The sequence below is a fragment of the Cetorhinus maximus genome, chromosome 16, assembly GCF_964194155.1.
Source record: "Cetorhinus maximus chromosome 16, sCetMax3.hap1.1, whole genome shotgun sequence".
NCBI classification, from domain to species: Eukaryota; Metazoa; Chordata; class Chondrichthyes; order Lamniformes; family Cetorhinidae; genus Cetorhinus; species Cetorhinus maximus.
In genome coordinates, this window is record NC_135894.1 from 27,122,980 (window position 1) to 27,667,351 (window position 544,372).

At 45.1% G+C, this 544,372-nt stretch overlaps 6 protein-coding genes across 11 annotated transcripts; 3 read left to right on the forward strand and 3 right to left on the reverse strand.

Moving 5' to 3' along the window:
• Positions 1–21,019: 21,019 nt before the first annotated feature.
• On the forward strand, positions 21,020–90,247 carry LOC144691455 (coagulation factor X-like). Of its 2 annotated transcripts, XM_078559556.1 has the most exons (8): positions 21,023–21,215; positions 27,690–27,850; positions 32,904–32,928; positions 47,413–47,526; positions 48,456–48,587; positions 67,267–67,487; positions 71,263–71,380; positions 89,035–90,247. In XM_078559556.1, the coding sequence occupies exons 1-8, from the start codon at positions 21,149–21,151 to the stop codon at positions 89,613–89,615; spliced, it is 1,419 nt and encodes a 472-aa protein (XP_078415682.1). In that variant the 5' UTR covers positions 21,023–21,148; the 3' UTR covers positions 89,616–90,247. The 2 variants fall into 2 exon arrangements, with proteins under 2 accessions (XP_078415683.1, XP_078415682.1); XM_078559557.1 differs by lacking the exons at positions 27,690–27,850; positions 32,904–32,928 and having other exon boundaries at positions 21,020–21,215.
• Positions 90,248–136,210: 45,963 nt separating this feature from the next.
• On the forward strand, positions 136,211–178,405 carry LOC144692053 (coagulation factor X-like). The gene is made up of 8 exons (XM_078560610.1): positions 136,211–136,364; positions 136,474–136,673; positions 157,029–157,209; positions 158,747–158,863; positions 166,663–166,791; positions 172,006–172,118; positions 176,255–176,369; positions 177,312–178,405. Exons 1-8 carry the CDS (start codon positions 136,304–136,306, stop codon positions 177,845–177,847), a joined length of 1,452 nt encoding a protein of 483 aa, XP_078416736.1. The 5' UTR covers positions 136,211–136,303; the 3' UTR covers positions 177,848–178,405.
• A 4,493-nt stretch (positions 178,406–182,898) lies between these two features.
• pcid2 (PCI domain containing 2) lies at positions 182,899–232,769 on the reverse strand. 3 transcript variants are annotated; one of them, XM_078559559.1, is made up of 16 exons: positions 232,635–232,725; positions 232,203–232,326; positions 225,314–225,416; positions 224,939–225,028; positions 222,381–222,454; positions 219,143–219,208; positions 210,665–210,706; positions 198,106–198,160; positions 194,713–194,816; positions 189,605–189,680; positions 188,385–188,526; positions 188,034–188,134; positions 187,419–187,492; positions 185,581–185,706; positions 185,352–185,475; positions 182,899–183,202 (listed from the first exon to the last, which is right to left on the reverse strand). In XM_078559559.1, exons 3-16 carry the CDS (start codon positions 225,347–225,349, stop codon positions 183,113–183,115), a joined length of 1,200 nt encoding a protein of 399 aa, XP_078415685.1. In that variant the 5' UTR covers positions 225,350–225,416; positions 232,203–232,326; positions 232,635–232,725; the 3' UTR covers positions 182,899–183,112. The 3 variants fall into 3 exon arrangements, with proteins under 3 accessions (XP_078415685.1, XP_078415684.1, XP_078415686.1); XM_078559558.1 differs by lacking the exon at positions 232,203–232,326 and having other exon boundaries at positions 232,635–232,769; XM_078559560.1 differs by lacking the exons at positions 210,665–210,706; positions 219,143–219,208; positions 232,203–232,326 and having other exon boundaries at positions 232,635–232,769.
• A 152-nt stretch (positions 232,770–232,921) lies between these two features.
• LOC144691453 (cullin-4A-like) lies at positions 232,922–289,061 on the forward strand. Its single transcript, XM_078559552.1, has 20 exons — positions 232,922–233,309; positions 241,504–241,619; positions 247,055–247,158; positions 248,755–248,824; positions 248,954–249,027; positions 250,916–251,078; positions 251,155–251,244; positions 251,330–251,412; positions 254,298–254,365; positions 255,616–255,734; positions 257,146–257,338; positions 261,182–261,286; positions 263,623–263,733; positions 263,852–263,937; positions 267,122–267,229; positions 270,186–270,299; positions 273,708–273,813; positions 278,293–278,465; positions 278,622–278,774; positions 287,697–289,061. The coding sequence occupies exons 1-20, from the start codon at positions 232,922–232,924 to the stop codon at positions 287,790–287,792; spliced, it is 2,520 nt and encodes an 839-aa protein (XP_078415678.1). The 3' UTR covers positions 287,793–289,061.
• Positions 288,793–461,860, reverse strand: phex (phosphate regulating endopeptidase homolog, X-linked). Of its 3 annotated transcripts, XR_013579134.1 has the most exons (23): positions 461,543–461,860; positions 451,291–451,356; positions 440,070–440,231; positions 414,915–415,001; positions 395,703–395,929; positions 393,930–393,998; positions 385,106–385,222; positions 368,233–368,316; positions 347,663–347,808; positions 347,422–347,515; positions 341,761–341,889; positions 327,260–327,361; positions 326,794–326,871; positions 324,427–324,530; positions 323,670–323,728; positions 318,826–318,880; positions 316,337–316,404; positions 308,613–308,743; positions 305,836–305,901; positions 303,459–303,563; positions 292,685–292,761; positions 289,915–292,059; positions 288,793–289,674 (listed from the first exon to the last, which is right to left on the reverse strand). XR_013579134.1 is itself a non-coding variant. In XM_078559554.1 (22 exons), the coding sequence occupies exons 1-22, from the start codon at positions 461,664–461,666 to the stop codon at positions 291,810–291,812; spliced, it is 2,169 nt and encodes a 722-aa protein (XP_078415680.1). In that variant the 5' UTR covers positions 461,667–461,860; the 3' UTR covers positions 288,793–291,809. The 3 variants fall into 3 exon arrangements, 2 of the variants coding, with proteins under 2 accessions (XP_078415680.1, XP_078415679.1); XM_078559554.1 differs by having other exon boundaries at positions 288,793–291,828; XM_078559553.1 differs by having other exon boundaries at positions 288,793–292,059.
• Positions 461,861–478,076: 16,216 nt separating this feature from the next.
• On the reverse strand, positions 478,077–542,110 carry sms (spermine synthase). The gene is made up of 11 exons (XM_078559561.1): positions 541,981–542,110; positions 532,630–532,750; positions 529,875–529,968; positions 522,064–522,128; positions 520,322–520,497; positions 517,945–518,093; positions 514,328–514,423; positions 509,207–509,321; positions 502,293–502,372; positions 489,816–489,931; positions 478,077–480,224 (listed from the first exon to the last, which is right to left on the reverse strand). Exons 1-11 carry the CDS (start codon positions 542,024–542,026, stop codon positions 480,194–480,196), a joined length of 1,089 nt encoding a protein of 362 aa, XP_078415687.1. The 5' UTR covers positions 542,027–542,110; the 3' UTR covers positions 478,077–480,193.
• Positions 542,111–544,372: the final 2,262 nt, after the last annotated feature.

The window sequence follows — 544,372 nt, forward strand, 5'->3', positions numbered from 1 at the left end:
CGCATGGGCCCCAGCTATGCCTGTCTCTTTATGGGGTATGTGGAACATTCCTTGTTCCAGTCCTACTCCGGCCCCTCCCACAACTCTTTCTCCGGTACATCGATGATTACTTCGGTGCTGCTTCATGCTCTCGTCGGGACCTGGAAAAATTTATTAATTTTGCTTCCAATCTCCACCCCTCCATCATCTTCACATGGTCCATCTCTGACACTTCTCTTCCCTTCCTTGACCTCTCTGTCTCAATTTCTGATGATAGACTGTCCACCAATATCCATTACAAGCCTACCGACTCCCACAGCTACCTCGACTACAGCTCCTCACACCCCGCTTCCTGTAAAGACTCCATCCCATTCTCTCAGTTCCTTCGCCTCCGTCGCATCCGTTCTGATGACGCTACCTTCAAAAACAGCTCCTCTGACATGTCCTCCTTCTTCCTTAACCGAGGTTTTCCATCCACGGTCGTTGACAGGGCCCTCAACCGTGTCCGGCCCATATCCCGCGCATCCTCCCTCACGCCTTCTCCTCCTTCCCAGAAACATGATAGGGTCCCCCTTGTCCTCACTTATCACCCCACCAGCCTCCGCATTCAAAGGATCATCCTCCGCCATTTCCGCCAACTCCAGCATGATGCCACCACCAAACACATCTTCCCTTCACCCCCCTTGACGGCATTCCGTAGGGATCGTTCCCTCCGGGACACCCTGGTCCACTCCTCCATCACCCCCTACTCCTCAACCCCCACTTATGGCACCTCCCCATGCCCACGCAGAAGATGCAACACCTGCCCCTTCACTTCCTCTCTCCTCACCGTCCAAGGGCCCAAACACTCCTTTCAAGTGAAGCAGCATTTCACTTGCATTTCCCCTAACTTAGTCTACTGCATTCGTTGCTCCCAATGCGGTCTCCTCTACATTGGAGACCAAACGCAAACTGGGCGACCGTTTTGCGGAACACCTGCGGTCTGTCCGCAAGAAAGACCCAAACCTCCCTGTCGCTTGCCATTTTAACACTCCACCCTGTTCTCTTGCCCACATGTCTGTCCTTGGCTTGCTGCATTGTTCCAGTGAAGCCCAACGCAAACTGGAGGAACAGCACCTCATCGTCCGACTAGGCACTTTACAGCCCTCTGGGCTGAATATTGAATTCAACAACTTTAGATCTTAAACTCCCCCTCCCCCCATCCCCACCCCGTTTCTTTTCCCCCCCCACCCGCCCTTTTTTTCAATAATTTATATAGATTCTTCTTTCCCCACCTATTTCCATTATTTTTAAATCTAAAACTAAAACCTTTAGTCTTTCCACCCCACCCCCACTAGAGCTGTACTTTGAATATCCTGTCTTCCATTCTTAATTAGCACTTTTCTCAGACAAAGACCACCACCTTCAACACCTCTTTGACCCTTTTGTCTCTGACATCTTTTGATTATCTGCTCACACCACACCCTCAATGTGTCTCTTCCCCCCCACCCACCTTAAACCAATTTATATTTCTCCCTTGTTGAAACTATGCTGCAGTTCTGCTGAAGGGCCATGAGGGCTCGAAACGTTGACTGATTTCTTCTCCGCCGATGCTGCCAGACTTGCTGAGTTTTTCCAGGTAATTCTGTTTTTATTTTGTCTAACCCATGGCCAGCGAAGCCCTCCATGTGACCCCCGGATCGATTGGTGAAACTGCCGGTAAGATGGGCCAGTAAGTTTGAAGATTTCTGCAGGGGACTGCTACCCCAATCACAGCCTGTTTCTCTCCTGCATTTGCTACTGATAGGCTCATTATTGAGCCTATCAGCAGCAAACATGCGAGTGAAACGAGCGATTGGAGGAGCAGTGAACACCCGGAACTGTGAAGATAAAGATATTCTGGAGTGGGTGGGGCCTCCGCTCGGGATGTTTTCCCGTGGTTCCGTCTGCTTACCCGCAGCTTCCAGTTCTCTGGCTGCTTGTTCCCGGATCCAGCCCCTTTCCCTCGACCCACCCCATGTCTCTCCTGGCTCTCTCCATGTCTCTCCTGACTCTCCCCATGTCTCTCCTGGCTCTCCCCATGTCTCTCCTGGCTCTCTCCATGTCTCTCCTGGCTCTCCCCATGTCTCTCCTGGCTCTCCCCATGTCTCTCCTGGCTCTCCCCATGTCTCTCCTGGCTCTCCCCATGTCTCTCCTGGCTCTCTCCATGTCTCTCCTGGCTCTCCCCATGTCTCTCCTGGCTCTCCCCATGTCTCTCCTGGCTCTCTCCATGTCTCTCCTGGCTCTCCCCATGTCTCTCCTGGCTCTCCCCATGTCTCTCCTGGCTCTCCCCATGTCTCTCCTGGCTCTCCCCATGTCTCTCCTGGCTCTCCCCATGTCTCTCCTGACACTCCCTATATCCTTCCTGGCCCTTGCCACTCCTCTCGATGGGCACCCGTGTTTGGGTGCCGCTAGGCCTCAGGCCTCGCTCCAGGTCTCTCCTCCGTTCTCATCACACCTACCCCTCCCCAACACTCAACCCATCTGATTTAGTGAGTGGGGGTGAGTGTGAGTGACTGAGTGAGTATATGTGAGCGTGGATGAATGAGTGTGTGTGTGAGGGTGGCTGAGTCTGTGTGAGGATGGGTGAGTGAGTGAGTGTGAGGATGGGTGAGTGAGTGTGTGTGAAGATGGATGAGTGAGTGAGTGTGTGTGAAGATGGGTGAGTGAGAGTGTGAGGATGGGTGAGTGAGTGAGTGTGTGTGAAGATGGATGAGTGAGTGTGTGTGAAGATGGGTGTGAGTGAGTGTGAGGATGGGTGAGTGAGTGTGTGTGAGGATGGGTGAGTGAGTGTGTGTGAGGATGGGTGAGTGAGTGAGTGTGAGGACGGGTGAGAGAGTGAGTGTGAGGATGGGTGAGTGAGTGTGTGTGAGGATGGGTGAGTGAGTGTGTGTGAGGATGGGTGAGTGAGTGTGTGTGAGGATGGGTGAGTGAGTGTGTGTGAGGATGGGTGAGTGAGTGTGTGTGAGGATGGATGAGTGAGTGAGTGTGAGGATGGTTGAGTGGGTGAGTGAGTGTGTGTGAGGATGAGTGAGTGAGTGTGTGTGAGGATGAGTGAGTGAGTGTGTGTGAGGATGAGTGAGTGAGTGTGTGTGAGGATGAGTGAGTGAGTGTGTGTGAGGATGAGTGAGTGAGTGTGTGTGAGGATGAGTGAGTGAGTGTGTGTGAGGATGAGTGAGTGAGTGTGTGTGAGGATGAGTGAGTGAGTGTGTGTGAGGATCGGTGAGTGTGTGTGAGGATGGGTGAGTGAGTGTGTGTGAGGATGGGTGAGTGAGTGAGTGTGTGTGAGGATGGGTGAGTGAGTGAGTGTGTGTGAGGATGGGTGAGTGAGTGTGTGTGAGGATGGGTGAGTGAGTGTGTGTGAGGATGGGTGAGTGAGTGTGTGTGAGGATGGGTGAGTGAGTGTGTGTGAGGATGGGTGAGTGAGTGTGTGAGGATGGGTGAGTGAGTGTGTGTGAGGATGGGTGAGTGAGTGTGTGTGAGGATGGGTGAGTGAGTGTGAGGATGGGTGAGTGAGTGAGTGTGAGGATGGGTGAGTGAGTGAGTGTGAGGATGGGTGAGTGAGTGAGTGTGAGGATGGGTGAGTGAGTGAGTGTGAGGATGGGTGAGTGAGTGTGAGGATGGGTGAGTCAGTGTGAGGATGGATGAGTGAGTGAGTGTGAGGATGGGTGAGTGAGTGTGTGTGAGGATGGGTGAGTGAGTGAGTGTGAGGATGGGTGAGTGAGTGAGTGTGAGGATGGGTGAGTGAGTGTGAGGATGGGTGAGTGAGTGTGAGGATGGGTGAGTCAGTGTGAGGATGGATGAGTGAGTGAGTGAGTGTGAGGATGGGTGAGTGAGTGTGTGTGAGGATGGGTGAGTGAGTGTGTGTGAGGATGGGTGAGTGAGTGTGTGTGAGGATGGGTGAGTGTGTGTGTGTGAGGATGGGTGAGTGTGTGAGTGTGAGGATGGGTGAGTGAGTGTGTGTGAGGATGGGTGAGTGAGTGTGTGTGAGGATGGGTGAGTGAGTGAGTGTGAGGATGGGTGAGTGAGTGAGTGTGAGGATGGGTGAGTCAGTGTGAGGATGGATGAGTGAGTGAGTGAGTGTGAGGATGGATGAGTGAGTGAGTGAGTGTGAGGATGGGTGAGTGAGTGTGTGTGCGGGTGGGTGAGTGAGTGTGTGTGCGGGTGGGTGAGTGAGTGTGTGATTCTGAGGTTGGGTGAGTGTGTGTGAGGATAGAAGCTGGACAGGTGACTGAGGTGGTGGTGGGGGAGCATTTTAGTGATAGCGACCACAACATGGTACAGTTTAAGTTTGTTATGGACAAAGAAATAGACAAGTTGCAAAAAATTGTTTTGGATTGGGGGAGAGTGGATTTTAGTAAAATAAGGCAGGACCTGGCCAAGGTAGACTGGGAACAGCTACTTGTGGGGAAATCTACAGAGGAGCAGTGGGGGGTGTTCAGAAAGGAAATGGGGAGGGTACAGGCTCAACATGTTCCCTCTAGGGTGATAGGAAGGAGTAACAAGCCCAGAGAACCATGGATGACCAGAGATATTCAGGTTACGATGAGAAGGAAAAGAGAGGCTTTTAGCAGGTACAAGGGAAGCAAATCAGCAGAGGCATCAGTGGAGTACAGAAAGTGCAGGGTGGAGCTTAAGGAAGCAATTAGGAGAGCAAAGAGGGGATATGAGAAAGCTCTGGCTGGTAAAAGTAGGGAAAATCCCAAGATATTCTATAAGTATATCAATGGGAAGAGGATAACCAGGGAAAGAGTAGGGCCCATAAGGGACCAAGGGGGCAATCTATGGGTGGAGCCAGAGGACATCACTAGAGTGTTGAATGAATACTTCACATCCGTCTTCACCCAAGAGAATGAGGATGAAGGTATCGAACTTGGGGAGAGAGACTGTGAGGTTCTTAAGCAAATTGATATAGGGAGTGACAAGGTATTGGAGGTGTTGGCAGGCTTAAAAGTGGACAAATATCCAGGTCCAGATGATTTGTGTCCCAGACTGCTGAGGGAGGCAAGGGAGGAGATCACAGGGGCTCTGACCCAAATTTTTAATTCCTCTCTGGCCACGGGGGAGGTGCCAGAGGACTGGAGAACAGCTAATGTGGTTCCGCTATTTAAGAAGGGTTGTAGAGATAAGCCAGGGAACTACAGACCAGTGAGTCTCACGTCAGTGGTAGGGAAACTATTGGAGAAAATTCTGAAGGAGAGAATCTTTCTCCACTTGGAGAGGCAAGGTTTGATCAGGGATAGTCAGCATGGCTTTGTCAGAGGGAGGTCACGCCTAACAAGTTTGATTGAATTTTTTGAGGAGGTGACCAGGTGTGTAGATGAGGGTAGTGCAGTTGATGTAGTTTATATGGATTTCAGCAAAGACTTTGACAAGGTCCCACATGGGAGACTTATAAAGAAGGCAAACGCACATGGGATACAGGGTAATTTGGTAAGGTGGATTCAAAATTGGCTTAGTTGTAGGAGGCAGAGGGTGATGACAGAAGGGTGATGACAGAAGGATGCTTTAGTGACTGGAAGCCAGTGTCCAGTGGCGTACCACAGGGATCTGTGCTGGGTCCCCTATTATTTGTCATTTATATAAACGACATAGATGACAATGTGGGGGGTAGGATTAGTAAGTTTGCAGATGACACAAAGATTGGCCGGGTGGTTAACAGTGAGTTTGAGTGTCTTGGGCTATAGGAAGATATAGATGGGATGGTCAAATGGGCAGATAAGTGGCAGATGGAATTTAACCCTGAAAAGTGTGAGGTGATACACTTTGGAAGGAGTAATTTTACAAGCAAGTATTCAATGAATGGCATGGCACTAGGAAGTTCTGAGGAACAAAGGTACCTTGGCGTGTGTGTTCATAGATCTCTGAAGGCGGAGGGGCATCTTAGTGGGGTAGTGAAAAAGGCATATGGGACACTTGTATTAATCAATCGAGGCATAGATTACAAAAGTAGGGAGGCCATGTTGGAGTTGTATAGAACCTCGGTGAGGCCACAGCTGGAGTACTGTGTGCAGTTCTGGTCGCCACATTATAGGAAGGATGTGATTGCACTGGAGGGGGTGCAGAGGAGATTCACCAGGATGTTGCCTGGGATGAAACATTTAAGTTATGAAGAGAGAATGGATAGAGTTGGGTTGTTTTCGTTGGATTAGGGAAGACTGAGGGGCGACCTGATCGAGGTGTACAAGATTATGAGGGGCATGGACAGGGTGGATAGGAAGCAGCTGTTCCCTTTTTTTTGAAGGGTCAGTCACGAGGGGACATAATTTCAAGGTGAGGGGCAGGAGGTTTAGAGGGGATGTGAGGAAAAACTTTTTAACCCAGAGGGTGGTGACGGTCTGGAATGCGCTGCCTGGGAGGGTGGTGGAGGCGGGTTGCCTCACATCCTTTAAAAAGTACCTGGATGAGCCCTTGGCACATCATAACATTCAAGGCTATGGGCCAAGTGCTGGTAAATGGGATTAGGTAGGTAGGTCAGGTGTTTGTCACATGTCAGTGCAGACTCGATGGGCTGAAGGGCCTTGTCTGCATTGTGTGATTCTGTGATTCTGGGAGAGGGCAGGTGAGTGAAGAGGAGGGCAGATAAGAGGGAGGGCGGGAGAGTGTGTGTGTGAGCAAGAGAGGGTTGTTTGAGAGAGAGGGGTGTGTGTGTGAGAGAGAAGCATGTGTGTGAGAGAGAGGGGAGTGTGGGTGAGACGGGGGTGAGTGTGTGTGAGAGAGAGGGGGTGGGTGTGTATGAGAGAGAGGGGGTGAGCGTGTGTGTGCGAGAGAGAGGGGTTGAGTGTGCGTGTAAGAGAGACAGAGGAGGTGAGCGTGTGTGAGAGACATAGAGGGGGTGAGTGTGTGAGAGAGAAGGTGGTGAGTGTGTATGTATGATAGAGAGGAGGGGTGAGCGTTTGTTTGAGAGAGGGGGTGAGTGTGTGTGAGAGGGGGTGAGTGTGTGTGTGCGAGAGAGAGGGGTTGAGTGTACATGTAAGAGAGACAGAGGAGGTGAGTGTGTGTGAGAGGGGGTGAGTGTATGTGAAAGAGAGAGATGGGATGAGTGTGTGAAAGAGAGAGGGGGTGAGTGTGTGTGAGAGAGGGGGTAAGTGTGAGATAAAAGGGGTGAGAGAGAGAGAGGAGGTGAGAGTGTGTGAGGGAGAGGGGGTGAGTTTGTGTGTGTGTGAGGGAGAGGGGGTGAGTGTGTGTGTGTGAGGGAGAGGGGGTGAGTGTGTGTGTGTGAGGGAGAGGGGGTGAGTGTGTGTGTGTGAGGGAGAGGGGGTGAGTGTATGTGAGAGAGGAGGTTGTGTGTGTGTGAGAGAGAGAGGGGGTGAATGTGCGTGTGAGAGAGAGAGGAGGTGAGTGTGTGTGAGGGAGAGGGGGTGAGTGTGTGTGTGTATGAGGGAGAGGGGGTGAGTGTATGTGAGAGAGGAGGTTAGTGTGTGTGTGAGAGAGAGAGAGAGAGGGGGTGAATGTGCGTGTGAGAGAGGGAGAGAGAATTGAGTGTGTGTGAGAGACAGGGAGGATGAGTGTGTGAGAGAGAGGGGTGAGTGTGTGTGAGAGAGAGGGTGGTGAGTGTGTGTGAGAGAGAGAGAGGAGGTGAGTGTGTGAAAGAGAGAGGTGGTGAGCGTGTGTGTGAGAGAGAGGGTGAGTGTGTGAGGGAGAGGGGTGAGTGTGTGAAAGAGAGAGAGGGGGTGAATGTGTGTGAGAGAGAGAGGGTGAGTGTGTGAGGGAGAGGGGTGAGTGTGTGTGAGAGAGACGGAGTGAGTGTGTGAGAGAGAGAGGGTGAGTGTGTGTGTGTGAGAGAGGGGGTAAGTGTGTGAGATAAAAGGGGTGAGAGAGAGAGAGGGGAGTGTGTGTGAGAGAGAGAATGGGTGAATGTGTGTGAGAGAGAGAGGAGGTGAGTGTGTGAAAGAGAGAGAGGTGGTGAGCGTGTGTGTGAGAGAGAGGGTGAGTGTGTGAGGGAGAGGGATGAGTGTGTGAAAGAGAGAGAGGGGGTGAATGTGTGTGAGAGAGAGAGGGTGAGTGTGAGGGAGAGGGGTGAGTGTGTGTGAGAGAGACGGAGTGAGTGTGTGAGAGAGAGAGGGTGAGTGTGTGTGTGAGAGAGGGGGTAAGTGTGTGAGATAAAAGGGGTGAGAGAGAGAGAGGGGAGTGTGTGTGAGAGAGAGAATGGGTGAATGTGTGTGTGAGAGAGAGAGGAGGTGAGTGTGTGAAAGAGAGAGGGTGAGTGTGCATAAGAGAAAGGGGGGTGAGTGTGTGAGAGAGGGGGGTGAGTGTGTGTGTGAGAGAGAGAAGGGGTGAGTGTGTGAGAGAGAGTGGGTGAGTGTGAGAAAGGGGTGAGTGTGTGTGTGTGTGTGAGAGAGTGGGTGAGTGTGTGAGAAAGGGGTGAGTGTGTGTGTGTGTGTGTGAGAGAGAGTGGGAGGGGGCGAGTCTGTGTTAGGGACCGAGGGTGAGTGTTGTGAGAGAGAGGTGGTGAGTGTGTGTGTGTGAGAGATGGGCTGAGTGTGTGTGTGAGAGAGAGAGGGGGGTGAGTGTGTGTAAGAGAGAGTGGGTGAGTGTGTGTGAAAGAGAGGGGGGTATGTGTGTGTGAGAGAGAGGGGGTGAGTGTGTATGAGAGAGATGGGTGAGTGTGTGTATGAGAGAAGGGATGAGTGTGTGAGTGTGAGAGAGAGGGGAGGGTGTGTGTGCATAAGAGAGAGGGGGTGAGTGTGTGTGTGAGAGAGAGGGGGTGAGTGTTTGTGTGAGAGACGGAGAAGTGAGAGGTGTGTGTGAGAGAGGGGGGTGAGTGTGTGAGTGTGAGAGAGAGGGGGTGAGTGTGCATAAGAGAGAGGGGTGAACATGGGTGTGAGAGAGGGGAGGGCGAGTGTGCATAAGAGAGAGGGGGTGAGTGTGTGTGCGTGTGAGAGAGGGGGTGAGTGTTTGTGTGAGAGACGGAGAAGTGAGAGGTGTGTGTGAGTGAGGGGAGGGTGAGTGTGTATGAGAGAGGGGGTGAGTGTGTGTGTGAGAGAGAGGGGGTGAATGTGAGTGAGATAGAGGGGGTGAGTGTGTGTGAGGGAGAGAGGGGGTGAGTGTGTGTGTGAGAGAGAGGGGGTGTGTGTGTGTGAGTGAGAGAGAGAGGGGGTGAGTGTGAGTGAGAGAGAGAGGGGGTGAGTGTGTGTGAGGGAGAGAGGGGGTGAGTGTGTGTGAGGGAGAGAGGGGGTGAGTGTGAGTGAGATAGAGGGGATGAGTGTGTGTGAGGGAGAGGGGGTGAGTGTGAGTGAGATAGAGGGGGTGAGTGTGTGTGTGTGAGGGAGAGAGGGGGTGAGTGTGTGTGAGAGGGGGTGAGTGTGTATGAGATAGAGGGGCTGTGTGTGTGTGAGAGAGAGAGAGGGGGTGAGTGTGTACGAGTAGAGTGGGTGAGTGTGTGTGAGGGAGAGAGGGGGTGAGTGTGTGTGAGATAGAGGGGGTGAATGTGTGTGAGGGAGAGAGGGGGTGAGAGGGAGGGGTGTGTGTGTGTGAGAGAGAGAGGGGGTGAGTGAGAGAGAGGGGGTGAGTGTGTGAGAGAAAGAGAGTGGGTGAGAGGGAGGGGTGTGTGTGTGTGTGTGTGAGAGAGGGGGTGAGTGTGTATGAGTAGAGCGGGTGAGTGTGTGTGAGAAAGAGAGTGGGTGAGAGGGAGGGGTGTGTGTGTGTGTGTGTGTGAGAGAGAGGGGGTGAGTGTGTGTGAGTAGAGTGGGTGAGTGTGTGAGAAAGAGAGTGGGTGAGAGGGAGGGGTGTGTGTGTGTCCAGCTCACTCCCAGTCTCAGGGTTCTCATTTGCCCTCACTCCCACTCACCAACAGGCACTCACACCCACTGTCACAGCTCCCTGGGACTGGGAGTGAGACTCACACCCACACGCTCACCCTTTCACACTCAGCAAGTTGTTTCTTTTCATACATCAGCTTCTATTTGAAACTCATGTTGAATATTGTGCCAATCCTTATCTTACTGAAATTTGCTTCTCAGCCCCTTGAGTGAGAAAATTGAAATGTGGCCCTGCCTGTGGGAAGGCTGGACCAGTCTGTACTGGACACCAATACCAGTGGAAGGAGTTAAACTGGAAAGTTTCAATATTATTGAGAAAGTGGAAGTTTGTACTTGCTCATTACCTATACTTGCCAGCCACGGTGAAGAGATGATGAGAAATGAAGCAAGCAGGCTGATGAATGGATTGTAATGAAAGAGCATTGTCAGGGTGGATAGCCTGACTGCACTCCGAATAACCCAGTACTTCACCAATACCTCAAGCTGAGAAAACATCTCACAAGCATTGATGATCTCTTAGTTTTTAGTGACAGACTAGTCATCCCTAAAACACTGAACATTATCCAGGAAATCCATCAAGGTCACTTGGGAATAATGAAATGCCAAGCAAGAGCCCAGGAGTCAGTCTGGTGACCAGGCATCAGCCACTCCATTGAATAGTTCATCATGAATCGCTTTACGTGTGCAGTGAACAGCCAAAAGAGAGTGAACCAGCGGTACCCTCCACTTTACCCAGCGGCCATGGCAGTGCCTGGGAATGGGTTTATTTGAGTTTAAAGGCAGCGTTTTCAGCATTGTCACCGATTACTACTCCGCATGGTCTGGTGAGTAGACTGCACTGCATCACAGCGGAGGCAGTCATTACATCACTGAGAATCCTTGTGACACATGGCATCCCGGACTTAGTGGTGTCAGACAATGGACCTCAGTTTGCTAACGAGCTGTTTTACAACTTTGTGCAGGAATATGGTTTCATACATGTGACTAGCTCTCCTAGATATCCTCAGCCAAAAACAGGAGCAGAAAGAAGCATTCAAACAATCAAGGAATTGATGAAAAGAGACAAAGATATTAACTTAGCCTTCCTTACTACAGAGCTACACTAAAAAACCAGTTCTCACCATCAGAATTATTGATGGGAAGACAGCTATGAACACAACCTCCAGCTCTACAACAAACACTACAATATAACATTATCTCAGATGATCGGGAGAAAGTTAGGAAGCGTGAGGAGCAACAAAGAGACAGTCAAGATCATAATGTCAACCTCAGGCACAGAGCATGAGACTTGAAAGTACTATGGCCAGGGAGAGAGTGTGGAGACGAGATCAACAGAAAGAAAGAATTGTAACAGAAAGAGCTCCAAAACCAAGATCTTATAGAATTGAAATGGACCAGGGAAATATCAGAAGAAGCCCAAGAGCCTTGCTATCACTGGAGAGGAAACCAGTGGAATCTTGGACATAGTTTACCTTCACTGTCGCTGGTTAAAATCCTGGAACTCCCTAACAGCGCAGTGGGTGTACCTGCACCATATGGACTGCAGCAGTTCAAGAAGGCAGCTCACCACCACCTTCTCAAGGGCAATTAGGGATGGGCAATAAATGCTGGCCCAGCCAGCGAAGCCCACATCCCGTGAATGAATAAAAAAAAGATCCGGATGGAGATAAGGAACCAGAAACGAGTAGAATCTCTACAACCACCCAGGTGGAAGACACTCCTATCGAACGAGAGCGTGCAGTTCATTCCCAACCTCGAAATGAAGTCAGGGCCAGGTCAGGGAGATTGGTCAAGGCACCACAGAGGCTAATCCTGTGAAGTCTGAGAGTTTGGGGGGGTTGCGGGAGCAGGTAAGAGGATTCATATAGTTGGGATAAAGACTTGTGGAGGCTGGGGGGAGATGTAGAGTAAAAGGTTAACATCAGGAGTACCTGATACTGATGTATCTGATGTAACTATGATACAATGTCACATGACTAGGAGACTGAGATCTAGTGGGAAGTAGAAGTATAACCTGATGTAGAGTACTGAGATGTATATAGATCTGCAAATCAACAAGAATGTTTTTTTACGAATAACAGTCTTTGGCAGCTTTCTTGTGGTAACGGGCAAGCCCTAAAGAAACCCCATCTCAAGACAAAACAGGGTGCTTTGTAGGAAGAGGCCAGCTATATCAAAGGTAGCCAGGCATCTCCACTGGGGAATTGGTTGCCAGAGTTGGAGACTCAGCTGTAGCCACTTTCTCACCAACTACATTGTGAAAATTTACATGTGCAATTGCCAGCATCGAGCCAGAATGTCTTCACTGGATGAGGAATAGGACACGAGTGAGCATGAAGAGCTGGAAATGGAAGCAAGGGAGAGAGAAAGAGTTTTGTTTCTCCCTGGAGAAGAAAATGATCATCCTTGAGTGAGGAGACAAGAGATGTCGTTTTCAGGCCCATCTTTGATGACTGACATCAGGCAATGGGGACAGTTTCCATCCATATGATTGTGTCGACCAATAATAGAAAGAATCTGCTACCTGTAACTGCAACACGTTGCAGAAGGTGCTTCCTGATATGCCCTGGCAGCACAAGACGCCAGGATAATCTTCCAAAGATATTGCTGGAAGCCAGCAATGGCAACTAACAGGGCTTCCATCAATTCCTCAAGATTCAGAGTGAAGGCCACAGCTACTTTGATTTATCCCAACATCAAGCTGCATCTCCTCTGAGCCTGCAAGTTGGGGTGTGTTAGTTTTTTCTATTCATTCATAGCATGTGGGCATCGCTGGCTGGACCAGCGTTTGTTGCCCATCCCTAATTGCCCTTCAGAAGGTGGCGATGAGCTGCCTCCTTGAACCGCTGCAGCCCATATGGTGTAGGTACACCAACAGTGCTGTTAGAAAGGGAGTTCCAGTATTTTGACCCAGCGACATAAAAGGAACAGCGATATATTTCCAAGTCAGGATGGATAGTGCCTCGGAGGGGAACTTCCAGGTGGTGGTGTTCCAGTTTATCTGCTGCACTTGTCCTTCTAGAAGATAGTGGTTGTGGGTTTGGAAGATGCTGTCTAAGGAGCCTTGGTGAATTCCTGAAATGCATCTTGTATATAGTACTCACTGCTGCTACTGTGTTGATGATGGACAGAGTGAATGTTTGTGCATGTAGTGACAATCAAGCAGGCTGCTTTGTCCTGGATGGTGCCAAGCTTCTTGAGTGATGTGGGAGCTGCACTCATCCAGGCAAGTGGGAAGTATTCCATCACACTCCTGACTTGTGCCTTGTAGATGATGGACAGGATTTGGGAGTCAGGAGGTGAGTTACTCGCTATAGGATTCCAAGCCTCTGACCTGCTCTTGTAGCCACAGTATTTATATGGCTAGTCCAGTTTCTGGTCAATGGTAACACCCAGCATGTTTATAGTCGGGGATACAGTGACAGTAATGCCATTGAACATCGGGGGGTTATGGTTAGATTCTCTCTTGTTGGGGATGGTCATTGCCTGGCACTTGTGTGGCACAAATGTTACTTGCTACTTGTCAAACCCAAGTCTGGATATTGTCCAGGTTTTGCTGCATTTGGACATGGACTGCTTCAGTATCTGAGGAGTCGTGAATGGCGCTGAACATTGTGCAGTCAACAGCGAACATCCTCCCTTCTGACCTTAGGATGGAAGGAAGGTCATTGATGAAGCAGCTGAAGATGGTTGGGCTGAGGACACTACCCTGAGGAACTCCTGCAGTGATGTCCTGGAACTGAGATGATTGACCTCCAACAACCACAAGCACATAAGCATCTTCCTTTGTGCTAGGTATGACTCCAACCAGCAGAGAGTTTCCCCCCTGATTCCCATTGACTCCAGTTTTGCTAGGGCTCCTTGACGCCACACTCAGTCAAATGGGGCCTTGATGTCAAGGGTAGTTACTCTCACCTCATCTTGGGAGTTCAGCTCTTTTTTCCCATGTTTGAACCAAGGCTGTAATGAGGTCAGGAGCTGAGAGGCCCTGGCGGAACCCAAACTGGGCACCAGTGAGCAGGTTATTGCTAAGCAAGTGCCGCTTGATAGCACTGTTGATGACCCCTTTCGTTACTTTACTGATGATCGAGAGTTGACTGATGGGGTGGTAATTGGCTGGGTTGGATTTGTCCTGCTCTTTGTGTACAGGACATACCTGGGCAATTTTCCAAATAGCCAGGTAGATGCCAGTGTTGTAGCTGTATTGGAACAGCTTGGCTAGGGGCGCGGCAAGTTCTGGAGCACAAGTCTTCAGCACTGAAGAGAGTATTCCCTCCAATCCTGCAACTACCACATAGGCCAGTCGAAGAGGAGAAATTACAATCCCCGATCACACAGTGACCAGAGAGACTCAGGCTTCCTTTAACCGGTATTATTCAAGCATATGCAAGGGGGCCGCAATCATTCCTGAAAATGACCCAGCTCCCAGATTGATTACATTTCACTACTTTTGTACTTTTTCTTATCACAATACATTTGAGTACATTTGAATACATCCAATCGGTAACCGACACACAGGTATCATGTTAAAACTATCCTATTGAGTACATAAATATGTGATTTTGTGAACCAATAATGCTAAAGGGTGTATACATATACATTGTATTATCCAGTCAAAATTAAAACACGTATGCAAAGACCTTGGTTCTCACAACTCAGAACTGTTTGTGTTTCATCAAAGCCCCTCTTTGTCTTTGCATGCCCTCCCATATCTAAGCTAAACCATCTGCCCCGTCCCCATCTGAGAGAGGAGTATACCTAAACTAACTTTATGTTATGTTTTTTCTCCAGTCTGGCCTTCTATCCAGCTCCACCTGCTACACCTGCCTTAAACAGTATAAATTTCATCACATTTCCACTTCTCTTCAGCTCTGAAGAAGGGTCAAACGGACTCAAAACGTTAACTCTGTTTCTCTCTCCACAGATGCTGCTAGACCTGCTGAGTTTTTCCAACATTTTCTGTTTTTGTTTTAGATCTGATCCATTGGCTGTGGAATCACTTAGTTCTGTCTATCACTTGCTGCTTGACACGCAAGTAGTCCTGTGTTGTAGCTTCACCAGGTTGACACCTCATTTTTAGGTGTGCCTGGTGCTGCTCCCAGCATGCCCTCCTGCACTCTTCATTGAACCAGAGTTGATCCCCTGGCTTGGTGGTAATGGTAGAGTATATGCCAGGCCATGAGGCTACGGATTGTGTTTGAGTACAATTCTGCTGTTGATGGCCCACTGTGCCTCATGGAGGCCCAGTCTTGAGTTGCTAGAATCTATCCCATTTAGCACAGTGGTAGTGCCACACAACATTATGGAGGGTATCTTCAATGTGAAGGCGGGACTTTGTCTCTGCAACAACTGTGCGGTTGTCACCATTACTGTCATGGACAGATGCATCTGTCGGTGAGGATGAGGTCAAGTATGTTTTTCCCTCACCACCTGCTGCAGACCCAGCCTAACAGCTATGTCCTTTAGGATTCAGTCAGTAGTGGTGCTACCCAGCCACTCTTGGTGATGGACATTAAAATCCCCCACCCAGAGTACATTCTGAGCCCTTGCGAATGATTTCTTCAAATGGTGTTCAACATGGAGAAGCATTGATTCATCAGCAGAAGGTTCCTTTGCCCATGTTTGGCATGAGACTTCATGGGGTCTGGAGTCGATGTTGAGGATTCCCAGGGCAACTCCCTCCCAACTGTATGCCACTACTGCTGGGTCCCCTGCCCATGGGACATGGTGGTGGTGATGATGGTGTCTGGGACATTATCTGTAAGGTCTGATTCCATGTGGATGACTAGTTAAGGCTGTTGCTTGACTAGTTTGTGAGACAGCTCACCCAACTTTGGCACTAGCCCCCAGATGTTAGTAAGGAGGACTTTGATATTGCCATTGCGTGCCGGGTGGTCCATCCGGTTTCATTCCTATTTTTGGGTCTTAGTGGTTTGATATAGCTGAGTGCCTTGCTAGGCTATTTCAGAATCAACCACATTACGCTAGGTCTGGAGTCACATGTATTTTTACAACAATTGACAATGGTAGTTTCATTGACTTCATTAGACTTTTAATTCCAGATTTTTATTGAATTCAAATTCCACCATCTGCCGTGGTGGGATTCGAACCCGGGTCCCCAGAGCATTACCTTGGGCCCCTGGATTACTAGCCCAGTGACAATATCACTACACCATCACCTCCCACTGTTGACAGGCAGGGAGTGCTCTCCTCCTGGATCAGCTTCCTGGAGCTCAGTGGTCTTTTCTGAGAGAATCCTGGACAATCTGGGAGGGTCAGTCAGCCGAGTGGGAATCTGTTTCCAACTTTCAGGAAGGAATGGAGACACTCCTCTCCTTTGTAGCAATGTCTGAGTGGCATGACCAGCAGCACTTAAAGGGCCACTGCAGGAAAGGCCCCAAAACCTATTTGTGAGTATTCAGAAGTGTTGAGAGCTGGTATCGATTCACTTCACAATCAGCGATTCACATCCACCATCCCAACAGGCTCAATCCCTCAAGCAGACCAGTGAGGCATACTGGCAAGATGCCCTGGCTCACTCCTTCATTGCCCATAGCTTACCAGCTGCAAATACCTCAAACAAGACCCAATTGGCATTGACTGGGGCTCTGAAATGGAAGCTTGCTGAGTTAAATTGGCTCCACCTTAAGTAGGTGCCGCCCATCTGCTGCTCCCTGTGCTGGCATTGTTGATGAGTGTGTTTTCTTCCCCAGTGTTTGCTGCGGTCAGTGAACCTTCATGTCTGTTTGCTGTTCCCTCTGCTTCTGTTGACTGACTGTTGAATTTGCAGAGCGGTCAGGCCAGCAGTTCAGAGGTCAGCAGGTCAGCGCCATCCCAGAAGCTGTGACTCCCAGAGAGCATGCCCTCCAATGCCGCGCAGGCACGGGCTGCAGATTGACAGCTGCAGGGCTGAGCCCTGGGCTGGGGGAGGGGGGTTGGGGTGGCGGGGGGGGGAGAAGTTGTCCTGCAGGGGGCCCCACATGGTCAATGAGCTGGAAGCAGAAGAATGTGAGAAAATAAGTAGCAAGTTTTTTTAAGAACTCGACATCTTTCTGTCCCCCGGGTAGTCGTGTTTCTCGCCTACTTTCCCGCTGTAATTCTGCTGAGAACCCGAGACAGTTCAAACCCTTGTGGAAAAGCCGCAGGCCTGACAATCGCCAGAGTTGTTCTGTGGGCGTCACATCCCAGAGGTGAGGCAAACAGAGGCTGCAGGGCCTGTCCCTCCACCTTCACCCTCCACGTTAACACTTCCACTCCAGCCTGCAGGGTCTGAGGGAGTGTTGTTCTGCCTTCACCCAGTTTAGTTCACTGTCGATTAGAATCAGCCTCCCCCACCCATTCTATTGTCAACCCCACCCCTGCCCCACACCACACCACACCCACCCACCGCCTACCCCACCCCTGCCCCACACCACACCCACCCACCGCCTACCCCACCCCTGCCCACACCACACCACACCCACCCACCGCCTACCCCACCCCTGCCCACACCACACCACACCCACCCACCGCCTACCCCACCCCTGCCCACACCACACCCACCGCCTACCCCACCCCTGCCCCACACCACACCACACCCACCCACCGCCTACCCCACCCCTGCCCACACCACACCACACCCACCCACCGCCTACCCCACCCCTGCCCCACACCACACCACACCACACCCACCCACCACCTACCCCACCCCTGCCCCACACCACACCCACCCACCGCCTACCCCACCCCTGCCCCACACCACACCACACCCACCCACCGCCTAACCCACCCCTGCCCCACACCACACCCACCCACCGCCTACCCCACCCCTGCCCACACCACACCACACCCACTGCCTACCCCACCCCTGCCCCACACCACACCACACCCACCCACCGCCTACCCCACCCCTGCCCACACCACAACACACCCACCCACCGCCTACCCCACCCCTGCCCCACACCACACCACACCCACCCACCGCCTAACCCACCCCTGCCCCACACCACACCCACCCACCCCTGCCCCACACCACACCACACCCACCCACCGCCTACCCCACCCCTGCCCCACACCACACCACACCCACCCACCGCCTACCCCACCCCTGCCCCACACCACACCACACCCACCCACCGCCTACCCCACCCCTGCCCCACACCACACCACACCCACCCACCGCCTACCCCACCCCTGCCGCACACCACACCACACCAACCTTGTTATTTTCCTTTACCTGGGCCGTTTTGCTGCTCTACATTTTTCAATATACATTTGATCCCTTCAATCTAGTTCAATCTGTCGAGGCCTAAACTTGGGGGGCTGGGGGCTGGGGGCTGGGGGCTGGGGGCTGGGGGCTGGAGGGTGGAGGATGGAGGGTGGAGGGTGGAGGGTGGAGTGCAAGGGGAGAATGTCAGGGTGACCATCGCTTGCTGACAAGAGAACCTGAATCATTTGATTTTAGTAGGCCTGACCCCTCCTGAACCTAGAGTCTATGTCGTGCCCAGGCGTCCCACAGGAATGGTCCCTGGCAGTCGGGTTAGATGTAGGTGATAGTGGGGAGGGGGCAGAGGGGTGTGGTTGGTGATTTTGGCTCTCCTGGCTGCAAGTAGGTAACAAGGCTTTTTACACAACTGAGGCAAGAGGGTGAGCGGTTGAGATGGCGAGGGGATTGAGGTGCCAAGGGTGCAAAGGGTTGAGGTGGTGAGGGGTTGCAGAGTTGAGATGCCAAGGGGGCAAAGGGTTGAGGTGGTGAGGGGTTGCAGAGTTGAGGTGGTGAGGGGGCAAAGGGTTGAGAGGGTGAGGGGTTGAGGTGGTGAGGGGCTGAGGTGGTGAGAGGCCATGGAGTTAAGGTGCTGAGGGGTTGAGGGGTCAAGGTGGTGAATTGGTGAGGCAGCGTGTTGGTGAGGGGGTGTGGGGTTAAGCTGGTGAGGGGGCGAGGGATTGAGATATGGAAATGATGAGGTGGTGAAGTGGGGAAGGGATGAGGTGGGGAGGGGGTGAGGTGATGAGGTGGGGAGGGGGTGAGGTGGGGAGTTGGGGAAGGGGGCAGGTGGGGAGTTGGGGACAGAGTGAGGTAGTGAGGTGGGGAGAGAGGTAGTTGGGGAGGAGGTGAGGTGGGGAAGGGGGGAGGTGGAGAGGGGGTGAGGTGGGGAGGTGGGGACAGGGTGAGATAGGGAGTTGGGGAGCGGGTGAGGTAGTGAGGTGGGGAGAGGGGTAGTTGGGGATGAGGTGAGGTGGGGAAGGGGGGAGGTGGAGAGGGGGTGAGGTGGGGTGTTGGGGAGGTGGGGAGGTGGGGACGGGATGAGATAGGGAGTTGGGGAGCGGGTGAGGTGGGGGTGGAGGATGGTCACTTATCTCTGAGGCTTCACAAACTGCTCCGCTTAGTATATCCATTCAGCCGAAGGAGGAGTTACAATCAAACAGCTTCTATAATAGGTGGCTGAACCACAACAGGAGGTTCAGACAGTGGGGCGGGCGGGGGGTGGGTAGAGGGGGCAGGAGGGAAGGTGGGTGAGGGGCAGGGGTGTAAACCCTGAAATCATCTCTCCACCTCTCCCACTCCAGTCCTGTTGCTGTGCCTTCTGAGTCAGTGAGCGATCCCGTCCGTCATCGGATCCCTGTTCCACTGAAGATTTAAAACCATCATTCATCACCATAAAGGAACCCATATTCAAAGGTTCAAAACATCATTGCAGGAAGTCTGTCCCCACTGCCTAACTCATCACCAAAACACTCCAGAATCTTGTGGTTCACTGGCCCATCTCCAGCAGCTGGAGGCATGAGCCTGGTCTAACTCACCCCCTACCACCCCAATCACTTCCCCATACCCATCTCACACACCCACCCCACACCCCACCCACCCCCCAGAGCTCTTGCTGCAGAACCTTCATCCTAATATATGGAAATGATCAGCAAAGTGATGGAAGATGTCGTCGACAGTGCTATCAGGCGGCACTTGCTCAGCAACAACATGTTCACTGACTCTCAGTTTGGATTCCGCCAAGGCTACTTGGCTCTAGTCTTCATTACTGTCTTGGTTAAAACATGGACAAATTCCATGTTTGAATTCCAGAGGTGAGGCATTTGACCGAGTGTGGCATCAAGGAGCCCTAGCAAAACTGGGGTCAATGAGAATCAGGAAAATGCTCCACTGGTTGGAGTCTTACCAAGCACAAAGGAAGATGGTTGTAGTTGTTGGAGATCAATCATCTCAGCTCCAGGGCATCACTGCAGGAGTTCCTCTGAGTAGTGCCCTAGGCCAAACCATCTTCAACTGCTTCATCAATGACCTTCCTTCCATTATAAGATCAGAAGTGGGGATGTTTGCTGATGATTGCACAATGTTCAGCATCATTCGCAACTCCTCACCCACTAAGCAATGTGCGCTCATGCAGAAAGAGCTGAACAATGTTCAACTTGGGCTGATAAATGACAAGACAGCATCCTAGGGGTTACCATTGGCCAGAAACAAAACTGGACCAGCCATATAACTCACCTCCTGACTCCCCAAAGCATGTCCACCATCTATAAGGCACAAGTCAGGAGTGTGATGGAATACTCCCCACTTGCCTGGATGAGCGTAGCTCCAACAACACTCAAGAAACTCAACAGCATCCAGGACAAAGCAACCCACTTGATCATCACCCTATCCATTTCCTTAAACATTCAGTCCCTCCACTACCAACGCACAGTGGCAGCTGTATGTACCATCTACAAGATTCACTGCAGCAACTCGCCAAGCATCTTTCAACAGCATCTTCCAAATCCATGACTGTTACAACCTAGACGGACAAGGACAGATATTTGAGAACATCACCACCTGCAAGCCTCCCGCCGAGCCATCCTGAACTGAAACTATATCCTGGAACTCCCTCCCTAACAGCACTGTGGGTGTACCTACACCACATGGACTTCAGCGGTTCAGGAAGGCAGCTCACCAACACCTCAAGGGCAACTAGGTTTGGCCAATAATTGCTGGCGCAGCCAGTGACCCTCATATGCCATGAATAAATAAGTAAAGAACTCAATATCCTTATTGCAGGGAAGGTTTATGTTATGTTGGGAAACCAGGGGCAGAAAGCCAACAGGAACTGCCTCAGCCCCAAAACAAAGTGAAATTCCAATTTTACACAGACACGGCAGGGTGTGGGGTTGGGAAGGGTGGGGGCAGAGTGGGGGTAATGTTTGGACCTGTGCATTAGGCTGTTCTGTTCAGAATCTCTTGCCCTGAATTCACTGGTTGCAGGGGACAGCTATCTGCTGATTGTGATGCACACAGGATGCCAGAGATGAGGGTCGATAGGATTTGAGTGTTTTCCTTTTCCAAGCTTGTCGATGATCTTTGAACTCTTGTTGATTCAGCCAGTTCACAGAAATTCAGATGCGAGAACTTTTAACAGAAACAAACCATGGCGAGTCTTTTCTGGGCCATATATCTTTTCCTGTTTTTTAATCCCACAGGAGCTGAAATTCCAGGTACAGTCTTTCTGTCAACCGCTTTTTGTACAAAGATTCTCAAATTTAAAACTGTGCTTACCGATTGTGCAAAGATTCAAAGTTTGTAATCTTAATGAGGAGAAGAGGCTCATCCCTTCAGTAAGGTTGCAGTTGATTGACACGTTTGGCCAGGATTGTTTGACAGCTGAAATAAATAGGAACCAGCAGCTGAGTACCCACAAACTGTTCTTTTGGTATTTGGTTCAGTCTGAAGTCTCTGATTGAGGAATGTTTGTGAAATCAGCCTTTCAGAACAAAACGGCTCAGTTCAATTTCTGTTACAAAATGTCGTAGTCATAGGAATGAGCTCATTTCCGTTACAATTACTGGTAGATGTTCATTATTTAAAGATCCTCATTCCCCACCATTCTGCCCCCGTTTCCCCTTGATTCACCACACTCCATTTGATCCAATTGCCCCTTTATTTGTCATCCCGTCATGTAACCAGACCCCACCCCCCACTTCCCCTTAGCATGCCTATTCTCTTCCCCATCCCTCCGAGTGTCTGTCCTTCCTTCTATTTAAATCAGCGAATGGCCCTGTGTTTCCAAAGCACCTGGGGAAGAATCCCAGGGCAGGATTTTCCCTGCAGTCTTCTGAATCCTGCCACCTGCCTCAAATGGGGGTCAGGCGCCCGCATCCTGTGCGGACTTCATTCATTTTCTGCAAAGTGGCCAATCAATAGCCAGAGGGCAGGCTCGCAGTCCAAGGCAGAAAGGCTGGGGTGGGGGGTGGGGAAAGTGGGGGGCAGCAAGGCCCATGATTCTACAGGTCAGATATTGGCCCATGAGTCTATAGCTCAGAGATAGGCCCGTGATTCTATAGATCAGGAATAGGCCAATGATTCTATAGGTCAGGGATAGGCCTATTATTCTGTAGGTCAGAGATAGGCGCATGATCCTATAGATCAGGGATAGGCCCATGATTCCATAAATCAGAAATAGGCCCGTGATTCTATAGGTCAGAGATAGGTCTGTGATTCAATAGGTCAGAGATGGGCGCATGATCCTATAGATCAGGGATAGGCCCATGATTCTATAAGTCAGAAATAGGCCCATGATTCTAGAGGTCAGGGATGGGCCCGTGATTCTATAGGTCAGAGATAGGTCTGTGATTCAATAGGTCAGAGATGCGCCCATGATGCTATAGATCGGGAATAGGCTCATGATTGTGTAGGTCAGAAATAGGATCATGATTCTATAGGTCAGGGATAGGCCCGTGATTCTATAGGTCAGAGATAGGCCAATGATTCTATAGGTCAGGGATAGGCCCATGATTCTATAGGTCAGGGATAGGCCCATGATTCTGTAGGTCAGAGATAGGCCAATGATTCTATAGGTCAGGGATTGGCCCATGATTTCATAGGTCAGGGTTAGGCCCGTGATTCTATAGGTCAGGGATAGGCCCATGATTCTGTAGGTCAGAGATAGGCCCATGATTCTATAGGTCAGAAATAGGTCTGTGATTCAATAGGTCAGAGATGCACCCATGATGCTATAGATCGGGAATAGGCTCATGATTGTGTAGGTCAGGGATAGGCCCGTGATTCTATAGGTCAGAGATAGGCCAATGATTCTATAGGACAGGGATAGGCCCATGATTCTGTAGGTCAAGCATAGGCCCATGATTCTATAGATCAGGAATAGGCCCATAATTCTATAGGTCATGGATAGGCCAATGATTCTATAGGTCAGATAATTCTGTAGGTCAGGGATAGGCCCGTGATTCTGTAGGTCAGAGATAGGACGATGATTCTATAGGTCAGGGATAGGCCCGTGATTCTATAGGTCTGGAATAGGCCAATGATTCTATAGGTCAGGGATAGGCCTATTATTCTATAGGTCAGAGATAGGCGCATGATCCTATAGATCAGGGATAGGCCCATGATTCTATAAGTCAGAAATAGGCCCGTGATTCTATAGGTCAGAGTTAGGTCTGTGATTCAATAGGTCAGAGATAGGTCTGTGATTCAATAGGTCAGAGATGCACCCATGATGCTATAGATCGGGAATAAGCTCATGATTGTGTAGGTCAGGAATAGGCTCATGATTCTATAGGTCAGGGATAGGCCCGTGATTCTATAGGTCAGAGATAGGCCAATGATTCTGTAGGTCAGGGATAGGCCCATGATTCTATAGATCAGGGATAGGCCCATAATTCTATAGGTCAGGGATAGGCCAATAATTCTATAGGTCAGATAATTCTGTAGGTCAGGGATAGGCCCGTGATTCTGTAGGTCAGGGATAGGCCCATGATTTTGTAGGTCAGGGATAGGCCCATGATTCTGTAGGTCAGAGATAGGCCCATGATTCTATAGAGCAGGGATAGGCCCATAATTCTATAGGTCAGGGATAGGCCAATGATTCTATAGGTCAGATAATACTGTAGGTCAGGGATAGGCCCATGTTTCTGTAGGTCAGAGATAGGCCGATGATTCTATAGGTCAGGGATTGGCCCATGATTTCATAGGTCAGGGTTAGGCCCGTGATTCTATAGGTCAGGGATAGGCCCGTGATTCTATAGATCAGGGATAGGCCTGTGATTCTGTAGGTCAGGGATAGGTCCATGATTCTATAGATCAGGGATAGGCCCATGATTCTATGGGTCAGATGATTCTGTAGGTCAGGGGTAGGCCCGTGATTCTGTAGGTCAGGGATAGGCCCGTGATTCTATAGGTCAGAGATAGGCCCATGATTCTATAGGTCAGGGATGGGCCCATGATTCCATAGGTCAGAGATAGGTCTGTGATTCAATAGGTCAGAGATGCACCCATGATGCTATAGATCGGGAATAGGCTCATGATTGTGCAGGTCAGGAATAGGCTCATGATTCTATAGGTCAGGGATAGGCCCATGATTCTATAGGTCAGAGATAGGCCGATGATTCTATAGGTCAGGGGTAGGCCCATGATTCTGTAGGTCAGGGATAGGCCCATGATTCTATAGATCAGGGATAGGCCCATAATTCTATAGGTCAGGGATAGGCCAATAATTCTATAGGTCAGATAATTCTGTAGGTCAGGGATAGGCCCGTGATTCTGTAGGTCAGGGATAGGCCCATGATTCTATAGATCAGGGATAGGCCCATAATTCTATAGGTCAGGGATAGGTCAATGATTCTATAGGTCAGCTAATTCTGTAGGTCAGTGATAGGCCCGTGATTCCGTAGGTCAGGGATAGGCCCATGATTCTGTAGGTTAGAGATAGGATGATGATTCTATAGGTCAGGGATAGGCCCGTGATTCTATAGGTCAGGAATAGACCAATGATTCTATAGGTCAGGGATAGGCCTATTATTCTGTAGGTCAGAGTTAGGTGCATGATCCTATAGATCAGGGATAGGCCCATGATTCTATAAGTCAGAAATAGGCACGTGATTCTATAGGTCAGAGATAGGTCTGTGATTCAATAGGTCAGAAATAGGCGCATGATCCTATAGATCAGAGATAGGCCCATGATTCTATAAGTCAGAAATAGGCCCGTGATTCTATAGGTCAGAGATAGGTCTGTGATTCAATAGGTCAGAGATGCACCCATGATGCTATAGATCGGGAATAGGCTCATGATTGTGTAGGTCAGGAATAGGCTCATGATTCTATAGGTCAGGGATAGACCCGTGATTCTATAGGTCAGGGATAGACCCATGATTCTGTAGGTCAGGGATAGGCCCATAATTCTATAGGTCAGGGATAGGCCAATGATTCTATAGGTCAGATAATTCTGTAGGTCAGTGATAGGCCCGTGATTCTGTAGGTCAGGGATAGGCCCATGATTCTGTAGGTCAGGGATAGGCCCATGATTCTATAGATCAGGGATAGGCCCATAATTCTATAGGTCAGGGATAGGCCAATAATTCTATAGGTCAGATAATTCTGTAGGTCAGGGATAGGCCCATGATTCTGTAGGTCAGGGATAGGCCCATGATTCTATAGATCAGGGATAGGCCCATAATTCTATAGGTCAGGGATAGGTCAATAATTCTATAGGTCAGATAATTCTGTAGGTCAGGGATAGGCCCATGATTCTGTAGGTCAGGGATAGGCCCATGATTCTGTAGGTCAGGGATAGGCCCATGATTCTGTAGGTCGGAGATAGGACGATGATTCTATAGTTCAGGGATTGGCCCTTGATTTCATAGGTCAGCGTTAGGCCCGTGATTTTATAGGTCAGGGATAGGCCGATGATTCTATAGATCAGGGATAGGCCCATGATTCTGTAGGTCAGGGATAGGTCCATGATTCTATAGGTCAGGGATAGGCCCGTGATTCTGTAGCTCAGGGATAGGCCAATGATTCTATAGGTCAGGGATAGGCCCATGATTCTGTAGGTCAGGGATAGGTCCATGATTCTATAGATCAGGGATAGGCCCATGATTCTATAGGTCAGGGATAGGCTCATTATTCTATAGGTCAGGGATTGGCCCGTGATTTCATAGGTCAGGGTTAGGCCCGTGATTCTATAGGTCAGGGATAGGCCGATGATTCTATAGGTCAGGGATAGGCCCATGATTCTGTAGGTCAGGGATAGGTACATGATTCTATAGATCAGGGATAGGCCCATGATTCTATGGGTCAGATGATTCTGTAGGTCAGGGGTAGGTCCGTGATTCTGTAGGTCAGGGATAGGCCCATGATTCTATAGGTCAGGGATAGGCCCATGATTCTATAGATCAGGGATAGGCCCATGATTCTATGGGTCAGATGATTCCATAGGTCAGGGATAGGCCCGTGATTCTATTGGTCAGGGATGGGCCCATGATTCCATAGGTCAGGGATAGGCCCGTGATTCTATAGGTCAGGGATAGGCCCATGATTCTATAGTTCAGGGATGGGCCCATGATTCTATAGGTCAGGGATAGGCCCGTGATTCTATAGGTCAGGGATAGGCCCATTATTCTATAGGTCAGGGATTGGCCCGTGATTTCATAGGTCAGGGTTAGGCCCGTGATTCTATAGGTCAGGGATAGGCCGATGATTCTATAGGTCAGGGATAGGCCCATGATTCTGTAGGTCAGGGATAGGTACATGATTCTATAGATCAGGGATAGGCCCATGATTCTATGGGTCAGATGATTCTGTAGGTCAGGGGTAGGTCCGTGATTCTGTAGGTCAGGGATAGGCCCATGATTCTATAGGTCAGAGATAGGCCCATGATTCTATAGATCAGGGATAGGCCCATGATTCTATGGGTCAGATGATTCCATAGGTCAGGGATAGGCCAGTGATTCTATTGGTCAGGGATGGGCCCATGATTCCATAGGTCAGGGATAGGCCCGTGATTCTATAGGTCAGGGATAGGCCCATGATTCTATAGTTCAGGGATGGGCCCATGATTCTATAGGTCAGGGATAGGCCCGTGATTCTATAGGTCAGAGATAGGCCGATGATTCTATAGGTCAGGGATGGGCCCATGATTCCATAGGTATGGGATAGGCCCGTGATTCTATAGGTCAGGGATAGGCCCATGATTCTATAGGTCGGGGATGGGCCCATGATTCTATAGGTCAGATGATTCTGTAGGTCAGGGATAGGCCCGTGATTCTGTAGGTCAGGGATGGGCCCATGATTCTATAGGTCAGAGATAGGCCGATGATTCTATAAGTCAGGGATGGGCCCATGGTTCCATAGGTCAGGGATAGGCCCGTGATTCTATAGGTCAGGGATAGGCCCATGATTCTATAGGTCAGGGATGGGCCCATTATTCTATAGGTCAAATGATTCTGTAGGTCAGGGATAGGCCCGTGAATCTGTAGGTCAGGGATAGGCCCGTGATTCTGTAGGTCAGGGATAGGCCCGTGATTCTGTAGGTCAGGGATAGGCCCATGATTCTAAAGATCAGGGATAGGCCCGTGATTCTTTAGGTCAAATGATTCTGTTGGTCAGCGATAGGCCCGTGACTCTGTAGGTCCGGGATAGGCCCATGATTCTATAGATCAGGGATAGGCCCATGAATCTATAGGTCAGATGATTCTGTAGGCCAGGGATAGGCCCGTGATTCTATAGGTCAGCGATAGGCTCGTGATTCTATAGGTCAGGGATAGGCCCATTATTCTATAGGTTAGGGATAGGCCCATGATTCTGTAGGTCAGGGATAGGCCCGTGATTCTATAGGTCAGAGATAGGCCCATTATTCTATAGGTTAGGGATAGGCCCATGATTCTGTAGGTCAGGGATAGGCCCGTGATTCTATAGGTCAGAGATAGGCCCATGATTCTATAGGTCAGGGATGGGCCCATTATTCTATAGGTAAGGGATAGGCCCATGATTCTATAGGTCAGGGATAGGCCCATGATTCTATAGGTCAGGAATAGGCCCATGATTCTACAGGGCTGATTCTGCCTTTCCTGTCCCCAAGCACTTGACCTGACATCATAACTTTCTGACAGGCTGAATAGTTTAACTGACAGAGTTACAGCTGCGGAGTTTTTTGTTTATCGTTGGTTGCTTTCATTTAGTCTTTCTGACCAATGAAAAGGCTAACAGCGTCTTAACACGCCTAAGACGTGCAAACGGATTCTGGGAGGAATTTAAAGAAGGTAACGTGGAGAGGGAATGCATCGAAGAAAGGTGTTCATATGAAGAAGTCAGAGAAATTTATGAAGATGACCAGAAAACTGTAAGTACAAACTTTTGATTCAGTTTTGATTGGCAATTGGTTGTTCCATTTCTGAGCACTGTCATATTTTTCTACTGCATTCCTTCGATGCAACAACATGAGAAATATTAGCCAATCTGGCCAGGCAAGCTGTCACTTTCATTCACATTGGAAGATGTTGGAAAAATTACTAATGGATTGAAATAATATTCTACAAATATTTGTCCTAAATATCATCACCTGAGAGAACTCCAGATGGAGATATCTTTATCTATGTTCTCCCTTGTACTGTGAGTGCACTGAGGGACAACACATCTAACCCTCAGTGCTCATTTATGCTATATTTTCTTTGTGGAGTACAGTATTGGTGGATAGGTTACAGGATTAGTAATCTAGAGACCTGGTCTAAATTCAGGGAATGCAAGGTGATGTTACAAATTTGAATTCCATCAGGGAATAAAATTCTGGTATTGGTAGGAGCGACGATGAAGCCATTGGATTGTCATAAAAATCCAACAGGTTCATTAAGGGAAGGAAACTGTCCTTCCTTACCCAGTCTGGCTTATATGTGACTCCAGCCCGGCACAAAAGTGGTTGACTCTTTATGGGCCCTGGGTGCGGTGGCCTAAGCAAGCTGCTCAGTTATTTTAAAAACAACACCAGCCATTCAAACAACCACCTTCTCTGGGTAATAAATGTGAACCATGTCCATTAGCTGATGATACAAGGATTCAGGATCACAGGTTTGGGCAAGAGATGCAGGGGGAATGAGAGGAAGTGAGTGGTAATGACCTAGAACTCACTGCCCATGAGGGGTGTGGAAGTGGAGTCAATCACTGATTTCAAAAGATAGTTGGATGGGCACTTGAGGGAAATAACTTGCAGGACTATGGAGGATAGAGCAGGGGGATGGGACTGACTGGATTGCCCTACAGTGAGCCAGCATGAACTCAATGGGCCCAATGGCATCCTTCTAGGCTGTAATGAGTCTATGGGAAGGACTTTCCCCTCGTCGGGCTGGTGCGGCAGGTGGGCCCGGGAGTGGCTGCTGCCCCTGATCGGGCCCCGATCGCGATTTCACGCTGGATGGTCCATTAACGGCATGAACTGTGCACTGAAATGCTCAGCGCTGCCTGGATGGAGGGGAGGAGGACGAGCACGGAAGTCAGCGCATGTGCGTGGGTGCGCTCAGCGAAATCTCCCTGAAGGCACAGGGCTGCCTCAGGAGCTGAAGGTTTCTAACATTAAAAATAAAGATTTTAAAATTAAGGTAAACAAGGGCTGGATTTTAGCTCAGCATGCGGGCACGCACCTGACACACACGAGCGTGAAATAACACGCGATGGCGTTGGGCGAGCGTCCCAACGTCATCGTGTACTTGCGTGATATTTCGGTTGGGTGGACGTACGTGAGAGTCAGCAGCGCGCCCACTGACAACTAAAAGGTCTGTTAAGCCCATTAATAAATTAATTAACGTGAATATTTCCCTGCCCGTCCAACTGGTGGGTGGGCGAAAAGGCCAAGCGGCCTTTGGATTTTTAAGGAAGCCTCATCTACGGACGGGATCAGGTTTCCGATGTTAATTAAGAATAAAAGAAAAATTTTAAAATGTCATTTTTTAACATGCCCCCACTCAGAGCCGACAGAGCCACATGAGGAGACATGAGGATGGATCTTGAGATGATAGAGAGGGTACAAAGGAAGATTCTGCCCAGAATGAGAAAACTAAATTAGAAAGAGGTTTTCATTATAACAGACGGAATTGCAGAGTGATTACATGGAGATGTTTAAAATAAAGATGGCATGGGACACAGCAGATAGAAACAAAGGCTTCTAAATTTAACATTGTTGCTCCTGTTTTAAGATTGTTTTAGGCTCATAAAACTAAATTAGCAGGGCAGAGGCCTACACCAGAACTGCACAGGTATTTGGGACACTGCTCAATTGATTATGGCTTTTCTTTATGGGTGGCCCTGTCTCGGCATTCATTTCTGATTTTGGACAAATCTGAGGCCTCGCTGCACAAGTTCTTGCTGAGATTTTCCAGTCAGCAGGAGCATTGGACCCTGGGTCCCCAGGGTGACTGCACCCCGCTGGAGGTTCCCATCTTGTGACCACACCCCCAACCCCACCCCCATCCACAGATCACATCCTCTGAATCCTCCCCTACCCCACCACTCCCGGGACTGCAGGCAGGGTAGGGTGACATTGGAAAGGCCCCAGCAGTGGAGCTGCCTCAGGGTGTCTGATTCATGCCTGGAGATCTCCTGGCTTATTGGAATCCTACCCAAAAATGGAGTTAGTTTGATCCTCGGGTCCCTCCGTTCTGGCAAAGAGGAAATTGTGTTGGCCATGTGTGGTGCTGGGGAGCACGGGAAACTGTAGAGTTTGACAAGGAATGAATGGTGTGGAGAGGGCAGTGCCACATACTGTTGTTGGTGCCATGGCATAGGATGCTATTTCTTCACTGAGCACACAACCTTTGAACTGTAATGCTGGCTCTTAATGCATCTCCTATCAGGGGGACTTGTGGTGCAGTAGGTAGTGTCCCTGCCTCTGAGGCAGAAGTTCTGGGTTCAAGTCCCATCCCAGGACTTGATGGTCGAGGAATGTGCTTTCATAACACAGCCAAACATGCTGATTATCAACCTGCAAATCCTTCCAACACACACCAATGGCAAGCAGGAGAGATTCCTGGTCAGACATGTGATGGAAAGAAAATTGGAGCCTCTACCATCACTGTCCATATCTCCAGGCTACAACATGCATGTGAAAGCATGGGTTGCCACAGTAACTTGGACTCTTTGGGAGGCCAGTTGGCTGGAAGGCCAGTGTGGGTCAGAATGGGGCCAACAACATGGGGTTCAATCCCCATTGCAGCTCAGATGGGTTTGGGACCTGCCTCCTTGGCCTGCCTGTGATAGACGTTGTAGTACTGTGGGCAGAGAACTCAAGAAGAATGATGCATTTCCTATTTCCTACCAATCCCACTCCTACATCCCAACAGTCTCACTTCTATTTTCCACCAATCTATTTCTCTTCTACTTCCCACCAACCTCACTCCTAACTCCCATAAATCTCAATCTTAACTCCCATAAATCTCACTCCCATTTCCCTTGAATCTCTTCCCCATTCCCCACCGACTCTCACGAGTCCCCCTTCCACCCCTTACTGTACTGCCACCAATCTCTCCTCCAACCATTAGATCACATTCCTTATAGAACCTGATGAGTTTAATAGAAGGAAGGTCAGGCTGATTTTATAAATGGAGTCAATCTGACCCTTCAGATTACCATCCAACTGGTGAATTAACCCCTTGTATATGCTCATCACTTCAGTGTCTTTGCTGCCATCTTTCACTTATCTTCGCAGTGTCCCACGCACAGAGCTCAGAATCTCGACATCATTATCAAAGTCACCTGTTCTACTGGTTTTAGTTTTACCTTTCCCCCAATAACACTGAGAATGGGTTATATACCTGCTCACTCTGATGGAGCTCTGCAGTCCTATAACAGGATGATGCTGGTGAGACAGAGCTGGATTTTGCAAACAGTACTGACTATGGCACTATCCATTACAAGCCTACCGACTCCCACAGCTACCTCGACTACAGCTCCTCACACCCCGCTTCCTGTAAGGACTCCATCCCATTCTCTCAGTTCCTTCGCCTCCGTCGCATCTGTTCTGATGACGCTACCTTCAAAAACAGCTCCTCAGACATGTCCTCCTTCTTCCTTAACCGAGGTTTTCCATCCACGGTCGTTGACAGGGCCCTCAACCGTGTCCGGCCCATATCCCGCGCATCCTCCCTCACGCCTTCTCCTCCTTCCCAGAAACATGATAGGGTCCCCCTTGTCCTCACTTATCACCCCACCAGCCTCCGCATTCAAAGGATCATCCTCCGCCATTTCCGCCAACTCCAGCATGATGCCACCACCAAACACATCTTCCCTTCACCCCCCCTGACGGCATTCCGTAGGGATCGTTCCCTCCGGGACACCCTGGTCCACTCCTCCATCACCCCCTACTCCTCAACCCCCACCTATGGCACCTCCCCATGCCCACGCAGAAGATGCAACACCTGCCCCTTCACTTCCTCTCTCCTCACCCTCCAAGGGCCCAAACACTCCTTTCAAGTGAAGCAGCATTTCACTTGCATTTCCCCTAACTTAGTCTACTGCATTCGTTGCTCCCAATGTAGTCTCCTCTACATTGGAGAGTCCAAACGCAAACTGGGCGACTGCTTTGCAGAACACCTGCGGTCTGTCCGCAAGAAAGACCCAAACCTCCCTGTCGCTTGCCATTTTAACACTCCACCCTGTTCTCTTGCCCACATGTCTGTCCTTGGCTTGTTGCATTGTTCCAGTGAAGCCCAACGCAAACTGGAGGAACAGCACCTCATCTTCCGACTAGGCACTTTACAGCCTTCCGGGCTGAATATTGAATTCAACAACTTTAGATCTTAAACTCCCCCTCCCCCCATCCCCACCCCGTTTCTCCCCCCTCCCTTTTTTTTCAATAATTTATATAGATGCTTCTTTTCCCACCTATTTCCATTATTTTTAAATCTAAAACTAAAACTTTGTTAGTCTTTCCACCCCACCCCCACTAGAGCTGTACCTTGAGTATCCTGTCTTCCATTCTTAATTAGCACTTTTCTTAGACAATATCACCACCTTCAACACCTCTTTGATCCTTTTGTCTGTAACATCTTTTGATTATCTGCTCCTATCACTGCTTGCTTATCTCCACAATCACCACACCCTCAACTTCTCTCTCCCCCCGCCCCCCCATCTTAAACCAGCTTATATTTCGCCTTTCTCCTAGCTATACTCAGTTCTGCCAAAGGGTCATGAAGACTCGAAACATTAACTGATTTCTTCTCCACCGATGCTGCCAGACCTGCTGAGTTTTTCCAGGTAATTCTGTTTTTGTTTTGGATTTCCAGCATCCGCAGTAGCTTTCAGCTTTTTGCTTTTATTATTGAATTATCTGTTTAACTCTGCTTTCAATGTCTCTCTGTGCCCTTACACAATATCATGTGCACTGATACTGTGTCACCTTCTTGTTTCAGGATGAATACTGGAGTAAATATGTAGGTGAGTAATCATTTTGTTATATTCCATTTAGTTTGAGTTCCACTGCATGTGTTACCATTTAGTTAGTTGGTCCATTTAGGAATGATGGGCCATGAACATAGGAACATGCAAACAGGGGTAGGCCATTCGGCCTAACAAGCCTTCTCTGCCATTCAAACAGATCATGGCTGATCATCTACCTCAATGCCTCTTCCCAGCACTATCTTCACATTCCTTGACATCATTAGTATACAGAAATCTGTGGATTTCTGCCTTGAACACGCTCAATGACTGAACTGCCTCCGACCTCTGGGGTAGAGAATTCCAAAGATTCACCACCCTCTAAGTGAAGAAATTCTTCTCATCTCAGCCTTAAATGGTCTACCCCTTATTCTGAGACAGTGTCCCCTGGTTCTAGACTCACCAGCCAGGGGGAACATCCTAGCCACATCCGCCCTGTCACGCCCCGTAAGAATTTTGTAAGTTTCAATGAGATCACCGAAATTCTAAAGAAAACAGGCCCAGTTTCCACAATCTCGCCTCATAAGACAATCCCGCCATCCAGAGATTAACCTGGTGAACCTCTGTTGCACTCCCTCCATGGCAAATATATGCTTCCTTAGATAAGGAGACCAAAACTGTACACAATGTTCCAGGTGCAGTCTCACCAAGGCTCTATGCAATTGCAGCAAGATATCTTTACTTCTGTACTCAAATCTCTTTGCATTTAAGGCCACATACCATCGGCCTTCCTAATTGCTTGTTGCTCCTGCATGCTAGCTTTTAGTGACTCATGAACAAGGACACCCAGGTCCCTTTGGACATCAACACTTCCCAATCTTTCACCATTTAAGAAATACTCTGCCTTTCTGTTTTTTCTACCAAAGTGGATAACTTCACACATTCACATTATATTCCATCTGCCATGTTCTTGCCCACTCACTTAGCCTGCCCAAGTCCCCTTGAAGACTCCTTGCATCCTCACAACTTACATTCCCACCTAGTTTTGTGTCATCAGCAAACTTGAAAATAGCACGTTTGGTCCCCACATCCAAATCATTTATATACCCCCACCAGTCACACCTGCCGTCCTGAGAATGACTTGTCTATTCCCGTTCGCTGTTTTCTGTCCTTTAACCAGTTCTCAATCCATGCCAGTGTATTGCCCCCAGTCCCATGTGCTCTAATTTTGTGTACTAACCTCATGGCCAAAATTTTCCGTTTGGTGGGTGGAGCAGGTGCGGACACGGGCGGGCGTGGACCCAATCGCCACCCGTGATCAGGGCCGCGCCGCCATTTTGCATGGGCGGGCCAATTAAGGCCCGCCCAGCGCATTTCCGACTCCCGTGGAGAGCGGGAGAGTGAAGGTTGCGGCGGGCGTGCACAGACCGCCGGGTCTAATGGCGACACGGCAGCCTGTTTGAAAGAAGGCCTGGCAGCCTCCTGTAGGCTGCTCGCTATGGCCACCTGGAGAACCAACTGCAGGGGTCTGCTCAGCAGGACTGCAGGGTCTGCCCCAGGAGCAGGCCAGGCTGCAGGGTAGGCCAGCAGGGGGCCAATGTGCCTCTCGCTTTTCTGATGACTGCCTTGCTGCCCTCCTCGAGGAGGTGGCAGCACGGCGGGAGGTGTTGGTCCCCCAGGATGGGAGGAGGAGGCCCCCCCACATGACCAAACGTGCCTGGGAGGAGGTGGCGGAGACGGTGAGCTCCCGTGATGTGGTGCGGCACACCTGGATCCAGTGCCGTAAGCGCTTCAAGATTTGTTGCGTTCTGGAAGGGTGAGTACCATGTTGGCATTGGGTATTTAACCCAGCAGGTAGCCTTAGCCTTTGAAACCCCCCCCGACCCAAGACTTACTGTTGTGACTGCATTGAATCATGTTGGGCATTTCTCGTATGCTGGGTGGGCAAGCAGATAGTGCCCATGCTTACATCAGCCTGAGTGGTTCATGAGGAGATTAGTTCTCCCCTGCACCATGTGTTGCTCTTAGTCGCACATGACTAGTCTGGGAGCAACCTGCAGGAGTTGCAGCTAGGCGCATACTCAGAGTTCCAACACATGTCCTATTCACGGTTTTGAGATTGTAGAAGGGGAACCTCAAGGTCTCGTGGCCAAGAGCCATCTGCTGCCCTCGGCGCTGCACGTAGTTGTGCCTCCTTGCTATGGGAACTAAGACGGTGTGTTTCCTAAAGTGATGGATGCTGAATGTGTCCAAGGTGGCTGTTGGCGGTGGCGCGGGTGGGGGGGGGTTTGGGAGCAGGTGTACTATCTTTGTGTGACTGATCATCAGTATTGGGGACAGGAGGCACTGGAGGCCTGAAATGGCCCACTGTGGTAGGGGTGCGGCATGCGTGTGCAAAGTCCATGTGCGATTAGCCGCAATGAATGGTGATCTCTGTTTTTCAGGAGGAGAATGCTCACAATGCGCGTGAGCATGCGAGGACTGGAGCTGGTCAGGCCCAGCTCATGATTTTAAGCCATTTCGAGCAGGGGACCCTGGAGCTTGAGAGGCACCATGCACCCAGGTTCACTGGTGTTGGTGAGGCTGGGGTGGAACGGCCAGGTATTTGAGGTCAACAGTGACATCCACTCTGTCTTCCCACCATCCATAGCACTGATGATTGTTTGATTTGTTATTGTTGCAACATTGCTCATTCACAGACTGATAGAGTCAGAGGTGTGGGTCATAGACAAAGGTCCCTCAGTCCTTCAAAGATGCGTGTGTCAAGCACCTTCCAAAGTCGCCTTATCCCATTTCCCACCACTATCCCCATGGCCTTGTATGCCATGGCATCACAACTGCACATCCAAATACTTATTACGTGTTAGGAGGGTTTCTGCATCCACCACCCTTTCAGGCAGTGCGTCCCATATCACTGTGTGCAAAAGTTGCTCATCACATCACCTGTCAACCTCATGCCCCTTACCTTAAATCAATGCCACTAGGTTACTCATCCCTCCGCCAAGGGGAAAAGTTCTTTTCTGTCGACCCTATCTATGCCCCTCATAATGTTATAAAGCTCAATAATATCACTCCTCAATCTCCTCTGCTCCAGGGGAATTAACCCCAGCCTATGCTATGTCTCCTCATAAGTCCAACTCTCCAGCCCAGCCAGCATCTTGGTCAGCGACCTTTGCACTCTCTCCACTCCAATCACATCCTTCCCGTGAAGTGCATTTCACAACTGCATGCAGAACTATAGCTGTGGCCTAGGCAGCATTTTCTGCCCTTGCAACATGACCTCCCTGTTCCTATATTCTATTCCTCGGCTAATAAAGGCAAGTATGGCATTTACCTTCTTAAACGCCTTATGTACCTGTCCCGCTACCTTAACAGGCATGTCGACATGCCCAGCAAGGTCCCTCTGATCCTCCTTACTTGCCACGGTCTTACCATTCCTCGTGTATTCCCGTGCCTTGTTTCTCCTGCCCAAGTGCATCACCTCACACTTATTCACATAACATTCCATTTGGCATTCCTTAGGCCATCTGACCAGCCTCTCTGTATCCGCCTGTAATGTTAGGGTATCCTCCTGACTATTTGCTGCCCCACCAATATTCATCTCCTTAGGTTCTGGAAGGTTGAGTGCAAAATGAGCCTGGGGGAAAGGGATGAAGTGTTTCACTGTGTGCACGCTAACTAATCCACTGTCCTTGTTGTTAATTTCAGCATCATCAGGGCCTGTCCGCCAGGAGCAATTCCAGATGCCCCCTCTCACACCTGAGGGCCTTCAACTGTTACCTGCGTCACACCATTTCTGCGAGGTAGGCACCAGCACAGATACTAGCACCTCGGTGGGCGTTGCAACATCGGCTAGTGTCCCGGGGCACAGTGGACAGGGCACTTCACAACCGCTGGAGGAGCTGGTAAAGACAGAGAGTGCCGATGGCGCCAGCAGTCGGACGACTGCAGGGGACCAGGCACGTGCTCAGTCGGTGTGTGATGATGTGCCTCTGGAGTCGTCCGCGACACAGCAGCTGCAGGAAATGTGGCCGGGTGTGCGGGAGCATCTGGGAGTGTTACATGAGACCATGCTTTGCCATGTGGTGTCCATGGTGGAGGAGTCCACACTGAGCATCACTGATGCAATGAGCCTCATGTCAGAGCGTCATGCTTCCTCCATGGAGAGTGTGGCGACTCTCGTGGAGAGGGGCCTCCAGGAGAACAAGCAGCTTCTCCTGGGGTTACACTTAGACCTGAAGCCCTCACAGCGCCCGTAGCCACAGCTGGTCATTGCTAATGTGGGCGATGGTGTGGGCTTCAAGCTTCCCAGCTCATTGCCCATCCATCGACATTGAGCAGGGATGTCAGGGGCGACCTCACATCGGTGCAGCAGCTGCCTGTCATATCTGCGGGCTCCTCTCAAGGCGCTCTGGATGAGGGCAACAGTTGCTCTGCCCCTCTCCCAGTGACCGCTTCATTGGGTGAGGCTGCAATGACTGGGGAGATGCCAGCTGTGGACCTGACAGATCCCTCCCAGGCAGGACCAGCACAGGCTCCACGGGCCAGAGGACGGCCTCCAAGGTCATTGAGGCCAACAGGACAGCAGAGTCTGCAGGCTGTCTCTGATGCCACTCCGAGCGATGGGGAGGCACCAAGACGTAGCACCTGTAAACGTAAGCATAAGGCACCTTAGGCACACCACGGGTTTCTCACTGGTGCTTTTGTGTTGGCCTGAGATTAAAGAATTATTATTTCTTGATGTTTGAAAAACGTTTTGCTTTCACTTTGGTTGCACTATTTGATGGATAAAATTAAATCCAGATGTGTTACCATGGCTGAGGGTGGCTCCTTTGTTCTGCATTTGTATGTTTTACATACATGTCATGAGTGTTTGAGTGGACATTGAAGTTTATGTCCAAAGCCCTTAGTTGCAGCTGATGAACTGGCAGATTTAACACTTAAGTGCCGATTTTGGAAGCGCTAGGCAAGGCTGGTCCTCATTGGACTAAAGTCTCCCAGGTGTCCCTGCCTCCTTGGTGTAGTCCCGGGTCAGCGTTTAGCCCCTCATCATTCCCCCGTGCTTCCTCATCCTCAGAAGCAGTGCTGGATTCATCATGTGCAGCTGCATCCACTGCATCAAGGTCTTCATCGTCCACTCCATCCCCCCTCTCCAGCGCAAGATTGTGGAGAGCGCAGCATGCAACCACTATCACCGAGACATGATCTGGGGGGTACTGGAGTGCGCTCCCTGAGCAGTCCAGTCATCGGAAGCCCATTTTGTGAAGACCGATGGCTCTCTCCATCACAGCGCTTGTGCTGTGGCTCCTATTGTACCGCTGCTCAGCTTCTGTTCTTGGATGGCGGAGAGGCGTCATGAGCCACCTTCTGAGGGGATAGCCCTTGTCACCCAGCAGCCATCCATCCAGCCGAGCCGGAGCACTGAAGAGCCCCGGCACTTGGGAGTGTCTGAGGATGTAGGCGTCATGGGAGCTACCTGGGTACCTTGCACAGACTTGCAGAATCAGCATCCTGTGATCACACACTATCTGCACATTCATGGAGTGGAAGCCCTTCCTGTTGACGAAGGCACTGGGCTCACCCGCTGGCGACTTGATGGCCACATGTGTACAGTCTATTGCACCCTGGACACAGGGGAAGCCAGCAATGGCCGCGAAGCCTCTGGCTCGCTGTGTCTGGCTGGCCTGGTCGCAGCGGAAGTGGATGAAGGTCAATGCCTGAGCAGAGTGTCTGTAACCTGCTTGACACAAGTGTGGACAGCTAATTGGGAGACACCACAAAGATCACCCACTGAGCCCTGGAAGGAGCCAGAGGCATAGAAGTGAAGGGCAACTGTGACCTTCAGAGCCTCTGGCATGGAGTGTCCACCCACACAGTTAGGGGAGATCTCAGGGCCAATCATCTGACAGATATAGTTGACTGTTTCCCTTGACAGTCGGAGCCTCCTTCGGCATTGCACCTCAGTCATATTGAGGTAGCTGCTTCACCGCCTGTAAACCCTGGCAGCAGGATAGTGGTGTCTTCAGTGGCCACTTCCACCTTGGACAACCTCTTGGCTCAGCACCCCTTGTGCCTGCGCCTGGCCTCCCAAAGGTGGCTCCCCTGGAGGCTGATTATCCACTCCTGGCCTCCTCCTTATTCTAGCCCTCCCTTCCTCCTCAGAGGAGCTGCCTCCAGTGGACATGTTAGAATCCATACCCAGGCTAAAGGGAGGCCTCCAGAAAGCTGCAGGCCCGATAAAGATTACTGACTGAAGAGTGCTGACCTGAAGGTTCAAAGTACACAGAAAGCTGCTGGAATTCGTTCTGAACTGCTGCAGATCACACAGGCAAGTTTAAAAAAACTTTCTGCAATAAATACTCACAGACCAGATTGACAACTCCACTGAGCCCTCTTATCCCGCCCGTGGATGAGTTTGATTATAAAGTCTCTTACCCGCCTGCCCGTTGTGCCTGTGCGCCAAGCCGAAGATCGCACAGGCGCCTGAAAATCGGTGTATCGGTGTCAATTGCTGATTTAAGGGCCTTAACTAGCCCGTTAATTAATGGCGGGCGCGTGTTGCACTTCATCGCGCACCTGCCCAATGAAATATCGCGACGGCGCCCAGTGATGTCGGGACGCTCGCCCCCCGCATGTCAAGCAGAAAATTCTGCCCCATCTGTGGAATCTTATTGAAAACTTTCTGAAAATCCAAATGTGCCATATCCATTGGTTTTCCTTTAACTGTAAAACCTTCTATCGATATGTAAAAAGGAGAAGATTAGCAAAAACAAATATGGGCCCTTTACAGGCAAAGACTGGAGAATTTATAATGGGGAATAAGGAAATGGCAGAGAAACTAAGCAAATACTTTGTTTGTCTTCACGGTGGAAAATACTAAAAATCTCCCAGAAAGAATGGAGAATCAAGGGACTAGTGAAATCAAGGAACTGCAAGATGTTAATATTAGTAAAAAAAAGTACCAGAGAAATTAATGGGAGTTAAATTTGATAAATTCTCTTGGACATGATGATCTACATCGCAGAGTAGCGAAAGAGGTGGCTATAGAGATAGTGGATGCATTGGTGGTCATCTTCCAAAATTCTATAGATTCTGGAATTGTTTCTGCAGATTGGATGGTAGTAAATGTCACCCCACTATTTAAGAAAGGAGGGAGAGAGAAAATAGAGAACTAAAGACCTGTTAACCTGACATTAATAGTAGGGGAAATACTAGAATCTATAAATAAAGGATGAGTGAACAGGACACTTAGAAAATAATGGTAGGATTGGGCAGAGTCAATATGGATTCGTGAATGGGAAATCATATTTAACAAGCCTGTTGGAGTTTTTGAGGATGTAACTAGCAGAATAGATAAAGGGGAACTGGTGGATGTGGTATATTTAGATTTTCAGAAAGCTTTTGATAAGGTCTCACACAAGAGATTAGTAAACAAAATTAGAGCTCATGGGATAGGAGGTAATGTATTGACATGGATTAAGAACTGGTTAAAGGACAGAAAACAGACAGTATGTAAATGGGCCATTTTGAGGTTGGCGAGCTGTGGTCAATGGTGTACTGCAAGGATCAGTGCTTGGGCCCCAGCTATTCACAATATAAATCAGTGATGTGGATGTGGGGATTAAATGTAATATTTTCAAGTTTACAGATGACACAAAACTAGTTGGAAGTGTGATTTGTGAGGAGGATGCAAAGCTACTTCAAGGGGGTTTGGAGAGACTAAGCGAGTGGGCAAGAATTTGGCAGATGGAATAAGATGTGGAGAAATGTGAGGTTATCCATTTTGGTAGTAAAAGCAGAAATACGGAGTATTTCTTAAATGGTGAGAGGCTGGGAAGTGTGGACTTGGGTGTCCTTGTCCATGAGTCACTGAAAGCTAACATGTAGGTACAGCAAGTAATTGAGAGAGGAACTGGTATGTTGGCCTTGATTACAAGAGGATCTGAGTATAGGAGTAAAGGTGTCTTACTGAAATGACCAGGAGTTGCAGATGCCAGGAGACTAGGGGATGGGGGTGCAGGCATTGTAAACAACGTCCAGAGTGAGCAGCAGACCTGAGAGAATGGCTTTAAAAAATCAGAACCATCAGCTTGACAGTTCCAATTTTTGAAAAGCCGGGTCTTTCAGGTTAGTGTCATTGAATTGCTGCGCTGCTGCTTCTGACCTTCGGGCAGCTTCGTGGTTCCTTTTTTTTGTTGAAAAGCCCACCTGAAAAACCACAAAGCTGCACAAAGGTCAGCAGCAGTGCAGCAACTGAGTGAGTTCTTGGTTGAATATCTGCTTGAAAGCTGGGTAAGTCCCTGTAATCATTTTTGAGCTACGTAATTGGATGCTATGGGGGTGAGATGGGGGTGTGTTAGAGGGGTGGGTGTGTGGGGACTAGGGTGGGGTGGGGGCTGTGGTGGTGGTGGGGTAGGGTGAGGTGGCGGGGGGAAGTGGGGCTTGTGTGGGGGAAAGGGTGTAGTGGGGTGGTGGGCTGAGGGGGTGAGGTGTGTGGTGGGATGGTGGGGAGGTAGGGTGGGGAGGTGGGGGTAAGTTTTAAGGTTTAGTACCAAAAAATTAAATACTGTATTTTTCTCAAAATTCTCTTTTGAATTTAAACCAGCATATGAATAGCAGTCCAAATTTTCATTATGCCCTAAAGTAGACACAATTCTGATGACATGCTATGTTGATGTACCAAAGGCTTGAGAACCTTGGGCCTCATCAAAATAAATGTTAGAAAGTAAAAACCAGGACTGATGCAAAACAGGGCATTGACTCACTATCACCTGTTTTATTACTCTTACAAAGTCCAGGAATGGACTCCCTATTTGTCACTAGGAGATTGTTTAAAGAAAGGTTTTACAAACCTGCACCATTCTAGGTTCACCCCAGATGGGCTGTAAGTTCATAGTGTATAACACAATTGTTATGACAGCTTTTTGGGGAAGGGGAAGCGATCCAGTTGTTGAGTTAAGACCGCACTGAAGTTATGTACGATATATCATTCTTCTCTGAGAAATTCAGAACAACAATTCAATCTACATTTTTCCTCAACTGCAGGTAGATGTCTAGTTGACAAATACTGGGGATAAGGTCTTTAGCATGAAAGGGGCAGGTGCCATTTATGGTATATTGTGGGTTGGGGCCAGAGAAATCAGAATGGCATGGTTGTATTAGCTACAAAGTTGAATTGTTTTGTAAATGCAGTGATTTCTTTGTATCCACTTTCCCAAAATTAATTGATTGCTCTGTGATTAATTATCTTTAGAGAATTAGCATTGGGCCTCCAAGTTCACCATTGCTACAGTCACTCTGCCTACTGCATACAGGTGTAATGAAAGAAAGACAAACCTATATTTATACAACGCCTTTCACAATGTCCCAACCCACTTTAAAGCCAATTAAGTACTTTTGAGTTCTAGTCACTGGTATAATATAGGCAATGTTATCAAATGGCAGAGCAGGCTTGCAGAGCCGAATGGCTTACTCTTGCTCCTAATACGTATGCTCATATGTCATTTGGATGGATGAGATAAGCTAGTGTAGATGGCCTTGGCCATCCATAACTACCTGGTGAACAGAGGATGGAATCATGTTTGCAGTTCTGTTTATTTTGTCACTAATCGAACTTTTGTACCATGTATTCCATGTGGGGTGAAATTGCCAGGTCCGGAGTGCATAATGGGCTCATAGTGAATTAGTAACCTGTTTTACACTATACATGATTCTCAGGAGTCTTTTGCATTGACTTAAATCTTGTCCTTTTGTCAATTTACCTATTATTCCACTCTACCTTGGTGCTTTTATAAGTTCTTTGACGTATTGAAATAAAGTTGTGTTGCATAATAGGTATTGAAAATATATTGTCTTGAGAAGCAGCAATCAGCAGAATCTTCAGATTTACTGATCAAGAAAATAAGATACAATTGTGAACCATTCAGCCTTTGTTCTCTGGCCTCTTAAAAAAAAGTATCGCATAGAGACACCTGAGGGTTCCAACTCTTCTCACTGACAGTGAAGACCTATGTTGTTCAATAATTCCACTTTTGTTGCTCAGGAGTCATTTGCTCTTTCTACACTGAGGCCGCTGATTAAATAGAATCCAATTACACACCTTGTGTGAAATAGTTATACTGAAGAATATTGTGCACCCAGGCACTCCTACAGAATGGAAAAGATCTTGTGCAATTTATCTGGGTTAGAAGTATTGAATCTTTCCCCCCAAATGTGAATTTACTGTCATCATGTCCATATGGTGCAATGTGCAGAACATCTTAATGGGGGCTGAGGCAGTCACCAAAATCAGTGTTATTGTCTGCACAGTGTTATAAATAACCAATAGGATATTTTCCTGTCAAACTAATAATATTGCACGATACTATTAAAATAAAATTTGTACTCTCTGGTTTGTTTAATAGTTGCAATGGGATCACCTATAGGGCGCCCTCAAACTAACACTGCATTTTATTGCTGCTGCTGTGAATATTAATGAGCCATGCTGCATATATATCAGATGATATTTGTAACCAGATGCGAACAATGGGCATTATCATTTTATTAGGATCTTTCTGTGATTGTTTGCAGAATTGATTGGTGAATCTTGAAAGGGAAGGAATATTGTACATCATTGAAGTGGGGGGCGTTTAAGTAGGGGGTCAGGATGGGGAAGGGGTGGAATAAGGGGTCCAGGAACAGGAGAAGCACAGGCGCTCATGATTTCTCTCCCTGGTTTCGATAATTGTATAGAGTCTTGGTGAGACCGCACCTAGAGTATTGTGTGCAGTTTTAGTCTCCTTACCTAAGGAAAGATATACTTGCCATAGAGGCAGTGCCATGAAAGTTCACCAAACTTCTTCCTTGGATGGATGGACTGTCGTATGAGGAAAGATTAAATAGACTGGGCATTTATTCTCTGGAGTTTAGAAGAGTGAGGTGATCTTATTCAAACATGCAAAATTCTTACCGTGCTCAACAGGGTGGACGCAGGAAGGCTGTTTCCCCTGGCTGGGGGTGGGGGTCTAGAACCAGAGGACACAGTCTCAGAATATTGGGCAGGCCATTTAGGACTGCGATGAGGAGAAATTTCTTCACTCAGAGAGTGGTGTATTTTTGGAATTCTCTGCCGCAGAGGGCTGTGGAGGTTCAGTCATTGAGTATGTTCAAGGCTAAGATTGATAGATTTCTACACATTAAAAACATCAAGCAATACAGGGATAGTGCAGGAAAATGGTATGAAGTAGAAGGTCAGCTATGATCTCATTGAATAGTGTAGCAGGCTTGAAGGGCTGAATTTCCTTCTCCTGCTCCTATTCTTTATGTTCTTAGGTTCTTATACCTATGCTACAGGTAACATCCTCAAAAAAACACTCCAACAGTTTAGTCAAACATGATTTCCCTTCCATAAATCCATGTTGACCATGCCCAATCATATCATTATTTTCCAAGTGTCCAGTTATCGCATCCTTTATAATAGATTCTAACATTTTCCCTCGTACTGACATCAAACTAACAGGTCTGTAGTTCTCCATTTTCTCTCTCCCTCCCTTCTTAAACAGTGGGGCTACATTTGCTATTTTTCAGCCTGCAGGAACCTTCCTAGCATCTATAGAATTTTGAAAGATAACCCGCAATGCATCTACTATCTCTATAGCTACCCCACTTAACGCTCTGGGATATAGTTCCTCTGATCCAGGGGGTTTATCAGTATTTAATCCAATTAATTTTTCAAGCACTGCCTCTTTATTAATACTAATTTCTGTCAGTTCCTTATTTGCATGCGCCCCTTGGTTCCCTAAGAGATTTTCAGTATCTTACTCCGTGAAGACAGACACAAAGTAATTGTTTAGTTTCTCCACCATTTCTCTATTCTCCATTATAAATTCTCCTGCCTCTGCCTGTAATGGACCCACATTTGTCTTTGCTAATCTTTTCCTTTTCACGCGCATAAAGAAGATCTTACTGTCCATCTTTATGTTTCGCGCTAGCTTGTTCTCATACCCTCTTTTCCCTTTCTTTATTAGTTTCTTGGTCCTCCTCTGCTGGATCCTGAATTGCTCCCAATCCTTGGGTTTACCACTTTTTCTGGCAAATTTCTGAGCCACTTCCTTTGATCTAATGCAATCTTTAACTTCTTTTATTAGCCACGCCTGACTCCCATCCCTATTAGGTTTTTGTGTCTTAGGGGAATGTATGTTTGTTGCAGACCATGTAACACTTCTTTAAATACTAGCCATTGCCTGTCTACTGTTAAATTCTTTAGTATATTTTCCCAATGCACTATAGCCAACTTTCCCCTCATACCTTTATACTTCCCAGCCCCTAGTTTCAGAATAAACATATCACTTTCAAACTTAATGTAAAATTCTATCATATTATGATCACTATTTTCTAAAGGCTCCTTTACAGCAAGGTTATTAATTAGCCCTTTCTCATTAAATAATACTAAATCTAAAATAGCCCAATGCCTAGTTGGTTCTTCAATGTTCTGCTCCAGAAACCCATCTCGTACATACTCCAGGAATTCATCTTTCACAGCATTAGTGCTAATTAATTTTATCAAGTCTATATGTATATTGAACTCACCTATTATTATTGTATTTCCCATGCTACACGCAGCTCTAATTTCCTGACTTATACTGCGCCCAACGTTACCACGACAGTTTGCTGGCCTATAAACAATTCCCACCAATGTTTGCTACCCTGTGCTCCACCCAAATTGACTCTCTAAATTCATCCTTCCATCTAAGATCCTCTCTCACTAATGTATTGATCTCATCCCTTATATACTGTGCTACCCCACCTCCTTTTTCCCTTTTGCCTATCCTCCCTAAATGATGAATATCTTTGAATATTCAGTTCCCAGTCTTGGTCACCCTGTAACCACATCTCCATAATGAAAAGGAGGTAGGGTAGCACTGTTAATAAGGGACAAGATCAGTACATTGGTGAGAGAGGATCTTAGATGGAAGAATGAATTTGGAGAATCAGTTTGGGTGGAGCACGGAGCAGAAAATATTGGTGGGAGTTGTTTATAGGCCACCAAACTGTTGTGGTAATATTGGGCACAGTATAAATCAGGAAATTAGAGCTACATGTAAATCATACCCATTTATCTCTATTTGTGCCTTCAAGGCATCTACCTTACTGCAAATGCTGCATGAATTCAGATAGAGTGCCCTTAACTTTATTAACATTTTTAACATTATTCTGCATTCTGATCCTATTTAATGTTTGAAGCCCGAGTGAATCTTTGGAGACAGGGTTGTCTCTTCCAGGGAGTAGGGGGTGAGGGGTAGGGATTGCAATGCTAAGATTTCCAACCTTCCCCTCCGGGACAGTGAAATTGGATCTTAGGGAGGAGTATTGGATTTGTGATTGTGTTGCCCTCAATCATTCAAGTGTCAGACCAGCCTTCGGTGAGCAGGTCATTGAATATACGAGAAGGAACGTGCCTTTGAAATCGTGTTCACTCTGCTCATTTCTCTCTTCCCTCTCTCCATCTGTCTCCTCTATCTCTCTCTCCCTCTCTTTGCCTCCTCTCTGCTGTCTCTCTACGTTCCATCCCCTAACCCTTCCCATCTCGTCCTCTCTCCATTCCCCCTCTCCTCTTCTCTGCTCACTCTATCTCTCCCTCTCTCTGCTCCGACTCCGTTCCACACTCTCCGTTCCTTTTCTGCTCCCTCACTCCCTGTCTTCACTCCCTCTGTCATCTCCTTCCCTCCGTGGTCTCCTTCTCACCTTTTCTTCCCTCCACTGCCTCTTTCTCTCTCTCTCTACCCACCCCCTCCCCACCCCCCACCCCCCTCTTTGCCCCCTCGCTCTGTTCCCATTCTCTGCTCCTTCTCTCTTCTCCTCAATATGTATTGAGATCCATTGGAAAATCAGATCACATAGTATAGGGTCAAATCGGACAGTAAGTTTAAGGTGCAGGTTAAAGGGTGACACTTCAATCATGTTATTTGAAGGCTCATTGATTTGATTTGTCCCCACTATGTATATGGAAGCCACAGTGTTGAGTCGTGTATTCCAGACCGGATAAGGGGATAGCGGGAAACTCTGAGACCCTGTTTCACCAGTGAACCTTGCACAAAGCAGGTTGCTGATCGACCAGGTGTGGCTGTGTTACTTGCAATTTTTGATCCATTGATTCCAACAAGTAACAAATTGTGGACTCCACATCTGCCACTTTCAGGTAGACCTCCAGCTGGATGTGAAATTAAACAGGGGCATGGAGTCATGCAACATTGACCCGCGTCGTTATCAAGAGCTAACAACCAGTTTCACTGCAGCACTGATCAGATATCCATTAGGTACATCTCCTACCTAACTGGTAGGGATTGGGTAGTTGAACAGATAGATGTCACAATGCAATTTTGGGGGCACTAACCCAAAACTAAGTTCATTGTTCTGAAGACAAAACCTTTACAACTATGTTTAATATTTGGAGTTCCTCCTGTCTTTATGACATTCAGAATGACATCCCACCCTGAAGGAACCTGGGAATCACAGATGGAATTTTACAAATGTATTTCGTATGAATATTGTTCTGCTTTCTTACAGACGGGGATCAGTGTGAATCCAGCCCTTGCAGGCATGGTGGCTCCTGTCGTGATGGTGTCGGGCAGTATGAGTGCATCTGCCATCAAGGTTACAAAGGCACCAACTGTGAGATTGGTGAGATCTGAAAGAGAACTATTCACAATCTATAACCGAGCAGTGATTTATTTACATGAGGTAAATGGTGAGGGTTGGTGGTGATGTCAGGGTGACGTGGGCATGCCTCTGGAGGAGAGTGTAGTCAGAGTGCTGTGCTGGGGCCAGGTGGCGGGGGGGGTGGGTAAATCTGTAAGGGAGAAAGGATGCAGGTCTCCTTGAGCAAGCCAGCGAAGTACTCCTCCTGTTCCTTCTGACCCCACATTGAAACTTAATGCACTATTTAAAATTTAGCTTGCCAGGCCTCTCCTGACTCTTAGAAGGTTGGGCCTGGTGGGGAAGGACTTACCACAACCCCCACCACCACACAGCTCCCCAACCCATTCAGGCCACGTTAAAAAATTGGAGCCTGCTCTGCATATTTGAAGAGGGCCCATTGGCCCTGGGCCACTTAAAATCGCACTCAGTCCAACCAGGGGATGAAAGGGGTTGCTAAATTCCCATTCCATTTTAAATGCTTCCTGCCAGGCCAAAAGAACCAGGGGTGTGAGGAAGTGCGATTGAGGGGGAAGAGGTACAATCAGAACCAAGAGGATCCGCCTTTACAAATGAGGACATCAGGATAGGCCCTGCAATGTTAACAGGCTGAATGAGGAGCATGGGCCCCATGGAAGGAACTTATGCTTCCCGTGTGCCAAACCTGCCACCCAACCCCCAGTGAGATGGGCCCGCGGTGTCATTTCCTGCTGGGACGGGTTGGAAGTGAGCAGGTGAGCAGGAAAGTGGAAGCTCCAAAGGTTAATGTAGCCTGGGGGCCTGATTTTTGGGTTAGGGGTGAATTTCCAACTGACCTCACGCACTACTCAACCACCCGCCCCAAAAATGACCCCGCCCGGAGTTAAATCAGGATCGCCGTGTCTGTTTCATGACTCATGTTTGGTGCTTTTCAGTTATCCCAAAGCTATGCAGTCTGGACAATGGAGGCTGCCAGCACTACTGCCGGGTCCAGCGAGAGCGTGTCAAGTGTTCCTGTGCAGACGGCTATGCGCTTGGACTTGATGATAAAGCATGTTTAGCACAAGGTAGAAATGGAATATTTTATATGCAGTCCTTTCCTAAACTTTGCCTAGCACAACATCCCTCATCCATGGCTGGGAGAAGGGAACAAATAAGTTGCTTATGTCCCAGCAGAGCAATGATGGGAGGAAGACTAATCTACCCAAAACTGAACAAGCATGTGTTCTTCATGGTGATTTTGTGAAACATTTAAGATTCTGAGGAGGCTTTACAGGGTAGATGCTGAGAGGATGTTTCCCCATCTTGGGGGAATCTAGAACTCGGGGGCGCAGTTTCAGGGTAATGGGTTATCCATAGAAGATGGAGATGAGGAGGAAATTCTTCTCTCAAGAGGACCATTAATCTTTGCAATTCTCTACCCCAGAGAGCAGTGGAGGCTGGGTCATTGAATATATTCAATGCTGAGTTAGGCAGATCTTTGATCTACAAAGGAGTCAGGGGTTATGGGGTGGGTGGGGTCAGGGAATGGGGGTGTCGGGGAGTGGGGGTGTCGGGGAGTGGGGGGGTCAGGGAGTGAGGGTTGATGCTACAGCCCTATGGCCCACTCCTGCTCCTATTTTTTTATGTCCTTTACACCTTAACTCACAAACTGCCTGTGAACTGGCAAAAACCAATCCTTTTTGTCTCCTCCAGCTCTGTTTGCACCAGGTTAACTCCCAGCCTATGTCTGTCTCTCACCACCCATATGGGGTACACAATGTCAGACTTCAGTCATGCCATGTGCAAGCCCCCAGTTTGTCATCCTGTTCAGACTTCTGATAGAAATATTTTTTGTGCTCTTACAAAGTTAGAAAAGTGCTACATCTGGCATTGGTAGGGGAGGCGATGGCGTAGTGGTATTGTCGCTAGACAGGTAATCCAGGGGCCCAGGGTAATGCTCTGGGGATCCCGATTTGAATCCCACCACAGCAGATTGTAGAATTTGAAGTCTAATGATGATAATTGTCGATTGTTGTAAAAACCCATCTGGTCACTAATGTCCTTTAGGGAAGGAAACCTGTCGTCCTTACCTGGTCTGGCCTACATGTGACTCCAGACCCACAGCAATGTGGTTGACTCTCAAATGCCCTCTGAACAAGAGCAATTAGGGACGGACAATAAATGTTGGGCTAGCTAGTGACACCCACATCCCATGAATGAATTTTTAAAAATTGTCTTCTCTGAGTGTGGCATACAAGATATAAACTAATCATCATATAACAGGACACGACAAGGTGGTCAATACCAATTTGATTTAGTCACTAACATTGCTAAACCATCTTGGAAACTGGAAACTGAAGAGAATGATCCAATGGGCGTAGAGAGTTCTAGTCAATAACATAGAGTACTTGCCCAACAGGTAAGAATCCTTGGGTGCCAGTGGGTATAGCTCTGGTCACAATTCCCAAAATCCTTCAAAATTATCACACTTCTGTTTAAATCCCTTTGTGATGTCTCTGTTTCTGCAGCCTCCTCCAGCTCTTCTCTTGCTTGGAAGTCATAGTTCCTCTGACTCTGGTCTCTTCTGCATCGATCCCTTTCCCCAATCCATTACTCCAATGCCTTCTTAACCTAAGCAGCGCACACTAGAGCACAGGAACAGCAATAGACCATTCAGTCCATTGAGGCTGTCCCACCATGGCTGACTTGCATCTCAACTCTACCTGCCTAGGCTCTGCAGCACTTAATAGCCTCCGGTGGTACCCAGCATCACAGACGCCAGTCTTCAGCCAATTCAATTCACACGACATGATATCAAGAAGGCACTGGATACTGCAAAAGCTATGGGACCTGACAATATTCTGGCATTAGTACTGAAGACTCGTGCTCCAGAATTTGCTGCGCCCCTGGCCAATCTGTTCCGGTACAGCTACAACACTGACATCTACCTGGCTATTTGGAAAAGTGCCCAGGTATGCCCTGTACGCAAAAAGCAGGACAAATCCAACCCGGCCAATTACTGCCCCATCAGTCTTCTCTCGATCATCAGTAAAGTGATGGAAGGGGTCATCAACAGTGCAAGCAGCACTTGCTTAGCAATAACCTACTCACAGACACTCAGTTTGGGTTCTGCCAGGGCCACTCAGCTCCTGACCTCATTATAGCCTTGGTTCAAACATAGACAAAAGAGCTAAACTCCAGAGGTGAGGTGAGAGTGACTGCCCTTGACATCAAGGTCGCATTTGACCATGTGTGGCATCAAGGAGCCCTAGTAAAACTGGAGTCAATAGGAATCAGGGGGAAAACTCTCCACTGGTTGGAGTCATACCTAGCATAAAGGAAGATGGTTGTGGTTGTTGGAGGTCAATCATCTCAGTACCAGGACATTCCTGCAGGAATTCGTCAGGGTTGTGTCCTTGGCCCAACCACCTTCAGCTGCTTCATCAATGACCTTTCTTCCTTCATAAGGTCAGAAGTATGTTCACTGATAATTGGACAATGTTCAGCACCATTCGCGATTCCTCAGATACTGAAGCAGTCCATGTCCAAACGCAGCAAGACCTGGACAATATCCAGGCTTGGGCTGACAAGTGGCAAGTAACATTCGCGCCACACAAGTTCCAGGCAATGAGCATCTCCAACAAGAGAGAATCTAACCACCACCCTTTGACATTCAATGGCATTACCATCACTGAATCCCCCACTGTCAACATCCTGGGGGTTACCATTGACCAGAAACTGAACTGGATTCGCCATATAAATACTGTGGCTACAACAGCAGGTCAGAGGCTAGGAATCCTGCAATGAGTAACTTACCTTCTGACTCCCCAAAGCCTGTCCACCATCAACAAGGCACAAGTCAGGACTGTGATGGAATACTGTCCGCTTGCCTGGATGAGTGCAGCGCCCACAACACTCAAGAAGCTTGACACCATCCAGGACAAAGCAGCCCGCTTGATTGGCACCCCATCCACAAACATTCACTCCCTCCACCACTGATGCACAGTAGCAGCAGTATGTACCATCTACAAGATCCACTGCAGGAATTCACCAAGGCTCCTTAGACAGCACCTTCCAAACCAACGACCATTACCATCTAGAAGGACAAGGGCAGCAGATAGAAGGGAACACCACCACCTGGAAGTTCCCCTCCAAGTCACTCACCATCCTGACTTGGAAATATATCACCGTTCCTTCACTGTCGTTGGGTCAAAATCCTGGAACTCCCTCCCTAACAGCACTGTGGGTGTACCTACACCACATGGACTGCAGAGGCTCAAGAAAGCAGCTCACCACCACCTTCTCAAGGGCAATTAGGGGTGGGTAATAAATGCTGGCCTAGCCAGCCGAGCCCACATCCCGCCAATAAATTAAAAAATTAACAAAAATCTGATGAGAGGTCATTGAGCTGAGACATTGGGCAGAATCTTCTGGTCCCACCAGCAGCAGAAAGCTTGGTGGGCAGCGGAACTTAATTTGGCGGGAGGCCAAAAGTCAGTTATCTAATGTTGGGATGAACTGTTGGAATTCTGTTCTCGGGACTTTAAAGGCAAGTTAAAGCCTGGTGGAGCGGGATGAACAATGGCGGGAAGCCCTTTTGCATTCATTAGCATCTCATGCGTGCTCATTAAAAGGCCACCTCGCCGGAATTAAATACCCCCTTGAGTCAAAAATGAGAACGTTCACATTCATGATTGTATACGAAGCTTGACTCCTTCCACGACTTCGAGGTGAGTAGATGCTGCTTTGGCCTTCATGGGGACCGCTCACAAATCTCAGCCTCTTGACTCGTATCAGCTGCCGGTAGGATAAGCTGCACTGAGGCTGGAAATGGGAAGCAGTTGAAGGGTGGAAGTGGGGGAATAGGGTGGAGTGAAGGCTGGACATGGGATGTAGAGTGAGGGTGGAAGGGGGGAATAGGGTGGAGTGAAGGCTGGACATGGGATGTAGAGTGAGGGTGGAAGGGGGGAATAGGGTGGAGTGAAGGCTGGACATGAGATGTAGAGTGAGGGTGGAAGGTGGGGAGTAGGATGGAGTGAAAGCTGGACATTGGAAAGCAGACTAATGGTGGAAGCAGGTTAGGGTGGAGCAAAGGCTGGACATCGGGAGGCCGGCTAAGGATGGAAGGGTGGAATGTGGGGGTAGGGTGTAGCGGAGGTTGGACATGGGAGACAGGCTAAGGATGGAAGGGTGGGAAGCTGTTAGGGAAGGAAGACAGACTGTCCAGGGTGGGGACAGAGGCAGCGAGGGAATGCAAGGGCACAGTGACATGGGATAGAGCTAAGGGCCTGGCTTTTTGGGTCTGGTGGTCCTGTGGCTGGGTGGAGGAGGGGGTTTCCAAGCAGGGATGGTGTAAGGAGATGGTCCTAGAGAGTGGGGTGGGTGCTGTTGGCAGTGTGGTCCTGGGGATTGAACTCAGGGTACTGGGCAGCAGAGGGAACAGTCACAGTGAGAGGGGAGAATGGGATGCGGTAGGGTGGCAGGTCCAGGGTGATAGATGGGTAGGTGAAGGTTTCATGGTGCGGGTTTCATGTCTGAAATGCGAAAGGTGGCTCAGATAGAGGTAGGGGTCAGAGTGGGCGTGGGGATAGTAATGTGTGCAGGCTCAGAGGGAAGAGAAGGCATGTGGTTGTGTATACAAAGGTAACCAGGAGAGGTTCAAGGATGACGGAGGGGAGAGGAATGGCGATGTTAGGTCAAGGGTAATGGGGGGAAGTTGGTGAGTAACAGGGGGAGGGTAGAAGGTTGTGGAGAGAGTCTCAAATGTTACGTGCAACATTTTGGGAGTCCCGCCGATGCAATGCAGTTACCGTAAAACGGCGATACCTCCAAATGGGGGGAGAGTCTTTTCGGGTGGGTGGAGTTCAAGTTGAGCACAATTGGCTGACCAAAGGGACACCCTAATAATCATGAGGCAAGTGGATGACAACCTTGTTCAGTCATGTTCTCCTCTTTATGTTGAAGGCCACACAGCATCAGGTTTGTTCCCAACTCATGGGTCTCATGACATTGAGCCCCCAGCAAGGTGTGGAGCTGCTGTTCATTCTGTGTGATTTGCCTTCTGTTGCTGTCAGAGGCTGGGAGGGAGGGAGGGAGGTGGGCGCCTTCAAGGGGCACGGCTAATGAATGGCAGCAAACTCCCGACTCCAAACCTCCATCCTCCCGGGTGAATAGTCATGGCTGACAAGGATCCGTGTGGTTAGACCAAGGCAATGGTCTCCCTATAGAGTCCCGGGATGGTGGAGGTGAGCGGGATAGTGTCAGAGGGAGGCTTCTCGCACCTGGCTCTCATCATCTCGGTCAGAGAGCAATGTCTCCATGTGCAGTCATGTATGAACAGGAGGAGCACCCATCCTGGTCCTCCAGGATGTTCTTTACCTGGAAGGAGTGGGATGGGGATGCTATGTCTAGACGAAAGTCAGGCCCAGGACTTAGCACCGGCTTGGTGGCTCTGAGATGGAGGCAAATCTGTAGAGAAAATGCTCGCTAGATTTTATTACTGCAATTTTTGCACAGACCTACTGAGGCCCAGATGATGCAGGCTCCAGGCAACCTTGCCGTTCTATTGGCTCTCATACAGATGAGGAAAAGGAGGACCTGCCGCAGGTTAGCACAGGGCCAGGGGAAGCAAGAGGCAAAGGAGCCTCAAGATGGTCAGGATGCTGGTGACCAGGGGCCAGTGCAACAGCGAGTCTGACTACAGGTGCATTGCATGCAGTGCAGCTATATCTACAGATGAGCAAAATGCCAGAGGAGCCTTAGAATGTCTCGGAATGTGGTTGCTCACATCTGCCAGCTTCTCAACGACAACCTGCAGCTGCAAGGACCTGGAGACAATTCTATGCCAGTGGCATTGAATGTCACCCTGCCTTAAACTTCTCTGCCAGTGGCTCCTTCCAGGGAGGATCTGTGAGGCATCTCCCAGTCAGCGACACACAAGTGCATACGGGAGGTGACAGCTGCCCTGCTCAAGAGAGCACACCAATTTGTCCAAATCCGCCTGAATCTCAAAAGTCAGGCTGCAAGAGCGTCGGGTTTTGCAGAAATCTCAGGTTTCCTGAAAGGGCAAGAGTCTATTGACTGCACACATGTGGCCTTGAGAGATCCCTGGCAACAGCCAGTCACATTCATTAATAGGAACATGCAGCTGATATGTGATCACTGAAGGCAACTCCTGCATGTTTGTTCTCGGTTCACAGGGAGCTCTCACAACACCTACATTCTGACTCGCTCCCGGGTGCCACAGGTTTTTGAAGGACCCCGGCAATTGCAGGGCTGGCTCCTTGGGGACAAAGGGATACCCCAGAAGACCTGGCTGGTGATGCCAGTTCACTGTCAGCAGAATGCCACTGAGGAGAGATACAATGCCACACATGCCTCCACCAGGTCCACAATTGAGCAGATGATTGGCCTCCTAAAGATGCTGTTCAGATGTTTGGACCACATAGGCGGGGCTCTCCAATATTTACCACAGAGAATGCCCGGATCATCATTGTCTGCACAACCACATGTGCTACAAAGGGAGGATGTCTTGGCTGAGGGAGACATGGAGGACTGAGGTGTCTTCTCCGATGATGAGAATAGTAAAGGGGGCCAGAGCCATTTGCAGAGGCCATTGCAGGGGAACAATATGGCAGACAGGCCCATAACAATCTGATAGCCAGGCAGAGTAAGCTTTATTACCTTTACTATTTGGTTTTCTATCCCCTGTTGGCTGGAAGGCCCCAGCTCCTTTTTGTTTACAGACATTATAATTGGCTCGAATGTACCTTGATTTACGATGGCTGAATTAAATTGCACTAATTAACAAAGAACAAAGAACAAAGAAAAGTACAGCACAGGAACAGGCCCTTTGGCCCTCATTTTGATCATATTGCCTGTCAAACTAAAACATTTTGCACTTCCGGGGTCCGTATCCCTCTATTCCCATCCTATTAATGTATTTGTCAAGCTGCCTCTTAAACACCACTATTGTGCCTGCTTCCACCACCTCCTCTGGCAGCGAATTCCAGACACTCATTAACCTCTGTGTAAAAAACTTGCCCCGCACATCTCCTCTAAAGTTTTCTCCTCTCACCTTAAATCTATGTCCCCTAGTAATTGACTCTTCCACCCTGGAAAAAAGTTTCCGACTATCTACTCTGTCCATGCCACTCATCATTTTGCAAACTTCTATTAAGTTGCCCCTCAATCTCCATCGCTCCAGTGAGAACAATCCGAGTTTCTCCAACCTCTCCTCATAGCTAATAACCTCCAGACCAGGCAGCATCCTGATAAACCTCCTCTGCACCCTCTCCAACGCCTCCATATCCTTCTGGTAATGTGGCAACCTGAATTTCACATAATATTCCAAGTGTGGCCTAGCCAAGGTTCTATACAGCTGTAGCATGACTTCCCAGCTTTTATACTCAATACCCCTGTACCCCTGCTGATGAAGGCAAGCATGCCATATGCTTTCCTGACTACCTTATCCACCTGCGTTGCCACTTTCAGTGACCTGTGGTCCTGTACACCCAGATCCCTCTGCCCGTTGATGCACTTAAGGGTTCTGCCATTTACTGTATGATTCCTAAATTATATAATTCCTTAACGCCTGCCCTGCTGGTGTTTTGATCCTTTGCATGCACCAAACTGTGCTGATATACAGAGCCCTGGTGCTAAATGCATGCATTAGAACCTGCACAGCACTCCATTCTCCTGTGATCTCGGACACTTGAAAGTACAATTGTGATTTCACCCACTTAAACCTCTCTTGCAGCCAAGGCTAACTTGCCTGTTGCCTCCTTACTTGCAGCCTTCACCTGCATGTTAGCTCAAAACGACAAATCACCAAGGAAGGCCAGTAACGATTGGATGTGCCCACCACAGCTTCCTCCAGACAGGGAAGCCTCTGGTTTTCTGCTTTTAAGAAGACAGTGTAGAGCTGCACTCTCTCAGCCCTGGAACTGCATCTACAGTGCTCCTTGCCCTTCTTGCCACTCACAGAGCAGATTTAACTCCCCTTGAGTACTCGTGGCATCCACCCACATCTCACATCAGAACAAAAGCAACAGGGGCTGCAGTGACCTCACTGAACACATTTTCAGAGGTCAGAACATGGTGAGCTGTGAGTAACAGCTTGTATGATGCATGTCCAGGCAGCACACTCGCAAATGATGGCCAGCGCTTAAGCACGCTCATGTGGGATTATTCAGTAATCACTATGTTGATAATGTGAGAGAAATGAATCTATGAGAGCTCATTATCGGACTCTGATGGGGACCCACATTCCAGACCCTTAAATGCCCATGAAGCAACTAGCAGCAAAATGGAGTCCGGCAAACTTCCTAACTGTGCAAGTGAATTTAATGCCAAAACTATATACAGTGGTTGTACGCATGTACCACCTGTGTGCCTTCAGTACTTCTTAATCTTTCTTTGCCTATTGCTACTTCTAGGTGAGCCCCAACATCCACAGCCGAGGTGGAGGCAGCCTGCTGACTGCTATTCCCCGTTGAGTGTGATGACTTTGGCGGGCATCCACTGGTGGCCCGAAGCCTAGAGGGCCCTGGCCTGCTAAGTGCCTCCTGCTCAGGTACTGGTGCGTCCTCTGCAGCCTGACCTGCTGGAGGCGATGGGGTAACTGGCAGAGGGAAGGTGGAGTGGCAGGGCGCACTTGCAGTGTCCTGGGATAAAGACCCAGGGTGCTCGGCTGGTGCTCCTCCTCCTCCTGGGTGCCTGATGGCACCTCCCTGACTCCCTGAGGAGAAGGGTACCAGGAAAGAGGTTGAGCTGCTCGTCCCCCTCTCATCTAGCCACTGCTGCACTGCATTCATGGCTAGGGCAACAGAGTGCAGGCCCGAGCGCATATCCGGCGGTCACTGTGCATTCTGCTGGACCTGGGTCTCCAAGGCGACCACCACCGTTCCCATGGAGGCAAGAGAGGACTCCCCCAGGGAGCAAGTGAGGAGGCAAGGACCTCGCATGCCAGGGCCATGACAGCAAACAGGATGTGGACGGACTCCTCCAGCCTTCGGTCCAGTCCGTGCATGGCCTCTGGTAACTCTGCCTGATGTTCCCCTGCCTGTCTCTGTATCCCCATCAGGCCTCTGGGGCCCCAAGTCCAGGGGGTTGTCATCTGCATGGGGTTGAGCAAGGGCCTGCTCTCCAGCAGTCCCCCAAATGTCAGAGACCTCGGCTGTCACTGTCTGCACTAGCTGTGGACCCGTGTCAGTGATGTGCCCACCAGACTGTGACCCCGAGCCTACTCTAGAACAAGGACCCAAGGTGAATGTCTCTGTGCTGGTGGAGGGCACGGGTGAACACTGTGATGGTGCATCCTGTGAGGATTCTGAGGTATCCTCCTCAGAGGTGGGGCTGGAGATGGAGCTGCGGCTGGTCTTTGTGGTGGGTCTCGCCCTTTGCTTGTTGGAATAGAGAGAAGAAAGATTTAGTGAATGCCTAAGCAGGATCCTTAATTAAAGCATGGTGTTACTCTTCCAGCACAGCGGCAACTGCACCTAGTGTTCCTTGCCTCCTCACTTGCCTCCTGGGGGAGTCCTCTCTTGCCTTCAGTACAGGCACTGTCCTGCTCCTCCCCAGCTGTCTCAGTGGCCTGTTCCTCATTGGGAGTGAGGACTCCAACGTCCAGAATGCCGCCTCCAGTCTTGGCCCCCTCTCCCTTATTGTGGCCGTTTTTGTCCCACAGAAAGACAGAAGGATTGATTGTCATCCCAATGGTTGCACGAGCAGTTCAGGGCCATGCATGCCTACGGCAGCTGCTGAGCCCTCCCCAGTAAGTGATTAACAAGCAGGATGTCCTGTGACTGAAAGAAGATTGAAAGCACGCTGGCACACATTCAGAGCACATGTCCCATCGGCTGGTGAGTGATGCAACACAAACTCCTGACTGACATCCCTGGGCACTCGCACACCCAGACTGCCTGATGCCCTTATGAGTGTCAGTTTGTACTGAGTAGACGGAGCCACTTACCCTGGCGGAGCGCAGCATGTGTTTCATCCTCTTCCTGCACTGCTGTGCATTACTATCATGGGCCCCGTGGGCGCTAACCTCTGCTGTGACCTTTGTTCAGGCCACCATGCTCAGACAGGACTCCACCATGCTCCCAGTAGAATGGCACCTCCCACCTTTCCTGGGTGGCCTGGAGGAGAATATCTAGTGAGGCTTCACTGAGCTGTGGGCATGCACGTTATCTGCTCTGGGGCACTCTCCTTGGCAGAGGCTTCAAGGACAGCCAGGCTGAAGCTCCTTGCCTACAGTGAATGAATACCTGTTAAATGTGGCACCCAGACCTTCCACCCCATGAAGTAATGGCAGGGACAGTGATTTTATGCCCCGCCTGTCATGAGATTCGCCGTAAGCCTCGCAGATGCACATATAACGAGCTGAACAGCGCAAGATCACGTGGTCAGCCATCCGCGCTCGCCGCGTCTGCCACCGAACTTAGACTCCAGAATGGAAAATTCCACCCATTAACTCTGTTTCTCTCTCTGTCGATGCAGCCTGACCTGTCGAGTGTTGCCAGTATGTTCTGTTTTTATTCCAGATTTCCCGATTCCAGATTCCAGGTTTTGCAGTATTTCGCTTTTGTAAGGATCTATTGACCTCAAATTGAATTGAAATTCCCATTGATCCCCAACATTCACAATTTTTTTTAGGAACAGGAGTTCTGGATTTCCACTTTCTTTTGTGTGAACATCAGCTGACATTACCCCTTAAACCTATTGCGTCTTGTCCAGATTCCCCGGCCAAAGGGGGTTCAGATAGCCGAGATATTACCACCTTAAATCCCACCAAGGGTTAGGATGTAGATGAGAAATAGGAGGGGACCAAGGGGAAACACCAGAGGTAAGGTTGCAGGGACAGGAAGAGAGACCTTTGTAGGCAATTCTCAGGGTAGGATTAGACAGATGGATTTCAACTGAAATTCCATCCCTCTTGTTTCGAACCCACCCAGGATTACAGGTATCTCCGGGACATAAAACGTTTCTCGGACTGCTGTTCCCGTCGCATTCTGAGATCCACACTCAGTGCCATGCGCCGCCATATGAACACACTCGACCTCTCCCTCCAGCAGCACCGCCGCACCCTTTTTCAAAGCTGCGCGTGCCCCCAGTTTCATTTTATTCTTCGCCTCATCCGTCGCCTCAACAAGAAACTTTTTCTCTTTCTCTCAAGTGCTAACGAACGCAAGCTCCAACAACTCATCGACTCCAACACCCATCGGGGACCCTCCACCCCTGCTTGTCCCTCCGTCCTCACCCCATCTTCCAATCCCAGCCCCAGCCGCGTATTCACTATACCCCCTGACCTTCCCCTCTCCGATGCTGAACGTTCAGTGCTCAGCAAAGGACTTAGTTTCATACCCTTACGCCCTCATCTCAATGAATTTCGGGCTCGGCATGATGCTGAACTCTTCTTCCGCCGTCTTCGTCTCCGTGCTCACTTCTTTGGGCAGGAGTCCTCTCCCCGTTCAACAGATCCTTTTACCCACCTCCAATATTCTCCCTCCACTTGGACCCCTCCCTCTGGATTCTTACCTTCTCTTGATCTTTTCATTGAGAACTGTCGGCGTGACATTAGCCGTCTCAATTTCTCTGCTCCTCTCACCCATTCTAATCTGTCTCTCTCTGAACTTACTGCACTCCGTTCTCTCAGGTCCAACCCCAACATTGTCATCAAACCCGCTGACAAGGGTGGTACTGTTGTTGTCTGGCGCATTGACCTCTACCTCGCGGAGGCTGAGCATCAACTCGCAGACGTTTCCTCCTACCTCTCCCTGGACCATGACCCCACCACAGAACATCAAGCCATTGTTTCCAGGACTGTCACTGACCTCATCTCCTCTGGAGATCTTCCTCCCACAGCTTCCAACTTGATAGTCGCCCAACCTCGGACGGCCCGCTTCTACCTCCTACCCAAAATCCACAAACAGAACTGTCCTGGCAGACCGATCGTGTCAGCCTGTTCCTGCCCCACGGAACTCATTTCTCGTTATCTTGACTCCCTTCTCTCTCCCCTTGTCCAGTCCCTTCCCACCTACATCCGTGATTCCTCTGACACCTTACGTCACATCAACAATTTCCAGTTCCCTGGCCCCAACCGCTTCCTCCTCACCATGGATGTCCAATCCCTCTACACCTCCATCCCCCACCAGGATGGTCTGAGGGCCCTTAGCTTCTTCCTTGAACAGAGGCCCCAACAATCCCCATCCACCACTACTCTCCTCCGTCTGGCTGAACTTGTTCTCACACTGAACAATTTCTCCTTTAACTCCTCTCACTTCCTCCAAATAAAAGGTGTGGCTATGGGTACCCGCATGGGCCCCAGCTATGCCTGTCTCTTAATGGGGTATGTGGAACATTCCTTGTTCCAGTCCTACTCCGGCCCCCTCCCACAACTCTTTCTCCGGTACATCGATGATTACTTCGGTGCTGCTTCATGCTCTCGTCGGGACCTGGAAAAATTTATTAATTTTGCTTCCAATCTCCACCCCTCCATCATCTTCACATGGTCCATCTCTGACACTTCTCTTCCCTTCCTTGACCTCTCTGTCTCAATTTCTGATGATAGACTGTCCACCAATATCCATTACAAGCCTACCGACTCCCACAGCTACCTCGACTACAGCTCCTCACACCCGGCTTCCTGTAAAGACTCCATCCCATTCTCTCAGTTCCTTCGCCTCCGTCGCATCTGTTCTGAAGATGCTACCTTCAAAAACAGCTCCTCTGACATGTCCTCCTTCTTCCTTAACCGAGGTTTTCCATCCACGGTCGTTGACAGGGCCCTCAACCGTGTCCGGCCCATATCCCGTGCATCCTCCCTCACGCCTTCTCCTCCTTCCCAGAAACATGATAGGGTCCCCCTTGTCCTCGCTTATCACCCCACCAGCCTCCGCATTCAAAGGATCATCCTCCGCCATTTCCGCCAACTCCAGCATGATGCCACCACCAAACACATCTTCCCTTCACCCCCCTTGACGGCATTCCGTAGGGATCGTTCCCTCCGGGACACCCTGGTCCACTCCTCCATCACCCCCTACTCCTCAACCCCCACCTATGGCACCTCCCCATGCCCACGCAGAAGATGCAACACCTGCCCCTTCACTTCCTCTCTCCTCACCGTCCAAGGGCCCAAACACTCCTTTCAAGTGGAGCAGCATTTCACTTGCATTTCCCCTAACTCAGTCTACTGCATTCGTTGCTCCCAATGCGGTCTCCTCTACACTGGAGAGACCAAACGCAAACTGGGCGACCGTTTTGCGGAACACCTGCGGTCTGTCCGCAAGAAAGACCCAAACCTCCCTGTCGCTTGCCATTTTAACACTCCACCCTGTTCTCTTGCCAACATGTCTGTCCTTGGCTTGCTGCATTGTTCCAGTGAAGCCCAACGCAAACTGGAGGAACAGCACCTCATCTTCCGACTAGGCACTTTACAGCCCTCCGGGCTGAATATTGAATTCAACAACTTTAGATCTTAAACTCCCCCTCCCCCCATCCCCACCCCGTTTCTTTCCCCCCCTCCCGCTTTTTTTTTTCAATAATTTATATAGATTCTTCTTTCCCCACCTATTTCCATTATTTTTAAATCTAAAACTAAAACCTTTAGTCTTTCCACCCCACCCCCACTAGAGCTGTACTTTGAATATCCTGTCTTCCATTCTTAATTAGCACTTTTCTCAGACAAAGACCACCACCTTCAACACCTCTTTGACCCTTTTGTCTGTGACATCTTTTGATTATCTGCTCATCTCCACAATCATCACACCACACCCTCAATGTGTCTCTTCCGCCCCCCCCCCCCACCCACCTTAAACCAATTTATATTTCTCCCTTGTTGAAACTATGCTGCAGTTCTGCCGAAGGGCCATGAAGGCTTGAAACGTTAACTGATTTCTTCTCCGCCGATGCTGCCAGACTTGCTGAGTTTTTCCAGGTAATTCTGTTTTTGTGTTAAAAACAGAGCCAATTGTTCATAACAATTCAAGGTGTAATTTTTCTTTTTCTGCATTTTTCCTTAAATTAATATCTTGGTTACTGACCGTTCTGCCACTGGAAACAGTTTCTCCTGATTTATTTCATGACCTTAAACGTCTGTATTAAAACTCCCTTTAATCTCTCTGCTTTAAGGAGAACAATGCATGTTTCTCTAGTCTCTTCACAGATCTGAATTCCCTCATCCCAGGAACTATTTAGGTAAATCTCATCTGCGCTTCTCTCTGCAAAGGTTTGATGACTTTCCTATAGTATACTGTCTAGGAAAGAATATAATGCTGTAGCTCTGGCCTAAATGATTTATACATATTTGCCTTGCTTTTGTACTCCCTGGCCCTAATTTTCTGCACTTTAAAAATGTTCAGGCATTGGAGCCATTGACAGGTCCCAATCGCGCTCATGTCAGAGTGCACCTCTCAGCATCACCTTACAGCAGGCAACCAATTAACAGGCCAATTCCTCATTCACCATCCAATTAGGGATAGTGGGTGGCACATGGAGGCAGGAAGGCCAATCAGAGGGCCCCACAGGAGGGTCAGAGGGGCCAAAGGGTGGTACAGCTGGCAACCCCATTGGGGAAAGTGGGAGCTGCTCAGGGAGATGGGAAGTGAGTAGGCATCACAAGATGGAGGCCAGCACCTAATGGTCCAAATAATAAAGGCAAGAACTGTCAGGGGCATCAGTCTTCAGGGGAAACCCCTCCAGGTGAAAGCATCTGGAAGTGGATGTGTTGTTTTCAACCTTTCTTCCCCTTCATACACAGATATGCAGAATCATATCATGGCACTCTGACCGCCCACTGTGAGGCCACCTCCGACATGTTTTGGGCTCCTGACACAGCATGGGGCTTGTCTGCCTTCCATAGAATTGCATTGCTGTGCACATTTAAGGGCTCATTGCCCTGTTAATTATCTTGATTGGCTAACCGCTGTTCACAGTGGGCAGTGTCTGCCGCTGAGAGCCCACCTCCCGGAAAATTTCCTGAAGCCGGCCAGACGTTGTGGAGCCAATCCCATGCCCTGATAGGCCTTGGCCCAACATTCCAACCCCCTCCCGCCATCTCCCCCTGCCCACCACCCCCCCACCTTCCCCAACCAGCATCAAAGCAGTCTCCACGTTGCTGGGAAAGTGTCCCATTTATAAAGTCAAGGATCTCATAATCTTTCTTGGCAGCTTTATTAAATTATAATGCCACCTTTAAAGTTCTGTTTATGTGAACCCACAGATAGAACCATAGAACACTACAGCACAGAAAACAGGCCATTTGGCCCTTCTAGTCTGTGCCAAAATATTATTCCGCTAGTCCCATTGACCTGCACCTAGTCCATAACCCTCCAGACCTCTCCCATCCATGTATCTATCTAATTTATTCTTAAAACTTAAGAGTGAGCCCACATTTACCACGTCAGATGGTAGCTCGTTCCACACGCTCACCACTCTCTGAGTGAAGAAGTTCCCCCTAATGTTCCCCCTAAACCTTTCCCCTTTCACCCTAAAGCCATGTCCTCTCGTGTTTATTTCTCCTAATCTAAGTGGAAAGAGCCTACTCGCAGTTACTCTGTCTATACCCCTCACAATTTTGTAAACTTCTATCAAATCTCCCCTCATTCTTCTACGCTCCAAGGAATAAAGTCTTAACCTGTTTAATCTTTCCCTGTAACTCAACTCCTTAAGACCCAGCAACATCCTAGTAAATCTTCTCTGCACTCTCTCAATCTTACTGATATCCTTCCTGTAGTTAGGTGACCAGAACTGCACACAATACTCCAAAGTTGGCCTCACCAATGTCTTATACAACCTCACCATAACATCCCAATTCTTATACTCAATACTTTGATTTATGAAGGCCAGTATGCCAAAAGCTTTCTTTACAACCTTGTCTACCTGTGACGCCACTTTCAGGGAATTATGTATCTGAACTCCCAGATCCCTTTGTTCCTCTGCACTCCTCAGTGCCCTACCATTTACTGTGTATGTCCTACCCTGGTTTGACCTTCCAAAATGTAACACCTCACACTTTTCCGCATTAAATTCCATCTGCCATTTTCTGGCCCATTTTTCCAGTTGGTCCAGATCTCTCTGCAAACTTTGAAAGCCTTCCTCGCTGTCCACAACGCCTCCAATCTTAGTGTCATCAGCAAACTTACTGATCCAATTCGCCACATTATCATCCAAATCATTGATATAGACAACAAACAACAATGGTCCCAGCACAGATCCCTGAGGCACACCACTAGTCACAGATATATGTCAACTCTTCTTTCCTTCAAAAGAGGAATTCAGTTTGTGAAGAGATTAGAGAATCTGGGATTGTTCCCCTTAAGAACAGAGAAGGTGAGGGGAAGATTTAATAGATGTCCAAAATCTTGAACGGTTTCATGAAAGGTCAGTAGAGAGAATATGTTTACACTGGCAGGAGGGTTGCCAACCTGAGGACATTGATTTAAGATAATGGCCAAAAAAGTTGGGTGGTGTGAAGGAGAATATTTTTCTTTATTCAGCGAGTTGACATGATGGGATGCTTTGTCTGAAAAGCTGATGAAATCAAATTCAATAGTAAGTTTTAAAAGAGGATTGTATAAATGCAGAAAGAAATGCAGAGCTATAGTGAAAGAGAAGGGGTATGGAATTAGACAGCTCTTTCAAAGAGGCAGTACAGGCACAATGGGCCAAATGGACTGCATCTTTGACTTTATAACTCTATGGGCCGTAACTTCCGAGCTCCCCAGCTTCAGATTTGGGAGGGTACCTCAAAGATGTGCTGGGGAATCCCTCTGGGAAGTTCCCAGGTAAAGGTTTGCATGGCAATTGCCCAGAAGTGCACACTTCCTCTGGACAATTGCGCTGTGCTGGGAACCATCCGAAAATGTGGTTCAAATCGCAAATTTTGGATGTTCCACTAGGGTTATACCAATAGCTACCCAGAAAAAGTTAGAAGAATTAAAACCTCTTTTCATTTCTAGGTAACTATTGTAAAGACCCAGGCTGACCCCTACGGGACTGCCCCCTCACCCCAACTCCCACACCCCTGACCTCCGACACCCCCGCCCCCAACCACCTCACCACATGACCTCCGACCCCCCACCCCCTGCCCTTTAACCCCCCCAACTCCACCGACCTCTGACTCCCCACCACCCCCAACCTCCGACCCCCCAATCCCCAATGTCCGATCCCCTCACCCCACCCCGACCACTGACCCCCCTACCCCCCCAACCTTCCTAGCCCCTCCCCTGACCCTCCAACAAACCCCCACCCTCTGATCCCCCCACCTCCCCCCCTCCCAATCCTATCCCTTCCCTTAAGCACTTACCTTCTCCCTGGCCTGCCAATTTCCCTGGCCTTTTAAACATACCCGCTTTACAGCCACTAGTGCTGTAAAAAGAAGGGGGGAGGGCGGCACGGCCCTCCTCGAGTCCGCTGGAGCTGCACTTCGCTGTGGGGCTGTCGAGGAGCCTTTCGATGCAGGCCCCAGGCAGCTCCGGCAAACGGGCAGGTAAGCCGGTATTTGTTTTTTCTAATTCCCGTGGGCCATCTCTCTCCGACGCTCGTTGGAAGTTATGGCCCTATAATTACATACCTGCAACTATTGTTTTACTGTCAGCTGATCACCGATTGTAAATTTGGGAAGGTAGGTGATCCAATCACCCAGCAGAAGGACAATAGGTGCTGGGCTGTAACTTCCAAGGGAGTGGCAGTTAAGTTGGATTGCCACCCTGCTCGAAAGTACTTACCTGGAAATCCAGGCGACCCGATCTCTCCCGACCTCCCAACTCAGGCCGGCGAGATCTGTGTCGTGCAACCCACTCCCAGGGTCTACCACTGAGGGCAGCTCAGTCACAGGTAAATAAAGCCATGCCAGCTCCTTTTATGGCACGAGCTGCTGTATGCCAGGCACTCTTAAAAGTCTTTGCCAAGCCAGGGAGAGGGAAAGCAGGTAGGATTTGAGGGGTTAGATTGGGTTAGGTTGGGTAAGGTCGGGAAGGGGGGGGGGGGAGCTGGGGAAGAGGGGCCTGGGGAAGAGGGAGAGAGGGCCGAAAGGAGCAGTGGGGAGGCAGTTGGGCCTTGGGGTTGTGGGGGGTGGGGGGTGGGGGGGTGCTGGTCAGGAGTTGGGCCTTGGGGAAAGTGTGTCTGTGGGGTTGGGGAGTTCCCGTGGTGGGGGCGGTGGAGGAACAGGAAGAGTCCTGTGGGGGTGGGGGTACCATGGAGGGGGCAGTAGTTGGGGGGTTAGAGCCTGGCAGCAGTCCCATGTAGGGAAGAATCCCATGGGAGTTGGGAGTTCAGGTGGGGGAGGGTGGGAGAGTCCCATGGGGGAGGTGCAAGGGGAGTCCCCCCAGGGTTCAGTGGGTGGTGGGAGTCCCTGGGGGGGCCCATGTAATAGTTACCCAGAAGCTAGAAGTGGTTTAACTCTTCTAACATTTTCTGGGTAACTATTGATGTAAGAGACAGTCGGAACCATTTAAATCGCATTTTCGGATGGTCCCCAGTGCAGGGCGAATGGCCATCAGAGGTTTGAACTCCCGGGCGATTGCCATGCAATCCTTACCTGGGAATTTCTGGGGCAGGTGGGGGGGTGCAGGGGTACCCCAGTGCATCATTGGGGTACCCCTGCCCCAGTTACATTGCCCTGGAGCTTGGAAGTTACGGCTCATGTCTCTGGGCTCAAGCCCTCCAGGCAAATACATCAAACCATTCATCAATTGCTTGTGTTTGAGTAACCTGGCAGCACCTTAATGAAGACGTATACACTGTGTTTGTTTCTTTTAACAGTTCCTCATCCTTGTGGGACCACCGCTCAACACCGAGTCCAAAGGTCAGCTGTCGACAGTGATCCTGTGCCAACCAACAGCACTGCACCAACTAGCAGCAACGTAACAAATGATACCAATGCCCAATCTAGCAACCCTGGAAACATCTTAACTGATACCAGTGGAAATATTGAGAGGATCCTGGATGGACAAGATTGTCCCTTGGGAGAGTGTCCGTGGCAGGTACACACACCTGGAATACTATGTACAGTTTTGGTCTCCTTATTTCGAAAAGGGGTATAATTGTGTTAGAAGTGGTTCAGAGAAGGTTCACTCGACTCATTACTGGGATGAGGGGGTTATCTTATGAAGAAAGGTTGAACATGCTGGACCTGTATCCATTGGAGTTTAGAAGAACGAGAGGTGATCTTATTGAAACATATAAGATCCTGAAGGGATTCAATAGGGTGGATGCAGGAGGATGTTTCCACTTCTGGGAGAGACTAGAATCAGGGCACACAGTTTAAAAGTAAGAGGTCTATCATTTAAGATGCAGATGAGGAGAAATTTTTCTCTCATTAGACTTTGGAACTCTCTTCCCCAGGAAGCAGTGGAGGTGGCATCACTGAATTTATTCAAGGCAGAGTTAGACGGATTTCTGATAGACAAGGGAGTCAAGGGTTATGGGAGGCAGACGGCAAAGTGGAGTTGAGACCATAACCAGATCAGCCAATGATTTTATTGAATGGCAGAGCGGGCTCAAAGGGCTGAATGGCCTCCTCCTGATCCTAAATCTTGGGTTCCTATGTTCATTTAAAAACTTGAGATTAATAGAAATTAATGTTGCGCAAGTTTTGTATTTAACTACCATTTCACCCACATACTGAACTGTACTCCAGCACAGAAACCTGCCTCTCCAGTCTGGGCCAGTCTTAGTTTTACATCAGATCCCAGTCTAATCTCATACTGCCACTCGCCCCATATCCTCTAATATCCCATCCAGGCTAATCCAACTCTGCCATATCTTTTAATATACCATCCAGCCTAATCCCACTCCACTGACACCCTCTAATAATGTACCATCCAGTCTAATCCCACTCCCCCCACACCCTTCAATATCTTACCCAGTCTAATCCCACTCCCCCATAACCTTCAACATTTCACCCAGTCTAATCCCATTTCTTCCATACCATATAACGTTCCACCCAGCTAATTCCACTTCCCACACCCTTTATTACGCCACAATTTCTAAACCCAATCTCCCGCTCACTTCCCATAGCATCTAATAATAACCCGCCCAATTGAAACCCACTCTCCCACTAGCTCCACATATCCTTTAATATTCCTTCCTTTTCAAGAACCAATTAATTTGCTTTTAAAAGAATGAACAGGCTCTCCCTCAATGATAGATTGTGACAGCTAAATGTTTCATTCTACCTTTTCCTCTTTGTGAGGATATTATTTCTATGGGCCCCTGTCAGTTTTTGCCTCATCATCTTAAACTTGCTACCTTTGAAAACTTCTCAACCTGCTCAAGGCAAGACCCAAATTTCCACAAACATCTCAATGACTGCAGTCCCTCATCTGAGATTATATCCCAGTAAATCTATGCTATACCTTTATTCCCATTGATTGTATATCCTTCCTCTTATATGATCAGAATTGTACAAAATGTCCAAATGCAGCCTAGCTAAGGCATGCATAATTTCCACATCATCCCTCTGTATTTATATTCTGAACCTTTAGATACAAAGCCATGAATTCCATCTTCTGTTAATATGACATTAACCACTTGCACTGTTGTTAATGATCTGTGTATCTACTATTCTGACCTATACTTGTCTGCTTATCCCATAAGACATAGGAGCAGAAATTAGGCCATTCGGCCCATCGAGTCTGCTCCGCCATTCAATCATGGCTGATAAGTTTCTCAACCCCATTCTCCCGCCTTCTCCCCGTAACCTTTGATCCCCTTACCAATCAAGAACCTATCTATCTCGGTCTTAAATACACTCAATGATCTGGCATCCACAGCCTTCTGTGGCAATAAAGTCCCATAGATTCACCACTCTCTGGCTAAAGAAGTTTCTCCTTATCTCTGTTCTAAAAGGTCTTCCCTTTACTCTGAGGCTGTGCCCTCAGGTCCTAGTCTCTCCTACTAGTGGAGACATCTTCCCCACTTCCACTCTATCCAGGCCTTTCAGTATTCTGTAAGTTTCAATCAGATCCCCCCTCATCCTTCTAAACTCCATCGAGTATAAACCCAGAGTCCTCAAACGTTCCTCATATGTTAAGCCCTTCATTCCTGGGATCGTTCTCGTGAACCTCCTCTGGACCCTCTCCAGGGCCAGAACATCATTCCTGAGATACAGGGCCCAAAATTGCTCACAATATTTTAAATGTGGTCTGACCAGATGCCAATCTATATGAAAGTTAAAATTCTCTATTAAAACCAGTCTGCCTTTACTACATGCTTGTCTAATCTCAGCATGTGTGCATTCTGTCAATTCACAACTGCTACCAAGGGCCTATACACTATACAGCAATTTTCTACCCATAAAGTCTCCACTCTTGTTTACCTCTCATTATATTCTCTCGTATCATGGAAATCATTTCATCCTTAATCGCTAAATCTACTCCTTGCTTCTGTCATTTTCCCTCTTTTTCCTCTAGACTTTACAACCTGGTATATTTAGTTGCCAGTCTTACGGCCATGTCTCGGCAATGGTTACCGTGTCGCACTCTCCAGGTTGAACTTGTGCCTGTAATCCATTCAACTTGTTCCTTATATTTCAAGTGTTTGCATAAAGAAAACTTATTAGGGCCATGCACCCTAATCTGTTCTTCAGCTCTAATGCTTTACTCTCGTGTTTCTTATTTCTCTCTCCTGGTTTAATTACTTTGTATCTTTTAGTTTCCCATTTAACTGTAGTGTTTAAAGCACAATTTCTGACTGTTATTATTCTCTCTTGCTTTTCATTTGTTTTAGAACTATTTTCAATATTACATTTTCCACCTGAGGTCTATCACCAACACCACCATCCCACTCCCGAAACCCCATTTCATAATAAAATTTATCTAAGAATAAACTTATTTTAATTGAACTTATCTCATCATTCAATGTCATGTCTACCTGTTCAATCTCCCGTTAAATATCAAAGTGAAGTAATTATTTAATATTTCTGCCATCTCTCTGTTGTATTATCTGTCTATTCCTTAATGGCCCTATTCCCATCACAGCCTTACCTCCCAGTAGTTTTCTGCCTGTAAATAACATCACTGAGGATCAGCTGGTGTTCTTGTCCACAAGCAATGCCACCAGGTGCAGCTATTTTTATATCCATGAGCAATGCCATCTGAGGTAGGCTAATTTCTAACTGTGAACAATGCCACAGGGGGTTGGCTAGTTTTTTGTATGAGCATTCTTATTGGGTTCAGCTAGTTTTTTGTCCCTAAGCAATGCCAGTGGTGATCGTAGTTAGTTTGAGGTGAGCCCAATTGCAGGGATCAATATTTGTGAAGGAGAGTGAATTTCAAACTAATGAGGTTTGTATGGAGGTCTTATGGTCCAGTGGGCAGTGACTTTGCCTCTGAGTCAGAAACTCTGGGTTTGAGTCCCATTCCAGGACTTGATGGCCATGGAAAGTGTGTTCATAATGAGGCCAAACAGGTTGATTATCAACCGGTAAAGCTTTCCAATACACCTATGGCAGGTGGTAAGAATGGGAGAGTCTCCTGGTCAGTCATGCTTGATGTGGAGTGGCACCTCTCAAGTTATTGCCTCTGGTGACAGGCGAGTAACCTGTTCCAGAAAGAACTACCTATGGGAAAAGACAAATGGGTGTACTTTGACTGTATTTTGTGTCAATAAATGCAGGAAAGCCTCTAAGTCTAAGCAAGATTAGGCTGTGGGCCTTAATTGTTCCTAAGTTGCCTGTGCCCAGTTTACTGAAGCTTTTTTTTGTGTGTTCAATGTGACTATTGATTATCTTGATGCCATGTGTGAATTGTCCAACAGGTTCTTCTAATCGATGAGACTGGCAAAGGGTTTTGCGGAGGCACAATTCTAAGTGAGACTTTAGTGGTGACTGCAGCCCATTGTCTGAACCAGACAGCAACCATCACTGCTGTTGTTGGTAAGGGATCTGCTCTTTCTTAACTAGACTCTTTGATGAATAATGAATTCCGTTTAAAATAAGACCAATTTCACCAGGAAACAGTACAGTGACTCTCTATTTATCTATATTATCCATATTTCCCTCTGGGTACAGTAGTCTAGTGGTTCTGTTAACTAGGCAAATGACCCAGAGATCTGGACTAATAATCTAGATGATCATCAGTGTAAATCCCAGCATGGCAGTTTGAGAATCTGAATTTAGAGAACGGGAACAGTATGAAGCAGACTGAGAGCAGTGGGAAGCAGATGGGATCAGTGTGAAGCAGACCAGGATCAGCGTAAAGCAGACATGGAACAGTTTGAAGCAGACAGGAGGAGTGTGAAGCAGACCGGGAGCAGTGTGAATCAGACGGGAGCAGTGTGAAGCAGACCGGGAGCAGTGTGATGTAGACTGGGAGCAGACTGAAGTTGACCAAGAGCAGTGTGAAGCAGACCGGGAGCAGTGTGAAGCAGACCGGGAGCAGTGTGAATCAGACGGGAGCAGTGTGAAGCAGACAGGGAGCAGTGTGAAGCAGACCGGGAGCAGTGTGATGCAGACTGGGAGCAGTTTGATGCACACCGGGAGCAGACTGAAGTTGACCAAGAGCAGTGTGAAGCAGGCTGGGAGCAGTGTGATGCAGACTGGGAGCAGTTTGAAGCAGACAAGGAGAAGTTTAAAGCAGTGTGAAGTAGGTCAGGAGCATACTGGGCTGTAATCCATGAGTCTGAGCTGAACAAGAGGAGAAAAAAAGGAAAAAGAATCGCAAAGTGACATCACAGATCAAGGAGAAACCTGGGGTGAGTGCAACGGTAAGATTTTAATTTAAATTAGTCAACTGTAAAGTAAGACTTGATTGATTAGTCTAAAAACTAAAGCCAATTAGATAATGCCATATAATGAAAATCAGTGCTCAGGTGAAGAATCAGATCAAGGCGATAAAGTTACAATAGAATTATAGGGGCCGGGATTTTCCATGCCCGCCAGCATCAGGCGTGTTCGGTGGCATGAACGGACAATATGGTGCAATCAGTTTCACGATGGCGTGAAACCAGTTTGCGATCGCCCGCTCTGCCCACCAATGGCGGGCCATGTTCTCCGCCATCGGATGTCGGAAACCTCATTATAATACATCAGCATATCATTATTAGGTCTGCCCATTGAATCATCCGCCCATGTCAGCGGGAAAACATGCCGGTGTAGAACATGTCTTGACAACTGTGACGTGCAGAAGTTGGGACTTACCCGCCAGATCTTTGCTCCCATCGTGGACATCCAAGGAGCAGAGGATGCTGGAGCCGGACACCAGCGGCACACTGGAGGAATGTCCATGGCATGCTGGGTGGATTCTCATGGACATGGCTCTGCTGCGAAGCAGCTCACGGAAGTTGGAAAGTCAACGTTGAGGCTCATAATGGGTGATGGTTGAGGGGGTGGGAGAGAAAGGGCTAGGGTCAGCTGGGAGAGGAAGAGGTGTCGGGGGAGTTGAGGTTGGGAGGGTGGGGAATGAAGGTGTCAGGATGAGGTGAAGTTGGGGGGTGCAGATGAAGGTGTCAGGATGCGGGGAGGTGTGGGGAGAATGAAGGTGTCAGGATGGGGTGAAGTTGGCAGGGGTGAGGGAGAACGGGGAGGAGGGGGTAAAAATGGAGATGACTGTAGCTCAGGAGGTGGGTGTAAGGGGGGTGGAAGGTGTATGGGAAGAGATGAGAGGGTGTGTGGGGGTGGAAAGGGTACAGAAAGGGGAGGGAGTAAGGCTGGAGGAAGAAGTAAGAGTGGAGGAAGGAGTCGGGAAGGGGTAGGAGTAAGGCTGAAGGAAGCAGTGAGGCTGGAGGAAGAGGTAAGGCTAGAGGAAAGAGTCAGGAAGGGGAGGGACTAAGTGAGGGGGGTGGAGTTGAGGGGGTGGATGCAGGGGTTCTGGGGGGAAAAGGGGTTGTTGTGACACAGCAGTTGGTAAAGGCTAAGTTATTTAAAAACCCAGAGGGAAACTTTAAACAACTGTCATAACCTATATTTTCAATTGGTATATTTGAGCTGCAGCTCTGAATTCAGAAATGAAACCACCAAGCCTCCAGAGGATTTTTATATAAATGAAATTAAACATCTACTAATTTAACAAGAAATTAAACACATACACATCTCTACAAATTACTACCATAATAACTTTTAAACAAATCCCCAAATTAATCACAAGGTAATCTTCGTCATGGCAACAATAACCCATAGACTTTAAACAGACACCAGGCAAAGCACATTTTATCTTATGAATTCAAAATGAGGTTCCTTTCAATTTGGTTCCTTCGCACAGTTGTAGGCTTACAGGTGGCTTAAATCTTACAAACCTCTGAATTCCACACACACAAAACTCTTTTCTCAACAGTGAGGTTGAGTGTTGTGGGCTATCGGAAGATATAGATGGGATGGTCAAATGGGCAGATAAGTGGCAGATGGAATTTAACCCTGAAAAGTGTGAGCTGATACACTTTGGAAGGAGTAACTTGACAAGCAAGTATTCAATGAACGGCATGACACTAGGAAGTTCTGAGGAACAAAGGGACCTTGGCGTGTGTGTCCATAGATCTCCGAAGACAGAGGGGCATGTTAATGGGGTGGTGAAAAAGGCATATGGGACACTTGCCTTTATCAATCGAAGCATAGGTTGCAAAACTAGAGAGGTCATGTTGGAGTTGTATAGAACCTTGGTGAGGCGACAGCTGGAGTACTGTGTGCAGTTCTGGTCACCATATTATAGGAAGGATGTGATTGCACTGGAGGGGGTGCAGAGGAGATTCACCAGGATGTTGCCTGGGATGAAACATTTAAGTTCTGAAGAGAGGTTGGATAGATTTGGGTTGTTTTCGCTGGAGCAGAAAAGACTGAGGGGTGACCTGATCGAGGTGTACAAGATTATGATGGGCATGGACAGGGTGGATAGGGAGCAGCTGTACCCCTTTGTTGAAGGGTCAGTCACGAGGGGACATAAGTTCAAGGTGAAGGGCAGGAGGTTTAGGGGGGATGTGAGGAAAAACCTTTTTACCCAGAGGGTGGTGACGGCCTGGAATGCGCTGCCTGGGAGGGTGGTGGAGGCGAGTTGCCTCACATCCTTTAAAAAGTACCTGAATGAGCACTTGGCACATCATAACATTCAAGGCTATGGGCCAAGTGCTGGTAAATGGGATTAGGTAGATAGGTCAGGCGTTTCTCACGTGTCAGTGCAGGCTCGATGGGCCAAATGGCCTCTTCTGTACCGCATGCTTCTGTGATTCTGTAGATACCTAGCCTTCCCTTTGAATGCAAGTTCTCATTGTATCACCAGACCCTTTGAACTTCACCCCTTCGAACAATAAAACCTCTTTCATAGTACCAATTTTATTAGTAATATCAACGTATTGCTTGGTGTCTCCTAGCTAGGTGCAAGATTTCATCCCCCAGTCTTTGAATGGTTTATTCAACAAAATGCAAATTGGACATGGTAAGGTGGCTCCAAGAGATGTGAAAGTCAAGGCTATTGTAGATTTCCCAGTGCCTACAACAAAATGAGAAGTTTTGAGATTTCTGGGCATGAGTGGATTTTACCGGAAATGTGTACCAAATTCTAGTAGTGTGGTTGCTCCACTGACTGAACTATTAAAAAAGAACAAGAAGTTTCAATGGACACTGGAGTGTCAGAAGTCATTTGATAGTTTGAAAACTGTATTAACTACAACACCAGTGTTGGTAGTACCTAATTATGCCAAGCAATTCAAGTTTGCCATTGAAGCAAGCGATATAGGCATTGGGGCTGTACTGTTACAAGAAGATGACACTGAAATTGAAAAACCAATAGAGTATTTTTCATGGAAGCTGAATGTACAACAGAGAGGATATTCAACAATCGAGAAAGAGACCTTGGGTTTGGTGTTAGCTTTGCAGCATTTCATCTCAAACAAATACCTGGGCACTGAACTGCAGTGATTTCTGTTGATACCAAGGACTTGTGTATATATATATTTATGTTAGTGCATGTATCTGATAGTGTGATAGGTTATTAAAAAATGAAGCCATCTTTTAGAATTATGAAGGTTAATTTTTCAATAGGGAGGGGGATGTCATGAAAATATTAATGTATATAATGTTATTGGACTTGTAGTAGGGTCTGTGTCTGTGAGTATGAGTGTGTGTGTATTAAGTGGAATAGAGCCAGCTAGTCTGGGTGCTTTGATGTATAGTAGTTTTGAGATGCACTGGGAAATCCACAGTAGCCTTGATTTTCGCAACTCTCAGAGCCAGCTTACCATGTCCAATGGTATGGCCTAGATACGTAACTTTCACTTTTGCAAATTCACTTTTAGCCAAGTTCATCACCAAATTAGCTTCTTGTAATCGATAAAATAATCCCTCCAGATGCTGTAAATGCTCCTCCCAAGTAGGACTGAAAACTATTATAACATCAATATAAACAGCACAATTGCTTAGACCTGCAATTACTTTGTTTGTCAGTCTTTGAAATGTCGCAGGTACATTCTTCATACCAAATGGCATGACTGATATAGTCCACTTGGCATGACAAAAGTGGGTATCTCCTTTGCTCTTTCCGACAACGGTACCTGCCAACATCCTTTAAGCAAGTCAATCTTTGTGATAAATTTCGATTGTCCCACTTTCTCAATGCAATCCTCCAACTGTGGTATAGGATATGAATCCACTTTTGTCACCGCACTCAACTTTCGATAGTCCACACACAGTCTGTGTGTTCCATCCAGTTTTGATACCAGTACAATAGGCGAACTCCAGTTACTGCAACAAGTCTCAAAGATCTCATTTTGAAGCATGAAATCAATTTCTCTTTGTGCTTGTGATAACTTTTCCAGACTTAATCCACAAGGATGTTGCCTTATTGAAGATGAAACCTGTACAGAGTCATAATGTATAGCTAAATCTGTCTTTCCCAATTTATTCCCACAAATAGGTTTGTGTTACTGCAATAGCTTTTCCAAATCACTTTGACACTTGCTTAAAAGATAACTCAATATTTCATTTAAATTTTCAAGCACCCCCTCATTATCCAATTTGATTAGAGGAAAATCAATTTCAGAGTCCTGCACTTCTATTTCTTTCTCATCATCCACCATCACTAATACCTCTTTTTGTTCCTCTTCCCTGTTAAAGTACTTTTTAAGTATAATTAAAAGATACACCCTCTGCTTCTTTCTTCTATCTGGAGTATTTATTAAATAATTCACTGCACTCAATTTCTTTTCAACCCTGTACGGCCCAGTAAATCCTGCATTTAATGAATCACCTAGTACTGGTAACAAAACTAGTATTTTCTCTCCAGAAACAAAACTGCGAGTTTTAGTTTTCTTATTTGCCTTCATTTTCACCACTTGCTGTGATATCTTTAAATGCTCCCTAGCCGACTCATATGTTCTGTTCAATCTTTCCCTGAAATTTGATGTGTAATCCAAGAGAATAGTTTCTGAATTTTGACCCACCAATTTCTCATGAATCAATTTCAGTGGTCCTCTTACCTCATGGCCATAAACTAGTTCAAAAGGGCTAAAACCAGTTGATGCATTAGGAGTGTCTCTAATACCAATTAACAAAAATTGAATTCCCGCATCCCAATCCTGTGGATAATCTTGACAGTACGCTCTCATCATAGTTTTTAAAGTTTGACACCATCTTTCCAAAGATCCTTGTGGCTCCAGATGATAAGCTTTGACTTAAACTTTTTATCCCCAAACTGTTCATTACTTCCTTAAACAGCTGTAATGTGAAATTTGACCCCTGATCTAATTGTATTTCTTTAGGTAAACCGTAACTTCTAAAAAATTTAATTAACTCCTCCAGAACCTTGTTGGTTGTAATATTTCTTAAAGGTATCGCTTCAGGAAACCTGGTAGACACATCCATATTGTCAGTAAGTACTGATTTCCACTTTTAGTCTTAGGGAGGGGTCCTACACAATCAAACATAACCCTAGTAAAAAGGTTCTTCAATTGCTGGTATTGGGATTAAAAGTGCCGGTTTAATCACTGCTTGTGGTTTCCCTGTTACTTGACATGTATGACAGGTTCTACAGAATTTGACTACATCCCTATGCAATCCTGGCCAAAAAAATACCTCTTTGTATCTTTTCCTGTGTTTCCTAATTCCTAAATGTCCCCCCATTGTAATTTCATGAGCAATCCTCAGAATCTCATCTCTATACCCTAATGGGATGCAACTCATTCCAGCTTTCATTTGCTAAGACATGGCCCGGCCTCCATTTTCTCATTAAGATATCTCCCTTAAGGTAATAACATATTGGAATATATTTTGCTTCTGTTTTTGAATAAACTTCCTGACATAACTGCTTTAATTGCAAACCATTTTTCTGTAACTGCACTAACCTCCTTGAGTTAAACACTTCAGCTGAATTGTCCTTTTGTCTTTCCTCTTGAACAATGTTATCAAACACAGTGCCAGCTAATTGTATTTCGACACCTTCTTCTTGCCTTTGAGCTGCCTGCCCTTCTTGTTTTTCTTGTTTCAACCTGTGTGGCTGTGATTTCATTACCACACAATTTGGAAACAACCCAGGATGCTCCCCCTGTAAAACCTCTGTTAAAAACACGTCTATTGGCTGCTCAACTACTATAGGCATCACCCACATTTGTGATCCAGCTATATCATTACCCAGAATAAATTGAACCCCTGCTAGGGGTAAATTTTCCACCACTCCAACTATAACTTCACCTGCCTTCCATTTACTCTTTAAATTTGCCTTCCACAACGGAATAGATTTAGTATCTCCATGAACCCCACCATCTCCTGCAATAGTCCCTCTGAACAACAAATATCACTATCCCATAACATTAAAGATTGACTAACTGCTGTATCTCTTAAAATTTTAACATCTTTACCTATTCCACCCTGTACACATGGAAAGACTTTCCTTTCATACACCAAATCTTTAAACATTTCTGCAACCTGCTCCTCACAATTCTCTTGAGTAAACTGTGAGCACATTCCCACTTCTTTACCTTTCACTGATTCTCCCTGTTTCACCTGTACACAAACCATTGGTTTCTCCTGTGTTGGAACCTCAGAACCCACAGTACTTTTACTTCAAGAACTTTTCTGTGCCCCAATAATTCCAACAGATTTTCCCAGTAATTTCCAACACACTGACTTTGTGTGCCCCACTTTAATACAATGAAAGCACCTCAATTTTTGAATGTCACTCCTACCCTCAGCACTTCCCTTTTTATTCTGAGAGAAAAAATCCTAGGAATTCCAAGCCACTCTTTCTCTTCCCTGACTGCCCACCTTCCGTTCACCTTCCCACTTTCTATCCTTTTCCGATTTGAAAGGATGTCAATAAAAAGGTTTAGCTCTATGAACTAACTCATAATCATCAGCTATCTCTGCTGCTTGGCTTGCAGTTTGAAACCTCTGTTCTTCCACATGAGTTCTCACTGCTGATTGGAATTGAGTCTTTAAATTCTTCCAAAAGGATTACTTCCCTAAGAGCTGCATATGTTGTCCCTATTTTTAACACCCGTATCCACCAGCCAAAATTATTTTAATTTACTCTCTTGAGCTCAGTATAAGTTTGTCCAGGCTGTTTTCTCATATTCCTAAATTTCTGCCTGTATGCTTCAGGAACCAACTCATATGCACCCAAAATAGCCTTTTTCACTACATCATAATTCACCAATACCTCTTCAGACAGCAAAGCATATACCTCATGTGCTCTACCCAGCAACTTAGACTATTATAATAACATCCAGTACTCTTCTGGCCATTTCATCTGTTTAGCCAACTTCTCAAATGAAATAAAGAATACTTCAACATCATTTTCCTCAAACTTTGGAAGAGCTTGTACAAATCTAAACATCTCCCCACTGGGTTTTAGGTTAATGATACTTTCATCATTAGAACTCTCCTCAGAATCTGAGATCTCGTTTTTAGCTTCCAGTCATTTAAGCAGGTATTCTCTTTCTCTTTCTCCTGAAATTCTAGTTCCAGCTTCCTTCCTTTCTCCTGCCTTTCTGCTTGCACCCTTTTAAATACCATTCCTCCTTCCTTTGCTTCTAATTCAAGTTTTTTCAGTTCCTTTGCTTGTTCAAATTCAAGCTTCTTCATTTCAAACTTAAGTCGCACTACCTCCAGCTGTGACACACTAGTGTCAGATATCACTTCCAACTGTAGATGCTGTGCTATACTTTTAATTATATCTGATTTCCTAGCTCCCACAGGTAACCCTAATTGTAATTTATCCGCCAACTCTGTTAACTTACTCTTGGTTATTTTTCGTAACCCAGAGTTATACCTTCTACACCCAGACAAGTCTTACCAATTGCCAAAACAAATTGCCAAAACCAATTGAGCCCCCAATTATTATGACACAGCAGTTGGTAAAGGCTAAGTTATTTAAAATCCCAGAAAAAATTTTAAACAACTGTCATAACCTATATTTTCAATTGGTATGTTTGAGATGCAGCTCTGAATTCAGAAATGAAACCACCAAGCCTCCAGAGGATTTTTATATACATTAAATTAAACATTTATTAATTTAACAAGGAATTAAACACATTCACATGTCTACAAATTACTACCATAATAACTTTCAAACAAATCCCCAAATTAATCACTCCTCAGTAAATCTTCACCAAGGCAATGATAACCGATAGATTTTAAATAGACACCAGGCAAAGCATGTTTTATCTTACGAATTCAAAATGGTGTTCCTTTCAATTTGGTTCCTTCGCACAGTTGTAGGCTTACAGGAGACTTAAATCTCACATGCCTCTGATCCACACACACAAAAATCTTTTCTAGCTGTCCCTTTGAATGCAAATTCTCATTGTATCATAGGCCCTTTGAACTCCATCTCTTCTAACAATAAAACCCCTTTCATAGTACCAATTTTATTAGTAACATAAACATATTCCTCAGTGTCTCCTAGCTAGGTGCAAGATTTCACCCCCAGTCTTTGTCTGGTTTATTCAACAAAATACAAATGTAACCTCTACCTTACTGTTTAACATCTCAAAACTACAATACATCAAAGCACTCAGACTAGCTGGCTTTAATCCAATTAAGACACACACACTCACACCCACAGGCACAGACCCTACTATAAGTCCAATAACATTATATACATTAATATCTTCATGACAGGGTGCGAATGGGGGAAGGGGTTCCGGGGTGAAGGGGTGCGGAGTGGGGGGATGTGCAGGTGAATGTGCATGGGAGAGGTCAGATAGGTCCACCTCCTGAGGAGCAAACTGAGGATGTGCGTGGTATGGAGGAAGGGTGAGAATAACTGAGGGTGAAGTGAGGCTGTAGGGTAGGAGGTTGAGGGTTTGAAGGCAGTGATAAAAGAGATGGCGAGGTGGTTGGTGGAGACCCGGAGGCAGACACAGACCCTGGGGGTGGGAAGGAGGAGTTCGGGGAGGTGAATGTGGATGGGGTGGGATTTTCGGGAAGGAAGGGAATGTGCACGTTCACAATGACATCCCTGAGGGAAAAAGGTTGTGGCTGGTAGGTCACGGAGGGGAGGTGGAAGGTAATGCCAGCGGGGTCAACACTGATGGGAGAAAAGAAATGGGTAACTGGGGGAGGGCAAAGAATGGGGGAGCGAAAATAAAACTGAATGAGCACCATGCTGTCCAAATCAAAAGTGAAACAAGAGTTGTGGTGGGCAGATCAGGTGCTGCATGGAAGTGTGATCAGTGGGTGGGCAGAGATGAAGGTCAGCTCAGATGGGCAACTGAAAGCGAACCCCAGCATGCAGCATTCAAAATGCTCAGGACATTGAGATGACTGTGAAATGTGAAGGGTCCATGTCCAGGGGTGGGGGGCTTGCACGAGTCTCTGAAAGGCTCTGCCACACACACACTTCTCCCTCCAGAATCACTCATGTGCCGGCTGCTCCCTCTGCTGTGACGGGTCTTCCCAGCTGCTTATTTCCAGCTCTTCACTGGAGGAGGAATCCTCTTGGCTGCAGGTGAGGATGTGGATGGAGCTGAGGGACTGACTGGCTGAGGGTGTTGGTCCCTTGGCAGAGCTCCCTGTGAACCAAAGTAGAGATAATTAGTGCATGGCAGCAGAGTGAAAAGCAGGAGAGAGAGCGCTCACAGTTGCGTTGAGAGAGGGATGATGTGGTGCAGGATCTTCAGGTGGCTGTTCGCCACCAACCTCACCGTCACCACAGGCAGGGTCCACATCCTCACCAGTCAGCACGATGGCACACTCCTCCAAGTGAGTGAGGGGCCTAATGTGGGCCACTTCACCCCCAGTCTGGGACCTCTCCCTGCTGATGTGAGCCAGCTTCTTCTGCATGAAAACAGATGGAGAGAGTGTGAGCAGGACACATGGCACTGTGTGGAATGTTTGTGTGGTGAGTGGAGCCATGGACAGGAATGAGGATGTGAACTCAAGAGGATATGAGCCTGATGGAGCTGTGAGGATGCGTGTGAGAGTTAGTGGTGTTGTCCCTTAAGGTGTGAGATCCCTGTGGATGTGTGATGTGTTTGTGAGTGTGTGAGTTGAGAGTGATGAAAGGAGTGAATTATCCTGAATGAGATCATTCATCCTGTAGTGGCACTGGGTGGCTGTCCTCTTTTGCAGGGCATTGGCACTGACCACCGCTGCCACTGCCTCCCAAGCCTGGATGGTAACGCTGCTGCCCCCATCCTGCGGCCAGAGCAGGGGTAGAGGACATCGTGTTGGGCCTCCATGGTGTCCAAAAGGCGTTCCAATGACACGTGGCTAAACCTGGGCGGGGCGGGGGGGGGGTGCTGCAGTCTTTTTGCCTTTCGTGGACATCTTCCCTGCAGCAGTCATGGCCTGGAAGCACTGAGATGTGTGCACACGGCTGCACTTTAAATATGGCGCCCGGCATGATGAAGCGGGGAGGTGATGGTGGGCAGGGGAATGAGAGCCCATCCACCATGAAAACAACATGTTTCCCAGAAACGCATAAAAAATGTGGCGAGTTTGGGACAATACGGCGTGAAAACCCACCATCGTGGCCGGTGGGTAAAACGTTGCTTTTCCCGCCCGCTACTGCACTGAGTGCAAATCTGGGGCGATTCCGCCCAGGGGATAGTAAAACTAAAGAAATCTGAACTTTTCAGCAAATTAAAATCCAAAGGTTTTTAGATAATGAGAGTTAAGTAGACATATTTCAGTCAACCTCCCTATAAAATAAAGTGGCCTCAGCACAAGGGAAGCAGCTGATTACTGAGTAGTTGGTGAGTCTTTATTTATTTCACTAGTAAGTTTATTAATCTAATAAATAGAAGCATAGCAGGGCAGCTCGGACCATGGATTGCACATCCAGTTCCATGTGGGAACTACCGCACACTTCTCGTGCCCTGGACAACCACATGTGCAGGCAGTGTCATTAGCTGGAGGTGTTCCAGCTCCTGTTTTCAGAGCTTGAGCAGCAGCTGGCATCCCTGCAGCACACCTGTGCAGCTGAGAGCTTTGTGGAGAGCACGTTTATAGATGTTGTCACTCTGCAGCCTAAGGGCATGGAAGAAGAGAGGGAATGGGCGCCCAACAGGCAGACAAGAACAGCCAGGCGGGTAGTGCAGAAGCCCCCTGAATTCTATTCAATCTCCAACCAGTATTTCGATCTAAATACTGTTGAGAGTGATAATTCCCTTCGGATGTGTAGCCAGAACAAGTCCACGGCACCAAGCTGTATGGGGCATTTGGAGCAAGATTAAAAAGGCAATAGTGATAGGGGATTCAATAGTTAGGGGAACAGACAGGTGTTTCTGAGGCTGCAGACATGAATCCAGGATGCTATGGTGCCAGGGCCAATGATGTCACTGAGCGGCTGCAGAGCACTCTGAGAGGCGAGGGTAAGCAGCCAGTGATTGTGGTCCATATCGGTACCAATAACAAGGAAGGATAAGGTCATGCAGGCCATGTTTAGGAAGCTAGGGAAGAAAGTAGCAAGCTGGGCAGCAATAGAAAAGATAGTAATCTCTAGATTACTCCCAGTATCACGCATGAGTATAGAAGTAAGAGGATAAGTCAGATGAATGTGTGGTTGAAGAGATGGTGCAGGAGGGAGGGTTTTAGGTTCCTAGCATAGTGGTACCACTTCTAGGGGAGATGGGACCTATAGAGGCTGGGTAGGTTGCAACAGAACAAAGCCGGGACGGGACCAATGTCCTTGCAGGACAATTTTTGAGTGCTATTTAGGAGGGTTTAAACTAACTTGCTAGGAGTGTGGAATCCAGGAGGTGTTATTCAAGAGGAATGTCAGGTGCACAGCGAATTGGAAAAGACTGATAACACCAGAGTAGGAAATACTAAGGTATTGCGGGGGGTGGTCAGAGTATCAGGTAATAAGGTCTAAATTAGGTTTGTTGTGAATGTGCAGAGTGTGGTAATTAAGGTTGGTGAACCGCAGATGCAGATATACGAAGATGCGAATTAGGAGCAGAAGTAGGCACTCAGCCCCTTGAGCCTACTCTCTCATTCAATAAGATCATAGCTGCTCTGTTTGTGTTTGTAATTCCACAATCCCATCTACCCCCGATAACCTTTGATTCCCTTGCCTAACTCAGAGAAAAAAACTGTCCTCATCTCTGTCCTAAAAGGGCGACCCCTAATTTAAAACAGTGCCCCCTAGTTCTGGACTCACCTACAAGAGGAAACATCCTTTCCACGTCCAGCTTGTCAAGACCATTCAGGATCTTGTATACTTCAATCAAATCACCCCTCACTCTTCTAAACTCCAGTGGAAACAAGCCCAGCCTGTCCAACCTTTCCTCATCAGACAACCCGCTCATTCCAGGTATCAATCTAGTAAACCTCCTTTGAACCACCTCCAATGCATTTACTTCCTCCCTTAATAAGGAGCCAAAACTGCACACAATAGTCGAGATGTGGTCGCAACAATACCCTGTACAACTGAAACATAGCATCCTTACTTTTATATTCAATCCCTCTCATAAAAAAGGATAGCTTTCCATTGGCCTTCTTAATTACTTGCTGTACCTGCATACTAACTTTTTGTGACTCATGTACTAGAACACCTAGATCCCTCTGCGCCTCAGAATTCTGCAGTCATTCTCCATTTAAGTAATTCTCTGCTTTTTCATTCTTCCTGCCAAAATGAACAACTTCACATTTTCTCACATTAAACTCCATCTGCCAGATTTTTGCCCATTCACTCAACCTATTTATATACATCTACATCCCCCTTATGTGCTCTTCACAACATACTTTCCTACCTATCTTTGTGTCATATGCAAATTTAGCTACCATGTCTTTGCTCCCCTCAGCTAAGTCATTAACATAAATTGTAAAAATTTGAGGCCCCAGCACAGACCCCTGCAGGATTCTACTTATCACATCTGCCCATCAGAAAAAGACCCATTTATGCATACTCTCTGCTTTCTGCCAGCCAGCCAGTCTCCTATACATGCTAATGTGTTACCCCTACACCAGGAGTTTTATTTTCCACAAAAACCTTTGACATGGCACCTTATCAAATACCTTCAAGTACAGTATGCCTGTAGGCTTCCCTTTATCCATAGCACATGTTACTCCTTCAAAGGGTTCCAATAAATTGGTTAAACCTGACTTCCCTTTCACAAAATCATGCTGACTCTTCTTCGCCTTTCTCTAAGTGCCCAGCTATAACCTCCTTAAAGATCAATTCTAACACCTTCCCCACAACAGACGTCAAGCTAACTGGCCTATAGTTTCCTGTTTTCTGCCTCCCCCCCTTCTTGAATAGAGGGGTTATATTTGTTACTTTCCAGTCTGATGGAACCTGACCAGAATCTAGGGAATTTTGGAAAATTAACATCAATGCATCGACTACCTCATTACCCACCTCTTTTAAAGACCGTAGGATGAAGTCCATCCGGACCCGGAGACTTGTCAGCCCATTGCTCAGTACCACTTCCCTAGTGATTGTAATTTCAACAACTTCATCTCACCCTTCCACCTCCTGCTTTACAGCTATTATTGGAATGTTTTTTGTATTTTCTATAGTGAAGACAGAAGCAAATTATTTGTTCATTTCATCCGCCACGGCTGGTGGGCAGGCGAAAAGACCAAGCAGCCTTTGCATTTTTTTCCAAACCTCATCCACGGGCTGGTGAAGTTTGCAAAAGCTAACAAAAATAAAATAAAAACTTTAAACAACTGTCATAACCTATATTTTCAAGTGTTCCATACCACACTCAAATTCATTTTTGAGATGGTGCATTCTAATGGGCTCCCTTTTCTCAACGTGCTGGTTGAGAAATCTGCTCATCCACTTCTGTCCACCACAAGCCTACTTTCACCAATCAATAGAAATAGAACGCACAAAGCTATCATGCGGGACAATGGCTATCCTGTTCTGATCATTGTTCGCTGTATATCATGCAAACTTGCATATGGGTCAAAGGATGTCATCTTCAGACATGAAAAGTGCCAAGTCTACCTCAACTTACCTTGTAAAGGCAAAGTATCACAAAAATTTGAACAACAGGTTAAGCAAGCCATTTCCCACTGCTATTATGCAGTGGCTACACAAGTGGTATTTTCCACTAACAGGGTGTTGCTGTCACAGGAATTGAACAACATTGTGCGTGAATTTCAATGCTGGTGTGATGCCAGGTACATAGGACTTAAGTCTCAGTGATTGGCTGATTGAATCAAACAGCATGTTCCTTCTGCTGTCACAATCGGCAGAGTACAGACCATACTCAACCAGACCACGCTCGCAAAACCCAAAACAAAATATCTACTGTTAGATGTGATTCCATGATTATGTGTACTAAAACCTACACTAACAACCAATTTAAGATAATCAGCTGAGCTCATGACGTAGCTTATTTACGCTTACTACAAGTGACATACATTCATACACAGAGACCAGTTCTCTGCAAACAAAAGGAATATGTTCAAGCCTTGCACCTTGAATTACACTGGAACTTGGGAAGCCTATAGCTGCCCATTGTTTTCTCCATGGCAAACCCTTGGCCAATCTGAGTTGACTTGCCAATCAATCAGTATCCTTTTCTTCTGTAGTATAAATGGTTGTGATTGTTTGAAATTTGGTATTCTTGCATTTGTCCTGATAAGTACAAGGTTAATAATTTCTGCACCATGCTTCTCTTTTCACAATATTCAAGCTTCTGAATAGTAAATGATGGGGACCAAAGGCAACAGTCTTCCAAACAAATGGAGGGAAATTCTGCTCACCAATGTTGGACAAATAGCATGACAGAGTAATAGCGGTGTGCAGGTCAAGAGAGGTGGTGGTGAGATAGAGCTGGGTATCATCAGTGTACGTGTAGAATCCAATGTGCTTTTGTATGACAATGATGGGCAGCATTTGGATGAGATATAGGATGAGGCTAAGGATAGATCTTTGGGGGAACACCAGAGGTAACAGCGTGGGAGTGGGAAAAGAAGAAATTTCAGCTAATTCCCTAGCTTTGACTGGATAGATAGGAATGGATGAGTGGAGTCCCAGCCAACAGGAAAATGAAAGAGGAATGTGAGAGGAGGATGATGTAGTCAACCATGCCAAAACCTGCAGACAGATTAAGAAAGATAAGGAGGGATAGTTTCCCTTTGTTAAGGACACATAGGATATCACTGGTGACTTTAATGAGCGCTGTGAAATAGTGCTGTGAAAACAGAGATAATGTGATGGAAGGGAACCAAAAATGGAGTTACGTGGTAGATGGGCACAGGTTTAGAAGGTGACAGTGCATTCCAGAGGTTTTGAGAGGAAAGAGAGACTGGAGATGGGAATGCAGTTTGCAAGGATAATAAAGAAAACGGTAGGCTTTTGACGAAGAGTGCATCAGAACTGAAGCGGTGGGAAAGAAGGACTAAGGATGTGGATCCTACAATCACGTTTCAGAATTTAGTTGTAATAACTTTCAGAGTACACAAAGTGGCAATAAATAGCTAAAAATCCCGGTCAGTTGTAGTTTGTCATGAACTGTTGGCTACACATGGGAGCATTAAACTGCTGAATACACAGTAATAAATGGTAATAAACTGTAATAAACTGCTGAATACACAGTAATAAATGGTAATAAACTGTAATATACTGCTGAGTAGACAAGCCAGTAAAAAACTATTAAATTAATGAGTACAAAATTTGTGCACTGATCTTCTAACGTAAATGGTGAAGTTGTTGCAATTATTTATCCAACTTGACCTGGAGATGACACAGAGTTCTGAGAGTCATACCCCAGAGGGAGCTTGTGCTATTGTTCACACCATTTACCGGAACCATTCCTGAGAATAGATTAGCAGCTCGTTTTAAGGATTCCTTAGGCGGAATCTTCTGAGGAGTGGAAGTCACCATTGGATTGCCACTCCTTACCTTACAGTGGAGCTCCACATTTCCTATCCGGACTTCCAAAACGGGCCCCCTGAGAAATGTGGAGCATACCTGCTTCTGGTGTCCTTCCATCGTGGTGTAGAGGTGTTGGGGAAAGCGTGGCCACTCCCCATTTTTATTGAACCAGTGGTAAGTTTAAGCCTCCCTTTGTTTAAATGCCATTTTAACAAGCTAGGGAGAGAAGGTAAGTGTGTAAGGTAAGTGGGTGAGAGGGTAGGTTGGCAGGTAAGTGGTTGAGGGGGTAGGGTGGGTCAGTGAGTTGGGGGTGGGGGATGAAATGGAGTAGTCAGGGATGGGGCGCAATCAGGATGGGGTGGTAGTCAGGGGTGGGGAGTGTTGGGGGGCTGGGGTAGTCAGGTGGTCAGGAGGGAGTCAGGTTGGGGAGAGTCGGGGTGCAGTCGGTTCATTGTCGGGGGGTAGTCAGTTGGAGTTGTGTGGTTGAAGGCGGTAGTTGGGGAGTCAATTGGTGAGTCAGTGGGGGGAGGAGTCACTAATACAGTTACGGAGGAGTTAGAACTAGTTTTAATCCCTCTAACTTTTCCTGGGTAACTATTCTGCTAACTAAATCAGAAGCATCCTAAATCTCCGACTCTAACTCAGAGTTTCAGAAGGTTCCAGACTCAGGGTAATTGCCTAACGGAAGCTGAAACATCCCAGGCAATTCCCGTGCAGTCAGTGCATGGGGACTTCCGAGGGGCCCCCAGCACATCTTCCGAGGTCCCTTCAGGGTACGACCATCTTGAACCCGGAAGATCAGGGCCCTTGTGTAGAAATCTCTTCATGGCTGTGTTCCAAGCTCCTACACTCCCACCGAACAACCTCCCCCCAGTCATCTGTAACCTCCTCCAGCTTCACAACCCTCTGGGTTTAATGCAGACCTACAATTCTGGCCTTTTCAGCATCCCCTTCTTCACCCCAATTTTAGCAGCTGTGACTTCAGCCATCTAAGTCCAAATTTCTGGATTTTCCTCCAGGAACCTCTCCAACTCTCCATCCTTTAAGATCCTCCAAAAAAGATATCGCTTTGCCCAATCTTTTGGTCATCCATCCTAATGCCCTCCATTGTGAAGCACCTTGGGATGTTTCATTGCATTAAAAGTACTGGATAAATGCAGTTGTTGTTAGAATTGTAGAAGAAGGATTGTGGATTTGTAGGATAGAAGTGCTTTCATTTCAATGTGAACAAATTGATGGAAGTTTGACTGTCAAATAAATAATAGCAGGGCATTTATAAATTGCTGAGTTACTACCTTATTGACACATATCTGTTATTACCCCCTAGGTGAGTTTGATGTTAAGAAAGAGGAGCAAACAGAACAGCGAATAGAAGTTGAGGCAGCAGTTCCCCACCAAAAGTTCTACCGCAAAACATATGACAACGATATTGCAGTCCTGATATTGAAGAACCCTATTCAATTCAATGAGAATGTTGTCCCAATCTGCCTGCCCCAAAAAGAATTTACAGAGACGGTCTTGATGAAATTGCCAACTGCCTTAGTCAGTGGCTGGGGCCGTGTCCTCGACCATGGGATGACAGCCGATAAGCTCCAGCGCATCATGGTGCCATATGTCGATCGGTCAAGTTGCATCGAGTCCAGCAAGTACCCTGTGTCTGCGAACATGTTCTGTGCTGGCTACAAGGATGAGATCAAAGACGCCTGCCAAGGAGACAGTGGTGGACCCCATGTTACCCAACACAAGGAAACCTGGTTCTTGACCGGCATTGTGAGCTGGGGAGAAGGATGCGGACAGAAAGGGAAATATGGCATCTACACAAAGGTGTCAAAGTACATCGGGTGGCTCAGAAGGGTTATTAGAGAGATGTCCGTTGATCGTAACAGGAACATAAGCTCAACAATTTAGTTCAGAAATGAATCTCATAAGCTTAAAAAACAAAGGGCACACACCTTACAAGAGTGCAAATGAGTGACACAATTAGATATGCTCCCCATCAAATCGAATAACACATCATTGCCGAAATAATGCTCACGTTTTAATAGAACATAAATACCAAATTCAGGCTACATTAATTCCATATAATCTCACTTATACCAATTGTCCACAGAATGTTGGTGGTCTAGAATGTTTGTGCTTGTAAGGACAGTGAAAATGTCAGTGTTCATCATTACTGTGTAAAAGTGACAGCAAGTACTGGTGTCTGTACATGCACAGTTAAAGGTAGGAATTGGGGAGATGCTGTCAGTGATATTTTGATCTTCCATAGATTGTGCTATCACAGTCTTTACAGAATTGCAGATTTGGCCTGATCTTCCCCCTTTTACACAGTATTCTTGCTTTTAAGAAAAAGAAACATTTTAACTGTTAAGCCTTGCAAAATGAGGTATACTGAGTTTTTGAAGTGTGCAAAATTATAGTTACTGCCAACAATGTCTCTGACCTGAAATACTAATTTAAAAGTGTGAGGTTTCATTCCTTCCATTCCATACTAAAAGATGCATGATTTTTAAAATAATAAAAATTAATTTTTTAAAGTTTCTTTGTGATATTTCAGTTTCTACCTTGATCCCATTGGTATATCCCTATCTTTATTTCACTCATTGTATAATGATTAACAAGTGACTTAATCTGTGATTTTTATTTCCTGGTTTACTGTCTGTGAGAATTATTTGATCTGATTGGCTGCTGAACCTGCTTGATGACATCACTGTTGCTTGACACCATGGATCTCCTATAGATGATGCCAATTTGAAAGTCATATCAGAATAGGGGAAATCAATGCTAAATCTTTGTGGCAGCTTTCCTCAAGGTCAGCAGTGACACCATCCTATCACTGCCGATTGGAAAATCCAGGCAATTTAGTTTGCAAAGAAGATTTATCTTTCTTGGAGAATGTCATAACATTCTCCTAACCCACAAGTGTAATGCCTAATCATAAATCCCATGTTGTAATTTGAATGCTACATGCAAAATAGCAACCTGTTATCAATTATTTCAACCACGTGGGACTGCTCCCCAATGCCCTTATTGCATTGGAAAAGTTTTCGTGCGGTGGGTTACATGTCAGAACACCCACCCACTGAACAGTGACAGATAGCCACTTTGAATAATCAAGGGCCCGATTAAGGGCCATATTTCTGGGCTGCCAGCATTTTGCCAGTGGTGGAGTGCCCCCTCACCACCCTACCCCCGCCAAGTGGGGAGGTCAACAGCTGCATGGAGGAAGCATCCCAGCAGCTTCCTTGGAGGAGAGGGGTGGGGGGGGCGTAATCTAAATCGGAGACTCCATGCCCAGGAAAGTTCAACCCTGCAGCCCCAAATACCCACCTGGAGGGGTCTCCCTTCCATTCGGCAGAACCGACCACTGGTCTGTCTCACCAGCAGCCACTTCTCCCGGTGGTAACTGCTGAGGATCCAGAGCTGGCAGCTCTCTGATTGGACTGGCAGCATAAACAGCCCAATTAAATAGTCGGCTCCAGGAAAATTACCGATGTGATTTCAGCTGCCCACTGAACGTGCTCATAACCCGCGTATAGTCCCAATGTCACAACATCCCCTCTTCCAATAAAATCCCAGCCACTGAACATTATTGAGTTTTCAACAGTGGCAGACACACAAAACAGTACTAAGCTTCCAGTAGCGACAGATACATTGAACAGATTGCGTAAGAGCAACAGATACATTGAATGGAGCTGAGTGTAAAATAGTGAAGGATACACTATACAGCACAAAATAGTGACAGAAACAATAGAAAATACCGTGTACATTACTGAAAGTTACACTGAACATTGACAAGTGTAAAGAAGAAAGAAAGACTTGCATTTATATAGTGTCTTTTTCAACCTCAGGACATTCAGAAGCACTTTACCCCCATGAAGTACTTTTGAAGGGTTGTCACTGTTGTAATGTAGGAAACACAGCAGCCAAATTGCATACAGCAAGTTCCCACACACAGCAATGTGATAATGACCAGGTGATTTGTTTCAGTGATATTGATTGGCGATAAATATTGCCCAGTACACCAGGGACAGCACCCTTGCTCTTCTTCAAAATAGCACCATGGGATCTTTTATATCCACCTGAAAGGAAAGTCAAGTCCTCAAGTTAATGTCTCACCTGAAAGACAGCATCTTGGACCGTGTGGGACTCCCTCAGTATAGCACTGCCAGCCTAGATTTTTGTGTACAAGGAATGGGACTTGAAAGCCCAACTTTTGGAATAATAGGTACCAGTGCCACCAACTGAGCCACAGCTAAGACATACTTTATGTAAAATAGTGGGAATTAGAGCAAACAGTACAAAATGTGCAATAGTGACAGATGCATTGAACAGTGCAGGGAAAAAGGGAGAAACGATAAAGCTAAATGCACTATATCTGGATGTGCAAAGCACTCACAGGAAAGTCATAGTAGATGAATTAACAGCAGAGGTAGAAATTATCAGATATAATAAAATATAATTTGGTCTACTAGCCATTGCAAAGATGTGAATGATCAAGGATTGAAAGTAAATATTCCAGGATGCTTAATTTTTAGTAGAGATTGGTAAAATGAAAAAGGGGTGAGGTAGCCCTGATAATAAAGGATGGGAGAAAGGTAGTAGGGAGAAAGGATCTTGGCTCAGAAAATCAAGAAGTAGAATCAGTTTGGGCAGAGCTACGAAACAAAAGGGACAGGAAATATCAGTGGGTGTAATTTATATGCCCCCTAACAGGAGTTGCAGTGTAGGGCAGAGTATAAATTGGGAAATTAGAGGGCCATGTAACAAAACTAATGCAGTAATCAGGGGAGACTTTAATATTTATATAGGTTGGGTAAACCAAATTTGCGGCAATGAAGTGGATGACAAGTTCATGGGATGTATGAAAGGTAGTTTTTTAGATCAGTATGTGAAAGAACCAATTAGGAAACAGGCAGTGTAAAATCTAATATTGTGCAATGAGAGTGAGTTAACTAATGACCTTCTCAGGAATAGTGAACATTAAATGATGGAATTATATATTGAGTTTGAAAGTGATTTAGTTAAGGCAAAACTAAGATCTTTAATTTGAATGTAGATTGGGAAACTAGATTAAATTACATGGTGGAGACAGGAGACAACACCTGAGTTAGATGTGGACGGACTGTGGAGTTGGGAATTTGGTTCACATGGGGATTCGGTACAGAGGGTAAAAGAGGTGTTCTATTTGATACCTTTATTAGCAGTGTCCAGTAGTTGGTGAGTTTAATTCAGATGCGAGAATTTTTAGCAAAAACAAACCATAGCGAGTCTTTTCTGGGCCATATATCTTTTCCTGTTTTTTAATCCCACAGGAGCTGAAATTTCAGGTACAGTCTTTCTGTCAACCGCTTTTTGTACGAAGATTCTCAAATTTAAAACTGTGCTTACCGATTGTGCAAAGATTCAAAGTTTGTAATCTTAATGAGGAGAAGAGGCTCATCGCTTCAGTAAGGTTGCAGTTGATTGACACGTTTGATCAGGATTGTTTGACAGCTGAAATAAATAGGAACCAGCAGCTGAGTACCCACAAACTGTTCTTCTGGTATTTGGTTCAGTCTGAAGTCTCTGATTGAGGAATGTTTGTGAGACAATATAGATAGATGGGTTGGTGGAGTGGGCGGTAAAGGGGCAGATGGATTTTAACATTGAGAAGTGTGAGGTCATACATTTAGGGAAGTCAAACAGTTACAGGGATTACACAATAAATGGGAATATACTAAGAGTAGTAGATGAAGTGAGAGATCTTGGCGTACAAGTACACAGGTCCCTGAAGGCAGCAGTTCAAGTAGACAAGGTTGTAAAGAAGGCATACGGAATGCTCTCCTTCATTGGTAGGTATAGAATATAAGAGTAAGGATATAATGTTGGAATTGTATAAAACACTGGTGAGGCCACAACTGGAGTATTGTGTGCAGTTCTGGTCACCACATTACAGGAAGGACATAATAGATCTGGAGAGAGTGTAGAAGAAGTTTACAAGAATGTTGCCAGGGTTAGAAAAGTGTAGCTACGAGGAGAGATTGGATAGGTTGGGGTTATTTTCCTTAGAACAAAGAAGGCTGAGAGGTGTCTTGATTGAGGTGTACAAAATTATGAGGGGAATAGATAGAGTGGACAGGATAAAATTGTTTCCCTTGATGGAGAATTCTAGAACCAGGGGACATAGATTCAAGATAAGTGGCAGAAGGTGTAGGGGGGACATGAGGAAGAACTTCTTATGCAGAGGGTAGTGGGTGTCTGGCATTCGCTGCCCAAGTTGGTGGTAGAGGCAGAAACTTTAAACTCTTAAAAAGTACCTGGATCTGCACCTAAAATACTGTAAGCTGCAGGGCTATGGGCCGGGTGCAGGAAGGTGGGATTAGAAAGGGCACCTGAGTGTCCTCGGGCTGGCATGGACAAGATGGGCTGAATGCCCTCCTTCTGTGCTGTAACTTTTCTATGGTTCTAAATCAGCCTTTCAGAACAAAACAGCTCAGTTCGATTTCTGTTACAAAATATCGTAGTCATAGTAATGAGCTCATTTCCGTTACAATTACTGGTAGATGTTCATTATTTTACAGATCCTCATTCCCCACCATTCTGCCCGTTTCCCCTTTATTCACCACACTCCACTTGATCCAATGGCCCCTTTATTTGTCCTCCCGTCATGTAACCACCCGATCATGACATGTCAAGCTGCCTGCACCCCTCTCATGTTGACACTTTTGGAGGCCATTTATGGCTCAGCAATGGATGTAGCAATGCAGGAGTGATGCCCTGGATCAAGGTCTCCATGACGGCCGCCATCCTACCAGTGTTGACCTCGGTGTATTGACATGCTGGCGCTATCACCTCGGAATGAAGGAGGACGGAGTCCTCCATCGTACCTTGCAATCTGAGGAGTGCAGCTGTCATCCATTCCTGTTGTTCCCATGATTGTCGCTGCAGCTCCTGCCATTGATTGAGGACCAAGTCCAGAGACTCATCATTGACTCGGACTGAGCAGATCCTTTGCCTCCAGTCCTCTGATGTCGGCGACCTCTGGTGTCCCTGCCTCCACCTGCTGTGGAACAGGTTGTCAGCTGTGATCACCATATAGTGAACCTGAGCCTCCTGTACATGTAGGACCCATCGAGGCATATGTCGCTGCACTGGTGGAGGGTATGGGTGAGTGCTGTGAGGGCGCCGTCCTCAGGGTCCTCATCCGAGGTGCTGTCAGTGCTGGTGTCGGAGCCAGGGTTGCCTGGGGGTGACGTGGCAGATGTGCCTGTGAGAGAAAGTGGAGATTATTCGTGCATGGCTCCCATGGTACACAGAACAGTGGACTCACAGTTGAATTGCCAGAGGGATGTTTTGGTGCACGTTCCTCACTTGGATGCTTGGCGCCAACCTCACCGTTGGTGCAGGAAGGGTCCACGTCCTCTGTGGCCAGCTCTAACTCACGGTCTTTGAAGAGAGTGAGGACCTTGATGTCTGGCACTCCGCTCCCGGTCTGGGAACTCTCCTGGTGATTGTGCGCGATCTTGTCCTGCACAAAGACAGATGAAGTGTGAGCAAGGTGCATGCCCGACCAAATGAGAAGGATGGTGTGCATGAGTGTGTGTGTGTGTTTGGACGGGCAGCCCTGTTATTTGTTTCAATTACTTTTTAAATGGCGTTAATAGGCCTTTGACAGTGCGGCAGGTGCGTAGCCGACTCCGGTGCACGCCCACTGAACTGAAGATCAGAATGAGGCGCAGTGACATCGGGACGCACGCCCGACATCACCGCGCGCAATTTTACGCGTTAGCGAGCAGGGCCCGCCCCCGCAAGCCAACCAGAAGATTCAGGCCTATGTTTCCAAAATATAAAAATCTTTCATGTCTTCTTATTATCTCCACTTTTGTGTGTAATAAAATTTAATAACCTTCCCTTGTTTACTTATGAGTTGTAAACCTTTGTAAGTTGTAAAAGTCCCTTGAACTACCCTTTAAAAAAACAGCTGAAAAGCCAAGTCTCCACTTATCTCATAATGCAAGTTTTTAAAACACAACCTATTTACTTGTAAATTCAACTTCACCATAGCCTCACATTTCAAATGCATACATCTAGAACCTTTACCCTTTTATTTCTGAACTCCCAGAAACAAGTTGTCTCTAGCATACAGAACAGCAACTAGAGGTTGCGGCAACAGTTTCCCACCATAAGCTCTACCACAAAACATGTGTCAATTATATTGCTGTCCTGATATTGAAGAATCCTATACAATTCAATGAGAATGTTGTCCCAAAGGGAATTTACAGAGACGGTCTTGATGAAAATGCCAAGTCAGCAGTTGGGGCTGTGTCCTTGACCACGGGATGACAGCCGACAAGCTCCAGTGCATCATGGTACCATATATTGAAAGGATAGAGCACACCGAGCAAGCACAATGTGTCTCAAAACATGTTCTGTGCCGGTTACAAGGATGAGATCAAAGACACCTGCAAAGGAGACAGTGGTGAGCCCCACGTTACCAAACACAAGAACACCTGGTTCTTGGCTAGTGTTGTGAGGTTGGGGGAAGGGTGCAGAAAGAAGGGGAAATATGGCATCCACACAAAGGTGTCAAAGTACAATGGGTGGCTCAAAACGTTTAGAGAGATGTAAGCAAAAAGCATAAAACTGCGGATGCTGGAAATCCAAAACAAAAATACCTGGAAAAACTCAGCAGGTCTGACAGCATCTGCGGAGAAGAACACAGTTAATATTTCGAGTCCGTATGACTCTTCAACAGAACCATACGGACTCGAAATGTTAACTGTGTTCCTCTCCGCAGATGCTGTCAGACCTGCTGAGTTTTTCCAGGTATTTTTGTTTTTGTTTAGAGAGATGTCTTCTGATCTTAGCAGGAACATAAGCTCAATTTTTTAATTCAGAAATAAATCTCATAAGCTTAAAAACAAAGAGCACACACCTTACAAAAATGCAGATGAGTGGCACAATTAGATGCGCTCCCTATTAAATCCAATATTACATCACTGCTGAAATAATGCTCACATCGTAATAGAACATAGACCAAATTCAGGCTACAGTAATTTTACATAATCTCAGTTACCCCAATTGTCCTCTGAATGCTGTAGCCTTGGGCTAGAATTTGTGGTTGTAATGATGGTGAAAACGCCAGCATTCATCATCATTACTGTGTAAAGGTGACAGTAATTTCTGGTGTCACCACATGCACAGTTACACACAGGAATCAGGAAGTTGCTGTCAGTGATATTTTGCTCCTTCGCAGGGTGCACTGTTGCAGTCTTCACAGAGTCACTGATGTGATCATCAGATTTTTACACACTATTCTCACTCTAAAAAAAATTTTAACTGTTAAGCTTTGCTAAATGAGGTGTAACTGAGTCTGTACAATGCAAAAGGTATTATTTACTAATGAACAACCTCTCTGGCCTTGAAGCACAGATTTTATAAGTGTGGGGTTTTATTCCTTCTATTCCATGATAAAAGTTGCATAATTTTTTAAATAATAAAAATTATGTTTTCTGGTTTGCTTATGTCATTACAGTTTCTACTTTGATCCTATATGTGTGCCCTGATCTTCATTTCACGTTGAATGATTAAGGGCAATTTTTCTGGGCTGCCAGCATTTTGACAGTGGTGGAGCACCCCACCCACCTCCTGTCCGCCACACGGGGAAGTTAATAGCTGCATGGAGTCAACAGCTTCCTTTGGGGGTTAGGGGGTGTAATCTAAGTCAGAGACTCCATGCCCTGAAATGTGCCTTTGCTGCCAGGAAAGGCCAACCCTGCGGTCCCAAAGACCCATCTAGAGGGGTCTCTCTTCCATTTGGTAGGACCTCCCACTTAAATTCAACTGGCCTTTGCAGGCCTGACTCAGCAACACCTACCTCACCTGGTGGTGACTGTTGAGGCTCCAGAGCTGGCAACTCTCTGATTGGACCGGCGGCATAAACAGCCCACCTGCTGCCCTTATTGTACAGCCGGCCCTGGCAACAGCCAATTAAAAGGCCGCCACCAAGAAGATTGCCAATGTGGTTTCACCTGCCTGCTGTACGTGCTCAAAACCTGTGTATAGTCCCAATGTCAGAACTTCAACCCTTCTGATAAAATGCCAACCACTGAATGCTACTCAGTTTCCAATAGTGAAAGACATACAAAACAGTACCAAGTTTACAATAGTGACAGATAGATTAAACAAGTTGTCATTTGGTAGTACAGACTCTGATTGGTAGAGGTGTTGCCAGGGAGAGTGCACCAGGAGGCAGTTGACTGCCAAGCTTTCATTCAAATTCAAGCCAGGCAGCCCGACTCTGATTAGTCAAGGCATTGCCATGGGGAAAAACCAGGGAATAGCTGTGAGCCCATGCTTGCAAAATTCAAAACACAGGGGGGAATTTCCCGTGCCCGCTGGTGTCGGGCGTCATGGCGGGCAGGAGCGGATAATATGGCAGGAAGGCCAAAAATCGGTTTCACAACATCATGAAACCATTTTGCAATCATCTGCTCCACCCGTCAATGGCGGGCTGTGTTTCCCAGTGTCACATATCGGGAACTTCATTGTAATACATCGGCATATCATTATAAGCCCAGCTCGTCAGAATCATCCACCCCATGCTAGATCATCCAAGCACGTCGAAGTGTTCACAATAGCATTTATAAGGCATGCACCTGGTGAGCTGCACTTTGAGGGGAACTTGGAGGTGAGTGCACAGTGACATTGTACAGTGCTCAAATATAAAAACAAAAAGCTAAAAGCTACTGCGGATGCTGGAAATCCAAAACAAAAACAGAATTACCTGGAAAAACTCAGCAGGTCTGGCAGCATCGGCGGAGAAGAAATCAGTTAACGTTTCGAGCCTTCATGGCCCTTCGGCAGAACTGAAGCATAGTTAGAAGAAGGGAGAAATATAAATTGGTTTAAGGTGGTGGTGGGGGGGGGGGGTGGGGGTTGGTGGGGGGGAAGAGACACATTGAGGGTGTGGTGATTGTGGAGATGAGCAGATAATCAAAAGATGTCACAGACAAAAGGGTCAAAGAGGTGTTTTGTCTGAGAAAAGTGCTAATTAAGAATGGAAAACAGGATATTCAAAGTACAGATCTAGTGGGAGTGGGGTGGAAAGGCTAACAAGGTTTTAGTTTTAGATTTAAAAATAATGGAAATAGGTGGGGAAAGAAGAATCTATATAAATTATTGAAAAAAAAGCGGGGGGGGGCGGTGGAGAAACGGGGTGGGGATGGGGGGAGGGGGAGTTTAAGATCTAAAGTTGTTGAATTCAATATTCAGCCCAGAGGGCTGTAAAGTGCCTAGTCGGAAGATGAGGTGCTGTTCCTCCAGTTTGCGTTGGGCTTCACTGGAACAATGCAGCAAGCCAAGGACAGACATGTTGGCAAGAGAACAGGGTGGAGTGTTAAAATGGCAAGCGACAGGGAGGTTTGGGTCTTTCTTGCGGACAGACCGCAGGTGTTCCGCAAAACGGTCGCCCAGTTTGCGTTTGGTCTCTCCAATGTAGAGGAGACCGCATTGGGAGCAATGAATGCAGTAGACTAAGTTAGGGGAAATGCAAGTGAAATGCTGCTTCACTTGAAAGGAGTGTTTGGGCCCTTGGACGGTGAGGAGAGAGGAAGTGAAGGGGCAGGTGTTGCATCTTCTGCGTGGGCATGGGGAGGTGCCATAAGTGGGGGTTGAGGAGTAGGGGGTGATGGAGGAGTGGACCAGGGTGTCCCGGAGGGAACGATCCCTACGGAATGCCGTCAGGGGGGGTGAAGGGAAGATGTGTTTGGTGGTGGCATCATGCTGGAGTTGGCGGAAATGGCGGAGGATGATCCTTTGAATGCGGAGGCTGGTGGGGTGATAAGTGAGGACAAGGGGGACCCTATCATGTTTCTGGGAAGGAGGAGAAGGCGTGAGGGAGGATGCGCGGGATATGGGCCGGACACGGTTGAGGGCCCTGTCAACGACCGTGGATGGAAAACCTCGGTTAAGGAAGAAGGAGGACATGTCAGAGGAGCTGTTTTTGAAGGTAGCGTCATCAGAACAGATGCGACGGAGGCGAAGGAACTGAGAGAATGGGATGGAGTCTTTACAAGAAGCGGGGTGTGAGGAGCTGTAGTCGAGGTAGCTGTGGGAGTCGGTAGGCTTGTAATGGATATTGGTGGACAGTCTATCATCAGAAATTGAGACAGGGAGGTCAAGGAAGGGAAGGGAAGTGTCAGAGATGGACCATGTGAAGATGATGGAGGGGTGGAGATTGGAAGCAAAATTAATAAATTTTTCCAGGTCCCGACGAGAACATGAAGCAGCACCAAAGTAATCATCGATGTACCGGAGAAAGAGTTGTGGGAGGGGACCGGAGTAGGACTGGAACAAGGAATGTTCCACATACCCCATAAAGAGACAGGCATAGCTGGGGCCCATGCGGGTACCCATAGCCACACCTTTTATTTGGAGGAAGTGAGAGGAGTTAAAGGAGAAATTGTTCAGTGTGAGAACAAGTTCAGCCAGATGGAGGAGAGTAGTGGTGGATGGGGATTGTTGGGGCCTCTGTTCAAGGAAGAAGCTAAGGGCCCTCAGACCATCCTGGTGGGGGATGGAGGTGTAGAGGGATTGGACATCCATGGTGAAGAGGAAGCGGTTGGGGCCAGGGAACTGGAAATTGTTGATGTGACGTAAGGTGTCAGAGGAATCACGGATGTAGGTGGGAAGGGACTGGACAAGGGGAGAGAGAAGGGAGTCAAGATAACGAGAAATGAGTTCCGTGGGGCAGGAACAGGCTGACACGATCGGTCTGCCAGGACAGTTCTGTTTGTGGATTTTGGGTAGGAGGTAGAAGCGGGCCGTCCGAGGTTGGGCGACTATCAAGTTGGAAGCTGTGGGAGGAAGATCTCCAGAGGAGATGAGGTCAGTGACAGTCCTGGAAACAATGGCTTGATGTTCTGTGGTGGGGTCATGGTCCAGGGAGAGGTAGGAGGAAATGTCTCTCCCTGGAGCTCCATCTCCCTTCTTCTAACTATGCTTCAGTTCTGCCGAAGGACCATGAAGGCTCAAAACGTTAACTGATTTCTTCTCCGCCGATGCTGCCAGACCTGCTGAGTTTTTCCAGGTAATTCTGTTTTTGTTTTGTACAGTGCTCATGCAGGTCACCTGTTGGACCTCAAGGTTGAGTCGCCTCGCATTCAGGCGGGGGCACAGGCAAGTCGCTTTTTCCCAGCTGGCTGACAGGGTGGTGTCAGGGCAAGGGCTGCACTGCTGTTGAGGCGAGTCGGGGGGAACAGTATGCACTATTGTTGAAGTGAGTTGGGGGAGCAAGGGCTCCACAGCGGTTGATGGTAGTGCACAAGCACATGCGGGGTGTGGGGGTGGGGCGGTATATATAAGGGAAACTTTGTATAAAGTGACCACTCCTCTGCAGCTGAGGCAGTTCAGATGCAGCCACATTGACACACTTGGAGTTGGGCCTCTAGTTGATCTGCCCACTCAAGCAACACAGAGGCATAAACGTGCCACCAAATGCTCCAGAGGTTTTCACTCCTTGGGCACAGTCTGTCATTACTGCAAGCTAATGAGTGAATTAGTGGGCTGCAGAACAATTGGATGACTGGGCACGTTGTACAATCTCCTTGCTAAAGCTGGCCATGGAGCAGTCACTGGTGGAGGTGCTCACAGTCCCGGCAATGTCATCATTCCGGTTTGGACCAGTCTCCCCCATGGTTCAAGCTAACAGTGCAGCCTTGCAGTGCGGGTTAGGAGAATGCCTGCGCCTGAGCTGAGAGCACAGCAGGCAGTCCAATGGGCAAAACTGCCGCCAATTGGTCAGGTGGAATGGGGTAGAGGTGGGTGGGGTTTCGGGCAGCCATGCAGCGCACTAAACTGTAGCCATCCAACAGGTGGCCAGCATTCTCCTGGATGCATTAAAGGACCTTCAGACATAGCCAAGAGGTATTCTTAGAATACCCAAGCCAACCCACACACCTCTCTCTTTCATCCTGCAGGACGAGTACATCATGAGCATGGAGCATGGAGCCTGGTGACCTAGCTGCATGACTCATGGTTTGAGAGCAGAAACGAAGGAGAAGAGAGCGGCTGAAGCACCTGGCTGGGCAGAGGGGAGAGCAACACTGTCAGGAAGAAAGGGCAGCTGGGGCTCCCGTGCACACTGCTGAAGAGCCACAGCGAGTCATCACTAATTGGCGCCTAGCTAGACCCATGGTCTACAGATGGCACTCATCATTCCTGCAGATAAGTGTTGCCGAAGACTGCGCATCTCCAGGGAACTGGTCAGTCACATCTGCCATCTGCTGCAGGATTTGGCACCACGGGTAGACCATCTACTGCCTGTGGCTGTGAAAGTGACAGCGGCGCTCAATTTATACATCAGTGGCTCCTTTCAGGGCTCCACAGGTGACCTTTGTGGGATATCACAAGCTTCCACACACAAATGTATCCATGATGTCACGGACACCATTTTCATTAAGACACATAACTTTGTGCTTTTCGCCCGGGATCAGGAAAGCCAGCAATGGGACTTTGCCAGGTCTCAGGTTTCCCATCGACTGCGCTCACATAGCACTCGGATCTCCATGGCAACAATCGGTCAACTATGTCAACTGCAAGGGCTTCCACTCACTGGATGTTCAGTTGGTGTGCAGCCACCACAAACGCATCCAGCAGGTGTGCGCACAGTTCCCAGGGAGGGTCCATGACATTCTCTGTAGGACTCAGGTCCCTGACATCTTTCAATGTCCACAAAAGCTGCAGGGTTGGCTCCTCGGGCACAAGGGCTACCCGCAGAGGCCGTGGCTGATGACGTCCGTGCGGCGGCCTCAGACCACAGCAGAGTGACGCTATAATGAGGCTCAGGCTGCAACTCAAGCAAGCCATCGGGATGCTGAAGATGCGGTTCCAGTCTGGTGGACCTCTGCAATACAATCCACAGAGGGTGTCACGCATCATCGCCTGCTCTCCCTTTACAACCTGGCGCTCCAACGGGGAGAGGAGCTGGCTAAGGAGGAGATGGAGGAGCTGCACGTCTCCTCTGATGAGGAGGATGCCAAAGGGGCTGAAGGCGAAGAGGTCCTCAAACATGATGATGACGGCAATGCACTGGCCAGACGAGGCAGGCATGCTCTGGAAGGCCTTATAGCTGCTAGATTCATGGAGGATGATGACAACATGCAATGGGGACACTCCGTAGATCCTCATATAGCTTATGTGAATATCTGACAGAGAAACTTTAACTTGTCCTGACCCTATGGCATCCTTTGTGAGCTGAACCCTTTAGGGTCACACTGTCACCGGACACAGATGCTGATGAGATGAGGGGGCCAACCGTACCTCAAAAGTGCTGAGAGCACACGGAGAAAATGAGTGAACTCTGTGCCACCGGCCCAGGACATTCTGGCAGCAATGATAAACCCCATCGAGGTGTAGGCATGACTGATGTGTCCAGTGACTGTGAAGGCGCAGCATCAATGTGCTGGAAAGGTTGCATAAAGCACAGGGAGGAGACTCTGGACTGAGACACCTGCCTTTATCTTGTGCAGGGACCAAGGTTTCACATCTGAACAACGTGAACACTGCTCATCAGAACAAGGAGGCATTCTTGGGAGTTTATTAACACAGTGAACATTATGTTCAAGTAATTAACACGCATACCCAGGCTGGGCAACTACTTCTTAATAACCCTGCTGTTATGTCTTGGTGCTCCCCGACATTCACAGCGAAGGTGGAGGCAGCCTTCTGACTGCTACTGTCTGTGATGAGTGATGACCTTGGCGTCCGGTGGAGGGCTGAGACCTGGAGGGCCCCGACCTGCTTTTGGGGTCTTGTTGTGTGGCAGTGGCACCAATGAGGGCCTAAGGATCTGGAGCTGCTAGGGTCACAGTAAGGGGGGATTCAGATTGGCCAGACACTCCCTGGGTCACTGGGTGGATGGCCCCGGAGTGTGTACCTGTTGATCCTCCTCCCAATGGGTGCCCGAGAACCCCTGGCTGACTACTTGATGAGAAGGGGAAGGTGGAGTGAGATTGAGCTGCCCGGCACCCCTCTCACATTGACACTGTTGAGGCCAACTATAGCGTCAGCAATGGAGTTCAGCCCATGCAGCAGTGCAGGACCAATGTCTTGGACCAAGGTCTCCATGGCAGCCGCCATCCTACCAGTGCTGACCTTGGTGCATGGCATGCTGGCGCTATCACCTCTACTGAAGGCAGACAGGCTCCTCCACCTTGCAATCTGAAGAGTGCAGCGGACATCCCTTCCTGATGTTCCTGAGCTTGCCTTTGCAGCTCCAGCAATTGAGGTACAACCAAGTCTAGAGGCTCGTCATCTGACTCAGACTCAGCAAATTTCTGTTCTCCAGCAGTCCTCCGAGTGTTGGAAACCTGGGAAGTCCCTTCCTCCACCTGCTATGGATCAGGCAGTGTGATGTGCTCACCAGATCGTGACCCGAGGCTGCTCTAAAACTAGGTCCCACCGAGGTGTGTTTCTCTGCACTGGTGGAGGGTGTGAGTGAGCGCTGTGACGGGAATTCAGGTCAGGTGACTTCAGATTCCTCTTCAGTGATTTCTTCAGGGTTTGACTGGAGGCCCTGGGTCATGGACTCCGTCGGCTGTTTGGCAGGTGTGCCTGCAAAAGCAAAGAGAGATAATTAGTGCATGGCAGTGGCCTGTGAAACAGGGCACATCACTCACAGTATGGCTGTCTGATGAATGTTGCACTATTGGATTCTCACTTGGTTGAGAACCGCCAACCTCACAGTCAGCACAGGAACAGTCCAGATCCTCGCCAGACAGCTGGATGGCTCTGTTTTCAAAGTCCACGAAGACCTTGATTTCAGGCATTACTCTACCAGTCTGCGACCTCTCCTTTTTGTTGTGTGTCATCTTGTCCTGCATGAATATAGATGGAGAGAGTGTAAGATGATAAGTATGCCTGGCATATTTGGGTGGTGAGTGGTGCCATGGACAGGATGAAGACAATTAAAGTGTGTGTGAGAGTGTCCCTTGAACTGGTAGTGAGTGAGACCCCTGTGGATGTGTGATGGGTTTGTGAGTGTGAGTTGAGAGTGATGAGAAGTGTGACTTACCCTGGCAGAGCAGAAGAGATTATTAATCCTCTTTTGGCATTGGGTGGCTGTCCTCTTTTGCAGGGCGATGGCGCTGACCACCACTGCCGCTGTCTCCCACTGAAGTTGGCAGCTTGCTTCCTGGCCTTCGGCCAGAGCAGGGGTAGAGGACATCATGGCGGGCCTCCACGACGTCCAAAAGGCACTCCAGAGATGCATCACTGAATCAGGGGGCTGTAGTCTTACATACAAAAATACGAATTAGGAGCAGGATTAGGCCACTTGGCCCCATGAGCCTGCTGCACCATTCAATAAGATCATGGTTAATCCGATTATCACCTCAGCCCCACATTCCTGCCGACCACCAATAACCTTTCACCCCCTTGTTAATCACAAATCTACCTAGCTTTGCCTTAAAAATATTCAAAGACTCTGCTTCCACCGCCTTTTGAGGAAGAGAGTCCCAAAGGCTCACAACCCTCTGAAAGAAAAAAATTCTCCTCATCACTGCCTTAAATGAATGATCCCTTATTTTTAAAGTGATCCCCAGTTCTAGATTCTCCCACAAGAGGGAACATCACCTCCACATCCAACCTGTCAAGATCTTGAAGGTTTCAGTCAGGTCGCCTCTTACTCTTTTAAATTCCAGTGGATACATGCCTAACCTGTCCAACCTTTCCTCATAAGAATTCACCAAAGCTCCTTAGACAGCACCTTCCAAACCCACAGCCACTACCATCCAGTAGGACAAGGGCAGCAGATAGATGGGAACAACACTACCTGGAAGTTCCCCTCCAAGTCACTCACTATCCTGACTTGGAAATATATCACTGTTGCTGGGTCAAAGTCCTGGAACTCCCTGCCTAACAGCACTGTGGGTGTATCTACACTGCATGGACTGCAGCGGTTCAAGAAGGCAGCTCACCACCACTTTCTCAAGAACAACTAGGGGTGGGCAATAAATGCTGGCCTGGCCAGCAAAACCCACGTCCCGTGAATGAATTAAAACAAAAGCCCACCCATTCCTGGTATTAATCCAGTAAACCTTCTCTGAATTGCTTATAATGCATTTACATCTTTCCTTAAATAAGGGGACCAGTACTGTGCACAATACTCCAGATGTGGTCTCACCAATGCCCTGTACAACTGAAGCATAACCTCCCTACTTTTGTATTCAATTCCCCTCACAATAAATGATAACATTCTATTAGCTTCCTAATTACCTGCTGTACCTGCATACTAGCTTTTTGTGATTCATGCACGAGAACGTCCAGATTCCTCTGAATCTCAGAGCCCCTCAATCTCTCATCATTTAGATAATAAGCTTCTTTTTTTATTCTTCCTGCCAAAATGAACAATTTCACATTTGCCCACATTATTCTCCATTTGCCAGATATTTGACCATGCACTTAACCTATGTCATTTTCAGCCTCCTTATGTTCTCTTTACAATTTACTATCCTACTTAACTTTGTGTCATCAGCAAATTTAGCAGCCATTCCTTCAGTCCCTTCATCCAAGTCATTTATATAAATTGTAAAAAGTTAAGGCCCCAGCACTGATCCCAGTGACACACCACTCGTCACATTCAGCCAACCAGAAAGAGACCCATTTATGCCTACTCTCTGTTTCCTGTTAGCTAGGCAATCTCCTATCCATGCCAATATGTTACCCCCCCTACACCATAAGCTTTGATTTTTCCACATAACCTTTGATATGGCACCTTATCAAATGTCTTCTGGAAATCTAGGTACAGTAAATCCACAGGTTCCCCTTTATCCACAGCACATGTGAATCCTTCAAAGAACTCTAATAAATCAGTTAAACGTGATTTCCTTTTCACAAAACCATGTTGACTCTGCCTGACTGCCTTGAATTTTCCTAAGTATCCTGCTATAATATCTTTAATAATAGCTTCTAACATTTTCCCTATGACAGATATTAGACTAAGTGGACTATAGTTTCCTGCTTTCTGTCTCCCTCCCTTTTTGAATGAAGAAGGTATATTTGCTATTTTCCAATATAATAGAACCTTCCCTGAATCTAGGGAATTTTGGAAAATTAAGACCAATGCACCAACTATCTCACTAGCCAATTCTTTCAAGACCTTAGGGTGAAGTCTATCCGGACCTGGGGATTTGTCAGCCCTCAGCCCCAACAATTTGCTCACACCACTTCCCTAGTGATCCTAATTTTCCCAAGTTCCTCCCTCCCTTCCATTTCCTGATTTACAGCTATTTCCGGGGTGTTAATTGTGTCCTCTATAGTGAAGACCGAAGCAAAAAACCTGTTTAATTCATCCACCATCTCCCTACTTTTTATTACCAATTTCCCAGACGCACTTTCTATAGGATGAACACTCACTTGTTAACTCTTTTCTCATTTAAATATCTACAGAAACTCTTACTATCCGTCTTTATATTACTAGCTAGCTTTCTCTCGTATTCTAATTTCTCCCTCCTTATTAATCTTTTTGTCATTCTTTCCTGTTCTTTATATTCTTTCCAATCTTCTGACCTGCCACTCTTCTTTGTGCAATTATATGCTTTTTGTTTAAGTTTGATACTGTATTTAATTTTTTTAGTTAACCACAGTTGGTGGGCCACCCCCTTGGAATTTTTCTTTCTCATTGGAATGTATATATTCTGAGTATTCCGAAATATCCCTTTAAATGGCTGCCACTGAAGATCTATTGGCCTATCCCTTAACCTCATTTCAAGGTTCACTTTAGCTAGCTCCACTTCCATGCCCTCATGATTGTCCTTAGTTAAGTTTAAAATACTAGTCTTTTCTCCCTCAAAATGAATGTAAAATTCAATCATATTATGATCACTGCTACCTACGGGTGTCTTCATTATGAAGTTATCAATTAATCCTATCTCGTTGCTCAATACCAGGTCTAGTATAGCCTACTCTCTAGTTGGGTCCAGAATGTGCTGTTCTAAGAAACTATCCTGAAAACATTCTATGGACTCCTCATCTACACTATCATTGCCCACCTGATTTTTCCAGTCTGATGCAGATTAAAATCCTCCATGATTATTGCTGTGCCTTTCTGGCAAGCTCCCATTATCTCTTCTTTTATACTCTGTCCTATTGTGTAGTTACAATTAGGGGCTTGCACACCACTCCCACAAGTGACTTCTTGCCTTTAACATTTCTCATCTCAACCCAAACTGCTTCTACATCCTGGTTTCCTAAACTTAGGTCATCCCTCTCTAATGTGCTAATACCATCATTAATTAATACTGCCACCGCTCCACCTTTTCCTAACTTTCTGTACTTCCTAAATGTCATGTATCCTTCAATATTCAGGTCCCAATCTATGTCATCCTGTAGCCATGTCTCTGTAATGGCTATCAGATCATACTTATTTATTTCTATTTGAGCTATCAGCTCATCCATTTTGTTTTGAATGCTACGTGCATTTAGATACAAAGCCTTTAGTTTTGTCCTTTTGTTATTTTTGTAGCGCCTAGCCTTATCTGCTGATTTACTCTTTGTACTTTTTGTCCCTTCCTGTCACAGCCTGTTTATCATTTCTCATATTAATATATTTCTCTCTTGCTTTGTCTCTGCTCTTTGGTTTACCACATCTTCCCAAATTTGATCCCTTGCCCCCACTATGCAGTTTAAAACCTTCTCTACTTCCCTAGTTATGCACCTCATGAGTCATGGTTCAGGTGCAGATCGTCCCAACGGTACAGATCTCACTTTCCCCAATACTGGAGCCAGTACCCCAAAAACCAGAAGCTACTTATCCCACACCAGGCTTTGAGCCATGATATCATTTTTCTAATCTTATTTGTCCTATGCCAATTTGCACGTGGCTCAGGTAATAATCCAGAAATTATTACCTTTGTGGTTCTGCTTCTTAATTTGGTGCCAACTCCTCATACTGACTATGTAGAGCCTCCTTCCTCATCCTGCCTATGTCGTTGGTACCTACATTGACCACAACCACTGGAGTCTTCCCCTCCCACTGCAGTTCCTCTCCAGCCCCGAGCAGATCACAGAATCACAGTGCAGAAGAGGCCCTTCAGCCCATCGAGTCTGCATCGACACGTGAGAAACACCTGATCTACCTACCTACCTAATCCCATTTACCAGCACTTGGCCCATAGCCTTGAATGTTATGACGTGCCAAATGCTCATCCAGGTACTTTTTAAAGGATGTGAGGCAACCTGACAGTCCCGAGCCCTGGTGCCTGGCAGGCAACACAGCCGTATGGACTCTCGCTCTTTCCTGCAGAGAACAGTGTCAATCCCCCTCACTATACCATCCCTTACTACCACTACATTCCTTTTTGCTCCCTCCGCTTGAATGGCTTCCTGTACCATGGTGCCATGGCCAGCCAGCTCACCCCCCCCTGCAGACTTTGCTTTCATCCACACAGGTTGTGAGCACCTCAAACTATTTGACAATTGCAAAGTCTGAGGCTCCTCCACTACTGTCTGCTCGGTCCCATTACCTGCCTCACTGATAGTCACATCCTCCTGTCCCTCACTGCTGACCAAAACAGATGACCCTCTTCTAAGAGGTGTGACTGTCTTCTGGAACAAAGTATCCCGGTATTTTTCCCCCTCCCTTATGTTGCAGTGTCTGCATTTCAGCTTCCAGATCAATAATCCTGATCTAGAATTCCTCAAGCTGCTTACACTTCCTGCAGACGTGTTTGTAATGGATCGCCTTAGCGTCCAAAAGCTCCCACATCTCACAGCTGCAACATAACACCTGTCCCGCCATTCTAACTTATGTTATTTAGTTAATTTACTTTAATTACTTTCTTCCTATGTATGCTATAATTTACTGTGTTTATGGAATGCTAGTACCACTGATAACTAAAGGTTATATGCTTCTTAACTACAAGGTAAGTGTTTTAAGTGTTTGTTTAAATAACTTTATTTTTATTGCTTTTTTTATCTTTGTTGTTTTATTTTAATTTTAAAGTTTTCAAATTTTGGTTTTTTATTTTAAAGTTTTTTTTCTTTTTATTTATAGATCTACCTTAACTCCCTTGTCCTAAGCTGGTAACACTATCCCTTAGAGTGAGCATTTACCAGCCAATCAACTTACTAGCTTCCTGTGACGTCACAGTTGCTTCTTTCCTCCCACCTCCCGCAGCCTCACAGCAGCTGAAACAGTGCACTCGTCAATTCCAGACTGTCTCCCCCAGGTCTGCTCCGCTCCGACTCCCAGCAAGGTGGGCCTCACTCGAATCCCCAGTCTGTATTTATAGGTGCTCCTCAGCTCCCGACTGTCTCCCGCAAGTCCGCTCCGCTCCGACTCCCGGCAAGGTCCACTCCACTCCGACTCCACAGCCTATTGCAAAAATTAAAATACCTCTGCTTACGGACAGACAGCGAGAAAATAAAGGAGTTCTGTTTGCCTCCCTTCCCTGCCCATAACATATATCAGAGGGAGTGTAATGATTGTTCACTAAACTGATTGCTCCTACGAGGAGAAACTAAGTACAGTGGGCCTATATTCCCTGGAATTTAGAAGAATAAGAGCTGATCTAATTGACACATATAAAATGTTTTAAGGAGCTCATAGGGCAAATGCTGCAAGGATGTTTCTCCTGGCTGGGGAGTCTAGAACAAGAGGCCACAGTCTCAAAATAAAGGATCGGCCATTTAGGGCTGGGAAGAAGAGAAATGTTTTCACTCAGAGGGTTGTGAATCTTTGGAATTCTCTACCCCAGAGAGCTGTGGATTCTTAGTCATTGATTATATTCAAGTCAGAGATCTATAGCTTTTTGGATACTAAGAGAATTGAAGGGTAAGGGGATAGTGCAGGAAGATGGAATTGAGGTAGATCAGCCATGATCGAATTGAATGGTGGAGTGTGCGACTGTAACAGATGCACTAACAGAGCGTCCAATAGTGACAGATAAACTGAACATGGCCCTAGTGTCCAAGAGTGAGCTACACACTGTAAAGTTCTGAATCTATGGTGGTGACAGATATACCAAACAGCACTTAATGTGCAACAATGCCAGGTACCACCCAGAATCCATTCCTGATTATTGAAACCATCAGTCCCTCTCCGTGCACAGTTTATGTCTAATTATTGTGTCTTTGGCCTAACAAACACGCTTCATTCAGAGATTATGACTATATCAACCCTTGCCACCGAGAGCCCATGTCTAATTATCGTATCTTTGGAAATGGGAGGTGACACCAGGCTGAAGAATAAACTCAAGAAATTCAGTTAATATCAGTTCCCCCCAAGGATGTGTTGTCATGTTCTTTGCTCTGTATTGGATTGAATGATTGAGGAAAGGGAATGGACAGTGTGTTTTCAGAGGTAGACTGTCTTAAACAGAAGAAATGCACCCAGTTATACTCTGGTGCCCTTTGGTAAAGTCATTGATGAATCCTTTGAGTGACAGGCCTTATGATGCTCTCCTCTTTGTGGTCCTGCCTCCAAAGCAGCTGGTGCCATCTGCGCAGAAATAGCTCTCCAGACCTTTGTGCAGCCCACAGCAGGCTACAGTTCCATGGCTCCAAAGACCTAATGCACATTAAGAGACATTATGCAATCTGTCTAGGATTCTGTTAGTCCCCTCGATGAGCTCTGGTAAAAACCCATGCCTCATTGTAACTCCATTCCTGCTATTCGTATCAAGCTTTTTAGGTTATTCGTGGGAGGAAGCCTGGGTGTTACTACCCGCAAGCCAGCTGTTGATCTTATGTTCCTCCTTGAAGAGGTCAGGAGGGGCTTCATTACGAAAGGCAAAGGCATCGAGAAGTCTTCCAGCATCCCCTGCATGTCTTTGCACGCAATCTGTACAGTCAGGGAGTGGAATTCCTCCTGTTGACGGGGATTTCAGTATAAACTCACAAAATAATGCAGGATCCATCAATTGAACCCAGGCCCTCAGGGAAGCTGGGTGGCCCAAACTGCCTGCTGTCTTTTTGTGATTGAAAGTTGATGAATTCCTCCATTCTCCTGTAAAGTACATCAATCACCTCCTGAACACATTGCCCAGATTGCAGTCTGACTAGTATTATAGTGATTGCTCAGGCAATGACCCTCTGCCTTAAAAGTGGCCGCAGAGTGTGTGTGGACAGATGATTGTGGCTGAAAATCCTTACTGCGGCTAACCTTTTGAACATACTACCTGATGGATCTTGTACTGGAAGATTTTACCTGTGAATGAATTGCGGTCCTCGGTCATGGTGAAGACCCAGGGAGGGATCAGCAGTGCCAAGGAGTACCACCAGGGCCTGTAAGGGTCACTTTCTGCCTTCAAATGCCTGCCTCAGCCCCACCGTTTGTCACCTGACATGTCTATTCTTGTGTGCTCTGTCTTCTCCTGCCAATTGGAATGTGACAGTCATCCGTTACCCAATTAGTCGATTCTTAACTGTCAGTCAAACTCACTTTTTCACATAAAACTAGTGAAAGAACCACAAAACAGTTTTTATTTATACCTCTGATTTTACTACTGGGTTGGTCAATCAGTGACTGGAAGATTAATCTTTAATTTCAAGACAATACAGGAATGTTGGCTCCAATTAAAATAGTGAATCTGTACAGTTTCAGTTATATCATCCCCTCCAAGTCCTGGATTTTTATTGCATGTGTGTGCACGTATGTGTGTATGTGGATGTGTGTGTGCTTTTTAATTTTGCTTCTATTTATTTATTCACAGGATGTGGGTGCTGCTGGCTAGGCCAGCATTTATTGCCTATGCCTAATTGTCCTTGAGAAATGGTGGTGAGCCACCTTCATGAACCGCTGCAGTCCATTTGGTATAGGTATACTCACAGTGCTGTTAGGAAGGGAGTTTCAGGATTTTGATCCAGCAATAGTGAAGGGACAGGAATATATTTCCAAATCAAGATAGTTTGTGGCTTAGAGGGGAATTTGCAGGTGGTGGTGTTCCCATGGATTACTGCCCCTGTCCTTCTAAACTATGAAGGAGATGGGTTTGAAAGATGCTGTCAAAGGAGGCTTGGCAAGTTGCTGCAGTGCATCTTGCAGATGGTACACACTGTGGAGTGGGTGAATGTTTAAAGTGATGGATGGGGTGCCTGTAGCGATTGAAGGTACAGCTTTTCCTACTGCCTATTAAGGGTCTCGTGATTGTTCTTGATGAATGATCCCTAAATGCGGATAATCCAGGGAGTGTGGCTTACTAGTCGTGGGCCTGGTTCAAGCATGTAATAGTTATCTGTTTCAAGTAGAAACCTGTCCAGTACATCAAGTCATTACGGTGCCGTTCAAATGGATACTTTGTTCTATATGGTGTCAATCTTTGAGAGTTGTTGGAGCTGCACTCACCCAGGCAAGTGAAGAGCATTCCATCACATCCCTGATTTGTTCCTTGTGGATGGCAAGGTTTTGGGGAATCAGGGGGTGAGTCACTCACTGCATAATTCAGTGCATCTAACCTTTATGTTGAAGTGGATGATTCAGCGATGGCAATGCTACTGAATGTCCAGGGGAGGAGATTGGACTCTCTCTTGTTGGACTAGCACTTGTGTGCCACGTAATAGCCCAAACCTGAATGTTGTCCATGAGGGCATAGGTGGCTTCAGATCTGAGGAGTTATGAATGGTACTGAAAATTCTGCAGCCAGGATATTGTCAGGACTCATAGTCTTTGCTGTATCTAGTGTGCTCAACTGTTTCTAGATTTAGATGTCATTATTTTCAGATTAAATAAAGCCTGGATTAAGTCGTGTGCAACAAATTTGCCCAGAAATTTCATCAATGTTGCCAAAACAAAGGGCTTTCAGTGTGAGTCACTGTCACCTTTTATTAAAAAAAGGCAACTGGCATTTCACAAGAAGTTTGCTCTTTATATTGAGAGTTGCAACAGATGAATACACAGCAAAGTCAGCTGGGTACACTCAAGTGAAATCAAAACAAGTATTACGAAAGACACTTGATAAGTTATCAATATTTACAAACCTTGCCAGAAAGAACATGTATTGACAAGAACATTGCCCATTAACTCTCTGCCAGTATCTGAAGCCATACCAGGTTAATCATAGCTGGATTTCAAACAGGCTCCATAAAGCAAATGTTCCAATTTCTTATGATCTTATAAAATCTCCCGCATCACAGCCTGACACGATGGCCCTGATATTTACAGGGAGGCAGCGGGGGATATGGAGGAGGTTAAGAATTTTTCTGTTTCTATTTCCTGGACACAGCCAGCCAGATAGAGAGGGCTGCTGGCCATTGGGTAGGCCTACAACATCAGGTTGCAACGGGGAAAATGGACCAAACTGCAGAGGAGGTCAGGGGCGCACTGGTGGGTGGGACCAGGCAGATTAGGGGTTGGTGGGTCCTCGATTTCAGGGGAAGTGGGCTGTGAAGAGATTGTGGATTCAGGGATGTGGGCTGAACCAGAGAGAATGCAATGGAGAGAAGATCATGGGTGAGCCATGGAGGACATCAGGAGGCATCGAATCTTGGGGCAGTGGGTCCAATCACTGAGGATGTTAACAGGTTAGCCTGGGGGCCACAAGCTGTGCTGGAAAAAACATTAAGCCCGACCACGCAACAGCTCCCACCTCCCTTTATCTTCCCAATTTCCTGAGACTGAAGAAACCTGGCTGGCCAGCACTAAATGGGAAAACAAATCTGAGGTATTCAGCCTTAATAACATATGTAAATGAGTGACCCGCCTCCTGGGAAGTGATTGGTTGCCTGCACTCCCCACCTCCCCCCATTCCGCCCCTATTAAACCCGAAGGTGGGTGAGTTCGAGGAGGTTAGGTTCGGGTTTGAATCTTTCTTGAATCCATTTTTGGGAATTAAAATGACTCCCTATGAGGCAGCAGTAAATAGTCAGTGTCTGACACGATCAGACTGCTGAAGGGTGGAGGGGCAGGGGACAGGAAGACAGGGAAAGGATGGATTTGCCTTGCTATTTGAACTGCTCACCCCACCTGGTTCCCACAGAGCAGGTTGTGTAAATTCCCAGGGTCACAACACCTATGGCACAGCATCACCAGGCCAATGTCAGGCATGTTCTGATGAAGTATTAGCATGGAACAGATACGATGCAGGCTTCAGGCCTCTGAAGGAAATGCGGAAGGGAATGGCTGAGAGGTGTTAGAAATTGTGTCCTCCAGCCCCTTGTATCTGCCTCACCAGGATCAGTGAGACTCGAATTAGAGGCAGTTCTGTATGATGTGCACCGATTCACCTCCCTCAACTCAGTTATAAGTTTGTAAGTAACCCAAAGCAATCAATACAAAGGGAGTAAACGAACAGCAGGAAGTCATTAATTTTAATGATGATCAGTTACTGGTTCAGTCCAACAAGCACACAAACTGTTCTGAGGACTGTGGGAAATACAATTCTCCCACTGAGAGGAACTAGGTCTGGAGATCCAAATGGTTAGTGGGCGACAGCAAGGTGACTACAATCCAGGGAGCCCCTCCAGCAGAGAAAGGGCCAGGTAAAGTAAGTCAGCTGGTGAAGGCATCCTAAAGTGGCATCAGCAACATTAATCAGGCCAACACAGTCAATCACTAAGACTGCAATCAGGCATAGGATCAGGAATAGTCCATTCAGCCCCTCGAGCCTGCCCAGTCATTCAATTAGATCATGGCTGATCAACTCCATTTTCTCACCTTAGCTCCACACTCATTATCCAAGAAAAATCTACCAATCAAGCTCTTAGAGTTCTGTTTGTTCCACCAGAATCCACAGCCTTTTTGGGGGAGGGAGTTCCAGTTTTCTACTTACTCCTCCTCTTCACTCTCATTCAATATTTTCCACATACTGACTCCTGCAACCCACTACTTGATATCCACCAGAGCAAATTGCCCTTCATCCTCTAGATGTGGGTGAAGCATTGAACCATGGAATTATAGGGCAAAGGTCTGCAAGTGCACCCCACCCCTCTGCCCTTCAGAGCTCATGGAGAACATCTCCATGGCACTTGAAATAGACTCTAAGGGGTTTCTGTCCCTTCGAAAGTCTCCTGCTCCTTTGCTTGTAGTGATTGTCCTGCTCTATCCCAACCGGAGCCCACCCTGAGGCAGTCTGAACTCTAACACTTGGTGGATCAGGCCTGGTTGGAAGACCATGAATGTCCTCCCTCAGTGAAAATGAACAAAAGGAGAATCCAGCATGGAGGGAGTGGTTGGGACGTTGAATGAGGAATGGTTGAGGCAGAGAACATTGCATCTCTTATTGGAAAATTGGAAAAATGTTTAAAGCGAGGGAGGTAAACAACCATTTTCACAACGTTCCTCAAAGAAGAAACCATCCTTGACCCCGCTCCCTTACAGAACACTGCCCACTTTCCAAACTTCCTTTCCTTGAACATGTTGTTCTCTCAAATCCAGACCCATTTCTCCTGAAACACCCAGTTTCAATCTCTCCAGTCAGATTTCCGCTGCATCACACCACTGAAGCAACCTGAATCAAAGTCGTAAATCCCATTCTTCATGAGAGTTTACACAACCTGGCCATCGTCTACCTCTCTCCTTGTCTTTAACATAGTCAAAATGATCCTCTTCCAACACCTCTCCTCTGCTGTTCAGTTCAGTGAAACTGCCCTCATTTGGTTCTTAACCTTTCCAATTGTAGCCAGAGCACCTTCGTTAATGGCTTCTCTACCTATTCCCCTACTGTTACCTTTGATCCTCATTTGCACACTCTCCCTTGGTGACACCATGTGTGGAAAAGGATCCATATATGCTTCTTCCATATAAGTATATATTTTCCACACGTAGCTTGATAACACCCAGCTCCATTTCTTCTCCTGTTTCTCAGCCCCTCCACTGCCACTGTACTGTAGAATTCTTGTCTGACACCCAATCTAGCACAGTATCGACAGCACTTAAACAGACCATTTGGTCTAACTGGTGTTAATGCTCCACATGAGCCTCCTACCACCCTACTTAATCTAACTATCAGCATATCCTCTACTACTTTCTCCCTCATGTGTTTATCTAGCTTCCCCTTAAATTCCATTCACCTCAACTACTCCCTGTGGTTGTGAGTTCCACATTCTAACCACTCTCTGTGTAAAGAAATTTCTCCAGAATTTTCTATTGGATTTATCACTGTTCTATTATTCTTCTACTTTCGATCTCCACTTTTGGATTACCCTAAAAGTGAAAACAGCTTCTGCATGTCTGCCTCATCAAACCCTTTCATAATCTTAAGGGCCCTCAGCCTTCTCTTTTCTAGAAGAAAGAAGCTTCCAGACTGTTTATGCCTATCAGGAAATATTGCACACCCTGTTCAGGTATCATCCTAATCAATCTTCTTCTGATACCTGTTCCAGTGCCTCTATATCCTTCTTGTATTATGGAGACTAGGTGCTGGATTTTCACCTTGGGTTTGGGAAATGCGGGCAGGGCAGTTTCCAACTTTGCCAAGCTGAACCCATCACCTCCTCCATTGTATTTCATCTCCTAGAGACATGTGTGGGCAAGGTTTGGGTCTGCCACCACCCTAGGCAGGCCTGAGACAGCTGAGTTCAGATGCCAATTTGGGCTAGTTAAAGGCCTGCCTCAGTTCTCAGAGACATAGGCCCAGCTCTCCACATTGTTCCTATGCCCCTTCACCCTCACTCGCCACCCAACCCACATGCCACTTCCATGCTCCTCATATCCTCAAGCTGAGCTGTTTCATTCCCTTTTGAAACTCAGCCAAGCACTCATATTGGGCTCAGCTATAAAAACAAACCATTGCAGCTCCAGGCAATGGAGCCTATAGAAATTGAAAGAACAGATAGATTTTTTTTTCTAAGATGCATCAGGCAACCTGTCATTCAAATAATTCAAGAATCAGGTGACAGTTTATTTTCTAAATTAAAGCAACAAGCCTTTTATTTTCAAATTTAAAACATTATGGACATTGAAATCACTTCAGACCATGACACGAAAGTTCGCAAGCACTGTTTTCTATAGTTTTGAATGCATAATAAATGCTTCTTAAGAGTAATTTTCCAAATGGGAAAATTTGCCTAATGCATTTCAATACTTACCTTTTGAGGACAGAGCCCTATGATCAATCACTGCAGCACAAACTCATCTAACTTACAAGAAAGCACCTGCTAATTTAATTTGAAGTTGTCAAAACATTTAACACTTACCTGTAAGAATGGTCCCCACTCCTCAGCAGACTGACTCCAAGGTTCCTAAACCCTCCTGCTTGAGGGGTTCCCCAGTCTTTCAAAATCCGCCTGACTCAAAGATGATACAGTGAAATTATATGAAATATATGAAAATATATATGAAGTACAAATTTTCCCTTGGACTATCATAGGCTGTGCAGAGAGGGTTGCAACCCATACCTAAGCCGAACCTCTTCCTGCCTATGGGAAGTTTGTGTAGGATCCTTTTTGAGGGGCAAATTCAAATTTCAGATCCCACAAGCCTCAGTTTGGTTAATTCCTGCACCTACAATTTTTTGGGACATGAAGTCCAGCTGTAGAACTGGACATAGTATTCCAGCTGTAGCCTAACCGAGGCTCAGCGTAAAAGCAAAATACTGTGGATGTTGGAAATCTGAAATAAAAACAAAGTGCTGAAAACACTCAGCAGGTCAGGCAACATTTATGGAGACAGGTAGAGTTAATGGGACCAATTTTACCTCTGTAAATGAATGGGTTTGGAATGAGTTAAAGCTGATGATGTTTTGGCAGGTTCTGTATAAATTTGATGTGCCTTTGCTGCTATTCAATCTATCCCTTCAGAAATGCTACTTTTTCCCAGCACTCTTTTTATGGCCTTATTAACCCGTGTTTCTGTTTTTAGTGATCTGTGTATCTGTAACCCAGATCACATTGAGCTTTTTCTCCAGTTAGACTTTCACTGTCCGAGATGAAAGTGGATTCCTAACTTTTCCTACCAAAATGTACAACTTCATACCTATCTATGCTAAAACTCATTTGCCTTATACATGCCCAAGCTGCAAGTTTGTTAATGGCTTTCTGTATTTTGTCGAAGCCCTCCTCAGTTTTAACTCTACCCTCCAATTTGGTGTCAGTTGCTGGATCAACTGCAATTTCATTGGGAAGACCCTTCAGACCCTGCCACAGCTCTCGACCCAACCTCAACACTGGCCATGTCTTGGGTTCAGTTACCCTATCAGCCTCCTTTCGTTCATGTCTTTCTGTAACATTATACTCGGTGAAACCTCTCTATCTCCCTCTGTAGGTGTCATATCACTATATCCAGTTAAAGCTCTGGCTAACTCCCTCTGTTGGTGTCTCTCTATACAACAATGCTCTGTGAAACCTCTCTCATAAATACATAACTAATAGAAGGAGGAATAGATCATTCGACCTCTTGAGCTTGCTCTGCCATTCACTATGATCATGTCTGATCGTGAGCTTCAGCTCCACTTTCCTGCCTGCTCCCCATATCGCTTGATTCTGCAAGAGATTGAAATCAATCTATCCCAGCCTCTCTCCATCTCCCTCTGCATTTGTATACTCAGCTACATCTCCATAGAATCAAAGTAGGGAAAATTGTATTAAGCCTGTAATGGGCACAGGGATTGTGATATGCAATTAACCCATGTCCTGTTCGTAACAATGCAGGCAGCGCACAAACTTCATGCTGTCTGCTAATTTAAATAATAGTATACAGCCTAGCGCTAAGCATGTTACTGAGTGGCTGCAGTCATCAGCAGAGGGCCCAATTTCTTATGAGGCTAGCCCTACTTAAAGCTAGCCTGCACTTCTTAAAGGTAGGATGCACTCTGGCTGCAGCAGGTGCTGGAAGCGGCTGGGTAAGAGTTTATGAGCAGAAGGAATGAAAATGACGCAACAGGCCAAAGTGTGGGCTGCAAGGTACACCACAAGAGGCCTTGGTGTAGAGAAGAGTGGTCCTCTTCCCTCGGGGCAGTCAGGAAATCCTCGAGATAGATATTACAAAGACAGCGGGAGCAAATGGCTGTCACAATTAAAACCATCAGTATAGAACCGAGCAACTGGATTCAGTGTCACAAAAAGTTCAATGCCCTACCACAAGTGGTCAAGGTCATTGAATGGTCATTCACATGCTATGTCCTTACAAATGAACAACTCATCTCACTCACTGCTGAGTGTACTACTTCACTCCACTCATCTGCCCACAGTCTATATCAACACTGACTCATACACAACTTTCATAGCCTCATCTCACCCTGACTCTAAATGCTTTAAAATTTTGAACACAAACAGTTTATTAAAATGGATGCTGCAAATTGTGTGACCTTTGGCATTCTAGGCTCCAGACAGTCCTGAGTCTGAAGCAAATACCTAATTAAATATGAACATTCATAGCCATCTGGGAAATTCACATATCTCTTCGTTTAAAGATGGACCATCAACAAAAGAAATATAACATTCCAATCAGCTCATCTTTCTGTTTCACCATGGACAAAGGAAGCATCGAAACTGTGTGTTAGATGAATATGAATAGATTCCCATTGGCATTATGATGTTCTTTCATCCAAACTAGACTGGGTGAATTTCAAGGTGTTAAATGACAACACAGGATGTGTAATCAACGCAGCACCCCCTTTTTTTGGAAAATGGATTTTAAACTTGTACAAATCACATGGTGAGGAAGCCATTTTATGGTCTGCTTTTAAAACCACAGCAAGAAGCTATTCTGCAGACAGAGTTCCATCAGAAAGCCATCGAACCAGCTGCAAGTTAACAACATAGCCAAGGTAATAAACAGTAATACCTTGAAAGTAGGAGAAGGACTCTCCCCAGCTTCAAGTTCACCCGAGAACCAAACTCCTGGAAATTTGACTATAAAAAGCCTTGCAGCTTACTGAGAATCTTCTGTTTCACATGGGGTGGAATTTTCTGCTGATCAGGCGGGTGCGCGCCCAACCCAATCGGACATGAAATCACGTGAGATAACGTCGGGTGACCGTCCCGACATCATCCCGCGCTCATGCGATATTTCAGTTGGTGGGCATACGCAAAATTCAGAAGTGTGTCCGGCGACAATTAAAAGGGCAATTAAGCCCATTAATGGAACAATTGACTCCGATGTTTCGTGGTCTGTCCACCTTACGGTTGGCGGACAGGCGAATCAGCCAGGTGGCCTTTACATTTTCATGAAATCTCATCCAAGGATAGGATGAGGCTTCTGTTATAAAATAAAATTAAAATTAAAATCTGTGGACAGTATTTTTTATCATCTCTGTTTTCAGGTATCTGATTCTGATACTTGGGCATTTTTTAAACCAGCCTTTTGAAACTTTATTTGATGGTTTTCAGGTCTGCAGCTCCTTGAGGCAGCTCTTTGCCTTCAGGGGGCTTTCTCTGTGCTCGCCCGCACACACGTAGACGTCATTGTCAGCCCTCTTCCCGCCCTCACCCCAAGAGCGCTGAGCTTTTCAGCGTGAGTTTCACACTGGCTGGCCTTTAATTGGTCTCCGTGACGGAGGAGTCCTGCTATTTTACACATGTGGCCATCAAGGTGCCTGTGCAATAAAGCTCAGAGCCACTTACTTCCAGCATTACATTCTGGCGTACCCTGCACCAATAAAACAAAAAGGTGCAGCATACACAGGCAAAAAAGCAAAATTTATTTCCTTGTGACACTTCAGAACTATTTACATAAACATTTCTTCAATCCCAGTGTAGATGTAATAAATATAAAGGAACATAAAATCATCCGTGACCTGTCCCTCTTCTGCTCATGGTGCCTTTAACTTATGTTTGCAAGTGCTACGTCTAGGTGTTCCCCCTTCACTGGCAGCAGCATTGGAAACAGCCTAACTGTACTGTCTTGTTGGCCTTGATGACCTTGGCGGGCCGTCCTCTGGCCAGTGGAGCCTGTGCTGGTCCCGCCTGGGAGGGAATGGCCAGTGAAACGCCTGGCATCTCCCCAGTCGCCGCAGCTTCATCAGATGCCACGGTCACTGGCACAGGGGCGGAGGAGCTGCTACTGTCATCCAGAGCGCCCTGAGAGGACCCCGCAGATATGGCAGGCAGCTCATGCACCAACATGAGATCACTCTGGACCTCCCTGCACACCATTGATGGGTGGGCACCTAGCTGGGATACTGGATTCCCTATCCATCTCACACACGGACACTGACCACCAGAGGTCAGTGCCTGTGTGAGGGCTTGAGGTCCAAGCACATCCCAGAAACCCCTCATTCTGTCCCTGGAGCTGCCTCTCCATGAGAGTTGCCACTGTCTCAATGGAGCAGCCAGTGCGCTCACCCATGATTGTCAATGCAGTGCTCATGCTCCACATGGACTCCTCCACAACAGAGACCATGGCACGCAGACCCTCATGGATCTCCGCCAGATCCTCCAGCACAACCCGCTGGACATCCAGAATCTGGCGCCTAATGGATGACTCCAGAGGCTCATCATTGACCTTCGACTGAGCATCGTCCTGGTCCCCAGCAGTCCTCCAACTGCCGGCGCCTTGGGCACTCTCTGCCACTACCTGATCCTCAAGCGACTGTGAAGTGCCCTCACCAGTGTGCACCCTGCCAAATTAGTTTAAAACCCCATCAATAGCACAAGCAAACCAACCACACACCCCCACCCACCACCCCCGGTGGAGCCACGTCCATGAGAATCCACCCAGCATGCCATGGACCTTCCTCCAGTGTGTCGTTGCTGTCAGGCTCCAGCATCTTCCACTCCTCGGACGTCCGCAATGTGAGCAAGGCATTGGCGGTAAGACCCGACTTCTGCACATCACAGTTGTTAAAATATGTTCTGCACCGTCGTTTTCCTGCCGATGCAGGCAAACGGTCCAGCAGGAGGGGAGGGGGCTGGTGGGAGGGATGAGTCTGGCAGGCTGGCCTTATAATGATATGCTAATGTATTACAATGAGGATCCCGACACCTGATGGTGGGGAACATGGCCCACCATCAATGGGCTAAGCAGACGATCACAAACTGGTTTCATGACGTTGAGAAACTGATTTTTGGCCTTCTCGCCATATTGTCTGCTCACATCACTGAACACGGCTGACGCCAGCGGGCACAGAGAATTCTGCCCAAGGTGTCCTTCTTAGAGGTTATCTAACAATTTCTTTGTTCAAGCAGTTCTTTTTGTGAAACAATCCGGCAACTGGTGACCTGCGTCGACCCATTTTAGTTTGGAAATCTCCTTCCTTTCCAACATCTCTTCTATACTCGCGAGATCTATCCTCAACCTCTTTTCTGTGACACTCTTTGTCAAATGGTCATTGTTCCAGGGTGAACAGTTATCTATAGACCATTCTATAGGCACATTTTTCCCCAGTTTCCTCTTATATAGAGGTTCCTTTAAAATACTCAATAAATACATAGCCATGTCTGTCGCTTCTACCAGCTCAAGTGTCTCTGCAGCTAAGGTGCATTTTAACTACTCTCTTTATTTTCTTTGATTCCCAGGCTAATGGACAACATTTATCATTTTTCCTGCACTAAAAAAGAATCCTGCTGTACTTGACTAACCATCGGGAAGGCTAGCATGTGAGGCGTCACTAAAAATGACTAATTTCAGGCCCTTCTGGGTCACCCAGGTCTGGAAATCTGAGTATACGTTGTTATAAATTTAATTTCTTTAATGTCCTATCTGATTTTAGCACTTCCCCAACGGTAGCATATTTCTGCATGGTGCTCAATTCTAATACTTCATAGCACACATCCAGTCTAGTTTGTATGCATATCCCGTTTAATGGTCCAATTAAGCTTCTTAATTGATCTGCTTCTTCCTTGGTTGTAGAAGTTTCCTTTTGTGAGGACCTACGTGTAAACACCAAACTCTCTCCAACTGTCAGGTTATTTCTGTTTTGCCTCCTTTATCAACCTACGATCAAACTTGTTAGTAGCCACTAGAGCTTCTCTATTGTAGGGGCTCCTACGTGTCACTCCTCATCTGTTTTTTGGTCCTTGCTCTTGTTAAACTATGTGCCCTACTAGATCCCCTGTCCCTATTTGGGCTACTACTACTACTTGACCTGTCCCTCCTGTGACTAGACACCCTTTCACACATTCTTGACCTTTTCTTTGTGCTGTGATCACCATTAGGCCCGCTGTCTGAACTTACACTACGTTTCCTGGCTTTCCACATATTTTACTTCCTTCTGCCAATCCATAGATCTGATATTCTGCCCCTTGTCCTGCACATTCAGTCAGTTTTTGTATTTCCCTGTGGCGTTTCCTGCCCTTCCTACTGTCGTGGCCTCCCTCCACTCACTAGCCCCTTCTAGCATATACGCCACCCTAGTTTCAAGTTTTGGTAGTTGATCTTTGTGATAAATGGCCCTATCCTGATCTTCTCCATCATTTGGTCCACTCTCAGTTAGCCCATTACCTGCCATAATCTGTTGTTTGTACAGGTCCGGCATATATGTGTGCAAAGTTCATTGTGTACCTTCAGTTTCCATCCTCTGTTCAGGTTCTGTCAATGTGTAATCGGTGCCAGTAAGCTGCATGGAATGTACTCTAACAGTTTGGTTACCATGTTGCAAGATTATCAGTTTGCCCTCAGTGCCTAAAACTTTTCCTGGGCCTCTCCCTTCTTTCTGCCCTTCTCCTTTATAAAATGCCTTGTCTCAGGCTTAACATTCATTTCTGACGGCCTGATTCAATATCTCAAAGCTCTCCTGACTTTTTCTGAAGCCTCTGCTTTAATAAATGTTCTCCTCCCTGCATGCATGGCATTCAATTGAACTAATGGTAGTTTCCCCCCCAAATCTGGGGGATGGTCCCACATTATTGAAAGTATCTTCAGCTTCCTGCCATAAATTAACTGATAGGGGCTGTAGCCCCCAGCCATCTGAAGCGTGCTTTTTGTATGTACTGCCCACGCTAGAGCAGTTGTCAATTTACAATTTGGTTGGTCAGCTTAAACTTTTCGGAGCATTTTGTCAATCACGGCATGATTTCTCTCACATACCCCATTGCTAAAAGGACTTTCTGCTGCTGTGCACATTGCTACAGTATTTAAATTTTTACACATACTCCTGAATTCATCATTGGCAAATTCTCCTCCATTGTCCGTTAAGAATTTAGGTGGTGCTCCCAGCCCCATTCCTATCCATCTTCCGTTATTTTACCGATAATTACATTTTTTACCTTTACCACAAATTATTGTTGACATACTAAATCCAGTCACTAGATCTACAAAATGTAGAAGAAAAATACTTTTTTCTTTATCCCATACTTTGAAGTCCATCTCTATGGTTTTAGTAAAGTCTCACCAATGGAAGACTTACTACTGGCAACGGCGTTCTCCTGTACTCTTTACAAATATTACATTTTTCACTCATATCCTCGACAAGTCTAGTGTATTCCTCATCCAGTACCCCTGAATCCTTTAACAGAATCTTCAACCTATGGCCAGGGGAATTTGCAAATTGTTGATGTAGTTTGGTAATAATTTGCTTCTTTTCCTTTAAATCCCTATCCCCGGCTGCCATTAAGACCTCTTTAACATTCTGTCTAGAGATGATAGGCCTTAAAAGAAAACAATAATTACCCCACTGTGTGGATTGCAAATCTACAGATCTCCCAAACACAACTGCTTTATCGTGCTCCATGTCCAACTTCCTTTGGACCTTTTTCATTGAAGGTTTACTTAACAGTAAAGGTATTTCACTCAATACCACATCAGTACTGATAAAGTGATTTACCCCTGTTATTTTACACAAAATTACTATTCTTTTTAGTGATTTCAACCTATTACTATCACCAAACCTGAAACAAGTAGAACTGTCATAATCTTTGACTTTGTTTCGGTCTTTCTTCCTTAAAGAATCCATGTAACATTTTAGCCAGTCCACTCCACATACTGTGGACGCACACTCGCTATCTAGAACTGCTCAATTGAACGAATCTATGACCAGGATACTCATTACTGGGCTGAAGCTTTTGGTGACCAACACGATTCCTTCTCATTGGTCAGTTTCGTCGTCCTCACCTTCCGTACCTTCCATGTGTTGTCTCAAAAACCCTGCTTTTCATTTTTGGGCAATTCAACACGTAATGATACTTAGAGTTGCATCTGAAGCACCTGTTGACCAGCCCTTTGGTTATTCCTGGGGTTCATCCTCCTTCCATAATGGCCCAACTTCCATCGTCTATTATAGCTCTCAAGAGGGTCGCTGCCCTCATACTTTTTGCTTGTAATTCTTCTTTTGCACAAATGTTTGGGCCCTATATTTGAGCAGTTCAAAATGCCGCCAGCATTCTATTCTCTTTCTTTGGTGTCACTGCTGAAGAGTCCACTTGCGTCATATAAACAGCCAGAAATTAATGTTTTCCCAGACGTTTTTTTAAGGCTTTGGACATTTGATCCAAAAGCGCTTCTCTCTCTGAATCTAACTCTGGTCAAAACCAAGAGCCTATCCATGTTTGATATCCCAGCACAGTGCAATAATTTAAAAGCAAGCACTGATTTCGGAATTTCTAAGTGGAATCACTGTAATGTCGTATATAGTCGGTTAAACTCCATGATATATTCTTCTGTGGAAGAATCATCCATTTTTTTCCCACTTATCAGGTTCGACCAAGCCTCATAGGCATTCAATAAGTCATCTTTCATATAAATTTCATCCATGAATCTCAAGAGATTGTCCGAACTTTCTTCATTGTCCAGTTCCTGAACGTCTAGTTCCGAGAACACTGAACAGCTGATCTTGTTCCTAGCAGGAAGTGAAATTGCCAAAGCAATCCTTTGCTTTCTTTTTGGTGGAGACGTTACCCATGTTCACAAATTGACTTTATTATCCCATTGATCATAAGGTTCTGTTTCACAAAACAGTGGTGGAAAATCATATCCCACCACCCTTCAGTCATCTTTCTTCAAAGAGTCTCCAATTACAGTCTTCTCTCAAATTAACTCCAATTCAAACCTTCTGTCTGGAAGTAAATCTTAGTCTCCAATCTTCACTTTCTGGCAACCATCCTCAGCTACTAAATGTCTGAGAAATTCCCTGCCTGGTTGGGAAGAAGACACAGAGACCATGGTGCTTTAGTGGAGACTGTTTATTGCTTGCCACAAAGCTTACTTCTCCACTCCAACATCCTCACCCCAGTGCTGGCTGACTCTTCTTTATAACACGTCTGAGTACATTTAACTAAGCAACACCCAATCCCTGTTCAACTTATTACCTTAAACTACTGGGTATTTAACATCCATCAACAGAACCTATTAGATACTAATACTAAGAACGGCTGCAGAATTCAGAGGTGCAAAGGCATCTAGGTGTTCTCATGCATGAATCACAAAAAGTTAGTATGAAGGTGCAGCAAATAATCAAGAAGGCTAATGGAATGCTATCCTTTATTACAAGAGGAATTGAGCCTAAAAGTAAGGGTGTTATGTTTCAGTTATACAGGACATTGGTGAGACCACATCTAGAATACTGTGTGCAGTTTTGGTCTCCTTATTTAAGGAAGAATGTAAATGTGTTGGAGGCGGTTCGGAGGAGGTTTACTAGATTGATGCCTGGAATGAGCAGGTTGTCTTATGAGGTTAGGTTTTTGGACAGGCTGGGCTGGTTTCCACTGGAGTTTAGAAGAGTGAGGGGTGATTTGATTGATGTATATTAGACTCTGATTGGTGTTGACAAGGTGGACATGGAAAGGATGTTTCCTCTTGTGGGTGATTCCAGAACGAGGGGGCACTGTTTTAAAATTAGGAGTTGCCCTTTTGGGACAGAGATGAGGAGGATTTTTTTCTCTCAGAGGGTTGAATGACTTTGGAACTCTCTGCCTCAGAAGGCAGTTGAAGTGGGGTCACTGAATATTTTTAAGGCAGAGATAGATAGATCCTTGTTAGGCAAGGGAATCAAAGGTTATCCAGGGTGGATAGGAATGTAGAGCTCGAAACACAGGCAGATCAGCCATGATCTTATTGAACGGCAGAGCAGGGTCGAGGGGCCGAATGTCCTACTTCTGCTCCTATTTTGTCTGTTCCTATGTTCCTTTGTATATATTTGAAACAATATCATGTCAGTGTTAAAGCTGGACGTTGTTCACAAACTAAAAAAATAGTTTGAGTAAAATGCTAAAAAGTTTGGAAACAATTGGAGTTTAATCTAAAATGTTGTTTGGCTTCTTGTGCATTCCCAATTTTAATCACTCTACCAATAGTGGCCATGCCTTCAGCTGCCCGAGCACCAAGCTGTGGAATTTCCTCCCTACACTTCTCCATTTCTCTACCTCACTTTCCTCCTTTAAGTTACTTCTTAAAACCTATGTCTTTGACCAAGCTTTTGGTTATCTGACCTAATATCTCCTTATGTGACTTGGTGTCATACTTTGTTTTATAACATGCCTGTGAAGCACCCTGGGATGTTTAATTACATTAAGAACGCTATATAAATATAAGTTGTTGTTGTCTTCCCTGATGAGAGTATTTTCCTTTTAAGTTGATAATGTTACTTATGATTCTTCTTGTTTTAATTCTTAAGGATAAAATCCTTAAGGAAAGAAAGGCACAAAAACTTGAGAAAAAATGGAGTTTGGTTCTGTTTCAATTGGAATCTTGATTAAAATGGCATAAAGTGATGCAATTGTGTGTGTCCGGGAATGTTTTGCTTTGCCTTTTTGCAAACAAATAGAGAAGTTAACCCTTTTATCACCCCACAAAGAACTCTGTATTGTTGAATATAAATTTATGTATTGGGCATTATTAAATTTTAAGTTTCTAAACTGACAGACATGATTGGACAAATTATCTATTGGGCTCTTAGGCAGAGCCACAATATGTTGTTTGTTTTTTACTTTTAAACAGGTGATCATGATTTTCAGGTCCATGTGAATACTGGTAGCATGGTGATGATCTGGATGAAAGGCTTTGACTTTCAAAGTCTTGGCTTTAACCCTTTTGTTATAATCAGAGCCAAAGTGCTCAAGAAGCGAGGATACTAGCTGTGATGCAAAATCACCATGTCAAACCACCAAGCATGGGGATCATTGTTTCTGAGTTTGGAATTGATAAAATAAATCACCATGAGTAGCCATTTCATGCACTCAATGAGGGAAAGTTTATTTGAAGTTAGGGGATAACCATTTTTTTATGAAAAGAAACTGGTGGAAAGTGGTCTAGGTGTTCCCTATGTACCAGGGAAGAAAATGTTGTGGGAAATAAAATTGAACATTGACAAAACCTGGCAATCGAACAATACCGTTATTTGAAATTGAGGATAATTTTGAAATGATAAATATACCACATACACTCAAGTGCCTTGTGATGCAGCGGGTAGAGTCCCTACCTCTGGGCTGAAAGCTCTGGTTCAAATCCTATTTCAGAATTGGATGGTCATGGAAAATGTGTTCACAATGTGGCCAAGCAGGTTGATTATCAGCCTGTAAATCCTTCCAATATGCCTGATGGCAGGTGGGGGTTTTCCTGATCAGCCATACTGCAGAAAGCAATGGTAAGCCACTGCAATACTTTGCCAAGCATAATCACAGACCCAATTCCATGGTTGTCAAAGTCTTCTTATGGCATGGTACCTGGAGGAGGTACTTGAGTAATAATTGATTTTGTGCAAAGGTTGACTCCCGACTTTGGCCAAAAAACATTCATTTTTCAATAGGTCAACCCCCCAAAAAAATCCAAACTCTTTGTACTTACAACCTGCTTTCCACTGAGGTCAAACTCACCCTCATGCAAACCTATTTAATAGAATCATAGAAATAGCACACCATTGAAGGTTGCTGTTCTGCTCCTTGTGTCTGCGCATATCATGTCAAGGCTACCACCTCACTGGTGCGCGCTGTGTTCCCAGAAATCCTGCCCTCTAATATGGCAGCATGGTACCAAGAAGGAATGGCAGATACACAGCCCAGTTCAAACTTAAAGTTGTCGAGATTGCAGAGCAGGCAAATAATTTTGCAGCAGCCACAGAATCCAAGATATTGGAGAAGAACATTAGAGATTGGAAGAAGCTCTCTACGCAGCTTAGGCAGATGCCGAAGAATAAATGTACAAACAGAGGAAAGCCTAGCACGTAGCCTCAATTGGAAGATGCAGTTGTAAAATACATCAATAAAAATTGCCAGAATGGACTGTCAGTTTCCCAAGGATCTATCTGAATCTTCACCCTGAAACCAGCAAGAAAATTAGGTATTGCAGATTTCAAAGCCAGCCCTGGATGGTGTACCAGGTTTATGAAGAGGAGCAATTTTGTTCGGCGATAGAAGACCAAGATTTCCCAGTGTCTCCCAGCAGAACCTAATGACAGGCTTATCGCATTTCAGCGGTTTATAATCAAACATCAACAAAAGAATGGGTACAGATTGGCCTGTATTGGGAATGTGATTCAGACACCCATGAGTTTCAACATGCCATCCAGTCAAATGGTGAGCAAAGTTGGAGAGAAAACAGTGTTAGTGAAGATAACTGGCCATGAAAAGAGTAGATTCACTGTTGTGCTGTTGTGTATGTCCGATAGGACAAAGCTTAAGCCAGTGGTGATATTCAAGAGTAAAACCCTCCCAAGATAATAATTTCCTAAAGGAGTAGTCATCCACATTCACAACAAAGGATGGATGGCAGAAGGTGGCTTGAAAATATGGCTGAGGAAAGTTTAGAGTTTCAGACCAGGAGAATTACATAAAGAAAAAAGTTTTCTCCTTTTTGCATCATCTGGCTCGTTGGTCTAGGGTAATGGTTCTTGCTTAGGGAGTGAGATGTCCTGGGTTCAAATCCTAGACAAGCCCCATTTTAACTGAGATGAGGAGAAATTACTTCACTCAAGGGTTGTGAATCTTTGGAACTCTCACCCTAGTTGTGTATGCTCCATTACTGAATACATTTAAGCTGGGATAGACAGTTTTTTAGTCTCTTGGGGAATAAAGGGATATGGGGAGCGGGCAGGAAAATAGAGTTGAAGCCAGGGTCAGCCATGATCATACTCAATGGCGGAGCAGGCTCAATGGCCCATGTGGTCTACTCCTGCACCAATTCTTGTGTCCTTATGTATCTGGGATGTGTTCAAACCAGACCTTCTCCATGATTTTGCTTTTGAAGTTAGATCGAAAACTGGACTCAATGGGAATCAGGGGGAAATCTTTCCACTGGTTGGAGTCACGCCTAGCACAAAGGAAGATGGTCGTGGTTGTTGGAGGTAAATCATCTCAGTTCAACGATATCACTGAAGGAGTTCCTCAGGGTAGTTGTCCTAGGCCCAACCATCATCAGCTGCTTCATCAATGGCCTTCCTTCCATCATAAAGTCAGGAGTGGGGATGTTCACTGATGCTCACCAAGCCTCCTTAGACAGCACCTTCCATACCAATGGCCGCTGCCCCACCTAGAAGGACAAGGGCAGCAGATACATGGGAACACCACCACCTGGAAGTTCCCTTCCAAGCCTCTCACCATCCTGACAGGGAAATATATCGCAGTTCTTTCACTGTCGCTGGGTCAAAATCCTGGAACTCCCTCCCCAATAGTACTGTGAGTGTATCTACACCACATGGACTACAGCAGTTCAAGAAGGCAGCTCACCACCACCTTCTCAAGGGCAATTAGGAATGGTCAATAAATGCTAGCCTAGCCAGTGACGCCCGTATGCCATGAATAAATGAAAAAATCCATTGGATGTCTCTCTAAACAAGCCCTTTAAGGTTAGTTTGAGGAAAAAGTGGAATGACTGGATGATCAGAGGAGAGAAGACATTCACCAAGGGAGACAGCATTCGGGCTCCAACATTAGTAACCCTGTGTGAATGGGTTGTAGGGGACTGGGATCAGATTGTTGTCAAATCATTCAAGAAATGTGGGATATCCACAATGCAATTGATGGCATAGAAGATGATTGTTTGTGGAATGATATGGCCAATGATGATGGGAATGCTGATGATGATGATCTGTATGATGATACCATTCAAGAAACAAATTGGGATGGGTTATTTGGTTCTGAAGACAAGGAGGAGAGAGATTTTTATGGATTTTAATACACGTTCAGTGCATGCTCTGCTGTTAAGTAGTATTTTTTTCTGTGCTGTGAGAAAACTGAGTGAAATTGTATAAATGTCTTTGTTTTGATGAATTTGATAAATTTAATGAAATTAGAGTACAGAAATTAATGTCTGTCTCCATGGAGGTTATTATTTATAAATAAAAATTTAATAATAAAAATACTTTCAGCTTCTTTTGCGCTATATTTGGGGGCGGTGTTGGTGGGAACAGTTTTTGACATGGCAACTCTGAGATAGTGGGGTGATACGAGAGGGTAGATTTCAACCTCTCCAAACAGGTTGCTGATGTAAAAGTTGACCCGCTACTTTCTGACTAAAAATTTAGTCTTAGAAACTCAACTTCTACACAAGTATATATGGTAATCGGTTATATTTTTTGGAAATAAAAAGGTCATCTCAAATGAAGAACAAACATGCAAATGTATTAATAACTGGGATATTGTGGAAATGTTTGATTTATATTTGTAGAGTTTTATAAGAATATTGTATTGGACAGGTAAGTTCCTCTAGGGCTCATGAATGAGGTAGAATGGTAATTAATGGCATGTCCCACTTGGGATAGAAGATAGAAATGGGGGGAAAAAAAACATTGCACAAATGGGAATTGGAACACTGCTATTCCAGAAAGGAGGAAGAGAGAAAACTACATCAGTCATCAGGAAAGTGCTGGAAGCTATTATTAAGGAAGTCTTAACAATGCAGCTAGAAAAGTATTGTATGATTAGAACTAGTCACGGTTTAACAAAATAAAAATCCTGTTTGACAAATTTATTCAAATTCTTTTGAGGGTGAAATTGGTAGGGTAGATAAAGGGGAATGAGTAGGTGTAGTATACCTGGATTACCATAAGACATTTGGTAAGGTGCCACACAAAAGGTTAATAGGCAAGGTAGATTTTCATGGAGCTGTGGGTAAAATAATAGCTTGGACAGAGGATTGATTAACACACAGGAAACAAATAGTAAGGATAAATGAGGCATTTTCAAGTTCAAAGGCAGTTACTAATGGAGTGCCGTAAAAATCAGTGCTGGGCCCTCAGCTATCTATATTAATGTCTTAGACAAATAGACAGAGAATAACGTATTTGGGTTTGCCCCTATCAAAGCTAGGTCAGAATGTAAGCTGTGAGGAGGACATAAAGATTCTGCGAAGAGTTTTGAAGAGATTTGAATGCGCTCATACAAGGAACTCAGAAAGTTAGCCTGCAGACACAGCAAACAATTAGGAAGGTAAATGGCATGGTGGCCTTTATTGCAAGGGGATTGAGTACAGGAATAAAGAAATCTTGCCACAAATGTACAGGGCTTTGGTGAGATCACAGCTGGAATATTGTGTGCATTTTGGTCTCCGTACTTAAGGAAGGATACACTTGTATTGGAGGCAGTACAGTAAATGTTCAGTAGGTTGGTCCCTGGGATGGGAGGGTTGTCCTGTGATAAGAGGCTGAGTAAATTGAGTCTATATTCTCTGGAGTTTAGAAGAATGAGAGGTGATCTGATTGAGACATTCAGATACTGAAGGGCCTGGACAGGGTAGACACTGAGAGGTTGTCTCCAATGGCTGGGGAATCTAGAACACGGGGGTACAGTCTCAAGATAAGGGAATGATCATTTAGGACAGAGATGAGGAGAAATTTCTTCACTCAAAGGATTGTGAATCTTTGGAATTCTCTAACAGAGGGTTGTGAAAAGCCACTGTTGAATATATTTAATGCTAAGATAGACAATCTTTTGACCTCTCAGGGAATCAAGGGATATGGGAAGTGGGCGGGAAAGTAAAGTTGAAGCCCAAGATGAGCCCTTATCGTATTGAATGGTAGAGCAGAATCAATGTGCTGGATGGTCTTCTCCTGCACCTATCATGTTCTAATGTTCTAAAATCACCCTAGGTATAATTCAGTGGAACATATCAATCTGGTATCAAAGTACATTCTAGTGAAAGTCAGGAAAGCATAATTAAGAATTGTAAATTGATAAGTTTCTCTTAGAGACATTTGTATCTTTGCCTTTGAACTTTTAAGAAAACAGCATTTGATAGACAGACCACTACCTGAGACATTAGGATCATGCAAGGGGAGATAAGCAAAGATCTGTGGAGGAATTGTCCCAGATTTGTACTAAGTGCGGTAGCGGGCGGGAAAAACAATGTTTAACCCGCCAGCCACAATGGCAGGTTTTCACACCGTATCGTCCCAAACCCGCCACGTTACTTATGCATTCCCGGGAAACACGCCGTTTTGATGGTAGGCGGGCTCTTATTCGGTCTCCATGCCATCACCTTGCTGCTTCATCAGGCCGGGCGCCATATTTGAAGACCAGCCGCAAGCGCACATCTCAGAGCTTCCAGCCCACGACTAATGTAGGGAAGATGTCCACGAAAGGCAAAAAAGACTGCAGCCTCCAGGTTTAATGACAAACAACTGGAACACCTTTTAGATGCCGTGGAGGCCTGCAATGATGTCCTCTACTCCCGCTCTGGCCGTAGGATGGGCAACGGCATGACCAACCAGGTTTGGGAGGCGATGACAGTGGTGGTCAGTGCCAATGCTGCACACAAGAGGTTGGCCATCCAGTGCAGAAAGAGGATGAATGATCTCATCTAAGCAGCCAGGGTATGGCAATCATCTCATCACTCTAAACTCACACAGTCATGCCCATCACACATTCACTGGCATCTCACTCTGCCAGCTCAAGGGACATCACCACCCATTCTCACACATATGCCCTCACATGTCCATCTGACCTCATCTCCTTTGGAGGCTGCCTCCTCAGCCCTCACCATCTTGAGGCCTCTTGCACAGATGAACATGTGGCCCCACACACGCCCTGGGCTACCCTCCTTCCCCAGTGCAGTCCTCATCCTGCAGCCTCTTCCCTTGCCTGAGGCCACTTCTCCCCCTTCACCAAGCAAGCCCGAGCCCTGCAACCATTGAAAAGCCACCCATATATGGCTGATCTGGTAGGTAGACAACTGCCGTGAGCCCCCTTAAAGGTGATGCGGTGCTGTCGGCGAAGCCTGTGCTGATGACTGCGAGTGCTGACCGAAGCAAGGTAGGCAAATAAACCTTGAAGTCTCAAGCGAAGTGCAGCCCACCAGGTGCACTTATGTGCTGTTGTGAAACGTTGGCGTGTTTTCCCGTCGATGTGGGTGGACAATCCAGCGAGGGTGGGGACAATTCCAGCGGGCAGGCCCAATAATGATATACTGATATATTACACTGAGGTTCCTAACATCCGATGGCGGAGAACATGGCTGAGCGAACAATCGCGAACTGGTTTCACGCTGTCGTGAAACCGATCACATCATATTGCCCGCTCACACCTCCAAACACACCCAGCGCCAGTGGGCAAGGAAAATTCCAGCCCTGGGGACAGGCAAGCCCCCCAATCTTTTGGCCAGATCACCTGAAAGTCCTAGAATGATTAAAATATTGTCTCGTTTTATGGTGACATTTTATGTTGTGCTAAGAACTAAGCATGTCAGAAACCCATTCTTCAGTGCAAATTCATACATTTCTGTATTTAGTTGCTTTACATGTGACAAATCACACACACACACACACACACACTTCTTAATATCCATATGTGCCATCGTAGAAATCATTATATAGAAATGCATGATGAAGTCATGGATGTGATGGGATACTCTCTGGTTAAGTGCAGCTCCAATACCATTCAAGAAGCTGGACTCCATCCAGGACAATGTAGCTTGCTTAACTGGTACTTCATCTGCCATATAAACATTCGGTCCCTCCACCACCGACGCACAGTGGCAGCAGTGTGTATCATCTATAAGATGCACTGCAGAAACTCATCAAGGCTCCTTCGACAGCACCTCTCAAAGCAGAGTCCTGTGCTGCCTAGAAGGGCAAGGGCAGCAGATACCTGGGAAGCTCTCCCCAAGCCACACACCATCCTGACATGGAAGTATATCATTGCGAGTCCATATGACTCTTCATCAGAATATGTTAACTGTGTTCCTCTCCACAGATGCTGTCAGACCTGCTGAGTTTTTCCAGCTATTTTTGTTTTTGTTTCAGATTTTCAGCATCCACAGTATTTTGCTTTTATGGAACTATATCATCATTCCTTCATTGTCACTAGATCAAAATCCTGGAACTCCCTCCCTAACAGCACTGTGGGTGTAACCAAACCACATGGACTGCAGCGGTCCAAGAAGGCAATTCACCACCATCCTCTTAAGGGCAATTAGGAATGGGTAATAAATGCTGATCTAACCAGTGATGCCCACATCTCAAGAATGAAAAAAAAAAGGTCACAATTTTGGAGACAAGGTCATATTTGATTTAAATAGGTTCTGGTTTTTATTTCAAACAATGGTTCAGGCGCCTCCAAGCTGCTGGGAACAAAGTTATTGCTGCATTCAGAAGTCTAACCAATTAATAGATTTGGGGCGGGAGAGAGGGGCTCTTTTCTCCAAAGAGGCAAATTCAGCACTCCTTCCCCTTATTATTTGGGGTTAAATTCCTTTTCCGAGAATTGCACAAAAACTAAAGAGGTGACTTGGGGCTCAGCGTGTGTCAGCTGGATGAAATGACTGACCACACAAATAAGCAAGTTCCAGTAACATCAAACATTGGACTTTAAACCCTGCTGCGCAGTCCAGCTTTAGGAGAGACTGAGGCCGGTGGATTTAAACAGGGATTTTATCCACAATGGCTTGGATTCTGGGGCTTGTCCTCTCATCACTGGTTCCTACTGAAGCACATCAACAAGGTTTGTTCTGCGGGGAGCATGCAACCTATATACAATATGGACACTTTTGATATGTTAATTTGATGATCCTGGTGTTGGCTTTTAGCAATAATGCAAAGCTCCCTCTTAGTCTTCCTCCCCAGCACCGCTGCCCGAACCCTGTTGGGCAGACAGAAACGTGAGAATTTCCTGCTGGAAGAGTTAAGGCCCGGCAACCTGCAGCGTGAGTGCATAGACGAAATCTGCAACTTTGAGGAGGCCAGAGAAGTGTTTGAAGATTTGGAGAAGGCGGTGAGTAAACCAGTATCTTGCCATAATCCACCATTCATGGTTAATGCTCAGTGACAGGGAAGGACAGTTGAATATCCTGTGAACACTGTGTCCCTGAGAAACATCAAGGCTCCCCAATTGACCACACTTCCAACCGATGAGGCAGCCCTGAGAAATGTCCCTTTTTTACTCTAAGGATTTAAGCTTAAACCTGTCTTTAATTAAAGCTTAAACCCATGTTAAAATTTAAAATTAAAATCGACCTTAGATATTTAAATCTATCTATAATGACTTAAACTTAAATCTATCTTTTGCATATTAAGCTTTAATCTATCTAACTTTAATCGAGTTTCTTCTTTAATTTATCTTTAATAATTTAAACCACCCTGTTACATGCTTTCAGATGCTTATAGTATCTCTGAAATAGTAATGTGCATGAAAGTTTAAAATCCAATCACTGCTGCACTCACTTAGAATCAGTGAATTTTAGAGCACAGAAGGAGGCCATTCAGCCCTTCATGCCTGTATTGGCTATCTGAGAGAGCTATCCAATTAGTCCTATTTCCCTGTCCATGTTCCACGTCCTTTAAATGCTCCTTTTTTTATTTATTCACTTATCAATTAAGAGCTACTATGGACTCTGTTCACTTTAATTAATTTTAGTAGGGCCTCCCATTTTGATTATTAACATCAGACCTCCTCTTAACCCATTCTCTGCTCTAGTCTAGCGAGCCTGAACTTCTCCTTGGAGCTGAAGTCTCTCAAGTTTGGTATCATCTTAATCAACTTCTTCTCCACTTTCCTTGTGGATTTGACATCTTTCCTACAGTAAGGGGCCTGAAACAGGACACAAAGAAGGTCATTTCCAACTAACTGCTGGAGCGGGAGGACACCATTGTGGGGTTGAGTAGAGGCTGTGGAGCCCACTGTACACAGCACACAATTTTCCTTTCCATTTCTGGTGATAATTTCTTGAAAATTAACCCCAATAGATTCTTTCTGCCCTACTCATAAATAATGCCTGAATGGCAGGAACAGAATAGAGGAAATGTGTTTCTGTGTATATATGTATGTCTCTGTATAGTTGCGTGGGTGTTTGTAAATGTCTCTGTGTGTGTGTGTGTGTGTGTGTGTGTGCGAGTGTGTGTGTGAGTCTGTGCGTGTAGGTGAGTCTGTTTCTGTTAAAGAATGTGGGCATACGTGAGTCTGTGTATGTGTATGTGAGTCTGTGCACGTACATGAGTCTGTTTCTGTGTATGAGTGTGGGCATACGTGAGTATGTGTGTGTGTGTCTGAGAGAGAGTCTGTGTGTGTATGTGAGTCTAGTTCTGTGTATGAGTGTGGGCATATGGATCTCCAAGGGCAGATGAGCCTGGAAATTCTAAGTCCCGTCCCCCCAACACGGCATTTCCTATTTTGGTGGGGGTGGGACTGGAGTCAGGCCGGGGTTCACGTTACGGAGGCAGCTGGCCATTTAAGTCACTGGTTGCTTCCACTGAAGTGGAATTTTGGTAGGCCAGGAGTGTGTAATCCAGAGTGTGCAGAATAGACCAGGTAAGAGGAGGTTTGAACTTGGTGGATTCATTTCAATAGCCAGGGAACCCCTTTGGAGAGGTAAGGAAACCCTTTGGATATGGTCCTGGGACAACTTCAGAAGAGATAAGGCATCCTTTGGGGTTCTCAAAAGTAAACATGATTGTACGTAAAATGTGCTAAACTCATTGGAACTGCCAAAGCTTTCAAAGGACTGTCAAAGTTGTCAAAGAACTGTCAAAGAACTACCAAAGCTGTCAAGGAACTGTCAAAGCTGTCAAAGAACTGTGAAAGCTATCAAAGGACTGTCAAAGGATACTAGGTGAGTTAGCATGAAGGGGATAAGGGCAAATGGTGGTGGGTGTGTGGGGGGCATGAGTTGGCACAAGTTGGCATAGGGGCAATAAAGGGCCAAGATGACGTGGGGGGCATGGATGGCAATGAGGGGCCATGGGGATGGGTAGAGGGCCATGAGTTGGCATAAAGGGGTACGAGGAGCCATGGGGGGCGGGTGGGGGGGCATGGGGTGGCATAGGTTGACATGGATAGGGCATGTGGAGTGTGTGAGGGGTGAGGGCTGGGTGGCTGTTTTTTATTTTAATCTTTTCTTTCACTTAATTCAACAAAGTGCCAGAGCCTAGAGGCAGGCCTTCCACCCAGCCTGCCTCTGCACCCAGCAGCCTCCGCACTTGTTCCAGGGGCATTGGGCCTGACTTCTAAACCAGACACCACCCCAAACCCCCACACCGGAATGAAATTCCAAACTATGGGTGGCCATTTTTAAAGGTTGGGTTTGCAGAGCCAGGACTTCCCCCATCTCTGCACACTTGACCTGGAAGCAAAAATCTGGGCCTATGTGTGTGTGTATACGTGAGTCTGTGTGTGTGTGTGTGTCTGTGTATCTGAAACCAGGCTGCATATGAGTGTGTGCATATGTGAGTCCGTTTCTGTACGTATATGTTAGTTTGTGTATGTATATCATTCAAGTGTGAGTGTATATGTGAGGCTCTGTGTGCGTATATGTAAGTCACTATATGTGTATGTCACTATGCTGCCAAGGCTGACTGCAGGGATGTTCAGATTTCTGCTCGAGGTGCTATTGCCATCCCAAGTCATTAGAGTAACATAAGCACATCTGTAGGGACAGCTCATCAATCAAGTTCAGCAGAGACGAGAAACTTCAGCTTCTGGGTGGCAAGAAGCAGATTTCAACAAATCAGGTCCCCTACAATTCCTATTTCCATTAGCCTTGTGCAGAAACCATCTAGATTTTTCTCTTTAATGTGGCTGACATTTTAAGTCCTGGTACTGCCCAGCCTTCTTCTCCTTTAGCCAAAAGTGTGGCATCGCAGATGGCCAGTACATGTCTGTGATATTATAATGAACAAGAGGGAATCCTGGCTGCAAGGTGAAGGTTCCTGGCCAGTGTGCTTCACTCAAACTGCGCACAGAGTTTTGTGAAAGCAAAACCCACCTTAATATTCAAACTGTGGTCCAATCAATGATTTGTATAGGTTTGGATTTACCTCTGCTTTTCTACTCGATGTTCCGTTGAGGAAACTTGGGATCACACGTGCTTGCTTAACATGAGCTATTATCTCTAAAGATTTGTCTGTGAACCTCTCAGTCTCTCTGCTGCTTTTGGAGCTATATTTGGTAAATATTTGCTCTCCTCACAGTTTTCATGGAACCCCCAATGGCTTCATACGGAGGTAATGTCCATATAAAGTGTTACCATTAACGCGACCCTCCTCCCCCAGGGCACCACTACATTAACACAGGAATGACACCTCTCAAGCTTTCCTAGTGTGAAATGACCCACACAAAATGAGGTGGATAAACCCATGAAGCTTGGCTCGTTGAATTGTTGAGGTTCATCTCCTGCAGCCTCTAACTGTTTAGAGACTGGCACACAGACCAGTAACTCTTGGGAGTTTCAACAATCTGATTGGTAATGGGCAGTATCTCCACTGCAAAGCCTGTCCCAAGAGGAAGGTGTGGAAGAGGAATGTGCTTGTGTCCTTGCAGTCCTTGCATGGTCACCTACCAAGTGAAAAGTCAGCTTGACTCAGTGGTGTCACTCTCGCCCCTCAAAAGCTGGCGCGTTCAAAGTCTCACTCCGGGACTTCATCACATGATCTGGTGGCTGAAGCAGGCCTAGGACCCAATGGCCAACTGGACATGCAGATTGGAAGCATAATGTTTAAAACAAGTGAGGTTTATTCACTCACAGCAGTGATGCCTTTTAACATAGAGTTGAACCAAACCAAATCATTTTCCAGCCTGTACCTCTAAGTCTCACGTCCTTCCTCTCCAACCTTTTCCCTAACTGAACTACCTCCTTGCCTTTTATGCATGCAGGCTGGTGCCATTCCTGAGTGAGCTTACTTGCCTTGAAAGATTTCTTCTGTTTTAGTGAAGCTGGTTAAAAGATAAATATTGAGCGGCACACCAGGAAAAAAAAACCCTGCTCTTCACTGATTAGCAGCCATGGGATCTTCTCATCTACTTCAGAGGGCAGACAGGCCTTTGTTTAATGTCTCATCCAAAAGACAGTACCTCTGACAGTGCAGCACTCCCTCAGTGCAGCACTAGATGTGTCAGCATAGACTTATGCTCAAGTTTCTGGAGTGGGGAGTGAACCCACAATCTTCTTGTTCAGAGAGAAGACTAATAACATTGAGCCCCAATAAAGTCTTTGCTGATGAAGTTAACGTTTCAGTTCAATAACTTCTGATGAAAGATCATTGACTTGGAACATTAATCTGTTTCTCTCTCCACAAATACTGACTGACCTGCTGAATATTTCTAGAATTTTCTGTTTTTATTTCAGATTTTCAGCCTCTGCTATATTTTGCTTTTGTCGTTGTTGGTGAATACTGTCAATATTGCAGGATGCATATAAGGAAACCTGGATCATACAGTATTGATACTTGTAGCAAAGCAATTCAGCAAGGTGGTGCTTCTCTATACATTGTAACATTCTGTTTTCTTTCTCTAGAGGGAGTTCATGAGAAATTACCCTGGTGAGTCACTTATGTATTTATAATTTATCGAGATTTGACACTGAAGGTATTGATGACACTCTAAAGTCTAGAGGATGTCAAGGCAGGGTCCAGAGGAGTTTAACCAGAATGGTAACAGGCATCAAAGACTTCAGTCAAGAGGAGAGATGAGAGGAACTGGGGATGACCTCCATAGAACAGCGAAGGTTAAAGGGAGATTTGACAGAGGTGTTGAAGATTATGAAGGATCTTGATGGAATAAATATAGAGGAACTATTTCCACTGGCAGGAGGGTTGGTAACCAGAGAACACAGATTTAAGGTAATTGGCAAATGGACGAGGTGAAATGAAGAAAATTCATTTAATGAGTTGTTATGGTCTAGAATGCACTGCCTGAAAAGTAGGCAATAACTTTCAAAAGGGAACTGAATACATCCTTAAAGAGGAAAAATGTGCAGGCCTACAGGATAAGAGCACAGGTGCGGTACTAATGGGGTAGCTGTCTCAAAGGGCTGGCACAGGCACATTGGACAAAATGGCCTCCTACTGTGCTGTATGATTTTAATGACTCTAATGCAGCTTCTTCATCTCATTGAGACCTGAAAATACATTGACCATAACATCACTTGAAGCTGTTTCTGCCTCCCCGCTCTGGATTTCTGATATACTTCCTGTGAAGTTACGACTCTGAGGAAATTCCCATCCAATGTTAGCAATTTTCACCCCGGTGCCATAGCTGCACACCTCTCCCACCCCTCCCCCCACTCGCACTAGATGCAATTGACAGTCCTACCGCAAATGCCATAACATAATCAAGGGAAATATGTAAAAGGACAGTGCTACCAACTGCAGTGCCACCCATAGCGGTTTCTGACATTAACCCTAATCATAACACCTTCACCATAACACTTCAACCCCACTCCCAACATCAAACCTCAGTCCCAGCCATTAATCCCATTCCAAACCTTAATCACCCTAACCACTAATTCTAATCCCAACTGCTAACCCTGAACCCTAAGCCACATGTTGTCAATAATAACTTTGTATGTTAAAATGGCGGAAAGCACATCTAAATAGCCTCACACTGGGAACAAAATTCCACCAAATACATCTGCTTTAACACACAAACACCACTTTTCACTAAATTTTAAAAACAGAGAATCACATTTAAAGATCCATAATCCACATAAAAGCAGGTTGGGAGTGTTGGGGGGGCTGGTGGTGAGCTGGCTCTTTGTCCCACTCCTGGGTTGGTTATAACAGAATTTGAATCAAAAAGAGGTGATATTGCCAATTCAATAAGTATCCTTAACTATGTGTAGCTTGGTTTAAGAATTACCAGCCAGGTTCCTTAAGTTAACAAGTAAAGAGTTAGTTTTATTACTAAAACTCACTCAAGTAAAGATGCAGAAATTATTTTTTAATAAAGGTTTAAAATATAAAAATATGTGTAACTACCCTCTAATGCAAAAATAACACACACCATCACCATCAATCCCCCACCCCCAAGCATGCAGAAAAAGAAATAAAATTCTGCAGAGTATCAGATGGTAAAACTTGACCAAGTAACAAGTGAAGTCAGAAAAAACATATTCACAGATTGTCCAGATGCTTCTGTACAGATGAAGGGTCACATTCCACAATACTGCTGGTACTGGGTTATTCACTGGAGCAGTTGTGGTTGGTTGGTTCTCTTTCTTTTTGCAGACAGTGGTGTTGATTCGGAATCCTCTTTTAATAACTCTTGGTTTACAGCAATGGGGTCTTCTGGTGGGTTTTTAAATCACAAACACCTCAGCTTTAATGAGAAAGGTTTCTATCCCCGGCAGTCTATATCGGACTAGTTCAAATCCAGTATACAGTAAAATCCCACTGTTTTCAGGGTTTACGTTCTCGTGAAACCTCACAAACGGCGAAATCGCAAATAATGAACACGCTTTTCCATAGGACTGAATTAGATAGGTTCCAGGCATGTGAGGACAGCATTGGTTTGGGCAGTTACTCAACTCTAAATTCTGGTGCAGTACCTGTGTCCGACAGATGGGGGGAGCCTCTGAGCAATAAGATTTCAGAATGAACAGAGTCACTCTCACAGCGAGATTCGGATATTTCCATGTTAATCCCTTCGTTCCAGTCTCTGCTCCATTACGGCTGTCGTGTCCCCAGGGAAAGAAGAGAGAGGGAGAAGAAATGGCGGATGAGCGATCATCGCTCACGCAATGGCCAATGCTGTGTACAAAGTGCAAAACGCGGATAAGTGAAAACAGGAACCAGGGAGCCTAAAGCTGGGACATGTGACCTCTCTCTCGTTTCAACCTGGGCTTATTTGAGCATTCTCTCCATAAACTGTGTCTCCATAAAGCAGCTCGTGTCCTTCGCAAATGCAACATGGTAGCTGCTGTAGGCCAGTGTCCTTTGCTTAACAAAAAATGTACCTTTCAAAGAGTTCATTACATTTGTGTGTCCAGTCGATGTCATTTTAAATTAATGTGCTATAAACGCATTTTCATAACAATACATAATCCCCCAAATGCAAATGGCAACTTGATAAATGCAGCTTGCTATATTTCGATTGGCTATAGGGACTATAGACCATTCGGCCCATCAGGTCTGTGCTGACTCCCTGCTACAGCAATCCCAAACTAATCCCACTGCCCCACACTGTCCTCATAGCCCTGTGTCAATTCCAAACTAACCCCATTGCCTCACTTTACTAGTGAGAAAGGATTTGGCCTCAGAGGATCATGACTTAGAATCAGTACGGATTGAAATTAGGAATAGCAAGCATCAGAAAATACTGGTGCGAGTAGTTTATAGGGCCCCTAACAGTAGTTATGTACTTGGACAGAGCATTAAACACTAAATTATTGGAGTTTGTAACAAAAGCCATGTAATAATTATGGGTGCTTTAATCTTCATATAGACAAAGTCAATTACATTGGTATGAGGGGACAGCTAGCTAAGGTTGTTTGGGTAAATAGACTGAAAAGTATGGTGGTAAATGAACAGTGAGGAAAAATAAAGAAACCATTCAAAATGTTCAGCAAAGTTACAGCTACTATCCCAGACCAGACCCCCAAATTTTGATACGAACCCAGACGAAACCCCCTAGTTTTGTTACGATACAGTTAGGAACCAGTAACCCTTTTCGTTAAAGTAGACAAAATTTGAAATCCCAGTTACTCACTAAGAGAATAAAGCTACAAGATTCCCCAGTTTTAAACAAACAGAATTTTTTTAACCATACATGAGTTAACAAAGCAAACAGTCAACACTATCTATCTTATACCCTAATTTGCAGAATTAATATGAGGTAAACATGAATTAACAGACAAACTATAGTTGTACAAACCTTAAACTAGACATTGCGGAGAATTTTACGTCCCACAAGCAGACATGCACCCAACCCAATCGGACATAAAATTGCGCGCGATGACGTCGGGTGAATGCCCGATGTCACCGTGCACTCACACGGTATTTCGGTTGGCGGGCACGTGTGGGTGCCAGAGCCGCGTCTGCCATTGATTAAGAGACCACTTGAGGCTTTTAGCAGGCCAATTGACGGCAATTTTTCCTTGCCCATGCGATTTTGTGTTCGTCACGCAGACAAAACAGGCATGCAGCTAGCCAACTTTTTCAAAAACCTCATCCAGATTGGGATAAAAAGGGTCAGCAGCATTGCCAGTGTGAGTAGTGAGGAGTTTGGGAGCTAGCTTGCTGCTGGTTGCTTATTTGAACTTGACAGCTTCCTCTCCATTCTGAGCTTCATTCTTAACATTTCCAGGCTCCATTTCAGGACTTATTGCTATAAGGCCCCCAGAGGATTCAAACTGTGTGGACCCTTCCAGGTATCAGACAGTCTTCTGTTACCATGGTAGTGGGGATTGTGGTCTCCACTGGAGGCACCTCCTCTGAGGAGAAAGAGAGGGGCAGAAGGGAGAGGAGGTCAGGTGTCCCTATGCAGCTTCCAGGGGAGGACCCTGTGGAAGGAGAGGCGGAAGGGGCCGCAGAAGGTGCCACTATCCTGCTGCCAGGATTTACAGGCAATGATGCAGCTACCTCAAAATGTCTGAGGTGTAATTCTGAAGGAGGCTCTGCCTCTCAAGGGAGACCTCCATTTTCCAGATGATTGGGACTGAGATCAGCTCCGACTATGTGGGTGGACACCCCATGTCAATGGCTCTAAAGATCACAGTGGCCCTCAACTTCTATGCCTCTGGCTCTTTCCAGGGCTCAGTGGGGGAATCTGTGAGGAGTCTCCCAATCAGTTGTCCACAGCTGCATCAAGCTGGTGACAGAAGCTCTGTTCAGGTGGGTACTGACCTTTATCCTTTATCGTACGGGGTACTGACCTTTATCCTTTACCGTACGGACAAGGCTAGCCAGGATAAGCGAGACAGAAGCCATCAAGGCTCCAGCGGGTCAGCTGGGTGCCTTCATCAACAGGAAAGGATTCCACTCCATGAATGTGCAGATAGTGTGTGATCACAGGATGTAGATTCTGCAAGTCTGTGCAAGGTACCCAGGCAGCTCCCATGACGCTTACATCCTGAGACACTCCCAGGTGCCGAGGCTCTTCAGTGCTCCAGCTGACTGGATGAATGCCTGCTGGGTAACAAGGGCTATCTGTTGAAGAGGTGGCTCATGATGCCTCTCAGCCACTCAAGAACAGAGGCACAGAAGCGTTAGAATATGAGTCATGCCTCCATAAAGGCAATGGTAGAGAGGACCATAGGTCTTCTCAAGAAGCACTTCCGATGCCTGGATGCCAGGGGGAGCACTACAATACCCCCCAGAGCGGGTGTCACTGATAGTGGTTGCTGCGCTCTCCACAATCTGGCACTGAGAAAGGGGGAACCCACTAGAGGAAGAGGATCTTGACGCAGCTGCACAGGACACAGATGATGAATCCTGTAGTGAGTCAAAAGATGAGCACGGTGAGGAGAACGCTGAGGGCGTGGAGGCAGACCTCAGTAACTTCCAGGGTCACCAGGGACCTTAATCCAACGTTCCTTCAGCTGGGCTACCAAAGACCAGCTTCAACCACGTGCCAAGGCTGTCTCCTCCATCCCAGATGTCTGAAAGGACCCTTTCATTTGAACACAAAGAACACTGAGTGCCTGTGCAATAAAATTTAGATGCACCTACATCCAGCATTACATACTGGCGTTCCCCATACCAATGAAATAAAAAGGTGAAGCATTCTTAGGCTATGATGACAAAAACACAATTTATCTCATTCTGACAGTTCAATAATATTTACATAAAATTTTCTGGTCTTCAACCCCAGACCAGTGTACCTGAAGTCAACATTAAAGAACATAAAATCACCCATGACCTGTCCCTCTTGTGCTCAAGGTGCCTTTAACTTACATTTCCGAGTACTACATCTAGATGCCCCCTGCCGCCTTGTTGGCACTGGCATTGGAGACAGCCTGCTGACGCCCCTCTGGCCAGTGGAGCCTGTGCTGGCCCTGCCTGGGAGGGGGTGGCCAGTGCCACGGGTGGCATCTCCCCAGTCGCCGCAGCCTCATCAGATGCCACGGTCACGGGCAGAGGGACGGAGGAGCTGCTGCCATCATCCAGAGCACCCTGAGAGGAGCCCGCAGAGATGACAGGCAGCTCGTGCGCCAACGTGAGGTCGCTCTGGACCGCCCCGATCACCATTGACGGACGAGCACCTAGCTGGGATACTGGGCGCCTTATCCATCTCCCACATGGACACTGACCACCTGAGGTCAGTGCCTGTGTGAGGGCTTGCAGGTCCGAGCGCAACCCCAGGAACCCTACATTCTGTCACTGGAGCTGCCTCTTCATGAGAGTTGCCGCTCTCAATGGAGGACGCAGTGCGCTCAGCCATGAGGATCAACAGGGATGATGCAGTATCAGTGGGAGGTAGCCCAGCTGGAAAAGAAGACCAAGGAGGCCTCCATCACGGAGACCATGGCACACAGACCGTCATGGATCTCTACCAGATCCTCCCACACATCTCGCTGGATATCCAGAATCTGCCACCTAATGGACAACTCCAGAGGCTCATCATCAGCCTTCGACTGAGCATCGTCCTGGTCCCCAGCAGTCCACTGACTGCCAGCACCCTGGGCACTCTCTGTTTCCGCCTGCACCTCAAGCGAGTGTGAAGTGGCCTCACCACTGTGCACCAAGATACTAGCTGCCAATCTTGTGTCCACCAAGGTGCTGGTATCTGCGCTGGTGCCTGGTTCAGAGAACAGATGTGACACAGGTGCAAATGAAACCTGGTGGTCCTCTGGTGTCAGGGGTGGCCCTTCAGGGTCCGGAGGGCAAATACCTGCTGGCGAACTTAAAAGGGAGAACAAGGACATTTCATTAGTTAAAGTCATCCCACTGTCACTGTGCATGCCAGGCACCCTGGCGAGATAATGGAGATCTGCATCAGGGTGCCCACGTCTTCCAATGATCAATGGGGACTCCAAGTCCGAGGCTCACATCAAAGAGGAGACTACACTAGAATGATTGCACAAAACGAAAGTCTTATCTCTGTGCACTGCATTCTTACTTTCGTCTGGCACCCCTGCCTCTCCACGCTCAGGGCGCATGCCAGCTCTCGAGCTCCAGGGCATCTTGCTCGTATTTGGAAAGGATTAAGAGGCTAATGGGGCCTCCGCCGGACTACGATCTTTCTATTTTGCTGTGGGTCGTCTTCTCCTGAAACAACAAAGGAGTGTTGGTTAGTCCACTATGTACCTGCAGCGCCATTGCAGCCTGGCCAACCCCACCTGAGGAACACCTCGCAGGGCACATCCAAGTCGTGGCCCTCAAGCCTCAAAGCACTCAGTCCAAGCATTCAGGGCTCACCCCCCTTGGCCAGCTCCGGTGTCACTGATAGTTGGCACTCAGACGCTAGCACCACTGAGGTCCACAGGGGGATGGCCAGACCTTAACACTTCTGCACACTGACCCATGCCAACACGATACTCACCTTTTCTGAGCGCAGCAGGTCATTGAAGCGCTTATGACACTGGACCCATGTGCGCTGCACCACATCGTGGTTGCTCACCATTGCTGCAACCTCCTTCCATACCCTCTTTATGAGGTGCAGTGGCCTCCTCCTCCCATCCCTGGGGACAAAGGTATCCCTCCTGGCGAGGCACTCCTCAGAAAAGCAGGGCTGGGGGGGGGAGAGCGAGTGCCCACCCGACCTGCCCTCCTTCCTGCCATGTCCAGCCGCACTCAAATCCACAGCAAAAGTACAGGAGATACCCTTCCGAGGGAGCCTTCCAGGGACTGCCTGGGCCATTTTTAAACTGGCCACCGGGTCACCATTGGACCCCCGACCCGCTTGGACTTTCCCGGAGCGGCGTTTCACGCTGGGTGAGCTTTAATTGGCCTGCCAGCGTGAACTTACAGTCAGAACCCGATCACGGGTCGCGGACCGTTTCCCAGCCACCCCACACCACGCTCACCGCACCTGCCCGACAACCTCAAAATTGTGCCCCTTAAATGGCAAACACAATTAAGACAGATTCCCCAAATATCCCAGTAACCAACCCAGACATCAGTCATCACTGTGAGTGTCTGACAAGAGATTTTAGCTCCACTCCTTCAAGGAGCTAGTCTGATCCCCAGCTAACTGCAGCTCTACTCTTCCCAAGTTCCACAGGTACAATCTTAACCCAAAAGCCACACTATTCCAGATTTCACTCACATCTGCTCCCAGTCCAGCCTCCTTGGTCTTCTTTTCCAGCTGGGCTACCTCCCACTGAGACTGTATCCCTCCCTGTGTTGGCCAGGCTACACTCCAGCGTCTAAATGCAGGCACAGTCCCAGCTTCTCAATCAGGCTGCTGGCAACAACTGCTTCTGAGCTTCCCTGAGCCCCAACATTTGGCAGCAAGGTCTTACAAATGGCTCCCAGGTCTTCCCTGAGCACCATCCCCCTCAGCATGGTTGCATTTCAGCTAACTCTCCTCTCCACCTGCTCCTGACTCAACACTCACTAACTGCTCTTCACTGACCCTTGAACTGACCTGTGATATCTCCCAACAGGGTTCCACCACTGTTCCTAGGCAGAATCAAATATATCAACCCTTAGTACATTCTGCGCCTTAAATGGTACAATCTCCAGCCAACTAAGTGTCAACTCCCCACAGGTGTGAATTTACCATGGCTCTAGCAAAGAGCCACCAAAATGTTGACAAATAAATGTTTGACAAATTTATTAGAGGTTTTTGAGGATGCAAGTAGGGCAGATTAAGGGGATCCAGTAGATGTAGTATACCTGGATTTCCAAAAGGCATTCGATAAGGAGCCACACAAAAGGTTAACGGACAAGATAAGGGCTCCTGGAGATGCTGGTAATAATAGTAGCATGGATAGAGGATTAACCGTTAATGGACAGGAAGCAGAGAGTGGGCATAAATGGGGCATTTTCAAGTTGACAGGCAGTGAATCGTGGAGTGCCGCAAGGATCAGTTCTGGGACCTCAGCTACTTACAATTTATATTAATGACTTAGATGAAGAGATAGAAAGTAATTATCTAAGTTTGTTGATGATACCAAACTAAGCTGTGGGAGGACATAAAAAAGGCTGCAAAGAGATATAGCCAGATTGAGTGAGTGGCAACAAGATGGCAAATGGAGTATAATGTGGGGAATTTTGAAGTTATTCACTTTGGTTGGAGGAATAGAAAAGAAGAATATTTTTTAAAAGGTGTGAAACTTGTAACAGTTGGTGTTCAAAGAGGCTTGGGTGTACTCATACAAGGAACGCAGGAAGTTAGCATGTAAGTACAGCCAGCAATGAGGAAGTCAAATGGTATGTTGGCCTTTATAGGATTGGAGTACATAAGAACGTAAGAAATAGGAGCAGGAGTAGACCACATGGCCCATCGAACCTCCTCCACCATTCAATACGATCGTGGCTGACCTTGGGCTTCAACTCCATTCTCCTGCCCATTCCCCATATCCCTTCATTCTCTGAGAGACCAAAAATATGTCTATCCTAGCCTTAAATGTATTCAACAATGGAGCATTCACAACCCTTTGGGGGTAGAGAATTCCAAAGATTTACAACCCTTTAGTGAAGAAATTTCTCCTTATCTTAATCCTAAATGATCAGCCCCTTATCCTGAGACTGTGGGCCCATGTTTCAGATTTCCTGACCAATGAAAACGATCTCTCAGCATCAAGCCCCTTCAGAATTTTGTAGGCTTCAATAAGATCGCCTCTCATTCTTCTAAACTCCAGACAATATAGGCCCAATTTACTCAGCCTCTCATCATAGGACAACCCCTTCATCCCAGGGACCAATTTAGTTCACTGTACCATGTCCAATACAAGTACATCCTTTCTTAAATATGGAATCCAAAACTGCGCACGTACTCCAGATGCGGTCTCACCAAAATTCTGTACAACTGTATCAAGACTTCTTTATTCTTGCACTCCAATTCACTTGCAATAAAGGCAACATGCCATTTGCCTTCCTTATGGTTTGCTGCACCTACATGCTAACTTTCTGCATTCCTTGTACCAGTACATCCAAGTCTCTTTGAACATCAACACTTACAAGTTTCTCAGCTTTTAAAAAATATTCTGCTTTTTAATTCTTACGGCCAAAGTGAATAACTCCACATTTCCCTATATTATACTTCATCTGTCATCTTGTTGTCCACTTACCTAACCTGTCTACATCTCTTTGCCCTCCCTCTGTGTCCTCCCCACAGCTTACCTTTCCACATAGTTGGTATCATCAGCAAACTTAGATAAATTACTCTCTGTCTCTTCATGTAAGTCATTGATATAGATTGTAGGTAGCTGAGGTTCTAGCACTGATCCTTCAAAAAGCCCCGTGTCTGCCCATTCTCTGCTTTATATCCATTAATCAATCCTCTATCCGTGCTCATGTCTATATGACCCCCAACCCCAACTTATTTTGCCTGTTCACCTTTTGTGTGGCACCTTATCTCATACCTTTTGGAAATTCAGGTATACTATATCTACTGGTTCCCCTTTATCTACCCTACTAGTTATATCCTCAAAAAAACTTTAATAAATTTGTCAAACAGGATTTCCCTTTTGTTAAACTACGTTGACTTATTCTAATCATACTATGCTTTTCTTAAGTGCATTGTTCAGACTTCCTTAATAATAGGTTCCAGCATTTTCCCAGCAATTGATGTTAGGCTAATTGGCCTGTAGTTCACTGCTTTCTCTCTCCCTCCTTTCTTGAAAATCTGTGGAACATTTGCCAACTTCCAATCCAGTGGAACCAATGCTGAATCTAATGAATTTTGGAAAATCATAGCTAGCACATCCACTATCTCTGCAGTTATCTCTTTCAGAACCCTAGGGTGTAGGCCACCGAGTCCCAGAGATTTGTTAGATTTTACACAAAAACAAAAATAGCTGGAAAAACTCAGCAGGTCTGACAGCATCTCTGGAGAGGAACACAGTTAACGTTTCAAGTCCAAATGACTCTTCATCAGAACTAAAGAAATATAGAAATGTGGTGAAATACAAGCTGGTTGAGGGGGGGTGGGACAGGTAGAGCTGGATAGAGGGCCAATGATAGCTGGAGGCAAAGAAGAGATTGCCAAAGATGTCATGGACAAAGGGGTGTTGACGGTGGTGATATTATCTAAGGAATGTGCTAATGGTGACATTAAGGGTAGAAAGCAGGACAAACAAGTGGCAGATGGCCCTAGTGAGGGTGGAGTGGGGGGGAAGGGATTGAAATGTGCTAAAAGGTGGAGATAAAACAATAGATCAAAATAAATTTAAAAATAGGTAGGAAAAGAAAAATATAATAATATAAAATATAAAATAATATTAAAAAAGGCACTCTACAGCCTTCCGGACATAACATTGAGTTCAACAACTTCAGATCATGAACTCTCTCCTCCATCCCCATCCCCTTTCCGATGCCCCTTTTTCCAAATTTATATTTTTCAAATATACTTTTCTTTTCCAGATATTCAATGATGTAGTGCTGCTCTGGCACCTCCTCTAACTAGCGGCAGCCTCAGCTGCAACTCCCTCCTGAATGGTCCCATGAGTCACGGCCCCCCTGGAACAGCCCCACAACTCCTTCTGAAGCCCTTGCTCCCCCCTGCTCCCTCACAACTCCTCCTGAAGCCCTGGCTCCCCACTGCTCCCCCGCAACAGCCCCAACTCCCCCCAAACAGCCTCGATTCCCGAGCCCGTGGAACCTTCTGCCGCTGCTGCTGCCGTAGAACTACAGTTTCTAGCAGGCTGCAGCTCTCTGAGGAGGTTTGTGCATGTGCCAGCTGGAAACTGGCTGGAACATGCGCAGTTTGTGTTCCATCGTTCCTTCAGCTGGAGAATGGCCCTGCGCGCATGCACAGAAGAAAATGACCTGAAGGGAACAAACCCTGGCCAAACGGCACAAAACTACAGGCCAGATAACCTGAGCAGGAACACCATTATGGAGGAGGTGGCCCACACAGCAAGGGGGTAAGGAGAAAGGTCACAGAACTTCCAGAAGTAAAGTTAAAGAAAGCTCCAAGTTAAAGAAAGAGCTGCAAAGGGAGCAGACTTGAAGCAAACTGGGCTTGAAAGAAGCCGTGAAGATCTAAGGAGGCTCCGAAGGTTGGTGGCTCCTTACTGGGGCGTTTGGAGCAGTGGTATTCTGCTTGACACAGCTGAAGGTCTGAAAGTGTGCTTGGAAGGTGAGGTTTAAGTGTACTTGCAGATGGAGAATAATTGCAGAAGGTGAGACTGAACAACGTGTCAAAACTACTTTCCATTTCCGGTGCTGCCACATTGCATGCCAGTTATCATCTGTTTAGTGTCTACGTATTTCTTTTCCCAATGCCTAGCTCTCAATCACTAGCAATGGCTGAGGAGACTGCACCAATGGGTGTTAAGGATGCTAAGGATAGGTTGACTGTCCTTGGTTGTGGCTGGCACACACAAATGTAGGTTGGCTGTAATCGAGAAGGGCAAATACCCCAGGAGCTTCAAGAGTAATTTGGGCATTACCAGTTCACTATTCTGCTAATAAAAGAGCCTGGGTAACCAGGGACATGTTTTCTGATTGGTTTCACAACCACTTTGTACCAGAGGTACGTGCGCATTGTCGGGTAGCTGGGCTTGAAGAAAACTACAAAACGATGTTACTCCTGGACAATTTGTTATGATTCCCAGCTGAGATTACCCCTGGAAAAGCCTGATTCTAGGGTGGAACCCAGATCTAACTTTTATTTGTTAGCTTAGATACATGGAGAGTAACTACTGAACAGAGTCACAGGAGTCAGCTGATGAACTTTTAACAAAAGAATAAAACATTCAACAAGAAAAGATGAATTATATTACAATTTTCCTTCACCCACAACTATACCTATACAAATTTGTAAGGATAACACAAGTTACAAAAGCTATTTTATACTTCAATGTTCATTGTAAGTACACAGTCCATGTACCAATAAGTACCTTGTGGTCAGGCACACCATACTCTGAAACTAAGTGACAGATGCCACCCCAGTCAGGTGCTATGGATCTCTCATCAACTCCCCCAGGTGTTTGTCACAGTGAGCCAACCAGTCTTACTGAATGCCGTCTTTAACATGAGGGTTTCCAATCTCCACTCTCCAAGACCTTGCCTTGGAATCTTCTCCCTACACTTTCTCTCAGATGCCTTCCACAAGGGTTCACCTCCAAGGTTTCAAACTCTCCTTCTAATGTTCCTCTCCCCTGAGTCACCACATGTATTCATGCTGTCTTCGATGCACTCCCTCTCATCAACTCAGCTGTCAACAGTACCACTGCTTCACATGCCCATAGCAAAGAGTTACAAACCTTCAGTTGTCTCTTTGGACTTTCTTGCATCTTGTAAGCTGTTCTCGCTTTAAATCTGTTTTTTTGCAGCTTTTGTCTCTTTGAATATGAAGCTTGGAGCCTTTCTCTCTGCCCTTCACTCTTAACTTGATTAACAGGACTTTCCCAGGTTCCTGTCCTTCCTTTTACTAGAAGGTCCATTTCCTATTATTCCACTCCCCTGGATTTTGGGGTCTTTTCTTTAGCTTGGGACTTGCTCTCTGTCCCTTTTGCTCCAGTCTCTATGTGGCACCTACTTTCAACCAATTTTAGCTTGGGGCTGGCTATCTGTCCCTTCTAGGTTGCTTCTGCTTGACAGCTGTCTTCAAAACTGAGCTCAAAATTGCTGTTTCTTTACTTTTTCTGTGTGCCTGTGGGAGGGACCTGCCTCTTTGGACCCCTGTTGCTGGGCAACAGCACTGTTTTTTTCTCTACTCTTGTGTTTGCTTAACTTCTTAAGTCAAAAAACCCTCATTAGAAATGCAGGCACCTTTTTAAAGTGAAACTAAAACTCAATTTGACCTTTCTTAACACACAGATACAGAAATATAAATCAGACTTAAACTTTAAAGCTAAAACACATTGCTAACACCCACAAATACCAATATAACTTACTTAAACTATCTCTATTTCCTAACAAATTGTTAAGCACTGTCAAACTCTTGGTGCAGAACAATGTTTTCACTGTTTACTCCCTTGCACCCGCCCCCCCAACTCCCCCCAAAAACCCCAGCGACCCCTCAACGTAATGTCATTAATTCAGCCGATGAACCATGGCAATTTTCGGGTCATGAAATGTAAGTGATAAAAACAGTGATGATGAGGATGACATAGTGAATCTGGTAGAAAAAGTGCCCATAGACAATATTATTAAGATGTGTGATGGATTGATGGGTGTACTCGAGCAATGTGCATTTATAAGTGAACAAAAAATAATGTCAATCTATAAAATAAAAGACAAAGGTATGAAACAAAAACCAATGTTGATGAAGCAGATGAAGCTAGAAGAACTATCTATTTAAGAATACCTCCCAACGGAGGACATTGACACTCTGAACCCACTCCTACAAGCAGAATCGGAGATGGTGCCACGGGTGGGAACTTATTACAGGTACCCGGCATTTATTATTCAGTGAAACATCTTATTTTTCTAGCCATTTTATTGACTTTGGACAATAGCCAGCCTAGGCTTAGGCTTTGTAATGTAAGAAGGCCTAGTCCTATAGGCCGTATCTGAAAACTGAGATTATCCAAAATCTGAAACGCAATTGGCCCCAAAGATATTGGATGACAGATACTCAACCTGTAAAATGTTGCATAATGAATTTCTAGCTACTCTAAAAGACTAACGATTCAAAATACCACACAGTTCAAAATAAAATGCCTACCATCCATCGGCATTAATATTCTTCACTTAAAAATCATAGTTTACTGATTTTTTGGGGACTCAAATGATTAATACGTAGGAAAAAAACGCAACAGTAGATTTAATAATGACATGGCCAACACATTTTCTTAGAGCTCCTGCACCTCAAAATTTCCCACTACACCACTGGAGATATCATACCCCACACTCACCATGAGGATTCCCTGCGCTGCTATCTCTCTGTGTCTAACTTAAAAAATATACATGGTGCAAGCCTGAATTCTCACTGACACCAAACTGTCTGAACAACTAAACGCTGCTTACTCACTTAACACAACTATTAATTAAAGAAAGAATACCTCCCGTATCATTTTGTGGATCTTTTGTATTGTGTCTGCCAGTTCCCAATTGCAGAGAAGGCCTTTGTGCTTTTAACATTTGCATTCAACATGAGTGCTTAGCACACGGGATTAATATTCCTCTCTTGGCTATATCAGAAGAGTCATTAGCCCCCTCATTTAAATGAGAGAATGAAGAAATGTTCAACTGTGTTCATGAACATGATTGTTGGGGCATAGACCCAGGGGCTTGAATTTTCTTTGGAGGGGTGGGTTCTGCAAAAGTGATGGAACAATGCACTGGGCCAGCTCCCCGACATGTTCCTGCCTCCACAAACTTTTACCAGGGTAGCATCACAGCTCTGACAGCTACCCACCTGGGTAGTCAATTAAGGGAGGTGATTAGGTAATTAGGCTGTATTCTTCTGCGCCATTCCAATTTCCCAGAGGTGACCGGGGCCCCTGCATTGTGCACGGCTCGCAAGCTTATAGGAGGCAAGTGCACAGCAGGAGGACCCAGCAGCGGCAGCTTTATAGGAGATTGGTCAATAATTGGAAGAAGATGTTTGCGATCAAGGGTAGCTAGAGTCCTGCCATTCCAGCTGTCTCCCTTGGAGCTTGCTGCCACTGAAAGTGATGGGCATTAACAAAATTCAACCCTAGAATGTTTGTGGTCTTGCAGGTTGTTCCACTGGGAAATGTTTCCAGGGTCTGATTTCCCCATTTTTATTCCCAACGTAGCACTGTGCCAGCTTGACAGTCTCTGTGGTTCACCAGTGATTCCCGGCTTGAAATGCTGGGGGCCGGGAACATTCTCGAAGTTCCTCATGCTCTGCTTCCGTAACTCACCGTGTGTCAGAAATCCTGCTTACACACATTGTGGGGGTTTCTGCTGAATTTCCAGCAGGAAAAGTTCCAAGAAATCTCCCTGACCGTCAGTCTTTCTTTGCTAGAATAACTCGGGTTACCAGGTGATAAGTTAGTTTAAAATGATGAAAGGATGTGAAGGGTAGATAGAAGAAGACTGCTTTCAATAGTTGAGGAGTCAAGAATGAGAGGCCATAGATACAAAACTAAATATAAGGCATTTGGAACAGAGGGAAGGAGAAACTTCTTCACAGACAGTTGTGAGGCTGTCGACCTCCAGGATCAGTGACTGAGACAGAAACAGCCAACATTAAAGATTAGATTGGCGAGGATGGATGAAGGAAAAGGGGTGGGTAAATATCATTAAAACTGTTTGCTCATGTGGAGCTTAATGCCAACAGGGACTCGTTGGGCCTAATGGCCTGTTGCTATATTCTATACGATGATAAGTATTTCTGTAAGATGGACTGCAATATTCAATCACTTGTTAATCTGGTGTCACCAGCAAGTTCTTTGCAAGCCATCTTTCTGAACACTTTCTACTTCTTGTTTCAGCTAACAATAACGCATGTGCATCGACACCTTGCTGGAACGGCGGGACCTGCCACAATGGCGTTGATGAATACAACTGCACTTGTAGGACAGGCTATGGTGGCAGGAGCTGTGAGATTGGTAAAGCCAACATAACAAGCTGTACTTATTAAAATGGGATAACAGATGTTTGCGCTAACTGCAGTTGAAGGTTTATTTAAAGGAGAGCTGTAGTGTCATTGGAATGCCAGAGATGAGAAGGGCACAGATCCCAGGGGTTCATTCAAATTCCTTGTTACATAGCAGCTGATGGTCCTTCCTGCCCCATTGATTGCCGAGTTTCTACTTGAAGCTCTACCCTTGTTTCAGATATAAACCATGAAATATATCTTTCCAACATCTTCATAATGCTCAATCCTATTTCTTAGCACATGTCAGTCCAGTTCTTTTTCAAGGTGGCAGCTGACAACCAATCAAGTCCTTCCCTTTTTTGTTTTCCTGTCTTTGTTGTCCAGTTTGCTAGCTAGCATTGACAAAGCATCTTTTCACAGTCCCTGCACCCGCAGTCCCAAAGTCCCAACTCACCTCATTGGCCTTCAGGGCAGCAATGTCAAACCAATGAAGATAATGGTCTCCAATCCCAAGGACTAACCAGCTCAGGTTGTTGAACACCAAATAAAACAGACTTTGCTGTAGCTTCTGCCAAACATATGTGACCCCATCACTAAATCAGTTCGTAATTTCATCTTCTCTCTTCCAGTTATTCTGATCTAACCATCCAAGCTCATTGTTAAGATTCTCCCATTTTAAACAAACAACCATGTTCTGTATCTCAACTTATCCTTATACCTGGCTCAGCTGCTGGTCTATAGTGGTTCCTCACCATCACCTTCATCTTCTTCATGAAAACTCCAGGGAGTCAGGACAATGGCACTCACAGCCACTCACAGCTGCACAAGCAAGAGAGTGAGCTAATTAAATGGGTCCCACAGCAGCTAGCAGTGTCAGCAGCTCCATGTCAGCATTGGGAAAGCTATCTTCCCTTTGTTTCTCCAACGTTGCTGCCATTTCCAGTGCGATTTCATGTTGCTGCCAACCACCAATCTACTGCAGGCCTTTCACAACTAACCAGTTGCTAACAGCACCAATGCCATTTGCTTGCCCAGTAGCGTGTAAATTGAGCTGTTCTCAGGGTACTGTGGGGGTATGTCATGATGAGCCCCTGTCCAGATTTTTGGATTATGGACTTTGATAAGCCTGTTGAGCCTGTTTTCAGCTGTGACTCTTGCATTTGGTCAGAAGGTTATGGGTTCGTGTTCCATATGCTGCTTTATGCTGCAAGTATCATTATTTTTTTCTTCATTCGTAGGATGTGAGCATCACTGGCAATTCCAGCATTTATTGCCCATCCTTAATTGCCTTGAAGAAAGGTGGTGGTGAGCCACCTTCTTGAACCGCTGCAGTCCATGTGGTGTAGGTACACCCACAGTGCTGTTAGGAAGGGAGTTCCAGGATTTTGACCCAGCGATAGTGAAGGAACGGCGATATAGTTCCAAGTCAGGATGGTGGAAAACTTGCATACTGAAATACTGAAAAAGATTTCTCTGTACTTATGGAAAGGTGTGATTCAATTGCTAATACAATTTCCTCAATACATTTCAAAATTACTTTGTTTTAGCAGAAAATGATAATTGTGCATCCAGTCCGTGCAAGAATGGAGGATGGTGCCAGAATAATGCCACACAGTACAAGTGTTCCTGTGAAACTGGTTATCATGGTCTAAATTGTGAACTTGGTAAAGTACCTCCAATACTGTAAATCTTGCCAGATTTGACAGTCTAATAGGTTACAAGTATGGAGATAGAGAAGTTCTTAAAAGCATAAGACAATTACTAACTTCTTCTTGCAGCTTTGATCAAAACTGGTAGAAGATCTAGGAACTTAAGGCAACTCTGGGGAAATTCTGAGGTTGTGAGAGATGTGACAAGGGGGCAACAAACATTGATGGGCTCTGATGATGACATTTGGAAGGGTATTGATAAAAAAAATGGGCATTCATTGTAAAAACTGATGGGTACTGATGGTAAAAATAATGGACATTGGTAACAATAATGCATATTGAAAATGTTTTTAAATGATGGATATTGATAGTAAAATAATTAGCAGGTTTTGTCAGTAAACAATAATGGGCAGATAGTTAAAACTAATAGCTATTGATTGTAAAAAAAAGATTGACATTGATTGTAAAAATTGATGCTTTTGACGGCAAGAAATAATTTATCAATCACAAAAAATGATGGGTATTGACGGTAAAAAGTGACTGGTATTGAGAGTAAGCAATACCATTTGGTATTGGTGAATTGGTGAAAATGATGAATATTGATGCTGAAAATTATGCAGATTGAAAGTAAAAATGGATACTGATACTAAACAATGCTGGGCATGGACACTAAAAAATAATGCATTTGATATAGTAATGATGATGACTGATAATTAAATATAATAGATATTATCTACAAACAATAGATATTGATCATAAAGCATGATGTGTATTGACAGTAGAAAGTAATGGATATTGATTGTAAAAATCACAGAATCACCGAAATTATAGCATAGAAGAAGGCTATTTAACCAACGGGGTCTGTGCTGGAGCTTTGATGAGCAGTCGTTCTTAGTTCCATATCCCCGCCTTCTGTCTGTAACGCTGTAAGTTCCTCAAGTACCTGTCCAGGACTCTTTTTAAATTATTTATGGAGTCACCTTGCGCCACCTTTTCAGGTAGAACGTTCCAGACCCCAGCAACTCTGAAAAAAAAATTCTCCTTATCTCCCGTCTAGATCAATGGTTCTCAAAGTATGGCCAAGCGACCACTGGTGGTCTGTGAGGATCCTCCAGATGGTTCAGGGGCTGGTCCAAAATGCAAGTCATTGACATGCAACACCATGGCTGACGACATACAAGAGAACAAACCAGAATCCTCATCCCAATCACTAGGTAACATCAGACAACCAGACCTGCTCTCTCATGCACGGCACAAAACATCATAAGAGCGAGCAACAACAATATAGTTTTATAAGCAAGACTTATATTCTTGTTGGTTTTGTTTGATTAATATAGATGTAAGGTAAGTATTGAGGAGGTCTTGTGGCACAGTGAGTAGGAGGACCCACCATCCGTGGTTAACTAAAGAGGTTAAGGAAAGCATCAAACTTGAGGAAAAAGCATATAACTCCGCAAAGGTGAATGGCAGGTCAGATGATTGGTCAGAATATAAAGAACGTTAGAGAATGACTAAAATGTTAGCCAGGTGAAAGAAATTAGAGTATGAGAGGAAGCTAGCTAGAAATGTGAAAATGGATAGCAAGAGTTTCTACAGGTATTTAAAAAGGAAAAGAGTAAGTAAAGTGAGTGTTCATCCTCTAAAGAGTGACAGTGAGGAGTTAATAGTAGATAATAAGGAAATGGTGGAAGGAACAAACAAATATTTTGCTTCTGTGTTCACTGTAGAGGATACAAAAAACATTCCAGTAATAGCTGTAAATCGGGAGGTGGAGGGGAGCGAGGAACTTGGTGAAATTGAAATCAATAGGGAAGCGGTACTGAGCAAACTGATGAAGCTGCGGACTGACAAGTCTCCGGGTCCAGATGAACTTCATCCTAGGGTCTTAAAAGAGATGGCTAATGAGATAGTAGGTGCGTTGTTGTTAATTTTCCAAAATTCCCTAGATTCTGTAAAGGTTCAGGAAAATATCAAATATAACCCCTCTATTCAAGAAGGGAGGGAGGCAGAAAACAGGAAGCTATAGGCCATTTAACTTGATGTCTGTCATGGGGAAGTTGTTAGAATCAATCATTAAGTAGGTTATAGCTGGGCACTTAGAAGAGCTCAAGGCAATAGGGAAGAGTCAGCATGGTTTTGCGAAAGGAAAATCATGTTTAATCAATTAATTGGAGTTTTTTGAAGGAGCAACGTGCACTGTGGATAAAGGGGAGCCTGTAGATGTGCTGTACTTGGAATTCCAGAAGGCATTTGATAAGGTGCCACATTAAAGGTTATTACAGAAAATAAAAGTGCATGGCGCAGGGGGTAACATATTAGTATGGATAGAAGATTGGATGGCTGGCAGAAAGCAGAGTGTTTGCATAAGTGGGTCTTTTTCGGGTTGGCAGGATGTGACGAGTGGAGTCCCGCAGGGGTCTCTGCTGGGGCCTCAACTTTTTACAATTTACATCAATGACTTAGATGAGGGGGGTGAAGGCATGGTAGCTAAATTTGCAGATGACACAAAGATAGGTAGGAAAGTATGTTGTGGAGAGGACATGAGGAGGTTGCAGACGGGTATAGATAGGTTGAGTGAGTGGGTAAAGATCTGGAAAATAGAGTTTAATGTGGGAAAATGTGAAATTGTTCAAAAGAACAAAAAAGCAGAGTGTTATTTAAATGGAGAATGGCTGCATAATTCTGAGGTGCAAAGGGATCTAGGTGTTCTAGTACATGAGTCACAAAATGTTAGGATGCAGGTACAGCAAGTAATTAAGAAGGCTAATGGAATGCTATCCTTTATTACGAGAGGGATTGAACATAAAAGTAAGGATGTCTTGCTTCAGTTGTACAGGGCATTGGTGAGACCGCACCTCGAATACTGTGTGCAGTTTTGGTCTCCTTATTTAAGGAAGAATCTAAATGCATTGGAGGCAGTTCATAAGAACATAAGAAATAGGAGCAGGAGTAGGCCATTCGGCCCCTCAAGCCTGCCCCGCCATTCAATTAGATCATGGCTGATCTGCCCCAGGCCTCAACTCTTTTGTGTCTGCTCCTCATAGCCCTCAACTCCCTGATATTTCAAAAATCTATCTACCTCCTCCTTAAATGCTTTCAGTGATCTAACCTCCAGAACTCTCCTGGGTAGAGAATTCCAGATATTCACAACCCTCTGAGAGAAGAAATTCCTTCGCATCTCAGTTTTAAATGAGTCCCCTTATTCTGTAACTATGTCCTCTAGTTCGAGGTTTCCCCCACTAGTGGAAACATCTTCTCAACATCTACCCTGTCAAGTCACCCCAGAATCTTGTACGTTTCAATAAGATGACCCCTCATTCTTCTGAACTTTAATGGATAAAGGCCTAACCTGTTTAGCCGTTCTTGATAAGTCAACCCCTTCATCCCAGGAATCAGCCTAGTGAATCTCTCCTAGTGAACTGTCTCCAATGCCAGTATATCCTTTCTTAAATACGGGGACCAAAACTGTACACAGTACTCCAGTTGTGGCCTCACCAAAACCATATATAGTTGTAAAAAGACTTCCCTATTTTTAAACTCCAACCCCCTAGCAATACAGGCCAAAATTCCATTTGCCTTCTTAATTACTTGCTGCACCTGCATGGTAACCTTTTGTGTTTCATGCACAAGAACGCACAGATCCCTCTGTGCTACACTGTTTTGGAGTCTCTCTCCATTTAAATAATAGTCTGCCTTTTGATTCTTTCTACCAAAGTGCATGACCTCACACTTTCCTACATTTAAACCCCGTCCACCAAGTTTTTGCCCACTCACTCAGCATATCTATATCCCCTTGCAGATTCCTTATGTCCTCATCACAACATGCCTTCCCACCTATTTTTGTATTGTCAGCAAATTTGGATACATTACACTCTGGCCCCTCCTTCAAGTCATTAATGTAGATAGTAAATAATTGAGGCCCTAGGACTGATCCTTGTGGCACTCCACTAGTTAAGTCTTTCCAACCTGAAAAAGACCCATTAATCCCGACTCTCTGTCTTCTGTGTGTTAACCAATCCTCAATCCATGTTAATACATTACTCCCAAATCCGTGAGCTCCTATCTTGTGCAATAACCTTCTATGTGGCACCTTATCGAATGCCTTCTTGAAATCCAAATACACTACATCTACCGGTTCCCCTTTATCAACTCTGCTTGTTACATCTTCAAAGGATTCTAGCAAATTTGTCAAACTTGATTTCCCTTTCACAAAACCATGCTGACTCTGTTTGATTGCGTTAAGCTTTTCTAAATGTCCTGCTGTTTCTTCCTTAATAATGGACTCTAGCATTTTCCCAAAGACAGATGTTAGGCTGACTGGCCTGTAGTTTCCTGCTTTTTGTCTCCCTCCCTTCTTGAACAGGGGCATCACATTAGCGGTTTTCCAATCCGCTGGGACCCTCCCGGAATCCAGTGAACTCTGGAATATTTTGATCAATGCCTCCGCTATCCCTGCAGCCACTTCCTCAGAGGAGGTTTACTGGATTGATACCTGGAATGAGTGGGTTGTCTTATGAGGAAAGGTTGGACAGATTGGGCTTGTTTTCACTGGAGTTTAGAAGAGTGACGGGTGATTTGATTGAAGTATACAAGATCCCGAACGGCCTTGAGAAGGTGGACGTCAAAAGGATGTTTCCTCTTGTTGGTAAGTCCAGAACTAGGGGGCAGTGTTTTAAAATTAAGGGTCACCCTTTTAGGACAGAGATGAAGAGAATTTTTTTTCTCTCAGAGGGTTGAGCAACTTTGGAACTCTCTGCCTCAGAAGGCGGTGGAGGCAGGGTCATTGAATATTTTTAAGGCAGAGGTAGTTAGATTCTTGTTAGGCAAGGGAATAAAAAGTTATCGGGGGTAGATGGGAATGTGGAATTCGAACACAAGCAGATTAACCATGATTTTATTGAATGACGGAGCAGGCTCGAGGGGCCGAATAGTCTGCTCCTGTTCCTATTTCTTATGTTCTTATGTTCTGTAATCCTTCCAATATGTCTGTGGCAGGCGGTAAGAGTGGTAGAGTCTTCTGGTCAGCCATGCCTGACGTGGAGTGGCACCCCTCAAGCTATAGCCTCTGGTGACAGGCTAGCAGCCTGTTCCAGGAAAAACTACTATGGGAACAGGTGTAAGCACGTGCTTTGTCTGCCCCATGCGCCACTAGGTATGGGAAGAAAAAGGAAGAAAGTAATTGTGATGATTTTATAACATATTTGAATGTTTAAAATGAGCATGTTCTCTTATAGTACTAATGTTTATAATATGAAAATGTCTATACTTTTTTTCTGGCATGTATTAATAGTATACTTATGACATGAGACTGAAGCTCTCCTGCTTGGAACCAGACCTCACCTCGCTGGTGTCTCACCAAAAGCAGCTCTATTCTTCGCATTAATACAGATGAGACTTTTTTGTGGTCACAAGCAAAAGTGGAAGGGGCGGGACCAGTAGGTGATCCGGCAGTCTTTTGCCCCGCCTAAGTGATCTGCATATGAGAATGTTTGAGAATCATTGCTTTGGAGCTTTCGTTGATGATTTTAAATCTGTGGTATCTTGCTATTGACCTCACTCGTTAGAGGGAATAGTTTTTCTCCAGCTACTCTATAAAAACCCCACATCTTAATAACGTCTATGAAGTCACCTCTTTACCTTCACTGTTCCAAGGAGAACAGTCCTAACTTTTCCAACCTCTCCTTGTAACTGAAGACCCTCACCCCTGGTGATATCCTGGTAAAACTCCTCTGTACGTTTTCTAAGGACTGTACATCCTACCTGAAGTATGGTGCTCAGAATTGTCCACAATATTCCAGCTGAGACCTAATTAGTGACTAATAGAGTTCTAGCATGACCTCCTTGCTTTTATATTCTACTCCTTAATTTATAAACCCAAGTCACCTTTTTAACCACCCTATCAACTTTCCCTTCCATCTTTCAGGATTTGTGTGTTTGGTATTAAGATCTTTCTGCTCATCTGCACTTTTCAAAGTAATGCCATTATAATATGTCTTTCCATATTAGTTCTCCCAAAGTGCATCATACCATACTTCTCTGAATTAAACTCCATCTGCCATGCCTGTGTCCAATTCACCATCCTCTTTATGTCAGCCTGAAGCTTATAATTTTTTCATTACTTTCTACTATGTTGCAAAATTTCACATCTTCTGCAAACTTCATAATGCTGCTTCCTACACCTGGGTCTGGTTCATTTATAAAAATTGAAAAGAGTAATGGACCCAAAACTGATTGCTGGAAACATCACTGTAAAATCATCTGCCAGTCTGAAAGACATTCATCCACCAACTTGAAGACAATTTTGTATCTGTACCTCACTTTAAACCCCGTTAATGAGCTTTAGTCTTCTAAATAAGCCTGTGTGACATCTTGTCCACTTCCTTCCAAAAATCCATATATACATCTACCACACTACCTTGATTACCTTCTTTAATGACTCATCGAAGAATTCAAACAAGTCAGTCATATATGGTTTGCATTTAAATCCATGCTGGCTCTCCTTGATTAATCCATGGATTGTCAAATGAAAGTTTATTTTGTCCCTGATAATGGATTCTTATAACTTCCCCACCACCACCGTTAGGCTGACTGGTCTGTACTTTCCTGGTTAGTCCTCTCCCTTTCCTTGAACTGTTGTGCATCATAAGCAACCCTCCAGACCTCTGCCACTACTGTATTCAATGAGGATTGAAAGATTGTTACTAATGCTTCTGCAATTTCCACCTTTGCTTCGATCAGGAACCTAGGATGCATTCTAACCAAAACACACCTTTCAGTAATGCTAATCTTTTTATTATATCTTCTCTATCTATTACCATTCTTATGGAAGTCCATAACTTCCCACTCCTCTTTTAGTGTAACCTCCACATCATCCATTTCCTTTGTGACCATGAAGGTGAAGGGTTGTCATAAAAACCCAAATGATTCACTGATGTCCCATAAGGAAGGAAACCTGTCGTCCTTTCATGGTCTGACCTATATGTGACTCCAGTCCCACACTTCACTAATCCTTAACTGCCCTCTGAAGCGGTCTAGTAAAACACGTAGGTTTATCAAAACCACACTACCTGTGATTCAAGAAGGTAGCCAACCCCACCAGCTTCTCAGGTCAACTGGGAATGTGCAGTAAACACCGGCCTTGCCAGTGATGTCTTGAGAATGAATTAAAAAAGAATCCTGCTAGTGAGAACCTTCCATGGAGTCAGCATTAAAATAAGAGCTGCAGATTGTGCTTGCTCTGCAACAGAACATCCAATGAAAGTGTCCCATTTCCCGCATTTTAGAATTCTTAGCCCACTGTTACAGAAGTTAAGCCAGAAGCAACCAATCGCATTAGTTACCCCTGATAAAGCAGCACAAGAGGACCAATAGCTGAAGAAGTGATAAACACTTTACACAAACTTGCCTTATGCTGATTATGTGATGGCTGTGCTTTAATTGGTGCTATGGCACAAGTTGCTTATTATAATGAGGGATTTGTGAAAATATGTAGTCTTGGGTTTTTTCTTTACCTTAACGCATCCACTAGTTGGATATTACAAAGTGGCCATTTGTTTGGACAGTGCCATGTCATGAAGAACCTGAGGGCACAGTTAGTGTCTTCTTACAATTTAAATTCTGATCTTCATACTTCAAATAATTATTAATAGATTTCAATCTAGAAATCAATTTATCTTTTTGCTTGTGTAGAGAAAAGATAGATGATATATCACTGCTGGTTTCAATGGGAGTTTCCCTTGTGACCTGATAGTTAACCCATCATCCAATCACTTTGTACATAGACTGATGGATTTCAATAACTCTTTGAATTTCAGGTCCCTTCGACTGTTCGTCACATGGACAAACCTGTGACCACTTCTGTAAGTCAGACGATGGCACTTACATCTGTTACTGTGCCGCAGGATATAAACTTGGAGAGGATGAAAAGAGCTGTATTCCTGAAGGTAGGTGTTAAGATATTAAATATGTCCTGTACTTCATTCCATTACAAAAATCAGTGAAGACCCATGGTCTGCACCTGCAGAACTGGGAAAGTGGAGATGGGATTTAGCACCATTTTGTGCCAGCAGCAAGCTCTGCAGCAATGTACTGCAGCCCCAATGCAGCGAGCCCTGCAGCAATGTACTGCAGCCCCAATGCAGTGAGCCCTGCAGCAATGTACTGCAGCCCCAATGCAGCAAGTCCTGCAGCAATGTACTGCAGCCCCAATGCAGCAAGCCCTGCAGCAATGTACTGCAGCCCCAATGCAGCAAGCCCTGCAGCAATGTACTGCAGTCCCAATGCAGCAAGCCCTGCAGCCCCAATGCAGCAATGTACTGCAGCCCCAATGCAGCAAGCCCTGCAGCAATGTACTGCAGCCCCAATGCAGCAATGTACTGCAGTCCCAATACAGCAATATACTGCAGTCCCAATGCAGCAATGTACTGCAGTCCCAATGCAGCAAGCACTGCAGCAATGTACTGCAGCCCCAATGCAGCAAGCCCTGCAGCCCCAATGCAGCAATGTACTGCAGCCTCAAAGCAGCAAGCACTGCAGCAATGTACTGCAGCAAGCCCTGCAGCAATTTACTGCAGTCCCAATGCGTCAAGCGCTGCAGCAATGTACTGCAGCCCCAATGCAGCATGCCCTGCAGCAGTGTACTGCAGCCCCAATGCAGCAAGTCCTGCAGCAATGCATTGCAGCCCAATTCAGCAAGCCTTGCAGCAACACATTGTAGCCTGAATACAACAAACCCTGCAGCTACACATCACAGCTCCAGTGTAACTTTGACTTTGTGTCAATGACGGATCAGTTGAATAATCCCCAAGTGAAAAGGCTCTGAACCTGCTCCATTTCAAGTTTTCCAGCCTGATAGTGCAACCTTGCTTTTCCTTATGGACAGCTTCAACCACCGACTTAGGCAGTTAATTCCAGATGCCCACCACCCTTTGCATGAAAAAGTTTTTCCTCATGTACCCTCTAATCCTTCTACCAATCACCTTAAATCTGTGCCCCCTGGTAATTGACCCCTCAGCTAGGGGAAACAAGTCTTTCCTGTCTTCCCTATCTAGTCCCCTCATAATTTTGTACACCTCAATTAGGTCAACCCTCAGCCTCCTTTGTTCTAAGGATTGTAGCCTATCCAATCTTTCCTCATAGTGGCAATTTTTCAAGCCCTGGCAGCATTCTTGTAAATCTCCTCTGTATTCTCTCCAGAGTAATTATGTCCTTCCTGTAATGTGACCAGAACTGTACACAAAATTCCAGCTGTGGCCTAACCAGCGTTTTATACAGTTCCATTATAACATCCCTGCTTTTGTATTCAATACTTTGTTCAATAAAGGAAAGCATTCCATATGCTTTCTTAACTACTTTATCCACCTGTTCTACCACCTTCAGGGGCCTGCGGAAATGCACTCCAAGGTCTCTCACTTCCTCAACTTCTTTCAATACCCTCCCATTTATTGAGTATTCCCTTGCTTTGTTTGCCCTTCCCAAATGCATTGCCTCATACTTTTCCAGGTTGAATTCCATTTGCCACTTTTCTGCCCACTCAACCAAGCCATTGATATAATTTAGGAGACAACAGCTATCCTCTTCACTATCAACTACACGGCCAAATTTTGTGTCATCTGCAAATTTCCCAATAATACCTCCCATATTTATGTCCAAATCGTTAACATATACAACAAACAGCAAAGGCCCCAACACTGAGCCCTGTGGAACACCACTGGAAACCGTTTTCCATTCCCAAAAACATCAGTCAGAAAACAGAATAGAAAACATGGAATCCAGGTCCCGAGCTATTTTCAAGAGATATGCCAGGATTCCACTTTGGCCGCTGTCAGAATCTGAGAGGCAATGACGTTTTTAGCTTTTTCCCTCAACTGATATCTTTAAAAGGAATCTCAGCTGCTCAGGTGCCATGCTGCTCAGTATGTTTTACTGAGCCTAGTGTTATTGAGGGACCCGGGAGGGTTTTCACCCTGTTGGAGGTGGACATAGGCCTGATGATTGGCACCATTCCACATTACCCGTAATAAAGTATTAAACACGGGAGCATCTGTCTGCCTGTCTTACTCTAATGCCAACATTGCACCTCAGCCAATGCTTTGACACCTGGCAAAGTAGCATTAACTGCCACCTCTGAATGTGGCATTTACACAATCTGATATTGGGTAGAGGTGAGAAATGACAACAGTAAAGAGGTCACTTGTGGGAGAGGTTTATAGGCCCCCTAACAGTAATCACACTGTTGGACAGGGTATACAGGAAGAAATAATGGTGGCTTGTGAGAAAGGTACGGTGATAATCATAGGTGATTTTAATCTACATATAGATTAGACAAATCAGATTGGCACAGTTAGCCTGCAAAATGAGTTCAGAGTGTTTTCAGGACAGTTTCTTAGAGCACCACATTCTAGCACCAATCAGAGAGCAGTCTATACTAGATCTGGTAATGTGCAATGAGGCAGGATTAATTAATGACCTCATAGTGATGGCACCCCTAGGGTAGCAGTGATCATAATATGACTGAATTTCACAATCAGTTTGAGAGAGAGAAGTGGATCTAAGACTTATAAACTTAAATAAGGGCAATTATGAGGGCATGAAGACAGAGCTGGCTAAAGTGAACTGAAAATTACGTTAAGGATAGGTCAGTCAAGATGCAATGGCAGACATATAAGGAAATTTTTCAGAATACTCAGAAAAAATACATTCCACTGAGAAAAAAAGACTCTGAGGGAAGCTCACACCATCCATGACTAACTAAAGAAGTTAAAGATAGTGTCAAATTGAAAGGAAAAAGGTGTATAATTCTGGAAAGATGAATGGCAGGTCAGAAGATTGGACAGAATATAAAGAACAATAGAGAATGACTAAAAGATTAATAAGGAGGGAGAAATAAGAGTAAGAGAAAGCTAGCTGGACATACAAAAAGATAGTAAGAGTTTCTACAGGTATTTAGAAAGGAAAAGAGTAAGTAAAGTAAGTGTTGGTCCTATAGACAGTGAGAATGGGGAATTAATAATGGAAAATAAGGAAATGGCAGATAAATTGAATAAATATTTTGCATCTGTCTTTACTATAGACGACACAAATAACATCCCAGAAATAATTGTGAATCAGGAGGTGAAAGGTGTGGGGGGTTAGGAACTTAAAACAACTACAATCATCAGGGGAAGGGTACTGAGAAAATTGTTAGAACTAAAAGCTGACAGGTCTCCAGGTCCTGATGAAATTCATCCTAGGGTCTTAAAAGAAGTTGCTGCTGAGACAGCAGATGCATTGGTTTTAATTTTCCAGAATTCCCTAGATTTTGGAAAGGTCCCATCAGATTGGAAAACAGCGAATGTGATTCCTCTATTCAAGAAAAGAGGGAGACAGAAAGCAGGAAACTACAGGCCAGATAACTTAACATCTGTTACAGGGAAATTGCTGGAATCTATTATTAAGGAGGTTATAGCAGGGCACTTAGAAAATCTCAATGCAAATAGGCAGAGTCAACGTGGTTTTGTGAACAGGAAATCACGTTTGACTAATTTATTGGAGTTCTTTGAGGAAGTAACAAACAACATAGATAAAGGGGGACCTGAATGTGGTGTACTCAGATTTCCAGAAGGCATTTGACAAGGTACCACATCAAAGGTTACTGCACAAAATAAGATTTCATGGTGTAGGGGGTAACATATTAGCATGGAGAGAGGATTGGTTAGCTAACAGGAAAAAGAGAGTAGGCATAAATGAGTCATTTTCTAGCTGCCACGATGTCACAAGTGGAGTGCCACAGGGATCAGTGCTAGGGCTTCAACTGTTTACAATTTATATCAATGACTTGGATGAAGGGATCGAATACATGGTTGCTAAATTTGCTGATGACACAAAGATAGGTAGGAAAGTAAGCTGCAAAGAGGACATAAGGACTCTGCAAAGGGGCATACATAGGTTAAGTGGGTGGGCAAAAATTTGGAGTATAATGTGGGAAAATGTGAACTTACCCACTTTGGCAGGATGAATGGAAAGCAGCATATTATTTAAATAGAGAGAGATTGCAGAAATCTGAAGTACAGGGGGATCTGGGTACAAGAATCAGGAAAAGTTAGTATGCAGGAACAGCAAGTGATTAGGGAGGCAAATGGAATGTTGTTGTTTATTGCAAGGGGAGTGGAATATAAAGGTAGGGATGTTTTACTACAGTTATACAGTGAGACCACATGTAGAGTACCATGTACAGTTTTGGTCTCCTTATTTAAGAAAGAATATAAATGCATAAGAAGCAGTTCAGAGAAGGTTCACTCGACTGATACCTGAGATGGGGAGTTATCTTACGAGGAAAGGTTGAGCAGGTTGGGCTTGTACCCATTGCAGTTCAGAAGATTAAGAGGTGACCTTATTGAAACATACAAGATCCTGAGGGGTCTTGACAGAATGGATGCTGAAAGGATGTTTCCCCTTGTGCAAGAAACTAGAACTAGGGGAAACAGCTTGAAAATAAGTCTCCCATTTAAGACAGAGATAAGAAGAATTTTTTTCTCTCAGATGGTCATGAATCTTTGGAACTCTCTTCCCCAGAGAACAGTGGAGGCAGGGTCAATTAATATTTTTAAGGCAGAAGTAGGTAGATTCTGGATGAACAAGAGAGTCAAAGGTTATCAGAGGTAGGCAAGAATGTGAAGTTGAGGCCACAATCAGATCAGCCATGATCTTGATCTTATTGAATGACGGAGCAGGCTCAATGGGTCGAATAGCCTGCTCCTCTTGATTGAAACACATGAGACCCTAAGGGGTCGTGACAGGATGCATAGTGTTGAACATGTCTGTGTTCCCCTCTGCAAGCTCTCTTTCTACTCTGAATGACACATTTCCCAACTCGTTTTTTTCTGGACGGGGACCCGTGCACACCTATGCTACAGATCAGAGACTCGGGCACACCATTTGTCAGCTGCCCTGAAAATGATGCATCAAGATCTCTGGGAGGTGCTGCTGGGGTTGGGGAGGGGGGGAGCTGTGGGAGGCGGAGCATTTGTAGGGGAGGGGGAGGGAGTTGTTTCCCGCAAAGTCAGAATACAGTCGTGTAGGTTCTGTTGACAGCACCAACCTGTGGGGAGAAGGTGCATGGAATATCAGAGCCATTGCTGCAATTCTAAGCCAAGCACTGTCTATTTTATGTTGAACAGTGCCTTATCCGTGTGGAAAGGTGATGGTCGCTTCATCGATCGAAGATACAGATTTGATCCTCAGGGCAATCGATGGTGACCAAAATTGTAGGAAGGGCGAATACCCTTGGCAGGTGAGGATTTACTGCACAATAAGGCCCTGTGACACTCATCGTATGAGCCATGTTCTGGTGGCTGCATCCTTTTACCCTCTTGATGGCAGGGTAGTGTCCTCTTCCAAAACATATCTACCTCTCGCCCTAGGACATCAATGCACCCTTGCACCTGGCTGGTATTGCACTGAGTGCAGTGGACAATGTGGGCAGTGAACTCAACATAATCTTCCTACTTCCCCAACCATCTCTCTATGACGTTTTCTGAAAGTCTGCGTACCTTGCTTCAGCAATAGAAACCTCACATTCTCGTATTGTATCAGTCCTGACCACTAATCAGATCAATTTTAGTTTCATGTAGGTTTTTTCAAATTATCATTGGAATTTCAAAGCCCACTCACTGCTACTCATCATCAGCTTGTAAATATTTCTGGACTAATTCCTGCTCCAAATGTCTCTGCTAGGAACTATTAAATGTAAATAAAGGCAACTGCAAAGATATGAAGACAGAGTTGGCTACATTGGACTGGGGAAATAGGTTAAAACACTAGAGAAGCAGTGGCAGACATTTAAGGAGATATTTCATAACTCTCAATAAAAACATATTCCATTGAAAAGAAAGACACTACCAGAAGAATGCACCATCCGTAGTTAACTAAGGAAGTTAAGGGAAGGCATTACATGGAAAGAAACAGTGTACAATGCTGCAAAGATTTATGGTAGGGCAGAAGATTGGCGAAATTTTAGAAAATGGCAAAGGATGAATGGAAAAAAATAAAAAGAGGGAGAAATTATATTATGAGAATAGATTAGCTAGAAATAAAAAAATAGGTAAGAGCTTCTACAAATGTGCAAAACAGAAGAGAGTAGCTAAAGTAAACGTTGGCCCCTTAGAGACAGAGAAATTAATACTGGAAAACACAGAAACGACAGAGACTTCGAACAAGTATCTTGCATTTGCCTTCACAGAAGATGACAGAAAAAACATCCTAAGAGTAGTTGGAAGTCAAGGGGAAGAAGGGAGGGAGGAACTTAAAATTGGAGAAAAATAGGAAAACTAGTGTGACTAAAGGTTGAAAAGTCCCTTGGACCCGATGGGCTACATCCCAAGGTCTTAAAAGAAGCAGCTGCAGAGATGGTGGGTGCATTGTTTGTAATCTTTCAAAATCCCTATGAAAGGTCTCAGTGGATTGGAAAACTGCAAATGTAACACCTCTATTCAAAAAAGAAGGGAGACAGAAAGCAGGAAACTATAAGCGTTTAGTCCAACATCTGTCAATGGGAATTGACTAGAATCCATTATTAAGTAGTAGCAGGGCATTTAGAAAATCATATTACAATCAAGCAGAGTCAGTATGGGTTTATAAATGGGAAATTGTGTGTTTGATAAATTTATTAGAGTTCTTTAGTGTGTAACCAGTAGGGTGCATAGAGGGAAACCAGTATATGTAGATTTCCAAAGGCATTCAATAAGGTACCACATAAAAAATTATGGCACAAGAACAGAACTCATGGTGTTGGGGCAATAAATTAGTATGGATAGATTGGTTAACTACAGAAACAGAGTCAGGATAAATTGGTCAATTTAAACTGGCAAACTAACTCGTGGAATTCCACAGGGATCAGGGCTGTGGCCTCAATTATTTACAATCTAAATTAATGATTTGGTGAAGAGACAGACTATATTGTAGCTAAATTTGCTGATGAGACAAAGATAGGTAGAAAAGAAAGTTGTGGGGAAGACACAAAGAGTCTGCAAAGGTATATAGATAGGTTAAGTGAATGGGCAAAAATTTTGCAGATGGAGTATAATGTGGGAAAATATGAGGTAGCCCACTGGAAAGAATAGAAAAGTAGAAAATTATTTAAATGCAGAGAGACTGCAGAATGCTGCAGTCCAGAGGGATCTGGGTGTCCTGGTACATGAATCACAGAAGTTAGCTTGCAAGTAATTAGGAAGGCAAATGGTTCATTGGCCTTTATTACAAGGGGAATGGAGAATACAGGTAGAAAAGTTTTGCTGCCATTGTACAGGGCATTGATCAGACCACACCTAGAGTACTTTGTACAGTTTTGGTCTCCTTATTTAAGGATGGATATACTTGCATTGGAGAGAAGGTGCATTAGGTTGATTCCTGGGATGGAAGGGTTGTCTTATGAAGAAAGATTGAGCAGTTTGGGCCTGTATTCATTGGGCTTATAAGAATGAGAGATCCAATTGAAACACATAAGATTCTGAGGCAGCTCGCCAAGATAAATAGATGTTGAGAGGATGTTTCCCTTCATGGGGGAATATCGGTCCTGTCACTCTGTTGCACATGTGGATACTAGACTCCTTCCACTTCACAAATCATCTTCATGGGGAGCCATGCCACTGCCAAATCACTGTTCTGTTGAGGCCCTCAGGTCTAGGTCACTGAGCTCCTCCACTGAGAGAAATTCTACTCTGCCTTCCATGGAGGAACATCCCACTGCCCCCTCCCACATCCAGGTCCTTACACTCTCAGTTTTACCCCTGTGAAAACATTCCTTACTCATGATCTACTTCCTGCTGAGTGAGCACACTATCTCTCATGTGAGGGCAGGTGCTGGATCCATGATACGGATGGTAAGCACAGGGCAGGAGATGTGCAACTTGAAGTGCTCGGCTGGCCCTCTGGTTCTCCTCTACCTTTGAGCTACCACTGAGGAAGTTAAAAACAGTCTTTAGCTATACGAACCATCAAATGGTCCTTCGAAGAAATAGGGCTGGAGTCAAAGCCTACTGAAATGCCTTGTTATTCTACATGCTCCTCAGGAAAACTCTAATCTTCCATACCAACCTGCTCCCAGCACTTTTGTTCCTACTTGCCTGCTTTCCACAACTTTTCCTGTGACCTTTACGACAGGCTTTAAACTTTCACCCTTGTGAGCATCAGAACTTTTGATACTGGACCAAATCAGAAAGTTTCAAGAGTGCTTCCAAGCAAAACCTCATTAAATTGCACCTATTCAGATATCTGTCCAAAGGTGAGGTGGTGATTGTGAATTTTGATGCAAGAAAAAACATCTTTCTTCAGCGTAGCCTGATTGAGGCGATTCTCTCTTCATCCTGTTCCTGTTCTGCCTCCATCCATTATTACCATAGATTGGGGAATGGTCTGGAGACTTTGATGTGACAACACTGTTTAAAGGCAGTTTGCCTGAGCTCTCTTCAGCAGCAGGAGTACAACAAAATTATCTGAATCACACTAGTAACTGCAGCGAAGTTAACCAAAGCTTCAACCAGCCACTTGCTCCTCAATCTACTGACCATGACCTGGTTAATACAGATATGAGCAAAGCCAGGAGCTGAAACGGCAGAATTTCATATTACAAATACAGAATTACCTGGAAAAACTCAGCAGGTCTGGCAGCATCGGTGGAGAAGAAAAGAGTTGACGTTTCGAGTCCAACATGACCCTTCAACAGAACTGAAGTATAGTTAGGAGAGGGGTGAAATATAAGCTGGTTTAAGGTGGGGGGCGGGGGGAAAGAGAAGTTGAGGGTGGGGTGGTTGTGGGGACAAGCAAGCAGTGATAGGAGCAGATAATCAAAAGATGTCACAGACAAAAGGATCAAAGAGGTGTTGATGGTGGTGATATTATCTAAGAAAAGTGCTAATTAAGAATGGATGGCAGGACACTCAAGGTACAGCTCTAGTGGGGGTGGGGTGGAAAGACTAACAAGGTATTAGTTGTAGATTTAAAAATAATGGAAATAGGTGGGAAAAGAAGAATCTATATAAATTATTGAAAAAAAAAACAAAAGGGAGGGGGAAGAAACGGGGTGGGGATGGGGGGAGGGGGAGTTTAAGATCTAAAGTTGTTGAATTCAATATTCAGCCCGGAAGGCTGTAAAGTGCCTAGTCGGAAGATGAGGTGCTGTTCCTCCAGTTTGCGTTGGGCTTCACTGGAATTTCATATTCATTAAATTGGCCATCATTCCCATGCATTCATCCATGCATTCCATTCCCCATTCCCAGGATATCCTGACACAATGATAAATGGGGTGGATTGCAGGGTTGTCCTAGTCCTGGCTGGGATTCCAACCCTCAACCCCCAACCAGAAACCCAGTCTTAAACAATTCTAACTTGCAGAATTTCTGGGCTAAGATGGCTCATGTGTTTCTACCCTAGGTACTTTTAAAACATGACAATGAAGCAGTCTGCGCAGGTGCCATTCTAAATAAGGACTTTGTGCTAACCTCAGCTGACTGTGTAAACCAGTTGCATTCCTTCACAGTTGTTGTGGGTGAGTGCTTTCAACTTTAGTTTCTGCCTTTCTGTACTCAAATTAGATTTGATGACATTGTGACAGTGACATTATGTTTTATTTTCTCCCCTTTTCTCTTTAAAGCACTGCCTTAAACGCAGCAATGCCCATCGGCATCATATCTCCGCTGCCTCTGTCTGTTGGCCATTTGTGAGCCTAATTATTGTGTCTAAGACAGCTATTTAACCATAGGCAGCACTGTCCTAACCAGCCAACTCATGTAAGGGCTTTCCAGCAGGGATGGTGACCAGCAGCAGGAACTATGGCAGGTATTTGTCCCCTATGCCCACAGCCATAGGGTGAGGCCAGTTGTCTCGTATACTACCAGCTGAATTAGAATATTATGCTGAGAGGATGAGGTGAACTAAGGTGAGAGGAAGCTGGTATGGTCATAAGCACCAGCATAAACTAGTTGGGTCAAATGGCCTTTGTGTGTGCCATAAATTCTATGTAATTCTACAAATTTACTGCTAATATTTCTGTTATTTATACATAGCATCGAAGATATTATTTGAAGTACCTCAGATGTACATTCAAACATTCAATTGCTTTAATTTTACAATGCTAGCTATTCTCTGCTCCATATCCCTGCTGTAGTGCTCCTGTCCAGGAGGGAGCATTCTCCCAGTTCCTGGTCAATTATTATCCCCTCAAACTGCTTTAGATGGTGCTGGTTATCTCATTTTTATTTGTAGGACTTTCCTGTGTGCAAATTGGCTGGTGTCTCCCTACAAATGACTGCACTTCAAAAATAACTCATTGGCTGTAAAGTACTTTGGGACACCATGAAGTAGTGAAAAATTATATATAAATACAACTACTGTTTCTCTTATTATTTTTCAGACCAATATCTTTTTCAAAAATTGAAAACATACATTTCTGCAAAAGGATAATCTACTTTGTCCTTTTTGTTTTATATAGGCGAGAACAACCTGGAAGTAAACGAAGGTAGTGAGCAAACACACAATATCAGTCAAATACACATTCATTCAAGGTACTCCCGAGTTACTTTTGAGAATGACATTGCACTACTGAGGTTAGAGACACCAATCGAGTTCAACAACTACACCATCCCTATCTGTCTTCCCGAGACAGACTTTGCAGAATTCTTTTTGATGAACTTGGAATATGGGGCCATAAGTGGATGGAAACAGAAACAGGGCCGCATCAACCAGCCAGTTCTACTTGGCGTCCCATATGTTCCTTATGTCGAATTTTCAAAATGTGAGAGGCTGCAGCATTTTCCCGTTGTACATCGAATGTTTTGTGCGGGTTTCGAAGAACTGGAAGATCCGCTGTGCTACTTAACCAGAGGAAGTCCCTTCGTCACTAAGTACAGGGATGTCTGGTATTTGACAGGCATGAGTTTAGGAGCAGGAGAATATAACTGCTCCATGGTACCAGTTTATACAAAGGTATCAAGGTACATAAATTGGATTAAAAAAACAATGGCTTGATCAGTCTTGGGTCTCTAGATGTGCACCCAACGTAACAAATTAACATGACTTCAGGATGTATTTTTGCCACCAATACTCCTATAGACAGAGAAACAGGAGTGGAGAATTGAGTTGAATTGAGTATTCTTGAGAACCAAAATAGTGATTAAAAAATGATTACTGACTCAAGTCCTACTTCTGTTCCCTAATTCTAACTCCATGGGGCTGTTTACAAAAACAAAAATGGATCCTTAAGCTTGTAGATAGCAACTGGTTTTAACCATTCCTGGAAATATGTAGAGCTACTGATGAAATGATGTGATTGTAAACTGATGTAATAAACAGATGCAATAGAATTACACTGATACCAGTGATAGTGATGATGCTGCTGATAGGGCTGGTGATGGGTGATTGTGTCAGGTGACGATTACGATAGTAACAATGACATTGGCGATGATGATCGGTGTTGGTGATGTGTGCAAGATGTGTTTCTCCCACATATCCTATATTCAAATAATTTTATGGAAGATGACAGATTTCTAACAGAACCCATGCAATTATATTTTTGTCTATTCTGAACTCTCTATCTGTAGCCTTATGGTTTAGCACAAACACTGATTAGCGAATGAAAAACCAACACTAATCTGAATATTTAAGCATAACTAGTTGATATCCGGTGCCATTGATCATGACAGCCTGGGGCCAGAGAAGTCCCAGAGGATCCCAGAGAGGCCGATAATGAAGCTGCCAATGTTGTTGGTCCAGCCAAGAGGAACAGGAAATTACGTGCAGCACAAAAGGTAATGGGACAGCTGAGTCACAAAAAGTGATCATTTCCTGAGATCACAGCACCTAAAGAGGGCATCAACTTGTCATGGTCTAAGTAAAACCACCTCTCCTCAAAATTAACCATCGAATCATAATTATGAGCATCAGCATGGTACCATTCCCCATTATTCTATTAGATAAACAAATAACAAGCAGTCATTGCATCAAATAATTCCAGTGATCTAGTACTGTCACAAAAGCCTCATCAGTTTCTGCACCATGGACACCCCTTGTGGCCGCCTGACCTTTGCTTTGTCATATCCTATCATTTCTATGTCACACCTGGGACAGCTGTTCCAAATTACAAGAGCCCCTTGGGTTTGAGGTGACTGGCTCCGCTCCACTCCGTTCCGCCCGGGGATCGGCGCAGGGATAGGATCATTCTTTATTGGGACAGAGGTTGCTCCAATCTGGTAGAGTTGGAGGCTTCCGCAATGAGTTAAAGATTGGCTGATGTTCCTGCTTCCATGAGGGGGACCAAGCCCCAACAACTCCACACGATGCTGAGAGTAGGATCCTGGTCACCAGCAATCAGTGCGACAACTGATCTCAGTGAAGCAGAAAGATCCTGGGATCCCGGACTAACTGAATACCATCTGGTGGTGCAAGAATACTGCCTTGTATACAACTATCTCACCTTATCAGCGTTATCTGTAGGCGCAGAAAATGCTGGAAAAACTCAGCAGGTCCGGCAGCATCTGTGGAGAGAGAAAGAGTCGGAACATTAACTCTTTCTCACTCCAGAGACGCCGCTAGACCTGCTGAGTTTTTCCAGCATTTTCTGTTTTTATTTCAGTTTTCCAGCATCTGCAGCATTTTGCTTTTATTATCTGTTGACACCCCAAGATACTGGCTTTAGGCTGCTCAGCTCAGGGTAGCAGTGCTGCCAGAGATAAAGGTGACTGCATTCTCATGCTCTTCAGCAGCATTCTTTCTCCTTTCCTGTTTTGCCACGTCTGGATGGGGAAAGAAAAAGTTTGCATGCAGGTCAGGCAGAGTCAGAGCTATCAGAAACAGGTACTTTGTGGATCTCTTATGAGGAAGCTGGTGGAGAGACTGAAGAATATATACATTCTCATGAACTCACATTTGTCACAATGTCCGACCTCCCCTTCACCCGCCCCACATCTTCATTTTCAACTGCGAGGCCAGTTAATTTCAATGATTGATAGCACCACTTCTTTTTGATGACTTAAGTGAGTGAATGCCTAGCATTATGTGCTGGATTCCTGTGCAGGAGGAACCCATAGTATTAAGTGGCTGTAGGTCTACAGATCCTGCAGTGTCAACCTGTCAATTTTAATGGTAGTAATGGTAGGTGGAAGGAGTAAGGAATGAAATGCTGAGAGTTCAATGCATGACAGGATGTGAGAACTGACATGAGTGATGCCAAGTTATATTGTTTCTATGGCGAGCAACAAGGTGCAATGTGATATCCCAAAGGGCATTGCTTGAATATTGGGGCAGGACACTGCAATTTGCATGTGTTTCTATAAGCTGCGTTGCTATTCAGCAGACATGCTGAACTACCTTTACTGCCCTAGCGAAGTCATTAAACTGCACATGTCGCTGTAATCTGGCCTTTGGGGTTATGGAGGTCCGTCTCATAGCCATATCCTTCACGTGTACCATGCTGCTGTGTATAATAGCTTCTTCCCTGTACTATCAACCATTGCACTCTCTCAGATAGCACCGGCCCTTGCATTCTCGCTTTCCAGAGGCTCCTTTAAATGGATCCACCCTTTCAAATAATGAGGCTTCACCCACCTATTTCTCTGAATTTTCTGCCCCTTTCTGGAGAAAAAGGAATTACCATTTCAGACCTATGAGCTTTATTCAGAAATTCTGATAAAAGGTCATCACACATTTTTAAAATTTATTCATAGGATATAAGGGTGGTTGGCAAGGCCAACATTTATTGCCCTTGAAATGGTGGTGGTGAGACACCTTCTTGAACTGTTCAGTCTGTTTGGTGTTAGGAAGTTCCACATTTTTGATCTAGCGACAGTGAGTGAAGGAACGGTGATATAGTTCCAAGTCAGGATGTTGCATGACCTGATGGTGTTCCCATACACCTGCTGCCTTTGTTCTTCTACATGGTAGAGGTCACAGGTTTGGAAAGTGCTGGCAAAGGAGGCTTGGCGAGTTGGGTCAGTGCACCTTGTTGATGTGCACATTACTGCCATTGTGCACTGATGGTAGAGGCAGTGAATGTTTAATGTGGTGGATGGGTGCCAGTCAAGCAGGTTGCATTGTCTTGGATGGTGTCAAGCTTCTTGAGTGTTGTTGGAGCTGCACTCACCCAGGCAAGTCGAGTGTATTCCATCACACTCCAAACTTTTGCCTTGTAAATGATGGACAGGCTTTGGGGAGTCAGGTGAGTTACTCGCCATGGAATTCCTAGCCTTTCATCAGCTCTTGTATAGTATCTGGTCCAATTTTTGTTAATGATGGGGAATTCAGCGACGATAATGCCGTTGAATATCAAGGGGAGATAATTAGACTCCCTTGGAGATGGTCATCACCTGGCACTTTTGAAGTGCTAATGTTACTTTCTATTTATCAGCCCAAACCTGAATTTTGTCCAGGTCTTACCGCGTACAGGCACAGACTGCTTCAGTATCTGATTTCCAAACAAAGTCATATTGGACTCAAAATGTTACGTCGATTTGTCCTTCCACAGATGCTGCCAGACATGCTGAGTTTTTCCAGCACTTCCTGTTTTCATTTCAGTATCTGAGGAACTGCAATGGAACAGAACTCTGAAATCACCAGCAAATATCCCCAATTCTGATCTAATGATGGAGGGAAGGTCATTGGTGAAGCAGCTGAAGATAGCTGGACCTAGAACACTGCCCTGAGGAACTCATACAGCAACGTCCTGTGGCTGAGATGATTGGTCTCCAACAACCACAACCATCTTCCTTTGTGCTAGATATGATTCCAACCAGTGGAGAGTTTTCCCCCTGATTCCTAGTGACTTCAAGGAGCCCAAGAAAAATTGATGCCACACTCAGTCAAATACTGCCTTGATGTCAAGGGCAGTCACTCTCACCTCACCTCTGGAATTCATCTCTTTGGTCCATGTTCGGATCAAGACTGTAATAAGGATTGGAGTCACGTGGTCCTGGCAGAATTCGAACTGAACACTGGTGAGCAACTTATTGTTGAATAAGTGTCATTTGAAAGCATCGTCAACAATACCTTCCATCATTTTGTTGATGATTGAGGGTGGACTGGTGGGACAATAATTGGCCAGGTTGGATTTGTCCTGGGAAATTTTACACGTTACCCACAGATGCTGCCTGACCTGTTCGGTGCTTCCAGAATTTTATGTTTTTTATTTCAGAAGATTGTATAAAACACTGATGAGGCCACAACTGGAGTATTGTGCGCAGTTCTGGTCACATTACAGGAAGGACATAATAGTTCTGGAGAGAGTGCAGAGGAGGCTTACAAGAATATTGCCAAGGTTAGAAAAGTGTAGCTACGAGGAGAGATTGGATATGTTGGGGTTATTTTCCTTAGAACAAAGAAGGCTGAGAGGTGACTTGATTGAGGTGTACAAAATTATGAGGGGAATAGATAGAGTGGACAGGATAAAATTGTTTCCCTTGATGGAGAATTCTAGAACCAGGGGACATAGATTCAAGATAAGTGGCAAAAGGTGTAGGGGGGACATGAGGAAGAACTTTTTTACGCAGAGGGTAGTGGGTGTCTGGAATTCGCTGTCCAAGTTGGTGGTAAAGGCAGAAACTCTAAACTCTTTTAAAAAGTACCTGGATCTGCACCTTAAGTGCTGTAAGCTGCAGGGCTATGGGCCGGGTGCAGGAAGGTGGGATTAGAAAGGGCACCTGGGTGTCCTCGGGCTGGCATGGACAAGATGGGCCAAATGGCTTCCTTCTGTGCTGTAACTTTTCGATGGTTCTAAGAGGCAAGGTTAGCAGAGGAAATATTGTGTGAAATATATTTTGCATGAAATTTATTTTCTGGTGTGGGTAGGGATGGAATGTTTGAGGGCAAGCTGGCAAAGCAAAAAACTCAAATTTTTGGTCTTGTGCGTGTTCCATTTTGAAACATTTTAGGATAGATGAGGTACAAATTATTAATATGGTGATATCAATCTAAATTCTTCAGTTTCTGCAGCAGAGATATATAAACAGTGTGCTTCAATAAAAAAAGTTTGTATTAATTACAACATCATTGTCATTTAACAAGTTCAAGTTAACAAAATATATCTTGCATCACATTTGCATCTTTAATGAGAAATACAAAATTACACTGGAACAATGACAGAGGAAATACATCAAACAATGGCAGGAAATACTCACTGGAATGCAAGTCACATTATCCTTAGCTTTACATACAATCCTTGGTGATGAGGCCATCAGCCTGCAACACGTGCGTGTCCTGGGATTGACGTGGGGAAGCAATATATGAACATCTGACCTCCTTTGATTAACACACAGAGGACAGTGGTGGGAAAGGATTCTGTTTACTGACAACAAGCTTCTGATGCTGGTGAGAGATATAACCCTTGATGTGTCCCTACAAAACAAAGAATGAAATGTGACCACACGCAAATGCTACTCTATAACGATTTAGCAAAAGGACTTGCATTTTTATAGTGTCTTTCACGATCTCAGGATATCCCAATATGCTTCACTGCTAATGAAATGCTTATTGAAATGTACTCACTATTGTCATGTAGGCAATGATACAGCCAATTTGTGCACAGTAAGCTCCCACAAACAGCAGCATTTGTAAGCAGATAATCTGTTTTAGTGATGTTGGTGAGTGATAAATTTTGGCCTTCCAAATAGTCCCATTTAATTACTTATACATACTTGAGAAGGTCAGGTGGGGCCTTAGTTCAACCAAAAGACAGCACCTCTAAGAGTGTTTGGATGTGCACTTGTGATGCCATGGCATACAAGGCTGTGGGCCTAGAGCTGGAAAATGGGATTAGATTAGTTAGGTATTTATTTGACCAGTGCAGACTCGATGGGCCGAAGGGCCTTTTCCTGTGCTATAGACCTCTATGACTCTATGAGTGTGGTCAAGTTTCCAGACTGGGACTCCAGCAACCAGTTACATCAACCTTTTGACTCACGAGTAAGACAAGTGAGAGTGCTAGCCATTGAGCCACATTGACACCAATTGTTAACGGCCCTCAAACAGACAACGCTGTCATAATGACCTCTTCACCCACCATAAAGCTACCCAAGTAGCCCCTTCAAAGAACAGGGGTTAGCCGACCTGGTGGCACACAGCAAAATCTCATCTGCTAAGCCCTTGCTCTGTCAATTAATATAGAAAATGATGGAAAACGCTGTCATAAACCTTGGCAATTTTAAAGATAAACTCACAGTATAAATTTAAAATAATTTCTGTCCATTACAAAGTAGGACTTATAATTACTGCTAGCTTCCAACCTCAGTCATGAGTGCAAGTGAAGCAACTAATAGTGTCCTTAGTTTAAAAAAAACTAACAATATCCACCAACACCAACTCAGTAAGATTCAACTCATCAGTCCCTCTCCATCCAGAGTCCATGTCTGATTATTGGACCCCATCAGTCCCTCTCCATCCAGAGTCCATGTCTAGTTAACAATCTTCTTCCTCCTTCCCTTTTGCAAGTTCTTCTTTACTTTTATTTTGTATTCAGTCCTTTCCCATCACCCTCCAACCTACTCCAGAATACAGATATTAACTGGGGTCATTCATATTCTAAGCATACAAGTGTGAGGGAGGGTGCAATACTCAGCAGATTCAGGTCAGAGCGATGCAGAGGGTACCTGTATATGTTGACTTGTGATACTGAACACTGGCTGGACCCCAAAACCATGATGCTTCTAGGTATGGGAGTTACCTATATTTCTTTCTTTTAGAAAATGCTAAACACATGAATATTTATATTGTTTAGAAGAAATGTGCTACAATTAAGAATTTATGAATCACAGAATCTTATAGTATAGGAGGAGGCCATTTAGCCCATCATGCCCCTGCCAGCTCTTGAAAAAGCTATCCAATTAACTCTATTCCCCCTGCATATTTAATGCACTTTTATCAAATCTAACAATGATAGTTAGAACATTTTGTAATCTATGGCCCAGAGCTTCCAATCTCCGGATGGTCATACCCCAAAGGTACCCCCCAAGATGTGCTACGGGATCCCTTGTAAGTGCCAACGCACTGACTATGCGGGAATTTCCTGTGAAGTTTAGACTTCCAATGGGCAATTCCCATGTGTCTGGAACCCTCCGAATTAGAGACTTTGATGGTTCCGACTCACTTAGCAGAATAGTTACTCAGGAAAAGTTAGGAGGGTTAAAACCAATTCTAACTTCTGGGTACCTATACCACTGACCCCCCTGATGACCCCCCCCCCCCCCCACACCACACCCCACCCACCACCCCCACCCCCCCAAACCCACCACTACTCCCCAACCCGACTACACCCCTACCCAACTAAACCCTCCCCCCATTCCACATTATGCTCCATATTCTGAGGAAGCCCAATTCAGAAGTCTGGGCAAGAAATATGGAGCTCCGGTGCAAGGGAAGTTAACAGAAGCGGAGTGGCAATCCAACAGTGATTGCCACTCCTCAGAAGATTCGGCCCTATATTTCCCTCATAAATTGAAAACGAGGGATTAGACGACAATATGCAATATCAAGATGGTCTAACACATACCATGTAGATGAGGTTTGCTAAAATACATTGAACTTCATCAATGTCAACACCCTCGACTTGCATGAAATTAAGAGCAACCAGGAAAGCATCGAGTGGCAGCTGGTGTGTCCTGAGCAGTAAATACCTAGAAGAACAGAATGAATTAAATATAAAATTGCTGGTTAATTAGGAAGTACTGTGACTGTTCACACATGACACAAACAGACAGCGAATCAAATTTTGCACTTACACTTTCTTGAAAAGATTTCTGTACGTGATGATTTTCAGTTTTTCAAGTATTAGAAAGATTCCACAGCGAATGAAGAAAGCCTCATGTTTTGCCAAAGCTTCATTTAGTAGAAGAAGGTTCCCTTCACTAATTAAACAAAAAAACAACAAAAGAAAATTAATAACAAGGAGACTACACATCAGAACTGGGTCCAAACAAACCTTTACTCAACCCATATATCAGCCCATCTCCAACCAATAAGAGTGACCATGTCCATTACTGGCTTGAAATTTGCTCAATGGGCTACACCATGTCCAGAATGATAACAATGATAATAAGAACAGTTTTTAATCATATAGCACCATTAACACTTAAAAACACCCAAGGGACTTTAGAGGGTGGAGAGGGTGCAATGGATGTTGAGTCATTGTCAGCATCTAGGAGAGGCAATGGGCTGCTTGGTTATCAAGGTGTGGGCTTTGAAAAAGATTCTAAAGGTAAAGAGAGGAAAGGAGAAAACAGCCCTCAGTGTCACAAATGACATCCTAGATGACTGAGCATTGCAAATTAGCCCTCCTTATCCATCTTGTTCTATCTGAGCCTTTGACAGGGTTGACCACAACATCCTTCTGAAACACCCCTCCTCCCTTGGTCGGATGGGTAGGATTGCCCTCACCTGATTCCATTCCTATTCGTTCAGTTGGAAGTCGGGCAATCTTCTGAAATGGCTTCTTGTCCCACTCCGGCATCATTACCTCTGGTGACGTCAAACATCTATCCTAGCCCCCACATCCACCATTTCTCATCTACATGCTGCCTCTCGCAACATCATCCAAAAGCTCATCAGGTTCCATTAGTACGCTAATGATGCCCAGCTCTACCATTCTCTCCCTTGACCCCTCTAGTGTCTCTGATTTCTCATGTTGCTTGTCTGACATCCAATATTGAATAAGCAAAAATTTATTACAATTAAATATTGGGAAGACTGCCAAAAACCCTGTGCCTGGTAAATGTCTGAGGTTAGACCAGACCTTTCCCAATATAGCATTCTATTTGACTGACATTTTGGGAATTAGAGTTCCAGATCTTCACTAGCCTTTGTGGGAAGAGTGCTTCCCGATTTCACCCAACACCACCCACAACACCCCACCCCGGCTCCCCACCCCTCGCCCCAGCCAAATGACCTAGCTCTAATTTTAAGGTTTTACCACCACTGTTCTGGACTCCCCTTACACAGAAAATGGTTTTCCTCTCTCTAACCAATTAAATTCTTTAATTATTTTAAACACCTCAATTACATCACACCTTAATCTTCTATATACAAAGGAATACAAGCTTGACTATGCAATTTTTCCTTATAATTTAACCCTTTCAACCTACATAAATCTGCACTGCACCTTCTCCAAGATCAATATAAAATTCCTGGGTCAAGGTGCTCAGAACTGAATGCTATACTCTAAATGGAGTCTGACCAGAGCTTCATAATTTTTGTGCTTTTGTACTGATGCATTTTTCAACAATACTAACATTCCTGGTTAGGGAAAGAACATTACATTGAAACTCCCTCACACTACCTTTGACGCATCTATTCCAAAGTACATTAGTGGTTATAACTGTCATAAGAATAAATTTGATTTCTATAATAAAATCTATACCAGAACCCAGGCTAGATAACTCAAGTGCCCAACAAAGCAAAGACAGTCAACCAGCAGGACTGCAGGTCTGAACATCAACTAAAATTTGCCAGTGAATTACTGAACAAATCAAGGAATCATCCTCCAGCACATTACCAGCTGGTATTAAATTCAAAGCCTACTAATTTACAAGGTTTCCTTTACAAATTATCATAAAATTCATACCCAACAGCTTTGGTGACATCAGAAAACTGCAAAAGGTCATATTTTCGTAAAAGCTGGACTGTTGGCATGTGGCCCTGTAAAATAAATGTATTGTGTTAAAAGAAAAGAAAGAAATGAAATAGAAAAAGGGAAGGAAAGAAGGATAGACTCGGGACATTCCAAGGCAGTTTATAGTTAATGAAGTACTTTGGAATTGTAGTCAGTGTTGTAATTTAGGAAACACAGCAGCCAATTTGCACATAGCAAACTCCCACAAACAGCAATGTGATGTGAATGACCAAATCATCTGTCTTTAAGTGATGTGGATTGAGGGATAAATATTGATCAGGACGCTGGGATAACTCCACTGCTCTTCTTTGAATAGTACCACGAGATCTTTCACATCCATCTGGTTGAATGCCTTATCCAAAAACAGCATTTCACAACTGCATTGGAGTGTCAGTCTAGGTTACACGCTCAAGCCTCTGCTATGTGGCTTGAACACAAAAAGTAGTGTCAAAAACTGCATTCCTCTCAACATCCAATATCAATGTTTTTTTCAAACAGTTGTTGTCTCCTAAGATGTAAATGCCTGGATACTAGTTTTATTATTGCTACACAATGTGGCTTACTTACAAGGAGCATCTTCACAGGTAGCAGGTAGATCAGAATCATCCGCTTGTTTTTCTGGCTGGACCTGTGGCAGTGTCGAAATGCAAATGATAGATATTCTTCAGCTGCAAAAAGAGGACAGAAAATTTATATAAATTTGGTCCATGTGTACTTCCTGGCCATTACATGCCAGATTTACGTTCTCTTTATATTTTGTGTGTTCTCCCTTTTGATGTACTTTACACAACTAATAAGATAATAGCTATAAGATAAATAAACACAACTTTGTTTTTGAATAGAGCAATCTAAAATGCCTGTAAACAGATACTGTAGAATAATAAGCCTACCCAGTACCGGGTTATAGGAGTGCCTCACCTTGCTTAAAATCACTGTCAAACATGGCTTTCCTCCCAACATAGTACTTGTATGTCACCCTTTGTGCCATGCTGTACTCATCCTTTAGACTGGAGCTGTCAATTGCTCTGATTAAGGGCTTACACAGATGGAGTTTATTGATCTGTTGGAAAATGGTTAGAATACCAAGTAATACCAAATACGAATTTCTAGTGGAGTTCAAATAATCCAGTTCTATTCCTATATATACACACAGAGCAGTCAGTCTCTTAGAGATATTGGCCTTGCTATCACCACCAATAAGTTATGGGTTAAAAAGTGAAATGCAGAAAACACAACATTAACCTGCCACCATTTTTACAGCACCACTGGAGCCATTAAATAATTAGGCCAGGGGATGACAGATACAGTTTAATGTAAATATGTACAAGTGATCAGAAGAGGAATAAAGTGTTGAATGGACTATTGTTGATTAACCTATGAGACCTGTCAGCGCAGTGCTTGACTGAGTAAACAAGGCAAGCCAGGTAAACATGTCCAATAACATGTGGACTAACACAATAGGTAATAATGTGTGAGCTGGTGCACGTACTCTGATGACAGCTCACATCCCACTGAGGCATTGGTCTTGATAGTAAACCCAACCCCAAATGCCTACGGGTGTGAAAGGGTTAACAACTCAAATATGGGAAACACACCCCCAACTTCTCACTCACTGTCTTTTGCAGTAGCAGATATCACAGTGTCACGAGTGTCTAGATGGAGACTGGGTGCTTACCTAACATTATTTAAATGAAGTTCCTAAAGGGCAATTAGAATCTCGATTTAAAATACATTGCTGTTGCTCGGATTCAGGAAAATTGGCAGTCAAAGGGAGGCTGATACTGTCAATTCCACAAGGCAAGTGCCTTTTCCGGCACTCCTTGTGGGCCAGGAGGAGGAGGAGTGGGCCCCCGGCCCCGCTTTGCGACCGCCCCTTACAGCCCTGATGGCTGATCTCAACACCGCCCCCATCTCCAAGAGTCCCTAGCCACTCTCAGTTATCGATCAAGATGTCAATATTAACAGGGGAATGGTAAGGAAGTCCTGTCATTAGATTGGGCAGGATCTCTACGTCCCCAGCCTTACTGGGTTCTTCAGCTATCTTCAACACTCCTTGCCTCCCTATTGATATTGGGGCAATTCAGTGAGTACTGGTTGTACAGTTACACAGCTGTAAATACAGGGATTTTTTTCCTTACCTTAAAGTATATTTTGAACAGCTGATTGATGAGAAATAACATTCCCCACTTCTTCGAGTCATCGATTCCAGCTCGGCTATTTTCAGAAGCAATGATAATATTCAGTAAAATCATTTTGATCATTTAAAAAAAAAGTAAAGCCAAAAAATTATCAATTAAAAAAAAATCAATAGATTATGAGAAGAGTCCCCTAACCAAAGTTCCCTTTCACTATCAGAATGACGACATATTTCTTCACTGTGCGTTATGTTCGGAGTAGAACATTACAATCAGCTCCTGCTTTGTAGAAGTTTAGATAAAAATAAAATTTGAGGACATTTTGCTGCTGTTTAATGAATTCAAAATCTGTGAAGCACAAACTGGAAGAGCTTCTTAGTCTACTCAAAATGGACAAAATGAAAAAGTGTACTTCTTCATTTAGACCTTGGAAAAGTACAAATGCCATTAAGCTGCATTTATCCATAATGAACTGTTCAGAGGATCTGGCTTGGGATTTTCCTCATCCATAAAAAGTGTTACAAGTGGAAGATTATATTAAAAATCCTCTCCCAAGGAAGTCAGACAGTGCGATGTGACACAGGAATCACAGAATTGTCATGGTAGAGAAGGCCATTCGGCCCATCATGTCTGAATCAGCTCACGAATGAGCATTATGACCTAGTGCCATTCTCCTGCCTTTTCCCTGCACATTGTTTCTATTCAAATAATCATCTAATACCCTCTTGAATGCCTCGATTGAACCTACCTCCACCACACTTCCAGGCAGTGCATTCCAAACCCGAACCACTCACTGTGTGAAAAAACTTTTTCTCGCATTGCATTTGCTTCTTTTGCAAATTACTTTAAATCTGTGCCCTCTCATTCTTGATCCTTTTATGAGAGCGGGAACAGTTTTTCCCTATCTAATCTGTCCAGCCCCCTCATGATTTTGAACACCTATATTAAATCTCTTAGCCTTCTTTTCTCCAAGGAGAACAGTCCCAACTACTCCAATCTATCTTCATAACTGAAGTTTCTCATCCCTTGAACCATTATTGTAAGCCTCTTCTGCACTCTCTCCAATGCATTCAGATCCTTCCTAAAGTGTGGCGCTCAAAACTGTACACAATATTCCAGCTGAGGTCTAACTAGTGTCCTATACAAGTTCAGCATAACCTCCTTGCTCTTGTATTCTATGCCACTATTAATAAAGCCTAGGATACTGTATGCTTTAATAACTGCCCTCTCCACCTGTCCTGCCGCCTTTAATGACTTATGCACATATAAACCCCGGTCCCTCTGCTCCTACACACCCTTTAGAGTTGTGCCCCTTATTTTATATTGTCTCTCCAGGTTCTTCCTATCAAATGGATCACCTCACACTTCTCTGTATTGAACTTCATCTACTGCCTACCTGCCCACTAACTTGTCTACGTCCTTTTGAAGTTCTATACTGTCCTTCTCACAGTTTACAATGTTTCCAAGTTTTGTAGCACCTGCAAACTTTGAAATTAGCCCCTGCACACCAAGATCTAGATCATTAATACAGATCAGGAAAAGCAAGAGCCCCAATACCAACCCCTGGGGAACTCCACGACAAACCTTACTCCAGTCTGGAAAATATCCATTAATCATTACCCGCTGTTTCTTATTACTCAGTCAATTTTATATCCACGTTGCTACTGTCCCTTTTATTCCATGAGCTATAACTTTTCTCACAAGTCTGTTGTGTGGCACTGTATCGAATGCCTTTTGGAAGTCCATGTACACCACATCAACAGCATTACCCTCATCAACCCTCTGTTACCTATTCAAAAAACTCCAGCAACTTAGTTAAACCCAATTTTCCCTGAAGAAATCCATGCTGGTTCTTCCTAATCAACCCACATTTTTCAATGTGATTATTAATTCTATCTCGAGTAATTGTTTCTAGAAGCTTCCCAGCCACCGAAGTCAAATTGACTGGTCTGTAATTGCTGGGCTTATCCTTACAGCCTTTTTTGAACAAGGACATAACGTTTGCAATTTTCCAGTCCTCTGGCACCTCCCCTGAGTCTAGAGAAGACCGAAAGATTATAGCCAGTGCCCCAGCAATTTCCACTCTCACTTCCTTCAATATCCTTAGATGCATCTCATCTGGTCCTGGTGCCCTCTCAACTGTAAGTACCTACAGTTTATCCAATACCCCCTCCTGAACAATTTTGAACCTTCTAGTGACAGAGTTTACTCTGTCACTATGGCCTGAGTAGCATCTGCTTCCTAGATAAAGACAGATGTAAAGTATTCATTTAACACCTCAGCCATGCCCCCTTCCTCCATGTGTAAGTCACCTTTTTGGTCCCTAATCAGCCTTACTCCTCCTTTTACCACTCTCTTACTATTACTGTGCCTAAAGATGACTTTGGGATTCCCCTTTATATTGGCTGCCAATTTTTTCTCATAAACCCTCTTCGCTTCTCTTATTTTCTTTTTCCCCTCCCCTCTGAACCTTCTGTATTCAGCCTGGTTCTCAATTGTATTTTCATCTGACACCTGTCATTAGCACAATTTTTCTTCTTTATCTTAATTTTCTATTTCTTTTTTCATGCAGGGAGCTCTGGATTTGTTTGACCTATCTTTCCCTTTTGAGGGAATATATCTTGACTGTGCCCGAACCATTTCTTCTTTGAAGGTGGCCATTGTTTAGCTACAGTTTTTCCCATGAACCTTTGGTTCTAGTGTATCCGGCCGAGCTCCATCTTGCTCCATTGAAGTTGGCTCTACCCCAGTTAATTATTTTTACTTTTGATTATCCATTGTCCTTTTCTACCATCATCCTACTCCTTATGATACAATGATCACCTAAATGTTCCCCCACTGACACTTGATCTACTTGGTCCACCTCAATTCCAAGAACCAGGTCTAGCAGTGCCTCCTTTCTTGTTGGACTGGACATGTACTGCTGTAGAAAATTATCCTGAACACAATGCTTTCCCCTCTCTGCCCTTTACACTACCTCTATCCCAATCTATATTCAAGTAATTAAAGTCCCCACTAAGACTGAGCTGACAAACCATTTCTTTTAAAAAAGAATGCAGAAATGTCAGTCAACATCATATTGGGGGCTGCTTACAATGTGGGGCAGAACCGTAGCCATGGGAGACGGCATCAGGGAAGGGGCATACTTTAGCTGTTCCAAGATGCAAAGCATTGAGACCAACAAGAAAGCTCAGCTGTAACTAGGCCACAGTCCCTACCTGCTTTGGAGATCATTAATAGATGACTCATAAGTTAGTAAAACAGATAGGTAAGTTTAATTATGACAGAAAAACATGACAGGCAATGTGACACTTATAGTTAGTGTGCCATACACAAGACTGTAGCAGGGGGGGTGAGAAACCATCATAGCAGCTTAACCTGCAGATAATTTTTTGTTTTTTTAATTCATTTACACAATGTTGGCTTTATTGGCTGGGCCAACTCTTATTGCCCATCCCTAACTGTCCTTGAGGAGGTGGTGGTGAGCTGCCTTCTGGAACCCTGTGGTGTAGATACACCCACAGTGCTGTTAGGGAGGGAGTTCAAGGATTTTGACCCAGTGACAGTGAAGGAACATTGGTATATTTCCAAGTCAGAACGGTGAGAGGCTTGGAGGGGAACTTGGAAGTGGTGGTGTTCCCATCTATCTGCTGCCCTTGTCCTCCTAGATGGTAGTGGTTGTGGGTTTGGGAGGTGCTATCTAAGGAACCTTGGTGAGTTTCTGCAGTGCATCTTGTAGGTGATACATACTACTGCCACTGTTCATCTATGGTGGAGGGAGTGAATGTTTGTGGAAGGGGTGCCTATCAAGCGGGCTTTGTCCTGAATGGTGTCAAGCTTCTGGAGTGTTGTTGGAGCTGCACTCATCCAGGCAAGTGGAGACGATTCCATCACACTCCTGACTTGTGCCTTCTAGATGGTGGACAGGCTTTGAAGAGTCAGGAGGTGAGTTACTCACCGCAGGATTCCTAGCCTCTAATCTGCTCGTGTAGCTACAGTATTTATATGGCTAGTCCAGTTCAGGTTCCGGTCAATGGTAATCTCCAGGATGTTGATAGTGGGGGATTCAGTGATGGTAATGCCATTGAACGTCAAGGGCCGATGGTTAGATTCTGTCTTGTTGGGAGATGGTCATTGCCTGGCACTTGTATGGTGCGAATGTTACTTGCCACTTATCAGCCCAAGCCTGGATATTGTCCAGGTTTTGCTGTATTTGGACATGGGAAACATTTATTCACCATTCATTTTGTACACAATGAAAGCAAAAAATAGTGCCTTAAAAAGAAACGGTGACAACGGCGAGATTACAGTCAAAAACAGGCACATGAAATGTTACTATCAAGCAGGAGTTCCAAACTACAGTCTATGGACCTCATACAGCCCATAAAGGTCAGACAACTTATTATTACTTGCACTTGTGTTTGCCTTTCCTAAATTGTGTGGACCTGGATGTCTGGAGAGGTTTGTTGGCTGGAACTTCTCCCCCACCCCATTCAAATAAATCCTAAATCAGAACCCCAAGGTCCTTTAGTATCAACAGCTTGGGAAATAGGAAAATTAACAGAAAATGGATTTAAACTTTGTCCTAACACTCCATGATATACACCTATCCTTTGTAGATGTTGCAACACTCAATGGCACACACCAGTCCTTTTTACATGTCTTTGGCACTCCATGCTATGCACCTATTCCTTGTATATGCCCACTAAATTCCATGCTATGTACCTATCCTTTGTACATCCCTGACACACCGTGCTACACACCTTCTCCATGTTACACACTTACGTGGCCCATGAAGACAGAACATTTGGGAATCGCTGGTCTGAAGATTTAACCATGGAATTCTGAAATCCGAAGCAGTTCCATGTTAGATTTAGTGCTCTAAGAGCACCGGGTGTGGCTGTGAAACTGTAGCCCTGTCCTCAGTTATGCAAATCAGATAAATTTGCACTATTTCTTGTTTGCTGTTAGTTACGATTTTAAAAAATTTGACTAATTACAGAAAATTTCTTACCATAGGAGGGCATGGGAGTTAGTTTTAAATCCTGGGCTGAAGTAGTACCGTACCTAGTGTCAATATAATGATAAAAACAAGCTGTTAAAACACCTACTTGTCACTGGCACAGACCCGGAAACAACTCATCAGTAGTTCAGCAGCTTTTTCCAACATATCTCCAATCTTGCCCTTTCCTTTCTTCCCGAGCTGTTGGTCAGCCTGGTCACAAAATGGGGTGGGGAGAGGAAATAAAAATCATGTTAATAGTTTCTGATGATACATCTCTGGTTATCATTGCACTTGTACTAAATCTGTGGCCTCCATTGCAGTGCAATACTTTTTCATTGGACACTTTTAAGTGTTGCAAGCTAACTCTTGTGCACACGATCTGGTTTCACACAACTAACAGAGGCTTTTATCAGCCAAGCCGGACTACTGTATTCAGCACTGGGTGTCAATGACTTTCATCATGCAACTCAAACTTTAATAGCATGGACTAAACAGAAAGCATACAAATAGAAACAATTCAATGACCAGGATCAATCTGAAGGAGCAGAGATAGTTGATGAAGAGAATGTGGTGCATGTTGTCTACATGGCTTTTAAGGAAGTGTTGACAAACTGCCACATGAAAGGCTGTTTAACAAAATTAAGGCTCAAGGAATCGGAGGATGGGTCAGCTTAGATTAAAAAAAAATGGGCTTATAGACAGAAAACAGCAAGCTGTGGTAAATGGTTGTTTTTCAGACTGGAGGGCGGTAGACAATGGTGTTCCCAAAGAGTCAGTGCTAAGGCCACTGTTTTTTTTGATATATAAACAACTTGGATATTGGCATATAGAGCAAAATTTCAAAATCTGCTGATGGTACTAAACTTGGAAGTGTTGGCAAACAGTGAGAATGACACCAACAGATAGGCTAGCAGAATGGGCAGACAAGTGGCAGATGGAATTTAGAATCAGAGAATTGTTACAGCACATAAGGAGGCTATTCGGCCTCTCGTGTCCATGTGGATCCTTTGAAGGAGTAATTGAATGACTGCCACTCTCCTATCTTTTCCCCACAACCCTGCACTTTTTTCCTTTTCAAATAATGATCCAATTCCCTTTTAAAAGCCTCAATTGGCCCTGCATCCACTACATTATACGTCAGTACATTCCAGATCCTAACCACTTGATGCATTGAAAGAGTTTTTCCTCATGTCCATTTTCTCCATTTTACCAATCACCTTAAATCTGTGCCCTCTGGTTCTCGATCCTTCCACCAATGGAAACAGTTTATCCCTATCTACTCTGTCCAGGCCCCTCGTGATTTTGAATACTATCAAATCTTCTTTCAACCTCCTCTTCTCCAAGGAGAAGATCAGTCCCAACTTCTCCAGTCTTTCTAAGTAACTGAAGTTCTTCATCACTGGAACCATTCTCGTGAATATTTTCTGCACTCTCTCTCATGCCTTCACGACCTTCATAAAGTGTAGTGCTCAGACTGGATGCAATAGATCAGTTGAGGCTAAACCAGTGTTTTATACAGGTTTAATATAGCTTCCTTGCTTTTGTACTCTATACCCCTACAAATAAAGCCTAGGATGCCATGTGCTTTATTAACCACACTCTCAATCTGTCTTGCCACCTTCAAAGATATGCACATATACACCTTTTGCTCCTGCAAGCCCTTGAAAATTGTACCCTTTATTTTATATTATCTCTCTCTCTCGCTCCATTCTTCCTACCAAAATGAATCACTTCACACTTCTCTGCATTAAATTTCATACTTCGCTTGTCTGCGCATTCCACCAACCTGTCTATGTCCTTTTGAAGTTTTACACTATCCTCCTCATGGTTCATCTCCAAATTTTGAAATTTATATCCATCAGGAGTCCTAACACTGATCACTGGGAACTCCACCACAAACCTTCCACCACTTCGACATCAACCATTCACCACTAATCTTTATTTCTTGTCACTCGACCAATTTTGTATCCATGTTGTTACTGTCCTTTTTATTCTATGAGCTCCAACTTTGCACATAAGTCTGTTATGTGGCACTTTATCAAATGCTTTTTGGAAGTCCACATACATTACATCAACAGCATTATCTTCATCAACCCTCTTTGTTAGCTCATCAAAAAATTCAAGCAAGCTAGTTAAACATAATTTGCTGTATTTTCTTAATTAACCCGCATAGAGAGAAGTGTGAGGTGGCAGAAGTAATAGGGAGATTCTATATATACATAACAGCACAGTTCGAAAGACTGTGCAGAGATAGAGGAACCGTGGTTTGTTGGAGGGTGGGAAGACATATTGATGTCAGCAAAGCTTAAGGGATACTGGGCTACATAAACAGGAGTATTGAGTACAAAAGCAGGGAAGTTATGCTGAACATTTATAAAGCTCTAGACTATTGTGTCCAGTTCTAGTCAACATGCTTTAAGAAGAATGTGAAGGTCCTTGTGAGGGTGCAGAGTAGAATTACCAGAATGGCTCCATGGATAAAGGGAATTTAGCTACAAGGCCAGGTTGAAGAAGTTGGGGTTGCTTTCCTCGGAGCAAGGGAGAGTTGATAGAGGTGTACAATATTATGCAGGTTTAAATATGGTAAACAAAGAAAAAGATGTTCCCATTAGTTGATCGTACAAGGACTAGAGGAACCAGATTTAAGACTTTGGGCAAGAGATATGGGGGGGGGATGGGAAAGAGGTGTGAGGTATTGCTGAGAAGAGAGGCATGCTGCAGAAGCTTTTTGCCTTATACTCATCAGGACAAGTGCAAGAAAGCCAAATTTCAAACAATCACGAGAATTTATACGACAGGTGAAAAAGGGTACTGATTGGTTGGCAAGTCAACTATGATTGGCTGAGACGTTCCCACTAAGAAAGCAACGGAAAACTATAGGTTCCCTATGTTTCCAGGTTTTTCAAAAAAATTCGCAAGGCTCAAATATATTCCTTTTGTTTGCAAAGAACAGATCCCTGTGTATGACTGTATGTTACTTCTAGAAAGCGTAAATGAGTCAAGTTAAGAGCTTGACTGATTATTTTAAATTGGTTGTTAGTATAGCTATTAGTGCACTCAGAATTATTCAGCAAGTGCTGCCCAATTGCATCTAACAGTAGACATTTTGTTTTGGGTTTTGCAACTGCGGGCAGCTTGAGTATAGTCTGTACTCTGCATGTTACAAAGACCAGAGGAACATCTGGTTTGATTCAATCAGCCAATCGTCGGGAAGTACGGCCTACGAACCTGGCATCACACTGGCACTGAAACTCATACGTGATGTTGCTTAATTGTGTACTAGGCAGAATGTCTTTCTGGACTGATAGAATGCTGCTATTAGTGGAAAATACCACTGAATAGTCGTGGCATGAAACGGCTTGTTAAACCTGTTTGAAGTACTTTACCTTTTCAGTGTAATTTGAGGTTGACTGGACACTTTTCCAGTTTGGAAGTGACAGCCATTGGTCCATTTGCTAATAAGCATTTAATAGATTCCCATAAACAGAGCAATACTCACATTATTTGCAAAGATCCGCAGATCCAGGGCTACTGCATACATAATTGGTAGAGCCCTGATTGTGACAAAACACAGATGCATCAAAATTAAAAACTACACTGTACCTAAAAATCAATTTATATTTCTGTTCTTTCATAGACATTCATAGTCTCTAATAAGCTCCTAGATCTCTTTACCACCTTACGGAGTTTTTTAAAGTTTACTGGAAGACATGAAAACATCAAAGCAAACCAACATTTCTCCTACTGCTTCACTGTAAGATTTAATCATCAATTTTGAAAAATAATGGACAGGAACGTGAAGGAGTTAAACCTTTCCATTGGAGTACATAGTTACAATGAGACTGTATAGTGTGTCATTTGGCATATAATGACTATAACTGCAAGGGCATCACAGTAGAAAACAACTGTGTCAGAATGCTCCAATTCCCCACAATTTCTGTTGTGCTGCATTAGGGACATCAGGTCACTTACATGATCATAAAGGCCATGGAAGAGGTTTGAGACAGGTTCAAGGAATTCAGCCAGCACCCTCAACAGGTTCACATCCCCTCCCTAGAATTTGGCATAAAGTCACAAAACACAGCATGCTCACTTTAGTTGGTAGCTTCATTGCCCCAATCGACATTGTTGCTAACTGCTTTTATTCCATTTATGGTAAGTTCATCTGGACTCCACTGCTGCCAAGTTTCCTAAGTGTTGGATTCCCTCAGTTAATGCAAACAGTAGAGTGATATTTCCTTCTTCAGCAAAAATCTCCTTCCAAATTGCTCTGCAGTGGAATTGGTTCACATTGTAAGAACGTGAAGCTTCTCATCAGCCTAGCACAATCACAGATTGTAACCAACAGGTTCAGCATCACGGAAATTTACAGCATCATCAGCATGAAGGCTACCAACCAGTACAGCACAGAATGCACATGACTTCTCAAGCTTCTAGTTAAGCTGGTTAGGTTTGTTAGCAAAAGTAGTTATTTTCACCTTACAGCAATTCAGACAGCTGTGTGCAGGCTCATTGCTCAGGACTGGGGCGGGTTTCTTCCTGTGCTGAAGGCTGAGTTCTGGATTGCATTTCCACAACTACAGGGAGCTAGCTGTTTCACATTGCCAATATGCAGTAGTAACACAAGTGGTATTCTCCACGAACAGAATGCTGCTGTCAAGCCAAAAAGACATTCTGCTTGCTATACAACTGAGTAATGTGGTAAATGAATTGCAGTGCCGATGTGATGCCAGGTATGTCAGCCGTTCGTCGCAATGATTGCTGGATCGTATCAAACAACATACCCCTTCGGCTGCTCAGAACAGGCATACAGACCATACTCAACCAGCCCGTGGTTGCAAAGCTCAGAACATCAGTATCCAACATTAGATGTGATTCAGTGATTGGACAGTACTTACTGAACAATCCCAAGCGTGCTAAAAATTACACTAACAACCAAGTTAAGATTATCAGTCGGCTCACAACGTGGCTCGCTTGTGCTTGCTAGAAGCTACATATATTCAGACGCAGGCCCTGTCATCTGCAAACAGAAAGAATATGTCTAGACATTGCACCTTTTCCCATTAAACAAAAGCATGGGGACAATTGTTCCCTGGTGCATTCCTCATGGCAACACCTCGACCACAGTCCACTTGCCAAACAATTAGGACCCTTTTCCATGCAGTATAACTTCTTGTTCCCTTTCAAATTTGGTATTCTTGCACCTGTCCTGATGTGTGCAAGATGAAAAGCTTCCAAAGCATTTATTTTTTGCAGAAATTACATTCTGTTTATCAGGCAGGTTTCACACACTTCAATGTAGCAGGGGATTGTTGATTGATCAATGATTGGACAATGGCTGATATCTTGCATCACATCACTGTTACTCCTTCAGCTTTACTCTCCTACTAAAGGTTCTTAAAATTTAGTTTGCCATTTCCAGATTGTTAGTAAAACAGACTGGTCTCAGCATAGTTCAAAAAAGAAAAAAGTTGTGCATTTATATAAAGTTTATCACCTCAAGACATCCTAAGGCAGCTCAAAGCCAATTAAGTATTTTTGAAGTATAATCAGCTTTAATATAGGGAAACACAGCAGCCAAAGTGCACATAGCAGGATCCCACAAACGGTAATGAGATAATGAGCAGATAATGAGATAATGAGCAGACTCTGCGACACATCAGGGAGTGGGAATGTTACCTGGCTGCTTTGTACAAGGAGGCAGTCACACCACTTAGCACAGGGTCTTCTGATTTGGTCAGTGGTCAGGGAAAGGAGGGTATGACTGCAAGTGAGGCAAGTAAGGGGACCCAGCGGGCCGGAGTAAAAGAGCGTGAGCCTTTGCAATTGTCCAATAGGTTTGAGGGTGTCTCAGCTTGTTTGGTTGAGAACAGGGGCTGCAGGGTTGATGAGCAAACTGACCATGGCACTGCGGTACAGGAAGCCATTCAAACGGGTGGAGCAAAAAGGAACATAGTGATAGTAGGGGACAGTATAGTGAAGGGGATTGACACTGTTCTCTGTAACAAGGAGCGAGAGTCCAGACGGCCGTGTTGCCTGCCCGGTGCCAAGGTTTGGGACATCTACTTAGGGCTGGAGAGGAACATGCAGTAGGAGGGGGAGGATCCAGTTGTCATGGTCCAAGTAAGTACCAATGTCATAGGTAGAACTAGGAAAGCGGTTCTGCATTGAAAGCATGAGGAGCTAGGCACTAAATTGAAAAACAGAATCTCAAAGGTTATAATCTCTGAATTCTTATCTCAGCCGCGTGCAAATTGGCATTGGGTACATAAAATTAGAGAGGTGAATATGTGGCTCAAAGACTAGTGTGGGGAGAAGTGGGTTCCGGTTTGTGTGGCACTGCACCAGTACTGGGAAAAATGCGGGCTGTACTGTTGGGACGGTCTATAGCAGAACCAGGCTGGGACCAATGTTCTTGCAAGCCGCATAACTAGGGAAGTAGAGAGGGTTTTAAACTACATAGTGGGGGCAAGGGATCAAATGTGGAAAGATGTGGTGTATCAAAGGGTAGAGATCAGGTAAGAGAGGAAAATAGTAATATGAGAAATGAGGGTTGGAGAATGACAGGAAGGAACAGAGAAACACCTAAGAATGTACAAAGAGTCAAGACTCAAGACTAGATGTACAAAGATAACAAAAAGACTAAATTAAAGGCTCTGCATCAGACTGCGCATAGCATTCATAACAAATAAACAATTTGATAGCGCGCATTGAAGTAAATAAATACGATCTGATAGCCATTACAGAGACATGGCTGCAGGACAACAAGGATTGAGTCCTGAACATTGAGGAGAATATGATATTTAAGAAGAATAGGAAGCTAGGTAAAGGTGGAGGGGTAGCACTGTTAATCAAGGATGGCATTTGTGCAATAGTTAAAGATGGCCTTGGTTCAGGAGATCAGGGTATAGAATCGGTTTGGGTGGAGATAGGGAATAGTGGGGGAAAGAAGTCACTAGTGGGAATGATCTATAGGTCCCCTGACAGTAACCACAATGCAGGACAAGGTATACAAGAAGAAATATTGGGTGCTTGTGGTAAAGGAACGGCAATAATCATGGGTGATTTTAACCTACATATAAACTGGAAAAATCAGATTGGCAGTAGTAACCTGGATGAGGGCTTCATAGAATGCTTTCGAGATAGTTTCTTAGAGCAGCACATTCTGGAACCAACCGCAGAGCAGGTTATATTAGACTTGGCATTGTGTAATGTGACAGGACTAATTAACAACCTCAGAGTAAAGGCACCCCTAGGTAGCAGCGACCACAATATGACTGAATTTTACATCCAGTTTGAAAGGAGGAAGAGTGGGTTTAAGACTAGTATTTTAAACTTAAATAAGGGCAACTATGTGGGCATGAAAACTGAACTAGCTGAAGTGAACTGGGATACTAGGCTAGGGGATAGATCAATGGAGAAGCAGTGGCAGAGATTTAAGGGTATATTTCAGAATACTCAGAATAAATATATTCCTACTATAAAGAAAAATTCAAATGGGAGCACCTGCCACTCGTGGTTAACTAAAGAAGTTCAGGAAAGCATAAAACTTATTGAAATAGCATATAACTGCACAAAGATGAGTGGCAGGTCAGATGATTGGTCAGAATATAAAAAACAGCAGAGAATGACAAAGGTTCACCAGGAGAAAGAAATTAAGAGGAAGCTAGCTAGAAATGTAGAAACAGATAGCAAGAGTTTCTAATGGTATTTCAACAGGAAGAGTAGGTAAAGTGAGTGCTAGTCCTCTAGACAGTGGGGAGTTAATAGTAGATAATAAGGAAATGGCGGATGAAACAAACAAATATTTTGCTTCACTGTAGACGATATAAAAAACATTTCAGTAACAGCTGTAAATTGGGAAGTGATGGGGAGAGAGGAACTTGGTGAACTTACAATCACTAGGGAAACAGTACTGAGCAAACTGATGGAGCTGCAGGCTGACAAGTCTCCGGGTCCAGATAGACTTCATCCCAGGGTCTTAAAAGAGGTGGCTATTGAGGTAGCAGACGTGTTGGTGTTAATCCAGAAAAGTCAGCATGGTTTTATGAAAGGGAAATCATGTTTAACCAATTTATTAGGATTCTTTGAAGAAGTAACATGTGCGGTGGATAAAAGGGAGCCTGTAGATGTACTGTACTTGGGTTTTCAGAAAGCATTTCATAAGATGCCACATGAAAGCTTATTGCGGAAAATAAAAGCTCATGGTGTAGGGGGTAACATGTTAGCCTGGATAGGGGATAGGCTGGCTGTCAGAAAACAAAGAGTATGCATAAATGGGTCTTTGTCTGATTGGCAGAATGTGACAAGTGGAGTCCCACAGGGGTCTGTGCTGGGGTCTCAGCTTTTTACAATTTACATCAATGGCGTAGATGAGGAGAGCGAACGTATAGTAGCTAAATTTGCAGATGACACAAAGATGGGTAGGAAAGTATACGGTGAAGAAGACAAAGGGTTTGCAGAGGGATGTAGATAAGTTGAAGGAGTGGGCAAAACCTGGCAAATGGAGTATAATGTGGGAAAATATGAAGTTGTTCACTTTGGCAGGAAGAATACAAAAGTAGAGTATTACTTAAACAGAGAACGACTGCAGAATTCTGAGGTGCAGAGGGATCTAGGTGTTCTCACGCATGAGACACAAAGAGTTTGTACGTAGGTACAGCGTGTAATCAAGAAGGCCAATAAGCTATCGTTTATTAGAAGAGGAATTGAACATAAAAGGATGTTATGCTTCAGTTATACAGGGCATTGGTGAGACTGCATCTAGAATACTGTGTGCAGTTTTGGTCTCCTTATTTAAGGAAGGATGTAAATATGTTGGAGGCAGTTCAGAAGAAGTTTACTAGACTGATACCTGGAGTGAGTGGGCTGTCTTATGAGAATAGATTGAACAGGCTGGGCTTGTTTCCAATGACGTTTAGAAGAAGGAAGGGTGACTTGATTGAAGTATATAAAATCCTGAATGGTCTTGACAAGGTAGATGTGGGAATGATGTTTCATCTTGTGGGTGAGTCCAGAACTAAGGGACACTGTTTTAAAATTAGCGGTCTCCCTTATAGGACAGAGATGAGGACAATTTTTTTCTCTGAGGGTTGTGCAACTTTGGAACTCTCTGCCTCACTGAATATTTTTAAGGCAGAGGTAGATTGATTCCCTTGCCTAACAAGAACCTAAGGTTATTGAGGTAGATAGGAATGTGGAACTCGGAAGACTAACAGATCAGCCATAATCTTATCGAATGGCAGAGCAGGCTCAAGGGCTTAATGGATTACTTCTGCTCCTATTTCGTACGTTCGTATTTTGATAGTGCTGATTGAGTGATAAATGTTGGCCAGGACACCAGGGTTAACTCCACTGCCCTTCTTCTAAATAGTACCATGAAATCTCTTATGTCCACCTGAGACAGCAGATAGTCATTGACAACAACGTTTAAACTTGGTTTAATGTTTAATCCAAAAGGCAGCACACCTTCAGTACTGCACTGACATGTCAGTTTGTTCAAGTTTCTGGGAGTAGGGCACAAGTCCATAACACATTATCAAAAATTACATCCATCACATTGCTGACCCATATCTGCAGGTTTTCTCTTTGTTTTTCTCCAATTTCTTCCATTTCGCCACTCTTTTCCTTGAATGGGCCATTCACATTTGATTTGACTATCCATTGTCTCATTAAAATTATTTTATCATCTAGTAACCTGCTTCTCTTTTAATCAGATTACTCAGGCCACTGGACTGGAATATCATTCTAGTTCATCTCCCATTCTTCTGAAAGGCTTCTTTATCTTTCAATGTTCAGCCCTAGAACATAAGAAATTGGAGGAGGAGTAGGCCGTTCGGCCCCTCGAGCCATCTCCACCATTCAATAAGATCATGGCTGATCAGATTGTGCCTTCAACTCCAGTTTCCTGCCTGTCCTCGATAACCTTTGACTCCCTTGTCGATCAAAAATCCCTAACTCAGCCGTGAGTTGGCCTCCACTGCTCCCTGGAGAATTTCAAAGACTATCAACAATATGAGAGAAGAAATTCCTCATCTCCATCTTAAAGGGAGACCCCTTATTTTGAAACTATGTCCCCTAGTTCTAGATTCCCCCATGAGGAAAAACATCCTCTCAGTATCTACCCTGTCAAATCTCCTCAGAATCTTATATATTTCAATAAGATCACCGCTCATTCTTCTAAACTCCAATGAGTATAGGCCCAACCTCTTAACCTTTCCTCACGTCATGCCCATAAGACATGAAAGAAATCATGATGTGGACCAATTACAATCAATCAAGGGGAGTAGCAGATGGTGCATCTCCAGAGCCTGGACTTGTAACAAGGACAAAGAGCCATTGCAACTCATTATATCTGCAGAAGTGCTAATAGCCATCATCTATCTCCTAAGGTGAACAATGGATTTTGACCAGAGACACAGAAACTGATTGTTAATCTGAAACTCATTCACCAATGGATAACACCACATAAACTAAGGTCCTTTGGCAAGTTTTAATGTTGCATATCCAGACTATCTACTGTTAACATCAAGCCTGGCAAAACCAAAGTAGGACTCCAGGCTGACAACAAAGCCTGCCTCACATCTAAACCTCCTTGAAGCCTGGTTCTCTGGAAGATTCCTGTCATCGCCTGTAAAGCGGACCAAGTCTCTGTATACAAACTTCATCTTGAAACTTTGAAGGAATTCAGCCAACTCCTGCTTTCAGCTAGCTGAATAAACCTGAACTTATAACTCCTACATGAAGAAAGGAACACTCATTTGTGATGAAACACAAATACTTACCTTAATCTGAAGTCGGAGGTTGGGAACTCCAGTTCCTGGCGAGCCTCTGGCCTTTTGAGCATACACCAGCTGGGAAATGGCCGCATATGTGTAGTTCATTTACTTTACCCTCTTCAGGCCAGGAACTGGTCCTATGCTACAGCACAGAAGCAAGGAAGGGCAAATGGCATGAAAAGCAAGTCAGATGGCCTGCACCTGGGTGCCATGGCCAAGTAGGTGTCCCGAGCAGAGCATAGGTGGGGGACATGAAGGTCCCAGGAGGTGGTCCCAACTAAGGTTCAAAGACGGGACAGCTTAACTTAAATGTTAAGTTAAGCTAAAGGAAAGGAGCAGAGAAATAGGCTCCGAGTTAAAGAAAGAGTTGGAGTGAGCAGACTTGAAGTGAAGTGAAGTGGGCTTGAGAGAAGCCCTGAAGATCCACGAAGGCAGCCAAAGGTTGGTGAATCTGTGCTACAGGCTGTTGGGATAGAAGTATCTTTTTGAAGCAGTGGTGTTCTGCTTGGCTTGGCCGAAGATCGGAATGTGTTCTTGGAAGGTGACACCTGAGTGTACTCGGAAATCCAGGGGAAAGGAATCTTGGAAGGAGAGATTGAAACCCTGCCAGGTGGACCACTGTTGAAGCTGCTCGAGTGGGAGCGACTTTTGGAAAGAAATCCAAGGTGAGATTTTCAAATGTGGATATTGGAAATCCTCTTGAGAAAGGTGAAGTTTAATTGAGATTGGTTGGCTCACAATGTGAGTGGGTGGGTTGTTGAGAAATCCATGGAATCTGCTTTGGTCACATCTGTCATTTATATTTGTGTGTGCCAGAGAGAGAAGGCAGGGATTTTAAGCTCTCCAAGAAGAAAAACTACAAGGCTATTGGGACAGTAGTTAACTGAATAATCAGTTACAGGGCTCAGTAAAGTGATCAGTTTAGCAGAGGTGCTACTGGAAGATGGGAGTTTAGGAAACTCATTTGTTTGCTCCACAACTGAAGAAACAGAGTTTAGAGTGCGGCTTTCAGGTGTCTCGAGGAGACATACGAGTCGGATGAGAAGCATCAAGTGAACGCTCAGGAGTTCACTAAAAGAAAACCGTTTGCAACTGTGCCAGTCGTAAGCGAGCAGCCTTTGTGTCAAACTAGTGGCAATTCTTCACTGGTTTGTGTGTCTGTAAAGATATTGCTGGGGTAAAGGAATAGCAGGAATTCATCTTGTGTTTGTATTGAGATTTTTCCAACTTTTTTGTCTAGTGTAATATAGTTCACTTTTGTTTTAATAAATGTTTTATTCTTCACATTAAAATGTTCATCAGCAGACTCCTGTGAATTTGTTCAGTAATTTACCTCCACAGTTTCTAAAAAAAGCTAGGATCTATCATGCCCATTTCACTCTGGGATCTGACTTGCCCAGTATTAACATCAGTTGGGATGGTAACACATTGGACTCTGACATTGTGGATTCAATATTCACATGAACTAATATTCCTTTTTTTTTGTTTTAAGTTATCCCTAGTTGTAAGGCTCTTTGCTTTCCTATCTCCTTCTAGTATGCTTGCGTGTGTGTGTATATAATTGCAACGACCATCCCCAGGTTTAAATGTATGAATCTATGAGCATACGGATTAGGAACAGGAGTGGGCCACTTGGCCCTTCGAGCCTGCTCCACCATTCCATAAGATCATGGCTGATCTGAATGTAACCTCAACTCCAAATTCCCACCTACCCTCAATAACCTTTCACCCGCTTGCTTATCAAGAATCTATCTACCCCTGCCTTAAAAATATTCAAAGACCCAGCTTCCACCACCTTTTGAGGAAGAGAGTGCCAAGAATTCATGGCACCTAGTACTAGATTGTCCCAGAAGAGGAAACACCCTATCCACATCGACCCTGTCAAGACCCCTCAGGATCTTATATGTTTCAATCAAGTTGCCTCTCTGCTTTTCTAAACTCCAGTGGATACAAGCCTAGCCTGTCCAACCTTTCCTCACAAGTCAACCCGCCCAATCTAGGTGTTAGTTTAGTAAACCTTCTCTGAACTGCTTCCAATGCATTTACTTAAATAAGGAGACCAATACCGTTCTCAGTACTCCAGATGTTGTCTCACCAATGCCCTGTATAACTAAAGCATAACTCCTCTTTTGTATTCCATTCCTCTTGAAATAAATAATAGCATTCTATTAGCTTTCCTAATTACTTGCTGTACCTGCATATTAGTCTTTTGTAATTCATGCACTAGGACACCTAGATGCCTCTGTACATCAGAGCTCTGCAATCTCCCATTTAGATAATATGCTCCTTTTTTATTTTTCCTGCCAAAATGGGAAATTAAACACTGTCCTCCATTATACTCCATTTGTCAGGTCTTTGCCCACTCGCTTATCCTACGTATATCCCCTTGTAGCCTTCTTGTGCTCTCTTCACATCTTACTATCCTACCTATCTTTGTATCATCATCAAATTTAGCAATCGTTCCTGTGGCACCTTCACCCAAGTCATTTGTAAAAAAATTGCAAAAAGTTGCCCAGCACTGATCCCTATGGCACAACACTCATTACATCTTGCCAACCAAAAAAAGACCCATTTATGCCTACCCTCTATTTCCTGTTAGCCAGCCAATCTTCTAATCCATGACAATGTTACTCTCTACATCATGAGCTTTTATTCTTTCCAATAACCTTTGATGTGGCACGTTATCAAATGCCTTCTGGAAATCTAAATATAGTACATCCACTGGTTCCCCTTTATCCACAGCATATGTTACTTCTTTAAAATACTCCAATAAATTGGTTAAACATGATTTCCCTTTCACAAAACTATGTTGACTCTGCCAGATTACCCTGAATTTTTCCAAGTGGCCTGCTATAACTTCTTTAATAATAGCTTCTAACATTTTCCCTGACAGATATTAAGCTAACTGGCCTGTAGTTTGCTGCTTTCTATCTCCCTTTTTGAATAATGAAGCTACATTTTCTATTTTCCAATCTAATGAACCTTCCCCGAATAGGGGATTTTGGTATATTAAAACCAGTGTCTCATTATCTCACTGGCCACTTCTTTTAAGACCCTAGGATGAAGTCCAATAGGGCCTGGGGACTGGTCAGTCCCAACATAAGGACATAAGAAATAGGAACAGGAGTAGACCCTTTGCCCCTTGAACATGCTCTGCCATTCAATAAGATCATGGCTGATCTTCTTGTGTTTCAATTTCCACATTCCCATCCAACCCTGATAACCTTTGACTCCCCTACCTAACAAGAATCTATATATCTGTCCTATAAGGGAGACCCTAATTTTAAAACAGTGCCCCTTAGTTCTGGACTCACCCACAAGAGGAAACATCATTTCCACATCCACCTTGTCAAGACCATTCAGGATTTTATATACTTCAATCAAACCACCCCTCACTCTTCTAAACTCCAGTGGAAACAAGCCCAGCCTGTCCACCCTATTCTCATTCCAGGTATCAATCTAGTAAACCTCCTTTGAACTGCCTCCAATGCATTTATATCCTTCCTTAAATAAGGAAACCAAAACTGCACACAGTAATCGAGGTGCAGTTTCATCAATGCCCTGTATAACTGAAGTATAACATCCTTAGTTTTATGTTCAATCCCTCACGTAATAAAGGATAGCATTCCATTAGCCTTCTTAATAACTGGCTGTACCTGCATACTAACTTTTTGTGACTCATGTACTAGAACACCTAGATTCCTCTGCACCTCAGAGCTATGCAACCGTTCTCCATTTAAGTAATACTCTGCCTTTTTTTTCCTTCCTGCCAAAGTGAACAACTTCACATTTTCCCAGGTTAAATTCCATTGGCCAGGTCTTTGTCCACTCACTCAACCTATCTGCGACCTCATGTCCTCTTCACAACATACTTTCACAACTATCTTTGTGTCATCTGCAAATTTAGCTACCATGTCATCACTCCCTTCATTGATGTAAATCGTAAAAAGTTGAAGCCCCAGAACAGACCCCTGCGGGACTCCACTCATCATATCATGCCAATCAGAAAAGGAACCATTTATGCATACTCTCTGCTCAGTGAATATGAGCAGAACAATCTGCTCAGTGAACATGAATAAACAATACTTCTGAGTTAACCCTAAAGAGAGTTTGCTGCGAGTCGCTTTAAAATTGACTTCACAAACAGAGGGTTTCGGGAAACACGCCACAGCGTTCAAAAAAATTAAAATACCACTGTTAATGGGACAGGACGGTGAGAAAAATAGGATAAAAACGAAATAGGAGAAAAACAGGAGTTCAGTTTACCTTTCTCCCAGTCTGTAACACTTATAAAACAACTCCTTCATCCGAAGAATCAGCCTAGTGAATCTTCTCTGAACTGCCTCCAATGCAAGTATAACCCTCCTTAAGTTATCCAATTAGTCACACTCCCCTAATTATACCGAATGCCTTTATTTACAGCGAGACTAGGAGCAATCAGGTCACAGCAGGTGAGACTGTATTCAACCAATTCTTTAACATGAAGGAACACAGAATTGTTTGTACATTTGTATAAACTATATCTTTCCAGGTTTATAATGGCATTTGTGGAAAGGTCAATCATCATTAAGTTAGGTTTGGTTACCTTGGCAGGTCTAGCCTCACTATTTGTGGTAAACAGTTGGCAGAAAATACATTTACTACAAATCAGTTTCTTTTCTTCAGAATTATGAATGTGGGAATATAAGTTTTAGGCATGCATACATATTTTATTGAGCAAAGGAGTTTCTTGTAAAGTCACTCAGAATTAAATAGCTGAATGAGTTTGCGTTCATATAGAGCATTTCACATCCTCAAAATGTCCCAAATCACATCACAGCCAATGAAGTACTTTTGAAGTGTAACCACTACTCTTGCTGGGAAATGTGCCAGCCAATTTGTGCACACCAAGGTCCCACAAACAGCAATGAGACAAATGACTAGATAATGTGTTTTAGTGATTGTGGTTGGGAGTTAACGTCAGCCAGGACAACAGGAGAACTTTACGCTTTTTTCAGAAAGACAGCGCCTCTCAACAGTGCAGCACTCCCGGAGTTCACCTGAATTAAATGCTCAGGTCCCTGAAATAGGGCTTAAACCCACAACTTCCCAACTCAGAGATGTGAGTGACACCACTAGGCCAAGGATAACACCTAATATTCCATTGGGGCTGAGCAGGAAAGACATTTTTCATCCTTGTAAATGGAGGGAGAAAAAGTTTATCACAAGAAACAGCTATTCAAAAATCATGATAAGATGACACATTTTGAAGTGGTGTTCAAACGAACAATTGAAACTTACCAGTTCTCCTCTTTGTGAGCTTGGAAGGCCCTCAAGAATGACGTTTTCCAATGAAGGAAAAATATATTTATATATTGTTTCATAACTTCAATAATCAGAGAAATAAACCGTAACTACTATTTTAAATACAAATAGACTTCCTGTGATATTACTCCAGTCCATAATGTTTTACCCCATGCTCCCACAAACTGTGATAAAAGTGCACCCCAAAAAGTGAATAGAAGCTGTAATACACAACCTGGAGGTTCAAAAATAATGGAACAAACCAGAAACAAAATTACAATTAAATACTGGGTGGGATTTTCCGGTCCCGCCCACGGCCAGGATTTTCCGGTGCCGCTGAAAGTCAATGGACTTTTGGCTGGCTCCCCAAATTTTCCATTCCCACCCACGACAAGTCTCACCCAAATCCTGGCCATTATTTCTTTCTTTACACATACAATTACAACAGGAGAAACAAACCCAAAAGGATCCAACAAAATCAATTGTGTGAATCATCCCAGGACACATCACAGGAATGCCGCCAAATAAAATTTGACAGTGCACCACATAAAGGGATATTAGGACAAACGACCAAAGGTTCAGTGGAAAGAGGTTTTAAGGAGCATCTTAAAGGAGAAAAACAAGGTAGAGAAGCAAAGAGGTTTAGGGATTTCAAAGCTTAGGGCCTAAGCAGCTAAAGGCACAGCCGGCAATGGTGAGAAATTCAAATTAGGATTGCTCAAGAGTCAGAATTGGGGAAGCACAGAGAGTTCGGAGGGTTGTGAAGCTGGAAGAGATCACAAAGATCATAGGACTGTAGAACGTGTACAGCACAGAAGGCAGCCATTCGGCCTGTAATATCTGTGCTGGCCCTCTGCAGGAGCAATTCACCCAGCGCCATCCCCCCACCGCCTTCTCCCTGGAGCCTTGCACATTTTTCCTTTTTAGATAGTGATCCAATTCCCTTTTGAAAGCCTTGATGGAATCTGCCTCAGCCACTCTCAGGCAGCACATTCCAGATCCTAACTACTCATTGCATGAAAAAGGTTTTCCTCATGTCACCATTGTTTCTTTTGCCAATTAATTACCTAAACTCCCAGCCGTAGGTGGGACCGGAAAATCCCAGCCGTGGGTGGGACCGGAAAATCCCATTCAGTATTTAAATGTAATTTTGTTTCTGGTTTATTCCATTAGTTTTGAATCTCCAGGTTGCGTATTGCAGATTTTATTCACTTATTAGGGTGCACTGTTATCACAGTCAATCCTTCCAACAATGGGAACAGTTTCTCCCTATCTACTCTGTCCAGGCCCCCTATGATTTTGAATACCTCCATCTCCTCTCAACCTTCTCTTCTCCAAATAGAACAGTCCCAGCTTCTCCAATCTATCAATGGAACCAAAGTTCCTCATCCCTGGAACCATTCTCAAAAATCTTTTCTGCACTCTCTCTAATCAATGCCTTCACATCTTCCTAAAGTGTGATGCCTAAAATAGGGTGGGTCAGGGCCATGGAAGGATCTGAAAACAATGATGAGAATTTTAAAATCAAAGCTGGCTATTCTGGGAGCCTACGTAAAGAATGGAGGGTGAAAAATGAAGGGGATTTGAGGCAAGTTGGAATCTGGGCATCAGATCTTTGGAGGAACTGAAGTTTACAGAGCGTGGGAGGCCAGACAGGAAAGCACTGGACTAGTGAAGTCGACAAACACAAACAATAAGCAGCATGACCAAGTACCAATGAAAGGATTCTGATGGATATTACAGCAAAGTTTAACAGGTGTATCAGTGAATTAAGAAATTAGTGGAGCAGCAAGGGTTACTTAATCGACAAATTCAGATGGCAACAGGCAACAACAAATTAATGCTGCAGCAGGTCCACAAGTGAATTAAAAAGTCAATGAGTCAATGGCTGGCTGCTAACCAAATGAAGTAGGCAGCAGTGAGCTAATAAAATTAGAGTGCAACAAGTTTTTAAAAAATTCATTCTTGGGATGTGGGCTTCGCTGGCTGGGCCAGCATTTATTGCACATCCCTAGTTGCCCTTGAGAAGGTGGAGGTGAGCTACCTTCTTAAACCGCTGCAGTCCATGTGGTGTAGTTACACCCACAGTGCTGTTAGGAAGGGAGTACCAGGATTTTGGCCCAGCGACAGTGAAGGAACAGTGATATATTTCCAAGCAAGGATGGTGAGTGACTTGGAGGGGAAACCAGCAATTAAATAAATTAATGCAACAGGAAGCCCCAATGAATTAATGAAATAAAGGAACAAAGGAGCATACCAACAAATCAGTATTGGACATCGGTGAATTAATGTCACATTCCTATCATCAACACTGCTTCCTGCCCACTACTGGTTTGATGGTTGCTGGTTTAACAGCTTTGTTTTCAAAGCAGAGTGATCATGTATTTACCACAGTGAAAGTAAGTTAAAAACCTGCAACTCTGGGTTAAGAAAGGAGCTTTTAATTTGCTATGTCATCTAAAACAGTCACAGCAATGTCATTAATTAATATAATGAGGTAATGTGTTTATAAAAATTCTCTTTAAAAATTCATTATGAGGCTAAGTCACTAAACCACTCAGAAAGGAAGGATGCAGTTAAGTAGAGGAAGTAATGGTGGGAAGAGGGCAAGGGTCGTTGTGGAGTCAGATGTCGCAAGGATTGCGGGGGGCGCACGCGTGCACTGTGGGATTGGAGCCCCAGTGCGGTAAACTCAATGGCAGCCAGTACTGCAGTGGGGAGAGTAAAAAGTGTCTTAGTCTGACCCAAAATTGGGCGGTCAGCAACACTATCATCAGGTGGGATTCAGCCAAACGGGTTCCTTCTGTCCTGTCGATGAGGTGAACAACCAGATAAACAGGGTTTAAACGTCTCAAATATCTTTCCATCCGATAAATTGGCCAAACAAAACGCCAAAAGAGGAGAAAATGTATTTTAGAGTTGGGAGACTTGTACCACAGGACTGAACTTAACTGGTAGTTGCATCAAGACAGGCAACTACATATACACAGATTCACATTACAAATACATACAGGCCAATTTTAAAGTTAAGTGCTCTCGCAAAAAATGATTTTCAAAATTGTTATGTAAAGGGGAATAGGAGGTAGAATCTGTGGACAGGAAGTATGTGGGCACCATGTGAAGACTTTTATTAATATACTAAACACCTTCAGTGGCATTATATGGGGAGTTAAGACTGAACAATCTTCAGGTGAAGTGAGCTAGGCAGTGGGAGATAATTGGATCACTGCATGCAGACATAATTCAGTTATACATTTGTCCTGATTTTTATAATTCATTTCTATTTTACATTTCTATGTTCACATTTACAATAGAAATAACCTATGTAAACTTCCCGCACTATAAACATAACAACTTATATTTATATAATGCCTTTAGATAATAAAGTGTCCCAAGGTGCTTCACAGAAGCATTAGATTAAATAAAATATGACACCAAGCCACATAGAGATATTAGGTTAGATGAACAAAAGCTTGATCAAAGAAGTGGGTTTAAGAAGTACCTTCTTAAAGAAGGAAAGTGAAGTAGGGAGGTGCAGAGGTTTAGGGAGGGAATCCCAGAGGTTACGACCTAGGGCAGCTGAAAGTATGGTCATCAATGTAGAGCAATTAAAATTGGGAATGCTCAAGGAGGCCAGAATAAGAAAAGCGCAGATATCTCGGAGAGTTGTAGGGTGGAGGAGATTACAGAGATAGGGAAGGAATGAGGGAATAGAAGTATTTAAAAACAAGGATGATAATTTTAAAATCAAGTTGTTTGGTGAGTATTGCTGAAAAGAAAGACATGCTATTGAAGCTTTTCATCTTGCACTCATCAGGACAGGTACAAGAATGCCAAATTTCAAAGGAAGCAACAATTTACAAGAAGCCATAGATATTTGCGCAGCACACTATATCAGGGTGAACTAGGCCCACCACCATTGCATGAATCAATATTCATCGAACTTATGAACTCAGCAACTCGCGCAGTTGAGTTCAGTTTTAATGACACCATGTATGCCCAAATAGATGGTGTTGCCATGGGATTCCCTCTAGGCCCAGCTCTCACAAACATTTTTGTTGGGTTCCATGAGAAACATGTTTTGGATGGAATGACACCTAACCGCCAACCCCTCACATATTTCTGATGTCTGGATGATTCGTTTGCTAGATTTAAATCCGCAGTTGCATGTAACAATTTCCTTACATGTCTTAATAGGCTCCGTCCTGCACTAAAATTCACCTTTGAAATGGAGCAGTCAAATTAACTCCCTTTCCTTGATGAATTGTTGAAAATCTATCAGGGGGCTCTCTACCACAAGCCTACATTCACTGGTCAATATACATGCTGGGATTCTTAACAAGTTCCACACGCTATAAGATTGGTCTTATCGACAACTTTGTAAATAGGGCCTGAGCCATTTGCTCACCATGCAAGCTTGATGCTGAAATAAAGCGCATCAAAGGCGTCCTGCAGGAAAATGGCTACCCTGATCAGATAATTTCATGCTGTATATCATGGAAACTCAAGAACAGGCCTATGGCCGTCACGTTCGGCCCTGGAAAGTGTCCAGTCTCCCTCAGATTGCCCTGGGAGGGCAAGTTATCTCAAAAATTGGAGCAACAGGTGAAGCTAGCTGTTTCACGCTGCTATTATGCAGTAGGAACACGAGTGGTATTCGCCACTAACAGGGTGTTGCTGTCAAGCCCTTGGTATTATATTGGTATTCTTGCAAAGTGTCCTGATGAGTGCAAGACAAAAACCCTAGAGATGTCTCTTTACTCAGCAATACTCAAGTTCTGTACACCAAACGACAACATGAGAAAAGAGTCTGACTTGCTGGCTGGTTGTTTAATTATAAAAGGCGCAATGCCTAGACATGCTCTTTCTGCTTGTGAGCAAGCGTTAAATGAGCTACATTGTGAGCCCGACTGATTGGTTGTCAGTGTAATTCTTAGCACAGTCAGGATTGTTCAGCAAGTGCTGTCCGGTCACAGAATCACACCTAACGTTAGACCATTATGTTTTGAGTTTTGCAAGCTTGGGCCGGTTGAAAACATTCAATACTCTACTTATTGCAAACAGCTGAAGGAATGTGCTGTTTGACACGATCCGCCAGTTGTCAGGGCGTACGGCCTACATACCTGGAATCGCACCAGCACTGAAATTCATATACCAAGTTATCGATTTGTGTGGTAGGCAGAATGTTTTTTTGGCTTGATGACAGTATCCTGTTTGTAACAGCACGAAATGGCTAGCTTGAGCTGTTGCTCAAATCAGTAGGAATGCCGTGTCAATATGCTCATTCGACATTGTGAGCCTATTCACTAATGTACCACTCAAGGGAGCCATAGACATTTGAGCCACGTCACTATATCATGGCGACCTAGACGTGCCACCACTATCTGACTCTATAATCATTTAACTTATGAACCTAGCAACTCGTGCAGTTGAGTTCAGTTTTAATGACACCATGTATGCCCAAATCGATGGTATTGACATGGGTTCCTCTCTAGGCCCAACTCTCACTGAGTTTTGTCAGTTCCACGAGAAAAACATTTTTGAAGGATGATCCCTAACCTCCTACCTCTTTCATATTTCCAATATCTAGGTGATATGTTTGCCAAATTTGAATCTGCAGCTGTATGCAAGAATTTCCTTACATACCTTAATGCAAATCATGGATGAGGGTTTCAGCAGCAGATGAGCTGAGGTAGGGGTGAAGTTCGGCAATGTTACAAAGATCGAAATGGGCGGTCTTTGTGATGGATGAAAGTGTGGTCAAAAGCTCATCACGGAGTTAAGTGTCACACAAAGGTGCAAACAGTTGCCAGGGAGACAGATGGAGTCAGTAGTTAAGGAACTGAATTTGGAATGGGGACTAAACACAATGGTTTCAGTCTTCCTAAAGTTTGATTGGAAGAAATATCTGCTCATCCAGTACTGGATGTCACATCATTATAATCATGTGTTCTGCTCAAAGGCAGGTCATTGGCTTATAGTAGTCTTTCCATCTCTCCCAATCCTGTGCCAGTCTTTTCATTTGCCAATAATTTCCATCAATTTTCAACCCATCCAACATTGATATTCTCTTCCTCCCTCTTTTACCTTGAAATCTTGTCACCATCACTTACAAGTCTGTTTCCTCTTAAGTGTGTCCTACCCAGTCTCTCTGTCTTTTCCTAATTAAATTCAACAAATTTCTTTGCTCATTCACTCTCCACAGCACTTCATCATTTGTTACTTTTTCTGTCCAGCTGATCCTTTCCATTCTCCTCTAAACTCACATTTCGAAGCTATTTAGCAAGTTGATCTCCTTTTTCCGTAAGGTCCAAATTTCACATCCATACAAAACAACACTCCAAATCAAGCTCTTCGAGTGGTTTACTCAGCTTTCTGGTTAGCAACTGTCTCTTCTTACCAAATGTGGCCTTTCCCATTGCTATCCTTGTTCTTATTTTTGTTGCATCTTCCATCTGCAGATATTATGCTTCCTAAATACTTGAATTTTTGCTCCTGTTCCAGTTCTCTTCCTTCTATGAATATTTCTTGGTGATTTTCAGATATGCATCACTTTCGTGTTGCTAGTGTTCACTTTCATTCCAAAGTTCATACCTGCTGTTACTAGTCTATCTATTAGCTCTTGTAATCCTTCTTCTGTGTTTGTTATAAGTGCTTTGCCATCTGCAATCTAACTGATGTTATCATTCGTCCCCTAATCTTAAAACCAGATTCTGGGTCTTCAAACGCTTCTTTGATCATAGCTTCTACATAGACATTGAAGGGGACAGGTGATAAACAATACCCTTGTCGAGCTCCTCTTCCAATTACGACTCCCCGTTGGCCACTCTGTCGCTGTTTTTATATTCATATATTCTTTCCAGTCTATCAAAATTCTTTTAGCACTGTCAAGAGCTTAATCCAGTCAGCCTTATGAATGCTTTTTCAAAATCTACAAAACGAACATGGGGCAGAATTTTGCCCTCGTCAGGTGGGCGCAGAGAAGCCGACCGCCGCCCACGATCGGGCCCGGACACGGATTTCACGCTGACTGGCCAATTAATGGCCAGCCAGCGTGAAACGCGTGCTGCAGCACTCAGCACTGCTGGGGTGGGGGTGGCAGGAGCGCGAGCGCCGATTTTCATGCATGCTTGCGGGTGCGTGCAGTAAAAGCTCCCTGAGGCACAGAGCTGCCTCAGGGAGCTGAAGAAATAGGAGGGGCCAAAGACTGGAGAAGATCGGGACTAATGGCACGTTGGTGGGAAGAGAAGCCACGGCAAGTCATGCTCTGGATATGATTGATAAGAATAGAACCAGGCAAAAGTAACTCCATCCAGTTGGATGACAAGAGAGAGGTGTTGCAGGAGGATGGTGCGGTCAACCATGTCATAGGCTGCAGACAGATTGAGAAGGGAGAGTTTACCCTTGACACAGTCACATGGGATAACATTTCTGACTTTGATAAGAGCTGTTTCAGAACTGACTGGAGGGATGCACACACCGAGTTCCAGGAAAACAAGCACTGATTTGGAGGGGGCCGACAACAAGTTCGAAGGCTTTGGAGACTAGAGATGGGACGGTGGTTTGCAAGGACTGTGGAGTGAAGGATTGTTTTTTTTTTGAGTAGAGGGATGATGTGGGCAGATTTAAAGGAGAGAAGGACAACATATCAAGAGAGAGAGGATGTTAATAATACCAGCTAACATGGGAACCAGGAGGGGAAGTTGGCTGGTCAGCAGTTTGATGGGAATAGGATCAAGAGAGCAGGAGGTGGGTCTCATGGGCAAGATAAGTTCGGAGAGGGCATGATATCTTCTCTTATGAAGATAAGAGAGAAACTACAGAAAGCTGTGATTTTAAGATTAGGGCTAGGACAGGGGGAGCTTTGGAGAAAACTTAGCCCGGTGGGCTAGTGGAAGGGAAGGATGCTTCACAGGCAGCTGAGCAATGGTCTCAGTCTTGGTGACAAAGAAGTCCAGAAGCTCTTCACAATTATTGTTGCAGGCAGAAGAGTTTAAGAAGACAGTATGCAATAGAGAAAAGAAGCTGGGGGAAGGGGGAGCATGGGGAGGTGGTTTTGAAAGGAAGCGAGGCAGTGCCCAAAGAAAATTGTTATATTCATTCATGGAATGTGGGTGTCACTGGCTAGGCCAGCATTTATTGCCCATCCCTAGTTGCGCTTGAAAAGGTAGTGGTGCGCTACCTTCTTGAACTGCTGCAGTCCATGTGTTGTAGGTGCACCCACAGTGCAAAATTATTACAAAGCCAATTAGCACGTGGTCCAGGAAGGGGAGTTAGGTGGTTTGGTGAGAATGGGGGTCAAGGGAGCAGGAGGTGGGTGTCATGGATGAGATAAACGTGTTGAAATAGTAGAGAAACTAGGCCAGATATAGTTCGAGGCTAGGGCTAGGCAGGAAGTACAACAAGTGCAAAAATATAACTCCAGATTTCTTTAAATTATGTTTATAATTTCTCACTGTTCTTTAGGAAGGATATTGAACCACAAACGTTTGGCATTTGTATGCTTCTACAAAGTCATGATTTGCAACAGCGAAGGCACACCTGTTAAAGGAAAAAGAACAAGAATTACTCTGCATTTTAATGTGAATCCAAGGCACCTGCTGACTTAGGTTTGATTATCTAATATGCAGATTTCTTCTTCCTCGGTACTCTCCTCCACATACCATCAGTATTACTTAATAATTTAAAAGTAAGAGACCATTTACCAAACAATGATCATAATATAATTGAACTGAACCTTAGGTTTGAAACATAGAAACTTAACAAAGTGACTACGATTCTAGACTTTTGTAAAGCTAACCTTCATAGGATGAGACTAAGACTGACAACAGTAAACTGGTTAAAACTACTATCAGATAAATAATACAAAAGAACAGTGAAAAGTATTCAAAATTAATTAAGCTTAATACAAGACTACTATAACCCCCTAGGGGTAAGAGTACCACTTACCAAATAAAAAAGCCACAACAGACAAAAGAGGTGAGAGATAGCATAAAGCTAAAGGAAAGAGCACACAAAAGTATAAGGATAGTACAGGAGCCAGGAGCAATATAACGAGCAGCAAGGAAGGCAAAAAAGATAGTGGGGACTGCAAAAATGAATACAAAAAGAATCTTGCAAGAGATGCAAGATTAACACACAGAAGGTTTTTACAGTTATATTAGAAGAGAAAGGGGAATATGGGCCCTTAAAAAACAGTTACAGTAATATTGCAAACGAAAATAAGGAGGTGGCAAACTTGTTAACAAATTACTTTGAGTCAGTCTTCACAGTAGAGGGACAGGGTAGATACCTGACATTCCATGGAAACTAATGAATCAAGGGTCGGAACTCACTAAAGTCAGCAAAACAGTATTAGGAAAAGTACTGGCGCTGAAGGCTGACAAATCCCAGGGCCTGATGGTTTCCATCCCAAAGAAAAGCACATGGGTTCTTTTCTACAAGGGTGGAATTGAAAAGCAGAGAAGTTGGGGTAAAGTTTCTACTTTTCTCACACTCAGCAATCCGGCCTGAAATTGTGCTCGTTTTCAGAAACAGGTTTTTTCTGGTTCAGGTTTTTGCTCAAACTCATCTGCATAGCACTGAACATAAAATCTTCAGCAAGTCAGCACAATCAGGCAGTGATTTGGAGCATTGTTTAAAGAAAACTAAAAATGATCTATTTAAGGGTGATAATAATGCATTTGATGGTAGTGATGCAATTTTATTAATGGAGCAGAAAATGAATTTATCTTACTTTGCACTTGTAATTTTTCGATCTTTAGTGCTGGTTTGGCCGATGTGAGGCCAATTACACTGAGAAAAAAAAATCAGTGCAACCCCTGGAAGCTCCAGGCCAATCACAGAGCCTTGGTTCGATCACAATTAGAGCACTTTCAACGGTTCTAGTCGCCATATTATTAAAAAAAATATATAATTAGCATTGGAGAAGGTGCTAAAATGATTTACTCAATCAATATCAGAACTCCAAGATTATACACAAGGAAAGACTGAGCAGGGTGGAGGTCTTTTCTCAAGAAAATACTGAGGAGTGACCTGATAGGGGCCTCTTATGAAAAAAAATGATAGGGTACACATAGGGAAGAGATTTCCACTTGCAGCAAAGACCAGAAACAGGGGCCATAAATATAAGATAACCACTATTACATCTAATAGGGAATTCAAGAGAAATTTCTTTATCCAGGAAGGTTGGAATATGGAAATCGGTACCGCAGGGAGTGGTTGAAGCGAATAGCAGAGCTGCATTTAAGGGGAAGTTAGATCAATACATGAGGAGGAAAGGAATAGAAGGATATATTAATGGGTCAGATTAAGAAGGGTGAAGGAGGCTTGTGTGGATCGTAAAGATTGGGATAAACTTGCTAGGTCAAATGGCCTGCTTATGTGCTTTAAATACTGTGTAATAGTTCAATAGATTAAGCAGGTGGATGAAACTGTGGAAGATGGATTTCAAGAGCTAAGTCTAAACACATCCATTTTAGACCAAAAAAGGATTGATTTGAGCATTTTTTAAAATGGTGAGAAGCTAGGAACAGTGGAGATCCAAAGAGATTTAGGGCTCTGTATACAGTAGTCCATGTAGTCATCAGATACAAAAATAATCAAAAAGGCTGATAGGATGTTAGCCTTTGTAACTTGAGGGCTAGAATATAAAAGGGGAGGAAGTTTGCTAGTTATATAAAGCCCTGTTTAGACCGCATCTGAAGTACTTTGTACAGTTCTGAGCATTGCACCTTAGAAAGGATATACTGGCTTTGGAAAAAGTACAGCGGAGATTCACCAGAATATGACCACGTCTCCAAGGGTTGGATTATGAGGAATGATCACAGAAACTATAGTCTTGTACTCCCAGGAATATAGGTGGTTAAGGGATGATTCGATTGAGTTGTTTAGGATTTTAAAAGGAATTGGTAGGATAGATAGAGAGAAACTTTCTCTGCTGGTGGGACAGTCAAGAGTATGGGGACATAACCTTAAATTCAGTTAGGCCATTCAGGAGATAAATCAGGAAATATTTCTTCGTGTGAAGACTCTCTGCCACAAAATGCAGCAAATACTAGCTGAATTAATAATCTTGAATCTGAGATAGATTTTGTTAGCCATGGGCATTAATGGATATGGGGTCAATGTGAGTAGATGGAGTCAGCATACAGATCAGCCATGATCTGATTGCAATGAGGTAAAATAGGCTAGAGAGGCCGAATGGCCTACTCCTGCACCTAAGTATAATTACAGCACCAACTGTGAACCGTGATAACATCACATGAAGCTTTCCTAACCATGTAACTTTCCATTTATAGCACCATATCTAAAGGGTTTTCCTCACAGTTACTACATCAGTCATTTCCCCAGAAGATGCAAGAGTACTTGTAACATGAGGTGTTAATGTATTTTGCTGTGAATACCATTCACTGTTCTCAATTACTTTTTGCTGAGAAAGATTCAAAGGTAAATGGTTTTACCAATGCATTTTGCCACAAAGTGCATGTTGGTGGAGAACATTCAAGGAGGAGGCAGTTTCCCCATAATTGGGGAGGAAAGGGATTGCGCCAAGTTATTAGAGTTCCCTCACATGCAGTGGAGTGAGCAGTAATACAATGACACCATAAATGATATGATGCAGGGGACTGCAGGCAGAAAATATATCAAAAGAGGAAAAATAAGTTTTAAATAAAAGATGTTAATGGCAAATAAACATTGAGGCTTCCTTTACCTTAAATGAGCTGCCACCATTTCATCATAAGGGGGTTCCAGGATCTGCTGGCATCTCTCCTCTGGGCTTGCTAACTAGTTTAGAAGCAAAAATAGATATCCTTTAGAGATATGAAGTTTCTGGCCCCGGTTCGAAGCAATGATCTTAACGTTTCATATAAAATCATGGAAGCCTAAGGACTTAAACGCATTGAGCATAATATTGCATTGTAATATATTACTGACACAATTACCAGATGCTTAAAGCTAAACTGCTACAGGATAAATTGGATTTTTTACTGTTCTGGTGAAGCAAGTGCATTCAGAGAAACTAGAGCTCTTTTTATCACAGCCAAGTTGAGAGATAAAAAAATCTATTTCTATCGGTCAGATAGTTGGTGCCTACAGGGTAATAGCATTACCCAAAGAATGAAAAGAGCAGGTCGGAAGAAATGTTTATCCATGGAGCAAATACTCTGGATGCTGGAAATCCAGAATCAAACCAGAAAATGCTGAAAATATTCAGTAGGTCAGCAGCATTTCTGGGGAGAGAAAAAGAGTTAACGTTTCAGGTCAATGACCTTGCATCAGACAAAACGTTAACTTTTTTCTTCTCTCCACTGGTGCAGATAGGCCTGCCCCACAGAAACAATGGGTCTTTGACTGCTTTGGGTAAGTATTTAAAAGAAACATTTAAAAGGATACAAGGGCAGGGGAAATGGATTGTGTGAATAGCTCTTTTCAGGGAACCAGCACATACAAGTGCAGCCAAATGATCTTATGTATAAAATTCTATGATGCATATCCTCTTGCAAGGCCAGCCAGTTTTTACTGTATTTCCCTGCTATCCTGGTGTGCTACTCTTGCTTTCGTGTATATACAACATTCCTATCGTCACTACTGCACTGGCTGTACACCCCGCCACCTTCCAATCGCTAATATCTTTCCTGAAGAGAATAAGCTGGGGATGAGTGTGAAGCCCAGAGTGAGTGAAGGTCAAGATCTACTAGTTAAATTACAGGATGGACTTCCCTTCCACACTACCGCAGATCCCTTATTTTGGGAATCGCACATTTCCTTCCCGGATTGTACCCAAAGCAAAAATACTATGCTGTTAATCTCTCCCAAATCCCTAATCCCACTGCTCAACAAATATTGATCCAGCTCCTTCTAAAGCTACCAACTAGCCCTGAAACACCCTAGGAACCAGAGGAGGTAAAAAGCTTTTTCTGTTCCCTGAACTTTCTTGACGCTTGGGAATTTTGCCCCCGTGCTTCCTTGTTCATTCTTTACTTCTAACTTGTCAACAATTTCCATTGCCTCGAGCAGCGGAAGCAGCTTTACTGTAATGCACAAGAACATGCATTTATATATAGCATCTTTTATATACTAAAATGCCCCAAGGCACTTCACAGGAGTGTTATCAAACAAAATTTGACACTGAGTCACAGAAGGAGATATGAGGGCACGTGCCCAAAATCTTGGCCAAAGCAAAGTTTTATGTAAGAAAGAGAGCTAGAGAGTTTTAGGGGGTGAATTGCAGAGCTGAAGGCCTAGGCAGATGAAGGCACGGGCAATAGTGGAGAAATTAAGAGCAGGAATGCGCAAAAGGCCAGAATTAGAGGAGCACAGATATCTCAAGGGTGGGGGGTGTAAGAGGTTACAAAGTCAGGGAGGGAAGAGGCCATGGAGGGAATTGAAACTAAGGAGGAGAATTTTAAAATCAGGGTGTTGTTTAAAGTTAATCAATGTTGGTCAGCAAGCACAGGAATGACAGGTGACTGGAATTCGGTGCAAGTTTGGATATGGGCAGCAGGTTTTTTGGATGAACTGAAGTTTATGAAGGGTGGAAGATGGGAGTCTGGCCAGACATCAGCTGGGATAGTTAAGTCTAGCATTAACAAAGGTGAGGGTGAGGGTTTCCATGCAATCCATGAGCAATCCCATGCAGACCTACTAATTATTTTACAAATAATGCATTTCTTATAGATTACTTAGTATGTTTAATGAGGAGGCCTTGTGGTGCAGTGGGCACAGTCCGCGCCTCCGAGACAGAAGCTCCGGGTTCAAGTCCCACTCCAGGACTTAATGACCAAGGAAGGTGCGTTCATAATGTAGCCAAACAGGTTGGGTATCAACTCGTAAATCCTTCCAATACACGCCAATGGTAGGCTGAAGAGTGGGAGAGATTTCTGGTCAGCCATGTGATGGAAAGAAATTGGCGCCTCTGTCATCACTGTCCATGGTTCTAGACATGTAAAGATGCATGTTGTCACAGCAACTCAGACTCCTGGGGGAGAGGGGCCTGGTTGCCTCAATTGGCTGGATAGCCGGTGTTGACCAGATTGGTGCCAACATCGCAGGGTTTGGTCCCCGTTCTGGCTGGGGTGAATTTGGGGCCTGCCTCTTTGTCCTACCCATGGTAGAGGTCGTGGCACTATGGGTTGGACCTGCCTGCGGGCAAAGAACTCAACAAGAAAAAAAAGTAGTATGTTTAATATATTGCAACAATTGTAACTTCTACAATCTCTCAAATACCTTGTCAAATACCATGCTCACAGAGAAAGCTCTATATCTTACCTGTAGCCTACGATTTGCAACATGAGGGTGTTTAAAAGACAAAAATTCAGCACAGGAATCACCATCTCTACTGTCGATGAACTCCAAAACCTAATACAGCAACAGGAATGTAATAGTATGTTAGAATTCCAGTGGTACATGTATAAAAGAAGCGTACACAATTAATCAAATGTGTTAGATACAACTGGTGCATGTATAGAGGAATGTACACAATTAATGAATGTAGTTTAAATGTTAACAGTACATGCATATGGTCATTAATTTCCCACAAAACACTGAAGAGTCTGTGTAGCCTTAGCTCAGTGACCTCTGCTTCATTTCAAATCTCTACAATTGATGGTATTTCTCTTTGCCAAAAGATAGAGATAGAATTACCTGCTGTAAATACTGATTTAGCGTGATGTGTGCCATTTCTGGCAGTGCGGAGTATGATGGTTAACGGTTCAGGCAGCACCAAAGCAAAGTAGCATGAGATCACCTGAGGAGATGGAGGAAACAAAAAAAATAATCAAAGAGAATGCAGTTATAATTCTAGGAGGCACACTTCTTTCATTGAGGCAGTGTTTGTTAAATTAATAGAACATTATCCTTCACTTTTTTTAAATAAAATACATGGAAGCGATTTGTACTAGTTACAGTACAGAGGCCACTTCAAGTTACTAATGTTATCGTAGCTGATTCGGGTCTTAATGTAACCATGGGAAGATCATTAGTATTGCCCTTATAGGACAGAGATGAGGAGAAATTTTTGCTCTCAGAGGGTTGTACAATTTTGGAACTCTGCCTCAGAAGGCAGTGGAAGCAGGGTCGTTGGATATTTTTAAAGCAGAGGTAGATAGATTCTTGTTCGGCAGGAGAATCAAAGGTTATCAGGGATAGATGAGAACATGAAATTCAAAACACAAACAGATCAGCCATGATCTTATTGAATGGCAAAGCAGGCTTGAGGGGCTGAATGGTCCTATTTTGTATGTTTGCATGTTTGTACTGGGGGGATGGAGCACTGATCACACTGATTTGTGTGTTCATCTGAGTAGCTATGTGCAGCTCTGTCTGACCCAGTCTCTGAAAAGAGAGGAACAAAAACAGAATTACCTGGAAAAACTCAGCTGGTCTGGCAGCATCGGTGGAGAAGAAAAGAGCTGACGTTTCGAGTCCAACATGACCCTTCAACATGTTGGACTCGAAACGTCAGCTCTTTTCTTCTCCACCGATGCTGCCAGACCTGCTGAGTTTTTCCAGGTAATTCTGTTTTTGTTTTAGATTTCCAGCATCCACAGTAGCTTTTAGCTTTTTGTTTTTATCTCTGAAAAGAGAGGCTCTGGTGTACCGTTACACAGGGAGGTAGCCCATGCCAGGAGACCAGCAGGGCGCCCAAAGCTCCAACTCAAGGATGCTGTCAAAAGGTACATGAAAGCCTTCAACATCAATCACGACAAGTGGGAAACTCTAGGTGATGATCAATGCAAATGGTGGGACCAGCTATGGGCAGGAATTTGCCACCATGACGCCATGTGCCTTCAGAAACTCCAAAGCGACGCCAACCTTGCAAACAAGGCGTCATCAGAGGTCATCCCACACCACTGGCAAGGGACATCTTCATGTTTGGCACTTGTGGAAAACTTTGCCTTTCCAAAATCGGCTTGTTCAGCTATCAAAGGAAACAGAGATAGTACCATCTGACCTCACCAAAGTTCCGAGACTGCATTCCCATCATCTCTCAGCGATGGATGAATACAAATTATCAGTGTGCCATTAGTGTGGTAAAAAAACTACATTAATGTAATGATATTCCGTCACCGCTATCTATCGCCATGTGTCTTCTCACTCCGTGGATTATGCTGCTACAAGTTAGGGTGCCTCATGTCCCTGTAGTTCACTGGTGAGTTTTTAATTGCACTACGAATGTCAAGATTATGCTACCTCCTTAGTGTTCACTCACTTTCTCTCAGGAAAGAAACATAGATAGCACATGATGGAGCACCTTGCATCACTGCTCCAGCTTTGATCCAGTAGATGACTGAATATCAGGCATGCTATTTTGTGCTGTGTCCGGTACTGGAGCAAGATTTGATGGTCTCAAAGATTCCAGCAAAGGCCCAATTCAGGGCAGCAGGGAAGGTCCATGCTCTTCACTTTCTACCCGCTAGGTTTGTCCTGTGTAGATCAGGATCAATGCCAAGCCAAGGGCCAACAGAGTGGACTTAGGGGGATGTTACCTATTGTACTGGTTGTGCCTTGCAAAACAGCCTGCAGCTTGCTCCCTCCCAGCTCAATACGTGCACCGACCTAACTCTGAAAGTGCAATGTACAGTCAACAACAATTCCAATATGGCTGTATCATGCAAGGACCAGGATAGTACAAGGCCAACTAGATGGTTATACTTCAATATAAAATCATTAAATCCATTCATTCCATGATTTCTGCCTTGTCATACATGAATGCTGTAACTACCAACACTGGTTCCTTCCATATCCAATATCAGGTCTATAATAATCTTGATGACCACCATGCCCTACGCGCAGGAAATGAAAATCCTTTTGCTTTCTATTCTTCAGTTTCTTCATGTCTTTGCAAACCTACCAACAGCTACTATCCCCTACTATCAATGGTTCCATCTTCCTACACCCATCATCATTCTTGGCCTCGTCATCTCCTCTGATCGGAAAAAGAGCTCTCAACTCCTCTCCATTGTTAGAGCTGCAAGAAATCCAAATTCCTTGTTCCTATCAAGTAGCTCTGCCATCCCGACAACCCTCTAATCAGTATCAGCTCCAAATCAATTCCTACAGCAATCCTAATTAAATCCGCACTACTGGGAACATATTCTGCATCTGGCTGGCAGGGCAGGAACCGGGCACAAACATTGCCTACATGCCATTAATATATATACTGGTGCAAAGAGCAGGGTGCTCAATGAGTGGATCTTCAGTTGGCAGATAGGGTGCATGACACTGGCTCCCAATCCAACAAGGACAGCTCCAAAAAACAATTTTTAGCTGATGGGCTGCACAGTCAACTCGTCGGTCTTGGCTTATTTCCCATTTTTCTTTTCATGCCAGACACCACTTTTTCGCCTCTATGTCCCTGACGCATGCCAAATTTCTAGAGGTCCTGCTAACAGGAATCGGCCTGTGGGCCTTGTGCAGTTACTGTGATTGAGCAACGTCCAGCAGATAGATGGGAACACCACCACCTGGTGGTTCCCCTCCAAGACACTCGCCATCCGGACTTGGAAATATATCGCCGTTCCTTTACTGTCGTTGGGTCAAAATCCTGGAACTCCCTCCCTAACAGCACTGTGGATGTACCTACGCCACATGGACTGCAGCGGTTCAAGGCAGCAGCTCACCACCACCTTCTCAGGGGCAATTAGGGATGGGCAACAAACATTGGCCCTGCCGGTGAAGACCACATCCCAAGAATGAATTAAAAAAAAAATCACATCAGCAGCTAAACACCATCAATGAATGTTATGGAGATGATCTGATTTACCACAAAAAGCAACACATCCCAATCGTAAGCTCACAGTGACATCATATGGTTCACAGGAAATAATTGTTTGTGTCTGCATTGTTCTGACAAATAAATGCATTTTGGCTTTCTTTATCCAAGGCAAAGGACAACAGGTCCATTTTAGTGCAGGAACATGTGAAGTAGTACATTTTGAGGAAAAGAACAGTGCATGTAAATATGCCCGAAATGCTCAGGTTCCTAAGTGGAGGAAGAGAGAAAGATAAGGGTGCTGATAAAGAGGTGGATGTGCAGGTAGAAAAGGCTGCAAAAAGACAAATTTGATTCTGGTTTTATATGGAGGGTCATTGTTTTCTAAAGCAAGGAAGTAAAGTTGAATATGTGCAAGACATTGTCTCGTCCACGTTGGCGTAGCACAGAAACAATTAGGCTTTCCACGAGGAAGAGTATTCCAGCCATTGAAAGGCACAGTAAAGATTAACTTGAATTAGTTAACAGGAATTAGAGGTTACAGTTACATAGATAAGCATGCAAAAATGGAAAGGGGTGGAGTCTTTCACTGGACAAGGTTAATAGAAATTTCCAAGATTACGAAAAAGGATTTGAAAGGAACGATTGTCTGCAACGGTCGGTGAATCTGTAACAAGGGGGCACAAGAGTGAATATTATTTTTAGATCTAATGGAGAAGTTAGAAGGAATGTTTACACACAGGAGTAGGCCATTCATCCCCTCAAGCCTGTTCCACAATTCAACTAGATCATGGCTGATTTGCACCTTTTGGAGAGGATTATAGAATATATTGTGCAGAAACAGGCCGTTCAGCCCAACCAGTCCATACCAGTGTTTATGCTCCACTCGAACCTCCCATCTTTTCTCATCTAAATCTATCACTGTAACCCTCTATTCCCTTCTCCCTCATATGGTTACCCTATGTTATTCTCTTCAACCACTCCTTGCGGTAGCGATTTCACATTCTCAACAGTCTGGATAAAGAAGTTTCTTCTAAATTCCCTATTGGATTTCTTGGTGACTATCTTATATTAATGGTCTCTAGTTCTGCTCTTCCCCACAAGAGGAACCATTCTCTCTGTATTCACACCATCAAATCATTTCTTCATTTTAAAGACCTCTATCGGGTCAACCCTCAGCCTTCTTTTTTCAAGAGAAAAGAGACCCAGACTGTCAATCCTTTCCCAATATGCATACCCACACATTTCTGATATCATCCTTGTAAATGTTCTCTGCACCCTCTCCAGTGCTTCTATCTCCTTTTATAATATGATGACCAGAACTGCACATAGTACTCCAAGTGTAGTCTCACCAAGGTTTGAGACAAGTTTAACACAACTTCCTTACTTTTCAATTCTATCCGTCTAGAAATAAATAAAAGCAAAAAGTGCTGGAAAAACTCAGCAGGTTTGGCAGCACCTGTGGAGAGAGAAACAGAGTTAACATTTGCCATCAGAACCTGCTGGGCAGAAGAACAAAAAAAAATTATTAGACAGTGGCAAATCAATAAGGTGCACACCAACAATCCAATAAAGTAACAAGGTGCAGATACCAGCAAATAAATATAGGGCAATAGACCCACCAATGGGTTAATGGAGCATCAAGTGACGCTGAATAAATAGACAGAGAAGTGCGGAGACTAAGAAATCAATGAATTAATAGTGCAACAGACACCAATGAATTAATACTCACTTCTGAGTTACACTGTCATTGCTTCCTGCCTCTCGCCATTAACTGTCTTTCATCTGTTTAATTGCCAGTTTACTTTTCAAAGTGCTATGAATGACTATGCAATAAAGGTAAAAAAAGACCAAAAGGCTCTTTTGCTGAAGATGATTTTTGACTTTACTAAGGGACAGTTAATGTACAAGTCAAAGGGACTCAAAAACAACAGTAATCTTGGGTGAAGCGGAGTTAGAGGGTGAGGGATTATTAGATCAGGCCACATAGACGACATTCAGTTCCTATAATAAAGTATTCAGTCTTATTTATATCTGCACTGTAAATTTCTATGTAAAATTATCTTCCACCTTTAAACCCCACTACACTTGGAACTTTACTTGAGTCTTGATTCCTTGTGTGGAATGCCACAGGAAATTAGCTACTGGCTAGGCAATAATACAACAGAAACAGTAAACACACAGGAAAGATGTTACAAGGAAACAGGCCAGTTGTCCAATCAGTCCTTGTTAGTGTCAATCATTGTCTTGTTCCCACCATAAACTCTGTTCCTGAATCACTGATTCCAATGCCCCACTTCCTCGGCCACTATCTGAGACTGCGCCAGTCAATGTGTAACCGCGGTGTCTTATTCAACTCTGAGCTGAGCTTCCGAACACACATCCACTTCATCACCGAGACCCCCTGTTACATCTCCATCATTTCGTCAGTATCTGCCCTGCTTCAACTCACGTGCTGCTGAGACCTTCCTCTGTGCCTTTGTTACTTGTATGCTTGATAATTCCAATGTTGTCCTGGCCAGCCTCCCATCCTCCATAAAGTTCAGCTCATCCAAAACTCCGCTGTGCTGCCCATGGCCTTACTTGCACTAAGTCCAGTTCATCCATCACGCCTTTGCTAACTGAAGTACACTGGCTCCCTAATCTGGCAATGCCTTGATTTTAAAGGTGGCATCATATTTAAATCTCTCCTTGATCTTGCCCCTTCCTTATCTCCTCCAGTCACACAATGTTCCGAGGACTCTACATTCCTCCAATTTTGGCCTCTTTTGCATCCTCTCTTTGCTTCAACCACCACTGGACCAGCCGTGCCTTTCACTGCCAAGACCCTGGGATTCCCTCCGGAAACCCATTCGCCTCTTTCTTTTTACCTTTGAGAACGTCCCTAAAATCTACCTCTTTGACCAAGCTCACCTGTCCTGATACCTCTTCCCTATGTCACAGACTTGGGTGTCTGACTGAGCTCCTGTGGAGGTTTGTATGTGGTTTACCACATACGCACACACACCATCCCACCCACTGCCCCCAAACCTTTCTCTTCATCTATTACTTCAACATCATTCCTCAGGGAACCATGAACTGAGGAACAGATAGCAAAACCATTATTTTGACCTGGGGAGAGTAGCGCCTGGTGCCCAGGGCCCCTCAATACAAGTAGTGGCTATTGCTGCTTTTAATCTTGAACAGAGGGGCCCTTGTGGGAATGGGGGCAGGACCTCAAGCCACTGTGGCTTCTTTTGCCAATTAACTTCAATCTCTGCCCTCTTGTTCTCGATCCTTCCACCAGTGGAAACAGTTTCTCCCTATCTACTCTGTCCAGACCTCTCATGATTTTGAATACCTCTATCAAATCTCTTCTCAACCTTCTCTTTTCCAAAGAAAACAGTCTTAACTTCTCCAATCTATCTTCATAACTGAAGTTCCTCAACCCTGGAGCCATTCTCGCTAATCTTTTCTCCAATGCCTTCATAATCTTCCTTAAGTGCGGCACCTAAAACTGAGCGCGATACTCCAGCTGAGGCCGAACTGGTGTCTTATATAAGTTCAACATAACCTCCTTACTTTTACGAACATGTACTCTATGCCCCTATTAATAAAGTCTAGGATACTGTATGCTTTATTAACCGCCTCAACCTGTTTCACCACCATCACTGACTTATACACTCATACACCCAGGTAGAGTTGCCAACTGTCTTTAAATGTATTCCTGGAGGTTTTATCATGAGTTGCCCGCACACTTCAGTCATTAGTTGACCAAGACATCCATCCTTGTGACACACTGCCTTCCTACACCAACTGGAAAGCAAAAAGACTCATTACCCTATAGGACAATGCTTGATGTCAGCCAAATGGCCATTTTTCCCTCTATTTTCAAAAGCAAAATACTGCAGACGCTGAAAATCTGAAATAAAAACAGAAAATACTGGAAAAGCTCTGGCAGCATCTGTGGAGAGAGAGAGAGAAACAGAATTAATGTTTCCAGACCAATATGACTCTTCATTGGAGCTTCAATATGTTTATATCTGGTAAAGAGAAATATTGAAAGAAAATGACAAAAAAAAACAATCTTTTTCTAACGTCCTGATGATTTTTTTCTCTCCAGGGTTGCACACATCAGTTGTCCTGGAGATTGATCTTCAATTCCTGGAGACTCCAGGCCAAACCCGAAGGGTTGGCAACCCTACACCCAGGTCCCCTATCCCTCGAGAGCTGTACCCTTTATTTTATATCGTCTCTCCATGTTCTTCTTACCGAAATGGATTAGCTCATATTCCAGTGTCTTCAGACCCCAGTCCCCAGGCTCTGGGCCCTCGCTCGCCTCCAGCGGAAGTGGCCGTCTCCAGGGTGAAAGGTCGGATTATTTATTTCCGCTCCTGCTGGGCCCTCTCCTCCTGCTGCTCTCCCCGCGCTCGGCGGCTCCCGGCCCCCAGGACAGAGCGGAGGCTGCCTGCGGCCTAGGCCGGGTGGCGGTTCTCTCTCTCTCCCCCTCCCACACACACCTCATCACCTTCCCCCTCCCCTCTCCCCTGCCCCGGCTGATGCTGCGGCCGGCGGCTCCCTGTGAAGGTTCCCCCGAGGAGGAGCGGTTGGCCGTCGCCGCCGATGTCAGTGACCGCGGACACCCGAAGAAGAGAGTGCGGGTAGCCGAGCCGGCCGAGGCGGGCAGCCGCTCCTCGTCCCCGGGGAAAGCGGCCTCCCCGCAGGCCGGCCAGGGCAAGAGGCGGGTGCGGGGGTCGGACACGGCGGCACAGGGAGAGGCCGAGGCTGAGGCCCAGGCCCAGTCCGGGATGGCGGACCAGGGCCAGCGGATTTTGCGGAAAGCCAACTTCTCGGCGCTGCTCGGACACACTAACGGCCTGAGCAGGGCGGCGACTCCCGGAGGAAAACCGGCCACTTCCAGGAAACTGCTCATCAAGAACTTCAGAGGTGGGTCTGGGCCCCGTCAACCACCCCCCCAGAAATAACCCCCCAACCCCCTCCATCAAACCCCCCCGCCACCCCCTCCATCAAACCCCCCCCCCACCCCCTCCATCAAACCCCCCCGCCACCCCCTCCATCAAACCCCCCCCCCACCCCCTCCATCAAACCCCCCGCCACCCCCTCCATCAAACCCCCCGCCACCCCCTCCATCAAACCCCCCCCCTACCCCCTCCATCAAACCCCCCCCACCCCCCTCCATCAAACCCCCCCCACCCCCCTCCATCAAACCCCCCCCAACCCCCTCCATCAAACCCCCCCCCCAACCCCCTCCATCAAACCCCCCCCAACCCCCTCCATCAAACCCCCCCCAACCCCCTCCATCAAACCCCCCCCAACCCCCTCCATCAAACCCCCCCCAACCCCCTCCATCAAACCCCCCCCAACCCCCTCCATCAAACCCCCCCAACCCCCTCCATCAAACCCCCCCAACCCCCTCCATCAAACCCCCCCAACCCCCTCCATCAAACCCCCCCCACCCCCTCCATCAAACCCCCCTCCCACCCCCTCCATCAAACCCCCCCCACCCCCTCCATCAACCCCCCCCCCACCGACCCCCTCCATCAACCCCCCCCCAACCCCCTCCATCAAACCCCCCCCAACCCCCTCCATCAAACCCCCCCCAACCCCCTCCATCAAACCCCCCCCACCCCCTCCATCAAACCCCCCTCCCACCCCCTCCATCAAACCCCCCCCCCACCCCCTCCATCAACCCCCCCCCCCCGACCCCCTCCATCAACCCCCCCCCGACCCCCTCCATCAACCCCCCCCGACCCCCTCCATCAACCCCCCCCCGACCCCCTCCATCAACCCCCCCCCGACCCCCTCCATCAACCCCCCCCCGACCCCCTCCATCAACCCCCCCCCCGACCCCCTCCATCAACCCCCCCCCCCGACCCCCTCCATCAACCCCCCCGACCCCCTCCATCAACCCCCCCCCTCCATCAACCCCCCCCCTCCATCAACCCCCCCCCCCCCCCCCCCCGACCCCCTCCATCAAACCCCGAGCCATAATCACATCCCTCAAACCCCCATTCCCCTGGTAATTCCCCCCCCCATCAATCCATCCATCACATTTTTCCGATCAGCCATGATTGAATGGCGGAACAGACTCGCTGGGCCAACTAGCTTAATTTCTGCTCCTATGTCTTATGGTCAAACCACCCTTCTTATTCTTCCATTCCCCCACCCATCTCCCTGTTAATAACCTGCCAACCCCCCATCCCACCCCTCCTCAACCCCATCCCCTGGCAATAACCCACAACGTCCCACCCACACCCTCAATCGCACCCCAACAATAATGGGCTCCCTCAAACCTCTGCAATGAACGCTCTTCAACCATCCCCTATCCCCCGGTAACAACCCACAAACCCTCTTTCCCCACCCCCCACAAACCCCCATCAAATCCTATCTCCCCACAATAAACCCCTTTCAACCCCCATCCCACTGCAATAACCTGTGAACCCCTCACCAACCTCCCATTAACACCCTATTCCTCCATCAATTCCACTATTCCCACACAACCCACAAATACTGCCTCCATGAACCTTCCCATCCCAAAGAACAAACCCTAATTTTCCCTAGCAACCCCCAACTGCCATCAATCTCCTGCAATAACCCTCAATCCTCCTATCCCATCAACTCCACTGCCAATCACCCCCTCCCACAATAATCCCCACCCCCTATCCTCCCATGAACTCCCAATCAATCCCCCTTCAACACACAACCCAGTTCTCACCCCCCAACAACCACCATCTGAGCACCACCCACCCTCATTCCATCCACACCCCAACAAGCCCCCAACACCCCCGCAACAAACCACCGCCCAAAAAACCCTGCCCCACCAGCAACACTCTACCTGTCCCCCCAACAACTCCCTGCCCCCAATACCCTTCAATCAACTGAGACTTGTCCGAGTGCTCAGTCACTGTCTTTGATAGATTCCGGTGACTTTCCCACCATTAATGTTAACTGACAAGTTATGCCATTGTCTGATTTCTCCTTTGCTCCCTCTTAAATAACAGAGTGACATTTGCACTTTCCAATTCAAAGACACAATTTTCAAAATGACTGTAATTTCCCTGCAAGTTTCTTTGAATATTCTGGAGTGAAAACCATCAGGTTCTGGGGATTTGTCACTCGAGTCCCATTATTTTCTCCATACTTGTGTTAAATCCACTAACTTCCTCCTGCATTTTTAGGTTTCCTTGTACCACTGGTGTTTTGTTGTCTTCCTCCACTGGGAAACAGAAAGTATTCCTTTAACAAGTCTGTTGTTTCCTTAATGTCTATCATAGTCTCTCCTGCATTCACCCTTTAATGGTCCCACATGCACTCTATATTCTTTCATGGGATGTGGGTGTTGCTGGTTACGCCAGCATTTATTGCCTATCCCTAATTGCTCCTGAGAAGGTGCTGGTGAGCTGCCTTCTTGAACCGCTGCAATCCATGTGGTGTAGGTACAATCACAGTTAGGAAGTGCTGTTAGGAAGGGAGTTCCAGGATTTTGATCCAGTCACAGTGAAGTCAGGATGCTGTGTGGCTTGGAGGAGAATTTGCAGGTGGTGGCGTTCCCATGTGTCTGCTGCCCTTCTTCTTCTAGTTGGTAGCGGTTGTGGGTTTGGAAGGTGCTTTTGAAGGAACCTTGGTGAGTTGCTGCAGTGTATCTTGTAGATGGTAAACACTGCTGTCACTGTACATCAGTGGTGGAGGGAGTGGATGCTTAAGGTGGTGGATGGGGTGCCAATCAAGTGGACTGCTTTGTCCTGGACGGTGTCGAGCTTCTTGAGTGCTGTGGGAGCTGCACTCATCCAGGCAAGTGGGGAGTATTCCATCACATACCTGACTTGTGCCTTGTAAATGGTGGACAGGCTTTGGGGAGTCAGGAGGTGAGTTACTCGCCACAGAATTCCCAGCCTCCAACCTGCTCTTGTAGCCACTGTATTTATATGGCTGGTCCAGTTCAATTTCTGGTCAATGGTAACCCCCAGGATGTTGATAGGGGGGGGATTTATACCACTCACTTTCTCTTAATATTTTTCAAACATTTATGTCAGTCCAGCAGCAAGAAATGCCAGTGTACTGTTGGCTCAGTGAGGTTATTTTGGGTGTCTGTGTATCTGTTTCTGAAATGCTACCATCCTGGTGACCTGTCAACCCATCAACGTTTTGTCTGTTTGAAACACATTGTCACTAATAGTTTATGTTGAGTCTTTTCTGGCATGTAACACAAGGTTAACTGCTGGTAGGTACAGTTCTGCTGGTGTAAGCAGTAGGATTTGGTGAACTAATAGCGTTCATGCATATTGATACAGCATTCATAGACTCAGACCATTTGGCCCATTGGGCCTGTGCTGGCTCTTTGAAAGAGCTGTCCAAACTCCAGTCAGTCCCATTGGCCCCACTGTTTCTCCGTATAAGACCATAAGACATAGGAGCAGAAATTAGGCCATTCGGCCCATCGAGTCCGCTCCGCCATTCAATCATGGCTGATAAGTTTCTCAACCCCATTCTCCCGCCTTCTCCCCATAACCTTTGATCCCCTTACCAATCAAGAACCTATCTATCTCGGTCTTAAATACACTCAATGACCTGGCCTCCACAGCCTTCTGTGGCAATGAATTCCATAGATTCACCACTCTCTGGCTAAAGAAGTTTCTCCTCATGTAGCCCTGCAACTATTAACTGTTCAGCTATTTATCGAATCCCCTTTGGAAAGTTACTGTTGAATCAACAGTTCCACCGCCCTTTCAGGTAGTGCCTTCTAGATCACAGCGACTCACTGAATCAAATCATGCTTCCTATCTCCCCCTCTGGTTCTTTTGCCAATTCACTTCAATCTGTGTCCTTCTGGTTATTGATTCTCCTGTCACTGGAAACAGTTTGTCCTTACTCTGGGGAGGCGATGGCGTAGTGGTATTGTCGCTGGACTAGTAATCCAGAGACCCAGGGCAATGCTCTGGGGACCTGGGTTCGAACCTGCCATGGCAGATGGTGGAATCTGAATTCAATAAAAACCAGGATGACCGTGAAACCATTGTTGATTGTTGTAAAAACCCATCTGGTTCACTAATGTCCTTTTAGGGAAGATAACCTGTTTTCCTTACCTGGCCTGGCCTACATATGACTCCAGACCCACAGAAATGTGGTTGACTCTGAAATGACCGAGCAAGCCACTCAGTTGTAACAAACTGCTACAAAGACACAAAAATGGAATGAAACCAAACGGATCACCCAGCATCGACCTAGGCACCGGAAACGACGACGGCAGTCGCAGCCCTGTCGACTCTGCAAAGCCCTCCTTACTAACATCTGGGGGCTAGTGCCAAATTTGGGAGAGCTGTCTCACAGACTAGTCAAGCAATAGCCTGACGTAGTCATCCTCACGCCATCACCACCCCGGGTATGTCCTGTCCCACCTGTAGTACAGACCCAGCAGAGGTGGCGGCACAGTGGTATACAGTCAGGAGGGAGTTTCCGGGAGTCCTCAACATTGACTCCGAACCCTATGAAGTCTCATAGCATCAGGTCAAACATGGGCAAGGAAACCTCCTGCTGATTACCACGTACTGCCCTCCCTCAGCTGATGAATCAGTGCTGCTCCATGCTGAACATCACTTGGAGGAAGCACTGAGGGTGACAGATTGTACTCTGGGTGGGGGACTTGAATGTCTATCACCAAGAGTGGTTTGGTAGCACCACTACTGACTGAGCTGGCTGAGTCCTAAATACATAGCTGCTAGACTGGGCCTGCAGCAGGTGGTGAGAGAACCAACAAGAGGGAAAAACATGCTTGACCTCATCCTCACCAACCTGTCTGCCGCAGATGCATCTGTCCATGACAGTATCGGTAGGAGTGACCACTGCACAGTCATTGTGGAGACAAAGTCTCGCCTTCACATTGAGGATACCCTCCATCGTGTTGTGAGGCACTGCCACCGTGCTAAATGGGATAGATTTAGAACAGATCTAGCAACTCAAGGCTGGGCATCCATGAGGCTCTGTGGGCCATCAGCCGCAGCAGAATTGTACTCTAACACAATCTAACCTCATGGACCAACATATCCCCCCACTCTACCATTACCATCAAGCCAGGGGATCAACCCTGGCTCAATGAAGAGTGCAGGAGGGCATGCCAGGAGCAGCACCAGGCATACCTAAAAATAAGGTGTAAACCTGGTGAAGCTATAAAACAGGACTACTTGTGTGCCAAACAGCATAAGCAGCAAGTGATAGACAGAGCTAAATGATCCCACAACCAACGGATCAGATATAAGCTCTGCAGTCCTGCCACATCCAGTTGTGAATGGTGGTGGACAATTAAACAACTCACTGGAGGAGGTGGCTCCACAAATACCCCCATCCTCAGTGATGGAGGAGCACAGCATAGCAGTGCAAAAGATAAAACTGATGGATTTGCAACAATCTTCAGCCAGAAGTGCCGAGTGGATGATCCATCTCAGCCTCCTCTGGAGGTCCCCAGTATCACAGATGCCAGTCTTCAGCCAATTCGATTCACTCCACATGATATCAAGAAACGGCTGAAGGCACTTCAGATACAGGAAAGGCTATGGGCCCTGACAACATTCCGGCAATAGCACTGAAGACCTGTGCTCCAGAACTTGCCGGGCCCCTAGCCAGGCTGTTCCAGCACAGCTACATCTACCCGGCTATGTGGAAAATTGCCCAGGTATGTCCTGTATACAAAAAGCAAGACAGATCCAACCCGGCCAATTACCATCCTGTTCAGTCTATTCTCAATCATCAGGAAAGTAATGGAAGGGGTGCTATCAAGTGACACTTGCTTAGCAATAACCTGCTCATTGATGCCCAGTTTGGGTTCCGTCAGGGCCACTCAGCGCCTGACCTTGTTACAGCCTTGGTTCAAACATGGACAGAAGAGCTGAACTTGTGAGGTGAGAGTGACTGCCCTTGACATCTAGACAGCATTTGGCCGAGTGTGACATCAAGGAGCCCTAGCAAAACTGGACTCAATGGGAATCAGGGGGAAAACTCTCTGCTGGTTGGAGTCATAACTAGCACAAAGGAAGATGGTTGTGATTGTTGGAGGTCAATCATCTCAGCTCCAGGACATCACTGCAGGAGTTCTTCAGGGTAGTGTCCTAGGCCCAACCATCTTCAGCTGCTTCATCAATGACCTTCCTTCCATCGTAAGATCAGAAGTGGGGATGTTCGTTGATGATTGCACAATGTTCAGCACCATTCGCAACTCCTCAGATACTGAAGCAGTCCATATCCAAATGCAGCAAGACCTGGACAATATCCAGGCTTGGGCTGACAAGTGGCAAGTAACATTCGCGCCACACAAGTGTCAGGCAATGACCATCTCCAACAAGAGAGAATCTAACCATCGCCCCTTGATGTTCAATGGCATTACTGTCACTGAATCCCTCACTATCAACATCCTGGTCAATTACTGAACTGGACTAGCCATATAAATACTGTGGCTACAAGAACAGGTCAGAGGCTGGGAATCGTGTGACAAATAACTCGCCTCCTGACTCCCCAAAGCCTGTCTACCATCTACAAGGCACAAGTCAGGAGCTTGATGAAATACTCCCCACTTGCCTGGATGAGTACAGCTCCTACAACACTGAAGAATCTGGACACTGTCCAGGACAAAGCAGCCCGCTTGATTGGCACCCCATCCACAAACATTCACTCCCTCCACCACCGACACCCAGTAGCAGCAGTGTGTACCATCTATAAGATGAACTGCAGGAATTCACCAAGGCTCCTTAGACAGCACCTCCCAAACCCATGACCACTACCACCTAGAAGGACAAGGGCAGCAGATAGATGGGAACACCACCACCTGGAAGTTCCCTCCAAGCCACTCACCATGCTGACTTGGAAATATATCACCGTTCCTTCACTGTCACTGGGTCAAAAACCTGGAACTCTCTTCCTAAAAGCACTGTGGGTGTACCTGCACCACATGGACTGCAGCGGTTCAAGAAGGCAGCTCATCACCACCTTCTCAAGGGCAACTAGGGATGGGCAATAAATGCTGGCCCAACCAGTGAAGCCCACATTCCATGAATGAATTTTAAGAAGACTCTTACCAAAATCCTTCATGATTTTGAATGCCTCGATTATATCTCTCCCTTAACCTTCTCTAGACTTTGCACATTAGCTGAAGTCTCTCATCCCTGGTACCATTCTCATAAATCTCCTCTGCACCCTCTCCAAGGCCTCAAAAGGTTTATTAAAAATACATGCTGTCTGTTTGCCAATAAACCTTTCCCCAAGGCACATCTTCCCTGACTTCATCCTTGGCTACTAAGTGTTAGCAACAGAATCGCCAGCATAAATGAAGCTCCTGCTAATGAAACAAAATGCTTGTGACTCCTTCCCATATCCCATGTGGCCAGAGTGGCTTCATCCTGCTCTACTTCACTTTCTGATTCCATTTGCTCTGTTGGCTTACCCACTATTTAGTTCTTAAAAACTGTCCTGCACATACAAACAGATTCTGCCTCTGCTGTCTGCTCTATTTTCATCACAATGAATAACCTTTACTTGTGATTTTGCACAATGTAAACATTTTGAAATTTTGAGCTTCTGGTTGTGTAAGTGCAATTCACTTAAATTGGAGCTCAAGATTTCAGAATTTCTTTCAAAGTTTGTTTTTTGCTAGTTTGGAATAAATTCTAACACCTTTACAGTGTTAACTCCCCCTCCGCTGAGTGATTTGACACACTAAAGAAATCAACAAACTTCACATGACTACAATGGCATTCCTCTTCAATTCATCTTGCCCCCACAACGAGATTATTCTTGTTCCTATGTTTAAATAATTTAGAAAAATAGAAAACAAAAGTTCCCGCCCTAACAGCCAGGGTATACACTCTATACACATCCCCCCTCTCATCCTGAAGTCTCCTTTTACACCTGCACTGTTCATTCTGTCTCTTATCCATTTCTCAGGACTGCCTCCTGCCATCTCTAACATTGACAAATTTTGCCCCTGTCTCAGCTGCTGAATTCCTCATCCATGCCTTTATTACTTCTAGACTTAACTATGCCAAAGCTCCCCTGATAGGCCATCCATCTTCCACCCAACAGTTTGATTAAAGTATATTCCCTTCTGCTTTGTTGATTTCTGTTTGCCTTCCAACAGATAAACCAAAATTGCCTGACAACTACACTCAGGATACGTGGCAGAAACTCCATGAAGCAGTGGGTGCCATTCAGAATAGCACATCAATAAAGTACAATTTGGAAGAACTTTATCAGGTAACCATGGACAACAACTTGCCTTTGGTCGTAGGACTGCTATTCATATTGCCAGCCTGCTCCATATCAAAGGGGCATAGCGATAAAAGCTGTAAGAACAGAATGGGGCAAGATTAATGAGTCTGTTCGGTGATCTAAACTTTGCATAGCTTTCTACTCTCCAATTTAATATAACACAAGGGAATGCTCATAGCAATAGTAGCTGCTAGGGTTCCTACTTTGTAGTGTGCTTTATGGGCAGTCTTTGCTGGTTACACTTTCCAAGCGCACGATATCTGAAAGTGTAACTTTTGAGGTGTCACAAGCCAGTGCTGAACCTCCAAAATGTCATGTCTCTGGAGATCAGAAAAGAAAACTGTGTCTGAACCAAAGTGTGTCCCCCTGTCAAGAGGTCCATGGTAATATCTTGAAAGGCAGGTGAATTCTTTCTGTTCTTGAGTTAGCTGCTTCCCAACACACCTACTGTAAAGATCTTGTGTCTCTCTTTCAGTTTTTGTCATGTTTGATCTCATGACTTTATTTTCCAAGCCAGAGCTTCTGCAGTGCCTTCCTTTCTCTTCAAGCTGAGCACCTTCCTTCACATTCAACAGGATCAACCCTTGTCATCATTTTTACCCAGCTAGGACCTGCATTTTTTCATATCATCTGCCTCCAACACTATAGAATGGTTACAGCATAGAAGGAGGCCATTTGGCCCATTGCATCTGTACCCGCACTCTACAAGAGTAATTCGTCTAGTCCCACTCCCTGGCCTTTTTCCCCATAGCCCTGCAAGTTTGTTGATCAGAAGGCATAACTCCCTGACCTTACCAGGCACTTCCAGTTCAGGTTTAGCAGGGTTTAAATGCTGACTAGAACTCCATCTATACCATTTCATTGGGTCAGGTCAAAATATATATTAGATGCCGGGCTAAGCTCCAGCTATTGTGCTCCTAAAACATGTATTAACCTGAATCACAGAAGAATGCCCCTCTTGCAGCATTATAACTTTCTCATTTCCTACAGTCATTAACCAAGTACCAGACTAGTCTGAACTGTAGCTAGATAAGTTCTGCAAATTACAGTCACTTAAAATTGGAGTTGACATTGCCCCAAACTCAGACCATTATCTTAGACATACTTTTAGAAATACCTTAGGCTTTATCCAATGCTTGTTCCAACTCTCCTAAATCATGGTTAGGCCACTAGTCCCACCAGTGATCCTATCCCCTCCACATTCCCACTCCAATACGCTTGTTCACTCCTCCCCTTCTGCTACTTGCAGTTGCCCTTCCATCGCACTTTCCTCTGCGACTGCAGCACGTACTGCACCTGTCTGTTTATCATTTCCCACTACAGAGCCCCAAACACTCCTTCCAGTTTAGACAACCATTCACTTATACACTACATGCATTGTAGCCACTGTTCATGGTGTGGCCCCTTCTCCATTAGATAGACTGTATCCAGATCAGGTGACCACTTTGCTCAAAATCTCTGTCCTGTCTGCAGATGTAACCCTGACTCCACCCATCAGGCTCAATCCCACTCCATATTCTCACTCAGCATACTTGAAGTTGTGTTTGTTTCAGATCTCTCCCATTTACAAGTTTTTATTTTCTCTCTCCACTTTCTCCTCTCACCACTGTGTTCTTCTCACATGTTGTTTCTACCTCTTAATGATTTGCATGCTATCTCTTACTCTCTTCCCTTTCCTATCTCATAATGGGATAAACAAGCAGTAGATTCTCCCTTTCTTCCTTCATTGTTTCTTCCCAACCTTACTAAAATGTTTATTTGTCTTTCAGTTTTCAGTTTAATCCAACTTGCATAGCGCAAGAACAGAAGATTCAACCCAAATATTCGGTTCTGGTGTTTACACCCCAAATAAGCCTCCTGCCATTCTACCTATCTCATTTCAGCCTTTCAGCATATCTTCTTATTCCATTATCTCATGTGCTTATTTAAGTTCTTTTTGAAAGCATCTAAGCTACTTACCACAATGACTTGCTGTTGCAGCAAGTTCCACATTCTAACCGCTCTGAGTAAAGACAGTTCTCCTTATTTCCTGACTAGATTTATTGGTTACTATCCTGTATTTATGGTTCTAGTTTTGGAATCAAAACTTTTTCTTCACAATGGCCCTGTCCAACTCATTAATAATTTTAAAGAGCCATTTTAAAGACTGCTCTATCTTCTCTTTTTTTAAAGAAAAAAGCCCCAATATTTCCTAACAATTGTAATCTTTCAGTTCTGGTACCATTCTTGTAAATCTTTCTTGCACTTTCTCCTGTGCTTTTGTGTCCTTTTTATGGTATAGAGACACCAGAGCTGCACAGTACTGCTTAAGTGCAACCTGACTAGGGCCCTATACAATTTTAACATAACTTCACGGCTGAGTTTCGAATAAAAGTCATGTTGGACTCAAAACAGTTTCTCTTTCCACAGATGCTGCCAGACCTGCTGAATTTTTCCAGTATTTTCTGTTTTTATTTTAGATTTCCAGCACCCATGGTATTTTGCTTTTATTTTAGTGTGTAATTCTCAACTTTTGAACTCTGTATCACTAGAAATAAATCCCAGTGGTTTGTTATCATTATTAATTGCTTCAATTACCTGCAATGCTACTTTTAATGGTTTGTCACCTGTAAACCTCGGTTGTTTTGCTCTTCTACCCCATTCACTTTCTTATTTTCTAAGATGTAGATGAAGTTTCTTTTTCCCTACTAAAGTGCTATATCTCACATTTATCTATGTTAAAGTTCATTTGCTATTTAACTGCTGAGCTTGTAAGTTTTCTAATACCTTCTTGACGCAGCCTGTTGCACTATGCATTTCTTTCTGATTTCCAGCATTGCAATTTGCTTTCTTTTCACTTATTATAGTTTCCTGCTTGGTGTTTTTGAGCCCTATTATGAAGAAAAGTCCTTCCCTAGTCCTAGCTTGGGCTTGAAAGCCACAGTAGAAATCTAACTGAACCTGGCAATTCCAGTTAGGTTTTTTTCCACTAAGCTACTTTGCCAGGAGAAAGTGAGTGAAGGTATTTGTAGATGATTCAGTCTTGGGTAAAATATTGGCTGAGCATCTGCACCAGACCAAGAGCTTTAATACTGAGAAACTTTGGGGTTTCTGGATGCTTTGTGCTTTAAGGGGTTCCAAGTTAAGTGAAGTATTGCAACCCAACAGGAATCTGACAGTCTTGCTTGTGTTGATCTTCCTCCAAGAAACATGAGAACAGGAGGAGGCCATTCAGCCCCTGGCACCTGTTCTGAATTCAGTTAGATCATGGCTGACCTGTATCTTAACTTCATCTACCCAGCTTATTTTGGTAATCTTTAATACCCTTACTGAACAAAAATCTATCAATCTCAGTTTTGACTTTTTCAGTTAAACCTTCCAACCTCAACAGGTTTTTGGGGAGAATGTGCCAAATTTTCACTATCATTTATGTGACAAAGTGCTTTCTGACTCGACTAGAACTTCCTAGCTCTAATTTTAAAGTTGTAGTCCCTCATTCTGTGACCACTCTTCCAAGGGAAATATTGTCTATTTACCATATTAATTTCCTTAATCATCTGAAATTCTTCAATTCACTCACTATAAGCTTCTACACAGACCATACCTGGAGTACTGTAAGCAGTTCTGGGCACCACACTTTGGAAAAAATATAGGTCCAGATCTTCCGATGGAATTAGCAGAGAACGTTCAGATGTTCACCGCTGCTGAAAGTCGAGATCCAGAGGCAGTTCCAACCTATACATGTGTGCTGAACTTAGCTGGGAATTTCAAGGTTCTGTTGGGCAGAGATGCTCTACCCAGAATCCTCCATGGATGTCTCTGACACTGACCCCGCTTTTGTAGGCTTGCCTTTAGCTTGCCCAGAAATTTATTCCAGTATATTTGTGCTGTTAATCACAGGCGTAAGACCTGGATTGAAAGTGATAAACAGCAGTAGCTATATCGGGAAGGTTTCAAAATGTATTTAAAAATAAACTTGCTGAACAATTAACCCCACCCACCCTTCCCCCATGACTTTGCCACTAATCAGAAGATCTGGATCAAATTGGCATTGGAAGGAGTGCACAAACTAGGGCAGTATTCCCTTTAATTTACAAAGTTATGGAGTGATTTGATCAAAGTTTTCAAGGTATTAGGGTAAACAGAGAAAGTCTATTTCTGCAGGTTGGGAAGTCTATTGCCTAAAAATAAAATTAAAGGCAGACCTTTCAGGAGTGTAGTTAGGAAACACTCCTACGCGCACAGGGGGTAAGCGTTAAGAACTCTCTTGCAAACTGCAATTGATGCTGGGTCAATTATAAATTTTAAATATGAGAATATGTTTTGTTAACCAAAAGTATTAAGTGATATGAGGAAAAGGCAGGTAAATGGAATTAGGTCACAAATCAACCACAATCTCATTGAATGATGGAACAGGCTCGAGGAGGTAAATTACCTCCTCCTATTGCTATGTTCCTATGAATACAAGTCTAGTCTATACAACTTTTCTTCATAATTTAACCCTTTTTGTCCCAATATCACTTCTTAATCATCCTTGGTCTTTCGTCCAAGTCTCTGTTTGATTTGCTTTTGGGTTGAGGGAATTGAGAGTCAGCAATGTAGAGTGAAACTGGAGTCACATGTAAGCCAAACTGTTCATTTCCAAAACCAAAGTACTGCGGATGCTGTAAATCTGAAATAAAAACAGAAAATGCTGGGAATATTCAGCAGGTCTGGCAGCATCTGTGGAGAGGGAAACAGAATTAAGGTTTCAGGTTGTGTCCATTCATCGTTCTGAAGGTCATTAGTGAATCAGTGGGTCTGATGAGCATCTGGCAACTTTTTAAATCATTTTTTCCTGGTACCAGCCCACAGCTTGCAGTTGGATTGAATTCAATTGACAACTTGCTGTGATGGGATTTGAACTCGCACTACAAGGCCAGTTCTGTAACTGCTTTACTACTTTAATAATAGTGTGGCAGGTGCAATCAGTGAGAGCTCAGGGTGCTATGTTAAGATCTTGTACCTTAATGGTACAAAAGGTTTGCTCACCATTCTAGAATATGTTCATGTACTTGTTTACCTTTCAACAGAACAACAACTTGTGTTTATGTAGTTCGTATATCCCAAGGTACTTCATGTGAATAATGGGGCAAAAATGGATGTCAGTATAAAGGGGAAATATTAGGAGGAAGCTTAAACAAAGAGGGGTGTTTTAAAGAGACAAAATATTCTCATAAGAGACTAGATGATGGTGTCAAGTGGTGCCTGTGTCCTTCTCTCCCTTTCCCCAAATCAAAGTGATAATTAGTGCACCACTTTATTATTCACTACCCTACTGGTTCCTGTGCTTTGACAGTGCATCAAGATGCTGTTGGGCTGAGGTATGGTTGTGGGTAACTGTTTATCTTGTGTGATTGTGATCTGCTTCATGTATTAATGGGCTTTTCTGTAATATACAGGCTGTTGAGAATCTGTGTTCCTATAAAGTGTCAGCAACGCTATACAAACAACTGAGACAGGTATGTGAAGACCATGTCAAGGCACAGATATTGCAGTTCCGAGAATATCCTTTTTCTCTCCCGTGATGTACTTTGTCTGCAATTTATATGATATTAGAAATAATTGTTGTTGCGTTGTGCTATACATCTAACATAGTTTTACATTGTCAACTTGGATTACATTGAAACTTGCAGGTAAGTACAATCCTGACAGAGGCCATGTCCCTGTGTGAAAAGAATCTAAATGGGTTCAAAGTAATTTTCGTAACACAATAAATCCATTAACAGGAGACATTTTAACACAAAGACATCCCTCGTTAAGTATTTAAAATGCTTCAACTTTTGATTGAAACTTCTTACATTCAAATAAGGAATTAGTTACTTTAAACTTTGCATATCGGATTTGTCGAAGCATACTCCCTGATCACCCAAGCAATTTACACCTTCTGGAACACTTGTTTATGAGTTAACTTCATTAGAAGAAATGTTTTTTCTTACTGAACCTAGGCTCTGAGTAAGCAAGTTGGTTCAGCTTTGATGAGAGTGGGCTGAAAAACTAAACCTTCAGCGATTACATTGAATGTGTAGCATTTTTTACTTCATTGGTCTAAGCTAGTGTTTATGTTTCACACAAGTCTTCTCCCATTCCTCTTCATCTCACTCTATCTGCATATCCTCTATTCCTTTCCCCTTCAGGTATTTGTGTAGTAGTGATCTGCCCAAGGGCAGGTCGCCTCATTTCTCCGTATCTCACGGTCCTGCCTTTTCCTCTTCAGTTTCCTCCCATTTTCAACTTCATCAGTGAGCAATATGACTAGGGAAAAGAATGGGTTCTTGTTGCATTCCTCATATGTGCATAAAGGAAGCACAAGTCCTGTTCCTGAAGGATCCTCCACCATGTGTTTATGTAACTTTCCCTTAAATGCATCTATGCTATTTGCCTCAACTCCTCCATGTGGTAGCAAGTTCCACATTTTAACCTTTCTCTGGGAAAAGAAGTTTCTCTTGACTTCTCCAATAGATTTATTCATTACTTTTGTATTTATGACCTATTTATATAGATCATGCTCTTCCAGTGCTCATTAAGGGTTTGATTTTATTTTTCTAGCACGTTTGCCCTGACAAATCATGTCCCTATTCAACAGTGTCTAATCCAAATTTTGCCTAACATGATGTGAGGTGGCTTGCTTACTGAATCCTATTTCCACTCTTGCAGTACAGTGGGCATGTAAACATTCCTTTGCAGCAATGTAAACTTACTGGGATAAACAATGTCCTTAGATTGTTGCAGAGACTCACCAGTTATAAGCAGACTGTTTTAAGTGGCAGGGCTAAGTTAATTATAAGTAACGGTTAAATTCTGTAAAGTGCTCCCTTTTGTTTCTGACACCCAGTACATTACCATACCCTTTGTGTTTCATGTTCATTTAATACGGTGGACCATTTTATTACGTGACAAATAGAGTATGGCACTGGGGATGCTGTATAGGTAATGAGATGAGCTTGTGGTAACTATTGGTAAATAGGGATAATTTATTGATAACTAGGGCTGACCTATTGGCAACTGGGGATAACCTATTAGTACTAGGATGATCTATAACTCATCGAGGATGTTGTATTGATACTGGGGATGATCTGTTTTTCCTTGACTTTGCTTCCACGGATTCACTGGATAGCAGTCTGTTTTTGAAGAAGATTAACAAATGTTGGCAGGATCACTGTCGGCAAATGGTAAGTGGCTGACCTTTGAATACCAATATTTTGTATTTCTGATCTTGGGGAATGCTTGTCCTCAAGAATGATATTTCCTTACTTGCTGCACAATCATTTTTGCTTTTTAATATCTCCATTCACCTGCAGATAATGATCAGGAGCATTTTCTTGTTTCTTGACCGAACCTATGTTCTGCAGAGTTCAATGCTGCCATCGATCTGGTGAGTTGCTTGGAAAGAGGGCTGCATGAATTTGTTAACTTTGAGTGAGAGGGGGATTTTCTCATGGTTATTTTAGTCAGCAACTCAACTTTCGGTGCTCTGAAGAAGGGTCATATGGATTCGAAACGTTAACTCTGTTTCTCTCTCCACAGATGCTACCAGACCTGCTGAGTTTTTCCAGCATTTTCTGTTTTTCAACTTTCAGTATGTTTAGGGCATACGGTAGATGCAAGACTCTCTCCCCTCTACCTCCCCCCACAAGTTTCTGATAGCTCACCCCCTCAAATATGTGTTCACCAGCCAGTTTATGCAGTCTTACTCTGTAGATTCCACGAAACTGGGTGTGTTATGACTAATGGATAATTGAGGAACCAGCCAGACCATATCTCCAACCTGTGTTGGCTTCATTCTGCCTTTTACTAGCGTTAGAGGTTTGTGTTGAACTAGTTTGAGCTATCCATTCCATATGGCTTATTGCCAGTTTAAAAGTACATTTGCCCTGACCCCGAAGCACCTTGAGATGGCTCACTGCATTCAAAACTCTGTATAAATGCAGTTTGTTAAAGAAATTCTTCCTGAATTCTTTATTTGATCTGTTAGTGGTGCTTGTATATTTAGGCTGATAGATAGGTGTATGGTTGTAGATAATAGACCAAAGATTTTCTGACAGTAACTCTGGGAAAGTTGAAGTAAGAAGCACTTGGTATCCTTCAATATTTTTTGAAAGCGTTGGGTGGTTGGGTCGGGTCATTGAGGTATCAGCTGAGTTTTCAAGGTCCAGTCCACAGATTTGAAAACATAATCCAGGCTGACATTCCAGTGCAGTACCGAGGGACTGCTGCACTGTTGGAAGGGCCATCTTTCAGATGAGACTTAAACTGAGACCCCATCTGCCCCCCTAAGTGCTGATACAGATGCTGTGACACTCTACTTCTCTTATTTGAATACTTCTCTCATTTGAATATTTCTCCTCCATGTTCATCCTTTAACCAACATCACTGAAACAAATTATATGACCTTTAACTCATTATTTGTGGGACCTGTTTATGTGCGCAAACTTGCTACATAAATGCAAGTCTGCCTTTCTTACTGTTATTTCTGTTGAGACGATGTTCTCCCCCACCATCCCACCCCCACATTTGATCCCCTCTCCAGCTCTTTCTCTGTTTCTCTTTCAAATATTTGGCTCACTGATGCTCATTCCCAGATTAAAAATAGGAAATGTTTAAAATACATAGCAGACCAGCATCTAAACTGGTTAACAAAGACAGAGGCCACTTCACAGCACAGATAGAGGGAAATAAGTGATGTTTAAAGGCATACCCCACGACTGACAAGCGTAGGACTTCAATAAAATGTAGGATATTCTTGCTGTCATTCACTCTGTTTAATTCACTTTCCCCATTCTCACTGCAGCATGGTCTCCAGTTTCTTCTGTTTCCTTCTTTCCTGGTTTCTCTCATTGCCTTTCTCTCTCCTCCTCCTACCTCCCTCATTCTCGCCAACTCCTTTTCTCCAGCCTCCCTAATTTGTTCTTTTTCTCCCTTTTCTCTCCCTGTCCCTCATTTCCCTTTTTCCTCCTGCCCCTCTCACTTGCATTCCTTCTTCCCAGCTTTTTGAGGTGCTGAATCCAAACTGGCATAAATTGGCTGTGTTGCATTACACAATATTGCAAACACGTTGAAAAGAAACCCAACCAATTTCTTAAATGAATGCTTAAATAGTTAAACTGATGAACATACCTATTATTCGCAATTTTTCAGATTATAATTGCACTTCACAATTTTGGTGCCAAATAATGTCTTGGCTTCATCATTGCTGTTGCTCCCGTGTACAGACTTTGTGTCTCTTGCTATTAATAACAAATCATGTGCTTAAATACTTCCAGGGATATAGGTTTAGAGCTTTTCCGAACCCATGTCATCAACGACAGAATTGTACAAAGCAAAACCATTGATGGGATACTTTTGTTCGTTGAAAAAGAGAGAAACGGAGAGGCTGTGGACAGAAGCTTGATCCGAAGTTTGCTGAGTATGCTGTCTGACCTGCAGGTAAGGGAGGTTTTAATTCTCACTTGGGCATTTTCTTTCATGGAAGCCTCCACTAGTTATACTTTGCATCAAACAGGTCTACCAGGAATCATTTGAACACAGGTTTTTGGAGGAGACCAATTGTTTATATGCAGCAGAAGGACAAAGATTAATGCAAGAGAGGGAGGCAAGTAACAGATTCTTAACAAAGATTCTTAGCTCACGCACTACTTGGAACCCGTCCTTTTTCAATTTTAATGTTCTAAATCTAGGTGTCGGAATATCTTCACCATGTAAACAAACGTCTGGAAGAAGAAACAGACCGAGTAATTACTTACTTGGATCAAAGCACGCAGTGAGTGGTGGTTCTCATTTTTCTGCAATGTCCCATGTGGAATGTACTTAGCTGGTTATTTAAGAAAAGGCAAACAAAAGAAAGTAGATTAACTTGGTGCTGAAGCATGTCTCCAGGGAAGGTTGGTGACGACTCCTTGTGCAAAAACAGGGGTGCGTCTGCCTCTTTCTGCTTCTCCTTTTCTTAATGGCTGCCTTTTCCCCATCTACACTGTACTGAGTTTCAGAGCTCTGGTACTGACTTAAGTCTTTCATGAATGTTAAAAGTCTGGGGCTGAATTAAAATAAGATTACACACTCTAATGGGATGTGGCTTTCCTCAATTAGTTCTACATGATGAAAGTACATGTTGTAAACTAGGTGTGTACAAACAGCTGTAAAGAGAAGTGGAGGCAGGCTGAGAACACTTTGGCCATGCGATGAGACATTGTTGAATGTTATTAGCATGATAGAAGTGAGAAACAGTAAGGGCTTCAGTGAAGGCATCCAGGGCTTGATGCAGTTTGAACAGCAAGCTTGAGGTACTAGTGGTTTATGGAAGGCCAATTCATAAATGGTGCTGCACTGTCATCCATTTATAAGGAAGGACAGTGTGGAGTCAAACATTATATTGCTGCTATTATCAGAAATATATTTTGTCGGAATAGATACTTCTGACTCAGCAGCAGGTAGCCCTTCAACCTAACACATAGGGTGGCACTAACCATGCAAGGCAACAGGAAGCTTACCAGTGCTCAGTACTGGTAAAATGTGTGGGTTTTAGTTCAATGGAAACAGTACTCCTGCAGGTTCCTAAGCCAGGCTACTAAGAACTCGGGTTTAAGTTCTCTGGAATTGCTAAAGTGAGGTGTTTCTCTAAATGGAGAGAGCATGTGAAGATAAATGGAAACGCTACCTGTGTGGTCTTGGCTGTATTAGTTTGGAAACCCTTCTGCTTGGTGATGGGTTTATAAGCACACTGCTGCCAGAAAGAATCATCACCTATCAATGGAATGGCTAGAATTGAGTGGTGCCCTTAGCTAGGGGCTTGTAGTTAAGTGTTATGGACACTGGTGGATCTGGCTACTGGAATCATGGGTGCATGGGGAAGCTTTGGACCATTAGACTTTATCTATAGAGCGCCAGAGAGCATTGCTGCTGAACTGCAGCACTGTGTTGATATCTCCATCTGCAGTTTGGAGCCCTAAACTATTACGAATGTCCAAACTGTTTTTTAAATACTACTATTCCCCTTGGACACAGGCATTGCGAAATCTCTTTAGAGCCATGTGATTTCATGGACTGTGCCTGGCATCAATAGAACAATTCCCCAGCAGAATAAACACCTTTAGGAGAGATGGCGAGACAGTTCAGGGGCAGGGAGGTGCCACTAGCAAGGGTTGTCTGATGATAGGCTAAGTAAATTGGGCCCATTTTCTCTGTAGTTTAGAAGAATGTTAGGTGATCTCATGGAAACCTACAAAATTCTGAAGGGGGTTGATAGGGTAGCATTGAGAGATTGTTGCTGCTGATCGGGGAGTCTAAAACACGGGCACGGTTTCATGATAAGGGCTGATCATTTAGGACTGAGATGAGGTAAAATTACTTCATTCAAAGGGTTCTGAATCTTTGGAATTCTCTACCCCAGAAGGTCAGGGGTGCTGCATCGTTGAATACATTTAAGGCTGGGATAGACAGATTTTTAGTCTCTCAGAGAATTAAGGGATATGGGGAGCGGGTGGGAAAATGGAGTTGAAGCCCAAGATCAGCCATGATCGCATTGAATGGCGGAGCAGTTCGACTTGCAAGGGTTGTCCGTTGATGTTATGGTCTATTCCTATTTCTTATGTCCTTGTAATCAAAGCAATACTGATTTGTCCGTGAAAGAAATGCTGATGCCATCTTGGGAATATAATCAAAGTGAAGGGATCCTATTATTATACCTTGACAGGTTTATGAATGAGAGTAACAGCATGCTGTGCAGTGATTCAGTCATAAATGCTGGTCGTTGCCTCTGCTGTTTCCAATATTGGGAGGAGTTGCATGGAACAGGGCCAGTGTCTCCCATGTTCTGGTCACAAGACCAAGGATACTAGGCTTGCTCGTTTCTGATCCATCAGCTTGCATTCTGAGTGAAGATACTTGTACTCCCTCCCTAACAGTACTGTGGATGTACCTACACCACATGGACTGCAGCAGTTCAAGAAGGTAGCTTATCACCAACTTCTCGAGGGAAATTAGAGTTGGGCAGAAATGCTGGCCTAGCCAGCGATTCTCACATCCTGTGAACGAATAAACATTTGGGGAAAAAAAATCTGGGCTCTATGTGGTCATGTTAGACTGTTGATATTGCATTTGTGCCAAGCTGATGCATCCGCGCGTTCCAACATCGAAAGAGATGGTCTCTCTTCCCTGATCCCTTCCTGTGGATCCTCATTTTCTTTACCTTTCTCTGCCAATAAGCTTTTGTGGATCAGTGCCATCCGAGAACACTCTCTGTGTAATCTATAACTCTTGCTATTTTCTGGCGACCAGTGAAAATTGAGCTGACTGAGTCTTGGTGTACAGGCTGGTTCTCTGATTCAGATTCCTGTTGAACAAGGCTCCTTGCAAAATATGATTCTTATTAGGCATGCTGTCCTCTTTTTGCTCTTGTTTTGATTTTGGTCATTTGTCTTGTACAGTTTGACAGGGTTAGATCTCCCAATGCTTGGTTCAGGGACTCTACCTGTCTGCAGTACTTTCACTGAGGCTAGTTTATTGGTGTGCATTTTATGAGGCTTCGCTGGAACCTTTCACCATTTTCTCATTCTCTGTATGATGCCTCGTATTTATTGTCTTTTTTATTGTTAGCGTGGGGATTATACATTTTCAAAATAAATAGTTGGATTCTTTTGTGATTTACAGAAAATGGTTGATTTCCAGTGTTGAGAAGCAACTTCTTGGTGAACATCTGACAGCTATTCTCCAGAAAGGTAAAAGAAAAACAAAAACAGAAAATGCTGGAAAAATTCAGCAGGTCTGACAGCATCTGTGGAGAGACAAACAGAGTTAATGTTTCGAGTCCGTATGACTCTTCTTCAGAGCTGAAGAGAAGAAGCTGAAAAGCAAAACAAAATATATTTCTGTTTAACTTAAGTCTTGTCATTCTCTAGTAAACAGCTGCTGGCCTCGTGCTGCACTTTGGTCCGACTACCTGACTGTTAGCAGCACTGCCTGACCCTGGCAGTTTGACTGCAGCACCATTATAGAATGGCCCCACATGCAGTGGCAGTGCTTTTGATTCCCTTGCTGTCACTTATTATTGTGGAGGTTTGTAATCCCTCGGGCTTCCCATTATGCTTTTTATTGATAATGGTGGGCTTGGCCACCAGCCACACTTGTAAAATAGCTACTTATCATCACTTAACCCAGGGAACAACATTGTGCAAAATGTTATTGTTTCCATTTTTATTTTACTATAATGCCCCCATGCTCTATTACGAATTCCAGACCCTCAACATGAAGTCCATTTCCCTCACCGGCCACTCTCCCAGGCTGAACCAGAGTGTTCACCATCTCGGCGTTCTCTTCAATGCTGAGCTCATTTTCCAACCACATATCATTGTACCCTGTAAAGACCATCTGCATTCATCTCTTTAACGTTGCGAGGCTTGCTTTTACCTTTGTTTGTCTTCTGCTGAAACCCTAAAGCCTCTAGACTAAATTATTGCAATTTGTAATTTAGTCAACTTCCCATCCGCCATCCCCCATGGATGCCAACTGATCCAAATCTCTGTTACTCATACCCAGTACCGCACAAGTCATTGCTGTCTGACCATTGACTCCTGACCACCCGCCCACACCCAATATCATAACGTTATAATTCTTATCCTTGTATTTAAGTCCTCCATAACCTTGCCTCTCCCTATCATAGGAATCCTCCACCCCTACAATCTCCAGACTCACCAAATATCCATTTGTCTGTCATTTTACCCACCTTGGGTGCCTAAGCCCCACTCTTTGGAATTCCCTGCATAAATTCTGCCTCACTGCCACCTCTTTTTAAGAGGTTCTTTAAAACTCACCCAAAGCTTTTAGTCACATGCCCCAGTCTGTCTGTCAGCTTTGTGTCTGTGCTTCCCCGGGGATAATTTTTGGAGTTAACAGTGCTACCTAAATGTGTGTTGTTGAGGTAATAGTTGGGAGTGGCAGTTTTACATTGCTTCAATGTTTGTTATTCCAGGCCTCAATCACCTACTTGATGAAAACAGAATAGCGGACCTCACTCTTCTCTACCAACTATTCAGCAGGGTTAAAGGTGGTCTGCAGGTTCTTTTGCAGCATTGGAATGAATATATCAAGGTATTTCTTCAAAATGTTGAGTTGATCCTTTTGAGGGTACTGACCACATTAGTGCATGTAAAAGTTGTGCTAGTTCTATGCTAAGTTGGACAATGTGCAATGCGGAGGGAAGGGGGGGGGGGGACAATGTGCAATGCGGAGGGAAGGGGCGGGGGGACAATGTGCAATGCGGAGGGAAGGGGGGGTGGTGGCTCCCGGCCTCTCTCGCGGAGGGGGGGTGGGGGCAGTGGCTTCTGGCCTCGCTCGCGGAGGGGGAGAGCTGCGGCTCCTAGCCTCGCACGCCTGTAGTTGAAACCTTCATTCGTGCTTTTGGTACCTGTAGATTTGACTATTCCAAAGCTCTCCTGGCTGGTCTCCCACTGTAAAGGAGGTCACCTGGCCATGTCTTAACTTGCACTAATTACCCCTGTGCTCGTTGTGTCACATTGGCTCCCACTCAAACAAAGCTGTGTTTGTAAAATTCTTATCCTTATTTTCAAATCCCTCCATGGCCTATGCCCCCTCCCTACCTTGGAGGGTTTTGGGACTGGACGAGAAATAGAAGATATCTGCGACTGCCTAATTTTAGACTCTTGAGCATCCCCAATTTTAATTGTTCCGCCATTGTTGGCCTTCAGTTATCTAGGCCCTAAGCTCTGGAAGTTCTTCCCAACCCGCTCTGCCTCTCTTACCTCACTTTTTTTCCTTCTAAGGTATTTCTTGAAACCTGCCTCTGACCAAGCCTTTGTCAACTGCTCTAATATTTTATTATGTGCCTCGTTGTCAAATTTTCTTTGATAATGTTCCTGTGAAACACTTTGGGATATTTTATTATGTTGAAGGTGCTACTTAAATATAAGTTGTTGCTTATATTTGTTGTTGGTACACCAATTCTAAAATTGAAAAGGGCTTGTTCCTTGTTTCCCTCGCTAAACCTCTCCACCTCTTTACTTAACTTTCCTCTTTTAAAACGCTCCTTAAAATCTACCTCTTTGACCAAGGCTTTGGCCATCTGCCCTCGTGGCTTGGTGTCAAATGTTGTTTGAAGATGCTTCTGTGAATCACCTCAAGACGTTTCAGTGCATTAAAGATGCTACATGAATACAATTTTTTATTGTTGAGGCAGGGTGATTTTCTTTTCTCCTGATGTGAGCCTTTTAATGCTCTGTCTTGGTTGACGTCACCTTTTAAGCATCCTCGAAGGTCAGATGGACAGCAATCCCTCTCCTTCATGGTGCATTAGCTCTTCAGGCAAATGATAATGATGTTTTGGAAGGGGTCCCCATACTAACTGAGTGTAGGAACTTATTTCTAGAATGAAAAGTAAATTCAGCACACGTTCTCTCACCCATAGCGTTTGTCCACTGAAGCAAGGAGCCTTAGAATTGTTGTCATTGATGTTTTCCTACATAAAGTGATATTTACTTTCCAGATGTTTGGTACTACAATTGTGGTTAATCCTGAGAAGGACAAGACGATGGTTGAGGAGCTGCTAGACTTCAAAGATAAAGTAGATCATGTCATTGAAGTGTGCTTTGTAAAAAATGAGAAGTTCATCAATACAATGAAGGAAGCTTTTGAGACTTTTATCAACAAGAGACCGAACAAGCCTGCTGAGTTGATAGGTAGGCTGATCTCTCGCTTTGTAGCATGAAGCATTTAACAACTATAATAATGAGTATAAACTGGTGCAGTAATTCCCAGTGGCACTACAGAGTAGTTCCTACACTAGGCACTACACCGAATTCCTGTGTGAGTAAACCTAACAGTTTGTAGAACTTAATTTCTATGTATATAAATTTTATCCAATATAGATTGCGAATGCTTAGGTTTGGCCCTTCCAACAGTGTTGTAAATGAAACCATTGTGCAACACTGAGATCCCTCTTTCACATAGTAGCACTTTAACTTACCCTGCTACCTTACCAATGTCAATCCCTCACAGTTTTTATTCATTAGCCTTGCCACATCCAGAGAATGAATAGTGTTCATTGCCCACCCCTACTCAACCACGGTGGTGTGGGACTGGAGTCACTTGTAGGCCATACAGGGTATGAATGACAGCATTCCTGTCCAAAGGACATTGGTGCACCAGTTTGGATTTTCATAATTAAAAGTCTTCCATCTAGCGCGCATCCATGGGAGTGGTCAACCTGTCAGCAGAAACAGCCCTGATTTGGTGTAGATGTCTCGGAAATTAAAAAACGATTTAAATCATGTAAATCACCCTTGCTGATTAGCTCAAAGCTTTGTTTGAATAAAAATCAACTGATCAAAAAACATGATGTTAAATCCTTACAAAGCCACCCAATCAAACTATTTCCTCATTTATCCCATGAAAATTTAGAATGCAATAACTATGAGAGAAAAATCAACAGGTGTAGGAATAAATCAGAACATTCATCAGTAGCCTCACCCATTTTGTCTTTCAATAATTGAAACAACTCTTGTCCGTCCACAACTCCACTCTCACCTCGGGAACAGAGCAGAATACGTGCCCGAGTCTCCATCCATCAGGTGAGCCAATCATTCAAAATAGAGCTTCAGGAACTCCTTTAATCCAAGGGCATGAGGCTCAACTCCCAAGTTCTGATACCAAATAGAGAGCAACGTCTCTGTCATCACGTATTTCCGCCCACCCGGGTTAAGGGAGTCGGAAGCTCCACAAACCAAGCAAAACGTAGCACCGACAGGAAACAGTGACTTGCTTCATGTCACCACGTGTAAATTCCTGACTGCTCACTGCAACTGCTGTTCAGTTCCAGTGAGTAGAATCCCCTGTATCGTGTTCACCACTCAAGAGCTCCGATACTTTCAAAGAGAAACATCTGAGCAGGCTTGAGGGATGGGGCAGTGCTTTTTTTGTTGTTGATTCTGTTCTGTTTTTGCGGTTTTTCCTGTTTCACTGAATTTGAGGCTATATTCGTGAGCACGACCAGTAAATCTTGGGACAGAGTTGACACAGGCAGACGCTTAAAGTGCTACCTCTATCCAGATTTTGACACTTGGGGGGGCTGGGGGAAGAAGCAGCACCTGTTTCCTTGCATACTACGATATTTCTGTATGTTTTTGAACTTGTGCAGATCTTTGCTTATTTGTTTACTTTCTCTAGAGCAATTAGGGTGGGCAATAAATGCTGGCTGAGCCAACAACGCCCTTGGGGGAAAAAATGTCTCATCGATTTCCTCAATTTGGCAGTTCTGTACCTACATACATACTTTTAGGTCATTTGGTATATGCCGCACTTATTTGCATGCTCTTTCAGGTCATACAGGAGATGGGGAAAAGATCTACAACAAATTGTTATGTTTTGGGTACAGAAATAATGTCAGATACCGAGTGTTGTACACTCCTGCCATTACCACCTCTAACAATAAACCCCATTTGCTATTGCATCTTTGATTATGGCCTTGTTAGTAAAAGCAACCTGACATGATAGAATTTCACTTTCAGTTTGAGGGTGAGAAATGTGGGTCTAAGACTAGTGTCTTAAGCTTAAATAAAGGCAGTTACAAGGTATGAATTTAGAGTTGACTATAGTGGACTGGGAAAATAGGTTAAAAAGTAAGACAGTGGAGAAGCAGTGGCAGAAGTTTAAGGCAATATTTCATAACTCAACAAAGATATATTTCACTGAGAAAGAGATTCTGAGGAGAATGCAACATCCGCGGTTAACTAGGAAGTTAAGGATAGTATTAAATTGAAAGAAAATATGTACAATACTGAAAAGCTTAGTGGTAGTCAGGAGATTAGACAAATTTTAGAAAGAATGACAAAAAAAGAGGGAGAAATTAGAGTATCAGACAAAGCTAGTTAGAAATATAAAAACAGCTAGTAAGAGTTTCTACAAGTATATAAAAAGGAAAACAATAACTAAAGTGAGTGTTGGTCCCTTAGAGAGTGAGACTTGGGAATTAATGGGAAATAGGGAAATGGTAGAAACACAGAACAGGCATTTTATATCCGTGGATATAACTATTTTATAACTAGTGGACTGTCACAAATCAGTGCTGGAGCCTCAACTGTTTATAATCTATATTAATGAATTTGATAAAAGACTTGAATGTATGTAGCTAAATTTGCTGATGACACAAAGGTAGCTATGAAAGCAAGTAGTGAGGTGGATATAACATGTCTGCAAAAGGATATAGATAGGTTGAGTGAGTGGGCAAAAATTTGGCAGGTGGAGTATAATGTGGGGAAATGTGAGCTTGTCCACTTTGGCAGGATGAGTAGAAAAGCAGAATATTATTTAAGTGGAAAGAGATTACAGAACCCTAAGGTACAGAGGGATCTGGGTATCCTGATACATGAATCACAAAAATTTAGTATGGAGGAACAGCAAGTGATTAGGAAGTCAATTGGAATGTTGGCCTTTATTGCAAGGGGGATGGAATATGAAAGTAGGGATGTGTTGCTACAACTGTACAGGTCATTGGTGAGACTGCATATGTGCAGTATTGGTCTCCTTACTTAAGAAGAACATAATTGTATTGGAAGCAGTTCAGACAGAGAAGGTTCACTAGGTTGATTCTTGGGATGAGGCATTTGTCTTATGAGGAAAGGCTGGGCAGGTTAGGCTCATGTTCATTGGAGTTTTGACGAATGCGAGGAGATCTTTTTGAAACATATATAATTCTGAGGGGGCTTGACAGGGTAGATGCTGGGGAGATATTTCCCCTCATGGGGGGTGCGTGTAGAACTAGAGGACGCAGTTTAAAAATAAGGGGCCTCCCATTTAGGATGGAGATGAGGAATTTTTTTCTGCGGGTTGTTAGTCTGTGGAATTCTCTTTCCCAGAGAGCAGTGGATGCTGAGTCATTGAATTTATTCAAGGCTCAGACAGATTTTGATAGACAAGGGAGTCAACAGCTATGAGAAGCAGACAGGAAAGTGGAGTTGAAGCCACAATCGGATTAGCCATGATCTTACTGAATGGTGGAGCAGGCTGGAGGGGCCAAATGGCCTACTCCTGCTCCTGCCATAGTTTTGTTGAACATTCCTTTCCTCCTATTCTGGTTTTGTCTCTTTCTCTACACCCCCTCACCCCAAACACCCCACCGCTTTATCCCATTATTAATAAAGATTCATGGTTCTGCTTTCAGGGATCTCCTAGACCTGTTCCCCTCTGTCCACTGTTAAAAATCTTCAACAAGCTGTCATTTCAGCCAATTTGTCTGCTTCACTTCCTGTACAATCTTAGTATTTTTACAGCATGGAAGGAAACCATTCAGCATATCAATCTCTGACACAGCCGTCCACTTAATCCTATTTTCCTGCCCTTCATCCACACCCCCCCCCCCACTTAATATTAAAATCTTGCACATACTGTCAACTTTTATGGTTTTTTGCAGTTAAACTTGATTTTTTTAAATTTATTAACCAATATGCATATTGCTTCATGTTTCATTGCAGAATGACACTGTTCAGAGTGAACCATCACTAACATATGATTTAATTTGTTTATAGCCAAGTATGTCGATTCAAAATTGCGAGCTGGTAACAAAGAAGCAACAGATGAGGAACTGGAAAGGATGCTAGATAAAATCATGATCATATTTAGATTTATTCATGGTGAGCTCTTCTCATTGATTTGTAGCTGTATTGAAAACCTTTAAAATATAATTTTGTTTCTAGACTTCAGAATTGGTTTTGTCTTAGGCATAGATTGCCCCAGCCAGAATGCTAAGTGGGGCAGCTAGACCACAGCAAAAGCCTGAATAACCATGTAAACTGGTTCAGTGTTCTTTTTCTCTATGTCCTTAATAAGAAACTAATCTTGTTTAAAATACTGTTGGACAAAAAGGTTTCCGATGCCGAAGCCCTTTCAGTGTCACTAATATTAGTGCTATCTAAGCACAGTGATTATCAAGCCCATGCACATCTAAGCACAGTAAATTCTTCATCTAGATATGGGCGTTGCTGGCAGGGCTGACATTTATCGCCCATCCCTAGTTGCCCTGAGAAGGTGGTGCGGGAGCACCTTCTTGAACCACTTCAGGGGCAGTTAAGAGTCAGTTACTTTAGTGTGAGACTGGAGTCACACGTAGGTCTGGCTGGGTGAGAACAGTAGGGCCTGAATCTTCTGATCGGCGTGCGGGGACGGGCTGCGCATGCCAAGGCGTAAAATGACGCGTGGTGACGTCAGGCATCGGTCCCGACGTCACCGCACATCATTCCTATTTTCAGTTCAGCGGGCGCGCACTAGAGTCGTCTGCACGCCCGCCGAACTGTCAAAGGCCTGTTAAGGCCAATAATCACCTAATTAAACTGATTGTCTGGGCTGCCCATCCAACCTTAAGGTTGGATGGGCAGCCCAGACAAAGAGGCCAGGCAGCCTTCGCATTTCGCATGAAACCTCATCCACAGGCGGGATGAGGTTTCATGAAGGGTTTATAAATTAAATAAAATGTTTTATTAAAATACATAAACATGTCCCAGCTCATGTGATACTGTCACATGAGGGGACATGCCTGAGTTTTTCTCTTTTTTACAATGTTTGATTCTTAAATTAATCTCCGAGGCAGCTCCGTGCCTCAGAGAGATTTCTGCGCTCTTTCGCGCGCACGTGCAAAAGAGCGCAGGCTCCGACTCTCCCTCCTCCCCCTGCCTGCGCAGGTAGCGCTGAGCACTTCTGGTGGCGGCGCACAGTCGATCGCGGGCGGCGATTGGCCCTGTGCCCGCTCCCAGACCCCCTGCCCAACGAGGAGAAAATTGTCCCCTAGGTTTCCTCCCCTAAAGGACGTTAATGAAGCAGTTGGCTTTTTTACAATTCAACAGCTTTATTGCCACTTTTACTTATACCAGCTTTTTAAAATTTCCCTTTTTGTTTTAAAACTGAATTCAAATTCTCAAACTATTATGGTGGGATTTGAGCTCCATCTCCAAGCCACGATTCTGGTTTTGAGAGAAAAATAATGTAGTGAGCAGTGTCCAGTAGGTACATTTTGCATTACTTTTGTGTATTTTTCAAACACCACATAGAGATGTCATGCAAGCTGCGTTAGCTGATCTGTCACGTTGCCATGACTAACAGCTTCTGCATCCCTCTGTACTGAGAGAGCAATTAGAGTTCCTACTTCTGATCACTACCTAGTGGATCCTAACGGAGATGCATGCGTGCAGATGTTGCAAGCGGACAGCACCAAGCCTCATTGTGAGGCCTGCTGGTGAACAAATAACCTGTCAACACAACTTCTAGATTTATGCCTCAAGAATGTTATAGCAACAATGGGTACCTGGTTCCTGTGCAACTTCACTTAGAAGCTGGTAAATAAACCCTTCCTGTGGAAGCTCACCTAGTAAGAATGTAAGTACCAGCATCTGTAGAACTTTAGTAGAATGGAGTTGCATCATCAATAAGAAAAACTAACCTTAATATAATCTTATAAAATCAAATTTCTTGGCACTAGGTGCTGCAGTATCTTCTAGGAGTCCTTGATTATTCCTGGGAAGTGGGTAGATATCTGAGCCATGAGACTGGGATAATAGTCTGTCTCTGACAGATCTCCAAAGTGAAGTAGAGTTGGATTCCTTTCAGCACCATTCTTGCTTAATGAGTCCACAACACACAGTTGCTTCTAACTTGTACCAATGTTATATGAGCAGCAGCAGGGCTGCCCTTCAACTTGTGACTTAAGGGAACAGTAGAGTGCTTGATCCTATGTGGATACCACGTTGTACCTGACCTGGGAATGTTTGGCTCAGAAAGTGAGACATATTTTGTTACATTTATTAGTTTTGATTCACCAAATTCACTACGCAAAGGAAAGACTTGTTTTGCGTTACGTGGTATTTTTATTTTAATATACAAAAAAGAACTTCCCAGTAAGCTCTATCCCAGATTCAATCCAATTTGCTTTCAATGTTGTAACTTAATTTGGGCATCAATGTTTACTTCCTTTCCACAGGTAAGGATGTATTTGAGGCCTTCTATAAGAAAGATTTGGCAAAACGTCTCCTGGTGGGGAAAAGTGCTTCTGTTGATGCTGAGAAGTCAATGCTGTCCAAACTAAAACATGGTATGTCTGCGTAGTTACTGCGCGACTCTGACACTGTCTTGTTCTGTTTTCAGGAACTATTTCTATCAAGTTAGAAATGTCTGGAGCTCTGTGACAATTTCCTGTTTTGTTTCTTTAGAATGTGGTGCTGCCTTCACCAGCAAGTTAGAGGGAATGTTTAAAGACATGGAACTCTCAAAGGACATTATGGTCCAATTTAAGCAGGTAATCTCTTAACTCAATTTATATTTGCTGATTTTTTTTTCCCTCCCTTTTTCTCTCTAAATCCTCCCCCTCTTTCCTCTAAATCCTACCTCCCTCTCTGTTATACCCTCCCTCCCTCTCCCTTTGATGGCCTTCCCTCTCCTCCAAATCTGCACTTTGTCCCTCCCTCTCCTCTCTATCCATCGTCCCTTTCCTCTCACCTCCCCTCCCTGTCTCCTTCCCTTCCTTTTGTCTTCCCCTTTCGTCTGTCTCCCATCCTGGTCCTCCTCTGCCCCCTGTTCTGTCCTCTCTTCTGTGCTCCCCTCTAGTCCCTTTGGATGCTGTGTTGGTATGATACAGCAGGCTTCAAGAAGTATAACCATGAATTTAGCGAGTGAGCATCAACAGGCTGATTAATTATGGGTGATATGAGAGCTGAGTTAAATCATTGCTACTACTGACACCCAATGTATGCTCACTGTCCAGCAGAAGCCACCAGATGGCACTTGGGAGCAGGAAGCCAGCTCCCCTCTTCCAATCCTCCCTTGGCCCAGGAAGACAGCTTAATTTCAGTTAGGCTGAGATCAGTTAATTCAGTGCAGATGAGAGTTTGAGTATGGGACCTTGCTGGTACCACAGGATCATGTACTTAATTACTAAGCAAAGGATAAAAAAAGTGCTGCTTTAAATTTGGGGGTGACACACCATGGGTGTAATTAATGTTATATCTTCAATTGTGTGCTTTAAATATTTCAAACTTTATTGTCAACAAATGAAACAACATTGCAGAAATTGGGTTGAGAATATGTCATTCAGGGAAAATAATTCTTGCTCATTGCCTGCCTGGTCATTGGACGAGTCAATGAGGACTCATTGGAGCAGGGCTGGATAAGCCAGGATCATGGCCCCTACCTGGGCAAATAGAATCATAGAAACATTATGGCACAAAAGGAGGCCATTTGGCCTGTCATGTTTGTGTCAGCTCTATGCAGGAGACAATCAGTTAGTCCCACTCCCCAGCCCTTTCCTCATAGTCCTGCAAATGTTTTCTCTTCAGGCGCTTATCAAATTCCCTTTTGAAAGACACGATTTAATTGCCTCCACCACGATGCATTCCAAATCCTAACCACCCGTTGTGTCACAAAGTTATTCCTCGCCATTGCTTCTTTTGCTACCTACCTTATGTTGGTGCCCTCTGGTTCATGACCCTTCCACCAACAGTAACAGTTTTTCTCCACCTTGTCTACCTGGTCCTTCATGATTTTGAACACCCCTATCAAATCTCCTCTTAAATCTCCTCCTCTTCCCAGCTTCTCCAATCTATCCACCTAACTGAGGTCCCTAATCCCTGGAGCCATTCTCCTAAATCTTTTTTCATATTCTCGAAATCGTTCCTAAAGTGTGTTGGTGCCCAGAATTGGACAATATTCCAGTTGAAGCCGTAGTCAAACCATGTTTTATAATGATTCTTCATAACCTCCTTGCTTTTGTACTTTATGCCTCTCTAAAGCCCAGGATCCCATGTCATTTTTTAACCACTATCTCAACGTGCCTTATTACCTCCAATGATTTGTGCACATATACCCTTGTGCGCCTCAATTCCTGCATCCCCTTTAGAATTATATCTTTTATTTTATATTGCCTCTCCTCATTCTTCCAACCAAGATGTATCACTTCAACCAAAATGTATCACTTCATGCTTCTCTGCATGACATTTCATCTGTCTCGTGTTTGTGTGTCTGACTGTAGCCTCTTGAAGTTTACCACTATCCTCTTCATAGTTCACAGTAATTCCAAGTTTTGTCATTTGCGAATTTTGAAATTGTGCTCGAACCCTGCAAGCCCCACTGTGTATCTTCCTCCAGTCCAAAAAATAACTGTTCGTCACGACACTCTAGTTCCTGTCACTCAACCAATTTTGTATCCATGTTACCACTGTCCCTTTTGTTCCATGAATTTCAACTTTGCTGGCAAGCTTATTATTGTAAGTATTATACTTTTTGGAATCCCACGTACACCACATCAACCGCATTACCCTCCATCGGCCCTCTGTTGCATCATCAAAAAGCTCAATCAAATTACTTAAACATGGCTTAACAAAGCAGTGCTGACTTTTCTTAATTAATCAACACTTGTCCAAGTGACTGTTAACTTTATCCTGGATTATAGTTTCTAAAAGCTTTCCCACCACTTGAGGTTCAACTGACTGACCTGTTGTGGCTGGGTTTATCTTTACACCCTTATTTGAGAAACATGATATTTGAAATTTTTCAGTCTTCTGGCATGACACCTGTAACTGAGAAGGATTGGAAGATTATGGCCAGTACCTCTGCAGTTTCCTCGCTTACCTCCCTTGGTATCCTTGGATGTACTCCCTCTGGCCCTGGAAATTATAATTTTATTTGAGTATAATTTTTCTTAAATTTCCAGTATCATTGTGCCCAATTTAGGGCATAAAAGAGGAAGTAAAGGGATAAGAATGGGACTGGTCCTAGAACGTTTCTGAAATGAGGCAGGACAAATCGTGAGCGTGTAATGTAACCGATCACAAACCAGAATGGGCTTTACTCTCATTCCCTCTTGTAGGGCACAGCCCAGCTCACGTGTTGGCCTTTGAATGCACATTTAACCTGTTTCTGGGTGCCTCCCCATTACTTCTGGGATGAACAAAGTCAAGATTTCAGTGCATTTGGCATCATAGTTTGGGGGAAGGCTAAAGGAGCCATCTAAATTTGGAGAGCTTTGGTCTGGCATAGTAAGATGCTTCACTAATGGCTACATTGACTAGCTCATAATGTCAAAGGAATTACTGATGATTTTAGCCACTGCATTCACTTTCCTTTTTTATCCTCTCATTCCATATTGTTACCTGCAAATTGTGCACACTGATTTATGAAGCACTTTAAACCTGGCCCAAAGCTGAGTTCAGGATCTGCTCCCATTTCTTATGGTGGATTTGTAGCTGAGCATATGTTCCTGGACAAGGCCTGTACTTATAGAGCATGGGTAAATGGCCATCGTTCATGTACCAGCACCAGTTTTGGCAATCAAGTCTATTGGTTTTTTTTAATTTGTAAATGTCGGTTTTATCTTCTACCATTGAAACAAGGCTGTCAGCATTTTTGACGAGAAAGCATTTTGTGGGGCTTTCACCTTGATATCTATATATATTCCTAATGTACAAATTTTCTATCCATCTTTTCAGTATATCCAAAATCAGAATGATCCAAGCAAGATAGATCTTACAGTCAACATTCTGACAATGGGGTACTGGCCAACGTACGTACCCATGGAAATACATTTACCTCCTGAGGTAAGACTAATATCAGCCTATTCTACATTCATAGTCCTAATTTGTCAATATAGACATCTACAGCATACAGCAAAATCCACAACTGGGTTATCAATATTTCCCTAAAGCCTTAATTTTGTTAAGCCATGGGTACCATACATGTGATGTTCTGAACAGGGTTCAGATCTGGGAACACTGTTGTTCAGCATTTAGGTAAACAATTTGGGCTTTGGGATCAGAAGTACAATTGTCAAAGTTTGAGGAGGACACCAAATTGGGGAGCATGGTTAATGCTGAGGAAGACTGTTGACAAAATACCAGAAGATGTTAAACTTAGAATGGGCATGTCAATGGCAAATGAATTTCAATATAGTTAAGTGTGAGTTGGCACATTTTTGGTAGGATGGATAAACAGGCCATATACTCCCTGGAAAATGTGTCTAAATGGGATTGAGAATGAAAGAGATCTAAAAGTACAGATTTTCAAATTACTAAAAGTAGCAATTTAGGATAACAAAGCCATGAAATAAAATGCCAACAACCACTGGGGTTCATTCCTAAGAGAAATAGCTTCACTGCTTTTGAAGTCTATTTTACAATTTGTATAGAACCATGATTAGATCACACAGTACTGTGCAGAGATCTGACTTCCATATTACAAAAAGAATATTAAAGCTCTGGAGAGAGTGCAAAATGGATTTACAACGATGATCAGAACTGAGAGGTTAAAACTGTTAGAAAAGATTTAACAGGTTGGTGCCCTTTTTTCCTACAAAAAAGATGATTGTGACCTGAAATTATGAAGGGGTTTGATAAGGTAAACATATACAAAATGTTTCCACCTGTGATGGTGTCCAAAATTAGGGGTAATAAATGTAAAATATTCGCTAATAAATCCAGTAGGGTATTCAGGAGAAACTCCTCTTTCAAAGACTATTAGGAATGTGGAAATCACTGCTGCATGGAGTGCTTGAGGCTAAGAGCATAGATGCATTTATGGGGAGGCAAGATAAGTACAAGAGAGAGAAATGAATAGAAGGTTTTCTTGATGGGGTTAGAGGAAGTAGGGTGGGAGGAGGCTTGTGCAAAGCATTGTAACACAGTCAGACTCCATCTCTGTCTCAGCTCATTGGCTGCTGAAACCCTCATCCATGCCTCTGTTATCTTTAGACATGACTATTCCAATGCTCACCTAGCTGGTCTTGGTTCTACCTCCCTCCATAAACTTGAAGTCATCAAAACCCTGCTGACTGAAAAATTCCAGTTGACTCCTGATCGTTGGCAGTAATAGATCAATAGATCTTTTAATTATGTTAATGACTAACCTGCCGCTTGTGGGAGGGGAGCTGTCACTCCGACTGACCTCCCGCCTTAAAAATTACCCAGGCTGGAAGACACCAGCAACCTGGCACACCAGTTGGTGCCTTGAAATTCCAGGTCCCCTGACCTCATTCCGCCTCTGATATACTTCCAAAATCCAGCCCACTTTTTTCTAAAGAGCTCTGACCTATTGGAAATTAAATAAACTATTAATAAGGTTTATTATTGTCAATCTCTATATTGATTTATGTTTGAGAAAATACACAATTTTTATACCAGATCTCTTGATTTTTTCAGAGTTTGTGATGATATGTGTATATTTTTATATTTCTGTGTTTCCGTATATATTCTATGTAGGTAAAGGTAAGCTGTGTTTTTGTGTGTCCAGGGTTAACCAAAGTTGAGGTTGTTGGAGTCAGATTGTCTGTAGAATCTAAGGAATGAACGACTAAAGGTGTTATCTTCTTACATTTTGGAATGAGGCCTTATGATGGGTGTTAACTTACAAGGAAATGGAGTAGATCTGAAATTAGCATTTGGGGATAAGTTTTGAAATTGATTTGTTGCTATTGCATTTCAAAGGAGTCTCAAAGGTTAAAAAAAAGAACATTGGCATTTTACAGGAGATTCATGCGTAAACAGAGGCAGGCGTTTTAAATTTTGTTGACCTGAAATCGAGGTAAAATAGGAACATAAAAGGTTTTGATATTTGGGAACCTGAGTTTTCAAAGAAATATATGAAGACAATGAAGAACTAAGATGACAGGCTATTTGTGAAAATGAGGTTTCAGTTGTAGCAGTTGCTGTGGGGGGAGTCCCACTGTAGACCAACTCTGGTGTTTTGGAGGGTGTGAAAATCTTTTAATCAAAGAAAACAATTGTATTTTGGGGGTTATTTCATAAGTTTTTTTTCTAACTGTGTATCTTGTTTATTTAAGTTTTTTTTCCTTTTAATAAACATTTTAATTAGTCAAATTTTAGAAGTTATCACTGGAGCCCTGTGCTTTTGTGCTGCCTCCCCTCCTCGTTTCTACAATACAGAAATAAAATTTCGATCAGCTGAGATGGATTTCAATCTGAGATCTGACTTGCTCAGTATTAGCATCAGCTGCGGTTGTAACAGTTTATCTCTTGATTCTTGAGACCGTTGGCATTACTGTATTCTATTAGTCTTTTTTACAGCCAGCATTAATCATAAGGGAGGAAAAATCTCCCCTCACTGGAATTGTTTTAAGCTTTGATGCTTCTGGGGAGATTAGAGAAGCTCTGCTCCTCAGAAGAAAAGTTTAAGGGAAGAATTATGTTCAAAATAATGAGGGGTTTTGATAGTGTAATAAGGAAAAACTGCTTCCGTTGGCAGGAAGGTTGGTAATGAGGGGACATAGATTTAAGATAATTGGCAAAAGATCCAGAGGGGATCAGTGCAGCAAGTGGTTATGATCTGGAAGGCACTCCCTGAAAGAGAGGTGGAAGCAGATTCAGTAATAATTTTCAGAGGCTTGGATGAATACTTAAAGAAAAAAAATGTGCAGAGCGATGAGAAAAGGGTAGGTCTCAGTCAAAAGGCTGGCACAGGCATGAATGACCTCTTTCTGTGTAAACGAATGTGACATCTGGACTTCATTACATTTGTAATGTTTAAATATATATGTTTTAGATGATAAAATTGCAAGAGGTATTTAAGACATTTTACCTCGGAAAACACAGTGGCAGAAAACTACAGTGGCAGCCAACATTAGGACATTCTGTGTTGAAAGCAGAATTCAAAGAGGTAACCTTTTAATTATCAGGAATTATTTTTAATAATATTTGGTTGTGGCGTACATCTGATGAAAATAATGATAACTGAGATACTGGAATAGGAGAATGTGAATTATTTATTTTGTTTATATAGTTTGTTACGACCAGGTGAGGAGGGGTACAATGACTCCTCTCTTTTCCCACTTCTCATTTGGTAGTAGCAGAGGTTTTGAATTTTAAAAGGATGCTGTATTTCCAATTTAGTATGTACGTGACTGTGTGCAGTATGTAAGAATTAAGCCAAGGAAGTATTCTTGAGTTAAACACATAAGGGGTTGGCTTTATTGTGCTAAAACCCACCGAGGTAAAAATGTTAAAAATGCTCAAATACGTCTTACTTCCCACTAACGTGCGCAAACACACATTCAAACCACAAGCATGCAGGAAGAAATACAACTTCACAGAGTATTGAGTGTTAAGTGTAGACTTTTTTTTTAAAAGTCGTCATTAGAGTTCACTGATTGTATCCAAGGTGCGGTTCTCATGCTGAGGCAGTGGCTTTTCACAGTCATGGCTAGTATGTCCTTTTCTCCTGGAAACACTTGTAGAAATCCCAATGGCTTTTAGTGGAGAGTCCCTGTCTGCTACAGGAATGTAGACATATTTTTAACTCAGACAAACAAGGTTCAAAGCTTAGATGGAATATTGTTGAGAAAGAGGGCAAGAGACAGCTGCTCACTCCAGCAGCTAGATCTCTGCCGAATCCCAATTCTAGCAACAGCCAGGGTAGTATCACATGACCTCTCCATATCGGCTTTGTATTCTTAAAAGAAAGTTGATCAGCTCATGTCTGGCACAGTTCCTCTTAGCCATTGGGATAGCTGAGGTGATTAATTTTTAATGTTATAGCAAATAACTCCTGAATGGTTCATTCTTCCTTGTAGATGAGATAGGAAGGAAGCTTTTCACACTTCCGAGGAAGTCCTTGTCTGAGTCTTCTTAGACCTATGTCTCCATGAAATGGAATGTGGCTACACAGATGCACGTTGGCAGCCATTTTAAGTAATTGTCTTTGTTTCAGTGAAATGTCTCTTTTTAATATGACCAGCCAATGAGATACATAGAACACATCTTCATGACAATTTGGTGGTTTTGTGAAAATATGAGTAGACCATTCAGCCCCCCTCCGATCCTGTTTCTCCATTCAGTTAGATGACGGCTGATTACTATTTTAGCAACATCTACCTGAAACTGGCTCTGCAGCCTTTAATGCCCTTCCCTAACAAACATCTATCAATCACCGTTTTGACATTTTCAGTTAACCTAGTCTTGCCAGCTTTTTGAGGGAGAGTGTTCCAGATTTCCACTACCCTTTGTGTGAAGAAGTGCTTTCTGACATCACCCCTGAACAGCCTAGCTCTGATTTTAAGGTTAGAGGTTAAACTTCCCCATGAGGGAAAATATATTCTCTCTGTTTATCCTATCAAATTCCTTAATCATCTTAAACACCTCAATTAGACAATTCCTTAATATTTTATTCTGTGGAATACAGGCCTAGTCTATGCAATTTGTCCTCATAACTTAACCCTTTTAATTCGAGTATCATTCTGGTTAACCTGTGCTACACCTCTTCCTTGGCCAGTATAACCTTCCAGAGATATGGTGCACAGAGCTGAATGCAGTTGGTCCAGAGGGATCTAACCAGAGCTCTGTACAGATGTGAAATAGCTTCCATCCCATTGTTTTCCAGCCCAAAGTTCCATTACCCTTTTTATTTTTTTGTACCTGTCCACTTGCTTTTAGTGAACTCTATACTTTGGCCCCTAAATTGCTCTGTTCCTCCACAGTTTCTAGCTTCTATCTATTTAAAAAAAAATTCTGATCAATCTTTCTTGTATCTGCAGTGGATGATCTCCCATTTCTGTACATTGAATTCTATCTGCCAAAGTTTTGCCCACTCGCTTATTTATCAATGTCCCTTTGCAACTTTCTCCTCCCATTTACTGTTCATTCTATTTACTGTGTCACTTGATGTGGTGAGCAAACTTACGACTCCAGATTCCTTTGTCGAAATCATTTATAAATAGAATGAAAAGCTGAGGCCTCAGTATAGATGCCTGGGGGTGGGCACCACTAGTCATATCTTTTCAAGCTTAGTATATTTCTGTTATCCCTACCCTGTTTCTTACCTCCTGTTCAATTCCCTATCCAAGCTAATAGGTTATCTCTTATTCCATGCACACTCTCATTTTAGTTAAGTTATTATGTGAAACCTCATTAAGTGCCTTCTGGAAATCCACATAAATAACATCCATTCACTCTCCCTTAACTAACAAGTTTGTGGCCTGCTCAAAAAATTTAACTAGGTTTATTATACATATCTTAGTCTTTACAAATCACTGCTGGCTCTCTCTGATTAGTTCATATTTGTTCGATTGCTCGCTCACCCTGTCCCAATTACAGATTCTAGTAACTTTCCCACAATAGGCCTTGAGAAAATTAACGGCCAATTTAGTCCATGTTTTTGTCTAACCTTGCTAAATAATGGAGTGGCATTGGCAGCTTTCCAGTCTAACTTACCATTTGCAAGTTGATGAGGTGACCATTAAAGTTAGTGGTGTACAAGTGTGAGTCCATTTGTTCATTGTTTACACCTCGTTCCTTATTCCGGTCCTCTACCTGGAACTTTATCCACCGGATGGGGAGGAAATTAGACAAGTGTAAACTGAAGAGAGTGGTAGGCGAAGGACTTAAATTGGGTGACATAACTACTGGTGTTTTTAACAAAACATGGCCTCCAATTTCTCACGACCTGTTCCCATGGAGGGCCCATGCCTGAAATGTTAATATCTCTGATGCCTTCCAGGATGGTGCCTCACCTACTGAACGATTGCTGTGTTTTCTGTTTTATGTCACATTTCCAGCATAATTTCCTTTTGTGTTCCTATATATTTCCATTTAGTGTTCATTCACTTGAAACAGAGATATACAGTACATTTATTGATATATCAACTCTTTCATTCAAAATTACTTCATTCAACTAATATGATAATTAAGCATTTTTACAATAAATTGCCACTTTCTGCATTGTATTGCTAAGTTCAATTGGTTGAAATGATTAAAATTTTTATACCATATTAATGAAGTAAATATTATGTACATTTATTCATGTATACTATATTAATGTGTCATATATTCCCATATGTTATCTTCTATTTCATGTATAGCATAGTATCAAAAAATGCAAGATACCTTGATTATCACTTATGGTGTTTGACTGTTTTGTTGCATTCTATTGGAGCATGGTGAGATCGTTTCCTCCAACTTATCTGCTTGAGCCTGTTGTCCTCAGTAATTTAAAAAAAATTGTAGCCCAAAGTTATTTTGCTCCCATTCGATCCCTAGGCCAGAATTAGTGTTTTTTCAATGTGCACTCTAGGGTAAAAAGGAGCTGCAGGTTTCACTCTTCCAGACCTTGGTACTGTTGATGTTCAACGAGGGCAATGAATTCAGTATGGAGGAAATCAAGACTGCAACTGGCATAGGTATGGAAATAATTCAGAAGTTTGAGTTGACAGTTTAATCTTTGCTGTACAGGTCCACTGGAAATTGTTCTCTGTGTAAAGCTAGCAATCCGAATTCAAAACACTGGTAGTTTCGGAGAGGTAAGATGTATATGGAGCTGCTGCTTGATCTGTTACTGATCACAACTAAGCAGTTCCTCCATGTAAGAGGGTACCCTAAGTAGCTAGTCTCAACACAATCAAAAATCAGCAATTAATTGAACTATCTAATTGGATGTTTCTATTTCTCATTTTCATTTGCTGTATTTTTCTCAACAAAGCTGGCCTCAAATGATAAGTACATATTTAATGTACTTCTGATCTTACAATGCAGTTCTCTACTTTCCTATTGAATGGGAACCAGTATTGGAAAGCAAACAAAAGATTCTGCAATGAGCTTAACTGCCCAGTGGGAAGTTCTCAGAATCTGCTTTCATCATGATTATGTTCAGACCTACGCCAGTCAGCAACACTCCTCCTTCTCTGGTGGCAGCAGCAGGGCCTCTTGTTGAGTTGACTCCACATTAGCTTTCCTAGCAATGGGAGACTGGGGACAGGGTCATCTTCAGTGGCATGCTTGGTCCTCCACTAGATTGCTGGTTCACAGTAGTCCAGGAAACTGTTGATGATTGAAGTGTCAGTCTTTCCCATTCATGTTCTCTGGAAGGATTGATCCATCATTCAACCCAACTCTAAGATAAAAGCAAAATACTGCGGATGCTAGAAATCTGAAATAAAAACAGAAAATGCTGGAAAAATTCAGGTCAGGCAGTATCTGTGGAGAGAAAAACTGAGTTAACATTTCAAGTCCGTATGACTCTTCAGAGCTCTGAAGAAGTCATGTGGACTTGAAACGTTAACTCTTTTTCTCTTTCGATAGATACTGCCAGACCTGCTGAGTTTTTCCAGCATTTTCTGTTTTTATTTACTCAACCCAATTCACCTGTTTCATCAAAAACTTTCCCTCCATTGTAATGTTGGGGACAGGGCTGCTCACTGAAAATTCCACAATGTTCAGCTTCATTCACAATTCTTATAATGAGGTACCCAGGCCAATCTACAGCAAGAGTTGGACAACATCCAGGTTTGAGCTGTGGGCCGGTGACACTTCTTTATGCCCATGTGAGTGCCAGTGATAACCATTTCAAACAAAAAGGTCTGGCCATTTTCTTTTACCTTTATGTGGCATCACCATCACCCTACAATAATATCTTCGTGATCTTGGAGGTTTAACTAGATTAGCCATATTAATACCATGACATACTACAGGTATCAGGATGGTGTGACTCCATTCCTGACCCTCAAACCCTGATTATGATGGAATACTCATCACTCACCTGAATGTGTGAACTCTCAAGACCTTCAACACCATCTAGGAGAAGGGAATTAGCCTGACCTGCACCCCTGGCATTGAGCTCCAATACCTACCCTCACTACCACTCATGCATTGTGATTGTAGGATCCGTAAGCTGAACTGCAATAATACCCTTTATCAACACGTCCCTCCTCTGTGACCACTACATAGGAGAGCTATACCTCCCCTCCAAGTCTAACAGTGTCCAGATTTGGATATTTTTTGTTGTCCATTCATTGTTGCTGGAGTTTCTTTTCTAATAAAGCTGTGGGGAGCACAAAGACTGAAATGGTTCAGGGAAACAACCCACCAGAATCTATTCAGCCACGAAGGGACAGAAGATAAATACAGCCGGACATGCAACACTCCTGTCTCAAGTACAAAGCATTTAAAAATATATATCACTGGGTGCCTCCCAGTCAGCTTCAAATAACTGCAAATCAATGTCCTAGTTGGCCAAACAACAGGAAACTCACCAATGCTTAGCATGATATAGTTGGTTAGGCTCCAGCAATCTAGATACTCACTCACGTTGGCAAAATAAGATTTGTGACCCCACAGGGATCTGTGTTGGGGCCTTGACTATTCACTGCTTGTTTAACAACTTAGATCTTAGGATAGGAACTACATATCCAAGTTTGCCAATGTTATGGCACAGCCGATGGTAAATGCTGAGCTGCTCAAATCCCAAAGGGAAACTTGAAACAACTGCCACAACTGTTTTGTAATTTGTATATATTTCAAGATACGTGCCTTGAATAAGACTACCGAGTCTTATAGGTTTCTTACAAAACTAAATTAAACCTTTATTAATAGAAGAAATTCTTTTAAGTATATATAGATCTACAAATTGCTACTATTGTAACTTCTAAATCCCCTAATTAACCTAAACCCCCAGTTACACTTTTGTTAAGGCCACAGTAAGATGCACAGATTTTAAAAGACCCAGGCAAAGTAGTACACAATACCCTGAAACAGTCGAATTCAAAGTGAGCTTTCTTAACTTCATTTCTTTGTAGACAGCAGCTTGAGGCTTAGATGCTGGAGGTTTTTCACATTTGTTAGATCTTGAAAGCCTTCCCTTTCACACAGCCTTCTCTCCTTTATCCATATTTTCCCCTTTGAATGCAAATTCTCATTGTTTCACAACGTCTTTGGACTTTACCTCCAAAAACAAGTATCTCTCTCAGTACTAATTTTACCAGTAATCTTTGGGGAAAATAAACACACTGTTTCTTAACTTCTTCTGGCTAGGTGAAACATTTTGCCCCTCCTTTGAATTCAAGCTAGTCTGGTTTATTTAAAAACGCAAATGTTCCCTTCACCCCTATGTTTACCTACTTAGCATTTCAAACCTAGCTTATCTTCTGATACACCAAAGCCTTCAGACCAGCTGCCTTTAATTCATTTAAGTCACACAGACAGACAGACACAGACCCCACTATTACTCTACAATAAATTCCAATAACATTATGAAAATTATTATATCTTCCTGATAGCCAATTACATAAAGATAGCTGGCATTGTAAGCAAAGATGTTAATAAGTTAAGTGAATGATCAAAACTGTGGCAAATCGATTTCTATATAGGCAAGTGTGAAGTAATCCACTTTGGATCTAAAAAAGGATAGAACAGAGTACTTTGCAAATGGTGAAAAGCTAGAAACAATAAGTCCAAAGAGACTTAGGGGTTTGTGTACTTAGGTCATTAAAATTTCATGGACTGCTCAAAAAAATAATCATAAAGGCTAATGGAATGTTGGCCTTTATATCTAGAGGACTAGATTACAAGGGGGCAGAAGTCATGCTACAGCTATACAGGGCCCTGGTTAGACCGTACCTTGACTACTGTGTTCAGTTCTGAGCATCATACCTTCGGAAGAATGTATTAGCCTTGGTGGGAGTGCAGCTTCGAATTACTTGATTGATATCTGGATTTAAATTACAAGGAGAGATTACACAAACTAGGATTGTATTCCCTGGAATTAAGACGATTGTGGGGTGATTTGAAATAAGTTTTTAAAGCTAATAAGGGGAACAGATAATTTCTCTCTCAATACCCTGGTTGGGAGTCTAGGACAGAGGTTCTCGAACACTTTCTTTCTTGGACCACTTAGATGGGCAAAAGATCCTGCAGACCACATACCGGCATACCCCACCTGTTCTCACTGACGACCAGAGAAAAAACTCATCAAGTTATTGCAGACTTATGGAAACTAAATATTTTGCTGCTTTTTCACTACTAATTGTAATAAGTTTGTGGATTCATTTTTTATTAACTATTATGTTATTAATTCATGCCAGAAGCAAAAGTAGAGACATTTTAATGTGATAAACATGAATACTGTACAAGAGAATGTTTATTGAAAATTTCAAATGCTATAAAACCATCTCAGTAAGCATCTTACATCTTTACCAGTCAAACAAAATCCAACAACAATATAAGTCTTGCTTATAAAACTACATTGTTGTTGCTCACGCTTACGACGGCTCGTGCTGTGCATGAGGGAGCTGGTCTGGTTGTGTGGCATCACACGAGTGATGGGGATGAGGGTTCCAGCCTGTTCTCTCGTATCGCCTCAATTATGGTGTTGCACATCAATAACTCACGTTTTGGACAGACCACACTTTGAGAACCACTAGTATTGGAAGTAAGCATAGTCTAAAAACTAGAACCAGGCCTTTCAGGAGTAAAATTCGGAAGCATTTCTACACACACAGCAGAAGTTTGGAAATGTCTTCCACAAACGGCTATTGATGCTGGATCAATTATTAGTTTTAACTCTGATAGATATTTGTTGCCTAAAGGTGTTAAAGAATATGCAGCAAAGGCAGCTACATGGAGTTAGATCACAGATCAGCCATGAGCTCATTGAACAGCAGAACAGGCTTTGAGTGACAAAATGGCCTACTCCTGTTTGTATATTGTTCCTTTTCTTTGTATTTTTCTTGTAGAACAATACATGTTGCAAATATATACTGCATGGTAAGTTTCCAATGAGACTGCTATATGTACTATAAAATTTAACAAGTGCCTTTCTAAGGTGTACACTTCCTTGTTTTGGTTTACTAAATATTTATGTTTTGTTTTTTTGACTGCTCCTTTAGAGGATGGTGAATTAAGAAGGACACTGCAGTCTTTAGCCTGTGGGAAAGCTCGTGTGTTGAACAAAGTTCCAAAAGGAAAAGATGTGGAAGATGGAGACAAGATAATCTTTAATGATGACTTCAAGCATAAACTTTTCAGAATAAAGATTAACCAAATCCAGATGAAAGAAACTGTATGTAATCCCTCCAATGATGTGACATTTTACCAAAAATCCATTCAGTGTATCATGAGAGCCTATTGTCATTGTTCTGGTCACCTTCATACTGAAAAATGTTAAAATGCAATATTTTGGGGGACATTCCAGCAATATTTTCTTGTCATTTTTCAGGTTGAGGAGCAAACAAGCACTACCGAGCGGGTATTCCAGGACAGACAATACCAAATAGATGCTGCTATCGTTCGAATCATGAAAATGAGAAAGACACTCAGCCATAACCTCCTTGTTTCAGAACTCTATAACCAGTTAAAATTTCCAGTGAAGGTAATGAAAGTTTTTTTACATATGGCCTATAATTTTAGGGACTAAACACTTAAAGATTGCCAGGGAATTGGCAGTGTGTCTGGTTTGGCCCCTGAAATTCCACAGGTGCCACCTCTCCCTGAAATCAGGAACACTTTTTTTTTTCACCCTCTCAAAAAAACTTAAAGCTGTATCAGTTGAAAGTTTCAAACTGAGACTGATTTTTGTTAGGTAAGGATATTAAGGTAGATATTAAATCTACCAAGTGACTGAATCTCTTCTATAAAATTCAGACTATCAATACTAAATTCTGGAAGGAGACTTAGTAATTTATAAGACAGACAAGTGAGAGCAGAGCAGGATCAGGGATGGAGGAAGTACAAAAAACAAAAGAAGAGTATAAAATATAAGGTATTTACACATTGGGGCTGCAAATTACGGGGCTTGTATACAATTCAGCAATCCCTGGGGTTTAGCGAGGTGGTCTTTCATTCTCACCGCTAAGGAGCCATGGTGGGTAAATGGAGTCAAGATACAGATCAGCCTCAATGTAATTGAATGGTGAAGCAGGCTCAAGGGGCTGTCTCCTGTTCCTACATGTTTCACTTTGTATGAGCCTAGATGGTGATGGTAGATAGTTCAATTGTGTTGAACGTGGTCTTCCTTGCCTGCTCTCCCGATTCCAATTGCAGTGTCTTCTGCTCAACTAACTCAAACACAGAGCAGTGATTGAACTTGACACCATGCTACCCTTCTCTCTGCTCTCCTGAAGTTAAGACTGCAATGCTGGGCCACAGCCTCCACGTGCTTGACTATGGCTGCACAAATAGCCATGGCCATTCTGCATGAAAGTACAAAAGAACAAAGAAAAGTACAGCACAGGAGCAGGCCCTTCGGCCCTCCAAGCCTGCACCGATCATATTGCCTGTCAACTAAAACATTTTGCACTTCCGGGGTCCGTATCCCTCTATTCCCATCCTATTCATGTATTTGTCAAGTTGTCTCTTAAACACCACTTTCGTACCTGCTTCCACCACCTCCTCGGGCAGCGAATTCCAGACACTCACTACCCTCTGCGTAAAAAACTTGCCCCGCACATCTCCTCTATAGTTTTCTCCTCTCACCTTAAATCTATGTCCCCTAGTAATTGACTCTTCCACCCTGGGAAAAAGCTTCTGACTATCTACTCTGTCCACGCCACTCATAATTTTGTAAACTTCTATCAAGTCGCCCCTCAATCTCCGTCACTCTAGTGAGAACAATCCGAGTTTCTCCAACCTCTCCTCATAGCTAATAACCTCCAGACCATGTTTGAGACTTAACCCACCAACACTGGCAGTGCATCATCGTACTATAGTGGGATAATCCTATGAACATGCAGTCACCAGGGGTCACTAGAGCCACAGCCTAGCCAACGTTTTTTTCCCTTCTGTTCCAGGTAGTGGCATGAAGGTGAAATAGCAGTCAGCCACCCCACCAGTTGAGATTGACATAGACTGGTTGTCGATTCTGAGACGTTTACGGCCCCTCCAACCATGTGGTGCCTTTACCCACTCTGGCATTAGCAGAACCACACACCAAGTATTCTTGCTTAATTTCTTGAAGCATGTTCTGTTGAACTATTACATGATCCTAAGTATGAAACTCCTGGATTGTCGTAAAAACCCATCTGATTCACTAATGTCCTTCAGGGAAGGAAATCTGTCATCCTCACAGAGTCTGGCCTACATATGACTCCAGAACCACAGCAATGTTGGCTCTTAATTGCCCTCTGAAATGGCCTAGCAAGACACTCAATTGTACTAAACCATTACAGAAAAATCAATTAACACCACTTGCAAGAAGCACTGAGGGTGGCAAGAGCACAGAATGGACTCTGAGTGGGCAACTTCAATGTCCATCACCAAAAGTGGCTCGGTAGCACCACTGCTGACTGAGCTTGTCAAGTCCTGTAGGACATAATTGCCAAGCTAGGTGGTGAGGATACCAACAAGTGGGAAAAACCTACTTTACCTTTTCCTCACCTACCTGTTGCAGATGCATCTGTCCATGATGGTACTGATAGGAGTGACCACCGCACAGTCCTTGTGGAGATGGAATCCTGTCTTCACACTGAGGAACACCCTCCATTGTGTTGTGGGGCATGAGGATAGACTCAATAGATCAAGCAGTTCCAAGCAGGGCACTCAGGTGCTGTGGGCCATCAGCAGCAGCAGAATTGTATTCCACCATAATCTGTAACCTCATGACCCGGCATATTTCCCACTCTACCATTACTCTCACAGGCCAGGGGGACCAACCCTGGTTCAATGAAGAGTGCAGTGGGGGGTTTGCCAGGAGCAGCATCAGACATACCTAAAAATGAGCTGTCAACCTGGTGAAGCTACAACACAGGCCTACTTGCATTCCAAACAGGGGAAGCAGCATGTTGTAGATAGATTATAGAGCTATGCGATTCCACAACCAACAAATCAGATCAAAGCTCTGCAGTCCTGCCACATCCAATTGTGCACGGTGGTGGACAATTAAACAACTCACTGGAGGAGGAGGAGGCGGCTCCAAAAACATCCCATCCTCAATGATAGAGGAGCCCAGCACATCAGTGCAAAAGATAAGGCTGAAGCATTTGCAACAATCTTCAGCCTGAAGTGCCGAGTGGGTGATCCATCTCAGCCTCCTGAGGTTCTCAGTATTAAGGATGCCAGTCTTCAGACAATTTGATTTGCTCCACATGATATCAAGAAACAGCTGAAGGCACTGGATATCACAAAAGCTATCAATATTGACAGCATCCTGCCTGTGATAGTGAACACTTGTTCTCCAAAATTAGCTTCACCCTTAACCAAATACAGTTATAACAGCTTGTTCCAGTACAGCTACAACAATGGCATCAACCCAGCAATGTGGAGAAATGTCCTGCCCACAAAAAGCAGGACACATCCAATCCAGCCAATTATCATCCCATAAGTCTACATTCAGTCATCAGCAAAGTGATGGAAAATATCTTTGACAGTGCTATCAAACAGCACTTACACAACCTGCTAACTGATGTTCAGCGTGGGTTCTGCCAGACCCACTCAGCTGCAGATCTTGTTACAGCCTTGGTTTAAACATGAGAAAAGAGTTAAAATTGCATGGGTGAAATTACTGATTGCTCTTGGAAATCGTGGCAGCATTTGACCATCAGGGAGCCTCAGTGAAGTCAATGGGAATCAGCAGGGTTAGGTGGCGGTGGGGTGGGGTGGGGGGTGGTGGGGGTGCTATGGTGGGTGAAACTCTCCACTGGTTGGAGTTACTCCTAGCACAAAGGAGGCTGGTAGTGGTTCTCAAAGGCCAATCATCTCATTCCCAGGATTTTGCTGCAGGAGTTCCTCAGGATAGCGTTCTAGGCCCAACCAACTTCGGTTGCTTCACCAATGACCGACCTTCCAACATAAGGTCAGAAGTTCACTGATGATTGCACAATGTTCAGCAACATTCACAACTCCTCAGATACTGAAGCTGTCTGTGTCCACATGCAGCAAGACCTGAAGAACATTCAGACTTGGGCTGATGGTGACAAGGAACATTTGCACCACAATTGCCAGGCAATAGCCTTCTCCTACTAAGAGAATCTAACCATCTTCCCTTGACATTCACGTGCAAATTGGCATAGGGTAAATAGAGAGAGACGAAGGTGTGGCTCAAAGACTGGTGTGGGAGAAGTGGGCTCCGGTTTGTGTGGCACTGGCATCAGTACGGGGAAAGTGGGGGCTGTACCATTAGGACGGTTTACACCTGAACCATGCTGGAATGAGTGTCCTCACAAATCACATAACTAGGGAAATAGAGAGGGCTTTAAACTAAACAAGAGGGCTGAGGAATCAAGCTTGGGTGGAGGTAGCAATTCAAGGTGTAGAGTCAAGACATGAGAGCAAAATAATAATATGAGAAATGAGGGTCAGAGAATGGCAGGAAGGGACAAAGAGAAAAAACCTAAGAATACATCAACAAGTCAAGACTAGATGTTACAAAGGTAACAAAATGACAAAACTAAAGGCTCTCTATCTGAATGCACGTGGCATTCATAACAAAGAAAATGAATTTATGGCCCACATTGAGGTAAATAAGTATGATCTGATAGCAATTACGGAGTCGTGGCTGCAGGACGACAAAGATTAGGTCCTTAATATTGAAGGATACATGACATTTAAGAAGAATAGGAAGCTCGGTAAAGGTGGACGGGGTAGCGCTGTTAATCAAAGAGGGCATTGGTGCAATAGTTAGAGATGACCTTGGTTTAGATCAGGAAATGGAATCGATTTGGGTGGAGATGAGGAATAGTAGGGGAAAAAGTCATTAGTGGGAGTGGTCTACAGGCCCCCTGACAGTAGCCACAGTGTAGGACAAAGTATTCAAGAGAAAATGTTGTGTGCCTGTGATAAAGGGACGGCAATAATCATGGGTGATTTTAATCTACACATAAACTGGAAAAATCAGATTGGCAATAGTAGCCTGGATGAGGAGTTCTTAGAATGATTTCGAGATAGATAGTTTCTTAGAGCAGCATGTTCTGGAACCAACCAGAGAGCAGTTTATAGACTTAGTATTGTGTAATGTGGCAGGATTAATTAATGACCTCAGAGTAAAGGCACCCCTAGGTAACAGTGACCATAATGTGATTGAATTTTACATCCAGTTTGAAAGGAAGAAGAGCGGACCTAAGATTAGTATCTTAAACTTAAACAAGGGTAATGATGTGGGGATGAAAGCTGAGCTAGCTGAAGTGAACTGGGAAACTAGGCCAGAGGATAGACCAATAGAGAAGTAGTGGCAGACATTTAAGGGGATATTTCAGAGTATTAGAATAAGTGCATTCTTGCTATAAAGAAAAATTCTAAGGGGAGGACCCACCATCTGTGGTTAACTGAAGATGTTAAAGAAAGCAACAAACTTAAGGAAAAAGCATACAACTCCACAAAGATGAGTGGCAGGGCAGATGATTGGGACAGAATATAAGAACGTTAGAGAATGGCTAAAAGGTTAATCAGGAGAAAGAAATTAGAGTATAAGAGGAAGCTAGCTAGAAATGTGAAAACGGATAGCAAGAGTTTCTACAGGTATTTAAAAAGGAAAAGAGTAAGTAAAGTGAATGTTCATCCTCTAAAGAGTGACAGTGAGGAGTTAATAGTAGATAATAAGGAAATGGTGGAAGAAACAAATAATTATTTTGCTTCTGTGTTCACTATAGAGGATACAAAAACATTCCAGTAATAGCTGGAAATCAAGAGCTGAACGGGAGAAAGGAACTTGGTGAAATTGAAATTACTAGGGAACCGGTACTGAGCAAATTGATGGAGCTGGGGGCTGGCAAGCCTCCGGGTCCCAGTGGACTACATCATAGGGTCTTAAAAGAGGTGGCTAATGAGGTAGATGATACGCTGGTGTTAATTTTCCAAAATTCGCTAGATTCTGGATAGGTTCCATCGGATTGGAAAGTAGCGAATGTAATCCCTCTATTCAAGAAGGGAGGGAGGCAGGAAACTACACGCCAGTTAGCTTGACGTCTGTCGTGGGGAAGTTATTAGAATCGATCATTAAGGGGATTATAGCTGGGCTCTTAGAAGAGCTTAAGGCAATAGGGAAGAGTCAGCATGGTTTTGTGAAAGGAAAATCATGTTTAATCAGTTGATTGGAGTTTTTTTGAAGGAGTAACATGCACATTGGATAAAGGGGAGTCTGTAGATGTACTGTACTTGGATTTCCAGAAGGCATTTGATAAGGTGCCACATTAAAGGTTATTACAGAAAATAAAAGCACATGATGCAGGGGGTAACATATTAGCATGGATAGAGGTTTGGCTGGCTGGCAGAAAGTAGAGAGTATGTATAAATGGGTTTTTTTCTGATTTGGCAGGATGTGACTAGTGGAGTCCCATAGGGGTCTGTACTGGGGCCTCAACTTTTTACAATTTACATCAATGACTTAGATGAGGGGAGTGAAGACACGGTAGCTAAATTTGCAGATGACACAAAGATAAGTAGGAAAGTATGTTGTGAAGAGGACATGGGGTTGCAGATGGATATAGATGAGTTGAGTGAGTGGGCAAAGATCTGGCAAATGGAGTTTAATGTGGGAAAATGTGAAGTTGTTCGTTTTGGCAGGAAGAACAAAAAAGCAGAGTATTACTTAAATGGAGAATGGCTGCATAATTCTGAGGTGCAGAGGGATCTATGTGTTCTAGTAAATGAGTCACAAAAAGTTAGTATGCAGGTGCAGCAAGTAATTAAGAAGGCTAATGGAATGCTATCCTTTATTACGGGAGGGATTGAATATAAAAGTGAGGATGTTATGCTTCAGTTATACAGGGCGTTGGTGAGACCACACCTCAAATACTGTGCAGTTCTGGTCGTCTTATTTAAGGAAGGATGTAAATGCATTGGAGGCGGTTCAAAGGAGGTTTACTAGATTGATACCAGGAGTGAATGGAATACCAGGAATCTAATGAGGAAAAAGTTGGACTGACTGGGCTTCTTTCCACTGGAGTTTAGAAGAGTGAGGGGTGGTTTGATTGAAGTATACAAGATCCTGAATGGTCTTGACAAGGTAGATGTCGAAAGGGTGTTTCCTCTTGTGGGTGAGTCCAGAACTATGAAGCATTGTTTTAAAATTAGGGGTCGCCCTTTTAGGACAGGGATGAGGAGAATTTTTTTTCTCTGAGGGTTGTGCGACTTTGGAATTCTCTGCCTCAGAAGGTGGTGCAGGTGGGTTTATTGAATATTTTTAAGGCAGAGGTAGATAGATTCTTGTTAGGCAAGGGAATCAAAGGTTATCAGGGTTAGATGGGAATATAGAAATCGAAACACAAGAAGATTAGCCATGATCTTATTGAATGGTGGAGCAGGCTCGAGGGGCCAAATGGTCTACTTCTGTTTCTATTTCTTATGTTCTTATTACCATTGCTGAATCCCCTGCCATCAATGTCCTGGGGGCTACCATTGACCAAAAACTGAAAATGCTGCAGCCATATAAATACTGTGGTTACAGAAGCAGGTCAGAGTCTAGGAATTCTGCAGTGAGCATCTCTCCTCCTAACTCCTGAAAGCCTGTCCAACATCTACAAGGCACAAGTCAGGAGCATGATGGAATACTCCCCACTTGCCTGGATGAGTGCAGCTCCAACAATACTCAAGAAGCTTGACACCATCCAGGACAAAGCAGCCTACTTGATTGGCACCACCTTAAACATTCACTCCCTCCACCACTGGCGCATGGTGACAGCAACGTGTACCATCTACAAGATGCATTGTAGCAACTCACCAAGGCTTCTTCGACAGCACCTTCCAAACCCACAACCTCTACTACCAGAAGGACAAGGGCTGCAGATGCATGGAAACAACCACTTGCATGTTCCCCTCCAAGCCACACACCGTCCTGACTTAGAACTATATCACCGTTCCTTCACTATTGCTGGTTCAAAATCCTTAAACATCCTAACAGCACTGTGGATGTACCTACACCGCCACATGGACTGAAGCAGTTCAAGGTGACAGCTCACCACCACCACTTTCTCGGGGAAATTAGGAATGAACAATTAATGCTGGCTTTGCCAGTGATGCTCACATCCCAAAGACAACTTTAAAAAAATAAAATAAAATCTGCATTCCCCTTCATGTCCCTTTATTAATCTATTTCCTCTCTATTAGAGACAGCTGTTGAAACAACATTTCTCAGTTTGATATCGTACATATGCTATTAGGAATTGCAGTCGACCCACACCGCATAACGTTGATTCCCTGCCTGGTTGGGGAAGGTCATTTAACCCTACTGTTCAAGTCTGAGTTTTTTCCCCCCCTAATGTAGGCAGCAGGTGAAAGGTTTGTCTTTTCCACACCACAGAACTATTTGATCACCTTTTTCATTTAATTGTTATTTACCTCAAGTACCTGCCTTTTTTAAACACATCTTTGGTATCTGGTTTGATGGGGAAAGGTTTCCTGTGAAATATCAGCTTGGACTATTGTGTGGAGTTGCTTCAAGTCTTGATCAATAAACCACCGTCATTCCTCTTAATTCCAATTGGCTTTAGAGTGCAGAAGGAAAACTAACTGAAAGGATAGAGCACAGATCCCAGGAGACAAGGAATGACCCTTCACCAGACACTGGTACAGCCACTGTGCCAATAGTATAGGAAAGTGGATCCAAATTGGCTCATCATTTGAGACACTTGAGCTGGGAGGCAAGCCTTAAGAAAGGTGAGAGATGGAGTCAGGGAGAAATTAATTGAAATCTCAAAGGGAAATGTGAATTGAATAATATATTCTAGATTGGCACAAACTTTAGAAGCAGAAGTCACTTTCTCAATTTTACTTGACTTGTTAGTTCAGAATAGGACATGATAGATGGAGTGCAAAGCAAGGTGGCACAGGAAATGCGTTCAATGTTGTTATACCGACGAGCTGGGTGGTCAAAACCTAGTTCCGAGCAGGAACAGGTCCCTAGTGGCTCCCCATAATTCAGAGGAAGTGAGAGCATCGGTGTAGAGATGCAGAAGGCTGATGTGTGTGAAAAATGGATAGCCATACTGTTGCAGTAAGGGGTGCTTTTCTGGGGCTGTTTTTAAGATGTGTTGTTTTGATGGAAGCTGAAGACTTGATGCAGACATTAGGTGCTGAGACTGGGGAGACCTGTTCACATGTGGCACAACAACAAGCTGCAAAAATCAATTCAGTACCCCTAGAAAAGCTATTGTTTCTTTAAGACTCTCTTGTACTGCTAGCTGTACTTTTGTTGTTCTTTGGATAAGAGAGAAAGCTTTGGAACTGGCTTACTTGGATTATCTCAGTACTGCTGATACCATGCTTTCGCACTCTAAACTGGAGGGAACCATTAACAATTCAGTTTAATCATTTCTTGTTTATGTTTTTTTTTACCCCTTGTCTCTGCTTCGTCCCTAATGTTCAGCCAGGAGACCTGAAGAAAAGAATTGAGTCTCTAATAGACCGGGACTATATGGAGAGAGACAAAGACAATGCCAACCAATACCACTATGTGGCATAAAAGTACAGACCAGGACTGTGTCAATGCTGGATCTCAACTCCCCAATGCCAGTAAAATGTCAAGAGCACTGATTCTGTCTGCACTCTTCAGATTCTCTTTGATTGTTACACACACAATCCGGCCCTCGCAACATCGCCGAAACAAAGGAGATTCTTTTGGGAGTTTCACTGTTGGAAATCCCTTTCAGGATAGATGGCTTTGGGCCTTTCACAGCTTTCAGGATAAGTCTTTGCTTTCCTGAGAATCGCTTCCCTAAAGAGTGTGGAAAGGGTGCATATATAAACACACTTGAAGCAGCAGTCCATCTATTTCCCTCACAAGTGGCTGACAACTGATTGTTTCCTTATCTGCATTCATCTGGTTTCACTTGAGGCTCAAGCTGTCAACTCATATACTTTGCTTTTAGTTCTGATTTATTATAAAAATCTGTCTACTTATTAGTCCCCTCAATATATAACTAATTGCCACACCTGGGAATCTTCAAGAGAGTCTTATTAATATAGAAAATGTGAGATGGCCCGAGTGCAAAATGCTGCACACTGCACACTGGCTTTTGTAACTGTACTACATCAGTGAAGTGAAAAATTATCCTTTTTAAATGTATCAAATTGCCGGTCATTATATAACAACTAATGAAATAACTAACTTTGAGCAATATTGGGAGCCATTATACTTCTGTTTACCCAACACACATTGCAGGGTAACAGGCTGAATTTTGTGCATCAATCTTTTATGTAAATTGAAAGATGCTTCTTCAAAATAGAGACAACTTACTTGAAGTGCCAAAGACTAGAATTTCAAACATATTCCATGCAAAACACTTTCTATAAAATAGTATTAGTTGCTTTTACAGTAATAAAACCCTGTAGTCTAAAGTCAATCCTGCTCATAATATTTGCTTTAGGCAGGTTAACTAAAGCCTCCTCCACCTACCACCATCAATCCACGGGTCACTTGACATTACAGTTGTTTTTTTCCCTTTTTTAGATGAAGCATTGGATTTACAGTGATTTCACAGGATATCTTGAAACTTTGTCTTTGCAGGAATGTAAATATAAGAACAGCAATGCTTTGTACAATATATATGTTCTCCTTTCACACTGTAAATCATTCAAATTACTAACTTGGATGGTGGAGATGGTCAGCTGAAACTTGGAGTTTTGTGATAACTTGTTACATATTGTAAATATGTTACCTCAGTTCAAAAAGTGCTAAAATTATTAGGGTCTTGTCTTGCGATAACTGAATATAAAATGATTTTCTGCCATGGGTTGAGTGTTTTTATTGGCATAACATTTATACAACTTACAGCTAATACATTTTTCACAACTTGTAACCATACGTATTTATAGTGACAAATTAAAGCAATAATAGGCTGTAATTTTTGTATCTTTAATCTCAACACAAATTTATCTTGTAGCAGTTGCCACTTTTATGTTTGTAGCTGGTAATTGATGACTGGAACAGTTGGCAGCTCACTACCTTGAGCATGATGAAGAAATGAAGGTGGTAGGGGTAGGAGACAGCTGTGGAAGGCCAGGGATCTGAAATTGGAAGATGCGGTAGGAGTATGTTATCGGTGATGATTTTCCCTCACCCTAAAAGGGGATGTTGAGCTTGGGGATGCTAGGATGGTGTGCATGATGAGGGAGACAAGGAAATGGTCAGAGAGGGCTAGAGTAACGTAGACCTTAGGGGTGAATACATAGCAGGGACCCAAGCAATAAGGAAAGTAGTTTCCAAAGGAGGAGAGGGCCAGGACTGGACAAAAGAACGGGATGAGCCTGGATGGAGAGTTGGGGCAGTGGGTGTCTGGACAGAGCAGGAGCAGGGTCAGCCTTCTCAGCAATTACTGATTAATTCAGTGTTCTGCTTGCAACTGCTGGATATAAAAACAAATCCAATTATCCAACTTGGCTTTATTACAGATATAGAAGTTTTCAGAGATCAGAATATTTTAAATTTTTCCTACTTGAATAATTTGAAGAAAATTCAGAAGATGTCTGGATATCTTTCAAATGGTTTATTTGATCTACGAACATGCTACATATTCCAGTATAACTTGTAAGTGAAGAATAAAACATCACTACCATCCTAAATGGGACTTTGAAAGTGCACTTACCTATCTCATGCTCCCAGCAGGAGCTCATATCCTAAAGGGAGAGCAGTTGTCACTTTATCCCTGACCTGCTCTGCGCAGGAAAGGTATTCCTGCTGGCTGCATGGGGATCACTGACTAACCCTATTGGGTAACAATAGTTGAGAGGGTTTGGATGTTATTTACATTTGTCTTCTGCCATGTTGAGCAGTTCTAGAATGTTCGACATTGGCAAATCAATCAGTATATTTCCCCAGATAGTGCTCATCAATCAAGGCTTGACAGGTCATTGAGTCTTTTACAAAATAACCTTGCTTTTTGTATATGGCCAAACTGTTGGACTGAGCACCCAAGAGTATACCCACAATATTAGGGTCAAAATACCAACTATTCAGTTCCAACGTCTGTTTCAGTAACTGTTTATTGGCACAAAACAGCAGATAGTTTCAGAAATGCATCAATGTCAGAGCCCAATGCTAATAAGTTTGAATGTATAACATGATTTGGCACATTATGGGGCCAGAACATGACCTCCTCCATTGGCCAATAATCAGATGGCTAATTAAAATTCACATCATATGACATACGATCAGGCCTTGACTCAAATCCGATTGAATTTCGGGGAACTGCGTGTTGCATTGCAACTGGTAAGACCCTGGCCTTTCAACACTCAAACATAAATATCTGCTGGCTGGAAGGGTCTCATGTGAACTGAGACTTGGCAGTCTCCACCCAGTTCCTAATAAACATGGAGCTCTTCATCCAGTATTAGTTGTCAGTCAGAGAGCTCGCAGGGTGACTGATGGGGGAAGTGCATTGTTGGGGTTAGAATAAAGGCAACTTTATACCGCAATCAAGCCAGCTGACGGGTGAGAAAAGCCACTACGCCCAAGTGTGTCTTATCATAATGTTGACAGAAAGAAAACTTCTAAAAGAAAATCAGTCTTGATTGAGAAAACATTTTCAAAATTTGATAGCATAAATTGATTTTCCACAAATCTGGTCAACTGAGTCTATTTCTGTATTATAACATTTGCAAAACTACCAGACCAGAGCAAGAAGCTGCATTGAACATAGTTACCAGCATTTGTAACACATTTCTACTCTCTGCTCACATTGGATATGGATAACTGCTGAGCTCGGCTGCTTGAAACTGCGCCATAGTCCATCATTATCTTTTTTATTTGTACATGGGATGTGGGCATCTCTGGCGAGGCCAGCATTTATTGCCCTTGAGAAGGTGGGGGGGTGAGTTGCCATCTTAAACCATTGCAGTCCATGTGGTGTAGGTACACCCACAGTTCTGTAAGGGAGGGAGTTCCAGGATGATGAAAGAATGGTGATATAATTTCAAGTCAGGATGGTGTGTGGCTTGGAGGGGAACTTGCAGGTGATGTTGTTCCCATACATTTGCTGTCATACTCCTGGGCAACAGAGGTCACCAGTTAGGGAGGCAAAGATGAGTTGCTGTAGTGTATCTGACAGATGCTACACACTGCACTCACCATGCACTGGCAATGAAGGGAGTGAATGTTTTAAGGGATACCAATTAAGTGGGTTTCTTTGCCTTGGTGTTCAGCTTCTTGAGTGTTGTTGGAGCTGCAGTAGGGAATATTCCGTCACACTCCTGACATAAGCCTTGTAGATGATGGGGAGTTGCTGGGGAGTCAGGAGATGAATTAGTCACCATGAAATTCCCAGCCTCTGATGTGCTTTTGAACTCAGTATTTATATGACTGGTCCAGTTAAGTTTGCGGTAACCCTCAGGCTGTTGATGGTGGGGGATTTGGTAATGGGAATGCCATTGAACGTCAAAAGGAGATGGTTAGATTCTCTCTTGTTGGAGATGGTCATTGCCTGGTTCTTTTGTGACGCAAGCATTAGTTGCGAATGACCTGAGTCAGTTCAAACCGTGGAGATCAGTTGTTTTGCAAGATCCTGGGGAAGAAATACAAATGGGGACTGGAAAAGCTGAATAACAGATGTACTGATGTATGTTAACAATTGATTTGTTAATGTTCTGTCTATCCGAGGTTAGTGATATGAGCAGCACCCTTGGGAAATCCCTACCACACTCGACAAGATTTCTCTCCTCGATTCATTACTGACGTCCTGGGACAACTAAAAGCTTTGCTGAATTCTTCAAAGTTACTCATTGACCCAATTACCCTGAAAGTAAAAGAAATGAATTCATCTTGCAGACACCAATATTAACCTAGGTTCAAATTAAACCAATAGAACAATAATTTAAGTATTGGAACACAGAAAACCAAAGTAAGAGAACTGGGTGAAGCACCACTGTCTCACCTCAAGGGAATCAAATTCAATATTTTCATAGCTGTTGACCCAAAGGGTTCCATGTGAAACGAGCATATAAGAGTCTCAATACTAATATCCAAGAATAGCAGCATAAAACTTCCCTTAAACCTGTACTAATTAGCAATCTCACTCACCCAGACAGTTAAAGGATGGGTTGTGAGAGAAAGTTGGGGGGAAAAATGTCAGATGAGTTATGGAGTAATCTGAGGATGGAGCAGGGCAGCGGGAGTATTTCTCTGCATTTGGCTGTGCCGTATCTCAGTCATGATGACACAGGATACGTGAAGTACAAAGTACGCCATTCTCCAGCATTACATCATTCACCTTGTTTAGCCATAGCAACTTGCATTCATGTATTGTCTTTAACTTAGCAAAACATTAAGGCATCAGACTGAAGTTTATACACTACAGGAGTTATGATATTTTAACAATGAATGTTTTGTAAAATAGAATTGCCCAGAGGTTTGAACCCTACCTGAACTCAGGAGGGCTGTGAACTCCATTCAGAATTTTATTCCTAGCTGCTGCTGGTCTATACGCGCTGCATCTAACCTGGAAAGAGGCAAGAACAGCACAACTCAGATTGTCAAAACATTAACCCAAGAGGTAGAAGCATACCAGAGATGTGCTAAGGTTTAATGAGAGTCTGAAGTACCAGGAGCTGAAATTGACAGTAGGGCAGGAGTGAGGAGCAATGTACCAATGCCCAATGGATTTTATAAGTATGTGCTCCTGGTACACCAGGAATTGGAATACGAAGGTCAGTACACCTTACATGTCACCGCTTTAGGACGGAGAATTGTGCTGGATGCAATAAACAATATTGCCTCCCTGTCTGTCTCCCTGTCTGTAGAGTGATCACCATGTATGGAGAATGATCTCCCTATATGAAGTGTGATCTCTCTGTATGCAGAGTAATCACCTTATTTGGAGAGTGATCTCCCCGTGTGGAGAGTGAGCGTCCTGTAGGGAGAGTGACCTCACTGCATAGAGGGATCTCCCTGTATGGAGTGTGATCTCCCTCTATGGAGAGTGATCTCACTGCATAGAGAGTGATCTCCCTCTATGGAGAGTGATCTCACTGCATAGCGAGTGATCTCACTGCATAGAGAGGGATCTCCCTGTGTGGAGAGTGATCTCCCTGTACGGAGAGTGATCTCCCTTTAGGGAGAGTGATCACCCTGTATAGAGAATGATCGCCCCCTGTAGAGAGTGATCCCTAAGTATGGAGAGTGATCGCCCTGTAAAGAGAGTGATTTCCCTATAGGGACAGAGATCTCCCTGCATGGAGAGTGATCGACCTGTATGGAGAGGGATCTCTCTGTAGGGAGAGGGGTCTTCCCATATGGACACACTCGTTCAGAATGCTGGAAGTTATGAGGGAAGCCCACCAGACTTATTGAAGTTCGCAGGACTGAGTCCGAAAAGGGAACTCAAAAAGAAAATGCCACGTATCAACTTGTAGCTTTAGCTACAAATAAGGATCTGGAGGTAAACACTGCTGTGAATGCTGGTGAAGTGAATAAGGTAGATGAGAAATATAAAGAGTTTTTGTCTAAAGGAAAGATAACCCCTTTTTCATCAAATGATGTAGCTAAACCCATTAGGGGACACAGGAACTACACAAACTTTTGCTGGAGAAGGACCTAGTTTTCCCTCCAGAGAGTTCAATGGAAGCTAAAGTATTGGTAAACGGGATAAGTGGAAAGTACATCCCGGTTCCATTGTACAAAGAGCAATTGGAGTGTGATTTGTTATCTGAATCGGTGGTTGTAGGGGTGGTTAAGAAAGTACCTGTGGATGGAGTTAATTTACTCCTGGGGGATGATTTGACAGGATTGAGGGTTATAGCTTTGCCCATAATTACAGAAAGTCCAAGAAAGGCTAAAGAGACGGAGCAGATACAAGAACAAGTTCCTGCTATTTTTCTATCGTATGTGGTGAACAGAGCAATGGCTAAACAAAGTCCATCACCAGAGGTCAAGGTAATACCACGAGCAGATGTTAGAGTAGCTGAAACTTTCTTTAAGGATGAGGGTAATTCAAAGGAAGTGTTTGACATGTCTTCATTAATTGAGGCTCAGAAAGCAGATCCAGAGTTAAACAAATTAGCACAGTCAGCTCACACTGAAGCTGAGGTGGAAGGAGTTCCAGAGTGCTATTACATTAAAAACGGAGCTCTGATGAGGAAGTGGAGACACCCTCACAGACCTGCGGATAAGAAATGGACGGTTGTTCATCAGGTAGTGGTACCGCCCAAATATCGTAAGGAGATATTGCGAGTAGCACATGAAACTCCTATGGCAGGACAAGTAGGAAGTCAGAAACCCAAGCGTCGATAAATAAACAAACAAACAGGCATTTTACCTGGCCAAGACTTCATAAGGATGTAGTGCAATTTTGTAAACAGGCCTTTGTATGCATGATAATGCATGATGGCAGATAATATGAAGGTAAACCCGAAGGGTTTCTACAAGTATATTAAGAGTAAAAGGATAGTAAGGGACACAATTGGTCCCCTTGAAGATCAGAGTGGTCGTCTATGTGTGGAGCCTCACGAGATGGGGGAGATCTTAAACAGATTTTTTGCATCAGTATTTACTCAGGAAACTGGCATAGTGTATAAGGAAGGAAGAGAAACAAGCAGTAGTTTCATGGAACATATAGAGATTAGAGAGGAAGAGGTGCTTGCTGCCTTACAGCGAATAAAGGTAGATAAATCCCCCGGGCCTGACATGATATTCCCTTGGACCTTGAGGGAGACTAGTGTAGAAATTGCAAGGGCCCTGGCAGAAATATTTAAAATGTCCTTAGCCACGGGTGAGGTGCCGGAGGATTGGAGGGTAGCTCATGTTGTTCCATTGTTTAAAAAAGGCTCCAAAAGTAAACCAGGTAATTACAGGCCAGTGAGCCTGACATCAGTAGTAGGTAAATTATTGGAAGGTGTTCTGAGAGATCGGATATATAATTATTTGGACAGCCAAGGGCTGATTAAGGATAGTCAGCATGGCTTTGTGCGTGGTAGGTCGTGTTTAACGAACCTTGTAGAGTTTTTTCGAGGAGGTTACCAAGAAAGTAGATGAAGGGAAGTCTGTGGATGTTGTCTACATGGACTTTAGTAAGGCCTTTGACAAGGTCCCACATGGGAGGTTAGTTCAGAAGGTTCAGACACTTGGTATCCATGGAGAGGTTGTAAACTGGATTCGAAATTGACTGTGTGGGAGAAGACAGAGAGTGGTAGTGGATGATTGCTTCTCAGACTGGAGGTCTGTGACTAGCGGTGTGCCTCAGGGATCTGTGCTGGGACCATTGTTGTTTGTTGTCTATATCAATGATTTGGATGATAATGTGGTGAATTGGATCAGCAAGTTTGCTGATGACACTAAGATTGGAGGCGTTGTGGACAGCGAGGAAGGCTTTCAAAGTTTGCAAAGAGATCTGGACCAACTGGAAAAATGGGCCAGAAAATGGCAGATGGAATTTAATGCGGAAAAGTGTGAAGTGTTACATTTTGGAAGGTCAAACTAAGGTAGGACATACACAGTAAATGGTAGGGCACTCAGGAGTGCGGAGGAACAAAGGGATCTGGGAGTTCAGATACATAATTCCCTGAAAGTGGCATCACAGGTAGACAAGGTTGTAAAGAAAGCTTTTGGCATACTGGCCTTCATAAATCAAAGTATTGAGTATAGGAGTTGGGATGTTATGGTGAGGTTGTATAAGACATTGGTGAGGCGAACTTTGGAGTATTGTGTGCAGTTCTGGTCGCCTAACTACAGGAAGGATATCAGTAAGATTGAGATAGTGCAGAGAAGATTTACTAGGATGTTGCCGGGTCTTAAGGAGTTGAGTTACAGGGAAAGATTAAACAGGTTAGGACTTTATTCCTTGGAGCGTAGAAGAATGAGGGGAGATATGATAGTTATATATATGAGGGGAGATATGATAGTTATATGATAGTTTACAAAATTATGAGGGGTATAGACAGAGTAAATGCGAGTAGGCTCTTTCCACTTAGATTAGGAGAAATAAACACGAGAGGACATGGCTTTAGGGTGAAAGGGGAAAGGTTTAGGGGGAACATTAGGGGGAACTTCTTCACTTAGAGAGTGGTGAGAGTGTGGAACGAGCTACCATCTGACGTGGTAAATGCGGGCTCACTCTTAAGTTTTAAGAATAAATTAGACAGATACATGGATGGGAGAGGTCTGGAGGGTTATGGACTAGGTGCAGGTCAATGGGACTAGCGGAATAATATTTCGGCACAGACTAGAAGGGCCGAATGGCCTGTTTTCTGTGCTGTAGTGTTCTATGGTTCTATGATCACCAGTCCCTTAAGGTAGTGGGACAGGTAGATAAGGTGGTTAAGAAGGCATATAGGATACTTGCCTTTATTGGCCGAGGCATAGAATATTAGAGCAGGGAGGTTATGCTGGAGCTGTTTAAAATGCTGGTTAGGCCACAGCTAGAATATTCGTACAGTTCTGAAATCCGCATTATAGGAAGGATGTGATTGCAGAGGAGATGTATCAGGATGTTACCTGGGCTGGAGAGTTTTAGTTATGAGGAGAGATTGGATAGACTGGGGTTATTTTCCCTGGAGCAGAGGAGATTGAGGAGGAACATGATTGAGGTATATAAAATTATGAGGGGCATAGATAGGGTAGACAGGAGGGAACTTTTCCCCTTGGTGGAGGGATCAATAACCAGGGGGCAAAGATTTAGGGTAAGGGGCAGGAGGTTTAGAGGGGATGTGAGGAAGAATTTTTTCACCCAGCGGGTGGTGGGAATCAGGAACTCACTGCCTGAAAGGGTGGTAGAGGCAGAAACCCTCATAACATTTAAGAAGTATTTGGATGTGCACTTGCGATGCCATGGCATACAAGGCTATGGGCCTAGTGCTAGAAAATGGGATTAGAATAGTTAGGGAGGTCTGGGTAATGCTTGCGGACAGACCGAAGGTGTCCTCCCTGTCGCTTGCCATTTCAACACTCCACTCTGGTCTAATGCCCACATGTCCATCCTTGGCCTGCTGCATTGTTCCAGTGAAGCTCAACGCAAACTGGAGGAACAGCACCTCATCTTCCGACTAGGCACTTTACAGCCTTCCAGACTGAATATTGAGTTCAACAATTTTAGATCATGAACTCTCTCCTCCATCCCAACCCCCTTTCCAATCCCCACCCCCCCTTTTGTTCCAATAATTTATATAGATTTTTCTTTTCCCACCTATTTCCATTATTTTTAAATGTATTTCCATCCATTGTTTTATCTCTACCTTTTAGCCTTTTTCGAATCCTTCACCCCACCCCACCCCCACTAGGGCTATCTGTACCTTGCTTGTCCTGCTTTCTACCCTTAATTAGCACATTCCTTAAATAATATCACCACCTTCAACACCTCTTTGACCTTTTGTCTACGACATCTTACCTCTTTTCTATTTTTACTTAGTTCTGTTGAAGAGTCATACGGACTCGAAACGTTAACTGTGTTCCTCTCCGCAGATGCTGCCAGACCTGCTGAGTTTTTCCAGGTATTTTTACTTTTGTTTTGGATTTCCAGCATCCGCAGTTTTTTGCTTTTATTTGAGCTTTAGAGAGATACCATCATACTCTCAAAACCGTGATTAAGACCTATTGCCATGAATACCCAAAAGATTGGGACAAAGGATTAGATTTCTTACTATTTGCTACCAGAGATTCTCCGAATGAATCTGTTGGATTTAGACCACTCGAATTGATCTATGGTCATGAAATAAGACGTCCATTGAAAGTGTTTAAGGAGAAGTTCCTAAAGCAGAAAGACGAATCCTCCATGTTGGATTACATGGCCACCTTTCTAGAAAGGCTCACAGGAGCATGTAAAGTAGCATGACAGCACTTCAAAATTTCCCAAACAAAAATGAAAGAATGGACAGACAAACATGGTACAACTAGAACATTCCAAGCAGGAGATGAAGTAATGGTTATATTATCTTTGCAGGGTGAACCCCTGAAAGCAAAATTCAGTAGCCCCTATAAGATAGTTAGGAGAGTTAGTAAAGTGACTTATCTGATAGATACTCCTGAGCGTAGGAAGAGGGAACAGTTATGTCACATAAACATGTTGGAGCAATATCATTGCACAGAAGATGATAAGACAGAGCCAGCGTGCCAGGGGGAAGGAGTAGTGGAGGACGGCAGAGACAGTAAGAGCAAGGTAGAAGGAGAAGTAGACAGTGCCCAAAGTGAACCTCCTACACACAATTCAACTACAATATGACAATACTGGGACAGTTAGACACTCTGTTCTCATATTTAGAGGAAGGGTGAATGGAAGTAAGTCTCGTGTTTTGTTGTCCGTGTGTATAATATCTTAAGATGAAACACATTTTTGAAATGGCATTCTATCTCTTTTAAGGATGGAAGGAACATATCTTTTTATTTTCTGTCGGAATGTGGCTTTACAACTACAATGGCTGCAGTTTGAAAGACATGTCAAACTTGGTGCTCGTATTCTGTTAACCTAAATTAAACAATTATCTGGGTTGATCAAATATTTTCACATTATTCGCGGCTCAGGGAGCAGTGGAGTTTGATATTGCAGTGCACTAGCCCCAGTGAGTCGTGACACTCTGTATGGAGTGTGATCTCCCTGCATGGAGAGTGATCTCCCTGTACAATAACCCAGAATAGAGAGTGATCTCCATGTATAGTGATCCCTGTGAAATGAAAGTGATCTCCCTATAGAAAGAATGTCCTGGCTGTCTAGAGAGTGATCTGCCTGTATAGAGATTGATCCCTGTCTAAGGAGAGTGATTTCCCCGTATAGAGAGTGATCACCCTGTGTGGAGAATGATCTCCCTGTATGGAGAGTGATCTCCCTGTATAATAACCCAGTATAGACAGTGATCTCCCTGTATAGAGAGTGATCCCTGTGAAATGAGAGTGATCTCCCTGTAGAAAGAATGATCTCCCTGTATGAAGAGTGATCTCCCTGTATATAGAGTGATCCCTGTGTAAGGAGAGTGATCTCCCTGTATAAAGAATGGTATTTCTGTATGGAGACTGATTTCCCTGTATGGAGAGTGATTCCCTTGTGGAGATCGATCTCCCTGTAAACAAAGTGGTCTCCCTGTATACAGTATGATCACCCTGTATGGAGAATGATCATCCTATATGGAGAGTGATCACCCTGTATGGGAAGTGATCCCCCTGTATAGTGCGTGATATCCCTTTATAGAGATTAATCTCTCTATATGGAGAGTGATCTATCTGTATAGACAGTGATCGCCCTTTATAGAGAATGTCTCCTTGTACAGAGGGTAATCTCCATGTATAGAAAGTGACCTCCCTATATGGAGAGTGATCTCCCTGTATGTAAAGTGATCTCCTTGTATGATCAACCTGTATGGAGAGTGATCACTCTGTAAAGAGTGATCTCCCTGTATAAAGTGTGATCACCTTGTATGGAGAATGATCTCCCTGCATAGTGAGTGATCTCGCTGTATAGAGAGTGATCTCCCTGTATGGAGAGTGATCACCCTGTATGGAGAATGATCTCCTGATAGAGAGAGTGATCCCTCTGTATGATCACCCTTTATGGAGAGTGATCTCACTGTATAGAGTGATCTCCCTGTATAGAGATTGATCACCCTGTAGGTAGAATGATCTCCCTCTAAGGAGAGTGGTGATTTCCCCAAATAGAGAGGGATCTCCCTGTATAGAGAGTGATCTCTGTGCATCGTGAGCAATCTCCCTGTATAGAGAGTGATCTTGTTGCATGGAGAGTCCTCTCCCTGTATCAAGAGTGATCACCCTGTGTGGACAGTCATATCCCTGTATGGAGCGTGGTCTCCTTGTAGGGAGGGTGATCTCCATGTATGGAGAATGATGTCCTCTATGGTGATCTCCCTATACAGAGAATGGGGTCCTCTATGGAGAGTGATCTCCCTGTATAGAAGTGATCATGCTGTATGGAAAGTCACCCTGTATGGAGACTGATCTCTGAGTATGGAAAGTGATCTTCCTGTAGGGGGAGTGATCACCCTGTAGAGAGAGTGATCTCCCTGTAGAGAGAGTGATCTCCCTCTAGGAAGAGTGATCTACCTCTAGGAGGAGTGGTGATCTCCCTAAACAGAGAGTGACCTCACTGCATAGAGAGGAATCTCCCTGTATGGAGGTTGATCTCTGTGCATTGTGAGTGAACACCCTGTATAGAGAGTGATCTTGTTGTATGGAGAGTGATCTCCCTGTAGGGAGAGTGATCTCCCTGCATATAGAGTGACCTAAATGCATGGAGAGTGATCTCCCTGCATATAGAGTGACCTACATGCATGGAGAGTGATCTCCCTGTATGGAGAGTGATTTCCCTGTAGGGAGAGTGATCTCCATGTAGGGAGATTGATCTCCATCTATAGAGAGTGATCTCCCTGTTTGGAGAGTGATCTCCCTGTTTGGAGAGTGATCTCGCTGTAGAATGATCTCCCTTCAGGGAGAGTGATCAACCTGTAGGGGGAGTGATCACCCTACATGGAGAGTGATCTCACTGAATGGAGAGTGATCTTGCTGAATGGAGAGTGATCTCCCTCTGTGGAGAGTGATCTCCCTGCATAGAGAATGATCTACCTTTATGGAGAGTGATCTCCCTGTAGGGAGATTGATCTCCATCTATAGAGAGTGATCTCCCTGTTTGGAGAGTGATCTCCCTATATGGAGAGTGATCTTGCTGTAGAGTGATCTCCCTTTAGGAAAAGTGATCAACCTGTAGGGGGAGTAATCACCCAACATGGAGCGTGATCTCATTGAATGAAATGATCTCCCTGTATGAAGAGTGATCTTCCTGTCGGGAGTGATCTCCCTGTTTGGAAAATGATCTCCCTGTATGGGGAGTGATCACTGTAGGGTGATCACCCTACATGGGGAGTGATCTCCCTGTAGGGAAATTGATCTCCTTTTATGGAGAGTGATCAACCTATATGGAGAGTGATCTCCATGTATAGAGAATGATCTCTATGGAGAGTGATCTCCCTGTATGGAGAGTGATCCCCATGTAGGGAGATTGATCTCCATCTATAGAGTGATCTCCCTGTTTGGAGAGTGATCTCGCTGTAGAAGGATCTCCCTTCAGGGAGAGTGATCAACTTGTAAGGGGAGTGATCACCCTACATGGAGAGTGATCTCACTGAATGGAGAGTGATCTCGCTGAATGGAGAGTGATCTAACTGAATGGAGAGTGATCTTGATGAATGGAGAGCGATCTCCCTGTATGGAGAGTGATCACTGTAGGGTGATCACCCTACATGGGGAGTGATCTCCCTGTAGGGAAAGTGATCTCCTTTTATGGAAAGTGATCAACCTATATGGAGAGTGATCTCCATGTATAGAGAATGATATCTATGGAGAGTGATCTCCCTGTATGGAGAGTGATCTCCCTGTGTAGAGAGTGATCTTGTTGTATGGAGAGTGATCACCCTGTAGAGGGAGTGATAACCCTGCATATAGAGTGATCTCCCTGTAGGGAGAGTAATCTCCCTGTAGGGAGAGTGATCTCCCTCTAGGAAGAGTGATCTACTTCTAGGAGGAGTGGTGATCTCCCTAAACAGAGAGTGATCTCACTGCATGGAGAGGAATCTCCCTGTATGGAGATTGATCTCTGTGCATCGTGAGTGAACACCCTGTATAGAGAGTGATCTTGTTGTATGGTGAGTGATCTCCCTGTAGGGAGAGTGATCTCCCTGTAGGGAGAGTGATCTCCCTGCATATAGAGTGACCTAAATGCATGGAGAGTGACCTACATGCATGGAGAGTGATCTCTCTGTATGGTGAGTGATCTCCCTGTAGGGAGAGTGATCTCCATGTAGGGAGATTGATCTCCATCTATAGAGAGTGATCTCCATCTATAAAGAGTGATCTCCCTGTTTGGAGAGTGATCTCCTTGTTTGGAGAGTGATCTCCCTGTATAGAGTGATCTCCCTGTATAGAGTGATCTCCCTGTATGGAGAGTGATCTCCCTGTATGTAGAGTGATCTGAATTTAAACAAGGGAAATTATGAAGGTGTGAGGGATAAATTGACCGAGGTGGATTGGGAAAATATATTAAAAGGTATGATGGCATGTAGGCAATGGATAGTCTCCCTGTATGGAGAGTTTGCTCTAAGTCTGCTTGTGATTTCCAAGGACAATTGATAGGGGTTTACTTTAGTGAATTTAGGATTAGTGAGTTATTTGTTCCATCTGTCAACTGCTGATGTTGCTAAAGATCCATCCCTACATCCCCTCAGCCCCTCCACCACCACTCACCCCTATCTCTCCAACCTCAAGGCTCCACTGAACCCCATCTCCCATTCACTTCCATTCTCCTATCCTCTCCACCCCCACTCACCCCACATCACCCACCTGCCGCCATCCCCACCACCTTCCAGCCCCACTCAACCCCACCCCAACTCATACACTCTCACCCCCTCCACCCCACACCCCCACCCCCTCCGCCTCACCCTCTCCATCCCCTTCACCCCCAAAGTCCCCCAACCCCTCACTCACTCCACCCCCTCTGCCCCACCCTCCCCCCCAACAGACCCGCACCCCCTACTCACCCCCATCCCCGACATACCCCTAGGCCCTCACCCACTCCACCCCTCAGCCCCTCCACCCCTGATACACCCCCACCCTCCACTCATCCCCACCTCCACACACACCCCCACCCCCTCTCCACCCCCTCCACCCATGTCTGGTTGCTTATATGGAATGTGGGTTGAAATTCAGGATGTGATCTGCTGTTGTGGATGGTGTCTGTGGGCCAGCTAGGAGCTGACTGCACCATTCTGTCAGTGCTTGCTTGTGCAGTTAGAGCCGGGGAAGATGGTTTTTCTCAGACATTCCCAGGTAAGATGCGCCTCGCTATCTGGTGTGCTCCTGTAGGGCAGATTTCTTTAGTGCAGGTGAACGTGCTTCACATCCTTCCTTACATCCACCCCCTCCTTCTCCAAGCTATAGAAAAAGAGGGAATTCCCAATGGAATTCCCAGTCCCTGAATTCCCACTGTAGCAATCGCTCAAAGAAACCTAGGAAATAAGTTCTCCAATGAACACTGAAACATTCACCTGTAACAGGCACATGGTTCAACTCTGGTTTCAAATATTTAAAGAGTCACTTTGTCTGCCCGGGCATGGCTGACCCCATGTTATTCGGGTTATCTGAGCACGCTCGCAGCGATTGTGACAACTGAAAGATCATTTGCATTGCTTATTTTGGGTGGGAAGGATGACTCACGTGAGCATAACTTAAAAAGAAGAGCTGATTGTTGCTCAGTCCCAGCCCTGGTAGCAGTGCCTCCTCCTTGCTTCCTCTTTTCTCTTCTATCCATTTCCTGTAGGCCTGGAGGGAAAATCATTAATCATCATCAATTATACGGAAAATGGAATGGTTGAGTGGGTGGAATTCCACTGTGTGCTATTTCGCAGGAGGAAAAACCAGTTCCAAATTTTCAAATCCCAGTAAAAAATAATCAGTAATACTGGAGATCCATTTTAAGGTATACAAGACCAGCTTGGACATGCTTTACTGGTACCCTTCATTCCCAAGTTTTACCTGTTTTTCCTTCTGGGACCCTGTTACCCATTTCTGATTTCAAGCTGCCATTTTTTTTAATATATTTTAATTTTTAATTGGGAGAGACAATTCTATACACATGTTTTCTGACGTGTTGGTCCACGTGATATTCACGGGAGAATATATGGACTTCAGGGTGGAGGATCAAAGCCCTTGGGGGTTTGGCCAAGATAACTGAAGTGATGTTGCTCGGGTCTGGCTCGGTTAGAAAACTTACAAAGGGCTGACCTGTCCAGAGAGAGATCTCTCAGGGTTGGTATGTTGGCTTTGGCGATGAGAGAGATGGAAAAAAAAAATCGCAGGTGTATGGGGAAGTGGGACAGGAGTGGGACTAACTGAGCAGCTCTAGTAGAGAGCTAGCACTGTCACAAAGGGACAAATGGCCTCCTTCTGTACTGTAAACATTTTCTGATTCCAAGGTTGAAGCTGGCTTCTTGTTGCCTGGTCAGAGTATGTGGTGGACGTCCAAGTCAAGGAGGTTCCTGGCTGCGGGGTGATGTCCGAGGGTGGAATTTTACTGCCCCTCCCGCTGGCAGGATTCTCCGATTCCGCCGAAGTCAATGGGCTTTTGAACGGCTCGCTGCATTTTCCAGCCCCGCCTCAACCATGAGGGAGCGGTAAAATTCCACCTCCGGTCTCGACTAGCTGCCTGTTCCAACTGGTATCTAGATATCCAGAGGTGCTTCACCTGTATTTACTGCAGGTAAGTTCTAGCCTCTAGTGCATGGTCTTGTTTTTTAAAATTCTTTCAGGGGATGTGGGCGCCGCCAGCATTTATTGCCCATCCCTAATTGCCCCTGAAATGAGTGACTTGCTCAGCCACCTCAGAGGGCAGTTAAGGGTCCACCACATTGCTGTGGGTCTGCACAGTCACATGTAGGCCAGACCAGGTAAGGATGGCAGATTTCCTTCCCTAAAGGACATGAGTGAACCAGATGGGTTTTTACAAAAAACAATTGATGATATTTTCATGGTCACCATTACCCAGCTTTACATTACAGATTTATTAATGAAATTTAAGTTACACCCACTGCTGTAGTGGGATTTGAACCCATGCCCCCACAGCATTAGTATGGTCCTCTGGATTACTAGTCCAGGGGGATTGCAACAGTATCGCCATCTCTCCACAGCAGTGACAGATACACAATGTCAGAGAGGCCTGTTCTCCAGCGGGAAGGCCCCATGGATGCAGGTCCAGCTCTCTCAGGATTGTGTGTTCGCTCCATCTCCAGCTTGCTGCCCAGTACCACTCGATACAGGCTCACGGCTGCAACCCGTGTAGCAGTGTGAACACTAACTACAGTCCTTGCGCCCAGGGGGTAGGGTGGAATTTGGCAAGTGTTTTCAGCATGTTTTCCACTTGCTGCATTCTCACGAGCTGGTCCTTTCTGCTGCAGCAGACAATTCTGCTTCCATACCTGCCTCCGATCCCCTTCTACTATTTAGGAGATTTGCCCTCCTCATCTGGGTGCTTTAATTCAGGCTTTCTCTGATGTCTTGTGACCTGGAGACAAAGCTGGAGACAAAGTGGAGAGGTGTGTTTGTTTGGCTATGTAGGGAGCAGAGGGACACTTCCAGGAGCCGATTGACAGATTTCTCGGTGTGTAATTCCGGTGGAGAGATGCTAAGTGATAATTGTTTGAGGGGAACAAGGTTCAAGGAGCTGGTCAAACTCAGCTGACAGAATTATAGATCCAGAGAGCACAAAAGGAGACTGTTCAGCCCATTATGCCCATGCTGTCTCTCTGAATGAGCTATCCAATTAATCCCATTACCTTGGCCTGTCCCCATAGGCCTGTGGTTTTTTTAACCTTCAAGGTGGCTAATGTGGGATTATGTAACGGTTGATGTCTGTGCATTAGTTTAATCGATTCAATGAAATTGTCAGAACTCGGCTCAGCAGGATTACACCCCAAAGACAGGAGTTTCCTCGGGGATTCTCCTCATTCCGAACACCCCACTTTACTCGCAGCTATGGTCACCAATTAGGACAAACCAGAGGGAGCTCCCAGCACAAATGTTTATGGCATTACCGTACCCTGAAAGCCTGGCGAAGACCAGCGTTGTCGGCAATGTTCTCTCCCAAGGTTCTCTGCCCCTTTACCTACAAGACACGAGGTTAATAACCATTCGTTATAGTTAGCCACACAATAGCAACTTGCATTCATATAGAGTCTTCAGCATAGAAAAGTATCCCAAGGCACTTCATAGCAGCGTTATCGAACAAAACGTGATACCAAGCCACATATGGAGATATTAGGATTGACAACCAAAAGCTTGGTCGAAGGAGGAGAGTGAGGTGCTGAGCAGAGAGCTCTAGGAAGGGAATCCCAGAGCTTGGGGCCTAGGCAGCCTTAAGTCACAGCCACCAATGATGGAGCAATTAAAATCCAGGATGGCCAAGAGGTCAGATTGGAGGAGAATGCTGATCTTAGAGCATCTGGGTCTGTGTATTCAGACATGAAAAGATCTGGGTCTATGTACTGTGGAGACAGAGGATCTAGGTCTGTGTATTCAGGAGAGGGTCTGGGTCTGTGTATGTAGGAGTGAGAGGGTCTGGGTCAATGTATTCAAGAGTGAGAGGGTCTGGGTCTGTATTTGGGAGCGAGGGGGTCTGGATCTGTGTACTCAGGAGAGAGATGGTCTGGGTCTGTGTATTCAGGATTGGGAGGCTCTGGGTCTGTGTTTTCAGAAGTGGGAGTCTCTATGTATTCAGGAGTGAGAGGGTCTGCGTCAGTGGATTCAGGAGTGAGAGGGTGTGTGTCAGTGGATTTAGAAGTGGGAGAGTCTGGGTCTGTTTATTCAGGAGTGAGAGGATCTGGGTCTGGATTCAGGAATGAGAGGGTCTGTATATTCAGGAGTGGGAGAGTCCTGGTCTCTGCATTCAAGAGTGAGGGGGTCTGGGTCTGTGTATTCAGGAATGAGAGGGTCTGTGCATTCGGGAACAAGAGGGTCTGGGTCTGTGTATTTAAGAGAAAGAGGGCCTGGGATGTGTATTCAGGAGTGAAAGGGTCTGGGTCTATGTATTCAGGAGTGAAAGGGTCTGGGTCTGTGTATTCAGGAATGGGAGTGTCTGGGTCTATGTATTCAGGAGTGAAAGGGTCTGGGTCTGTGTATTCAGGAATGGGAGTGTCTGGGTCTATGTATTCAGGAGTGAAAGGGTCTGGGTCTATGTATTCAGGAGTGAAAGGGTCTGGGTCTGTGTATTCAGGAATGGGAGTGTGTGGGTCTATGTATTCAGGAGTGAAAGGGTCTGGGTCTGTGTATTCAGGAATGGGAGGGTCTGAGTATGTGTATTTCAGAGTGAGAGGTTCTGCATCTGTGTCTGCGTATTGAAGAGTGGGAGGGTCTGGGTCTGTGTATTCTGGAGTGAAGGGATCTAAGTTTGTGTATTCAGGAGTAGGAGTGCCTGGGTCTGTATATTCAGGAGTTGGAGCATCTGAGTCTGTGTATTCTGGAGTGAAGAGATCTAGGTTTGTGCATTTGTGAATGGGAGGTTCTGGGTCTATGTATGCAGCAGTGGGAGGGTCTGGGTCTGTGTAATCAGGAGTGGGAGTGTCTGAGTCTGTATTTCAGAGTGAGAGGTTCTGGGTCTGTGTATTCAGTATTGAGAGGGTTTGGGTATTCAGCAGTGGGAGGGTCTGGTTCTGTGTGTTCTGGAGTGAAGGGATCTAGGTTTGTGCATTCGTGAGTGGGAGTGTCTGGGTCTGTGTATTCAGGACTTGGAGGGTCTGAGTTTGTGTATTCAGGAGTGGGAGGATCTGGGTCTGTGTATTCAGCAGTGGATGAGTCTGGGTCTGTGTATTCAGGAGTGGGAGGCTGTGGGTCTATAATTCAGTAGTGGGAGGGTCTGGGTATGTGTATTCTGGAGTAAAGGCATCTAGGTTTGTGTATTCAGGAGTAGGAGTGCCTGGGTCTGTATATTCAGGAGTTGGAGGGTCTGGGTCTGTGCATTCTGGAGTGAAGGGATCTAGATTTGTGTATTCGGGGGTGAGAGGATTTGGGTCTGTGTATTCAGCAGTGGGAGGATCTGGGTCTAAGGATTCTGGAGTGAAGGGATCTAGGTTTGTGTATTCGTGAGAGGGAGGGTCTCAGTCTGTGTATTCAGCAGTGGGAGGGTCTGGGTCTGTGTATTCAGGAGTAGGAGGGTCTGGGTATTCAGGAGTGAGAGGGTCTGTGTCTGTGTATTCATGAGTTAGAGGGTCTGGGTCTGTGTACTCAGCAGTGGGAGGGTCTGGGTCTGTATATTCAGCAGTGGGAGGGCCTGGGTCTGTGTATTCTGGAGTGAAGGGATCTAGGTTTATGTATCCAGTAGTGGAAGTGTCTGGGTCTGTGTATTCAGGAGTGGGAGGACCTGGATCTGTGTACTCTCCATAAATAGAAATCTGAATCCTGGCACATGCCAGCACATCTAGTTCAGCTGGTGCCCTGGACGTACCTGTAACCCACCTGGTGCCCTGGACGTACCTGTAACCCATCTGGTGCCCTGGACGTACCTGTAACCCACCTGGTGCCCTGGACGTACCTGTAAGCCAGCTGGTGCCCTGGACGTACCTGTAACCCAGCTGGTGTCCTGGACGTACCTGTAAGCCAGCTGGTGCCCTGGACGTACCTGTAACCCACCTGGTGCCCTGGACGTACCTGTAACCCACCTGGTGCCCTGGACGTACCTGTAACCCACCTGGTGCCCTGGACGTACCTGTAACCCAGCTGGTGTCCTGGATGTACCTGTAAGCCAGCTGGTGCCCTGGACGTACCTGTAACCCAGCTGGTGTCCTGGATGTACCTGTAAGCCAGCTGGTGCCCTGGACGTACCTGTAAGCCAGCTGGTGCCCAGTAGTATTCATCATACTGTTTTATCATACATTCGGTTTTGTCATTAAAGCTTGAAATTGACGCATTGCTCCACCACTGATGCAAATTTCCATTTTTATCATATTTTCTACCTAAAAACAGAACAAAATTATAAGAAAAGGGGAACAGTTGTTTTGTAATATATATATATATAGACTGAATAGTGAAAACTTCACGAGTATATGCTACAGACTTGAGATGTTTGAGAACCATCTATCACACTTATTCCCCGCTGTCCTGTCAATGTCCCAGCTCTCTTGAGGCAGCCAGTAACTGATCCACTTTAATAACGGCCCACCTATCTCCTTCTCTACCCAATGGAATGGCCTCTTATATGGCATTTCATCCAATCCTTGTTGAAGTCTAGATAACAATATGTCATCCATGAGAACTGAAAGTCTCTCAAGGGAATCTAATATGCATGTCAGGTATGATCTGCTCCCTCCATTAAACCCCAATGACTTCATATTCTGTAGGTTTTGCTAGATTTGCCCACTCACCAATCTACACATAGCTGTTCGATAGTACAGAACTTTAATATTGCTGTAAAGGGGTCTGTTTCTGAAGCTTTTCATCTTCTCATTGTAGTGTTCAATCGTTTAATTGTTCTATGTTCGATTATGTGAGTCTGGGAGCTGATCTATGCTCACTGTGCTTAATTGGGTAATCCTGGGTGTGGATTCAACTAAATTAAACGGAAGTTGCTAGAAGCTGAGTTGGGATAAGCATGGGTACAGACGTTTTGTGACTGCAGAGATATTTTAAAAGCACTGTAAATAAAACCTGTTGCCCACTTAGAAACTAGTGTCATTTCTGCATTACTCCGTGATATATATATATATATATATATACAACAAATTGGAACACACTGGGGAAAATGCAAGAATCCTGATTAGATTATTTCGCGCTGTATATCGCGCAAACTCATGAACGGGCCTAAGGCCGCCACTTTCGGCCCTGAAAAGTGCCCAGTCCACCTCAGATTACCCTGGACGGGGAAGGTATCTCAAGAATTTGAGGAACAGGTGAAGCTAGCTGTTTGACGCTGTTACTATGCAGTAGGAACATGAGTGGTATTTGCCACTAACAGGATGCTGCCAAAAAGACATTCTGCCTATCACACAAATGAGTAATTTCAGTGTCAGTGTGATGCTAGGTATATAGGCCACACATCCCAAAGACTGGCAGATCATATCAAACTTCATGTCCCAGTCGCTGTTCACAATGGGCAAGGTACAGACTGTACCCAACCAGCCCGTGCTTGCAAAACTCAAAACACAGTGTCCAACATTAGATGTGATTCTGCGATTGGACAACATTTGCCAAATAATGCTCAGTGTGCTAAGAATTACGCTGACAACCAATTTAAGATTGTCAGTCGGGCTCAGTGTGGTGCATTTGTGTGTACTGGAAGCTACATATATTAACCCACAGGGCTCTGTTCTTTGCAGACAGAAAGAACATGTAAACACATTGCGCCTGTTTCAGCTAAACAAAATAAGTGACAGCTTTTCACTGACTCATTCTTCAGGGCAATGTCTTGACCAATCAGGGTCAAGCTGCATGGTTTAAATTTCAGACAATGCTTGGCAGTTAACTGTCAGTCACCATCAATTGGTGCAGTCTCTTTGGCACCGCTTCTACCAATCAAAGTCCACTTGCCAACCAATCAGCACTCTCTTCTAATAAAGTATAAATTGTTGTTTTCCCTTTATATTGGTATTCTTGTGAAGTGTCCTGATGAGTGTAAGATGAAAAGCTTCAAAAAAGTGCCTCTCATTTCAGCAATATTCTACAAATCTAAAAGATCACTGATCTACATCATCAAAAGAGGATAAGACAGGTCAGAAGATACCTGGTCAGTGAACAATGCTCTGGTCAGACTAGTTCTGGTCATGGAGACATTCGAGCATTTGAGGCAGAGCAGGGAAGAAGCCACATATCTGAACCTCAGGGTCAGAGGTCAGAGGTAGATGGAAAACTGGAGAAACCTAGGCTTTTCATTCTGGGAAGGAGACAGAGAGGTGAGCTGATAGAGGCGTATGAGACTGATAAGGGTATGAAAAGGGAAGATTCAAAAAATTACTCCAACCAAACCATGGGAGGTGACAAATTCAAACTCATAAAAGGAAAAGGTAGGAGTGATACCTGGAGGCTTTCTTCACATGGTGAGTGACCACCACTTGGGATTGTCTCTAGGCTGGAGATGGATGGCTGGAATCATTCACAAAAACAACTGGATTCCACAACAGGGCTGATTATTAGGTGCTTCCGTGTGGTTGCACTAAGATATGTGAAATGGCCTAACATCTATCTAGCTGAACTAGAGGCCATCACTCAAGTCATAGTGCCGTGTGATTGGACAAAATTCCTGTCACCAGGGAATGTCCTCATCTAAGCTTGTGTCCAGATTCCTTGGATGACGTAGGAAACCGCAGAGAGTGGAGACTCAACCACTGTCTCTGATTAACTGGAAACCGCAGAGAGTGGAGCCTCAACCACTGTCTCTGATTAACTGGAAACCGCAGAGAGTGGAGCCTCAACCACTGTCTCTGATTAACTGGAAACCGCAGAGAATGGAGCCTCAACCACTGTCTCTGATTAACTGGAAACCGCAGAGAGTGGAGACTCAACCACTGTCTCTGATTAACTGGAAACCGCAGAGAGTGGAGCCTGAACCACTGTCTCTGATTAACTGGAAACTGTAGAGAGTGGAGCCTCAACCACTGTCTCTGATTAACTGGAAACTGCAGAGAATGGAGCCTCAACCACTGTCTCTGATTAACTGGAAACTGCAGAGTGGAACCTGAACCACTGTCTCTGATTAACTGGAAACTGTAGAGAGTGGAGCCTCAACCACTGTCTCTGATTAACTGGAAACTGCAGAGAGTGGAGCCTGAACCACTGTCTCTGATTAACTGGAAACTGTAGAGAGTGGAGCCTCAACCACTGTCTCTGATTAACTGGAAACTGCAGAGAATGGAGCCTCAACCACAGTCTCTGATTAACTGGAAACCGCAGAGAGTGGAGCCTGAACCACTGTCTCTGATTAACTGGAAACCGCAGAGAGTGGAGCCTGAACCACTGTCTCTGATTAACTGGAAACCGCAGAGAGTGGAGCCTGAACCACTGTCTCTGATTAACTGGAAACCGCAGAGAGTGGAGCCTGAACCACTGTCTCTGATTAACTGGAAACCGCAGAGAGTGGAGCCTGAACCACTGTCTCTGATTAACTGGAAACCGCAGAGAGTGGAGCCTCAATCACTGTCTCTGATTAACTGGAAACCGTAGAGAGTGGAGCCTCAACCACTGTCTCTGATTAACTGGAAACCGTAGAGAGTGGAGCCTCAACCACTGTCTCTGATTAACTGGAAACTGCAGAGAATGGAGCCTCAACCACTGTCTCTGATTAACTGGAAACCGTAGAGAGTGGAGCCTCAACCACTGTCTCTGATTAACTGGAAACTGCAGAGAGTGGAGCCTCAACCACTGTCTCTGATTAACTGGAAACCGCAGAGAATGGAGCCTCAACCACTGTCTCTGATTAACTGGAAACCGTAGAGAGTGGAGACTCAACCACTGTCTCTGATTAACTGGAAACTGCAGAGAGTGGAGCCTCAACCACTGTCTCTGATTAACTGGAAACCGCAGAGAATGGAGCCTCAACCACTGTCTCTGATTAACTGGAAACCGTAGAGAGTGGAGCCTCAACCACTGTCTCTGATTAACTGGAAACCGCAGAGAATGGAGCCTCAACCACTGTCTCTGATTAACTGGAAACCGTAGAGAATGGAGCCTCAACCACTGTCTCTGATTAACTGGAAACCGTAGAGAGTGGACCCTCAACCACTGTCTCTGATTAACTGGAAACCGTAGAGAGTGGAGCCTCAACCACTGTCTCTGATTAACTGGCATTGATGAAATATTGGGCACCAAGTGGGAAGTCAAAGTGAAGTGAGGCGAAGTGAAGAGCCTATTGGGTGAAATTGAAACCCTGTCCCCCAGGTTGGTTTCATGTGAGTCTGCCACTGATGTTATGTCACCACATAACTGGCTTGTCAGCAATGTTAAAGCCCTTGGAATAAAACAGACAATGGCAGCATGGATACGAAGCTGGCTGAGTAACAGCAAACAGAGAGCAGTGGTGAATGGTTACTTTTCAGACTGGAGGAAAGTACACAGTATTCAGTACTAGGACCCCTGCTTTTCCTGATATTTGTTAATGACCTAGACTTGGCTGTACATGGCACATTTTCAAAATGTGCAGATGACACTAAACTTTTAAGCATTGTGAACCTTGGAGAGGATAGTGCTAGACTTTAAGAGTGCAGGTTGGTGATATGAATGGACAGGTAGCTGATGAAATCTAATGCAGAGAAGTGTGAAGTGATTCATTTTGATAGGAAAAATGCAGAGAACCAATATAAAATGAGGGGTACAATTCTAAAAGGGGTGCAGGAGCAGAGGGACCTGGGTGTATATGTGTATAAATCATTGAAGATGCAAGGGCATGTTGAGGGAGCAGTTAATAAAGCATACAGTATCCTAGGCTTTATTAATAAAGGCATAGAGTACATGAGCAAGGAGGTTATGTTGAACTTGTACAAGACACTAGTTTGGCCTCAATCGGAGTATTGTGTCTATTTCTGGACATCACACCTTAGGAAGGACGTGAGGGTATTGGAGAGTGTGCAGAAAATATTTATTAGAATGATTCATAGAATCATAGAACAGTGACAGCAGAGGAGGAAGCCATTCAGCCCATCATGTCCATGCTGGCCCTCTGCGACAGCAATTCACCTAGTGCCACTCCCCTGCCTTTTCCCTGCAGCCCTGCAAAATCTTCCTCTTCAGATATTGATCCAATTCCCTTGTAAACGCCATGACTGACCCTGCCTCCAACACACTCTCCGGCAGTGCATTCCAGATCCTAACCACTCGCTGCGAGAAAAAGTCTTTCCTCATATCGTCATTGGTTCTTTTACCAGTTACCTTAAATTTGTATCTTCTGGTTCTTGATCCTTCCACCAATGGGAACAGTTTCTCCCTGTCTACTCTGTCCAGGCCATTCATGATTTTGAGTACCTCTATCAAATCTCCTCTCAACCTTGCTGGAGAAGCTCAGCAGGTCTGACAGCATCTGTGGAGAGAAAGACAGTTAATGTTTCGAGTCCGTATGGCTCTGAGTCATACGGACTCGAAACGTTAACTCTTTCTCTCTCCACAGATGCTGTCAGACCTGCTGAGCTTTTCCAGCATTTTTTGTTTTTGTTTCAGATTTCCGGCATCCGCAGTATTTGCCTTACTCCTCTCAGCTTTCTCTTCTCCAAGGAAAACAGTCCCAGCTTCTCCAATCTATTTTCATAACTGAAGTTCCTCATCCGTGGATCCTATTCTTGTGAATCTTTACTCTAGCGATGAAGAATGCCAGTTACCTAAATAGATTGGAGAAGTTGGGTCTGGTTTCCTTGGAGAAGAGAAGGTTGAGAGGGGATTTGATGGAGGTGTTCAAAATCATGAGGGATCTAGACAGAGTAGATAGGAAGAAACTGTTCCCATATAAACACTGTGGCTACAAGAGCGGGTCAGAGGCTAGGAGTCCTGCGACAAGTAACTCACCTCCTGAGTCCCCAAAGCCTGCCCTGCATTTACAAGGCACAAGTGAGGAGTGTGATGGAATACTCCCCACTTCCCTGGATGAGTGCAACTCCCACAACACTCAAGAAGCTGGACATCACCCAGGACAAAGCAATCCGCTTGATTGGTACCACATCCACAAACATTCACTCCCTCCACCACTGACACACAGTAGCAGCAGTGTGTACCATCTACAAGATGCACTGCAGGAATTTACCAAGGCTCCTTAGACAGCATCTTCCAAACCCACGACCACTACCATTTAGAAGGAGAAGGGCAGCAGATAAATGGGAACACCACCACCTGGAAGTTCCCCTCCAAGTCACTCACTATCCTGTCTTGGAAATATATCGCTGTTCCTTCACTGTCGCTGGGTCAAAATCCTGGAACTCCCTCTCTAACAGCACTGTGTGTGTACCTACACCACATGGACTGCAGCAGTTCAAGAAGGCAGCTCGCCACCACCTTCTCAAGGGCAACTAGGATGGGCAACAAATGCTGGCCCAGCCAGTGGAGCCCACATCCCATGAATGAATTTTTTAAAAAGCTGATTCAGGGTAATTTTGGGGTGGGATGTCTCTTTGACACCTTGACACACATGGGCTGATCAGGCACTGTGTGACCTACTTACTAAGGTAAACATTACAAGGTGATTCTGTTCACGAGCCATGTCAGCTGGAACAATGGTTCAGAACATCCAGTGCTTACTCTGTCCACTAAAAAATGGGTAGGAAATCCCATAGAATTCCCAATTCCCATTTGACAAGTGGTACTTGTCGTCTTGCCTGAAGTATGGCTCAGTGGTGTCACTCTCCCCTTAATTCAGAAAGTTGTGTGCCATGGTTCCACATTCAGAAAAAAATACTCCATCTCTCTCCTCTCTAAGCCCTTCAACTTCATATCACACACACATACACACACACACACACACAAATGCACAAAAGTCTATTTTCCAAATGACATGCCAATGGGTAGGCTCCATCAGCCATGTATATCACAGTCACACTATGTGTATCACAGTCACACTGTGTGTATCACAGTCACACACTGTATATCACAGTCACACTGTGTGTATCACAGTCACACTGTGTGTATCACAGTCACACTGTGTATATCACAGTCACACTATGTGTATCACAGTCACACTGTGTGTATCACAGTCACACACTGTGTATCACAGTCACACTATGTATATCACAGTCACACTATGTATATCATAGTCACACACTGTGTATCACAGTCACACTATGTGTATCACAGTCACACTATGTATATCACTGTCACACTATGTATATCACAGTCACACTATGTTCAATTTTCCTAGAAACACAAACGATCAAATTCCTTAGCGTGCTCTCTGTCTTTATTTCCTCTTACAATCGCTATGTCTTAAAATTCGATCTTGGGACACTGGTAGAACTGCATTTATTGCCCACCAATAATTGCTCCCTCCTGCCAAGTATCAAGCTAGTTTGGGTTTTGCCCAGGGCTAGGTGAGTATGGTTACTTGCATTGCTTATAGGACATTAGTGAACCAGTTCAATTTTTACAACAATTAGGCAGATTGAATGGTCATTCTCTGGTCCCAGTTAACAAATTATTGGGTTTATTCAATTTAATTCAGTGGGACTTGAATTTACAACATCTGAGGTGCTCATCTCCTACTTACAAGTGAGGCCAGCAGAGTAACACTGGTGAGGGACAGAGGGAATGAGGAGATTGGGATCACTGAGGTGCAGACCGCTCAGCAGTGTTTCAACGGTCCTTCTCTTGACTTGTTCCTCCACACACTGCAGTGAAGTCAGGCTGCAGGTTGGCTGCTCGCCCTCTCACAAATGAACTGTCCGTGATGAGTGAAGACAGTGAAATAAGAGGAAGTCAAGACAAAATGCCAGATCATTTAAGGAGCTGTGAAGTCAGCAGCAAGGCATGTATTCTCAAAGCATTCCCATTCTTTTCCAATCCAGCAAGTCAGTCTTCAATAAGGAATAAAGTATCATTAAATTGCATAGAGAACATTTCCTTATTGAGAGGCCACTGTCACTTACCATTGTCATCAAACGCATGTGAGAATTCATGCCCCACAATGACTCCAATCGCACCGTAACTGATAGACCTGAAATCAAAAGCAATTCACTGAAATTATCAGAGACACTTGTAGTCCTGGCATCAGTCTTGTCTCAAGTGTTGTTCAGTAGTGTCCCTCTCCCCTTGATTCAGAAAGTTGTGGGTTCAAGTTCCACTCCAGGACTGGAACATCATTTCCAGGCAGGCCGTCCAGTGCAGTGCTGGGGGAGTGCTGCACAGACGGAGGTATAGATGAGGCATGAAACCAGGCTTGCCCTTTCAATTGACTGTGCCCTTTGAAGAAGCACAGAGAAGTTCTCCTGGTGTCCTGGTGGTTCTTCAACCATTGCCACTAAAACAGAAGCCTGATCATTGACCCCCTCTATAGTTGTGGGATCTTGCTGTGCACTCATTTTCTGTGGTGAATTTCTACATTACAAGAGTCTCATTGGCTGTGAAGTGTTTTGGGGCATCCTCAGAACATGAAGGAATCGCCCCGCGAAAATACTCCCAAGTGTTGACCCTGTCATTTGGCCAGTGGACACTCACCCCCACCCTCGATTCCCTGTGTAACCCAGCTGTGGAGGAGGAGGAACTTGCATTTTTATAGCACCTTTCACAACCTCAGAATGCCGTAAAGCACTTTACAGCCACTGAAGTACTTTGAAAGTGCAGCCACTGGTTTAATGTAGGAAATGCAGCAAGCAATTTGCATATTGTAATGATAATGGCCCGACTATCTGTTTTTAATGAAGCTGGAATGATGAGAAATAAATATTGTCCAGGACACCAGGGATAACTCCCTTTGCTAGTCTTCAAATAGTATCACATAAGAGGCCAGATGGGCTTCTCAATGTTTCATCTGACAGGCGGCACCTCTAACAATCCAGCACTCCCTCAGTACTGCACTGGGTTGTCAGCTCTGGATAGTGGGCTCAAGGTTTAGAAGTGGCCTGGAACCATGACAGTGTGACTCAGAGGTGAGAGCATTCCACTCAGGCAATGCTGACACCACTGATCAGTAATAATCGGGGTTTTTTTCGGGAATTTCATTTATTTTTGTGAGTCCAAGCTGCTTTCCTCTTGCTTGGGATCCTCGTCTGACCCTCGTTGGAAGAGCAGGGGGCCTCAGCTTATTTGGAAAACATTGTAAAATGTACTCCTCCTTCACACACTCAGCATTCACCCTCTCCTCTGTCTCCCTGGAGAGTAGCACTGTGTCATCACAAAAGCTCCAAAGAGATTCAGTGGTCAGGAGCAAAGCCCGCTTTATTACACAATCTCACACGGGCTGAGAGCTGTGATGGCCTTTTACAGTCTAGCCTGCTGCCACTCATACGGAGGGCAGGGACACCAACCCAGAGAAAGATTCAGAGAAAGTTGGTGTGGGGAGGAATAGGGTTAGTGTGGGTCAACTAGAACACCTGCACACTGTATTAGGGTGAGGAGTAGAGTTTGGATGGGTCGAATCTCTCACAGTGTCTCTGGGCACTGTGTTAAGGTTAGGGTTAGGGTTAGAATTTGTGTGGGGAATCATTCTCAGTGTCTGGGGCACCATGTTAGGGTTATTGTTAGAGTTAGGGTTAAGGTTTAGGATTACAGTTAGAGCTTGCAGGGGTCGAAATATTCACAGTGACTGTGAACACTGTGTAAGGGTTAGAGTTAGGGTTTACAAGGGTTGAGTCACTCACAGTGACAATGAACACTGTAGTATGGTTATGGTTAGCCTTCATGTTAGGGTTAGGATTAGGGTTAGCATTGGGGTTAGGGTTTAAATTTAGGGTTAGGATTTGCAGGGATCAAATCAGTCTCAGTGTCTGGGGATACTGTTTTAGGGTTATGGTTAGGGTTAGGGTTAGGTGTAGATTTTGCAGGGGTTGAATTACTCACAGTGTCTGTGGACACTGTGTTAGGATTAGAGTTAGGGTTAGTGTTAGGGTTAGTGTTAGTGTTAGGGTTAGTGTTAGTGTTAGTTTCAGGGTTTACAGAGGTTGAATCACTGAGTAGGATTAGAGTTAAACCTGGGGTTAGGATTAGGGTTTAGGGTTAGGGTTTTGCAGGGGTCAAATCACTCTCGGTGTCTATGGATAATGTGTTAGGGCTAGGGTTTGAATCTCAGTATCTGTGGACAGTGTTTTAAGGTTAGGATTACAGTTCGGGTTAGGGTTAGTGTTTACATGGGTTGAATCTCTGTCAGTGTTTATGGGCACAGTGTTAAGGTTAGGGTTAGGGTTAGGATTAGGGTTAGGGTTTGCATGGATCGAGACACTCAGAGTGTCTGTGACACGGTGTTGGAGTTAGGGTAAAGGTTAGAGTTAGGGTTAGTTTTGAATTGGGTTAGGGTTCAGGTTGAGGATTAGGGTTAGAGTATGCTTAGGTCAAATCACTGACAGTGACGCTGGGCACTGTGTAATGGTTAGAGTTAGGGTTTACGAGGATCGAATCACTCACAGTGACCCTGGGCACTTACAAAGGATATTGTTCTCCCCAAAAAAATGGCTTTTGGAGCTCTCCCGCTGGAAATTCTGCAAAGATAAAAGAAACAAGAATGTGTTTAACTATTGGTCAAGGTAATGACCTCTCTTGACCTCCCACCTATGCGAAATTGAACTCCAGCCACCAATCAGACCTTAAACACGAGGTGGGGTGGGGAGGTGAAATATTTCTTGGGAGGGAGCACTAGCGAATCAACTGCTATTTTACATTTTATCCAATCTTCTTTTGATTGACTTCAAAGGTTAGGGTGGAGGTGTAAAACGATTTGTTATTGTTCAGTGTGTGAATCTGCACAAAACCCACTAGCCTTCTCAAACACAATTACTTTCTGTATGAATCTACATTTTCACATTTTTTCACATCTGGTTTATGTATATAAATCATGTTGACTCACAAGAATGCAAGAATTGGGAGCAGGAGTAGGCCATTCGGCCCCTTGAACATACTCTGCCATTCCATGAGATAGTGGCTGGTCTGACCTGCCTGCCCTCCATAATGCTTGATTCCCTTGTTGATCAAAAACCTGTCTAACTCAGCCTTGAATACAATAAATAACCCGGCCTCCACTGCTCTCTGTGGAAGAGAGTTCCAAAGACTACGTTCCTCTGAGAAAAATAAATTCCTCCTCATTTCTGTCTTAAATGGGAGATCCTTTATTTTTAAACTGTGCCCCCTAGTTCTAGATTCCCCCAGAAGATGAAACATCTGCTCTGATCCAATCCTAATTGAGATGTTTAAGATGATTTGATAGGGAGGATAGCAAGAAGCTATTTCCTCTAGCGGGCGAGGCCAGACCCAGGGGATAACCGTAAAATAGTTGTGATGTCAGGAAGGACTTCTGCATACTAAGGAGAACGGAAATCTGGAACTTTCTCCCCGCAAAAAGATGTTGAGGGTAGGGGTCAATCAGAATTTCAAAACAGAGATTGGTGGTTTTTATTAGGTAAGGGGTATTAAGGGTTACAGGACCAAGGTGGATTGATGACATTCGGATACAGGTCAATCATGTTGCAGTTGAATGATGGAACAGGATCGCTGGGCAGGATGTGCCTAGTCCTCTTCCTGCACTAAAGCATGTTCCTGACACGATTTGGACCATCCCACCTGCCTTTGCACCATTTACTGTGGGACTTCCTTCATTATCAATTCAGGATCAATACCATGGGCTTCCCATTCAGAGCTCTCCTGCATTTTTGCTTTTGGAAGGGAAGGAGAAGCAATGGAGGGAGACCAGGCTTGAGCAGACAGTGCTAGAAGTACAGGGGACCCACGTTTCACTACCTCTCAACATGGGAATAGATAGGCAGGGGCAGAAAGACTGGCAGAGCTTGGGAAGGTTTTTTTTTTGATTGAAACATGTAAGATCCTGAGGGGTCTTGACAGGGTGGATGTGGAGAGGATCTTTCCTCTTGTGGGAGAATCTAGAACCAGGGGTCACTGTTTAATAAGGGGTCATGGTGGTTGGCGGGAATGTGGAGAAATCAGATCTGTCATGATCTTATTGAATAGCACAGCAGGCTTGAGAGGCCAAGTGGCCAACTCCTGCTCCTAATTCCAGTTTGTATATGTGTATGTTTCCAGAGTGACCCACAACACTGTCTTCAATGACCACTCATTAGGCTTCTACATATGAACATATGAAATAGGAGCAGGAGTAGACCATTCAGCCCCTCAAGCCTGCTTTGCCATTCGATAAGATCATGGCTGATCTGTTTGTATCACTAATTCCACATTCTCATCTAACCCGATAACCTTTGATTCCCTTGCCTAACAAGAATCTGTCTAAAACAAAAACAAAAATACCTGGAAAAACTCAGCAGGTCTGACAGCATCTGCGGAGAGGAATACAGTTAACATTTCGAGTCCGTATGACTCTTCTATCTACCTCTGTCTTAAAAATATTCAGTTACTCTGCCTCCACTGCCTTCTGAGGCAGAGTTCCAAAGTCGCTCAACCCTCTGAGAGAAAAAAATTTTTCTTCATCTCTGTCTTAAAAGGGCAACCCCTAATTTTAAAACAGTGCCCCCTAGATCTGGACTCACCCACAAGAGGAAACATCCTTTCCACGTCCACCTTATCAAGACCATTCAAGATCTTGTATACTTCAATCAAATCACCCCCTCACTCTTCTAAACTCCAGTGGAAACAAGCCCAGTCTGTCCAACCTTTCCTCATAAAATAACCCACTCATTCCAGGTATCAATCTAGTAAACCTCCTTTGAACCGCCTCCAATGCATTTACATCCTTCCTTAAACGAGGAGACCAAAACTGCACACAGTATTCGAGATGCAGTCTCACCAATGCCCTGTATAACTGAAGCATAACATCCTTACTTTCAATTCCTCTCCTAATAAAGGAAAGCATTCCATTAGCCTTCTTAATTATGTGCAGTACCTGCATCCTAACTTTTTGTGACTCATGCACCTAGATCCCTCTGCACCTCAGAATTCTGCTGTCGTTCTCCATTTAAGTAATACTCCGCTTTTTTATTCTTCCTGCCAAAGTGAACAACTTTCCCACATTGTTCTCTATCTGCCAGATTTTTGCCCACTCACTCAAACTATCTGTCTGCAACCTCCTTTTTTCCTATTCACAACATACTTTCCTACCTATCTTTGTGTCATCTGCAAATTTAGCTACCATACCTTCCCTCTCCTCATCTAAGTCATTGTTTTCCAAATACCAATGACCGGAACAAACACAGTTTACATACCACCTGAAAAGCACATTACAGTCTTATATACGTCATAGCACGCTGACTTACAAATGAGTTGCCTTCAACTGGTTGCACTCCTTCCTGCCCAAACATAGCTAGGCCATCTCTGGTAGTAACTTCTCCCCCACCCCCTTATCATTATTTCCTCATTGGCATGCTGGCTCCAGGTCCAGTAACACCTAGAAGCCATGCAACCTTAGGAATTCTTAGGAAGAATGTGAGGGTCCTTGAGAGGTGCAGAGATTTACCAGAATGGTTCCGGGTTGAAGGATTTTCACTCCAAGGTTAGTTTGGAGAAGCTGGGGTTGTTCATCTTGGAGGAAAGGAGATTGAGGGGAGATTTGATAGAGGCGTACAGGATTATGATAGATTCAGAAAAGTTGTTTCCATTAGTTGATGGTACAAGGGCTAATGGACAAGGTTTTAAGGATTGGGGCAAATGATACAGGGGGATGGGAGGAAGAACTTCTTTATACAGCGAGTGGTAATGACCTGGCACTCGCTGCCACGTGGTTGGTGGAAGTGAAGGTGATCAATGATTTCAAAAGGAAATTAGTTGGGCACTTGAGAGAAATAAACTTGCAGGGCTACAGGGATAGAGTGGGGGAATGGGACTGACTGAATTGCTCTACAGAGAGAGAGAAAGACGCATAGCCTCGATGGGCCAAATGGCTTCCTGTCCCATCATGACTCTCTGGCTCTATAACCCTCCAAGGCCTCATGGTTCCTCTGCCTCTAACCACTTATGCTTCTCCCAACTTCTTCTACCACCTCTGGAGGCATGTCTTTAGCTGCCTCCACCCAAGTTCTGGAATTTGGTTTCATCTTGATTTCAGGGTCTAGATGGGGTTTCTTTAGGGTTTGCCCATTACCCTAAGAATGCTGCCATAGACCATTATTCATAAAAACCATTCTTGTTTATTTACAGACCTAAAGACATCTCAGTACTCTACATGAGTTTATACTTCTGCTTCCCACCAGACCGCAGTCTCTTAGTCATGTGACATTGCATCATAGTTACATCAGTAGTGACATCAGTATCAGGTGCTCCTTCTGTTAACCCTTTACCCTATCTAGACTCTTCATTTCTCCACCTCTCTCTCTCCTCCTTTAAGACGCTCCTTAAAGCCCATTTCTTTGAGCATGCCTTTCGTCACTACTTCTGAAATCTCCCTCTTTAGGCTGGACAGCCAATTTTGTTTGATTTTGCTCCAATGCAGCACCTGCAGAACGTGGGCTTGGTGACAATGTAAACGGTTACTGAACTGTCCCCGTCACCAGATCGGAAACTGTTTGACTGGTCTGCACAGGGAGCTGGAACCATTCGGCTATCCTTCAGCCCAACAAAGAGAGACTTCAGCTTCAGCGCTGTATCAGCCATGACTCAGTAGGTAGCACTCTTGCCCCTTGAGTTAGAAGGTTGTGGCTTCAAGTCCCTCTCCAGAGACTTGAGCTCATTATCCAGGATGACAATCCCAGTGTACAGTACTGAGGGAGAGCTATACTTTCAGAGGTGTTGTCTTTTGGATAATACATTAAACCAAGACCTGTCTACTCTGGAAAGATACTATCTTGAAAGGAGCATGGAGTTCTCCCCAGTATCCTGGGACCAATATTTACCATTCAATCAATAAGTAAAGCATTGTCTGGTCATCGCTGTTTGTGGGGGCTTGCTGTGCATAAACTAGCAGCTGGATTTCCTATGACATAACAGTGACTACATTTAAAGAAAGTATTTTATTGGCTGTAAATCACTTTGGAACATCCCAAGGCTGAAGAAGGCTCTACATAAATGCAAGCCTTTTCTTTTTCACCAACACCCATGCTGCCTCAGGATGGTGGGAGGAGAACTATTGGTCCTTGGTCTGTTTTCACCCAACAATTCCTATGAGGTACCCATGGAAATGACTAGTCTTCCTGCAAGGCAATGTGAAGACCAGTGACTGAAGGAACTGTCCTGACAGGAGGCAAAGGTCACTACAGTCCAACTACGTTTAACACAAGCCGGTGCACATTTTGTTGTTACATATTCACTCAACAGAAGCCAATGAAAAATGCAGCTTCGTTCAACAAAAAACTGAAAGTCAAACAAAATACTCACGGATCTGGTTAGTAGTTGGTGAGTAGAAGGCATTAACTGTGATGGGATTGGTGTACCACCTGTACAAAAAGGACATGGTCAGATTAGATTAACATTCTCTGCATTTGAAAGTAGCTCAGTAGCTCTCGCTGAATGAGATGTTGAGAGATGAGCTAAGACCCTCTGTAAATGGGGAATCTCTTTTTCGAGCACAGTTGTTAATATTTTGAGTATAATCGCCTCTGCCTATTTTCAGACAAGATGCAGTGTACCACAGTGACACAACAGCATGCAGCTGACTGGAGTACTTCACCAGGGTCAAGATCAATTAACTCCAAGGAACAGCATTTTCACCTTCCTAAATGGGCTTACTGCCTGACTCAAGGGCTCAGGGACACTCACAGGCGGGGACATTTTAAAAATATTATAAAGATGTTTGTTACCTCAGTCTCCTTTTGTGAGGAGGCCAAAGAGTGTGCCCATCGTTTCACTGGATATTAGCTCTGACCCTGTGGTAACCCTGCTCAAGCGGGTACCTGAGAGAGGGGCCAGTAGTGTCAAACAAGGTGCCTCGCCCCAATCCTCCATATTCCAAGAGGGTCCACGTTGGAGCTCCCCAGTGGGCTGGTGTTCTCGTGAGGTCTGGAATCTGAGGATTGTCGGGTCACAGCCTGCACGCGCTAACTTTGCACAGCATCATTTCATCAGGTTGGTGGGCTTTGTTTGGGCTGGCAGGAATATCAGGAGACAAACAGACTAGCAGCATTTACACACTCACTCTGTCTTCAAAACACGCCTCCGTAAGAGCGCAAAATCCGCCTGGGCAAAGAATTTGAGGGACTGAAGCACATTTTCAAAGTAGTCGGTCTTCGAAACAGTCAGCTGTGGGCAAGGGACAAAGCGAGTCAAGACCTCCAAACAACAAAACACGACAGCCCCTATAGTGTTCCCTGCTCCTGAGGGGTTGTATCTGCTGGGAATCACAGCAAGCTTCGGTGAACTGAGCTGCCTTCGCACTGGTTGTGAATGTTGCTTTTGACATACTGCTGGTTAAAATGCAGGGAGAAATTATAACAGCCCACATGGGAAAGGTGGGATCAGGATAAATAGAAATCAGACAATAAGAGAATCAAGGGGTATGGGGGAAAAGGCAGGAAAGTGGAGTTGAGGATTATCTGATCAGCCACGATCTCATTGAATGGTGGAGCAGGCTGAATGGCCTACTTCTGCTTCTACATCTTATGATGTTAAATACAGTCTCCAGGATACAGAGATTAAAAAAGAATAGGCAAAGTATCCAGTCATGTGACTGGTTTGGGTGAAAATACTGGGTATTTGAACAGAATTCCAATAGTTGGGATTATCCATCTCCGGTTTATTTGAATGGAAGCAACATCATGCTGCGTCCTGGGGTCCACCAATGAAACTGTACATCAGGGGTGGATCCAGTTACTTTTGACCCATTGTCTTTAACCTTTAACAGTTCATAGAAATCTTGCCTCAAAGTCAGGAGACCATGGCTTGAGTGCCACTCCAGGGCTTAAGCATAGAGGTGAAGAGGGGGAGAGTGAAGGGATTCTCCCACTGTAACTTTGGCAGCAGATAATGGAAACCCAAGTAACACAGTGGAAACAATTGCTGACAACGTTTCTCCAGGGTTTCTGCCAGTGTAATGACGGGAGATCAGGAGAAACCCCACAAATTCTAGACTGACACTCCAGCACAATACAGAGGGAGTGCTGCGTTGTGGAAGGTACCTTAAACCAAGGCCCTACCTGTCCTTTCGGGTGGATGTAAAGATCCAAGGCACTATTTGGAAGAAGAGCGGGAGGGGGTGGGGGGGTTTACCCTCCCCCCGCCCACTGTGTCCTGGTCAATATTTACCCTTCAATCAACATTACAAAAAATAGTTTACCTGGTCATTTATCTCAGTGCGAATTGTGGGAGTTGCTGCACCTAAATTAGCTAAATTTCCAATATTACAACAGTGGCTACATATCCAAAGTACTTCACTGGTTGTAAAGTGCTTTGGGAGGAATCTTGAGTGCTGTTATGTAAAAACAAGATCTTTCTACAACTACAGGTAGAGTACGTCAAATCCAGCTCCCAAATACCAGCAGTGCCCGAAAACCAGACATTTTTAAATCTCCAACACATCATTTTCAATTGAGTAAAATTAAAAAACAACTTACCTGGACAATTTGGTTAGGCACTGCATCAGCACAGTGTGTCTCCAGACTAATTACCTGCTTCCCCACTTCTCTGCCCAGCACTCCAAGCGATCCTTGACCCCACCCAGCCCGGCTTGACCCAAACTGCCCACGGCCCCAAACACCAACCTGAAATCCGGAAATATCTGAAATCTGGCAAGGCCTCGGTCCCAAAGGTGCCAGATTTGAGGTAACGTACCCGTTTGAGATTTAAACATGTGAAAATTAGACCAAGAGGGGTTTTAAGGGGCCACTTACCATCTCACAGTGCCAGGGAAATGCTCAGTACCTAAATGCCATGAAGAGGAGGACTATACACAGGTTTCGAGGTAGCTCTTCACTCCCACAGTGCTGCCCCCAGAATTCCCGAGAACCCCGATGGCTGAAGAGGAGAATGTTAAAGGTGTGATTGTCATGGAAGGAGCTGGTCATTAGAAGGAATGCCAACTTGGAACCATTGTTGTTCTGACTAAGGAGTAAATAGGGCTGAGTTCTCACCTACAACCCCTAGTAATGCAGCACAATACTCAGTACCAGGTTTCTGAAAGAGATTCACTTTGCAAATGAAAAGTCACCGGATAAACCCTGAACATTGGAGCTTTCTTTGAGTTCACGGTTGTCTGCCTTTTAAATCTGATTCTGGGATACCTGATCTTGTTGCTTTATGCTTGATATAATAAAGTTCACCATATCCTTCTTAATGAATACAAACTCTTCAAGAAACAGAAATGTGAATTTTGAAGAGCCTGAGTTATGTAGCAATTGAAAAATAATTGCATTAATTTCCTGAAGGCTTTCTTTCCTTCCTTACTTATTTACTCAGTCAATATGAATCTGAGACCTTGCTTCCATATCGAGTTAATTGTGTAACTGAGAGAATGTTGAGACGCAAACTGCAACACAAGAGTGACTGAACAGGAAATCAGCTACTTTACATTTCGGAGGTAGTTGGTAATGAGGGTATCATTCATTATGAAGTTGGGGTATCCTATTTTGGCAAGAACTCCATGTGCCTGGAAAGAAGAATCAAGAAATTAGTGACAATTAATACAACAGAATGGAGTTATCAGGAGCTCCCAGTAAATAACTTCTACAGTGCACCTAACAGTAGCTGCACCATGGTGTGTGTACTGTTACACACAGGTCAAGTTGGGGTGTCCATTTCTGGAATTATGTTTGCACACACGGTAACTATCCTGAGTTTGCCACCAAACATAGTGAAGGTTACATTCAATGAGTGATAGAGGCATGTGAACTGTAAAAACCAACTCCTCGCTCGATCTGTCCTCCCACATGCCTTGACTATATGATCTGTCTGCCCTCCCATCATGTAAGGTTCCGCGCCAGTGTGGCTAACTTTTAGACTTTAGTCCATCCATTTTAAAATATGGCAAAATGTACCTTTTCTTTAGCTTTGCTCTTGGTTTCCATATCCATCCAGTCATTTTCTTTCTCCAACATGTCCAAAAATGCCCAGCGAACACCTGCGACCAAATATTCAGTCTGCAAGGGAACACAAGCTTACGAGATTAATTGATGGAGTGAATTCAGTGTTGCTGAAAAAAATGACATTTTTTGTCAAAGCTTTTTATCTTGCACTCATCAGGATAGTTTGAAAGAAAATACCAACATCGGGGGAAACAAAATATTTATACCGCATGAGGAGAGAGCCAATATGACGCTTCTTCCGAACATGAAGAGTCATATTGAACTCAAAACGTTAAACGCTGTTTCTCTCTCCACAGATGCTGCCAGACCTGCTGAGCTTTTCCAGCACTTCCTGTTTTTATATTAGGGATCAAAGATGTTCTGGCGATCTCAGTGGAACACACTCCTCCTTTTGGTGGTACAGAACTTGAGTGTTGCTGAAAAAAGGAGTCATTTTTGTCAAAGCTTTTCATCTTGCACTCATCAGGACAATTCACAAGAAAATACCAACGTTGGGGGGAAATAATATATTTAAACTGTATGAGAAGAAAGTGCTGATTGGTTGACAAGTGGACTCTGATTGGTAGAGGCATTGCCAAAGAGAATGCACCTGTTGATGGTGACTGACAGATAACTGCCAAGTATTGTTTGAAATGGCAAACTGCCAGGTTTAAATTTCAATCCACCGGGTTTAAATTTCAAACTGTGTGGTTTAAACGCAAACATTACCTTTGTTTCTCTCTCCACAGATGCCGCCAGACCTGCTTTTCCAGTACTTTCTGTTTTTATTTCAGAGCTCCAGCATCGGCAGTATTTTGTTTTTATTTTAATGTTTGATCTCTAGTTTGGGCTACATTATCACATCTTAGCCCAGGTCTCGCCATTGGCCTCATTGTTGATGGATTAGAAGGGATCGGAAATTAAAGGCCATCGCCTTGACTGATTCTCCAATGAGTCCTCTATCCTGTGAAGGGCTCCCAGCAGTTTCTATTGGTGGATTTTAGAAACATAGCCAGGGTCACAGCACAGAAGGAGGCTATTCAGCCCATCATGCCCATGCCAGCAGAAAAAAGTCATTCACTCTAAATCCAGCTGCCAGCTCTTGGTCTGTTGCCTTTTAGGTTCAAGCACTTCATGCATGTCCAAGTTTTTAAAATCAACAAGAGTTCCTGCCTCTTCTACCCGCTCAGATAGTGAGCTCCAATCCCCAACACTCTCTGGGTTAAAAAAAACTCAACTCCCCTCTAATCTATGCCCCCTGGTTATTGACCTCCCTGCTAAGGGAAATATGTCCTTCCCATCCAGTCTGTCTGGTCCCAACATTTTTTTATATATATCTCAATTAAATCTCCCCTAAGCCTTCTCTGTTCCAAGAAAAACAACCCAAGCCAGTTTAATCTATCCTCATAGCTAAAATTTCATTGGGGTGAGAGCCAACCTGTCCTGGGTAAATTGGAATTAAAGGTGGGCAGGCAAAGCTGGAATTGAACAATGGGCTGCCTTGAAAAAGGCGGGGTTGGGGGGGCAGGGGTGTGGGGGGGTGGGGGAGCTTCCTGGATAATGAAAGAGATAGAGAGTAAGATGGTGCAGAAAAAGGGGCATACGACAGATGACAGGCTGATAATACAAGTGGGAACCAGGCTGAATATCGAAAGTTCAGAGCGGAAGTAAAAAAGGAAACATGAAAGGCAAAGAGAGAGTATGAGAAGAGACTGGCAGCTAACATAGAAGGGAATCCTAAAGTCTTCTACAGGAATATAAATAGTAAAAAGGTGGTAAAAGAAGGAGTGAGGCCCATTTAGGGACTAAAAAGAAAATTTATGCATGGTGGCAAAGGGCATCACTGAGGTATTAAATAATTGAATACTTTTCATCTGCCTTTACTAAGGAAGGGGCTGTTGCCAAAAATAGTCAGAGAGGATGTAGTTGAGACACTGGATGAACTAAAAATTGATAAAGAGGAGCTATTAGGAGGTGGCTGTACTTAACGTTGATAAGTCACAAACTTCCTTTCTAACAGCACTGTGGATGTACCTACATTAGATAGATTACAGTGGTTCAAAAAGGCAACTCCCCACCACTTCTTCAAGGGCAACTGGGAATCAGCATCAATTGCTGGCCTTGCCAGTGACGCTCATATCCCATGAAAGAATTTTTTTTTAAATTGCAGAGGCACTGGCCATAATCTTCCAACTCTCCTTAGACTCAGGGGTGGTGCCAGAGGACTAGAGAATTGAAAATGTGACATCCTTGTTCAAAAAAACCTCAGTTTAGAAACAATAATCCGGGACAAAATTAACAGTCACTCGGTCAAGCCTAGATTAATTAAGGAAAGCCAACATGGATTTATTAAAGTCAAATCACTATAATCAACTTGATGGAGCTTTTTGATGAGGTAACAGAGAGGGCTGATGAGGGTAATATGGTTGATGTGATATACATGGACTTCCAAATGCCATTTGACAAAGGGCTAGGTTACAGGCTTGTCAGCAAAGATGAGGCCCATGGAAGAAAAGAGGCAGCGGTAGCATGGATACGAAGTTGACTGAATGAAAGGAAACAGAGCATTGAGAACAATGGTTTTTTGGACTGGAGGAAGGTTTATAGTGGGGTACCCAAGGATCAGTGTTAGGAACACTGCTTTTCCTGATGCATATTAATGACCTAGACTTTGGTGTACAGGGCACAAATTTCAAAATTTGCAGATGACACAAAACTTGGAAGTATTGTGAATTGTGAGGAGAATAGTGATAAACTTCAAAGGGACATACAGGCTGGTGGAATGGGTAGGCAAGCGACAGATGAAATTTAATGCAGAGATGTGTGAAGTGATTCATTTTCATAGGAAGGCAATATAAAATAAAGGGTACAATTCTAAAGTGGGTGCAGGAGCAGAGGGACCCAGGGGTATATGTGCATAAATCATTGATGATGACAGGGCAGGTTGAGAAATGTTTAAAAGGGATATGGGATGCTGGGCTTTATGAATAGAGGCATAGAGTATAAAAGCAAGGAAGCTATGATAAACCTTTATAAAACATTGTTTTGGCCTCAACTGGAGTATTGCATCCAGTTCTGGGTATCACACTTTACAAAGGATGTGAAGGCTTTAGACAGAGTGCAGAAAAGATTCACGAGGATGGTTTCAGGGATGAGGTACTTCAGTCATGAAGATAGATTGGAGAAACTGGGGCTGTTCTTATTAGAGAAGCTGAGAGGAGAGTTGATAGAGGTGTTCAAAACCATGAGCAGTGTGGACAGAGTAGATAGGGAGAGACTGATCCCACTGGTGGAAGTGACATAAGCCAGAGGACTCTAGTATATAAGTGGAATGGCAAAAGAGCCAAAGGCAACGTGAAGATTTTTTTTGGTTAGGATCTGGAATGCACTGCTTGAGAGTGTATTGGAGGCAGATTCAAGCTTGGCTTTCAAAAGGGAATTGGATAAGAACCTGAAGAGAAAAAAAATGTTCCAGGTCTACGGGGAAAGGGCTGAGGAGTGCGACTAGGTGAATTACTCTTCTAGAGATCCAGCACAGAGTCAATGGGCCCAATTGCCTTCTTCTGTGCTGCAGTCATTCTATAATTCTAAATTCTCCATTCCTGGTAATATCCTGGTAAATCGCTTTGTACTCTCCCTAGTCTGATCACATCCTTCCTGTAATGCAGAGACCAAGACTGTACACAGTGTTCTAGATGTGGTCTAACTAGTGTCTTATACAATTCTAATAAAATCTCCCTGCTCCTATGTTCTAGGCCTCGGCCTATAAAGGAAAATATCCCATAAGCTTTCACTTTATGTACCTATCCTGCTAACCTTCAGACATACACTCCATGGTACCTCTACACTTTTCAGTATCCTACCATTTATTGTGTATTCTCTTGTTTTGTTTATTCTTCCTAAATGCATTACTTCAGATTCCCCTGGCTTGAATTCCATTTGCCACTGCACTTCCCTTCTGACTGGTCTATTGATATATCTTCCTGCAGTCTACATGCCTATCATCTGCAAATTTCTTAATCATGCACCTTACATTTAAGTCTCAATCATTGCTATATACCCAAACAGTTAGCGATGCAGTACTGAGCCCTGTGGAACCCCAATAGAAACAGCTATCCAGTTACAAAACATGTTTCGACTGTAATCCTTTGCTTCCTGCCACTGAATCAAGTTTAGATCCAACTTGCCACTTTCCCTTGGATTCCAAGAGTTTTTAATTTTCTGACCAGTCTGCCATCTTATTAAAAGTCTTGTTAAAATCCATGCAGAGTACATAAAACATGCCACCCTCATTGATTCTTCTTGTAACCTCTGCAAGTTAGTCAGACACGACCTTCCCTTAACAAATCCATGCTAACTCTCCTTGTTTTATCAATGCCTCTCTAAATGATGATTTGTCATAATATCATACAAATTAGCAGGAGTAAGCTATTTGGCCCATCGAGCCTGCTCCATCATTCAATAAGATCATGACTGATCTGAATGTGCCCTCAACTCTACTTCCCTGCCTGACCTCCATAATCCTGGGCTCCTCTGTCATTCAAAAACCTGTCTAACTCAGCCTTGAATATTTTCAATGATCCAGCCTCCACTGCTCTCTGTGGAGGAGACTTCCAAAGACTTACAACCCTCAGAGAGAAAAAAATCCTCCTCATCGCCGTCTTAAATGGGAGAGACTCCTTATTTTGAAAATGTGCCCATTCGTTCTAGATTCCCACGTTAGGGGAAACATCCTCTCAGCATCTGCCAAGCCCCCTCAGAATCTTTGATGCTTCAATAAAATCACCCTCATTCTTCTAAACTCCAATGACTATAGATCCAACCTGCTCAACCTTTCCTGATAAGACAAAGCCTTCATTCTAGGAATTAACCTAGTGAGTCTTCTCTGAGCTGCTTCTAATGCCAGTATACCCTTCCTTAGGTAATGCGACCAAAACTGTACACAGTACTCTCGGTGCAGTCTCATCAATTCCCTATACAGTTCCAGCAAGGCATCCCTACTTTTACTATCCATCCCCCTTACAATAAGGCCAACACTCCATTTGCCTTCCTAATCACTTGCTGTACCTGGATGCTAATGTTTTGCGATTCATGTACAAGGACACCCAGATCCCTCTGTACTGCAGCACTCTACAGTCTCTCTCCATTTAAATAATATTCTGCTTTTCTATTCTTCCTGCCAAAGTGGTCAACTGCACATTTGCCCACATCATACTCCAACTGCCAACTTTTGTCCACTCGCTTAACCTGTCTACATCCCTTTGCAGACCCTTTGTATCCTCCTCACAACTTGCTTTCCTACCTATCTTCGTATAATCAGCAAATTTGGCTACAATACTGTTGGCCCCTTCATCCAAGTCATTAATATAGATCATAAATAGTTGAAGCCCCAGCAATGATCCCTGTGGCACTCCACTAGCTAGTTTGCCAACCTGAAAACGATCCATTTACCTTGACTCTCTGACTCCTGTTAGTTAGACAAACCTCTAGCCATGTTAATATATTACCCACAACACCATGAGCTCTATCTTGTGCAGTGACCTTTTATGTGGCACCCTATTGAAAACCTTTTGAAAATCCAAAACCATCTATTGGTTCCCCTTTATCCACCCTGCTTGTTACATCCTCAAAGAACTCTAATAAATTTGTCAAACACAATTTTCCTTTCATAAAACCATGTTGACTGTTCCTGATTGTATTATGATTTTCTAAATGTCCTGCCACTACCTCCTTAATCAGTAATTCTAGCATTTTCCCAATGACAGATGTTAGACTAACTGGCCTGTAGTTTCCTGCTTTCTGTCTCCTTCCTTCCCTGGGTAGATGTATTACATTTGTGGTTTTACAATCTGCTAGGACCTGTCCAGAATCCAGGGAATTTTGGAAGATTACAACCAATATCTCTGCAGTCACTTCTTTTAAGAACCCAGGATGCAGGCCATCAGGTCCAGGGGACTTGTCTGCCTTTAGTCCCATTCGTTTTCCCAGTACATTTTCTCTATTTATACCGCCTCTTGGAATTTTTTTCCAACAAGTAGCCCACCACTAAGGTTAGGCTGATTGGCCTGTAGTTACTTGGGTTATCCCTTTCTCCCTTTTAAAAAAAAGGTACAGTGTTAGCAGTCCTCCGACACCATGCCTGTGGCCAGAGAGTATTGGAAAAGGATGGTCCCACCCTTCGATATTTCTTTCCTTGCTTCCTCCAGCAGCTTGAGATAGATTTCATCTGGCTTTGGAGATTTATCCACCTTCAAAGATGCTAAACCCCTTAAAATGACCATCCTAATCGTGTTCATCGCATCTGATAAAGACTTTATTCTTTATTATTGGAAGTGTTCCTAAATAATCCGCCCTTTGTCGTAGATGCTTGGCCCACATTCAATAATTAACCTGATGTTAATTCGCCAACAAGATTAGGTGCAATTTTATGCTGTTATCACACCCATAACAGATTGGTGGATATTGAACACAAAGGGATGGAATTTCCACCCTGAGTTTTCATCTCGAGGGTTTCCTGGATAAAGTCACAGTGGACAATCAGAAGGATGTCCACGGAAATTCCAAGCCAGAGTTTCTACAGTTGAAACACTATTTGCACAGCTCCATTTTGAGAGCTAGCATGGCAATGGGCCAAATGGCCTCCTTATATTCTTTAATTTCTTTGAATTATTTACAATTAAAATAGAAACACAAAGCACATATATAAAGATGGCAATAAAAAATTTAAATATGAAACATAAATAAATGAATAGTTTGTAATGGATTAGTTAACATCCCTAAACCCTCCAGCTCTCCACCACCGTCCAGTCCTTCAAGACTATCCTTAAAACCCACTTTTTGGACAAAGCATTCAGTCTCACCCTCTTAATGTCTCCTCCTTTGAAATGGTATCCATTTTGCCTAATGCCTCTAAAATGCATTGGGATGTTTTTCTACATTAATGGCACTATATCACTGCAAGTTGTTGTTGTTTCTGTAAAAAGCATCTTAGGACGGAAATTGTTTTCCAATGTACATTTTGTTAACATCTGCAATAGCTGATCGTAGGAAAGCAGGTCAAGAGCCCAAGGATACAAGGCGATACGATTTAGAATGGTCAATGGGCCTACAAGGCCGGTCATCAAATAGGTGTTGCTGTATGAATTGAGGCCCTAGCTTTAAGGGTTAATGGTGCTGCCACCTCGAAGTGACACTTGCTGAGGAGCCAAAACAGGCTTGAAGGACAAATGCTGCCCTGGAAATCACGGATGAGGACAGGATTTCAAAGGTGAATGATGGGGCAACAGATGAAGAGGTGATACAAAATCAGCTATCCCATGGATGCAAAGAGGTCATTTCCAAGGAGAGATGGAGGTGGACTGTGTGTAGGAGAAATTAAAGGACGGGGTAAGTCTGAAAACCCTTATCCGGAGCAACAAGGGAAGACAGTGGCGTAGTGGATAGTCACTGAGCTAGTAATTAGGAGGCCCAGGCTCATGCTCTGGGGTTCAAATCATAGTCAGTGGAATTTAAGTTCAATTAATAAATCTGGAATATAAAGCTAGTCTCAGTAATAGCAATGAAACTATCATCAAAAAGCCTCACTGGTTCATTAATGCCCATCCTTATCCACTCTGGCCTACGTGTGACTCCAACTCCACAGTAATATGGTTGACTCTTAACTGCCTAGCAAACCACTCAGTTCAAGGACAATTGGGGATGGGCAAGAAATGTTGGCCTTGCCAGTGACACCCACATTCCATGAAAAAAATAAAGAAAACATGTAGGAAAGATTCCGCCGGGACCAGCCTTCTCGGAGCCTACAACATGGTGGATGCAGTAATCGGATGAGTAATATACCTTTAAGACAAATGTTGTAATGTAAGATCACATGATCTTGGTACCCAATAGCAGAGTAGCGAGGGCTACCTCTGTAGTCAGTGGTCTTGAGTTAGAATCGGAAGAGTAAAGACAGAGTTTTGAGTTGTAAGCACACAAGTGTAGCTGCTGAGTTCCTTCTGTAAATAAACAGAATGTGTTTCTTCTAAGAACGGTCTACAGATCACCTCTGTCTTGGTACCAACTCAGTTACCCTGAAACAAACGTGCAACCTGGATCCTTTAGCCCCAACAAACCAGGGCACTGGGTCCAATAAACTGGTGATGAGAGTATTAAGCAAGAAAAGACATAAAAGGACGAGGTAAAAAGCAGGAAAGAGCAAAGGAAATCAGAAGAACTGAAATCGGACCATACCTCGCACGATAGTTGTAAGTAAAGAAAAATTTCCTTCCTGATTGTCGAAGCGATCCCCTCAGAGCTTGCCGCAATTTGGTTAGAGCCTTTCGATCCAACCTCAGATGACTGGTCTCATTATGTCGCATTCTTCTTCCAAGTGAACGAGGAGAAGGAGCGCGCGACCCTATTACCCACGTGTGGGAGTTAAACATCTGGATTAATTCGAAATTTGTTGGCAGCCGGTGCCCCAGATTCAAAAAATTTTGATGACTTAGTGAACCTCGTAAAGAATCATTATCAGCCCAAGCCGTCGGTGACGATGCAATGGTTCAAATTTAACTGAAGGAATAGAGCCCCAGGACAGACAGTTGCTTGTTATGTGCCAAGTCTGAAACAATTAATTGAATATTGCAAGTTTGGTACATCTATCAATGATATGCTTAGAGATCGTTTCATGTGTGGTATAAATGAAGATGCGATTCAGGAGAGATTACTGTCTGAAACAAATTTAGATTTTTAGACGGCATTGGAAATCGCTCGGGCAGTGGAAGGTGCTGTGCGAGACACAAAATCCATTTGGGGAGCTCACAATGGTGCCGTCCTCCATATTGAGCAGGGAGCCTCAGCCAAAAAGAGCACAAAACTGTAGAGCTTTACTCAGAAGCGGGAAGCAGCCACCGCTAGCAGACAAATTAAAAGAGATAGCGGCAAAAACATGGCATAATGGTAACACAGGTGGAAGCAGACAACCTTGTAATGAATCACAGTTTAAATAGATCTAATGTTTTTTCTGTCATTGAAATGGACGCCTCATGAAACATTGTAAAGATAGAATCAGGCAGATTTTCAGACCAAAGCAAAAACCCAATGAGATTAACAGCACTGAAAAGCCTGAAGTAATAGATTCAGATATTTATTCATTACATAATTTAAAGGTAGGATGAACAGAGCCTATCTATGTAACGATGAGAGTGAATGAGAAACCTATCAGAATGGATGTGGATACTGGAGCAGCCACTATGGTGATAGGTGAGCATACTTTTAAATACCTGAACCATGGGGAACATAAACTAAATTTGGAAGAAACAGATGCCAAACTGAAAACTTACATGGGAGAAGACATACAAGTCAAGGGCATATGTAAAGCCACAGTACACTACGGAGGCCAAACAGTGAAATTACCCTTAGGGGTGGTAGCAGGCAGAGGATCAAGCATACTAGGACAAAATTGGCTGAGGGAAATCAACCTCGATTTGTTACAGAGATTCCAAAAGAAAAGTGAAAATCTGCTGAAAGATCTTCACACATTAATTACCAGTTTCCCTCCTGTATGTACCTCTGGAAACATATGAAGAGAAACAGGAATAATTCTGCGCTTTTCTAAGTAAAATGAAGGGTGAGTTGGCAGAGAAGACACAACAATGCTTAATTTTCCAGGAGGCAGTACACCAACGCAAAAAAGAGACGGAAGAGCTGAAAAATCAGCGACTTGAAACCAAAGAGACTTTGGAGGCAAAAGTCGCAGAATCTTCTAAGAAGCAGACAGATGATAACATTCTGGAAAACTCAACCACTGAGTTCACTCAAGCTGAGTTTACATCTGAGATTAGTCTGACCAGTTAGGAAGTCAAAAAGAAGGCCGAGAATAAAGTCAGTGTCAGAAAGAAGAACATCCATCGAAAGAAGACACAAAAGCACAAATAATACCATTGACCTAGGCAGCGAATGAATATACTTTTATTCATAGACCTGGAAGTCAAATTGCAAACACAGATTCACTCAGTCATTTGCCCATGCAAGTAAAAGATGAGGACGTTCCAATTCCTCAAGAATTCGTTTTATTATTGAATTTCCTGGACTCATCACCGATATGTGCTGAACAAATTAAAGATTGGACAAATCGAGACTCATAGAAACATAGAAAATAGGAGCAGGAGTAGGCCATTCGGCCCTTCGAGCCTGCTCTGTCATTCATTATGATCATGGCTGATCATCCAACTCAATAGCCTGCTCCCGCTCTCTCCCCATATCCTTTGATCCCTTTCGCCCCAAGAGCTATATCTAACTCCTTCTTGAAAACATACAATGTTTTGGCCTCAACTACTTTCTGTGGTAGCGAATTCCACAGGCTCACCACTCTCTGGATGAAGAAATTTCTCCTCATCTCAGTCCTAAATGGTCTACCCTGTATCCTCAGACTGTGACCCCTGGTTCTGGACTCCCCCACCATCGGGAACATCCTTCCTGCATCTACCCTGTCTAGTCCTGTTAGAATTTTACAGGTTTCTATGAGATTCCCCCCTCATTCTTCTGAACTCCAGTGAATATAATCCTAACCGACTCAATCTCTCCTTATATGTCAGTCCCGCCATCCCAGGAATCAGTCTGGTAAACATTCGCTGCACTCCCTCTATAGCAAGTACGTCCTTCCTCAGATAAGGAGACCAAAACTGCACACAATATTCCAGGTGTGGTCTCACCAAGGCCCTGTACAATTGCAGCAAGACATCCCTGCTCCTGTACTCGAATCCTCTCGCTATGAAGGCCAACATACCATTTGCCTTCTTTACCGCCTGCTGCACCTGCATGCTTACCTTCAGCGACTGGTGTACAAGGACACCCAGGTCTCGTTGCACATTCCCCTCTCTCAATTTATAGCCATTCAGATAATAATCTACCTTCCTGTTTTTGCTACCAAAATGGATAACCTCACATTTATCCACATTATACTGTATCTGCCATGCATTTGCCCACTCACTCAGCTTGTCCAAATCACACTGAAGCATCTCTGCATCTTCCTCACAGCTCGCCCTCCCACCCAGCTTTGTGTCATCTGCAAATTTGGAGATATTACATTTAGTTCCTCATCTAAATCATTAATATATATTGTGAATAGCTGGGGTCCCAGCACCGATCCCTGCGGTACCCCACTAGTCACTACCTGCCATTCGGAAAAAGACCCGTTTGTTCCTACTCTTTGTTTCCTGTCTGCCAACCAGTTTTCTATCCATCTCAATACACTACCCCCAATCCCATGCGCTTTAATTTTACACGCCAATCTCTTATGTGGGACTTTGTCGAAAGCCTTTTGAAAGTCCAAATAAACCACATCCACTGGCTCCCCCTCATCAACTCTACTAGTTACATCCTCGAAAAATTCCAGTAGATTTGTCAAGCATGATTTCCCTTTCATAAATCCATGCTGACTCTGTCCGATCTGCCACTGTTTTCCACCTGCTCAGCTATTAAATCTTTTATAATGGACTCTAGAATTTTCCCCACTACCGACGTCAGGCTGACTGGTCTATAATTCCTTGTTTTCTCTCTGCCTCCCTTTTTAAATAGTGAGGTTACATTAGCTACCCTCCAATCTGTAGGAACTGTTCCAGAGTCTATAGAATCTCGGAAGATGACCACCAATACATCCACTATTTCTAGGGCCACTTCCTTAAGTACTCTGGGATGTAGATTATCAGGCCCTGGGGACTTATCAGCCTTCAATCCCATCAATTTCCCCAACACCATTTCCCTACTAATACTGATTTCTTTCAGTTCCTCCGTCTCACTAAACCCTGTCTTCCCCAACATTTCTGGTATGTTATTAGTGTCCTCCTTTGTGAAGATAGAACCAAAGTATGTATTTAGTTGGTCAGCCATTTCTTTGTTCCCCATTATAAATTCCCCTGTTTCTGACATTTGTCTTCACCAATCTTTTTCTCTTCACATACCTATAGAAACTTTTACAGTCAGTTTTTATGTTCCCTGTAAGCTTACTCTCGTACTCTATTTTCCCCTTCTTAATCAATCTCTTGGTCCTCCTTTGCTGAATTCTAAACTGCTTCCAATCCTCAGGTCTGTTGTTTTTTCTGGCCAATTTGTATGCCTCTTCCTTGCATCTAATACTATCTCTAATTTCCCTTGTAAGCCACGGTTTGGCCACCTTTCCTGTTGTACTTTTACTTTGTCTTATCCAAAGTACAAGATTAAGTTCTTCATGGTTGGTCACAAGAAAAAGAATCTGATGAAATGGAACCATATTTCCAGAGAAGATATGAAATCACCAGTCAGGAGGCTATCTTATTGTGAGGAGCTCGAGTGATTGTTCCTCCAAAAGGACGAAAGCCATTGTTAACTGAACTGCACAGTGCCCATCCCAGAATTTCCAAAATGAAGACAATTGCACACAGCTATTTATGGTGGCCTGGGATGGAGGGAGAAATAAAGAACTTAGTGAGAAGTTGTATGCAGTGTCAGCAAGTACAAAAATTACCTGCAACAGCTCCATTACACCCCTGGGAGTGGCCAGGAAGCCCATGGGTATGAGTACACATCGACTGTGTGGGACCTTGTATGGGAAGAATATTTCTACTTATCATCGATGCACATTCAAAATGGATGGACATACATGAAGTGAGGTCGCTGACATCTTCTGCTACAATAGACAAACTACGACAAAGTTTCGCAATTAATGGACTACCTGAAGTGCTCATATCAGACAATGGAACAGTATTCACGAGTGCTGAATTTCACCGATTTATCAGCCTCACTGGTATTACTCGTATGAGAACTTCACCATACCACCCTTTTTTAAATGGACTGGCCGAGACAACAATTCAGACATTCAAATCCGGTATGAAGAAATTGCCTGGAGATTCTATAGCAACTAAATTAGCACATTTTCTTTTCCATTATAGAACCACCCCTCATACGACAACAGGTGTCACACCTGCGGAGTTGTTGATGAAGTGGCGTCTCCGATCGAGACTGAGCCTCATTATGCCAAACTTGGGTGGGGGGATGGGGGGAGGCGGGTAGGGTGGAAAGGAGTCAGGGAAGTCAGAAAATTTGACATGACTATCACAGTCATGACAGGACATTTAACGTAGGAAAGAAAATATTTGTGAAGGATTTTAGAGAAGGACCAGCGTGGCTGTTTGGTGAAATAAGTGCAGTCACGGGACCTCTTTCCTACCATGTGAAAGTGGAAGGTCGAGACACATGGAGACATGTGGATCATATAAGAAGAGGAGAAACAAAATACCCAGAAATGATTCCATCAGTGTTTGTGACTGAATCAACATCTCCTGTAGAAAGAACTCAGCTGAGTACGGATGTGTCTGAAGGGCCCACTCTACCTGAAAGAGCCAAAGAAACAGATTTGCAGGTACCTCCCAAAGAACCCGACGCTCAGCGACTACAGTGAGGGAGAGTCCGGACCAAACATCAGAAGCTGTGGAGCTGAGACGTTCTACACACACAAGGGAAGCCCCAGAAAGACTGATTTAGTAAATTATTGACCTGTGTGAATAATTTGATATTTTGAAAAAAATTGTAAAATGTATTTCTGAGTAAAGGGGGAGGGATGTAGTAATCTGAGGTGTAATATACCTTTAAGACAAATGTTGTAATGTAAGATCACATGATCGTTGGATCCAATGCCCTGGTTTGTTGGGGCTAAAGGATCCAGGTTACATGTTTGTTTCGGGGTGACCGAGTTTGTACCAAGACAGAGAAGATCTGTAGACCGTTCTTAGAGGAAACACATTCTGTTTATTTACAGAAGGAACTCAGTAGCTACACTTGTGTGCTTACAACTCAAAACTCTGTCTTTACTCTTCAGACTCTAACTCAAGACCACTGACTACAGAGGTAGCCCTCGCTACTCTGCTATTGGGTATCAAGATAACGTGATCTTACATTACAACATTTGTTTTAAAGGTATATTACACCTCAGATTACTACAATGATCTTGGCAGCACGGGCTACCCTCTGTAGTCAGTGGTCTTGAGTTAGAGTCTGGAATGTAAAGATAGAGTTTTGAGTTGCAAAAACACAAGTGTAGCTGCTGAGTTCCTTTTAAAAATAAACAGAATATGTTTCTTCTAAGAACGGTCTACTGATCTTCTCTGTCTTGGTACCACCTCGGTCACCCTGAAACAAGTGTGTAACCTGGATCCTTTAACCCCAACAAACCAGGGCACTGGATCCAACAGTGGATCAGAGTTGGAGTTATTCAGAATGGTAGAACATGACAGGAGCAACAGGGGAAAACTGCTGACAAGGCTGTTTGGATGAGACGAAGAATGAAGCATATATATAAGGCCATTCAGAAGCTCATGGCTGCTGCACAAATTCAGTCACTCTTGTAACATGATTGCAACGTAGAGTTAAAAACAATGCTCCCCATTTGTATATGAAGATGTTACAGGAGGTTATCTACCCATACGACACTGAGAGCTGCTGGACAGCACAACACTTACCAGCTGCTTCTTGTCCTCCTGAAAATGTGCTTCAACAAACATTCTTCCAATGGAATATGGTACAACATATTCCACAAAGTCCACACACTTGTCCCATCGTGCAGATAATGAAGTCGCCCCTGTAAGCACCTGAAAGAGGTTGCCGACAATCAGCAAGATTTACAGCTCCTTACGTTTCACTTTGCCGCGTTCACTCCTCCTGTTCCTCCCTAAGAGAAGCGGGACATGATCCTAACTCAAATCTCACCTGTTATCCCTCAGCAAACAACACTGACCCAAGTCAACTGGTCACTTCTCTCCTGCTGTTTGTGGGTTCTTCCTGTTCAGTAGGCAGATTTCCCAACATTCTCTGCATAGTATAAAAAAAGACATGGTGCGAAAGATCCACAATGTGTGCTATAGTGGGGTATACAATGTGAGGAATAATGGATCACACGCTCTATGTGAGATATAATGGGGTACAGAGTGTGATGTAATGGGACACATTGTGTGTGATGTAATGGGGTACACCGTGTGATATATATAATGGGGTGCACTGTGTGATTTGATGGGGTGCACAGTGTGATATGATGGGGTGCACAGTGTGTGATATAATGGGGTTCGCAGGGTGTGATGTAATGGGGTGCACTGTGTGATATAATGGGCCACACAGTGTGTGTGATAGCATGGGGTACAGAGTGTGTGATATAATGAGGTACAGAGTGTGTGATATAATGGGGTACAGAGTGTGTGATAGGATGGGGTACAGAGCGTATAATATAATGGGCCACACTGTGTGTGTGATAGAATGGGGTACAGAGCATGTGATATAATGGGGTACAGAGTGTGTGATATAATGGGCCACACTGTGTGTGATATAATGGAGTACACCGTGTGATATATATAATGGGGTGCACTGTGATATAATGGGGTGCACAGCGTGATATGAAATCTGTGTGCCCCTGCAGAGGTGGCATCTGTGACCTCATGGATGCATTTGTGGGTAGAAGCTTGTGAAATCCCACAGAGGTCACCTGTGGAGCCCTGTAGAATTGAGCACCACGGTCACTTTCACAGCCACTGGCAGTGGATGCCCTCCATGTCCCCGTGGCACCAAATCCTGCAGCTGGTGGCAGATGTGACCGACCAGTTCCCTAGACATGCGCAGTCTTCAGTGACACTGGTTCTCGGTCATCTGCAGGAATGAAAGGCGGCGTCTATAGACCCTGGGTGTCGCTAGGCACCGAGCAGTGACAGCTTGCTGTGGCTCTCCGGTGATGTGTATGGGAGCCCCTGCTGCCCCTTCCAGAGGGTGCTGCTCCCCCATCTGCACCTCCAGGCACCTCCATCGCTCTTTCCTCCATCATCTTCACTCTCTGTACACCCTGAGGCATACAGCTGGTTCACCAGGCTCCATGCATGGGTCAGCATGGGTGTGCTAAGAACCTCTCCTGGTTAAGTGTGAAGGCCCATTAATGCTTCCTGGAAAGTGCTGGTCACCACTTGGATGGCCAGAGATTACTCCTCTGCATGGCTGCCCGAAATCCCACCCACCTCCGTCCCACTCCACCGGACTGATTGGCAGCAGCTTTGCCCATTGGACTGCAGGCTGTGCTCTCAGCTCAGGCACAGGCATTCCCCTAACAGTGCACCCCATTATGTATATCACAAGGCTGCACTGTTAGCTTGAACCATGGGGGAGACTGGTCCAAACTGGGATGATGACATTGCCGGGACTGTGGGCACCTCCAGCAGTGACTGCTCCATGGCCAGATTTAGCAAGGAGACTGTACAACATGCCCAGTTGTCCAACTGTTCTGCAGTCCACTAAAATGATCATTAGTTTACAGTCTGTGACCAAGGGGTGAAAAGCTCTGCAGCACTTGGTGGCACTTTCAGGCCTCCGCATTGCTTGAGTGGGCAGATATACTAGATACCCGACTCCTTCATGAAAATGTGGCTGCATCTGAACTGTCTCAGCTGCAGAGGAATGGTCACTTAATATACGACGTCCCTAATGTGTGGCTGCTTCCCTCACCCACCACCCTACCCCACTACCTTCAACCGCAGGGCAGCCTTTGCCCCACCCCAACGCCCATCAACCTTGAAGTCTAACAGGCGACCCAGGAGATTGCTGCACAATGTTACTGTGCACTCACCTCCGAGTTCCCCTCAGCCCGCCAAGTCCACATCTTACATATGCTGTTGTGAGACACGTCGGCGTGGGGGGGCGGGTGGGTGGATGATCCAGTGGGGTGGGCTGATAACGATATGCAGGTGTATTACAATGAAGTTCCACACGCCCAATGACGGGAAATGCGGCTTGCCATCGACAGGCTGAGATGACGATCGCAAACTAGTTTCACGACGTGGTGAAACCAATTTCTGGCCTTCTCGCCATTTGTCCACTCACGTCACCGAGCACACCCAACGCCAGCGGGCACAGAAAATTCCACCCACTGTGTGTGGTATAATGAGGTACACAGTGTGTGATATAATAGAGTACACAGTGTGTGATATAATGGGGTACACAGTGTGTGATATAATGGGGTACACAGTCTATGATATAATAGAGTACACAGTGTGTGATATAATGGGGTACACAGTGTGTGATATAATGGGGTACACAGTGTGTGATATAATGGGGTACACAGTCTATGATATAATAGAGTACACAGTGTGTGATATAATGAGGTACACAGTGTGTGATATAATAGAGTACACAGTGTGTGATATAATGGGGTACACAGTGTGTGATATAATGGGGTACACAGTGTGTGATATAATAGAGTACACAGTGTGTGATATAATGAGGTACACAGTGTGTGATATAATGGGGTACACAGTGTGTGATATAATGGGGTACACAGTGTGTGATATAATGGGGTACACAGTGTGTGATATAATGGGGTACACAGTGTGTGATATAATGAGGTACACCGTGTGTGATATAATGGGGTACACTATGTGATATAATGGGGTACACAGTGTGATATAATGGGATACACTGTGTGATATAATAGAGTACACAGTGTGTGATATAATGAGGTACACAGTGTGTGATATAATGAGGTACACCGTGTGTGATATAATGGGGTACACTATGTGATATAGTGAGGTACACAGTATGTGATATAATAGAGTACACAGTGTGTGATATAATGGGGTACACTGTGTGATATAATGGGATACACTGTGTGATATAATAGAGTACATAGTGTGTGATATAATAGGGTACACACTATGTGATATAATGAGGTACACAGTGTGTGATATAATGAGGTACACAGTGTGTGATATAATGGGGTACACAGTGTGTGATATAATGGGGTACACAGTGCGTGATATAATAGAGTACACAGTGTGTGATATAATAGGGTACACAGTGCGTGATATAATAGAGTACACAGTGTGTGATATAATGGGGTACACAGTGTGTGATATAATGGGGTACACAGTGTGTGATATAATGGGGTACACAGTGTGTGATATAATGGGGTACACAGTGTGTGATATAATAGAGTACACAGTGTGTGATATAATGGGGTACACAGTGTGTGATATAATGGGGTACACAGTGTGTGATATAATAGAGTACACAGTGTGTGATATAATGAGGTACACAGTGTGTGATATAATAGAGTACACAGTGTGTGATATAATGGGGTACACAGTGTGTGATATAATGGGGTACACAGTGTGTGATATAATAGAGTACACAGTGTGTGATATAATGAGGTACACAGTGTGTGATATAATGGGGTACACAGTGTGTGATATAATGGGGTACACAGTGTGTGATATAATGGGGTACACAGTGTGTGATATAATGGGGTACACAGTGTGTGATATAATGGGGTACACAGTGTGTGATATAATGAGGTACACCGTGTGTGATATAATGGGGTACACTATGTGATATAATGGGGTACACAGTGTGATATAATGGGATACACTGTGTGATATAATAGAGTACATAGTGTGTGATATAATGAGGTACACCGTGTGTGATATAATGGGGTACACTATGTGATATAGTGAGGTACACAGTATGTGATATAATAGAGTACACAGTGTGTGATATAATGGGGTACACTGTGTGATATAATGGGATACACTGTGTGATATAATAGAGTACATAGTGTGTGATATAATAGGGTACACACTATGTGATATAATGAGGTACACAGTGTGTGATATAATGAGGTACACCGTGTGTGATATAATGGGGTACACTATGTGATATAATGGGGTACATTGTGTGATATAATGGGGTACACAGTGTGTGATATAATGAGGTACACAGTGTGTGATATAATGGGGTACACAGTGTGTGATATAATGGGGTACACAGTGCGTGATATAATAGAGTACACAGTGTGTGATATAATAGGGTACACAGTGCGTGATATAATAGAGTACACAGTGTGTGATATAATAGGGTACACAGTCTATGATATAATAGGGTACACAGTGTGTGATATAATGGGGTACACAGTGTGTGATATAATGGGGTACACTGTGTGTGATATAATGGGGTACACTGTGTGTGATATAATGGGGTACACAGTGTGATATAATGGGGTACACAGTGTGAGATATAATAGGGTACACAGTGTGTGATATAATGGGGTACACAGTGTGTGATATAATGGGGTACACAGTGCGTGATATAATAGAGTACACAGTGTGTGATATAATAGGGTACACAGTGCGTGATATAATAGAGTACACAGTGTGTGATATAATAGGGTACACAGTCTATGATATAATAGGGTACACAGTGTGTGATATAATGGGGTACACAGTGTGTGATATAATGGGGTACACTGTGTGTGATATAATGGGGTACACAGTGTGATATAATGGGGTACACAGTGTGAGATATAATAGGGTACACAGTGTGTGATATAATGGGGTACACAGTGTGTGATATAATGGGGTACACAGTGCGTGATATAATAGAGTACACAGTGTGTGATATAATAGGGTACACAGTGCGTGATATAATAGAGTACACAGTGTGTGATATAATAGGGTACACAGTCTATGATATAATAGGGTACACAGTGTGTGATATAATGGGGTACACAGTGTGTGATATAATGGGGTACACTGTGTGTGATATAATGGGGTACACAGTGTGATATAATGGGGTACACAGTGTGAGATATAATAGGGTACACAGTGTGTGATATAATGGGGTACACAGTGTGATATAATGGGGTACACAGTGTGTGATATAATGGGGTACACAGTGTGAGATATAATAGGGTACACAGTGTGTGATATAATGGGGTACGTAGTGTGTGATATAATGGGGTACACTGTGCAACCTATAGTGGGGTACACTGTGCAACCTATAGTGGGGTACACTGTGGTATAATGTGTTCACTGTGTGTGATATAAGATACAAGTATTGGTTACCCAAGTACGCTCTGACTAGTCCTTGTTATGTGGCTATCCATTTCAGTGTTTAACAGTTCCGGGAATCAATGGTGATAGTGAGGCTTCAGCATTGCCATATAACATGTTCCTTTTACGCAGCTTACAACAGATTGGCCACAGCTCAGGTTTCCCACAGCAGCAATTCATCGAGACACCATATCGTTCCTCTCTGCACTGTAGACCCCTGCCTGCTAACTCTCTCTCTGCATGTTTACTGCAGTGGTCAGCACTAACCTTTAGAAATTCAAGGCGTCTGGTGAGGAAGCGTTGGCTGAGGTTTGCTGTCCTCCTGTACACAATTCTCCACACAATGTAGTTGGCGATCGTTCTATAATTGGGTGATAGAATTGGACAGAGTTATTTTATTCAACTTCAGGAAGTGGGTGAAGTGAAGCACAAAAGGATCTATTGATAATTATAAGGGGGAACCAAAGTGGAATAAGGGATTGTAAATCACATGTCACATTAACCTTACCTATTATCCACAGTGTCTAACAGCTGAAATAAATTCTTGAAATACTGCGGAACATACACAACGACCTCCTCCGATGTGTTGATGTGTGAAAGTTCAGGGTAGAGATCAGCATTGATAACCGTCCTCATATACCGCAGCCAATCAAACTGAGAACACAACAATATTTATCACAAGTGATTGCAATGTTGGAATGTTACAGTGAGACACTACAGCTGCAGCAGCCCCCCACACCATCCAGCTGCTTTCTGTACTGTACTGCAAACTCAGGCAGTGTCCGTCCTAACAAAGAAAGCCAATAACCTGACATCTTAATGTTGGAACTTTCACAGAAGATCTCGGTAACAAAGCAAAGTCCCTGAAGGAGAACAAATACACTGGGACCAGGGGCCAACAGTGGGGGGAGTGAGGAATTGGGGAGTACACTGGGAGTAGGGGTAGTATACTGGGAGTGGGAGGTAGTACACTGGGAGTGGGAGGTAGTACACTGGGAGTGGGAGGTAGTACACTGGGAGTGGGGAGTAGTACACTGGGAGTGGGGAGTAGTACACTGGGAGTGGGAGGTAGTACACTGGGAGTTGGGGGTAGTACACTGGGAGTGGGGAGTAGTACACTGGGAGTGGGGGGAGTACACTGGGAGTGGGAGGAGCACACTGGGAGTGGAGGTAGTACACTGGGAATGGGGGTAGTACACTGGGAATAGGGGTAGTACACTGGGAATAGGGATAGTACACTGGGAATGGGAGGAGCACACTGGGAGTGGAGGTAGTACACTGGGAGTGGGGGGAGTACACTGGGAGTGGGGAGAGTACACTGGGAGCGGGGAGAGTACACTGGGAATGGGGGTAGCACAAACATAAAAAAAACAGCAAATAGAGTCAAAGGGGGAAAAATGGTAAAAAGGCAAAATTAATGACTCTCTACTTAAATACACCTAGTATTCAGAACAAAATAAATGAATTAACAGCACAAATAGAGGTTAATGGTTATGTTCTTATAGCCATTACAGAGACGTGATTACAAGATGGAATTAAATATTCAGGGGTATGTGACTTTTCGAAAGGACAGGCAGGAAGGAAAGGGTGGTGGGGTAGCTTTGTTAGTACGAGATGGAATAAGTACAATAGCAAGAAATGATCTTGGAGGGGAATTCATATGGGTGGAGGTAAGAAATAACAAGGCGAAGAAGACACTGGTGCAATTAGTCTATAGGCCCCCTTACAGTAGTACACTGTAGGACAGAGAATAAATGAGGAGATAATAAGTGCATGTAAAAAAGGCAGTACATTAATCATGGGTGACCTTAATCTCCATGTAGATTGGGAAAGTCAAATTGGCAGAGGTAGACACGAGCAAGAATTCATAGACCGTATTCAGGACAGTTTCTTAGAACAATGTGTTGTGAATCCAACTGGGGATCAGGCTATTTTGGATCTGGTTACGTGTAATGAAGCAGGTTTAATAAATGATCTCAGAGTAAAGGATCCCCGGGAAAACAGTGACCATAACATGGTAGAATTTAGCATTCAGTTTGAGATTGAGAAACTGGGGTCGGAAACAACTGTGCTAAACTTAAATAAGGGTAATTACAATGGAGTGAGGGCAGAGTTGGCTGGAGTGGACTGGGAAATGAGTTTAGCAGAAAAGATGGTTGGTGAACAATGACAGGCGTTTAAGAAAATAGTTCTCAACAAAGATATATCCCGTGAGGAAGAAGGATTCAAGGAAGGGGATAAACTAGCCATGGTTAACCAAGAAAGTGAAGGACAGTATCAAATTGAAATAAAAAACATACAATTTGCAAAGATTAGTAGTGGTAAGCCAGAGGATTGGGAAAGTTTTTAAAAAACAACAAAAGGTGACCAAAAATATAATGAAGAGGGAGAAAATAAACTTTGAGGGTAAACTAGTAAGTAATATAGAAGCAGACAGTAAGAGCTCCTTTAAATATATAAAAAGGAAGAGAGAGGCCAAAGTGAACATAGGCCCCTTAGAGAATGAGGCTGGGGAAATAATAATGGGAAACCAGGAAATGGCAGAGGAGTTGAATAAATACTTTGCTTCAGTCTTCATGGTAGAAGATACTAATAGCATTCCAAAAATACTAAATAATCGAGGGGCAAAAGCAGGGGAGGGGGGAGGAAATAAATACAATAACTATTAGTAGAGAAAAAGTACTAGGGAGACTAATGGGGCTAAAGGCCGGTAAGTCCCCTGGACTTGATGGGTTGCATCCTAGGGTATTAAAGAAAGTAGCTACAGAGATAGTGGATGCGCTGCTAGTAATCGTCCAAGAATCCTTAGATTCTGGAAAAGTCCCAGAGGATTGGAGAACAAAAAGGGAGGGAGATAAAAAAAACAGATAACTATAGGCCAGATAGTTTAACATCTGTCATTGGGAAAATGTTAGAGTCTATTATAAAGGATGTAATAGCAGAGCATTTAGAAATACACAATCTAATCAAGCAGAGTCAGCATGGCTTCATGAAGGGGAAATCATGCTTGACAAATTTATTTGAGTTCTTTGAGGAGGTACCAAGCAGGATAGATAAAGGGGAACCAGTAGATGAAATACATTTGGATTTCCAAAGGTGTTCGATAATGTACTGCACATAAGGCTACTTAATAAGATAAAAGCCCATGGTGTTGGGGGTAGTATATTAGCACAGATTGAGGATTGGCTAACTAATAGAAGGCAGGGAGTTGGGATATGGGGGACATTTTCAGGATGGCAACCTGTAACTAGTGGAATGCTACAGGGATCAGTGCTAGAGCCACAATTATTTACAATATATATTTTAATGACTTATATGAGGGAAGTGAATGTACTATCACCAAGTTTGCGGATGACACAAAAATAGGTGGGAAGGCAAGTGGTGAGGATGACGCAAGGAGTCTACAGAGGGATATAGACAGGTTAAGTAAGTGGGAAAAAACTTGGCAGATGGAATATAATGTGGGAAAATGTGAGGTTATGCACTTTGGCAGGAAGAATAGAGGAGCTGAATATTATTTAATTGGAGAAAGACTGCAGAAGGCTGCGGACAGAGGCATTTGGGAGTCCTCGTGCATGAATCACAAAAAGCTAACATACAAATTCAACAGGTAATAGGAAAGGCAAATGGAATGTTGGCCTTCATTTCAAAGGGAATGGAGTATAAAAATAGGGACCTCTTGCTAAAACTATACAAGGCATTAGTTAGACCACACCTGGAATACTGTGAATAGTTTTGGTCCCCTTATCTAAGGAAAGATATACTGACACTGGAGGCAGTCCAGAGAAGGTTCACTAGGTTGATCCCGGGTATGGAGGGACTTTCTTATGAGGAGAGGTTGAGTAGGTTGGGCCTGTACTCATTGGAGTTTAGAAGAATGAGAGACGACCTTATTGAAACATATAAGATTCTTAGGGGGTTTGACAGGATAGATGCTGAGAGGTTATTTCCCCTTGTGGGAGAATCTAGGACCAGAGGGCATAATCTCAGAGTAAGGGGTCGCCCATTTAAAACAGAGATGAGGAGGAATTTCTTCTCTCAGAGGGTAGTCAATCTGTGGAACTCTTTACTGCAGAGGGCTGTAGAGCCTGGGTCATTAAGTATATTCAAGGCTGAGATAGACAGATTTTTAATCAGTAAGGGAATCAAGGGTTATGGGGAAAAGGCAGGAAAGTGGAGTTGAGGATTATCAGATCAGCCATGATCTCATTGAATGGCGGAGCAGACTTGATGGGCTGAATGGCCTACTTCTGCTCCTATGTCTTATGGCGTGGGGGCTAGTACGCTAGGAATGGGGTGAGTAGACTGGGAGTGGGGGGAATGGGGTGAGTACGCTGGGAGTGGGGGGAGTGGGGGAGTACACTAGGAATGGGGTGAGTACACTGGGAGTGGGGGGAATGGGGTGAATACACTGGGAGTGGGGGGAATGGGCTGAGTACGCTGGGAGTGGGGGGAGTACATTAGGAATGGGGTGAGTACACTGGGAGTGGGGGGAATGGGGTGAATACACTGGGAGTGGGGGGAGTACACTAGGAATGGGGTGAGTACACTGGGAATGGGGGGAATTGGGGTGAATACACTGGGAGTGGGGGGAATGGGGTGAATACATTGGGAGTGGGGGGAATGGGCTGAGTACGCTGGGAGTGGGGGGAGTACACTAGGAATGGGGTGAGTACACTGGGAATGGGGGGAATTGGGGTGAATACACTGGGAGTGGGGGGAATGGGGTGAGTACACTGGGAACGGTGTGAGTACACTGGGAGTGCGGATGATGGGGACCATACACTGGGAATAGGGAAGATGGGGGAGTGCACTGGCAGTGTTGGGGATGAGGGGAGTACACTAGGAGTGGAAGTGAGTGGGGGAGTACACTGGGAATGGGGTGGCATAGACTTGGAGTGGGGAAATGGGTGGTGTACCTGGAAGTGGGGATGATCAGGGAAGTGGACAGAGAGTGGGGGTGGGTGGAATGGGGAGTACACTGGAAATTGGGGGCACCAGGGAGTACACTGGGAGTGGGGGCATACATTGGGAGTGGTGGGATAGGGGAATACACTGGGAATGCAGGTGGGAATGGGGGGAGTACACTGGGAGTGGGGGGATGGGTGAGTACAATGTAGTGGGGGGAATGGGGACTGTACACAGGGAGTGTGGGGGATGGGGAGTACACTGGGAATGGGGGGATGGGGGAGTACACTGGGAATGCGAGGATGGGGGAGTACACTGGTAATTGGGGGCACAGGGGAGTACACAGGGAATGGGAGGAACACATTGGGAGTGTGGGGGTGGGGGAGTACATTGTGAGTGGGGGCATACACTGGGAGTGGGGGGATAGGGGAGTACACTGGGAATGGGGTTACACTGGGAGTGTGGGGGTAGGAATGGGGACTGTACACTGGGAGTGTGGGGGATGGGGAGTACACTGGAAATCAGAGGATGGGGGAGTACACTGGGTGTGGGCAGAATGGGGAGTACACTTGGAATGGGGATGTGGGGGAGTACACTGGGAGTGGGTGGGAATGGGGGTAGTACACTGGGAGTGGGGGAGTACACTGGGAGTTCTGGGGGGAATGGGGAGTAGACTGGGAGTGGTGGAGTATACAGGGAATGGGGTAGTACACTGGGAGTGGGGGGATGGGGATGGGGGTACACTGGGCGTGGGGGGAATGGGGGAGTACACTGTGAGTGGGGGGAATGGGGGAGTGCATGGGGAGTGGGGGGAATGGGGGCAGTAAACTGGGAATGGGGGATGATGGAGTACACCAGGAGTGATGGGGATGGGGGAGTACACGAAGTGGTAGGGATGGGGGAGTATATTGGGAGGGGAGATGGGGGAGTACACTGGAAGTGGGGGGGATGGGGGAGTACATTGGAAGTGGGGGGGATGGGGCGTACACTGGGAGGGGAGATGGGGGAGTACACTGCAAGTGGGGGCGATGGGGAGCACACTGGGAGTGGGGGGGATGGGGGAGTACACTGGAAGTGGGGGGGATGGGGAGCACACTGGGAGGGGAGATGGGGGAGTACACTGCAAGTGGGGGCGATGGGGAGCACACTGGGAGTGGGGGGGATGGGGGAGTACACTGGAAGTGGGGGGGATGGGGAGCACACTGGGAGGGGAGATGGGGGAGTACACTGCAAGTGGGGGGGATGGGGAGCACACTGGGAGTGGGGCGGATGGGGGAGTACACTGCAAGTGGGGGGGATGGGGAGCACACTGGGAGTGGGGGGGATGGGGGAGTACACTGCAAGTGGGGGGGATGGGGAGCACACTGGGAGTGGGGGGGATGGGGAGCACACTGGGAGTAGGGGGAATGGGGAGTACACTGGAAGTGAGGGGAATGGGGGGATGGGGGAGTTCACTAGGAATGGGGGGGGTGGGGGTGTACACTGGGGGTGGGGGAATGGGGGCGTTCACTAGGAATGGGGGGAGTGGGGGGATGTGGGATTACACTGGGGGTGTGGGAATGGGGGATTACACTGGGGGTTGGGGACTGCGAGCAGTTAACTGGGAATTGGGGAATGGGTGAGTACACTGGGAGCGGGGGTGATGGGGATGTTCACTGAGAGCGGGGGGTGGGGGAGATCACTGGGGGTAGAGGGATGGGTCAGTTCACTGCGGGTGGGGGGATGTGTGAATATACTGGGAGTGGAGGGGTGGGGGAGTACACCAGGGGTGGGGGGGATGGGGCAGTTCACTGGGGGTGGGCAGAATGGGGAGTACACTCGGCGTGGGTGGGAATGGGGGTAGTACACTATGAATGGGGGAGTACACTGGGAGGGGGGATGGGGGAATAGGGAGTACACTGGGGGTGGGGGGATGGGGAGTACACTTGGAGTGAGGGGGATGGGGAGTACACTGGGATTGGGGGGTGGGGGGAGTACATTGAGAGTGAGGGGGATGGGGAGTACACTGGGAGTGGGGGGATGGGGAGTACACTGGGAGTGGGGGGATGGGGGGAGTACACTGGGAGCGGGGGGGATGGGGTAGTTCACCGGAAGCAGGGGCGATGGGGGAGTACGCTGGGGGTGGGGAAATGGGGGAGTACACTGGGAGTGGGGGGTCGGGGAGTTCACTGGGAGTGGGGGGGATGGGGGAGTACACTGGGTGTTCTGGGGGGAATGGGGAGTAGACTGGGAGTGGGGGTACACAGGGAATGGGGGAGTACACTTGGTGTAGGAGGAATGGGGGGAGTACACTGGGTGGGGGGAATGGAGAAGCACACTCGGAGTAGGGGGTTGGGTGGAGTACACTGGGAGTGAGGGTGATGGGGAGTACACTGGGAGTGAGGGGGCTGGGGAGTACACTGGGAGTGGGTGGTGGGGGAAGTACACTGGGAGTGAGTGAGATGGGGAATACGCTGGGAGTGGCGGGATGGGGTAGTTCACAAGCGGTGGGGGGATGGGGGAGTACACTGTGAGTCAGGGGTGTGAGGTAGTTCACTGGGAGTGGGGGGGATGGGGGAGTTCACTGGGAGTGGGCGGATGGGGAGTACACTGGGAGAGGGCGGATGGGGAGTACACTGGGAGTGGGGGGGATGGGGAGTACACTGGGAGTGAGGGGGATGGGGAGTACACTGGGAGTGAGGGGGATGGGGAGTACACTGGGAGTGAGGGGGATGGGGAGTACACTGGGAGTGAGGGGGATGGGGAGTACACTGGGAGAGGGTGGATGGGGAGTACACTGGGAGTGAGGGGGATGGGGAGTACACTGGGAGTGAGGGGGATGGGGAGTAAACTGGGAGTGAGGGGGATGGGGAGTACACTGTGAGTGAGGGGGATGGGGAGTACACTGGGAGTGAGGGGGATGGAGAGTACACTGGGAGTGAGGGGGATGGGGAGTACACTGGGAGAGGGCGGATGGGGAGTACACTGGGAGTGAGGGGGATGGGGAGTACACTGGGAGTGGGGGGGATGGGGAGTACACTGGGAGTGAGGGGGATGGGGAGTACACTGGGAGGGAGGGGGTGGTGGAGTGCACTGGGAGTGAGGGGGATGGGGAGTACACTGGGAGTGAGGGGGGTGGGGAGTACACTGGGAGTGAGGGGGATGGGGAGTACACTGGGAGAGGGCGGATGGGGAGTACACTGGGAGTGAGGGGGGTGGGGAGTACACTGGGAGTGGGGGGGATGGGGAGTACACTGGGAGTGAGGGGGATGGGGAGTACACTGGGAGGGAGGGGGTGGTGGAGTGCACTGGGAGTGAGGGGGATGGGGAGTACACTGGGAGTGAGGGGGGTGGGGAGTACACTGGGAGTGAGGGGGATGGGGAGTACACTGGGAGAGGGCGGATGGGGAGTACACTGGGAGTGAGGGGGATGGGGAGTACACTGGGAGTGGGGGGGGTGGGGAGTACACTGGGAGTGAGGGGGATGGGGAGTACACTGGGAGTGAGGGGGATAGGGGAGTACACTGGGAGTGAGGGGGATGGGGAGTACACTGGGAGTGAGGGGGATGGGGAGTACACTGTGAGAGGGCGGATGGGGAGTACACTGGGAGTGAGGGGGATGGGGAGTACACTGGGAGTGGGGGGGATGGGGAGTACACTGGGCGTGAGGGGGATGGGGAGTACACTGGGAGGGAGGGGGTGGTGGAGTGCACTGGGAGTGAGGGGATGTGGGGAGTACACTGGCGGTGGGGGGATGGGGTAGTTCACCGGGAGTGGGGGGTGGGGGAGTACACCGGGAGTGGGGGGTGGGGGAGTACACCGGGAGTGGGGGGTGGGGGAGTACATTGGGAGTGGGGGGTGGGGGAGTACACCGGGAGTGGGGGTGGGGTGAGTACACCGGGAGTGCGGGATGGGAGAGTACACCGGGAGTAGGGGATGGGGAGTACACCAGGAGTGGGGGGATGGGGAAGTACACCGGGAGTGGGGGATGGGGGAGTACACCGGGAGTAGGGGATGGGGAAGTACACCGGGAGTGGGGGATGGGGGAGTACACCGGGAGTGGGGGGTGGGGGAGTACACTGGGAGTGGGGGGATGGGGGAGTACACTGGGAGTGGGGGGATGGGGGAGTACACTGGGTGTGGGGGATGGGGTGAGTACACTGGGAATGGGGGATGCAGGAGTACACTGGGAGTGAGGGGGACGGAGGAGTACACTGGGAGTGGGGTGAGTACACCGGGAATGGGGGATGCGGGAGTACACTGGGAGTGGGGAGTGGGGTGAGTACACTGGGAGTGGGGGATGCGGGAGTACACTGGGAGTGAGGGGGATGGGGGAGTACACTGGGAGTGGGGGTGGGGTGAGTACACTGGGAGTGGGGGATGGGGGAGTACACTGGGAGTGGGGAGTGGGGGAGTACACTGGGAGTGGGGGGTGGGGGAGTACACTGGGAGTGGGGGGATGGGGGAGTACACTGGGAATGGGGGTGGGGGATTACACTGGGAGTGGGGGTTGGGGGGGTACACTGGGAGTGGGGGATGGGGGAGTACACTGGGAGTAGGGGATGGGGGAGTACACTGGGAGTGGGGGGTGGGGGAGTACACTGGGAGTGGGGGGTGGGGTGAGTACACTGGGAGTGAGGGGGATGGGGGAGTACACTGGGAGTGGGGGATGGGGTGAGTACACCGGGAGTGGCGGATGGGGTGAGTACACCGGGAGTGGGGAATGGGGGAGTACACTGGGAGTGGGGGATGGGGGAGTACACTGGGAGTGGGGGGTGGGGGAGTACACTGGGAGTGGGGGATGGGGGGTACACCGGGAGTGGGGGATGGGGGGGGTACACTGCGAGTGGGGGATGGGGGAGTACACTGGGAGTGGGGGTTGGGGGGGGGGGTACACTGGGAGTGGGGGATGGGGGAGTACACTGGGAGTGGGGGATGGGGGAGTACACTGGGAGTGGGGGATGGGGGAGTACACTGGGAGTGGGGAATGGGGGAGTACACTGGGAGTGGGGGATGGGGTGAGTACACTGGGAGTGGGGGATGGGGTGAGTACACCGGGAGTGGGGGATGGGGGAGTACACCGGGAGTGGGGATGGGGTGAGTACACTGGGAGTGGGGGGGATGGGGTGAGTACACCGGGAGTGGGGATGGGGTGAGTACACTGGGGGTGGGGGGTGGGGTGAGTACACTGGGAGTGGGGGGTGGGGTGAGTACACTGGGAGTGGGGGGTGGGGTGAGTACACTGGGAGTGGGGGGGATGGGGTGAGTACACTGGGAGTGGGGGATGGGGGAGTACACTGGGAGTGGGGGATGGGGTGAGTACACCGGGAGTGAGGGATGGGGTGAGTACACTGGGGGTGGGGGATGGGGTGAGTACACTGGGAGTGGGGGATGGGGTGAGTACACTGGGAGTGGGGGATGGGGTGAGTACACTGGGAGTGGGGGGGATGGGGTGAGTACACTGGGAGTGGGGGATGGGGTGAGTACACCGGGAGTGGGGGATGGGGGAGTACACCGGGAGTGGGGATGGGGTGAGTACACTGGGAGTGGGGGGGATGGGGTGAGTACACCGGGAGTGGGGATGGGGTGAGTACACTGGGGGTGGGGGGTGGGGTGAGTACACTGGGAGTGGGGGGTGGGGTGAGTACACTGGGAGTGGGGGGGATGGGGTGAGTACACTGGGAGTGGGGGGTGGGGTGAGTACACTGGGAGTGGGGGGTGGGGTGAGTACACTGGGAGTGGGGGGGATGGGGTGAGTACACTGGGAGTGGGGGATGGGGGAGTACACTGGGAGTGGGGGATGGGGTGAGTACACCGGGAGTGGGGGATGGGGTACACCGGGAGTGGGGATGGGGTGAGTACACTGGGAGTGGGAGATGGGGTGAGTACACCGGGAGTGGGGGATGGGGGAGTACACCGGGAGTGGGGATGGGGTGAGTACACTGGGAGTGGGAGATGGGGGGCGGGGGGTACACTGGGAGTGGGGGATGGGGTGAGTACACTGGGAGTGGGAGATGGGGGGCGGGGGCTACACTGGGAGTGGGGGATGAGGTGAGTACACCGGGAGTGGGGATGGGGTGAGTACACTGAGAGTGGGGGGGATGGGGTGAGTACACTGGGAGTGGGGGATGGGGGAGTACACCGGGAGTGGGGGATGGGGTGAGTACACTGGGAGTGGGGGATGGGGGAGTACACTGGGAGTGGGGGGTGGGGGAGTACACCGGGAGTGGGGATGGGGTGAGTACACTGGGAGTGGGGAATGGGGGAGTACACTGGGAGTGGGGGATGGGGTGAGTACACCGGGAGTGGGGATGGGGTGAGTACACTGGGAGTGGGAGATGGGGGGCGGGGGGTACACTGGGAGTGGGGGATGGGGTGAGTACACTGGGAGTGGGAGATGGGGGGCGGGGGGTACACTGGGAGTGGGGGATGGGGTGAGTACACCGGGAAGGCAATGTAATTTTGAAAGGCAGTGTGGGTGGGCTGATTTTGATAGCCTAGCTGTCAGTAAGTGCTTGTTGAACTCATTGGTGAGTGTGGTTGGGATGTACAGGGACTGCACCGAGTCTGGGACACATCCTGGTGCAGCTGGTGGACACACTGCCCAGCTCATTCTGAAAAGGGGATATAAAGCTCAGCTCCTTAACCGGTGGCCCAGCACTGCCTTTGCTGCTGGTGCTACATGTGTGGCTTGTGTTTGCCCACAGTGAGAGGTAGGAGCTGTGAGAGGGCTGGCAGGCTGCTGGCATCACCTGGGTGGCAAAGACCCGGTCGAGGAAGTGCCAGAGTAGAGGGCATTGAGAGAGCCGGGGTGGGAGCAGCTACTCTGACACTGGACAGAGCAGGAAGGAGGAGCCTTAGCAGAGACATTGTCAGATCCTGGAGGAGTTCAAAGAAGCAGAGCCAGGGGCTGCAATGGGAAGAAGGCATCAGTTATAAGAGCCAGCTACCTTCAAATGGCAGAGTGCCAGTGCCAGAGGAGACTGCACCTATCCAGGCACTGTGCTCCACAATATCTTGATACCCTGGGGCCCCCAGCATTGCTCCCTAACAGCAGCTGTCACGGTCACCATCACCCTGAATTTTTATGCTTCCAGGTTGTTCCAGGGATCAGCTGTGAATCCGGGTGGCATCTCCCAGTTGGGAATTGATCACACCATCAGACAGGTCATGAACACCCTACTCCAGAGGCCAGAGGCAATGACATCCATTTTGAGACAGATGGGCCAGAGCAGGAAGGGGGCATTGCAGTTTGCCATCATTGCTGGACTCCGCCAGGTAGCCATCAAGGCACCAACAGAGCAGCCAGCCAGATTCCTGAATGGAACAGGCTTCCAATCACCGAGTGCCCAGCTGATCCAGTGGAGCATAGGAAGATCGTGTCTGTGCTCTGTTCCTGGGCAGGTGTCACAACCCCTGTATCCTACGAGAGTTCCAGGTGTTGCCCCACTTCAGCCCCCAGACTCTCGGTGGGTTGCTGCTGGAGGATTGGGGTCACCCTCCGAGGAGGTAGGTCCTGATGCCCGTCCAATACCCAGATGCCGATAGAGAGAGGCAGCATAACCAGAGCCACCCCCTAAAATTAACCTGCGTTGAACACACCATTGGCATCTTGAAGGTGTGCTCTCGTTGCCTTGCCTGATGGAGTGATGCCCTCCAGTGCCAGCCAGCCAGGTGCCTCGTAATGTGGTCTGCCACACGCTGTACAACATGACAACACAAAGAGAACTGGAGCTGGACAAGGAGGAGCAACTGGTCCGCCAGTCTTTCTAGGAGGAGAAGTACAGGGCTGAAAGAAGAGGGGGAGGATGAAGGGGGCACTCTAGAGGTGTCTGGACATTGGAGGAAGGCCGTCTGCACTGTGCCAGGCTTCGGGAAGATCTGCAGGCTGGCATGGCTGTGAGAGCCACATTGATCCAGCAACATTTCACGTGAGAACTACTCTGTAACTCACCTTCCATTGGAGAGAAAGGTTCTCCAGCAAACTCGCAGGTCTGAAGAATCTCATTGACAGCCAAAGACATTGAGAATGAGGCCTTCACTGCCTGCATCACAGGCCATGCAACTGCACCAAGCCCAGAAAAACACTCTCCCAAACTTCACTTCACTTTTCTCAACAAGTTTTACAAACTCACAAGCCTGATGGAAACCATCAAAAAGTCTCATTATTACAAGATAATGTCTAAGACAAAACATCAGAGAAAACTTCACCCAAATGACTCATCACATGCAACTAATGGCTCGTGTTCACACACACTCCAATGAGCTGCTCCCACTGTCGCTGAGGGTGCGGTGGGCACAGCTCTGTTCCATTGTACCTGCATCCGGCTGACTTACCCGTGGCTTCCATCCTCTTTGTGAAATTGCCCAAGTGACTTCCTCCACAGCCTGTTGTAGAGGCAGCCTCTGTCACAGGGCCTTGCGGCAGGAATAAGTCTGGAGTTGGAGGGGCCAAGAAAGCGAGGGGTGACGCCAGTGCCCCCTGAAGGGGGTGGCCCCTCTCATCAGCCTCTTGGCTGCCTCAGTCCTTGCATGCTGGGTGAGGCAACCAGCTGAGACACAGCTGGCATCCACTCCAAGCATCTTTGCGCCATCATCAACACTGAACGGTCAGTGCTACAGAGGGTGTCACTCTTTCTCTTCATATCCTCATGCTGTTGCTGCACCCAGCCGGAGCAGCACTGCATATGGCCCTCCAACAGGCTGGCCACCTTCTCAATGGAGGAGCTCGTGTGCTCGAATCCCTGAGCCATGACAGAGCATGTGCATTCCTCTGCCCTTGGCTCCGTAATGTCTCAGGGATCTCTGCCGCAGATGCTCCAAAAAGACCCTCCTTGTTTGTGACACCATAGACCCAGCATCTTCACCCAGTGGAGCTTGGCTGTGTCTGTCCTCCCAGGGGGGCTTCCCACAGCTGACTTTGCCTCACTCTCCTCCTCCTGCTCACCCTGTGCTCCACCCACCCCCCCATTCTAATCTGAATCTGGACCCCCCCAGAGGTGAGTGTGTCTGTGCTGATTGATGGTGCAGCGGTATAATGAGATGGCACAGGCTCTATGGAGTCTCCCCACCCCAGCTATCTGCCAAGGAGAATGGTGACATGGATGCAGGACCACTTTACTCTGTCTCCGCAGCAGCAGGCCTATGGGAGATTCAACTGTGCACAGTTTTGGTCTCCTTACTTGAGGAAGGATGTTGTTGCATTGGAGGCAGTTCAGAGGAGGTTCACTAGATTGATTCCAGAGATGCGGGGCTAGTCTTATGAGGAGAGATTGAGCAGTTTAGGCCTATACTCACTAGAGTTTAGAAGGATGAGAGGAGATCTAATTGAGGTATATAAGATGCTAAAGGGGATAGACAAAGTAGACGTGGAGCGGATGTTTCCCCTTGTGGGGCATTCTAGAACGAGAGGCCATAGTTTTAGGCTAAGGGTTGGTAGATTTAAATCAGAGATGAGGAGGAATTACTTTTCTCAAAGAGTCGTGAATCTGTGGAATTCACTACCTCAGAGTGCAGTAGATGCCAGGACGCTGAATAAATTTAAGGAGGAGATAGACAGATTTTTAATTAGTAACGGGTTGAAAGGTTATGGGGGGAGGGCAGGAAATTGGAGTTGAGGCCGAAATGAGATCAGCCATGATCGTAATAAAAAGCGGGGCAGGCTCGAGGGGCTGAGTTGCCTACTCCTGCTCCTATTTCTTATGTTCTTATGTTCAAGAGGTGGTGATGAGAACTCGGGCAACTCAGCAGGTGTTTTAGCACAACCAACCACATAGACAACAGCAGCCAGCGAGCCGCAGTTCACATTTGGGCATGAGCTTCCTCCATGCCTTTCACCTGAAGGTCATAGAATGGTTACAGCACAGAAACAGGCCATTTGGCCCATCATGGCTGTGCCTCTGAAGGAGGAATTTACCTAGTCCCACTCCTCTGCCTTTTACCCGTAGCCCTGTAAAATTTTCCTTCTCAGGTGATGATCCAATTCACTCTTGAAAGCCTTGATTGATCCTACCTCCACCATACTCTTGGGCAGTGCATTCCAGATCCTAACCTGCGTGAAAAAGGTTCTCTCATGTCGCCATTGCTTCTTTTGCCCACCATCTTAAATTTGTGGCCTCTCTTTCTCGAACTTTCCACCACTGGGAACAGTTTCTCCCTATCTAATCTGTGCAGGGCCCCTCATGATTTTAAACATCTCTATCAAATCTCCTCTCAACCTTCTCTTCTCCAAGGAAACAGCCCCATCTTCATAACTGTAGATAGTTCAGTTCTATCTGAACTATCCGTGGAACCATTCTTGTGAGTCTTTTCTGCACTCTCTCCAATACCTTCACATCAAAAAATGTGCATTTTGTGAAGGTTCAGGAATGGGTGGACAGTACAAGTTTGGCTGTGAAGGTCACTTTTATATTAATGTGGAAGGAATTAAAATCTAGACCCCTCATGATTTTTAACAGCTCTGTAAAATCTCTTCTAAACTTTCCCTTCTCTAAGGAGAACAGTCCCAGTTTCTCCAATCTATCCTCATATCTGAAGTTCCTCATCCTGAACCATGCTTGTAAGTTTTTACTGCACCCTCTCTAACAGCTTCACCGAGAGTACAGTGCCCAGAACGGAACACAATACACCAGTTGAGGCTGCGTCAATGCATTATACAGGTCTATCATAACCTCCTTGCTCATGTACTCTATTCCCCTATTTATGAAGCCTAGGATATTGTATGCTTCATTAACCACACTCTCAACCTGTCCTGCCACCTTCAATGAGTTATGCACATGTACACCTAGGTCCCTCTGCACCTGCACCCCCTTTAGAATTGTACCCTTTATTTTATATTGTCCCTCTATGTTCTTCCTACTAAAATGAATCACTTCACATTTCTCTGCATTAAATTTCATCTGCCACTTGTCTGCCCATCTTTTATGTCTATGTCCTTTGAAATGTTACACTTATTCCCCTTGTTGTTCACAGTACTTCTGAGTTTCATATCATCCACAAATTTTGAAATTGTATCCAGTACCAAGGTCTGGGTCTTTGTGATGTATCAGGAAGAGCAGGGGTCCCAACATCGATCCCTGGGGATCTCCGCTACAAACTTTCCTCCAGTCGGAAAAGCAACTGTTCTCTATTTCGTGTCATTTAGCCAATTTTGTCTCCATGTTGCTACTGTCCCTTTTACTCCATGAGGTCTAACTTTGCTCAGAAGTCTGTTGTGTGGCACTGTTTCAAATGTCTTTTGGAAGTCCATGTATACCACATCAACCATATTATCCTCATCAACCCTCTCCATTACCTCATTAACTAACTTTCTTGAGTTTATTTGAACACAAATTTCCCTTAACAAATACTTTCTGGCTTTTCTTAAACTTCCCCACCACAGCAGTTAAACTGACTGGCCTATAGCTGCTAGGCTTACCTTTACACCCTTTTTTGAACAACAGTGTAACATTTTCAATTCTCCAGTCCTCTGGCACCATCCCTGAATCGAAGGAAGATTGCAAAATTATGGCTGATGTCTCCGCAATTTCCATTCTTACTTCCCTGTGTCCTTGGATGTATCTCATCTGGCCCTGGTGTCTTATCAATTTTAAGTACAGACAACCTATCCAATACCTCTTTCAATTGTCTAAACTATCTTCTATTTCACCATGATTCTTGGGCAGCATCTCCTTCCTTGGTAAAGATAGATGCAAAGTATTCATTTAATACCTCAGCTATGCCCTCTGCCTCCATGCAGAAATCCCCTTTTGGGTCACAAATCAGCCCAACTCCTTCTCTTACCACCCTTTTGCTATTTATCTGCATATTTTGGATTCACTTTTATGTTAGCTGCCTATCTCTTCTCATACTCTTTGCTTCTCTTATTTACGCTTTCAATTGCCCTCTGAACTCTCTATAATCAGCCTGGTTTTCAATTGTAATACCCACTTGACATCTGTCATAAGCACACTTTTTCTACTTCATGTTAACCTCTATCTCTTTCATCATCTAAGGATCTCTGGATTTGTTTGCCCTACTTTTGTGGGAATATACCTTGACTGTACATGGACTAGCTCTTCTTTAAAGATAGCTCATGGTTCAGTGTCATGGACAGGATATATATGCTCTTTTACTCCTTGTAATCAGTATGTTTTGTATGGAAAGAGATGTGCCCTTGCTTACCCTTGGAAAATGTATTCCAATTAAATAATTCAGCAGCAAGCTTTCACAAGTTTAAAAATACAGAAGGTTATTTATTCTCACGCACTTACCTAGAATTAACGCAATGCCACACACACTCGGTCTCATACATTCATACACACACAACTATTGCATACAGATAAAAATAGTGCACTTCTACAAATTACAGTTAATTCAGTCTTGGTTTACAATTTCTGGTCTCCCATGTGCCAAGCCTATGGTTTCTTGAATGGATTCAATGATTTGAAGTTGAAGTGAGGGTCTTGTAATGTGAAAGGTTCACAGCAGCTTGCAAGGTTTCTTGTAGTTGACTAGGAATTTGGCTCTCAGGTGAATTTTGAAACTGGAATAGGTTAAGCACTTTGGCTTCTTGATGACTTGCAGCTAGTTTCAGTGTCTGGTTCTCAGATTGGCTAATGACTGATGGTTCTGATGGATCTGCTGGGTCATGGGATAATAAGGGTGTAGGCCCTGAAACCAGTTTCAAGTACATGACTGCTGCCCAACCTGTCTAGGTTGGATGGGGAGGCCATTGTTATATAAGGGAAGTTGCTAGTGGCAATTGAGTTTCAATCTTCCCTTTTGTCCAGTATGAATCATGGAGGCAGGCAGTCTGAAAACTCCATAGTCTTTAACTGTTGATCCATCCTTAAACAGTGAGATATGTGACTTCCACAAATGTTTGTGAGGTATCCTCATCTATGTCCGTATTTAATTAGTTATTCACCAGAGACTTGATACTGTCTGTAGTCCAAATCCCAAAAGTCAGATAATTTGTAGCAGCCTTCTTTAGAGCTTGTTTGTGTCCAATTTTTAAAAGTTTTGACTGAAAGTTCATAATGTGACATGTTGGTACTGGGCATGATTTTCAGTTACATTTTTGCCTTTTAATCTTTGATTCCAATTTATCTGGGCCAGGTCTACGCTTATCTCGTTGAAGTTGGCTTTCCCTCAGCTAATTATTCTTTCTCTGGATTGATATTTGGCCTTTCCATTGCTAACCTAAACATTATGATATAAAGATCACTATCCTCTAAAGACTCTCCTACTGACACTTGATCCACTTGGCCCACTTCATTCCCAAGAATCAGGTCTAGCAGTGCCTCTTTTCATGTTGGACTGGAAACATACAGCTGTAGAAAATTCTCCTGAACACGCTCCAGGATCTCTTACCTCCTCTGCCCTTTACACTTTTACTATCCCAGTGTGTATTCAGATGATTAAAGTCCCCCATTATAACTACTCTTTAATTCTTGCGCCTCTTTTTAATACCTTGCACATTTGTTCCTCTACTGGCTTCCCGTTAGTTAGTGGCCTATAAACCATACCGAACAATGTAATTGCACCTTCATTGTTCCTCAGCTGCAGCCAAATAGATTCTGTACTTGACCCCTCTGGGACATCCTCTCTTTCCAGTATTGCAATGCTCTCCTTAATCAATACCACAACCCCTCCTCCTTTCTTATCTTTCCTGAACACCTCGTGTCCAGGAATATTTAATATCTAGTCCTGCCCTTCTTTGAACCCAGTGTCTGTTAGAGCCACATCATCATATTTCAGTGTGGCTATCTGTGCCTGCAACTCACCAACCTTATTTACTACATACATCAGCAATTAGAATGCGCACTCCAAGGGTCTGAGCTGTCCCGCCATTTCTTTATCTGTTAGATAATAAAACTCACCCTTAAAAAAAATAAAAACTCACCAACTACTCACTTCTGTTCTTAAAGTGATCCTCACCTGCTTCACAATGATCCTGACCTGCCTCACACTCTTCTAGTCTGCTTCACAGTGATTCCAACCTGCTTCCCAGTGATCCCAATCTGCTTCCCAGTGTTCCCAACCTGCTTCCTAGTATTCTTGGCTTGTTTCACGCTCCTCCCAGTCTGATTCCCAGTGATCCCGACCTGTTTCATACTCCTCCCAGTCAAGAGCTATTAAATAACCCTGGCCTTCATGGTTTCTAGTCTCTCCACCTCTGGCAGCCTGCCACAATGGCACCTGCGTAATAGCAAATGCCACCTTCTCCCTTGGTGTCAGGTGGTGAAGGTCAGCAAAACTGCCAGCTGTTCGAGCTATCTTACAGGTATTGTTACCTCTGTTCCTGCCCAATGAGGAGAGAATGATATCCAAATAGGCTGTCCTCCCTCACCTATTCCAGCATGACACTGAAATTATCAGTTACACTCCTCAGTGATGTCCCCTTCACATTTGTGCCCCTATGCAAGGGTGGCTGATGTCTCAATGAGATGCAACTGGGCAGCTGCATTGACAATGTTAGGGAGAATGATGGCCTCTCAGTCTGCTCGGTTCATCTACATGCTGCAGCACACAAATTCAGAGGACTGTCACTCGGGAGTCACTTGCCACTCACCCTCCCATGTACTTATGGGTATTTGAAACTCTTGTGCCACAGGGCCCATGTCCTTTTTGTGATCTCCGCAATGCCCTCCCTCCAGGTCCTTTTGATCTCTTGAGGCAGCTTTTCTCTTGCCGCATGCCGGGAAGAGATTTCTCTCCTCTTGGCGACTGCCCCTTCCCAAGCTTCAGGACAGCATTGTAAAACCGTGGCGCCTCCTGTGGGTAGCCTCCTGTGCCAGCGCCGCCCGATCAGGGCTCTCCTGCGACATATCCTCAGTGAATGGTGTGCCCCCTCATGCCTTTTCCATCCATGCCCCACCTCTAGGCCACTCTTGGTACTGCTGATTGGGCGCTGAACCCGCCCTCGGGCCAATTAGATGCTCTGCATTTGAAAACGATGCCACGACACTGATGTAGGGGGCAGGGTCGGGACTCAGAAATTACCCAATTCCCAATCCTGATTTGAAAATCCAGCTCTTGGTGTGAGCCAGGCTGGGCAGTTAATGAAGTCGGAATTCAGTTATTCTTGCAGTTCAGAGACCGTCGGAGGAGGACAGGATTCCCACCCCCGAGTGCACCAAGCAGGAATGTTAACAGCAGTAGCTCGGTAAGCTGAACATTCTTTTAAAATTTGCTCATGGGATGTGGGCTTCGCTGGCCGGGCCAGCATTTATTGCCCATCCCTAATTGCCCTTGTTCAGAGGGCAGTTAAGAGCCAACCACATTGCTGTGGGCCTGGAGTCACATGTAGGCCAGACCAGGTAAGGATGGCAGATTTCCTTCCCTAAAGGACATTAATGAACCAGATGGGTTTTTACAATCGACAATGGTTTCAAATTTCACCATCTGCCGTGGTGGGATTCAAACCCAGGACCCCAGAGCACCTCATCTTCCGACTAGGCACCTTACAGTCTTCCGGACTTAATATTGAGTTCAACAATTTCAGATCATTTACTCTCTCCTCCATCCCCACCCCCTTTCCGATCCCCCTTTTTCGAATAATTTATAATTTTAAAAAAATATATTTTTCTTTTCCCACCTATTTTAAAATTTATTTTGATCTATTGTTTTATCTCCACCTTTTAGCCCATTTCGATCCCTTCCCCCCACCCCACCCCCACTAGGGCCATCTGCCACTAGCTTGTCCTGCTTGCTACCCTTAATGTCCCCATTAGCACATTCCTTAGATAATATCACCACCGTCAACACCCCTTTATCCTTTTGTCTATGACATCTTTGGCAATCTCTTCTTTGCCTCCACCTATCACTGGCCCTCTATCCAGCTCTACCTGTCCCGCCCCCCTCTACCAGCTTAGATTTCATCTAATTTCTCTATTTCTTTAGTTCTGATGAAGAGTCATATGGGCTCAAAACATCAACTGTATTCCTCTCCGCAGATGCTGTCAGACCTGCTGAGTTTTTCCACCTATTTTTGTTTTTGTTTCAGGTTTCCAGCATCCGCAGTATTTTGCTTTTACCCCAGAGCATTACCCTGGGTCTCTGGAATACTAGTCCAGTGACAATACCACTAGGCCACTGCCTCCCCCATGTGTGACATGGAAAAAGAATGTCGGCACATTTGAACTTTCCTCTTCACAAATACCCACGTAATATAGTATTAGCACTGGATCATTAATGTTTGCCACTTACCTGTGGGATAGTTTGTTGTAAGTAGAGTATATTGAGTTTATTATATAGAGCCTCGCTGGTCCTGTTGCTGTGCGGAATCAGGATCTGCAAGGTACAAATTGTAGGAACTGTAACTAGCAGTTAGTTCAGACACAGCACAAGCATTACAATGTTCTCACTAACATTTTGCGTGAATAAACACAGAAGACATTTGGTCTGTGTGCATTTTTCTCAGCATTGGACACCATTTATTGCACAGGAGACGACAGGAGTTTGATCCTTTAGGAATTTGCTCAGGAAAAGCCATATTTCCTCAATGTTACAAGGTGGACATCTCCAGAGGTACAGAGCGATTTACAGACTGTTACAAAGTACAGGAGTGGCCATTCAATCTAACAGCTCCATGCTAATGTTTATGATCCACACAAACCTCCTTCCACCCTTCTCCATCTAACTCATCAACAGTCCTACTCCTGTCTCCCTCAATTGTTTATCTAGCTTCCCCTTAAATGCATCTATGCATATCATCCTTGGTTGTGTGGCATATATCTTCTATAGGACGTGGTATATATTCTCCATGGTAAGTGGTGTACATTCCCTGTGTAGGTGGAGCATATCCCCTATGCTGTGCTGATGTTATGGCACAGCCTATGGTAAATGCTGAGCTGCTCAAATCCCAAAGGGAAACTTGAAACAACTGCCACAACTATTTTGCAATTTGTACTTACTTCAAGATGTGGGCTTTGAATTCAGTAAAAAGGTCACCAAGTCTTATAGGTTTCTTATCAAATTTGACCCAGTGATATATTTCCAAGTCAGGATGGTGAGTGGCTTGGAGGGGAACTTCCAGGTGGTGATGTTCCCATCTATCTGCTGCCCTTGTCCTTCTAGATAGTAGCAGTTGTGGGTTTGGAAGGTGCTGCCTAAGGAGCCTAGGTGAATTTCTGCAGTGCGTCTTGTAGATGGAACACACTGCTGCCACTATTTGTCTATGGTGGAGGGAGTGAATGTTTGTGGATGGGGTGCAGGTCCACCGGGCTACTTTGTTCTGGATGGTGCCCAGCTTCTTTAGTATTGTTGGAGCTGCACTCATCCAGGCAAGTGGAGTGTATTCCATCACACTCCTGACTTGGGCCTTGTAGATGGTGGACAAGTTTTGGGCAGTCAGGAGGTGAGTTACTTGCCTCAGGATTCCTAGCCTCTGACCTGTTCTTGTAGCCACAGTATTTATATGGCTAGTCCAGTTCAGTTTCTGATCAATGGTAACCCCCAGGATGGTGATAGTGGGGGATTCAGTGATGGTGATGTTATTGAATGTCAAGGGGCGATGGTCAGATTCTCTCTTGTTGGAGATCATTAGGAAATAAGGATAGTCTAAGTAAGTTATATGTGTATTTGGGTGCATTAAGAATAAGGTATATCTTTAAATTTAATTTATATTTTTTTCTATTTGCGGGTTAAAGGGTGAAATCAGGGATCTAGTTTCACTTCTGAGTGGAGACAGCAGGTCTAAAGCTCTGTTTGTATACCTGCATTTGTAATGAGTTTTATGACTCTCAAAGAAGTTAAATCAAACACAAGAGTAGAAAAACTGTGCTGTTGCCTAGCAACAGGGGTCGAGAGAGGGTGACTTACACACACACACACACACATAGAAAGAGATAAACAAACTAAATAAAAGGCAGTTTGAGTTCAGCTGGAAGCAGTTGCCAGCAGAAGCAGGTTTCTATAAAGAAACTAACGAAGAAAGTCCCCAAACTCAGGGAGTGGAACAGGAAATGTCCCAAGAAGAAGGACGGTAATGGGGGAAAGGTCCTGTTAAGTGAAGTTAAGAGTGAGGAGTCAGAAGATCGATAGAGATGGCTGAAGGTCTATAACTTTTTATTATGAGCTGGTGTACTGCTGACGGCTGAGTTAGTAAGAGAGAGTGTGTGGGAGGAAGCTTGAATGTCTGTGGTGACCCAAGAGAGAGGAACATGGGAAGGAGATTTTGAAAGACTGGAGGTGGACCCTTGTGGAAGACATTTGAGAGAAAGCATCAGTTTGGGAGAAGATTCCAAAGTGAGGTCTTGGAGAGTGGAGATTGGAAGCCCTCGTGTGAAAGATGGAGTGCAGTGAGACTGATTGGCTCACAGTGTGACAAGCGTCTGGGGGAGTTGAGGAGAGATCCATAGCATCTGGTTAAGGTGGCATCTTTCACTTGGTTTCAGAGTGTGTGCGTCTTGCCACAGGGTGCATATTGGTTTACATGGACTGTATATTTAGCATGAATATTAGAATATAAGATAGCTTTTGTAACTTGTGTTATCCTTACGAATCTGTATAGGTATAGTTGTGGATGAAGGGATATTGTAATATAGTTCATCTTTTCTTGTTAAGTAAAAGTTTTATTCTTTTGTTAAAAGTTCATCAGCTGACTCCTGTGACTCTCCACGTTTCTAAACAAAAAATAAAAGTTAGGATCTATCAAGTTGGGTTCCATCCCGGCATCAGACTTTTCCAGCTGGGATCATACAAAATAGTCATTGCCTGGCATTTGTGTGGCGTGAATGTTACTTGCCACTTGACAGCCTAAGCCTGGGTTTGTCCAGGTCTTGATGCATTTTGACATGGACTGCTTCAGTATCTGAGGAGTCGCGAATGGTGCTGAACACTATGCAATCATCAGTGAACATCTCCACTTCTGACCCTATGGTGGAAGGAGGGTCATTGATGAAGCAGCTGGAGATTGTTGGGCCGAGGACACTACCCTGAGGAACTCCTGCAGTGATGTCCTGGAACTGAGATGATTGACCTCCAACAACCACAACCATCTTCCTTTATGCTAGTTATGACTCCAACCAGTGGAGAGATTTCCCCCTGCTTCACATTGACTCCAGTTTTGCTAGGGCTCCTTGATCCCACACTCGGTCAAATGCTGCCTTGATGTCAAGGGCAGTCACTCTCACCTCACCTCAGTGGTTGAGTGAATGGCATCTGCAACACAACGGAGTGGGGATGTTGCTGTAAACATTTAATGTAACGAAGGGGTGCAAAGTTCAGCAAAGCAAGGCCCTTCTCCCAGATAAGAACATAAAAAAACACGAGCAGGAGTAGGCCATTTGCCCCCTTCGAGCTTGCTCCACCATTCGATAAGATCATGCTGGATCTGATTGTGGCCTTTTCCTGCCTGGCTCCAAAACGGAGTGCAGCTGAGGAAACGGAGTGAAGATTTGGAGTTTGGTGAGAGGGAGAGTTCGGTGAAGGGGGTGGAGGAGGGAGGAGTTTGGTTTTTTTTTCTATCTTTCTCACCCTATAAGAATTGGTTCTTGCTCTACTATAGGGAAAGGAGCTAGCTGTTGGTGAGTATCTGGTAAGTTCTATTCTACCCCTAAGGTTTAAAATAGTATACAAATTGGTAGTAAAGTTAATCAAATATATAAGAAAGCAACATGAAGAAGCGATTAAGATAATTAAGCAATTATTTAAACACATTTAGGATGGCAGGACGGGCGATGTGTCAAGGCTGCAGCATGTACAATTCCTGGATGCCAGTGTGATCCAGGGCAAACGCCTCTGCAGTAGGTGTTTGCAGCTTGAGGAACTTCAGCTCAGGGCCATTGAACTGGAGGCTGAGCTGCAGACACTGTGACACATCAATGGGGTGGTGGTGCGGGGTGGGGTGGGGGGAAGTTACCTGGATGCTTTATACCAGGAGGCAGTCACACCGCTTAGGGTAGGGTCTTCTGATTTGATCAGTGGTCAGGGACAGGAGGGTGTGAATGCGAGTGAGGCAGGTAAAGGGACCCAAGGGCCAGGAGTATCAGCCTCTGCAATTGTCCAATTAGTTTGAGGTTCTTTCAGCTTGTTTGGATGGGAGTGGGGACTGCAGGATGGATGAGCTGACTGACCATGGCACCGTGGTACAGGAAGCCCTTCAAGTGGGGAGGGCAAAAAGGAATGTAGTGGTAGTCAGGGATAATATAGTGAGGGGGATTGACACTGTTCTCAGTAACAAAGAGCAGGAGTCCAGATGGCTGTGTTTATCTGCCCGGTGCCAGGGTTTGGGATATCTGCTCGGGGCTGGAGAGGTGCCTGTAGTGGGAGGGGGAGGATGCAGCTGTCATGGTCCATGTAGGTACCAACAACATAGGTAGAACTAGGAAAAAGGTTCTGCATAGTCAGTATGAGGAGCTAGGCACTAATCTGAAAAGCAGAATCTCAAAGGTTATAATCTCTAGATTATTACCTGAGTTGCATGCAAATTGGCATAGGGTAAATAAAATTAGAGAGATGAATCTGTGGCTCAAAGAGTGGCATGAGAGAAGTGAGTTCCAGTTTGTGGGGCACTGGCACAGTATTGGGAAAAATGGGGGCTGTACCGTTGGGACGGTCTACAGCTGCACTGGACTGGGAGCAGTGTTCTTGCGAACTGCATAACTAGGGGAGTAGAAAGGGTTTTAAACTAAATAGTGGGGGTAAGGGATAAAATGTGGAAAGATGTGGTATACCAAAGAGAAGAGATAAGATAAGAGAGGAAAATAGTAATATGGGAAATGAGGTTCGGAGAATGGCAGGAAGAGACAGAGAAAAAAACCTAAGAATACACCAAAAGTCAAGATTAGATGTTACAAAGATAACAAAAAGACAGAACTAAAGGTTCTGTATCTGAATGCGCATAGCATTCACACCAAGTTATCAAATTAATAGTGCACATTGAAGTAAATAAATATGATCTAATGCCATTATGCAGACCTGGCTGCAAGATGACAAGGGTTGAGTCCTGAATATTAAGGGGTATAAGACCTTCAAGAAGAATAGGAAGCTTAGGAAAGGTGGAGGGGTAGCACTGTAATCAACGATGGCATTGGTGGAATAGTTAGAGGTGACCTTGGTTCAGGAGATCAGGATGTAGAATCGGTTTGGATGGAGATGAGGAATATTAGGGTAAAGAAGTCACTAGTGGGAGTGGTCTACAAGCCCCCTAACTAACCACAATGTAAGACAAAGTATACAAGAAGAAATATTGGGTGTTTGTGATAAAGGGATGGAAATAATCATGGGTGACTTTAATCTACATATAAACTGGAAAGATCAGGTTGGCAGTAGTAGCCTGGATGAGGAGTTCATAGAATGCTTTTGAAATGGTTTTTTAGAGCAGCATGTTCTGGAACCAACCACAGAGCAGGTAGGCTAGGGCATAGATCAATAGGGAAACAGTGGCAGATATTTAAGAGGATTTTTCGGAATACTCAGAATGAGTTTATTCCTACTTTGAAAAAAAATCTAAAGGGAGGGCCTACCATCTGTGGTGAACTGAAGAAGTTTTGGAAATCATCAAACTTAAGGAAAAAGCAAATAACTGTGCAAAGATGAGTGACAGGGAAGATGATTGGTCAGAATATAAAGAACAGCAGAGAATGACTAAAAGGTTAATCAGGCAAAAGAATTAAAGTATGAGAGGAAGCCAGCTAGAAATGTAAACATGGATAGCAAAAGTTTCTACAAGTAATTAAAAAGGGTAAGTAAAGTGAGTGTCGGCCCTCCAGAGAGTGAGAATGGGGTGTTAATAGTAGATAAGGCATATGGTATGCTTGCCTTCATCGGCAGGGGTATTGAGTATAAAAGCTGGGAAGTCATGCTGCAGCTGTATAGAACCTTGGTTAGGCCACACTTGGAATATTGCTTGCAATTCTGGTCGCCACATTACCAGAAGGATATGGAGGCGTTGGAGAGGGTGCAGAGGAGGTTTACCAGGATGCTGCCTGGTCTGGAGGTTATTAGCTATGAGGAGAGGTTGGAGAAACTCGGATTGTTCTCACTAGAGTGACGGAGATTGAGGGGCGATTTGATAGAAGTTTACAAAATTATGAGTGGCATGGACAGAGTAGATAGTCAGAAGCTTTTTCCCAGGGTGGAAGAGTCAATTACTAGGGGACATAGATTTAAAGTGAGAGGAGAAAACTTTAGAGAAGATGTGTGGGGCAAGTTTTTTACGCAAAGGGTAGTGAGTGTCTGGAATTCGCTGCCAGAGGAGGTGGTGGAAGCAGGTACGATAGTGGTGTTTAAGAGGCAGCTTGACAAATACATGAATAGGATGAAAATAGAGGGATACGGACCCCGGAAGTGCAAAATGTTTTAGTTTGACAGGCAATATGATCGGCACAGGCTTGGAGGGCCGAAGTGCCTGTTCCTGTGCTGTACTTTTCTTTGTTCTTTGTTCTTTGTTCTCTATAATAAGGAAATGGTGGATGAAGTGAACAAATACTTTGCTTCTGTCTGCACTATAGAGGGTACAAAAGACATTCCAGTAATAGCAGTAAATCAGGAGGTGGAGGGGACAGAGGATTTTCATAAAATTACAATCACTAGGGAAGCGGTACTGAGCAAACTGATGGAGCTGCAGGCTGATAAGTCTCCGGGTCCAGATGGACTTCATCCTAGGGTCATAAAAGAGGTGGCTAATGAGGTAGTAGATGCATTGGTGTTAATTTTCCAATATTCCCTAGATTCCGGAAAGGTTCCATCAGATTGGAAAGTAGCAAATATAACCCCTCTATTCAAAAAGGGAGGGAGGCAGAAAACAGGAAACTATGGGCCAGTTAGCTTGATGCCTGTCATGGGGAAGGTGTTAGAGTCAATTATTAAAGAGGTTATAGCTGGGCACTTAGAAAAGTTCAAGGTAACTGGGAAGAGTCAGCATGGTTTTATGAAAGGGAAATCATGTTTAACCAATTTATTAGAGTTCTTTGAAGGAATAATATGTGCAGTGGATAGAGGGGAGTCTGTAGACATACTGTACTTGGATTTCCAGAAAGCATTTGATAAGGTGTCACAGCAAAGCTTATTGCGGAAAATAAAAACTCGTAGTTTAGGGAGTAACATATTAGCCTGGATAGAAGATTGGCTGGCTGGCAGAAAACAGAGAGTATGTATAAATGTGTCTGACAGCATCTGCGGAGAGGAATACAGTTAACGTTTCGAGTCCAAATGACTCTTCATCAGAAGAGTCATAAGTTCTGATGAAGAGTCATTCGGACTCGAAACATTAATTGTATTCCTCTCCGCAGATGCTGTCAGACCTGCTGAGTTTTTCCAGGTATTTTTGTTTTTGTTTTGGATTTCCAGCATCCGCAGTGTTTTGCTTTTATCTTAATGCATAAATGGTCTGATTAGCAGGATGTGACCAAGTGGAGTCCCACAGGGGTCTGTGCTGGGGCCTCAACTTTTTACAATTTACATCAATGACTTAGATGATTCAATGACTTGACAGGCAATATGATCGGCGCAGGCTTGGAGGGCCGAAGGGCCTGTTCCTGTGCTGTACTTTTCTTTGAGAGGAGCGAAGGCAAGGTAGCTAAATTTGCAGACGACACAAAGATGGGTTGAAAAATATGTTGTGAAGAAGACATAAGGAGTTTGCAGATGGATAAGTTGAGTGAGTGGGCAAAAGCCTGGCAGATCAAGTATAATGTGGAAAAATGTGAAATTGTTTACCCTGACAGGAAGAATAAAAAAGCAGATTATTTCTTAAATGGAGAATGACTGCAGAATTCCAAGGTGCAGAGGGATCTGGGTGTTTTTGTGCATAACTCACAAAAAGTTAGTATGCACATACAGCAAGTAATCAGGAAGGCTGATAGAATACTACCCTTTATTATGAGAGGAATTGAACAAAAAAGTAAGGATGTTGTACTTCAGTTGTACAGGGTATTGGTGAGACCACATCTTGAATACTGTGTGCAGTTTTGGCATCCTTATTTAAAGAAGGATGTAAATGTGTTGGAGGCAGTTCAGAGGAGGTTTACGAGATTGATACCTAGAATGAGTGGGTTGTCTTATGAGAATAGATTGGACCGGCTGGGCTAGTTTCCCTGGAGTCTAGAAGTGTGACATCATTGAGTCTAGTTGCAGTAACTAGAGTTCATCTATTGTGATGGTACCGAAACCAGATGGAACGCAAAGATTACGTGTGGACTATTGAAAGCAGACTCATATCCTATACCACGGTTGGAAGATTGCATTGAGAAAGTGATATAATCAAAATTTATCACAAAGATTGACTTCCTGAGAGGATATTGGCGAGTGCCATTAGCAGAGAGAGCAAAAGAGACATTGGCTTTTGTGATGCCAGATGGACTATATCAGTTTAAAGTCATGCCATTTGGTATCAAAAATGCACCAGCAACATTTCAAAGACCTGACAAAGTAATTGCAGGACTGAGCAATTGTGCTGTTTATATTAACAATGTGATAGTTTTCAGTCAAACGTAGGAGGAGCATTTACAACGTTTGGTAGAATTATTTAGTCGACTACAAGGAACTAATTTGGTGATGAACTAGGCTAAAAATGAATTTGCAAAAGCGCAAGTTACGTATCTAGGCCATACCGTTGGACATGGTAAAGTGGCTCCGAGAGATGCGAAAGTCAAGGCTATCATGGATTCCCCAGCGCCTACAACAAAATGAGAAGTTTTGAGATTTCTGGGCATCAGTGGGTTTTACCAGAAATTTGTACCAAATTTTAGCCAAGTGGTTGCTCCACTGACTGAACTATCAAAATAGAACAAGGAGTTTCAATGGACACCGGAGTGTCAGAAGTCATTCGATAGTTTGAAAACTGTATCAACACCAGTGTTGGCAGTACCCAATTATGCCAACCAATTTAAGTTGGCCATTGACACAAGTGATATAGGCGTTGGAGCCATATTGTTACAAGAAGATGAAACTGGAATTGAGAAACTGATAGGGCATTTTTCACAGGAGTTTAATGCACAACAGAGAAGATATTCAACAATCGAAAAGGAGACTCTGGGTCTGGTGTTAGCATTGCAGCATTTCGTGATTTACGTTACAAACAGTTCATCAGAAACAATTGTTTATAGAGACATTAATCTTTTAAAGTTTCTGGACAAATTTCAAGACCGAAGTGCAAGGCTATTCAGATGGAATTTATTACTGCGACCATTTAATCTACAGATTATACATGTGGCTGGGTGAGAAAATCTGATTGCAGATGCATTGTCGAGAGTTTAAAGCTCAGAGGGAAATTGGACATTTAAAACCTGGACACTGGACTGAAATGATTTCTGTTGATACCAAGGATTTGTATATATATTGTTATGTTAATGCATGCATCTGGTAATGTTATAGTGAGAGTATATAGATAAGTATAGGAGGTAGTGTAAGATGGGTTAAGAAAATGACGTTGTCTTTTTAAATTATGACGGTTCATTTTCTCATAAGGAGGGGGGTGGTGTCACAAAAGTGTGATGATTCTCATAATATTATTGTGATTTATTTTAAAAGTAAGTTAATAGTGAGGGTGTGTATGTGCATGTGTGTGTGTGATTTAATTGAATTGGAGACAGTTAGTCAGGAGGCTTTGACTCATCAAAAGAAGCTAAGTTTGAAATGCTAAATACTTAAATATGGCTGAAGTTTTAGAATGTGAAATGAGGAGAATTTGCATTTTTAGACAAATCAGGGTAGTTTGAATTTCAGAGATGGTAGGATGCTGCATCTAGCCAGAGAAGCTAGGCCAAGCTGTGTGTTTATTTTTCCCAAAGGTTATTGACGATATTAGCATCATGAATAGATTTACATTATGAGAAAAGTAAACTTCCAAAGACATAGAACCATAGAAAAGTTACAGCACAGAAGGAGGCCATTCGGCCCATCTTGTCCATGCCAGCCTGAGGACACCCAGGTGCCCTTTCTAATCCCACCTTCCTGCACCCGGCCCATAGCCCTGCAGCTTACAGAACTTAAAGTGCAGATCCAGGTACTTTTTAAAAGAGTTTAAAGTTTCTGCCTCTACCACCAACTTGGGCAGCAAATGCCAGACACCCACTACCCTCTGCGTAAAGAAGTTCTTCCTCATGTCCCCCCTGCACCTTCTGCCACTTATCTTGAATCTATGTCCCCTGGTTCTAGAATTCTCCACCAAGGGAAACAATTTTATCCTGTCCACTCTATCTATTCCCCTCATAATTTTGTACACCTCAATCAAGTCACCTCTCAGCCTTCTTTGTTCTAAGGAAAATAACCCCAACCTATCCAATCTCTCCTCGTAGCTACATATGGGAACAATGGAATTTGTATTAAAAGGGGGAAACATATATAAAAGAGAATGAGGCTGTGTGTCAGGGAAAGCTTTGTAAGATCTACCAGAAATGTGAAATGCCTCCAGTATTTGTGCATTAAGCTGCTGCCTACAGAAACTGAAACTGGGAAAAACCACTTTGAATTCTACTGTCCAGGGTATTGCATTGACTTGCCTGGATATGGTTTAAAGCTATTTTTTTTACCATTGTCTTAACGAGGATGTAACTGGAAGCCAGGTTAATTAAGGGTTTTAGGAGTTATTATTGTAGTAATTTGTAGACTTATGTATATGCTTAAAATCTTTTCTTTTGTCAATAAAGGTTTAATTTAATTTTCTAAGAAATCTCTAAAGTCTTGGTGGACTTGTTACTATTGAATTCAGAGCACACATCTCAAAATAAAATACAAATTGCAAAACAGTTGTGACCGTGTGATCAAGTTTCCCTCATGGATTTGATCCGCCTGGCACACATCATCTGTCACGTCATAACAACTGTGTAATATATAATGTGTATTATGTAAAATGTAATGTACATTGTGTGAAATATAACTCACTTAGCGAGTTAAGGGTGTTGTGTAACATATAGTGTGTAATATGGGTAGCAAGCTGGCTACAGAACAGAAGAGAGAGTTGAGCTTAAAGCCAGTTACTCAGACTGGCATATGGTAGAAAGTGCTGATCCCCAGGAATTAATGCTGGGACCACTGGAGTTTGCAATCTATATTAATAATTTGGACTCCAGAATCAGAAGTACAATTATGAAATTTGTAGGCGATACCCAGTTGAGGACAATACAGTAAAAGCAGAGGGGAGTGCCACAATATACAGGAAGACATAAATATGTAGATTGGGTGGATAATTAGCAAATAAACTTTCATCCAGATAAATGTAAGATGGTGTATTTTGGTAGGAGGGAAAAGACTGCCACACACTCCTTGGAAAATAAGAATGTGATTGAGGAAGGGCAGCAGAGGGTTCTAGGGATACAGATACACAAATCACTGTGCAGGGATCTGAGTTAGGGATGGGTAACAAATGGGGACATGGTGGTGCAGTGGTATTGACACTGGACTAGTAACCCAGAGGCCCAGGCTAATGCTCTGGGGACATGGGTTCAAATCCCACCACGGCAGCTGGTGGAAGTTAAATTAAATTATCAAACCTGGAATATAAAGCTAGTCTCAGTAATAGTGACTATGAAAGTATTATCTTATAAAAACCCATTTGGTTCACTAATCCCCTGTAGGGAAGGAAATCGGCTGTCCTTACCTGGTCTGGCCTACATGTGACTCCAGATCCAGAAAAATGTGACTGCCCTTTACATTATGTATATATTTCATTATATATATATATCATAATTATATATACATAATTATATACATAATTACATACGTGATAGAAATGTTCTCAGGTGCATCTATTTCAATGCCAGGAGTATTGTCGGAAAGGCAGATGAGCTTAGGGCGTGGATTGGCACGTGAGATTACGACATTATTGCTATTAGTGACACCTGGTTGCAGGAGGGGCAGGACTGGCAGCTCAATGTTCCGGGGTTCCGTTGTTTCAGACGTGATAGAGGGGGAGGGATGAAAGGGGGAGGAGTGGCATTACTAGTCAGGGAAAATATCACACATGTGCATAGACAGGACAGCCCAGAGGGCTCGTCTACAGAGACCATATGGGTGGAGCTGAGGAACGGGAAAGGTGTGACCACACTAATAGGGTTGTATTATAGACCGCCCAATAGTCAGAGAGAATTGGAGGAGCAAATCTGTAGAGAGATAGCAGACCAATGTAAGAAGCAGAAAGTTGTGATAGTAGGAGATTTTAACTTTCCACATATTGACTGGGACTCCCATACTGTAAAAGGGCTGGATGGCTTGGAGTTTGTCAAATGTGTTCAGGAAAGTTTTCTAAATCAATACATAGAGGTACCAACGAGAGAGGATGCAATACTTGACCTCTTATTAGGGAACCAGAAAGGTCAGGTGACAGAAGTATGTGTAGGCGAACATTTTGGGTCCAGTGACCACAATGTCATTAGTTTTAAGCCAATTATGGATAAGGATAGGTCTGGTCCTCGAGTTGAAATTCTAAATTGGAGAAAGGCCAATTTTGTGGAAATGAGAAAGGATCTAGGAAGAGTGGATTGGGATAAGTTGTTTTCTGGCAAGGATGTTTTCAGTAAGTGGAAGGCATTCAAAGACGAAATTTTGAGTGCAGAGTTTGCATGTTCCTGTCAGGATTAAAGGCAAAGTTAACAGGCATAGGGAACCTTGGTTTTCAAGGGATATTGGCGATCTGGTTAAGAAGAAGAGAGAGGTGTATAGCAGGTATAGGCAACAAGGAGCAAATGAGGTACTTGTAGAGTATAGAAAATGTAAGAAAATGCTAAAAAAAGGAAATCAGGAAGGCAAAAAGAAGACATGAGGTTGCTTTGGCAGATAATGTGAAGGTAAACCCGAAGGGTTTCTACAAGTATATTAAGAGTAAAAGGATAGTAAGGGACACAATTGGTCCCCTTGAACATCAGAGTGGTCGTCTATGTGTGGAGCCTCACGAGATGGGGGAGATCTTAAACAGTTTTTTTGCATCAGTATTTACTCAGGAAACTGGCATAGTGTATAAGGAAGGAAGGGAAACAAGCAGTAGTTTCATGGAACATATAGAGATTAAAGAGGAGGAGGTGCTTGCTGCCTTACACCGAATAAAGGTAGATAAATCCCCCGGGCCTGACATGATATTCCCTCGGACCTTGAGGGAGACTAGTGTAGAAATTGCAGGGGCCCTGGCAGAAATATTTAAAATTTCCTTAGCCACGGGTGAGGTGCCAGAGGATTGGAGGGTAGCTCATGTTGTTCCGTTGTTTAAAAAGGCTCCAAAAGTAAACCAGGTAATTACAGGCCAGTGAGCCTGACGTCAGTAGTAGGTAAATTATTGGAAGGTGTTCTGAGAGATCGGATATATAATTATTTGGACAGCCAAGGGCTGATTAAGGATAGTCAGCATGGTTTTGTGCGTGGTAGGTCGTGTTTAACGAACCTTGTAGAGTTTTTCGAGGAGGTTACCAAGAAAGTAGATGAAGGAAAGTCTGTGGATGTTGTCTACATGGACTTTAGTAAGGCCTTTGACAAGGTCCCACATAGGAGGTTAGTTCAGAAGGTTCAGACATTTGGTATCCATGGAGAGGTTGTAAACTGGATTCGAAATTGGCTGTGTGGGAGAAGACAGAGAGTGGTAGTGGATGATTGCTTCTCAGACTGGAGGTCTGTGACTAGTGGTGTGCCTCAGGGATCTGTGCTGGGACCATTGTTGTTTGTTGTCTATATCAATGATTTGGATGATAATGTGGTGAATTGGCTCAGCAAGTTTGCTGATGACACTAAGATTGGAGGCGTTGTGGACAGCGAGGAAGGCTTTCAAAGCTTGCAGAGAGATCTGGACCAACTGGAAAAATGGGCCAGAAAATGGCAGATGGAATTTAATGTGGAAAAGTGTGAGGTGTTACATTTTGGAAGGTCAAACCAAGGTAGGACATACACAGTAAATGGTAGGGCACTGAGGAGTGCGGAGGAACAAAGGGATCTGGGAGTTCAGATACATAATTCCCTGAAAGTGGCGTCACAGGTAGACAAGGTTGTAAAGAAAGCTTTTGGCATACTGGCCTTCATAAATCAAAGTATTGAGTATAGGAGTTGGGATGTTATGGTGAGGTTGTATAAGACATTGGTGAGGTCAACTTTGGAGTATTGTGTGCAGTTCTGGTCGCCTAACTACAGGAAGGATATCAGTAAGATTGAGATAGTGCAGAGAAGATTTACTAGGATGTTGCTGGGTCTTAAGGAGTTGAGTTACAGGGAAAGATTAAACAGGTTAGGACTTTATTCCTTGGAGCGTAGAAGAATGAGGGGAGATTTGATAGAAGTTTACAAAATTATGAGGGGTATAGACAGAATAAATGCGAGTAGGCTCTTTCCACTTAGATTAGGGGAGATAAACACGAGAGGACATGGCTTTAGGGTGAAAGGGGAAAGGTTTAGGGGGAACATTAGGGGGAACTTCTTCACTCAGAGAGTGGTGAGAGTGTGGAACGAGCTACCATCTGACGTGGTAAATGCGGGCTCACTCTTAAGTTTTAAGAATAAATTAGACAGATACATGGATGGGAGAGGTCTGGAGGGTTATGGACTAGCTGCAGGTCAATGGGACTAGCAGAATAATATTTTGGCACAGACTAGAAGGGCCGAATGGCCTGTTTTCTGTGCTGTAGTGTTCTATGGTTCTATTGTTCTATGCATGGCCTAGCAAGCCACTCAGTTCAAGGACAATTAGGGATGGGCAACAAATGCTGGCCTTGCCAGTGACACCCACAACCCATGAAAGAAGTTTTTAAAAAAGGTCATAAGAAAGTAAAGCTCTGGGGTTCATTTCTCAATAAAAGACGAGGGGTAGAATTGAAAAACAGAGACATGTTAAGCTCGTACAAAACTTTGGTTAGGCCACACTTGGAGTATTGTGAACATCACTAGTCTGTATATTATAAAAAGGAGATAGAGAGTCTGGAGAAGGTGAGAAAAAGGGTTTGCTCAAATGATACCACAGCTGGGTGTATATACTTATCAGGAAAGGTGGAACAAGCTGGGGTTCCTTTCTCAATAAAATAGAGAACCCTGAGGGCTGATCTGATAGAGATCTTCAATGTTTTGATAGGGTAAACGTGGAGAAAAAGCTTTCACTTTGGGAGAGTCCAAAATTAAAGGTCACTAATAAATCTAATAGGGAATTTAGTAAACACTTTGCCCAGAGAGTGGTTAGGATGTGACACATGATGCTACAGGGTGTAGTCAAGGCACGTGGTATTGATGCCACATAAAGTCATGAAGGAGGACGTGCAGATAGGGTTAAATAAAGAGGGATGCAAGGAGGCTCATGTGGAACAGAGCCATCAGTGTGGACCATTTGGGCCAAACATAATGCTGTAGATTCAATGTGGGAGGTATCACTAACAAGCGATGCATTGTATGTTAAGGTATCATGTAACATATAGAGCTGCCCATCAGGGTCCTGAATGTAGCCCGCGAGATATTTTGTTGACTGTTGCCCACTTGCAGCATTGCCAGATTCTGCTGGTTTCCATCCACGTAGCTTTGTTCCTACCAGTATTAAAGTGATACCCACACAAAGCAAGAGCACATGAAGTGAGGTGCGTGCTGATTGCACACAACAGTGACTATGAGATCTGTGCGCTCCCTCTTCATCCAAGCTAAACGCTGTACACGAGCAGACTTTCTCTGCTATGGGGCACATCAAACGCAAGAAGCTCAATAGCTTGGATGGAATGAAATCGGATGGAAACCTGATTGCTGAATTGTGAAGGGTCCGCACATCCCTGAACCCGAACCTAAGAAAGCTTATGGAGGACAGATCAAATCAGAAGTCGCACTGAGTATGATGTCAGTAAGGCAAGCATAAATATTCCTTTTGTTTTTACCACTTGAAGTTGATGACAGTTCTATTCCTATATGAATAATTAAGCATTTTTTATAACTCGTTATGAAATATTTGGCATGTATTAAATGTATTTAATCTTATTCACAGGGCCATGGTTAGTTCACATGCCCGATTTTAATCTTGCGGCCCACTGAGATGGACAGCCCTCAAGCGACACACTCACAAGTCTAGGTTGCCCATCACTGATGTCGAGGGCAATTTTCCCTAGGTTCCTTAGGCATTACAGGATCTCTGAAATATGGGACCTTAATCTAAAATGACAGTTTGGCCCACGTTTAGCACAAGAGGCCAATATCTTAGTGAAGGAGGCGAGGCCAGCATTGTAGGAACAGCTGCCTGCTGGGCTGGTTCCCAGTTAAATTGCCTGTTAGCTCTCAATGGGGCTGCACAGTATTTTGGTGGCGAGCACTTGTCCTTGTAAGCAGACCCGCACAGTGGAATTTACTGTAACTCCACCGTTTTTAGGGAACTTTCCCATTATATTCACCGCAGTAAGCTAACAAGGTCAAGTCGCCATTTTTTACTAACACCTGGCTAAAGAAGCCATTTTGTATTCTGTGCTTTGTAATCATTCACATGTAAGAAATCAAGTATTACTGTATAATTAGTAACCAGCCAGAAACAGATAATTAAGTAAGTAGTGAGCCTCAATGTATAATCGAAGAATAAGTAATTAACCAAGTAGCTATTAAAGCTGGATAATGTTAGATGTTTGCTGGTGTAAGCACTGTCCTTGACTGCCTGGGGTAGATGCAGGAGAATGCACGAAGGCTGGTCCAAATACAGATAAAGAGAGATCATGAACCATCTCATTGTCTCATTCTATGGAATAATGTGCATAAATGGCCAAGTGCAATAAAATTAACCCAGCAACAACAATGACCAATTGGCTAAATACAACTGGCCTGATTCAAGATGAGGTAATGCTAATTCCAGGGTTAAATGTGGGTTTCACAAACCACCTTCTTGCTTTCAAGTTGGACGATAGTCATGGAGGTACTGAGAGCTCCCCGGGGCAGGATTTTAGGGAAATCACTGTTGGTGAGGGAACCTGAGGAAAATTCACACTTCTACTTGGAAAGATCGTCCAATTGAAGTTATGCTAATGTGTTAAGGGTATCATATCACATGTCATGTGGAATGTACCAACTACATTTCCAATTCACACAATGGAATGTTCCTGCACCTCTATACTACTTGGTGCATTTTTTAAAACAGTATAAAATGTCTCCAAGGCACATTCAAACTACCCTGAAATGTCCACTGCCTCAGTGAATGATGCACTGCTTCACTGACCTTTGCCAACTTAATCTCGAACTCCAGCACAGATTCCATGTCGACTCGAGCAGTGGTGGTGTTAGCTCCCAGGTGGACTGCCACATCAATCATCAGCTGCAGCAGGGCATGGCGAGACTGGAAAAAGAGAGCCAGAGAGAATTGTTCGCACAAACCCACTTTGCACATTATTATCTACCACTTCCTGACAACATGGCTGCATAAACAGCAGGACCACACAGATCAAAGAGATTCTAGGTTTGAGTTCTAGTCTGTCTTAGCCAGGCTCATGCTAGGGGTGCTGCAGATCCTGAGGAAAATTGGTCCAATACTGTTCTGATATCTTGGTGGCCTCGTTCCTCCCTTTCACCGTAATCCCCTCCAGCGCTACAACCTTCTGAGATCTCTGTGTTCCTCCAATTCCGGCACTTCATTGGTGGCCGGGCCTTCAGCCACCTGGACTCAAATCCCCTCCCTCACCTTCTCAGCCTCTCAAACTCTCTCTCCTCTAACTCATTCCTTAAATCCTACTTCTTTGCCTGAGCTTTTGGCGGCTTGCCTGAAATAATGGTGCTCCCCAGAGTTGGATTTGGGGGGTAGCCCAAAGATGCTCTGGGGAATCCCTCTCGGAGGTTCCCAGGTAAAGGTCTGACAGTAATTGCCCAGAAGTGCACACTTCTTCTGGACAATTGCGCTGTGCTGGGAACCATCTGAAAATGCGGTTCAAACCACAAACTTCAGATGGTTCCGCTGGGGTCATACCAATAACTACCCAGAAAAAGTTAGAAGAATTAAAACCTCTTCTAACGTCTGAGTAACTATTGCAAAGACCCAGACCAACCACACGGGACTCCCCCACACTCCTGACACCCCCCCCCAACCTCCGCCATTCAATGAGATCATGGCTGATCTGATTGTGGTCTCAACTCCACATTCCTGCCTACCCCAGATAACCTTTCACCCCCTTGTTAGTCAATCTACCTCTGCCTTAAAAATATTCAATGACCCTGCCTCCACCACTCTCTGGGGAAGAGAGTTCCAAAGATTCACGGCCCTCAGGGAAAAATTTCTCCTCGTTTCTTTCTTAAATTGGGGACGTCTTGTTTTTAAACTGTGTCCCCTACTTCTAGTCTCTCCCACAAGGGGAAACATCATTTCAGCATCCAACCCGTCAAGTCTCCTCAGGATCTTATGTTTCAATAAGATCACCCCTCATTCTTCTAAACTCCAGTGGATACAGGCCCAGCCTGTCCAACCTTTCCTCAGTAAATTACCACCCCCATCCCAGGAATCAGTCGAGTGAACCTTCTCTGAACTGCTTCTAACACTTTTAGATCCTTTCTTAAATAAGGAGACCAAAACTGTACACAGTACTCTCAATGTGGTTACACCAACACCTTGTACAACTGTAGCAAAACTTCCCTACTTTTATATTCCATCCCACTGCAATAAAAATATATATAAATACAAATACAATTGAGAACCAAGCTGAATACAGAAGGTTCAGAAGGGATGTGAAAAAGCAAATACAAGAAGCAAAGAGGGATTATGAAAAAAGACTGGCAGCTAACATCAAAGGAAATCCCAAAGTATTCTATAAGTGCATCAATAGTAAAAGGAGGAGTAGGGCCGATTAGGGACCAAAAAGGGGATTTACACATAGAGGCAAGAGGCATGGCTGAGGTGTTAAATGAATACTTTGCATCTGTCTTTACCTACGAGGTAGATGCTGCCCAGGCCATGGTGACAGAGGAAGAAACCTAGTCACTAGATGGGTTATAAATTGATAAGGAGAAGGTATTGGAGAAGCTGTCGGTACTTAATGTTGATAAGGCACCAGGACTGGATGAGATGCATCAAGGAAGTAAGAGTGGAAATTGCAGAGACACTGGCAATAATCTTTCAATGTTCCCTGTATTCGGGGGAGGTGCCGGAGGACTGAAGAATTGCAGACATTACCCCCTTGATCAAAAAAGATTGTCAAGATCTGCCCTGCAATTACAGACCAGTCAGTTTAACTTTGGTGGTGGGGAAACTTCTAGAAACTATTCTAGAATAGTTTATTCTAGAAATTATTCAGGATAGAATTAATAGTCACATGGAAAAACATGGATTGATTCGGAAGAGTCAGCATGGATTTGTTAAAGGAAAATTGTGTCTAACTAACTTGCTGGAGTTTTTTTGAGGTAGTAACAGAGATGGTCGATGAGGGTAAGGCCATTAGTGTGGTGTATATGGACTTCCAAAAGGCGTTTGATACAATGTTGTGTGACAAAATTGGCTGAGGGATAAGGAAACAGAGACTAATGGTTAATGGGTATTTTTCGGGCTGGAAGAAGTTTTTGTAGTGGAGTTCCCCAGGGGCCTGACACAAAACTTTGAAGAATTGTAAACTGTGAGGAGGACTGTGTAGAACTTCAAAAGGACATTACACATTGGTGCAGTGGGCAGATAGGTGGCAGATGAAGTTCAATGAGGAGAAGTGTGAGGATACACTTTGATACAAAGAACATGGAGAGACAGTATAAAATAAAGGATACTATTCTAAAGGGTGTGCAGGAGCAGAGAAACCTGGGTGTATATGTACATAAGTCATTAAAGGTGGCAGGACAGGTAGAGAGAGCTATTTCTAAAGCACACAGTATCCTAGGCTTCATTAATAGGAGCATAGAGTACAAGAGCAGGGAGTTTATGATGAACTTATGTAAGACACTAGTTAGACCTCAGCTGGGATATTGTATACAGTTCTGGGCGCCGCACTATAGGAAGGATGTGAACGCATTGGAGAGAGTGCAGAACAGATTTACGAGAATGGATTCAGGGATGAGACAAAAACAAAAATACCTGGAAAAACTCAGCAGGTCTGACAGCATCTGCGGAGAGGAACACAGTTAACATTTCGAGTCCATATGACTCTTCAACAGAACTAAGGAAAAATAGAAAGGAGGTGAAATGTAAGCTGGTTTAAGGGGTGGGGGGTGGGGGGGTGAGACAGGTAGAGCTGGATAGAGGGCCAGTGATAGTTGGAGATAGCCAAAAGATGTCATAGACAAAAGGACAAAGAGGTGTTGACAGTGGTGATATTATCTAAGGAATGTGCTAACTAAAGGTGGAAAGCAGGACAAGCAAGGTATAGATAGCCCTAGTGGGGGTGGGGTGGGGTGGGGGGAATTGAAATAGGCTAAAAGGTAGAGATAAAACAATGGATGGAAATACATTTAAAAATAATGGAAATATGCGGGAAAAGAAAAATATATATAAATTATTGGAAAAAGGAGGATCTGAAAGGAGGTAGGGATAGAGGAGAGAGTTCATGATCTAAAGTTGTTGAACTCAATATTCAGTCCAGAAGGCTGTAAAGTGCCTAGTCAGAAGATGAGGTGCTGTTCCTCCAGTTTGCGTTGAGCTTCACTGGAACATTGCAGCAGGCCAAGGATGGACATGTGGGCTTGAGAGCAGGGTGGAGTGTTGAAATGGCAAGCGACAGGGAGGTCTGGGTCATGCTTGCGGACAGACCGAAGGTGTTCCGCAAAGCGGTCACCCCGTCTGCGTTTGGTCTCTCCAATGTAAAGGAAACCGCATTGGGAGCAGCGAATGCAGTAGACTAAATTGAGGGAAGTGCAAGTGAAATGCTGCGACACTTGAAAGGAGTGTTTGTTCCAGTGAAGCTCAACGCAAACTGGAGGAACAGCAACTCATCTTCTGACTAGGTACTTTACAGCCTTCCAGACTGAATATTGAGTTTAACAACTTTAGATCATGAACTCTCTCCTCCATCCCCACCCCCTTTCCGATTCCCCTTTTTTCCAATAATTTATATAGATTTTTCTTTTCCCACCTATTTCCATTATTTTAAAATTTATTTCCATCCATTGTTTTATCTCTACCTTTTAGCCTATTTCGATCCCTTCCCCCCACCCCACCCCCACTAGGGCTATCTGTACCTTGCTTGTCCTGCTTTCTACCCTTAATGTCCCCATTAGCACATTCCTTAGATAATATCACCACCGCCAACACCCCTTTGTCCTTTTGTCTATGACATCTTTTGGTTATCTCCACCTATCACTGGCCCTCTATCCAGCTCTACCTGTCCCACCCCCCTTTAAACCAGCTTGTATTTCACCTCTTTTCTATTTTTCCTTAGTTCTGATGAAGAGTCATTCAGACTCGAAACGTTAACTGTGTTCCTCTCCGCAGATGCTGTCAGACCTGCTGAGTTTTTCCAGGTATTTTTGTTTTTATTCTAGATTTCCAGCATCCGCAGTATTTTGCTTTTATCTCAGGGATGAGACACTTCAGTTATGAGGAAAGATTGGAGAAGTTGGGACTGTATTCCTTGGAGAGAAGGCTAAGAGGAGTCTTGATAGAAGTTTTTAAAATCATGGGGGTCTGGACAGAGGAGATAGGGAGAAACTGTTCCTGCTCATAAATGGATCGAGAACCAGAGGGCACAGTTTTAAAGTGTTTCACAAAAGGAGCAAATGCAAGGTGAGAAAAAACTTTTTCACACAGCGAGTAGTTAGGTTTTGGAATGCACTGTCTGGAAGTGTGTGGAGGTAGGTTCAATTGAGGCATTCAAGAGGGTATTGGATGATTACTTAAATAGAAACAATGTGCAGAGTTATGGGGAAAAGGCAGGAAATTGGCACTAAGTTAAAATGCTCACAGAGCCGGTGCAGACACGATGGGCCAAATGGCTTCCTTCTGCACCATAACAATTCTGTGATTCTGTGAAACAACAACATTCCATTTGCCTTCCTAATCACTTGCTGCATCTGCATACTAACCTTTTCCGATTCATGTACCAGGACGCCCAGATCCCTCTGTACTTCAGAGTTCTGCAATCTCTCTCAATTTAAATAATATTCTGCTTTTCTATTCTTCCTGCTAAAGTGGGCAAGCTCACATTTTCTCACATTATACCCCAACTTTCAAATTTTTTGCCCACTCATTCAGAGGTGCTGTATAAAAAGGTCGTTGTTATGAAATTGAACTTAAAAACTCTGGTCATTTATGGGTTGACACCGGTAAAGATTGGCCTTGGAAGCTGTCATTAAAAACCCCACAAGTTCATGAATGCCTTTCATGGAAGGGAGCCTGCCATCCTTACCCAGTCTGGGGCCTACGTGTGACTCCATTGACTTTACATTGTTCAATACCTTCACTTCTGAGTAAATCGCTAAGCTTCTAAGATGGTGTGTTTCACGCTCGTAGAGCTCTCTGTGGGGACTTTCCTTTTAATTATTTGAACTGGCAGCTTTTGCCCCCACCCTGTGAATTTCCCTCCGTATTTTGAGCACTTCAGTAAGCTCACCCCTTAGCCTCCTCAACAATGGCTCAGTTGGTAGCACTTTCACCTCCGGGCCAGGTCAAGTCCCAATCCAGAGTCTTTAGCGCATAATCCAGGCTGAGACTCCAGTGCAGTACTGAAGGAGTGCTGCGCTGCCAGAGGCGCTGACTTTCCGATGAGATGTTAAACCGAGGCCCTGTCTGCCCTCAGGTGGGTCTAATAAGATTCCACGGCACTATATTGAAGGAGAGCAGGAGAGAGTTACCCTCAGTGTCCTGGCCAATATTCATCCCTCAGCCAATATTACAAGGGCAAGTTATTTGGTCATGGTCACATTGCTGTCTGTGGGAGCTTACCTTGTGCAAATTGGCTGCTGTGTTTCCGGTATTATAACACTTCAAAATGAGTGCAACACTCCTTCAAAATGACTAATTCATTGACAGCAAAGCACTTTGGGACACTCTGTGGTCATGAAAGGCATAATATAAATGTAAGTCTTTATTTCTTTTTTGCTTTAAATAGTTGAGATACCATAAACAATGCCACTCCTGTCTTGTGACTACATTTTTTCACATGGCTATGGACGAATGGATATATATGCAGATTTTGATTTACAAAGGAAATATTTGGGTTCATTCTGGATAGAGGGATGGATGCATATATTTTGATTTTAGAATTAATATTAAGGAGGATACTAACAAACTATCAGGTTGACAAAAGAGAGAACAGAATTTCAGAGGTAGCCATTCTTCCATGATATCCCATTGATTAGAATTTCAAAGTTAAAGATTAAAAAGAACATGCATTTATTTAGCACTATTCACATCCTCTGGACATCCCAAAGTTCCTCACAACCAATGAAATACTTTTGAAGTGTAGTCACTGGTGTGGTGGTGTAGGAAAAGCAGCAAACCAATTTGTGCACAGCAAGCTCCCACAAACAGCACAAGATAAACGACGGAATCATCTGTTTAAGGTGTTGATTCAGGGATAAGTATTGACCAGGATACCATCAGAACTCCCTTGCTCTTCTCCAAATAGTGCATGGGATCTTTTACATCCACCCGAGAGGGCCTTGGTTCAATGTCTCAGCTGAAAGACTGCAACTCTGGCAGTGCAGCACTCCCTCAGCACTGCACTGGAGTGTCAGCCTAGGATTTGTGCTCAAGTCTCTGGAGTTGAGCTTAAGTACACTTACCTCTGATTTAAATGTGCCTCAGCTAATACACGTTGTTCAAAAAAGGGTGTAAAGATAAACCCAGCACCTCCAGGCCAGGCAGTGGAGAGGAAACCTTTAGAAACGATAAACAAAATATGCTGGCCTAGCTAGCGACGCCCACATCCCATGAACGAATGAAAGCAGAGTAAGCTTATTCACAATTTAAGTGCAATGCAGAAATTTCAAAGTGCTGGAATTAGATGGCAGTTACAGCACAGAAATAGTCCCTTCAGCCCAACTGGTCTATGCCAAGTGTCTATCCCCCACACCAGCCTCCATTTCACCCCATCAATATATCCTTCTATTCCTTTCTCTTTCATGTGTTTATCTAGCTTCCCCTTAAAAGAGTCTATACTATTCGCCTCAGCCACTCCCTGTGGTACTGATTTTCACATTCTCACCACTCTGGGTAAAGAGGTTTCTCCTGAATCCCCTATCGGATTACTAGTGACAATTTATTGTCCCTAGTTCTTCAATCCCACAAATGGAAACATCTTCTCCAAGGGCAGAATTTCCCCCACTGGCAAGGGAAGCATTTGTTGCCCATACTTAATTGCCCTTTCAGAGGGCAGTTAAGAGTTAACCACATTGCTGTGGGTCTGGAGTCACATGTAGGACAGACCGGGTAAGGACGGCAGATTTCCTTCCCTAAAGGACATCAGTGAACCAGATGGATTTTTGCAACAGTTGATGATAGTTTCATGGTCACTATTACTGAGACTAGCTTTATATTCCAGATTTATTAACCAAATTTAAATTCCACCAGCTACCATGGTGGGATATAAACCCATGACCCCAGAGCATTAGCCTGGACCTCTAGATTACTAGTCCCTGCCTCTGTATTTGCTTAAACACTTTTTCAACTTTTTCAGTTCCAAAGAAAAGCCACCAATATGAAGTGTTAAATTTGTTTATCTCCCCAGTGATGCTGCCTGGCCTGCTGAGTATTTCCAGAATTTCTGTTTTTATTTCCGATTTCCAGCATCTACGGTATTTTGCTTTTGATAAAGGTAAGCCTTCTTACTGAGCTTTTACTGGCATATACAACATCATAATTACCACTTAACAACCTTTTTGGCCCTGAAAAGCTAATTTTAAAAGTGTGACATCTTATTCCCCCAGGAAAATAACATTTAAAAAATTGACAAATTTTTTAAAACAGTAATTGAAACGTGATTTATTTTCCCTGCTTTGCTGTCTGTCAGAAGTCTTCAATCTAATTGGCTGATCAGCCCACCTGCTGCCTACCCTGTTGCTGGACACCGCAGATCCCCAGAAGAAATTGCCAAGTTCAAAGTGATGTTGGAAAAAAGAATGTCTATGCTCTAGAGCCTACTAAAACCTTCTGTGCAACTTTTCTCGAGGTCAGTAGCGGGCACCATCCCTTTGTCACTGACAGCAAAATCCAGGCTCATATGTTTTCAGTTTCTAGATATTTTCCAGTTATATCTTTGAGTGAGGGTATCATTATCTTTCCTGCCACCAATATTAAGCTAATTTTTCCCTTGTTTTGTTCTATTTCCTTTGTTAGTTCCAGAAATCACATCAGCTTGTCAACCTCTTATTTATTATAGTGTTATGGTTTAACATCAATTACATTGTTAAACAGATGATGGGTAATGCAACACCTATAAATGGGGATAGCTGGGACACTGGTGGGGGAATAGTGTTGGCTATGAACTAAGTCAATAAACTCTCTCCAGCAAAAAAGGTGCCGTGCCTTAGTTTTAACTTCACAAACTGGTGTGAATCCAGTTAACGCAGCTGTCCAGCTGTTCTTTTCTTTTCCAATTTTTAAAGAAATAATTATAAGGGTGCTGCTGGTTATCTTTTCCCTAAAATTTTTAAATATGTGCGCATGCAATCCATCTGGACCAGGGCTTTCACTCTCTGCAAGTTTGACTAGTTCATTAATTGTTTCCCTCCCCACTTTCTATCTTAACTGCATTTATATCTTTTTGATCTCTTCTAATGTTTTGCCCACTTGGTTAGTCTCGCTGGTAAATACCACAGTAGTCATTCAATATTTGTGCTATTTTTCTGTCATTATCTGTGAGTTTATCTTTAGCTGTCCGATCCCGGTTCTGATTTTCTTTTATTATTTATGTGTCTTCAGAATACTTCACTGTTTATTTTTACATTCCTTCATAATTTAATTTTGCGATCTCTCTTTGCTTTCTTAATCGTTTTTATGAATTCTTTTCTAACCTTTTCATCTTCCCTTTTATCATCCTCCCCTTAAGTTAGTTAGAAGCAAGTTAACTCTCCATTCAATGACTTAACTCACAACATAAATTATTCTTTCAGTATGGCAGCAGAGACGAAGTGAGACTCACCCTTTGTGCCTCAGTGCTGTTAGTCAGGTAGTCTTCCTGAGATGGCAGAAACACCGATGCTTGATCCAGCTGTTTGTAAGTAATGAGACACAATGAATAAAGCTGGACTGCAGCACCTGTGTGATAAGCCGATGTGTTTAAAGACACCAATAGAGGCAGCTCTGGACATTCACAAACACAAAAATCATTGCAACATTTTAAATGCTGTTCCAATTAATTCCATAATGGTTAATGGGTATTGGGCGTAGCCTCACCTCACCAATAACACTCTGGTCTCTGAGTCAAAAGCAGACAATTTGTAAGATCCCACAAATAGTGAAGTGATAATGACCAGATAGTCTGACTTTCGGTGATATTGGTTCAGGATAAATAGGCTGTGTTTATTTGTGCCGCAACACTAGGGGGGGTGGGGGGGATCCTGCTGCACAAGCTCAGTTGCAGTCTCTGTCAGCATCAGAGCATCAGCTGGCAGCTTTAAAACAAACAAGTTGGCTTGGCCCAGACTAACAATGAGATTCAATTTACCCATATTTAGGTCTGTGCTGTGCTTAACCAATTGCAAGTTCTTGTATTTAGCCCACCTTTCATTTAATAACTGTAAAACATGCTTCTGATGATTCAGCGAATGGAGAAGATATAAAAATCAGGAAATTTCAGTAAATGAGATTCTCAATTTCTTATGTAGAGAATTGATTGTAATATTTAGATTAAAAACATTTTTGGTTAAAAAAAATTTTTTAAAAACATTTTGACTAAAATATTTAGGAAAAAATTCATTACCCAATGTGATATTCAAAACAATGACTCTGGGATTAAGAATCCCATCATATATCAACTGAGCTACCTGGGCTGTGCAGAAACTCCCTGCACTAAGCCTCAAAACACTGGATCTAGCATAAGGAGGGCTTTAACATCCATTTCAACGTCTATCTAGGTTGATCAATAAGTCAGTGATGCAGAAACTAGATGTGTAGATTAAGCCAGTTATAGTATCACTCAGAATACTTAAACAAGGTCCAAACTCCTGCTGCCAGCCAGAAAGGTGTCAGGAGCAGTTGCACATGTGCCAGCGGAGTGGGCCGAGTGCTCACGTGGATTATTACGGTGGGATAAATATTGGCAAGGATGCCGGGGATGACCTGCTCATCTTCAAAACAGCACCATGGAATCATTTACCTCCACGCAAGGGTAATCAGGGTCTCCGTTTAACATCTCATCTAAAAGACATTGTCTCTGACAAGGCAGCACTCCCTCAGATTTTATACTCAAATTTCTGGAGTGGGATTCAAATCCCCAACCTTCTGCCTCAGAGGCCAGGATGATGCCACTGAGCAACAGCTGACATTCAGGAGGCTGTGTTCTTCAGGAGCTTACAGACTCCTAGCTACCCATCTTCCCTGACCTCCACCTCATTCTAAATTCTAGGGTCAAACGCTATTTGAACAATAGGGAGGCCCAGTGTGCTACGTGTCCCATCTCCAAATGTGGCATCAGCATGGAAAAGGGGAAGAGGCAAAAGTGCCCCATTGCCTTGGCAATGCATAATAAAGCTCATCCCTGAGGAGAGAGAATCCCAGATACAAGTGGCACCTGAGAATCTCCTCACCACCCCCCAGCCCCACACTTCTCTCCCCCCAGCCCACTCTGCTCAGATTTCAACAATTCTGCACTCCAAGCATGTCCGAAATTTCTGAGTCTTTTCCCTTGATTCTGGAGTAACCACATGATGTAACTATTGCAATGGGAGCTTCTGGTGAGGGCATATTCACTGACCTTTAAGATGTGTTCATTGGAGTTTTTGTCATCAGTAGCAACAAAGAACCGAACAAGGATGTTATTACTGAATTTTCCTCGGAGGAGAGCCAATGTCTCCAGTAGGTTGAATTCCTCCTCCTTCCAGGTTCCCTCAGGCCCGTTGCTTGTCTCGAGCACTGGCCAGTGTAAATATGGCTGCTTCAGAAACTTGAGCAAGGGCTTGGCATCCTCCATTTCTATAGCACCTAGCAACAAAACAACACATGAATAACCATTTAGATGAACTAGCAAGATAAGAATTGCTCATGAAAGGTAGCGCAGGAACACTCAATCTGATTGGATGTATTTCTAGAGGTTTCATCACATGACCCCTGTTACAAAAACCAGACTTACCTCATTACCTCACTCTGGTCCACTCCTCCATCACCCCCTACACCTCAACTCCCTCCCACGGCACCTTCCCATGCAACCGCAGAAGATGCAACACCTGCCCCTTTACTTCCCCCCTCCTCACTGTCCAAGGGCCCAAACACTCCTTTCAAGTGAAGCAGCATTTCGCCTGTACTTCCCTCAATTTAGTCTAATGCATTCACTGCTCCCAATCCGGTTTCCTCTACATTGGACAGACCAAACGCAAACTGGGTGACCGCTTTGCAGAACACCTTCGGTCTGTCCGCAAGCATGACCCAGACCTCCCTGTCGCTTGCCATTTCAACACTCCACCCTGCTCTCATTCCCACATGTCCGTCCTTGGCTTGCTGCATTGTTCCAGGGAAGCTCAATGCAAACTGGGGGAACAGCACCTCATCTTCCGACTAGGCACTTTACAGCCTTTCGGACTGAATATAGAGTTCAACAATTTTACATCATGAACTCTCTCCTCCATCCCTACCCCCTTTCTGATTTTTCCCCTCGTTTTTGTTTTTTCCAATAATTTATATAGATTTTTCTTTTCCCACCTATTTCCATTATTTTTAAATGTATTTCCTTCCATTGTTTTATCTCTACCTTTTAGCCTTTTTCGATTCCTTCACCCCACCCCCACTAGGGCTATCTGTACCTTGCTTGTCCTTCTTTCTACCCTTAATTAGCACATTCCTTTAGATAATATCACCACCTTCAACACCTCTTTGTCCTTTTGTCTGTGACATCTTTTGGTTATCTCCACCTATCACTGGCCCTCTATCCAGCTCTCTTGTTCCAACCACCACCCCCCTCATAAACCAGCTTATATTTCACCCCTTTTCTATTTTTCCTTAGTTCTGTTGAAGAGTCATGTGGACTCGAAACGTTAACTGTGTTCCTCTCCGCAGATGCTGCCAGACCTGCTGAGTTTTTCCAGGTATTTTTGTTTTTGTTTTCGATTTCCAGCATCTGCAGTTTTTTGCTTTTTGCTTTTATCTTACCTCATCAGAGAGTGGGGTGGGGCAGGGAACTCTAAGTCCCAACAGTCCTTGGGAATTTCTACAGGGGTGCTTAAGTGGAGAGGGCTCACAAGAAGCCCTGGGGCTTGAAGAAGGCAGCAGAAGGTTGGTGACTCCATGCTGTGGGCCACTGGGGCAAAGGTAAGCCCCTTTGGAGCAGTGGTGTTTTGCTTGGCACGGCCGAAGAAAGTTGTGTGTGAGAGTTGGTGCTGGAGTGCAGACTCTGGAATCCCGGTGGACGGAATCTCAGGAGACGAGATCGAAACCCTACAAGGTTACCGCCATTGAGGCTGTCTGAACTGGAGCGACTTGTGGAGAGGATTCCAAGGCGAGATTTTCAAAGGTGAAGACTGGGATCCATCATGAGGGAGAGACAGAGTTTCACTGATATTGGTTGACTCAGTGTTTACTCGTGCCCGAGTGGATTGTTGAGAAATCTGTGGACTCTGTCTTAGTCGCATCTGCCATTTAGTGTGCTATGTGGAGTGTTCAACCACAGTTTGCCTGTTAATTCATATGTACCTCATATTAACCCTGAATGTTAAATATTGTAAATTGTTTTATCTTTCTGACCTTGTATTGTAAAGCTTATGGCCTGAACTTTTAGGTCGGTGGGCAGGCGCAATTGGCAGGCCCAGGATCGGCCAGGGAATGGACCACAATCAGCCCCCGGCCATGATTTCACGCTGGCTGGCAAATTAACAGCCAGCCAGCATGATATGCGCGTTGAGAAGCTCAGCATTGCTGGGGTGGGGGCAGGAAGAGAGTGAGCGCTGACATCAACTCGGGCACAGGCCAGCGTTGAGAGAAAGCTCCCTGAAGACAGAGAGCTGCCTCAGGGAGCTGAAAATCTGAAAAATCAAAAATAAAAGTTTCAGGAACTGTAAGAAAATGCCCATGCATCATAATCAGTCACCTGAAAACTTAGCTACGAAAATGCTGCCCACAGAAATGTATTTATACTTTATTACATCATGGAAGCCTCATCACACCCGCAGATAAAGTTTCATGAAAAATACAAAGGCCGCCTGGCTGATTTGCCTGTCCGCTAACCGTAAGGTTGGACAGACCACAAAAAAATCAGAGTCAATTGCTCCGTTAATGGGCTTAACTGTTCTCTTAATTGTCAGCGGGCGAGCTTCCGAAATATCGCGCGAGCACAGGATGATGTCGGAACGCTCGCCTGGCGCCATCTCGTGCGATTTCACACTGGACGGGGTCGAGCAGGCACATGCCCTGACCCCGCCCAGCTAAAAATTCTGCCCTCTGTTTTGTTGTTCAGAACCCATGGAGTCTCGTGTCTTCGTTCTCTTAGCCAGTGTCTTAAATTTCAAACTTTGTCTTTAAACAAAAAGTTACTGGTCCCTGACCGGATCATATCAAAAACTTGAGGGCCCAGTCCAGGGTCATAACACCTCCTGCCTCAAACTGCCCTGCCCCCACACTCCTGCCATTGGTCACCTAACACCCGCATCATCACAAATCTCTATTTTCCTTCACGAATTGGAATAGGAACAGATCTTTTTGTTTCCTGATTAGACAACTCTTAACTGTCAAACAGGCTTTAACTCCCAAACCCAGGATTTTATGGATAATAAACAAAGTATTCCAAGAAATTGAAAAAAGACACAGTTGTTTAAGATGATGAAAGGATTTGCTGGGGTAGAGAGGGAGAAATAACTTTCTCTCACGGGCAGGGGGAAATTGAGAACAAGTGGGCAGAGTATTAAAATTCGAGCGAGGACATTCAGGGGTGTTGTCAGGAAGCATTTCTTCACACAAAGAGCAGAGGAAATCTGGAACTCTCTCCCTCGATAAGCTGTTGCGGTTGGGGGAGGGTCAAACGAAAATGTCAAAGCTTAGATTGATAAAATTTTAGTTTGGCAAGGGTGCTAAAGATTAGAGAAGCAAGGTAGGTAGATAGAGTTAAGATGCAGATCAAGCATGATCCACCTGCGTGAAGGGACAGGCTTGAGGGGCTGAACGGCCTATTCTTATTTCTTTGTTCTTCCTATGTACACAGTGTAATGTAAAAGGGGATTGGAGTAGGGCAAATAGAGAAACAAAAGATGTGTCCACAGGTGTGCACTCCACTGCAGCCACTTCTGGGCACCACACTTTAGGAAGGATGTGAAGGCATTAGAGAAGATGCAGAAAATATTCATGAGAATGGTTCCAGGGATGGGGAACTTCAGTTACATGGACATTGGAGAAGCCTGGATTGCTTTCCTTAGAGAAGAGAAGGTTAAGAGGATATTTGATGGAGCTGTTCAAAATCTTGCGGGGTCTGGACAGAGTAAATAGGGAGAAACTGTTCCCGTTGGTGGAAGGATCAAAAACCATAGGAGACAGATTTAAGGTGATTGGTAAAAGAAGCAATGGCGACATGGGGAAAAACTTTTTCATGCAGCAACTGGATAGGATTTGGATGCACTGCTTGAGAGTGTGGAGGAGACAGGGTCAATTGAGTGGTTAGGATCTGGATGCACCATCTGAGAGTGTGGTAGAGGCAGGGTCGATCGAGTGGTTAGGATCTGGAATGCACTGCCTGAGAGTGTGGAGGAGACAGGGTCGATTGAGTGGTTAGGGTCTGGAATGCACTGTCTGAAAGTGTGGTGGAGGTAGGGTCAATTGAGGTTTTCTAGAGGGAATTGGATTATCATCTGGGAAGGAAGAATGTGCAGGGTTATGGGGAGAAGGAGGGGAATTGCATTGGATGCATTGCTCATTCAGAGATGTGGCATAGACATGATGGGCAGAATGGTTTCCTTCTGTGCTGTAACAATCCTGTGGCTGCTACCATTTACTCAGAAATCACAACAGGTCCATGGAAAGTACCCACTGTTGGAGAGAAAGGGAGCAGTGGGTGTGGTGTAAAGTTGTTGAGTTTAATGTTGATGGATGATTGTAAAACTAATTAAAAGATGAGATGCTGTTTCTGAAGCTGGCATTCAGCCTGATTGGAACAGTATAGGAGGCCAAAGGCAGAAAGGTTAGACTTAGACTGGGGTCCAGAATCAAATTAGCACCCTGGTCTTGGACCTCAACTAGTTACAGTTTCTGTCAACTGCTTCAAATGAATGGACTGAATGCATGGTTGCTAAATTTGCTGATGACACAAAGATAGTTAGGAAAATAAGTTGTGAGGAGGATGCAAGGAGTCTGCAAAGGGGCACACATAGGTTAAGTGAGCGGGCAAAAATTTGGCCAATTGAGTATGATGTGGGAAAATGTGAACTTGTCCACTTTGGCAGGAAGAATAGAAAAGCAGCAAATTATTTAAATGGGGAGAGATTGCAGAACTCTGCAGTACAAAGGGATCTGGGAGCCTTGGTACATGAATCAGGAAAAGTTAGTATGCAGGAACAGCAAGTGATTAGGAAGGCAAACGGAATGTTGTTGTTTATTGCAAGGGGAATGGAATATAAAAGTAGAGATGTTTTGCCACAGTTGTATAGGGTGTTGGTGAGACCACATCTAGAGCACTGTTAGAAGCAGTTCAGAGAAGGTTCACTCAACTGATACCTGGGTTGGGGGGGTTATCTTATAAGGAAATGTCAGACAGATTGGGCCTGTATCTATTGGAGTTTAGAAGAATGGTGATCTTATTGAAATATGTAAGATCCTGAGGGAATGTGACAGGGTGGATGCTGAAAGGATGTTTCCCCTTGTGGGCAAGACTAGAACTAGGGGGCACAGTTTAAAAATAAGGGTCTCCCATTTAAGACGGAGATAAGAAGAAATTTTTTTCTCTCAGAGGGAACTCTTTGGAACTCTCTCCCCCAGGGAGTGGTGGAGGCAGGGTCATGGAATATTTTTAAGGCAGAGGTAGATTATTGACTAAAAGGGGAGTCAAGGTTATTTGGGGTAGGCAGAATGTGGAGTAGGGGACACAGTTAGATCAGCCATGATTTTATTGAATGATAAAGCAGGCTCAAGGGGCTGAATGGCCTACTCCTGCTCAATATTCATATGTTGTGCGTGCGTGTGTGTGTAATTCCCACCTTCTTCTACAAGATAAATCATCCTTGTCAGGGAAACTCAAGTTATACAATTAACAGTACTCCCACACATATGATCACAAGGTCAAGCAATTGCTTCAGAATGGCTGGGGTCATCAAGGTTATGGGAGCTGTCCATTATACCCATGTACACTCACGAAGCACTCTTCAGGATAAGGAGGCCACTTGAGCAAGCTGTCCGGATGCCTGGTGTCTGGTGCCTTGCAGTATGTGCCCAGCATCATTTATTCCTTCATGGGATGTGATTGCCAGCAAGGCCAGCATTTGTTGCCCATCCCTAACTGAGTGTCTTGCTCGGCCATTTCAGATTCAATTACGTTAGGTTAGGTCAGACTGGGTGAGGTCGGCAGGTTTCCTTCCTAAAGGCCATCAGTGAACCAGGTGGGTTATTACAACGATCCAGTAGTTTCATAGTCACTTACTGGGACTGGCTTTACATTCCAAATTTATTAACAGAATTTAAATTCCACCAGCTGCCATGGTGGGATTTGAACCCATGTCCCCAGACCATTTGCCTGGGCCTCTGGATTACTAGTCCAGTGACAATACCACTGCGCCATCACCATAGTGTGCCTCATTGCTTTATAATGAGGAGAGGAGGGAGGTAGTTCGGGTACAGAGTAGACACGTTCCCATGAGGGGGAAAGGAAGGACACCCAAAGCTACAGGTCTAGGTCACTACAGATCGACGTGTTAAGTTCCAATAGTTATTTAGGAATGCAGACCAAAACCAGACTCCTACAGACAGTTTTATTGCTTGTCATAGAACTCTCCACAGAGCCAACTAGGCTCAGCTGTTATCCCTTTTGTTTACTTAGTTAAACAACCTAATAATTAGCAATTGAACATCTTTCTGTTCTGTTCTGTTGAAGGGTCATGAGGACTCGAAACGTCAACTGTTTTTTTCTCCACCGATGCTGCCAGACCTGCTGAGTTTTTCCAGGTAATTCTGTTTTTGTTTTTGTTTTTGTTTTGGATTTCCAGCATCCGCAGTAGCTTTTAGCTTTTTGTTTTTATCTTTCTGTTCTGTTCTGTTGAAGGGTCATGTGGACTCGAAACATCGACTCTTTTCTTCTCCACCGATGCTGCCAGACCTGCTGAGTTTTTCCAGGTAATTCTGTTTTTGTTTTGGATTTCCAGCATCCGCAGTAGTTTTTTGTTTTTATAACTGAACATCTTTAACTGTTCCCTTCCCTAACAGATTCCCCTTGTCTTAAAAAGAAAGTAACCTTTAAGTTTATATGATCACACGAACAAAGCTAATAACAAATATCCATATATATCTTTTCCTTCAATAAATTGACCTTATTCCCCTCCTTACAAAAAAACACATGTATAGATATGTCCACACAAAAGTAGTATATTTCTTGAAAAAGACATCCCTCTTTGAGGATCTTGAGTAACTTCTTGGAGCTCGCTCCTCTTGTGGTGAAGCTGTCAGATAATTGGTAGCTGCTATCAATCCATTTGATCTTGGCAATCTCCTTATTCTCCATTTAAGCTTGCAATGTCAATTCGCAACCTCTTCTCATTAATGTACTTCGTAGAGTGAACATTTTCCCCCAAAGTGACTTATTATCTATAAAAGATTTGATAGGTACCGTTCCTGAATACCCTTTTCCATTTAAAACTTCAGCCAGTATCTTTGATATAAAGAATGCCATATCTATCACCTCAACAAGGGCGAGAGCCTCTGCTGCCGACGTACTTTTTACAAATCTTCGTATCTTTTTAGATTCCCATGCCAAAGAGCAGCATTTTCCTTCTTCCCCCATGAGAAATATTACAAATCCTCCCACACTCAAAAATCCATCACATTGATTTGCACAAGACGCATCACTGAACACAGTTTCATTTTTCTAAGATCACCCAAAGATGGGAATTTCAAAACACGATGCTCCATTTTGAATTTTGTCAATGTTTTGTTTGCCTGAATGATTTCTTCAGCCTCGGGATTGTTCATTTTAGTGCTCAATTCCAAAACGTCAAAACTGACATCCAGCCTTGTTTGTTTGCCTAGCCAATTGAGTTGCCCAATTAGACTTCGGAGTACCTCTTTTTCTGTTTCAGAAGCCACTGCATCTTTCTGGGAGGCCCTACCACAACTAATTGCAATGGGATTGACGTTCTCTAAATAGGATTGCTGATGTAAATGGACATGTGATCCGCTCTGCCTGATTTCCGATCCAATGTACTTAAACACACCAGAAGCCTGACTTCCAATTTTAAACTCCGTTCTGAGCCCATTAAAGACAACTGTTTCAAATTCACTACTGCCACCCCACAAAAAAATCATCTACATGCATCATAAAGATGCCTGCAAGTTTCCCTCCATGGTGCCAATGAAATATTGCCGGGTCTGCTTCCAACTGAAGACAGCCCAACTTTAACAAAACTGACCTCACTGAGAAATACCAAACTCTGGAGGCATCATTTAAACCATATAGGCATTTATTTAGCTTCCAGAGAGTCCCTTCTGTGTTTGATGCCTCTTTTGGTGGATGGAGAAAAACTTCCCTTTGAAGTTGGTGTCCCTGCAAAAAAGCAGCTTTAATATCAATGGACTAACATTCCCAAACATTTGTAGCTAATAGAGCTAAAAAGATCTTCAGCATAACTTTCCCTGCTGTAGGTGAATCTATTCTTATATCCTGATCACCCAATTTTTCTTCAAACCCTCGTGCCGCTAGCCTGGCTTTAGCTTTACAAGTCCCATCAGGAAGCACCTTTTCCATGCATATCCATCTATGAGACAGAGCTGGTTGTTCCCTACCTGGGACCTCTGTGTATACTCCAAATTCTTTCCAACCATATAGTTCTTGCTGTTTGGCATCCTTTATTAATTTATCATCTAATTTGTTTGAAGCTATTAAGACTTCTCATGGTCTTCTGCTTCTTGTAGTGTCACCAGTCTGTACCATATTCCTTGACCTTGTTAAGCCATGCCTTCTATCCTGCCTTCTATCACACTCCGGACTGTTACTGTTTGATCTCCCTCTCCCATTTATAGATGTTCTTTCAACAATTCGCGATCTCTTCCAAGAGGCACGTTCACTCCCAGACCCACTGTCTGAACTGATACTGCATTTCTGTGCCTTCCATTTTTGTACTTCATGCTCCCAATCCATATGCCTGACCTCCTGTCCTTTATCTCGTACATTTAATCAGTTTTTATACTTTCCAGTGGCCTTCCCTGCTCTACCTACAATCGTCGCTTCCCACCAACGACTGGCCCCTTCTGGCAAGTATGTAACTTTAATGCCAGCTTTCAGCAGTTGTCCTCTGGTACAAATCACCTCATCTTCTTCGTCCAAATTACCGTCTCTATCTTCAGATACCCTGTCAACTTCAGCTACCTGGTCCTCACAATCATGTAACATATAGGTATGAGAAGTACATGATTCCTTGTCCCTTCCTACACTTCCTGAACCCGTAAATTTGTAATCTGCACCAACTAACCTTGAAGAGTGTACTCAAGTCACCTGGTTCCCATGTTATAAAATGACGGTTTCCCGGGCCTTTCCACTCATGAAGTCCTTCTCGTTTATATATACCAAGGGTTGCATTTTCTGCTCGGCGAGCGGGAGGTGGGGCCCGCTCGCCGACGGGTAAAATGACGTGGGGTGACGTCGGGTGGAACTCCCGATGTCACCCCGCGCCATTTACATTTTCAGGTCGGCGGGGGTACAGCCGAGTTGGATGCGCGCCCGCTGACCTGTCAACAGCCTGTTAAGGCCATTAAAAAAGTAATTGAAGCCATTATTGCCTTAGGGTTGGCGGGCAGGCCAGGAGCCCTGGTGGGCTTCTGAAAAAGCACGAAACCTCATCCACGGACGGGATGAGGTTTCATGAGGGATTTTAAAATTTCAGAGTGTGTTAAAATAAAAGTTATGGACATGTCCCAATTCATGTGACAGTGTCACATGAGGGGACATGGCAGTGAAATTTTTCCCTCATCTTTATTTGGAGCTTCAAGTCTGAGCCGATCTCCCTGAGGCAGCACTTTGCCTCAGGGAGATCTGTGCACTCTTATGTGCACATGCGCTGACCTGGAGGGGCGCTGATCGGGAACCCGCCCTCCTGTGCCCACTCCCACACATCCCCTCCGACGGGGGGAAATATGTTGCCCCAAGTTTCCCTGATTGAAAATAATTTCCAATGGACATACATTGTGTCTTAGAGCTCGCCGAATACTTTCTGAAACTTCGGTTTTAAGTAACGCTCTTCTACCTGCATGTAGTGTGTTTAAATGCTCAGAAAAGATAGAGCTAATCGTAGTTCCATCCCAAGCTGGGGGTAATCACACAGGACTGAAGGAATTTTTGGGTTTCTACCAAAAACCAACTGATATGGATTATAGCCCCCAACCATCTGCAGTGAATTCAGCCCATGCTAGAGCTGATGTTAATTCACAGCTTGGTCTATCCATCAATATTTTACGAAGCATCTCATCTATAACCGCGTGATTCCTTTCACACACTCCGTTACTAAAGGGGCTTTTTGCTGCGGTATTCATAACTATTATATTCATGTTTATGCACATAACCCGTCGTTAGCAAATTCGCCCCCATTATCAGTGAGGAATTTCACTGACAGTCCCAATCCAGTCCCTATCCACTTCTCCATTATCTGATCCACAACTATTATCTTTTCTTTACTGTATACGATTGTTGGCTGGTTAAACCTTGTTGCCAAATCTACGAAATGCAAATTAAAAATGTTCTTTTCTTTATCCCACATTTTTAAATCCATCGCCACTTCATTGAAATCCATCACTAAAGGTTGACTCACTATCGGTCGTGATGGTGTCCTTCTGTATTTCTTACATATATCACATCTATCGCTTATCTCCTCTAAGTTTAGAGTACTCTCCATCCCTTAACAAAATTTTTAATCATTGAGAAGAAGGTTGGGCAAACTGCCGATGCAGTTTTAACACAATTTGCTTTTCGTCTTCCAAATTCCTACCCCCTGACACTAATAACACTTCTTTCTTTCATCTCCTTTGTAGAAAAGTTAGGTTTCATTAAGGAATACAGTCGTGTCCAGATTGCATAAATTGTAAATCCACAGGTTTTCCAAATACAATGACCTTGTTATTTTCCACGTCCAGCTTCATTTGCGCTTTCTTCATCAATGGTCTGCTCAGCAGTAATGGTATTTTGCTAGACACTACATCTGTGCTGATAAAATGATTGACTCCAGCTGTTTTACAGGGAATCGCTACCCTTTTTAAAGATTTTAGGGTATTATCATCTCCAAATCTAAAATTGGTGGAACTCTCAAATTCTTTAACCTTATTCCGGTCCTTGTCATTTAAGGAGTCCAGGTAGCATTTTAACCAGTCTTTTCCACAGACTGCAGACGTGCATCCGCTATCTAGCACTGCACAGTTGAAGGACTCTGCGACCAAGGCATTCATCACCGGGCTGAAACTTCTTGTAACTAATACAACGCCCTCCCTTTGGACAATATTTCCATCTTCTGCTTCTGAGTCTTCTGTCTCATGTTTAATTTCGAATGCCTTATATCATTTTGGATGGTTCATTGCATAATGGTATTTTGAATCGTATTTAAACACTGATTGACCCAAACCCTGGGCATTTCTGGGGTTCATTCTTTTGTCGTAAATCCCCAATTCTTTTCTCCTGCCATAATTGTCCAAGGCGTTTGTCCCCATTGTTTCTAGTTACAAATCTCCTTTCATGCTGATGCTTGTGCCTAAACGATCTCGCCGTCCCATTAACATTGTATCCTCCATTTCCTGTCTTACCGCCGAATGGCTCATTTGTGCCATGAACGCTGCCGGAAAGGAATGTTTTCCGAGGAATTTCTTTAGAGCTTCTGACATCTGTTCTAGCAGTGTCTCTCTGCAAACTTAGCTCCTGTTAGAACTAGAAGCCTGTCCATATTCTTAAACGTGAGCACTGACTGGGGAATTTCTAGACGGAACTTTTTCAACCTTGCAATATAGTCGACTGAATTCCATTATCTAATCCTCTATGGAACTTTATTCCAACTTTCTAAATTTGTCAAAATTGGACCATGCTTCATGAGCACTTAAGATCTATCAAAAAGGTTATTTATTATCCATAAAATCTAATAAAATTTCCAAACCTTCATCTGTGTCCAAATGCTCAAGCTCCAACTCCAAAAATACTTTGCATCTTATTTTGCTTTCGTCCTGTAGTGATAGTGCCAAAGCCATCCCCCTGTTATTTCTTTGGCAAGGACATACCCCATGTCCACATGGTTACTTCATTTTTCCATTGATCATTTGGTTGACACTCAGAAAACATCGCTGGGTAATCAAATCCCGACACTCTACATTTTGATTCAGCCAATTTTTTGTTTTTTTTTGAGTGACTCAAAACCACTCTGCTCATAAGGTTAATACCAAATACTGTCTTTTGCCCAAAGAGATCTTAGTTTCCAATCTTCTCACTTACAAGCAGGAACTATCCTCTGCTCCCACTGTTAAGCTCCAATAGTTGTTTAGAAATGAAGACCAAAACCAAGACAGACTCCTTCAGACAGAGTTTTATGCTAAGCTATAAAACTCTCCACAGGCCACACTAGTCTCAGCTTTTATACAACCAAATGTGTACTTAAACAACCTAATAATTAGCAATTGAACTTCTTTAACTGTTTCCTTCCCTAACATGAGGTTCATGTGAGACAGAAAAGAGGAGCTTATGAGAAATGTAAGGTGCTCAGTCAGGAAACCTGAGCACAATATACAAAGTCCTATTGAGATCCAAAATCGGGAATAAGAGAGGCAAAGAGGGAGCATGAGAATAAATTAGCCAGTAATATAAAAGTCTTTCATAAATAGTAAAAAGTCAATAAAGAGTCAAATAGTCAAAGGAAGGCTGTGGCTGACTAGGGGTTAAAATGCAGATCTCCTTCTGCAGGCGGTGACATGGCTGAGGGTTCTAAACGAGCACCTATCTTCACAAGAGTCTTCACTCCTGCCAACGTAGCAGTAAAGGAGGAAGTAGAAAGGATATTAATGGGGATCAACATGGATTTTCAAAAAAAGGGAGGTACTTAAAAGGCTGATAGTCCTCAAGCAGACAAGTCAGCCGGTCATATGCATCCTCAGTTACTGAGGGAAGTAAGGGTGGGAATTGCAGAGTCTCTGACCACAATCTTCCAATCCTCCTTCGATATGGGAGTGGAGAATTGTAAATGTCACACACCCCTGTTTAAAAAGGAGAGAGAGAGATAAACCCAGCAATCAGAGGCCAGTCAGCCTCATGTCAGTGGCAAGGAAACACTTGGAGGCAACTGCCTGGATTTTCACCATGACAGGGAGGCTCTCCTGGAAAATCCTGGAAACGGGACAAAATTTCGAAGCCCCACTGCCAAACCCAGCATTTCCCATCTTCGTGGGGGCGGGACTCGAGTCGGGCCGGGCTTCACGCATGAGCCATTCATGGAGGCAGGGGCCATTAAAATCACCAGCCACCTCCACTGACTCACAGCTTTTGAACCCCAGTTGCATGGATCAGAGTGTGCAGGGCGGAGCAGGCCAGGGAAGAGGAGGTCTGAATGTGGATTCTTCGGATAGCTAGGGTTCCCCTTAGGAGATGTAAGGCACCCTTTGGATAGGATCCTGGGACAGGTTTGGGAGAGGTAAGACACCTTTGGGATTGTTAGAATTAAACATGATTACGCACTTGTTACACACAAACTCACTGGAACTGTCAGGCTTTCCAGGAACTGTCAAGCTGTCAAGGAAATGTCAAGGGATACCAGGTGTGTTGACATGGAGAAGGTAAGGGCAAGGAAGGGTGGTGAGCAGGGGGTTATGGGGTGGCAAGAATTGGCATTGTTGGCATGGGGGTATGAGTTCGCTGAGTTCTCCCAACTCTGTGAACATTCTTCAAGGGAGGCAATGGTGCAGTGGTGTTGTCACTGGGTAATGAGATCCAGGGTAATGCTCTGGGGACCTGGGTTTGAATCCTGCCATCGCAGATGGTAGAATTTGAATTCAATAAAAAATCTGGAAATAAAAGTCCAATGATGACCATGAAACCATTGTCGATTGTTGTAAAAACCCATTTGGTTCAGTAAAGCTCTTTAGGGAAGGAAATCTGTCGTCCTTACCTGCTCTTGTCTACATGTGACTCCAGACTCACAGCAATGTGGTTGACTCTGAAATGACCGAGCAAGCCACTCAGTTGTAACAAACTGCTACAAAGACACAAAAAAGGAATGAAACCGGACGGACCACCCAGCATCGACCTAGGCACCAGAAATGACAACAGCAACCACAGTCCTGTCAACCCTGCAAAGTCCTCCCTACTAACATCTGGGGGCTAGTGCCAAAATTGGGAGAGCTGACTAGTCAAGCAACAGCCTGACATAGTCATCCTCACAGAATCGTGCCTTACAGATAATGTCCCAGACAACACCATCACTATCCCTGAGTATGTCCTGTCCCACCGGCAGGACAGACCCAGCAGAGGTGCCGGCACAGTGGTATATAGTCAGAAGGGAGTTGCCTGGGAGTCCTCAACATCAGCTCCGGACCCCATGAAGTCTCATGGCATCAGGTCAAACATGGGCAAGGAAACCTCCTGCTGATTACCACATACCACCCTCCCTCAGTTGATGAATCAGTGCTCCTCCATGCTGAACACCACTTGGAGGAAGCACTGAGGGTGGCAAGGGCACAGAATGTACTCTGGGTGGGGGACTTCAATGTCCATCACCAAGAGTGGCTCGGTAGCACCACTACTGACTGAGTTGGCCGAGTCCTAAAGGACAAAGCTGCTAGACTGGGTCAATGGCAGGTGGTGAGAGAACCAACAAGAGAGAAAAACATACCTGACCTCATCCTCACCAACCTGTCTGCCGCAGATGCATCTGTCCATGACAGTATCGGTAGGAGTGACCACCGCACAGTCCTTGTGGATACAAAGTCCCGCCTTCACATTGAGGATAGCCTCCATCGTGTTGTGTGGCACTACCACCGTGCTAAATGGGATAGATTTAGAACAGAGCTAGCAACTCAAGGCTGGGCATCCATGAGGCTCTGTGGGCCATCAGCAGCAGCAGAATTGTACTCGAACACAGTCTGCAATCTCATGCCCCAGTATATCCCCCACTCTACCATTACCACCGAGCCAGGGGATCAACCCTGGTTCAATGAAGAGTGCAGGGGGGCATGCCAGGAGCAGCACCAGGCATACCTAAAAATGAGGTCTCAACCTGGTGAAGCTACAACACAGGATGAATTGCATGCCAGACAGCATAAGCAGCAAGTGATAGACAGAGCTAAGCGATCCCACAACCAACGGATCAGATCTAAGCTCTGCAGTCCTGCCACATCCAGTCATAAATGGTGGTGGGCAATTAAACAACTGGAGGAGGAAGCTCCACAAATAACCCCATCCTCAATGATGGAGGAGCCCAGCACAGCAGTACAAAAGATAAGACTGATGCATTCGCAACAATCTTCAGCCAGAAGTACCGAGTGAATGATTCATCTCGGCCTCCTCCAGAGGTCCCCAGCATCACAGATGCCAGTTTTCAGCCAATTCGATTCACTCCACCTGATACCAAGAAACGGCTGAAGGCACTGGATACTGCAAAGGCTATGGGCCCTGACAATATTCCAGCAGTAGTACTGAAGACTTGTGCTCCAGAACTTGCTGCGCCCCTAGCCAAACTGTTCCAGTACAGCTACACACTGGCATCCAGCCGGATATGTGGAAAACTGCCCAGGTATCTCCTGTACACAAAAAGCAGGACAAATCGAAACCGGCCAATTAGCGCCCCATCAGTCTACTCTCCATCATCAGTAAAGTAATGGAAGGGGTCATCAACAGTGCTATCAAGCGGCACTTGCTTAGCAATAACCTGCTCATTGATGCCCAATTTGAGTTCCACCAGGGTCACTCAGCTCCTGACTTCATTACAGGCTTGGTTCAAACATAGACAAAGGAGCTGAACTCCCGAGGTGAGGTAAGATTGACGGCCCTTGACATCAAGGCAGCATTTGACTGAGTGTGGCATCAAGGAGCCCTAGCAAAACTGGAGTCAATGGGAATTAGGGGGAAAACTCTCCACTGGTTGCAGTCATACCTAGCACAAAGGAAGATGGTTGTGGTTGTTGGAGGTCAGTCATCTCAGCTCCAGGACTTCACTGCAGTAGTTCCTAAGGGTAGTGTCCTCTGCCCAACCATCTTCAGCTGCTTCATCAATGTCCTTCCTTCCATCATAAGGTCAGAAGTGGGGATGTTCGCTGACAATTGCACAATGTTCAGCACCATTCGCGATTCCTCAGATACTGAAGCAGCCCATGTCCAAGTGCAGCAAGACTTGGACAATATCCAGGCTTGGGCTGACAAGTGGCAAGTAACATTTGCGCCACACAAGTGCCAGGCACTGACAATCTCCAACAAGAGAGAATGTAACCATCACCCCTTGATGTTCAATGGCATTACTGAATCCCCCACTATCAACATCCTGGGGGTTACCATTGACCAGAAACTCAACTGGACTAACCATATAAATACTGTGGCTACAAGAGCAAGTCGGAGGCTAGGAATCCTGCAGAGAGCAACTCACCTCCTGACTTCCCAAAGCCTGTCCACCATCTACAAGGCACAAGTCAGGAGTGTGATGGAATACTCCCCACTTGCCTGGATGAGTGCAGCTCCAACAACACTCAAGAAGCTGGACACTGTCCAAGACAAAGCAGCCCGCTTGATTGGCACCACATCCACAAACATTCACTCCCTCCACCACTGACGCACAGTAGCAGCAGTGTGTACCATCTACAAGATGCACTATAGGAATTCACCAAGGCTCCTTAGACAGCACCTTCCAAACCCACGACCACTACCACCTGGAAGGACATGGGCAGCAGACAGATGGGAACATCACCACCTGGAAATTCCCCTCCAAGTCACACATCATCCTGACTTGGAAATATATCACCATTCCTTCACTGTCACTGGGTCCAAATCCTGGAACTCCCTCCCTAACAGCACTGTGGGTGTACCTACACCACATGGTCTGCAGCGGTTCAAGAAGGTAGCTCACCACCACCTTCTCAAGGGCAATTAGGGATAGGCAATAAATGCTGACCCAGCCAGCGACGCCCACATTCCGTGAATGAATAAAAAAAAATAAACATGACCCAGGGTCAAAAATCTGGGCCAATGGGTCCAATTTTAACCCATTCACTTACACAGGGTTAAACTTGGGCCACGTAACCCAGGGCAAAATTAATAGGCATTTGGAAAAGTGTGGACTAATAAATGAAAGGTAGCACAGGTTTCTTAAAGCCAAAAACAAAATATTGCAGGTGTTGGAACTCTGAAATAAAAAAAGAAAATGCCGGAAATGCTCAGCAGGTTAGGCAGCATCTGTGGAGAGAGAAACAGAGTTAATGTTTCAGATCAATGACCCTTCATCTGATGGTGGGAATACACAGTGTGGTCCCCAGCAGTTCCTATTAGGTCCACTATTCTTATTGATATGTATCAGTGACCTGGATTTGGATTTGGGTGTACAAGGTATCATTTCAAAGTCTGAGAGGTGACAATGAGGAGTGGTGGGGGATGGGGAAGCTCGTTTCGAGACTCTCAAACCACACTCGCTCGCTGTGCTCAGTTACATGGGGTCCACGTTACCTCCTTCTCCTCCCATGGTGGCCTCCCAATGGCGGGCTTAACATTGCGCCCCCAGAATGGCCGGGCTGTTGGGGACCCAGCAGCCCACCGTGCCTGGGAGACCCCCTCTGGCGCAGACGGCAAAGGTCCCCCTACCCCGTGCAGTCTCAGCAGGCGAAGTGCCATCTCCTACAGCTGTTCTACAGTGTTGTGTGTGGCCCCCTGGCTTTCTGAGGCAGCCACTGCAGGTTTTCCGGCCAGTGTGCAGATGCATTAAGCATTTTTGTGTGGCTGTCCACCAGCCCTTTTACCTGGGGCTGCCATCAAAGTCTGCTTCTGAATCCCCTGCAGCCAGCCTCTTGTGAGACCTCGCTCGGGGGAGCAGACCCCCCACACTCGCCTGTCGCACTGCCCTGGCTGCAGGCCACTCGTACCCGCTGTCTCATTACATGTAGACCCTGCCTCTGAGATGCTCCCTCTGCCTATATCTGAGCTGGTGGCTGTGAATGTCAGGTCAAGTGATGGCGTGTCTTCTTCAGCAGCCTCTTCCTCCTCCAGGCCTTCAGCCTCCATGGCCAGTGAGCACAAGAAATAGGAGCAGGAGTAGACCACACAGCCCATGGAACTTGCTCCACCAGTCAATACCATCACTGCTGATCTTGGACTTTAACTCCATTTTCCCGCCCACTCCCCATATCCCTTCATTCCCCGAGAGACTAAAAATCTGTCTATCCCAGCCTTAAATATATTCAATGCTGGAGCATCCACAATCCTCTGGGATAGAGAATTCCAAAGATTCACAACCCTTTAGTGAAGAAATTTCTCCTCGTCTCAGTCCTAAATGATCGGCCTCTTATCCTGAGACTGTAGCTCCCGTGTTTTAGATTCCCCAACCAGTGGAAACAATCTCTAAGTGTCCACCCTATCAAACCCCTTCAGAATCTTATGTTTCAATGAGTTCATCTCTCATTTTTTTAAACTCCTGTAGATATAGACCCAATTTACTCAGCCTCTCATCACAGGACAACTCCCTCATCCCAGGGACCTGTTTAGTGAACCTTTGCCTCCAATGCAAGTCTATCCTTTCTTAAATACGGAGACCAAAACTGCACACAGTACTCCAGATGTGGTCTCACCAAAACCCTATACAATTATAGCAAGACTTCTTAATTCCTGCACTCCAATCCCTTTGCAATAAAGGCCAACACGCAATTTGCCTTCCCAATTGTTTGCTGTACAAGTGTGTTAACTTTCTGCATTCCTTGTACAAGCACACCCAAGTTTCTTTGAGCATCAACACTTAACAGGTTTCACACCTTTTTAAAAAATATTCTGCTTTTCTATCTTTCTGACCTAAGTGAATAACTCCACATTTCCCCACTTTATACTCCATGTGCCATCTTGTTGTCCTCTCACCTAACCCCGTCTATATCTCTTTGCAGTCTCTCTGTATCCTCCTCACAGCTTACCTTTCCACCTAGCTTGGTATCATCATCAGTGGTGGTTCTTGGGTATATGAAAGGAAAAAGACACAAGGGTAGGGTTGGGGTGAGGGAAGGGGGCAAAACAAGAGGCTCATCGTTCTGCCACCTGCAGATTGGAAATCAGAACAGATTGTGGGATCAGGTTTGAGCAGGTGCTTTAGGCAGGAACATACCATTAGCCTCGATGGCTTCAGTGTTGCCATTAGCCGCAGTCTCAGTCATAGCCACTCCTTTTATTCCCAGTACTGTCTGCACAAGGGGAGGTCAGCACATGCAACCGTGCCTGCCTCCTACTGCTGGTTTGCTGCTTCTGCAGCTTATCATGGCCCACCTTGGCCCTGTAAAGGGAAGTGCATCAGTGAATGGCGTGCAATATGTTTGGGTGCTGTGCCTGCTATAGTTGAATAGCTGGTAGTGTGTGCAAGCTGTGAGATGTGAGTGTGTGAAGGTGAGGTGAAACATATGAATATGAGGCACTGATCAAGATGGTTGGTAGGTGAGTGAGGGGTGGGGGGGTGGTGGATTACCAGTCGAGTGAGATTCCCACGACCTCACCGTCTCCCTGCACTAGTTGTCTCAAACATTGTGTCAGTCACATCTTATTCCATAGTCAAGTACAGTTTAAACATCTGAGAGCCTCACAGGTCACTGAGTAGGGGTATATACTCACTCTCGTTCATGCACGAATGGTAAAGTTCCTTCGTCTTTTGCACAACTTCTTTGTCCCTTTCTTCATCGATAGGATTTTCTAACAACTCTACAGAAAGACAAAAAAACAGGAAGACAAGAGTCAGGGTTCAAGGGAATAACATCACAAACAGATTGAACAGAATCATTGCTAATGGTGTTCATTGAGCTGGGGAGGCAACAGTTTTGCTGGGGAAGGGGCCTAAGAGAGGGAGGGGGAGAGGAGGGGAGAGGGGGGAGAGGTGGGGAGGGAGGAAGAGGAGGGGGCAGAGGAGAGGGGAGGGGAGGGGGAAAAGGAGGGGAGAGAGGAGGGGGAGAAGAGGGGGAGGAGGGGGAGAGGAGGGGGAGAGGAGGGAGAAGGGAGGTGGGGGAGGGGGCAGAGCGGGGCAGGGGCATGGGCGGAGAGTGTGGGGCAGAGAGGAGGGAGGAGTGAGGGGCACGAGGGGAGAGAAGCAAGGGAGGCAGAGGGGGGACGGGGATGGGGAGCAGGGAAAGGAGAGGGGGAGAGGGGATGGGAAGCAGAGAGGGGGAGCGGGGAGAGGGGAGGGGGAAGAGAGTGGGGAGGGGGCAGAGAATAGGGGAGGGTGGATCAGTGGCAGTAAGGGAGGAGAGGCAGAGAGAGGAAGAGGGAGAGGGGTCAGAGAGAGGGAGAGGAGGCAGAAAGAGGCAGAGGGGAAAGAGAGGGGGAAAGGGGCAGGGGGCCTGGGGGGAGAGGGTAGAGAGAGTGTAACGGGGAAGGGGGGAAGTGGGGGAGGCAGACTGAGAGGAGGGGGGCAGTGAGGGGCAGATGGGGCGAGGGGTCATGGAGACAGAGAGGGTGGGAAATGGAAAGAGGGTGGAGGAGGAGAGAGGGGCAGGGGGAGGGAGGGTGAAACAGGGGTAGAGAGGGGGGATAGGGAGGGGGAGCAGGGGCAGAGAGGGAGTAGGGAAGGGGGTGGGGGAGTGGGGCAACAGGAGCAACGAGGGAGAAGCGGGGACAGAGAGAGGGGGCAGGGAGGGGGAGTGGGGGCAGAATGGGGCTGGGAGGGTGGGGGCAGAGAGGGGGGAGAGGAGGCGGGTGCAGGCAGATGGGTGGTGGGAGATGGGAGAAAGAGCAGGGGAGAGGTGGGGGGGGAAGCAGGAGTCAGAAAAGGGGGAGGGGGAATGTGGCAGAGCGGGTAAGAGGAACAGGGGTGATGGGGAGTGGGGTCAGAGAGGGGGCTAGGGGCAAAGGTTGTTGGAGGGTGGGGGGTAGCGCGGGAAGTGGGAGTGGGGGGAGAAAGGGGAGGGGGCAAGGGAGGTGAGAGGGGGAGTGTTTGCAGGGATGCGGAGGGGGAGCTGAGGTGGCGAGGGGTGAGCAGGGGCAGAGAAGGGTGAGGGGGCAACGGGGGGCATAGAGGGGGAAGGGAGAGAGGGAGAGGGAGAGAGGGGGATGGGGGCAGGGGGAGAGAACAGAGGAGTAGGGGGAGGAGGAAGAAGACAGGGATGGAGAGGGAGGGGGTGTGGGGGCAAGGTGGAGGCAAGCTGGGACAAAGAGTGGGATAGCGGATGCAGAGATGGGAGTGGGGTCGGGGGAGCAGGGGCAGGGAGGGTGGGAAGCAGGGTAGGGAGCAGGGGAAGAGAGGGAAAAAAGGAAGGGCAGAGGAGATGGGGAAGTGAGGGCAGAAAGGTGGAAAGGGGGGAGGAAGGAGGGGAGAGCAGGGGCAGAGAAGGTTGGAGCTGGGGAAGAGAGGGGGGTGGGGCAGGGAGGGTGGGAGGTGTGGGAGTGGGAGTGGAAGCGGGGGCGGGGGTGGAGAGGGTCAGAAGGAGAGGGCAGGAGAGGGGAGCGGGGTGGAGAGGGGGTGGTGGAAGACCATAAGACCATAAGACATAGGAGCAGAAATTAGGCCATTCGGCCCATCGAGTCTGCCCCGCCATTCAATCATGGCTGATAAGTTTCTCAACCCCATTCTCCCGCCTTCTCCCCGTAACCTTTGATCCCCTTACCAATCAAGAACCTATCTATCTCGGTCTTAAATACTCTCAATGACCTGGCCTCCACAGTCTTCTGTGGCAATGAACTCCATAGATTCACCACTCTCCGGCTAAAGAAGTTTCTCCTCATCTCTGTTCTAAAAGGTCTTCCCTTTACTCTGAGGCTGTGCTCTTGGGTCCTAATCTCTCCTACTAAAGGAAACATCTTCCCCACATCCACTCTATCCAGGCCTTTCAGTATTCTGTAAGTGTCAATCAGATCCCCCCTCATCCTTCTAAACTCCATCGAGTATAGACCCAGAGTCCTCAAATGTTCCTCATATGTTAAGCCTTTCATTCCTGGGAACCTCCTCTGGACCCTCTCCAGGGCCAGCACATCTTTCCTGAGATATGGGGCCCAAAATTGCTCACAATATTCTAAATGTGGTCTGACCAGAGCCTTATAAAACCTCAGCAGCACATCCCTGCTTTAATATTCTAGTCCTCTCGAAATAAGTGCCAACATTGCATTTGCCTTCCTAACTACCGACTCAGTAGGGCAGAGAACAGAAGGGGGGGTGGGGGCAGAGGGGGAGAGGTTGAGCAGGGCAGAAAGTGGATAGTAGGAGCGAGGGCAAAGGAGGGAATGGGGAGCGGGGCAGAGAGGGGGAGGGGAGCGGGGCAGAGAAGGGGAGGGGAAGGGGCAGGAATGGGAGAAGTGGGGACAGCTAAGAGAGAAGCGGGGGCAGGGGTGTGCGGGGCCGAGAGGAGTTAAGGGGAGAGCGGGAGAGGGGGAGTGAGAGGAGAGAGGGAAGGGGTGAGCAGGGGTGCGAGGAGGAGAGAGAGTGGGGCAGAGAGCAGGGGAGGGGTGTGGGGCAAATGGGGGCAGAGAGGGGGGACTGGGGGCAGAGTGGGGAGGTGAAGATGGGGAGGGGCGATCTAGGTAAGAGAGGGTGAGTGGGGGAGCGGGGTCAGGGAGGGGGAGCAGAGCAGAGAACAGGAGGGGAACGGGGGAGTGGGGGCAGAGAGGGGGGATTGGGGACCATGGAGGGTGGAGCAGAGGTGGTTAGGAGGGAGGGGAGCAGGAGCAAAGAGGGGTTGGGCGGCAGGGAGGTTGGGAGGGGTGGATAGAGGGGAGCGGGTCGCAGTTCAGAGAGGGGAGGGGGCAGGTCAGGAGGAAAGGTAGGGGGAGAGAGCAGGAGGAGGGAAGGGTTGGGGGCAGAGCAGCAGAGGTATTACTGGTGACATAGGGTGTCGAGCCATTGGCTGAGTTCCCTGGGCCTGCCTGAACAGTAGTGTCTGAGGAGGCTCAGCTTGTTGCGTTGGGCGGTGACGAATCGGCCACCTCAAGGAAAACAGTTTCCTGCTGGAACCTGGAGGCCGTGGATGACTGTCAAAGTCATCACCACACTCAGCTTTACTGAGTCTGCAATCCTCGGCTATGGAGACGTATCTAGTAAGAGTGAGCCAGTGCTCGGATTTGCAGCTCACCTTGGCTTCCCACAGGCCCAGGGCGTCACCAACTGTCCGTGTGGCCCCAGATTACCCAGAGTATTCATCAGCAAGAATGGCTTTCCCCCCCTATCAATGTGCGACCATGAGACAGATATATATAGATGGATGCCAGCTTGCTGCAGTTCAAGCTCCCTTTGGACATCTTTGGACCTGCAAGCTTGGGTACAAAGGATAGCCCCTCCTTCAAATGTGGCCAACGTCAAGTGTCATAAACCCAACCAGTGGTGCCCAGGAGCGCGCCAGTGAAAGCCAGATGACCACCAGCTGCATCATTGAGGAAGCTGTTCAAGATGTTCTTCAGCGCATGGACAAATCTAGAGGTACCCTGAGCCAGCATGGGTCTGCAAATCGGCCGTGGTGTACTGCACACAGGATAACACCGAGCAGCAATGAGGGTTGGAGCTGCAGGAAGGAACAAAGCGCTGAGCACACGTGGTCAGCGATCGAGGAGGAGGACCAGGAAGGTGACAATGCCAGCTTACTCACAATGCCAACCGGCAGTTAGTCACCATCACTAGACCGATATGTGTGTGCATGTGTGTGTCTGTGTATACCCTTGGTGAATGACAAAGCTTTAATCTTCCTTTTCATACTGTTGATACTTAACTCTGCCACTCTGCGGTGTAAGAATATAGAGTTATGAAGATATTTAGAGGAAGTAGGCATTGCAAGGGTTAAATGACAGTAAGTGTTATGCTCTAACTGCTGTCTGTTTTGGGATTGTCTGTTTGACCTTTGGCAGGTGCAGGATGTAAGCTGTCTGCAGCATTATCTCTTGTCTTCTCTGTCTATGGCAATGTGCACTGAGGGCTTATTATTTATTGAACTACAATCAAATGTTTTTCTATTCTTCCTTGTTAAGCTTTCCTGCATTCTAGGTTCATATTGTGTTTGCTGGTTTGCAGTTTTATTTTGTTGGAATTAACAAAGAGAATGTTGTCAAAGTTAGATTTCTCTGCAGTTAGAATGGGTGTTAGATTCCAATTCTTCATGTTACTGCAGGAGCTAATAGGGTGTAAGGGGTGGCAAGGTAATGCCTGAGATCAGACACATACACGCAGGGTCCATGACTGGATATGACAGGGGTCCTGGAAGTACATAACTGAGCCACAGTGTAGTTTTTAGGGGGTTGTCGGGTGGGTTTGGGTTACACTTGGATGGTGAGATTATGGTGTAGTGGTAATGTCACTGGATTAGTAATCCAGAGGTCCAGGTTAGTGCTCTGGGGACATGAGTTCAAATCCCACTATGGCAGCTGGTAGAATTTTAACTCAATTAATAAATCTGGAATATAAAGCTAGTCTCAGTGAAACTGCTGGATTGTCATAAAAACCCATCTGGGTCCCTTAGGGAAGGAAATCTGCCATCCTTACCTGGTCTGGCCTACATGTGACTCTAGACCCACAGTAATGTGGTTGACTCTTAACTGCCCTCTGAAATGGCTGAGCAAGCCACTCAGTTCAGAGGCAATTAGGGAATGGAAACAAATACCAGCCTTGCCAGTGGTGCCCACATCCCATGAAAGAATAAATAAAAATAGAAAGGCCAAGGAGGACAGACAGGTGTGCAGTACAAGCATTTTGGTTTGGGGCGAGCTACCAGCTGTGTTGGCGAGTGGTGAACAACCAGAGCAACCTCCAGATGTGGAGGCTAGCTGCACTATACGCAGGAGCTGCCCTGATGAATGGGCAGCTGTGGAAAGCAAACAGCAGGGTGTTTAAGATGGGGTAAGGTAGAGGGTGGTGCCTTTAAATCATCCAAACTCCCTGTAAACCTACTTTACCGCAGCCTGTGACATGGCGAGCGAGGGCTGCCATTCAATACATCCGACCACACCAATATCCTTCCACAGTGGATCAGCTGATGCCTGTGGAACTGGCTGACAAGTTGCAGTAGGGCTTTGCCCTTAATTATACAGGCTCGGCCGGTCATTGCAAATGGGCAGTGCCTGTCAAAGCAGTGCGGGGCCTGCTGTTGCAACAGGCCTCCCATTACACCACGCACAGGCACTTCTGCAGAAGGCAAACATCCTCAAGCTCTTTGGCAATCAGCTCGTGGTGACAGGCAGGATCATAACATCTGGCAGCTTCGAATCACAGCCTGACTCTAAGACAGCAGTTATCAATTAAGCGCTCCTAATCGAGGCAGAATGGTGGTTCAGTGTTTATAGCTGTGTCTGAGCAGCCCTGTTGAGGATCAGCTCTGCTCACGTCACTAATGAAGGGGCTTGAAAAGTGCCCTAAAAATGAGCCTGCCTCACTCCAAACCCGGCTGCAAAACCACATCCAGCAGACAATACCCATCACGGCCATCGAAACAGGATCTTGGAATATCAAGCTGTTAACGGATAAACAGGATGACCCGAGAGATGAACTGTGAGAGGAACCTGCAAACTCCACACAAGAACACAAGAATTAGGAGTAGGCCATTCGGCCCCTCAAGCCTGCTCTGCCATTCAATAAAATCATGGCTGATCTAATTGTGGCCTTATTCCACTTTCCTGCCTGTCCCCTATATCTCTAGAACCCCTTGTCAATCAAGAATCTGTCTAACTCAGCCTTTAAAAGTATTCAGTAAACCAGCCTTCACTGCTCTCTGGGGAAGAGAATTCCACAAACTAATGACACTCTAAAAAAATGTCTCCTTATCTCAGTCTTGAATGGGAGACCCCTTATTTTTAAACTGTGTCCAGTAGTTCTAGTCTCTCCCACAAGGGGAAACATCCTCTCAACATCTTCCCTGTCAAGTCCCCTCGGAATCATATATGTTTCAATAAGATCACCTCTCATTCTTCTAAACTCCAATGAGTATAGGCCCAGCCTGTCCAACCTTTCTTCATAGGATAACCTCTTCACCCCAGGAATCAGTCGAGTGAACCTTCTAATGCAATTATATCCTTTCTTAAAACTGTACACAATACTCCAGATGTGGTCTCACCAAGGCCCTGAATGGCTGTTGCAAAACATCCCTACTTTTATATTCCATTCCCCTTGCAATAAACAACAACATTCTATTTGCCTTCCTAATCACTTGCTGTAGCTAGATGCTATCTTTTTCTGATTCATGCACCAGGACACCCAGATCCCTCTGTACCACCGAGTTCAGCAACCTCTCTCCCTTTAAATAATATGCTGCTCTTCTATTCTTCCTGCCAAAGTGGACAAGTTCACATTTTGCCACATTATACTCCATCGGCCAATTTTTTCCCCACTCACTGAACCTATCCATGTCCCTTTGCAGACTCCTTTGACCTATTCGCAACTTACTTTCCTGCCTCTCTTTGTCTCATCAGCAAATACATTCAGCCCCTTCAACCAAGTCATCCGACACCTAGACATTGACATAGTCACCCTTAGCAAGACCCGTAGAGCAGATGAGGTTTAAATCAAAGAACATGGAGCTGACTATACTTTCTTCTGGAAAGAAAAACTACCAGACGAACGCAAAAATCATGGAGTTGGCCTCAAAAACAAACTCTGAACCCTAGTCTGGATCAATGGGTTATTGATGAAGTGAAAGAAATTATTTTATTGTAGTTCACTGGATAGACTGGAGAAGCTGGGACTGTTCTCCTTGGAGAAGAGAGGGTTGAGAGGAGATTTGATAGAGGTATTCAAAATCATAAGATAAAGTAGATAGGGAGAAACTGTTCCCATTGGTGGAAGGATGGAGAACCAGAGGGCACAGATTTAAGGTAATTGGCAAAAGAAGCAATGGCGACATGAGGAAAACTTTTTTCACTCAGCGAGTGGTTAGGATCTGGAATGCACTGCCTGATAGCATGTGGAGACAGGATCAATCGAGTGGTTAGGATCTGGAATGCACTGCCTGAGAGTGTGGAGGAGACAGGATCAATCGAGTGGTTAGGATCTGGAATGCACTGCCTGAGAGTGTGGTGGAGACAGGATCAATCGAGTGGTTAGGATCTGGAATGCACTGCCTGAGAGTGTGATGGAGGCAGAGTCAATCGAGTGGTTAGGATCTGGAATGCACTGCCTGAGAGTGTGGAGGAGACAGGGTCAATCGAGTGGTTAGGGTCTGGAATTCACTGCCTGAGAGTGTGGTGGAGGCAGGGTCAATCGAGGCATTTAAAAAGGAATTGGATCATTATCTGAAATGGATAAATTTGCAGGGCTACAGGGACATTGCAGGAAAGTGGCATGAGGTGAATTTCTCCTTCAGAGGGCAAGCATAGACATGATGGGCCGAATGACCTTCTTCTGTGCTGTGACCATTCTATGATTCTAGACAAAACTCTGTACCATCACAGTCAAAAATCATACTTAGAATCAGAGAAGTTTACAGCACAGAAGGAGGCCACTCAGCCCATCGTGTCTGTACCAGCCAAAAAACAAGCCACCCAGCCTAATCCCACTTTCCAGCATTTGGTCTATAGCCCTGCAGGTTACAGCACTTGAGGTGCAGATCAGACACCTTTTAAATGAGTTGAGGGGTTCTGCCTCTACTAACCTTTCGGGCAGTGAATTCCAGACTCACACAACCCCCTGGGTGAAAAAATCTTTCCTCATCTCCCCTCTATTTCCTCTACCAATCATATTAAATCTATGCCCTCCAGTCACTGACCTCTCTGCTAAAGTAAATAGACCCTCCCCATCCACTCTATCCAGGCCCCTCACAGTTTTATGCATCTCAATCAAATCTCCCCTCAGCCTCCTCTGTTCCAAGGAAAACAACCTCAACCTATCCAATCTTTCCTCATAGCTGCACTTTTCCAGTCCTGGCAACATCCTTGTAAATCTCCTCCGTATCCTCTCGAATGCAAATACATCCTTTCTATAATGAGGTGACCGGAACTGCACACAGTACTCAAGTTGTGGCCTCACCAATGATTTATATAGTTCCAGCATTACCTCCCTAACTTCTGGGTGATTTCAATGCCAAGGTGAGGGAGAAACCATGTCCTTTGGTTGAACATCATTAGAAAACATGAAGCTACAATGTCCAATCCCAACGATGTACACCTCCTTTTCCTGTGCACTGAACATGACCTTCTGGTCATTAACACCCTTTTCTGCCCATAAAAAGGTTTCAAGACCCCCTGGAAACATCCAAGATGAAAGCACTATTACCTAAAAGACTATGTGATAGTCAGGACCAGGGATCGAATGGACGTGCACGTTACACATGGTTACGGCTGATGAATGTTGGACAGACCACCGACTCATTCCCTTGCCATTGGTACTTGAGGAAACCACGATAGCTACAGAGGGTGTTCAAGGTTTATGGCCTGTCAAACAACAGTAAGCTCAAGGAACCCCAAGAACAAGTCAATCAAATTACAGAAATGGATGGTCACACCATCAAACAACATCCAAGATGTCTGGCAGCCATTTAAATCCATCATCACTCATACACGCCAAACAATCCTTGAACACACCACAAAAAGTCACCAAGACTGGTTTGATGAGAGTAAACAGACAGCATTCCAAACCAGACAACAGGATCCAAACTCCATAAAGAGCTTGTCCACCAGACAACCAAAGCTGAAGTTCACAGGAGAATCTGCAATGGACCCTCAACATACAGACCATCAGTGGTAAGATCCAAAGGTGACAAGACTCTCCTCAAAGACACAGACAGTATCAACATCTGCTGGGCAGAGCACATTGTAGAACAACCCAATCCACACTCCACAGATGCACTGCAGGAACTCACCAAGGCTCCTTCAACAGCAACTTCTAAACCCACAACCGCTACCATCTAGAAGGACAAGGGCAGCAGATAGATGGGAACACCACCACCTGGAAGATCCCCTCCAAGTCACTCACCATCCTGACTTGGAAATATGTCGTTGTTCCTTTACTGTCGCTGGGTCAAAACCTTGGAACTCCCTCCCTAACAGCACTGTGGGTGTACCTACACCACATGGACTGCAGCAGTTCAAGGAGGCAGCTCACCACCACCTTCTCAAGGGCAGCTAGGGATGGATAATACATGCTGGCCCAGCCAGCGACGCTCACACCCCATGAACGAATTTTTTAAAAATCACTGCTGGAGAACCTCGCACAACATACAATCCAAAGTGAGCAAGGCAATGATCCAATGCTCAGTGAAGTCAACCAGATAAAAAACAACAAAGCTATTGATCCTGACATAATCCCAGCAGAAGTACTGAAACATGGAGGAGACATACTGATCTCTCAGATAGATGCCCTATTTGTGAAGCTCTGGCAGAATGAAGACATTTCAAGTGACCTTAGAGGCTATAATGATCTCAACCTTCAGGAAAGAAGACAAGTCGAACTGTGTGTTTAGATAAAATCACAACTGAAGTCGGCTTCAAGCTTTTTGACAGTCCAAAGGGACTGTGGGTCTTTACAGTGGTTTCAGTAGAGGGGGAAGCAGCTGCTCACATCCCCGCTCTGACTGTGAGATACGTTTGGTTGCTGTGGTCTGGGTTTCGGACGTACTGAGGGCCCCACCAGAGACTGACCCACCTGTCCCTGTGCAGACACGGCCATCGGGAGATGAGGCAGCTTACCCAGTACTGGCTGCGGGGGGGAGTGACAGGTGAGGAGTGGGGGCGTCCTGAGTGGAGTCCCCACTTCCATGTCCCCTTTTCACCATCATCCCTCTCCTGGGTCAGTGTCACATCGCTCCTACCACTCTGCTGCAGAGCAGCTTGGTGGAGGCCAGTGAGATGCTGGAAAGCCACTGATAAGGTATGTGTCATCCTACTTAAGGTGCCAGACAGAACGGCTGAGTCTGTAGAGCAGTGGCCAAGGCTCGCACAGAATTGGATAGCCATGATTTGATGTTCTGCGGATTGGTCACTCGACCTATGCAAGGAGACAACATCTCAATGTCCTGAGCCATCAATCCGGGACTCCATTCTCTCCGCAATAGCAAACAGTGTCAGCTCTGTCACCTGTCACAGGTTTTTTGGTGTCCCTGATGTTGTAAGTTATTGGCGTAGTTCAATGGGTCTTATTAAGGAATTTGTAGTCTTAGGTAGTTCAACAGTAACTGAGTAATAGTAACCAACTAGGTACAGTAAAGGTCCAAGCTAGGAGCTGTCTCCATGTTTGCTTCTACACACAGCTCAGTCCTACACTACACTGACCCCTAGGTGTGGGTCATGTGTTCTCTTACATCATTGTGTGGTCAATACTGTACTCAGTCCCAGTTAACCCTTTATATGCCAGACTCTTATACACCTGATAGCCCCCAGGTTAGGGTGCATGTGTCCAGCTGAGCAGAGTTTAGAGAGGGCTGCATCTTCCGACCTGGACTATCCACGGCTGTGGTCCACCATCTGCTACCCATCTGGGCCATTCCCACTGACACCTACTTCATGGCAGCGGAAAGATCACTGGGTATCATGAAGACACTGGGCAGCAGTGTCAGATCCATGCCCGCGAGGGAATATCCAGAGATCCCAGGTAAATGGGTGTTAGTGATGGGGGAAGAATGAAGCCAAGGCCGCCAAGTTCCCAAATTCAATTAGCCTTTCTCACCCTCCCTGCCTCAGATGTGAAGGTTGTCTGACTTAGACAAGATTTTGGAGGACCACGCACACTCATAGGGTTTATACCACACTCCCTGCCCACCCCGGCCCCCCAACAACACCCCCAGCATGAATCTATGTGAGCAGAGAGGTGAAGGGGCTAAAAATCAGGGAGAGACCCACCAAGCAATGCTATTTTGGCTCATGCTAACCCGGCACACAATGCCTTGCGTGGAACTAATGACCAGGAAATTCTCGGGGAAGCCTTTAGTGGGTGAACCCAAGGTCAGAGTGCAACTTGCACTTATTTGAAAGGTGGCCCTGGGCCTCTGGCTACATCTGCAGATCAAGGACAGGGACATATTAGGGGTTGGTCACTGTGACTGAGTGGCTGTGCCATTCAGATGCTGCACTGTGAATGGGTGAGTCTGAAGTAACAAATAAATGGGGTTTGTCCAATAGTTTGCTGCAAAAAGGCCCTTAAATTTGAAGCAGATGTGTCACCTCCATTCAATGTACACGTCATTATGTTACTCCCGCTTGACACTCAGTGGGAGAGGTGGCTGGTGTTGGGGGGGGGCTGGAAAAGGAAGGTGATGGGGGATCATGGAACCACCTCTGGCACAATGGGAGCTAGACCTCATGCCAGATCACACCACAATCACATAGAATGGCAGAACAGGTCCGAGGGGCTGATGTTTCTAACACTAGAAAGATGAAAAAGGGAGGGCCATAGGTCCAGAGTAACCAGGCCTTTGCCCAGTTCCATTTCTCCTCTCTCCTCCCGACTCAGATTTATGCTCCCCAACCCCATAAATTTATAGTTTAAGAATATTCATGGAAAAGGGGGCAATAGGTTGCCCTGTGTTAAAACTCCATTTTCTAACTGGGAAGATGGGCTTCCAGTCACAAAATGCAGGAATTACAAACACTGTGGTCTTCACCCTTTTAAACATGTGAGTCATTAAGACCTCAACTACAAGAATGCCTTATAAAACCAGGCAGGCTTTAATGACCAGTCTTCCTGTTATCCCATAAGCAGATTTTACTTGGAGCTCTCACTACAACAAATACCAAGAAGGGCAGGGGCTGGAGGTGTGGGCGATAGACCCCTTTCTCCTCACTAACTGCCACCCCTGCCCACTCCACCACCACCCAACATGTGAGGATCTCGGGTAAGATTGAGTGCATTTGTGGTACATTCATTCCATCTGCTGCATATTCCTTCAGACACACATGGTTAAGAGATTATCCTGCGGAGCTGTGGATGATTTGTTACAGACTGTGACAGGTTCTATTGGCTACGCATGTTTCTGATATGATCCCGGTCTCAAGCTAATGAGTTATTTGGCAGTAAACGACAAGCCAAACGGGTGTGGGAAAGACAGCCCAAACCTATAGGCGATATACTGGTTCCTGAGAGTCACAGGTTACCTGGCACTTCAATCTGGCGGGTACCCCTACACTTCATGTCGCTTTGTCACTGTGCTAATGCTAACGAGGGGAAGTCAGGAGTGACTTCACCACCTCTGCCCTTCCCTTCCGCACCCCACAGACCTGACCAAAAGGGTCAAAAACAGGCACAGCTCATGTGGAACTGATTTTCAAAGGTTGCATCTCATTACAACCCATTTTCAGGGTGCAAAGGCAGCAAAAATCAGCCCAAATACTGAGGCTGGGAACCGTGACTGTGGCTTCCCTGACCTGCCAAACATATTCCCAAAATCGCAAGCACACAGGTCATGCCGAATTTGTGAAAGAGAAATATCACACGCATATTTCACCTCACGGGCAATGTCAACTCAGCACATTGCTTCAGAATTCACTAGGAGCTTGGAGATGCTCAGTGGCTTCATAACAAAGTGAAGTGAAGTGCTGATAGTCAGGTGGACAGGATACAGGCCTGTGCACCTTTTAGAGTTTCCCTTTACCATTACCCATTGGGTGGAATCTTCCGCTCTGAAGTCTAAGTTGGGTGGTGGGCATTGAAGTTGGAGTGATTCCCACTGGTGTGGGGGGGGTGGTCTTGCCTTATTTAGCTCATTACTTGCAGAGGATGGTGAATCTCACGGTGGGGGTGGGCAGGAAGTCACCCTCCCCGTGCCATTACCTCATGGGCTCAAAGGTCTGGGCGCCATATTTGAAGGGCACCCAGAGAGCCTCCCTCCCTTCCCCCCTTAGCCTGCCTCCCAGGTCCAGCCTCCACTCCACCCCATCCCCACCCCAACATTCCAGCTTTTGTGCAGCTTGTGCTGCCGGCACCCGATATGAGTGAGGCTCTGAATGGTCCCCAGGAAGGTGAAAGCAGCACCTCCTGACCTCAAAGTCATGGATGAAGTGAAGCTCGCTAGGTGCACGCCACTTACATAGAGTTGTAAAGCTGAGTGTTCTGATTTCTGACTTGTGGGGGAGCTAATTTGGAGGGTGGACTTAATTCCAGTGAAGGCCTTTTATTGAGCATGCATGAGATGCTAATGTATGCAAAAGGGCTACCCGCCGTTGTTCATCCTGCTCGACCCGCCTTTAATCTGCCTTTAAAGTCCCGAGAACAGAATTCCAACAGTTCATACTGACTTCGGGGAGCTGATCTTTGGCCTCCCCCCGACCCCCCCCTCCACACCGCCATGCTTCCTGCTGCTGGTGGGACCGGGAGATTCTGCCCATTGTCTGGACTGACAGATCTCCAGCGTTTCAATGGCCTGAACTCATCAAGTATCAGCCACGCTGGGTCAGCAGCGCTCTCAACACTGACTCGTGAGATTGGAGACTCCAAGCCCCCTGACCGCCCCCCCCAGAGATTTGGGCAGGCATCCAGTCCGGTGATCCAGTGTAGTGCAGCACTATCGGGGCGGCTGTATTTCAGTTGAGACGCTACACCTCTCGGGAGGATGCGAAGGCACTGTTTGATGAAGAGCAGGGGGAATTCTCCCCACTGTCCTGGCCAATATTTATCCCTCAATCAACATCAGATAAACGGATTAACTGGTCATTACCACATTGCTGCTTGTGGGAGCTTGCTGTGTACAAAATGTTTCCCACTTTACGACATCTTCTGTGCACTCACAGAACTATAATGCTGTAAAGCACTTTGAGCTGAAAGGTGCTATGTAAATGCAAGTGTTTCATTTTGTATCTAATAAAGTCATTCACAAAAGAGACATTCACATTTTGCTCCCAGCTATACCAATTCTTTACTTTGAAATCCAAACTGTGTGGCAATGGGTGAGATGAAGTACGGTGGGAGGAGGCTTGTGTGGAACCTAAACACTGGCATAGACCTGTTGGGCTAAATGGCCTGTTCCTGTGCTGTAAAATCCTCCGTTGATCCCTTCCTTGGGATCAAGGAAGATCAGAAGGTCCCATTCACAATCAAACAAAACAGTAACAAGTAGGTTTCATAGACACACCGGTTTGTTTTAAAGCTTCTCCTTTGGAATTGCAGCTAGTGACACTGGCAGGGTGCCAGCATCCCCATCTATGACACTGGTTGGCAAGTCCACCTAGGCAGAGGTGAGTTACCTCCTGCGATTATTGGCCCAGCAATGTGAATTCTCTCCAATATAGAGAAATCAGCAGAGAAGCATTCACCAAAAATCCAGTTTGCACCAGTTATCTGGCCACAAACATCATATTAAAATACAAAAGCAATATGATGTGCTCCTGCAGTGGAACTTCCAGTGAGTGAATTGTGCATCAGAGACTGTGGCGTAGAGATGGGTACACCCTATGTGCAGCTGGCCAGGTTAGCTCTCCATGTATTTTATGGGGTGGTAAGTGGCATAGGCTGGGAATTGGGCACGCTCAAGTCCACTCATGAACTGGCAATGTGCCCTTCCACTGTGCCCAGCTCTGTTAAGTCATTATGTTTCTCTCTTTCTCTCATGTCAGATCTCAAATCCTTCTGTTCAATGTGGTAAGGCAATTTTAAAAGGTTAAAGGAAGCTGAATCACACGGTTAGAAGGACACACTCCAAACCTACATAGAGTATGCTGAGGTTCAGTGACCCGGGCTCACTCACCGTATTTGCCTTTTGATCATTCCTCCAAAGTTTTTTTTATATACATATCTGTTTTGGACAAGGTACAGAAAGTGCGGAGGAGGTAAAGTGTGCTTTGGGATGTAGGAACAAGAGGAGGCCATTCTACCGTTCAATTAGATCATGGCTGATTTGCATCACAATTCCAACCACCTGCCTTGCCTCCTCCTTCCTTAACATCCCTGCCTCACAGAAACCTCCCAATATAATAAAAGCAAAATACTGCAGATGCTGGAAATCTGAAACAAAAACAAAAAGAGCTGGAAAAACTCAGCAGGTCTGACAGCATCTGCGGAGAGGAATACAGTTAACGTTTTGAGTCCGTATGACTCTTCATCAGAACCACCCAATCTCAGTTTTGAGAATTTCAGTGGACCTGGACTCAACAGGGAGTGAGTTCCAGATTTCACCTGCTGTTGTGTGAAGCAGTGCTTCCTGACATCACCCCCGAATGGCCTAGCTTGTGTCCCTTTGTTCTGCACTCCACCCCCCCCAGAAAAAATAGCTTCCTATCAACTCCATTATACATCTTAAATACCTAAATTAACTTATATTAACATTTTGGACTTTGGAACCTAAAACATGATATCTAAAATTGCAGATGACACCAAATTGAGGATATGTATCATTCAATCAATCCCACAAAACAACCCCAGATTATTTGGTTATGATCATATTGCTATTTGTAGAAGTTTGCTGTCTGCACATTGTGTTCCCTGCAAGAAATCAGTGACCACACTTCGAAAGTGCTTCATTGGCTCTACAAGACTTCGGGACATCCTGAGGTTGTGAAGGATGCCATAAAAATAAAGTCCTTCTTTCTTCCTTTCTTTCTTTCTCATATTATAATCTTTTACCCAAGTAATCTGTGCTGCATCTGCTGCCAATATTGCCTTCCTCAACTGTTTAGCTGATGAATAAAGAATCTCTAAATTCAAATAGTGCAAAATGTTTGGAATATACTGCCCAGCAAAGGAATATTGGCAAGATCACTGGAGTTATTCAAAGCATAACTGACTGTAATAATGGAGAGTCAGATACTAGAGCTATGGACTTCAATGGAGAGTTAGATACTAGAGGTATGGACAACAATAGAGAGTTAGATACTAGAGGAATAGACTTCGATGGAGAGTTAGATACTGGAGGAATGGACTTTGTTGGAGAGTTAGATATTAGAGGAATGGGATTCATGGAGAGTTAGATGCTAGAGGAATAGGCTTCAATGGAGAGTTAGAGACTAGATGAATGGGATTCGATGGAGAGTTAGATACTAGAGAGATGGGCTTTGATGGAGAGTTAGATACTAGAGGAATAGACTTCAATGGAGAGTTAGATACTAGAGGAATAGGATTCGATGGAGAGTTAGATACTAGAGGAATGGGCTTCAATGGAGTGTTAGATACTAGAGGAATAGACTTTGATGGAGAGTTAGATGCTAGAGGAATGGGCTTCAATAGAGAGTTAGATATTAGAGGAATAGACTTTGATGGAGAGTTAGATACCAGAGGAATAGGCTTCAATGGAGAGTTAGAGACTAGACAGATGGTCTTCGATGGAGAGTTAGATACTAGATGAATGGGATTCGATGGAGAGTTAGATACTAGAGAGATGGGTTTCAATGGAGAGTTAGATATAGAGGAGTAGACTTCGATGGAGAGTTAGATACTAGAGGAATGGTCTTGGATGGAGAGTTAGATACTAGAGGAATGGACTTGGATGGAGAGTCAGATACTAGAGGAATGGACTTGGGTGGAGAGTTAGATACTAGAGGAATGGACTTGGATGGAGAGTTAGATACTAGAGGAATGGACTTGGATGGAGAGTTAGATACTAGAGGAATGGGCTTCAATGGAGAGTTAGATACTAAAGGAATGAGCTTCGATGGAGAGTTAGATACTAGAGGAATGGGCTTCAATGGAGAGTTAGATACTAGAGGAATAGGCTTCAATGGAGAGTTAGAGACTAGAGAGATGGACTTCGATGGAGAGTTAGATACTAGATGAGTGGGATTCGATGGAGAGTTAGATACTAGAGAGATGGGTTTTGATGGAGAGTTAGATACTAGAGGAATGGACTTTGATGGAGAGTTAGATACTAGTGGAATAGACTTCGATGGAGAGTTAGATACTAGAGGAATGGGCTTCAATGGAGAGTTAGATATTAGAGGAATAGGCTTCAATGGAGAGTTAGATACTAGAGAGATGGGTTTTGATGGAGAGTTAGATACTAGAGGAACGGACTTCGATGGAGAGTTAGTTACTAGAGGAATGGGATTCAATGGAGAGTTAGATACTAGAGGAATGGGATTCAATGGAGAGTTAGAGACTAGAGAGATGGTCTTCGATGGAGAGTTAGATACTAGAGGAATGGGATTCAATGGAGTGTTAGAGACTAGAGAGATGGTCTTTGATGGAGAGTTAGATACTAGAGGAATTGGATTCAATGGAATGTTAGATACTAGAGGAATGGGATTCAATGGAGAGTTAGAGATTAGAGAGATGGTCTTCGATGGAGAGTTAGATACTAGAGGAATGGGATTCAATGGAGTGTTAGATACTAGAGGAATGGACTTCGATGGAGAGTTATATATTAATACGATGGGATTCAATGGAAAGTTATGTACTAATGCGATGGGATTCAATGGAGAGTTGGTGACTAGAGGGTGTGAGCACAGAGTGACACGCTGAAAACTGAGCGAGACAAGGAGCAAGTGCTTATTTGTGAATTTTGTACAGGTTGGAATTTGGTGCAGAGGGGGAAACAAGTGTTCCTTCTTTCATTCCCTTTTTCAGCCTTCAGTAACTGGTGAGTGTTCTTTTGTCCCCAGGCTATGAGACTTGTTATTAATTTAGCTATATAAGTTAATGAGTCATTAACTAATTTAATAAGTAAAGTTTGACAGATGTGGCAGGGATGGTGGTGTGCTGTGACTTCACCATATAGGAGTTTAAGCAATGCAGTTCAGTGCCAGACAACCATATCTATTATAAGTGCGGTTTGAGACACTTTTGCCCGGGGTTGCTCAGCTGGAGTCTGAGTTGTGGACATTGCAGAACATCAGGGAGGGGCAGAGTTACCTGGACACTTTGTTCCAGGAGAGACAGTCACACCCCTTAGGCTAGGCAGAACTTTAGAGTCAGCCGATGGTTCGAGGCAGGAGGGTGTGACTATGAGCATGGGGATCCAGCATATAGTGATAGAAAAGCTTCAGCCCCTAACTTTGATGAAGAAATACAAGGTGCTTGCTAGCTGTGTGGATGAGATGAAGGTCTACAAGGTGGATGAACAAACCGACTATGGTAGTGATAGGGGAAAATATAGTCCGGGGATCTCTGCAGCCTCAGCTGGGAGCTCCGAAGGTTATGTTGCCTGCCCAGTGCCAGGGTTAAAGACGTCTCCACATGGTTGGAGATGACCTTGAAGTGGGAGGAGGAGGATCAGTTTTTGTGGTCCTTGTTGGAACCAACCACACAGGTAGAACTAGGAATGGTAAAATAAAAGCAAAATACTGTGGATGCTGGAAATCTGAAATAACATCATACAGTCTTGAAACACTAACTCCGTTTCTCTCACCACAGATGATGCCAGAGCTGCTGGGCTTTTCCAGAGTTTTCTGCTTTTAACTAGGAATGATGTTCTGCTGAGAGAGTTTGAAGGGTTGTGGTGCAAATTAAAATGCAGAACATCAAAGATAATAATCTTTGGGTTGTTACCTGAGCCAGGCACCAATTAGCATAGGGTCAAGCAGATTAGAGAATTAAATGTGTGCTCAAAGAGTTGGTGGGAAGCAGGGGTTTCGATTCATGGGGCACTGACATCAGTACTCAGGAAAGGGGAAACTGGTTCATTGGGATGGGCTCCACTTGAACTGGGCTGGGACTAGTGTCCCAGGGCTCTAATAGGACTTTAAACTAACAGACAGGTAGGAGGGTTCACATGAAGGGAGATTTAGGAATCCAAAGAGAAAAGTCGAGGCAACAGAAGAGTGTAGCGATGCGGATAAAGAGTGGGACAGAGAGTTTCACAATAATTGTGCAGCAGCAAGTCAAGTCATTGAAGGGAATAGTATTTAAAAAATGAAATTAATAGTTCTTTATCTAAATGTACGAAGCATCAGAAATGCGACAGATGAAGTGGTGGCACAAATAGAGATGAATGGTTTTGATCAAATCATCATTACTGAAACAGGGTTACAAAGGTAACCAAGGTCGGGAAATAAATATTCCGGGGTACACAATATTTTGGAAAGACAGGCAGAATGGAAAAGGAGGTGGGATAGCCTGTTAGTAAACGATAACATAAAGTCATTAGTGAGAAAGGATCTTAGCTCAGAAGATCATGAAGTAGAATTAGTATGGGTGGAGATCAGGAATAGCAAGAGTCAGAAAACACTGATTGGAGTAGGTTATGGCCCCTAATAGTAGTTATATCATTGGACAGAGCATTAAACAAGAAGTCATTGGAGCTTGTAACAAAGGCAATGTAAAAATTGTGGGGGACTTTTATTTCCATATAGGCTGGGACAATCAAATTGGCAAGAATGGCCTGGAAGATGAGTTTGTAGAATGTTTTCATGACACTTTCCTGAAGCAATACATTGTGGAACTGACTAGAGATAAAGCTATTTTAGATCTTGTATTGTGTAATGGGGCAGGGTTAATTAGTAATCTCATAGTAAAAGATCTGCTGGGAAATAGTGATCATAAAACAATTGAATTCCAAATTAAGTTTGAAAGTGACATACTCCAATCACAAACCAGAATCTTAAACTTAAATAAAGCCAGTGCAATAAAGGCATGAGGGGAGAACTGGCTAAGGTTAATTGGGTAAATAGATTAAAAGGCACGGCCATAAATAATCAGTTGAAAACATTTAAAGAAACAATTCAAAATGTTCAAAAAATATATTCAATTGAAAAACAAAGACTCGGCGAGAAAGATTCATTATTGGCTTACTCAGGAAGTTAAGGATAGCATTATTAAAAGAAGAGGTTTATAAGGTTGCAAAGAATAGTAGCAAGTCTGAAGATTGGGAATGTTTCAGAAACCAGCAAAGAGCCATGAAAAAGTTGATAAAAAGGGGAAAAAATAGAATATTAGAGCAAACTAACCAGAAATATTAAGACAGATTATAAGAGATTTTACAAACAAATAAAAAGAGAGAGAGTAACTAAAATAAACATTGGCCCCTTAGAAGTAAAGACAGGAAAAATTACCATGGGGAATGAGGAAATGGCAGACATTGAACAAATATTTTGTGTCTGTCTTCACAGCGGAAGACACAAGTTGTATACCAGAAATAGAGGGTAACCCTGGTGCTAAATGGAGTGAGGAAATTAGGGTCAGTAATATCAGCAGAGAAAAAGTACTGGAGAAACTTAAGGGATATGATGACCTACATCCTAGGGTTCTAAAAGTGATAGCTACAGCGATAGTGGATATGCTTGCTATGATTTTCCAAAATTCCATAGATTCTGGAATAATCCCAACAGATTGGAAGCTAGCAAATGTACCACTGCTATTCAAAAAAGGAGGAAGGGAGATAACAGGGAACTACAGGCCAAATAGCCTGACATTCGTCATCAGGAAAGTGCTGGAATCTTTATTATTAAGGAAGTCTAAACAAATCACTTAGAACTAATAGCATGATCAGACAAAGTCAAAATGGTTTTACAAAAGGAAAATCATGTTTGACAACCATCTTCAGCTGCTTCATCAATGACCTGCCTTCCATCATAAGGTCAGAAGTGGGGATGTTCGCTGATCATTGCACAATGTTCAGCACCATCCATGACTCCTCACATACTGAAGCAGTCCATGTCCAAATGCAGCAAGACCTGGACAATATCCAGGTTTGGGCTGACAAGTGGCAAGTAACATTCGCACCACACAAATTCCAGGCAATGACCATCTCCAACAAGAGAAAACCTAACCATCACCCCTTGAGGTTAAATGGCATTACCATCACTGAATCCCCCACTATCAACATCCTGGGGGTTACCATTGACCAGAAACTGAACTGGACTAGCCATATAAATACTGTGGCTACAAGAGCAGGTCTGAGGCTAAGAATCCTGCAAAGAGTGGCTCATCACCTGACGCTCCAAAGCCTGTCCACCATCTACAAGGCACAAGTCAGGAGTGTGATGGAATACTGTCCACTTGCCTGGATGAGTGCAGCTCCCACAACACTCAAGAAGCTTGACACCATCCAGGACAAAGCAGCCCACTTGATTGGCACCACATCCACAAACATTCACTCCCTCCACCACCAACGAACAGTGGCAGCAGTCTGTACCATCTACAAGATTCACTGTAGGAATTCACCAAGGCTCCTTAGACAGCACCTTCCAAATCCATGATCACTACCATCTAGAAGGACAAGAGCAGCAGATAGATGGGAACACCACCACCTGGAGGTTCCCCTCCAAGCCACTCACCAACCTGACTTGGAAATATATCACTGTTCCTTCACTGTCGCTGGGTCAAAATCCTGAAACTCCCTACCTAACAGCACTGTGGGTGTACCTACACCACATGGACTGCAGCGGCTCAAGAAGGCAGCTCACCACCACCTTCTCAAGGGCAACTAGGGATGGGCAATAAATGCTGGCCCAGCCAGCGACACCCACATTCCATGAACAAATAAAAAAATTATTAGAGTTTTTGGAGGATGTAACTAGTAGAGTCGATAAAGGGGAACCAATAGATGTTGTATGCCTAGATTTCCAAAAGAAATTCAATAAGGCGCTACACAAAAAGTTAACAGGCAAGATAAGGGCTGGGAGAGTTGAGGGTGTTTTATTCGCATGGATAGAGGGTTGGTTATCAGGCAGGAAGCAAAGAGTATAAATGGGGCATTTTCAAGTTGGAAGGCTGTGACTAGTGGAATTTTTCAAGGATCAGTGCTGGGGCCTCAGCTGTTTGCAATCTATATTAATGTCTTAGATGAAGAGACAGAGAATAACATATTTGGGTTTGCCCCTATCAAAGCTAGGTCAGAATGTAAGCTGTGAGGAGGACACAAAGATTCTGCAAAGAGATATATACAGGTTAAGTGAGTGGGCAGACGGAGTATAATGTGGGGAAGTATGAAGTTATTCACTTTGGTCATAAGAATAGAAAAGCAGAATATTTTTAAAAGGTGTGAAACTTGTAAATGTTGATGTTCAGAGTGATTTGAATGTACTCATACAAGGAACTCAGAAAGTTAGCCTGCAGGTACAGCAAACAATTAGGAAGGCAAATGGCATGTTGGCCTTTATTGCAAGTGGATTGGAGTACAAGAATAAAGAAGTCTTGCTACAGTTGTACATGATTTTGGCGAGACCACACCTGAAGTAATATGCCCTTTTTGATCTCCATATTTAAGTAAGAATGTACTTGCGTTGGAGGTGTGACAGTGAAGGTTCACTAAATTGGTCCCTGGAACAAGGGGGTTGTCCTATGTTGAGAGGCTGAGTAAATTGGGTCTATATTCTCTGGAGTTTAGAAGAATGAGAGGCGATCTCATTGAGACATACAAGATTCTGAAGGGGTTTGATAGGGTCGGCGCTGAGAGATTGTTTCCACTGGTCGGAGAATCTAAAACATGGGGACAAAGTTTCAGGGTAAGGGACTGATCATTTAGGACTGAGATGAGGAGAAATTTCTTCACTCAAAGGGTTGTGAGTCTTTGGAATTCTCTACCCCCGATGGTTGTGGATGCTTCATCGTTGAATACATTTAAGGCTGGGATAGACAGATTTTTGGTCTCTTGGGGATTTAAGGGATATGGGGAGCGGGCGGGAAAATGAAGCTGAAGTCCAAGATCAGCCATGATCGTGTTAAACGATGGAGCAGGCTCGACAGGCCTGATCCAATCTCGTGTTTCTGTGGCTTCAATGGAGAGTTAGGGGACTAGACAGATGCGCTTCACTGGAGAGTTAAATACTAGACAGATGGGCTTTTAGGGCTGAGTCAATTATAAGCGAGAGGTTGGGTTTCAACAGATGTGATAGGGTACTGGAAGGAGAGGCTTCAATGGATCAAATGTGACACCATCCCATTCCTTACTTTGGCCGGGATTCCCTGTGCCTGCCAGCGTCGGGCGTGAGCAGACACTATAGCGAGAAGACCTAAAATCAGTTTCACCATGTCGTGAAACCAGTTTGTGATCGATTGTCCGCTCTGTCCGCCGATGGCGGGCCACGTTCCCTACCAGCGGACATTGAGAACCTGATTGTAATACGTCAACATATCATTATCAGGCCAGCCCGCCGGAATCAGCCCTCCCCCGCCCCCCCTGCTGGATTGTCCACCCACGTCAGTTTGTGAACACGCCGTCATGTTTCACAACAGCATATATAGGGTGTGCACCTGGCGAGCTGCACTTCACTCAGGGCTTCGAGGTTTGTTTGCCTACCTTGCTTCGGGCAGCACCCGCAGTCATCAGTGCCAGGCTTCACAGACAGCATCACATCACCTTTAAGGGGGCTCACAGGCAGGTCTCTACTTATCAGACCAGCCATATGTGGGTGGCTTTTCAATGGCTGCAGGGCTCGGGCTTGCTTGGTGAAGGGGGAGAAGTGGCCTCAGGTGAGGGAAGAGGCTGCAGGATGAGAGCTGCACTGGAGAAGGAGGGTAACCCAGGGTGTGTGTGGGGGCACATGTTCATCTGTGCAAGTGGCCTCAAGATGGTGAGGGCTGAGGAGGCAGCCTCCAGAGGAGATGAGGCCAGATGGACATGTGAGGGTGTGTGTGTGTGTGAGAATGGGTGGTGATGTCCCTTGAGCTGGCAGTGAGTGAGATGCCAGTGAATGTGTGATGGGCTTGAGTGTGTGAGTTTAGAGAGATGTGATGGTTGCCATGGCTGCTCAGATGAGATAATTCATCCTCTATCTGCATTGGATGGCCAACTGTTGTGTGCAACACTGGCTCTGACCACTGCTGCCATCGCCTACCAAGACCGAGTGGTAATGTTGCTGCCTCTCCTACAGCCAGCGTGGGGGTAGAGGACCTCACAGTGGGCCTCCACAGTATCCAAAAGGCACCCGAGGGCTGCAGTCTTCTTGCCTTTCAGGGCCATGTTTTCTTTGCTGCAGCCCTGGGCTGGAAGTACCGAGTGCGGCTGTACTTTAAATGTGGTACCTGGGCGTGAGGAAGCGGCGAGGTGATGGTGTGGCAGGCGAATAAAAGCCCGCTCACCATGGATCATGGAAATGGTGTGTTTCCCAGGAATGCATAATTAACGTGGCGGATTTGGGATGACACGGTGTGAAATGGCTCCATTGCAGCTGGCAGATAATCATCGTTTTACCCGCCCGCTACCACACTCAGTGAAAATCTGGGACAATCCCGCCCTTATTCTTAAGCGGGCTTTAGCAATTTTAGACATTTCCAAGCAGTGGCTGCCTTGCACACTCCCCGCTGAGGTACAACACAAATAACATGCGGAGATACATGAACCTCTCATTGATTTATTAACGTACCTGAACCTCAGATTCAAGTCTTCACCAGATCCGCTGCTTTCTAAATACCTGAAATGCAAGTCAGCGAAACTTGTGCTGATTCTGAGGGTACTTTTCCTATGGCTCTATAGGCACTCAGGGCCAGAGGCCTCAGAGCTGTTTAACTTAACAAGTATGCTTTGATTCTCATTGGCGTGTGCCACATTTGGGCTATTTCATGGCCTCATTGTATTAGAATCCATGAAAAGCAGGAGAGTGTGCAGTATATTACTGGAAATTCAGTCACGAATGGCATGTGGATGAGCAGATCACCAAGGAAAGCATTGCTCAGTGACTTATTCATTCTTATCTGTGTAACTGACAAGGAATTCCAACTATTATTGCCTCAGTAAAAGACAGTGTGACTAGTAATCTACCCATTACTACTGAATCTATTGGAAGATCCCATGGCACTATTCAAAGAGGACAGTGTTCCCCGTGTCTGGCCAGCATTTATTCCTAAATCATTAATAGTTAAAAACTGTTGACCTGCTCATTTATCTCACTGCTGTTTTTGGAATGTTTCTAATGCAAATTGGCTGCTGCATTTGCCTGCAAAACAACAGGGGCTGCACCTCATATGTTTCCTGAGGATGTGAAAGATGCTATCTAAGTGCAAGTCCTTTCTTCTCAAATTGGAAAGATCATGCACCAATATAATTCCGTTTGCCCAAGTCATAGACACCACATTGAGCCTACCCCTCAACTTGACATTGACATTCTGTCGAACCCATGAGTAAGTGCCATAGCTTGAGTAGTCTTCAGGAATTGGAGTCTCCTTTATCCATCTTCCACAAGCAAACTCAAAGAAGTTCTCACATGGATCTGCTGACCAGTTGATTTTGTTGAATATAAGAATAGCTGGAAGAGAAAACAAAACATTTCAAACAACATTGTGTCGCTAAGCACGCGTTTTACAGTCACATGGCTGAAATAGGCATCGGACTAAAAGGGTGCTGCAGTTTCCCATTCTGCGGAAGAGTCACATTCAACTCGAAACATTAACTCTGTTTCTCTCTCCTCAGATGCTGCCAGAGCTGCTGAATATTTCCAGCATTTTCCGTTTCTCTTACTGCAGTTTCCACATTATTAAATGGGCTATTGTGACTAGAGATGCCACATCATTCGATAGCTAACATGTCATAGCCTGATGACAGGCAAAAGCCCGACAGTTCACAGAATCATTGAATCATAGAATGGTTACAGCACAGAAGGAGGCCATTTGATTCATTGTGTCTGCACCAGCTCTCCAAAGGTACAATTTATTGAGTGCCGCTCCTTCTCCCTGTAATCCTGCACATTCTCCCCTTTCAGATAATAATCCAATTCCCAAATAAAAGCCTCGATTGGAACCTGTCTCCACCACACTCTCAGGCAGTGCATTCTAGATCTTAACCACTCACTGTGTGAAAAAACTTATCCTCATGTTTCCATTGCTTCTTTTGCCACTTACCTTAAATCTGTGCCCTCAGGTTCTCAATCCTCCCACCAATGGGAACAGTTTCTCCCTATCTACTCTGTTCAGGCCGCTCATGATTTTGAACACCTCTATCAAATCTCCTCTCAACCTTCTCTTCTCCAAGGAAAACAGCCCCAGCTTCTCCAATCTATCTTCATTATTGAAGCTCCTCATCCCTGGAACCATTCTCATAAATCTTTTCGGCACTCTCTCCAATGCCTTCACATCGTAGTTAGCCACATCCTTAGGCCTAAATGAATCCCTATTCCCATTGTTATCCCCAACATAAGGGGAACAAATAGATGTTTTCCATCTTTTCCAACATGCCAATGACTCAGTCTTCTGGGAGGTAACATGTTCCAGGCTACAGGATAAGAAACCAAGTAAGCTGGTCTCAATGCCCTGCCTTTAGACAAATATCTTAAAAATTAAAATCAATAAAAATATTATAAGACAAGATTCCTGCACACATTCACGCTAAGTGGATTCGCTGGAGCTAGGGCAGATCTAAGGCATGTCCCAGCCTCTGACCTGGCCATGGTTGAAAATAAGACCCGGAGTCGGTAACGTGTCTAAGTTAGATCACGGATCCCAGTAAACATAAGTCGATCACAGATGGACCTCAAATTGCACAGTGAAAAACCCCAACTCATTGTAAGGGCCGTGTTTAAGGAGGATTCAGCTAAGGTATGAGCCGAGAGTGACTGCCCTTGACACCAAGGCTGCATTTGACTGAGTGTGGCATCAAGGAGCCCTAGCAAAACTGGAGTCAAAGGGAATCAGGGGAAAACTCTCCACTGGTTGAAGTCATACCCAGCACAAAGTAAGATGTTGTGGTTGTTGGAGATCAATCATCTCAGTTCCAGGACATTACTGCAGGAGTTCCTCAGGGTAGTGTCCTGGGCACAACCATCTTCAGCTGCTTCATCGATGACCTTCCTTCCATCATAAGGTCAGAAGTGGGGGTGTTCGCTGATGATTGCACAATGTTTAGGGCCATTCGCGACTCCTCAGATACTGAAGCAGTCCATGTCCAAGTGCAGCAATGTCCAGGCTTGGGCTGACAAGTGGCAAGTAACATTCGCACCACACAAGTGCCAGGCAATGACCATCTCCAACAAAAGACAATCTAGCCATCACCCCTTGACATTCAATAGCATTACCATCGTTGAATCCCCACTATCAACATCCGTGGGGGGAGCTACCGTGGACCAGAAACTGAACTGGACTGACATATAAATACTGTGGCTACAAGAGCAGGTCAGAGGCTAGGAATCCTGCAGAGAGTAACTTATCTCCTGACTCCCCAAAGCTTGTCCATCATCTACAAGGCACAAGTCAGGAGTGTGATGGAATACTCCCCACTTGCCTGGATGAGTGCAGCTCCAACAACACTCAAGAAGCTTGACACAGTCCAGGACAAAGCAGCCCGCTTGATTGGCACCACATCCACAAATATTCACTCCCTCCACCACTGACGCACAGTAGCAGCAGTGTGTACCATCTACAAGATCCACTGCAGGAATTCACCAAGGCTCCTTAGACAGCATCTTCCAAACCCACGACCATTAACACCTAGAAGGACAAGGGCAGCAGATACATGGGAACACCATCACCTAGAAGTTCCCAGCCAAGCCACTCACCTTGGAAATATTTTGCTGTTCATTCACTGTTGCTGGGTCAAAATCCTGGAACTCCCTCCCTAGCAGCACTGCGGGTGTACCTACACTGCAACAGTTTAAGAAAGCAGATCACCACCACCTTCTCAAGGGCAATTAGGGATGGGCAATAAAGTTCTGGCCTAGCCAGCGATGCCCACATCCCATGAATGAATTTTTTTTTAAATCACTCTTAGTTTATATTTTCCATCCAAAGTCAGAAGGAAGTCACAGAACCACTGCTAACTCCTAAGAGATGTACATTGCCATCCGAGTCTGGTATGCCTGGAGGCCAACATCCAAATGCTGATGTTTATCTGCCAGGAGAGGAAGGAGATTAAGAAAATCCTGTAGAAGCTGCTTCAGACTGTGGCTTCTTAAAGGACTGATGACCCACCATTCACAGAGACCGACCAGTTCAAGGAATATGTTCAATCCATTGGCCACAAACACCTGCTATAAAAAGTTAGCAAGCAGCTCAAGAGTTGCTGCAGCTCTCAATATTTAAACTAAATATTGTCTGAGAGATGGTAATACCTGCTAATAAGGAGATTGAGAACATACAAATTAGGAGGGGTAGGCCACTCGGCCCCTCAAGCCTGCTCCTCCATTCAATAAGTTGACCTGATTGTGACCTCCTGTCTACCCCCGATAACCTTTCGCCCCTTTGTTTATCAAGACTCTATCTACCGCTGCCTTAAAAATATTCAAAGACTCTGCTTCCATTGCCTTTTGAGGAAGAAAGTTCAAACAACTCACTACCCTCAGTGAAAAGATTTCTTCACATCTCTGTTATAAATGAGCGACGTCTTATTTTTAAACAGTGACCCCTGGCTCTAGATTCTCCCACAAGAGGAAACATCCTCTCCACATCCACCCTATCAAGACCCCTCAGGATCTTAAAGGTTTCAGCAGTACTGAAAACAGTATCAAGAACTTCAGCTTTGGCTTTGCACTGATGTGCTGGGCTCCCCCATCATTGAGAATGTGGATATTTATGTAGCGTCTCCCTCTGGTTATTTGTTTAATTGTCCACCACCATTCATGGACATGGCAGGATGGCGGAGCTTTGAACTGATCCGTTAGTTAAATAAGAACATGAGAACATAAGAATAGGAGCAGGAGTAGGCCATTCAGCCCCTCGAGCCTGTTCCACCATTCAATAAGATCTCGGCCGATCTGATTGTGGCTTCAATTCCACTTTCATGCCTCCTCACCAAAACCCTCGACTTCATTGTCAATCAAAAATCTGTCTAACTCAGCCTTGAATATATTCCATGACCCAGCCTCCACTGCTCTCTGTGGAAGAGAATTCCAAAGATTAACAAACCTGGGAGAAGAAATACCTCTTCACCTCCATGTTAAATGGGAGCCCCTTTATTTTGGAACTGAGTCCCCTAGTTCTAGATCTCCCCACAAGGGGAAACATCCTCTCAGCATCCACCCTGTCAAGCCCCCTCAGAATCTTCTGTTTCAATAAGGTCGCCTCTCATTCTTCTGAACTCCAATGAGTACAGGCCCAAACTACTCAACCTTTCCTTATAAGACATTCCTTTCATCCCAGGAATCAGCTTAGTGAACCTTCTCTGAACTGCTTCCAATGCAAATATATCCCTTCTTAAATAAGGAGACCAAAACTGCACACAGTACTCTAGGTGTGGTCTCACCAATGTCCTGTACAGTTCTAGCAAGACTTCCCTACTTATATATTCCATCCCCCTTGCAAAAAAGTCCAATATTCCAGTTGCCTTCCTAATTACTTGCTGTACCTGCATACTAACTTTGCATGATTCATGTGCAAGGACACCCAGATCCCTCTGTACCTCAGCATTCTGCAATCTCTCCCATTTAAATAATATTCTGCTTTTCACTTTTTCTTGCCAAGTGGACAACCTCACATTTTCCCACATTATACTCCATTTGCCAAATTTTTATCCGCTCACTTAACCTATCTATATCTCATTGCAAACTCTCTGTATCCTCCTCACAACTTGCTTTCCAACCTATCCTCGCATTGTCAACATATTTGGCCACAATACATTTGATCCCTTCATCAGGTCACACCCAGTGATGGTGATGGTGATGTCTGGGACATTGGCCAGAAGGTTTGATTTGGTGAGTGTGACTACGTCAGTCAGGTTGTTGCTCAAGTGGTCTGCAGGACAGCTCTCCCAACTTTGGCACAAGGTCCTGATGTCAGTGAGGAGGGCTTGCAGGGTTGACTTTGTCATGTCTGGTTGATATTGGCTGATCAGTCTGGTTTCAGCCTTTTCAGATATTCCTGTAACAGTTTGATATAACAGAGTGACTTGCTCAGCCATTTCAGCGGGCATTTAAGGGTCAAAATTTTGGGACATAGGCTTCCTTCTCTAAAACACCAGATAGCTTTTTATGACAATCCAATTGTTTCATGGTCACCATTACTGAGACCAGGTTTTTTAAATTACAATTTCATTTAATAAACACAATTTAGATTCCCCGGAGGTCTTAGTGGGATTTGAACCCACAGCTCCAGATCATTAGACCAACCCTCTATTTACCAGGCAGGTAACAACCACAATTCTACTGTACCCATAGATATTGAGGCTATTTCTACTGGAGCAGAGTTCTGGAGGCTATCTAACAGAGGTTTCTGAAACCACTAAGTGTTTTGGTAAAACAAAAACAAAAATACCTGGAAAAGCTCAGCAGGTCTGACAGCATCTGCGGAGAGGAGTGTTTTGGTATACTGGGGTTAGTTTGGGATTGATACAGGGCTATGGGGAGAGAGTGGGACAGTGGGATTAGTTGGGGATTGATACAGGGCTATGGGGAGAGAGTGGGACAGTGGGATTAGTTGGGGATTGATACAGGGCTATGGGGAGAGAGTGGGACAGTGGGATTAGTTGGGGATTGATACAGGGCTATGGGGAGAGAGTGGGGCAGTGGGATTAGTTGGGGATTGATACAGGGCTATGGGGAGAGAGTGGGGCAGTGGGATTGATACAGGGATATGGGGAGAGAGTGGGACAATGGGGTTAGTTTGGGATTGCTCTCACACACAGTCAGGAGAGACACAGTGGGTTTCTGGGCTCCCTGTGTAATGTATGGTAATATCGCTTTGTACCAACATGAAGGGCATTCTAACTGAAGATTAATCTTTGTCTATCCCTCCATGGAGGTCTGAGGATGAATATCAATTTTGAGTGCCAAGGGCATTTACCTGAGCAACAAATTACATAATAAATAAAGCACCACCAAAGGACAACATACATCTCGGTCCCTGACCTTCCCTTCAGTCAAACTGTCTACTTGGCTCAGCACCACAGTCCTCTCCTGTATTCTCCTTCCCTCCAAGACCACCCTTCATGACTCTTTTGAGCCCCAGCCAATCTCTCCCTCCCCTCTGAGACACCCCCACAGCCCCCCGCCCCATCTATGCCATGGCCAGACTGGTTACTGCTTCTGTACCAATAGTAAAATGAAACAGTGAACAGTGCAGTCAGTAAGTGCAAGAGTGAGGGAGAGAGAGATCATTCTCTTCTGTCAAGAGCATGAGCATTATCTGGGGAACCTACGATATCACACACCAAGGGTGGGGTGGGTGGATGGAGAGTGTGCTGGACGGATAGGAGACAAATGCATAAGTCATTTTGGAAAACTGTAGGGTGGTATCAAGCCACATTTCCTGAACACAGAGGGCTAAGTGTGGTAGAGGGCGGTAAAAAGGGCATTTTACCCATTGGCCACACTGGCAGGTTTTCACCCGATATCGTCCCAATCTCGCCTCATTAATAATGCATTCCCGGGAAACACACCGGGTCACTGGCAGGGCAACCTCGGGTTCTCCCGCTCCGCCATCACCTCAGGCCTTCAGTAACCCAGGCACCATATTTAAAGAACACCTCTGCACAGAGCTAGCTCTCTTCAAGGGATAGGAAGCTGCTGGGAACTGATGGCTGCCAAAGGGAGGAAACCTGCTGCCCCCAGATTTAGCAACACCTCCCTCCAGCACTGACTGGATACAGTGGAGGCCCACCGCAATGTCCTTCACCCCCACTCTGGACAAAGACCAGCAAGCAAGGTCACCAGACCAGCAGGGGAGGCGATGGCAGCAGCCAGCCACCCAGTGCTGAAAGAGGATGAATGATCGCCTCTGTTCCGCCAGGATAATTCACTCCTCTCATCACTCTCACCTCACACTCACAAACCCATCACACACCCACAGGGATCTCACATCTCAAGGTACAACACCACTAACTCTCACATCTCCATCAGGCTCATATCCTCTTGAGCTCACATCCTCATCCCGTCCATGGATCCGCTCACCACACAAACATTCCAGGCAGTGCCATGTGTCCTGCTCACATTCTCTCCACCTGTTTTCATGCAGGAGAAGCCCGCTCACATCAACAGGGAGAGGTCCCAGACCGGGGGTGGAGAGGCCCACATTAGGCCCCTCACTCACTTTGAGGATTGTGCCATCGTGTTGACTGGTGAGAATGTGGATCGTGCCTCTGGTGATGGTGAGGTCGGCGGCGAAGACCCTCATGAGGATCCTGCACCACATCATCCCTCTCTCAACGCAAGTGTGAGTGCTCTCTCTCCTGCTTTTGACTCTGCTGCCATGCACTAATTATCTCTACTTTGGTTCACAGGGAGCTCTGCCAAGCAGCCAACACCCTCAGCCAGCCAGTCCCTCAGATCCATCCAGGTCCTCACCTCCAACCAAGAGCTGGAAATAAGCAGCCTGGAAGACCCATCACAGCACTTACCCACACCCTCCACCAGCGCAGAGACACACACCTTGGTGGGACCTATATCGAGAGCAGGCTCGGATTCACAGTCTGGTGGTCACCACACGGACACATGTCCGCAGCAGGAGGAGGCAGGTTCAGCCGAGCTCCCCGGCACTTGGAGGACTATTGGGGAAGAGGTATCTGTGAAGTCCGAGTCAGATGATGAGCCTCTGGATTCGACCTTCCAACTCATCGTGGAGAGTCAGCAGAAGACGGGGGGACATCACGCAGAGCTGTTGGAAGCCCTCAACAGAGTTGCATGCAAGTCAGAGGAGAGCATCCACCTGTTCTCTGATGAAGTGGTGCCCACATGTGAGAGTATGGAGGTTTCCATGGGGAGGATGGCAGACGCCATGGAGACCCTGGTCCAGCAGAACACAGAGATGCGCGCAGACTTCAGTCCATTATGGTAGCCATGGGTGAGTTCCTGCAGCGGCGACATGAGAGGGAATGGGGGCACCTTGACATCACTCCAGGTGCTGCACCCCTCAAGGAGTAAGGCCAGGGCCCTTGGGCACCCGAAGGGAGGAGGAGCAGCAGCTGGACACCCCTGGGTCATCCACTCAGGAATCTCAGAGGCTGTCCTCTCCCGCTGAGTCCCCTCTGCCTGTGACCCACTCAACCTTGCCCTCTGTAACTGCAGATAGAGCAGCTGGCCCACAGGAGAACAGACAAAGCAAGCTGGGCCCTCAAGGTCTCGACTCTTCAGAGGACCAACGCCAAAGTCATCAGAGGCAACATGGCCAACCATTGCTCTGGCTGTCTCCACCCCTGCTGCAGATGTCAGGCAGCACCTAGAAGAAGTGTTAGGCTTAGAAAAGTTAAGAATTTCTCATTACAAGCGGCTACACGGGTGAACACATTTTGTCACTTGGTAATCTGAAAATATATTCACTTTCACTGAATAGTGTGTAATGGTGTCTTTCAGCTTCATTGCCAGGCTTTGCGAGTCCTCCCCCTGCATCCCTCCCTCCCCCCCGACCCCCACTAGCAGATCAGCTGCACTCAGCTGGACTGCGAGTGATTCCAGAGGGAGAAGTGTGGTTGTGGCAGGGCCTTTCGGAGCCTCATGCAAGCACCTGATCCTGCCCAACATGAGGCTCCTTTCACTTTTGATTTTGCAAGATGGTTGTAGTGAAGTATATCAGCTTCCAGTCCTTTCCCCTCTCCCAGTCATCCATGTTCTTTCCCCCATCACTGTCGACCCCCTTGGCATCACCTTCCACCTCCCCACCGTCACCTACCAGCCACAGCCTTTCCCTTCGGGGATGTCCAGGTGAACATGTACGTTCCCTTCCTTCCCAAAAATCCCAACCCCCACTCACATTCACCCCCCCAACTTCCTCCTTACCACCCTCGGGGTCCGTGTCTGCCTCCAAGTCCCTACCAACCACCCTCACTGTCCCTTCTGCCACTACCATCACACCCTCACCCTCCCACCCTACCGCCTCACTCTGCCCTCTCTCATTCTCACCATTCCCTTGTTCCATGCCCACCCTCATTTCACCCCCCAGGAGGCAGTCATCGACTCCACAGACCCCTCCCTTTCACGTTCACCTTGAGATCTCCCCCTCCTACTCCTTCCCCAACCTGAACACCTTCCTTCACCCCGGACTCTTTCCCCCCTCCAAACTCCTTCATCGTCCTGAACTCCTCCCCTTACACCTTCCTCCCCCTTGCGCCTACCTCCTCAGTTGCCGCATTCATGTTACACCCTCCCAACCATAGCCCCCAGGCACCATCGCTCCCCTTCCAAACCTCACCACCCGACATCATTGTTCCCCCCTCACAATCTCGCTGCCCCTCCCCGCCAGTACACCTTCCCCTCCCACTCACAGCTGGACCTTCCTCTCCGCCCCCTTGACGATCATCTGTGGCAGCCCATGGGCAAGACAGTGATGTTCCAAAGCAGGCCCTCACCTCCCGTGAGCTGCCTCGCAGCAGAGCCAGCCCAGCATGCAATGCTGGTGTTCCTCCGGCGTGCCATTACTGTCGGGCTCCAGCATCTCCTGCCCCTCGGATGTCCACCATGTGAGCGAGGCCCTGGCGGTAAGTCACATCACACTTGTCAAGATGTGTTCTGCACTGGCGTGTTTTCCCAACAACGTGGGCAGTAAATTTGATGTGGGGGACTGATTCCGATGAGCAGGGCTAATAACTAGATGGAGGTTGAATGAAGTTCCCAATGTGTGGTAGTGGGAAATGCAGCTCGCCATTGATGGGAGGAGCGGATGATTGCAAACTGGTTTCACAATGGGAGTAGTCTAGGTGAAAAAAGATGGGAAGGAGGGGGTCACCTTTTTTGGGGGGGGGGACATTGGGGTACCCCACTAAGATGTCACCACCCCTCCTTCCTTCCTCACCACCACCTCCACCCCCCTCTCCCCCATCCCTGGGCTCCCGGATCCCCCCCTGCCCTAAAGTCCTGGGACTGACCTGTCTCGGGCAGCCAATGCTCTCCTTTGTGCTCCTTCCTGCAGTCCTGGCACTGCCCACTTTGAGCTCGGGCACTGCCAGCATTGCTAAAGCAGTCAGACAATCAGGTGGGCCAGCAGCTCTCAAGGATGGGACTTCCTCCCACTGAGTGGCAGGAGTCCCGCTCACCTACCTCAGTCCACCCCCAGCGTTCTACAGCTGCAGGGCGGCTTCTTTCCATCACACTGGCTGCTGGCCAACTTTCCTTCTGCGGACAAATAGTCCAACCCCTCTCCCTCTCTTTTTTTCTCTCTCTCTCTCTTTCTCTCTCTCTCTCTCCCTTTCTCTTTCGCCCTCTCTCTCTCCATCTCCCTCTCCCTCTCTCCCTGTCTCTCTCTCTTTCTCCTTGTCTCTCTCTCCCCGTCTCTCTCTGTCTCTGCCTCTTTCTCTCTCCCTCTCTCTTTCTCTGTCTCTCTCCCTCTCTTTCTTTCTCTGTCTCTCTCTCTTTCTCTCCCTTTCTTGTGTTCTTGCCCTGTCTCTCTCTGTCTCTGCCTCTTTCTCTCTCTCTCTTTCTCTCTCTCTCTTTCTCCTCTCTCTCTCCCTCTCCCTCTCCCTGTCTCTTGCTCTCTCTGTCTCTCTCTTTCTCCTTGTCTCTCTCTCTCTCTGTCTCTGTATCTTTCTCTGTCTGTCTCTCTCTTTCTCTATCTCTCTTTCTCTGTCTCTCTGTTTCTCTCTTTCTTTCTCTGTCTGTCTCTGCCTCTTTCTCTCTCTCTCGCTTTCTCTCTCTGGCCAGGATTTTCCAGTCCCACCAGTGAATTCCCGCCGAAAATCAATGGATCTTTTGCTGATCCACTGAATTTTCCGGCCAGCCCACAACGGGCCCCGCCACAGGCAGGACGGGAAAATCCCAGCCTCTGTGCAGGAAGAAGTGAGTCTACAAGACATTTGAGTCTGTAAGAGTTCGAGGGGCAAAGCTTTTTCCCCCAGTCGGGGGAAAGCTGTGGGGTGTCCTCAGGGTGAGGAAAGTCCATCGGTAGCTTTTCTCAGGTAATCTTAACCTGTTAAGTGAGTCTAGCCTGGGGAAAGAGGCAGAGGGATGAATTTTGTTCATTTTGGAGATGCTGCCTTTCGGATTAGACACTGGGCCAGAACTTCCATGGAGAGCCAATCACAGTCGGACTATGTCAGTGGGTAAGATGGTGGAGGGTAGGATGGGGAGTAGGATGGGGGGGTATGATGGGGAGTGTGGGGGTTTGGGTGGTCTGCAGGGGTGGGGGTAGGGTGGTCAGTCAGGGTATGGTCAAGTGGTCAATGGGGGATTAGGTGGTTAGTCAGGGGTCAAGAGGGTAGTCGGGGGACGGGAGGGTAGTGGGGGTTGAAGGGGGTCAGAACCATCTGATGTTTGTGATTAAAATCGGAGTATTGGATGGTTCCTGATGCAGGGAAATTGCCCATCGGAGGGTTGAACTTCCTGGGCAATTCTCGTGCAGTCCTCGCATGGGTACTTCCAGGGTGGGAGGTCCCAGCACATCTGACTGCCGCTGACAGTCAGACCCTGAGCATGAATTAAAAATGATAATTCGACTGAAGAGATAGGAGTTTTAACTTACCGGCCTCAGTGCACTCCGGTGTGAAACAACGCTCCTCAAAGTGGGGACTGATCCCTTGCTTCCCAACTGTAAACAAGATGAGTCACAGAAAATCAGGGCAAGCAAACAAAGTGCAGTCACTTGTGTTCATTTCTGTAAACTATTAGCAGTGGCCTTTTTGCCAGTGCAGAGTTGAAAATCCATCACAGTTTAACCCTGTTCCTGCCCCCATGATGTGATTGGGGTCTGAAACGGAAAGTGAATGAGTGGTTGGTGATGGACCAACTGGGAACCCTCAGGCAGTATCTGCAGAGAGAGGAGGGTCAGCTTTCAACATGTCCTTGGTACAAGGGAGGGGTGGTAAATAACATATCTGCAAGGTGCTGATGGGGAAATTAGAGGTATGACCATTTAAACATGGCCAATCATGGAGACAATAATACTAGCAGCTTCCCCAAGGGCTACTAACTCTCTTGATATATACTTCAGCCTTTGCAAAGGATGGCTGGTTCAGAGAAGGGTATCCAGGGTAATGAAGGTGGAGGCGGCCCAGAGATGGAAATAGGGATCACTCCAAAGCAACCTCCTCCACGACTGGCTGACAGGAAGCAGAGACAGTTTGTACCATTGGCTGTGCTGGTTATATGGTATGTTAGCTGCTGGTAGGGTTGCCAACTGTGATTATAAGTGTTCCTGGAGGTTTCATCACATGACTTTCCCCCACACTCCAGCCATTTGTCGGCCATCTTTGTGACACATCGCCTCCCTACACCAATTGGAAAGCAAAAAGACTTGTTACCCGATTGGATGATGCTTGACTCTCGGCCAAACAGGTTTTTTCACCCCATTTTCAATATTTTTATATCTGGTAAAAAGAAATGTTCAAAGAAAATGACAAAAAAAAGGATTTTTTTAAATGTCTTGATGATTTTTCTCCAGGGTTGCACACAGCAGCTGTCCTGGAGATTGATGATCTTCAATCCCTGGGGACTCCAGGCCAAACCTGGAGGGTTGGCAACCCTGGCCACAGGCGACCTTACAGCAGATGGCACAGCCCTGAATCCACTCTCTGCCGACTCAGGGCAATTGGCGGGTAAGATCAGCCCAAGGTCAGCCATGGTGGTATTGGATGGCAGAGCAGGCTCGATGAGCTGTGTGGTCTGCTCCTGCCCCTACTTCTTATGTGCTTCCATTCAGAACCAGCTCCCCAGGGAGGGATCCACCTCTGTCCGTGTCTCTAGTCAGGTGGCAGCAGGAGGGTCTGACTGCTCGTGATACAGCCTGACCTGCTTTGGTGCCGTTACATCTCTTCTACCTTCTCCGAGAAAAATGGACTGAAACGGGGATCTTACGTTGGGAAATTCAATATTCCTGCCATACTTAAAAAAGGCAGTGGCAGAGCACCTGTCGCAGAATTTCCTGTCACCTTCTCAATGTCACCCATCTGGGCAACAAATCCAGGAGACGCCACAAATACTCAGCAAGTCAGACTGCATCTGTGGAGAGGGAAACAGGGCTCACGATGGTGACCTTTCATCACCTGTCCCTGCCTCAGCTCATCTGCTGCTGAAACCCTCACCCTTGCCTTTGTTATCTCTGTGTTAACAGAATCCAAGCCTGTTGGTGAAGTTAAAACCAAGACACAGGGAGCATTCTTTATTGAGAACGTTTACTGACTTTGTTCAGTCTCACAGCTCTCCCCTCTCACACCCAGTGCTCTAGCTGTTCCTTATTTATATGTGCTCAATGTACTTGATTAAATAATTCCCTCTACCTGTGTATCTTAACAATATAATTAACATAACATTAACACTCTAGACTTGATTATTCCAATGCACTTCAGGCCAGCCTCCATCTTCCACATGACAGAAAATTGAATTTACCCACAAGTCCGCTGCCTAGCTTACACTAAGTCCCGCTCACCCATCATCCCTCTGTTCACTCAATTACAATGCCCCACCACCCCCCAGCCTACTGGTCCAGCAATGCCTCAAGTTTAAAATTCTCAGCCTCGGCTTCAAATCCCTCCATGTCCTCACCCCTCCTCATCTCTGTAATCTCCTCCAGCCCTACAATCCCCCCCAGATCTCTGAAGTCCTCCAATTCTGGCCTCCCTGGTTTCTATTGCTCCATCTTTGGTGGCTGGGCCTTCAGCTGCCCAGGCCCTAAGTTCTGGAATTCCCTCCCTAAACAGCTGTGCCTTTCTCACATTGAAACCTAGCTGATGGACTAAGCTCTTGAGGCCTCATCTGCCCTCTCAGGTAGATGTAAAAGATCCCATGGAACTATTTAAAAGAAAAGCAAAGGGGGTACCCCAGCCAGTATTTATCTGGGTTAATATCTCATCCAAAAGACTGCACTTCTGACAGTGCTGCACTCCCACAGTGCCGCACTTGGAGTGTCAGCCTAGATTTTTGGGCTCATGTCTTGGGGTGGGACTTGAACCGGGAACATTGTGACTCAAGAGATGAGAGTGCAACCAACTGAGCCTCAGCTAACACTCAGGCACCTGAGATCATGTGGGGCAGGGAATGAAGAGAAATTTGACACAGCCAATCTCTGCACTTTTTCATTCGGTTACGCTCGCTTTATGCTAATTTTATTGGGTTTGTTGGTTGCATCACACGGCAAACCGAATAATCCTTAAAACACTACAATCTCAGTTCTTCTGCTTGCTCTCAATAAGCCAGGGTCCCCAGGGTATTCTCTGCTGTGGAGCTGGAGCTGACCACCGTTACTCTAGCTTTAGTGTGACACCATGTGCAACAGACGGTTTGAAGATGTCCTGTTGCCAGGGACTGACATGTACAAGATCAGAGGGGACAAATCTGACATGGAACTGATCCAGTCCCTGCACAGCTGCTCCCAGTTTGGCTTCAGTTTGATTTGACTTCCCCTCTCACAGTAACAACAAGGACAGCAAAATAAAAATATTATACCAGGAACACATGTTTAATTTGGGATGTACAATAAAGGAACACACCCAGTGCCAACTGAAGTATTAATAAAATAATTTTACTCTGGAAAACATGTCACTCAATGTCTGACGTGGTTCAGCTGGTCGCATTTGAATCTAAAGGCCATGAGTTCAAGTCCCACTTCAGAGATTGTGGCTCAGTTCATAGCACCCTCGCCTTTGAATCAGAGGGTTGTGGGTTCATGTCCCACTCCCGGAAACCAAGAACTGTGATTGTACTCGAAAGAGTTGCAATCTGTGACTGTTGATAACTCGAAAGAGTTTCAGAGATTTGGGCACACAACTGCAGTACTGAGAGCGCATTGCATTGACCTTTGGATGAGACATTATCCATCTCTCAGATGGATGTAAAAATTCTTGCAACATCCAAAGAAGACTGGGAAGTTTTTCCCCCAATGTCCTTGTCAACGACTTCACTCAAGCAGATTCTCTGGGCATTATCACATTGCTGTTTGTGGGAGCTTGCTGTGCGCAGGTGGCTGTCTCATTTCATTCCATTGCAACAGTGACTACACTTCCAAACGCATTTGCTTGTGAAGAAGATCCTGAGGTGAAAGACACTGTATTTTTGTTTTCCTTTATTCTTCATGGGAAGAGGGCATTTGGCACCCATTCCTAATTGCCCTTGAACTGAACATTTCAGAGGGCAGTTAAGAGTCAACTACATTTTTGTGGACCTGGAGTCACATGTAGGCCAGACCAGTAACTCTTTCGAGTTATCAACAGTCACAGATTGTAACTCTTTCGAGGACATTCACAGTTCTTGGTTTCCGGGAGTGGGACATGAATCCACAACCCTCTGATTCAAAGGCGAGGGTGCTATGAACTGAGCCACAGCTGAGACCAGTAACTCTTTCGAGTTATCAACAGTCACAGATTGTAACTCTTTCGAGTACATTCACAGTTCTTGGTTTCCGGGAGTGGGACATGAACCCACAACCTTCTGACTCAAAGGCGAGGGTGCTATGAACTGAGCCACAGCTGACACCTCGAGACCAGTAACTCTTTCGAGTTATCAACAGTCACAGATTGTAACTCTTTCGAGTACATTCACAGTTCTTGGTTTCTGGGAGTGGGACATGAACCCACAACCTTCTGACTCAAAGGCGAGGGTGCTATGAACTGAGCCACAGCTGACACTTCGAGACCAGTAAGGGTGACAGATTTCCTTCCCTAAATAAGTGAACCAGATGGGTTTTTAATGATAATCAATCATTAAATTTAAATTCCACCAGCTACCATGGAGGGATTTGAACCCATGCCCCCAGAGCATTAGTCCGGGCCTCCGGATCATTAGTCCAGTGGCAATACCACTGCACCATCATCTATAAAATATGTGCTCCTTTTCTTATTACACCCTGTTGATCAATAGCTCAGCTGTACAAACAGCTACTCAGTCAGCACAGGCAGAGCTGGAACCTTGATGCAGAGATTAGCATGCTGGGGAATTTTGCCAAGTGCAGTCTGGCGTCAGTCACATCCATTTGGATCAGGCACGCGTCAAACATTTTAAATTACCGCCCCCGGCGATTGTTAAATACCAAAATATTGCCTGAAGTAACTGAGTTTTCAGTTCAATCAACACTGGGGAATGAAAGTTACTAAATAACAGAATCGCATGGCACAGAAGGAGGCTGTTCGGCCCATCGTGTCTGGGCCAGCTCTTTGAAAGAACTATCCAATTTGCCCAGCCCCCGGCTCTTCCCCTAGACTTCTGGAAAGGTTTCCTTTTTAAGTATATAAAGCTGAAGCTAGAGTCGTCAGCAGAAAGAGACTCGAAGAGGAGTAATCGCTGGGGTAAGGAATACCACAGATGACAGCAGCCAAGTTCCAAATAGCATCCAGCAGCAGCAGTTTGAGACACCACATACACTAGCCTTGAGAAAGAGGAGCAGTGCTTGTCAACTAATGTATGCTACTGTGCTGACTTTCCAAGCAACTGACAGGGTAACTCACTAAAGTTGTGTGTTTATTACAGTGTGAAGTAATACCAACCATTTATTTTTTTAAAAAGACTTGTATTTATATCGCACTTTTCACGGATGTTTAAAAGCGCATTACAATCAGTGAAGTAATTTTGAAATACAATTGCTGTTGTAATGTAGGGAATGTGGCAGCCCATTTGCACACAGCAAGCTCCCACAAACAGCAATGTGCTAATAGCCAGATAATCTGTTTTATTGATGCGTAGAGGGATAAATATTGGCTAGGACGCCAGGGAGAACTCCCCTTATCTTCTTCAAAATAGTGCCATGGGATCTTTTACATCCGCCTGAGCAGGCAGATGGGGCCTCAGTTTAACATTTAGTCTGAAAAGCAGCACCTCTGACAGTGCAGCACTGCAAACGGCAACTTTGATTTTTGCGTTCAAGCCATGGAGCAGGAATTGAACTTCCAACCTTGTGACTCAGAGTGCCCCAAGTTGAGTCACAGCTGACACTTAACACAATATGCATCACCCTTAGTGGCTGTTGCATTTATACACCCAGAGATATTCCAGCACAGAAGGGCATCAGTCCAGCCCATTGTCTACTGGTGTTGGACATCAGCTATTTACATGGTCTAATTTCCCATATCCATCTAGATTTCAAATATTCATCCAATTTAATTCTAAGTGATGTTGATAGTTTGTCTCATTAATAGTGTGAATGTCAAAAGTATTATATAGTTTGTTATATATTTTATATATCTCGGAGCTATGCAGAGATGACACTAATTTCTAAGTCTGCAACAGGTTTATTCACAAGAATTTTAACATATCTCTGCAATCGCAAAATGTCTGCGCCCATGCTTACAGCTCAGTTTCTGTGCCGCCTGTTTATGTCTGACTCAATAGTTCAGCCAGTTAAGCACAGTGAGCATAGATCAGTTAACAGTCTCCCATAATCAAACAGAAAAGAATTAAACCATTGAGCACAACAACAAGTGATACCATTCCCGTGATCCTGAGCCCTGTCACAGAGGCACAAAGGTATTGCCAATGATCTGTGATGCTTTATCTCTGTTCCATTGGCACTGCACACAAAATTCCTGTGGGTCTGTGCCACTGGAGGGGCGGGCAGGGGAGGTTTGGGGGGGAGGGTCAGGCAGGGGATGTTTGGGGGGGAGGGTCAGGCAGGGGGGATTGGGGGGAGGGTCAGGCAGAGGAGGTTGTGGGGAGGGGCAGGCAGGGGAGGTTGGGGGGAGGGGCAGGCAGGGGAGGTTGGGGGGAGGGGCAGGCAGGGGGGATTGGGGGGAGGGTCAGGCAGGGGGGATTGGGGGGAGGGTCAGGCAGGGGAGGTTGGGGGGAGGGGCAGGCAGGTGAGGTTGGGGGGAGGGGCAGGCAGGGGAGGTTGGGGGGAGGGGCAGGCAGGGGGGATTGGGGGGAGGGTCAGGCAGGGGAGGTTGGGGGGAGGGACAGGCAGGGGAGGTTGGAGGGGAGGGGCAGGCAGGGGAGATTGTGGGGAGGGTCCGGCAGGGGAGGTTGAGGGGAGGGTCAGGCAGGGGAGGTTGGTGGGGAGGGGCAGGCAGGGGAGGTTGGTGGGGAGGGGCAGGCAGGGGAGGTTGGGGGGAGGGGCAGGCAGGGGAGGTTGGGGGGAGGGGCAGGCAGGGGAGGTTGAGGGGAGGGTCAGGCAGGGGAGGTTGGGGGGAGGGGCAGGCAGGGGAGGTTGAGTGCGCAGGGTGTGGTGACAGGAAAATTTGTTATTCTCAACATGTTCACAAACGTACCCAAGTTTCAGGACAACATGGAGAAAGAAATCTGCATTCGACAACAGCCAGCATTGTACAGGTGCAATCCTGCAGTCACCGGTATCACAGTGACCAGGTGTCAGATCCAGAACCTAGCCCATTGATAGTGCCATCTTCCTGGACAACATCGAGTGGAGTGGGCAGGGAGGGGCAAGGAGTGGCGAGGGGAAGGGTGATAGTGGGCAGGGCAGGGCCCTGGAGTGGTGAAGGGAAGGATGAGATTGGGCAGGGGAAGGACACAGAGCGACTGTCCAGATGTGTAATGTGAGGAGCCACAAAGAGCTGATGACAGTCTAGCTGAGAGAAGCAACTGATGGAACCTTGTAGTGTAAACACTAGGCTAAATCTTGCTGGTAAAGTATCCATATGTTAATGTCACTCGCTGCTATTAATGCATAAAGGCCAGTAAATTCAGGCAATGGAGAGATTTTCCAGAGCTGTGAATCTCTAGAACATTCTGCTCAATTTACTCCCGTTCACTATTTGCTTCAGACAAATGACATTTCATCCTTGACTGCCCAGTATTTGTAAGAATTGCTTGATTTGCCCATTAAATTCGGCACAGGAAGTTGGGGCTCCTATTTAACAGTGTAGGTCCCCTTTTAGCCACGTGAGAATTATTGCTAATTAACCAGTATGAGTTCCTTCAAGTTAGAACAAATCTCCCTGATGGTGCAGGACCCTCACCTCAATATTGAATCTACCAAATCTATTCACCTGGGCACCAAATGAAAAAGATCCTGACAAGTTTGGGTGGGGTGGGGATGGGGTTGGGGTGGGGGTGGGTGTGGGGGTGGCTGTGGGGGTGGAGGTGGGGTGGGGGTGGCTGTGGGGTGGGGGTGGCTGTGGGGTGGGGGTGGGGGTGGAGGTGGGGTGGGGGTAGCTGTGGGGTGGGGGTGGTGTGGGGTGGGGGTGGAGGTGGGGTGGGGGTGGCTGTGGGGTGGGGGTGGGGGTGGGGTGGGGGTGGGGGTGGAGGTGGGGTGGGGGTGGCTGTGGGGTGGGGGTGGGGTTGGGGTGGGGGTGGAGGTGGGGTGGTGGTAGCTGTGGGGTGGGGGTGGTGTGGGGTGGGGGTGGAGGTGGGGTGGGGGTAGCTGTGGGGTGGGGGTGGTGTGGGGTGGGGGTGGCTGTGGGGTGGGGGTGGTGGTGTGGGGTGGGGGTAGCTGTGGGATGGGGGTGGGGATGGAGGTGGGGTGGGGGTGGGTGTGGGGTGGGGGTGGAGTGGTGTGGGGTGGGGGTGGAGGTGGTGTGGGGGTTGGGGTGGGGGTGGTGTGGTGTGGGGTGGGGGTGGTGTGGGGTGGGGGTGGCTGTGGGGTGGGGGTGGTGGTGTGGGGTGGGGGTAGCTGTGGGATGGGGGTGGGGATGGAGGTGGGGTGGGGGTGGGTGTGGGGTGGGGGTGGAGTGGTGTGGGGTGGGGGTGGAGGTGGTGTGGGGGTTGGGGTGGGGGTGGTGTGGTGTGGGGTGGGGGTGGTGTGGTGTGGGGTGGGGGTGGAGATGGTGTGGGGTAGGGGTGGGGGTGGTGTGGTGTGGGTTGGAGGTGGGGGTGGGGGTGGTGTGGTGTGGGGTGGGGGTGGGGGTGGAGTGGTGTGGGGTGGGGGTGGAGATGGTGTGGGGTAGAGGTGGGGGTGGTGTGGTGTGGGTTGGGGGTGGGGGTGGGGGTGGTGTGGGGTTGGGGTGGGGGTGGTGTGGGGGTGGGGGTGCAGGGACCATGTCAATTACAATGCTATTTTACTATTGTTCTCTATCGCTCCATTTATCAAACCCAAAATGCTGTGTTTAGCAGGGAGATCACAGTGCCATGAATGTGTGCTGTATGTAGTGAGGACTGTAAATATTGCCTTGAATATAGAGCTTTGGCTCAGCAATAGCATGTTCACCTCCGAGTCAGAAGCCCACAGCCCAAAGTGCAGGCAAAGTCATTCCAGAGAAAATGCAATAGCCAATTTGTGCACAGAAAGATTCCACAACAGTAAAGAGGTAGATAACCAGATAATCAGATTTTTCGTGATGTTGGGTTGAGGGATAAATATCGGCCAGGACGTTGGGGATAACCCTCCTGCTTTTCTTTGAAATAGTAGTATGGGAACTTTTATATCCACCCAATAGTCAGTTTAAAAAATGCACTAAAAGGCAGAACCTCCAACAGTGCAGCACTCCCTCAGTACTGCACTGGAGGGTCAGCCTAAATTACAAGGTCAAACCCCTGGAGTGGGATTCAAATCCATGACCTTCTGACTCAGATGCTGGAGTTCTACCAACTGAGTTAAGGCTAATAAGAGGGCAGTTTATACGTCATTTCACAGCTTAATCTGATTCATGCACTTTCTTAGCCAGTGGAAGCATCGTGAGGAGGATAGTGATAGACTTCAAGAGGACACAGGCAGGTTGGTGGAATGACTTGTGGCCGATGAAATTTAATGCAGAGAAATGTGAAATGATTCATTTTGGTAGGAAGAATGAGGAGAAACAATATAAAATGATCTCTCCAGGGCTCCCACCTGTCCCTGACCTTCTATTTTGCTCCACCTGCTCCAGCCCCTCTTAAACAGTATAAAATCCATCACATTTCTACTTCTCTTTAGCTCTGAAGACTTAAAATGTTAACTCTGTCACTCTCTCCACAGATGCTGCCAGACCTGCTGAGTCTTTCCAGCATCTGCCGTGTTTTGCTTTAATAAAATAAAGGGTTAAACTCTAAAGGGGGTGCACGAGCAGAAGGACCTGGGTGTACATGTGCATAAGTCACTTAACGTGGCAAGACAGATTAAAAAGAGATAAGGGATCCTGGGCTTTATCAATAGGGGCATAGAGTACAAAAACAATAAAGTTGTGATAAGCACATATAAAACACTGGCTCACCCTCAACTGCAGTGTTGTGTCTAGTTCTGGGCACCGCACTTTAAGAAAGATATGAAGGCTTTAGAGAAAATGCAGAAAAGATTCACGAGAATGGTTCTGGGAATCTGGAACTTCAGCTACGTAGATAGAGAGGAGAAGTTGGGGTTGTTCGTATCAGAGAAGAGAAGAGGAGATTTGATAGAGGTATTCAAAATCATGAGGGGTCTGGGCAGAGTAGGTAGAGAGGAACTGTTCCCATTGGCAGAAGTTTGAGAATTAGAGGGCACAGATTTAAGGTGATTGGCAAAAGAAGCAATGGCGACACAAGGAAAAGCTTTTTTTTTTCACATAGTGTGGTTAGGATCTAGAATTCACTACCTGAGCGCCTGGTAGGGGAAGATTCAATCATCCTTTCAAAAGAGAAATGGAATATTATCTGAGTGGGGAAAAAATTGCAGGGCTACGAGAAAGATGGAGAAGTGAATTGCTCCTGCAGAGAGCTGGCAAAGAGACAACGGGATGAATGGCCTCCTGCAGTCCTGTACCCAATTGATGATTACACCACAGCCTGAGTTACCCATTTGTATTTCCCCCACCCCCAGTGCAGCTCTAACCCACACACCCGAACATAATCAGTGCCATTCTGATCCAGCTGTGAAACATTAGAAAGTTGAAGCAGTTACGAGCTGGAGAACTCAAACATGCACCGTCAGCCTGTTGAATACCACTTACCGAGTGCCAGTAAAATGCTGAGAACCACAGTTGCAGCCACAAACACGAAGAGGGCTACTTTCAGCAGTCTGCTCTGCCACCTCCCTGACACAGGTTTTGCACTCTCCAACACCTCCATTTGCATGGTGTCCACAATTTACTTCACCCCCACTGCCACTCCCTCGCTCCCTGGAAAGACTCTAAGCCTGTCCTCCAAAGCTCGAACAAAATCTTCTGCTTTAGGATAAGGGTAGTGCACACAGACCGTCCTCTCTCTCTCTCTCTCTCTCTCTCAGAGAAAGAACAGTGCCTGCTCTTCCTCCCCTGAATGCCACTTGGGAGATTGTCGATCCTGTTTACGCACAGCCACCAACTTGGCTGCTGAGAAAGACAGCAGAGAGATTTATTAAACTGGACTACATCTATCTGTCCCAGTCAGGCAGAGCAGCAAATCCTAACCCAGCTTGCAAGTATCAAACAGTGAAACACCAGCGAGATGCTGTATAAATATCAGTGCCACAGCTGCACTCCAACTTTCTACATACATTAGTTGGTAAATTGGGCAATTTGTAATGTTAATACTAAAATGTTACATCAATGCAGAATTGCACCCCTTACATTATAATGCCACTTAAAGAGGTTAAGTTTAACATTTACAGTGAAGGATTCGTTTAATTGTCCAATGAATCACCTTACATCTTATAATTGATCTGGGCCTATTATCCTTCCCTGATTTGGGAATCAGATGCATTATTTTTAATCCTCAGACACATAACACCCGGAGGCATCCTTCAGCCCCGGCACTTGATAGATTAAAACCAGGGAATGCTGTCCTTATTCAATTACAAGTTCATTTTCCATCTGGCTCGAAAATTCAGAAGGTATTTCTGACAACATGTGCTGTATCCCATTGCAATCATTTCAAACACAAAAGCTGCAAAACACGAGTCACCAGCACGGGGTGTAGGAGTTCATGCGCAATCCAATAATTCATGCTACATTTCAGAAAAGTAATGCTCCATTTATTTTAACATATGCAGAATTCTCCTCAACTCTATCCAAACCACAACCTCTTGTCAAACCACTCCCACAAAATGATCTAACCCACTCCCTCTCGCTGCTCCCCCTCCCTCTCCCCCCTCCCCCTCCCTAATCAACCCTCGCTCTCCCTCCCCCTCCCCATTCTCCCCTTCCCCTCCCTCTCCCTCTCCCTCTCCCCACACCCTACCCCATCCCCCTCTCTCTCCCCATCCTCCTCCCCATCCCCACTCTCCATACCCACTCTCCCGACCCCTCCCAATCCCACACCATCCGCCTCTCCCTATCCCTCCCCTTCCCACTCCATTCCCTTCCCTTCCTCCCCCTCTCTCCTTACCCTCCCCCCACTCCCTCCCCTCTCCCAACCTTCCCACTCTCCCCACCCCTCCCTCCCTCCCGCTTCTCCCCACTCCCTCTCTCCCCATTCCCTCCCCGCTCCCTCTCCCCTCTGCCCCCACCTCCACACCCACCCCCTTACCCTCCCACCTCCCTCGCAGATGACCAAAATCTTGGGCAAAGAGGTAGATTTCAAAACGTCTCTTCAGCGAGGTAGAGAGGCAGAGATTTTTAGGAGGGAATCCCTGAGCTTAGGGCCTAGGCAACTGAAGGTGTGAGCACAATTGTGGGAGAACTTAAAATTGGGGAAGCTCAAGAGGTCAGAATCAGATGAGTGCATATATCTCGGAGGGATTTTTAGGAGGTTACTGGGATAGGGAGGGGCGAGGCCAGGGTGGGATTGGAAAACAAGGTTGAGAGTTTGAAAATCAAGGTGCTGGTTTGACCAGGAGCACAGAGGTGATAGGGGAATGGGACTTGGTGTGAGGTTTGGATTACCTCAGGTTTGTGGGTTTAGAATGTGGGAGAGCAGCCTGGATTGCACTGGAATAGTTGGGTCCAGAGGGAACATAGGCATGAATGAGGGTTTTAGCATTGGATGAGCTGAGACAGGGGTGGAATTGGGCGATGTTACAGAGGTGGAAATAGGTGGTCTTAGTGAATGAAGTAGGAAGCTCATATCATATTGAATATGATGCCAAGGTTGTGAGCAGACTAGCGTAGCTGTAATAAAGCCAAAATAATGGAAATACTCAGAAGGCCTGGCAGCATCTGTGGAGAGAGAAACAGATTTAATGTTTCAAGTCTAATACTCCTCTGTTCCAGTATTTGGTTTTTATTTTGGTTTAATCTCAGACTGCTGCCAGGGAGAGGGATGGAGGGGGTACTGGGGAATAGAGTTTGGAGCAGGAACAAAAAACAATGGCTTCTGTCTTCCCAATATTTAATTGGAGGAAATTTCTGCTCATGCAGTACTGGATGTCGGATAAGCAGTCTGATAATTTAGCAACAGTGGAGGAGTCGAGAGAGGTGGTGGTGAGGTAGAGCTGGGTATCATCAGTGTACATGTGAAAACTAACACCGTGTCTTCAGATGATGTCACCGAGGGGCAGAATGTGGATGAGAAATAGGAGGGGGTCAGGAATAGATCCTTGGGGGACACCAGGGGTAATGGTGCAGGAGCAGGAAGAGAAGACATTGCAAGTGATTCTCTGGCTATGATTAGATAGATAAGAATGGAACCAGGTGAGATCAGCCCCACCCAGCTGGACGACAGAGGAGAGGGTTGGAGGAGGACGGTGTGGTCAACCGTGTCAAAGGCTACAGACAGGTCGAGAGGGATCAGGAGGGAAAGTTTACCCTGTCACAGTCACAGAGGCTGTTTCTGTACTGTGGCAGGAACGGGAACCCAATTGGAGGGATTCAGACATGGAGTTCTGGGAAAAATGGGCACAGATTTGGGAGGTGACAATACGTTCAAGGACTTTGGAGAGGAAAGGGAGGTGGGAGGTGAGAGATGAGGGGTTGTTTTCAACAATGGTGGGATCAAGGGTGGGTTTTGTGAGGAGGGGGTGAAGATGGCAGATTTAAAGGAGAGAGGGACAACTGCTGAAGGAGAGAACACTGTTCACAATATCAGCTAATATGGACACCGCGGCAGGGGAGTTGCTGGATGTCAGGAGTTTAGTGGGAATAAGATCGAGGGGACAGGAGGTGAGTCTCATGGACAAGATGAGCTCAGAGAGGGCATGAGGGAGATAGGAGAGAAACTGGAGAAAGATGTGAGCTCAGGGCCCAGGCAGGAGGTGGGGGGGGGGGTGGCGGGTGGGTTGGGTGGGGGTGGTGGCGGGGTAGCTTCAGAGGAAGTTTGTCCAGGTGGGCTAGTGGAAGGGGGGCAAGTGCAGAGGCAGCTGACTGGATGATCTCAATCTTAGTGACAAAAAAGTCCATGAACTCCTGGCACTTGTTGTTGGAGATGAGGGTGGAACAGAGTGGTGTTTATGAGGGCCGGTTTAGAGTAGAGAAAAGACATTATTTTTGTAATCCAGGATGATCCTGGAATAATGAGCAGATTTAGCAGACGAGAGGAGGACCCAATGGTGCTTTATATGATCCAGCCAGGTCTGGCAGTAAATGACTAAATCCACCATATGTGTTCAAGTCTGTGTCCCCTGTACTATAGGGAGTGAAGATGAGGGTCATACTGAGGGAAAGTGAGGGAGAGTAATGGTTTTATTAGGGACTGGGGTATCGAAGGTGGAGGTGAGGTTGAGCAAATCAGTAGCTGCAGTAATGTTATGGCAAATAAGAAACACTACATAGTCAGAATTTTGAAAATGAAGTTGTAAATGAATCGGGAGAGAGGTTTTCCAGGAAAGGCTACAGAGGAGGTAGGATTGGGGTGTGGAAGGGAGATGTGGGTGATGAGTGATACAAGGAGGTGATCAGGTCATCGGCCCTAATATCTCCATATGCGGCATATTCTGTTTTGATATTTTGTCAAAGGGACTCCACGAATATATGCTGTTGTTGTGACTGTTAAAGAGAATGTTCTGAAAATTTCTCCTGTTCTTTCAGTAAAGTTGTTCAAGGACACAATAGTGCCAACGCAACGTTTGATAAACATTTCCGTTTTAATTACCCTTTCTCTGTTGCAGGAATTTTAAAAGATGCAGTCAGAAGAGAAAAGGACACAAATAATTGGAATCTTTCAGTATTAATTAAGGAGCAGAATGCACCAATTAGGGCCCAGCTTGTGTTTTTTTTTTGTAACCCTTTGCATGCCATAGACATATTCATTCACCCACATGAGCTGTTCTGCAAGGCGTTTACAAAGACACTCAACCTGATGGCAACCATCCTAACTGACTGAGGGTTCAGCTGACTGAGGGTTCAGCTGACTGAGGGTTCAGTGTTTAGAGCTGAGGTTGGAAAACTAGCTTTTGCCATCACCTTTCAGCTGATGAAAACATATTTCTTTTTCCTTTGCAGCAAGTTTCCACCTCAAAAATGGACATCATCAGACCCAAGAGAAAACAAGGTCGGTCTCATGGTGAGACGTTTGGAAGGAGAAGAGTGAAAGATCAAGAAATAATAAGCTCAAAAGGAAGATGCCAGATGGGAATGTTCCAACATGTCTCTTATAAGGCTGAGGGCATGGCAACTCCCAACATTGGAAGGGTTTCCACCCACTGCTCCTCCGATTCTTGAGTGGGTGTTCAACGTAGGGCTGCAAGAGCTGCTGCCCCCTCTGGCCCCTGTGGGAACTCCAGCCCAAAACCAGGACTTGGATTACATGGATCCCGGTGAGGTTTACAAGCTTTCCAATGGACTCTGGCCTATAGAATACCTCCAGTACCGTGATCATAAATAGTTTAGGGTCCAGCACCGATCCTTGCTGCACTCTACTCATTACAGTTTGCCAACCTGAAAATGATCCATTTATCCTGACTCTCCATTTCCTGTTACTCAGCCAATCTTCTATCTATGCTAATATATTTCCCCCAACACCATGAACTCTTATCTTGTGTAGTAACCTTTATGTGGCAACTTATCAAATGCCTTTTGGAAATCCCATTACACTACATCTACTGGTTCCCCTTTATCCACTTTACTTGTTAGATCCTCAAAGAACTCTAATAAATTTGTCAAATCTGATTTCCCTTTTACAAAACCATGTTGATTCTGCCTGATTGTATTATGATTTTCTAAATGTCCTATGGATTCTAGCATTTTCCCCAGTGACAGATGTTAGGCTAACTGGCCTATAGTTTCCTGCTTTCTGTCTCACTCCTTTCTTGAAAGCAAGTGATATATTCGCAATTTTTCAATCCACTGGAACCATTCCAGAATCTAGGGAATTTTGGAAGATTAAAACCAATGCATCCACTCTCTGCAGCCACTTCTTTTAAGGCCCTAGGAAGTAGGCCATCAGGTCCAGGGGAATTGTCTGCCTTTAGTCCCATTTGTTTCCCTACAACATTCTCTCTAGCAATAATTTCTAATTCCTCCCTCTTTTTTACCTCTTGATTTTCTATTTTTCTTCGGATATTTTTAGTGTTTTCTACCATGAAGACAGATACAAAATATCTGTTCAAAGTCTCTGCCATTTCTTTCTTTCCCATAATTTCCCAGTCTCATCCCGACAGACAAATATTTACTTTAGCTACTCTCTTCCTTTTAATATACTTGTAGAAACTCTTACTGTCTACTTTTATATTTCTTGCTAGTTTACTCGTATTCTAATTTCTCCCTCATTAAGCTTGAATATCTTACAGCGACACGTCCGGACACAGCAGGCTAAATTGCTTCCCGTACTGTAATTATTCCATGATTCGGATTCTAAAAGGCTGCAGAAACATGGCAAGGTATAAAACTGTGCTTGTAAGTTAGAAGGCAGCGAGTGCTTACTTGTCGTCGGTGATTTTTGGAGGGGATGGGGGGAGCGGGAGGGAGTGTTGTGAAGACAGATTGGCGACACCCTAGGAACCAGCTTCACAACTTGGATTCAGAAATTCCAAGCAAAATGCTAAACCAAGGGTCAGCTGAATCTTAGGGAACCAGGAAATTACAAAAGGAGTTAAAGGGAATTGTGTGATCGTGTCGAATGAGACATAACTTGGATGTTAGAAAGGAGAATCCTGAAAATCTAGGAGATTATATTTCTAAAGATCGACAGTTATATTATGGCCTGCAAGATGAACAGGTAAAATTTAATCTGGGCACTACACTTGTCAAACAAGATCTGATGCAAGATATTTACCCTAATGACTTATAAATGTATACTCCCCCGCTACATGTGCTCAAAGGAAATGTAGGAAACTACTGGACAAGAAAAATCCCTATAATTCCATGAACAACTTTCAACCAATAACTCCCTCAATCGACTACAGAATGGAAGTGGTTAGGTTTTAGCACAACTCAATCATACCCTCTTAAAGTTACACAATCCTATGACTGGCAGCCTGTGTCGCCTTGTGCCAAAGTCCTCTGGGCTGGCCTGCTTGCACTTTACTTGGATGTCAACTGCAAACTAATAAAACATTTAATTTATAGTGAGTTGCATTCAGTTTTGGTGCTTAAGATTTGGTAGCAGTAATGTTTATGTTAGTATCAGTGATGCTGACCACATAACTACTGGATTCTTGTAAAAATCCATCTGATTCACTTGAGTCATTAAAACAGAGATGGAGGCCATTCAGCCCATAGAGTCTATGCCAGCTTTCCATACAGCATTCCTGTCAGCCCCATGCCCCTGCTGTATTCCCTTAGTCCTGTAAGGCTATTTCTTTCAAATACCCATCCAATTTCCTTCTGAAACCATTACCTCTGCTTCCACCACCAGAGACTTCCAAGTCATTACCATTGCCTGTGTAAAAAAGTTCTTCCTCACATGCCTCCTGCATCACTTGCCCAAGGCCTTAAACCTATGTCCCCTAGTCCTTGTATCATCAGCTAATGAGAACAGCTATTCTTTGTCAATCTTATCTAAACTTCTCATAACCTTGTATAACTCTGTCGAACCGCTCTTCAATTGCCTTTGCTCCAAGGGGATCTCCAGCTTTTTCAAGCTAACATTGTAACTAAAATTCCCCATCTCTGGAACCATTCTGGTAAGTCTTCTCTGCACCCTCTCAAGGAGCCTTACATCCTTCCTAAAGTGTGGTGACCAGAACCAGGTGCAATACTCTCTCTAGTTGTGGTCTAACCAGAGTTTTAGAGGTTCAGTATAATTTCCTTGCTCTTGTACCCAATACCTTTCCCTAAGATCCCCTAATCTTTGTTAATTACTCTCTCAATATATCCTGCCACCTTCAAAGGCCTATGCACATGAACCCCCAGCTTGCTCTCTCTCTCTGCACAATAGTGCTTTTTCAGGAAGTTAACCTGCCATCCTTACCTGGTCTAGCTCAGGCTCTCAGCAACATGCCTGACCAATAAAACTGGCTGCTTTGCCCTGGATAGTGTCAAGCTTCTTGAGTACTGTTGGAGCTGCACGCATCCAGGCAAGTGGGGAGTATTCCATCACACTCCTGACTTGTGCCTTGTAGATGGTGGAAAGACTATTGGGAGCCAGCTGGTGAGGCACTTGCCACAGCCTCTGACCTGCTCCCGAAGCCACAGTTTTTATACATTTAGACCAATTAAGTTTCTGACTCATGGTAACCCACAGGATATTGTCATGAAGCTATTAATGTATATAATATTTTGGAAAATATTTTTCTTTTAAAATAGAGATTTAGTTTGCGGGTGTGCTTTAATTGGATTAAAGCCAGCTAGTCTAGGTACTTTGATATGTACTAGTTTGAGATGTAAACAGAAAGATAGAGTGTGTTTGCATTTTTTGAATAGAGCATTCGAGGAGTGGGGTGAAAACTTGACGCCTATCTAGCAGCTACCGAGCAATATGTTTATATTACTAATAAAATTGGTGCAATGAATGGGGTTTCATTGTCAAGAGGTAAAATTCAAAGAGACCAGTGAGACAATGGGAACTTGAATTCAATCAGTGGTGGTAGGTATAACTTCAGCAGTTTTCGGGTGCGTTGGCAGAGGCAATGTAAGATCAAAAGGTAGCTGTAAGCCTCCAACTGGCTCCACAGTGAAAGAACCTCATTTTGAATTTATAAGGTGAAAATGCTTTGCCTGGTGTCTGGTTAAGTCTATGGGTTGCTGTTGCCTTAGTGGAGATTAGTTTGGGAATTTGTTAAAAGTTATGATAGTAGTAATTTGTAGCCATGTGTGTATATTTTAATCTGTGTAAATTAATAAAATGTTTCAATTAGTTTAATGTAAAACCTCAAGACTGGTGGTCTGATTCCTGAATTTAGAGTCACATCTCAAACATAACATTTAAAGTGATAGATTATGACATTTGTTTAAAGTTTCCCTCTGGGATTTTTAAATAACTCCACTTTACCAACTGCAGCATTCATAACAGGGGGCTGTGCCAGGATAAATTATATTTCAAATTCCTCAGTTGGTTAGGAATTAGAGAATCGTAAGCTGATGAGTAGGAGAGGCTCTTTGAATTCAGGAGTTGGTGAGTATTTTAGAAGTGGTGAGGCTGCAAGATGGCTTTGGCATTTGCTAAGACTTGTCTGTGAGTAGAGGAGATAACTATGATTGGGTTGGAGAAAATAACCAAAAGGAAGTTAACAGAGTGACGGATAAGTTAAAATTGGGGTTACCTGCAGGAGCTAGGAAATCTGATATAGTTAAAAGTATAGCACAGCATCTACAGTTGGAAGTGCAACCTGACACTAGTGAGTCACAGCTGGAGGTAGTGTGACTTCAGTTACAAATGAAGATGCTTGAATTTGAACAAGCAAAAGAACTGAAAAAGCTTGAATTGGAAGCAAAGGACAGAGAAATGCTTTTAAAAGGGAATTAGAAATTGTGAAGGTAGAGAAGGAGGAAAGAGAAAAGGAGAGAGAAAGAATTCCAACTGCAAATGTTGAAAGTTACAAAAGAGATGTCAGTAGGTGAGGAAGAATTTATCTCTAGAGTGGAACCCAGTGGGGATAAATTTAAATTATTTTAAATTTGTACAAGCTCTTCCAAAGTTTGAGGAAACAGATATTGAAGCATTCTTTATTTCATTTGAGAAGCTAGCTAAACAGATGAAATGGCCACAGGAAAACTGGACATTATTATTACAGTCTAAGTTGTTAGGTAGGGGGCTTGAGGTATATGCTTCACTTTAAGAAATGTCGGTGGATTATGATGTGGTAAAAAATGCTATTTTGAGTGCATATGAGTTGGTTCCTGAAGCATACAGTCGGAAATTTAGGAATATGAGAAAACTGCCTGGGCAGTTTTGGCCAGTATTGAGTTTGAAAGAGCAAAACAAAGTAATTTTGACCGGTGGATTTGGGCATGAAAAATAGAGACAACCTATGCAGTTCTTAGGGAAGTCATTCTTTTGGAAGAATTTAAAGATTCAATCCCTTCAGTAATGAGAACTCATGTGGAGGAACAGAGGGTTGATACTGTAAGATAAGCAGCAGGGATGGCTGATGATTATGAGTTAGTTCATAGAGCAAAACCCTTTTACCGTCCCCCTTTCAAATTGGAAAAAGATAAAAGTGGGAAGGTGAAAGGAAGGCAGGTAATCAGGGAAAAGGAGTAGCTGGAAGTTCCCAGGAAGTTTTTTCTCAGAATAAATAGAAAGGTCCCAAATGTAGAAGTGACATTCAAAAATTGAGGTGTTTTCATTGCAATAAGGTGGGGCACACGAAGTCAGTGTGTTGGAGATTGCAGGAAAAATCTGCAGGAATTATTGGGGTACAGAAAAGCTCGAAGTAAAAGTACTGTGGGTTCTGAGGTTCAGGCACAGGAGAAACCAGTGGTTTGTGTACAGGTGAAACAGGGAGAATCAGTGAAAGGTAAAGATGTGGGAATGTGTTCACAATTTACTCAAGAGAATTCTGAAGAGCAGGTTGCAGAAATGTTTAAAGACTTTGTATGTGAAGGGAAAGTCTTTCCATGTGTACAGGGTGGAGTAGGTAAAGATGTTAAGACCTAAGAGACACAGGGCTAGTCAATCCTTAATGTTGTGGGATAGTGATATTTGTTGTTCAGAGGGAATGTTGAAGGTAAAAATAAGTGGGGTTCGTAGAGATGCTAAATCTATTCCATTGTGGAAGGTAAATTTAAAGAGCAGATGGGAGACGGGTGAAGTTATAGTTGGATTGGTGGAAAAACTGCCCATTGCAGGGGTTCAATTTATTCTGAGTAATGATATAGCTGGATCGCAAATGTGGGTGATGCCTGTGGTAGCTGAGCAGCCTGTAGAAGTATTTTCAACAGAAGTGCTACAGAAGGAACATCCTGGATTGTTTCCTGATTGTGTTATAACGAGATCAAAAGCCCATAGAGAAGAACAAAATAAACAAGATAAGCAGGCAGCTCACAGGCAAGAAGAAGGTGTCGAATTCCAATTAGCTGACACTGTATTTGATAACATTGTTCCGGAGGAAGGAATGCAGGAAAGTTCAGTTGAAGTGTTTAACTGAAAGAGGTTAGTGGAGTTACAGAAAAATGATTTGCAATTAAAACAGTTATATCAGAAAGCTTATTCAGAAACCGAAACAAAAAGTATTCCAGTGTGTTCTTATCTTCGAGGGAATATATTAATGAGAAAACGGTAATCGGATTACATCTCAGCAAATGAAAGCTGGAGGGAGGTGCAGGGGATTGTTATCCCATTATGTTATAGAAATGAGATTCTGAGGCTTGTTCATGAAATTCCAATGGGGGACACTTAGGAATTAAGAAAACTCAGGAAAAGGTAGAGGTATTTTTTCTGGCCAGGATTTCATAGGGATGTAGTCAAATTCTGTAGAACCTGTCATATATGTCAAATAACAGGAAAAGAGTAAGCAGTGATTAAGCCGATGCCTTTAATCCCAATACCAGCATTTGAAGAACCTTTTACCAGGATCATGATTGATTATGTAGGACCCCTCCCTAAGACTAAACGTGGAAATCAGTATTTATTGACAATAACGGATGTGTCTACCAGGTTTCCTGAAGCAATACCTTTAAGAAATATTACAACTAAGAAGATTGTGGAGGAGTTCATTATTTTTTTTTAAACAAGCTATGGTTTACCTAAGGAAATCAATCAGATCATGGGCCAAATTTCATGTCACAGCTGTTTAAGGAAGTAATGAACAGTTTGGGGATAAAACAGTTTACGTCAACAGCTTATCATCCGGAGTCACAAGGAGCTTTGGAAAGTTGGCATCAAACTTTAAAAACTATGCTGAGAGCATACTGTCAGAATTATGCGCAGGATTGGGATACAGGAATTCCATTTTTGTTATTTGCTATTAGAGACACTCCTAATCAGCTGGTTTTAGCCCTTTTGAACTAGTTTATGGTCATGAAGTATGGGGACCACTGGAATTGATGGGTTAAAATTCAGAAACTATTCTCCTGGATTATATATTACATTTCAGGGAAAGACTGAACAGATCATGTGAGTTGGCTAGGGAACATTTCAAGATATCACAGCAAGTGATGAAAGTGAAAGAAGATAAGGCAGCTAAAATTCGCAGTTTTGTTTTTGGAAAGTATTCATTTTGTTACCAGTACCAGGGGATTCCTTAAATGCAGGATTTAGTGGGCCTTACAGGATTGAAAAGAAATTAAGTGGAGTAAATTATTTAATAAATACTCCAGATAGAAGAAAGCAGAGGGTTTGTCATGTAAATATATTTAAAAAGTACTTTGACAGGGAAGAGGAACAAAAAGAGTTGTTAATGATGGTGGATAATGAGAAAGAAGTAGAAGTGCAGGACTCTGAAATTGATTTTCCTCTATCAAATTGGATAATGAGGAGGTGCTTCAAAATTTAAATGCAATATTGAGTTACCTTCCAAGCAAGTATCTAAGTGATTTGGAAAAGCTATTGCAGTCACACAAACCTATTTGTGGAAATAAGTTGGGAAAGGCACATTCAGCGCTACATGATGTATGTATAGAAATATCATCTTCAATAACCTTATAGATTAAATCTGGCAAAGTTATCACAAGTACAAAAGAAATTGATTTCATGCTTCAAAATGATATAATTGAGTCTAGTTGCAGTAACTGGAGTTCGCCTGTTGTAACTCTTTCGAGTACATTCACAGTTCTTGACTTTTTTTTTGTTCAAGTCCTGGAGTGGAACATGAACCCACAACCTTCTGACTCAAAGGTGAGGGTGCTATGAACTGAGCCACAGCTGACACCTCAGTTCGCCTGTTGTACTGGTACCGAAACCGGATGGAACATAAAGACTGTGAGGGGACTATCAAAAGGTGAATGTGGTGACAAAAGCGGATTCATATCCCATTCCACAGTTGGAGGATTGCATTGAGAAAGTGGGGCAATCGAAATTCATCATAAAGATTGACTTGCTAAAAGGTTATTGGCAGGTACCATTGTCAGAGAGAGCAAAGGAGATATCCACTTTCATAATGCTAAGTGGACTATATCAGTTTAGAGTCATGCCATTTGGTATGAAGAATTTACCTGCAACATTTCAAAGACTGACAAAGTAATTGAGGGTCTAAGCAATTGTGCAGTTTATATTGATGATCTAATCATTTTCAGTCAGATGTGGGACCAGTATTTACAGCATCTGGAAGAATTATTTACTCCACTACAAGAAGCTAATTTGGTGATGAACTTGGCTAAAACTGAATTTGCACAAGCACAAGATACATATCTAGGCCATACCATTGGACATGGTAAAGTGGCTCCGAGAGATGCGAAAGTCAAGGCTATCGTGGGTTTCCCAGTGCCTACAACAAAACGAGAAGTTTTGAGATTTCTGGGCATGAGTGGGTTTTACCAGAAATTTGTACCAAATTTTAGCCGAGTGGTTGCTCCACTGACTGAACTATTAAAAAAAAAGGTTTCAATGGACACTGGAGTGTCAGAAAACATTCGATAGTTTGAAAACTGTATTAACTACACCAGTGTTGGCAGTACCCAATTATGCCCAGCAATTCAAGTTGGCCGTTGACACAAACAATATAGGTATTGGGGCTGTGCTGTTACAAGGTGACAACACTGGAATTGAAAAACCAATAGGGTATTTTTCACGGAAGCTGAATGTACAACAGAGAAGATATTCAACGATCAAAAAAGAGACTGAGTTTGGTGTTAGCTTTGCAATATTTTGAAATTTATGTGGCAAACAATTCATCAGAAACAATCGTTTATACAGACCATAATCCTTCGAAGCTTTTGGACAAATTTCGTGACAAAAGTGCAAGGCTTTTCAGATGGAGTCTATTATCACAACAATTTAATCTATGCATTATATATATTGCTGGAAGAGAAAATCTGTTCGCGGGTGCATTATCAAGAGTTTGAAGCTTAAAGGAAATTGGGACATTTAAAAAAAAACTTGGACACTGAACTCGAGTGATTTCTGGTGATATCAGGGACTTGTGTGTGTGTGTGTATATATATATATATATATACATAGTTGTGTTAATGCATGCATCTGGTAATGTAATAGTGTAATAAGAATAGGAGATAGTGTGAGATGGGTTATTAAAATGAAGCCATCTTTTAGAATTATGGCGGTTCATTTTCTGATAAGGAAGGGGATGTCTTGAAGCTATTAGTGTATATATTTTGGAAAATATATTTCTTTTAGAGGTTTAGTCTGTGGGTGTGTCTTAATTGGATTTAAACTAGCTAGTCTGGGTGCTTTGATATGTACTAGTTTGAGATGTAAACAGAGAGATAGTGTGTTTGCATTTTATCAAGAAGTGGGGAGAAAACTTGACACCTTTCTAGCAGCTACCAAGCAATATTCTTATATTACTAATAAAATTGGTGCAATGAATGGGGTTTCGTTGTTAAAAGGTAAAGTTCAAAGAGACCAGTGGGACAATGGGAGCTTGAATTCAATCAGTGGTAGTAGGTATAACTTCAGCAGTTTTTGGGTGTGCAGAGCAGAGGCAATGTAAGATCAAAAGGCAGCTGTAAGCCTCCAACTGGCTCCACAGTGAAAGAACCTCATTTTGAATTTGTAAGGTGAAAATGCTTTGTCTGGTATTTGGTTAAGTCTATGGGTTACTGTTGCCTTAATGGAGATTAGTTTGGGAGTTTGTTAAAAGTTATGATAATTTGTAGCCATGTGTGTATATTTTAACCTGTGTAAACTAATAAAATGTTTCAAATAGTTTAATGTAAAACCTTAAGAACTGATGGTCTGATTCCTGAATTTAGAGTCGCATCTCAAACATAACACTTAAAATGATAGATTATGACAGTTGTTTAAAGTTTCCCTCTGGGATTTTTAAATAACTCAGCTTTACCAACTACATCGGTCATAATAATATTTATAGTGGGGGATTCAGCAATAGCAGTGCGAGGAAACTCTGTCACTAGAAGGGTTCAAAATTGATAAGGAGGAAGTGTTGAATAGACTGTCGGTGCTTAAAGTTGACAAGGCACCGGGACTGGAAGAGATGCCTTCTAGGATATTGAAGAAGTGAGAGTAGAAATTGCAGGGGCACTGGCCATAATTTTTCAGTCTTCCCTAGACTCAGGGGAGGTGCCGGAGGACTGGAGAATTACAAACATTACACCCTTGTTCAAAAAGTGTTGTAAGGATAAGCCCAGCAGTTACAGACCAATCAGTTTAACTTCAGCGGTGGGCAAGATTCTAGAAACAATTATTCAGGATAAAATTAGTAGTCACTTGGAAAAATATGGATTAATAAGGAAGAGCCAACATGGATTTCTAAAGGGGAAATTGTGTTTAACTAACTTGGAGTTTTTTTGAAGAGGTAAAAGGTCGATGAGGGTAATGCTTTTGATGTGGTGTACATGGACTTTCACAAGGTATTTGGTACAGTGCCACACAACAGACTTGAGAGAAAAGTTATTGCTCATGGAATAAAAGGGACAATAGCAACGTAGATGCAAAATTGGCTGAGTAACAGGAAACCGAGGGTAATGGTCAATGGATATTTTTCAGGCTGGAGGAAGGTTTGTAGTGGAGTTCCCCAGGGGTCAGTATTGGGACCCTTGCTTTTCCTGATATATATTAATGATCTACGTCTTGGTGTGCAGCAGACAATTTCGAAGTTTGTGGATGATACAAAGCTTGGGAATGTTGTAAAGGAGGATGGCGTAGAACTTTAACAGGACATAGACAAGTTGGAGGAGTGGGCAGATAGGTAGCAGGTGAAGTTCAATGTGGAGAAGTGTCAGGTGATGCATTTTGGTAAGAAGAGCATGGCCACACAATATAAAATTAATTTTGAAGGGGGTGCAGGAAGACCTGGGTGTATATGTGCATAGATCATTGAAGGTGGCAGTACAGGTGGAGAGAACAGTTAATAAAGCATATAGTATGCTGGACTTCATTAATAGGGACATAGAGTACAAGATCAGGGAGGTTATGCTGAATTTATAGAAGACACTGGTTAGACCTCAGCTGGAATATTGTGTACAGTTCTGGGCACCATATTATAGGAAGGATGTGAACACATTGGAGAGAGTGCAGAAGAGGTTTACAAGGATGGTGCCAGGGATGAGAAACTTCAGCTATGAGGGTAGATTGGAGAGGTTGGGACTGTTCCCCTTGGGGAGGTGGCTAAGAGGGGATTTTATAGAGATACTCAAAATCATGAGGGGGCTAGACAGAGTAGATAGGGAACTGTTCCCTCCCGTAAAAGAATCAAGAACGAGAGGGCACATTTAAAGTGATTTGCAAAAGTAGCAAATGTGATGAGAAAAAAACTTATTCACACGAGTGGTTCAGTCTGGAATTTACTGCCTGGAAGTGTGATGGAGGCAGTGAATCGATGGTTATTCAATCAAGGCATTTGAATAGAAATAATGTGCAGGGGTACGGGGAAAAGGCAGGGCAATGGCACTAGGTCATAATGCTCATTTGGAGAGCCGGTGCAGACACGATGGGCTGAATGGCCTCCTTCTATGCTGTTAAAATTCTGAGATTCTGTGAATATCAAGGAGAGATGGTTAGATTCTTTGTTATTGGAGATGGTCATTGCTGGAGCTATTGATGGTTATTCACTGGGGCTACAAGTAACCACTCGGCCAAATGCTGCCTTGATGTCAAAGGTAGTCACTTTCACCTTAGAAATTCAACTCTTTTGTCCATGCTTGACTAGGGCTGGAATAACATCTGTTGTTGAGTGGTCCTGACAGAACCCAAACTGAGCATTGGTGAGCAGGTTACTGGTAAATGTTGCTTGATAGCACTCTCAAAGACACCTTCCATCCCTTTGCTGACGATTGAGAGTAGATTGATGGAATAATAATTGGCCAGATTAGATTTAATGGTTAGAGATTGCCAGTAATTAATTCATGTGCCCAGCCAATTATCAGGGACACTTCTTGATAAATTTTATACCAATGGCTCTCCATTCATCAATAGCTATTAATCAGGGAACAAGCCACAGAGGCTTATTAATACCTTGGATATGCCAGACCATGATCTATACTGAAAAATCAGTGGGGTACCTTTGACTGTGTGATATTGTAAGGTCACCAGACTTGACAGGCTAAATTGCTTGTCCTGGTGCTGGGACCTTCCTGAAGGTACAAATGACATGCTCTAAGCTTCCACTTCAAACCTGGAGAAAGATAACACACAAAAGTTTACACAGGAAAGAAGCAAATGAGAAAGGCTGCAGTATGATTTTGATTTAAACAGTTTATAGGAGGGATACAATGCTGCATCAGAGCAGCCTTAAAGTTCTTTATCAATGTCAATATACACATTTCAACAAGTTTGTAAAGAAACAAAAATTCAATTTGTGAAGACCTTTATTGTAAGGTTTACTGCACTGCTGTATTTTTTAAAACTACAGGCTAAATTGCCATTGATAATTCCATTATAAACTCTTGTGCTACCGCACCTGTTCACAGTTCTACACAGTGGGAGCAGCATTTAGTGCAAAGGTCAAAATTAAAAATCTCAACTGTTCTGTGCGTAGTTGCCAATTGTGACACAAGCGGAAAGTGTTTCACAAACATCAGAATTACTGTTCGTGCTGGCTGTTCTCATTGGATGTAACTTTTTTCAGATTTGCGCTACAAGGGAAGGCCTGCAGAAAATAGGACAGTGGCTGACAAATAATGCAGGTTGTGTTATATGAGGAAAAGAAATAGGGTATAGGTATGTCTCGTGTTGAAAGGGCTTTTCAAAGTTCTATTGCTAAAACAGTATTGGAAAGCCCATGGAACTTGCATTAAAAAGAAAAACCTCACCTGTAACCCTGATATTGTCCTTCTCAAATTTCCCCAGAGAGGTGTGATCAAATTTGGTTCATAAACTTTGAGTCTGAAATTTAACAGAATGAGGATGGGGAGGAAAAAAGTCAATTTGAAGGAAAAAGTCCTGATCATTAAGATTGCCATGTTTAGTAGCTGATTCAATGTTCTTCATCACAAGCACTTACCAAATGGAAAAGATGGTGGCCAACGCTTACTTTTCAGAGTAAGGCTCCAATGCTGGCATGGGGGGTAATATACATACCGGTTAGAGACACTACTATTGACACTACAATCATGAATCTCTGACCCACACTCACTGTTATTGAGACTCTATACCATTGGCAAGACTCGCAAAATGAGCCGACTAATTTGTCCTGACTCCATTTCAATGATCTAGGATGATTGGGATTCGATTACAACAGGTTGGGTAAATGTAAACGCAGCTGCGGTGCATTATAAACTGCCTTTATAAAAGTTACAAGGAACAGTTAATGTGAAGTTTTTTCTGTATTCGATTCAAAAGATCAAAGCTTCATGCTTGCTAGTCTCCTTGGAGCTTAGACCCATTTCCAAAAATTGTTATTGTTCCCATGCCTGCAGAAATATCAGTGGTGCATTTTTTAAATTATAAATTTATGGTTAGGATAATGCCACTGTAACCTGTTGCTCATTCATATCTTAACCAAAATAAATACTGACAGAGGTTGTTCCGTTCTCAGCACTGATAAGTGAAAACACTTTCACTCAGGCAGAAAGGGAAACAGTTCTGCTGTGATTAATGAATAATTAAATAGATCACCCTAACATTAGCAACTTCCCTGGACAAATAACAGCAAATGAGTGTGCACACATTGAGAGAGAAAACAAGGTCCAAACAATGATTCCGTCCCCCCCGACCCTTCTTTCCGTACATGAGGTACTCAACATTGTGTCATTAGCCCCTTCAAAAGGCTACAGTAATAACTTTATACCAAAATAACAGAACACATGTCAATATTTGTGTTTATTCTGAAAACAAAGCAAATAAATTAAAAAAAATCAATTTCTGAACTGACTGTGGTTGACAGACGAGTAAGATATCGCAGGTTGAAATATGCAAAGGCAATCAAGATAACAATGTAACTGGAACAAAACATCACCCACTAAACACAAATTGTGAATTTGCCTGTCACACATTCACGAAGTAAAAGATTCACATTTACAGCAACATTCAGAAGTCCAGTGCAGTCAGCAGATTGCCTTGCACTCCCATTTAAAATGTAAATGACTAGACATTATTAAAAAAAAAAATCCCAGCAAAATATACAAGTCGTGTCTTTCCTGAAATGAGAAGTTGCATCACAGCACAATGCAAGACACCTCGGCCAGCAGCCTCGATTTAAGTACACAGCATTTCTTCAGTTTGAGAAAGAGCATGCACCAGGGTGCAAGCTAAAAAGCATCATGCAGCACAAAGCCCTGCCATCCTTATGATTAAGAATTTTATTGATTTTCACAAAATGACAACTCGCAACTTTTGTTTTGAAAAGATCCGTTCTACTTTTTCCACACTGTGTAGAACACCCATCTGAACAAGGAGCTTAAGGAAATCAAACACTGAGGCTATTTACACACACAGCACCAATCAAAAATCTCTACGTTTAAAAATATTTAAGATTAAAGGCTACACTTTGAAAAGCACTGCTAAAACAAAATGAAGCTTGGCAATATTCTGACAAATAACTAGGAATGTAAAAAAATATTGTGGATGTGTTTAAAGCAGGATGGTGGTAGTATGTTGGTCATGTGGAATGATTTAGCTAGACTTCAACAATGATTTGCAGTTATAGAACAATTTTAAGGTAGAAAAAGTCTCAAGGCACTGCACAGTGTTGTAAAAATGATGCTGAGCCAAGGAAGATGTTATTAGGATAGACAAACTAAAGCTTGGTCAAAGAGATAGGTATCAAAGAGAGTCTTCAAGGAAGAAATGGAGAGGAAGGGCTTGCCAGGGTTTAGGGCTTAGACAGCTGAAGGTGAGGCTGATAATGGTGGCGTGAAGGGAGGGGGTGGGAGAAAAGAACTGGAGGAATAGAGAGCTCTGAGGAAGTTACAGAATTAGAATGGGATTGAAGCCGGAGAGGAAGTTAAACGCAAAGATGATAATATTAAATTGGAAGTATTGAACGACACCTCAACTTTAAAATTCTCATTTGCTTTGAAAATCCTTCCCTGGCCTCCATCCCTCCCCATCTCTGTAATCTTCTCCAGCCCAGCAACACTCCAAGATATCTGTGCTCCTCCAACTCTGGCATTCTGAGCACCTCCAATTTTAACTGCTCCACCACTGACAGCTGTGCCTTCCGCTGCTGTGGCCCTGAACTCTGGAATTCCCTCAAGTCTCTCCACCATTGCTTCCTCATTTGAGTTGCTCTTTAAAGCCTACCTCTTTGACTAAGCTTTTGGTCATCTGCCCAAATATGGCTTAGTGTCAAATTTTATTTGATAACGCTTCTATGAAGTGCCTTGGGCTGTTTTACTATGTTAAAGGCACTTTAAAAATGCAATTTGTTGCTGTTGAGAGACCAAGAGAGAACATAGGTCAGTGAACACTAGGGTGACAATGGAGCAAGGTTTGGTAAAGGTTAATATACGGGTAGCAGAGGTTTGGAGGATAGGAGGCCAACCTGGAGGGCATTGGAATAGTGGAATCTGAAGGTGACAGTCACGGATCAGGGTTTTCACAGCAGATAGGCTGGGGTGGAAATGGGTGATGTTATACAGGTAGCGGAGGTGCCAAGGGAGGTAGTGGAGACAGTTGCGTATACATAGAAGTTGAGTTCATGTATTCAGATGATGTCTGCGAACAGTAGAGTGTAGATGAAGATGCGGAGGGGGATAGGGATAGATTCGCAGAGATCTCCAGGAGGTAATGTTGAAGAGGCTCGAAGAGGAGCTACTCCAGATGCTCTGGCCACCAGTGGATGGGTAAGAGTGGAGCCAACAAAGGCAGTACCCTCTGAGCTGGACAGTGTTGGAGAACAGCGGCTAAGTTGAGCTTGTCAAAGTCTGCAATGAGGTGGAGCAGTGAGATCAAACCTGGCTTTGAACAAGGCCGTTTCAGTGCTCTGACACTGATGGGAAACCTAACTGGAGAAGTCCAAACATGGAGTTGGAGGAAAGATGGATATGGATTTGGGATGTGACAACACGCTCAACAATCTGGAAAACTCAATAAAACTGAGGCCTAGGGAGCAGAAGGTGGCTCTCATGAACAAATTGAGCTTGGAGAAGGCACAAGGGAAGATAGGAGAGAAACTAGAGGACAGGATTCATGCTGGCTGCGGCTCAGTCATTTCAGCTTCTAAAAAAATACACAGGAAGCAACTTAGGAGCAAATTTGCATACTTCAATGGAAGCCATACGCAAGGAAGTATGGGTAGTAAAGATCCAGAGTACTGATGTAGACCTTGTTCTGACCACCACAAGGGAGATGGAACAGAGACATTTACCCTTTGATTTGTAGGTAACTTCAAAGCTCTCACAGGGTCAATGGAACCTGCTGGGAGATGGGACAGCCATTCAAGGTGTAGATAATCTAACAGACAATTTATCACCTCATTAGAGTCTGAGAGAGAATCCAGCACAGACTGATGGAGAAAGGAGTTACTGGAGGGCACAGGTGCACTGTATGGAATAGACACAAATTTACTAATACCTGGAAGTATGCTTATAGGAATGTGGCCCAATTTGATAGCATCTGGGGGAGCTAAACAAACACAAAAATTTGAATTACATCAGAGGCAGCAGCTCAATCCATTAGAATTCTTTTTTGGCCCAGTGCTGACCTCTACCCAGTTCTTTCAAAAATCTCTAATGAGACAATTAAAGCAGCCCTGGTAGGGAAGTTCCATCCCTCACTATCAGGGTAGTTCTGCCAAAAGGATGGTCTTGTGCAGCTGTCAAATTTAATCAATAAGAATGCTTCGTAGATGTCTTGGAGTTTTCTTGAGGACATCAGAACAGGAGGCAGCCATTTAACCCCTCAAGCCAATTCTGTCATTCAATGAGATCATGGTTGATTTGTGACTTAACTCCATATACTCAATTTTGTCCCACATCCCTTAATGCCACTGGATAACAAAACTCAGTGCCGACTGCTATTTGCGGAGGCAAGTTCCAAACTTCTGCCACCCTTTGTATGTAAAAGAGTTTCCTAACTTCACAAATGGCTTTAATTTTTTTAACGTCCTGTCATTGTAGTCTCCCCAACCAGTGGAAATAGTTTCTCTCTCTACACCTTATCAGTTGCCCTTAATATCCTGTAAACTTCACCCAAATCACCCCTTAACCTTCTCAATTCCAGGAAATACACCACCAGGTCATTTAATCTCTCCTCGTAACTTAGCCCTTAGAGTCCAGGTATCAGTCTGATAAATGTACACTGCATTCCCTCCAAAGCTCTCAGAGCTGAATAGAGTACTGCAGGTGTGACCCGAACAGAGCTATATCATGGCTTCTACTCTCTCGTACTCCGGTCCTCTGGGCATAAAGATAAGCATTCCATTAGCCTTTGTGGTTATTTTCTGGAGCTGTCCACAATTGCCTTACACAGACAACAATAATCCTTATATTATGGAGGCTCTAAATAGAAAGAAGGGATAGCCAGTGGAGTATGTGAAATGCCTTTTAAATGAGCCTCAACAATTCCTATCGTTCACATAGCAGCAATGAAAAAGCACTTCGCCAGCCAGAAGCTACCTGCTGTGGAGACATAGTAGCATAGGACACTAATATCTGCTTTACTTTCAGCTTGGTGACAGAATAAAGGACTCCACAAGAAGCCATTCTGTTACATTCTCCTAATCCTAGAGAGGGTACAATGACATTCACAGAGATGCACTTGGTATGAAACACAAATGCAAAGACTTTAAAATACAAGCTAGGTTTATTTTAGCCACATCATCCAGATAACTTGGCGATACAAGAGTTCAAATGCTTAAAAGATGAGATGGGAGCAGACTGCTCTCAGTAATCGAGGGGGTCAAGAATGAGAGGGCATAGATACAAATTTAAATACAAGAAATTTAGAACAGAGGGCAGGAGAAATTTCTTCACAGACAGTTGTGAGATTGGGGACTTCACTTTACCGGTTGAGGGGGAAATGGTCAACATTGGATAGGTAGATGAAGGAAAAGGCATTGAAGGATATCAGAAAATATCACGAGAAATATTTGCTCATGCAAAGGATAAATGCTGACAAGGACTGGATGTGCCAAATGATCTGTTCCCTGTTGTAGCTTCTATCTATTTTTATGATTGATGAAGCAATGGTTAAAATGAGGGAAGAATTTCGCAATCTAGAACTAACTTGGGAAACCACCTTAGGGAGAAAACCTGGCGTGAGCTGTAAGAATTACTCTATCTCCATGCCAAATCAAATAAGGTTGATCTACAATTATGGCTTTAAGTTCACTCTCAATGTGAGCCAAGGCCAATGCTAATAGCGAAGACAAATTCCAAATTGAAATAAAACAGCTTCAGATTAGTAGGTTGCTCGGTTTACTAAAAGTTACATTACTTTGGATCCAGGGAGGGTTTGCAAAGATGCAATACCTATGAAGCAAACTATTAAAGCATTGTCTTCCAAACAATTTTAATACCGATGAATCATAAGTCATAACATACATGAAAATTTAACTGGGCTCCAAACCTGGCTCAGACATCAGGATATCATGTATTTCACATGTAGTAGGGCTGATCGAATTAAACACAATATTCAACATATTTCCACTATAATACAATCAGTGCATTTGCACATGCTTTATTACAACCTAATCAGAATAATTTTACCTGAAGCATAGTCATGAACATCTGTACACTACTCTGGGTGTGGTCTCACCAATGCCCTGTACAGATGTTGCAAGACCTCCCTAATTTTATACTCCACCCCCCTTGCAATAAAGGCCAACATTCCAGTCACCTTCTTAATTACTTGCTGTACCTGCACATTGGCTGTGATTCAGGCACAAGGACACCCAGATTCCTCTGTCCCACACCATTCTGCAGTCTCCCTTTATTTAAATAATAGTCCACTTTTGCATTCTTCCTTCTAAAATGGACAACCTCACGCTTTCCCACATTGTACTCCATCTGCCAACATTTTGGTCTACTCACTTAACCTACCTATATCCCTTCGCAGACTCTTTATACCCTCCTCACAACTTATCATTGTATCAGCAGCAAATTTGGCTATCATACAGTTGGTCCTTTTAACCAAGTCATTAGTATAGATTGTAAATAGCTGATGAACCAGCACTGGTCCACTCGCTACAGTTTACCTACCTAAAATGATCCGTTTATCTTGACTCTGTTTCCTGTTAGTTAGCTAATCCTCTTTCCATGCTAATATATCACCCCCGACATCATGAGCTCTTTTCGCTTGCAGTAACCTTGTATGTGAGCAACCTTATCAAATGGCTTGTGCCTACACTCATTGAAATTCAGAAGAATGAGGAATGATCTTACCGAAACACAAGATTCTGAGGAGGCTTGACAGGGTGGATGCTGAGAGGATGTTTCTCCTTGTGGGGGAATCTAGAACTAGGGGGCACAATTTCAAAATAAGCAGGCTTCCATTTAAGACAAAGATGGGGAATTTATTCTCTGAGGGTACTAGCCTTTGGAATTCTCTTCCCAGAGAACAGTGGAAGCTGGGTCATCGAATATGTTCAAGGCCGAGTTAGATGCTAAATTTACAAAGTCAAAGGCTATTGGGGGGGGGGGGGAGAGAGAGAGAGAGAGAGAGAGAGAGAGAGAGAGAGAGGTGGGGGTAAGTAGGCAGAAAAGTGGAGTTAAGGCCACAGTCAGGTCAGCAATAAAATCTACATCTTTGGCCAAGCTTTTAGTCATCTTTCCAGATATCGGTGTGTGGCTCTGTTAAAAATAGAATTGATAACGCTCTTGCTAAGTGCTTTGGGACATTTTGCTATGTGGATAAAGGTAGTCAGGAAGGCATATGGCATGCTTGCCTTCATCAGCAGAGGTATTGAGTATAAAAGCTGGGAAGTCATGCTGCAGCTGTATAGAACCTTGGTTAGGCCACACTTGGAATATTGCATGCAATTCTGGTCGCCACATTACCAGAAGGATATGGAGGCATTGGAGAGGGTGCAGAAGAGGTTTACCAGGATGTTGCCTGGTCTGGAAGTTATTAGCTATGAGGAGAGGTTGGAGAAACTCGGACTGTTCTCACTAGAGCGACAGAGATTGAGGGGCGACTTGATAGAAGTTTACAAAATTATGAGTGGCATGGACAGAGTAGTCAGAAGCTTTTTCCCAGGGTGGAACAGTCAATTGCTAGGGGACATAGATTTAAGATGAGAGGGGAAAACTATAGAGGAGATGTGCTTGGCAAGTTTTTTTACGCAGAGGGTAGTGAGTGTCTGGAATTCACTGCCGGAGGAGGTGGTGGAAGCAGGTACGATAGTAGTGTTTAAGAGGCAGCTTGACAAATACATGAATAGGATGGGAATAGAGGGATACGAACCCCGGAAGTGCAAAATATTTTAGTTGACGGACAATATGATTGGCGCAGGCTTGGAGGGCTGAAGGGCCTGTTCCTGTGCTGTACTTTTCTTTGTTCTTTGTTCTAAAGGCACTATGTAAATTAAGTTGTTGCTGTTGGTGAATAGTAATCTCAGCACCGGTTGTATGATACTCCACTTCACACCTTTTGTAATGTCTGAGTACCTACCTTTAACCCCTAGTCAATGCTTTCTGTTTTGTAGCCAGTTTGCTATGCACCCTGCTACTTGTTCCGATTCCACATATTCTGACTTTGGTTGAGAATCTACCGTGTCATACTTTATCGAAAGTCTTTTAAAGATCCAAATTTATTACTTCTACTACATTACCCTTGTCTACCTTTTGAATTCTTTGAAGAAATAACAATAAGGTTTGCCAAACACAACCTTCCCTTTTGAAATCCATGACTATTCTTTATTATATTTTCAGTCCCGAGATGCTTTTCTATTAAATCTGAGAGTAAGGGCTCCACCATCATTCCAAGCACCAACTTTAAGTCTGTAGTTCCCTAGGCTTGTTCTTAAATATAGGTATACATTTTTAAAAAATTATTCATTCGTAGGATGTGGGCGTCACTGGCTAGGCCAGCATTTATTGCCCATCCCTAATTGCCCTTGAGAAGATGGTGGTGAGCTGCCTTCTTGAACTGCTGCAGTCCATGTGGTGTAGGTACACCCACAGTGCTGTTAGGGAGGGAGTTCCAAGGTTTTGATCCAGTGACAGTGAAGGAATGGCTGTATATCTCCAAGTCAAGATGGCATGTGGCTTGGATGCGAGCTTCCAGGTGGTGTGTTCCTTGTCCTTCTAGATGGTAGTGGTCATGGAGTTGGAAGGTGCTATCTAGGAGCCTTAGCTAGTTCCTGCAGTGCATCTTGTAGATGATACACACTGCTGCTACTGTGTGTCGGTGGTGGAGGGATTGAGTGTTTACGGATGGAATGCTAACCAAGCGGGTTGCTTTGTCCGGGATGGTGTCAAGCTTCGAGTGTTGTTGGAGTTGCACTCATCAAGGCAAGTGGAGAGTATTCCATCACACTCCTGTGTCTTGTAGATGGTGGACAGGCTTTGGGGAGTCAGGGAGTGAGTTACCCACTGCAGGATTCCTAGCCTCTGATCTGCTCTAGTAGCCACAGTATTTATATGGCTAGTCCAGTTCAGTTTTTGGTCAATGGTAACACCCTGGATGTTGATAGTGGGGGATTCAGCGATGGTAATGCCACTGAATGTCAAGGGGCATTAGTTAGATTCTCTTTTGGTGGAGATGGTAATTGCCTGCTGGCACTTGTGTGGTGCATATTGTCCAGGTCTTGCTGCATTTGGACATGAACTGCTTCAGTACCTGAGGAGTCGTGAACGGTGCTGAACATTGTGCAATCATCAGCGAACATCCCCACTTCTGACCTTACGATGGAAGGAAGGTCAATGATGAAGCAGCTGAACATGGTTGGGCCTAGGACACTACCCTGAGGAACTCTTTCAGTGATGCCCTGGAGCTGAGATGACTGACCTCCAACAACCTCAACCATCTTCCTTTGCGCTAGGCATTACTCCAACCAACGGAGAGTTTTCACCCTGACTGCCATCAACTCCAGTTTTGCTAGGGCTCCTTGATGCCACATGCGGTCAAATGCTGCCTTGATGTCAAGGGCAGTCAATCTCACCTCACCTCTGGAGTTCAGCTCTTTTGTCCATGTTTGAAGCAAGGCTGTAATGAGGTCAGGAGCTGAGTGGCCTTGGCGGAACCCAAACTGAGTCAGTGAGCAGGTTATTTCAAAGCAAGTGCCGCTTGATAGCACTGTTGATGACCCCTTCCATCACTTTACTGATGATCGAGTGTGGACTGGCCGGGTTGGATTTGTCCTTTTTGTGGATGGGACATATCTGGGCAATTTTCCACATTGCCAGGTAGTTGCCAGTGTTGTAGCTGTACTGGAACAGCTTGGCTAGGGGTGTGGCAAGTTCTGGAGCTCAAGTCTTCAGTACAATTGCTGGAATATTGTCAGGGCCCATAGCCTTTGCATTATCCAGTGTCTTCAGCCTTTTCTTGATATCACATGCAGTGAATCGAATTGGCTGAAGACTGGTATCTGCAATGCTGGGGACCTCCGGAAGAGACCGAGACGGATCATCCACTCGGCACTTCTGGCTGAAGATGGTTGCAAATGCTTCAACCTTATCTTTTGCACTGATGTGTTGGGCTCCCCCATCATTGAGGATGGGGATATTTGTGGAGTCTCCTTCTCTAGTGAGTTATTTAATTGTCCACCACCATTCATCGACTGGATGTGGCAGGACTGCAGAGCTTAGATCTGATCTATTGGTTGTGGGATCGCTTACCCTGTTTGGCACGCAAGTAGTCCTGAATTGTAGCTTCACCAGGTTGACACCTCATTTTTATGAATGCCTGGTGCTGCTCCTGGCATGCCCTCCTGCACTCTTCATTGCAATAAAGTATTTGAATTTAAGCACTCTCTTCAAGCTCACCTCAGAATTCATGCCAATGAGAAATTTTTACATGTTCAATGTGACTACGCCAGCACAATCAAGGCGAACCTTACCATCTGGCATTATTCCATTGTCTAATCAATTTTTGTTTATATGTAATAATACCTCTGCTATCTTTTCCCTAACCTCTTAAAACATCCAGATGATCCTGACAGATTTCATGGGTTTCATCCCAAATTTAGTTCGATTATCAGTTATCTCCTTTCCTATCTTAAACGTCTTGATTTTTTAATCTCTTCTAATGTCTTGCCAACCAAACCTCCAGCATAAATACCAAGGCAAAGTAATTATTTAATATTTCTGGCATTTTGGCATTATTATCTGCGAGCTTATTAAATCCATTAGTAGCCATATCCCTCTCCTGATTGTTGTTATTTATGTATCTGCAGAATTCTTTTCTATTTGTTTTTGCACCCCTTGATAATTTATTTCTTTTAGTTTCTCTTTGCTTCTATCCTATTGCCCGCTGCCACCCTCTTTGTTGTCTGTGCGCTAGCAAATGCCTTTTGCAGTTTTGTCCTTATTTATTTATCCATGGAATGCCATAACCGGCTAGTCTGTTCTTGTTTTTCAGTGGGATATATTTCTCCTGGACTTTACATGGATGCTTCCGACCTGCTGCTATTCATTTGCTTGTGAGTAAAATTTTCCAGTTCATCTTCCCCAGTTCCATTTTCACCCCTTGAAATCAGCTTTTTCCCAATTTATTACTTTGGGCTTTGTCTTACTTATGTCCTTCTAAATCCAATTCCTATCTATAATCTTATTATGTGTGATTGCTATTGCTCAGGTGTTCTGTTATGCTAGCTGGTCTTTTTAAACTGCAAAAGTGTGGTGCCCTTCCCTTCAGATACTCGCCACCTCCAAATTCTTTACTGTCAAGCTTCTAACAGATTGAAATCAAGCACAGCAATTTTTCACATTTCCCAAGACACACTCACTGAAAGCTCCACTCACTGCTGGGGGCATCAGAAGTAGAATTACCTACATCAATACCCATTTAGCGAGCGCAGCTATCGCAAAAAATAATCAAACATATAAATTTACCTTGAAAGGTAAATGCATCATGCAATTTGGAAAAGGATACAATTCCGCATAAGAGGGAACACACACAACTTTCTTGGAATATTCCACAGGGCAATAGAGCTTGTTCAGCTGCTCTTCGTACATCGCTAGTGCTTCTGTCAAATTTGCACAGTTACCCTGCAGGAGAAAAGGAGAATGGAGAAGTTATTCGACAAATTTCTTCTTGGGTTTTTTTTCACTATTTGAGATCTTAACATTTCAAGCATTTGATTTTTGATTGCTGATTAGTGACCTGTTAGAAAGGTTCATCCACTAGAGAGAGGCAGCAACACATCAGAATCCACAAGATAGGCAATTTGAAATTATCCAACTGAAAGAACAACGAGCTCCATGCTGTCAGTTCCTCACTCAATCACATCAACCATTAAAGTGAGCTCAGTTCGAAATCTCAAGAGCAAAAAGCTGTCTGTAAATATGCAACTGGCTATTTCAGAGGCTCCACTTCTGAGAATGCATGTATGGGAAATATAGTGTATCAATGAATGGCATACATGCCCACCTACAACAACTGCATTCAAGTTAATGAAACTTCTGTATTACAAAACTGTTTCAATTGCAATATAATTCATTTATATTACAAGGCTAGTGCCACTGTAATATAATCCATTTATATACCATTGTTGCCACTGTAATAACACAATTCAGTCTATAATGTCATCCTTTCAGTGATAGGAAGTGGCAAGGCCAGCATTTAATGCCTATCCCTAAAAGACCAAAAGTTCCAAAGTTTTGACCCAACGATGAAGAAGAAATGTTGATATATTTCCAAGTCAAGATGGTGTGTGGCTTGGAGGGGAACTGGCAGGTGGTGTTCCTGTGAACTGCTGCCCTTATCCTACCAGGTGATAGAGGTCACAGAGAGCAAGGTGTTGTTGAAGAGGTGTTAGCAAGTTGCTGCAGTGGCTGCCACTGTGTGCCAATGGTGGATAGAGTGAATGTTGAAGGTGGTGGAGGTCCTGATCAAGCAGGCTGCTTTGCCCTGGATGGTGCTGAGCTTTCTGAGTATTGCTGGAGCTGCACTCTCCACTTTCCCCAATTCCTTTTGACTCCAGTTTTGCTAGGGCTCCTTGATGCCAAACTCAGTCAAATGCGGCCTTGATGTCAAGGGCAGTCACTCTCACAGCTTTTTTCAGCTTTTTTGTCCATGTTTTGACCAAAGCTGTAATGAGATCAAGAGCCAAGTGGCCCTGGCAGAAACCAAACTGGGCATCAGTGAGCAGGTTATTGCTAAGCAAGCGCCACTTGATAGCACTGTTGATGACTCCTTCCATCACTTTACTGATGATCGAGTAAACTGATGGGGTGGTAATTGGCTGGGTTGGATTTGTTTGCAGCCACTTCTTTTCAGACCACATCAGGTCTTGGTGACTTGTCAGCCTTTAGCTCTGATAGCTTTCTCAGTACCCTTTCCCTGGTGATAGTAATAATTTTAAGTTCCTCCCTCCCTCGCACCTCTTGATTGACAACTATTTCTGGGATGTATTTGTACCTTCTACAGCGAAGACAGATGCTAAATCTCTGTTCAACGCTTCTGCTATTTCCTTATTTCCCATTATTAATTCCCCAGGCTCACTCACTCTCTAGAGGACCCACGTTCACTTTAGTCACTCATTTCCTTTTAAATACCCGTAGAAACTCTTACTATCTGCTTATATATTTTTGGCACAGTCTCATACTCTAATTTCTACTTCCTTATTACTTTTTTTTTTAAAAAAGGCATTCTTTGCTGGTTTTTAAATTCTGTCCAATCTTCTGACCTACCATTAATCTTCACAGAATTGAACCCTTTTTCTTTCAGTTTGATACTATCTTTAACTTCAGTATTGCTGAAGAGACACGTTGAAGCACTCATCAGGGCACTTCGCAAGAATACCAATATAGGGGGAATTCATATTGTATGTGAAAAGTGATTGGTTGGCAAGTGGACTCTGGTAGAGGCGTTGCCATGGAAAATGCACCAGTGATGGTGACTAACAGTTAACTGCCAAGCATTGTTTGAAATTTAAACCAGGCAGCTTGACCCTGATTGGTCAAGGCATTGCCCCGAGGAATGAGTCAGAGAATGGCTGTCACTTATTTTGTTTAGCTGAAGCAGGCATATGCGTGTACATGTTCTTTCTGTCTGCAAAGAGCAGGGCCCTGTGTATTGATATACATAGCTTCCAATATATGCAAATGCGCCACACTGAGCCTGACTGACAAATCTCAAATTGGTTGTCAGCGATATGTGAATGATGCGTTTGCGATATTTAAATCCGCAGCTGCATGCAATAATTCCCTTACATGTCTTAATGGGCTCCATCCTACACTCAAATTCACCTTTGAAACGGAGCAGTTAAATTAACTCCCCTTCCTTGGCGTACTAGTTGAGAAATTTTTCAGGGGGCTCTCTACCACGGTCTACCACAAGCCTACATTCACTGGTCAACATGCACACTGGGATTCTTACAGTTCCACATGCTAGAAGATTGGTCTTATCAGCAACCTTGTAAATACAGCCCAAGCCATCTGCTCACCATGCAAGCTTGATGCTGAAATAGGGCGCAAAGGCATCCTGCAGGATAATGGCTGCCCTGATCAGGTCAATTTGTGCCGTATATCACACAAACTCATGAACGGGCCTAAGGCCGCCACTTTCGGCCCTGAAAAGCGCCCAGCCCATCTCAGGTCACCGTGGAAGGGCAAGGTATATCAAAAATTTGAGCAACAGGTGAAGCTAGCTGTTTCACACTGCTACTATGCAGTAGCAACGCGAGTGGTTTTCGCCACCAATAGGATGCTGCCGTCAAGCCTTTGATATTATATTGGTATTCTTGCAAAGTGTCCAATTGAGTGCAAGACAAATAGCTTGGCAGTTAACTGCCAGTCACCATCACTGGTGCATTCTTCATGGCAACGGCTCTACCATAGTCCACTTGCCAACCAATCAGCGCACTCTTCCCATACAGTATAAATTGTTGTTTTCCCCTTACATTGGTATTCTTGCAAAGTGTTCTAATGAGTGCAAGGTGAAAAGCTTTGACATGTCTCTTTTTTCAGCAATACTTAAGTTCTGTACCACCAAATGACTATCTTTAACTTCCTTAGTTAACCACAATTAGTGCATCTTTCTCCTAGAGTCTCTCTCACTGGAATGTATCTTTGCTGAACATGATGAAATATCAGATCAACTCTGATTATATGATAGAACCAGAGTGTGCTGGGTGGTCTGGGATCGACTCGCAAAACTACAGTGTGCTGGATTATCTGTGATGAGCACAGATCATGCCTGGGGGCCACTGGTTCAGACTAGTTCACTATCGGGAGGGAATGGCCCAAGGAGTCCTCAAGGTTGACTCCAGATCTCATGAAGTCCATGAAATCAGGTCAGGTATGGATACCTCCTGATGACACCAGCTGCCGTCCCTCAGTACTCCTCCGAGCGTAGCATCAAGGAGTCCTAATAAAATTGAAGTCAATGGGAAATAAAAACAGAAAATACTGGAAAAGCTCAGCAGGTCTGGCAACATCTGTGGAGAGAGAAACAGAGTTAACATTTCAGGTCCATATGCCCCTTCTTCAGAGCTCTCCTTCAGACTCTTCAAGTCAATGGGAACAAAGAACAAAGAAAAGTACAGCACAGGAACAGGCTCTTCGGCCCTCCAAGCCTGCGCCGATCATATTGCCTGTCAAACTAAAACATTTTGCACTTCCAGGGTCCGTATCCCTCTATTCCCATCCTATTCATGTATTTGTCAAGCTGCCTCTTAAACACCACTATCGTACCTGCTTCCACCACCTCCTCTGGCAGCGACTTCCAGACACTCACTACTCTCTGCGTAAAAATCTTACCCTGCACATCTCCTCTAAAGTTTTCTCCTCTCACCTTAAATCTATGTCCCCTAGTAATTGACACTTCCACCCTGGGAAAAAGCTTCTGACTATCTACTCTGTCCATGCCACTCATAATTTTGTAAAATTCTATCAAGTCGCCCCTCAATCTCTGTCGCTCTAGTGAGAACAGTCCAAGTTTCTCCAACCTCTCCTCGTAGCTAATAACCTCCAGACCAGGCAGCATCCTGGTAAACCTCCTCTGCACCCTCTCCAACGCCTCTATATCCTTCTGGTAATGTGGCGACCAGAATTGCATGCAATATTCCAAGTGTGGCCTAACCAAGGTTCTATACAGCTGCAGCATGACTTCCCAGCTTTTATACTCAATACCCCTGCCGATGAAGGCAAGCATGCCACATGCCTTCCTGACTACCTTATCCACCTGCGTTGCCACTTTCAGTGACCTGTGGACCTGTACACCCAGATCCCTCTGCCCGTTGATGCACTTAAGGGTTCTGCCATTTACTGTATAATTCCTACCTGTATTAGACCTTAGGTGTCAGGGAGAAAACTCTCCACTGGTTGAAGTCATATCTAGCACAAAGGAAAATGGTTGTCGGAGGTCAGTCATCTCAGCCCCAGGGCATCGCTGCAGATGTTCCTCAGGGTAGCGTCTTATGCCCAACTATCTTCAGCTGTTTTATCAATGATCTTCCCTCCGCCACAAAGTCAGAAATGGGAAATTGCTGATGACTGCAGTATTCAGTTCCATTTGCAACTCCTCAAATGATGAAGCATTCTGTTCAACATACGGCAAGATCTGGACAACATTCAGATCTGATCCACTAAGTGGCAAGTAACATTCATGCCACACAATTGCTAGGCAATGACCAGCTCGAACACAAAAGAGAATCTAACCATCTCGCCATGACATTCAATGGCATTACCATCACTTTGATCCCTCACTCTCAACATCCTGGGGGTTACCATTGACCAGAAATTTAACTGGACCAGCCATATAAATACTGTGCTTATAAGAGCAGGTCAGAGGCTAGGAACCCTGCAGCAAGTAATTCACCTCCCAACCCCTGCAAAGCCCGCCCACAAGGCACAAGTCAAGAGTGTGTTAGAATACTCTCTCCTTGCCTGGATGAGTGCAGCTCCCACAACACTCAAGAAGCTTGACACCATCCAGGACAAAGCAGCCTCTAGATTGGCACTCCATCCGCAAACATCCACTCCCTCCACGCACAGTGGCAGCAGAGTGTACCATTTACAAGATGCACTGCAGGAACTCACCAAGGCACTTTTGACAGCACCTTCCAAACCCACAACCTCTGCCACCTAGAAGGACAAGGGCAGCAGATGCATGGGAACACCTGCAAGTTCCCCTCCAAGTTACACACCAGCCTGACTTGGAACTGTATCGTCATTTCTTCACTGTCATATAAGAAATAGGAACAGGAGTAGGCCATTCGGCCCCTCGAGCCTGCTCCGCCATTCAATAAGATCATGGCTAATCTTCTTGTGTTTCGATTTCTACATTCTCATCTAACTCTGATAACCTTTGATTTCCTTGCCTAACAAGAATCTATCTACCTCAGCCTTAAAAATATTCTCTGATCCCGCCTCCACCACCTTCTGAGGCACAGAGTTCCAAAGTTGCACAACCCTGAGAGAAAAAATTGCTCATCATTGTCCTAAAATGGTGGCCCCTAATTTTAAAACAGTTCTGGACTCACCCACAAAACAAAACATCCTTTCGACGTCCATCTTGTCAAGGCTGTTCAGAATCCTGTATACTTCAATCAAGTCATCCCTCACTCTTCTAAACTCCAGCGGAAAGAAGCCCAGTCTGTCCACTCTTTCCTCATAAGACAACCCACTCATTCCAGGTACCAATCTAGTGAACCTTCTTTCAACCGCCTCCAATGCATTTACATCCTTCCTTAAATAAGGAGACCAAACCTGCCCACAGTATTCGAGGTACAGTCTCACCAATGACCTGTATAACTAAAACATAACATTCTTACTTTTATGTTCAATCCCTCTCGTAATAAAGGATAGCATTCCATTAGCCTTCTTAATTACTAGCTGTTTCTGCATATTAATTTTTTGAGATTCATTTTTCTAGAGCACCTAGATCCCTCTGCACCTCAGAATTATGCAGCCATTCTCCATTTAAGTAATACTCTGCGTTTTTGTTCTTCCTGCCAAAGTGAACAACTTCACATTTTCCCCACATTAAACTCCATTTGCCAGATCTTTGCCCACTCACTCGACCTATCTATATCCATCTGCAACCTCATGTCCTCTTCACAACACACTTTCCTACCTATCTTTGTGTCATCTGCAAATTTAGCTACCATGTCTTTACTTCCCTCATCCAAGTCATTGATGTAAATCGTAAGAAGTTGAGGCCCCAGTACAGACCCCTGCGGGACTCCACTCGTCACATCCTGCCAATCCAAAAAAGACCCATTTATGCACACTCTCTGCTTTCTGCCAGCCAATCTTCCATCTCTGCTAATATGTTACCCACTACACCATGCGCTTTTATTTTCCATAGTAACCTTTGATGTCGCACCTTATCAAATGCCTTCTGGAAATTCAAGTACAGTACATCTGCAGGTTCCCCTTCATCCACTGTGCACGTTGCTCCTTCAAAAAACTCCAATAAATTGCTTAAACATGATTTTCCTTTCACAGAACCATGCTCTTTCCGATTGCCTTGAGCTCCTTTAAGTGTCCAGTGTCACTGGGTCAAAATCCTGGAACTCCCTTCCTAACAGGACTGTGGGTGCTCCTCCATCACATGGACTGCAGCAGTTCAAGAAGGAAGTACACCACCATCGCCACCTTCTCAAGGGCAATTAAGGATGGGCAATAAGTGCTGGCCTAGCCAGCGAAGTTCACTTCCCATGGATGAATTGTTAGGAAATAGAAATAGTTTAGGTAAGTTAAATTGGTATTTCTGGGTATTAGGAATGAGTTTGAGCTTTAATGTTTAAGTTTGATTTGTATTTCTGTATCTGTGTGTTAAGGAAGGTCAAATTCGAGTTTCAGTTTCACTTTAAAAGGTGTCTACATTTCTAATGAGAGTTTTACAACTATGGCAGCTAAGTTAAGCAAACAAGAGTAGAGAAACTGAGCTATTGCCTAGCAACTGGGGTCCAGTGAGGCAGGTCCCTCCCATAGACACACACAGAAAAACTAAAGAAACAGCAGTTTGTAGTTCAGTTTGAAGCCAGGAATCCAGAGACACTGGACACTGGGAGAGGGAACTTCAGAGTGAGAGCAGATTTCCCAAAAGAACCCAATAATCCAGGGGAGTGAAACAGGATAAAGTCCCAAGCAGGCCTTCTAGTCAAAGGACAGACAGGAACTTGGAAACGGCCCCATTAATGAAGTTAAGAGTGAGGGGCAGAGAAAGGATCCAAGCTTCAGATTTAAAGAGACAAAAGCCGCGGAAAGCAGATTTAAAGTGAGAACAGCTTACAGGAGGCCAGAAGGTCCAAAGAGACGGCTGAAAGTCTAACTCTTTGCTATGGGCATGTGAAGTAGTGGTATACTTTTGATGGCTGAATCAGGGAGGGAGAGCATGTGAAAGACAGCTTGAATACATGTGGTGACCCTGGGAAGAGGAACATCGGAAGGAGAGTTCGAAACCCTGAAGGTGAACCTTTGTGGAAGGCGTCTGAGAGAAAGCGTCGGTTTGGGAGAAGATTCCAAGGCGAGTTCTTGGAGAGTGGAGATTGGAAGCCTTCGTGTGAAAGACAGGGTTCAGTGAGACTGTTTGACTCACGATGTGACAAGCATCTGGGGACGCGAGTTGAGGAGAGATCCATATAGCATCTGGTTGAGGTGGCATCTGTCACTTGGTTTCAGAGTGTGGTGAGTCTGACCATAGGGTACCTATTGGTTTACATGGGCTGTGTACTTCCTGTGAACATTAAAGTATAAGATAGCTTTGTAACTTGCGTTATTCTTACGAATCTGTACATATCTGTAAAGGTATAGTTGTGGGTGAAGGAGTATTGTATTTTGTTCATCTTTCCTTGTTGAATAAATGTTTTACACTTTTGTTAAAAGTTCATTAGACTCCTATGCCTCTGTTCAGTAGCCCCTCTCCACATATCTAAATGAACAAATAAAAGTCAGGATCTATCGAGCTGGGTTCCACCCTGGGACCAGGCTTGTCCAGTAGTAACCTCAGCTGAGGATCATAACAGAATTTTTAAAAAGTACCAGGACAGCCAGATCTCTCTGTACCATCGAGTTCTGTAATCTCTCTCCATTTAACTAATATACCGCTTTTCTAATCTTCCTGCCAAAGTGGACGAGCTCACATTTTCCCACATTATACTCTATCTGCCAATTTTTTGCCCATTCATTTAACCCATCTAAATCGCTTTGTAGCGATGTCCTCCTCACAATTTACTTTTCTATTTTTGTGTCATCAACAAATATGGCAACCATACATTGGTCCCTTCATCCAAGTCATTGATATAGATTGTAAATAGTTGCAGCCCCAGCACTGATCCCTGCGGCACTCCACTAGTTACATCTTCCCAACCTAAAAATGGCCCATTTATCCTGGCTCTGTTTCCGGTTAGCCAACCAGTCCTCTATCCATAATATGGTACCCCCTACACCATGAGCTCTTTTGTGCAGTAACCACCCAGCACGCTCCTGTTCTGTAATATAATCAGAGTTGATCGCAGCTGTTCTGTGATATAATCATGGCCGAAACCCAATCTCCCAGCACCTAATTTAAATTCTGTGGTTGCAGGTATTGCTGGCAAGATCACATTGGTTACCCAGCTCTTACTGTGATAAGAGGCTGTTAAACAAGCTTTTGAAGCAACTGTTTGTACATCTGACTTGTCAAGCCTCATCAGAGGGCATTACGAGCAAACCATGTTGCATGGGATGGGAGTGACAAACAGGTCAGACTAGGTAAGGGTGTGGCAGGTTTCAAAACCAAGGGACATTCATGAACCAGGTGGATTTTTACAGCACAAGGCAGCTTCAAGTGTTTTTTCCTGATGCCTGTCCATAAGTAACTAGATGTATTGAATTCAATCTTACAGCTTTCCTGGGTGGGATTTGAACTCAAGACAGTTATCCACTGCTGTCAATAAAGTCCGCAGTATAAATGAGGCAGACCCAGCAGCAAGATAATTGGGCCTACCAATCAGCATCCTTTTCTCCTGTAGTATAAATTGTGATCCTTTGAAATTTGGCATTCCTGTTGGTCCTGATGAGCGCAAAACGAAAAGATTCGACATGTCTCTCTTTTCAGCAATATTCAAACTAATAGTGACAGAGATTTATCGTATCTGCCTCCTGGCATGACAGCGTGTCGTAAACATTTTTCATTTATTCAGTGCTTGGATATAGCCACTCACACAGACTACGCCCACCAATATCATAACTGAATGTGGAGTTTGTACTATTGTCACCTTTAGCTACACAAAGATTTGTCTCAGTAAAGACTTTCCACCTCAGCACCTCTCTCAGGATGCCCCAAAGTGCTTTACAGCCAATGAAGTACTTTTGAAATGTAATCGCTGATGTAATGCGACAAATGCAGCACATAGCAAGGCCCCACAAACAGCAATAGGATAACGACCAGATAATGGCACTGAGGAAAACTGCCCTGCTCTTGTTTGAAATAGTGCCATGGGATCTTTTACATTCTTCCAAGCAGGCAGATAGGCCTTTATTTTCAAACACTTTGCAAAATGTAACGTGAATAAAAATAATCAAACATCAATATGGGTAATGTATTAGCATGGACTGAGGATTGGTTAACACACAGAAGACAGAGTCTGGATTAATGGGTCTTTTTCAGGTTGGAAAGACGTAACTAGTCGAGTTAAGGATCAGTCCTAGGGCCTCAATTATTTACCATCTATATTAATGACTTGGAGGAGGGGGCAGAGTGTAATAAAGTCATAGAGTCAGAGTTATACAACACAGAAACAGGCCCTCCAGCCCATCATGTCTGGGTCAGCCATCAAGCACAATGTATCCAAATTTGCTCGATACAAAAATAAGTGGGAGGGCACGTTGTGATGGGGACACAAGAAATCTGAAAGGGGATATAGATAGGTTAGCAGATGGAGTTTAGTGTAGGAAAGTGTGAGGTCATACACTTTGGTAGGAAGAATCAAAAGGCGGAGTATTATTTAAATGGAGAGAGGCTCCTAAAAAGTGCAGCACAGAGAGATCTGGGTGTTCTGGTGCATGAAACACAAAAAGTTAGCATGCAGGTGCAGCAAGTAATTAAGGCGGCAAATGGAATTTTGGCCTGTATTGCTAAGGGGTTGGAGTTTAAAAAGAGAAGTCTTGTTACAACTGTACAGGGTGTTGGTGAGGCCATACCTGGAGTACTGTATACAGTTTTGGTCCTCATATTTAAGAAATATATACTGGCATTGAAGGCAATTCAAAAGTGATTAATTAGGCTGATTCTTGGGATGAAGGGGTTGACTTATCAAGAATGGCTAAACAGGTTAGGCCTTTATTCATTAGAGTTTAGAAGAATGAGGAGTGATCTTATTGAAATGTACAAGATTCTGAGGGGGCTTGACAGGGTAAATGTTGAGAAGGTGTTTCCACTAGTGGGGGAATCTCGAACTAGGGGACAGAGTTACAGAATAAGGGGGCACTCATTTAAAATTGACATGCGATGGAATTTCTTCTCTCAGAGGGAGTGAATGTCTGGAATTCTCTACCCCAGAGAGTTGTGGAGGCTAGATCACTGAAGTATTTAAAGAGGAGGTGGATAGGTTTTTGAAATATCAGGGAGTTGAGGGCTATGAGGAGCTGGCACAAAGAGGAGTTTGGGACAGATCAGCCATGATCTTATTGAATGGTGGGGCAGGCTTAAGGGGCCAAATGGCCTACTCCTGCTCCTATTTCTTATGTTCTTATGATATATAGAAGTTGACCATGTATCTATGAACTTAAGATAGCAAAGCAAACATAACTATATGACATGCACACAGTGTTCAGAAGTTTTGGTTGTAAATCCCAAGATGTCTCACTCAACATTACTGTGTGGACTGACAGCCACCTGGTGCACACTAGCTGCATTGCATGTAAATGGCCTCTCTGGAGCACTCAGTTAAAAAAAAGGCTGTGTTTGCTGCAGTCCCCGTGACAACACTGTCAGCAATGCCACAGTAGCTGCCTGCATCAACGAAGACTGTTTTAGATGCCAGCCGATCACTGCTCCATTCCCAACCCCTCACCACCTCACTCGCCGTCCTGCTCGCTGCCCCACTCACCGCCTCGCTTCCCGTGCAAAGTGACGAGCGGGGTTGGCGGGGGCGCACAGCAAACTGGGCAGTCGCCACAACGATGACTTCTTGTTCCAGTGCAGTCGCGGGAACTACAATGGTAAAATAAACCTCTGTACAAGCTTAGTCCAATCTGACTTATAAACTCTGTGAATGAAAATCTTGCAATGATGTATCTCAGTGTCTACCACCTGAGACAGAATAAATGCTCAGAGAATTTCAGGTAATTTCTCTTTGGGTTCTGCAGTTCCCACTGCTCTTGCAGTCTAGTCGCTGCCTCTGATGGTAGCCATTTGAGACTAGAAGCCCTTAGTGTGTAAGTTACAGTGATAAGCTATTTCCCACTACTGTGGATCATCAAAACTTTGAACAAAACAAACCAACACACCAAAAGATCATTACTGTGTGTCTAATTAGAAGCATGGACCACTGGTGCCTAGATATGCACCAGAATTACCATCTCAATAGAAACAGAAAAGGCGCCGTTCGTTTCACTATCTATGTTCTGTTACGTAAATAATACAGGGATGAGAGAAGGGGAGCAAAAACAATGGTAATTCTTTGGTTAAAAAGTTAAACCGGTAGGTAATTAAGAACAATTTGTTAAAAGGTAATGCGAGAAGGTAATCAAGTTTCAGAGCATACCTTCAGGCCCTCGCCTGTAGAAGTGCTGTGCTGAAAGGTGAACACTAGTGATCTGGCCACTCAAGAGCCGTTCTTGTGGTGGCATGATTCTATTGAAGGCAACTGACAAGATAGACCAAGGCAAAGGCGTGAACCCTATGGGGGTAGAGTTTCCATTTTGGGTGCAAATGTTAGCCTTATTGAAAAGTGTCAATCCATCACCTGTGGAAGTGTCCAGATTTTAAATTACTGAACGCATCCAGAACCTATTAATGCCCTTGTTACCAAAATCTTAATTTTTGAAGTCTCCTTGGAGGTCTGCAAACCAACGCAATTAATGTGAACTCCCAGTGTGATTAATTTACCCTGGAGGGAGACGAGGGCAAATTTTACGTGGGGCTGTGGGGATATATGCAATGTTATTAAAACTAGTGTGAAAGATTGCGGAAATTAGAATTGTCCTGGGTGCAATTTTTTGTTACACCATTATCTCAGGGATTGCAGTATTGAATAAACTAGCATAATCGAGCACAAACTCCAGGACTGTACCCCTAATAAGGGTGAAATGAGAACATTTTGTTGGAGCATCCCTCTCCTGAACACTCCTACCATTAACAGAAAACAACTTCACGCATCCAATAAATTCCTTCTATCAACTTTATTCATATATGTACAAAACACACACAAGGCTCAATGGTCAGAACAGAATGGGAAAAGCAAGACAGCCCTACCTGTGTAAAATACTTCCCAGTGGGTTTCAAAACCTTCACAGCAAGGTCGAGAATAAGTCGCAAAAAATCCCACGTTGACTCTGGGGGCAGAAAGAGATGTGTTACCTTGTGACAATATTTTTTTTTAAATTTCCTAAAGGTTCGGGTTTATTAAAGCACAATCAAAAGGCAAAGACAAAATAAAAGCCGGAATTATCAACCACAACAGATCACAAAAGCTCTGTTCCCCAGCCACTGACTCCATCTCCCTTCCCTGGCCAATGATTAAGGCTGAAGCAGACCATCTGCAACCTCAGCATCCTTTCTGACCGACTTGAGTTTCCAGCCTCAACTCCTTCCCATCACCTTCCACCTTCATATTATCACCCATTTCTACCTCTGCCTCAGCCCATCTGCTGCTGAAACCCTTGTCCAGGCCTTAGCTATCTCTAGTCTTGACTATTCTAATGCTCTCGCAGCTAACATCCACCTTCCCTCCATAAACTCATCCAAAACTCTGCTGCCCGTGTCCTTATTCACACCAAATCCCATTCTCCCATTACCTCCGTGCTTGCCAACTTACATTGGCTCCTGGCCTGGCAACACCTTTATTTTAAAATTCTCATTCTTGTTCTCAAATCCCTCCATGCTTTGCCCCTCCTTGTATCTGTTAACTCCTCCAGTGATACAACCCGCCAAGATCACTGCATTTCTCCAATTTTAGCTCTTCTGCATCCTCGATTTTTACCGCTCCACCATTGGCAGCCTTGCCTTCAATTGCTTGGGCCCTAAGCTCTGGAGGGGAAAAATGGCCTAGCCCTGCTTCTAGTTCTTATGTTCGCATGTACTTAAGTTCCCTCAGTACAGCAGTTACCGGGAGGTGCACAAAGCTTACTTCAAACACCCAAGCTCTGGTAGATTTTCCATTCAGAAGAAACCAGAGATGCTGAATTGATACCATCCATCCTAATGCTAAGCTGAACTGTAAATATTTACAGACCTGTACAAGCTGCCCAATTAGGGAAGACTCTGCTTACTTTAGACCTGGCTCGGTCAGCCAGCAAAACAGCAGCACCTCCGCAAATAATGATGAAAGCAGAGGCTGCAGGACAGGAGAGGGCTACATCCTTCCCACTGACTCAGTAAGCACCTGAGCCATTCAGACCAGGAGGATTCAAGGAGCCATCTGCGACATGTGCCAAGTTAGCTAATCTCAGTGAGGCCAGTGGATGGGACCAAGTTAAAGAGGTGGTGAAATAATAAATAAAAACAGCCAAAGTCCCTACGCCTGATCATCATCCTGTGAGGCCTGCAGGGATTGGCATGTGTGAGAATGTTGGGATAGAGCTCAGATGGTGATGCCCCATATGGTCAAATGGCTTGCTAACACTCAGTGGGAGGGTTTCGTCCCTACTTGATGGGGATACTCAAGTATGACCAATTGAACAAGTGAAGTAGGGAAACAGATATATGGGGGTGGACCCATAAATTGCAACCAACGCCACACTACAAAGCTGGAATTCTGATGCAACCTTCAGATTCAATGGGAAAGATAAAATTGTCACAGCTGAGGCACACAGGACCACAGTGCTCAATACGAAAAAATTTGTTCCAAATACAGGAAACTGCAACTCAGTAATTAATAGAAAATTGGTGTTTAACATACATTGTTCATAATAATTTATAGTCACAAAAATATAACTGATTCTAACATGGATTAATAGCTTCAAATTCATTCAATTTAACTCTGCGTTGACTGCTGCACAAATCCTAACTCAGACTTGGATAATCTCAGGAGTGACTGTCTAGAAAGAAGAACGCAATCGTATCACGTGAACTATCAAGACTCCAAATTGACATTGCTGTCCCCTCAGTGAGACCCGCCTTCCTGGGAGGAGCAGTTGAAGGAACAAGGAGGAGTACACACTTTCTATTGGAAAGGAAAGACTGGCTGCAACCCTCATATCCACAGACTTGGTTTTCCAATCTGGAATAGGATCCTGGATGCAGTGCCAGAACTCCCCAACTGTATATACGAAGGGCTCATGACACTTCACCTACAGCTCAGCAGTAACCAACAGACCACCGTCATCGGCACTTATGTCCTGACCTTTGACTCCAATGAAGGTGTTAAGGAAAAGTTCTATTCTGACCTTGATGAAAGTCCTCACCCCGAAACAAGAAAAGATCATTCTTCTGCGAGACTTTAATGTCAGGGTTGGCCGTAACTCTGGTGACTGGAGCGGAACCATTGGGGAAAACGGGGTGGGGAAAAGCCAAAGGAAATGGCATCCTCCTGATAAAGTGTGCTCAGCAGAGCTTCATTATAACATACACTCTCTTCTGCCACATCCTAGATCAAAGCACTGGCACCTGTTGGATTATGTCATTGTTTGAGTCGGAGACCTAGGTGGGAGACCTAGGTGGGAGACCTAGGTGGGAGACCTAGGTGGGAGACCTAGGTGGGAGACCTAGGTGGGAGACCTAGGTGGGAGACCTAGGTGGGAGACCTAGGTGGGAGACCTAGGTGGTATCTGTATCACTCGATGCATATGGGGAACTGATGCGTGCTGGACAGATCATCAACTTGTTTGATTGGTGATGAACATCTACCTAGCACCAAGATGCCACAAGAACTAAAGGTCCAAGAGCCCTAAAGCAGCCCAAGCAAAGAGAGGAATTCCAACTGCAACCCACAACCAAACTGGAAAATCTTCACGCATCCAACTCAATTCCTGGACAGTGGGATCAAACAAAGTCAGCTGTACTACAGTCCTGTGTCCAGGCGATTGGGTATGAGCATTGTCGTCATCAGGACTGGCTCAATGAAAACTATGCTGACATGTGTGACCTCCTGGGTGAAAAGTGAGCAGCCATCATTGCCTGGCAGAACAACTCATGGCCGCAAATCAAGACAAATCTGGGAGATTGATGTTGGGAAGAGAAAACCCAAAGGATCCAACAATATGCTGACTGTCATGACATGCAAAGTCTTTTTGAAGCCACCAGGGCCATCTATAGACCAAGGTCAAATGGGCAAAATCCCCTTTACTCACAAGATGATGTGTCTCTTCTTAAGGATAACAATGCCATCCGTAAACACTGCGAAGAACAATTCCAACAACTCAACTGTGAATCCACAGTGGCCACTGATACTCTCCAGGCTATCCTCCCATACGGTGGTAGAACCCATTGGTGAACCACCGTGGCTGGGAGAGCTGCAACAAGCAATCAAACAGATGAAAAGCAACAAAGCTCATTGCTCTGATGGTATTCCAGCTGAGATCTTCAAAGCTGGTGGGCTTTAGCTCACATCAAGACTCCATACTCTCATCCGACGGATTTGGCAGGAAAAAGAACTCCCCTGTCCCTCTAACTTCAGGAATATGACAACTGTAACTATTGAGGAACCTGCTTTTTGGAAAATCTGAGGGACATTGAATTTTGGACGAGGAATTTTTCAAAGTTTGCAATATTAATTTGGGGCTGCGAATATACCATTCGTCAAGAAACCACGGGTCAAGATAGATGTCCAACAGCGAACACATGGAGAGGGAAGATATACTTTGGATACCTAAATTAATAAAGAACTGCTGTTGCCAGACTAAAGACTCTTGCTGATTGGTTAAAAACACCTAGCTCAAGAGAAGTATTCTTTGAACATCTTAGTTGTTAAAACTCTCAGGCAGTGTGTGTATGGGTGTGCCTTAGAAGCAGACAGCAAGAAAAAGACTCTCTTTCCCTCTCTCTCTCTGCCCCAACTTTGTGTTAAACTTTCCTCAGAAATGTCTCATCAGGATAACTCATCTTTTTTGAGAGTTCGCAAAGTTATGATAAGCAAGAGTCATCAAGGACAGTTTCACCAAAACAGTAGCCGGAAAGAACTTCTAGATCTATTGTGACCAGAATTCTGTTAGATCAACAGTGTTGAGGTCTCAAATTTTATCCTTTTAAAAGATATTTTCCCATACCCCAGCCTCCACAGAGGACTGTGCGTTTTATCCTGTTTGTGTGTGTACGGGGTTTCGAATATCTGTTTTATTAAAAAGGGGAAAATTGTTACATTTCTAAACTACAACTTGTCTGTTAACCAGTTTATTAACTTGTTTTCTTAAAAAGGTAGCTTGTTTCATAATAAATCAATATAATATAATAGAACTCAAAAGACCAGAACCTATACAGAGATTCTGTATAATGAGAAAGAATGGGTGAGTGCATGTTTAAACTTTTTGTATATTTGCATATATTTTTCCTATATGTTTTGAAATGGTGTTTTATAACTTTTCTTAAAAAGGTAGTTTGTTTTATAGTAAATACATTTTTTGTGTGTTTACTGAAAGAAGGCTGGTTAGAGTCTTTTTATGCTGGGAATAACAGTATCAAAGGAAACAACTGGCCAGTTTTGTGGGTGAATTAAACATTTAAACTATTGTTACGACCTGTGGAGAAGTGGGGCTAGAATTATCTGTGCACTCCTCCCATTTTGGTCAATAACACTATCTTCAAGAAGGGAAATAAATCATGAAGTGGAAACCATTGAGGTATTTCCCACTTGCCATAGCAAGGAAAATTCTGACATGCATTCTCTGAATTATCTACTACTTGTTGCTGAGGAAATCCTCCCAGAGCGTGGCGCTTTAGACCTTTCAGAGGAACCTCTGACATGGGCCCAGAACTTCTGCTCTTCAGATGGTCGTACCCCTCCCCCACCACCCCCCGAAGATGAGCTGGGGGACCCCTCAGAAGTCCCCACGCACTGACTAACTGGGAACTGCCTGGGAAGTTTGGACTTCCGTTGGATAATTCCCCTACTTCTGGGGCCTTCTGAAACTCTGAGTTCAAGTCGGAGACATCAGATGGTTTTGACTCACTTACCTGAATAGTTATCCAGGGAAAGTTAGAAGGATTAAAACCAGTTCTAACTCTTGGGTAAATATAATACTGACTCCCTCACTACTTCCGACCAGACTATACCCCTGACCACCTCACCCACCTGCCAACCTACCCCCTCACCAATCTACCTGCCACCTTACCCCCTCACCCACTTACCTCCTCTCCGTAGCTTCTCAAAGTAGCTCTGGGATCTCTAAACTTATGGCACTAACTGCCGTATTGCGGTAAGAAGAGGCGTGCCATGGCTTCCCCCAACGATCCTGCCCTATGGAAGGACGACTCCCAGAACAGGTGTGCTCCACATTTCTGAGAAGGCCCGGTTCAGAAGTCCGGGCGAGAACTGTGGAGCTCCAGTGCAAATTAAGTAAATAGGAGCAGAGTGACAATCCAACAGTGATTGCCATTCCATAGAAGGTTTGGCCCAAGGCCTTCGTTGCCAGACAAATATGAGAAAAATGTCAAGAACACCACCGGTGACTCTTCATTCCATTTATGGGCCTGACCAAAGCATTTGACTCAGTAAATCGTGAGGTTCTGTGGATTGTGCTCCAGAGATTTAGACGCCCAAAAAACATCTTCACAATCCTGAAACTGCTTCATGATAATATGACTGCAAGTAAATAGGAGCAGAGTGACAATCCAACAGTGATTGCCATTCCATAGATTTGGCCCAAGGCCTTCATTGCCAGACAAATATGAGAAAAATGTCAAGAACACCACCAGTGACTCTTCATTCCATTTATGGGCCTGACCAAAGCATTTGACTCAGTAAATCGTGAGGTTCTGTGGATTGTGCTCCAGAGATTTAGACGCCCAAAAAACATCTTCACAATCCTGAAACTGCTTCATGATAATATCACTGCAACTGCCTTGGATTGGGAGATCTGAAACAGTTGCCTTCAAAATCCAGGCCGATGTTAAGCAAGGCTGAGATAGCCCCCATACTATTTACAATCACCTGATAGTGGCTATTCACCTCAAAGATATATTGCCCTCTGGTGCATTAAATACCACCTAGATGGAAAACTCTTTAACCTCAGTCGCCTTCGTGCCAAAACTTCGTGACCACCACAGACATATATGATCTACAGTTTGCAAATGACTGCAGTATTGTTGCCCACTCTGCACCAGATTTGCGAGCCACTCCCTATCTCTTCAATACTGTATACAAGAGACTCGGCCTGTCCTTGAATGTTGCCAAAACAAAAAACTCATTAACCTGGTCAGCCAAATATTCCACCTCCTATATCTATTGAAGGAGACACAGAAATATGTTGAGCACTTCATTCCTTGGCAGCCACCAAGTGTGATAGAATACTCCCCACTTGCCTGGATGAGTGCAGCTCCAACACAAGAAGCTTGACATCATCCAGGACAAAGTGGCCCACTTGATTGGCACCCCTTCAACAAACATTCATTTCTTCCACCACCGACACACAGTGGCAGCAGTGTGCATCATCTACAAGACGCACTACAGGGACTCATCAAGGCTCCTTAGACAGCACCTTCCAAATCCACAACGCTATCATCTAGAAGGGCAAGGGCAGCAGATAGATGGGAATACCACGACCTGGAACTTCCCCTCCAAGCCACTCACCATCCTGTCTTGGAAATATATCGCCATTCCTTCACTGTCGCTGGGTCAAAATCCTGGAACTCCCTTCCTAAAAGTACTGTGGGTGTACCTACACCACATGGACTGCAGTTCATGAAAGCAGCTCACCACCACCTTCCCAAGGGCAATCAGGGATGGGCAATAAATGCTGGCCCAGCCAGCGATGCCCGCATCCCATGAATGAAAAAAAAAAATCACAAGACTTGTGCACCAGCATGCTTCAGTACTCAACCAGAACGTATCCACATTCTCCTTCCATAAGCAACTGCAGCAAGGTTAACCATTAAACCATTTTCAACAAAGACAAGACCACTTGTATTCTTCAAGGACACAATTTGGAATAAAATAAATGTAGGCAATCTAAAAAGAAATTATAGAATTGAAAGATGAATAACTGGAAGGGTGTAAGACAGATGAACATGTTTACCTTCTTCTGGAGATGTGGAGATAGGAACTGCTGTTAGGTCATTAATAACATAATCAAAGAGCCTTCCTTCTGCAGCATATGTCTTCAGTACTGGAACGCAATCTTCAACCAACACCTGAAAAATGGAGACACACTGTTATATCACTTTTGAACACAAGAAGATAAAGATAGGAGAAGTCAGCCATACGGAAAATCAAACCTGCTCTGCCATTCAATAAGGTCATGGCTGAATTTCTACATCAATTCCACTTTCTTACATGATCCACGTGTTCTCTTAGCTCTTCTCTTAGTTCTCAAAAATAATTCTACCTTGAACATACTCAACGAGTGAGCATCCACAGCTCTCTGGGGTAGGGAACTCCCAAGGTTCACAACGCTGATTGAAAAAGTCTCTCGTCTCAGCCCTCATACTGAGACTATTACCTGTAGTCCTCCCCAGCCAGAGGAGAACATCCTCTCAACATTAACCCCGTCAAGCCCTTGAAGAATTTTATATGTTTCTGTGAACTTAACACATTCTTCTAAACTCTAGAAAATAGAGGCTTATTCTACTTAATCTCTCCTCATAGGTCAACACTCATCCCATGAACCAATCTAATCAAGCTTGGACTTACACCCTCCAAGACAAATATATCCTTCCTGAAATCAGGAAATCAAAACTATTCACAGTACTCTACACGTACGGTCTTACCAAAGCTCTGTACAATTGCAGCAAAATTTCCTCACCTTATACTGCAATCCCTTGCAATAAAGTCCCACACATCACTTATCTTCCTCTTGCTGTACCTGCACATTAACTTTCTGGACATTCAAATCCCTCTGAATACCAACATGCACTACTGTCTCACCACTTAAAAAAATTCTGCCATTCCATTATTCCTACCAAAGTGGATACAGTAATTTCAAACCTTCCTCACATTCGTCCAACTGCCACTTTCTTGCTTTAATCTGTTTATAACCCTTTGCAGCCCCTTTATTTTTGGGGAACAAAGAATCTAATAAGAGCAAAGAGCTTAAATGTAATTATCATTAGTAAAGAAAAGTACTGGAGAAATTAGTGTGACCAAAAGTTGACAAACCCACTGGGCCTGATGGTCTGAATCCTAGGCTTTTAGAAGAGGTGGCTGCAGAGACAGTGGATGCACTGGTTTTGATCTTCCCAAATTTCTTGGATTCTAGAATTGTCCCCATGGATTGGAAGGTGGAAAATGTAACCCCATTGTTCAAGAAAGGAGGGAGAGAGAAAACAGAGAACTGTAGGCCAGTTAGCCTGACATCAGTTGTCCTGCTTACAGCTTATTTTTCCACCTAGTTTTATATTATCAGCAAACTTGGATATATTATAACCAGGTCCCTCACCGGAGTCACTGATATAGATTGTAAATCGCCAATGTCCAAGCACTGATCCAAGTGGTACTCCATCAGTTACAGCCTACCATTCTGAAAATGACCCATTCATTAGTCTGTTAACAAATCCTCAATCCATGCCAATATATTTAACTAATCACATGAACCCTAAGCTTGTGCAATAACCTCTTGTGTAGCAACTTATCAAATGCCTTCTGAAAATCCAAATACACAACATCCACTGGCTCCCCCCACTTGCTTCATTACACTTTAAAAACCTAATTTGTTAAACACAATTTTCCTTACATAAAAGCAGTGACTATATCCCCAATAACGGTATTAAAGTTGAATAAAGGCAACTACAGAGGCATGAGGAGCTGGCCAGAATTGACTGGGAGATGAGCCTAGCAGGAAAGACAGTGGAACAGCAATGGCAGGAGTTTCTAGGAGTAATTTGGGAGACACAGCAAAAATTCATCCCTAGGAAGAAGAAGCATACTAAAGGGAGGACGAGGCAACCATGGCTGACAAGAGAAGTCAGGGACAGCATAAAAGCTAAAGAGAAAGCATACAATGCGGCGAAGAGCAGTGGGAAACCAGGGGATTGGGAAGCCTAGAAATACCAACAGAGGACAACTAAAAAAGAAATGAGGGAGAAGATTAAATATGAGGGTAAACTAGCCAGTAATATAAAAGAAGATTGTAAGAGTTTTTTTTAGATGCATATAGGGTAAGAGAGAGGCAAAAGTGGACATTGGGCCGCTGAAAAATGACACTGGAGAAGTAGTAGTGGGGAACAAAGAAATAGCGGAGGAACTGAATAGGTACTTTGCGTCAGTCTTCATGGTGGAAGACACGAGTAACATCCCCAGAGTTCAAGCCAGTTGGGGGGCAGAGGTGAGTATGGTGGCCATTACCAAGGAGAAGGTGCTAGGAAAACTGAAAGGTCTGAAGGTGGAAAAATCACCTGGACCAGATGGATTACACCCCAGAGTTCTGAAGGAGATAGCTGAAGAGATAGTGGAGGTGTTAGTGGTGATCTTTCAGGAATCACTGGAGTCAGGGAGGGTCCCATAGGACTGGAAAATCGCTAATGTAACCCCCCTGTTTAAGGAGGGAAAAGACGGGAAATTACAGGCCGATTAGCCTGACCTCGGTCGTTGGTAAGATTTTAGAGTCCATTATTAAGGATGAGATTTCAGAATACTTGGAAGTGCATGGTAAAATAAGGCAAAGTCAGCATGGTTTCATCAAGGGGAGGTCATGCCTGACAAATCTGTTAGAATTCTTTGAGGAGGTAACGAGTAGGTTAGACAAAGGAGAGCCAATGGATGTTATCTACTTGGCCTTCCAGAAGGCCTTTGACAAGGTGCAGCACAGGAGGCTGCTCAGTAAGATAAGAGCCCATGGTGTTAGAGGCAAGATACTAGCATGGATAGAAGATTGGTTGTCTGGCAGGAGGCAGAGAGTGGGGATAAGGGGGTCCTTCTCAGGATGGCAGCCGATGACTAGTGGAGTTCTGCAGGGGTCAGTGTTGGGACCACAACTTTTCACTTTATACATTAATGATCTAGATGAAGGAACTGAGGGCATCCTGGCTAAGTTTGCAGATGATACAAAGATAGATGGAGGGACAGGTAGTATTGAGGAGGCAGGAAGGCTGCAGAAGGATTTGGACAGGTTAGGAGAATGGGCAAAGAAGTGGCAGATGGAATACAACGTGGGGAAGTGTGAGGTCATGCACTTTGGTAGGAAGAACAGAGGCACAGACTATTTTCTAAATGGGGAGAGAATTCAGAAATCTGGAGTACAAAGGGACTTGGGAGTCCTAGTGCAGGATTCTCTTAAGGTTAACTTGCAGGTTGAGTCGGTAGTTAGGAAGGCAAATGCAATGTTGGTATTTATTTCGAGAGGACTAGAATATAAAAGCAGGGATGTGCTGCTGAGGCTTTATAAGGCTCTGGTCAGACCACATTTAGAATATTGTGAGCAATTTTGGGCCCCATATCTCAGGAAGGATGTGCTGGCCCTGGAGAGGGTCCAGAGGAGGTTCACGAGAACGATCCCAGGAATGAAAGGCTTAACATATGAGGAATGTTTGAGGACTCTGGGTCTATACTCGATGGAGTTTAGAAGGACGAGGGGGGAATATGATTGAAACTTACAGAATACTGAAAGGCCTGGATAGAGTGGACGTGGGGAAGATGTTTCCATTAGTAGGAGAGACTAGGACCCGAGGGCACAGCCTCAGAGTAAGGGGAAGACCTTTTAGAACAGAGATGAAGAGAAGCCAGAGAGTGGTGAATCTACGGAATTCATTGCCACAGAAGGCTGTGGAAGCCAGGTCATTGAGTATATTTAAGACTGAGATAGATAGGTTCTTGATTGGTAAGGGGATCAAAGGTTACGGGGAGAAGGCGGGAGAATGGGGTTGAGAAACTTATCAGCCATGACTGAATGGCGGAGCAGACTCGATGGGCCGAATGGCCTAATTTCTGCTCCTATGTCTTATGGTCTTATAATAGATTCTAGCATTTTGCTGACAACTGATGTCAGGCTAACTGGCCTACAGTTCTCTGTTTTCTCTCTCCCTTCTTTCTTGAACAATGGGGTTACATTTTCCATCTTCCAATCCATGGGGACAATTCTAGAATCCAAGAAATTTGGGAAGATCAAAACCAGTGCATCCACTATCTCTGCAGCCACCTCTTTTAAAAGCCTAGGATTCAGACCATCAGGTCCAATGGGTTTGTCAGCTTTTGGTCACATTAATTTCTCCAGTACTCTACTGATGATAATTGCATTTAAGTTCTTTGCTCCTATTAGATTCTTTGTTCCCCAAAGATTCTGGGATATTCTTTGCGTCTTCTACTATGAAGACGGCCACAAAATATGTGGCAAGTGATGTTAGAAATCAATACTGTATACAGGGCTCCATTTTTGTGGGAAATTAACCAAGTTGGTGGGTGTAGGGGTTAAAGAAACACACGAAGGCTATAAAGTGAAATTAGGAGCAATAGGGAGGGCCGTGGGGGGGCAAAAGGTCATCCCATCCCCCACAAATAGCTCTACCTGTGACAGACTGCTTGCTGTTATAGGTGGAACCATCAAACCCAAATAAGCTGCATAAATACGTGTGACATGATGAGGTGGAAATCACCTCTATTTATTTGAGGAGTCATGTGCTTGACAAGCAGGGACGAGAGAGATTAAGGGATGTATAACATTAACTGCAATAATAGAAGTCGCTTCTGGAGGAAGAGAGGCATATAGCGTGGGAGATGTCAAGAGTTTGCAAGAGTGTGAACCTGAAAGGGACAAGGCTCCAAACTCTAAGGCAGACAAGTAGGACATTTAACAACATGTTGTGCAAGCAGAATTCAAGGTACTGTCTGCGAGAGGACAAACGAATGCCGAAGGAATGGATTTATACCTGGACAGAGCAGCTTACATTAGGAAGATTAATGAGCTGAGGCGCAGGGGGCATGACTGCAGATGAGTAAATCTGTGGCTGTGATGGAATAGATTACAGAAGATAGGTGACCACATGACTACAGATCAGCAACCAGGGAGGCAAGAGGACTGGATTGAATGTGACCAAAGCTAAGTTGATGAGGCAGTATACAAGACCTGAATGAAAGCATAGCAATAAGCACAGTTATGAAGTTGACTGAAGACTTGACCAGCCTAGTTGTGACAACCAATCTTCTAAGCAGACACAAGTTATCTAGTTGTATGGTTGAGGGAAAACAAGAGCATTGCCAGCAGGCCTACCTGATAGCAGTCTCCTTTCAAATTGTCCAGAACATCGCCACAAGTTTTGCGCATGTGTTTGCAACATGCATCAATCACCATCTGGTCAATGTTCAACTTCCGTTAAGGAAGAACTGAATAGAATTTGAAAACATAGTAACAAAAAAAATTAAGCTCTTTTAAGTTATAGCTGAATAAACACTAATAAAAGGATAGTAACATTACAATTTGGATGGCATTTTATTTTTAAAAGAGGAGTTGTCTCCCCAGGTTTGGGGCACTGGGCCCACTCTACGACCATGGTTTATGATAAAGCCCCTAGCTGTCCGAAGTTCAGACCCTCCTCAATGCAGTGTTGGCAGATTCCCGGGAGGAAGCAACAGCCGAGCTGGATAAACAACCAAGCTGTTGCATGCCAGACAATTCTTGCACCAACAGATATTTGGAAATACTGCCAGACCCACACTGGAATTGCATTCCTAAAATCTCTGTGCGTCTCCACTGTTCCCCCCTCCTTTGATGTTATTCTTAAATCCCACTTCTTTGATTAGGCTTTTGCTCACCCCTCCTAAAATCTGTCAGTGGCCATTTTGCCTGATTCTGCCTTTGTTAAATGCCCTGGGATGTTCTACATGAAAGGTGCTTTACAGATGCAAGTGTTGCTAAATGCATCACCTGATTGCATCATTTTGGTGCCCCGCCACTATCTTGAACACTTTTAAAATGAAGGAACTCGGAACCCAGTGTGGTCTAAAATTCCCCTTTTTTTTCTGCAGACAGCACTACAAATTAACAAGCCAAATTCCAGATTCATGCTGCACATTATAATCGCTATCATCTCTGGCAGCAGCAACCCCTGCACCTGACTAGTCAGCAGCTCTCCGGTCTGCACTCTCCAAATGGAGAGTGCTCTCATTTAAGAAGAACTCCCAGCCGCCAATAACATGTTAAGGTTCAGCTATCACCATTCAATTCCCTTCACTCAAACCTCTGAATGTGAGGAGATAACAACTATTAGCAAAAAGTTTGATCATGCTGCAAATGGAGCTGGTTACTGGCAAGGGCACTCATTCATGGAAAAACAGGTAGAATGGTGGCATTCAATACCTAAAGATTTGGTACAAAAACCAAACTCTGCATTTTAATAAATGAAATTTAGAAATATAAGAACAGGAACACCATATTCAGCCCCTCGAATCTCTTCCGCCATTCAATTAGGTCATTGCTGATCAATATATTAGGAACATAGAAAATTCGTCGCACAAGAGGCCGTTCGATCCAATGTGGCTGTGCTGGTCGAACACCAGTTATCCAACCTAGCCCCACATTCAGATATTGGTCTGTAGACCTGTGGATATGCACTTGATGTGATGTAATCCAAGTGTTTTTTTAAATGCAATGAGGGTTTCTGCCTCTATCACCTTTTTAGGCAATGAATTTCAGACCCCCACCACCCACTGGGTGAAAATAATTCCCTTCAAATCCCTTCTAATTCTTCTACCAATACCTTTAAATTTATGTCCCCTGGTTATTTACCTCTGCAAATGGAAATAGCTCCTTCCTATCCACTCTAGTTCAGTCCCTCATAATTTTATGCACCTCAATCAAATCTCTCCTCAGCCTCTCCTGTTCAAAGAAATCCCAACTATGCAACCTTCCCCAATAGCTAAAATTCTACATTCCTCATCACATCCTTGGAAATATCCTTCATACCCTCTCTAGTGTGATCATGTCCTTCTTCCTTTAATGCAGTGACCAGAACTGGGCACAATACACTAGCTGTGGTCTAACTTGTGTTTTATACATTTCTAACATAACCTCCCTGCCTTATACTTAATGCCTCGTCTAATAAAGCAAAATATTGCATTGTCATCTTAACCACTTTATCTACCTGTCCTGCTACTTTCTGGGATTTGTGGACATACACTCCAATGTCTTTCTGTCCTTCTACACTTCTCAGTATTCACAAACTTCTGTTTTCCCTTGTTTTGTTTGTCCTCCCCAAATGCATTACCCCTCACCACAGAATTGTTACAGCACAGGAGGCTGCTATTCAGCCCATGTCTGCACTGGCTCTCCAAATGAGCAATTCACTTAGTGCCATTCTTCCACCTTCTCCCCATAACCCTGCACATTCTTCCTTTTCAGAAAACAGTCTAATTCTCTTTTGAATGCTTTGATTGAACCTGCCTCCACCACACTCTCAGGCAGTGAATTCCTCATCCCTGGAACCATTCTTGTGAATCTTTTCTGCACTCTCTCCAATGCCTTCATATCTTAAAGTGCAGCACCCAGAACTGGACACAATACTGAGACTGAACCAGTGTCTTATACAAGTTCAACAGAACCTCCTTGCTCTTGTACTCTGTCCCTATTCATAAAGCCTAGGATGCCTTATGCTTTAACTTCTCCAAATTGAATTCTAACCAGTAGCTGCACGAAAAGGTTTTTCCTCATGTCGCTTTTGCTTCTTTTGCCAGTTACCTTAAATCTGTGCCCTCTTGTTCTCAATGCTTTCACGAGTGGGAACAGTTTCTCTCTATCTACTCTGTCCAGACCCCTCATGATTTTGAATACCTCTAACAAATCTCCTTCTGAGCCTTCTCTTCTCCAAGGAAAAAAGTCCCAAATTCTCCAAACTATCTTCATTTCTGGGGTTCTTCATCCCTGGGATCATTCCTGTGAATCCTTTCTGCACTCTCTCCAATGCCATCGCATCCTTCCTAAAGTGCAGCGCCCAGGACTGGACGTAGAACTCCAGCTGAGACTGAACCAGTGTCTTATACAAGTTCAATATAATCTCCTTGCTCGTGTACTCTGTCTCTATTCATAAAGCCTAGGATGCCTTATGCTTTATTCTCAAAATTGAATTCTATTTGCCACTTTTCTGCCCACCTGAGCAGTCCATTGATAATTTCCTGCAGTCTACAGCTTTCTTCCTCACTACCATTCAAATGATATTATGTAATCTAAACAAAACTTCCTAAGCATGTCCTCTATACTTAAGTGAAAATCATTGATTACACACCACGAAAAGCAAGGGACCTGGAACAGCGGCCTGTAGAACCCCATCAGAAGCATCTTTCCATTCACAAAAGCACCCATCAACCACTAACCTTTGCTCCTGTCACTAAGCCAATTTTGGATAGAATGTTATAATTATTTATCGCACAGAAGGCAGCCATTCAGCCTATCTAGTCTATGCTGGCACTCTGCAGGGCAATACAGTCAAACCTATTCCCCTGCTGATCCCCACAGCCCTGCGCATTTATTTTCTTCAAGTGCCCATCCAATTTCCTTCTGAAATTTTTGACTGTTTTCACATTCACCCTTGCATGGGCAGCGAGTTCCAGGTCATTACCACTCTCTGCATAAAGTAGTTCTTCTTCACATTCCCCTGCATCTCTTGCCCAAAACCTTAAATCCCTGTACTATCAGCCAATGGGAATAGCTTTTCTTTCTCTACCATATCTAAACCTGTCAATCTTGTACGCCTCAATCAAATCTCCTTTGCTCAAAGGAGAACCCCCAACTTCAGTAACTTAACCATGTAACCAAAATCACCAGCTTCAGATGAGCCTTTTGGCATCACCTGCACAGCTACTTTAGACAAGGTTACCCACAAAGGATATTTCCACCATGGTAACCATCTTTGGTTTTAACTTGACCAGCTCATATAGGATTCCGCCATCTCCTCCTCCCAGGATAAGAATTTCTTTCCCTGTGTAGTCCTCCACTCCATTGCCCATTATAGCTTGTGTGTATGGAAGGTCACTCTCTCCTAAATCTGGAACAGAATGGGTGTACACAAAGATATGTTATTTGCTGCAAAATATATTAAATAAAACCTTAAACACAACACCAGCTGTTAAGACAAGGAAGCCAGGTCTCAGCCTTCGGCTTTGTTGTGGCGTTGTCTGCTCTGAATGGGTTCAAACCCCATACCAGAGATTTGAGCACTTGAGATTAACACGTCAGCACAATAGTAAGGGAGTGCGGCCTTGTCAGAGATACCGCACACATAACAAGCAGCGCTTAACCAGCTGTGTCAAAAACTGCTCCATCTGTTAATACCCTCTGCATAGACCTGAAATGTTAGCCCCATCTTCCCCCACAGTTACTGCCGGATCCACTGAATAACGGACAGAAGATTGGCTGGCTGGCAGAAAACAGTGTGCATAAATGGGTCTTTGTCTGATTGGCAAGATGTGACGAGTGGAGTTCCGTAGGGGTCTGTGCTGGGGCCTCAGCCTTTTGCAATTTACATCAATGACTTAGATGAGGGAAGGTATGGTAGCTAAATTTGCAGACACAAAGATAGGTAGGAAAGTATGTTGTGAAGAGTTTGCAGACAGACATAGATAGGTTGAGTGAGTGAGCAAAAATCTGGCAGATGGGAGTATAATGTAGGAAAGTGAAGTTGTTCACTTTGGCAGGAAGAATAAAGAAAAACAGTGTTATTTAAACGGAGAACGGCTGCAGAATACCGAGCTGCAGAGGGATCTAGATGTTCTAGTGCATGAGTCACAAAACGTTAGTATGCAGGTGCCGCACATAATCAAAGGGGCAAATGGAATGCTATCCTTTATTACGAGAAGAATTGAACATAAAAGTAAGGATGTTATGCTTCAGTTATATAGGGCATTGATGAGACCGCACTTTGAATACTGTGTGCAGTTTTGGCCTACCTATTTAAGGAAGGATGCAAATGCGTTGGAGGCAGTTCAAAGGAGGTTTACTAGACTGATACCTGGAATGAGTGAGTTGTCTTATGAGGATAGGTTGGACAAGGCTGGGCTTGTTTTCACTGGAGTTTAGAAGAGTGAGGGGTGATTTGATTGAAGTATATATAAGATCCTGAATGGTCTTGACGAGGTGGAAGTGGAAAGGATGTTTCCTCTTGTGGGCGAGTCTAGAACGAGGGGGCAGAGTTTTAAAATTAGGGGCCGCCCTTCTAGGACAGAGATGAGGAGAAATTTTTTCTCTCAGGAGGTTGTGCGATTTTGGAACTCTCTGCCCCCGAAGGCGGTGGGTGCATGTCATTGAATATTTTTAAGGTGGAGGTAGGTAAATTCTCGTTAGGCAAGGGAGTCAAAGGTTATCAGGGGGTAGATGGAAACGTGGAATTCGAAACACAAACATCAGCCATGATCTTATTGAATGACAGAGCAGGCTCAAGCGGCTGAATGGCCTACTTCTGCTCCTATTTCATATGGGAGCATGAATGCACCCAGTATTTTCTGCCTTTAACACTGCAGAAGCGGGTATGTTTTCAGATAACCATTGCTTGTGTGAATTTACAAAATATTAGTGATTACAGCCTACAGAAGCAAATCAGTACATCAACAAACCGAGGCCTGCCATCTACCACCCCTTCAACTCAAAAATCACACTAAGTTCACCCGCAATCTGGTTCTGTGCCATCATTCAACTGAAGCTCAAGAACTTGCTTAAGCTCTGGATTTTACTCTTTCCTCTACAGGTGCCGACTCCTACTGAGATACTCTATAGGAATGAATTGAGACTGCAAGCAATACCAAGTTCTCCAAAACTACAGGCAATGGCAATGTTAAAAGGCCCAAACATGATCCTTGGGACCTACTGCACCTTTCCGGCACTTCTGGTTTTCGTTCTCATCTTGTGTTCGTCTGACGTGCATATTCATGTTTTTCCAGCACAGGTCAGTTGATAGCATTCAGCAATCACTGGGTGCCAAATTACTGAACTAGAACCACAATTCCAGCCAGGGCTTTCTCCTGAGGCACTGCCACAAACTGGCATGCCCCTACCGGTACACCAACTAAGATGAGCTACTCCAGCAGCGACCAGCAATCAAATAGTTACAAAACTTTAAAAGGAACAAAAAATGCACAGAAAGAAGAAAGTGTACAAGTACAAATCTGAATTACTTCCAGGGTGTCCACTAGTTATACGAAGATTAGTCAGCTCCCATCAACTATGCAGGACACTATTTTGTTATTTCCTATTTCCATATTATAATCAGATGATACTTACTAATATCACCGTTGAGGATAAGAATATTTCCAAATTGTTTTGAATGGAGAATCTTGATGTTTTGATATGCAGAATCTTCGTCATAAACAACATCATCAATGTCATACTCAACTAATCGGCCATCTGCAGTGGGCCAGTACCTATCAATTGTCCCTCCTCTTACGACGGCCGGTAACCTGGGGAAAGCAGCACTAAAATGAATTAACTTGCATTGATGCTCCCCCTTATTATCTCAATTAGGATGCCCCCAAACCACTTCACATCCAAATAAATTCCACTTTGAGGTGCAGTCGCTGCTACAGGTACACAGAAACGTTCCACAAACAGTGAATGAGATGAGCTACCGGCTGGAATTAGTTCTTAGTGGTGCTGGTTGAGAGCAGAATTTTGAACTCCCTATTCTTCTTTGAATGTAGTCACGTGATCTTTTACGCCTCACTGCCTGAGCAGGCAGAGACTTGGATTAACAGCACCCAAACAAAGGCTGCTACAAGGTTTAAATACAAGCAAAATATTGCAGATGCTAGAGATCAAATAAAAACAAAGTGCTGAAAAACTCAGCAAGTCTGGCAGCATCTGTGAAGAGAGAAACACAGTTAACGTTTCGAGTTCAAAATGACTCTTCTTCAGAAGTGTCATTTTGGGCTCAAAACATTAACTTTGTGTTGATTAGGGTACAGGTGAGATACATGTCCACAAGTAAATTTGGCGTCGCAAAACCTGGATCTCTTTGGATGAGTTAAGAAATTAAAATGAGACTTTAAACAGCATAGGACAAAACTGAAGCTAATAATATACAAGATGATACAAAAAGGATCAGAAAGGCCAAGAGAGAAGATGATAAACGAAAGACATCATGCAAAGCACTTCATAAACAGACACAAAAGAGAAGTTACAGAGTAGGGCTGACTAGAAACAGACAAGAAAATCTACTTATGAATGGTCAGGGAATAGCAGGGCTACAAAAATGAGGATTTGGCCCAGGTTTTCACAAAGATTGTGGTGTGGGAGGGTACAAGCGGAACAGCTAGAGCAATTCCATAGATAAGGTGGGTGTGGAAAAGCCACCGATGCTTTTAAGGCTCAAAAGCTGAGTAAAAATAAGTAGCAGCAGAAGCTCTGTCAAACATTGTAGAATTTGGAAGTTGTATCAGGGAACTGGACCATTTCCTATGCAAGGACTCAAGTTTGAAAAGGGAGGAAGAGGTGACTTTAGACCAGTCAGCCCAATGTCGGTCATGGGTACATTTCTAGAGGCCGTAATACAGAATAAAGTTAATACTAACCAGGAAGGTGCGTGTTAATTAACAAAAAAGCTGGCAGCTACAAACTAAATGATAATTTTCCAATGGCAATAAAGCAGATGTCAAAATGTGAAAATTGGGTAAAGGAAGCAAAGTCAGCAATGCAAAAGTATACTCAGTGATCAGAAAAACATCCAGCACTGAAGAGTGACATTGCTGTCTAAACCCATAATTGAGAGAATTCAATGTGGCCCCTTCATGCCCAAGACATAAATATTGTCCATGCTCACTGAGAAAGAAATCAATGTGCACCCTCCTTCCTCCAGCAAAGTCCTCTACTCTGAACTAAAGTCACTCCAATCCCATCCAATTAGCAAAACAGTGATCTCCAGCCATCATAAGAATACAACTCAGCCAGCTTATTAGTTAGAATGGGTTTAGAAATCTAATTAAAACTTGCAATGTTTTTGTTAAAGTTAGACCGTTCAAATTTCTTACCTTTTTAGCCTTTTAATATTCCCCTGCAAAAGGTCTTTCATCTTCTCTTCCAGTCTGTTGCAGAGCTGAAATATAAATGAATATATTAAAAAAATTTTTAATGCTACAGCAACCACAAGGAAGACAGCAGGAAGCGGGGGGGGTTCAGGGGGGGGTGGGCATGTCAGGGTGCGAGCACAAGTGCATGGACAATATTAGCAGATGTAGCTCACTTTCGCAAAATATGAAGTCATATATTTTGGAAGTAAAAATAAGGACAAGCAGGAAGACCTTAAATGGTAAAATTCTATATGGCATAGAGGAGCAGAGAGTACGTCAATACATACATCATTAGCGGTGGCAGCTCAAGTAATTAAGTCCATAAAAAGGCAAACGGTACATCTGCTTTTTTCAAACCACAGGCACTCAATACAGAAGCACAGAATCACACAGTACAGAAGAGGCCCTTCGGCCCATCGAGTCTGCACCGACACGTGAGAAACACAAAGAGCAAAGAAGCAAAGAGTTGAGTTTGTAAAGACCTCAGCTGGGATGCACTGGAGTAATGTGAATTGATTTGAGCTTTCTGTTATACTAAGGATATTAAAACAATGTAAAGATGCTGTCTAAATTCAGGAATGGGGAGGCTACAGTTTTAAGGAGACTTGAAAAATCAAGGCCAGTTTCACTGCTGAGAAGGCTGAAGAGCGACATGACAAAGGTGTTGCCCATGAGGGGTTATGAAGTGGGTCATGATATTGTTTGCACTGGTCAGCTGGCAATGAGAATTCACTCATACATTTAAAAGAATTAAAGGAGGGGTTGGAAAAATGTATTCACTCCGAGCGTGGGTAGAATGTAGAACTCACTGTCAGAACCTCACTGTTGAAGCAGAGCCCAAGAATTCTAATACAAAAGGGTATTAAATAATTGACTTAGAAAGAGTAATATTAGAAGATGGAACAAGGTTAATGGAATTAGACCATGTGGGATGTTCAAGGGAACGGAAAGTGAGGTGAGAGCAATTATACTGAACGGAACATTAAAGGGGGAACAAGTACAACGGTGCGATTAGATTGACTGGGATATTAAAGAGCAAGGGGAATGAGCAGGCAAATGGGATTAGACTGGGTAGGATTTTAAACTGTATAATGAGTAAACTGATGAGTGGGAGTCACGACCCGAAGGTGATCATTTGGAGTCGCGAGCTTCAAGGCAGTAATGGCAACTGTTGAGCGGACACTCTGGCAAGAGTGTCCTGGGAGTGGTACAGAGGCTCCCTTACATGGACACGCGAATGATTCTTGGCTCCAAGTCCCAATCAAAGTCTTCAAAATCAACTCCCCCCACCCGCCCGCTCTACGCCTCTCCCCCTCCCCACCCACTCCCACTCGACACCTCTCTCCCTTCCCTCCCGCTCGAACCTATCCCCCTTCCCGCCCAACACCTCTCCCCCTCCCCACCCACTCCCACTCGACACCTATCCGCCTCCCCGCCCGCTCCCGCTCGACACCTTTCCCCCTCCCCGCCCAACACCTCTCCCCCTCCCCGCCCGCTCCCGCTCGACACCTCTCCCCCTCCCCGCCCGACACCTCTCCCCCTCCCCCTCCCCGCCCGACACCTCTCCCCCTCCCCGCCCGACACCTCTCCCCCTCCCCCTCCCCGCCCGACATCTCTCCCCCTCCCCGCCCGCTCGACACCTCTCCCCCTCCCCGCCCGCTCCCGCTCGACACCTCTCTCCCTCCCCGCCCGCTCCCGCTCGACACCTCTCTCCCTCCCCGCCCGCTCCCGCTCGACACCTCTCTCCCTCCCCGCCCGCTCCCGCTCGACACCTCTCTCCCTCCCCGCCCGCTCCCGCTCGACACCTCTCTCCCTCCCCGCCCGCTCCCGCTCGACACCTCTCTCCCTCCCCGCCCGCTCCCGCTCGACACCTCTCTCCCTCCCCGCCCGCTCCCGCTCGACACCTCTCTCCCTCCCCGCCCGCTCCCGCTCGACACCTCTCTCCCTCCCCGCCCGCTCCCGCTCGACACCTCCCTCCCTCCCCGCCCGCTCCCGCTCGACACCTCCCTCCCTCCCCGCCCGCTCCCGCTCGACACCTCCCTCCCTCCCCGCCCGCTCCCGCTCGACACCTCTCTCCCTCCCCGCCCGCTCCCGCTCGACACCTCTCTCCCTCCCTCCCCGCCCGCTCCCGCTCGACACCCCTCTCCCTCCCTCCCTCCCCGCCCGCTCCACACCTCCCTCCCTCCCCGCCCGCTCCCGCTCGACACCTCCCTCCCTCCCCGCCCGCTCCCGCTCGACACCTCTCTCCCTCCCCGCCCGCTCCCGCTCGACACCTCTCTCCCTCCCCGCCCGCTCCCGCTCGACACCTCTCTCCCTCCCCGCCCGCTCCCGCTCGACACCTCTCTCCCTCCCCGCCCGCTCCCGCTCGACACCTCCCTCCCTCCCCGCCCGCTCCCGCTCGACACCTCCCTCCCTCCCCGCCCGCTCCCGCTCGACACCTCCCTCCCTCCCCGCCCGCTCCCGCTCGACACCTCCCTCCCTCCCCGCCCGCTCCCGCTCGACACCTCTCTCCCTCCCCGCCCGCTCCCGCTCGACACCTCTCTCCCTCCCTCCCCGCCCGCTCCCGCTCGACACCCCTCTCCCTCCCTCCCTCCCCGCCCGCTCCACACCTCCCTCCCTCCCCGCCCGCTCCCGCTCGACACCTCCCTCCCTCCCCGCCCGCTCCCGCTCGACACCTCTCTCCCTCCCCGCCCGCTCCCGCTCGACACCTCTCTCCCTCCCCGCCCGCTCCCGCTCGACACCTCTCTCCCTCCCCGCCCGCTCCCGCTCGACACCTCTCTCCCTCCCCGCCCGCTCCCGCTCGACACCTCTCTCCCTCCCCGCCCGCTCCCGCTCGACACCTCTCTCCCTCCCCGCCCGCTCCCGCTCGACACCTCTCTCCCTCCCCGCCCGCTCCCGCTCGACACCTCTCTCCCTCCCCGCCCGCTCCCGCTCGACACCTCTCTCCCTCCCCGCCCGCTCCCGCTCGACACCTCTCTCCCTCCCCGCCCGCTCCCGCTCGACACCTCTCTCCCTCCCCGCCCGCTCCCGCTCGACACCTCTCTCCCTCCCCGCCCGCTCCCGCTCGACACCTCTCTCCCTCCCCGCCCGCTCCCGCTCGACACCTCTCTCCCTCCCCGCCCGCTCCCGCTCGACACCTCTCTCCCTCCCCGCACGACACCTCTCTCCCTCCCCGCCCGCTCCCGCTCGACATCTCTCTCCCTCCCCGCCCGCTCCCGCTCGACATCTCTCTCCCTCCCCGCCCGCTCCCCCTCGACATCTCTCTCCCTCCCCGCCCGCTGCCCCTCGACACCTCTCTACCTCCTCCCCCCGCACTCCCACTCGACATCTCTCTCCCTCCCCCCCACACTCCCGCTCGACATCTCTCTCCATCCCCCCCCAAACTCCCGCTCGACATCTCTCTCCCTCCACCCCCACTCCCGCTCGACATCTCTCTCCCTCCCCCCCCTCCACTCCCGCTCGACATCTCTCTCCCTTCCCCCCCCCACTCCCGCTCGACATCTCTCTCCCTTCCCCCCCCACTCCAGCTCGACATCTCTCTCCCTTCCCCCCCACTCCCGCTCAACATCTCTCCCCATCCTCCCCAATCCCGCTCAACATCTCTCCCCCTCCTCCCCAATCCCGCTCAACATCTCTCCCCCTCCTCCTCAATCCCACTCAATATCTCTCCCCCTCCTCCCCAATCCCGCTCAACATCTCTCCCCCTTCCCCCTCAATCCCGCTCAATATCTCTCTCCCTCCTCCCCAATCCCGCTCAACATCTCTCCCCCTCCCCCTCAATCCCGCTCAACATCTCTCCCCCTCCTCCCTCAACGTCTCTCCCCCTTCCCCCCTCAATCCCGCTCAACATCTCTCCCCCTCCCCCCTCAATCCCGCTCATCATCTCTCCCTGCCCCCCCACTCCCGTACAATCTCCCTCCCTCCCCCCCCAGCTCTCGTTCAACATCTCTCCCCCTCCCCGCCCCCTAACTCCCGCTCAACATCTCTCCACCCCCGCCCTCCCCCCACTCCCCCTGCACAACAACCCTCCCTGACTCAGCAACTCTCTTCCCCCTACCCCACTTTGGGGTCACACCAATTGTAAAGCATTAAAATGGGGTTACAGTGGGAAAAATTTTGGGAAGCACTGGATTAGACTGTGTGGCTCACCAGTAAAAACGTGATGGGCCTAATGGCCTGTTTTTGTATTAGAAAAACCTATGCTTCCTGAAAAGTAGGTACATACAGGACAAAAAAATATTGTGGAATATCTGGCCAACCCCAAAGAACTAATACCTCTCAATTTCCACAAACTGCCTGATTCCCTCAAATAGCATTAAATGTTCCCTTGAATTTTCTCACATGCCACCAGGATTCACAGTTTATCCAAAAACGTACAGTGGTACCAACTCAAAATACACGTGATTTGACTCACAAAAGTATACAATGAGGTCACTCGGCCCATCATTCCTCTGGTAGCTCTTTGAAAGTGGTATCTAATTAGTCCCACACTCTTGCTCCTTTCCCACAGCCCTGCAAATTTTCCCCTTTCAGGTGTTTATACAAATCCCTTTTGAAAGTTACTACTGAATCTGCTTCCACCTTCGTTTCAGGCAGCACATTCTGGATCATTGTAACTCTCTCTATGAGATGTCTTGTCAACTCTGGTTCTTTTGTCAATCACTTTAGACCTATTTTCCCTGGTTACCCATCCTTCAGCTACTGGAAACAGTTTCTCCTAGTTTCCTCTATCAAAGCCTTTTGCTTTAAAGACTCCTTCCTGTTAAATCTCCCCAAAACCTTCCCTGTTGCAAGGGGGTGCGATGCCAGTTTCTGTAATCCCTCTACCTAACTGAAGACCCACATCGCTGGTACCGTTCTAGTAAACAGCCTCAGCACCGTTTCCAAGGCCTTGACATGCTTCAAGTGCGGTGCCCAGATTGGGCCACAACTCTCCAGTGGAGGCCTCAACTGTATTTTAGAAAGGTTCAGCATAACTTCCTTGCTTTTGGACTCTATTGCACAATTAATAAAGTCAAGGGTTCCATATGCCTTTTTAACGACCTTCTCAACTTATCCCACTCCCTTCAAAAACTACGCAACCCCATTGCATACAAATGTAAAATGACTGTAGAATGGTTTTCACAGGCACATAAAAATGTAACCTACAAAACCACTCATTTTTATACTGCTTTTAATGTAAAGAAACATCTCATGGTGTTTAACGCATAACTCCATTAAATGGACACAAATGCAAACATGCATGCATAATAGCCCCATTAAATATGACTGCACATGTTTAAGAACATAGCATTTTCCAAACATTCTGCTCCCACAATTTTCCCAGACATCCCTGCTTGAGCTGTAGTACAACTGAGCGTAGGAAATAGGAGGAATAGGTCATTCAGCCCCTCGAGCTTGCTCCGCCATTCAACATCATGGCTGATCATCTACCACTATGCCATTTTTCCTTACTATCCCCAAATCCCTTAATGTCATTAGGAAACAGAAATCTATTGATTTCTGTCTTGAACACGCTCAATGATTGAGCTTCCACGGCCCTCTGGGGTAGAGAATTCCAAACACTCACCATCCTCCGAGTGAAGAAATTCTTCTCAACTCAGTCTTAAATGGCCTGTCCCTTATTCTGAGACTTTGTTCTCTGCTTTCAGACTCACCGGCCAGGGGAAACATCTTTTCTACATCCACCCTGTCATGCCCTAAAATAATTTTGTAAGTTTCAATGAGGTCACTCCTCATTCTTAGAAATTCTAGAGAATACAGGCCCAATTTCCTCAATCGTGTCTGATAAGACAATCTCACCATCCCAGGAATCAGTCTGGTGACTCCCATGAACTCCCTCTGTGACAAGTATATCCTTCCTTAAATAAGGAGACCAAAACTGTACACAATGTTCCAGGTGCAGTCTCACCAAGGCTCTATGCAATTGCAGCAAGATATCTTTACTTCTGTACTCAAATCTCTTTGCAATTAAGGCCACATACCATCTGCCTTCCTAATTGCTTCTTGCACCTGCATGCTAGCTTTTAGTGACTCATGAACAAGGACACCCAGGTCCCTTTGGACATCAACACTTCCCAATCTTTCACCATTTAAGAAATACTCTGCCTTTCAGTTTTTTCTACCAAAGTGGATAACTTCACACATTCACATTATATTCCATCTGCCATGTTCTTGCCCACTCACTTAGCCTGCCCAAGTCCCCTTGAAGACTCCTTGCATCCTCACAACTTACATTCCCACCTAGTTTTGTGTCACCAGCAAATTTGAAAATATTACATTTGGTCCCCACATCCAAATCATTCATATATATTGTGAACAGCTGCGGCCGTAGTACTGATCCTTGCGGTACCCCACTAGTAACAGCTTGCCATCCTGAGAACAATCCACTTATTCCTACTCTTGTTTTCTGTTAAGCAATCCTCAGTCCATGCCAGTATATTACCCCCAATCCCATGCACTCTAATTTTGTTTACGAACCTCCCATGTAGGACCTTGTCAAAAGCTTTCTGAAAATCCAAACACATCCAACTGGTTCCCCTTTATCTATGCTAAAAGTGACATTCTCAGAAAAACTCCACTAAGTTTGTCAAACATGATTTCCCTTTCATAAATCCATGTTGACTCTGCCCATATCCATTATAACAGATTCTAATATTTTCCCTACTACTGACAAACTAACAGGTCTGTAGTTCTCAGTTTTCTCTCTCCTCCTTTCTTAAATAGTGGGGTTACATTTGCTACTTTCCAGTCTGCAGGAAACTGAATTTTGAAAAATAACCACCAATGCATCCACCATCTCTATAGCCACCTCCTTCAACACTGTGGGGTGTAGCTCATCAGGTCCAGGGGATTTATCAACATTTAATCCGATTAATTTTGAGTGCTACCTCTTTATTAATACTATCTTTTTTCAGTTCCTCATTTTCAGTAGTCTCTTGGTTCCCTAATATTTCTAGTAGATTTTTTGTACCTTATTCCATGAAGACAGACACAAAGTAATTGTTTAGTTTCTCCACCATTTCTCTATTCTCCATTATAAATTCTCCTGTCTCCACCTGTAATGGACCCACATTTGTCCTTGCTAATCTTTTCATTTCCGCATACCTAAGGAAGCTTTATGTTTCTTGCTGGCTTGCATTCATATTCTCTTTTCCCTTTGTTTATCAGTTTCTTGGTCCTCCTTTGCTGGATTCTAAATTACTCCCAATCCTCAGGCTTACCACTTTTTCGGTCAACATTATAAGCCACTTTCTTTGACCTAATGCAACCTTTAACTTCTTTCGCTTCTAATCCTGAACCTGTGTCCTATCATGCTAGGGCTAATGGAGATTCCGGACAGATCAAGGTGCAATTTATCAATTCCCTTAATGATCTTGAGTATCTTGCCCTCTAGACACAATCCCAGGGATCCTCAACCTTATAATCTTCAGCTGGGTATCAACTGGTTATCCATTGTGTACTGCCTCAATACCTGGGGATTTGAGTTCTAGTTGGGTGACTAGAATGGTCCATCTTACTCCAGGTTGTGACTGTGCAGTACCTTATGCAGACTCATCAATTCTTTTCCATCCCTCCTCTGCCATTATGAAGCAGGTCACAGCAAAAAAACTGAACACAATAAAAGGTGGTCGAAGGCACTTGATGAACCCAGGTCTCTGTTCATTCCGTAATTCCTACATTCCTATGCACGTCACAAAAAAGTGGCAGTACCATTGCAGAATAAAATTGTTATTGTAATAAAGGTGGAGGGGTCTATGTCCAATAATTACCGTTTCAATTGCTGCTCGTCCTTTGTTATCTGCTTCATAGCTATGAATGTCAAATGTCAGCAGCTTATCCGTATACATTCTCAGAGTGGCAAAGCTGCAAGTAAAAATTTATTACAGTTTAAAAAAACAGTATTGTGTTTGCGCAACTTGGGCCCCATTTTACAAAACTGCACTACTAGCAAAACAACAGTCTATAATTGTCTGGTTTATCCTTTCTGGTGGGAACCTAGAACTAGGGGCCATAGCTTAAAAATAAGGGGGTCTCAGTTAAGACGAAGATGGAGAGGAATTTCTTCTCTCAGAGGGCCGTTAATCTTTGGAATTCTTTACCCCAGAGAGCAGTGGAGAGTAGGGCACTGAATATGTTCAAGGCTGAGTTAGACAGATTTTTGATTTACAAGTAAGTCAAGGGTTATGAAGGACAGGCAGGAAAGTGGGCTTAAGGCCACAATCAGATCAGCCATGATCTTAATGGATGGTGGAGCAGGCTCAAGGGGCCAAATGACCGACTCCTGCTCCTATTTTTTACATTCCTATGCTTTGTAAAGAAACCGGAGCACGGTATTTACCACCCCCCCCCAGTCCTTTGGCACAATTTCCACAACCAAATATTTCTGAAAAATTAATTTCTCTAGATTTCACTCCAACCTGCTTCTACATACTAGCATATGTATAATCCTGGACCCTGCAAACTTTCAGATTTAGCTTCTACATTTAATTTCAACATCTATTTCTATTATGAATGTCTCTCTTTCACATGCTATTCAGGCAATCCTACTTTTGCAAGAAAGAAATGGAACAGTTGGATGATTTGATAACATGGTGAGAGGGGAGGGAATAACACAATACAATTAAAATTCTTGCAATTCACTGTCAAAGAACTTGCCCTTGCAAGTACCCCCCTGTAATACAACAACTCAACCCACTGGTATATGGAGCATAAACAAATGATAAAGGACGGAAGATAAAGAGAAACAGAGACAGTACAGAGGGAGAGAGATTGATTATGTGTGTTCGAGTGTGATACACAAGCCAAAAACATATAGACATACTCACACACATCGGAATGTGAGAATGCCAGAGTACAACAGACAGATAACACACACAAACACTTATTTCACAACTTTATTGTGAAAGCGTTTTTGAAGTAGCAAAATGTCCCAAGGCGCGTCACACGAGTGTTATCAAACAAAATTTGACATTGAGCCATATGGAGATATTCGGGCAGATGACAAAAATCTTGGTCAGAGGAAGGTTTTAAGGAGTATCTTAAAGGAGGAGAGAAAGGTATAGATGGAGAGGTGTAGGGAGGGAATTTCAGAGCTTAGGGTCGGGGCAGCTGAAAGTATGGCCACCAAAGGTGGTGCAAATACATTTGGAGGTGCCCAAGTGGCTAAAATTAGAGGAGTACAGCTATCTAGGCAGGTAGTGGGGCTAGGGGAAATTACAAAGAAAGGAAGTTGTGAGGCCACAGAAGGATCTAAAAACAATGATGAGAATTTTAAAATCAAGACGTTGCTTAAACGAGAGACAATGTAGGTCAGCTAGCACAGGGGTGATGGATGAACAGAAATTAATGCGATTTAGGACATAGGCAGCAGAGTTTTGAATGACTTCAAATTTCCAGAGGGTGGGATATGGGAGGCTGGCCAGGATTGCATTGGGATAGTGAAGCCTAGAGGTAACAAAGGCATGGATAAGGGTTTCAGCAGCAGACAAACTGAGATGGGGCAGAGTCAGCGAAGTTACAGAGATGGAAATAGGCGGGTCTTTGTGATGGTGCAAATACGAGGTCAGAAGCTCAGCTTAAGGTCCAATATAGCACCAGGGTTGGCAACAGTCTGGTTCAGCCTGAGACAGTTGCCAGGGAGAGGTGGCAGGGACTGAAGAAAATGGCTTTGGTCTTCCCAATATTTAGTTGGAAGAAATTTCTGTTTATCCAATATTAGATGTTGGATAAGCAGTCGGAGGATTTAGCAACCGTGGAAGAGTTGGGAAAGGTGGTGGCAAGGTACAGAGGGGTGTCATCTGTGCACACGTGGAAACCAACGACTTTTGGATGATATTGCCAAGGGCAGCATGTAGATGAGGAACAGGACAGGGCCACAGACCAATCCCTGGGGACACCAGTCTGGGAATAGAAAATGAAGCCATTGAAAAGTGATTCTCTGGCTATGACTGACTAGATAAGGAAGAAAGCAGATGAATACACTCCAACCCAGCTGGAGCTTTTGAGGAAGACGGAGTGGTAACACAAAATGAGGATGACGAGGAGGGATAGGGGGTTATCACAGTCACACAGCATGTCACTTTGTTAAGTGCTGTTTGGGTGCTATGGCAAAACAGATATCTGACTGGAGAGACTCAAACATCAAGTTTCCAGAAAGATGGGCGCAGATTCGAGAGGCAACATCGTGTTCAAGGACTTGAGAAGAAAGGGAGATTGGAAATGGGGAGGTAGTTTGCAATGTGGAGGAGTCAAGGGTTTTCTTTTGAGGGGCGGAGATTGATTTGAAGGAGCGGGGGGGGTCAATGCCAAAGGGAAGAGAATGTTAACAGCAGCTAACATGGCAGCCAGAAAGGGAAATTGGTTGCCAGCAGTTTAGTTTAAATAGGGTTGAGGCAGCAGGAGGTGCTGCAAGATGAGAATGGAGAGGGCATGAGGGAAGATGGGGAGAGAATCTAGAGGAGGCTGACAGGACAACACTGGCCATACAAATGTCAGTGGATATGGCTGGCTTGAAAACTCTCTTACCTGCCACTCTTTGCAACATACGTTACCAAATACCCATTTTCTCCTAAATTGTGAACAGTCTCTGTCATACTTTGTTCCTGAAAAATGGGCTGCAATGCTTCAAGAACAGTCCTGCCATCAGCTGGAGGGAAAGAAAATCAAACTCATGTTAATTAGTGATTGCTGATATATTAGTTAGCTCTTAACATTGTTAAATTAACGCTATGCCTTCAGGTGTAGTCACACAACATCATGACTTGCGCAATAAAGCTATTCCTGCTTTAGCATGGGAAGCACCTTCACCCCAAGAAATGCAAGGGGTCAAGAAGGCCCAACACTACCTTCTCAGGGCATTTAGAGATGGGCAATAAGGGTCAACTATGACAGCAGCAACCACTTCCTGAGAACAAAATGAAAAATCCAAAGGAGCTTGGACTAGGCTAGGGCAGTGAACAGAAATGTCAGACGAAGTACAACACAGTTAAGTGCAAAGTCATGGGCTTATGTAGAAGTAAGAACATGGACTAAAATTCAAACAGCAATACGCTGAGCAAGAGATCTGAGGTTTTGGTGCATAAAATCACTGAAACTAGACATTGTGTGTTTTTTTTATTCATTCATGGGATGTGGGCATCGCTAGCTAGGCCAGCATTTATTGCCCATCCCTAATTGCCCTTGTTCAGAGGGGCATTTAAGAGTCAACCACATTACTGTCACATGTAGGCCAGACCAGGTAAGCACAGCAGGTTTCCTCCACTAAAGGCCAGATGGGTTTGTATAACAATCAACTATGGTTTCATGGTCATCATTAGACTTTTAATTCCAGATTTTTATGGAATTCAAATTCCACCACCTGTCATGGCAGGCTTCGAACCCGGATCATTACCCTGGGTCTCTGGATTACTAGTCCAGCGACAATACCACTCCCCCCAATACCATCGCCTCCCCCTCAGAAGCGATAGAGAAAAGAACATCTTGTGATGCATAGCTCGGGGTGAGATTTCTAAATCAAAGCGTATACAACTTGTATACAGCCTTGGTAAGGTCACATAAGGAGCACTGAGTTCCATTATAGTCTCATTAAAGATGCAGAATTATTCAAGAGAGCCCAGAGAGTTGTAGGGTTGAATCCTGAATGAAAATGTCTTAGTGAAAAGCAAAGAAAAGCAGAATTTTTTATTTTAAAAGGGATGAAACTTGAGAGTGTTGATATCCAAAGGGACTTGGGTGTGCTCATACAAGGAATGCAGAAAGTTAGCATGTAGGTGCTGCAAAGGTGTAGGTGCCTTTAGGAGGGCAAATGGCATGTTGATATTTATTGAAAGGGGATTGGAGTGCAAGAATGAAGAAGTCTTGTTAGAGTTGTACAGGGTTTTGGTGAGACCACATCTGGAATACTGTGTGTAGTTTTGGTCTCCATATTTAAGAAAGGATATACTTGCATTGGAGGCGGGAGAGGTGGTAGTTCACTAGATTGGTCCCTGGGATGAGGAGGTTGTCCTGTGGCAAGAGGCTGAGTAAATTGGGCTTACATTCCCTGGTGTTTAGAAGGGTGAGAGGTGATCTCATCGAAACATAAAAAATTCTGAAGGGGCTTGATAGGGTGGACTCGGAGAGATTTTTTCCATTGGTCGGGAAATCCAAAACACGGGGACACAGTCTCAGGATAATGGGCCGATCATTTAGGACTGAGATGAGGAGTAATTTCTTCACCCAAAGGGTTGTGAATCTTTGGAATTCTCTACCCCAGAGGGTTGTGGATACACCATCATTGAATATATTTAGGGCTGGGATAAGCAGATTTTTGCTCCCTCTGGGGATTAAGGGATATGGAGAGCAGGCAGGAAAAGAGAGTTGAAGTCCAAGACCAGCTATGATCGTATTGAATGGCGGAGCAGGCTAGGCTGGCCGTGTGGTCTATTCCTGCTCATATTTCTTGTGTTCTTTTGAGGTGGAATGATTGCTTACCAGCTTTCTTACTCTCTGGAGGACAGACGGTTTTAGGGGTTAAGGGGTGCAGCCTCATACAGGCCAGTAACAATTTGTACTTTACAGTGCCATCACCATAGTAACATGACTCAAGGCACTTCTCACAAGATGATTATCAATGAAATTTGGCACCAAGTCATAATAGGAGATATTAGGATGGGTGACCAAACACCAAAAGAAGTAGATTTTAAAGAATATCTTAAAAGAGAGAAGTAGAGTGTCATTGCGGTTCAGGGAGGGAATTCCAGATCAACTAGAGTATTGTGTCCAATATTGGGCACCACACTTGGGGAAGAATTGATGGCAGTAGAGGGGGTACAGCAAAGATTTACAAGAATAGTTCCAGGGTTGAGTGACTTCAGTTACAAGGATAGATTGAAGAGTCTGGGCTGTTCTCCCGAGAGGAAGTTGAGAAGACATTTGAAAGGCGTGCACAATCATGAGGGGTCTGGACAGATTAGATAGGAGAAACTGTTCCCATTGGCAGAAGGGTCAAGAACCAGGGGGACACCCATTTAAAGTGAATAGCACAAAAACCAAAAGTGAAATTAAGAAAAACTTTTTCATGCAGCAACAGGCTATGATTTGGAATACACAGGGCATCGAAGAGGCTTTCAAAATGGAATTGGACAAGCACCTGAGAAAAGAAGTTGCGGGAAAAGGGCGGGGGAATGAGACTTAGCCGAGTTGCTCTTGCATGGACACAATGGGCAGAATGGCCTCTTTCTGTGCTGTAGCCATTCTATGCTGGGGAGAAACAGCGCTGTAGTGGTAATGTCAATGAAATAGTAATCCAGAGGCTCAAGCTAATGCTCTGGGGACACTGGTTCAAATCTACCACAGCAGCTGGTGGAATTAAATTCAATTAATAAATCTGGAATTGGAAATTAGTCTCCTGATGACCATGAAACTATCACTGGTGTTGTAAAAACCCATCTGGTTCACTGATGTCTTGCAGGGAAGGAAATCTACCATCCTTGACTCCAGACCCACAGCAATGTGGTTGACTCTAAATTGCCCTCTGAAATGTCCTAGCAAGCCGCTCAGTTCAAGGGCAATTAGGGATGGGCAACAAATGCTGGCCTTGCCAGCAACTCCCACATCCCATGAAAGAATAAAGAAAAAACAATTCAGATCATAGGACCAAGGCAGTTGAAGGCTATACCACCAAATGGTGGAAACTAAATCCAGGATAAGCAGGAGTCCAGAGTTGGAGGAGCGCCGAGATCTCAGAGGGTTGTAGGGGTGGAAGAGGTTAGAGAGAGGGAGGAGCAAGGCCATGCAGCGAACTGAAAACATCCATTGCTGATCCAAAGCCATCATCGGTCAGCGAGCACAGGATCGATGCATGAGTGGGACATGATGCAAGTTACCACACAGGAAGCAGAGTTTTAGCTGAGCTCTAGTTTAACGGGTACCAATTTGAAAACAGGAAAGTTCTTCTCTTGGGCACAGAATCTGAGGACCAGAAGACACAGTTAAAAATTAATGTGTCAAAGGAAAATAAGAAATTTAGACTCTTTTTCTGACAAGGAGGCGACAGAATTGCGGAGCAGTGGAGCAGATTAACAGCAAAGGACAGTACAGAAACATCTATCAGGGTTTAAAAAAGATATTCTGGTTAGTAAAAGAGGACTTGATGTTTAAGGATGTCCTAAAGCACTACACAGCTAAGTAAATTATTTCTGAAGTAGGATCACTGTTGCCAAGGACACAACAGAATCCCAACAACAATGAGATTCAATGAGCTGCCAATGTGTTTTGGCAATGTTGACTGAGGGAGAAAGATTAGCCAGGATACTGAAAGAACTCCCTGCCAATCTTTCAATAGTGCCATGGAATTTTTTACATCCACCTAAAGAGCCAGGTATGACCTTGGTTTAACATCTGATCATCAAGCAGATTAAACAGTTATAACAAAACACTGCGGATGCTGGAGATCAGAAATAAAAACAAGATGCTGGAAAAGCTCAGCAGGTCTGGCAGCATCATTGGAGAGTGAAGCAGAGTTAACGTCCAGTCCAATGTGACTTCATCTGAACCCGAAGAGTCATATTGGGCTCAAAACGTTAACTCTGTTTCTCTCTCCGCAGATTATTCAGTCATTTCTCTCATCTGCCTTCAAAAATAATCATTGGTTGTGAGGCAATCTAAGACCATTTTGAATAGATGGACATTCTTTCCTAGATTACAGAATTCATTATACATTTAGGAATGTTTAAAACAAGTTACATTTTCATAAACGCCACAAAGTCAATGGAAGCACATGACTAAAACACCAGCACTTTGCAAGCTGTCACATTCTGCTTCCACTCAATGTGTTTTCCTACCTCTCCCTCTTACCCATTCAGTGCCTTTGCTTAAGAGATCCCCATCAAAAGCATTAACTGATTTCAAAAACAGTACAAGTAAATGGCATATGTTACAACTGGACTCATCAAAGGTCCCCTAAATAAGTACAGAAATTGCTAGAAAAATGCAGCAGGTCTGGCACAGTAGGGGGGGGATGGGAGGGAGGAGGTCGTGGGGGGGGGGGGGGGGGGGGGGCGCCCTGTGGGGGAGGTGGGGGGGAGGCGGTGGGTGGGACAAAAAGCTTGGGGGCGGCAGGTGGGACGGGAAGGAGCTTGGGGGCGGCGGGTGGGACGGGAAGGAGCTTGGGGGAGTGGGGGGGGGAGCTTGGGGAGGATGGGGGGGGGAGCTTGGGGAGGATGGGGGGGGAGCTTGGGGAGGATGGGGGGGGAGAGCTTGGGGAGGATGGGGGGGGAGCTTGGGGAGGATGGGGGGGGGGAGCTTGGGGAGGATGGGGGGGGGAGCTTGGGGAGGATGGGGGGGGGAGCTTGGGGAGGATGGGGGGAGGGGAGCTTGGGGAGGATGGGGGGGGGAGCTTGGGGAGGATGGGGGGGGGGAGCTTGGGGAGGATGGGGGGGGAGCTTGGGGAGGATGGGGGGGGAGCTTGGGGAGGATGGGGGGGGAGCTTGGGGAGGATGGGGGGGGGGGAGCTTGGGGAGGATGGGGGGGGGAGCTTGGGGAGGATGGGGGGGGGAGCTTGGGGAGGATGGGGGGGAGCTTGGGGAGGATGGGGGGGGGAGCTTGGGGAGGATGGGGGGGGGAGCTTGGGGAGGATGGGGGGGGGAGCTTGGGGAGGATGGGGGGGGGGAGCTTGGGGAGGATGGGGGGGGGGAGCTTGGGGAGGATGGGGGGGGGAGCTTGGGGAGGATCGGGGGGGGGAGCTTGGGGAGGATGGGGGGGGAGCTTGGGGAGGATGGGGGGGGAGCTTGGGGAGGATGGGGGGGGAGCTTGGGGAGAATGGGGGGGGAGCTTGGGGAGAATGGGGGGGGAGCTTGGGGAGGATGGGGGGGGAGCTTGGGGAGGATGGGGGGGGAGCTTGGGGAGGATGGGGGGGGAGCTTGGGGAGGATGGGGGGGGAGCTTGGGGAGGATGGGGAGGGATGGTGGGGGAGGGAGGGATGGTGGGGGAGGGAGGGATGGTGGGGGAGGGAGGGATGGTGGGGGAGGGAGGGATGGTGGGGGAGGGAGGATGGTGGGGGAGGGAGGGATGGTGGGGGAGGGAGGGATGGTGGGGGAGGGAGGGATGGTGGGGGAGGGAGGGATGGTGGGGGAGGGAGGGAGGGTGGGGAGGGGAGGGAGGGATGGGGGAGGGAGGGAGGATGGGGGAGGGAGGGAGGATGGGGGAGGGAGGGAGGATGGGGGAGGGAGGGAGGATGGGGGAGGGAGGGAGGATGGGGGAGGGAGGGAGGATGGGGGAGGGAGGGAGGATGGGGGAGGGAGGGAGGATGGGGGAGGGAGGGAGGATGGGGGAGGGAGGGAGGATGGGGGAGGGAGGGAGGATGGGGGAGGGAGGGAGGATGGGGGAGGGAGGGAGGATGGGGGAGGGAGGGAGGATGGGGGAGGGAGGGAGGATGGGGGAGGGAGGGAGGATGGGGGAGGGAGGGAGGATGGGGGAGGGAGGGAGGATGGGGGAGGGAGGGAGGATGGGGGAGGGAGGGAGGATGGGGGAGGGAGGGAGGATGGGGGAGGGAGGGAGGATGGGGGAGGGAGGGAGGATGGGGGAGGGAGGGAGGATGGGGGAGGGAGGGAGGATGGGGGAGGGAGGGAGGATGGGGGAGGGAGGGAGGGGGGGTGGGAGATGGGGGAGGGAGGGAGGGGGGTGGGAGATGGGGGAGGGAGGGAGGGGGGTGGGAGATGGGGGGGGGAGGGAGATGGGGGGGGGGAGGGAGATGGGGGGGGGGAGGGAGATGGGGGGGGAGGGAGATGGGGGGGGAGGGAGATGGGGGGGGAGGGAGATGGGGGGGGAGGGAGATGGGGGGGGAGGGAGATGGGGGGGGGAGGGAGATGGGGGGGGGAGGGAGATGGGGGGGGAGGGAGATGGGGGGGGAGGGAGATGGGGGGGAGGGAGATGGGGGGGAGGGAGATGGGGGGGGAGGGAGATGGGGGGGGAGGGAGATGGGGGGGAGGGAGATGGGGGGGGAGGGAGATGGGGGGGGAGGAGGGAGGGAGATGGGGGGGGAGGAGGGAGGGAGATGGGGGGGGGAGGGAGGGAGATGGGGGGGGAGGGAGGGAGATGGGGGGGGAGGGAGGGAGATGGGGGGGCTGGGGGAGGATGGGGGAGGATTGGGGAGGATGGGGGAGGATGGGGAGGATTGGGGGAGATTGGGGAGGATGGGGTGGAGATTGTGGGGGGGGAGATTGGGGAGGATGGGGGGGGAGATTGGGGAGGATGGGGGGGGCAGATTGGGGAGGATGGGGGGGAGATTGGGGAGGATGGGGGGGAGATTGGGGAGGATGGGGGGGGAGATTGGGGAGGATGGGGGGGGAGATTGGGGAGGATGGGGGGGGAGATTGGGGAGGATGGGGGGGGAGATTGGGGAGGATGGGGGGGGAGATTGGGGAGGATGGGGGGGGGAGATTGGGGAGGATGGGGGGGGGGTAGATTGGGGAGGATGGGGGGGTAGATGGGGTAGATTGGGGAGGATGGGGGGGGTAGATTGGGGAGGATGGGGGGGGGAGATTGGGGAGGATGGGGGGGGGAGATTGGGGAGGATGGGGGGGGGAGATTGGGGAGGATGGGGGGGGGAGATTGGGGAGGATGGGGGGGGGAGATTGGGGAGGATGGGGGGGGGAGATTGGGGAGGATGGGGGGGGGAGATTGGGGAGGATGGGGGGGGGAGATTGGGGGGGGGGGAGATTGGGGGGGGGGGAGATTGGGGAGGATTGGGGGGGGGAGATTGAGGAGGATGGGGGGGGAGATTGAGGAGGGAGATTGGGGAGGATGGGGGGGGAGATTGGGGAGGATGGGGGGGGGAGATTGGGGAGGATGGGGGGGAGATTGGGGAGGATGGGGGGGGAGATTGGGGAGGATGGGGGGGGAGATTGGGGAGGATGGGCGGGGAGATTGGGGAGGATTGGGGGGGGGGAGATTGGGGAGGATTGGGGGGGGGGAGATTGGGGAGGATGGGGGGGGAGATTGGGGAGGATGGGGGGGGAGATTGGGGAGGATGGGGGGGGAGATTGGGGAGGATGGGGGGGGAGATTGGGGAGGATGGGGGGGAGATTGGGGAGGATGGGGGGGAGATTGGGGAGGATCGGGGGGGAGATTGGGGAGGATCGGGGGGGAGATTGGGGAGGATGGGGGGGGAGATTGGGGAGGATGGGGGGGGAGATTGGGGAGGATGGGGGGGGAGATTGGGGAGGATGGGGGGGGAGATTGGGGAGGATGGGGGGGGGAGATTGGGGAGGATGGGGGGGGGAGATTGGGGAGGATGGGGGGGGAGATTGGGGAGGATGGGGGGGGGAGATTGGGGAGGATGGGGGGGGGAGATTGGGGAGGATGGGGGGGGAGATTGGAGAGGATGGGGGGGGAGATTGGAGAGGATGGGGGGGGAGATTGGAGAGGATGGGGGGGGAGATTGGGGAGGATGGGGGGGGAGATTGGGAGGATGGGGGGAGATTTGGGAGGATGGGGGGAGATTGGGAAGGATGGGGGGGGAGATTGGGGAGGATGGGGGGTGGGGGTGGGGGAAGATTGGGGAGGATGGGGGGTGGGGTGGGGGGGAGATTGGAGAGGATGGGGGGAGACTGGGGAGGATGGGGGGGGAGATTGGGGAGGATGGGGGGGGAGATTGGGGAGGATGGGGGGGTGATTGGGGAGGATGGGGGGGGGAGATTGGGGAGGATGGGGGGGAGATTGGGGAGGATGGGGGGGAGATTGGGGAGGATGGGGGGGGAGATTGGGGAGGATGGGGGGGGAGATTGGGGAGGATGGGGGGGGGAGATTGGGGAGGATGGGGGGGGAGATTGGGGAGGATGGGGGGGAGATTGGGGAGGATGGGGGGGAGATTGGGGAGGATGGGGGGGGAGATTGGAGAGGATGGGGGGGAGATTGGAGAGGATGGGGGGGAGATTGGAGAGGATGGGGGGGAGATTGGAGAGGATGGGGGGGGGATTGGGGAGGATTGGGAGGGGGAGATTGGGGGAGGATTGGGAGGGGGGAGATTGGGGAGGATTGGGGGGGGGAAATTGGGGAGGATGCGGGGTGGAGGGGGAGATTGGGGAGGATGGAGGGGGAGATTGGGGAGGATGGAGGGGGAGATTGGGGAGGATGGGGGGGTGATTGGGGAGGATGGGGGGGTGATTGGGGAGGATGGGGGGGGTGATTGGGGAGGATGGGGGGGTGATTGGGGAGGATGGGAGGGGTGATTGGGGAGGATGGGGGGGGTGATTGGGGAGGATGGGGGGGGGAGATTGGGGAGGATTGGGGGGTGGAGATTGGGGAGGATGGGGGGGGGAGATTGGGGAGGATGGGGGGGGTGATTGGGGAGGATGGGGGGGTGATTGGGGAGGATTGGGGGGGGGGAGATTGGGGAGGGGGAGATTGGGGAGGATGGGGGGGTGATTGGGGAGGATTGGGGGGGGGGAGATTGGGGAGGATTGGGGAGGGGGAGATTGGGGAGGATGGGGGGGTGATTGGGGAGGATTGGGGGGGGGGGAGATTGGGGAGGATTGGGGAGGGGGAGATTGGGGAGGGAGTGATCATAAGACCAGCCTGTGGCCTGTGGAGATTGCGATCCGGGGCCAGGGGAGCTGGAACCTGCGAGGCCGTCCTCTCTGAGGTCGGCTGCCTAGGCCCGGACATTGGAGAGCGGGGTTTCCTGCTCTGCTCTCCACCCGGGGCCCGGGCTCGCTCACAGGCCCATTCCCTAGCGGCCAAACCGGTGCCCCGGGCCGTGTGAAGCTGCCGCCGCGGGGCCTGCGAGTCAGAGCTAGACTGTGCGGGAGCCCCGGGCCCAACACTGACTCTCCCCGGGCTCGCAAAGCCAGGCCGAAGGCCCGGTACTGTTTGCTCGACGGATCCAGCTGGACTCACCTGGCGCCGAGAGACAGAAATCCAAGAGGTGCTGCTGGGCGGCCATGGTACGAGCTGCTGGCCATGCCGAGCGGGACTGGGCTCCGCCCACCCGGGGGATAACAGCACCCACCGCGGACGGAGCCACGCCCACTGTGAGACACGGGCCTCACCCACCTGAGAACAGGGTCCCGCCCACCGAGGACTAGGCCGCGCCCACTGTGAGACAAGGGCCCCACCCATCTGCGAACTGGGCCCCGCCCACCGAGGACGGAGCCACGCCCACCGTGAGACCCGGCTCCACCCACCTGCGAACAAGGCCCCACCCACTGGGGGTACAGGGCCCCGTCCACCGGGGAGACGCCCCGCCCACCGGGGGTGGGGCCCGCCTATAGACCCGCCCACCTGTGCGGGGGGCCGGAATCAGCCCACTCAGTACAGGCCCCTCCTCCACCTGGTAAGGCCCCGCCCACCATCACGCCCACTGGTGGAGTTGGGGGAGAAAACCCACTCTTTCAAATCGGAGCGGAGTGGGCCATTCAGCCCATCGCGCCTGCTCCATCATTGTCGGATTCTATACCCCAGAGGGCTGTGGAAGGTCAGTCATTGAGTATGTTTAATGCAGAGATTGACAGATTTCTCAATAACAATAAGACCATAAGACACAGGAGCAGAGGTCGGGAAGGGAATCCTTACCTGGTCAGGCCTACCTGTGACCCCAGGCCCACAGCAATGTGGGCTGGCTCTTAAAAACTCCCTCTGAACAACCTGGGCAATTAGGGACGGACAATAAATGCTGGCTCTGCCATTACAACCTTTATAATAGACCCCAATATTTTCCCAATGACAGATGTTAAGCTAACTGGCCTATAGTTACCTGTTCTTTGTCTCCCTCCCTTTTTGTTTCAGGGTGTTATATTGCCAGTTTTACAATCCTCTGGGACTTTTCCGGAATCTAAGGACTCTTAGCATCCACTACCTCTCTAGCTATTTCCTTTAATATCCTTGGATGCAAACCATCAGGTCCAGATGACCTATTGGCCTTTAGCCCCATTGGTTTCCCTAGTACTTTTTCTCCAGTGATAGTTATTGTATTTATTTCCTCCCCTCCCTCCCCCCCACCCTTTTGCTCCATGGTTATTTAGTATTTTTTGGAATGCTATTCGTGTCCTCTATCGTGAAGACTGATGCTAAGTATTTATTCAGCTCCTCTGCCATTTCCTGGTTCTCCATTATTATTTCCCCAGCCTCATTCTCTAAGGGGCCTATATTGACTTTGACCTCTCTCTTCCTTTTTATATATTTAAAGAAGCTCTTACTGTCCGTTTTTATATTACTCGCTAGTTTGCCCTCAAAGTTTATTTTCTCCCTCTTTATTATTTTTTGGGTCATCTTCTGTTGATTTTTAAAACTTTCCCAATCCTCTGGCTTACCCATAAACATGACATGACACAACGAAATATGTTATAACGTAATACGTCATATTATGACAAGACATAAAGGGATATGGGGATAGCGTGGGGAAAAGGCATTGAAGTGATCAGCCATGATCATATTGAATGGCGGAGCAGTCTCGATGGGCTGAATGGCCTACTCCTGCTCCTATTTTCCTATGTTCCAGTGAGATCGTGGCTGATCTCCACATTCCTGCCTGTCCCCCAATAACCTTTGACTCCTGTAGATCTAAAATCTGTCTAACTCATCCTTGAAGAGAATTCCAAAGATGAAAGACCCTCTGAGAAAAGGAATTCCTCCTCCTCTCCACCTTGAATGGCAGAGCCCTCATTTTTAAACTGTGACCCCTAACTCTACATTCACTCAGCATCCACCCTGTCAAGTATCCTCAGAATCTTATGTTTCAACAAGATCGCCTCTCATTCTTCTAAATTCCAATCGATACAGCCCAATCTGCTCAACCTTCCTCATAAGACAATCCCAGGAATCAGCCTAGTGAACCTTCTCTAGACTGCTTCCAATGCAAATATGTCCCTCTTTAAATAAGATAACCAAAACTATACACATTACTCTAAATGCGGCCTCAGCAATGCCCTGTAGCAAGACTCCCCTCCTTTTATACTCCGCCCCCATTGCAATAAAGGCCAAGATTCCATTTGCCTTTGTAATTACTTGTTGAACCTGTATGTTAACTTGTTGTGACTCATGTACAAGGGCACCCAGATTCCTCTATACCGCAGAATTCTGCAATGTCTCTCTATTTAAATAATGTTCTGCTTTCCTATTCTTCCCGCCATAGTGGTCACCCTCACATTTTCCCACATTATTCTTCATCTGCCAAACTTTGCCCACTCCCACTCATTTAATCCATCTATATTCTTTTGTGCTCTTTGTACCCTCTTCACAACTTAGTACCCCATCCTCCCCAATCTCCCCCCACCTCCCCCCGTCCTCACCA

Coding starts and splice junctions, on each gene's coding strand:
- LOC144691455 (XM_078559556.1), top strand. CDS start 21,149: ATGGCGAGTCTTTTCTGGGCCATATATCTTTTCCTGTTTTTTAATCCC. Junction 21,216..27,689: donor CACAGGAGCTGAAATTCCAG/GTACAGTCTTTC, acceptor GCTTTCATTTAG/TCTTTCTGACCAATGAAAAG. Junction 71,381..89,034: donor AACCATCACTGCTGTTGTTG/GTAAGGGATCTG, acceptor ATTACCCCCTAG/GTGAGTTTGATGTTAAGAAA.
- LOC144692053 (XM_078560610.1), top strand. CDS start 136,304: ATGGCTTGGATTCTGGGGCTTGTCCTCTCATCACTGGTTCCTACTGAA. Junction 136,674..157,028: donor GCCATAATCCACCATTCATG/GTTAATGCTCAG, acceptor ATCACTTGTTAA/TCTGGTGTCACCAGCAAGTT. Junction 172,119..176,254: donor AGGGCGAATACCCTTGGCAG/GTGAGGATTTAC, acceptor TTTCTACCCTAG/GTACTTTTAAAACATGACAA.
- phex (XM_078559553.1), bottom strand. CDS start 461,666: ATGCAAATGGAGGTGTTGGAGAGTGCAAAACCTGTGTCAGGGAGGTGG. Junction 327,362..341,760: donor AGGAGGACAAGAAGCAGCTG/GTAAGTGTTGTG, acceptor GTTCCCTTGCAG/ACTGAATATTTGGTCGCAGG. Junction 308,744..316,336: donor ACATGCGTTTGATGACAATG/GTAAGTGACAGT, acceptor TTCTGTTTTTAG/GTAGAAAATATGATAAAAAT.
- pcid2 (XM_078559558.1), bottom strand. CDS start 225,349: ATGGCACACATCACGCTAAATCAGTATTTACAGCAG. Junction 187,493..188,033: donor TACCTGTGAAGATGCTCCTT/GTAAGTAAGCCA, acceptor TTTATTTTACAG/GGCCACATGCCAACAGTCCA. Junction 183,203..185,351: donor TAGCAAACCTCATCTACATG/GTATGTGTTAGA, acceptor TTTGTTTTGTAG/GGACACATCAAGGGTTATAT.
- sms (XM_078559561.1), bottom strand. CDS start 542,026: ATGGCCGCCCAGCAGCACCTCTTGGATTTCTGTCTCTCGGCGCCAG. Junction 529,969..532,629: donor TATGTTGCAAAGAGTGGCAG/GTAAGAGAGTTT, acceptor TTTTACTTGCAG/CTTTGCCACTCTGAGAATGT. Junction 518,094..520,321: donor TATCCTCAACGGTGATATTA/GTAAGTATCATC, acceptor ATTCTGTTCCAG/ATTTAGGAGAGAGTGACCTT.
- LOC144691453 (XM_078559552.1), top strand. CDS start 232,922: ATGCTGCGGCCGGCGGCTCCCTGTGAAGGTTCCCCCGAGGAGGAGCGG. Junction 249,028..250,915: donor TCAATGCTGCCATCGATCTG/GTGAGTTGCTTG, acceptor AAATACTTCCAG/GGATATAGGTTTAGAGCTTT. Junction 251,245..251,329: donor GATTAATGCAAGAGAGGGAG/GCAAGTAACAGA, acceptor TTCTAAATCTAG/GTGTCGGAATATCTTCACCA.